The 524,264-nt window shown below is 40.6% G+C and overlaps 12 protein-coding genes across 21 annotated transcripts; 7 read left to right on the forward strand and 5 right to left on the reverse strand.

Annotated features, from left to right (window-relative positions):
- Positions 1–82,563: 82,563 nt before the first annotated feature.
- Positions 82,564–243,631, forward strand: SEMA4B (semaphorin 4B). Its single transcript, XM_075207806.1, has 16 exons — positions 82,564–82,717; positions 82,844–82,947; positions 196,413–196,777; positions 229,828–229,979; positions 230,076–230,138; positions 231,471–231,569; positions 233,896–234,007; positions 234,111–234,227; positions 234,643–234,800; positions 236,372–236,553; positions 236,892–237,042; positions 237,457–237,667; positions 238,938–239,053; positions 239,650–239,819; positions 239,905–239,996; positions 240,475–243,631. The coding sequence occupies exons 3-16, from the start codon at positions 196,675–196,677 to the stop codon at positions 241,254–241,256; spliced, it is 2,508 nt and encodes an 835-aa protein (XP_075063907.1). The 5' UTR covers positions 82,564–82,717; positions 82,844–82,947; positions 196,413–196,674; the 3' UTR covers positions 241,257–243,631.
- Positions 243,632–252,324: 8,693 nt separating this feature from the next.
- Positions 252,325–274,072, reverse strand: CIB1 (calcium and integrin binding 1). The gene is made up of 7 exons (XM_075207810.1): positions 273,812–274,072; positions 273,097–273,131; positions 268,652–268,754; positions 262,434–262,587; positions 258,785–258,903; positions 256,920–257,008; positions 252,325–253,968 (listed from the first exon to the last, which is right to left on the reverse strand). The coding sequence occupies exons 1-7, from the start codon at positions 273,860–273,862 to the stop codon at positions 253,947–253,949; spliced, it is 573 nt and encodes a 190-aa protein (XP_075063911.1). The 5' UTR covers positions 273,863–274,072; the 3' UTR covers positions 252,325–253,946.
- A 483-nt stretch (positions 274,073–274,555) lies between these two features.
- GDPGP1 (GDP-D-glucose phosphorylase 1) lies at positions 274,556–278,914 on the forward strand. 2 transcript variants are annotated; one of them, XM_075207808.1, is made up of 3 exons: positions 274,556–274,752; positions 275,010–275,097; positions 276,165–278,914. In XM_075207808.1, the coding sequence occupies exon 3, from the start codon at positions 276,170–276,172 to the stop codon at positions 277,352–277,354; it is 1,185 nt and encodes a 394-aa protein (XP_075063909.1). In that variant the 5' UTR covers positions 274,556–274,752; positions 275,010–275,097; positions 276,165–276,169; the 3' UTR covers positions 277,355–278,914. The 2 variants fall into 2 exon arrangements, with proteins under 2 accessions (XP_075063909.1, XP_075063908.1); XM_075207807.1 differs by lacking the exon at positions 275,010–275,097 and having other exon boundaries at positions 274,557–274,752.
- Positions 278,915–284,922: 6,008 nt separating this feature from the next.
- TTLL13 (tubulin tyrosine ligase like 13) lies at positions 284,923–315,671 on the forward strand. Of its 5 annotated transcripts, none has more exons than XM_075207811.1 (17): positions 284,923–285,051; positions 285,780–286,065; positions 286,968–287,008; positions 288,059–288,177; positions 288,279–288,409; positions 288,655–288,811; positions 289,003–289,146; positions 296,925–297,008; positions 297,369–297,454; positions 297,713–297,938; positions 301,446–301,627; positions 302,665–302,853; positions 303,828–304,011; positions 305,352–305,564; positions 312,235–312,589; positions 313,991–314,231; positions 315,238–315,671. In XM_075207811.1, exons 2-17 carry the CDS (start codon positions 285,800–285,802, stop codon positions 315,248–315,250), a joined length of 2,631 nt encoding a protein of 876 aa, XP_075063912.1. In that variant the 5' UTR covers positions 284,923–285,051; positions 285,780–285,799; the 3' UTR covers positions 315,251–315,671. The 5 variants fall into 5 exon arrangements, with proteins under 5 accessions (XP_075063912.1, XP_075063914.1, XP_075063915.1 ...); XM_075207812.1 differs by lacking the exon at positions 284,923–285,051 and adding an exon at positions 285,062–285,269; XM_075207813.1 differs by lacking the exon at positions 296,925–297,008.
- A 2,947-nt stretch (positions 315,672–318,618) lies between these two features.
- LOC142151801 (52 kDa repressor of the inhibitor of the protein kinase-like) lies at positions 318,619–324,224 on the reverse strand. 2 transcript variants are annotated; one of them, XM_075207817.1, is made up of 2 exons: positions 324,080–324,224; positions 318,619–321,579 (listed from the first exon to the last, which is right to left on the reverse strand). In XM_075207817.1, exon 2 carries the CDS (start codon positions 321,562–321,564, stop codon positions 319,162–319,164), a length of 2,403 nt encoding a protein of 800 aa, XP_075063918.1. In that variant the 5' UTR covers positions 321,565–321,579; positions 324,080–324,224; the 3' UTR covers positions 318,619–319,161. The 2 variants fall into 2 exon arrangements, with proteins under 2 accessions (XP_075063918.1, XP_075063917.1); XM_075207816.1 differs by lacking the exon at positions 324,080–324,224 and adding an exon at positions 323,485–323,587.
- NGRN (neugrin, neurite outgrowth associated) lies at positions 323,801–328,558 on the forward strand. Its single transcript, XM_075207818.1, has 3 exons — positions 323,801–324,411; positions 326,263–326,373; positions 327,789–328,558. The coding sequence occupies exons 1-3, from the start codon at positions 324,233–324,235 to the stop codon at positions 328,423–328,425; spliced, it is 927 nt and encodes a 308-aa protein (XP_075063919.1). The 5' UTR covers positions 323,801–324,232; the 3' UTR covers positions 328,426–328,558.
- An 11,219-nt stretch (positions 328,559–339,777) lies between these two features.
- Positions 339,778–347,001, forward strand: HDDC3 (HD domain containing 3). Its single transcript, XM_075207819.1, has 4 exons — positions 339,778–339,961; positions 340,851–340,906; positions 341,511–341,751; positions 345,554–347,001. The coding sequence occupies exons 1-4, from the start codon at positions 339,790–339,792 to the stop codon at positions 345,682–345,684; spliced, it is 600 nt and encodes a 199-aa protein (XP_075063920.1). The 5' UTR covers positions 339,778–339,789; the 3' UTR covers positions 345,685–347,001.
- Positions 347,002–350,697: 3,696 nt separating this feature from the next.
- VPS33B (VPS33B late endosome and lysosome associated) lies at positions 350,698–383,339 on the forward strand. Its single transcript, XM_075207820.1, has 24 exons — positions 350,698–350,792; positions 352,784–352,900; positions 357,243–357,323; positions 357,443–357,504; positions 358,525–358,574; positions 359,694–359,761; positions 359,857–359,902; positions 360,705–360,799; positions 362,393–362,497; positions 362,854–362,950; positions 364,074–364,151; positions 364,853–364,926; positions 366,194–366,280; positions 366,789–366,879; positions 368,216–368,290; positions 369,120–369,184; positions 369,264–369,318; positions 369,405–369,451; positions 372,455–372,587; positions 377,227–377,300; positions 378,081–378,182; positions 379,848–379,917; positions 380,036–380,152; positions 381,055–383,339. The coding sequence occupies exons 2-24, from the start codon at positions 352,808–352,810 to the stop codon at positions 381,132–381,134; spliced, it is 1,845 nt and encodes a 614-aa protein (XP_075063921.1). The 5' UTR covers positions 350,698–350,792; positions 352,784–352,807; the 3' UTR covers positions 381,135–383,339.
- Positions 383,340–401,598: 18,259 nt separating this feature from the next.
- Positions 401,599–427,475, forward strand: PRC1 (protein regulator of cytokinesis 1). 4 transcript variants are annotated; one of them, XM_075207825.1, is made up of 15 exons: positions 401,599–401,753; positions 409,070–409,202; positions 409,501–409,623; positions 411,441–411,671; positions 411,820–411,990; positions 412,088–412,237; positions 413,273–413,420; positions 413,551–413,687; positions 414,145–414,240; positions 414,643–414,789; positions 415,013–415,123; positions 415,586–415,693; positions 416,273–416,381; positions 421,333–421,373; positions 427,184–427,270. In XM_075207825.1, the coding sequence occupies exons 1-14, from the start codon at positions 401,743–401,745 to the stop codon at positions 421,350–421,352; spliced, it is 1,695 nt and encodes a 564-aa protein (XP_075063926.1). In that variant the 5' UTR covers positions 401,599–401,742; the 3' UTR covers positions 421,353–421,373; positions 427,184–427,270. The 4 variants fall into 4 exon arrangements, with proteins under 4 accessions (XP_075063926.1, XP_075063922.1, XP_075063924.1 ...); XM_075207821.1 differs by having other exon boundaries at positions 401,600–401,753; positions 416,273–416,458; positions 427,184–427,475; XM_075207823.1 differs by lacking the exon at positions 421,333–421,373 and having other exon boundaries at positions 401,600–401,753; positions 416,273–416,458; positions 427,184–427,475.
- A 7,852-nt stretch (positions 427,476–435,327) lies between these two features.
- On the reverse strand, positions 435,328–443,588 carry RCCD1 (RCC1 domain containing 1). The gene is made up of 8 exons (XM_075207826.1): positions 443,319–443,588; positions 441,424–441,642; positions 438,440–438,593; positions 438,239–438,360; positions 437,291–437,368; positions 437,064–437,201; positions 436,556–436,585; positions 435,328–435,490 (listed from the first exon to the last, which is right to left on the reverse strand). Exons 1-8 carry the CDS (start codon positions 443,479–443,481, stop codon positions 435,351–435,353), a joined length of 1,044 nt encoding a protein of 347 aa, XP_075063927.1. The 5' UTR covers positions 443,482–443,588; the 3' UTR covers positions 435,328–435,350.
- Positions 443,589–446,742: 3,154 nt separating this feature from the next.
- UNC45A (unc-45 myosin chaperone A) lies at positions 446,743–472,768 on the reverse strand. The gene is made up of 20 exons (XM_075207827.1): positions 472,640–472,768; positions 470,539–470,697; positions 468,510–468,546; positions 467,841–468,016; positions 467,504–467,596; positions 467,259–467,426; positions 465,305–465,473; positions 465,046–465,216; positions 462,116–462,287; positions 459,308–459,608; positions 459,125–459,219; positions 458,882–459,023; positions 458,163–458,303; positions 457,916–458,043; positions 457,207–457,273; positions 455,896–456,009; positions 451,721–451,836; positions 451,424–451,541; positions 450,573–450,728; positions 446,743–448,578 (listed from the first exon to the last, which is right to left on the reverse strand). The coding sequence occupies exons 1-20, from the start codon at positions 472,661–472,663 to the stop codon at positions 448,303–448,305; spliced, it is 2,823 nt and encodes a 940-aa protein (XP_075063928.1). The 5' UTR covers positions 472,664–472,768; the 3' UTR covers positions 446,743–448,302.
- Positions 472,769–482,577: 9,809 nt separating this feature from the next.
- Positions 482,578–514,252, reverse strand: LOC142149921 (protein shisa-like-1a). Its single transcript, XM_075205200.1, has 4 exons — positions 513,921–514,252; positions 506,930–507,101; positions 493,404–493,617; positions 482,578–482,963 (listed from the first exon to the last, which is right to left on the reverse strand). The coding sequence occupies exons 2-4, from the start codon at positions 507,096–507,098 to the stop codon at positions 482,708–482,710; spliced, it is 639 nt and encodes a 212-aa protein (XP_075061301.1). The 5' UTR covers positions 507,099–507,101; positions 513,921–514,252; the 3' UTR covers positions 482,578–482,707.
- Between the last annotated feature and the right edge of the window lie 10,012 nt (positions 514,253–524,264).

Raw genomic sequence — 524,264 nt, forward strand, 5'->3', positions numbered from 1 at the left:
CTCTTGTCCCGGTGACCTAAATGTAGAGAGTGCTGTAGATGGAATAATTTGTTTGTTCATCCTGAAACTGAAAATTTTGTTTCAGAGTCACAGAAGCAACGAAATTCGTAATGATATGTGGATAGCTATAACAAGGCGGTTTTAATCAGCGTGACAGGAATGAGTGAATGCGAATGTGAACTGTGCTGTTATTCTCTAAACGACTATAGGACCAGATGAAGAGCACAGATCTGAAGGTAAATCATTTGCAGTGTGTATGCATGACTCGTCCGACCGGTTGGACCTTCAGTCGTAGGTACAATCGTTGTAGATAATAGATTGGTCGGAAAATTCTCCAGTGTGTTCTGAGCATTATACATACAGAATTTCCAGCTAGCTATCTGTGTATACAGAACGTAAGGATGTTACCTTTTGATATAAGCTGTTGACTGGCTCCTTCTCAAAAAAAATACACATCTTTGGTCAAACTCTTGTAATTGTGGTCATTCTGCTGGTTTATAAGGCTGCAGTAGGGACCAATTTTGTCCGGTCTCTCCCGAGAGGCAGAAGAAGGTAACCGCTGGTAAGAAATGACAACCGTTCAGCTACAGGGGAAGAAAATTAATTTTTACTCCTTTTTTGGAAAGTAGAATTATTCTCTATTATTACATCTTCTAAATAAAATGACCATCAGCTTTTGCAAAAAAAAACCTTTGTTTGACCAGTATTCCCTGATACATTTATTGTAGGTAAATAATCCTGAAGTCATTTAGGATATTTCTGTATATTTTGCATTTTGGACTAATTTACATATATTTGGGCCTGATTCAGATTGTGTTTTATGGTCTAGCTCACTTGCATACACATGTTCTGTGCTATCTAGTGGCACGCATATGTGTATTTTCCCAAACAAAGACTATACCAGCCAGTCATCACTATCAGTTGGCATTTACACCTGCCCTGTAGCTGGAGCAAACAATGTGGCTGAAACAAGCATAATTAAGAGAAACACAGGACTTGAATTGCACGCCCTCAGTATGCCGTTACTGTGCATTGCCTACTTCCATCCAATCCTTCCCATACCCATTCCTCTCTTCAAGTCGTAGGCAGTCTTAAGTGTCATTTGCGCTCGGACATGAATTTATTTTTTTCTTCACATACAAACAAGAAAAAGAAAACATCCTGTCTGTCTATCCCATCTATCTATCTAAAACATTATCAAAGTCATACATCTGTATCGTGCGAACCAGAGAAAGCGTATATCATTGGCAAGCAAAAGAACCCCGGCCAACCGTAGAGTAGCTAATTTGAGAATGTAGAATGAGATTGAGATATTTAGCATAAACAACGTTCCCAGAGGGGGTCACACCTCAGTTACCCTCCCATTATCACTGCGCAGGGCTGACCACTAAGTATATTCTGTTTATGAGCATGCGCAGAGCTATTTCACGCAAACAGACTTAGGTCCGAACATGAATCAGGCCAATAAGGTTTCATGCAGTTTGCATACATGAATTCAGATGTGCTTAAAATCTTCACCAATCTGTATGAAATCTGCTTGGACAAACGCATCAAATTTGCATGAAAATTCATCTCTGGTTTTATGAGTTGTTCCTTTGTTTTCTGTGCACAAGTGTAAACTAGTCCCAACTCTCTATAATGCGCATATAATTAACTGTGGAGAATCAGAATAATCTCCAACAATATGTGGCAATGTGAGTTTATGATACCCAAACACACAGCAATACCAACAGCAAACTTGGCAGTTTTATTCCAAATTGATCACAAATTGTTGTGTGTAAGGGCTCAAAACAATCACTAATCCTGATGAAAATTGGTATCCAACAGATGTCTATTGCACAATCCTATTTGTACCCGATTAATTGGGCCTCATAGGATTCTACATATATTGCTCGCTGCCTAGATGTGATCCTTGACTCGCAACTATCCTTTGTTCCCCACATCAACTCTAGATTTGCATCATGCTGCTTACATCTAAAAAACATTTCCAGAATACGCACATATCTTACACAAGACACTGCAAAAACTTTAATTCATGCACTCATCATCTCCCGTATCGATTATTGTATTTCCCTCCTTACTGGTCTTCCCAAAATCAGACTCGAGCCCCTACAATCTATTTTGTACTCAGTGGCTACATTGATTTCCCTTGCAAATCGTTTTACATCTGCTGAGTCACTCTCTCAGTCTCTACATTGGTTGCCTATTTTTCAACGAATCCAATATAACATTCTTCTACTAACATACAAGGCCATCAACAAAATTGCACCAACATACATTTCCTCACTTGTCTCAAAATATCTTCCAACTTGACACCTCCATTCTGCACAAGATCTGTGTCTCTCTTCTACTCTCATCACTTCCTCTCATTCTCGGTTACGGAACTTTTTTCGGGCAGCACCCACTTTATGGAATTCACTCCATCGCACCACAAGACTTTCCTCTAGTCTTCAAACTTTCAAGCGTTCTCTGAAAACCCACCCTTTTTCAGACAAGCTTATAATATTCCTCTACCACCCTCTTAATCTCTATTGGTTACCCTATTACCACCCTCTACACAGCTAACACAAGACAACAACGCTCTGACCAACATAGTTGTGTGACTGAGCATACAGCCCACTAAATACTTTGCAACCTTTGCATTCTAGCTGGACAAATATTCAATATGATGTAGCACTTACCCTTGTGTATCAAACCCTTGTCCCATAGATTGTAGGCTTGCGAGCAGGGCCTTCTTACCTCTACATATGTATGTATTACCCAGTATTGTTTTATTACTGTTTGTCCCCAATTGTAAAGCGCTACGGAATCTGCTGGCGCTATATAAATAAATGTTGATGATGATGATGTGTGGCCATAGGGGACACAGATCCAGTCATTAGACACTTTGGTCAAGCAGCCGCATCTGTTTCGTCTGGCTGAGATTAATTGTTATTTCTGCTTGTTTCCTCTCATCTAGACATGATTAAACAAGTCAGATATCAGCATTTAGCATATTGATGATAGTTTAATGAGCTGCTAACAAAAATGGACCCTAGTGGATTTGTTAGATAGGAAATTTAGACCGTAAAGACTGATTTCAATGATTTAATATTTTCTGCCCAACACTGCATAATAGGTTGGTGCTATATAAATAAATACAATGTAGAAAACAATTCTAGATAGATTAATGAACACTAAGATTTGATTGGCTTATATGGTTTACAGTACATATTTTCTACTGATACCATTTATTAAACTTATTTATTACATTTATTAGTCTTTTAGTATAGTGCGATGAATAAACTGAAACATGAGGTGTCCTCTGTTGTAGTAAGACAATAGCAATCAAACTAGATAATAGCTTATCAAATATCCTGATGAAAGTAGGTTCTTCTTTAAATGCTGGTTAATGGATCTATCAGCTAATTGCTGAACTACTTCTGTGGTGTTGTAAAACTTCCACGGTTCTTAAATCCCCACAAAATCACAAATAAGTAAACCTAGATAGTCTCTGATATACAATGAACATTATATAGCTACTGATAATGTGGTATTTTTAAATAACAAGATTTATTAAATGCAAAATAAATATTTGTTCTTCAATGTTATCAATCTTATCTATAATTCAGGTAAACTGCCATTTCTGAAATTTACAGTAGTACACAATACACAGAGAGCAACTATACATAGTACATTACATAATACTTTATGAAAATAATCTTAGAGAGAAGGGGAAGACACAAAATGGGTGGCACTGTGTGGGGGAGTGGAGGCCATAGTAGAGGCAAAGGAGTTAGGAGGAAGGCTAATGGGCTTGAATAAATAAATAAATTTTAATGGCACACTGGATGCATTGGAGACAAAAGGCTTATCTGACAGGGCTTGGTAGATCATTCCACAGGAAGATGTAGGTAACCAGAGGTAACCAGTGTGGTAGTAATGCGGCGGATGTCAGCAGAGTAGAGGTGGGTAGAGATGAGGTTGAAGATGTAGGGGGCAGGAGGATTGGGTGAGGGCTTTGTAGATGAGGATGAGGAATGTCAATAAACTTCTGTAAGCCATGGGGAGCCAGTGTAGCAGAGAGAAACAGTAGAGATAGAGCATCAGGAGAGACAAATAAGGTGGGTAGCAGTATTGAGTATAGACTGAAGAGGCGGGACTTGGCTAGGCCAGAGAGCAGGAGTTTACAGTAAGCAAGGCGAGAGATTATAATGAGTGAATGAATAAAATAAATAGCTTCCATGGTGAGAAAGAGACACCTCTTGGAAATTTTCCTGGGGGTGGAAGCAGCAGGCTTTGGAGAGGGACTGAATGCAAGGTTTGGAGGAGAGGGAAGAGACAAGGATGGCAGCGAATTTCAGGGACGGAGAAGAGCGTAGTGTTATCAACAGAAAGAGAGAGCGGGAAGTGAGTACTGGAAGGGGGGAAGAAAATTATTTCAGTCTTTTTAATATTAAGTTTACAAAAGTGCTAGGACATCCAAGATGTTCTCATACAGTAATGTTTCTTGCCCAACAAACGCCACTCTAAGAAGACATCCCAGACTTAGGACAAGACAGCATTTATGTCAAAGGCAAACACAGATGAAAGGCAGCAGCCCATCCACCCTACGCATTTCATTATGAGACTTTATTAGAGGGATGTGATTGTCTGTTGTCTTAATTCACCAGAGGGCGATTCTGTCTGTTCATCCCACTGTGCTATCCACATTGTAATGGGGGGTTTTTATACAACCTTTTCTATTAATTGGGCTTGACATACTCTTTATATTCAAGCTCTTTAGTATAGTTTACTTTTACATTTTGGTAAACTGATTTGCAATAAGATGCATCTTATATATAGGTAGTAAGTAGCCGCACACGAAATCATGTGTGTTGCTTCAGGGCATCAGTGAAAATCTTATTTTAATATATAAATATCCTTTATTTAAATGCATTGATTCGAATTATAGATTCCTAGTTTTTCCTCCTAATGTGGAAGTGTGGAAGTGATTAAGTCAGAGGTGGAAAAGTGAGAAAACAAACTCTCATTTGCGTAAAAGGTGATGAGTGTTCCAGCAGAGGCGGGGGCAGTGATAGAAAGGAAACCTTACACTTAATCTTTTTCTGAAATGACATTATATCATTGTCAGGGTTATTTCCCTTTACTTCTTTTCTCATTTAGGCATACTTGCCTACTCTCGTGAATGTCCAGGAGATTCCAAAATTTCTGGGAGAGCACGACACCCTCCCAAATGTTGCCTGCTTCTCTATTGGAGTGGTTGGGATCTGGCCTAGCTGATGCGTCATTGTGGCATCACCTCACAATGCTGTCTCACCACACCCCAAACATCCCACCCGCTTCTGTTCTTGGAGAGGATCTATCACAAGTAGACAAGTATGAATTCAGTTAGTACAACTTATAGATACAGGTTGTTAGGGGGTATAAAATCTGGCAGGAAATAAAGTGTTATAAATCTGTACTGGTGCCCAGAGGCAGATCCAGGCACTTGATTGGAGCACAGCGAGGATCACGAGACACAATTACTGTGATCAGATAGCAATGGTCATGTAGTCAGTTGCACAACTACAGACACACAGCACAAACACCATTTTGTGACAACACACCCTCATTTTATGCAAATGTGCAGTTAAACTATATTTTGCATCTTCTAAGCTTCATTTTCAAAGAGCACTGGATGTGTGCTGCAAAATGTCTTGGTTTTGCACTGATGTGGCTGGATGGTCCTCCCAACTCACATCAAGTTTCCACAATAGATACACTGTGCAAAATTGTAAATGTCACATCAGAGTTAAACCTCCTCATTGTTAGTTCCAACACTTATTTCTGCTAAAATACTGAACGGTTTCTCCTCAACCCATGGTTTAAATTAATCATCACAGTAAGGGGACATTGGGACTGGTTTTATTATGTGTGTTACTATTTTTTGGATGAAGTGTTTTATCAAATTTCTCAAAATGTGTCTAGAAATTGCCCTTTCCACAGAAATTCAGCATGAAGGCATAAATTGAATCCCATTAGAAGCAGAGATGCTCAGGCTCGGTCCCCCGAGAACCAAACACACCCAAACTTAACAGATCCAAGTATGGCTCGGTACTTTCATGCGCCCTCGGAATTGAAAACGACGCAAAATGTCATTGTTACGTTGTCGGATTCTATAAGTACCGCCCTCCACAGCGATCCAGCGCCAGCTCACAGAGGGACACAGAAGGGGTATCACAGTTCTTGTCGATCTGTAAAGCAATTGGGCATCATCATAGGTAGAATAGAAAGAGGAGAGGGTAGCAGTGTTCTTCAAAGTCTCCAGTGACATTCAGGAGAGCTCCATTGCTAATTGTCATTGCTGAAATAGAAATAATAGGTCTGGCAGGCTTGGTCTTCTAAATCTGCAGTCCCATAATGTACAGTGTTATATAGGTAACACACAAAGAGGAGAGCTCCATTGCTCCATTGCTAATTGTCATTGCTGAAATACAAATACTAGGGGTGGCAGGTTTGGTGTAAATCTGCAGTCACATTGTACTGTGTTATATAGGTAACACACAAAGAGGAGAGCTTCATTGTTCCATTGGTAATTGTCATTGCTGAAATACAAATACTAAGGTTGGCAGGCTTGGTCTAATGAATTTGCAGTCGAATTGTACGGTGTTATATAGGTTACACAGAAAGGGGAGAGTTCCATTGCTCCATTGCTAATTGCACCATTTTTCTTTACTAACAATCCTGTGTGGCAAAGTTTCCTAGATGTGCTAGGAACTGCCGTGTATTTGAGTCATTGCTCTGTCGCTTAGCATCCAGCTAGGTTGCTGCAGTCTTTGTTTGAAAGTGTATGAAATTAATATTGTGACCTGTGAGGGGGTCAAAATTGACTGCAAATTACTTGAAATAAGTGTTATTGAGGTTAATAATAATGTAGGGAGAAAAAAAAGCAAAAATATGTGATTTTAGAAAAAAAAAAGGGATCCAAAACCAAAACCAAAACACGCAAGGGTGGTTTTGTCAAAACCAAAACACGAAGTTATTCCAAATCCAAAACCAAAACCAGAACACGGGGGTCAGTGAACATCTCTAATTAGAAGTAGTGGACGTGACCCAAAGACTGACAACTCTGAACTGGTGTAGTATTGTAGTCATGCTTGCAAACCCTCCTGGAATGTCCGGGAGACTCCCGGGAGAGTATGGCAGCCTCCCGCATCTGCCTACTTCCTAGTGAAGTAGGCAGAATTAAATCCAAAGTGCCCCGACTCCCTGAGAATCGCAGCCTTTTCTGAGCCCCGGCACGCCCATCTCCCCCGGCAGCTCCCTGACGCCGACTGTCATAAGTTGGCAAGTATGATTGTAGGCCCTCTGGAGAGCAAGATATGTCCCTACAAATATGTCATATTCACCTTTTATCAAGTTGTAATAATCGTGCTCTGCAAAACTAAGTGCAGCAGTTCACCTACTACTGCCAGCAGTCCACCGAGCTCCTCCCCTCAGCCAGTGGAAACTTCTGTCGCTCCACAAATACCGACAAAATGAATCACTTGCTCATATCATAGCACAAAGTAGTAAGAAATCTGTTTCTGCACTGCGCAGGGCAGTAGCTGGTGTGGCCAAGGTTCCCAACAGAGTGTGGGATAGGCGCATGAATGAGCTTAGTTACGCATCTACATGCAGAGGCAAGAGTGTTTCTTACTCCTCAATATCAAGACAAACGTTCCAATTTTTAGGCATTTGATTTTTTTTTTATAGATAGACAGATAGACAAGACTGGATTTTGTTAGGATATTTGAATGCATATTTAATTCAGATGATTCCTGTAAGGACCAGTTCTGAGGCCCATCTCACTTGTGATCTTTGAGGAAACATCTCTTTTTTTTGCAGATGACACGAAGCTTTGTCGCCAACACCCCAGAAAGAATAAATGAAATGAGTAGTGCTTTAGAGAAAATAGGAGTGGACCTAAATCTGGGCTCTTACATTTGATTAATTAAAATGTAAGATGTTTCAATTGCAGAATACATAGAAATTACATGTACTTTTAAGGACAAAGCATCATCATTGTCGTTTATTTGTATGGCACCACAGATTCCATAGTGCCTGACAAAATGGACATGAATGGCAAACATGAAAACAGTAAACATAATAATAGGTACGCGGGTGCAATTAAGAAGAATAATTAATGCATGGATGCAATTAACAGAACAAATCGCAATGCATACAGAAACGTTCAGCACCAGACATGACAAAGGACTGTTTTAGATATGATAATGGACATGTAATGAAGACGGATAGTGGACAGACATGGGAGAGGAAGAGGCGAACCTGCCCTGAGAGCTTACATTCTAGAGGGGGAGGGATAAAGAGACAGTAGGATCAAATGACATAGTTTATTGAACCAGGTGATGGGACAGTGTGGAGAGACATGGATAGTAATCAACGAAGTAGGAAGACTAAAGGGAGGGACACTAAAAAGTAATATAATGAGGCATTCCTTTACATAAAGGGTGATAGAGCCATGGAACAGTTTTCCAGCAGAGGTATAGGAGAATGTATATAGACACAGAGGAACTATATTGTATACTGGTCATGATAAAGGTTATATTACATAGTAAACTCTAATTGTGCTACTAAATATTCATTACTCTACATATACATAGGGCTCTACACTTACTCAACAAGATCTGAGCTCAGTGTGTTAATCCACAAATGCAAGACTGTAAGCTTGTCAGTCAGTCTCTGCTATTTTATAGAAGCACCTCCCTTATATCATGGCATTCTGCTACAGGAGAGTGAGAGACAGTAGGGTTAACTATACTTAACTATAACCCCTTCAGTTATTTCATATATATTATATAGTTCAGTACAGCATTAGCTAGACATTAATGTTAAATAGAGACTTTACTTTATTTGTAAATACAATGTAATAAATGTTCACACAAATATTATACTGTACATAATAAGAAGAGATAACCTACACACTAGTTATGCTCCCCTTTAATAAAATTAAGTGGCTGACGTAATTTAAATCTAACTCATTTTGCAATACTTTAATAGAAAGAGTAATTACCTGTCCTGGGAGTATATTACAGCATATCTAGAAAATCTATAAACCACTTTATCATGCATTTCCATGAAGATTATGTGCAGTGTATCATATAAATTATTTTGACCAGCATAAACAACCAATGTATGACTATAAAGACAACAATGAAATCACTAAATTGCTTTCAACCAAGTGTATAATATGCGTGACATGAGCTGTCTACAGGTGGAAAAATGAACAGCCTTTTATCTGTGATTAATATTCAGGATTCAAGGGTTTTGAGTTTTTTGCTTGTGGCAATAGTTAAATCCCAAACCATTTCTACCACTTACAATGCCTACCAAACCACTGACGTTGGCGGCATTGTTACAATACACCAGATGAATATGGCTATTATATTACAAAGAGTAAGTCGCTCTGTGGTTCCTGAATTCTGCAGCACAGTTCCCGGTACGCTCACCTGGTCAGCATTGTGATGCTAAAATTGTGTTTGCAAAAGTCTCTGGTATAGTACGTTTCAAAACCTGAAATCTGAGCTTTTCATGCAGACAATAGTTAATGTTTAACCAGAATGATCTCACTGGCTAACACACCTGGATGAAGAATAGGTGGGAAGAAGGTGACGGGACAAGGAGTGTAAGAATAATGGTGACTCATATGTGTAATAGCTTCACGATATCCAATACAAGTCACTGACTGTTTTCACTCCCTTAGCAATTAATTAGTTTTGTAAATTGGAGGAAATATAAGGAATAAAAGAATATAGTGTATTATTAAAATGTTGGGAAAATATTATTTACATACGGATACATCACAGGAGCAGGGCCAAGACACTGAAGAATATAGGGTCTTGTGATCAGTCTGTTACAACCATTGGGGGACCGGAGGGAATGGAGGATTGGGGAAGCAGTGATCATTTTTATACTTTATTTTACCAAATTCCACTCCAAATTAAATTGACTTGTTTTGGATGGAGTAGTTCTTTAACATCCCAGGATTACTACTAATTTGCTCAACTCACTAAAAAAGTAATACTTTACTTGTTAGTTCCTTCCCTGGACATTGAACAGTCAGTGAGTTGTGTGTAAGTCAAATATGTATGCTCTGAACTTTTTAGAGTTAAGTCAAGACTGTGCAATTTGGCTTTATACTGCAAGTATGATCGCAATATAATATTTAGCTACTTGCTGAATATTTCCAAAATGTTTTGAATTGCAAACAGCACGAGGGGTGGTATGCAGGACCATCAAAATAAGTTATAAGGGTCCACTGTAGAGTTGAAAACAACACATACCTATGGACCTTGCAGGTCATACACAATCACATATCATGGTGTAGTATAATTTTAAAGAGTTATAAAGCACTCTTGAGAGAGATGACTCTATAACAAATATGGAGCAATGTTCTGAACAATGTAAATAATCAACATGTTTTTCTGCTTTGGTCATTAAATCGCCAATGATGTTTATACATAAACTCGGGAGCTGCCTTCTGCATAACATGGTCATGGATGTGGCTGACATTGATATCACAATCAAAAGTTGGATGGCTGACATGTAATATAATAGTTTCAGACACTCACTTCTTAGCAGGGCTGTAACTAGGGCGGCGCAGAATCATGAATCTTTTTGGTTAATTTGGTTACAAACTGAGGGCTACAAGCACTTCTTGCCACAGGCATTTAAATTTTGAGTTACGGTTCTGCTTCTTGCTATCATGAAATATATACATATATATTTTTAAAAATTGTTTTACATCATTCATGTCAACAAAACACTAACTCTTATATACATCTCTAGCAGAACTGGAGAATGGAACACGGTGTATTTCTGTGTCCATGATAAAGAATCGGTAACTAATAAGACAAGTTATATTGCTTACTTATAATACAGGCAGCAGTTGTCCCACCTGCATCCAGTCCCTCGGCACCTGAGGGGGCCTTTGGGGTATCCCCTGTGCAGGGCCGGTGCTAGGGTCCACGACGCCCTAGGCATTTTGAAAAAAGCGCCCCCCCGCAAAAATCGCCGCCCCCCCAAGCAAAAATCGCCGCCCTCCTCCCTCCTCTCCTTACCTTGTCTCACCACCGCCGCCTCTCTGCTCCGTCTCCTCCCCTCCACTCACTGACACTAGTAAGTGGAGGGGAGGAGACGGAGCAGAGAGGCGGCGGTGGTGACAAAATAGCCTCTTCCCCCCCTCCCCGTCCATCTGATGCTGTGCGGCGGCCGTGACAGGTATGGTCAGCGGTCGCCGCACAGTTTTAAAGTATTTTAGAATACTGTGGCGCCCTCCAGAGCCCGGCGCCCTAGGCAAGTGCCTAACCTTGCCTAATGGGAGCGCCGGGCCTGCCCCTGTGGTTTTGCTTGGGCCTATCACTGAAATACCCTCCTGATGCCAGTAATTCCACCCAAAGGACACGGGGGTAGGACACTAATCTATGAGGTTAATAGAAATTGTAGTCTGCACTGTAACTCTTACTAAATGACAGCCAATTATAAAGTCCATTCAGCAAGCAGCAGGGAGAGCACTACTAACCATAGTGCAGAGTACAAGAGGCCCTATAACTCTCAGTGCCCGGCAGCATGACCTTCCCAGCACCAGGAGGTGGGTGTCATGGTAAAGAGGAAAGTGCATATGTGGCACAGGCTTTAACTTTAATACCAGGGCACTTTGCTGTTTAATTATTTCACAATAGAATTCTAGAATATTGGCAGATCCAGGTAAACTGAGCATTTTCCATTTAAAAAAAAAAAGAAAAGAAACTAAACATATTTCTCTCCTTCTTTTAGAAGACATTCTATTCTTCATTATATTAAGTTACAATAATGGGCACTATCTACTTTGGGTATAAACAGGTTAATTTTATTTAATCATCCCTCGGGGGAAGGTGACTTCTCCCGCATAACTCTCACCTGATCATTTCTATTCTTCTACCATATTAACTCCCCTGCACATTTTTATATGGTACTTTTATTCTCATATTTATATAAATGGGTCACCTAGAATCCAATTGCTCATTAAACTTATTAGCCTGTGGCTCATTTATTAAACTCCTATTGCCGCTTCATGACATACTACCAATAATGAGATCATACAAATGACTTATTTAGGAGACTTTAAGTTAATTATATGGCATAATAAGATCACTAGCCAGAGCTATTATCAAGACAAACGTCTACTATAGGGACTGTTACTAACAAAGATATTCTGCAGGTGTCTTTGTTATCCACTGAAGAGTCTCCGGAACCCAATAAATATTTCCAATGTAAAGCTGAACTATACTATAGCCATGGAGGAGATGTTTATTGTACTTCTGTGGGACAAGACACAGCCCTGCCGTGCTCTCTGCATTGCTGTAAGTCCTATCCAGGGAAATTAACTCTGCTTGATGATGTAAAAATATTGCTGATGTAAAAGGCATTGTATTTAGTAAAAGGTGCAGTAGGGCATGTACAAACCAATCATTTAAAATCATCTGAAAGTTAAGAACTGATTTATTGATAGTACCACTAGTTGGTGGAATCCCTCCCTAAATGTGATTATTACTTCCCTATCAGCAGCAGGTTGCAAGATTATGCTTACACTGTGCTTATACAATATAGAGATTTGTCAAAATGTATTAGTCAAAATGTTAACAAAAATTCACTGTGTACATTTCTTCTATTAGAGATTATTGCTCCCTACACAACTGTGAGGCTGTACTATCTATCTCCAGTGCTCAATGTCTCATACCGTGGTTGTCCATATCGACTTAGCTTCTTTTAATCATGATGGTTGCATTGAATGTGTCTTCTCATACAGAGTGCAGTCCTGCTTCCACTGCAGGCAATGACCCCTCCAGTTTGCTAAACAGGGGTGGTAGGAGGGGTAGGGGGTGTCCAAAACATGGCAATTTTAGGATATTTTCATTTCTACCCTATGACCTATGTACGAAGTGCATAGGTCATAGGGTAAAACACAGGGCTGGTAAATTCTTGCCCTTATCAAGCTCCTAACCCTACTGTGTGTATAAATGTATGAGCCTCTTCACCACAGTAATACGGTGTGCGTCCTTTTTACACTGTAAAACATTGACCTGCCAGGGTGGTGAATCTGAGATCAGTAGATAGTTAATAGGAGTGAGTGAAAGAGATCCTCCCTGGTGACCAGGAAGTACTGATGTACTTGGCAGACTTGCCTTTCCAGGCAGGAGGTAGAAAGGTTATGTTACAGAGGGCACATATTTACTGTATGCAATACTATAACAACACAATATGCTTTATAATGCACCATATAGTACATGCTCATACGCTGTAATGGCTGCACTAGCACACATAAGGCTTACATGCCTTACACCAGTAGTTTTATGTTCCTCTTTAACCTTTACTTACCTTTTTATCATTATATAACCAAACCAGAGGGAGTTCAGGCAATGCATGATAAATACACTGCAGGCACTAGACAAGGTCATTTTTCTATTAAATACGAAAGTTCTGCTGAGTAGACAATAGATCCTTTATGCAGAAGCCTAGTCACTTAAATGGATATTCTGAGAACAGAGACTGTATCTGAAATGATGCAGAAGTGCAGCCTTTACCCGTGCCCCCTCTGGACTAAGTGTCCCTCTAACATTGCTAGCTCTATATGTCTAATTAAGTTATACATTACCACATGTGTACATCCAAGCAGTAATAAGAGCGAAGTCATTGTCTACATGCAATTCATAAAGTCAGACAGTTATAAAGCAAAACTGTAATATTAAGTTACTGGAAATATTCCATGCACATTAGTGCTGCTCACACGGGTATAAAAAAAAACAACAAATGTGTCCAGACCTGAAGTTGACACTTCTCCCATAGCTTTACTGTCTTTAGTTTGAAAGTACATTACAACTAAACTGTATGTGTAGTGTCAATAGTAAAATCATCAGCAGTAAACAGACTTTGTTTTATATACAGTAAAACAGTTATGATGTGGACACGCTGGAAGAAAAGGACATGATATTGTGACAACAACCTGCACAGATGTGGGATGAGCATCTGCTACAACAGTAATATACATGTTATATCAGGGATATGAACATACTAGTCCTAAGCTTCAAGCTGGAGGCCACAATCAGAACACAAGCAATTTAGCCCTGAAAGAGGCAACTGACAGAGCGGCTACTGGATATGTTAATAACATTATAAATCCAGGATTACCTTCTCTATAACGGTCTCCGTGAAGCTAATAAAACAGGTAAACATTGCCATTGCACATCCTCAAAAAACAAATTCTATTGTACCACCAGTACTCCTTGGGTCCTGTAAATAAACCAGTAAACCAGAGCACCATTCCTTTGGGGTATGTAAGGTTGTATCCACAGCTATAGTAGGGGTGAGTGCAGGGGCATAACTATCAATCACATGACCCATAGCAGTATTTCTAAGGGGCCCCTACACTTCAGTATCTGCACTCCCCAATAATTACTTGTCACTCTGAAGGGCCCTGCTCTGCTTTTTTTAGTATGTGCTGTAGCCGGCACATGTATATGGATAATTCTTATAGCTCTGGCTACAAATCAACCCCACAACCACTACTGCTTGTCTCCATAGCAGCTTCGTGGGCTGCTATGTGGGCAATTATGCACCTGTGTTGCTGTACACAATTTCCCAATTCACAAAAGTAAATGACTGCTTCAGAAAATGATTTGAGTAATTCCACAGTTCCTGTGCTCAGCTAAGATAATACAGTTCAGCTCATGTCTTTTCATCACAAGTAATGATGAGATTGCATTGCCCATTGATGCACCAACACTGGAGGGCAATATATAAATGTGTCACTTTGGCTGGAGATATCATATTATAAGTTAGACAAGCTACTATTCCTTCATTATTGTTAGCCGCCTCTCTCCTTCCCTATGCAGGCGTCCCGGCCGTCGTTATGGCGACCGTGACATCACTACCGGCGCCTTCGTCCTGGTTGCCTAGGCAACAACCAGGATGCTTGAGATTCCCTGCCGCCGCGCCCGGCCAGCTGTCAAACAGCCGCGCGTTCGCAGGTCCGTGTAGGGCCAGCCACTCATGGCTGTTTAGATGATTTAGGCAGCTGGCACTCTGCCTTCTCATAGGCCAGTAGTGCCATGTATTAATTAGCTACTCCTGGGTATACTTTCAGGGCTCTTCCCTGATTGGCTGTGAGTACTACTTAAGGCAGTGAGGACTGAGCCTCACTGCCGGTTATAGCGTTCTGCCTCAGTACTGATACCTGCTCCTGTGTTTAATTGGTGCTTTAAACCTTGGATTGCTTTCACGTGTATGACTTCTGCCTGTACTCGGACTCTGAACCATGGCCTGTGACACTGACCTTCTGCCTGTACCCGGACTCTGAACCATTGCCTGTGACCCGGACCTACTGCCTGTACCCGGACTCTGCACCATTGCCTGTGACCCTGAACCTGCTGGTATCTGACATCTCCACTGGTGCTCTGTCCAGGCGCAGATCTCTGGCCTATCCTGCTCTGTGCTTTACCTCCTGTACCTGTGCGCCGCCGTGTAAGCATAAACTTGTACTACTGTGAGCATAAGTCCTGGGGGCATCCGAGTACCTGTCAGCATAACCAGTCTCTACGGGAAAGGCGGCTGCTAAAGGTGAAGACCTCAACCCCTTGTTCTACAAGTTTATGCTGGAAAAACATGAACCTGGACATCAACTATTTATAATATCCATAATAGGAGACACCTAAGGTGGTAACTAGACTAGACAAGAGTTGCACCTACCAGAGTGGACACCAGTTGTCAGGAAGACACCGTCCTCCACCCCCCTCCCCCCACAATAGTTTTAAAATTTATGGCTAGAAACTGTTAACACACTTAGGGGGAGATTAAATTCGGTGCGAGGTGTCTCTAGAAAATACATTGTGCCAATGTTATGACAGGAATCTCTGCTTATTTATTTCTCACACCCCATAGAGGTGCGCAGAAAAATGAGCAGAGATTCCTACAATAACAGTCAGCTATAGGCACATCTGAACATCAAGGCAATGTTCAGCAGAAACTCACGCCATATTGAATCTGCCCCTTAGAGTATTGTTGGAAATAGATATGTATTTTTGTGTGTAAGATACAAATTACCGCACTGCTCATGTGCACCAACAAAACATGCTCCCATGTCCAGATTTTGTTGCATCGGACACCTACATCTTCTTACACCTGGGTAGGCAGAACAGCGGAGTGATAGTGCAGGCAATCATAGGCCAACTACAGTAAGGACCTATTCACATAATTGCGACGCAAGTAGATGTGGACGTAGATGCAGACACCAGGCAGGAAGCGTATCTCTTGTGGGTAAACTGCATATTGACTCCCCCAGCTGATAGTACTTAAGTCATCAGCATTGCTGCTATATTATATACAGTTGTGCCCGTATAGTCACATCACTTAATTTATATTTCCATTTTTCCATTTAGACTACTTCAGGATAGAAGCTTTCCATTGGATTTTTAAAGGGGAAAACAACAGATTTATTTAACACAATCTGGTAAGTACATAACCAGGTAAGTACCTTTGAAGCATGCATCGGATAGTCATTTTCGTAGCTGTCCTTCTACAAAATCATTATGTCATTTCAAAATCTTTCTGCAGCTTGCAAAAATATGTCTGTCAGTTAAACAGACGCAGGCTCATAAATCTCATCATGTTGTCTGAAGGCAGAAGGGCTTTCCAAAGCCTTTCTATTCACTACATCATGTGCTATGTGACTGTGGTTGCCATGGTAGTACATGACACTGTGCAGAATTATAAAGCTTTAACAGCAACCTGAAGAAACAAACCAAGCAAAAATGGTAAATACCAAGATTCTTCTTAAAGCCTGTCATACTGATTTATGTTAAAATGTAGTTAGTTTTTTCATGACATTGCTACTCTAATTTGATTCGTTTTTTTATGTAATTACATTGTATGTGGAACATGCAATTTTCTCTAATAACACTGTCCAGACACTATGCTCTATTGTATATATGACACTTCATTATATTATTATATTTTGTAAAAATAGGATAATGCAACCTAAAATGAGTAATGTTTTCTGTACCGTAATTGTGGTTAATGTGCTCAGAAACACATAGCGTGAGGCTAATTAAATCTCCCTCTTATAATGTAAACTAAGAAATTAATGTTCTTGCAGCTCTGCCAAGACACCTACACTGACTCTAAATCTGTCCTGTATCATCTTATCTTTGAAAAAATTGATGAAAAATTAACCGTGAACAGAGAATATTCAGATGCCTGAGGATTCCTTTAATAAGTACAGTATATTTAACATTTAACCTTCTTTCATTATATATCCATAAATATTTTTTCCAGGCTTTATATGATAATATTTAAAGGCTTTTTTTCTGGTAATATTATAAATGCCCCTCTAGTAAGATACATATTAAGTCATGGAACTTGTTTTCATCATCTTATCAAAGTTTTCCTTATGAATACCTGACTGCTTACAAAAATGCAATGATTTCAGTTATGTGATGTGGTTGAGTTGGGCCATAGAGCATCAACAAAATAAGCCTAAGGAAGTAAAAGACAACTGTGAATCTTCAGGTATAGCTGGTATGAATACGACACACTTAGTATATACTCCTATATCCAGATTATTATGTACATCTTAGAAGTATTCCCCCAATATTCCAGGTCCAGATATCTGAAAAAATTGGCAATACCTCCGCTCCACGCAAGTCATGCCGAGATCCAAACTAACATTTACCAATAACACCCCTCACAAATAGCTAAGCCGCCCTATTTGGACCCCAAAGTGAGTCTTGTTGGGGGACATATGGGGGTTTGTGTCAGCCAGGCGCGGGCTGGGAGAGGCGTGGCCGGAGGGCACACAGGCGGCCGCATCACATGAAAAGGGATGCGGCCGCGTCATTGATGACGCGGCCGCATCCCCTGTCATGTGATGCGGCCACCTGTGCGCTGACGCGGCCGCATCTGATGTCATCAGATGCGGCCGCGGTGGAAAGTATTGTATTTTGCATCCGGGGGGCGGCTGGCCAGCCTACCCCCCGGCCCTAATAGCAACCTGACCGAGCGGCCCGGGGGGCCGCTGCCCCCCTGCCCCCCGGGCCAGCCCGCCCCTGGTGTCAGCATTATTGAAGTAACCAGTTCATTTCTGCTGCACACTGCTTTACTTCTGGTTATGGTTCTTGATTGAAGAAAACTATCCACCAACAAAGAATCAGATGGCTGGCTGTTTGTAGTACAGAAACTTTGATATATGATTCACATAATGCCTTTTTTACATCTCTCATCTTTTCAGTTATAAGTCCACTGATCCATTGTGGCCCTATGTATCTTGAGAAAACACTCGACAGTGTGTCACCGGCGTGTCATTAATCTGCCACATGTACAGAGTCTGATTAATGCTTTGTCATCAGTTTCCGCTCTGCACTTTGTGCCAATCATTAAACAAACCTCTTACTCTGCCCCCTGGCAATGAAATAGTTGGTGTGGAACACAGAGATCTGTAACTGTGCAAAATCTTATAGTTTGAGTTGTCAGGCCAAATATAGTTGAATGTAAATGCTTATTTCATTGTATACATTGTTATTTTGATATCAGTGCTATGAAATGAGTATTATGCACAAGATACAGTGGTATATATTTATGATGCAATTATACCAGTAGATCAGAATAGCTTACAGCGCATTGTGGGATTTGTAGTTCCACAACAGTTGGAGAGCCATAGAGAATGTAATGATGTTAAATACACACGTAATTGCAAAATCATTTTTCTGTGAATTTCTGTCTTCATTAAGGTATGGAAAGGAAACACTGAACAAGTGGTAGCATAAGTTTTATATTCTAAGCTAAAGTGTAATTACAGTATTCACTCTTCATACCACCAGCTTAAAACAAATGCTATAACTTGTACTATGGTAGATAAAGTATTGCAAAAGTATTTGACATAGAATTAAAATTATATTTATTAATAAACATTTACTAAACATGCGTATTTGGTAATAAGCTAAATAGGCAGCTCAGAAAGGGCGAAAAACAGAGGAAAAAATAAGCCAGCGGTCATGATATCCCATATTATATATGGTACCAGCTGCATGGCAATAAGCCTGTGCTCGGTATATCCCATATTGTATATAGTACCAGCTGTGTGGCAATATACATGCCCATATATGTATACAAAACAACAAGACAGTTGTCAGTGCTTTTCCTTTACACTGCATATCTATGTGTATCTAGCAAAATGAAACAAAACATTTAAGCCTGCATCCCAGCGTCAAGGGCACCTCATTATATGCAGGTGCTACACTGACCTATATGCTTTAAACACCATTAAAATGCAGTTACAGTCAGATGCACTCGCCTTCCAGGTATAGTGGTTCACATCTAGCAAGGGCTGGCTTGTATGATATAATGAGGTGCCCTCAAAGCTGTAATGCAGCCTTAAATGTTTTGATCAAAATATGACCTAATATCTCATGTTTTCATTTTGCTAGATAAACACAGATATGCAGTGTTAAGGATAAGCGCTGACAACAACTGTCTTTTTGTTTTATATACATATACGGGCATTTATATTGCCTTGTAGCCGGTACCATATATATAATATGGGATATACCATGCGCTGGCTTATTTTTTTCTCTGTTTTTGTCTCAAAATATTGCCTTATGTTGTCATAGCAGCTGTCCATCAAGCCTATTTAATGCACATTTGGGTGTGTCTCACAAGCCAGCCCTTGCTAGATGTAAACCCCTATACCTGGGAGATGAGTGATTTTAGCTGCATTTTAATGGTGTTTAAAGCATATAGGTCAGTGTAAGACCTGCATACAATGAGGTACCTTTGATGCTAGGATGCAGGCTTAAATGTTTTGATCAAAATATGAACTAATACCTCATGTTTTCATTTTGCTAGATACACACAGATGTGCAATGTTAAGGATAGCACAGACAGCAACTGTCTTTTATCTTAAAATGGGTGTTATACAGAATCTGTAGTGCTGAATACCCAGATGGCCGGGGGAACCAGGTTTCTGCTTGGGTCTATTAGAAGTAATGTATAAGTTAATTTATGGCTCCCTGCAACCTTCATAGAATTTATTAACCAATTACCACAACATCAAAGACTTGAGACCAGGACACTTGTATTTGATGATTATCTACAGAACATTATATATTATACACTTTCACTACATTACCTCAGTGACCTACGTAATTCCATGCAATCAATTACCCCTTTATCACATACGGTTTTCATCCACTTGTAGTTCAAGAATAAAGCAGCCACAACAGATTTCCTTCAGGTGTCCTCCCTGGCCTCCTCCTGGTGTCCTCTCTGGCCTCCTCCTGTGGTTCCTCCTCCAGGTGTCCTCCCTGGCTTCCTCCTGTGTTGCCTCTTCCAGGTGTCCTCCCTGGCCTCCTCCTGGGGTGCCTCCTCCAGGTGTCCTCCCTGGCCTCCTCTTGTGGTGCCTCTTCCAGGTGTCTTCCCTGGCCTCCTCCTGTGGTGCCTCCTTCAGTTGTCCTCCCTGGCCTCCTCCTGTGGTGCCTCCTCCAGGTATCCTCCCTGGCCTCCTCCTGTGGTTCCTCCTCCATGTGTCCTCCCTGGCCTCCTCCTGTGGTGCCTCCTCCAGGTGTCCTCCCTGGCCTCCTCCTGTGGTGCCTCCTCCAGGTGTCCTCCATGGCCTCCTCCTGTGGTGCCTCCTCCAGGTGTCCTCCCTGGCCTCCTCCTGTGGTGCCTCCTCCAGGTGTCCTCCCTGGCCTCTTCCTGTGGTGCCTCTTCTAGGTGTCTTCCCTGGCCTCCTCCTGTGGTGCCTCCTCCAGGTGTCCTCCCTGGCTTCCTCCTGTGGTGCCTCCTCCAGGTATCCTCCATGGCCTTCTCCTGTGGTTGCTCCTCCATGTGTCCTCCCTGGCCTCCTCCTGTAGTGCCTCCTCCTGGTGTCCTCCCTGGCCTCCTCCTGTGGTGCCTTCTGGACTCCTACGCTGCTGATTTGCCTGTGACCTCTGACCTCGGTTCGGTGTACTGGATATTCTGTCTGCTGCCGGCCCTCGACCCTTACCCGGATTTCACTCTGCTGTTACTCCTTTACGCTATCGCTGGGTTCTCCCCAGACAGCGCACAACTCACGACCCTCAGCTGTCTGCGGCCAAGTCTGTCCCCACCACTAGGGGCTCCAGCGAAAACCAGACTTCTGAGTAGACTCCGGGTTTTGTGTTGCTGGCTGTTGGGGTTCCTAACAGAGGTAAGCCCTGATAGGGGGAGAGTGAAGGAGCCACGGCAGAAGCGCCCCATTGCCTAGCAACAGGATGCGAACAGGAAGTCAGATAGGCGACCGTTCCTCAGCACCTAGGAGATGTGCATGGACGGTGCCTGACAGCTGGCCTCTGGAGGGCACAGCATTAGCATGCATGGATAAACAATTGGTCGCATTGACATCAGTGGAAGTCCTCCCCAAGCCACACAACAATCACCATAAAGTACATATCATATCATAAGACATGCATTAACTAATCAAATCAATTTAATGGTGTTCATAAATAAATGTAGCTACATTAGTAAACACGTGTTCAAATATGTAATATTCTTTGATGCAATCAACTAATCAGACACTGGTTTATAAAATAATGTAAAAAAAATACATAGCACCTGCATAGTTTTATAAACACAATATACATTAATATAGTTCTTATGCATTATATATAAACATTGTCAAATTTAATATGTATTTTCAGTGATTATCCCTTTGAAAATAAATAATTAAAATGGCTGCAAGTTGTCACAAATACACAAAATCGCCGTTTACAGTACATGGATATTGTGAATTTAAATATTTCATGTTTTCAAAATCACCCAACATATACACACATGTCAAAAAGTGCCTACATTTCACGTTACCTTAGTAATGTGTGCAATGAGTAGAAAATAAATCAACATATATGATACCATATGATAATGTTTATGACGAATGTAAAAGGAATGTAATGGACTGAAACATACATGATTGGGATATGTGTTTCACTTTTCCATTACGCGAGCTCTACAGGGCGAGGAACCCCAAGACAGTGATGAAGGAGATGAAGAACTCCTGAAATGCCACTATCAACGTCTCCTGAGCCGCAAAATGTCACTGACAGCCAACAAATGGTGATAGATTACCAGGAGACAAGCTGCAAAGTCGAAAATACTTTAATCCAGATATGTGAACATTTAAAAGACCTGACAGACTGTCAGATGAAAACATTGAATCATTTTTGTCTGACAATGATCAGTCCTTTTACTAAACAGTGTGCCCTCACATCAGTACCTCATTTACCTGCTGCTTCCGGGAGCCTGGGCAGGCAAAGCCCGAGGCTGTGCCACCTGCTGCTTCCGGGAGCCTGGGCAGGCAGAGCCAGATGCTGTACCACCTTCCGTTTCCGGGAGCCTGGACAGCTAGAGCCAGAGGCTGTACCATCTGCTGCTTCTGGGAGCCCAGGCAGGCAGTGCCAGAGACTGTACCACCTGCTGCTTCCGGGAGCCTGGGCAGCTAGAGCCAGAGGCTGTACCACCTGCTGCTTCCGGGAGCCTGGGCAGGCAGAGCCAGATGCTGTACCACCTGCTGCTTCCGGGAGCCTGGGCAGCTAGAGCCAGAGGCTGTACCACCTGCTGCTTCCGGGAGCCCGGGCAGGCAGAGCCCGAGGCTGTACCACCTGCTGCTTCCGGGAGCCTGGGCAGGCAGAGCCAGACGCTGTACCACCTTCCATTTCCGGGAGCCTGGACAACTAGAGCCAGAGGCTGTACCACCTGCTACTTCCGGGAGCCTGGGCATGCAGAGCCAGAGGTTGTACCACCTGCTGCTTCCAGGAGCCCTGGCAGGCAGTGCCAGAGACTGTACCACCTGCTGCTTCCGGGAGCCTGGGCAGCTAGAGCCAGCGGCTGTACCACCTGCTGCTTCCGAGAGCCTGGGCAGCTAGAGCCAGAGACTGTACCACCTGCTGCTTCCGGGAGCCCGGGCAGGCAGAGCCAGAGGCTGTACCACCTGCTGCTTCCGGGAGCTTGGGCAGAGCCAGAGGCTGTACCACCTGCTTCTGAGCCTGTTTCATTCCCTGATCAGATGACTCAGGGCAGCTGCGTTCCAAAACTTTTAATATTGGGCCAGGTGTAAAAAGATTTGGGTGCTTCACATTTACACTGTTTGTACAAAAATGGTTCCCATAGTTATTTATTGTTTTATGGTAAGCATAAAATTTGAAATAGATCAAAAAGTTACTTACATCATAACTAGCTGGAAATCACATATACCTTAAAGGCAACATAGTCCTGTGATTCTGGAAAACCAGGATTGACTTAATCTTCCTGCTGGCGAGCAATCTCTGCCTCTTCCACCTATGCATTTGTAAGTGTTCCCCCGAACCAGTCAAGTCAATGGAATCAGACGTTTAATAGCCCAAAAGTCCATTCTATAACCAATCTGCTTTAGGTATGTGCAGAATTGTAAGTAACCTCTTGTTTTGTCTGTGCATGTAAAATTATGCCAAGGGCAGCAAGGGTAGATATTGCCTCTTTTGAAAGAAAAGGTGGAGGCCCTGGGATTTGTTGGAACTGGAAGGAATCTACCATAAGGAAGCTCTGGTCTTGTTTAGTGGGTTGCCAAAGGCAGAAATCCACAGGAAAGGGCAGGGGATGTTTAGGCAAGCCAAGGTTCAGGGGCAAGAGTTAGGCAGGATGCGTGAGGAGCAACCCAGAGATCAGGGCATGTAGCAAACAAAGTCAGGAACCAAAGCCGAGGTCAGGAAGTAGAGAGAGCAGAACAGCAAGCTCCAAGTCAGTGTTAATACACAGGAAACCAGCAATAGAGGCATATTGCTTTCAAGGTAAAACACCTATATCAGTTGAGAGCAATGCATACCAAGCACGCTCAAGAACTTTGAAAATCTGACCTGAAGATAAGAATTCAATCAACATGGACGTTTTGGAATTACAAATATGGGGGCATTGTGACCGAAGATAAGAAGATGTATTTCAAGCATGGAATTTTGGAATAACAAATATTTTGGAACATGGTTGACAAGCAATTTTGGATTAAAAGCTACTGACAAAAGAAGAAGACATCTTATTGTTGAGTATGTTGGGTTTTATTATTTTAATAAATTGATGTGGTATTAAAGAGGTTATGTTATGTTTTTATTGTTTTTTTTATTTTTATAAAATATGTGTGGTGTTAAACAGGGTGTGGTGTTTTTTTTTAATATTTTGTTTTGTGGAACTACAGGTCGCAGCCAGCCATGGGTGTCAGGCCATATTGGCACTTGTGGTTCTCCAAGTGCCGGCATGACCTGGCTACCATGGGTATGCTGGTAATTTTAGTTATACAAGCATCAGCATGCCTAGACTGTTTATGGCACCTTGGCATGGCTGGGACTTGTAGTTCCACAAAACAAAATGGCATCTGTTTTTTTTTTCATTATTTAATCTTCATTATTAACCTACACCCACCGCCCAGGGGTGTAAGAAGAGCCCTAGTGCTTTCAGCACTGGGCTGGTTATTCCTAGAGGGGGGTACGGCTCGTTTTTTCTTTGCCGACCCCACTCCCTAGAGAATCCAGCCCAGCGCTGAACAGCCTGGGGTTGGTATGTCATTATGGCAGGGAACCCTTGCCGCGTGTCCCCCTACAACAGTGTCAACCACCTCGGCTGGTTTGCCTTGTGCTGGTTGCTTGAAAACTGGGGGGGACCCACCAACTTTTTCCCCGATTTCCACTCAACCAGCAGTAGGCTGGCAGCACTATGGTTAATAGTGGTCAGACGGAGGGACCCCACACATTTTTTTTCCACATTTATTTATTTTTTAACTTTTAACAGCCGCTGGGACCTGCGGCTCTATAGACAGCCAGTGTAACAGTGATGTGTTTACTAATCTCGCAGCTAAGAAGCAGCGTGTTGTCTATGGCAATTTTAACCTAAACATGAGAGAGTTGGCTAAACACGGGCGTGTTTGAAATCCCAGTAAATCGCGAGAGATGACCAGCAGTTTTGAAGATCAAAGTAAAAAACACAGGTTAATACATATCGCGACTTGGGGACTATAACCCGCGATTTGCCACGATTTTTAATCTCTGGAAAAAACGGAGCTTGATACATTTTCCCCCCTAAAGTACTGGTGAACAAATCTAGCTCTAAAGAAAAAAGGGACTGCTATAGGTGAAGCACATGTATAGCTTGGTCAGGGTCTGATCAACCAATAGGCTGATCAGGCTGTATCCTGGTGCGCTGGGTCCTGGGGAGAGCTGAGTCCTGGGGGGTGCAATGTTGGCAGAATTTACATCATTACCAAACATTATATATAAATATCTCCCTGATCTCAAGGGGGGTGGCCCCGACCGTTGTTATAAAGCGAGACAGCTAGTAGCAAATGCACTGTCCTTTCACTGCAGCAGCGGTTCTCTTAATTTGGCCTTGCGAGATTACCACATGTCAAGAGACCAGACTAAGTACAGTCCGCACCCGCACATACAGCTAACAGCAAGTGCACATGCTGTCAGGCTGCCTGTAAATAAGAAGAAAAGAAATGAGTCTGAAAAAGAAGAGCAGCCAGAAGAGAGGAAGGCAATCTCAAAATGCCGCTTAAATATCAGGGGGGAGGAAGAGGTGATAAATTGTCTTGGGGGGTCATGAATTGGCCACTGGTTGTTGATAGTGAGAGGGGTGATGAATTGTATAAGGGGGTTGTGAATTGGCTCAGGAGGGGTGATAAAAGGTAAGGGAGGGTTTATAAACTATCTTCTGGGGGTTGATAAAAATGGTTGAGATGGAGGGATGAATTGGCTGTGGGGATGGGTGATTAAATAATGGGTTTATAATTATAAATAGTTTTAGTATATTTTATTGTCTATATTGTCTATATATGTCATAATGGAGTATTGTGTTTGAACAGCCTAATCATTCAGGGTTTGTTTTCATTTAGCATTATAATACACTTTTTGCACAGTTTCCAAAAGCCAGCCAACTGACAATAACACTCCAACAACAATACAGAGAGAACATCAGGTAGTCTACACTGCTAAATCAGGTAAGAGATAACAGCACAATCTGAATAAATTTGAAGTGTGTTTTATGTATTAATAAATATTGTATAATTTTGATGATTAGACACAATTATAATTTTAAAATTATAAATATAAGAGTAATCATTGGTGTGTGTGTGTGGGGGGGGGGGGGGGGGTTACCAGTGTATTGCACAGTGGCGTAGTGGTTAGCATGTCTGCCTCACAGCACTGGGGTCATGAGTTCAATTCCCGACCATGGCCCTATCTGTGTGGAGTTTGTATGTTCTCCCTGTGTTTGCGTGGGTTTCCTCCGGGTGCTCCGGTTTCCTCCCACACTCCAAAAACATACTGGTAGGTTAATTGGCTGCAATAAAAGAAAAAATTGACCCTAGTCTCTCTCTCTGTCTGTCTGTCTGTGTGTGAGTGCGTGTCTATAGTAGGGAATTTAGACTGTAAGCTCCAATGGGGCAGGGACTGATGTGAATGAGTTCTCTGTACAGCGCTGCGGAATTAGTGGCGCTATATAAATAAATGATGATGATGATGATGATGATGATATTAGCCCTGGGGCGGCTGGAACCCTTAACCAGGCCTGGCTATTGGGGTTCACAAAAAGGGGTCTGAGAAGGCTGGTATTACAACAGCATTGTGCCGGATGAGTGTGTAATAAATGTTTTATGCTGAGCTGCAAGGCACAACTAGGTAGTATAGCTTACATTTACCTTTGGTGGTGGTAATATAGAATGTGTAGGACTAATCGACTGTTATTTCACTGATGTTTGTATCCTTTGTGAAAGGTCAGTGACAGATTAAGTGATACACTTGATTTAATCCTGTAGATGTCTACAATTTACATGTACTCAGTGTACATGCTAAGACCAAAGACAAGATCATACTGAGTGAAGTTGTCAAAGATGAGTACTTAGATATATTATATTTTCTTGACAAATCTAATTTAAACTAGTCTTTAAATCTAATTACACATTTGGGTTGAATGTGTCTATGTAAAGATTACATTTAGGGGGGTATTCAATTGACGGCGGGATAGCCGAAAACCCTGCTCTCGAAAAATATTACCCTTAATACGGTAATATCTCGCTGCAAGCTGAAATCCAGCGAGTAAATTACCGTATTAACGGTATTTACGCTCAGGATTACCGTATTAACGGTAATATTTTTCGAGCGCGGGGTTTTCGGCGATCCCGCCGTCAATTGAATATCCCCCTTAGAGTTTGTTCTGCACTGTGGGAGTAGCAGAATAAATAAATACAGTTTACATGGGAGTGCATAATTCTCATCTCTTGAAATTAATCCTTGGGGTGAATTTATCAAGCTGCGGGTTTGAAAAAATGGAGATGTTGCCTATAGCAACCAATCAGATTCTAGTAATCATTTATTTAGTACATTCTACAAAATGACAGCTAGAATCTGATTGGGTGCTATAGGCAACATATCCACTTTTTCAAACCCGCAGCTTGATAAATTTACTCCCTGGAGTGCTATTTCCAATTCATGTGGTCACAGATATAGTTGGTGCATTTTACATTGTGCAGCTGTTCGGATAAAAAGCCTGTCTTTACAAAGTCTCTGCATCTAATGAGGAGGTATGGATGGAAGCAGTACGGAGTCATCCATCCTTAGAATTAGCACAGGCAAGGAAATAAATTAAACTGTTGCACAAGTAGTCTGGAGCTAGATCAAGCAAGAGAGATGAAAGAAATGAATGTTGCTCAGTTTTTCAAATACGAAAATAATACATGAAAGTAAAATGTAGAACTGAAATAAATGTATACCTGTAATAAAAATGTATTCATCATATATGAATTATAAGTGTTTCATCTTGTAACAATATCCATTTTTACATAATTGCAGTTTTCTTCAGGGTACATGATATCACTATATTTATAATTTGCAACAACCAACATCATTCATCCTTTGGAAACATATATAGCATTTTCATGTTTCTAGGTCTATCTGCATTACATGTGCGCGATATTAGAGCAGACTTCTTGTAGTTCTATTCTCTACTCACCCACACAGGAAGTATGGTGTTCCAGGGGCGGATTGGCCATAGGTCTTACCGGTAATTTTCCCCTTAGACCAGGTGCCTAATGAGGCCGACTGTAGGCTGCTTGATTTTTTTTACTCTGATTTTTTTTTTTATCATTTGGTGCCGGCCGACAATCAGGGCTAGCCTAACATGGGGACGGTTTGGGGGGGGGAAGCGGGACCCCCCCGGATGAGGGGTGTCAGCGAGGGAGCATCGTTGTGGCTTCTTGTGGCCGCAGAACTTATCTTAAACTCCTCCCCCGCCTAGCGTGGCCTCAGCCTCGTCCTCGTCCTATCCAATATTAAACAAAGGTCACAGGAGACAGGTGCCGTCCCATGTGCACAGTGCAGGGAGTTAAGTGTAAGTGTAAATGTGACGGTGTTTTATGTCAATGTAGCGTGTGTCAGTGTTATGGCAATGTAATGGGGGTGAGGATAGGGGACCTTATGTTAATGTATTGTGTGTTAATGTAGTGTGTGGGGGGCATTTGTCACTGTAATGGGGGTGAGGACAGTGGGGCTTATATCAGTATAGTGTGTGTGTGCAGTGGGGCTTATATGAGTATAGTGTGTGTGGGAGGTGGAGCTTATGTCAGTATGGTGTGTGAAGGCAGTGGGGCTTATGTCAGTATAGTGTGTGTGGGCAGTGGGGCTTATATCAGTATAGTGTGTGGGCAGTGGGGTTTATATCAGTATAGTGCATGTGGGCAGTGGGGCTTATGTCAATATAGTGTTTGTGGGCAGTGGGGCTTATATCAGTATAGTGTGTGTGGGCAGTGGGGTTTATATCAGTATAGTGTGTGTGGGCAGTGGGGCTTATATCAGTATAGTGTGTGTGGGCAGTAGGGTTTATATCAGTATAGTGTGTGTGGGCAGTGGGGCTTATATCAGTATAGTGTGTGTGGGCAGTGGGGCTTATATCAGTATAGTGTGTGTGGGCAGTGGGGCTTATATCAGTATAGTGTGTGTGGGCAGTGGGGCTTATATCAGTATAGTGTGTGGGCAGTGGGGCTTATATCAGTATAGTGTGTGTGTGGGCAGTGGAGTTTATGTCAGTGTAGTGTGTGTTAATGTAGTGTATGTGTTATGGCAATGTAATGTGTGTATGGGCAGTGGGGCTTATGTCAGTATAGTGTGCGTGGGCAGTGGGGCTTATGTCAGTGTAGTGTGTGTTAATGTATTGTGTGTGTTATGGCAATGTAATATGTGTATGGGCAGTGGGTCTTATATCAGTATAGTGTGTGTGGGCAGTGGGGCTTATGTCAGTGAAGTGTGTGTTAATGTAGTGTGTGTGTTATGGCAATGTAATATGTGTATGGGCAGTGGGTCTTATATCAGTATAGTGTGTGTGGGCAGTGGGGCTTATATCAGTATAGTGTGTGTGGACAGTGGGCCTAATATCAGTACAGTGTGTGTGGGCAGTGGGGCTTATATCAGTATAGTGTGTGTGGGCAGTAGGGTTTATGTCAGTGTAGTGTGTGTTAATGTAGTGTGTGTGTTATGGCAATGTAATGTGTGTATGGGCAGCGGGGCTTATGTCAGTATAGTGTGTGTGAGCAGTAGGGCTTATGTCAGTATAGTGTGTGTGTGGGCACTTGGGCTTATGTCAGTATAGTGTGTGTGGGCAGGGGTGCTTATGTTACTGTAACATGGGTGAGGGCAGGGGGCTTATGTCACTGTAACAGAGGTTAGGGCAAGGGACATATGGCAATGAAAGGGGGGTGAGGGCAGGGGGGGCTTATGGCAATTAAATGGGGGTGAGTGCAGGGGGCTTATGGCAATAAAATGGGGGTGAGTGCAGAGGGGCTTATGGCAATGAAATGGGGGTGAGGACAGGGGGCATATGGCAATGAAATTGGATTGAGAGCAGGGGGGCTTATGGCAATAAAATGGGTTTGAGGGCAGAGGGTCTTAGGGCAATGAAATGTGGGTGTGAGGTAGGTGGTGACTAATGGGTGATGGTGGGGCAATTTAGTTTAATAGTGGTGCCTATTAATTTAAGATGAGGAGGCAGGACTTTAATTGAATGTAGGGCTGAGTTTTGGGAGGAGGGCTATTTATTAAATGTGAATACGAATAATTTAATGACAGGGATGGTTTTGGGAAATGGTTATATTTATTAAACTTAAATACAATTTATTGCTGGGCCTGTTTGGAGGTAGGGAAATAGGTTAATTTATTACATGGGAATACTATTAATTTAATGTTAGGGATGGTTGGAGGGAAATATCTCTATTTATCAAATGTGAATACTATTATTTTAATGGGGCTGGAGGGAGGCCTAATTATTAAACGTGTGTGATTGATTTATTGCTGGGGCTCGTTGGAGTTTTCTTAATTTCATGTACCCATTTTTTTTCCAGATAGGACTCTCAACATTCCAGGATCCAGACTATCAGCAACTGAGTTAGAGACACCAGCAGACATAGTTAGAGAAAGAGACAAGAACAGGACACACATACTGGGGTACATACAGTGGGCACACAGACACAGTGAGTGCACACACATACAGGGACAGACACTGTGGGTAAACACACATACTGGGCCCCGCCTAACATTTATTTAGCCCCGCCAACATGAGGCCACTTTCAGACTTTTTTCCAGGGCCATTTTAAGTTCCCAATCTGCCCCTGTGGTGTTCTGTGAACACAATTAAACCCAACTCAAACAGGTATATGGCACTGGTACCCCTGGGTGCTATGAATCTCTCCTTCTGAACCTTAGCCTGGAAACCAGCTACCATATGTAGATGCTGAGAAGGGTCAAGGCTACTGCCAAGACAAGGGTGGATTCACATATAATACCAGCAGAATGAGGAGAAAAACATCCACAGCACTACTTCTGCTCCAGAACTCCATGGGTCCATAAGTTAGTCGAGAGGTACTGCAGTCTTTTACCCCGCTGGCCACTTTTGGTAGACAAGGATGTGGTTGTGTGAGCTCACAACCAAGAACCCCAAGATGGAGGGCATAACACAAAATCCTTCCCTTATCCAGGTGCCTGGACCTCATTTGTTCTCTTTTCAGAAATATAGACACAATTATAGGTGGACTGTATTATACTTTGCATCACAGGACCGTCCATATATACTCTTCAGTTAAGCAGGAGAAACAGATACTCTTCACCTAGGCAGTAGCTATTCTTCTAACAGTATCACCATCATCACCAACATTTATTTATATAGCGCCAGCAAACTCCGTAGTGCTTTACATTTGGGAACAAGCAGCAATAAAACAATACTGGTTAATACAGACAGACATAGAGGTAAGAGGGCCCTGCTCACAAGCTTACAGTCTATGGGACAATGGAAGTTTGATAAACGAGGTTAAGTGCTGCATCATATTGCATATTGGTCCAGCAAGAATGCAAAGTTAAAAGTACTTCATAGTACATCTCTTCCTCTCAATACTAGGTTATCCCTCACTTTTTTGATATCCTCCCTGTATGGCATATAGGTGAGTTTGTGGTAGTCTCGATTGGACATCTTTCCTGGTGCTACTTAATCAAACAGGTATTCACACCAGAGGGATCCCACCAAAAGCATGTACCGTAATGGGATGTGGACCTATGTACAGTTCAGTTAACAGGAGATAATATAAAAATGAAGAGGGGCAGACTTGCAATATCCAGGTTAATCACAAGCCACAGGTACAGGTTGGGACCTAGTAAGAGCGACGAGTATACACTGAAGAATAGAGGCAGCCATGTCACAGCAGTCATGATCCTTTGTGCTTTTCAACAGTTTTAGCCAGCTGGCCACTATAGTATGTTCTAATGATTTATTTGATTATGGCATGGTGAGTTATAGCTATTTGGCTGGGTCAGTAATTATCTCATCTATTCCCACAGACAGAAATCCTCAAAACATGACCTGTGGGTTTTTTGTTCAAGGACTGGAGTTTGGAAATACTTGATATAGGGTGTAGATGACAACACTTATCAGTGATTTATAGGAACAAAGTTTGCATTCAAGCCACAAAGTAGGGATTATGCTCACATTAGGATATTGTATGACAAACTTCTTTATTCACTGTGTGTAATCTGTCCCTCAGTATTAGATAGATTAATGTCTAAAAACCATATAGGAAGAACCACAGGGCATACGTGCAGAGCAACCAGTAAGGTGGGGTAGACTCAATGGAACCAAACAGCCCTCCACTGCAAATAAATGATAACACAAGTCTTTATAAAATAAATGTATTTCTGCTATAAATTAGCAATGCATGACAAACTAAAAAAATTATGGATTTAAACTTCACTAAAGGGATTGTGACCAGAGACGTGCAAATAGTTGCATATATGTCCCTGTAATTATTATTATTATTATTATTATTATTATTATTATTATTATTATTATTCTTATTCTTTAGATATATATGGCGCCACAAGGTTTCTGCAGCATCGTACAAAATACAAAATATAGTATAAACAGTAGACCATACAGGGTACAACGGTACAGAGTAAAATGAGTAAAACCAAGGGGTAAATGTATCAAGCTGAGAGTTTTCCGGCGGGTTTGAAAAGTGGAGATGTTGCCTATAGCAACCAATCAGAGTCTATCAATCATTTTGTAGAATGTACTAAATAAATGACAGCTAGAATCTGATTGGTTTTTCAAACCCGCCGTAAAACTCTCAGCTTGATACATTTACCCCCAAGACTCCAATAGCTCCAAGCCTAGCAAGTACAGTGACGTTCGAGAAGAAGAAATGGTAAAGAGAAAGAATGGTAGATGGCCCTGCATGTAAGAACTTACATACTAGGAGGGGAGGGGAAACAGACATACGGCACAAGAGGAGTCTATAGAGGAGATCAAGAGCAAGATGAGACCAGGAAGTGGGAGGTGAGGAGAACAGGGATGGAAAAGGTTAGGTGGGTGGCTGGTAGGCTTTGAGGAACAGATGCGTTTTGAGAGCCTGTTTGAAGGTGCCAAGATTAGTGGACAGATGGATGGAGCGAGGCGGGTCATTCCAGTGGAGGAGGGCAGCACAGGCGGGATCTTGAATTCTAGTGTGGGATGAGGTGATCAGTGGGGAGGAGAGGCGACGGTCATTGGCTGAGTACAGGGAACGGGTGGGAGTATGAATGGAAATGAGGTTAGAGATATAAGGGGCAGTGGAACGGGGTGTAATCCAACTATGCACCCTGAAACCCTGAATAACACAGATACAGAACCCACATCAAAGCTATTACAGCTGGTTCAAACTTATTAGCTCTCATCCATGTACATTATTAGGGATAAGGCGAGGTGGCAATGGTATTTTGAAAACACAGTTTAATGATTAGTTATATACTTATGACAGTAGTGAGCCCAAGGCAATGATCACATTGAGTAGGCCCCAAATCCATTTGCAAAACACAAGCACAACATACTGTATGAAGATAAAACACCTAGGACAGATTATGCCATGTAGAGATTTTTGAAATTTTTAGACTTTGCAAGGTAAAATCAGAGCCAGAAAAAAAGAGGTAATTTCATAAATATGTTGTCCAATTAGCTGACAGCTCCCAAGAAATTTAAAATTGTACCCAAGAAACTCTAAACTATAGTCTCACCTTCTATTTTGTACAATATATAAGTGACATATACTTATAGTTTCCCACTAATCATGTGCCCTTGTATATCTGTGCTTTGCTTTTAAACTAAATGATGTATCTGTGTAAAGTCATCTTAAAATCCCTTAACAACTTTTTCTTGAATACACTGTTCACTTCACACTGTTTTCTTTTCCTTCAAAAAGAAGAAGTGGATGTCTGTAAATGAGACCTAATTATCATACTACGGTCTGTTACATGTGATGTTATATATAGTAGAAGTGATGCCTCTATCACTCTTATCTGTTCTGTGTCTGATCATCAAAGGACCAACCTCTCCTGATAAATGACAGAGTGTTGGCAGCTTTCCAGCTCAAGACAGTGTTGAAAAATAATTCCTAAGTGTAAATGCTCTTTACGTGACCTCCAAGCATAGATAGTACAACACATAGCAGAGCGATGGAATTAATAGTAATTCTCCCAGTGGCTGAAGACCCAAAACACAACGTGCCACTGAAAAATCATCATTTTACTGTTCAGCGTGAGAGCTGCCTAACCCATCACCATATATATCACACTTGATAAAAGAGTTCTCTCAGAAGACTCTGTCCTTGATTTCCAGGCAGTCGATATATCTTAATGTTTGCTTCCTGTGTAATGTAGTGTTGCCATAAAGTATAATAGTTCACTAAAGTCACTGAGTTTGACAGGCCATGTCCTTATAAACATTTACAAACTCTAAAGGCCTCATTACATTATCCATATTATATGCAGGTACAGTGTTTTAAAATAAACATACATGAAATAAAACCAGAAATACAATAGGAAATATGTAAATATCTAACCATAATATAAAACAGAAAATTAGAGTTAAAACCATTTGCATTACCATGTTACCTGTGTCTGTATATATATTTTTATTCTTGTTTTGTTCTTTCTGTATCATGTTGTGTCATGTACGTCGCTGCGGACCCTTTATGGCGCCTTATAAATTAAAGAAAATAATAATAACAATAATAAAAAACAATAACAAGTGAAATCTCAATACTCCAAACTGGTCCTTAGAAGTCACACGGGCGGAACGTGGGCCGCTAAAGTTTTTTTGTTTCGTTTTCAAAAATATATTTTACTATAGAAAAAGGTTATTCTAGAGGTAGGTGTATTTCAATGAAAATGGTTTAAACATTGGACAAGAATTATCACAGCAATATCCTAGCAGTAAAATGTAGACGAATACTTAAGCCCAATTTGTGCTCTTCCCACTTTCTATCATCTGTCACATTAAGAGGTACCTCTGGCCGACTTATCTACAAGTTAGCTGAGAGCATACACAAAGCTCTAATCACATAATCACTTCTTGTGATAATGCACTATTATCACATTCAACATTACCTAGGGCTGGGTACACACTACAGAACATTTCTCCCAATGCGACATGCCAATTCATGTGTACACACTATACATGTTTTACCTTCAGATCTGTGCTCTTCATCTGTCATAACCATCAGCTGACACTATAGTGACTCTGCACACTCCATAGAGATCTATGGACACTGTCAGTTCTGAGTACATACACACTGCAAAATTGGAACAACATCGTTGAGTGATATTTTTAGGTCAGTTTATAAATCAAATGAAGCGATACGATGTGCTTTGGAATGATAAGTCATCGTTGCAGTGTACACACTAATGTGATATCGGGCCGAACGGTTGTTTATTGTTTTGTTTATCTCAATAATCGGCTGAAATTAATGTAGTGTGTACCCAGCCTTACGAAGATACTACTGATTCCTGACTAAGGAGGAAGCACTGCATAGAAGATATTAAGGTGAAGATTGATATGCGGTAAAAGTAAAGTAGACACCCTGCTTCCCAAACACACAATGGGGAAAAACGGTGTTACACAACAATTTCTTGCTGGAAAAGTGTAACCTAGGGTAGTCCTAAACACGATTAAAGGGGCCATTTTTGTCTTTCATAGATTATACAACACAAGTGTTTATTTAAGAAATAAAAGGGGGTTTCTGTGATAGGCAACAGAATTGGTAGAGACAATTTACAAACACAGTAGCATGCATACAGCAATCTAATCCCACTAATCCCATTACGTTATTGAAACATAAGTATTTCTTCTCAATATTTCCAGTATCAAAAACAGTGAGTGTTATGGAATTAGCCAAGGCACACAGGGGCCGTAACTGTGTCTAGTGTGAATGCAGTAATATGAGTGGTTTGCAGACAGATGTTACCAGCTACTTTCCTCTTTATGAGGACCCTAGTAAGGATGCAATGTCCAGCACATCTGCAATTGTTTTGTACTTCTCATTTAAAGTAAGGTTTTTACTGCTTGTTTCAACTTTTTAACAAAAGGAGAACAATAATTGAAGGATTTTTTCCTGTTCTTATTACACATATTTCAATACAAGTAGATCCTGTTTTCGCCAGCTTACAGATGCATTACCACCTGATCCGGCATACCTAATCCATTTACCACTTTAAATAGCTGCAGCTATTTAGGGATTGGTGTTAGCAGGAGGAACCACCAAAAGCCACAATCACAGTGGGTGTAGCTTCTAATTGGTCCATCCTGCTCACTCCTCCTCCCCTCTGCAGCGGCACACAGACTTGTCTTCAGCTAGGGCTAAAACTCAAACCACGGAGCGCTGTTATTGCTGCGGTAAGGTGCCAATACATACGGTTAAATTTGGCCTCACACATGTTCTACACCTGCGCCAAATATAATCTGATGTAGTCATACGGGGCCTGATTCATTAAGGATCTTAACTTAAGAAACTTCTTATTTAAGTCTCCTGGACAAAACCATGCTACAATGCAAGGGGTGCAAATTAGTATTCTGTTTTGCACATAAGTTAAATAATGAGTGGTTTTTCATGTAGCACACAAATATCAACTTTTAATTTCAGTGTACAAATAAGCTATCAAGTATTTGTGTGCTACATGAAAAAACAGTCAGTATTTAACTTATGTGCAAAACAGAAAACTAATTTGCACCCCTTGCATTGTAACATGGTTTTGTCCAGGACTTAAATAAGAAGTTTCTCAAGTTAAGATCCTTAATGAATCAGGCCCACAGTGTTCACATTCATAGTCAGATACAGTTATTGTCTGACCCGGATGTACCATCTGTTCCAATCTACTGGTAGATCCTGATTAGGATGTGCTTTTTGTTTGAGTACATACACAATACTATTTAAAGCCAATTTTGTATAAAACAAAATGTTCAAGAATGCATATTATACTGTTACCTTTAGATTGGGTGTAGATGAAAGGCCTATCTCTAAGGATCCCTGCCTGACGCTGGATTGCAAATCATTGCTGCACACCATTTTTCTCATTCATATTACGAGATTACTGTTTACGTAAGGGAGTCTATAATGAGATAAACAGAGAGCGCAGACACAAGCCGCAGGTTTTGGGGTCGCAAAATGTGTGGAATACTTCTTCTTACTCTCAGGATATACTTATCCTACACATGTATAATGCACCGAATACTAAAATTACCATACCATACCAAATTACTCAGAATTGGAAGAAAGGAGTCACTGGCAATGGTGCTGTAGTGAACTGCATGTGGTTCATTGCGCCATGATTTACTGTACATTACTAGCTTGATGAATAATGTGGTCCTTACATTATGTAAAGTTTAGAGCAGACAGTCCATAATGGGCTACCTTGGGCTGAGTCACCGGACCACCTGCATTTTTTTTCCTTTATAATGTTCCTAATAGTCTTGCCTCCGGGGCTAAAATCTGCCAGCCCTCCCCTGGAGTAGGTGGTACTCATTTCATAGTATGTCTTTGCCAGGTGGCTGTTTGTGACTTCACCAATTTCTTTTTGACTTTCCACCTTGTTCCCCTATGTCCCTTCCCCATCTACCCATTGCCCCAAACGATCTGATGGAACAGTTTCCCCACAAGCCATTAACCAGGGCCGTAAAGCACGTTGAATACTAACGAGAATGAGACACTGCCACTAGTGCAAGATAGGGTGACCCATGCGGAGGTAAAACCAGAAACCCTGGGGTGCCAACAGCCAATCAGGCCCCCAGAGAAAAGAAAATGGCGAAACCCTCCGCGCCCCCTTTCAACAAGATGAGCAACCTTTGTCATGGGTCAGCCTCATGGAATCGCTGCCAACACGCTCCAGAGCCACAGGTGGACGAACATATTTCCTAAAACACATTGACTTCCACCTCCCCAACTTTTTAATGTCCTGCTCTGAAGCACCCTCTTCAGCCGCTACGGTAGCTGCTCCTATTCTGAATGAATGTGTCCCATAATATGGGATATTCAAGCCAAGCTTCGCAGCGCACTTCTTGAAAACAGCTGAAAACTGGTACTTTGTAAGGGGGGAATCGTCATGGTGCCTAAGCCAATTATCACCAGGGGAGGAGGCCAAGCCCTCATACAACCTAGCCAGCTCAACTGGACAAACTGTACTGTCCCTGCTCCGATGCAACGTAATCCACCGCCCTCTACTCAGCGGATCTGTCTTTGACCTATGTATTTTACATGCCAAGTCCTCGCTCTTTACCACCACATTCCTGCGAAGTAACCCTGACCCGGATGCCCACCTGGACGATGCCACCAACTCGCTTATTCTGAAAGCTCCAAAGAAAGCCATGGAGAAGGATAATCTAAACAAAGCAGCCTCTGGAACATCGCTAGCTACCCGCGGTATAATCTTGATCAGCCCTGCCAACAATACTTTATCAATGGGCCTACGTCTGTCTTCCACCGGCGGGGACCTCCTGGCCCAACCCTTTACTGCCCTGCAAACCAACATCTGCTTAGTAACGTCTGGCCTGCCGTGCAACTGCAAAAAGAATGCAATACCCGCCAATGCTGACACCATGTAAGGCTGAGACTTACCCACCTGAAAACAATGCCACACAAATGACAATATGCGCTGCTGATCAGTCTTACCTGCGGCCTCCCTTGATGCAGAATACCCTTCCCATGATGACCAAGCCTCCCGATATTTCTTCAAGGTACCAGGCGCTACCGACTGCCTTGCCAAGTCCGCTATCCCGGCCTTATAATCTGCCAGACAAAATCAGGGCATGAAACACCAGACTCCTTAGCCCCAGGGGCTAGCAAACGAAACCTCAACCAATCAAACCTAGACAAAGCATCTGCAATCCCATTATCAGACCCAGGTACATGCCTCGCCCTAAAAGTAATGTTACACGATAAGCACTTGAATACTAGATGCCTCAATAGCTTCAGCGTCGGAGGGGAGGTAGCCTTCTGATTGTTGATAGCGTGCACGACCCCCAAATTATCGCACCAAAAAACTATACTCTTATCTCTCAAGCAATTTCCCCACAATTCCATCGCTACAATAATTGGGAACAGCCCTTCCTGATGCCACACCGAAGGCCACGCGGCCGCACACCATTCCCCGTTCAGGTACACCCCAAAACCAGACGAGCCAGCCGCATCCGTAAACAATTGAAGCTCCGCATTATTGGCGGCTGGCGGCAACCACAAACAAACCCCGTTGAAGTTCTCCAAAAACAAACGCCACATGACCAGATCATCCCTAATCTCCCTGGAAATCCTAACCATATGACCAGCCTTCCTCACCCCGACTGTAGCACTCTCCAATTTCCTGCAAAAAACCCTGCCCATGGGGATAACCCGACAAGAAAAATTAAGTAAACCAAGAAGGGACTGGACCTTCTTTAACTGAGCCTTGGCCCTGCCCTGCAACGAGTCAATCCCACCCTTCAGCTTAGCTACTTTCTCTGCAGGCAGCCTACAACACCCTGCTCTGGTGTCAATCACAATACCCAGGAATGTCAATCTCTCCGTCGGACCTTCTGATTTGTCTGCCGCCACTGGAACTCCCATAATTCTAAACAATGACTGAGCAGAAAACAACAAATCCTGACACACCGTGGACCCACTCGGCCAAATGAAAAAGAAATCATCCAGGTAATGGGCCACACTTTGATGCCCTGTCCCCGCAACCAGACACCAATGTAGAAAATTGCTGAAACACTCGAAAAAGGCGCAAGACACTGAACAGCCCATAGGCAAACATTTATCCACAAAATAACCCCCTGGCAAATGAAAACCCATGTATTTAAATGAAGATGGATGTAAAGGCAGCAGCCTAAATGCTGACTCAATATCGAGCTTCGCCAGTAACGCCCCAGCACCACAGCGCTGCACTATCCACAAAGCATCCTCAAATGATTGATACACCACTGAACATTCAGATTCTGCAATCGCGTCATTCACGGACATACCCTGAGGGTGAGACAGATGCTGTATTAGCCGAAACTTACCCACCTCCTTCTTTGGTACTACACCTACCGGGGAAATGACCAAACCTTGAATAGGGGGGAGTAGCAAAGGGACCACACATTCTACCCAACTCAACCTCTTTATCCACTTTCTCCCGTACAACCAAAGGCAATTCTCGCGCAGATTTCAGGTTCCTGGGCGAACCCGTATGAATATCCCCACTTACTGGTAACTTGAACCCATGCCTAAAACATTCCCCTAAAAACTCTGAAGCCTGTCTATTGGGGTACCAACCCAGCCATTTATCCAGCTCAGACAATACGATGGGAGAAAAGGCCTTACTGTGCAGGAGCTCCTGCGGGGTTTCTTCCCGTGGCCACTGGACCACTCCTCTTGGTACATTCCCTTCTGGGGTGCCCTCCTCCACACGTGGCACAGGCATGCTTAAACTTACAGGCCCCCCCTCTGTCACAATGGCCCCCGTTATATGCAAAACACTTCCCACGAAAGGGCTGGGCCAATCTACTCGGAGGTTGCCTCTGCCTCCATGCCCCCGCATCACTTGGTCCTGATCTGGGCTGTGTCACTTCCAGCCACACTTCCACGTCCTTACAGCCCAGATCCATCACAATTAAACCATCTTGTTTCCTGCGAAACGCTTCATCATACCGTCTCCACATGTTACCTCTGGAGCAAGTGTGCATACCTTGTATCAAGAATATGTATTTAATGATGTTCATATGTTCCTCCGGCCTGCTTTCCAGATAACAGGCTGCGAACACCAGGAACCCTAAACTCTCCAGCAGTGAAAGGGGCAGCTGATTGCCAGCACCTGGCCTTATCCTGTTTTCCCCCACTATAATCCTGCCCCCTACATCCTCACTGATTGGCTGACCCCTGCCCCCCAGTAGAGTTAACTCTTGCTATACTTTACTTTCTTTTTCCTGCCCCCTCAGCGTTTATGTTACCTCTGGCTAATCCCTGCCCTCTGTTATCTTTACGCATCCTTGTTATTCTTTTGATACCCCTGACTGACTGCATATTGCACACACCTCATTTGGAGAGCTCTCACTGGACATATATACAGGACACACACTCTTTTTTTTTGTCTGTGAGATACAGCCAATGATGTCTGCTTTATTTGTTTTTGGATGTTTTGCAATATTTTGATCATTTTGTACACACGGTTTCTCCCAGTTGGACCACTCCAATACATGCTGTTTATTTGCAAAAGGAAATTAAAAAATTCAAAAAGAAAAAAAAAGACTTTGCGTGCTTCAAAAGCAAATTGTTGGATTTAATAGCCATTAATGTGACAATATGTGCACTGTATTGTGTGAACCTCTATAATAACAAACATCTGTTAGCATAACTAGCAACTGTTCCTAATTTCCAAGGGATAGTCCCATGTTTTAAATTTGTCCGTGAAAATTTTGTTCACGGAAATGTCTCTGGATATTGACCAGCTGCCCAGTAATACGTTCCTGTTCTGCATTTGGATATAAAGCTCCTACTTGGATACAGTAGAGTCCTTAGGACGACAGGGTTGTTATGCAAGGCCTTTAAACTTGCTGTTATGAGTGATGTCCTTGCTGTTATGAGCACAGGGTGAGCAGAGCTGCTTTAAGCCAGTAGCAGGCAAAGATAACATTAGTGGGCCCCATGCCATGTTGCATGGGGTAATCATCATCAGCAGCAGCTATTTATATAGCGCCACTAATTCAGCAGCGTTTTACAGAGAACTCACTCGCAGGATCTCAAGCCCTCAAGTAACGTACATATCATTTCCCTATATTAATACATGATCAGGCATGCCTGTAAATTAAAGTGGACGATAATGCTTCTGACTTTTACATGATCGTCTTCCAACCATCTGACAGAATAGGTGCTAGACAGGTTTATCTTGTCTAATTAGATGGGCACATTGGTCAGTTATCCAGTTGCTCATTTCTTGTATTGTTCTATGTGGCCAGCTTTAGGCTTGGATTAGAATTTGGGCTCATGCTAGGTCTAGTTTTAAAGTGGTTTAAGATATAGTACTTGAGGTTGATACAGTATTCGGCCTGTGTAAGAGTCAGAACTAATACTATTAGCTTAGTTGATGTTAGTATTCTAAGTTTTATTATTTGATCCAGAACATTTTAGAATCTCCTTCATCAAGCAAATGTTACGATACTCGTGTCTCCTTGCTCCAGCGCTGTTCACTTTGCCGTTGGAGCCGCGCTTACAGGTATTAACGGTCACATGATCACATCTCAGGGAGAGGATTTTGAATTTGCTAAGACCATTTAAACCTCACTCTGACACTTGGTTAGTGTCAGAGCAACTTGTATGCTTCCTGGCTCCATTATTATTAGTGGATACCTTGTTCCGCAAACCTTCTTGTCTGACTCCTGTGTGCCAGTGCTGCTTGTCTTACTACCCCTGTGTTTCCAGCGTTTGTGCACCAACCCGGCTTGTTGACTTTCCACTGCTGACTTCTTGTGTACCAGATCCAGCTATTCTGACTTTGTCTCTGCCTCCTGATTTTGCACTTAGCCACCTGACTGTGTACCAAACCCAGATCGCCCCCTGACCCTGAGACCGCCTGCTCATTCCGTACCTCAGTGCCCGATTGTGTACCAGAACTGGCTTGTTCTGACCACGAGTAACCTTCTCAGCTGTTTGATTACTACTCTCATCCTCTTCCTACATACCAGCGACCCTCTTCTGCAGTGCTGCATCTCAGGGCAGGCCATTGTACTGTGACCTGCGAGCTCTCGGCAGCTAAACCCATCCCGCCTTGTGGCGGTTATTGGTGAACATTGGGGAACTCGTTAGACTCCGCACTTCTGGTCGGCCAGCGCCAACCTAGATTAGCACTAGATCCTATCTACTCAGTTACAGCAACCCACTTAAAGGAGGAGACTAACCTCTTTAAAACAAAGGGTCTGCTGTTTTGCCAGGGTCTCTTCTATCTAGACACCATTAATAAGAATTGTGAAGGCTATTTACTTACTCTGTTGACCAATCAATCAGCAATTTGCTTTCATCTACCAAGTGCAAGTTATATAATGAAAACAATTGTCTGATTAATATGGTTTTAGTGCATGTGTGGAATAATATAGGAGTGAGTATTATAGGAGTATATGATTGGAGTAAATAAGTAATATATGGTATATCACTATATGTTCGTTGTGAGATATTGTAAGAGCAAATGGTTTATGGTTTGAATTGTAGTTAGCAATCATGAGAAATGTAGCACTGTAGTGTGTTATGAGAGTTCTCTCAGGACTTGCACTGGAATCTGGGATACATACATACACATGATTAAAGTACACATACATACATACATACATACATACATACATATATAACAGGTAACAGGTAAAGAATTCAGACAAAAAGAAGCTTGATCATGTATTGCAATATCTGTGCTATACTGCTTTATATTACGTGTAAGATTGACATTGAAGATTGTCATGTTATCAAGACCATACATCACATCTCAAATAAAAGATACATCTGCATGTAAAATTTCCTGATATATGTATCATTGTGCTCATGATGTGTTGTATGTATGTTTATGATATGTTGTGCGCATGATTATCTATTTGTACTGTATAAATGTATAGCAGAATCTGTGTATAAGTGGCTGGAAAGTAATATGTACCTTGTAATTTTATTGTACGTCCCACAACTAAGATGCCTACTATGTTACGTGTCTAAATTATATTTAGTGACACGTATATCTGACACAGAGTTAATTTAGAGCCAAAATGTAATAGTATTTATTGGAAAGTACATTTGAGTTTGGTTTAGTAATGAGGTTAGTTATTAAATGGTCAATATCGTATTTGCCTCACTATTAGCATCTCTGTGCTATTAGGACACAATCACTGACATCTCAGAGCTGTTTTAAATAAGCCCTTATGCGGAGTACAAATTGGGATGCGCTACTCAGCAAAATACGTCCCTAAAAATCCCCCTTTTCAGCAGAGCCAGATTTAGACCTCATAGGGCCCTAGGCAGGATACTGTTTTTGGGCCCCCTCCCTGAAACAATCCATAGCACTATATTTTTGCAGCCTACCATATACCCCTATAGTTACTTAGAAGTGAAAGCATGTGTCGCCGCATGCCTACCATATACCCCTATAGTTAAGTAGATATGAAAGCATGTGCCGCCGCCAAAGGAGGTGAGGGCGTGGCTTGCATCTTTGGGGGCGTACCTAACATGTGAAAAGAGCAAGGCCACCCTGCTGCAGCAAAAGGCACCCCTAAATAATTACCAATCAGTCCCGTTTTTTTAAGTAGTTGGGTCAAAACAACTTAATAAATATTGAAGTCAGGGCAGAAATACTTACTTAAGTTGTTTGCAAAAATAATACGCATAAATCCAAGTATGTGCTCTTGTCACTTTTGTCCCTCTATCATCACACTGTGCCCCTTCATTGTCACTTTTGCCCCTTCACAATATCACATGTGCCCTTTCACCATCACCTCTGTGCCCATCACCATCACCACCTTTGTGCCAATCACCATCACCACCTCTGTGCCAATCACCATCACCACCTCTGTGCCCATCACCACCTCTGTGCCCATCACCATCACCACTTCTGTGCCAATCACCATCACCACCTCTGTGCCTCTTCACCATCACCACCTCTGTGCCCATCACCACCTCTGTGCCCATCAACATCACCACTTCTGTGCCAAACACCATCACCCCCTCTGTGCCTCTTCACCATCACCACCTCTGTGCCCATCACCACCTCTGTGCCCATCACCACTTCTGTGCCAATCACCATCGCCACCTCTGTGCCTCTTCACCATCACCACCTCTGTGCCCTTCACCATCACCACTTCTGTGCCAATCACCATCACCACCTCTGTGCCTCTTCACCATCACCACCTCTGTGCCCATCACCACCTCTGTGCCTCTTCACCATCACCACCTCTGTGCCCTTCACCATCACCATCTCTGTGCTAATCACCATCACCACCTCTGTGCCAATCACCATCACCAATTCTGTGCCCCTTCACCATCACCACCTCTGTGCCCTTCACCATCACCACTTCTGTGCCAATCACCATCACCACTTCTGTGCCAATCACCATCTATGTGCCCTTCACCATCACCACCTCTGTGCCCTTCACCATCACCACCTCTGTGCCCATCACCACCTCTGTGCCCATCACCACCTCTGTGCCAATCACCATCACCACTTATGTGCCCCTTCACCATCACCACCTCTGTGCCCTTCACCATCACCACCTCTGTGCCAATCACTATCACCAATTCTGTGCCCTTCATCATCACCACCTCTGTGCCCTTCACCATCACCACCTCTGTGCCCTTCACCATCACCACTTCTGTGCCAATCACCATCACCACTTCTGTGCCAATTACCATCTATGTGCCCTTCACCATCACCACCTCTGTGCCCTTCACCATCACCACCTCTGTGCCCTTCACCATTATTATTATTATTATTATCATTTATTTGTTAGGCGCCACAAGATTTCCGCAGCGCCGTACACAAAGCAAACAGTAGACTATACAGGGTATAACAGTACAGAACAATAAACAAAAATACCAATGCTTCAGAAACTCCAGTTAGGTCAATGCAGTAGAGGCGGAGTAGAAGAACAGGTGTGGAGACAAGAGGGAAGAAGGCCCTGCTCATTCGAGCTTACATCCTAAGGGTGGGTGAACGAAACAGACACACCATCACCACTTCTGTGCCAATCACAATCTCTGTGCCCTTCACCATCACCACCTCTGTGCCCATCACCATCACCACTTATGTGCCCCTTCACCATCACCACCTCTGTCCCTCCGTTGTTTTACTTACCTTTCTATTGCCTTTCTTCTACGGCGCGCTGCTCCTCCTCGGTCAGTCCACATTTAAAAAAAAAAAAAAAGTCACATGATCGCTCGTCAGGTCCCGGCAGCCTCTCCTCTCTCTATCACTGAGACACTGAGAGGAGAAGAGGCTGCCAGGACCCGATTTGCGGCACCCGACCCCCCCTCCCCCGATTCGCGGCACCTCTGTCCTGCTATATCTCGTGCTGCTCAGTTCTGTGCTGTGCTCTGTGTTCTGCTCAGTCCAGTGGTGCTGTGTCCTGTGTTCTGTCCTTCTGAGTTCAGTGGTGCTGCTGGGTCCTGTGCTGTGTCCTGTTCAGTCCAGTGGTGCTGTGTCCTGTGCTCTGTCCTTCTAAGGGCATAGTTATTTCCCCAATATTCCCAAATTATAAAAAATTTAAAAAAAAGTTATAAAAAAAATTACAAAAAAAGTAATTAGAAAAAAAAAAAATATCCCAAAACAATCCTGCAGTATAAGTCCATTGGTACTGCTATATTACAAAGTTCACTGATTGAGCAGTATAAGTCTAGTGGTACTGCTATATTACAAAGTTCACTCATTCTGCAGTATAAGTCCATTGGTACTGCAATATTACAAAGTTCACTCATTCTGCAGTATAAGTCCAGTGGTACTGCAATATTACAAAGTTTACTCATTCTGCAGTATAAGTCCATTGGTACTGCAATATTACAAAGTTCACTCATTCTGCAGTATAAGTCCAGTGGTACTGCAATATTACAAAGTTTACTCATTCTGCAGTATAAGTCCATTGGTACTGCAATATTACAAAGTTCACTCATTCTGCAGTATAAGTCCAGTGGTACTGCAATATTACAAAGTTCACTCATTCTGCAGTATAAGTCCATTGTTGTTACTGCCATATTACAAATTTCACTGATTCTGCAGTATAAGTCCAGTGGTACTGCTGTATAACTCCAGTCCAGTGGTACTCTCCTGTGCCGCATATAATTTTTAAAGGCTTTGCCGAGTGTGTGTGGCTTCGGGGTACACTCTCCTGTGCTACATATAATGCAGAACAAAAATTTGGAGGATAAAGTAGGGAAATATCAAGACCCACTTCCTCCTAATGCTGAAGCTGCTGCCACTAGTCATGACATAGACGATGAAATGCCATCAACGTCGTCTGGCAAGCCCAATGCCCAATCTCCTAGTACAGGGCATGTAAAATCCAAAAAGCCCAAGTTCAGTAAAAGTAGCAAAAACAGAAACTTAAAATCATCTGAGGAGAAACGTAAAGTTGCCAATATGCCATTTACGACACGCAGTGGCAAGGAACGGATTAGGCCCTGGCCCGTGTTCATGACTAGTGGTTCAGCTTCACCCAAGGAACTAAGCCCTCCTCCCCCCCTACAAAAAATTTAAGAGAGTTATGCTGTCAGCAACAACACAGCAAACAACTCTGCCTTCTAAAGAAAAATTATCACAAATCCCCAAGGCGAGTCCCCTTCCCATCACTGTACGGGAAGAGGTGGCTCCTTCCACCATTTGCAGCACGCCCTCTGCATATGCTGGAAGGATCACCCACAGTCCAGTTACAGATTTGGCTAATGAAGGTGTGAATGTTGTACACCGGGAGGAGGATATTGATGTAGCTGGCGCTGAGGAGGATGTTGATGATTATGATGCAGACAGATACCAAATTGCCTTTCTCAATTTCTATTTATATTCTAGATTATATAACGGCTGAATAGTTTTCTATTTTGCTCCTAGTGGAGAGGGGATCTGATGCAGACAGATACCAAACTGCCCTTGTCCATTTCTTTGTATATTTGAATTTCTAGTTCTACAGTCTATGCAGGCTGCTTTTTTTATATTCAACTACAAGTGTAGGGCGGGAGGGGGGGGGGCATAGATAGCCACCAAAGTAACGTGGTCCATTTAATTTCACTTTCTAGCTCCACAGTCTGTGCAGCCTGCTTTTTTTATCTTCAAATCTAAATTAACAAGAGGTAGTGACGTGCTAGAACTCCACCCTATATATGCTGCAGAGGATGGAGCAGCATCAAAAGGCCATTCAAGCCTACACAGCCACCTACGACATAGGAAAAGGAGTCAAGTGCACTGGAGAATGATTTCCGTGTTGTGCAAGGTTCTGCAGCCATTTGAACTTGCCACACGAGAAGTCAGTTCCGACACTGCCAGCTTGAGTCAGGTGATTCCCCTGATCAGGCTTTTGCAGAAGCAGCTGGAGAAAGTGAGGGAGGAGCTGGTACACCATTGCAATTCCACCAAGCATGTAGCTCTTGTGGATGAAGCTCTTCGTACGCTTTGCCAGGATCCGAGGGTGGTCAGTCTTTTAAAGTCAGAGGAATACATTCTGGCCACCGTTCTCGATCCTCGGTTTAAAGCGTATGTTGTGTCTCTGTTTCCGGCGGACACAAGTCTACAGCGGTGCAAAGACCTGCTGGTCAGGAGATTGTCCTCTAAAGAGGACCGTGACATGCCACCAGCTCCACCTTCATTTTCATCACTGTTTGTGCAGTTCCAAAAAAGAGGAACTGCCATTTCTATTGCTACCTTCTTTCTTTCTGTATTTCCTGTGTCCTGTGGTCTGTTCTGCTAAGGGCATTGTTATTTCCAAGTTATCCAAAAGTTCTAAAAAAACAAATTTAAATTTATAAAAAAATTCTAAAAAATGAATTTAAAAAATAATTTAAAAAAAATATTACAAAATGTTAAAAAATCTAGCTTGTACTGCTATTTAAAAGTCTAACTACGATCATTCACTGTTGCTGTACCCAAAAATAATAGGTACTGCTATTAAAGTACAGTCCAGTGGTACTCTCCTGTGCCGCAGATAATTTGTAAAAGCTTTGCCGAGTGTGTGTAGTTATGTATCACAGGTTTTAAGAAGAGGCACAACACTGACAACCTGTTAGAGAAACTGAGGGAAATAATCTCTCTGTGGCTCACCCCACTTAGACTCTCCTGGGGATTCGCATAACTGCCATTTCTATTACTACCTTCTTTCTTTCTATATTTAAAAAAAACAAAACACTGTCATTTCTATTACTACGTTAATTGCTTGTGCAGTCACAAAAAAGAGGAACTGCGCCCTTAACTGCTATGTTGGTTTTAGACGTCCATCCCGTGTCCGCCATCTGTGCACTGGAATTCAGACCAGTTGAGGGTTTTATTATTATATTGTGGCCCCAGTATCAAATTGGGCCACTCCACTACACAGTCCAGATACTTGTTTGGTGGAATTCAGAACAATTGTTTTTCTTTTATTATATTGTGGGGACCACTCCACTACGCAGTCCAGATACTTGTTTGGTGGAATTCAGAACAATTGAGGTTTTTTATATTATATTGTGGCCCCGGTATCAAATTGGGTACCGGAGCCACTCCACTACGCAGTCCAGATACTTGTTTGGTGGAATTCAGAACAATTGTTTTTTTTTTATTATATTGTGGGGACCACTCCACTACGCAGTCCAGATACTTTTTTGGTGGAATTCAGACCAGTTGAGTGTTTTTTTATTATATTGTGGGGACCACTCCACTACGCAGTCCAGATACTTTTTTGGTGGAATTCAGACCAGTTGAGGGTGATATATTGTGGCCCCGGTACCAAATTGGGTACCGGGACCACTCCACTATGCAGTCCAGAAAGCTATCTCGGTGAAACGTTTTGGACTAAAAACAATATTGTGAGGTGTGAGGGTGTTCAGAATAGACTGAAAATTAGTGGAAATGATTGTTATTGAATGTTATTGAGGTTAATAATAGCGTAGGAGTGAAAATAAGCCCAAAAACTTGATTTTGGAACTTTTTATGCTTTTTTCAAAATAAATCCGAATCCAAAACCTTAAATTCAAACCAAAACCTTTCGACAGGTGTTTTGCGAAACAAATCCGAACCCAAAACATCAAGCAAATCCGAACCCAAAACACAAAACACGAGACACCAAAAGTGGCCGGTGCACATCCCTAGAATTTATGTGCCATAATGAATCAGACCCTATGTTTTTATAGGGGTAGCACAGCTGAGAGAGGCATATTAACTTAGTTTTTTAGATTTGAGCATGACAGTCTTAATCTTTCTCTATAATTTAATTGATTAACATAGCTTTACTTTGTTTTGTTGAAATTTTACTTACTATGACTTCATTCCTTACTGTCTCATTTAGGTAAGTAAAGTGGGTAAAAAAGTTTTATTATTACTGATCGATTGCGGATATACTTTTTGTTGTCTTTTCTAATATTTCAAGAAAGCTGACATTGCCTTAGAGGGAGGTGCATCTTTATCTTACATCACAACAGGGCACCAATCTCTGCCATCTCATTGCTGCTGCAAAACTCAAGTCCATCTGCAGAGTGGAAATGACTGTACACCCTTTCATACAGTAAGGAAGGCTTCTAAAAATGCACTCTTTCCACTCCTTTATATAAAATCAGTAAATATTTTTCCTGCTATTCAGGGGACATCTTCACATTATCCAACTCATAACAACAGCAGCAATGGAGTTTGTATGAACTCTCTGTGTATGCCTATCACAGTCCAATAACATACTAGTCAGTTGATTGGACATAATGGACCCTAGAGTGTGTGTGGTAGGGAGTTTAAGGCCTGATTCATTAAGGAAAGTTAAGCAAGAAATTGAGTAAGTTTTCTTATTTATGTTTTCTGGACAAACCATGCTGCAATACAAAGGGTGCAAATGAGTTTTTTTTATTTTGCACACAAGTTAAATACTGTCTGTTTTTTCATGTAGTACACAAATACTTGATAGCTTATTTTGTACACTGAGATTTAAAGTTGATCTAGGAAAAAAAAAACAGCAAGTATTTAATTTATGTGCAAAATGAAAAAACTTTTTTTGCACCTCTTGCATTGTAACATGGTTTGGTCCAAAACTTAAGTAACAAAAATGAGTACTTTCCTTAATGAATCAGGCCCTTATACTCTGTACAGTTTTGTATAACATGTTTGATGCCATATAAAGAAACAATAACAAATATATTGTTTTTGCCTCTGTATAATAATTTAATAATATCCTCCCATTATGTCCTAGAGTCTTACTGATTGTAGTGAACAGGGAGGAATTACAGTTGTAAGGATTAACAAATAACATAACTGTGGTGAATAAAGCATAATCATTGTAAAGATGATATATTAAATGAATCCATTAATAATTTGTGTTTCTTTGTAAGTTAGGGGTAAGTTAGGGGTAAGGAAAATGACTGCAAAGCAGACCCCTGCTCTCAAATCGTTCATGACCATACACAAGGTGCAAAATGTGAGGCCAGAAGTACTGGCCTGTGTTACAAGATAACATTGCCACCGTTGTCACCTTCAAAGGTCCCCTCCCCTATGGGCTGTCATTCTCAGCATCTACTCTTATACAAAATACCACAATCAATATAATTAGAGATCAAACACATATTCATAAACAGGATGAGGAAGGGCAACCCACACGTCAAATAAAGCTGTCTGTCACTCAAGGAATGAGAGGAAATGAGCATCAGCTCAACTAATACACTTGACCTATGCTGTTTGGCATGGATAGATTTGTAAATTTGTATTGGATTTATGAATAGTAAAATTGGGTCTGTGTGACACTTCCCAGGGAAGATATGGTACATTTTAGAATTCAATATTTAACAGGGAAGATGTAAATTGTGCTTGCAAAATGTGTCACAGGCCTCCCCTGGAAATCACATCCCACTAGGAGGGGAAGGTGACAATGGGGCATATTCAATTAGCTGCGGACATCCTTGCTACGTGCGGCTGCACATTTTTTACGTTAATACGGCACCGCGCCATTGCATATTTCCCTTCGCACCCCTATGTGGGGCAAAGGAAAATCCGCAATGTTGCGGTAACGCGGAGTGCCTTCACACTCCTATGTTGTGGGGAGTGCCTTCACACTCCTATGTTGTGGGGAGTGCCTTCACACTCCTATGTTGTGGGGAGTGCCTTCACACTCCTATGTTGTGGGGAGTGCCTTCACACTCCTATGTTGTGGGGAGTGCCTTCACACTCCTATGTTGTGGGGAGTGCCTTCACACTCCTATGTTGTGGGGAGTGCCTTCACACTTCTATGTTGTGGGGAGTGCCTTCACACTCCTATGTTGTGGGGAGTGCCTTCACACTCCTATGTTGTGGGGAGTGCCTTCACACCCCTATGTTGTGGGGAGTGCCTTCACACCCCTATGTTGTGGGGAGTGCCTTCACACCCCTATGTTGTGGGGAGTGCCTTCACACCCCTATGTTGTGGGGAGTGCCTTCACACCCCTATGTTGTGGGGAGTGCCTTCACACCCCTATGTTGTGGGGAGTGCCTTCACACTCCTATGTTGTGGGGAGTGCCTTCACACTCCTATGTTGTGGGGAGTGCCTTCACACTCCTATGTTGTGGGGAGTGCCTTCACACCCCTATGTTGTGGGGAGTGCCTTCACACTCCTATGTTGTGGGGAGTGCCTTCACACTCCTATGTTGTGGGGAGTGCCTTCACACCCCTATGTTGTGGGGAGTGCCTTCACACTCCTATGTTGTGGGGAGTGCCTTCACACTCCTATGTTGTGGGGAGTGCCTTCACACCCCTATGTTGTGGGGAGTGCCTTCACACCCCTATGTTGTGGGGAGTGCCTTCACACTCCTATGTTGTGGGGAGTGCCTTCACACTCCTATGTTGTGGGGAGTGCCTTCACACTCCTATGTTGTGGGGAGTGCCTTCACACTCCTATGTTGTGGGGAGTGCCTTCACACTCCTATGTTGTGGGGAGTGCCTTCACACTCCTATGTTGTGGGGAGTGCCTTCACACTCCTATGTTGTGGGGAGTGCCTTCACACTCCTATGTTGTGGGGAGTGCCTTCACACTCCTATGTTGTGGGGAGTGCCTTCACACTCCTATGTTGTGGGGAGTGCCTTCACACTCCTATGTTGTGGGGAGTGCCTTCACACTCCTATGTTGTGGGGAGTGCCTTCACACTCCTATGTTGTGGGGAGTGCCTTCACACTCCTATGTTGTGGGGAGTGCCTTCACACCCCTATGTTGTGGGGAGTGCCTTCACACCCCTATGTTGTGGGGAGTGCCTTCACACCCCTATGTTGTGGGGAGTGCCTTCACACCCCTATGTTGTGGGGAGTGCCTTCACACCCCTATGTTGTGGGGAGTGCCTTCACACCCCTATGTTGTGGGGAGTGCCTTCACACTCCTATGTTGTGGGGAGTGCCTTCACACTCCTATGTTGTGGGGAGTGCCTTCACACTCCTATGTTGTGGGGAGTGCCTTCACACCCCTATGTTGTGGGGAGTGCCTTCACACCCCTATGTTGTGGGGAGTGCCTTCACACTCCTATGTTGTGGGGAGTGCCTTCACACCCCTATGTTGTGGGGAGTGCCTTCACACTCCTATGTTGTGGGGAGTGCCTTCACACCCCTATGTTGTGGGGAGTGCCTTCACACTCCTATGTTGTGGGGAGTGCCTTCACACCCCTATGTTGTGGGGAGTGCCTTCACACTCCTATGTTGTGGGGAGTGCCTTCACACTCCTATGTTGTGGGGAGTGCCTTCACACTCCTATGTTGTGGGGAGTGCCTTCACACTCCTATGTTGTGGGGAGTGCCTTCACACTCCTATGTTGTGGGGAGTGCCTTCACACTCCTATGTTGTGGGGAGTGCCTTCACACTCCTATGTTGTGGGGAGTGCCTTCACACTCCTATGTTGTGGGGAGTGCCTTCACACTCCTATGTTGTGGGGAGTGCCTTCACACTCCTATGTTGTGGGGAGTGCCTTCACACTCCTATGTTGTGGGGAGTGCCTTCACACTCCTATGTTGTGGGGAGTGCCTTCACACCCCTATGTTGTGGGGAGTGCCTTCACACCCCTATGTTGTGGGGAGTGCCTTCACACCCCTATGTTGTGGGGAGTGCCTTCACACCCCTATGTTGTGGGGAGTGCTTTCACACCCCTATGTTGTGGGGAGTGCCTTCACACCCCTATGTTGTGGGGAGTGCCTTCACACCCCTATGTTGTGGGGAGTGCCTTCACACCCCTATGTTGTGGGGAGTGCCTTCACACCCCTATGTTGTGGGGAGTGCCTTCACACTCCTATGTTGTGGGGAGTGCCTTCACACTCCTATGTTGTGGGGAGTGCCTTCACACTCCTATGTTGTGGGGAGTGCCTTCACACTCCTATGTTGTGGGGAGTGCCTTCACACTCCTATGTTGTGGGGAGTGCCTTCACACTCCTATGTTGTGAGGAGTGCCTTCACACTCCTATGTTGTGGGGAGTGCCTTCACACTCCTATGTTGTGAGGAGTGCCTTCACACTCCTATGTTGTGGGGAGTGCCTTCACACTCCTATGTTGTGGGGAGTGCCTTCACACTCCTATGTTGTGGGGGGTGCCTTCACACTCCTATGTTGTGGGGAGTGCCTTCACACTCCTATGTTGTGGGGAGTGCCTTCACACTCCTATGTTGTGGGGAGTGCCTTCACACTCCTATGTTGTGGGGAGTGCCTTCACACTCCTATGTTGTGGGGAGTGCCTTCGCACTCCTATGTTGTGGGGAGTGCCTTCGCACTCCTATGTTGTGGGGAGTGCCTTCGCACTCCTATGTTGTGGGGAGTGCCTTCGCACTCCTATGTTGTGGGGAGTGCCTTCGCACTCCTATGTTGTGGGGAGTGCCTTCACACCCCTATGTTGTGGGGAGTGCCTTCGCACCCCTATGTTGTGGGGAGTGCCTTCACACCCCTATGTTGTGGGGAGTGCCTTCACACCCCTATGTTGTGGGGAGTGCCTTCACACCCCTATGTTGTGGGGAGTGCCTTCACACTCCTATGTTGTGGGGAGTGCCTTCACACTCCTATGTTGTGGGGAGTGCCTTCACACTCCTATGTTGTGGGGAGTGCCTTCGCACTCCTATGTTGTGGGGAGTGCCTTCGCACTCCTATGTTGTGGGGAGTGCCTTCGCACTCCTATGTTGTGGGGAGTGCCTTCACACTCCTATGTTGTGGGGAGTGCCTTCACACTCCTATGTTGTGGGGAGTGCCTTCACACTCCTATGTTGTGGGGAGTGCCTTCGCACTCCTATGTTGTGGGGAGTGCCTTCGCACTCCTATGTTGTGGGGAGTGCCTTCGCACTCCTATGTTGTGGGGAGTGCCTTCACACTCCTATGTTGTGGGGAGTGCCTTCACACTCCTATGTTGTGGGGAGTGCCTTCGGGTCCGTTCCAGAGGCACTTTGCGCTTAATTGAATATGCCCCAAAAGGTCATTAAAAAGATGAAACTACTTACAAGATATTGCCCGACTTTTTGGAAATCAATCAACATTAATAAGCTGTCGATTTTCTAAGCCAATTTCCCTTGGTGCAGACTGTACAACTCGTATGTAAGATTGTACGCTGAAACTTTATCCTTTTCCGTAAATTTTGTCATGTTTTATTAATTGTTTTAATAACCTTTAAGCATTGTAGTTTTTTGTATATTAAATCTAACATTTAATAAATACTGTCCTTATTGCTCTAAATGAATTCACTGCCTGTTTATAAAAGGTTGATTGCTTGGCTGTGTTAACCCTTTAAATACCAGTGTGGGAAGTGTTAACTCTTTTAGCTATCAAAGCGCAGAGTATGTACAATTTGGTAATTAAGTCATAGGTTCGCTACGGGCCTTATACGTAGCTGGTGAAAGTTGCAGAGAGGTGTGGAAGTGTGCGCCTGTGTTGGGGAAGGGACCAGTTAAATCTGTGGCCTAAGGAATAGGTGAGAGTGAGATTTAGGCTGGAATTCTGGGTGTCCTCTTACAGTAAACTTCCAAGTCACGAGTGAGCAGAGTGCGGTTTATGACAGGTATAGGTAGTCAGGAGAGGTTTCCTGACAACATAGAGGTGATATATTGTTCAACTGTTTGATTATTTGATAAGTTATTAGGTCAGGGAGCAGGCAGAGTTGGCTATCCCTGACACTGATATGTGATAATCCTCCTCCAATACTACAGCTGGGGTGGGTGGCCTAGTGGTAGATCTGACATCATTTGGGGCTTCTAATGTAATTTAATTTGACCAGGTCAAGAGATCAGGTAAGAGGAGACAGATCCATACAGCAAAGTTTGTACATTTCATGAAGTTTTATTTAGCCAACTATATTATTAAATGTGCTACAATATGTCACCATAAAGTGCAGACAATATACATACCTGATGAACTAACCATTAGCAATGTAACCCTATCAATCATAATATTACATTATATGATGCTGGGTATTTTTTATTGTTTTTTTCACAACCTGTCTGCAGCTTTTCCTGTCTCTTGTCAATGCCTCTAATATGCAAATTAGAGGGAGGAGACAGGTTCCAAAGCAATCTAGTTTTGAGAAAAGGATGGACTCAATCACTAGGCTGAGGTGACAACTAGAATGATTAGAACAGTTCTAACACACAATCATCTAGGCACATTCTTATGTGGTGTTTTATCGTCACCAGTGAAGATGTATGTATGGGTGACAGGAATATGTAAAGTGTATATATAGCTGTTGTTTCTACTTTGTGTTTCCTTGGGAAAAGCAATTGAGGTTCACTCAGGCTTATGGCCAGGCCAAAAATCTTCTGCTAGTGTTACAGTCCAATCTGATTCAATCTGTGCATATTCTCTATTCGCTTGTGTTCTGTGATGGATGTTATGATTTCTAGAATATCATAACATTTTTGCCTTCATTTCATAACTTGTGCTAAATGACTTAGAAATATGCTGGTATTTGTATAGCTCTAAAATTTATGATGTTATCTGTTCTCATGAGTTTATCCTGATCTCACGCACAGCAGCCTCTGTCATCTCCCTCCCACTTCTCTGACCGTAATGAAAATGAGCAATTACTTTTTGAGAAATTACACTCACTCTGATTTCTTTACTTATGAATACACACATTCAGCAGGAACTGATATATCACATCTCCTCGTTCAGATTACATTTTTGATTTATAACTTTAAAGGACCACTAAACACCAAAATAAATGATCACATATAAAACAATGAAGGTAAAATTTTCATGCATTTCCTGAAATTCTACTACATGCATTCCTGTTAAAACGTAAAGTATTACCTCCTCTCTCCATTAAAGACAGCTGAAGACCCTCCCAAATGTTTTAGACGGTGTCACAATCGGATCGGGTATCGGTAAAAAAAACTGGGAATGAAGTAATTTGATCCTTTGTTGTGATGTTTAGTGGCCCTGTCTTTGTGTATGGAACCACGAATACCCACAGTAAATTTCTGTAGAGCATGTCTGTCATTCATTCCCTGTCTGCTAATTTAGAGAAGCACCTCCCTCCTAACAGGGCAACTGCAGCATAGGAATGATAGAGAGCATGTTAGGCATATTTAGACAGGCATAAACACTTAAAACTATAGCTAGTTACTTTTGTTTTTATGAATCTGTGATGTTGTAGATTCTGTAACACTGAATCCTCTGTGTTTTTTGGATCAAGTACTTTGTTTTAGTTTTAATCCAGTTGGAAGTTGTCAAACAGGTTACTTGATAAAAGACAAGTCTGACAACTATGGGTACCGGGGCAAGTGTAAGTAAGTGACTCATGGTAATTTCCAAATACAGCAAATCAGGGCATCCTTGTGGCTTGAACTTGATGCGTTTTATTTCCTTTTAGGTTCAAATTTAGTCATTAAAAAATAGATAAGACAGGTAATATAAGTAAGACCAGGTTAGTTAGGGTGATAAGCTGGTTAACTCTTTAATATCCAGCGTTATATCGGGTAGTTGTCTCAATGTTGTAGCTTGTGTGGCCCCAATCAGAAGACGATGACCAATAGGCTGATCAAAATCAGATTACTATTGTGCAGAAGTGATCTAGCTCCTCAGCCTGCTGGCCATATGTACTAATGATGCATCAAGCCATCACACATATTGCTCCCAGTAAATGTATTGTAGCATTGTAATGCAGTATAGATATCAGAACAGAATGTTCTATGTAACCTATAGTAAGCCAGGATTCAACTAAACCTTATATTGTTATATGCATTTGGTATCTATAGCAATGGTAGTGCAGCCGGGTTAAGTGTGAACATTGTGACAAATATTGACTTCAATAACAATTTCTTTTTAATAGATTTTGTTAAAAATGCCATTAAATCGACCAAAAATAGTGATTTAAATCACTAGTCGCGAAAGTTATTCTTTAATAGATTCCCCTCTTTGAATGCTCTTTTGTGCATTATATTGTGCATAGTCAAATAAGTATGCCCCCCTCCCCACTTAAAATCTGTTATGCTCAGGGGAGTCCCTCAGTCGGTATTAGCACTAGCTTAGCAGGGAGCGGAGTCTAACAGCCTCTCAGGTCTTCACCAGGAACTTCCGCAAGGCAGGATGGGCTTGGCTGCTGAGAAACTGCAGTTTCACGGCCCCAACTAAGCCTACAGACGTGAGAGACAGGTAGACAAGCGGCAATATAATACTGGAAAGGTACCTGTAGCCTAAGATAGATGTACAGCAGATATTCCTCCAAGGAGTAGTGAAGTACAGTTGGGTCTGGCACACAATAGCAGATGTCCGTAGTGCCAAAGGAAGATCCAATAGAATAGTGAGGTCCAAGCGGGGTCTGGTACACAGGAGTAGATGACAGTCGAGCCAAAGGGAAGTCCAGCAGAATAGTGAGGTCCGAGTTGGGTCTGGTACATAGGAGCAGAAGACAGCCGTGCCAAGGGAGGTCCAATCGGATAGTCTGGTCAGAGCTGGGTCTGGTTCACAGGAGCAGAAGACAGCCGTGCCAAGGGAGGTCCAATCGGATAGTCTGGTCTGGTACACAAGGAAGTCACAGGAGATGCAGGGAGAATCACAGGGAGCAGATACAGGAAGCCAGGAGTCAGGTATGTAACCTGTTGCTCTGACACAGGGCTTGTGTCAGAGCGTGATTTATATACAGAGGACAGGAGGAGTTTTGAATTCCCCGCCGGGAGTCACGTGATCGGCACAGCCGCAACTCGGCAGTGACAGGTGGCCGGCTGTGCGAGGATCGTGAAGTGGGTAAGTATTATAAAAATCCCATCTGGCTAAGTATTCAATTCATTTTACACATACTTTTGCTCACATACAATGAATTTGATTGGGGCACTTATGGTCATAGAATAATAGTCCAAGGTCCCTAAGGCCCTTGTTAATTTTACCAAAATTGGTCAAAAAGTAAATCACTTTATTATAAAATCTTCTTTCTTTGTTCTTCATCTGTCTTAGTGTAAGGGGAAAACCTTCTTTTATTGTAATCCAATGGGAAATTCTTTCAAATCCAATAAAAATCCATAAAAGCAAATGCCAGTGTTTGCTAGAAGTGCTAGCAGTGGAATGACTGTGACTGTGAATGTCCCATTAGATGTTCAACCAATCACCAGTGTTTTCATTGAGCAGCAGCATTCGTAGCAATTAGTTGTGTTGGCAAGGGGCATAAACAGACACCACTGGGCCTCCTAGAAAGTTATGTGGCTGTCAAGATGATACTAGTCTATTCTCCCGAGGCTCCTGCAGTAAAGCCCAATTCTGCTTTCAGTTGCAGAAATGAAAGCCCAAATATGGCTCATTACACATGCACTGGCTCATAAAAGCAGAGTGAGGGCTTTGAGAGCAGACAGACCAGCATTGCCAGGCCACCATGATCTTCAGGACCCATGGCCACTCAGTTTAGTCCATTTATGGGTTAACATAATTATGAGAGTGCACATTGGGACTGTTAGTGTATGTGTCATTTCTGTGTGTTTTAAAGTTGTTATTACATCAACTAAAGTGCACCTAAAAACATGTTTTCCCACAAAAGTGCAACTTCAAGATGCAAAGAGCGATATCCAATCTCTAGGACCTCAGAGGTGGAGGAGAATTCAAGACCTTCTGAAGAGAGGAAATATCAAATCAGGAATTGTCCCTGCAAATACTCCTTCTCCAACACTTTATCTTATTTAAATAATACCTGCAAAATACAATCTTATTTCTCCACTTCAGAACAAAACTAGAAGCACTACTGCATCTAATATCTCTCATCGGGTGGTGCGAACCTTTTGTATGTCCACAGAAATATATTTGAGCTCAAAAATCCAATCTCTAAAATTTGGCGCACGAGCTTGACATCACAAAAGAGCATTTTCCAGTTCGTAAATGACTGTTACTGTTCCCCTGTCACAAATAAGAAATTATATAATACTTCATTTGTCATAATTTCCCATGCAGCGTTCTTACAGCCGAAGCACTCTAGTTTGTCAACAAAATAGCTATACAGTACAAAAGAGAACAGTTGAGAAATCAACATGTAATACATAAATTTTGGAAGTAGAAGGGGCACAGTTAAATATTGGACAAATATAAACTTAAAGGACCACTAATCACCAAAATTGAAATGCTCAGATATATAAAGGTAAATTTCATCGACTATAAAGGTAAAATTCATTGTTCAGTATTTAAAGTACAAGAAAATCAAATTGAACAAGTGTAAACTTAAAGGACCCCTGATTCCCAAAAACTATAAATTACAGATATGAACCATGATGATAAAAAATGCCCAGTGTGTGAAATATAAATAATTGGATTGGATGAAGTAAACAAAATTAATTAATATTGTTTTGCCGTGCGATTGCGATTAGTGCGCCATGTGTAATGATGCGATCGCACGGATTAATAACACACACATTCACACTTACACTTGTAAATAATACTCATATATTAAGGTTCCAATCCACATTTATTTATTAGTAAAATGTATTAGAGATTATTTATACATAGATAAAACTATAGATAGGGTATTTATGGTTCAGGTCATCTAAAAGGTAAAGAGTTTGGTCTCATTTTAAAGCTTATTTCACGAGCATTAACCAAGTTATGACAGAGTAGCGATCGCATCTAGTGGTCGCAAGTTATAAGCAATATGAGTTAATACTCAAAAGTACTTTGTTTGTGGGTCAGTTTGAACTGGTTATTCGGTGGGAAGACATGTAGACAACAGTTGGGGGAAGTTGCCCCCCACACTTTGTTGAAGATCAAATGTCTACCTTCCTGACTGCAAAACTACATGGACCTGGGCCCAGGTGAAGCGCTAGTGAAACTGTAATGTATTCGGTTTTTATACTTTCCTGTTTTATTGTTATACCTTTTATGCGTCATAATGGCTTGCTGTAAATCCTGCAATATTTTGCAATTAAATATCTTTGTGCGTTGGAACCACAATAATCTCATTGGACAATGTTTATTGGTAAGCGACAAAAGAAACATAACAAGTGTTAAGCTAACATTCCAATGCAGCTGTGTTAAAAAAGTAAAGATAGCTGAAGCATCTCATACATCTTTAGGCCAGTGTCCAGATGGCATCTCATACAAATGAAAAAGTTGAGAATACAGTGATCTGAGTTACTGCAGTATCACTGACCCTACCCTGTGTATGCATCCTCCAATCCATACAGTGCATTTCTGCCCAACAACGCTACAAAGCTGTCATTTAAACCCTGCCAAGTTAGAGAAGCACCTCCCTCCTAACATGGCAGCCTGCTGGAGAGGTGTAAATAGAGCATGGTGGTCTTATTTCGCTAAACATAAGTGACTCCAGTTATTTAATGTACATTATTCAAAACAGCATCCTATATCGTTTTATATAGTGGTCGAAGTGGTGGTGTATACGGTGGTACACCATACCACTACTACTCCTACTGCCTTCATTGTAAAATGATCAAATTCCATTCACTTACATTTTCCATACCACCACTTCTAAATTTCTGCTTCGACCACTGCTTTGATATATATTAATTTAAAATATTGCCTTTATTTGCTCATTAAATAATTCTGCCCTTACATTCCTAGGGTGATGTACAATACTCATTAAAGGCAGAATATACCTAGATATGTACATAATTGGGAAGTTTCTACTTGCCAATTTGAAACCTTAAATACAAATAACACAAGTGATCCTATAATCATAATGTATAGTATGCTTGAATTACTCTTGTAAACAAATTTACAAGGGTTAATGAAACACTTCTTTGGAAATAAACTTATAAAACCACCAACATGATAGTTCAAACAGCTGCCTGTAAGCAGAAAACGTTGAGTTGGGGTGTTTCGTTGAGTAATTCTGAAATGTACACTAGATGGACAAAAGTATTCGGACGCTTAACTATTACACCAACAGGGACTGTAATGACATTGTGTTAAAATACATAAACTTTAATATGGAGTTGGTCCCTCTTTTACAGTGATAAGAGCTTACACTGTTCTTGGAAGGCTCTCCAAAGATGTTGGAGTGTTTTTATGGGAATTTGTGCCCATTCATTCTGTAGAGCATTTATGAGGTCAGGCACTGATGTAGGACGAGAAGGCCTGGCTCGCAATCTCAGTTCCAGTTCCTCCCAAAGGTTGTTCAATGATGTTGAGGTCAGGACTCTGTGCGGGCCAGTCAAGTTCTTCCACACCGAACTCATCAAACCAAGTCTTTGTAGTCCTTGCTTTGTGCATTGAGGCATAGTCATGTTGGAATAGAAAAGGGCCTTCCCCAAACTGTTGCCAGCATAATGACTTGGTATGCTTGTCACAAATCTGGGTTTTAGTTCTGTTTACACCACTCAGCAGTACCATATCACCATACATCTCCCTTTTGGTTGAAGGCAGCATTCTATCCTGGGACAAGTGTGACTTCTGTCTGCAGTAATGGAGGCCGTCATCTTGGGTGAGACATTTGCTAAACATCCTCCTGAGTCTGAACCTCTGATCTCATCCACCAATTAGCTTCCTCTGCACACTATAAGAGTCTCCTCCTACACTCAGTAAATTGCCAGTGCAACACTTTCCTAGTTCCTGGTTTCAAACTACCACAGTTGCTGTTTGCTTGCTGTTTCATCCTGTCTGCTGTATACAGATCTCAACCATCAATCCTTCATGTGAATTCAGCATCATCCCCTTTGCTGCTTCATTCCGCCTGCTGTATACAGATTTCAACCATTTACCCTCTGAGTGAATTCAGCATCACCCTGTTGCTAATACATGGACTTCAACCATTTACTCTCTGAGTGAGTTCAGTTCATTCATCTTGTTTGCTGTTGTATGGATTTCAAACCATTAACCCTTTGTGTGAATTCCGCTTTGTCTTGTTGCTGTTATATGAACTTCAAACCATTAACCCTTTGTGTAAATTCAGCTTCACTCTCCTTGCTGAAATAAAGACTTTGGCTATTTATTACTCATGTGGATTCACCTTCATTCTCACTGCTCTCGTGCAGTTTCCAGCTGTTACCTCCTGTGTGGATCCTCCTCTCATCAATCTATTCCTGCCTCTCCTACTGGCTATTTGGGGTAGTAGGTTGTTGTTCTGAGTCATCCACTATCTGGAGCCATCTGTGTCTCGGGGTACCAACTTCCAGTTCCAGGCCTACCTCAGGGTCTGAGTTGCCCAGGGCCAGATCCAGGCTTATTCTGTTCAGGAGGTTGCCACCCCCTGTATAGTCTCTGCCTGAGTTCTGACTCTTCCCAGTCCCAGTTGTGGTGCTATATTCCTCTGAGTTTCTGAGTTCTTGGTGGTATTGAGTCTCTGGTGGTGGGATCGGGTCCTCCCTGTTCCCACATCTAGGTTCCAGTTCATCAAGTTCAGATTCCAGTAGTGTATTCCTGTACGGAGTCCAGTCCAGCATTCCTCCTCCTAACGTCTGGTATACAGAAATAGAGGTACCCCTATGAGCAAGACACTCATCCGGCCCCTCAGTTTCCACTACAGCCCTGCCACAGCTAGCCCCAAGCTTCCCAATATGGATCCCAGAAACCCTATTTCCGTGACAATGCTGGAGCATTAAGATTGCCCTTCACTGGAGATAAGGGGCCTAGCCCAAACCCTGAAAAGCAGCCCCATGCCGTTATTCCTCCTCCACCAAACTTCACAGTTGGCATAATGATGTCAGGCAGGTAAAGTTCTCCCAGCATCCACCAAACCCAGTCTCGTCCATCTGACCGTCAAACAGAGAAGTGTGATTCGTCACTCCACAGAACATGTTTCCACTGCTCCACAGTCTAGTGTTGGTATGCTTTACACCACTCCATCCGACGCTTGGCATTGGTCTTGGTGGTGTGACCACCATGCATGCAGCTGTTCGGCCATGGAAACCCATTCCATTAAGCTCCCGCTGCACAGTTTTTGTGCTTACATTAATGCCAGTGGAAGCTCAGAACTCTTCAGCTATGGAATCAGCAGAGCGTTGGTGACCTTTACACACCATGCGCCTTAGCAGTCTTTGACCCCGCTCTGTGATTTTACGTGGTCTTCCGCTTTGTGGCTGAGTTGCTGTTGTTCCTAAATGCTTCCACTTTCTAATAATATCACTTACAGTTGACCGTGTAATATCCAGCAGGGATGAAATTTCACGAACCATCTTATCACAAAGGTGGCATCCTATCACAGTACCATGCTTGAAGTCACTGAGCTCTTTGGAACAACCGATTTTGTATCACAAATGTTTGAAAATGGAGACTGCATGGCTAGGTGCTTGATTTTATACACCTCTGTCAACGGGTCTGATTGAAACATCTCAATTCAATAATTAACAGGTGTGGCCAAATACTTTTGTTCATATAGTGTACCTAAAACCCAGTTACTTTCCATGCCATCAATCATCCTGTATAAACTGCGAACAGTTTTCTTTGGTACATACACAATGCAATTTGCAAAACACAGAATAGTAGCTATCGCTTTCTGAAAAGACTGTGGAAAAAAAATCACCAATAAGTCCATTCCTATAGCCCTTCCAAGAAACAACCACTAGTTTCCAACTTCCAATGTCCAGGGACTCTTTCCTTCACTACAAACCCCCATTATAGGTGGTTTATAGAACATAGTCATAATTTAATTGTTTGCATCTGAAATCCTTCAGTCCATTATTTATGAACTTAAAAAGCCAAGAAATAAGAATAAACTGTGAGACTTGTATTAGGTATATGAAAGAAGAGGAGCTGTACTGTGCAGCTGGCAATATAAGAACAAATCATTAACCCCTGTAAGACTGTCCCTGAAATCAGTTGAAACACCCCCTTATGTATACTGTTTGATTTGTATGTCCATTGTACAGACCTGTCAACGAGCCGTATTTCTGATGCCTGAATGAGTGTAGTTTGGCCAGATCAGGAGAGTGTCCTAATTTGGCCCAATCTTGCAATTGAGAATGTTGGCAGATATGATTGTATTCTCTCAGTAACACAGCATTTTTCTTTCTTAGAGGAGTAATTATATTTCTAGTAACACAACTCCTCCCATTATCCCCAATTATATTCTCAATTTTATACTGTATTAATGTGATCTTCTTATCTCGGCTTTAATGGGTGAAGAATATCCAATGAGGTATTTACTGTACAACATGTACAGCTGAACTAGTTACTATAGCAACCGGTCTAAGTACTTATTTTTCTCTCTCTGGAACTTGTCCCACAGTTTAGAAATTTTGTTAAGTGTCTCACACATATAAAAAAGTCAGTAAATGGATTATCACCATGATCCTTGCCAATACATAATATGCCAATGTGGTATTGAGAACACAGGCGCCTCACCTCCCTTGTTGCACCTTGGGAGTAGGGAGTACATGCTGCAGAGTAGATGTAACCAACCTACAGTGGGGAAAAGAGCAATACTGTTCTCCAACGCTGCGCTGCTCTCTCCTATCTGTTCTTGCGGCTTTGACTACCTGATGCTATTAGAGTCTTAAGCTCAGTTGCTGCTTGGCCAGATCATGAAATGTTGGAGCACTGTTTGAAAAGGAGATAGTAATTATTCGTCTCCTGGAAAACTGAACAATGAACAGTCTTGCTCTCTCCAGACCCCCTCCCCCTCTCTATAACATCTTTATTTAAACTCTGCTTCACTCTAGCACGATATTTGAGTTGCAAATAACAGTAGAATAAATATGTATATCTCCTTCTTCTCACTCCAGCACAGTTATCACCCCTCCTCTCTGGGGCCTTATCCCTTGTGCTATAACACATGATGGCTGTGCTCTCTCTGCCCCTCCTGGGATTCTCACACTCACTTGTATTTGCACAGACTCTGACACCCTCTCCGTCCGGTGCACTCTTAGGCGTATATTTACTAAACTGCGGGTTTGAAAAATTGGATATTTTGCCTATAGCAACCAATCAGATTCTAGCTGTCATTTTATAGAATGCACTAAATAAATGAAAGCTAGAATCTTCACTTTTTCACACCCGCAGATTACTAAATATACCCCTCCGTCTTGTATGGAAGGTCTGACACTCTCACTAGTGTCTTCTTGCAGCCTCTTCTCTCACCCCTTGGGCTATAACACCCTCTGCTGTCCCCTCTGCCCCTCTGGGTCACATTAAATACAGCTACACTAGTCTTGCTACAGCCATCTCCATATGGTCTCTTTGCATGCTCTCCCATCTCTAGACATGGGGACTCTATATGGCAGATCCTCAATGCTGCCACTATTAATAGCAAAGAAAAAATATAGTGTTGATGATAGCCAAACTTTTAAATAATACTAGTACCAACACAGTAAAAATAAAATAAATAAATATACACTTTATTATCTATTCAAATAAATTAATAACCACTTTGTACTGTTTGCAATGTCTATGATTTTCTGTTATCCAATATATCCCACTGTTTCTCTGTATAATGTCTTTTTAACTAAATATCAGCTGGAAAGAAGTTAGCATGAAAGGATCACCACCATAATTCACATATGACTGGATGTACAATGCATGTCCGTTCTCTAGTTGATTCTTATTTATATATATATTGAATGCAGTATTGTGTTTCATAAGTTCCTTATTCAAAACATTAGGGCTGAAGCCTCCTGCATGCGAGACTGCACAGTTGAAGTAAGCTGCCACTATTAATTGGCTCCACACTGCTTTTAGCAGCAATCCCCCTTCTTTATTGGGGTCCCCCCTTTTATTTACTCTCAGGGGCTCTTATTTACTGCTATGGGGACTCATTTGCCTTATTGTGAATTTGGGGGACTCCTTCTCTTTATATACAGTCACGCTCTAAAGTAATTTCTCCCTCAAATCTGTCCCATTTCACATATTTTCTCAGTTATTATGTACTTTGACCCCTCGTGGCATCAGACCACGGATCTGCTCACAAATTTGCCAGGGGGATTCCGGGATCTCCTCCCCTCTGTCCCCAGTCCCTGTCTGTCACTCTCTCACCACACACTCCTTCTTAGCTCATACCATACCAGCCTTATGTTGATAGCAACTGTTCCTGGTGTGTCTCCTCTGGGTCCTAGTGCCACACATTCAGTTACTGGGAGGTCTGAATAACAATAACAGAGTGGGTGTTGCACATATAACAGATGACCATTCACTCCTATGGCTTAGCACCCTGGGTGCTCGCTCTGCTGTTGTCACGGTCTTGGGCGTATGTGCAAATTCCCGTGACTTGGGCCTACCTCTGAGCTGTATATAATAATAAGTTATTCTGAGATCCCATGTTCTGTATCTTTTACTGTACCTCATGTGATAATCCTCCTCTGTGTGCAGGGGAGGGCTGCGAGTGGCAGTTCTGTTCCCACCCAATTAATGACAGGAGAGGAGGAGTTACTCCTGAAATGGAGCAGTGAGAACTGCTGAACGTGGAGGGACAGCTCGGAATATGATGAGGAATTTACACCCTCTCTTTATGGAATGTTGCCGACAACTATCTTCCTCTCTTGTTAAGTTCAGAAAGGTGATTTCAAAACATAACCCTACAGGATGACAGGGTGATCATTCAGTTAGCAATAATTCATTAACAAGTGACCATTTAGTGTATGACTGCCTATTAGTTGGGGTAACCATCATAGTATAACCATCATGTGGTGACCAGTGAGCTGTTACACACTGAAATTACTGTACCTGTGATAAACTGTATATACATTGCAAATTACACCTTAGTTTTAGCATGCAGTAAATGTGACTGTATGAGCGCCACTGGTTGCCACAACCATGGTATGTGTGTGAAGTTCCAGTGATTTTAGTGCCAGCACCTTGGTGTCAGTGGCTGACGATGAGTTACATTGACTCAGAATGTGACCGATGCCCATTGCAAGCACCAGTTTTTCCTAAGCCGCTGCTCATTCTCAGTTACACTAAGGAAAATCGCAAGTGCACTCTTGGCCCTCATAAGTGGCTCTCAGAGCGAATACCCACACTCAAACTGCTCAACTTACAGCCATCTGCTCTAGCAGTACTCTCAGCTCACATTCCAACTCTTTGCAGTGCCCCTGGCTTCTCTCTGTCTTCATAGTCTCCCTCTTGGTACTCAGACACACTTTAGCAACCCGAGTAGTCATCTCAACAGTTGGATTCGCTCGGCATCACTTGAACGTGTTAAAGTCAAAAGGGTGTCACACTTAGACTCACAAAGGCACGACTCAAACTTAGAACTTGAAGCTTATTGTGCTTGGTTACCCAAGTTTTTAGTCAGAAACTTGACCTTCTTTGGGACCCAAAACACACTTTTTAGGTGCCCACAAACACTTTCAATATGCCCCTCAAGGTGTCACACTCACATGTCAGAAGGAGTGTCACTCTTGATTACAGTCAAGAGGTGTTACAGTAGGTTAATTGGTCCTTTAATCGTTGTTGAGCTTAAGGAAATATCAGTAAAAGTTACCCTGCCATTAGCCAGACTATTGAAAAAGAGAAAAGTTTTATAGGGTTTTGTTTTGTATATTTAACTAGTTTATTTATTCTTTTATATTTTTTTTTATTACATTTATTATATCACCCTCCCCCCTCTCCTGCACTGCCACATAGGAGGACGGAGGTTTGATACATTTTTAATTGGTGATCACCAGTTCATACTGGGAATCAAATAACACTGTCACGGGCACTAGGAGTCTTTACCCAGGGATCACCAGGTGATAAGCTTACCAGAGCAGTATAGGTGGTAATATGGTACTCTGGTAGCAGGGTGATCACGGAACAGGAGACAGCTGATAATAGAGATGCTCGGGAAAGTCTATGACTAGCAGCACTGGTAATATATATGTAGTAATACACGAGGAACTGAATGGACAAAGGACACGTGAGGGTAGTCAGTGGTCTGCGGTAGCAAGTTGTACCACTGCTATAGTGAGGAGGAATGTCCAACAGAAACGAGGAGGTGATGAGAGTCAGCGGTCTGCGTTTAGCAAGTTGTACCGCTGTCTGGGTGAAGGAATGGAATCCAGGTGAAGGTATCTGGGAAGTCAGTGGTCTGCGTTAGCAAGTTGTACCACTGCTATGTGAGAGGACACTGGAACAGGTGACACTGGAAACAGGAATCAGTGGTCTGCCTCTAGCAAGTTGTACCACTGAATATATATGTGAGGAGGACCACGGGGAGAGACTGCAATACAGAGGATACACGGGCACCTTGAACTTGATCCACAATGACATGCACAATATCGTAATGACTGAACAGCACTGCAATAATACAAAGTCATAGAAACTATCCGGGCAAAAGATAACACAGTCAATGATGGCAAAAGTCTCAGCGGATAGTAAGCTCCAGAGGAGAACAACTCAGTCCAGCAAGATATGCAATACACCAGCACAGTCAATGAGAAGTATGCATACCGTGGTTCAGGAGCAGGCTGTCAGACAGGAGTGCAGAGATACCTGAATGGCTGGAGGCCGGCAGGATGCGAAGTCCCTGGAGGGTGAAGCGGTAATCAAGTAGGTGCAGCGCACAGGTAGGTAGACCAGCAGGGGAACGAATACTCAGGAAGCAGTGGTATGAAGAACTGGACTCCTGGAGAACCCTGAAGAGTAGCGATGGTCTAGACGAGATGAAAGCAGTGAGGCGCAGATCCGATGCAGACTGGCGAGTAGAGACCAGCAGGAACACTGAGAAGCACGGAGAGCGGATCAGCTGCTGCAGACACGAGTAGAACTGAGGAGTAGCAGCCAGCAGGACTCTGCAGGTACACGGAGGTAGCGGATAGCAACCAGCAGGTGCAGCCACGATGAAACACGGGAGAGTAGAGCTGAGCTGGAACTGTTGAGCACGGAGAGCAGCGGATAGGAATCAGTTGTAGCAGTCTCGAGGAAACACGGGAGAGTTGAGATGAGCTGAAGACTGTAGCGCACGGAGGCAGCAGATAGGAATCAGTCAAACAGTCACGATGAAACACAGGTGAGTTGAAGTGGTCTGAAGACTGTAGTGCACGGAGGCAGCAGATAGGAATCAGCTAACAGTCACGATGAAACACAGGAGAGTTGAAGTGGTCTGAGGACTGTAGTGCACGGAGGCAGCGGATAGGAATCAGCTAACAGTCACGATGAAACACAGCAGAGTTGAAGTGGTCTGAAGACTGTAATGCACGGAGGCAGCGGATAGGAATCAGCTAACAGTCACGATGAAACACAGGAGAGTTGAAGTGGTCTGGAAACCACAGGAGTAGAAGTGGTCTGGAAACCACAGGAATCAGCAGCGCTGAATACACGAGGAAACACCTTCAGAGGCTCATGGGGAATGAGACTCCAAGATCAGGCAACGAGGAGAGGACAGCAGGTGCTTTAAATAGGGAGTGTTGCCTGATCAGCCAATTAAGTTAAAGGAACGGGTACTGAAGGTTTTGAAAGGGCTGCGCATGCGCAGACCCTCAGGATGGTGGACGGCCACGGTTCCTAAACACACGGGAAGAAGCACTCACAGTCTGGTGAGTGACAAACACCTTCACTGACCCTGTTGTCCCCAAAATCTTTAGTCAGAGGCATGTGTATGAACCATATGCAGTGAGACTCCCTGTTATGGATCTTGGGGTGGGGATAGACCACTAAAGGCTTTCCAGGGATCTTCCCCAACCACAGACACTCTGCAAATAGTGGAGATCCCAAACAGGAGTGTAATAGATGGCTCTGTGGGTCCTGTAGGGGAATTCGAAACACAGGTATAGTGGAGGGTGTAAGAAAGCAGACAGTAGTAAAATGAAGGAGGCAGAGGACACAAAGTCAGCAAGCAGTGAGGTGACTCATTAAACAAGGTAACGGTGACAGAAGGAAGATGGGCAACTTAGCTGAAGTCATTTCTCATTGGTGTAATGTCTGCGGAGGTGTGGCTTTTGGTGGGAAGTAAAAGAGCCTTTGGAAGAGGTGTAATTTGAAGAGTTGTGAGTTTGAGAAAGGAGTGTGTCCACGGCTAAGACTGTGCCACGCACTCTGGGTCAGAAAGTGATGGATTTTTGGTGTCCACTAAGATTATCCCTGGCAGAAAAGTGGTGCTGGGACTAACCGAACGCCTGGTGTTCAGCAGGGACCCCTGCATGGAAATTTGGGCTTAGCCACAGGAAATCCACAGGTGGCTGCCCTCAGATCTGTCTCTCGGCATGACAAACTTATAATTGCAGGCTGGATTTATTATATACACTGTGACAAAGGGAGTGGTTTGCCTCAGGCATCTGAGAGAAGAGATAGATATTCAGCTGAGAGTCTGCACAGCAAAGCTGCAGACAGAATTATATATTTGCATAACAGTGCACCTAGTTTAAAGATAAACAGGTGGAGGACATATGTGTAACAAAATAATAGTAAAGAGTGTTATTTAACTTAAGTATTTTGTAGTGACTAAGAATGGTCTTTTTCCACATCTAGCAGCAAGCTAACAGGGTGTGTCTGCAGTGAAAGAAATCAAACAGAACACCTGCAGAGAACTGCTATTTTAATTTTTTGTTTGTGCAGGGTGACTGATGTCAGATAGTGGCCGGTGTCTAGTGAGCTGGTCTTTTTTAATCTAGCATTTGGGTCATGAGAAAGTGTGTGGAAAATTAAATTGACAATTACTTTACCATCCTGACAATAAAGAGCAAATACAAAGCAAGAAGTTGTTCAAGTGTACATCACCAGAAGGATGTTCATGCCACAACACATAGCTCACCTCCCAACATGCACGTCCCTGGCAGTGGAACAGGGATTGTGGCCTTGTCTCAATGGGGGCGTGACCATGTCACAATGGGGGCGCGCCCACTCCATTATAGTGCTAAGCTGCTCATTTGCTATCTCCCTTACCCCAACATTCCCACCACGTGGGACAACAGGACAGAGCCCTAAATTCAGAACTGTCCTACTGAAATCGGGACAGTTGGGAGGTGTGACATAGTAACCAGTGATGAGCTTTGATAGATGAGATGCAGTACACAGTATAATGCTGTAATTAATTGGTAAATAACAAATATATGGATGATAGACATGAGACAGATTACTAGGTAGATATGAAAAGGTAAATATATATACGAGATATATAGGAGACAAATGGCAGGCAAGCACTTTGGGTTGATTCCTGATGCCCAGTAACCCCCTCATTCCAAAATCAAGCATTTGGAAACACCCCTTTAGAAATTGTGTGTTTGCCCCTGACTCTGGCAGTGAATAATGCTCTGAGCGCTCTTTAAATACTAGTGCCTTGTTTGAATGTGGTGTGTCGATGACATCAGCTGACTACAACTTCAGCAAAACAATAAGAGTGAAAGAGGCACAGTGCTGCACCTATACATTGGAGCGATAGCGGCATGGCGTTGGCAGTGCCAGATCCTGGTATGTAACACATGGTGGGCCTGATTCATTAAGGCACATAGATGCTGATACGTGGAGTATTTAGCGTACAATCGTTCTGCAGATGCCCAGAAACAAACCACACAACACAATAAGGTCCAATTCACCTTCGGGCGCAAAGGACCTTTACAACAGCCTATAATTTCAGGGCAGAACGAGGAGGGGAAAGCACATAGTCAATGTACAGTAAGGGTGTGCCAAGCTTGGGTGCATGCAGCAGCATCCAATTCAAGTTTGGGCATTTCAAAGGTATGTGTTTTTCTGTCGTATCACTTGCACTGTAAAAACGCATTTTATGTATAGTAGGCATTAATAACATCCTAATAAATGTATTTTATAAAGAAAAAACGTTTTTAATTTTTATTGTATTATTATTAACAGGTGACATTAATTTAATAGTTTTCTTTTTTTTTTCTGTGCGTGTTTCTTTTGGTACTTTATATTTCACATATGTACTAGACGTATCCTGCATTGTATTGTCTGTTAGAGCAGAGCGGCTCTAGTCCTGTATTCATCAGCAGATGTATCTTTACATCGGCTCCTTGTTGAATACGGATGTGAGTATGCCTGATTTATGTGCGTTTTTAAAAAACGCAAAATGGGCCAGATTTCATCAAGGAAAGTAAAGAAAAAAAATAAGTAACTTTTCACCTTGGCAAAACCATGTTGCATTGGAGGGGGAGGTCAATTTAAAATGTGATGGCAGAAGTTGGGGTAAAGCATGTCCTAGATCAACTTTAAATTTCAGTGTACAAATAAAGTTATCAAGTATATGTGTGCTAGATGAAAAAACAGCCAGTATTTATCTTATACGCAAAATAATAAACTAATTTGCACCCCTACATTATTGTAACATGGTTTTGTCCAGGAGAATTTGTTTTGCCTTACTTCCCTTAATGAATCAGACCCAATAAGATTGTTTTCCGTGCCTTAATGAATCAGGCCTGGTATGTCTTATACGTTTGCTCTTTGCTTTAGTATTTTGATGTACTGAGGTACAGTTGTGATAAAATAAACCAGGGATATAATTATTAATAAGATCTATCCTTAAATGGAATTCAGCTCAGAAACTATAGATTATAAAACTGACAATCAGGAGATCTTCTCAAGTATTTGAGTAAAAATGATTTATAATAAAGTCATCATAAAAAATATTCTTCTTTATTTATTTCTCCATAAAAATTCCAGATAATATCTAAAAGGAAGAACACGTTCACATAATTGAGTGATAATTGGCAAACAATGACGGAAGCAAAGGTGTAATATTGGCAGCTAATAAAGAAATGTCAGTGGTATCATGTCAACATCGACATAGATATTATTGTCTTCTTGAGCAAAATCAATCATATATGTGTTACAATAACATTGAATGATTGAATGTATTATTGATTTTCACAAAAGCATATTGAAGTGTCCAGTGATCTGTCATCAAATATTTAAAAGTGGAAAAAAAATGTAAAAACAAAGTTCATTTATTTGTAAATGAGAAAATTGTTATAATAAAATAAGCTTGCAAGAATGTTCACAGATGTCACCCCACAGCTCATACCAAATATCTAAAGGAATTACTCAATAGTGCAACAGTTCCGGTGAGGCATTTTCTGTTGTTGCAAACAAGATAATATATAAATATATATATATATATATATATATATATATATATATATATATATATATATATATATATATATATTGATAGATAGATAGATAGATGGATAGAGATGTACACTATATATAGTATTACATATTACTTATGAATTAATGTAAATTAATTCAATGGTGGCATGGTAAAAAAAAATCTCCATAATTACTCTCTTGATCCAATTAGGAGGGTGGTAGACTGCTGGGATATTCACTGATATTTGTGTACTTTGAAAATTGATCCCCTACAATTCCCATAGTAACATGTTTATTAACTTGGTTATAATATCATTGTCACGACTAGTATAGCGTACCTGCTATCGTTGGCACTACTCGGAAGAAGGCGCGGAGTCTAACGTGCCCCTGGTGTTCACCAGGGACCCCCGCAAGGAGGTATGGGCTTAGCAGCAGGAAACACGCAGGTCGCGGTCCTTCCACGAGTCAGATAGCGAAGCACGGGAGAATTGTCAGACAGGCAGGTTCGGCAACGGTGCGGGCAATGTAGGTACACAAGGAGAATCCGAGCGGGGTGTGAATAAAGCCGGGTCAATAACGTTCTGACAGCGAGGTACAAACGGGAGATCCAAAAGGGGTAGTCAAGGCAATCCGGGTCACAATGGTCACAGGCAAACGGCAATAAACTAGAGGAAAGCAAGGGTCAGGAAACAGATAGACTCAGGAATACTGGAACACTGGAGGACAGGAAAGGACCTGAAACTCTGGCACAGGAGGTGAGGTCAGAGGGCCTTAAATAGTGCTGCTAGCCAATGCCCTCAGCGCTGGTAGTGCTGTCATAGCAGTAGCGCCGTAGCGCTAGTCATACTGTAGCGCCGTAGCGCTTCCTTCAAGCAGCGTCCCGTTGCCTAGCAACGGGGACGCTTCTGGTTCTGAGCTGGCCGGCCGGGCGGAAGGGGAAGTGATGCGTCTGGTTGCTAGGCAACCAGACGTTCTGTGTGGAGGGGCGGGCGGCCGCCGAGCGGCGCCTGACAGTATGCCCTCCTCCTTCTCCCCTTGTTTGGAGGAATCTCTTGAGTAACTGAGGAGCGTGAAGGTCCGGTTTATTCACCCAAGATCTTTCTTCCGGGCCAAATCCCTTCCAGTGCACAAGGAACTGTTGTTGCCCGTAGCGAATGCGGACATCCAGAATCCGGCTGATCTCAAACTCTGTTCCAGAGGAGGTCTGAATAGGAGGAGGTCGAGATGGGGGTACAAAGAACCTGTTAAGCACCAATGGCCGGAGTAGGGACACATGAAAAGTATTATGACATCGTAAAGAAGCCGGTAGTTTTAGTTTCACACACACTGGATTAATAACTTGTGAGATGATGTAAGGACCAATAAAACGTGGAGCCATTTTCATAGATGGTACTTTGAGTTTTAAATCTTTAGTGGAAAGCCATACTTGATCCCCTAACTTCAATAGAGGAGTAGCTCTTCGGTGGCGATCTGCAAAGATCTTATGATGCTGTGATGCCTTTTGCAGAGCTGTTTTGGTTGTGGCCCAAATGCTAGAGAATTCTCGATAAAGTGAGTCCACCGCTGGAACAGAGGAGGAAGAATTGGGAAATGGCTCTGGGATAATAGGATGCATCCCGGTCACAATAAAGAATGGAGAAAACCCGGTAGATTCATGGACATGGTGATTGTGTGAGAATTCTGCCCAGGGAAGGAATTGTGACCATCTGCTTTGATTATCAGCGGTAAAGCAACGGAGAAAAGTCTCTAAATCCTGGTTGATCCGCTCGGTCTGACCATTGGTCTGGGGGTGATATCCCGATGAGAATTTTAACTCCGTACCCAGTTTTTTACAGAAAGTCCTCCAGAACCGGGAGATGAATTGCACTCCCCTGTCAGAGATAATTTCCTTAGGGCAACCATGAAGTCTGAAGATCTCCTTGATAAATGTGTTGGCTAAGTGACTGGCTGAAGGTAGACCTGAAAGAGGAATAAAATGCACCATTTTAGAAAATCGGTCAATGACAACCCAGATGGTATTGAATCCAGAACTGCAGGGAAGGTCAGTAATAAAATCCATGGCTATACTCTCCCAAGGAGCATCAGGCGTGGGTAGGGGCTGGAGCAACCCAGCAGGAACCTTCCTGGAAGTTTTGTGTTGGGCACAAATGGTACATGCTGCAATAAAGTCCCGTATATCAGCGCGTATGGTAGGCCACCAGAACCGACGGCAGAGAAGGAATGTGGTCTTCTTTATGCCGGCGTGACCCGCAATACAGGACGAATGGGCCCAACGCAATACCTTGAGTCGTAATTGTGGTTCCACAAATGATCGTCCTGTGGGCGGAGCATCCTTCACAGTATTGGTAATAGCAATGATGTTCGAAGGGTCAATAATGCAATGAGGAATCGATGGATTCAGGCGGTCTGTATCATCAAAAGAACGAGATAGAGCGTCTGCCCGCCCATTCTTAGCACCTGGACAGAAGGTAAGAATCATGTTAAAGCAAGCAAAGAATGATGCCCAGCGGGCCTGCCGAGGATTCAGACAGCGAGCTTCCCGAATGAATGTCAAATTTCGGTGATCTGTAAAGATGGTAACTGGATATAGGGCTCCCTCTAATAGGTGCCGCCATTCCTCCAAAGCTGCTTTAATAGCGAGAAGCTCCTTGTCTCCGATTCCGTAATTAATCTCGTTGGAAAGAAATCGTCTGGAGAAGAACCCACATGGAGAATGGGTACCTGAAGGTGTCTTTTGGAATAACACGGCTCCAATGCCTATTGACGAGGCGTCTACCTCCACAAAGAAAGGTCGCTGTTGATCCGGTTGAGAGAGAACAGCGGCTGAGGAAAAGGCTTTCTTCAGGGTAGTAAAGGCAGAAACAGCTTCTGGAGACCATATTTTAGGATTGGCAGATCTCCTAGTTAATGCTGTAATTGGAGCAATGATGGAAGAGAAATCTTGGATGAACTGTCGATAATAATTGGCGAATCCAATGAATCTTTGGATACTTTTAAGACCCTGCGGTTGAGGCCAATTCAAGATGGATGACACCTTGGTGGGATCCATCTGTAACCCGGAGCCGGACACAATGAACCCAAGGAAGGACACTTGGAGAACTTCAAAAACACATTTTTCCAATTTGCAATAAAGATGATATTTGCGCAGTCTTCGTAAGACCTCTCTCACTTGTTCTTGATGAGAACTCAAGTCTTTAGAAAACACTAGGATGTCGTCTAGATAAACGACTACGGAGGTGTACAACAGATCTTGAAAGATGTCATTAACGAAATTCTGGAAGATGGCAGGGGCATTGCAAAGACCGAAGGGCATTACCAGGTATTCAAAATGACCATCCCTCGTATTGAAGGCGGTCTTCCACTCGTCACCCTTCTTTATACGAATGAGGTTGTAGGCCCCTCGTAGGTCTAATTTAGTAAACACTTGAGCCCCGCTGATTCTGTCAAATAAATCGGAGATAAGAGGTAACGGGTACCGGTTCTTGATGGTAATACGATTCAGGGGTCTATAGTCAATGCATGGGCGCAGAGACCCATCTTTTTTCTTGACAAAGAAGAATCCAGCCCCAGCAGGAGAGGTAGACTTGCGAATAAAACCACGTTCCAGATTCTCCTTGATATATTGGGACATTGCCAGGGTCTCTGGGCGAGAAAGTGGATACGTTCGCCCCTTGGGTATAGGTTGATCGGGCAGCAAAGTGATGGAACAATCCCAGGGCCGATGGGGAGGTAATAACTCGGCCTCAGTTTTACTGAAAACATCTTGGAAGTCAGTGTATGCAGCTGGAAGGCTAACTTCCGTCACCGTGGACTGAGCAACAACTTGGGAACCAGGAGGCAGAACACTAGGTAGACATCTATGATGACATTCTGTACCCCAACGAGTAACCTGAGCTCGATCCCAATCCATCTGCGGAGAATGTCTTCGTAGCCATGGAAGCCCCAAGATAATGGGATTGATGGATTTTGGCAACACCAACAACTGAATCATTTCGCTATGGAGGGCTCCAACCATTAGCCGAATAGGTGAAGTGATGAAGGAGATGGAGCCACTGCTGACACGGTTCCCATCCACTGCTGTTAATGATAATGATTGAGGCAAGGGGAGGGTGGGAATTTGAAGCCCAGCAATGAGAGTGGCAGAAATGAAGTTCCCGGAGGAGCCGGAGTCCACAAAGGCCGTGGTGGAGAAGGGACCTCTAGGGGTGCTCAGGGTGACTGCCATAAGAAGCTCAGGGGTGTTTTTTGAGTAGGGAGCAACTGTGGATACTCCTAAACCGGCCTCCCTGCTACCGTTTAGGAGGACGGGTTTCCCGGTCTCTTAGGACAGACTTTAAGAACATGTCCGGAATCGCCACAGTAAAGGCAGAGACGCTGCCTGAAGCGCCTCTCTCTTTCTTCTGGGGATAAACGGGACCGTCCTACTTGCATGGGTTCATCCATAGGCAAAACTGGGTTTTGAAATTGAGGAGCCAGACGAGGAACCACCCGCTTAGAGACCGGACGTTCCTGGGTGCGTTCCTGATAACGTAGGTCTACTTTGATACATAGCGCAATTAGAGTATCAAGATCAGAGGGAAGATCCCGAGAAATTAGTTCGTCCTTAATACGGTCGATTAGACCTTGCCAAAAAGTTGCGACCAGCGCCTCGTTGTTCCATTTCAGCTCTGATGCTAAGGTCCGGAACTGGATGGCATATTGCCCAACCGATAAGTTGCCTTGACGCAGGTTCAGCAAGCTGGTGGCAGCAGAGGCTACTCTCCCAGGGTCATCGAAGACTCTCCTGAACGCTTCGATAAAGGAGCCGGTGTTATTAAGAAGAGGGTCTCCATTTTCCCACAAAGGCGAAGCCCAGGCTAGTGCTTGACCACTCAGGAGGGAGATCATAAACGCCACCTTCGTTCGCTCTGAAGGAAATGCTCCTGCATTGCACTCAAACTGGATGGAGCACTGGTTCAAGAAACCCCTGCATTTCTTGGGATCTCCATCGTATTTTTCAGGCGTGGGGATACGCATGCCAGAAGTTGCGGTGGATACCGTAACCACACTAGAGGGCGCCCCTGGAGCGGTGGTAATGGCAGGAGCAGCAGGCAGGGAGCCTTGTAAGGCGTCGAAGCGTGTAGCGATACCTTGAACACATTGTAGGAGGTGTGCTTGGGCTGCTTCTTGCTGTTCTACTCGCTGAGCCAAATGAATGAGAAGGTCCCGGGCTGAGGGTTCCCCCGTTCCTTCGGTAGTCATCGCCAGAGTTTACTGTCACGACTAGTATAGCGTACCTGCTATCGTTGGCACTACTCGGAAGAAGGCGCGGAGTCTAACGTGCCCCTGGTGTTCACCAGGGACCCCCGCAAGGAGGTATGGGCTTAGCAGCAGGAAACACGCAGGTCGCGGTCCTTCCACGAGTCAGATAGCGAAGTACGGGAGAATTGTCAGACAGGCAGGTTCGGCAACGGTGCGGGCAATGTAGGTACACAAGGAGAATCCGAGCGGGGTGTGAATAAAGCCGGGTCAATAACGTTCTGACAGCGAGGTACAAACGGGAGATCCAAAAGGGGTAGTCAAGGCAATCCGGGTCACAATGGTCACAGGCAAACGGCAATAAACTAGAGGAAAGCAAGGGTCAGGAAACAGATAGACTCAGGAATACTGGAACGCTGGAGGACAGGAAAGGACCTGAAACTCTGGCACAGGAGGTGAGGTCAGAGGGCCTTAAATAGTGCTGCTAGCCAATGCCCTCAGCGCTGGTAGTGCTGTCATAGCAGTAGCGCCGTAGCGCTAGTCATACTGTAGCGCCGTAGCGCTTCCTTCAAGCAGCGTCCCGTTGCCTAGCAACGGGGACGCTTCTGGTTCTGAGCTGGCCGGCCGGGCGGAAGGAGAAGTGATGCGTCTGGTTGCTAGGCAACCAGACGTTCTGTGTGGAGGGGCGGGCGGCCGCCGAGCGGCGCCTGACAATCATTTGTTTGTCTTATACGTTCCACATCAAATTATGAACTTCTAAAACCAAGAAAATAATTATAGTGAGATTAAATCCAATGTGCAGATTGTACTGTGTAGTTGGTCAGTATTGAAAATCAAGGACATTACCAGAGACAGAAGTTTCTATGGATAACTCTTCCCTCCCAGGAGTATTTTATACCAGTGGTAAGGATGAAACAATATTCACATGATTAATCTCTCTCATTTAGGTCACTAGAATGATGCTTCATGTAAAGGATGAATCTGGTATGTTTTGGGTGTATTTACCACTATGTCCTGCTGCACAAGTGCGTTGTCCTCATTGCGGAATTATCCCTATTATCACCCACTGAGTTTATATCCTGAATAGAGCTATGTAGTAGTGACTGAATAGAACATTGAGATGTTTCCCTAGACCCTTCTTTAGACCACCCCATTACCAACATTACATTTTCCAAGTATGGCTCCTAGATAATCTTCAAAGGGAACGTGATTGTGTCAATGGGACAGGGATCCCTTATCGCACAAAAGCTTGGGTACTTGATCGATCAAATATAGATAGTTAATAGATATTGCTTTGCCATTCATGTGAGGATGGGTAGATATCTGGATTTCTTCCAAACGTAAATTATATCCAAATATGGCCTACCGTGCGCGGGAAGTGAATTATACAGACAGGCCTTGTGAATATCAACAGATCTTTCGCTCACCTTCCCTTCCTATTTTTGACAAATGAACAGAGGAAAGACAGATGCTCATGTAGAGAGCAAGGAGGCTGCTTTAAGATATTAGTAGCCCTATGGCAAAATTCCCATTGCAAAATATGAGGGGAACTTGCATTTAAAATGTAGTGAGTTAGAGCAAAAACGTTTCCCACTGGCACAAGTAAGACTGTTTGAGGCGTTATTATATTCTTCAAATGTTATTTCTTTTAGGGCTCAGGATGGTTTTGGAGGTTGAGCCTGGTTTATGGTGGAGTTTGGGTTAGGTATTGTGCTAGGTCTAGCATTAACACTTGATACAGATTCAGGTGTTGGACTTTGGCTATTGCTAGGGCAATGTATAAAATTGATTATAGTATTTATTTTTTAACTTGAAATATGTAACCTTACATTTAAACTAAATACGGAGTCTATCCCTTTTACAGCAAGGGACCAACTCTTCCTACAACCCCAGGGAGTTGAGATAGAAACTCCAGAAGTTCTCCACTCTAGTACTAATAAGTGTAATGGTGGGGCCCTGTCCAGGTGGGCCCAGAGCTATTGCTCCTTTATTAAAACAGCCTAGCCTGCTACTGACAAGCTGGGTTATTGTCCCCCCACCCCCGTGTCCCTATGTCTCATTATGCTGATTGCACACAGGCATTGTGATGGACGCCAATGACACCTCATCATCATCTCAATCTTGTTTGATATCCAATGGCTAACAAGAACCTGCCCTTGCGATTGTACGGTGTCAATAGAGGACACACCATTGACCCAATGGGTTTACTTGTGGGGAACACTATTAAATGAAGCAGACAGCATTGAAAATGCAGTACCACATCTCAAATACCCCCATCCGTAATGTTAGTGGTTACAGGTCATTGGAACCAATGTGTTCCTTTCCCATTGTTGTTTACATGCTTTTATTAATCAGTAAAAATGCTAGGAAAAGCATATTTATTTTTTAAAATTTCTGTTTTATTGAAGCAGAAAATACACACAGACTAATACTGTCCAACAGTTAGATAAAAAGAAAAGTAATCAAATAAAAACATAGCCGTGCAGTTCACATATCAAACACATAAAACGATGCAGAATAATGTAGAATAAACCCCATGTGTGGTCAGCGGTAGGCATAGTATGAGTCGGGTAGCAAAACAGTTCACACATAAATGAAATATTGGGCATTAAACACAGGAGCCCAATATTATACTAAGGAGGGTGACCACATAATGTAGAAAAGTCCCAAACAAAGATCTACGAGACAAAAACTGCTAACTCATTAGAGAATGGAGAAAGGAACTTCTTGGCACTAGAGAAATGTCTGCAAATATAGGTATATAATCTTGGGGAGAGTGCAGAGTGATAATCAGTACTGAACCAGTAAATAAAATCACCTACTTTAATATAAAAAAATTGACAACCTAAGTTATATAATAAACACATAAAGTACTGACCAGAACAGTCTAATTTCACATCAGTCCCTGCCCCAGTGGAGCTTACCATCTATGTTCCCTATCACATGAACACACACACACTAGAGTAGATTTTTTGTCAGAAGCCAATTAACCTATCCGTATATCTTGGACCATTTTATGTAGCCTCCTTGCAATGGGAGCTTGTTCCAAAATGTTGGCCCAGGAGCCAAGGGTTTTCAGGCACCTCAGGTAGCAACGCTACATACGTAATTATGTATGAAAATGTGGTATGAGATACATTATACTGCAGTACCTGAACATTCAGTGTAGCCAATACTGGGTTTTGTGCTGATGAAATAAATCCCTGCAGCATTATTCCTCCCTCCACATCTAGCTTAACTTGCACCCCTGATATGTGTGCTTTATATATGCTGAAGCAGCCTATTTTATATAACCATGGCAAGGAAAGGGTGTTCCATGCTTCAGCATCCCAAAGGAGCATCAATAAAATGCATGCTACATAGATTCACTGAGAGACAATCCCTTGTCCCCTCCCCCTGCCTCTCCACATCCCTCCTTCACCATTAGACTGGTAGTTTAACACGAGCCTTCCTTAGTGTAATGTGTTTCACTAGCAGCCAAGCCCATTTTCTCTTGTCTCTTAATCATATTGTCTCTCACCTGCTGGGGAGGTTTCATCTTCAGAGCACGTTGTCTGATCATACCATTACTATTCTTCTTCAACTTACCTGGAATTACCAAATCAACTATTGCTTCAAGCAGCATGTGACTGGTAAGAAAATGTATCCTTGTACCTTTAAATGCATTTCTCTCATGTCTAGGTGTCTTCTTTACCTATTTCTAGCCTCTCTTTTTAGTGAAGCTCCCATGTAGAGGTTGTTTTTTTTTTCATTTGCAGATAGGGCTTCCCTTTCAGATGCACAGAAGGTTGCAGTAAGTGTATGAACACATGACAAGCGTGGAACATGCCAAGAGATCAGGTTCTACCTTAACAGAGGATTGGTAAGTCATCAGCTCCTGTTATCACTTTTAATACATTTGAATAAACTATGTAATATATTTGTTATATAACTGTAGATTTATGATGAAAAAATAACTATTAAAGGTGCATTGTGTATCACAGTTGTGCTTAATCATTTAACTGTTTGAACACCCTGAAGTATCTTTAACATATTACAGTCCAGTCACCAAAAGGGTTAAGTTGTCTTTTCTTTTTTTAAAGAACAAAAATAATATCAGATGAATGCAGCATACATTATATAATAAATAGAGGTATTTGGGATTCCCCAGGTTCCATTAAGAATATGTTGTATAGTCTATTCCAGGAACTGGTATCCTATGGTACTCCAGGGGTGGCTGAAATACACCTCCCACAATGAAAGTGGAATCCCACAGATTTGTAATATATTTGAATGGTTACTACAAATTATTAGATATACCACATAGTTTTAATTGTAATTATATCGTTAGTTACAATATTATGACTCGTTACACATTTATTAGACTATGTGAGTTTTTTTCTTTTATTTTTTGCATTCAGACATTTGTAATTATACATCTTAGCAGTACTTGGCTGTTTTCATTTCAGTTCCCAAGTAGTCCATTGTAACTTCCCAGAATATAACTCTTTATTAACCAATGTGGTGACTGAGCAATCAGATCACGTATACAGGATTTCCTAGTGGAGACCGGGAGAATCTCCTTTAATATTAAAGCACGAAGAGCTAAATGAATTAATGACCACTTTTTATATCATGACCTAATTTTACTGCAACAGATACAATAAATTAAGCCATATAAAAATGGTAGTATTATAAATATAATACTGTTATATCCACTGTATTTTCCACTGATGCTATAAGTAAGTGTTAAGGAAGGTAATTCCAGTGTTTCCCGCTGCCGTTCCCCAGTAGTTCTTGTGCTGTTCTCTATGTCAGGTGCGGTAACCATGGTGAGAGCTTGAACAAAAACCAGAAGAAGGGAGGGTGGGGTATTGGATTCCAGAAGTCCTTTAAAAACATAGGCTGCTATTTCTACAAGCATCATGCTGACATGACTACTCTCAGCTCACCCTAACCCTGACCCTGTAACCGATCCCCTACTGTGAGCTAAAGAGGAATTATTATTGTCTGCATTTTTTTTCCCAAGGCATTTTCTGCCACATAATACAGTATGTGAAAGATCTGAATAACATGCTATGTTCAGTTTTACAGACTGCACATTGTTTTTCTCCTCAGTATTTTATTCGCACACGCCACTTTGACGTAAATTGCTGTGTTCCTACAACCAGGAGTGCCAGGGCTCTGGAACTAGCATTCCATTTAAATAGGTGACCTTCCATTATTGTAACAACCCAGGGTTCATCTGCAAACTTCACTAGATATATTGCATTCTAAAGTGAAAAAGGGATCTATATTTTCTTCCACCTCTGTCCTGGTCCTGAAACACCCTAAGGGCTAGATTTACTAAACTGCGGGTTTAAAAAAGGTGGAGATGTTGCCTACAGCAACCAATAAGATTCTAGCTGTCATTTTGTAGAATGTACTAAATAAATGATAACTACAATCTGATTGGTTGCTATAGGCAACATCTCCACTTTTTCAAAAAAGGCAGTTTAGTAAATATACCCCTGGGTTTAAGGTACACTCCCACATTAATAAGTTTTTTGGGAACTCACACTCCCTAATCCTAAAGGCATGTAGACAAGTTAAGAATTGTGGAATATAAATGTACCAAAAGTAGAGAAATTCCTTTTAGTAGCTGGCAGAGAGGAGTGAAGAAAATGCCAGGTATGCTTTAATAAGTAGTTGTACTAAAACCAATATTGTGTTTAAGAGCCATTACTTCCAAATGTCAAAGCACATTTTATTATTATCCTTTATTTATATACTGTAGCTCCAACATGTTTTGCAGCGCTGTACAGAGAACGTTTTCTGGCACATCATATTTTTAAAGAACATTTCCACATTCAAACATATTGGTACATATTCAATTAAGTTAAAAGGCGGTTTGGTGAAACTGCCAGTGTTTGGTGATTAAACCGCCGGATTTACTAAAGTTCAAACCACCATTAAAATGGAGAGAATTGACATTTTACAAAACCACCACTTTACAATGGTGAACATACAAATAGCCAAATTTACTAAGCTGGAATTAGCAAAACTGCCATCCATACATCCAAAATAAAAGAGGTGGCTGTGAGTGGTGAGACTGCTCAACCTGCTGCTGTTTGAGCTTTCTTGCCAACCAGAACATAAGAGGAAGCACCACTGACATTAAATTATTGGGGCTATCATTATTTATTTATTAAGGGGCAAAATTAATTTTGAATTTACTTATGTGGGAAAAAAAAATTCTTTCTTTTAAGGGGACACTATTATTGTATTATATTATGGGGGAAATGTGAATATATAATATTAACTGATTGTTAATGGTGGATGTAATTATTTCTGTTGCACAGTTTGGCATTACATAGTGCCCCAATAATATAATAATTCAATAATTTTGACCCCTTAATATAATGAAAAATAAAATTTGCCCCCATAACTTAATTTTAAATTTAGTTTGCCCCTTAATCAATAAATAATTATTGCCCAATAATTTAAATGTCAACTGTGCTTCCTCTTATGTTCTGAATGGCAAAATAGCTCAAAAAGCATGTTTGAGCTATCAAGCCATTCAGAAGCAGGTATGAAAAAGTTTGTCTTTTGGACGGTGGTTTTAACCAAGCCGCAGGTTTTTTAGCTGTTTCCAATCCGCTACACATCGCCAGCCATTTATATCGCAGCCTCAAACCGCCCTATAGTAAATGCGGCAGTTTGGACCACTAAACCGCCGATGTCAAACTCGAATCTTAGTAAATCTAGCCCTTTGTCTGGCCCATCCCCTCCCAGTTTAAACTTAATATTGTGTTACCTTATCTGCAAAGGTTACCTCTGTGCAGGCTGGATTCACGGACTCGCTGTTGCAATCTTGACGCAGGTAGCTTGGTGATGATGTCCCAGGGAAGAGACAGATACTGCAATGTATCAATGTAAATGTAGTTCTCTTCCACAATCATTACTGCAGGTTGCTCAATGCATGATTAACAGAACCCTGTGTAAAATGTTATAATCATAAAACACAGACACATAAAAGCATATATCTTTATTACTAATATTATTTAAAATGGAATTGTTCTTTAAATACATTGGTCAGTGTTATCCTGACATTTCAGTCCTGTTAAAAAGTAAAATATTACTACCCACTCCACAAAAGAAAGGTCAAACTGCTCCTACATCCTTAGGACAGTGAGCTGATGGGATCTCATAGAGGTCACATTCGGGCTCCTATGTATGAATATCCCAAACCGCATCTTTCTGCACAGCAGCTCTGAAATGCTGTGCCTTAGATAGAGAAGCACCCCCTCTTAACATGGCAGCCTGCAGCAGAGGTGTGAGAGAGAGTGTGCTGAACATATTTAGTTAAGTTGAGGTACATCAGTTATTTGATGCCTGTTATTCAGCACAGTAATACACATCCTTTGCTATATTTTAATATTAAATTGTAGCTTTATTTGCTTTTTTAATACTTTCCATTATGGACACCTTGTCATGGTGGGATGATTTTTGTTACTTTATTAGAATGGTTCTGCATGAACCATTCTGTGCACAATAAAATCTATATACGTTTAATTGTACAGAAAGAGTAACATTGGTATTATCAAGCAATCCCGTTATTTTTTTAATCTTTATATATGTGTGCTTCTTTGCGATTTCAGTTTGACACCAGACCCTTCCTACACAGACAACTAATATCTCTAGCATGTGCTGTTGTTAGCACACACTGGGGTTGTCTATGTATTCTAGACCCTCCTATTTCAAATGCACCTAGGTGTTGCTGGTAACATTCTAAGGGGGGAAGATTCAATTCGGCATGAGGTGTGTCTATGGAACGTACAAGGAGACACCTCAAGCCGATGTTATGGTTGGAATCTCCGCTACCCTATACAGGTGCGAGGAAAAATGAGCGGAGATTCCTGTTGTACTTGCCAGTATTCTGCAGGAAACACAAATTAAAAGTAATTTATTAAAAAAAACTCACCAGTTCTCTTACCTTCTCTAATTCTCCAATATTATTGTTATTTGTTTTATATATACAGCTTCTATTATTACCAATAATATATTTTATGTTTATTAAAACGAAATCAAAGCTCCTGACGAATCCGCCTGAAATTTCAGAGCAGACACATTTTATCAGATTATTATATACATTTCTGTTACATTTTTATTAAAAACATAATTTTGCTGCTATACAGACTTGTTCCGCCGGTAGCTTGGTACTATTGTGTTTTGTTATCTGCTGAGTAATAATCATAGCACAGCCCATTCCAGGAATCTTAACAGCCAGATTGCTGGTGTTCACACACAATTTGCTGGAATGGGAGTCAGGTTTATTGTGTAAATGTATTACACCGCCTAACATACTGAACAAAGGGAAGCAGGGATATGTTCCAGTGGGAGCAGTGTGAGATTCCTGCAGAGAAAGAGCAATTTTCTGTCATTTGCCCAATAGTGTCAGTTGCGAGGACCGGTTGCTAAGTAATTATGTCAGTGTTTCTGTAGTGTTATTGTGCTGGAGTGAACTGGACCAAATAGAGTAGCATAATATTTGGCTGCTTTAATTCATTTGTTTACAATTGTATGGCAAAATATTGTAAACTAAAGTGTCCAATTTTGTTTGCTGTGGCAGTAAGTGTAGATTACAAGATATATAAGATTTTTAATGCTGGGACCAATTTATGATTTTTCCAATTTGCTCTCTAAAATCTCATCTTATATACTAGAACTTGATGTCATATTGTCACAAAGTGAGCACTCGCCCTTGAAGTTTTGTGCTCTGTTAATAAAGAAGTTAAAAACGTAGGTGACTTTTTCTATCCCTGCAATGAACCTTCACTTGCTGGAATTTATTAAAAAATATGTCACGGGGCAGCTGAGTGATGCTCAGTTCCCTGGGGACACATGGCAGTAGCGGTAAGAGAAGTCTTACGGCTCGTCAGTCTTGTCTGGTGCCAATCTGCTCATATGTGCCTTAGGACAATATGCATTAAATGATACAGATATCAATTAAAATACATTACAAATACGCCAACATTGCCAACACCCCTATGCTAATTATATGTATACATTGTCAGCATTTTACTAAACCGGTGAAACTAGAGAATCTCATGGTAGAACATTCAATATCTTATATTGATCCGTACATATAAATGTATTTATTCCACTTTTCATGAATACACAAAACACTGCAACAGTAGTTAAGAGGCTCTTCCTTTTTTACTGTGTCTAGTTGAAGTAGGTGATTGGGTTTTCGCAAATGAACTTTTCACCTACACCAATAACCAGGCAGATTTCCCTAGTGCATATCATTCAATTATTCTTTAGGGTGCTGCCTGGGATTGGATACATGACCTTGTGCTTCACTGCCGGCTCCTGAGTCTCTAGGCTGTGGACTATCTCTCTCCATTCTCTGTCTGTTTGCCCTTTCCTAAGAATATAAACTATAACAATATATAAGGCCTGTTAGTACACTGCAGGTTGCTGAAGTATTTTGCAGCTTGTCCTTCTGTCTAGGCTCACTTTACTTTCTTGTCTTTCTCTTAGTCTGTGGTCTTGTGCCTTCCATTTTTGTATAAGTCTGTGACTTTGAATATCAGCATCATCATTTATTTACAGGGAATCACAGATTTCATAGCAATGGACGATAATCTTACAGATATAACATACATGAATATAATAAACATAATAAACATAATAACAGATATATAGTAAGTTTGCAACTACAGCTAGCACGAATAGCTGTATGAATTCCAGGTGTGTGAGAGAACAGACAGCAGAACATTCAACTTAACACATGACATCAGTTGTAGGTTGGGGGAATGTCTGGTAGGGTGAGGCAAGGAGTTCCATAGGTGGGGAGCAGCGCAAAGTCTTGGAGACAGGATTGGAAGGAGTTATTAAGGGTAGAAGAGAGTTGAAGATCAATGGTATGAGCCAGTGTGTATCTCATGACAATGTCAGATATGTATTGAAGGGAAGTATTAGTGAAGGCCATGTAGATGAGGATGAGCAGCTTGAACTGAATTACTGAAGCAATGTGGAGCCAGTGAGGGATTTACAGAGTGCGGCAGCAGCAGATGGAAATTGGTCTAGCCACAGCATTCAAGATGGATTCTAAGAGGAGATAGTTCTGGGAGAAGAAAGGTAGATTTTGGTGCCATCTGCAATCTGGTAGTGGAGGATGAATGAAAGTATATACATTCTCAGAGAGAGAAGATAGAGAGAGGTAGAGTGCCAAGAACAGCGCCTTGGGGAGCACCAACAGAGAGATGAAGAGGAGGAGGGGAGGAAGAGTTGTAAGTAGAGACACTGAAAGAGTGACCTGAGAGGTATGAGGCGAAACAGATTAGGACAGTGTCAGGAATGACAAAGGAATGAAGGGTGTAAGGAGTATAAGAAGAGAGAAGTGGCTCTCTGACAGCTAAAAGTAGGAGGTGCTGTATCTAGGAGGTGCTGTATCCAGTCTCTGCCTCACTCTCAGTTATGTTTCCCTTGTGTATCCTGTTATTCTTTCCCATTCTTTACAATGTGCTTTGCTTAGTTATTGTTCCTATCTTCCCTTGTCTCTTTCTCCTGGTCCTGTCTACCTCATTTTGCCCCGTGGTAGTCTTGAATTTACTCATGCTATCCAAGTTCTAGAAGTAGGTGTGAGGAGTACGGAAGGGAAGGACGGCTTCTATAGGCCTCAGAGCATGCTGACCAGGAACTTGTTTCTCCAATAGGGACCTGGGTGTTGGGTTCTATCTCATCCTTCTTTCATTCCTGCCTTAGTCGTGTCTGATGTCCTGGTTATGTTTCCATTGGCTACTAGTATTGAGCTTTGTCTGACTGAAGAGATGTTTTGGTTTAAACCCTATGCTGTATGAATACCCACTCTGGACTTCTGATCCCGACCTCTATGTCTGTTATCTTGTCATAACTCTTAGCCTTGGTTACTATAGCTGTCTTTGCTATGTCCATGAGTCATAGTCCCTCTCTGTATAATCTCCCAACCTACCCATCCGGTGCATTTATGTTATTTCCTGCCCTGGGATTTAGTTTTCCTTTAGTTACTGATCAACAATCCCCTACTGATCATTGCAGAACTTTAGCAGATGTAGAATTCTAACTAAAGGATGAAATAAATCCAGGTTTGGAGATATTCCTGCTAAATATGAAATGCTCTGCAAAATCTATAAATCTGTATAGGTGCAGTTAAAACTGGAGTATTCTACCACTTAGAAGGCTGCAGGCAGAGTTCTTTTAAGCTTCATACATACTGACTTTATTTTAAAGCATTTAATATGTATCCTTCAAGTATACTTAATGTGCTTTGATGTTAATGGACCTGTATACACAGTCTCCGCACAGTTTCTGACAAGTGTTTGTTCATTTTGCATTCATTTCAACTACATCTTTTGCATTCAAAGGCACTATGTATATATATATATATATATATATATATATATATATATATATAAATATATATATATATATATATATATATATATATATATATATATATATATAATGGGAATGTTCATTAAGTACATAGTACACAATACTTAAAGGAAGCTTTGAGATGCTTAACAAATGTGCTACACTCTGTTAAAGTACAAGGTTTTGTCTATTGTTTAACTATCATGTGTGTATGAGCCATGATACAGGTCATATTTCACAGTCACAGGATATGGGCAATGAAATATACATCTTGCATGCAATTGTAGAGCATCTGTTTTTAAACTTTGCATTTAGTTCCACTTTAAAAATATGTTATGCATATTAGCTCACATGGATCAGTCTATAAAGAACTGCTGTGTTTATACAATTTTATTATTAATATCAGGAGCCCAGGAATTACTTTTTGATTGTGGGGGACCTTTATCTCAATAAACATTTAGAATGTATCTTGTACAACCTGTTCTTATTTTAATATAAGAATATTCAACTGCAATGCATACAGGGGCTAATAATACTGATCTGGTTGCAAAATAAGACAGAAAAATAGCTTATTTCTGCACATTTTCAGAGCTGAACACATCTCTAGATGCGACAGCAGCATCTGAGCCTTGTCTGTGACAAGTCATCAGCAGGAGTGAGTGTTTGCTCCTGCCCTATAGCAGGTGTAACAGATACAACTCCTAACAGGTGTTTATGTGTGTTTCTATAGGTCTGAATGAGCCATATTTACATAAACACACCTTTACTGTGCTCGGCCAATGTTAGACCGCCCCTTGCCTCCCCTGTCCCGTCTCTTCAGGTAGAGCCAGGTATGTCTCAGAATAGCGCAAGTCTGCATAGGCGTATATGTGTGCTCCGCACATTGATGTCACAAAAGATGCTAGCGTACATCCCACTCTGAATCAGCCCCGGACTATAAGAAGTGGAGAACTATAAGAAGTTTATATAGTATATTTTTGCAATAATTGAGTTTTCTACCGTAACACAACTATAGCTCATTATTTATATCTGCTCTTGCAAACTTTACTAAATATATCTCTTCAACTTTGTAATGTCCTTCTGTGTTTTTCACTAAAGTGATATCGCTCTGCTCTGCTCTGTATATTGGATACAACTGTATTCACAGTCCAGTTCTCTGTTGCATGTCTACAAACATAGAGACCATTTAAAAAAAGCACAGAAGGAAACCAAACACATAAGGCAACAGTTAACGGAGGGCTCATAAAGTTGTTTGGAAAAGCCTTTTTAAACAGTTTGATGAAAGTCTTTGTCCACCAAAAAGTAATTTAGAAACTGAAATGAAGAAATATGTACTTATTGTCCAGACTCTGGACAGCAGCCGCTTTACAGCTATACCAACCCAACAAAAATTGGACCTCACTGGCAAGATATGCCAACATTCTATTCCCTACAGACTGCTCCCGCTATGAGTAGTATACAGGACATTCAGCGAGTTCTAGTGTGTACAATAGACCCTTATGTCCAACCCAGTTGAGATCCCTATGATTGGATGGAAGGTAGTAGGTGTAATTTACAACAGCAGACATGACTTCTGTAGGATACCTAGAGAAAGATATTTACTGCAGAAGATTCAACACAGGAAGTTTTCTAGACCTCATTCTTCCTTCTGACAAACCTGGTGCTTTTTTATTTATTATTTTTTTTGCATTGTAAATGCAATAGCTCTTGTGTTCAGAAAAACGTATTGAGCTTCCTATTGCCTTATATATTTTGGTTGAAAAGACTTTGCCTCATAAGCCTTGAGAGTCAAACTCTGCACGGTTATCAAACACCTGAACGTAGAGGATGACTATCCTTTACTCTCCGAGCTCCTGCAGTAAGTGTCACATCACAGGACCGGGAGTCTCCATTCTGCAGAAGAAATCATCTGAAAGTGTGAGGTATTAAATTGTTTTCCTCACAAAGCCAGACACACAAATTGTTTCTCCAGATGCTCCTTGGCAGCGTGCAGGAAATCTGCAGAGTTCAATGCTGCTAACACAAATTATACAGAAAATGAGAAATACAGATAACGCCGTAATATCACTTAGCTCATATCCTCTTGCCTTGTATAGAGGACATAAAAAGCTGTCTGTTATTGAAATGAAAATGGAAAGTTTTTGGGTTATGGAGGGGTTGGCTAAATGCAATATTAATCTATTATGTGTTTTTCCATGGTCATAGTATATTAAGCTTAACTCATTTGTTCATGGACCTATGGGTGAACATAGTGTGCTTTTTTTTGATTGTCTACTACCAACTAGCAAATTTATTATCAGCCATATTTTAATAATATTATTTTGTCCCCAATGTCCTATTTGCTCTTCTTATTAACAATGATATACTGTACTAAGGGGTGAGTCTAGCCTTTCTGCTGCCTGAGCTAGGACAAGGATACAACACAGAGACAATTCTCCTGGCTAAACTAACTTTTGTGCAAAACTACCATTTAAGACATATGCTTTATTCAAGAAAGGACATAACTATTTGATATTTTGTTGCTATCGTAATAAACAATGTATTGCTATTGACACAAAATACACTTTTGTTTTTTTGTCACACGGAACATAGAAGACACAAACGGGTTTCACATATCGAAACTCAAACAATTGGGGAGGGGAATTCAATTCCCCCCGAAGTACTGCCGCGCTAAAACTATTACCGTTATTACGGTAATAGTGCACGTAATTACCGTTATTACAGTAGTTCTATTGCCGGACTTTTGCTCGTAGCTCCCTGAGCTGCGAGCAAAAAGGCGGGTTAATATTACCGTAATAACGGTAATATCTATAACGTGGCGGTACTTCAGGGGGAATTGAATTCCCCCCTTGATGTCACTTTTATCATATATTGGAAGACAATTAACATGTGCTGTAAATATTGGGTGAATACACAGGAGAGGGAAGAAAGTTTGATGGTAATGTGAGCTTGTTTTCCTGGTGTATCCCCACTACAAAAAGCCAGCTTAGAATATATGAGATTGTTTAAAATATTTTAAATATAGATTGTTCATATTGTTTACACAATCAAACATTTATTTTACATCCTATATTTTAGTTTTTTATTTGTTTAAAAAAATGGCAACAGTATACAGTACCCTTTTGTGCTAATACATTGAGGGACTGATTTTCAGTTAGGAGCAAAGCAAAGAAAAGGAACAACTTTGCACCTAGAAACCCATGTTACAATGCAAGGGGTACAAATTGATTTATTTTTTTGCACACAAGGAAAATACTGGCTGTTTTTTCCTGTAGCACACAAATAAATGATAGCTTGAATTTTACACTGAAATTAAAGTTGATCTAGGACATGCCGTATCCCAACTATAAATCTGTCCCTACTTTTTAAATTTACCTCCCCCTCCAATGCAACATGGATTTGCCAAGGTGTTAAGTTACTCATTTTCTTTGCTTTGCTCCTAAGTCAGAATCAGGCCCTGGGCCTGTAAAATGAATCATGGGTTGCAATATGCTTCTCTTTCACTTTACAAAGTGAGGAATTTAAGTGTTCCAACACTATTGATTTTATTTAGAAACTGCAGCACTTTCTTAATAAGACACCTACTTGTAAAGCATGAAATACAGGAGACTGCCAGTAATTATGTGCAGATTGGGAAAATATATTATGGATTTTCTTTTAAATGTGCTAGTATCACAGTGTACCATAAAACTAAAGAACAAAGTTCACAGGGCTTATTAAACTTCCATATGCTTACTGGTATTTATTTTACCATTAATGTTGCAAGAGAACTGAGAGTGCTCACAAATCATTATTTAAAATGTGGAACAGCCATTTTTTGTAATTAATCATTACTTAATATTATTATTATTATTATTATTATTATTATTATTTTTATTATTATTATTAATTGTTACTTGAATGTGTTTAGTAGGATGGTAATATTAGCCCATTTTGCAGGACTGTGGATGATTGTCCTGCCTGCAGATATCACATAGGAAATAATCTGTACTCGTAACATCTAGAAAGGATCAGAGTATTGAAAACTGTTACACAAAATATTGAATGATGAAGCGGAACTCAATTATTGTATTTCCAGAATGTCGCACTGCTGCAAACTGGCCTATTCCACTGCGAAACTTAGTTTGTGCACAATGTCACTTATCACTAGTGTGTACTAATCCACTTCATTCTCTATAACTGACTTTAATGTGACACACAATTCATACACTATCCTTTTAAGCTTCAAGTGAAGGTGCCAACAAGCTATACCTCCCATCATTTAGAATCCCGAAAGCAGTACAAAGTAAGGCCTACCTGGGCCCACCCACTAATTCCTTCAGCGCTGTACAGAGAACTCACTCACATCAGTCCCTGCCCCATTGGGGCTTACAGTCTAAATTCCCTAACATACACACACATCCAGACTAGGGTCGATTTTGATAGCAGCCAATTAACCTACTAGTATGTTTTTGGAGTGTGGGAGGAAACCGGAGCACCCGGAGGAAACCCACGCAAACACGGGGAGAACATACAAACTCCACACAGATAAGACCATGGTCGGGAATTGAACTCATGACCCCAGTGCTGTGAGGCAGAAGTGCTAACCATTTAATAAACTAATTGTAAAATATCTATTAAATAAAACAATTTTCATCTTATATGATTGTTTCAGTCTGAGTTTACCACTTCTTACTATTATAGTCAAAGCAAGGTTAGCAAACATTTTCAAGGGGGTCACCTCAGATTATCGTGATTAAGTCATTTTAAACACAGCCTTACTATGGCAGAGCAGATCTCTGATTAATATTAAAAACCTTATGCTTACATGTTTTTTATCTTGTTAGTAAAAATAACATGTTGGTGGTAAAAGCTGGGTGGCTGCGTTATCACATTTGTGGGCTATCAGTGTATTCTCCTGAGAAAGAGGGGGAAGTAAGGTTATAGTATAGATTCTTATGGGCAGCAAATCATCCAAACTTGTCAAATGATTTTGTGGTTCATTTACAAAGGATCAAACTTTGGACCTGAACTACTTGAACCATTGTTCCTGCTTGTTGTTAGCACAATAATTATAATATCATTATCCAGCTCCTTCCACATTTAAGTAAACGCTGAAGGGATGCAATTCAATGGTAATTGACTTTCTGCAAGTCCTCTGGGGTTTTTTGACACAGCATATTTATTCAGTATCTTGCGTGCCTGCCATGTATTATTGTCTTATTGCTCTTCTAGATAACTTTTTTAATGAATTTTCTCCACGCCATTAACTTTTTTGAATTGTATGTTTTGAAGATTATCACTATATCTGTGTTACTCTTCTTACATAGGGACCTACTTATTATAGATAATTTACTTGTAAATTCCCTGAAAACAGCTATTTTCGGGGAATGGACGCATATTTAAGTGTTTTTATAATTTATCAATACCGCCTCGCAGCAGATGTCACAGATATCTGCTGCTTTGCATTTTTTTTCAAAATACATAGCAGTCCCCATAAATGTCTATGGGGACTGCAATGTACCGCAATTTAACAAATTTCTAAAAATACTTTTACACTTATTATAATGTACGCCAGCTCAGGCTGGCAGTTTGACCATTTTCAACACTGTGAAGCTCTGCTCCGAAGAGCAGAGCTTCACAGCGCATGTGTGGAGGGATCACATGATCCCTCCCTGTCACTCACCGCTCTCTCTGCAACAGTGATTTGCAGGGACGTTTGTGCGCATGCCTGAGGTTTTCAGTCAACGCATGCGCACTGGAGTGAGAAGAGGATCCCCATGGATCGCAAACGTCTTCGGAAGTGAAGAGGCAGTGGTAAGTATGTTTCCACTTCACAGGAACAGCAGTTTTTCGGAACTGCTGTCCCTGTGTTGCTTTTGTAATAAATATGAGAAATAGTTAAATCCTTATCAATGCGATAAGGATTGAAAACTATTTTTCATTTTTTGCAACTGTTGATAAATGTGCCCCTTAGTCACTTAGATTAAGGGTGTTTGTAAGTACCTGTTGTGCTGTATGGAAATCTGCAAATAAATATGTTTAGACAGGGTACAACCTATTAAAGCAATAATATGACCTGTCTGATATATCTAAAAAAGCTTCAGCAATATGTAAAGTAGCCTTTTCAGTTCACTTCTGTAAATACTAATACACACACACAGACATAAAATAAGATTTTAAAGCGTAAACAAAAACTTGGACTTGGTAACATTAGATTCTGCCTCTGTTCTTTAAGATCCCCCACCGAGTAACACCGGAGCCTCTATCAAAGCACCTAAGGAATTGCCTATTTTGTGCTGTGTAATGTGTCACTTTCCCCTTCGTGTATCCTCCCTTTCTTTCTTTTATTATTCTTCTTCCCTTTTTTCATTCATTATTATAAATATTGTCTAACAGTATCCAGAAGACAAGTTACAGTTTTGTATAATAGAAAATTGTTTGTGTATCTTGTTTGTACCATTTCTTAAAAAATAAACCCTTGGACTTGATCCTGGCTTTAGCAGAGCGCTTGAAGCATACTCATTAATGCACCTGAGTTTCCCTGCAGGATAGCGTGCCAGGTACCTAATGAGCGTTGCCATAGAAGTCCACTCTATGTTACCATGTGTTAATGCTTCTGATCACTGCACTGGCATGAAGCAGTGATCAGAAGTCTGTGTCTACAGGTCCACTCGATTACACTGTCAGCACCAAATGGCTTTTAATAGGTTTTACCAACGAGCATTAAATGCTGGAAATGTAAGTGTGCTGAAGCGTGCCACATAACTAATCACTTCTGACATCACAGGGCCTCTTCATGCGGTTGGAACATGACAACACAGACGGACGTCTTCTAACCACTTCTACCAGCATGTCCATTAATGATCAGATTTATTTATATCTGATTATCACATTCACTTTCAGCACACACCCTGCCATATCTCCCAACTGTCCCGCTTGTAGGGCTCTGTCCTGCCATCCTGATCAGGACGACTTTGACACCAATCGGTGGGAAAGTTGGTGAATATTATCTGTTCACCGCTGCTCTGCATATGGTGAATGGGTGCGTATGGACATTTCTGTGTACAGACAATAATACAGTTTAGTAAAACCTGGTAACTATATTTCCATGTGCAACTCGTTGCTGAGATTTACTTTGTACCAGAGAACTTGACCGTACATCAGCTCTAACAATCACATGTGTTTTTTTACATAACCCATTTCTTTAACCTGACAGGTTATGTAATATTTAGTCATACTGAAACCACGTTTGGTACTGTTAATTTGTAGAATAATTTGTGAATTTCCGTCTCTCTTAACTCCTTACCAGCCCGTGCCCAATTTTTCTTTCCAGCGGGTGCAGGTCGTCGGGGGCAGTTCCACCTTCCCTGTCCCCTGCACTGTGTGTGTCTCACAGCAAGTGCAGGGGTATATTGGCGCAGTACCTTGCATGTCACACACTTTATTATACTGTAATCATCTACAAATGTCAATACTCCTATGCAACACATAAAGGGTAGGACCACAGTTTAATATCATGCCTATACCACCGCACATATAGCAAATTGACCAGCATGTGAAAAGCCCTTAGATGGACGCCCTGAACCATGGCTGTAAGCTCACACTACTATCAGCTTGCAGTGACTCCTGGTTTCAGCCACCGGTGGGAGAACAGTGAGGGGGGCCTCTTGGGGGGTGGGGGGGGGGGGTCCCTTTTTTTGCTACATGGGTAGTAGGTTGGATACTGGGCAGATGCAAAAGAAATTAATTTTTTCAGACTGAGTGATACTATGTACATATATACAGGTAGGTACATTGCTTGAGCACAAAAGTTCTTATTTACCTTTGCCTAAAGCCAAAATAAAGACGTACATATTGAAGGTTCAGTATGTAAGATAATGTTGTCAGACATTTAAATTCTCAGGCAGTGCAGAGTTGTGTATTCTGGAGATCTAACTATAGGAAGTGACACCATTGCTTATATTATGAATTTCCTTCGGCTGGGCACCTGTTGGTAAGGGACCAGAACACGTGGTCACTGTTAAGGGCTCTTCAGGAATTCAGCCTCACCCTCAACATTCTTTACAAGTTTATGTGTGGTCTGTCATGTACTACGGCTCTTTTTGTGAATAAGCATTCTCTGCAGGCTTATATGTAGGTAAATCATACTTGCCAAGCTTATGTTGGCCGGGTCCGGGAGATTCTGAGGGCAGGAGGGGGTGTATGGGTGGAGGAGGCGGGGCTTCACGATTTGCACCATTTTTGCCCCGCCCCCGGTGACGTAATGCCTGGTTTGGGTCTTACTGTAAAAAGACCCAAAACAAAGTTTCAGGTCTAATTTTATTGAAGTTGGCAGATGGGCCAGATGCGGGAGAATCACCAGCTCTCCCGGGAGTCCTTAAAACTGACCCGAATTTCGAGAGTCTCCTGGATATTTCAGGAGAGTTGGCAAGTATGAGGTAAATATATTGTCAAAATACCGTATTAACACTTTCCTCACAAGAAAGAACATTATAAACTTTAAAAATTTAAACTACACCCTGCATATTGAAATGCCAATCATTACTATATCAGTAATAAACACAATTGGCCGGGAGACACATTACAGTCCTCGAGGAAGATCTATCAAAAGTCAGTTTTGATCAACTCTACTATTTTTTCTCACGTACGTGGCATTGCAAAGTCCCCATACAACAGAAATCATTCATTTCTACCTTTAAAGTGTAGACCAGGGGTAAGAAAGTAAAATGTGACTTGCAAAATTACCATGGAAAACGAGTGCACTTGAATGGTTGCAGAAAGCCCATATATATACTTTGTTGGTTGAACTGAATTGGAAAATGCTTAGTTTAAATAAATAAATAAATATATCTTGTAAAAAAAACTACTGTGGAAGTGTCAGAATGCCTGTCAGCCAAGGCATACAGGAACAGTTCATTGCTTTCTCACTAATGCCATTGTTTTCAATGGGGCTCTGGGTCAGTACCTGCTCAGCCAATCACAAGCAGCCAGCAAATAAACATTGCTTGTGTTTGGCTGACATTTTCCCATTCATTTCAATAGGTAATGTGCAGAAAGTCCATTAAAAATACATTGCCTGCTCAAATGAATGGGAATAGTGGAGATGCTGCTCAGCAGAGTACAATCAACCAAAATTGCTTAAATCTAAAATAAATAGTTTTTTTTTAACACATTGTAGAGTTTGGGGAATGAATTAACTATTTATGGTTATGTTGGAAGTTTTAACTTCTGAACAAAAGTGCCCATTGAAAAGATCCCTGAACTGTGTGGTGTTCTAGGCCATAACGACAGCACATGATCGGTGAACAGGTCACATGACCCGCTGTCCTAATTATCCTGGAATGTTCCATTTTGGACAGTGTTTTCCAGCCAAGCGTGTTAAAAAGCAGAACAACCGTAACGTAAACTACCAAGAAGACAGGAATTGTGTTAAATTCAAAAATAAATGTCCTCCAGTACTTTTATGATATTTAGTCGTGTCAGAAAAAAAGCAAAACATTTTTTTCAATTTAATCATACCACTTTTTTTTATCTGTTTTAAAAGAAAAATGTATGGAAAAGAGAAAGTCATTGGTCAAAGGCTTAGGCAACCTGAAGGCTTAGGCAACTTGTGGCTCTACAGCTGTTGTGGAACTACAGGTCCCAGGTGGCATAACACCTTCTGGCTGACTGGACATGCTGAGCCATGAATTTCCAAAACAGCTGGTTTCACAGGTTGACTAAGCCTGACATAGTCGCAAGATTTATAGCCTTCAACCATACTCTGTGAACTGCACCCCACGCACCTGAGATTCCGGATTCTGTACTTATCAAAGGTTGATATCGCTGGATTTTGCCCAACCTCCATCCTAGCCCCTGTCTGCCACCTTTCTTTAGTCCCATCTATCCCTCAAACACCCCCTTCCCCCCTTGCATAAAAATGTCTGGATAACAGATCAGCATGTTGCATGACTAAAAATGGGTGAAAAATACTTTGTAAACTATCAATAAAAAACTAGGAATAATGTCAGGTCAATGGTATCTCCAGGGTAGAAAAAAAAACACCAAACCAGCCACTTATCACCTGAGAACTCACACGTTCTTAAATCAGGGTAAAATATTTGTTTAATCATCGTGATAAGCAGTGAGAAATATTTTATATTATTTCTGCAGAGAAACAGTTCTTGGTCAGTACACCTGAAGGAGAGAGGACTGTCGATATCTGCGTAGAAGATAGATAACCAGACATATAGATAGGAGATTTATAGATATGAGATAGATGGATAGATAGATAGATAGATAGATAGATATGTAGATTATAGATAGACAGATAGATAGATATGAGATAGATAGATAGATAGACAGACCGTTAGATAGATAGACAGGCAGAAAGATAGATAGATAGATAGATAGATAGATAGATAGATAGATTCCCGCATTTGCCGGAATTCACGGCAGTGAATGGAGGGGTGGGGCTTAATTGCACCATTAAGCTCCAATGTCACCACACCTCCCTCCTATCCCATGTCACATGATTTTAAGTCTTAAAAGTTGGCATGTATGGATTTAGATAGATAGATAGAAAGATAGATATGAGATAGATGGATAGATAAATAAATAGATAGATAGATAGATATGAGATAGATATATATGAGATAGATAGATAGATAGATATTAGATAGATAGATAGATAGATAGAGATATATTAGATAGATAGATAGATAGATAGATAGATAGGTGCTGTTCCCTTTTATGATTTTATCAATCCAACATTGGAGTGAACCTGATGTTAAGTTGCTGCTGGCTGGATTATCTGTTTTATTTTATTTATTTATTTTTCCTTATTTATCTTGGATTAATAAAATCCTGGCAGATATTTTGTGTGGGTTTTTAGTGCTTGTAAATGTAAACTAAGAAGTGAGAAAACAGCCAATTATTCGAGGTCAAGAAAGTTCACAGAGATTAATGTAATTCTGCGTGTGGGCTGATCCAAAACTAAAATATTCTTCATTAAATGTGTGATGATCCAGGTACTACAGGCTTATCGTCCCTGCCAGGATCAGAGTACCTGAGGAGTAACACATTTGGCGTGTCAGTACAAAGCAGTATAGAAGCTGATAGTATGATCATGTCTGCTAACATATTTTAATTGTAAGAAATGAATGCTGAACAAATAATGCAAAACCAACTTCACTTATATCTTGTCTCGCACCCATCACTGCTTAATTAATGTTATTTATTTAATGTAGAGATAAATGTCCCAGCAAATATACATTCATTTATTAAGGGCTTTGTTAGGTAGATCTGAGCACCTATTAGTGCACTTGAGTGTGATCAGTGTGTTTGTGAACACACCTCTGCAGGGGAGGGCTGGCAAATTTTAGCCCAGGGGGCAAGACTCGACTCAGCAGCCTATTAGGAACATTTTAAAGTAATAAATTGCAGGTAGCCCAGTGATCCAGCCCAGGGTAGCCCACTATGCAACCTGCCTGGTGGGCAGATGCCCCCCTGCCTCCCAGCCCAGCCTGCCCCTGCACCTCTGCCTCCGCCTGCTACGCACGTACACTTACTGAATGGAAGCTGCAGGTCTGGGATAGAGTCTTACTGTGTTCTGCACAGGGACAGCTTCATTGCTGTCTGTTAATTACCTACCAATGATATAATGTTACATTAAGTGTCATCTGGACTTGATTTTTTTTGTCAGGTTGAAAGGACAAATGCTTTTCAGCTATGTATTTATATGATCAGTGAACTTTCTAGATGTAGGTTGTCCTTGGATATAATAAACTGTTCTCTGTACACAACTGTATCCAATTCAGAGAGCACAGCATAGCTGTTTAATGTACTATGGCAACAAACTTACTCTCTGCTTGATTATGTACATACATAAATAAATGGCTAAAAGGCAGAAAAGAAAGCTAGAAAGTAGTTTATTCAGTAAAAATTGCACAAGGGCACATACAAGCCAAACATTTAACTTCTTCTGAAGGTGCTTAATAATGGCCATAAAGAATTTATATATAAGGTCTTTTTTTCTTTTACAGAACTGAAATAAAAATACTTCAGTCCATATACACTGCACGAGAGTTGCATGAACAGTTGTATTCTAATTACTTTGTTGTTCATAAGTTTAGCAAACCTTCCAGCTGTCCTAAATCGGGACATTTTGATTTGAGGGCTCTGTCTGGCTGTCCTGATTGGAACAGCTTTGTCTTGTAGGTCAGGAAGTTAAGAGGAAGCTCCCATGCTCACCTGCCAGTGGTGTGTACCGCAAAGACTGGAGTGTGACTGAAGAAAACAGGAGGCAAATGCTTGAAAAGCGCTAGGCACTCCCTTGGTTGTGACCACGGCTCCATTGTGACATGGTCACACCCCCTGTCCTGATCCCCGGTGCTCTAAGTTTGGATGGCGTGTTTAGGGATCATTTTTGGTGACAACATAAAACATCACACACTTGATATAAACGACTTTTTCTGGCAACGGAAGGAATCCATTTCCACATTACACTAATTTCTACTCCTACAACCGATTGGTGCTCTCAATGTAATAAAGCAGTGGCATGCGCAGGGGCAGGGCTTGTCTGATAACATGCTCAACTCTGCACATGAGGTCCCCTTTGTAAAGTCCCCGATTTCTTCAGTGGTCCCTAATATAGAGTTATAGTGGGTGGAGGAATTATTTTAAGAGCTTTTTATTTACACCTTTAAAAAAATGACAATAGAGAAAACTGATTATCCTCACTGTTTTTCTTTGTCCTTTTGTGGGAGATCAAGGATGATTTGACTTTTATGCTTGATACTTTATGTGTTGTACATGTACTGCCTGTTACATCCTTCATTTACATTCATAGCTGCTTCATTGTTGTTCATTTTTATTCTGATGTTTATTAAATAGCAGTATTAAATATACCTATCTCCCTCATGATTGTAACATTTAAGTCTACCATAAATAAATATCCACAATAACTGTAATAATGTTTTGGTGAGTTATGTTTGTATTGACATTGCTGTATTATTTTTACATTGTGTTTTTGTCAGATCTGTGATCCAAGCTTACTATATTTATTGGAAAGGAGTGTTTTTTGGTAACCAAATGGACAAATGATTAGCTTCATAAGAAGAGATTAAGTCCAATGTGTTTCTTGGCAAAGCAATTTCATGGAAACTATACTGGCAGTGCAGGAGGAACAAGAATGTGTTATTGCAATGATAATTAAATGTCACTAAATTACTTCTTAATTTTATGGATAATTGCTGATACTCTCTGGAATTTATCTAATCCAGCATTAAAATATTTACGTGTAACCCCTTCATTGCTGGTGTGCTCCTCAGATTCACTTTCTGCCTCTGTCTGGTATTTTAAATACATCTACGAAAATATGTAGATAATTACATGTACTCTGTTATGCTTTGTAATGTCATTGTGTATATTGTAAAATTAGACAAAGGATTGTGTTTTACTTCAAGAACACAATAATTAGATTTATCTTTGAATAATATTTAAAAATAATCTGTGGGTATTATTTAAAGCAAAACTTTTGTAAAGAAAACCAAAACTGCCTTGTATGAAACAACTACTGAAGACATTTTCTAATATTCATGGAAAACTTCCTGCTAAATGTCAGGATAGGAATTCTAAAAAGTCCACATGTTGTTGCTTAATTTACAAATGCTAGGACCATCAGCAGTTACTTGCATACTGATGCTTTCTGGTGCATATACTAAAGTTATTTCGAACTTAGCAACTTGTGAAGCTTTTGATGACATGTATGAAATCATTTTGAAAAAAATACAGGTCTGGGCTCTAACCTCCTCCTTCATGACTATTGAACTTTTCAGGCAGCATTGTTGCAACAATCATCATCATTATCATCAATTATCATCAATATCTACAGCACCACAGATCTGTAGGACTGGTCAGTCATCAGACAGGTATGACATACCTGAGCACAATAAATATAATATCAGATACAGATACCAGATACATGAATACAATTAAGCATAATAACAACTAGTGAAGACAGGACAACATGATCGTATGAGGGTAACAGAGAAAGGAGTAACTACCATTTAGGGGGTGCAGCTGCTGTGGGACCACAGCTGATGGGGGCCACCTTCCTTGTCAAAGTCCCAGCCATGTGTATATTGTTTTATTCACACTGGAATGGCACATGAGGGACCTTACAACATTTTGTTATCAGAAATATCTATATACACCCCTGGTGACAGACATGAGACCTGGGGTAGAGAGGACCCTGACCAGGAGAGCTTGCAATCTCTTTCACTGCTCTCTGCAACAAATAACTCTTACAGCCTCTGGCATCTGATTTGCTTTTTAAAAAATGCAGTGAAACAAAATATGAAGAGCAAATGTGTTTCCCATGTGGTTGTCAACTTTCATTTTTACTTGTGTTTGGGAGGTCACTTCTTTTACCTCCATCATCATCATCATTTATTTATATAGCGCCACTAATTCCACAGTGCTGTACAGAGAACTCACTCACATCAGTCCCTGCCCCATTGGGGCAGGGACTAAATTCCCTAATAGAGTCTAAATTCCCTAATACACATACACAGACTATGCTCAATTTGTTAGCAGCCAATTAACCTACCAGTATGTTTTTGGAGTGTGGGAGGAAACCGGAGCACCCGGAGGAAACCCACGCAAACATGGGGAGAACATACAAACTCCACACAGATAAAGCCATGGTCGGGAATTGAACTCATGACCCACAGTGCTGTAAGGCAGAAGTGCTAACCACTACACCACCATGATGCTCCACTTGCATATAATATAACCCACTATGATTAATGTCATTCAGAACTACAATACTCTAGCTAAAGACATGTTAGCTGCAATTTTAGATGCTAGCACTTTGCATCTCTGTGTGACATTACCTAGAGTACAAGGTCAAACAGTTTTAAAACAGATTTTCTGTCCAGGAAACCACAGTGCCCTAAACAAAGGATATACTGAGATACGCTCACTCAGCATAACATAGAAGTGAATTGGGAATGCCATTCTCCTGTCACACCATAACGATTCCACTGTCAAAGTACTTCCTTTTTCTGCTAGGAGATGTGCAGCAATTTATTTAGATCACATATATGTACAGTATAAGCTGCATCTCAGAAAAACTGTATTTTTTGATGATGTACAAATACTGTGCTTTGGGAATTTGCTTGTATTTCATGAATGAGGTGCTGATATCTATCCTCAACAAACAAAATCACTGCACAGTTAATACGCAGTAGCAGAGCCGTAACTTAGAATTCTAGTGCTCTGGGCGAGAAAGACAAATGCAGCCCCCCTAGCCCTCAATTTTAACTAAATTAACCTAAAATATTCCTAAATTGCGCCCCCCTTCAGCGTTGTGCCCTGGGCGGTCACCCCTGTCGCACAGCCCTAGTTACGGCCCTGCGCAGTAGCATAAAAATACAGCACAAGGCTCTATTAGTGATCTGGGGATTAGTATTCGGCTATTGTCTTGAAAACCTCCATGTATATTGGCCGTATGTTCAGCTGTCCAAATGTAGCACAATTGTGTTATTTTGGTGACGGCACCTTTACAAAGGTACTGGAGATTTGCTATTTCCTGGATAGATATCACTAGTTTGTGTACAGTAATAATGTTCCCCTTAAAAGACACAAAATGTGTACTGTACAACTGCAGTGCATGTCTTAGCTCTTAGAAGTGGCCTCACAGAAATAAAACAATCATCACAGCATGGGCAGCAAGGGAATTGGGCAGAGCGGCCCGATGACACTATCATGGACGGCCTGATAAAACTATCATTGCTGCATTAGCAGTTTAAAAGAGGGATTAACACAGTCCTATTCCTAGTGGGAAGATGCAGGTAGATGGGAGGCTTCCACGCAGGGATGAGATTCCAGACCCCTTCACCTTCCTAAACACACCAGTTACCTTGTACACATGTAGAGTGTCTGAACCATTTCTTGATTCAATGGCATTCCAATTCGTTGGAACTGTATTCTTTTATGATGATGTGGTGCACATTGGGTACTTCATGTATATGTGATAAATGAATAGTACAGTACATTATATCACATTATATCTTTGTATCAGTGGTTGAAGTGGAAATTTAGAAGTGATGGAAATGTAAGTGAATGGATTATGCTAGTTTTACAATGAAGGCGATAAAGTAGTAGAAGTGGCGGTGTGGCATACCACTGTATGCTAGAATACTTTCACCACTGCCCAGTATTGTACTATAATATATGACTGCTTGATGGTGTGTTATGTTTCGGTTGTGTTGTGAACACTAGAATATATTGTCTTTTACTTGTTTTTTTTTTTTATATGCCTATAAAGTATACATTTTTCAATCAAAAATGTTGGGAACCTCATGGATTCATAGTACATACTACACTGTCTGTAGCTTCTCAAGCCCTTGTAACAACTGATCGGTGTTAGTGATATGTCATACTAGCCAATCACCTAACCATAAGACCCAAGGTACAGATTCCCCAGGCACTACAGCACTGCACACAAAATATAATTAGACTATAAATCAGTGTCGTTTTTTTATCCATGGATCTACCAAACCTTAGAGATTACGTAATATGTTTTCCATTTAATGGAATTTGGGAAATAAAGCTTTTCTTGGGAAAGGGAAAATGTAAAAAATATTTGGAGTCCAAAGGGAACTAATGTCTCATGGGATTTGATAATTTAATAGATTTAAAATGTACATTGTGTCATTGGATAAGAGTAAATATGGGGTTATTAAAGTGATATGCTTTCTAAATGGTGGCATTGCAGTGTGCCCGGTACAGTTACCCTCTAGCATCATCTATACACTGACAGTGTAATAAAGGAATGTCTTACCTCCGGGCTTATGTTCTCACTCTTAGGAAACTCAGCCTGTTATTTTGTAAGCTTTGTAGACATTTAATTATACCACATTTTTCCATTATGAAAACTTACAGATCTGAGCCACTGCGGAGTGTTCCCTGTACAGCTTGAGGGGCTTTTTGATGTATTTTTGTTAATTGCTTATTGATAATGATTCTGCACCGTCACCATTATCCTGCCTCCATGCTTGCCATTCCGGAACATCTGTCTTATAGGAAGAAGATAAAGGTTTTCAGCAGATCAAAAAAATATTGAGAAGAGCTGGTGTTGTAAGTCATCTGCCTGACAAGAAGAGCAGAGCAGGGTACTTGGGAGGAGGGATTGCATTACTGCACCCCCCCATCCAATGTTTGCTATTGGCCTGAGTGTTACCATGTTTGCCCCTTATTCTTTTATATGGTATAATGATAAACTTACATATATTCAGGGAAACTTGTACTAAAAAAAAAAATTAATCATACACTACAATCTCCTGATTACTTTGATGCAGTGTCACCTTTACTGTGTTGATAATTTGCTGATTATTTATTTACCAACCTCTTGTTCTGAAGAACATTGTCTTATTCCAATTAACCCTTGACAGATACTGATGTGAAGATCATTTCACACTAGACCCAAAATTATGTGTATGTATCAACCTTTCCCTTCGGATATCTGCAGTCAGCTCTCTTCCTGAATATAATTTCTACCTCTTTTCTAGTTAACTCCACTACCCACTCTCCCCTGCATACATTGTAGGACATTTCTTCACAATTGTGGTTGTTTTTTGTTTTTGATAAACATATTTTTTTTAATGATGTTTAACCTGTAGCTGAATCTTGATCCTAACACCTGGATAATATTAAGAAGCCCAATTATGAACCTCCAAAGAGGTTTACATTCCCCGAAAACAGCACTTTACCGTCTTTTAAAGCAAAGAGGCTTTTTGTAATTAGACATTCGAAGCAGACATCAGAGATATCTGCTCCGGTCCCAGTCTCTTGGATCACAAATGCAGTTTCCATAAGTGTCTAGGTGTACTGTGAAAATACCCAATTTATCAAGCTCTGAAATTCGGAGCTTGACCTCGACATCATTCGTTATATCCTATGGGGAAAGCATCACAGGAGAGGGGTCTTCTGATCCCTCCCCGGCAGGTTTCGTGATGATCCTCATCATAAATTGCACAAGGAATTAGAACCTGTGCTATAGATTAATCGCCGGAACAGGCTCCTATCGGAGCCACTGACCCAGCTAATCAATTTTAATAAATTGCCGCGTTAAGTTCATAATTGCAATAAGAGATGATAATTAACATGAGAAATATGCAATGGGTCATAAATAGACCCTTAAGAGTACAGATTAAACCATTGACATCTTCTATCCTCTTGTCATATGCAAATTCAAGCCAATATTATATCTACCAGAATGTTTAACTGTGAGCATGATTCTTTCCAAGTACTGATCAAAATAATGTTGATCTGTCTTTAGTAGCTGGATAGTCTGTCTGTAATAACTGGATGTGTTACTGGAAAATATAAATCTGTTTTATAGTCCCAGAGCTTCTATAGCAGAGATTTTTCGTCTGGTGAGTTCACACAATGTGATTGATGACTAAATGCAATGTTAAACCTGTCTTAATAGCATTTTAATAGGATTTAGTGCACATAGAGTGTAATACTCATATTTAATGGAAAATAATACTGTATACAAGATCAGCCTGGGGCACAAACATGCATAGTTCACACCTTGGACTTGAAGTGAATGTTCAGATATCACAGTACTAGGTTAGTATGCACTGTAAAGCACTGCTGTTGTTAGGTCCGGTAGCAGGGGCAGGCTGGGCTGGGGGGCAGGGGGGCATCTGACTACCTTAGGCTGGGTCACTGAGCCACCATGGGCTGTGTCACTGGGCCATCAAATTTTGGCCATCAATATTTGCCAGCCCTCCCATATCTGGTAGGATCTGGCCTACTGCCTGATATAATGACTTTCACTTTGGACAGTATCTACCCCATTTAGCACACGGATAGAGAATTCCTCTTTGTAGTTCAGCACTCTGTTGACTCTTAAGTGAATAGAGTGCAACTCAGTGAAGAAGCAGTTGATGTAAAGATATTTGGGCTAACAGGTAAGCTTTGTCAGCCCACATCCAAGATACATTCCATGCATTCTGTAGGAAAGACAGCCAACCTGGAGCACCATGGGCCCATGTAGAGATGGTAAAATAGCGTAAATAAATAAATGACACAATTACGAGTGCATGCTGAGCATGTTCTGTTAGAAGATACGTTTAAAGCGTAATATATGCTTTAAGCGTGTCTTCATGCAGTAGAGACACCAGTCATCAGCTTACTAATGATGATGATTACTGGCATTTCAATGTTGAATGTAAAAATAAAACAAAATAATTAAATAAATCTTTTAAAAATGGTGATATCCTTCCCAAAGTGATCTAACCACCAACTTAGAGGTGTTTTTTGTTCTCCCGCCATTCGATTAAAAGCAGGAATAAAGATGCCCCAGGATTTACCCCAGGATTTAGGTGAATAAAAGAGTGATTAGGAGAGTGTGCGTGTGTGTGTTTATGAGTATGTATGTGTGTATGTGTGTGTGTGTGTGTGTGTGTTTATGAGTATGTATGTGTGTATGTGTGTGTGTGTGTGTGTGTGTGTGTTGTAAGTCTTTATTTATGGGGCAATACATGTCCCAATAGGCATGGTTGACAGAGAATGCTGGTGCTTGTAGTTCTACAAGCGTCAGCATACCCAAGAATTTTATGGCTGAGACCATAACATTTAACTATTTTTTACAGTACTGGGTAGTGGGAAGAGCTCTAGTGTTGGGTGCATTTTTTGCAGGCATGATAGGCTGGGGCTGTGTCACATTATAATAGGGGGCCCAACGCAGCAGGTCTCCGTGTCATAGTGTGCCCAGCCTATCATAGTCTAGTGCTGATTACAGCTTTGTGGGGGACACAAATAACGCTGATACTCGGGTCACTGTGGCTGGACACACTATTTAAAGCACATATCTTGCACCATGGATCAAGCAGCCACAATAGATAAGCCTCCTGACAGGTCTATCTGTGGCTGCTACCCCTGCTAAAAGTGCAGCAATTACGTTAAAATGTCCCTTTTGTGGGTGTGTAGTACTCATACAAAAAAATATGTCTCACTCTACATGAGCCTCAAAGTGTGCTCGTAGCCTAAACACATATTCCTTACACAAATAAAATGTATATGTTTTTTTCAGGATAGATAGGGCTTCCCTTTGGTAGAATAATCAAATATATGTTGTTATATTTTATTGGCCTTATTTGGTCAAATAATGAGAAAATATGTTGATTTGCCTAGCATCCAAAACCCAACTTGCGTTCACAGCGAGTGCCTCTAGGTGTGAGTGTACACCAACGGGTTTAATGGACCTAATGTTCCGAGCATTCCCGTTTTATTGAAAGCAAATAAAATGTTACGCACTGCTGACGTTTTATTGAAGTCCACCTATCACTGGATCTAATAGGTTTATTGGCAGCCCAGATCCGATCTGAACCTCCCCTACACTGCTGTTAGCAACCGCAGGGAATTCCTGACAATCATGGTCATCATGGCATCACTAGAATTCCCAGAATTCCCCTGCAACAGAATGCTGACATGCTTTGCAGCTTTGTATTCAGCACACCGCAGATATTTGGAATAAGCAGGAGCGGAATAGCTTAGTTACTGCACCTTCAGGGGACCCATTAGCTGTCAGTGAACTCACACAAGACCTCACAGCTGCCATGGAGAAGCAACCAAAAAGTATGTTGTCTCAGAGTAAAAGCTGCTGACCTGACTTAGAGATACTGTCATTGATCGACAAATAGTTAAACACATCTGTAATTTTTGTGCCTGCGAGGACACGCTGTGATATGATTTGTTTCTACTGGTGTTCTTTCCATTACGCCTGTGATCATTAGCCCTTTATAAATAAACACTTGGACTTCTGGTATGCTTCTAAGTTGAAAGCCTGTCTTCCCTAATTGTTCATGATCAGACATAATGGTCATTAAATGACTGATATTTACTGTAAGTGTACCAGCTGATCTACACTACCAAACAATATGTGGACAATCACAGACAGTGACTACAAGTCCTATTTAATAACGCATGTGAATATAACACAAATTAGCTGTAACTCTCAGCAACCAATTTACTTTCATTAGTGTGAGTTGTACAAGCCTGCTCTAAGCAATTACCTGATTTACTATTGGTAGCATATGCCTCTGTTTTACCACTGCCTGTCCCTTCTCTCTGTGTGTCTGCCGCATGGATTCTACTTGCTGCACTGTATATTTATTAGGGATGTGCATCAGCCACTTTTGGGGTTTTGGGTTCTGATTACCTTAAGGTTTTGGGTTCTAATGGGTTTTGCCAAAACACCCCCCTCAAGGTTTTGGGTTTTGGGTTTTGGGTTCTGATTTTTTTTAAAAAAAGCATAAAAACTACTAAAATCCTGTTTTTTGGTTTGTTTTCACTCCTACGCTATTATTAACCTCAGTAACATTCATTTTCACTCATTTCCAGTCTATTCTGAACACCTCACACCTCACAATATTGTTTTTAGGCCAAAAGGTTGCACCGAGGTAGCTGGATGACTAAGCTAAGCGACACAAGTGGGCGGCACAAACACGTGGCCCATCTAGGAATGGCACTGCAGTGGCAGACAGGATGGCAGTTTGAAAAACTAGGCCCCAAAGAGCACATAATGCCAAAAAAAGAGGTGCAAGATGGAATTGTCCTTGGGCCCTCCCACCCACCCTTATGTTGGTGAAATAGGACATGCGCACTTTAACAAACCAATCATTTCAGCGACAGGGCCTACAAAACTGTGGCTGAAATGATTGGTTCGTTTGGACCCCCACAAACGAGCTGGCAAAGAAAAAAAAGAGGTGCAAGATGGAATTGTCCTTGGGCCCTCCCACCCACCCTTATGTTGCGGAAAAAGGACATGCACACTTTAACAAACCAATCATTTCAGCGACAGGGCCTACCAAACTACTGTGGCTGAAATGATTGGTTTGTTTGGGTCCCCACACAAAAAAAGCTATTCATCTCTCTCTGTACAAGGTAAACTGGCTCTACTGAGGCAAGATGTCGTCCTCATCCTCATCCTACATTTTTTCCCCAGCACACTGCTATAGCCAGCAACAGATCTGCCATTTCTACTGTAGATAAAAATGCAAAAGTCTTTGTTGCACACATTTTCAAATGTATGTTTAAGCCATCCGCCACGCCAAGGCGCTTTTGCTAATAGGATGGTCCTACTCTAAACAATGAGAGTCCCATTGTTTAGAGTAGGACCATCCTATTAGCAAAAGCGCCTTGGCGTGGCAGATGGCTTAAACATACATTTGCAAATATGTGCAACAAAGACTTTTGCATTTTTATCTACAGTAGAAATGGCAGATCTGTTGCTGGCTATAGCAGTGTGCTGGGGGAAAAAATGTTGTGTGTATGTTCCTTGCAGGATAACCCCACCCTTTCAAGCACCTGTTATGGCCTATAAATTGATTTGAGCAGCTTCCACTTCTGTACTCATCCTCATCCTGCAGGATCAGTGAACGTAGTTATTATATTGCAGTACCAATGGACTTATACTGCAGGATCAGTGAACATAGTTATTATATTGCAGTACCAATGGACTTATACTGCAGGATCAGTGAACGTAGTTATTATATTGCAGTACCAATGGACTTATACTGCAGGATCAGTGAACTTCTATAGCAGTACCACTGTACTGGACACAGGACAGCACCACTGGAATAATGGCAGCACCACCACTGGACTGAGCAGGACAGAGCACAGGACAGCACCACTGGACTGAGCAGGACAAAGCACAGGACACCACCACTGGACTGAGCAGGACAGAGTACAGGACAGCACCACTGGACTGAGCAGGAGAGAGCACAGGACACCACCACTGGACTGACCAGGACAGAACCACCGAAATGACCAGGACAGAGGACACCTAACCTAACAAACCCTCACTTTTCCCTGATCAATGCCCGAGTGAAGATGGCGGCGGCAAGCGGGGAATATAAAGAATCCGAATCTCGCGAGATCCGACTACGGGATTATGATGAAACGCCTCGTTTTGAGTTTGGAGTCCGCCGGGAATACCCGAACAGAGCTCGGATCGGGCTCGGATCCGCACTGTTCGGGGCTGTTCGTATTTAGCAAATCCGAGCCCGCTCATCCTTAATATTTATTTGTTGGTGTTTTTCTTGGTATTGAAAACTGCAATAAAATGCAATAAGCTGTGCGTAAAAAAGCACAGAAAGAAAGAAAGCACTGGATGAGTCATACCTGAATGCCTGGTATTGAAATTCATTGTTATTAATTTTTCTCTTGTCTGAGAGAGACATTTAGTCAAAATTTGCAAATTTCGATAACACACTCCTATGAATGAGCCCTTGAAGTTGGAACATTTAAATGTATCCAGTTCTCTGCAGGTGGAGCACCTGAATTTAATTAATTAAGGGAACAGCTAGTGTAGTGCTTGCTAGGATGCTTAAATAGCTGGACTTGTGCTGTGGGTGTTGCGACCGATGCCAGTGAGTGGCCGGTGTCCAGTAAGGGGACTATCTGTCTAGTTAGCAGGGTCACATGACTTTGTAAATATTTTGGGTGTGATTGCTGAATCTAATACAGCAGCTGTTCATTCCATTCTGACATGCCTGAATAAAACAGAAAAATGGTTCAGAATTTGTTTGGCGTGCTGTACACATATAATATTATATTTTATCATTAAAAATTGTGGATGTAGATTATTTAACCATTTTGTTAACTATTAAAACAGTCATAAGAATAGTTAAAACTGTATCCACTAAAATATCTAGTTTGCTAGAAAGATATATACATATATTCTATGGAATAGGAAATAAGTAGAATTCAAACTTTATAGAGAATCTTCCCAATAGATGAGGTACTTGTGTTAATCATAATATTCAACTTCTTATTCTGATGTCATAATAACGCTGGTTGTACTTAATCACTCCTCTATTTTCAATCCTTTTTTTATATTCATTTTTTCATATAGATAATATAGTTAAAAAGCTGCACTACCAGCTAGTGTGAACAAAAATCACTCTACCCGACGTGCCCGTCACCAGAGCCTTGGGGGCTGCTGCATGTGGGTGTTTTTCCTGTGGTCTCCATACTTTCTCTCACTGCCTGAGCCAAAAGATAGGGTCTGTGCAAGGCTGCAAAGGGGAGCATGGTCACGTGGACCAATAAGAAACCACACTCTTGGAGATTGCAGCTTCCTATTGGTTCTCCCACCCTAACTCGACTCTGTAGCATTTTAAAATGGTGAAGGGAGAAGTTTTGATTATCCTTATGGAGATCAGGCTGGACACTGACTGCACAAAGATTATTAGCTGATGTCAGTGTGTACTTGGTTGCTAAATGCTTAAAAAAATAAATATACCTCTTTCTCCTATTACACCTCTCTCCAAATTGACGAAATGAGAAAAGTTCATATTAAAATGCAATTACTGTTTTACAGTTACTGTTATTGAGATACTTAACTACAAATAAGAGTTTTAAAAGAGAATTACTCACACACAATTATCCAGAAAAACATCAGTATAAAAAGATTGTAGGCATCTATAAAAAGCAAAAAAAAATACATCACAGTAAATAGAAAGGTGACAGTTATAGCACGACTATTAAAACTCTACGGAAGGAGGATGACTTCAAAGTGAACCTGGCATTAATTTTTGCGGAAAAAGTAAAAGGTTACTTTTTATATTTGTTAACCAGATCAGAGAGTATATTTTTGCCAGGCATAGTCCAGCCTTGTCTATATACACATGAGTGAGGGGACTTTAAAAAAGGTTCAGGATATTTGTCAAAATAAAGAATTAGGGGCCTGATTCATTAAGGTGTTTAACTTAAGAAACTTCTTATTTAAGTCTCCCGGACAAAACCATGTTACAATGCAAGGGGTGCAAATTAGTATTCTGTTTTGAACATAAGTTAAATACTGACTGTTTTTTCATGTAGCACACAAATATCAACTTTAAATTTCAGTGTACAAATAAGCTATCAAGTATTTGTGTGCTACATGAAAAAATAGTCAGTATGTAACTTATGTGCAAAACAGAAAACTAATTTGCATTGTAACATGGTTTTGTCCAGGAGATTTAAATAAGACGTTTCTTAAGTTAAGATCCTTAATGAATCAGGCCCTAGATAATTATCTTTAATCTCCTAACAGATAATGGTAGAACATGTATTAAAAGTCTTGTACAAAAAGTATATGATCAGAGCTGTTAGGTGCTGGCCATGGATGTTGCGCCAATAGTTTTTTGTAGAGGACTGTCATGATGTCATGATTATATCCTGGTCAGGAAAATTATAAATATAGAAAATAAATATTTCCCAAAATGTCCTTTTCTTGCTACTTGTGCTGTTGCTAAAAAGCCCACCAGGGGGTACGGTGTTTGTCTGTTTATTGTCTCCTGTCATGTTGTTGATCTGTTTGATTCCCTGTTTCAAGGTTGGCACCTCTAGGACAGGTCCAAGTTTGGTAGAACAACTTGTTTATTTTCAATGCTTTGCGTCAATCCAAGTTCACACATATTCCTTACGAGAAACATAAGTGAGTTATGGTATATGTTTGAAAGAACTTTCGGATAAAAGTTAAATAAATCCATTCTCTTATCATCTACCATCTTGACTACTGCAACCTCCTGCTATTTGGCTTTCCTGACACCCATAGATCCACACTTCAATCCTTCCTAAATGCTGCTGCAAGACTGATCATTCTCTCCCACAGCTCCACATCTGCTGCACTACTTTGCAAATCCCTACACTGGTTCCCTGTGTCAGAATCAAATTCAAAGTACTCACCCTTATCTACAAAGCACTCAATAACACTACCCCTGCATACATCTCAAATCTCATATCAAAATACTCTCCCTCCCGACCTCTTACATCTACCTCTGACGTGCACCTTGTCTCGTCTCTGGTAACCACCTCTGACTCCTGCCTACAAGACTTTACCCGTGTTGCTCCCCACTTATGGAATTCTCTACCATGCTCAGAGTTTCCCACAGCCTTCAAATCTTTAGAAGCTCTTTGAAAACATCTCTTTTTTAGAGGTGACCTTATCTTCGATAACACTATTCACACTAATGCACCCTCACAACTATCCCAATCTCCACTCTAAGCCACACTCGCTCCTCTTGTTTCAGCTGTGCCCTCTTCCCCTTAGAATGTAAGCTCTGTAAAGAGCAGGGTCCTTCATACACCTTGTTTGCAATTATGTTGTCTACCTTGTATGTCCCTGTTTTATGTATGTACTGTTTTCCCTACTGTACGGCGCTGCGGAGCTGCTGCCTTACAAATCTAGGATGATAATAATAATAATAATAAAAGGGTAATACATTGGTAGTAAATCAGATTAGCATACCAGCCTTCTCTTTCAGTGAGGTCACAGAGGTAGTGTTTTTGGCAGCAAGAAAAAGTTTTTAAAAATGAATTATTGTGAAAATTAAAATTTTTGGTGGGGATCAGTCTGCTACTAAGAACTTGTCCAAACCAATTAGCCATGTCCAGACTGCTGATTGCTTGAAAAAGTATGTGAATGCTGTGTTTCTGATCCTGTGTCTTATTTCTGTTGTATTTTAAGAGTGTTTTGTGTTTATATGTTAGAATGTGAATTTGTTGGACTTTAACAAGCATTGTTACTTTTGCCATATTAAATCCCATTTGATCACATTCTGTCTTTGTGTTCTTAAGGAATCCAAGTGTCAGATAGACTTAGTTATTATAACGCTGCATTTATGCAGAACTAGTTTGGTTTACAGTAACTCTGATTAAATTAGGTTGTGATTTCATTTGGCATAAGTCAGGAAGTAAATGGTGGTAGCAGTATTTTATGTATAATAATGAGTGTGAACCATTTTTAGATAGACCAGGAAGTTTTGTTTTGATTAACTCTTTCACCGAAACATGTCATGCATGCCCAGGTGGGTCTTATCATGACAAGGACATTTCAAGGATAATCATGATCATTAAATGTGCAGTACATCAAATCTATTTGAATTTGGAATTCAGAGCCATAGCTAAAAATAGTTAGTATCATTGAGAACTGTGTAATAGGAATGAAAGATGCTGAAACGCATTCAGTTATTACGATTAGTTGCTTTTCTGAAAAGGTCGTTTCATTGGAACAAGAATGATATAACGTAATTAAAAGATTAAAACAATGTTGTTTGTCAGTTGTTGCAAAGTTTTTAATCTGTGGATCCATAACACTCATATTGGGAACAAACTCATGGAGCAATTCCTCACTGCTTTGACAAATTAAAACTCTTCAATACTGCACAACCAATAGGTGGCACTATCTTTTTGCAAATGATCTTTGAAAATGATGACTTTTTCCAGATATCTCTCTTGTGATTCTGACTAACACATCTGGCTATGTGGCTGTTAATTCATTTCCTTGTGACACATTCAGAGTAACTCATTACCTAAACTTGTTTCCTTCAGCAAAAGAGCTGTTTCATTTGCACTTCTCATCACTGTTCATTGCTCTTTGCTGGAGAAGAGGACAGCTTTATAAACATAATTACCCGCTGAAGCAGAAAATTGGTCTGTGCGTCTAATATTTAAACAAATATAAATATTTTTCATACCTATACCTGTAACTCATTTATTTCTAACATTGGTCAGTGTCAATAGAAAACAAAAATTGTGCTATGGAGTTCTGACCTCATATTATGCCAGGGGTCCCTGAAGCTTACAGCTGCATCAGGTCATATAGCTCTGAAAATGCAAATGCAAAATGTGTGGTGATGATACCAAAGCCAGATGTGCAATTGATATATTGGTCTAGGGTTACTAAACTGCGGGTTTGAAAAAGTGGAGATGTTGCCTATAGCAACCAATCAGATTCTAGCTGTCATTTATTTAGTGCATTCTACAAAATGACAGCTAGAATCTGATTGGTTGCTATAGACAACATCTCTACTTTTTCAAACCCACAGTTTAGTAAATATACTCTCAGATATGGAAGTATTAAGAAGGTAAAAGTAAAGATCTGGATTTACAGCATAATTGTCCTAGTGACACGATATTGTTAGATGTCTGTTTTCAAGTTTTGACATACAGTGTAGTAGATCTGTGTCTCTCATTATTGGTACTAAGGGCTTCTTCAAAGGAGCATACCAAACAAATTCAGAGAATTTGCGTGCGTGGGTTTGGTGCTTTCCAAGTGGAAAGTGACATGAGCAAATATTGATGCTCCTGGACTGGTCCCTGCATGCCTCTGCTCTACACAAGTGGTATTAAATATTGCAAAACACCAGAAAATTTTATGTGCAGGATTTCCTGGTGTTAGGGGCTGAGCCATGGATTACACTGACACTCCTGTGAACAGCATAGGGGTGCAGGCACCCAGATCAATTATCCCAATGTCTTCATGATTTCACATTCCACTTGGAACACGGAATGAGCAAATGATCTGAATCTGCTCCACTAAACAAGCCCTAGCTGCATCTTTTACCGATCTGACAAATTCACAGGTGAAAATAATATCACTTTACGATGAATCAGTCATTCATTAATACACCTATGGTCCACATAGAATTTTTGGAATATATGCACTACGGACCAGGGTTGTTAGACAATGAACTACTAGGCCATGGGTCTACCTTAATTTAATTTACCATTTGCTGACCTCTTAGATGAGATAGGCAGCAACCATTATGGAGAGAGACATGGAATGTTAGTTAAAATTAAAATGTGGGAGAGTTATAAAAAGTGGTGTAAACGGATGGTGTTACCCATAACAACCATCAGATTCTTACATTTTTCTAGTGCAGTTTAGAAAATGAGAGCTAATGATTTTTCAGGACCAATTTTCACCACGGTGCCTTAGTGGTTAGCACTTTGACCTCACAGCACTGAGGTCATGAGTTCGATTCCTGACCATGACCTTAACTGTGAGGAGTTTGTATGTTCTCCCTGTGTTTCCGTGTGTGTGTGTTAGGGAATTTAGACTGTAAACTCCAATGGGACAGAGACCGATGTGAGTTCTCTATACAGCGCTGCAGAATTAGTAACGCTATATAAAATAGCTGATGATAATGATGATGATGTACTTTGCCATTCGATACAATTTTTACATATGTTGGGGTTCATGTAGAGTTGGACCAAAGTGTGATATGCTGCGTATAATACACTATTTACTTTTGCGCATGCGCACAATGCACTAGTTGCGGCTTTATAAAGACAGAATTGCATCCAGCGCTTACAACCACTTGCAGCCCCTTATGGTTGAAGAGGTGGAATGGGGTAAGGAAGCGTTGCCAAAATACTTTATGGGCATATTGGCGTAAATGCGACTTATATAGACTGAGACTCAGATGTACATTTGCCAGTCAGGAGACAGGAAAATTTAGGGTGTTCGACGGCTGGTGTAAGCTACGAACAGATAATGATGGCGATCAGCTCACATGCGTCCGGCTCAAGATAACCATGGAAAATATTTATTTTTTTCATATGCAATTTACGCCCCTGTTTTCGAAGTAAATTCCGTCCAACATGAGGCCCTTTATGTGGATTGGTAGTGTGACATTCAACTATTCACACCAGTCTAAGTGCAAGTGCATCTTCTGCCAACTCTTGCTCACTATGCAAGCACATTAAGGGGTGGGACTGCTATCCAGTAAGTGTCCTACAGATATAAGGTCTGTGCTTAGTAGTATCCAAGGAAACAGGAGCCATTAGTAAAATGGTGACAGGCAATCGGATGCATGTCGTCTTTTTGCACAACCTTGGTTAAATGTAATTCCGTCTTTCCATCCTAACAGCTTGGAAAACATCACAGAGGAAGCAGGGTAATGCTGTGCTTGCTGTAAATCTTCAGCATTCCACCTCACTGCACTCTGTCTATTGATTCACAGAAGTTTCCAAGGAGATAATTTGTGTTCTGCAAGTGCTGGAACATCCAGAGAGGGGCAACATGCAGTTCCTTCCAAAAGAAAATGACTACTATTGTCGGCTAGTTTTAATTTAAAAAAGTGATGAAGAAGCATGACAACCATTCAGATTAAATAACTTATATACAATTATCTTTTACTAATTAATATAACAACGTAAATGGTTGCAATAGGCAAATAGTATTTGTGTGACTTCCACAAGGTGCTTTGCACCATTCCTGCACATTAACAGGTGTTACGTAGTAATATTACAGGTCTCTGCAGCCCTGTAAAGTGATGCAAGCACAGGAATTCCATTGACGTATTCCAGCTCTGAGATATCACAGCCTACTCCATATATGCTGCACAGCATTATGTGGCTCAACAAAAAAGATTATTGTGAAATTCAAACCCACATGAAAGTGAAATGATGTCGCTACAGTTCAGCACTATAATTGCAATTAAAATCTCTGTGGTTTTTCATCACATCTGAGACTCATCTTTCTGAGCTTTTTATTTAGTTAAACTCAATATCCTTATAGCATCGTTCACATTTTCATATTGGTCTGATTTGCACAGGAACGTGGAATGCAAACATAATTACAGCATTTCATGACACATTTTAATGACAGCAAAATGTAATTAAAATATGCAATTTGTATTTTCTGTTTATTTCCTTCCTCGAGTGTCTCTAGACTGTACTGTCTGGCTTCTGTTTTGGGGATTTGTACGAACTCAGACACTGTGTGAATTTGCCATTTTTGCTGATTTCTACCTATTTACTCCTTACAAATATTTGGTCATGGCTGTACATTGTGTTGGTCATATTTCATTGAAAGTACACTAATAACCAAGATTCTACCCAAAATGTTTCTGAGAATAGTTAGCTCCTTTTCTGAAAAATCCCTGACATTACTTTTCAGTATCAATTTTACAGTACAAATTCTACTGGTGCTCTGTTCCCATAAGATTCCATATTAACTTACATGTTAGTGTTTTGCCCAAAATGTATAGCTTGCTTTTTGTGACTCTTGCCATTTGCTTTTTTTTTTTCTTTTAATTGCTATTTCCAAAACTCGCCAAGATTCCCGGTGAATCGCGGCGTTTTGGACCTAATTCTGCCCACTTCAATAGGAAGTGGGCAGATGTGGGAGATTGCCACACTCTCCCGGGAGTCCGTGAGACTCACACGAAATGCGGGAGTCTCCCCGACATTCCGGGAGAGTTGGCAAGTATGAAATAGACCTGTTTGGCTGCTAAAAAAGGTGCAGGATGGCAAAAGTGTATAACTAGAAATGACTGCAGTACCCATACATTTCATCTTCACTAACCATACTGCTAGGAAGTAGGATTGATCCTCCACATAAAGTCTAAGGTTGATGACGGAAGACTCCCACACATTCTTTCAGGACTGGCAAGAAGGAGATTTTAAATCTCCCACCTAGTTTCCTTTATCTGCTTTGCAGTAGTTACAATAACACTTTTCAAGCTGCAGCCAAACTAAATAATTCTTAGTTTTGTCTTCACAATTTCAGCTTTTTATTTTTGTTGGCTTAAAATACTGCTTGGTTAAGCCTAGGGTGGACTGCATTTATTACTTCTGTTGCTCATAAAAATGAGCAGAGAAGGTGAAAATGTGGCTGAGTCTGCTTTCCGCCCCCTCCGAGGACATGGTCAAAAACAAGTCCCGTTAAGGGGAAAACTGTGTAACAATTATCAAACTAGGGAACACCAAACTAGGGAACACCATCCTAAATGTGCCCTCTCTACACCTTGAATCTCATTTAAATCTTACATTGCCAAACAAAATCTTATTCTTCTTTTTCCTCCATTGCCTTGATATATAGACCATATTTGCCTACTTTTAGGCACTGAAGTCCAGGAGATCCCAGACAGGGGGCGTGACTAGAGGGGGGGAGCGTGGTCAATCCTGTCATTTTGGACCCGCCCCTGCACCGGAAATTATGTTTTGATGGAGGGCGGGGCCAAAACGACGCAATTCACCGCAAATCGCATTATTTTGGCCAGGTATTTGCTGGATGCGGGAGACTTGCCTGCTCTCCTGGGAGTTCGGGAGACCGACCCGGATTTTGGGACTCTCCCGGGAGAGTTGACAATTATGATATAGACCCTATATTTGTAACAAGCCTATTACTGTACATCAACCCAAAAAACACTATGCCTACTGTGAAGCAAGGTAGCTGGAGCATAATGCTTCTCTGCTACAGGCAAGATTCCTCTGTTTGACAATGATCACAGCAGTACCCCCGTAATACTTGTTCTATCATCGACATCTCGAGGCGGCAATAACAGGAAAATTAATGAAAAATGTTTTATTATTTTAATTTTTTCAGTGGCGAGGCAATGTATTTTTTGTTTTTTATATTTTTAATCTATTTGCTTATATTGACTGAGACTAGCCCTTAACCCTTAATTTCCGGACCAGCATCGCCCAGGCACCTGAGTTTCGCAATATTTTATTGATAGTGGCGATAGCTGATTTTTTTCTTTTATTTTGCTAAAATAAGCAGCAATAAAAAAATCAGTCTTGTCTTGTCTAGAGTCCAATCATTAAACACAACAGAAAGCAGATTGCTCTATGATACATGGATACATGAGACCTGAAGCAGAATTTACATAATTCACTATGATAAAAACCTTACTGTAGAGGAATTTAATACAGCAGCCTACCTGTGTAATCCTCACCAACTGGACATGAAAAATACAGTAAGTGCAAATAGTGCAAATAGTTTAAGAAAGTTTTCTTCTTGTATTGACAGTGGAACCACACAGATATTTTTAGCAATGTTTAAACACGCTGTATCATACTGATGCCTACTGAAGTCATAACAAGATCACAGAATTATAATATTTTTCCACAGTACATCCACATCTTTAAATTTCTGTTTCTGTCTGCATACGATTATTCAGTTTTATTTTTCTGGATGGGAGAGCAACAATTATATAAACACGTATGTAAAGTGCTGTAAAACCTGTTCTCCTCAATTGTTTCCTGAAGTTTACAAGGATCAATTCCAGACCAAAAGGTTGCAAATAAACAGGACAATTACAATATTTTTTTATTATTCTAATTTAGGTCTAGGAAATGCTATATGGAAGCAGTGAGGTGGACTTAAGTAGGATATGGTGTGTTCTCTTTAGACGGCATAAAGAATAATTGCATGTCAGTCCAATATGAACATCACTTGACCCTCTTCCTTCTGTAGACCAGAGGAGAATGCACACAGCTTTGTGTGCAATAATTCTATGATTGTTGCAGAGACCTCCACGTGCTATAATCCACTGACACCTAGAAGTGGCATTATGGAAATTTAGGAGTGGCGGTATGGGAAATGTAAGTGAATGGAATTTGATAGTTTTACAATGAAACTAGTAGGATAGGTGGGATAACATTGTATACCAGCCCACTTCAATCACTGATTGTAAGGTTAAATGAAAAGACATTTAATAATATTGGTATGTGTTTTGAAGTTTGTAAATGTAACCTGCTTAGCGGCATACATCCTTGGCCACTCTCCTTGAATGTCTGGGAGACACTCAGATTCCAGGTACCTCTCCCGGACTCCCAGGAGGGCAGGTCACCTTCCTGCATCCTGCCTTCTTCCAAGGTAGACCGAACAGGGACCCCAGGACTTGATCACGACATTTTGCCATCAGAGGTTGGGGCCAAAATTATGAGATTTCCGGCGCAAAGCCACCATCTCCCCCCGGAGGGGAGAGTCAGAAAATTGGCAAGTAAGGGGGTATATATATCAGTAAGAAATGATAAATTTGAACAATTTAGTCTTGCTGGGACAGGGTATCCAATAAGTGGCTGCCCTGGCAAGGATATATCTTTCGCAACTTGCATACCGCATCGGGGAAAAGACTACACTTTCAGGTTCTATATCAGCCTTATTCATTGCGCACTTGTGGCGACTGTGGACAGGAAGGAGGGGAGGAGAGTGCAGCCTCCCAGGGAGGAATCAAAGGAGATCCTTCTACATTCTCTACCGGGGCTTTACATAGCAAAGATCTACTAACGCCATCCTCCGATAAGCTTTTCCGTGCTTGTTAAATTGTCCCATTTCGCCTTAACATGTACTATAAGTACTATGGAGACTGTAGTATTGATCGTTAGGGTAGTGAACACCAGAGATATCTCTGAAATCTCAGACGTTAGAAGCTTAATAAATTGCTCTGTTACTTAAAATTGTCTTCGCAGTATTTAAGGCGTTAAAAGGGATGATAAATAGGCCCTTAATTTTAACCTTAATTCACATAGATAACTAAATAAAAGTGGAAAACTGGTATCGTAAGAAAATGTGGCAGACAAATGTTTTGCTGTAATTTGTTTTTTGTTCATGCTTATAAAGCATAACAATTATATTGCTTTGCTAAGCTGAAATGTATTCTTTATCTGAGCATGAAAAACAATGTGTTATCAATATAAGTTACTGAAACAAGATGTACAGGAGGAAGACATCTAATACACATGTCAGATGGCCGCATGATAAATGTATAGTTATCTATATATGTATTTTTATACTTTGCTTTGGGGGACAGACAAAATTTGGGGGAATGGTGCCTCTTTCATTGGTTGAGGCATATTCTCTCTGACAATGTGACATGGTGTTATGGTGATGGGAAATGATTTGGAGGGAAATATGGATTTTATTTAGATTTTTTTTTTACTATTTTATTTATTTTTATTTACCGTTATGTTTATTTTATTTTTATTATTATTTAATTTATTTGGTTTTATTTAACTGTTTCCAGGATTATAATGGGAAATCATTCAAGTCTCTTTTGCTTTCAGCATTGTAGGATCACTTGTAATAGTGATCTAATGGTAGCTTGCATGTCAGCTAGCATTAGATCACTATTAAAAGTGACGTGGAAGCAGTCTCTGGTGACATTCTAATGAAGCTGCCGGTTGTCAGTAGTATCCCCAATGAGGATTACACATTAGAGACACAGCGCTCATGTTTGTTATACATTGTGTTTTACATTTGTGATCTTTGTATTATTTGATTTTATCAATTCATACTTTAGATAAAATAAAACATTATCTGTCCCTCTCTCTCTTGAACTCCTCCCTCTTCCCTTATCAGTTTGGATTCATCAGGTATTATCTAACTAAGGGATCTTTTCCCCCTGCATTCTCAATATTCCTAACCACGCATTGGTAGCTGAGAATGTAAGGCTGAAATCAGTTTACATGCTACATTTTCTTTCCTCACAGCCGATCCACAGGCCACAAAATACTAAGAGGAATCTCTGCATGAAAAGTAATGTCTGGGACACTGCCAAACCCCTGAGTGAAAGATAAAAGAATAACAAAGTACTTTTGCTGGCTGGGAATTAGAGCTGGGACCAGGGATTTCATGGTGAGCGTGCAACATCTAAATTAGGGCCCCTGGGCAATAGAGATTTGAAGTCACAGTCACTTAAGGACTCAATTCATCCGTGAAACGTGAGAAGAGGGGGGCTATGTTGTGAGGCCTGAGGACTGTTTAGACACACTTGTCCACCTGTAGAGAAAATAATTGTACATGTACAGTCTATTAAAATACACTGCACAGTACAAGATCAGCTATGGCGACTTTTTGCCCAAAAACACCCATAAATGACTGAAGAGTTTGTGTTCGTTTGTAGAGTAATCAGATTTATGCAATATAATCCTGGTTCCATAAATTGTATATAATTCCTGCCACGGATGATAGATGCTAATGTATACAAGGATGGGCTGTCAGCCGTTGTCTTAGAATAACTTCAACTAATGCAGGGAACGCACAATAACAAACAAAAGTAATAAAGTAATTTTGCTTGGTGTATAGAAACAGTTTTTGTTCACTTAAAGGAGACTTCATTAATCCAGAGGCAACTTGTGAATACAGTACCCTGCCTTACTGTTTATGTTGCTTAAATACACTTTCGAGCAATGTCATTTAACTTTAATCACTGCTGAAGAATCTACTCTTCATTGTGAGGGGAATAGTATGTATGTTGTCTGCAGCTGCCCAACTTCAAAGGTTTTGAAATCATCAGCACAAGAACTTCTCCTCTGAAGACAGATTCTGCAACTCTAAGTAACACTCAGTGTATAGCCGGGTCTGTGCCTCCCATGAGGTGAGGACTTAGAGGTCTATCTAACCAGACCCGGCAATATGGAAGATTTTCTATCTCTGCCATAATCTTATTTCAGCCAATTTAAAAATAAATTTTCGGCAGGGCAGCTGAGTGATGCTCAGCTCCACGGCAATGCTATCTGGTAGTGTTAAGAGGACTCATATAATACTCATATAATTTTTCCAGCTGGCTGTTGTCTCCTTTGCGCATGTGTGAGCCGGTATTCTGGCCCATTGGAACTGAAAGCCAGGACTCCTGTTTTTGCTGGATCTAGCTCTTTTCTTCCTATAATAACAGACCCCTTAGTCTCAGGCAGTACAATCCTACGAGTGGCAAAGATGAAGTTCACACCTTATTCTTCATCATACTGATTTCTCTCCCTTCCTTTTTTCTTTTGCAGGATTATTTATTCTAATTAAGAGCCCTGCCTATGGGGCCCCCTTGCCTGTGGGGCCCCTAGGCACCTGCCCATCGTGCCCAATGGAAAAGATGGCCCTGTATTTAGTCAGGAAGCACAGGTGATCTGTTTGTTACACTATTTAGTCAGGAAGCACAGGTAATTGGTTTGTTACACTATTTAGTCAGGAAGCACAGGGAATTGGTTTGTTACACTATTTAGTCAGGAAGCACGGGTGATTGGTCTGTCAGGAAGCACGGGTGATTGGTTTGTTACACTATTTAGTCAGGAAGCACAGGTGATTGGTCTGTTACACTGTTTAGTCAGGAAGCACAGGTGATTGGTTTGTTACACTATTTAGTCAGGAAGCACAGGTGATTGGTCTGTTACACTGTTTAGTCAGGAAGCACAGGTGATTGGTTTGTTACACTATTTAGTCAGGAAGCACAGGTGATTGGTTTGTTACACTGTTTAGTCAGGAAGCACAGGTGATTGGTTTGTTACACTATTTAGTCAGGAAGCACAGGTGATTGGTTTGTTACACTATTTAGTCAGGAAGCACAGGGAATTGGTTTGTTACACTATTTAGTCAGGAAGCACGGGTGATTGGTTTGTTACACTGTTTAGTCAGGAAGCACAAGTTATTGGTCTGTTACACTATTTAGTCAGGAAGCACAGGTGATTGGTTTGTTACACTATTTAGTCAGGAAGCACAGGGAATTGGTTTGTTACACTATTTAGTCAGGAAGCACAGGGAATTGGTTTGTTACACTATTTAGTCAGGAAGCACGGGTGATTGGTCTGTCAGGAAGCACGGGTGATTGGTTTGTTACACTATTTAGTCAGGAAGCACAGGTGATTGGTCTGTTACACTGTTTAGTCAGGAAGCACAGGTGATTGGTTTGTTACACTGTTTAATCAGGAAGCACAGGTGATTGGTTTGTTACACTATTTAGTCAGGAAGCACAGGTGATTGGTTTGTTACACTATTTAGTCAGGAAGCACAGGTGATTTGCTTGTTACACTATTTAGTCAGGAAGCACAGGTGATTGGTTTGTTACACTGTTTAGTCAGGAAGCACAAGTTATTGGTCTGTTACACTATTTAGTCAGGAAGCACAGGTGATTGGTTTGTTACACTGTTTAGTCAGGAAGCACAAGTTATTGGTCTGTTACACTGTTTAGTCAGGAAGCACAGGTGATTGGTTTGTTACACTATTTAGTCAGGAAGCACGGGTGATTGGTTTGTTACACTGTTTAGTCAGGAAGCACAAGTTATTGGTCTGTTACACTATTTAGTCAGGAAGCACAGGTGATTGGTTTGTTACACTATTTAGTCAGGAAGCACAGGGAATTGGTTTGTTACACTATTTAGTCAGGAAGCACGGGGAATTGGTTTGTTACACTATTTAGTCAGGAAGCACGGGTGATTGGTCTGTCAGGAAGCACGGGTGATTGGTTTGTTACACTATTTAGTCAGGAAGCACAGGTGATTGGTCTGTTACACTGTTTAGTCAGGAAGCACAGGTGATTGGTTTGTTACACTGTTTAGTCAGGAAGCACAGGTGATTGGTTTGTTACACTATTTAGTCAGGAAGCACAGGTGATTGGTTTGTTACACTGTTTAGTCAGGAAGCACAAGTTATTGGTCTGTTACACTGTTTAGTCAGGAAGCACAGGGAATTGGTTTGTTACACTATTTAGTCAGGAAGCACGGGTGATTGGTTTGTTACACTGTTTAGTCAGGAAGCACAAGTTATTGGTCTGTTACACTATTTAGTCAGGAAGCACAGGTGATTGGTTTGTTACACTATTTAGTCAGGAAGCACAGGGAATTGGTTTGTTACACTATTTAGTCAGGAAGCACAGGGAATTGGTTTGTTACACTATTTAGTCAGGAAGCACGGGTGATTGGTCTGTCAGGAAGCACGGGTGATTGGTTTGTTACACTATTTAGTCAGGAAGCACAGGTGATTGGTCTGTTACACTGTTTAGTCAGGAAGCACAGGTGATTGGTTTGTTACACTGTTTAGTCAGGAAGCACAGGTGATTGGTTTGTTACACTATTTAGTCAGGAAGCACAGGTGATTGGTTTGTTACACTATTTAGTCAGGAAGCACAGGTGATTTGCTTGTTACACTATTTAGTCAGGAAGCACAAGTTATTGGTCTGTTACACTATTTAGTCAGGAAGCACAGGTGATTGGTTTGTTACACTGTTTAGTCAGGAAGCACAAGTTATTGGTCTGTTACACTGTTTAGTCAGGAAGCACAGGTGATTGGTTTGTTACACTATTTAGTCAGAAAGCACAGGTGATTGGTTTGTTACACTGTTTAGTCAGGAAGCACAGGTGATTGGTTTGTTACACTATTTAGTCAGGAAGCACAAGTTATTGGTCTGTTACACTATTTAGTCAGGAAGCACAGGTGATTGGTTTGTTACACTATTTAGTCAGGAAGCACGGGTGATTGGTCTGTCAGGAAGCACGGGTGATTGGTTTGTTACACTATTTAGTCAGGAAGCACAGGTGATTGGTCTGTTACACTGTTTAGTCAGGAAGCACAGGTGATTGGTTTGTTACACTGTTTAGTCAGGAGCACAGGTGATTGGTTTGTTACACTATTTAGTCAGGAAGCACAGGTGATTGGTTTGTTACACTATTTAGTCAGGAAGCACAGGTGATTGGTTTGTTACACTGTTTAGTCAGGAAGCACAAGTTATTGGTCTGTTACACTATTTAGTCAGGAAGCACAGGTGATTGGTTTGTTACACTGTTTAGTCAGGAAGCACAAGTTATTGGTCTGTTACACTGTTTAGTCAGGAAGCACAGGTGATTGGTTTGTTACACTATTTAGTCAGGAAGCACAGGTGATTGGTTTGTTACACTGTTTAGTCAGGAAGCACAGGTGATTGGTTTGTTACACTGTTTAGTCAGGAAGCACAAGTTATTGGTCTGTTACACTATTTAGTCAGGAAGCACAGGTGATTGGTTTGTTACACTATTTAGTCAGGAAGCACAGGTAATTGGTTTGTTACACTATTTAGTCAGGAAGCACAGGTGATTGGTTTGTTACACTATTTAGTCAGGAAGCACAGGTGATTGGTTTGTTACACTATTTAGTCAGGAAGCACAGGTAATTGGTTTGTTACACTATTTAGTCAGGAAGCACAGGGAATTGGTTTGTTACACTATTTAGTCAGGAAGCACAGGTGATTGGTCTGTTACACTGTTTAGTCAGGAAGCACAGGTGATTGGTCTGTTACACTATTTAGTCAGGAAGCACAGGTGATTGGTTTGTTACACTATTTAGTCAGGAAGCACAGGTAATTGGTTTGTTACACTATTTAGTCAGGAAGCACAGGGAATTGGTTTGTTACACTATTTAGTCAGGAAGCACAGGTAATTGGTTTGTTACACTATTTAGTCAGGAAGCACAGGTGATTGGTCTGTTACACTATTTAGTCAGGAAGCACAGGTGATTGGTCTGTTACACTGTTTAGTCAGGAAGCACAGGTGAGTGGTGTGTTACACTATTTAGTCAGGAAACACAGGTGACTGGTTTGTTACACTATTTAGTCAGGAAACACAGGTGACTGGTTTGTTAATCTACTCATCTTTCTGAAATAAATTTGGCTAACAGTACTTAGGAGCCTCACGGGGAGCAGCAGTGTTAAAAGTTCTGCTTTTATGGATTATATGGAGGCAGTTTTCCCTTGAGCCTATCTAAGCCACAAAAACAGGCCATATTAAAAACAGGTTTTATTAAACCTACTTTAGGTTAAACATTTTAGGAAAGTCTTGTGAAATTTGACATTACCTTTAATGCTGTTTACCACTCTAATGTGAAAGGCCTCATCCCTTTAAAATACAGCTCAGTCCTTAATTTATCACACACCTATTGCACAAAATGACATTTGTCCATTTACTACTTTACCTACTTTATTTTTTTCTGCTCTCGTCTATCTAATTAAAGGAGTATTTTAATGATTAATGGCTCATTTACACTAGTGGCTCCCTGCAATGCTCCTCCATCACAGATGCGTTCCATTCTTTGGATGAGAAAAAGAGGGCATGAAATACAACACTCAGACAGAGCATAGACACACCTTACTGTATTAACCTTGTATGTCTGTGCCCTGTAATGAATGCTCCCAAATGTGTATGGAAGTGGCCCAGGTACTTCTTAGAGTTTAAATATGTAAAATATAGCACCTGTATCATATTTATCCATTTGGCTAAAAGCAGTGTCTACTAGAGAGCATCCAACATACACCTTTTCCAACTGAATGGAGTAGTACACTTTGGTTTAAATAGCTGATGTTGCCCAGAGGATACAGTGATGGGATCCGGATGTAAGCAGAGGACTGCATACAACCCATGCATTACATGCATTCTTCTAAAAAGTACATCTAACCAATGGTTACACATACGTTAGGGGTTGTTTTATTATTATTATTAGTAGTAGTAGTAGTAGTAGTAGTAATCCCCCCCAAGATGGACTTTCCCTATAACCACCCTCCATAGTAATTATCCTGTAACAAGGTAGGCAGGTTGCAACATTACTGGAAAGTAAAAGTTTTCATGATACACTTTGAGTCACTAGTATGATACACAGTACACACCTGATTTTGTTTAGTAGGTGTATTATAACTACAGGGAAGAAATTGTGACGTCCACAATGACTCAGCTTAGCCTGGGGTTAAATAGTATAATACTGACAGAACATAAAAGGGTTGACTGATCATGTGACTGAAAGACAGGATTCAGGAAATAACCAGATATAGACTGTTGAGTTATTAACAGAGAAGAAATTACCACACAATTCCACAGAACACCCTAATCCTATTCCTAGAATTTAGAATATGTTTATATTAGTTTAATTCTTATTAGCTTAAATGTTAAATATATGACATGCCCTGTTTAGCTTACATGGTTTTAAAAGTTAACCATTTCAAATAAATCGTAAGTAAGTGAACTAAAGAATATTAACTCATTTCACTGCTGGTTATTATGGTTAGGACAGAGAATAAAAAAGAAAAAAATCATCCCTGGCTAGCAGAAGTTTACTTCTTCAAACTCATTGTACTTTGAATGAGCCATTGGATAACATATTTTATTAGATTACTATACTAGGAGCACCTTTAGTTATTGTGCTTGTACATTCAGATACAAACTTGACGCAATTGCCACCATGTACGTATGTCAAAGTCTATCGTTGGTTCTTCAGGCTGTTATGATTTTATTTTTAAAGTGGCACCATCTTCCAGATAATAACAATTACAGGATGTTTAACATTTACACAAACTTGAGACAATAGGAATGAGAACTCTAGTAAAAGAGCTTACAATCTAAATTGTTCTTTTTTCATACTGCTGGCACTGGTCTATAAGATAGCTCTCTCTTACAAATGACAGATTTCTCACACTGCTTTGACTGAGTTTGACATGTTTCATACCCCCCCTCCTGTAGTACACTTTTGCCCGTAGCCCTCCATGAAAACATATCTCTCTTCTCCCAGTCCCAAGCCCTCTGTCTGTATTATTATTACCATTCATCATTCCATTTACCTGTCCAGTGGTGAGGATAAATAAGGTCCCAGGCAGCTGCAGCTAAATTTAGTCTCACGAGATGAGACTTTGATAACTCTCAAGACTAAGCTCCGCAGTACAGTAATAATCTGACAGATTAGTTCTGATTCGCTGACAGACTGTCTGACATCACTGTTCAGTCTCCATCCCGCAGTAAGACGCGGAGCATTCAGAACTGGACAGATACAGGAGGTCCCAGGATCAGGACAGAATATTACAGCGGTATTTCTGAACATGATCTTCACCTAGCAGAAGGTTACTTCTTCTGTGCAAATTGTACTTTCAATGAGCCATTTGTTAACATATCTTATTATGTGACTTTAAGAGCCCTTTCATTGTTGTGCTTGTACATTTAGGCACATACTGACATCATGGCACTATTGCCCTGTATATATGGCAAGGTCTGGAATTAGTGCTTTGTCTACAGTGGTGTTATAGATAACTTCGATAGACCTTGCAGGTGGTCAGTATCAGGAAAAAAAAATAGGATCTGCAATAGGTGTAATACATCTGAGGCGTCTTACTGGTACAGAGATTAGTGTGAGCCTCTGACCATCTGACATTTAACTTGGCTTGTTCTAAAAACAGTTACCTGCAATGTTCTGGGCAATCCAAAAGGAAAAGTTAAACGATTATTCTATCAAGGACTCCACCCTGAAAGGCTGAATACACACTTTGCTGGATTTTTCATAGCCAGTTAAATTTTTAACACACTAATTTCCAGATTACTCAACCAAGAGGCATCAGTAGTTATTTCCTTGTGAAAGGACGGGCTCCTCTTCACCCTTTTACAAATTGGGAGGCTAATTTCCTGACATTTGGTAATCGACACACAATTTAGTAAATACTATATTTAGACAGCTAATAGGGATGAGTGCAACAATTTGGCAAATGTCACTGTATTTCAGCTGACTTGGACATCACACTACACTTTTCAAACATCTGAACTGACTTATACCACGTTCACACTGCCGCCCAGGCAATATCCCGGGTTTTTGAACACCTGATACAATCTATCTACAATTTCTGTGGCCATGGCTTTTGTTGCTTGTTCCATCTTTGTGAGCCTCTTCTTCCGTTGAGGAACATTGTAAACTAGAAATGGGAAAAACCAACAAAACACCTTAGGGCCACCGAGGAAGAGTGAATATTGCTGCAAGATAAAATATCAGTGTTTTAAGCTGATACGTGCTTGAGGCCTCCTCCCTCCTGCACACTAGCTTCACACGGTAACATATATGTGTTGATGTTTTACTATGTATTGATGTTTTTTAATGTTAAACTCCCATTTATTTATTTAATTTGTTTTTTTAATGTTAAAATTAATAACTTACTTTTCGAACGTAACGGCTGTGTCGCCGCCGCTGGCAAAAGGTGGTGTCGTTGGTGAAGGTTCTGACTTAGATACAGACGTACTCACAGCACTGGGGTCATAAGTTCAAATCCCGAACATGGCCTTATCTGTGAGGAGTTTGTATGTTCTCCCCGTGTGTGTGTGTGGGTTTCCTCCGGGTGCTCCGGTTTGCTCCCTCACACCAAAAACATACTGGTACGTTAATTGGCTGCTCTCAAATTGACCCTAGTCTCTTTGTGTCTATGTGTATGTATGTATATTAGAGAATTTAGACTGTGAGCCCCAATGGTGCAGGGACTGATGTGAATGAGTTCTCTGTACAGCGCTGTGGAATTAGTGGCGGAACTGCTGCTGATTATGATTATGATTATTCACAGCAGAATACTCCATTTCATCATTTTCTGGCTGCGAATCACCACTAATCAGCAGTGAGGGCACACTTGATTAACTACTTTCAGGTGTTGCACTGTAAGCATCACAGCACCTTGAGGAGGACAGTGCTATAGGATTTGCCAGGGCAGAGTTGCCGAACACCATGTTACACTGCTCATAAAATGGTAATTCCATACGGCCAGCATCACTCTTTCTGCGGTTGTGGTCATGCACTTTTGAGTATTATTTTAGTGCCTTCACTTGACTACCTGCTGCTGGCTGGGCTTGATCCCCCGGCTAGTCAATATTTTAGCAATATTGAGGTACACTGTGGCATCCTTTACAGTTCCAGTTATTTGTTTCTGAATTTCCTCCTCTCCTCTGTTTGCAAGCAGCTCCCGAACTTCTTCCTCCTGCCAATGCACCATGCTTTCTCCTCTCTTCTGCAGCATTTAAGTGACATCATCTTCCAGCATCCCTAATCCCACCAATCAGCTCCTTTCTGTGAAACCTGGGTTCAAAACCCGGGATATACTGTTACACTGGCGGCTACCCTGGACGGACCCGGGAATAACGCAGCAAAATTCCCGGTTCACACTGAGCCGCGACTCGTGTTGTCGGGGTTCGCCCCAGCAATATCCTGGGTTTTTTGGTCAGTGTCAACAGGGTATTAAGAATGTGTCTTAAAAGAACAATATGATTTTGCTGATGTGATTTGAAAGCATGAAGGTGACTGGAGGACATTGTTATCAGTCACTAAGTCAATTATTTGTTACCTCTAGCACGCAGACACATTATTATTATTATTACTTATTATTGATTACCGACCGTTTCTTACAGTTTATGATCTCAGTGCCCAAAGTGAGAAATAGGAGGTATCACAGCGTTCCATGAAGCAGTTCGCAATAGTTTGAGCCACAAGCCACTATTTGTTACTGTGTCACTTTCATGGTAGTAATAAAGAATTCAGTAAACTAAAGTTAGTGATCCACAGAGTACACCTACAGATGGTTTTACATCTGTGCACCCTATACTTTCATTATGGTTAGCTCTTTTTTAATTCTCCACCAGACATGATCTAACATTGAAAATGTTAATTCTCGTTTAAAACTATATACAAGTTTTAATAAAATTTTAGATTTTCGTAGCAACCCAGATTATTCATTTATTTAGTCACTGTTTCTGCAGCTGGTCTTTCACCAATTATTCAGTTTTTCCTTCAATAATCATGAATATATAAATCATCAACCAGTGTAACCTGTAACCTTCATCAAGACTGGGCATTAACACAAAGTGGTAAGGCAGCCCTGCTCACAAGCTTACAATATATATATATATATATATATATATATATATATATATATATATATATATATATATATATATATATATATTTAAATTATTAAAATGAAAACGCCCATTAGTTTTGCTAATCACTCATTTCATCATTAGCTGCATCTTGGTGTTTGCATAATGAATCAATGAAGAGAGGGCGATACCAGGTTTCTGTTAGTAGGGCTTGGGATTATCAGAAAGATACTTAGGTGAACAAACAGCCAATGATGCCAGTAACACAGACAGCACCATAGGCAGTGTAACAATGACTACTAGATTTACAGATTGTTGTGTGCATGTTATAGACAAGATGAAGGAGTAGTGGACACAGTTCCCTGTAAGTCAGAGACTGTTCAAAAACAAAACTTACACAGAGCAGCCACATCTGTATTTGCGTTATTGCTCATATTTTTAGAGGTTCATACATACATAAGTATATGACCCCTTCCATATTCATTTGCTTTGGCATTTTGTGAGATGGGAAGAAATAGACAATGAGGCGTGCATACATTAGTATGTGTCACCTGGAACAGTACAAAGACGTATTGCACTGTACTGCCTATTATCATAATAAGCTTACCATCTTTTTACTTTTAACTTTTTTTTCCTAAAACATATTGTTTAATACTGATTGTGCAGAAAGAATATGTCCTTTGGGCTTTGTATTCCCAGAAGTATATTTACTAAACTGCGGTTCCGACGAACCGAGAACTCTCTGCGCTTTCCTGTCAACGGCAATTTCAGTAAAGACCAAACCGATGGGTTTTCCATTTCCCTAGTGGTCTAGTGAGGATAGGAGAAGCCAGCGGAGTTATGCTGCAGCGACATTAGTTCCCGGTCATGGGAAGAGCTAGAGGGCCCTATTGGTCCAATGCAAGGCTGTGGCTCCAAGAAGATCCAGCTGCAGTTAGCTGCCCCATTTTGGTCCCATGGGTCTGAAGAAAGTAATCCTAGGCCCCTGTGATGTGTACTATGCTGGACCCTTAATAGCTGTATAATATACCGGACACTTGCACTGTATTATATTCTCACCAACTGATGTTCTATATTACTATATAAGCTGTTTAATGGTGCAATATTATATTCTGGACAATTGGGGGGTTGTATAATATGCTGAACAATTGTGACTTTATCATTATGTTCTTTTTTACAGGCATAAGATACACACAAATTGTGACTAAAAGCCTACGCTGCTTATAATTCTTATAAATATGGCACTGTATGTGTGAACAGGGCATAAACTGTTCATAGAATGGGTCATTGTGAGCCCTCACTGGCTGTGCTTGCTACTAATGCACAGACACACTCGTGTTTAAAGAAATGTTGAATTTTGTGCAATTCAGCTTTCACAGATTCAGTTGTAGAGTGTGTGTGTGTGTGTGTGTGTGTGTGTTTGTGTGTGTGTGTGTGTGTGTGTGTATGGGGGGGGGGGGCATTCTCAAGCTTCTGTCTGGATATCACGTTATCTGTAAACGACCCTGATTACAGACTTTCTGCTAGATGGCTTACTGGACCAGAGTGTATCTGGGACCATGGGGGTTTGATCCCCCTGTCACGAACACACTCCCAGCTTCTGTGACTTTGGGTGTTTACTGTATGGGGTTACACATGATTCCAGTGCTCAATTTTCTCTGACCTATCATACAGGTTATAGATTTGCCAAATCGCCCCCAAACAGCGCTCACACACTCGCACAGACTTAGGTTCTGCCACCACCTATTGAATAAGGGCAATAGGACCCCAATATACTGTCCCACACTGGTACACAATGCTTCCGGTTACAAACAGGTTAGCAATGCCCACACCAGCAATCAAAGAGTTAACACATAAAGACTGTGATACACATATATACACAGTGACACACACTAGGCTTTTTAGCCAAATGGATTAACAATTCACACACCAGCATTCAAAGGGCAAACGTGGTCAAGCAATATCTAATATATAAATGCTTAGTGGCGTCTGTGTGTGAAAAAAAAAAAACAAGTTGCAGCGCCACCTGCTGGGCAGAGTTATACACTGACCTACTAAATTCTTAGTGTGTGTGGGGAAAAAAATTCAAAAAGGGCTGAAATTTGGTAGGGCTCAAACTCATTTTCGTGAGGTAATTTTACCTCATGAACACACATGTGTAGAGGCGTGCGTTAGTGTGTGTGTGTGTGTGTGTGTGTGTGTGTGTGGAAAAAACTATTTTCTCAGAAAGGGCTCATCCAATTGACCTGAAATTTGGTATACTGACATTATTTGACAAAAAAATTAGAATAGTCAAGTCAGTTAACTTCCATCATCCCCCCTTCCCCCCATGGGAGGGGTATTAAAGGCTAAATTTACGAGTTGAGGGGTCAAACTCATTTTCGTGAGGTAATTTTACCTCATGAACACACATTAAAAAGGCCGCTTGCGTCGGGAACTAACGCTCTTCCCCTGAAGAGGCCTGGGCTAGGTCCAAATGCATGACAAGAACCTTTTTAAGACCTTAAGTAGCTTGATTTGACTAGAATGCATGAGTATCATGCACGGGTTAACTTGTTCTTTATAACAGGCTAATGGATTCATTACAGTATCAAGGACAAGACTTATTACATTTTAGATTTAATATACAAAGGTACAGGGCAGTTGGATATAAAAACAAGCATAACAATTGACATGCAAACAATAAATGCATAACAGTTATATAAACAAATTGGATGAACTTAGTATAAACTTACGTATGATAATCTGTATGCCTGGGACAGGCAGTAGAGATGGACAGTCCTTCAATTAGATTGAGACCCAAGAGCTGATCCTTTGCCCCTTCACACACAGGCTTTTTAAGCAAACTAAAATGGGACAGCATTGAGAGGTGCAATGTATATGCAAATGTGGGGGCGGATATGTCCCCTGGGTGTCAACTATGGTTTCCTCAAAATATTCCAAAAGTTTTGACCTTTCTTAACTTTTCTCAGAAATATCCAAGGAACATAACTCCCTCCTACAATAAACCACTCATAACCTTCTGGACATTTACATACCAAATATGATGGAAGCACAATAATATCAAATATCATTCCAAAAGACATGTGACTACTGCGGTTTCCCTGTACAGTTGGTATCTATACTTCACAAACCTCGTGTGAATTTTGCCCCTGAGTACAGAATGGCACACTGATTGCCCAAAATATGAAATATGAAGGCATGTTCTTTGAAGTTGATATTTCTATATACCTGCATAGATAGCCTTCATTTTTCGCATTTGCCTACAAGGTTCTCACCTAGCATATAGCTTTCCTTAAATTACACATTACACCTAGTGTTTACTTTGTATTTACCTTGCCTTATTAGACAGTCTCCTCTAAATAGGAATTGTACCTTTCTATTTATCAGTTTAGTATTTAGGCACTGACATTAAATATTTTATTTATGCCCTCATCCCAATATACAACAATAGGGGGGCATGGATGTGCACGTAAGGGGTATATTGCCAGAACTGTGCAACTGAACAGCCATAACAATGTGTGAGGTATGTCTACTCTGAGGCTTTACCAGCAATAGGGGTAAAGCTGGTTGTAAAATAGTGAATTTATACAAAATCAATAAAAATTTTGTAAACATACCTTGCATGTGTTTCTTTTGAAAGTGCTTTTTAATTTTCTATTTTATTTTATAGTCTCCAGACTTTATTTAAAATTCATCCTTTGCCATATATGCTGTTCAAAAATCCAATTTTCAATTACACAGCATATGGGTATCTGCTTGTGTTTCTTCAGACGATGGAAGTAATTGCTTTCTTCGGGGGTTGCTGTCACAAAAGAAAAGTGTGTCGTTTTCTGACAGGCTTCTACTCTAAAAACCATATCTAAATGAATCCAATTTAAAGAGCCAATGCGTTGGAATAAAACCTAATGGGGGAGTTGGGCAGCTGCATTTCATCAAACTTGATGGCTGGCAGCAGAACAAATATAGGAGAATATATACTGTGTGTATATGTGTGTGTGTATATATATATATATATATATATCTATCTGTGTGCAGGGCCGGTGCTAGGGTCCATGGCGCCCTAGGAAAAATCGGCGCCCTCTCCCCCCCCCCCCCCCTGCAAAAATCGGCGCCCTCCTCCCCCCTCACCCTGTCTTTTCTTACCTTGTCTCACCACCGCCGCCTCTCTGCTCCGTCTCCTCCCCTTCACTCACTGACACTAGTGAGTGGAGGGGAGGAGACGGAGCAGAGAGGTGGTGGTGGTGAGCAATAGCCTCTTCCCCCTCCCCCGTGCATCTGAATGCTGTGCGGCGGCCGTGACAGTTATGGTCAGCGGTCGCCGCACAGTTTTAAAATTAATTTCCAGTTCTGTGGCGCCCTCCAGAGCCCGGCGCCCTAGGCAAGTGCCTAACCTTACCTAATGGGAGCGCCGGGCCTGTCTGTGTGGCGTTTGTATGTTCTCCCCATGTTTGCGTGTGTTTCCTCCAAGTGCTCCAGTTTCCCCCCATACTGGTAAACAACATACTGGTAGGTTAAGTGACTGCTGACAAAAATTAACACATGCGTGTGTGTTAGGGAAATTAGACTGTAAACTCCAATAGGGACAAGGACTGATGTGAGTGATGAATGGTCTCTGTACAGCTCTGCAGAATCGGTGGCGCTATATAAAGAAATGGTGATGATGATATATATGAAAGACATCAGTGACACACAATGCAACATTACGGTTAATAACTGGTCTGCTCAAAAACCTGTATTATTATTATTATTATTATTATTATTATTAATAATAATAATAAAAAATTACAAGAATAGTTACCTCTTTACCAATTTGACTTTTTTTCTGTAAACCATATTAAGAAATACTCATTATTATTTTTGATTTTCTTTAAAGTTGCAATTGTCATGTTTGTTTACAATATTACATAAAATTTTCCCATCTTGACTGGGCTAATGGTCTACACTGGGCAACATTTAATGTAAAATTTCCAGTTATGTTAGAGCCTGGACCAGGGCTGCCATCAGAAATCACGGGGCCCAGTACGATCCGGGCCCCCTGGCTGATGAGCGCCCCCCACAAACAGAAAAACTTGAAAAGTAAAATAATTAGAATTTACTTACAGTTAGAGGTGTTGCAGCTGCTGCTCCGCTGTTCCTTCTGCTGCTGCTGCTGCTTCTTCTTCTTCTTCTTCTTCTTCTTCTTCTGCTTCTTCTGCTTCTGCTCCTGCTCCTTCTTCTTCTTCTTCTTCTTCTTCTTCTTCTTCTTCTGCTTCTGCTCCTTCTGCTTCTGCTCCTTCTTCTTCTTCCTCCTCTGCGGCGGCGGGAACACACACCACACCATCAGCGACAAGGGAGGATCACATGATCACAGGAAATGATTCTTCCACCCCTGCGATCGCATTCATCAGCGGAGAGCAGAGGAGACCAACGGAGACCAGCGGACTGCAAGACAGCGGGCCCCCAGGTAATTTTGTGTTGCACTGTTGTACCGGGCCCCCTGGTGAGCCCGGGCCCGGTACATCAGTACCCCCCGTACCCCCCTGATGGCAGCCCTGGCCTGGACACATGAGTGGTTGGCACCGTGCAGCTCATCAGTTCAGTGCTCTGTGACTTCACATGTGACTCCCACAAAGCTACTTCCAGTTCCCTAATACTAGTCCCTGTACTCTAAAAAGCACTACACAGATTAATATGAGGTATTTCAACAGCTGCTTTCTTGTTAATTAAGATTGATTTGTCTCTTTAGTGCATATTAAGTGCTTCATCCAGCATAAAAACAAAACCTATATGCTCAACAGGACATTCATAAGAATTATCACTGTTTAGTGAATCTGGGGCAATAAGCATAACTGTGAGGTCTGGAAGGGAGGAATTAATCTCCAGCTCATCTTCTAAACTGATTTCCAGCCCTGCTTTTTGTCAGGCAGGCAGTCACATTACACAACTATGCAATGAAGCCAGGAATTTTCATTAAAAAAATGTGGAGTGATAACAAACAATCCCTGTGCTGAAATGTTATCTTAATAAACATCACCCAATAAAGGTATCATTCCTCTGCTGTCTGTTTATAACCATCAGAAAAAAACCTGCTGTGTATTCTGTCTGCTTAGGATTATAAAACAAAACTTCATCAAGTAAACGAGAAACAAACCCTATAGAGAAATAGGTCCCATATTTTAACAAACCTGTCCTGTGAGTAAGTAAAGAAACAACAACTTACCTTCCTATGTAGGGAACCATTAGGTACTTTTTTGGGCTCCCTCTAACAAATGTGTGTGGTCAAATACGCTTCTTAACATATAAATGATGATACTCCCATTGTTTGACAATGGAGTGGTGCAGCCACAGTACTTTATTAAATTAAACATAATAAAACATAATATAACAGTGCAAATAACAACAAAACTAAGGCTCCCTGAAGGGTTCAGAGATATAAACCAAAGTCATACTTGACTACTCTAGCGGAATGTCCGGGAGACTACCGAATTCCGGGGAGCCGGGAGAGTAGGCCACCGACCCAGATTCCTCCTCTTCTTCTTGTAAAGAAGGTGGGGCCTTGATGAACCAAATCACATCATTACGTCTCGCAGGGCAGGTCCTGCAATTCACCAATTGTACAATGACACGAGGGGAGGTCCAAAAAGTAGGCAAGTATGGCCAAAATCTCTGACCAAATCATATCATTGAAGGCAACCATTGTTTGGTCCCCTCCACCATAATCTTCAGTCTCAGAGAAGCTTCACTAGTACTCGTAGGAACTAGTACTCCCTACTGCTAGTAGGAATCAAGCGCTAGTGTTAGCCACACAACTACTAGTGGGTATCCTGCCACCTAGCAACAAAATACACAACTTTCCATAGTAGGATGTAAACAGACAACCTTTAGAACCCCAGGGACCCCCGACAAAACTTCCTAGGCAAAAACAGGAGATAATGGAAGGGGGGGAGGGGGATATCTCTTTCTCACTATCTTCCTTGTGACTTGATTATTACCCAGAAAACTAATATCTGTGATTAATTGTATTTGTCTAGTAGCATGTAATCATAAAATATGTATGCAAGATGTTAGTTTTCATACAGCCGATTAACAACTGCCATTATTCACCTTTCAATATCTCTTCCCACAATGCTCTCTGTTCTTAAAGTAACATTGCTGCATTATTACTACTAATACAACACCGCAATACGGTCATTTCTTATTTATAACAGAAACCGCTCATTGCCTTAACCCTGCCTTGTCACAGTGTACTGCATTTGCAGTCTTTATATTTATAAACTTGTCCCTTTCTCTGGTAGGAAGAAAGGAAGTAGCAAATGGTAACTGTACATACTTACAGTGGTTCCTCTTCAGTGATATAATTTACCTCTTCACAGGCAGCCTATCGTTGCCGGCAAATGAAGGAAGTGTTATGCACATGCATATATTACTGTGCATTGCGCAGCGTGATGAATTGCCTAATGCTGCCGTCCCCATAGAGGTGTATTGTGATAACAGTAAGCGCTGGTTATTAGTTTATGTCAGAGAAATCTATGATTTGACCAGCATTAACCCCATACTTGCCAACTTATGGCAAGTATGATCCGGGAGCCTGCCGGGGAAGGTGGGCATGCAGGGGGTGGGGCACCGAAAATCGCATCATTATGGCCGCAGTGAATCGCTGCGTTTTGGGCCCAATTCTGCCCACTTCACTGGAAGTGGGAAGATCCGGGAGATTGCCACACTCTCCCGGGAGTCCGTGAGACTCACGCGAAATGCGGACATTCCAGGAGAGTTGGCAAGTATGGTTAACCCTTTGATAAATAAAAAAAAGTGGTAACAGAACGTTTTTCCAGCGTTTATATTGGCATTTTGTCTCTTCGTCACTTGTTAAATAGAACCCTGATGTTTTTATTGCTAGCCAGCTCGCACATGAGCAGTGGAACTGAAAGTAAAAAAATACATAAAAATTATTTTCAAGAACATTTTTAAAAAAATTCTAAATGTCACATGAACAATAATGCCTTATCTAAAGAATAAGATGATTTTCATCTGTTACAGAACAGGGATTACGGCAGTAATTATTGGTAACAGTTACCGTTTTAATAGTAAAGAATGAGATCGGGTTATGTGTGAGCTTTAGCCTTGAGGGTATGTAGGTTGTGTAATTTCTCAATAACTTGTGTGCTGACATTGTTTTATAAGTTGATGAAAACGGCTGTCATGTTTATGAGCTGTGCTGTAATTTGTCTGTTCCCTGCGTCTGAATGGAGGATGGAATAACTAAGACATATTTGCACGCTCCTGACCAACCTCACACATTATTAATGCCTGTGATAAGTAAGATCAGTTGTCTCTGCAAATCTTACCTTATTATTTACCTCATGCCTGCAGCTGCATGACAAGTTTTGGCAGAGATGTGCTTAAGATTTACCCTATAAACACAAGAAGTTATTGACAAAAACTGGGGATTGCAAACGTAGCTTTCATTAAAGTGTACCGATCACCTGAGGGGGCAGCCAATTTGTAGGCCGAACCAATATTTAGCCTATGAATTCCCAGTGATATCACTAGCTCCTAGTGAATTGATTAGCCACACAAAATGGCTGCCTCTAGTGTGCATAGATGGCAGCTCCATTTTCACTGCAGAAGAACCCATACTGAATAAGGCATACATGCCAACTTTCAAAACTTCTTCCCTGGGAGATCCTGGGGGAGAAGTCATGCAATGGGGTAGGAGAGGGCATGGTGACGTCGTTGCGTCACCATAGCCCTGCCCCCACTATTAAATGCCGAAATTCACGTCATTGAATAGCAGGGACGGGGCTTGATGACACGATTAAGCCACACCCCCGCCATTCAATGCCGTGAATTTCGGGTGAACCTGGGAGGTTTGCCTACTCTTGAGGGAGTCCAGCAGGACTCCCCGAAATTCGGGAGCCTTGAGGAATTTCAGGAGAGTAGGCAAGTATGGTATAAGGCAGGAGTAGGAAACACATCTTGTTACTCAATATCTCCTAGCATATTTCACTACTAGAGCCACAGGTTGCCTAAACCTGCTCTTATGTTAATAATACTCCATACTTACTCTAAACCTGTTTGGAGCATTATTTGTGTCTATATGACATCTCATTAGTGTAGATATGTTTTTACCCCAGAATCTGTCTGTAATGGGCTGCTATTATATCAGTTTAGCAGGACCTGATCTACATTAAATAGGACTCCGCTCACAGGTATGAGGCCTGTCTCTCTCTGTAAGTGCATTCCATTCCTCTAGCCCACCTGCACTGACTTGTCTGCTGACATTTGTCTCGCACATCACTTCTTTCTGTGATCAGTTTCCCTGAAGGCCAAACCTCGATCTGCTTACTTGTTTCACTCCACACTTCAGGGCTTGTCAAACCCTTTGTGAAAGAAACTCACAGAGCCAGCACTTTTATGATTTAATTCCAATAATTTACAGTTTGCACGGAAATGGTGACAGACCTGCGGTTTAAGCAATTTGTTGCTGTAGTTATATGGTGTATTTTGTTAAAATTACCACACTGTCTTCACAACTCTTATTGTAGTACAGGGTCAGGGGGGGCGGGATGTTCAATTGGTGTCTTCCAAGGATATGACTGGTTTTGGAGGGTAATGTTAACTTGAACTGAATATGTATTCTAAGTAATAACAATCCAGAAACACATGACAAGCAAGACAGCATGTTATGGTATCAAAATCTGGTTGCCATATCTGTTTTATCAATGTGTCTTAATTGTTAGGGGTTTATTTATGACCCAAGTAAATCACTTCACTAGAATTAAAAGTGCATTACAGTGTACATTAGCTTTAATGCAGGTTTTCACTTAGCAAAATACTGCATACAATCAATACTTCACCAATTACGACCTCCGTATTAACCAGTGATGTGTATTTAATGCTGCTTTTTAGCCCAATATTTCCCTGGAATAATAAGGCAGGTGAAGACTTTGTATTGGAAATCTACTGGAGACATTTTCAAAAGTGCAACGTAAAATAAATTACATTCAGCATGTTCCTGTTTAATTTTTTATTTTTATGCTTTGTTACTTTTGTTTTCTTGTAAATGTAAGCAAAAGTATTACACTCCCATACCTCCCAACTGTCCCAATATCAGTGGGATATCCCGATTTTAGGGTTCATATCTGCTGCCCCACCCGCATTCATGTTTGTCCTGCAGGTGGGACATTAGGAGGTATCTTCTGTCCAGCAGCGGTAAACGGCTGTGCGTGTTGCTGTGTTAGGAGGGGAAGTGAGGTCTCTAAGGGGCAGCCAGGCTAGTGCTTAACAGCAGCGCTGGGCAGCCCTCTGGAAGAGTGACCATGCCCCCATCGTGTCATGACCACTCCCCATTCTTGACGTGGTCGCTCCCTCTGTCCCGATGCCGGATACTAAAATGTTGTGACTTATGCAATCCTTTTAAAAAATGTATATACTCCTTCATCGACAATGTGTGTTAGTCTCTCCCAGTGCTTTTTTTGTAAGAAAAAAGGTGCCGGACCTCACATCACGTAGTCGATCACTGTACACACACCCACACACGTCAGTTGTGTAACGAAACATAACGGTCACCGCCCGCAGTAAACTCTCAGCGCGCGACCACACGACCAATCACAAGCTGAGCAGCGCCACAAGCTGAGCAGTGCCATCACATCCAGCACGGAGGAAGTACGCATGCATCGGACTTGGCACACAAGTAGCCCACATGCACCGTTTTAATGGTTTTGCCACCGACCTGCTACACTCGACAGGGCCATTCACGTCCACGTGGACCAAACATCAAATGTTCAAAAGTTACTTTTACAACTTGGAAAATCCGTTGAAAAAAGGTGCCGGAACTCAGTTCTGTGAGTTCTATGACAAAAAAAGCACTGGTCTCTCCCAATTTTCATTATCACACAGACTTTGGGAAATGGCCTCTAAACCACTGTGGAAGCTGAGAAGTCTGTTTATGCAGATGATTATTACAGTTTAATTCATTTTTTCTGAAGACATTTTCAATGATTATTAAATAGGTGAAATAAGTTTTTGGTGCTGTCAGAAGGTAATTACATTGAAAGATAAAAATACACTTGTTTGATCCTTCATAAACAGGTCCCTAGAAGCAATGTGCGGGACTTTGTCTTTTATTACCTGGAGTATCTTATCAAATAGTGAATTTTAACCACTCTTCCCTCTTTAGTGCAATCTACCTCTGAAAAATGACTACAATAGAATATGTTGCAGGTGTTCTTTAACTCTGTAATTACATCAATATGGTAAATAGGCACAGTTTGCTAAGCATTTATGAAGTAGATAGGTCTGCGATGTGACAACGGATCACTAGTTACCTGATTTCACAATTTAGTAATTCTGATTACGTCCCAGTAATCGGCCACATCCTCTCTGTCTACGCATGTTGCTAGTAGGGGTTCTGCTCTCTATGTACGACAATGCCTGGGAAAAGTCACCACAGATCAGGGGTGAATGCAGAAAAAATGATAATATTTGCTTTTGCTTGTAAATCCCACAGCCCTAGACTCCCAGGAGGAATCACAATAACACCATGGAGTTTGGATACTTTCCAGTAAATGTCTACTGTCACTAGATGCCAAATGCTTCCTGCCCTATGATCTCTGGTCTTCTTTCAACCATAGGCACTAACTCACTATGGCATAACATCTCCTTTGCTGTAAGCTTTGGAACACCATCCCAACTCTCTTACAGGCAGCAAAGGTCTGGTGCAAATAAGGAGAGCAAATGCCCTTTGGAGAACACTGTACTGACTGGATTGTGCTTGGCCAGGATCTAGGACACTTCTACAAGTAGATTGTTAACACAAGTAAAAGTTACCATCATACTGCTCAATGGGGTTTTAAGACACCATTCAGTGACTTCAGAATATGCAGTTAACTTGTAACATTTAATTTTGGGCAAAAGTAACTATTTGTCCAGCTAGACACTGCACCACCATTCTCAGGACTATGGGCCTAGAAAGGAACGTGCGTACCAGCGAAAGTGAAAATGTCATTTAAAAATGAAGCCTACTAGTACCATAGTACCACCCCTTCAATTAAGTTAAATGCTTCCATTTTTATTCTAAAATACTCCCCATTTATGACTTATGTAAAAACAAGTCATTTTATGAGACTGTCATCAATAGCAATCAGAACTTAGACTAGCCCTGTAGTTGGAGCACGACATACGACAGAAAAACAAGTACCTTTGAGATGCCCAAAGCTTGAATCGCATGATTCTGCGTGCGCTCGTGTTTGGCACGCCATTACAGTATATTGACTATGGGCGAAAGTATCTTCCATGCCCCATTCGCTCCCAGAAATCGTAAGCTGTAGTAAGTGTCCTTTGCGTACGAAGATAAATTGAGCGATGCTGCGTTTAGTTGCGTATGGTCTGGTTCTGGCCATGCACAGATTAAATTTGGGAATTATACGCACAAAACCTGCAGTTACGTTCCTTGATGAATCAGGCCCACTAAGTATTTTTAAAACAAGTAAACCATCATGTACATTGACACAGACAGTCTAGGGTTAACTTATTAACATGCATTCAGTTGAAAAATTTTCTCTAAACAACAGCAACCAAATGACACTTACTTGCTTTCAGTGTCCACATTGCATTATACTGATGAATGCCATTTGTTGGTTGGCTGCTGTGGTTCAGTGTAAATATGGCCCCTCCTTCTCTACCCCCTACTGCTGCCAATTGCATTACTTTAACAGGTGTATGTACCATTATGCAACGATAACAAAGATTTTCTATTGACCCAATATACTAATAAAATTTTGCAGAAGCAACTGAGTTTTCTGCAGTAGGTTCTATGGCATGCAGTAGCTGGGATAACCCTTTGAAACCTAGGGAGAGGCCCTAACTTTTTTCTCTTTCTTAAACAGGCCCTTAAATAATCAATATCCATTTTTCACAGATGAATAGTGATGTGATGGATATTCACATAGAGATCATTGATCTGTATGGAGAGACACTGGTGCAAAGCAGATTATGAATCGGGGAGAGAGAAGAGCAGAACAGGTCATATTATCCCACTTCAATGCTCCATCATCCGTTTTGGTAAATAGTATATGGAAGTGCACTGTGCCAGAGCCTCTTCATAGAGATCAGTGATCTCTCTTCAGTATCCATTTCTCATCTGTTTAACTAAAAACAATTTACACATGCTTGGAGATGGTAATAGTCAGGTGTTGGCCTATACATTCAATGCGACACCGATTACATCCCCCAGGCACACATGATATGTAAAAACAAATTTCTTTGTGCACTTCGAGCAATGTAAAGAAAAACAAAATCCAATACAGAACATGATACCTTTAAAAAAACAACAGTCCTGATGTATCTTTATGCTCATAATTGTTTTAAGACATAAATGAAGCTGAACCAAGGAGTATTTTAGGAGAACCAATGACAAGTGGTTGTTGGATGGACTCAGAACTGGAGTTTTCACTCGATTGGACAAAGTAGGAGCAGATTATTGTTCTGGGGGAATTCCCCAAACTGTGTAATGTGCATATGTATGCTAAGGAGGACACATTGATCAGTCTACCTGTCTGCATGTCCTGCACCTTCATAAAGAACCTTTACTGTTCTACAAACAGATGGATGGGTCTTCAGTTGACTGTAAATGAAGGGATTACTTTAGCTACAGTGTAATGTCAGATGTTTTTATATTAAATTATTTTTTTATCATGGTTCTAATGATAAGTAGACCCCTTAACCTTATCACCCTTACAAGCTATGAGAAAATGTAGGGGCTGCTTCTGTACCCCCTACCCTGCTCTCTGTTATTTTCATTGTATGCAGGCCTGGCCTTACCCCTATAATGTAAAGCATCCCTTTTCTCCCACAAGCTCTTGTATTGTTAGTGGATGCTAAAGTGATTTAGACAAGAGCAGGGGCGTAACTAGACATTTTCTGGCCCCATAGCAACATTTTGTAATGGTCCCTTTGTATCCACCAATGGTGAAAAACTCACATATACACAATGAGATTTAGCAGGGAAGTAGGGCTCCCAACTGTGTGCAACATAACAACTGCACCTACGGTAGTTACACCCTTGGACGGGAAGGCTTTGGGATGAGATAAGGGCATTATTGGGCAGAGTAAACAACAAAGTATCTCTAAGGTATCTAAGTCCTAGTAACACTTTTATAGAAGTCAGGTAAAGCTCTGGAACAGGAATGTTAATCACTCTCATACTTCTTACAATGGACACAGCAAAGGAGAGAATAACTGTGCATTTAGAGAAAGTCACGGGATACACAAGGATAGATCTCCCCAATTAATGTCAAGTACTCAATAGGAATTCATACTGGTTACACACAGGAATACATGATATGACTCAAGCTTGAGCTTCTTATCTGAAATTATTTTACATTGTATTATTAGTTGAAGGTTTAAGAGGATTGTTATGACTATAGGTATGTATGTAATAATGAGATTGGAACCAGATTTTGATGCCACTAAAGGATGGAGTTGTAAGATTTTAACAAAGCTAATTAAAACATATGACTTCTAGACAAGTAAATGAAGTGAAAAAATGAATAGGGAATAGATGTCTGAATTATACAGCTGTATATGTCAGGCTAGGAAACAGTGAAGAATCTCAGGAACCAGGGTTCTGTTTAATATATTCATTAGTGATGTTACTTGTGGTATACAATGGAATGTGCACCTTTATGCAGATGATATAAAGATTAGCAACAGGATTGATGCGTAAATCTAATGTTCGGCTGGATTGTATATCAGTAGTTGACAACAAAAAAACAAATCAAGATATTTAGTTTAGCTCATAAAGCTATGTATTCAGTATCAGTTGGTATCAAATATAGAACAAGAATGAACTGTGCAGGTGACACCTGTATTATAATCAATACACTGTGATAGACCAATATAAATAAACACATTTAATATACATAAAATTACCTATAATATATTCAATAGACTCAATTAAAACAGACAACCTACAGAATAATGCTGCCAAAATACCCATATGTCTCCATCAATAGAGACTGTGTTTCATTAACCACCAACCAGGATATTTGGAATAATACTAAATACTTTAGTCAAAATAGTTTATAGATTACAGTGGCATCTCTTTCCATCCAGTATAAAGAAATCCTTAATGGGTAAAAGTGTGTAAAGTACGGCAATACAGTTCTCAATCAGTTGGTATCAGCACTTTTTTGGGGATCAATAGTAAAATGTTTTCCATGGAGAGAGAGGGGACCAAGAAGTATTTATGGAATGTTGTGTATACATGAAGAATATTTGGTATTACTGGCAGGAAGTGATTCAGGCAGTTAGCCTTGGTTAGATATCTCTCTAGTGTACGTATCATGTACAAAACCGTACCTGGAAGACTGAGCACAAGATAAAGCAGCCAATGAACGATTGAACAGTGAATGAGATTGAACTGGGGGCAAAAGAATGTTAAAATCTCAAGAACCAAAACACATTTGTTTTGCTAAACTGAACGAGCACTTTCTGAGATGTCAGCATCTGTGCATCCATACCTGTCCCTCCAAGTGTTTCTGCTGTGCACAATTACAGCTATATAAACAGATGTCGGAGCTTGTTTGCTCATGATGCACCTGCATCATAGTGCTCAATGCTGTGGCACGTCTATGGAAAATGCTCCCCCCCAGCGTGTGAAGATGCTGCATGCAGTGTCCTCTGAGCACACTCACATGTGTCGGACAGATGAAAAGTATTCTCTTCTCAGTATAGTGTGTCAACATAAGAGCACTATGAACCACATCTGACCCAAGGAAATATGTAAAATAATATACAGTATATCAGTTTAAATACATTATACTGACCTCCTTTTAATATATCATACCAGTTCAGAATAGATTTGTCTTACATACAATTTCAATTGGAAGGCACTTTTTCCGAATATATACTGTGCACCATGTGTAAAGTGTACTGGGGCCAGGGGCCTTAGGCAGGAGGCCTGATGTACTGTAGGACACTTGGCCCATAAAAAGCAATGGAAAGGCTTGATTAACCATCTATCAAGAAAGCTTTTAAATTTGTTCTACATTTACTTCAGAGTGGTGCGTTTGCATATGTCCATACCATGGCTGCTGGGTATACCTGGCCAGACGCTCTCTTCTGTTACCAATGATGCACTTCCATGCAGTAGAACACAGAAACAGGTAAAATGCTGGGCACACAAGCTCAGACTGCGAGCAGTCTAGCAGTACATATAGACAGTCCAAATACGCAGGTAACATTGAGCCGCAGTGACCAAATCCTCTTGGATTGAAATGGAATTGGTTTCATATGCTTCTCTACCAAATAAGTATTAGGCAGCTATCTGACTCATGCACTAATTGAACATCGCCCATCTTGTTTTTCTATCCTGTTGAAGCAAATGCAAGCTAATCAGATTTTGATTGTTTGGAATGGGACCACAAAGTGGACAATTATTCACTCAATTTTGTCAAAAACACCTAAACTAAATAAGCAAAGTGCATGCGTGCAGCCAACGAAAGTGGAATAGACTTTTTGCTTGAGGCAGGCGTCTAGAAAAGGCCTGGTTTTATGTTGTATCAGAAATCACAGTTTCTAGTATGCAAAGAACCAAACTCGCATAATAACTTCCCTGATGTCTCGTACGGATGCTGGACGGGGCTGTCAATCTCCGGGATGTTTTCTCCATATATGCTGGTCCTGTTCTAAGCTCCAAATCTTTTGGTGTAGCATTAAGTAGATTATATTCTCAATACTTCAGGTAGATGCACTAAATTAGGTAAAGATGCTCCTAAAGTAATATGCCACATTATAGCTAGCAGCTGTTTGGAAGTTCCATCGGCTCCCAATATACAGGTGGTCATCAATATAATCTGGAACACATTCCTTATGGAATACATCACATATGTCATTAACCATTCTTCTATTCTTCTAAGATTTGCAAAATCTGGGAGCCATTGGCAACACACTTTAACGCTTGTCTTCCCTTGGCACTCCGACTGACGCTCTAGAACAGTGTTCAATGCTGTGTTGAAGATATGACTATCTCCTAGACCTGTTCATTCCCTCATCTTTGCCTTGACTTGTACCTCCCAATTCCCCCTCATGCTCCTTTATATCATTGTCCTCCTGATAGCTAAAACCCTGGTTAACAGGACTTGTCGATGGACTGCAAATCTCTGTTATTACCTGGGACACTATGCCGTAAATGCATAGAAAATAAATATATATATATATATATATATATATATATATATATATATATATATATATATATATGTATGTTGTTGTTTTGCATGACTTATAACAACTGCAAAGTAGGAATAAAAATGAAAATCTCCGCTGTGGTGCCTCGCTGCATTGAAAGACTGATGACTCCAATATATTTCAGCTATGTCAGCAAGGCTCTTGCCTTTCTCAGCCTTCCTCTGGTCTCTCTGATAAATGCGTGTCTGCCTACATTGTTTGGTAGTGTGAAACGAATAACTGATGTGATTTTCGCAGTAAAATTGTCAAGCTATGATTTATGATGTCCGTACTCAAAGGAATCGGGTACAGTTCACACAGCAATAAAAATATAGGGTTTTTATGACAAGGAATAACCACCAACATTAACATTTATCAGATTCCTTATGTCTATGTTCCTCTGTGATCTCCTGCCCAAATATGTCAGAGGTGAAGTCATGGCCATTGATTTCTAAAGCCATTAGGTTTTATATGATGCTTGAATGAAACATGTGTTGTTACTTTGAGTACTACTTGAAATACTGACCCAAGATATAAAATGTATTGACTAACAAAAGACTTCTTATAATTTCACAAATTTTCTCATCACATTGTATGAACATTAATTGGCTATCTGAGTGTGCGCCTTCTACTGTATAGTCCAGCAAGTTTGGGCAGCCTCTTTTTGCTGTAAAACTACAAGTTATGTAGGTATGTGCCAGCCTCTCATAGTATCACAACAGCTGGAGGACATAGGGTGGCTACAGGGCCGAGCCCCATATCAAAATTTGATTTAGGGGCCTAGCAATGCTACTCTAGCCCCCTATGTGGCTCAGAAGACTGCTTTGGTCTTTTGAGAGCACATGTGGGGGCCCCATAGTGGTCGCACACACCTGCACCCCCTGTTGTTCCACCAGCTGCATCCCCTGTTGTTCCACCACCTGCATCCCCTGTTGTCCCACCACCTGCACCCCCTGTTGTTCCACCAGCTGCATCCCCTGTTGTTCCACCACCTGCATCACCTGTTGTTCCACCAGCTGCATCCCCTGTTGTTCCACCAGCTGCATCCCCTGTTGTTTCACCGGCTGCATCCCCTGTTGTTCCACCACCTGCATCCCCTGTTGTTCCACCAGCTACATCCCCTGTTATTCCACCACCTGCCTCCCCTGTTGTTCCACCACCTGCATCCCCTGTTGTCCCACCACCTGCATTCCCTGTTGTTCCACCACCTGCATCCCCTGTTGTTCCATCACCTGCATCCCATGTTGTCCCACCACCTGCATCCCCTGTTGTTCCATCACCTGCATCCCATGTTGTACCACCACTTGCATCACCTGATGTTCCACTATTGGTAGCTCATCACAGTGATAAAAACTCTTTTGTTCAGCCAGTTTATTATAAAATGTCCCAGGGCAGCTGCACTATGAGCCCAGGCTTCCAGTTCCAGAGGCTATTTAAAAATGTATTAAAATTGAAAAATAAATAAAATAAAAATGTCATTAAACACCATCCTGAGGACATTGACGGTAAATAGGCCTCCCCATGCTTTGATTGAGGAATCATTGCATTTGGCCCCCAGCGATGGATACCCTTCAGCGATAGCCTTCATTGGCTGAGGGAGAAACCCTAAATCCTGTAAAAACTCCTATATTTTCAGGATTTAGGGCATTCCCCCCTTTAATAAGTAGACCATTATATCTCTTTTACTGCTCTTACAAACATATGTAGAGAGATATTTATAACACACTTTTATTAATACAATCTATTTTACAAGTATTGCACATTAGTGCTTGAGGCACAGATTGTGTCACATTGTAAAACTTTAAAGGGTGACGTTAAGATTTCAGAGTGTAATGTGTAAGGGTAGGAATGAGCCAATAAAAAAACAATTCTATTTTTAATGCACTTTCCAGGAGTCAGTTAGTGGCTAAAAAGCGCATTTACAGCAGGAAGGAGTGAAGCCTTTAAAGTATAAGATAAATCCCATGTTGTACTTTTGAAACTGAATGTGCAATTTAGTGTGTTATGTTACTCAAAACTACATAAATACCCATAACAGGACATAGATGCAGGGGCCTAAGTAGAAACTTTGAGCCCCATAGCAAATTTTTGTGTGGCCCCAAAGTTTGGAGTGAGGAGCACTCCCTTTATCTCAATGAGCCAGAGCCGCTCTGCACTTCCTGCTCACAGAGGAAGGGAACAGAAGAGTTTCCATGCCCTCTGCGCACAATGTAATTTTGGAGCTCAAGAGTTTCGACATGGGTGCACAGCATTTTATTGCTGCAAATGATTTGCAGTATTGGCGTTCACACTGCAGCTCATTAAGCCAAGATTGCTGTGTGTATGGCCACGTTTAATGACAGGAAGTCTGCTGTGCATCTGAATAGAATATTCCCACAACCACAACTTTATCTCCAATTTCTAAATTCTGATAATCTCTTCAAACTTTGTGTTTGAGATGACTAATCCCCTCAAAAGTGTAGCATTATGAAGGTTGTGTAAAATGATCAATGTTATTAGTTGGATTGCCAGCTGTGCTGGAAAAACACCAGCGTTCCTCTCAGTCATGTTTTTGTCCTACTGATAACATTGACACAGAGTCTCATTTACAAGTTATAATGGCCAGGTGGCAACCCTATGTATAAGTAGTTTTATTTATACAAGACTACTTGTATCACACAATGGCCTCTGACAAACAGAGCCCCTTAAAGCTTTGCTGTCTGCACAGCCCTGCAGAGTAACGTTTTGTTTGAGTATTAATGTAATCTGAGGTTACCATGGTACTATCACACTGAAGTAACAAGTGTACATCTCTAATTTTCAAGCTAATTAGTCAGGTTTAATGAAAAACTATCATGAATGATATTTCTAAGGATACCGCCATGTCATCCTTTTCATAGGTCGTATCTAACCTATTTGCTTCTAATTGAAGGGATTATTGCTTTTGTTCACACCGATCAACCACAACATTAAAACCACTGACAAGTGAAGTGAATAATATTAATTAATATTGATATTATCTCATTACAATGGCACCTGTCAGTGTCAACGGGTGGGATATATTAGGCAGCAAGTGAACAGTCAGTTCTTGAAGTTGATGTATTGCAAGCAGGAAAACTGGGCAAGCGTAAGGATCTGAGTGACTTTGACAAGGGCCAAATTGTGATGCCTAGATGACTGGGTCAGAGCATCTACAAAACAATAAGAAAAGCACCCATTTTTTATATTGCCGCTTATTGCTGCAATGAAAAAAAAAATCATATTTCAATGCAATTTGTCAAAAAATTATTGCTGGGCACATGAGCGATACTGGCCCTGATTGGTAAGGGTTACTTTCTCCAGGGATATGCCCGCATGCGTAGGACATCTCAAAGCTCAGATCTGGCCTTTCAGTTCCACTAGTAAAAACATAAATAATAAATTGTAAAAAAAAAAATCAAATTGCTGTGATTTCAGATACACACTGTCAGCCTGCTGTGGGAAAAGACACTTCCAAACTATAGCGACAATGAATATGTGAAGACTCCATGACTGCAAACAGATAAGCTGTATAGTTTGTATTTCTGGCATGCACATTCACTATTGGATGGGTTTGGTGCATACTTGCCAACTCCCGCATTTTGCGAGAGTCTCCCGGACTCCCGGGCGAGTGTCGCAATCTCCCGAATTCTGCCCACTTCACTAGGAAGTGCCCACTTCCTAGTGAAGTGGGCAGAATAAGATCCCAAACGCCGCGATTCCCGATGATCTGCAGCGTTTAGCCCCGAAATGACGCGATTTTGGCCGCCCCGCCCCCTCACGCCCCCCTCCACTGGCTGGCTCCCTGAAGGGAGCTGAAGAAAGTAGGTAAGTATGGTTTGGTGTATATGGTATAAGCACGAAGGTTTATACACTGTTTCCTGCCCTATATACTTTTGATCACCCTGTCTCTGAGTCTTCTATGAGATCTGGAATATTCTTAAGATATTTAGTATACGTATATTACTTCCATCTTTTGGTACGCATATTCTAGTTACTATCAGTGTTGCTACTCTTTTAACAGTACTACACTATTTTGGCGTTCTATCCCTTCTCTTTTGTTTTTAGATTTCTTCCAGAACTACTATCTGGTATAATTGGGAATTGGCAGCTGCCTATACATTGCCAAGTGTTTATAAACTATGGATCAGTGGGACAATTAATCATTATCATCAACATCATCATCAACGTTTATTTATATAGCGCCAGCAAATTCCGTAGCGCTTTGCAATTGGGAACAAACATTAATAAAACAATACTTGGTAATACATACATAAGGTGTGGTAGGGTTTTCCGGCTCCAATAACCCCGACACGGTAGACACCGACGAAAAAATAACGATGAGTACAAGGCCGGTAATGTAAAAATTGCGGCTTACCATGTTAGTGACAAGTGGTATTTGCAGCACCTTCAATTCACCCCTACCAGTGTAAAAACGACCTTGCAAAACATGGACGGTGAGAAATGCCGTCATTTCTGATGGACCTAATCCAAACTGCAGTTTTAAAGTGGCAATGGCTGGACCCACAGCTTGGATTACATTATACATGCTGTGGGTCCAGCCATTGCCGCTTTAAAACCGCAGTTTGGATTAGGTCCATTAGAAATTATGTACATGTAGTTTTTAATACAAAGACGATGCCATAACAGTCATGGATGCCTATCAGTCAGAACTTACCCCTGACCTGTAGCTGGTGGAATGGTTGCATTTATAAAAACTGCATCGGCACGCCTTTACTGTACATTGCCTATGATCGTCCACCCGCTCCCATCTCCGTAACACCCCTTCAAGATGCAGACAGTCAGAAGTGTCATTTACGTTCAGACACGATTTGCATGCATTTGCATTCATTGGCGTAAAGTCAGTTTCTGAGCGCGCGCAGCGCTATTTCACACAAGATACGGCACACAAAGGGATTTGAACATGAATCAGGCCCACCATAGGTATTGTCTATTATATATGTGTTTTTCATGAGTCCAATAAGTTTGCAGTGCTTTACATTGGTGAGAGGCACCAAGTTCATTTTACGATTTTACGATTTATGTATCTGCCATAAGGAAATCAATATTATTTGTACCACGCCTCAGTTGATTTTGATATGTGAGGCTTGGTTGATGGGTGAGGCTGGTGGGTGACTCCAGTGAGAAGGATTACTTTACTCTCATATCAGGACACAAAAATAATAGTCTACTGCGTGGTATGTGATTACAGAATCTATACCATGGAAAAGTATTGTAAAGCCTTTTGTTCTCACGTTATGTTTCCACACAAGTATTCCTTTGATAGTAAGTTTATTTTTAAACTAGACAAACAACTACATCCTAATAATGTGCACAGAGAAGGAAGATAACATGGATATTTTTAGTAGCTGGGAGTCAAGGCACAGAGGAATACTACACAAATGAGATGATTCTGCCCTTGTAGCCAGAGGCTGTTACGATTTCCATGTGTTAACAGCCAAGAATATACCAAGCTCAATTAATTCATGTTACTATGTAACCACAGTTGGCAAATCACTACTGTACCTCTATTACAGTGGAAATAGCATAACGGTTTACAGGGCTGATCTTAGTTTACCAGTAACTAATTAGGTGTCTGACATTTTGATGTAGGGAAATAGAGTGAAATGCTGAGTAATGTTCATTCTGGAGTCTATATTAGTGTCTGGTTATTGTAAAAGAGCACACGATCCATAATTTAGTTTGATGTTATTTTGATAAGAGCTGATTTACGGCAAATTCATCTTACTATAACAGAACTTAAATAAATTTTCCGCTATGAATAATTAAAGTTACAAGTAGCCCCTCAATCTACTGCAAGTCAGATGTCTGTTTGTGCTGTCAAAATACAATATTTGGAAATTTTAATTGAAATAAGTCAATTGTTGTGTAGTTAGTCTTTTTATCGCTACTTTATGTATTTTGGACGCTTACTATATCTGATTGGAATTTCAAAATTTCTAGGTTTTATTTAGGGAGGGGGGGGTACCTTTACCTGCCTCAGTTCTATATGAACAGAACGTGAATTGGTCACCCTCCCATGTCTCCTGCAGCTTGCCAGGACCAGGAAGATTTGTATCCATATCAGTAACCTTTGCTCTCCTTTGTTTTTGATGCCATTGAGGAGACGTGACACGTAACACAATTTCTTCAGCTGGAACCAGCTTTACTTTGAATAAAACCGCGTCTAAAAATAATGTTGTAAAAGAGTCATCTTTCCATTTACAAAGACACTGTTCTTTTGTTATTTTTAGGAACCGTATTTAAGTATTAAAGAGCTAATTCCAGCTGACAAAAAATGCTGTGAGAGCTTTCATTTAAATGAGCTGAACATAAAAGGAATAGATAACTAATTAACTAAACCATAGCCAGATTTAGAGGTATTGTTTTATAATTAACACCATGATTTTTTTCTTCTTGTAATGTACTGGGTAAAGCCCTGTAATAACACATTATGTCTAACACATATTAGTTATCAGTAAGGCTCATCCATCTCCACAATGGCAGTGTGCGTTCAAGCTGAACCAATATACGGCGGATCAATACACTAAGAACAGGTGACATCCCTGACAGCTATAATATTCAGAAGAATACATCCTATCAGTTCCCAAGAAAACAAGTGACCACAGAGGCATGGAATTTATAGCTCATATTAGCATACTTACCAACTTTTCTCTCCTCACCTACTGTAGTACAAGTGCTGGGATCATGTTATTTTGCCTCAAGGCAGGGGCAAAGTGATGAATTTCTGATGAAGCATATCATGGAGGCCCCCATCTCACCCACAGGGCCGGATTAACCAGAGGTCTAACTGGGCTACAGCCCAGGGGCCTCGGGCATCAAGGGGGCCCTTGACAGTGCTCAGTGGCATTATTGATCGGGGCGGGGGCCCCACGGCCCGATCAATGCTGCTGAGCCTGTCACTGTAGTCCTTCCGCGGCGCTCAGGAAGCTCATGGAGATTTCTGAGCGCCGCGGAAGGACTACAGTGACAGAAGAAAATAAAGAGGTAAGCGCTTGGGGGGGGGGCTCACAGGGGGGCTCACGGTGGAATGGAGGCCCCCTTAACCCAGAGGCCTCTATTCCCTTAATCTAGCCCTGCCCACCCACACTAGGAAGCTGGCAGGATGTGGGAGATGACCAGCACTCCCGGGAGACCACAAAATGCACAAAATGACTGGCTCCACTGTGTGCGTGCAGATTATTTAGAGGCAGATCAATAGCAACACTAAGGAAGTTTTGTTTGTATCATATATTACAGTATATTCTAACTAAAGGTAAATACAACTACTTTAATTGTTAACTTTATTCTAGAAAATTGTTCTTGAGCATCCATCCATTCACCCATCCCTTCCTAGCTTTTCAGACGCTCATCAGATCTAATTGTTTTTTGCCTTCACTATTGTACATTCTGTTGAGCGGCACTTATACAAGTGCTGAAGATCATCAGAACATATAGAGAAAATGTTATTTTGCAATAAATAAATAAAATTATTTAACTATCCCAATTTCCTTTTTTACTTAATCTTATTATAATCTTATAGCATATTATGCTTTCAGAAAATGTAGAAATATAGTCGTTTGACTTAATAATAATAATAATAATAATGTTTTATTTATAAAGCACCAACATATTATGTAGTGATAAATGCTCTGAACATATTACAAGCCGCAATGTGTCAGGAAAGCTTAAATCAAAATTTTAAATTCTCCTGCCATCAGCAGCAGAAGGTCCGGCTGTTAGCAGCCACCGAAAGGGAAAGTGTCTCCCAGGCATCAGACACAAGCCATCTCCTTTTACTACAAGACCGACTGGAGCAAGTACAATATTATTGCATTTGACAAATCACATCTACAAATGCTCACTATTTACTTGCAAGAGCCCTTTCTAGTGCTAAGTAAGTTTTTTTATCACCTTTTATCATCACAATTTATCAAAAAAATTATCATCAAGGCAGATGAATGACACTCTGGCCCAGAGTAATAAGCGCTAACTTACACTCTGCTGGCCCAGAGATATAAGTGCTAACTTACATTCTGCTGGCCCAGAACGATAAGCGCTAACTTACACTCTGCTGGCCCAGAACGATAAGCGCTAACTTACACTCTGCTGGCCCAGAGCGATAAGTGCTAACTTACACTCTGCTGGCCCAGAGCGATAAGTGCTAACTTACACTCTGCTGGCCCAGAGCAATAAGTGCTAACTTACATTCTGCTGGCCCAGAGCGATAAGCGCTAACTTACACTCTGCTGGCCCAGAGGGATAAGTGCTAACTTACATTCTGCTGGCCCAGAGCGATAAGCGCTAACTTACATTCTGCTGGCCCAGAGCGATAAGCGCTAACTTACACTCTGCTGGCCCAGAGCGATAAGCGATAACTTACATTCTGCTGGCCCAGAGCGATAAGCGCTAACTTACACTCTGCTGGCCCAGAGCAATAAGTGCTAACTTACATTCTGCTGGCCCAGAGCGATAAGCGATAACTTACACTCTGCTGGCCCAGAGCAATAAGCGCTAACTTACACTCTGATGGGCCAGAGCGATAAGTGGTAACTTAGACTCTGCTGGCCCAGAACGATAAGCGCTAACTTACACTCTGCTGGGCCAGAGCGATAAGTGGTAACTTAGACTCTGCTGGGCCAGAGCGATAAGTGCTAACTTACACTCTGCTGGGCCAGAGCGATAAGCGCTAACTTACACTCTGCTGGCCCAGAGTGATAAGCGGTAACTTACACTCTGCTGGCCCAGAACGATAAGCGCTAACTTACACTCTGCTGGGCCAGAGCGATAAGCGCTAACTTACACTCTGCTGGCCCAGAGCGATAAGTGCTAACTTACACTCTGCTGGCCCAGAGCAATAAGTGCTAACTTACACTCTGCTGGCCCAGAGCGATAAGTGCTAACTTACACTCTGCTGGCCCAGAGCAATAAGTGCTAACTTACATTCTGCTGGCCCAGAGCGATAAGCGCTAACTTACACTCTGCTGGCCCAGAGGGATAAGTGCTAACTTACATTCTGCTGGCCCAGAGCGATAAGCGCTAACTTACACTCTGCTGGCCCAGAGCGATAAGCGATAACTTACATTCTGCTGGCCCAGAGCGATAAGCGCTAACTTACACTCTGCTGGCCCAGAGCGATAAGCGATAACTTACACTCTGCTGGCCCAGAGCGATAAGCGATAACTTACATTCTGCTGGCCCAGAGCGATAAGCGCTAACTTACATTCTGCTGGCCCAGAGCGATAAGCGATAACTTACACTCTGCTGGCCCAGAGCAATAAGCGCTAACTTACACTCTGATGGGCCAGAGCGATAAGTGGTAACTTAGACTCTGCTGGCCCAGAACGATAAGCGCTAACTTACACTCTGCTGGGCCAGAGCGATAAGTGGTAACTTAGACTCTGCTGGGCCAGAGCGATAAGCGGTAACTTACACTCTGCTGGCCCAGAACGATAAGCGCTAACTTACACTCTGCTGGGCCAGAGCGATAAGTGGTAACTTAGACTCTGCTGGGCCAGAGCGATAAGCGGTAACTTACACTCTGCTGGGCCAGAACGATAAGCGCTAACTTACACTCCGCTGGCCCAGAGCGATAAGTGCTAACTTACATTCTGCTGGCCCAGAGCGATAAGCGCTAACTTACATTCTGCCGGCCCAGAGCGATAAGCGCTAACTTACACTCTGCTGGGCCAGAGCGATAAGCGGTAACTTACACTCTGCTGGCCCAGAACGATAAGCGCTAACTTACACTCTGCTGGGCCAGAGCGATAAGTGCTAACTTACACTCTGCTGGCCCAGAGCGATAAGCGGTAACTTACACTCTGCTGGCCCAGAACGATAAGCGCTAACTTACACTCTGCAGGACCAGAGCGATAAGCGGTAACTTACACTCTGCAGGACCAGAGCGATAAGCGGTAACTTACACTCTGCAGGACCAGAGCGATAAGCGCTAACTTACACTCTGCTGGCCCAGAACGATAAACACTAACTTACACTCTGCTGGGCCAGAACAATAAGTGGTAATTTGCGCGTTGCTGGGCCAGGGGTGCCCACATTGATACCTATAGTTCGTGCTCTTAAACTCTCAAAAGTTTTATATTTCATATTTGTAACATCAAATTCAGTGTTCCTTATTAGACACAAGCAGAACACTCCCACCACCACAAATGACCATTTCCTATGATATTACTATAGAGCTATATGATGCTGCTTGTATCAGCAAGATTTTTTTTTAAAAGACATGTACCATGCTGCAAAAACTGTTTTCTGAATGAGTAAGCAAAGTTTCTTACAGCTGACTGGTCAGACTGCAGGCAATTGAAAGATTAGTGATTAACCCTCCCTCACTGGAGTTTCATCATCCTGTCTTTCTGATAATCCAAGACTGACTGACTGTGCATTATTATATGTGCAGTATCTAGCTGGCCAGCGTGTACTTCCTTGCAAGTTGCAACACTACATGAACTTCCATACATACACAACGGATTGCGAAATAAAGAGCAGTGTCCACTTTAAAGTTTGTATAGTGTGTAATGTGTATACTTGTTCTCAGAAGAACTATGTGGCCTATATATTACTAGGGGCTCTTTCCTGGTGATAAGTACATTTTTTTTTTATAAACCTTATCTAAGCAATTTATCCAAATAAATGTGGCAGGACAGCTGATCGATAGTTAACTTACCTCTTCACCAAGCCACTTTCTCTAGTCATGTGCATCCTTTACCCGGCTTGTTACACTAAGTAAATAAATCATCATCATCATCTATTTATATAGCGCCAGTGATTCCGCAGCACTGTACAGAGAACTCACACACATCAGTCCCTGCCGCATTGGAGCTAACAGTCTAAATTCCCAGACAGACAGACAGACAGACAGACACACACGTTAATTTGATAGCAGCCAATTAATCTACTAGTATGTTTTTGGAGTGTGGGAGGAAACCGAAGCACCCGGAGGAAACCCACTCGCAAACACGGGGAGAACATACATACTCCACACAGATAAGGCCATGATTGGGAATTTAACTCATGACCCCAGCGCTGTGAAGCAGAAGTGCTAACCACTTAGCCACCGTGCTGCCCAATGTAAAATTGAGTCAGTTTATTTGAAAACATTTAAAATATTATTACTTTTGAAATAATGCTTTATTACTCATTTTGTTCCAATATCACCAGCTTGAGATGGCGATAACGGAAACAGGTATTGCAGCAGTAGAAGTACTGCTTTGACACTTGATAAATGGGCTTCCCATGCAAAGAAGCTTTGGAAGCAATTACTGGTGAATCTTACTGTCGGAAGAGTTACCGCCAGCAATAATCGTGTTATCACCAGTGGTAAACCCTGTGATGTATTGGTGGGCAAAGCGAAAATAAGCCCCATCTGTCACGAGCCGCGGCGGCCGCGGGCACCGCCGCGACTCAGTTCCTGTTTCTTCTGACGTCCCGGCTGTCGCTATGGCAACCGGGACATCACTTCCGGAAATCCGGCCCGACCGTTGCCAGGGCAACGGCCGGACGCCGAGAACTTTGCCCAGGCGCTCTGGGCGCAATAAACAGCTGGGCACATGCGCAGTCTAGCGCAACCTGTAGGAATTAATCAGACAGGGGCTGTGACTTGTTTCAGGGCTAGGCTCTGATTGGCTAGCAGTGGTATTTAGGGCAGTAAGGACTGAGCCTCACTGCCGGTTATAGCGTTCTGCCCTCAGTCCTGCTGCCTGCTTGTTCTATCTGTTTGGTTATTGCTACCTTGGATTGACTAACTATGTTTTGACCCCTGCTTGTTCCTGGACCTATGAACCTTCTCTTCTGACCTTGACCTTTTTGCCTGGATTCCGGATTTTGCTTCTTTGCCTGTGTGTCTGACCCTTCGCTTGTCCCTGGATTTTGCATCTGTGCTTGTGACCTTTGACCTAGGATACCTCTTCACTACAGCCCGCCAATCACTCCACTCCTGGGTACTCCTTTAAGTCAGTATACGTTACTCGACCCTCGGTCGGCCCGCAGCCAAGTCTGTCCCCACCACTAGGGGCTCCAGCGAACACCGGGCCTTCATATTAGTCCCCGAGTTTCACTGTACTGGCTTGGGAGTTCCTAACACCATCGCTGTAGAAAATCACAAGAGGTCTTTGTGCACTTTCAGAAACATGCCCCTATGTCTTGTTATTCTATATATGAATATATGTATATAATGTACAGTTCACATAAATATTAGAGATCTTATTTTCTCGCACTGTATGGTGATATGCGTGCTTCCTCTGCAAATAGCTCTATGGGAGTATGTAAACCTATCACAAATGTAATCCCACAGGGAGGGACAACAGACATCTACACTCTAATTTCTGCCTCAGGCAATTGCTATATGTGTGCTCATCAGACGTCAGTATTGAGTCTTACATATCACTTTCATTCTGGAGTAAACAGAATGCACCAATTGTTAGTTAAATGATGGCAAATGTAATCCAATGTAACCCTTTCTTAAATGGGAAAAAAATAGTATTTTGCCAGCATTTTTGGCAACAGTTTGGCTCTTCATCTCGTTATATAGATTCCTACATTTTCTAAGTGGATGCTAACTGTAATATTCTTCATAAGATATTGAAATGTTTTCATCTGACAAGTTTCATTTTTTATCTCATGGTATTGTATTCCATTAAGGACATAAGGTTCTAGAACTTTGCTTTCGATATAAACAATGGCATTCTGTTCATGTTGGCTCTCCATTAATCTGTCCTCCAAAATGATTGCAGCAATTAGTTAAGCAGCTTTATGATAACACATACCCAGCCTGTTTTTGAGGTAGACACCCTGCAGATACACCCCTGTTTTCCTAGCAGAGAATAGTAAAGACGTACAACTGAGATTGAACAAGTACAACTGCCTGTCAGGTGACACCTAATGTATTCAAAACAGAGTACAGGTGACAGAAAATGATCATGTGATGATGGGAAAAGGCCAGAAGATAATATCATTTTCTCACCATATATATACTCCCTGCAAATATGTAATAGTCATCATTTTCATATCATTCTTATTATCACTTATTGTTCTGAGCAACAGATATATTTTAACAGTGACTTGCCTTGAGCTAGACTTGGTTCACTTATCTAAATATCCAGGTGCACAGGATCTTAGTACTTCAGTAAACTGTGCACGTTACTTCATGTGACTGAGAGGTGGATAAGCAGTGTAGCGAAACAGTGGAGACAGCTATCCGGACACACTGTGCAGAGGTATTAGCACTTCACAGATCACTGATGCTATTTTAGTCACATTGTACACGTTTCAAACACCTTAGAGTAGACAAAGGGATCAGCATGATATTGAAAGATAAAAAAAAACTCAGTGGATAGATACAAAGAAACTCCAGAGGTGTGAATGGAACTGCCATCATAATGTAAGGGGAGAGGAGAGTTATATTGCCAGACCTGTACACATAACAGGGGGAATTCAATAATCTGCGAAGTGTTTCTGGAATGTCCGTGAGACACTTCACGGCAGAGATTTCTGGGGTGCGAGGATAAAATTTTACCGTAATTGCCGGCAATGTGCGCGGCGCGATGTTCTCTCGCTACATCGCCAGTGATTTAATTCCTTTTAATATACTACGATCAAAATCATCAAAGCAGAAACAGACATGGAATTTTTTACGTCAACCTATTCATTTTTATCATTGTTTGCTTAAATCATCTGCAGTAAACTCTATGGTGCTGATGCAGAGTGGGTACACATGTTTACACAGTGTAAAATACACTAAATTGCACTATGCATGCCCACAAAAAACAGAAACATATAAGCACATACAGATTTGTGTGAATCTATCCTTTTTGCAAGTTTATTACCTCCACACAGAGGTTTTGGGAGGAGCTCATTTTATTCTTCAAGGGGCAGGGGCTGGCTGGACAGTGGCTCAGGCCAGTCCCATAGTGGGCTACCAGCATTATTCTTCCCTTGAAATATTCCTAATAGGTTGCTGAGCAGAGTTTTACCTCTTCTCCCCCGGCTAAATGATGTCAGACAGCCCCTTGGCCTGCATTTGTTGGCGGCCCAGTGCCCCTAGGGAATTCAGCCCTGTGACAGTATACTTTTTTAAAATTATTCTTTATATTCATATTTTTTACATTACATCATGAAGTTTATGATGACTGGCATCTCGGCAGCATGATGATACGCTTAATAGCATATCTTTATGCTTTAAGCAGTCGCATGCAATTATATGTATATGCTCGCTCAGCATATGCGTGTAATTGTGTTTCTGTGTGAACGCATTTTGCCTCTGCATTCATTGAATATACTGTAGATACATAGGGTGTGATGCGAATACAACTCGGCATCACACCCTATGTATCTACAGTATATTCAATGACCCTGGGCAGTCAGAGAAAGCAGAAGTAACCATATCTATGTTTCAGAAAGGATTAATATATACATTAATAAGAACAATTAATGCTATAACTGAAATCGCCAAAAACACAATCAAGTTTCCACGTTCATCTAGGTAAGTTCAAGGTCATTTTATCATTTGTTTTCAGATGAAGAAGAGGACACAAAATAGAAGATATTAAAAGTAAATCACAAATAACTCCGCATTAATTTAACTACTTATTTCATTGCTGCAATGCCCTAATATTTGCTCATGTAATGTCCTATACTACGTAGACTGATTCCCAGATCCAGGCACCGCTGGTGATAGAGGGGCAATTTCAGTCATTCTACCCGGCTCCTAAAGACACAGGGCCTGATTCATCAAGACATGTATTCTGAGCGCAGCCCGCGTTCAGTATTATATGCACGTTTATAGTCTCTGCGTACTCCCAGATTAATCAAGGCACGGATCTCTAGGTACATGGGCAGGTCTGCTGTGCTGTACTACACAAGACACTGCAGCATGTGTCCATTACCCATGTGGATTATAGATTCACAAAAGAGCACTCAGGAATATATATATTTGTTTATTAATGTCACCTGTCACTAAATAAAGGCATAAAGGCGTTAATGATAAAACAGTAAAAAAAAGTGTATCCCCCCCCATGAAATGCATTTATTAGTTCTTAATGTCTACTGAACATAAAATATATTTTTACAGTTGCTCCTGTTTGCGAACACGTTGTACTATGCATACACAGCTGTCATCACTAGTAATCAGGACTTAGACTAGCCCTGTTGCTGGAGCATGAGATAGGCCAGAAAAACAAGTACTTTTGAGATGCCCAAAGCTTGCATCGGACGTGGAAGCGTGCACTTGAGTTTGGCACGCCCGTACTGTACATTGACTAAGGCAAAATGCCCCTTCCCCTCCCCGTTCACTCTCCGACTCGTAGGCTGTATTAAGTGTCCTTTGCGTACAAACACAGCGGACAGGTCTGCATTCACGGTCGTATCTTCCGGTTCTGGGATGATAATCGGCAGATATTTATCTTGATAAATCAGTCCCAGGATATGTGGTATAACACATACACTTTGGGATAAAATACTCGGATCAAGTATTGTTGTACTGTAGTTGGGCCAAGTGACAATTGGAAGCTCCGTGCAGTACTGGTACACTACAGTACATACAGTATTATTTGATTTTCCAGCCAGAACTGTGTACTGAATTGACCACCCCATGCAAACAAAACTGCCACTACTGAGCTCAGCACCAACAGTGCTAATAATAAAAATGATGTACCCGTTAGAAGGGGTGAGAGAGTAGCTGCTGCTTACACACTCCCACTACTAATTCTGAGTGGCCATTATTTGATAGCAGGGAAACTATATAAGATATGTGAGTAATTGGTCACAGTGACAATTTGTGGACAGCACAAATACACACGCCTATTTTCCTATAACCTATTATATGACAATTTTATACTTTACCTTCCAAAGGTATTATTTTGTTAGAGCCTGAGCCAATGTATATTCCATAACAAAGAATGAATGAGTTATACTAAATATTTGCCACTCAGGTGTTACCCCTACAGAGTATACCCAGTTTATTCTTCACAGCAAACTGAGATCTTCCACTTTCACTGCTATATGGCATATTTGTGTGTGTGTGTGTGTGTGTGTGTGTGTGTGTGTGTGTGTGTGTGTATGTTAGGGAATTTAGACTAAGCTCCAATGGGGCAGGGACTGATGTGAGTGAGTTCTCTGTACAGCGCTGCGGAATTAGTGGCGCTATATAAATAGATGATGATGATGATGATATTTCCTACTGACAGTACAGATTTTTTCCTTTTTGCAGTGTTTATTGAGGTGCTTTGACCACAGCAAATCTTTATTTTACTTTATATAGCAATAAAGGGAATATTGGTCTTTTGCTGTCATACTGTGAGTGTATTGTATTATACATCTATGATTTTAGTGTAGAGTATTGTGTGTTTAGCTGGCCACATACTGCAATATCTGCAGAGTTTTCAGATAATTTGCCCAACATTGCGCAACTTCTGGCCTCATGATCAGCCAGATCTTGATAATAATTGGACTTTAATCGATTAGATCAACCTCTGGTATATTAATAAATACGGCAGGAAGATGACCATTATTGGCCTGTGCTCTTCAGGTCCACACTAACAGGTCCCAGTTAAGCTTAAAGAGATAAGACTGCATGGCCCATTAGTCAAACAACCAAATCTCATACAATTTGAGCACAAAACATCCCGTTGCCCCCACCTTAGCTGAGGTTTCAGATTGGCCTGTGTGCAGGTGGCTCTAGAGTTATATGCTCAGACTCTGACAAGCCCAATCCTTGGAGGCCGTACAGCCTGTAGCCCTCACCCAAACTACTGCAGTTGGCACTCTGCATTGAGAGAGCAGAATCAACGAACTACCACTTGTGCGTCCCAAGCAACCCGCTATATGGGAGAGAGAGATGACTCTGTGGCTCTGCTTCCTGTCGGTCAGCCTATGGCAGGATACCACGGCTGACAAACAAGGTGCACAGCCAGTCAGGGCAGGGTGCTGATCCCCTAGTCCTTCCTGATGGTCTAGAACGGGTAAATGTACCAATCTGCTTTTTTTTTTTTTTTCAAAATCGCCAATTTACAAGGCAAAACCAGACGGGTTTTAAGAAAACGCAAAGAGACACAATTAATCCTTGGACTATGCTATTTGGGAAATTTATACCCTCAGTATATTAGTCACATTTTAAACATTCTGCCTAACAAGTAATCATGCAGATGCCTGTAATTAATGAACCCTCCAGCTTCGCCCATTCTGTATGAAATGTTCTGTTCCTGACTTTCCCACTTATTTTCTTATTCCAGTTACCTGGGCTTAATTAAATGACTGTGTTTTTAAACATTAATTAAGTAACTGAGCACATGTAACTGCAACAAGAAAATAGGTGGGAAAGTATGTAGCAGGGCATTTCATACCTGGTGGTCTGGGTCATGCTGAAGGGTCAGCCCCTATTCATTTCTGTTTATTGTTGTGTGCTCTCTGTAAAGGATGGTCTATAATCACTATTACAACAATTATATATTAATGTACTATTATCCTTTGTTTTACTGCTTAGGCTTTGCTTTGTGTGCAGCTCTACTCTGTCTCTATAGCAGACTTGCAGGTCGGTCTCACATATCTATTATATCTCTTGTTCCTCACTCCATAAGGTATGATGCAGATGCTGCAGGCTACAGACAAGAGTGCTTGGGAAGGGGAAATAGAACAATTTGGTACTTCTCTGCAGTCAAATTGGGTGTTTTCCACAAAACATATTACTCATGGACCTGAAAACATAATCAGCAATTTATAACTAGCTTTCCCGTTAAAACATTTTGTGGTCAACGACAATAAAAATGATGATGCTTCAATATTTTTATCATCTATTACTGGTAATGCAGCTGCCTGTTGTTTTCAGCAGTGTGGAACACACCAAGACATGATCGAGGGCCTGATTCATTAAGGATCTTAACTTGAGAAACTTATTATTTCAGTCTCCTGGACAGAACCATGTTACAATGCAAGGGGTGCAAATTAGTTTTCTGTTTAGCACACAAATACTTGATAGCTTATTTGTACACTGAAATTTAAAGTTGATATTTGTGTGCTACATGAAAAAACAGTCAGTAATTTGCACCCCTTGCATTGTAACATGGTTTTGTCCAGGAGACTGAAATCAGAAGTTTCTCAAGTTAAGATCAGGCCCCAGGTCTGTAGAAACTCCACAGAGGTTACCAGTGTAGCTGCACTAAAACAGGAACAATGCAGGATGTTAGGGAAAATGTATACATGTAAAATAAATTGCAAACACTTATGTCTTTCTCAAATCTAAATTTAGATATACATTGCCACGTTTTGAGGATAGTGTCTATTTATTAAAGTGCAGATGATTCTTTTCAACTAAGCATTAAAATAAATGCTGAAATAATATTTGTAAAAATTCGTATATCTAGTTTTTAATTAGAATGGGCCTTTGTTTTGTCTTTTGGTTAACAAAAAAAGAAAATAATCTCTGTGGAATCACCCCTACCCTCCTACTAGTCACAAAATTGTTACCAAAATACAATTTAGTTTTGAAATGGAGATGTCCGGTGCCCCCTATTCTATGGACGCATACTCTCCCATTGTTAAATGGTTTGGTTGGCATGAGTTATAACAGACGGCGAAGGCTGTGTGCTCCTACACTCACCAGATTATGTAGACCTTCCCCTTCCCAGCCACAGTGACTTATCTCATGGTACCTAATTGTACACTATATGGACAAAGGTTTTCGGACGCTTGACCATTACGCCAACAGGGACTGTAATGACATTGCATTCAAATACATACTTTAATATGGAGTTGGTCCCACTTTTGCAGCAATAACAGCTTCCACTCTTCTTGGAAGGCTTTCCACAAGATGTTGGAGTGTTTCTGTGGGAATTTGTGCCCATTCATTCTGTAGAGCATTTATGAGGTCAGGCACTGATGTTGGCAGAGAAGACCTGGCTCACAATCTTCCTTCCAGTTCATCCCAAAGGTGTTTGATGGGGTTGAGGTCAGGACTCTGTGTGGGTCAGTCAAGTTCTTCCACACCAAACTCATCAAACTATGTCTTTGTGCAACAGGGCACAAAGCAAGGACTACAGTAATGTTGGAATAGAAAAGGGTCCTCCTCAAACTGTTGCCAAAAAGTTGGAAGCATAACACTGTCCAAAATAACTTGGTATGCTGAAGGGGCCTAGCCCAAACCCTGAAAAACAGCCCCATACCATTATCCCTCCTCTACCAAACTTCATAGTTGGCATAATGATGTCAGGCAGGTAACGTTCTCCCGGCATCCGCCAAACCCACACTCGCCCATCTGACTGCCAAACAGAGAAGTGTGATTCGTCACTCCACAGAACATGTTTCCACTTCTCCATAGTCTAGTGTCAGTATGCTTTACACCACTCCATCCGACGCTTGGCATTGGTCTTGGTGATGTGAGGCTTGTGTGCAACTGCTCTGGAATGGAAACCCATTCCATTAAGCTCCTGCTGCACAGTTTTTGTGCTTACATTAATGCCAGTGGAAGTTCGGAAATCTTCAGTTATGGAATCAGCAGAGAGTTGGCGCCTTTTATGCACCATGCGCCTTAGCAGTCGTTGACCCTGCTCTGTGATTTTATGTGGTCTTCTGCTTCATGGCTGAGTTGCTGTTGTTCCTAAACACTTCCACTTTCTAATAATATCACTTACAGTTGACTGAGGAATATTCAGCAGGGATGAAATTTCACAAACAGTCTTATTGTAAAGGTGGCATCCTACCACAGTACCATGCTTGAAGTCACTAAGCTCTTCAGAACGACCCATTTTGTATCACAAATGTTTGTAAATGAAGTCTGTGTGGCTAGGGTCTGACTGAAACACCTCAAATTAATAATTAACAGATGTGACCAAATACTTTTGTCCATATAGTGTATATTCCACAATGGCGTTTTTTATGTAAACATATGGTATTCTCTGCTATGTCAAATCGTGCTCTCTGGTGCCATGTATTGTCTGATCCCCACTATCTACCCACCCCCCCCCCCCCCTTTCTGTTTTCTGTGCCCCTTCCTGTTTACTGTTAAACGTTTTAATAAAAACCATTAAAAAAAGAAAAGAAAAGAAAACGTGGAAGAAGTGGACAATATAAGAACCTGATTCAGGTCTTCTTAGTTTTGTGCCATTGCTATTGCAGTTTTAAATCTTGTACAACTTGTCTGCACTGATATCTTGAACCGTTTATTTCAACACCAATAGCCTGATTCATTGAGGAAGGTAAGGGAAAAAACGAGTACAGTTTCTCCAGGACAAACCATGTTACAATGCAACCGGTGCAAATTAGTTTATTATTTTGCACATAAGTTATACTGGCTTTTTGTCATGTAGCACACAAATACTTGATAGCTTTATTTTTACGCTGAAATGTAAAGTTGATCTAGGACATGCCCTACACCAACTATAAATCTGTCTCCACATTTTACATTTACCTCCCCTCCAATGCAACATGGTTTTGTCAAGGTGCAAAGTTACTCCTTCTTTTTGCTCTACTTTCCTTAATGAAACAGAGCCCAAGAGCCTGACGGACGTAAGTCCACCTGCTGCTCATAAAAATGTACCGTATTGTGCACCAAAATGTTTCTCTGTTTAAAGTAACTTTCACTTGCAACTCCTTACACCTGTAGAGGTGCACACATGATGACAGCATCAGAACGTATCTTTTAATAGATTAAACAACAAAGTGCAGCACTGCAGCATGGGGGTCCAGTCATAGTGTGAAGTGTGAAACCAGATCCAGCCTGGTCACAAGAGCTGACTCCAGAGTAACATACGTGCAGGTCCGCCATCCCCCCAAATTGTCCTGCTGGAACATGTAGTTCCATAATAGTATCTAAGAGAAAGAAAACACACAAACACCGTAAAAAAGTACTTGAATTAATATAAAAACCTCTAGTCCCCTTAGTTACTTTTATATTCTTCTCCTAAATTCATATGGAATTATATTTCGATAAGAAAACAGAGTGATTGTACATTCTCTTAGTTGCAACACGCATATGTTCTGAACGTACCATGATGCAGCTCTATATATACTGTATTCGAGTTACACGTACCCCAAGGTATGTGCAACTGAAAGTATACATCTATGCAATCTTGTATCTACGTAAAGGCCATAATATTGCAGCCTACTCTAAATGAGGCCCCAAACGTTTTTGAAACTTATAAACATACAAAACTGTGGACAGACACAGACCTCTTCATCCCTCTTGTCTTCCACGTATGAATACCTGCTTAGCCTTATTGGTACAGGTGTGTCTTATCAGTCCTCTTTGTTGTACGTTAAGCTCCTTCATGGTAAGCTTTGTGCTAAGCTTTGTGCTTAAGACTCTGCCCCTTTCATGAACTCTACTTTATCAATATAAGTGCAGGTCTCCAAAAGTGAACACAATACTGTAAGGGAGACCTACCTAAATCTCTGTACAGTGACATCAATACCGCTCTCCTTTACCTGCTAATCCTTCTGCCTATGCAGCCAAGTGTTTCGCTTACCACTTACTTTATGATGTTCTGCAACCATCTCCCCCAAGTATATATATATATATATTATGCTACTGCGCCTCATTGTTCTTGTTATCACAATTGTATTTGAAATTGCAGGCATAACTGTAAACTCATCCCCAACCTGATTAAGGTTTTTAATGTTTTATTTAAAATTGCAGTTTGCTTTTGTAATACAAATGAAGACACTGTCTGTTCTTTAACCACAGACTAAATACCTGACCTCTCCCCCAGATTGTCTGCAGACTGTTTTCCAACCTCCTCTTACCACATATCTTCTCCAAGCATAATTTCTACTACAAAATGACTCATATCCCCTACAAGTGCTCTGTATAATGTGTGTCTGACTCCTCCTGAGCTGTATTTATGACTATGATGAGTATGTACCTGCATTACGGTGTCATGTTTTTAACATATCTTAAAAAGCTCCATATCTCAAACCATACACAGTAATAGCATCATAGAAAGCGTGCTGATGCACATAGCAGATATGGCCATACATAATGGAAGGTGTGACTTTAAATGTGTTCTTTTAACATTGTATGTACTTAAATTAAATTTCAATTAAAACAACAACAATATATAACACGTACCATTACAAACAAGGACTAAGTGAAGAGAATTTAAGTGGCAGTGGATCAATTTTTTTATTGTATTATTACTCTTTAATCTTATATTATCATTGTTTTATTGTTTATTATTATTATTTTAATGGTTGAAGTTGACATTTGATGACCCACCCTTAGGCTCCAAAGAAGTGTGAGCATACATGTCTATAAAACCACAAATAAATTCACAACATTGTCATATTTATATATATTGGTAACTCGGACATGAAACACACGGGTCCGTAACTCTGGGATGAGATGATATGATTTTATATAGTAGTCATCTGAGATGCCGAAAATCAGAGGCATGAGTAAATATTGGTAAAACTAGACGCCTGGGTCAGACAAGGTTACATGAACAATACAGACTAATCATGTATGTGTCTCATAGTAGCCCAGGTGTGAGCAGCTAGTTGCTCTTTCAAGACTTGTGGAAAGATGTTATGTACTGATGGGTTTAATATCTACTCTTTCTTGCAACAATATACTTATTTTGTCTGTTATTTTATAAACACACATAAGTTACAATACAATATGTGCTTTTTATTTGTTTTTGTTAAGTAAAATTAGTACTTTATTAATGCTGAGAAACCTAACATAACATTACTGTAATGTGAAGGCTACCATGTTACATACTGTAGGCTTGCATGTGGCAAAATACAAGAGGAGAGATAATTGTTAGTTGCTTACGTGTATCCGGCAAGAGACGTCAGTGTGTTATGGTACATTTGCATGATAACTACCACAGAGCTTTGATGGCAAAGGGTCTGGCATGGGAATGTTTGTATGTGTTTGCAGAATGCTAAATCTAAATATGTATAGTTAATGTATATATATATATATATATATATATATATATACATATAAATATGTATGTATATATGTCACGTCTTTTGCTGCACTCTGTGTGAGTCCCCATATAACGTTACTCACACTCATCTGTGCTGCTGACATGTATTACCTCATCTATTTGTTTCTTGCTTCTGTATCCGGCGCTACAGATTCTGTGGCGCCTTATAAATAAATAATAATAATACTATATATATATATATATTGCAGGTTTCAATGCACAATTACTATTTGCTCAAGTTAACAGATTGAAAAAGCAAACAGTGAGCGCCTGATTCATTACATTTTTGAAAACGTATGTAATTTGGGTATACGCACGTCCATATTCAATTAGGAGTGGGTCTGAGTACTGGTCTAGATGTCCTCTGCTCTAACAGACAATGCAATGCAGGATACATACAATACATATGTGGAATAATATAAAGTCCCAGCAGAACGCACAGAAAAAAATTAAATTAATGTCACCTGTTAATAATATAGCAATTAATGACAAAACATTAAAAAATAGATATATTTTTATTTTTTCCCTGGATATAGAATACATTTATCAGGATGTTATTAATGTCTATTGTACATAACATGCAAGCTGCTGTAAGTGTCCTTTGATCTCGAAGATGAATTGGATATTCTTGCGCTCACTTACATATGGTCTGGTTATGGGCATCCGAGCGATTTTACGAAAAATACAGCACGTACAGGCATTTATGTTCATTTATGTTCAGGCCCTGAACGTGGCATGTGCAAATGTCTGGGCACCCTGTCAGTCAGCACTTAGTAACATTTCCTTTGGCAGAAACACAATTTGTAAATGTTTTATGTGGTTTATCAAAGGGTGACAACAGAAAATCAATAAAAAATTGCTTTATTCTTTGGATTAGCACAGTCAGTACCCCTGAATTTTATGAAAATATCCCTAATAGTTATGTAACTATTTAAAAGCTCTTATATTACTGCCAGAACCTAGAAATCATTAGGCAAAATAAAGAATCAGCACACATATAGTAGAGAAATTATGGGCCTCATTTATAGTCGGACGCAAAGTCCTTTATAGGCGCATTGACCACAAAATCACTATCACGCATGTGCAGAAAGCACCATATCCGCCTGCATCTTGGACGCAATTTACACTTGCGACAGCTTGCGGCTCACTACAGTGGAAAGGGCGGAATGCGGAATTGTGAAGGCGTAAACTTGTATAATATAAACACAGGGGGTGTGACCCCATAGGTAAATCCTGGACGCAGACGCACACATAAAAAAAGGGCTAAAACTGTGCGGCAGGAATTAGGTGGCGCAAGTAGTTAGCTAGCTGCAGGAACTGCTCACAGTTCGGTAGGGCATTACCAGTGGGATGCAACTGGGGTTGCTTGCCACTTATAATACCCTACCAAGCTGCGGCACACTCCCACTCCTACACTTCTTACACAGACTTTGCGTCCAACTCTAAATGAGGCCCTATATGTTCAGTATTATGAGCAATACACGAAAATAAAATACCAATAGACAGATTTATTGAAATTATTAAAAGGTTAACAAAAAAAATCCACAATATAAAGTACATTATTAAAACTTATCCTAAACCCTAATTTAGATCCAAAGTCTTTAGCCCTGAATTTTCCACATTCAAAATAATCCCACTATCTACAGTCATTGCCAAAAGTTTTGAGAATGACAGCAATATTATTTTTTGCAAAGTCTGCTGCCTCAATTTTTATAATGGCAATTTGCATATACTCCAGAATGTCATGAAGAGTGATCAGATGAATTGTAATTCATTTCAAAATCCTTCTATGCCATGACAATGAACTTTATCTCAAAAACAACATTTCCACTGCATTTCAGCCCTGCCACAAAAGGACCAGCTGACATCAGGTCAAGCCCGAGGTGCGTGACTCCAAATCACCCAGTGCAGAGCAGTACTGTGCTGGGGGCTTGGGACTTTGGCCCCCTACCTCCCCATTCCCCAGAAGACCTCAGAGAAGGAAAAAAGGAGATCTTAAGGTCCTCCTTCACCGAAGCTAGGGAGAGCCCCTTTGCATGCCAACCTCCGGAGCTAAAAGGCCCTTTAGGAGGTAAGGGTCTTCAGGACCACCTCCGACACAAGGCTTGGGCTGTCCCCTTTACCCAGAGGTTGGCCGAAGCTTCCTCCAGGGGACTGGTTCTTTAGTTCCCCCCAGAAGGAGGGAGCCTCACTTGACTTGGGGAGAGGTTCAGCTAAAAGGGTCTTACCGAAACCCCTTGAAAACATGAAGACAAACAAGACAGTCAAAAAAAAGTGTTCTAGTGCTAAGTGTTAATAAATAAATAAGTGCCGTAAGGCCCCCCCCTTTCAGCCACAAATATAAATATTATCCTTGTACCCGGCCAATAGGCTAGGGCAAAGGAAAAGTGGTGCAGCCTGAAATTACTTATAAAACTCAGAAAACAAGTACTAACTACATTGTACTTGAACTCAACAAACCAAAGAGAAGCCATATCATTTTTTATTAGAGACAAATGTGTTCTGTGCTATGCAAATACCACTGGACTAATACTCAGGAGTAGATTTATCAAACCTTCTAAAAAAGGAAAAGTAGAGGTGTTGCCCATAGCAACCAGATTCTGGCTAACACTTTAGAATGAACAAGCTCAATGATAGCTATAATCTGATTGGTTGCTATGGGCAACACCACCACCTGAAACATCTCACTACCACATTATGGGATAGATTCAATTCCCCACATTGCAGCCCACGCACTGTTACCGTTACTATGGTAATTTCTCAGCTTAATCTGCGTTGAAATTATCGTATTAACGGTAATAGTTCGCAGGCCGCTTTGTCCTAAAGAACAGTGCAGGGAATTGAATGTACCCCTCTGTCTGCCTGCCTTATTCCTGTGTACTTTGTTTTGTAATGCCAGTGGTGTCAATGATTCTATACCATATGAAAGAATTAACCTGTGTGTGTGTGTGTGTGTGTGTGTGTGTGTGTGTATGGTAGCGAATGTAGATTGCAACCTTCAATTGGACTCATGTGAATGACAAATATTATCTGTACAGCACTGTGTAAATAGGGGCGCTATATGAATAAATTATAATAATAATAATGTAGCTTATTACTGTTGGAGACACTTATAAATCCTAGTGGAAGAACTGCTAAAAGCATGATAGCAGATTTAAGTGAATAGCCTGATTGACAGGTACTGTATTCCTTTGTGGGTATTTTGTGGCAAGGACTTTTGCGCAATCTAACATCAGCATAGAGCATCACCATTTTGATTACTGTGTGTAATATGCACAAACTATCTAATATATAAATGCTTAGTGGCAACTGTGTGTGTGTGGGAAAAAAACCAAGTTGCAGCACCACCTGCTGGGCAGAGTTATACACTGACCTACTAAATTCTTAGTGTGTGTGGGAAAAAAAATTCAAAAAGGGCTGAAATTTGGTAGGGCTCAAACTCATTTTCGTGAGGTAATTTTACCTCATGAACACGCATGTGTAGAGGCGTGAGTTAGTGTGTGTGTGTGTGTGTGTGTGTGTGTGTGTAAAAAACTATTTTCTCAGAAAGGGCTCATCCAATTGACCTGAAATTTGGTATACTGACATTATTTGACAAAAAAATTAGAATAGTCAAGTCAGTTAACTTCCATCATCCCCCCTTCCCCCCGTGGGAGGGGTAGTAAAAGCTAAATTTACGAGTTGAGGGGTCAAACTCATTTTCGTGAGGTAATTTTACCTCATGAACACACATTAAAAAGGCTGCTTGCGTCGGGAAGTAACGATCTTCCCCTGAGGAGGCCTGGGCTAGGCCCAAATGCATGACAAGAAGCTTTTTAAGACCTTAAGTATCTTGATTTGACTAGAATGCATGAGTATCATGCACGGGTTAACTTGTCCTTCAATATGAATCAATTTAATAAAGCAAAACAGTATATTTACACTGTATCGTTGTGGCACCAGCAATTATTTGTTGCACAATTTCAAACTACTGTGTTATTTTATTAATTATTTTTTTATAGCACCAACAGAAACCAGTATACTGTTATTGCCATTCATCTCATTAGTATGAGGCATGAAAGTAAATTTGTCATCTTTGAAACATTTAATTGAAAAGAAGTCTCATAAGAAGTGTGACATTCCTTACATATCTGTTACATTAGGTTTGGAAGTTGTTTCAAAGTAGTAAACCTTTGAAAATACTTTGCAAAAAGAGAAATATACTATAAATATACTATTAACCTGACAAAAAGAATATCTCACTCTATATCTGGTAAATACTAAATAATAGGGATCATTTATCTACACTGCACTTAGGTGCAAAATTTATACTAAATTATAGAAACCAATCACACGCTCTCTTTGTCTAACTTGAACTGAACTGATGAAACCGGATTGGCTGCTGTTGCCAAGTGCAATATTTGCATCTAACTGCTGGGTTAGTAGACTAGCAGGTACTGTAATAAATGTAGTGTAAAAGAAATGAGAATGTTTGATCTCTATGCCAAATGGAGTATTGATACAACATGTTGAATGTATTACTTATCAAATGTGGCTAAAAGCCTCTTACTACAGAAAACACAGATCAAAATACATTTTCTTGGTTTAGTGTTACTTTAATAAAGGTCGAAAAAGATATAATAATCCAGATTATTACACTGAATTCAACAGGATAATTGATAAGAATGAGTGAATGACAACAAATCATGAAATCTATAAAACACAATTCAGTGTGGTCTGTGCAGAACAGCTAGAAATTAGGCACTGTATTATGCATAAGTAGAAAATATCACTGGTGTGCTGGAATACAGCAAACTAGTGCTTAAAACTTTTGTATTCGTCCTTTTTATGCCAACTTTGAGCTGTTCAAAAATTCACTTTATACTTTGTTTTATTGTTCATGCCCATGTATCATTTTCTTCAGCAGTATTCTTCATAGGCAGACTTACACAATACCTTCATTAGATTTTGTTTGACATACTGCTGAGTACTCTTGTTATTGGCTGCTTTTTATCAGATTGCCATTAATATCATAATAATTGTTGGCCTGTTTGACATCATTGCAATGAGAGTGATCCTTTGGTTGCAGATTTGCAGATCCCCCAACTAAACTACTCATGGTTTTAGTGTTTGAATATGTATTTTTAGCAAGGAGGCTAAGGACAGCTGGACAAACAACCAGGAATAATCTTCCCTTTATACTTTGCTGTAATGTGGTCAACCTTCATTGAAGCCACATGTAACCTCTACAAAGCTAAGAAAACCATTGGGTTCATATTTAGCACAGATCATAAAGTCCATTGTGTTTAGAGTTTAAATACATTGATCATAATTATTGGGCTTGGTTTTTTTTTTTCATTCGTAAATTATACCATCTCTCAGGTCACACTACATGACACAGCGACAGTTGGTGCTCATGGTGGGTTTTGCATGGCACACAATCAGCAAATCTCTCTGTAGTGCACATTACAGTGGTGCTCAGATTGTTATATGTATTGCATAGTAGCCAACATTTCAACACTATGGGGTATCTTTACTAAACTGCGGGTTTGAAAAAGTGGAGATGTTGCCTATAGCAACCAATCAGATTCTAGTTATCATTTATTTAGTACATTCTACAAAATGACAGCTAGGATCTGATTGGTTGCTATAGGCAACATCTCCACTTTTTCAAATCCGAAGGTCTAGTAAATATACCCCCATGTTTAAAGGTATTTTCCACCTTCAGATGCCATTATTTTATTGGACTGTATAATTTGCTTGACAATGCAATGAAACAATGATGAAAAAAATAAAACAATATAAATAAAAATCACAAAAGGAAGAAAGGAAGCTAGAAGTAAAATGCATTAAATAAAAGTTGCAGGAAGATACATACAAGCCAATAAATTAAAGTAATCTGAGGTCAGAAACTCTTTATAGACACTTTGCTGCAGGGCAGGTGAATAAAAACACAGAACTCTCAGGGATTATTAGGTGCAATATAAAACCAACAGGTCATGACTAGGGAACAGTTTCATCATAATTACATTTTATTGTCATAAAGACATATATCACAAAGCACTGTAGGCAGTGAGAACTGTTAGTGAGAAGAATATGTTAGACTTGTGTAAAACCAGCTAAGTCATACTTACCTACTTTCTTCAGCTCCCTTCCGGGAGCCAGCCAGTGGAGGGGGGAGTGAGGGGGCGGCCCAAATCGTGTCATTTCGGCCCCGCCCCCTGTGACGTCATGACGCAAATAGCGTCACTTGACAGAGGGGGCGGGGCTAAACGCCGCGATTCATCGGGAATTACGGCGTTTGGGATCTAATTCTGCCCACTTCTCTAGGAAGTGGACACTTCCTAGTGAAGTGGGCAGAATTCGGGAGATTGCCATGTCTCCCGGACATTCCGGGAGAGTTGGCAAGTATGAGCTAAGTAAATGTAAGTTGTTCTATAACAAAGCTGTGATCATCAGGGAAGTGTTATGTTCTATACACATAAAACCTTCCGTCTTCACATCTCTGCCCCTTCAATGTGACTTCTTCCCTACAGTACAAAATACTTTGTTCCTGAATTTCCCACTTATTTTACTATTGCAGTTACCCGCACTCAATTAATTGATGCAATTTTTCAGCTGCTTGAACCCTATACTGTTAACATCTTGGAGTCGGAGAGTAAATCTGATGAAAATTTTAGAAAAATGAATTCAACATACTGCAATAATAAGTGGGAAATTTGGGAGCAGAAAATTTTTAACCCGGTGGAAGGGGTCATGTTGGAGAGTCTGAAAATTATTAAAGGGCAGTGAATGGAAATTTGCACAGTTTGAAATAACTGATAATAAAAACTTGCACTCAGTTATCATCATCATCACCATTTATTCATATAACGCCACCAATTCCACAGCGCTGTGCATAGAATATATGTCATGCACATCATTCCCTGCCCCACTGGGGCTTACAGTCTAAAAACACATACACACAGACTAGTGTTAATTTTATCAACAGCCAGTTAACCTCCTACTGTATTTTGAATGTGCATTTGCATGTTACAGATTTAGGACCTCATTTAGAGTCGGATGCAAAGTCTGTTTTAGGCGCATCCAACAAAAAATCACTATCACGCATGTGAAGAAAGCACCAAATCCGCCTGCATCTTGGATGCAATTAACACTTGCGACAGCTTGAGACTCACTACGAGAGAATGGGCAGAACGCGGAATTGTGAAGGCCTGATCATGTAAATACATCCTGGTCGCAGTGAGGCGCAGACGCAACACACGTCAAAACAGGGCTAAAGCTGTGCGGCAGGAATTAGGTGGCCCAAGCGTTAGCTAGCTGCAGGAACTGCTCGCAGCTCCATAGGGTATAAAGAGAGGGACGCAACTGGGGTTGCTTGCCACTCATAATACCATACCAAGCTGCGGAACACTCCCACTCCTACACTTCTTACATGGACTTTGCGTCCGACTCTAAATGAGGTCCTTAATGTGCATATCGCAAGCATTTGCCTGTACCAAAAATAAAACAGTGGTGCAGAGTAAAAAGGGTACTACATTCTATAGCAACCAGACCCTCTAGCACCACTTGAATAAAAGCAAACAACTAGTTACCATGGGTTACAGCACCTTTTTGATGTGCACCAGTTTGTATACAACCCCTGCATTATGTTATACAGTCTGGCGGTAGTAGCGATTACAGGATAATACAATGGCTTTGTCATAAGAAGGAATTTCAACTTTATATTTCTGCCAATAGCAATACAATAAATATATTTACTGTGTGGTCTCCTTGCAGTCTAGTTAGTTTGAGTGAGTGTGTTCCTAGGTGAGTGTCTCTTACACATGAGCTGTCTGAGCTTCACATAGGGACCATTTATCCCTACACTAAAACGGAGTGTACAGGACTGTCAAAGAAACAGATGATGGCTCATGTACGTAGTGTGATAGTAATATTGTACATTCATGATCCATAATCTGTTTTAGTGCAATGTTTAACTGTACTTTAACAAGTATATGGTTTGCAAAGTACAGGAACTTCTGCCTTGTAGATGATTATTTATAAAAGTGTAATACTAAGGTGGATGTTTCTTAGAAAATAGAGTACAAAGAGTAACAGAACACTTATTTAAATTGGTATTCCCTCTTCTTGGCACATTGAAGTGTGACTAAATTTAAATCAGGACTGCGCCATTATAGTGACTCCACCCAAATGTTGTTTTATGCAAAGTCTCTATAGATACCTGTCAAGGAAGAGAAAATATACTATATATGTACAAGCACAAATATTGTTCTATAAATGTTAAATAAGATCTGGTATGCTGACATTTACTAGCATGAGTATAAACCATAATACTGGTGGCCTAGTGGTTAGCACTTCTGCCTTACAGTACTGGGGTCATGAGTTCGATTCCTGACTATGGCCTTATCTGTGAGGAGTTTGTATGTTCTCCCCGTGTTTGCGTGGATTTCCTCCGGGTGCTCCGGTTTCCTCCCACATTCCAAAAACATACTAGTAGGTTAATTGGCTGCTATCAAAATTGACCCTAGTCTCTGTCTGTCTCCCTCTCTGTTCGTCTGTGTGTCTATGTTAGGGAATTTAGACTGTAAGCTCCGATGGGGCAGGGACTGATATGAGTGAGTTCTCTGTACAGCGCTACGGAATTAGTGGCACTATATAAATAAATGATGATGATGATGAATACTGATTGCTCTGCTTGCATACGTAACCGCTGTGCGTTTGCGATACGTTTTTTGGAATGATTTTTGTTCCATTTAAACATGAAAAACCGTCAGGAATAGCTATGATGATCTTTTTAATAGTAATACAAATGCAAGAAAAGTTCCAGTGGGTATGTGGCCTTAATTGATTTTTTTGTCAAGCAAAAACTTTAAAATGAAATAAATGTAGTCTCGTCCTTCACAACTCCCAGCCTATAGTAAAGTTACTCAAACTGTGTCTCACCAGCTGCTGTAGAACTACAAGTGCTAGCTGGCTCATCAGTTGCTGCAGATCTACAAATGTCTATCTGACAGGGCATGCTAAGACTTTTTGTTCTGCAGCTACTAAAGAGCCCCACACATTAGACTATAGCCACTCAATGAAAAATATGAATTTGAAAAACACTTTTCTCTCTAATAAAAAAGTTAAAATATGTTTGTAACATTTAATATAATTACGTAAATTTAAAGGACATATGTGTATGTTTTGAAAAAAAATGTGCATATTTTGAAATCTAATATCACATTCGTGACTAAGCATAATAAAGAAGAAACGGCTGGGTGTTTTCTACACACACAGAGTGTTCTGTTCATGCAGAGATTTGGATGAAAATCTATCATAAACCTGTTTGTGCAGGCTGTAGATTGTAGACAGGTTCAAACAAGCAGCCTACGAGCTTCACACCTATACTCTGCGTGAGCACCGTGATAAATGGGATCAGGGTAGAACAAACCAGCATAATAATGGTGTTAGTCCGTTCATGTTACCCCTTACAAGTAGTGAGCTGCAGCTGGTTCTACCCTTGGGGTCAAGCTAAAATCACTGATAATACTGTGTCCAGAGAGCTATTGTTTTTCCCAGTGACCAGTAGTGCTGGGGCAGTCATTAAAATCCAGGTACATATGAAATACCCAAGCTACATGACTGCTTTGCAAATAGCACACATGCATGCATTCATTCACCCATGAATATGCAGACAGACATTCAGCCTTCATGTAAAGTAACTGCAATGCATGTCAATTTCATATGTGTGCAGATCTAACCAGTTGATTTGGCAATCTAACTCATTTCACTTAGTTTTCCATTTGCGGTAACCTGTGCTCATTAATTAATGTAAAAAAAAATAAAAAAAAATCGCCTTCTGCATCAATAATTTAAACGTTAACTCCAGCTTTAACACTTTGTAATGGCTTCTCCTTTTCCCACTAGCCTGCTTGTACAGTTGCAGTTAGGGCTCATTCAGACAGGCGTATTAGAAGAATTTGCTCATGATATGCTATGAAAGAATGCAACGTGGGCAAACTACTCTGAACTCTGTTTGAGGGAGGTAGAATTGGGGGGTACATTTGTGACTACCGTGTATCTTTTTATACCAGTACTCAATGTCCATCTTTAGCAAGTGGAAATACTGAGCTATGCCAGACATCTAAATATCTGTTGTATTTAATGGCACTGAATACTTGTAGATAACCAGGTACAATATAACTTACTTTTGCACCCTTGGAAGTAAATATAATGCAAGAAATTCGATCAGCTTACTTTCGATGGCAGTGCATCATGCAATCCATGTCATTATATAACACCTACATATTCCATAGCAAATAACACGTTGGGGAATGCAAATGAAGACAAGGCAATCAGACAGTAGGGTCGCAGAGCTTACAATCTGTTACTGCTTTCCAATTTACTTGTTCTTTAAACACAAAAAAGTTTACATATATATATATATATATATATATATACTTTGTAGTCAATTCTTAAGTGACTCTTAAACCGCTGAGGGGAATTAAATGTATGTTCAGCCAGACATTGCTAGACACTTCTGATACAGACACAAAGTTCAAAGAGTTGCATTTCTTAGAGATGCTGTCAGCCAGGTGACTGGTAATTGAGGTTAACCTAGTGTGTCACTGCTATGTCTGCACTTAGTAATACAGTAACATATAATATAAGAAGACCAACGTCTTTAATCTTTGCTGCTATAACAGGTCTGTTTATCACTGCTGATAGTGTAACTTGGACTGAACGAGGGAGTGGAAATAATGTTGTGATCAAACTTGTGGACAGGGTATGATTTCTATATTGGGCATGTTTACATCTTCTGTTTGAGTGTTTGTTTGGGTTTATTCGTTGAGTTAGACTCCTCTCCTGTAATCACTATAATTACCACTTTGTACTTTATTTTAAATAACCACCATTCCACAGCAACACAATTTTATTCATACAGGTCAAAGTCTGCTGAACACTCCCTTTTTATGGCTTTGGATTACTTCCTTCTCTACGTTACGTCTGTATCAGCCTGCATAGATATCTTCTTGACTATCCTTTATCCTCCGAAAAAATAAAAAGTTATACTCAGCATGAATCATACTCAGTTGTGAAGTCATCCCCTATAGTAGATCAGACCAAACACGTTTGTTCAAGACTCCTTCCTAGGGATATGATGAGATTCAGGTGTGGGGCAGGAAATCGGGGTGATCTACAAATTTAAATCTCCAAAATCTTATAATTGCACAACCATCATAAATATGAGAAAGCAGTATGGATATTAAACATTTTTTTTATTAAACCCCCCCCCCCCCCCCCCATGCACGCTGATGGCGCAGGAAAAGTCTGTATTGTTGTCCTGTGCATCAAAAGAATTAGGGAAGAACTCCATCCAGAAATTTAAATAACATTGGGTGGAATTCCAATAGTTGCAATAATATACAAAGTTATACTTAATGTATATGTGGCATTTACCAGATCTTCAATGTCACACTGCCCTGTAGTGTAATCATTATTACAGTACAGATGCTGCTTTCTTGTGAATTTCACATTTGCAAGAAAGCGCTCAGCCTGCTTGATACTCCCAGTTCTTGAACTCCACTTAATAAAGGAATAGGTTCTGTTATGAGAAGTGGATAGGACATAGGCAGCACGGTGGCGTAGTGGTTAGCACTTCTGCCTTACAACACTGGGGTCATGAGTTCAATTTCTGACCATGACCTTATCTGTGTGGGGTTTGTATGTTCTCCCCGTCTTTGCGTGGATTTCCTCCGGGTGCTCCGGTTTCCTCCCACACTCCAAAAACATACTGGTAAGTTAATTGTCTTCTATTAAATTGCCCTTAGTCTCTCTGTGTGTGTGTGTGTTGGGGAATTTAGACTGTAAGCCACAATGGGACAGGGACTGATGTGAGTGCGTTCTCTGTACAGCGCTGCAGAATTAGTGGCGCTATACAAATAAATGGTGATGATGATGACATCCGGATATGGAGTATTTCCGACATTGGAAGCAGCATCCCTGAAATATAATAAATAACATCTCCACTCTCAATCTCACCCATATTGAATTATTCAGCAGTGTTGCTGAAAGTGAAGAAACTCTCAGTGATCATGTATGTAAGTATGAAATGATTATAAAAAAAATTATCAACTTTTTTTCTTTCTGAGTTCTGGAACTTTCAGGATAAGGCATTCCATAGACATTTAAAATTAAAAAGATCCATTATGAGCAAGGGGAACCTCTTGATCTTAAACAAGCAATTTACGCTCCAGTAATTTTTTAACAAAATTAATGTAACCTTTTTACAACCGACTGTAAGTAATTAAATTTCTGATTTTAGGGTTCATGCGGCTAAAACACTGTTAAAATGTTGAATTCAACTGAAAACTGAGGGGTAGACTTATCAAACCGTCTAAAAAGTAAAAGTGGAGATGTTGCCCATAGCAACCAATCAGACTCTAGCTATTTTTTTATCTAGTACATTCTAAAAAATTAGAGCTAAACTCTGATTGGTTGCTATGGGCAACACTTTCCTTTTTAGAAAGTTTGATAAATCTCTGCATCAGACACAGAATTCACTACTAATGGCTGGAAAAAGCAAAAACGCTATGTTTATTTGTTTTACAAATGCTGGCTTGGAAAAGACTTGCCCTAAACTAAAGCATCAACCAAAATGGTGTCACCTATCATCACAATATTTGTATTGGTTTGGTGGGCAGTTTAAAAGCAAGTCATTTCATTTAAATGCATAGATTTTGCAATGCCACCAAACGAAGCTACCCCAACCTGCCTCATTATAAAGCCATCCCTGCCAATGAATCTAAGGGTTAATGGGTCTTGCAAAATGAGGCCCCTTAAAAGCGTAAACAATGCCATGTACTTTTTCCTGGTTTTAAACAGAAAATTCAAAGTGTGTTCTCAAAGACTCATTGCAGCGTAGTGTACTATGTACTTAATTAGAACGCCCAGAGAACGCCATTGTTTTGTAATGAGATTTAATGATTGTGAAAGCTGTAGACAGAACTGAAATGGACGCGAAGCAAACACATGTCAGAAAGTGTGGGTACCACTTGATTTGCTTACATTAGGTTTTGGGTTATCAGCATTAAAGCATGTTTACCAGGCTTTAAGAAGATGTGTTCAACTCATAATATTAACAGCTGTGTGTATGAGCCCTGAACGCTTTATTATAATGCAGCAATTTGATTGGTAGGAGAGCATGGCGGAAGAGAAAATGTCCATAAACTGATGATTTAATTTCCTCACCAACGCTATTGGGGCACTTCAGTTGCTTATTTTGGACCTCATTTAGAGTGGGACGGAAAGTCAGTGTAAGAAGTGTAGGAGTGGGAGTGTGCCGCAGCTTGGTAGGGTATTATGAGTGGCATGCAACCCCAGTTGTGTCCCACTCTTTATACCCTACCGAGCTGCGAGCAGTTCCTGCAGCTAGCTAACTACTTGCGCCACCTAATTCCTGCCGCACAGCTTTAGCCCTGTTTTGACGTGTGTTACGTCTGCGCCTCACTGCGACTAGGATGTATTTACATGGTCACGCCTTCACAATTCCGTGTTCCTCCCATTCTCTCGTAGTGATCCGCAAGCTGTCATAAGTGTTAATTGCGTCCAAGATGCAGGTGGATATGGTGCTTGCTGCACATGCGTGATAGTGTTTTTTTGTTTGATGCGCCTAAAACGGACTTTGCGTCTGACTCTTAATGAGGTCCTTTAAGCTTATTGGAGTGCATTAGAGATAGCATTTGCTATCAAGTAGACAAAAATGCAATATATATATATATATATATATATATATATATATATATATATATATATATATTGCATTTTTGTCTACTTTTGTCTATATATATATATATATATATATATATATATATATGTAAACGTTTGCTGAGTCTTATTTCAATTTAAGATTAAATCATCTTATGAGAGCTCATTTTAACCCCTTAGCAATCACATTTTTTTTTTATTAAATCCACTTTATTTTGATAAGATATGAGGAAGGCTGTTTTTAAGTAGATGTCAGAAATTAGACATTATTCCCCAACCTTAAAAGATATAGGGGTAGTCAGTGGTCGAAGTCGAAATTTAAAAGTGTCAGTATGAAAAATGTAAGCGTAAGTGAATGTTCGTATAGAAGGTTGAGGTCCAGTGGGAAGGACCTACATTTAACTGCTATACAGGGGCACTAAATGGGGATAGCCTTGTATCGGACAATTGACCTTCCATTTAGTATGGAGCCATGACAAACATTCAAAGTGTGCTAGAGTAGGTGTATAGTGAAGGCTGCACGTGATTGGATACAGATGGAACCTGTCCAATCATGTGCCGCCTTCACCACAGACCCCCTCCAACACAGTCTGATTTTCCCCAGTGGCTACAGCCGAGACTGGGGAGAGATCATTATTTAACTAATACAAAGGGGAAGGGAGAAGATAATAACTAAGGAAGGTGAAATGTCTGAAAGTGGACATTGCCCTTGATGTTTTTCACCTTTGCAAATATGTTAATAAACTACCCAGGATGCCAAACTCACACCAACAATCATGTCAGAATCGTAAGGCTTTTTTTAATTATATGTATGACATTATTCCAAATGACTTAGTCACTGGTCACTAGAATTTATTACCCAGTTGAAACCAGAGATGTGTGACTCTAACCACATATTGCCACAAGATAATTACACCATGCAAGAAACAATATAATTTACCAGAACTAGTGGGTATACTTGTAGTAGACACTGTGTACTAGTGGGTACACTTGTAGTAGACACTGTGTACTAGTGGGTATACTTGTAGTAGACACTGTGTACTAGTGGGTACACTTGTAGTAGACACTGTGTACTAGTGGGTATACTTGTAGTAGACACTGTGTACTAGTGGGTATACTTGTAGTAGACACTGTGTACTAGTGGGTATACTTGTAGTAGACACTGTGTACTAGTGGGTATACTTGTAGTAGACACTGTGTACTAGTGGGTTTACTTGTAGTAGATACTGTGTACTAGTGGGTATACTTGTAGTAGATACTGTGTACTAGTGGGTACACTTGTAGCAGACACTGTGTTCTAGTGGGTATACCTGCAGTAGACACTGTGTACTAGTGGGTACACTTGTAGTAGACACTGTGTACTAGTGGGTATACTTGTAGTAGACACTGTGTACTAGTGGGTTTACTTGTAGTAGACACAAATTAATGTATTCTTATTCAGTAGTACGTCAACACAACCTATATACCATTTTCAGCAAAAACATATACTTTTCTATGCATTTTGTTTTTTCATCTTTTCTCTGTGCGTCCGTGTCCCCAAGAAAATAAAAAGCATGCGCCCATAGCTTGGTTGCCACAGCTGCTAGCACCTAAATGCCATATACAGGGACACTGCTGTATTAGCAGCACCCTGTATGGCTACTTGCTCACCGGCAGCTGTACATCCCCCCATGAATTACGTTACCCAGTACTTTGTTCAACAGAAAGTGCATCCATTGTCCATCTACTGTTTGAAGTCAGCACAATGAGTACTGACAACGCAGTTCACATAGTGAGCATTCTATACGGACATGGTACAGATTTCAAAGCACAGATGACCTTGGATACAGATTCCGATTAACATTAAGTACTTGCACAGCCCCTGTTGTATGTATTAAAGCACTCATAAAGTCCCCCATATCTTGACAGAAACGGAGATTTCTGACATTCTCTTTACAATAAATACTGTGTTATCGGGAGAGGGGGGTGATTTCAATGTCCTTCAATTGGGTTACTTCCAGGAAGTCTACTTACTGTGTTTATGAATATATAGCCCTTCAGGATCAGATTTATCTCAAATTTCTTTAGATCTCCTAAGCTCCTGAACCTTGTACATATATATGTGTTAAAGTTATTAAAGTTTATCTTTTATAAACCAACATGTATTTTACACACCTCCCAAATGTCCTAGTTTAGGAGGAAGAATCCTGATTTGTCAGCTCTGTCCCACCTTCCTGTCTGTAGACATCTTTGTCCCGCGTGCTGAAAAGTTGGGAGGTATCTCTGGTTCTCTGCTGCTGTGCATAACACAACAGCGGTGAACAGGTGCCATACACACCTACCGCTGGTGCTGGCGGCAATGATTGGAGGGGAGGGAGGTAAGGGGCATGCCCCCGCGGGAGAGGTCATGCTCTTGTCATGATGTGGCCACACCCCTTTTTAATTCAAGTAGCTACAAGATTGGGAGGTACGATTTTAGGTTTATGGGTCCGTTCAGCTCCTTTAAAATATATTTGAGATTAAAATAGAATTTCTGTTTTACTAGGCTGACATCTGAGGTACATACAGTAATACTGCACACAGCTTTTCAGGCTCTCATAAAGCCCTGCGCTCTCAGAAATAAAAGTATAGAGGGTTGGGCGAAGAGGGTGTGTTACAAGTTCAAATGCTTTTTAATCTTCTATTTCATATAAGCACTAAATTCTATTTTACCTCCAATTATTATTTTATGGAAAAAATTTTATTTGACAAAGACTCTTTATTTTAAATTATACATTATATCTGAAGCTCCATTAACAAGTTATCCGAGTGTTTAGTGTTTAACAGGTGTGGGTTTTCCTTTTTACACTTTAAAGGGTAAAATTTATACCAGTTTTCAAGTCTATAGAAGTGGAATTCAGCAAATAAAGCAGATCACACATTTATTGGCTACGTGTCAGTTAGTCTAGACTCTACCGCTTTCTTTAACAATAAAAAAGCAATAAATAAAATAATCCGTCCATTGTAAATGTGAGATTTGATCGCTGCTAGAGAGGGGCCCTAGGAAAGTCGATACCTAAACATTTGTACAGTAATATCAAACTCTGGTGAGTTTTGCAGCTGGTACAGAATACTAAGCATATATACCCCTGAGAACATATTAATGTATACATATGATTTTTTTTTCTTTAAATCCGATTAAAGTGGGTTTTCTTCTAGTAAAATATGTTAATTTTTCTTTGTTTCCAATCCCTGTAGGACATATGTTAATGTTTGCAAGAATTAGTCAATAGTACATAATATATAATAGATCTCTGTAACGCATACACGAATGTCCTTGACTTTATTATTTACTTTATCACAGTAATAATGGCAGAACTTGACATTGTATCCAACCTGATCAGAGTCTGAAGCTGAATAACAAATTCTGTAAATCTAACCTCACTGTGGCCAGGACCAGTGCAAGCCATAGGGGTGTCCTAGGTGGTGCACGCTCACCCTGTCTCAGTAGCGGCACCTCACCCCCACTGTTTCTCCCCTCCCCTAATAGTATTACCGGCCCTGGTTATGGCACTGAAAAACGGACAAGCTTTGGCTTTATGGCACTACATAATTTTTAAGTTTTACCTGCAATTATTTATTTAAATATAAATAAGATTGGATGAGCATCCTCTAACTCTTTAGATAAATCCGCCAATATTTGCTTCCATATCAATTAAGACGGTAATTTGAGCCAGGTGTTGCTTTTTAATGTCACGTCATTATTGAATCAAAACTTTATATACCTATATTTCAGTCAAATTGGGCTTGAGCATCCAGGTTTGTGCCAACATCATGAAAACACTAGTTTGACCTGCAAACTGGATTTGTTCTACGAAACAGGAGGTGGGTTAGGCAGCAAGCCTCCCGAATACGCTGAGGCAGAGGGAAGTGAAAGAATTTTCACTCCCCCTGCCAAAAACGAAGCACTGCGCGCGCGCTCTCCCGCAAATCGTGTGCACGTTAGGTCACGTGCACCCCCTGGTCACATGGGCGTGCACCAGAGCACTGAAGGTCAGTTTTTTGGGAGCTCGCTGGTGGCAAACCAGTCCTAGAAAGGAAAAGTGTAAAAGAAACAAGGTAACACATATGTTTTTTAACCAAGTAACAACAATTTATTGAACTTTAACTGACAACTTATGGTAACAGTTTATAAGTTGCTGTTAGAACTAGGAGTGAGAGAGGCTGGAAAAACAACTTTGGCTTCAAAATTTTAGAAAGAATTGTAATGCCGGGTAATAGCTTATTTCTGTTCCTTATTGGTGGCTGCCTGGGGCTTCTTTTGGTCACTTGCTGTGACTAGAAGGATGACAGAAGGAAAGATTATTAATACCCAAACATAGTAAGCAACAGTCCTAGCAAAAAGGAAAAAGGTGTGTAGGGTGGGAGCTGTGGCTAGGTAGCAATCATGTTCCCCAGAAGAAATCCAATTTGCAGGTCATAGATTCCTGTAAACTGGTGTCTTGTTCGTCATGAGGCTTGGCACCCAACAACAGCAAGCGGCCAGACAACCCCATACCTGGTGGTTGCTCTGAGAAACTCGATCTTTTGTAGATGGGTTGGTTTCCAATAATGCTTAGTAAAGGTACGAGCTGAGGACCATCTTGCTGCTAGCATAATTGTCTGCAATGATATGCCTGTAGCTGCAGCTTATGTGGCTGATGCCAACCCCCCTGTAGGGAGTGGCTTCTGAACGGGTTTGTATCTGTTCCTGTCTCTTTCATGGTTGCCACAATCCGTCCTCTGATAGTAGAAGATCTTGCCGGACTAAACGGTTTTCTACAAGTAAGGAAAATCTGGGAGACAGAACTGTTTTGCTTCTTATAGGAAATAACTGGCTTACCCAGCCTTTGGCAGACGGGTCGGCTAATTCTATTTTTTCTTGCCATAGAGCCAGTGCCAGTACCTCATCTAACTGAGGACTGCAATTCCTTGAATAAGGAGTATGAAATGTCTGGCATTGGAAACTAATTAAAAAAAGGTTTAACTCAGACTGGATTGTTTGTAACAACCACCTGTCTGTGGTAATCTGCTGTCACTCCGAATATAACTCTCTGAGAATTCTCTGATGAGGATATATGGGTGAACTTACCGTAGCTGCGGCCTCTCTTAGCATTGATCCATGTATTTGTGGCTTATTCTCTGGTACCATCTTGGGATCTGTGCACAAAACCTCCTCTTTGAGCTCTTCTTGTGCCTTGGAAGTCTTGGGCCCGGCCCGTGGTTCTCGAAAACTGACGCCCTTGACGAAAAGGGCCTCCAGAAAAGCTCATTGGCTTTTTTGAGGTCTGAGAAGGATTTTCGGGGTTTATGGCGTGCTTTGCCCTCTTCTATAAAAACGCCTGCATCTGTCAGATTTGGGAACTCAAGAGATGTGGGAGCAAGGTCTGCTAAACCTACTCTGGTCAGCCACCTATACCTACCGGTATTAGTGATGTAATTAAATGATTGGTCTATTATAAGAGTTGCTCTGCTAATGGCTTTAATTAGGGCTAGCTTGGATGTCAATAGAGAATCCAGGGAACATCCGGACTCCCCTTCTCTCTCTACCATGTCTAACACAAGTAGCGGGTGCCCAGCGGCTTCTGCTGTTTTGTATTGCATCTTCCTTTATGTGCGACCTTTAGGGTCATTGTGTCTTTTTCCCCCCACAATAGAGTCTAAAGTTGGGTCAATGTCAGGGGCAAATAATGCCGGTACATCCGGTTACCCCATATAGGTGTGCAGTAACAAATTACCCTACCTGATGAATGTTGCTCTAAAGGCCAGCTATGCAAATTATTCAATTAACGTCACCTGTTAATAATATAAGCATTTAATGACAAAACAGGTTCTTCAATCTTTTTTCCCCCCTATGAAATACATTTATACATACATTTATTAGGATGATCTTAATGTCTATTGAACATAAAATATTTTTTACAGTTGATTGCAAACACATGTTATAGTATACATACGAGACTGACATCACTAGTGTTCCGAATTTAGACTAGCCTTGTAGCTGGAGCAAGCAATACGGAAAAAAAACAAGTAACTTTGAGATTCCCAAAGCTTGATTTGGACGTGGCTGCGTGGATGAGTTTGGCATGCCCTTACTATACATTGACTATGGAGGAACGCCCCTCCTTTGCCACGTTCCCTCCCAGATATCGTAGGCTGCAGTAAGTGTCCTTTGTGTACGGAGATGAATTGAACATTGCTGCGTGCAGTTATGTATGGCCATGTTCTGGCCATGCGCAGAGTAATTTTGCATACAACAAGCACAAAATCTACAGAAACGCTTCTTGATGAATCGGGCCCTATGACTGTACAATTAAAAAAAAACAGAACTTGTATGGATTTCATGGGAGGGTAGCTAAGAAAAAAAGGCATAGGGATATGGTTTAGGTTTGCAAACTTATATCTGAACAAAATACAAGACCTCTGGAACAATGGGGCATATTTAGCAAAGGTATCTTGGAGATAAGTGTCATTTTTTAACTCTGTGATTTAATGATATTTTAATTATTTTAACCAACCCATTTTCACCAGCAATAAGACTTTTGCCCTTTGATTAATCAGCTCCTATTTGGTCTTAGTGCATAACGCCATGTTTGGGCCAAAACCCCTCAAATATGATGTAAGAGACTAATTAAACGCAGAAAATGATTACAGTCAAGTAATTGCTGCTAAAGTTACTGAATCATTGGATGTACTTACTTTTTTCACACTTGGCTCCAGGTTGGCTTATTTTTTGTTATTTAAATAATGACAAAGAAGCATTATCTGTAACATGAGATTACATTTATGACATTTTAGGACTGTTTAGATGACAGGCACACTTTAAATGGAAGGGTGTGAAGAGTGGTTTTATTTGGCTGGTGGATGCAATTAAATTGTCACTTGAAATATTGTCATTTGTAGTTACCTGAATTTAAAGTAAAACATATGTACAATTATATGACATGGCTAATGCTATACATTACATTAATATATTGTAATCTGAATTTAGATATAATGAATATTTACATAAAATAATGTTCCCACCATGACTAATTTTATTTCTACCACTATACTAAGCTGATTGAAAATGAACTATATCGACAGGAAATTCATGTTACCCAATAATCGTGCTGAGTCTTTCTTTCTTGTGTGACAGATGAGTGAGGAGGAGGCGGAGTACTGAGGACAACGGGCTGGAGCAGAGCTCTGGGCGGTCTCCTGCGCTCACACTCTGCAAACTTTCAGTAACCTGGTAAATATCCCGCACGGCTCCTACTGCTCCGGATCTACTCGGCTCTTCTGCTTTGGATTACAAAACTTGGGGAAGGAGAAAGGAAAAATACAACGAGAACAGTGGAAAGAACGTGACGCTACCTGTATTGTGTAAGCAAAGTCCTGAGTGCTCGCCGGGCTCGGCTATGGGGACCTGGGAATGGCTCTTTGTCATGGCACAGACTGTGGCCACTCTCCTGCTAGTCCAGTCCGCGGATGAGGTCATTCCAAGGCTCACCTTGCAGTACGGTAAGTGTGCTCACCGCAAGGGGTTAAAGGGGGGACAGAGGGGCCCCAGCAGATAGAATCCTGAGATTACTAGTTAGTATCTCCCGTGGTAACAGATCTGTCTATATATGTGTGTACAGGACATGTTCAGCTGTCAGCCTGTTGTCACTGCTTGTGCTTTATTTTTTGTTTATATAAGAAAACGTTGTGTGTTTATTTATTTTTTGTTTCATTAATTGTCTCCTCGTCATATTATTTCAGAATATTAGTGATGTAAAACAACATGCCAAGCCACATAACATAATTTGTTCTACTTGTAATTTTTTATTGATCTTTAGTGTTTTAAAACAGACAGGCATTTAACCCTTGTAATTCAAGTCTGGCTGGGCAGCCTCTAGAGTTGCTTTGCAGTGCAGGGTTTTGCTTTCCAGCTAGGATGGAACTAGAAGTCCAAGCATGCCCTGCCCAGTGTAGGGCATTAATGGTTTGTCACCCCTATCTGACCTGTATTCAATGTAAACTTAGATGGTTATAAAAAAAAAAAGGGTTGTACACTGTGCTGACTCTGGAACAGACTCGGGGCTCTGCCAGCAAGCACTGTTCAGGTATTCTCTTACACTAAGGGAGAGATTGCTTCTGGTTTGGTGACCTTTGCTATATTGCTGTAACTGTTGATAAGAGGAGTGAAGATATTTCAGCTCCCTGCTGATGTATCTAGTACATTAACCCCTTTTCAGCACATCTAGTGTTAATTTGGTAACTTCCTAGGCAACCTCTGAATATATCCCCATCTAACAACTGAAGCCTCACAATATTTGTTATGTTTACAGTAATAGTGGAAGTAGAAATTAGTTTATATAATTGCTTTTTCTGCCTACTATTTTATAATATATAAATAAATTGTTTATGTAGTGGATAGCAAAATAATAAATCGCCAACTACTGCTGACGTTGAAATAGTGACCATATATATAGGAAATATACAATATTAATGGTTCTGTCATGATTATGAAGCATTATCTTACAATGTCTGTTACCCTTATAAAACATATGTAGAGCTTTTTCTGATGGCCCAGAAGATACATGCTCTGTAATACTGGCTTTACGTAGAGAAGACCAATGTGTCATGATGGACTGTCTTTTGAATGGTCTCTTGGTCATTTTTGTAAACTGGTGTCTGGTTGTTATCTCTGCATAACCCCCCTGAAAATCACCTTTGACCTCAAACTTTTATTTCCTTCAAAGATGAATATATATGACTCCCATTTAATTTTACATAGTTGCCTATTATGTGCTCTATCCCCTTATAGGCATACGATTTTTTTGTAAGCCAAATGGAGCAGAACAAAGCTCCGTACATCTTTATATGTTCATATGCCAAAAAGTTTTATGACAATAGAGCCCTGATGGGCAACCTGAAACACCAGAGTGGCAGCATGGACGGCCCTCTACCCTTCAAAAGGAATACACTCATAGGGGCCCATTCAATTTTGCCGTGAATAGTGCGGCGTTAACAGCATTACCGTTAATACGGTAATTTTAGCCTGGATTTCATCTCGCAGCTCAGGGAGCCGTGAGTAAAAATCCACCGTTGAAATGACCGTATTAAGGGTAATTATGTGCAGTTTTACCGTATTAACGGTAAAACTGCTTACGCCGCGTTATTCTCGGCAGAATTGAATTGGCCCATTAATCTCAGTAATAAGTTAAAACAATACATTTAATCGGAGAAAGAGACAAATATAGATAATAATCTATAAGCAGGCATTTTAGTTGCAGTAAGTGTTACAAGCTATAACAAACAATCTGACGATAAAGCAGGACAGAGCAGGTGCCCGCAGGTGAAGGCTCGGAGGGCCGCCTGGTGCCCATCACTGCTACAGAGGGAAGTTTTACTGAAGCTGACTGTACCCTAATTTATGTTACTCTATCCTTAACCTGTGCATGATTGTGCAAGAAAGCTCTTTTACACGGACTGAGTAAATTATACAGAGCCTATCCTCTATAATGAATACATGCAGTTAATTGTGGTGATTTCCTCTGTTGCCTTTCAACCCAGTAATATTCTCCACCTCCAGCAATAGCAGTGCCAGCATGGAGAACTCAGATGACTGTGCATGCCAGTATTGGCTAAATAAAAATGCCAGCTGTACATACATTTCATTTCTTGGTTCAGTTTACAAAAGCCTTTTTTTTGTTTTGTTCTGTTTTCCTACATCAAAGACAACGTGTCCATTGAGAGAACCCTCATGCCCATGCTTGCTTTTAACCTGCTTTACAGTTCACGCTTTGAAGTCTGAGGGTGGAGTAGAAATCTGCTTCCAATAACCAGCAGCACAAACGTCTCTCTAGTGCACTCTGCCACAAGTGAGCGAGCCTTGTGGGCTTGGAAGTGGGGGTGGGGCGAAAGTAAAAGATAATCATTATCATCATCAGCATTTATATAGCGCCAGCATATTCCGTAGCGCTTTACAATTGGGAAAAAACACAGTAATAAACCAATACTGGGTAATACAGACAGAGAGGTAAGAAGGCCGTGCTCGCAAGCTTACAATCTATGGGAAACAGATTTTTTTTAACTCAAATAATCTTGTCGTATATACAGAATAAATATACTCTTCAGGGATCTGTGGACAGAATAAACGTATTGCAAGGAAATGTTTGTCATTTGGGTTAGTTGCCAACCGGATTCTCTATCCTTCCTGGCCAAATCTAATTTTTTGTTAAAGAGAATTGTTTTGGTTAAAACTACCAGACTGTCCAACAAAATTGGCAGATTTATATCTGTCTGGTATGTACTGCCTTGAAACTTCCAAATATCATTGCCTTGTAACCATAAAACTATTAAACTGTAGACTGGAATTTGTATATCCAGATTACCCAAAGGTGAATATTTGTTACAAAAGGTATCATGTTTTTCCATAAATAGATCACCTAGAAAACTTGATTTTTTTAAAGGTATTTAGTTCATTGTTTTAATCTGCTGACTGGGTGTAAAAGCTGGAAGAGCCCCAGGAAATACATCTGTGAATACCTGACTTGAAAATGAATATCGAGAGTCTAATATGACTTCTTAGTTGCGCTGTAGAGAGCTATGCTGTGGATGCAAGATTAATTCTGTCACTTCTAAATTCTATTCTATTAATAAATGTCTTTCCTTTTTTTGTAAATGATCTCTTAAATGTGGGGGATTGAGGATTAGTTATTCTAAAAAATGTATTCTTATCCGTGACTAGATGTTGTGTTAACTTGAAATAAAACATCATTCACTAGCTAGAACTAAAAAGCAGCTGAGATATCGTACAGAATGCATGCATTGCAATTATATGTCTATCTTTTAAACTAAACCTCTACCAGGCTTGAGGCTATGCCGTTTTATGCAGGTCTGCAAAACATGTCAATTAATAGAATGTATCTTCACATGATTTCCTTGGGTGATGGATTAAGTGAAAATAATGACTACAAATGTATTCCTTAATGAGGCAGTGTAAGTTAGTTGGCTCATGTCCATGCCCTTTGCTCACCTAGACCATAAAGTGTTTGCTGTATGAGATTGTATAATTGTGGTCATAATTTGCCCATATACAATCTAACAATTGGGATATATTTTTTTTAAAAATATGCAGTAGGCATGGTCAGTCATGGACATCTTGTGACAGCTGTCTGTTGAGATGCATGGCTGCTAGCATGTCATAGAGAGTCAAGTGTTGACTTCCTGCTGGCTCATAGAGCATTCTGGGAGTTGTCGTCCAACAGCTGAAAGAGTATATATAAATTAAGTTGGATTTTTCTTGCATACACTCAAGTAACTTAGTGATTAGCCTATAACAGCTTTGGCCCAGGGCCCAACATGGAACAGGTCTTATTGTGTACAGCATATCTGCCAAGTCTCTGCTGCCCTGTATAAAACAGCAGCGCTAACTTATTAACTTTTACTCCATTCATAAAGCACTTTATTCTCTCACAGAAACACATTATTTTCTGACTTGTGGACTATGCTCCAATGGCAATTATGCTAATAGATGCTATTTGACAACAATGTTATTCAATACAGTAAATGGGATCCAGTGTTTAGAATGTCATGTGATTTAGTAATCCTAAGTGGTTTCTGTGTGGATCTGCCCACTAGCAGACATGCTTACAATTTAGACATCACTATTATTTTTTTTATTTGGGGGGGGGGGGGTCTACATACAATCTTGTCTAGTAGGCTGCGCTGTTCTGGGATTGTTGGCCCAAAAGCCACATAAGAGCATCAGTGTCCGATTTGCTCCACACATGGGTCGCAGGATCTCTTTTAGTGTCCCTGGGCCGTGAGATGTCCGCACACAGGTAAATGTGAGCATTAGACAAGCAGGCTGCTTCCTGGCTGTACATTTATAAAAGACTAAACACGTAGTAACTTGCATAAACAAATTGCATTCAAAGTAACCTTCACTCATAAACAGGAGGCTTTGGAAGCTATTTACTAACAAAGAAGAAATGCGCGGTATCCCATTGCAACAAATCATGATCAATAAAGCTGAGTGCTGATTGGTTGCAATAGATTACTGCACATTTACCTCTTGGCAGTAATACTCCCATCAGCTTTTAAATACTCCTCAGAGCCCTGTTCCTTCCCTAATTTGGTTGCCATAAATGACCTCACTGACTCTGATGGTAATGTGGAGTACCTGTTGGAATAATGGGATCTTCAAGTGCTAAACCTGTCATGGATTTATTTTACATTAGTACTGCTCTTGTCTTGATGGCCATGTACCACCATTTATACTAAATATTTTACTAGTTATCAGCGTTCAAAGATAAAAATCTGGTGTGGGAGACAGTTCGCATGGAAAGAAGGGTTTCAAGTTATGCAGCTGGATATGTAGTATTTTTCTTTACTTCTCTGAAGCAAAAATATAAATACAAATCTGTTAAAACTATATTAGAGGAGTCAGAAAGATTCAGCATCACCGTGTTAGCAAGGTCTGTACTCTCTTATGAAAAATCAAAATCACCTCAAGGGTAAATTTACCAAGCTGCGTGTTTGAAAAGTAGAGATGTTGCCTATAGCAACCAATCAGCTGTCATTTCGTAGAATGTACTAAATAGATGATGACTAGAATCTGATTGGTTGCTATCTCCACTTATTCAGACCCGCAGCTTGATAAATTTACCCCCTAGTGTTGTCAGTCAACTAAAAGGTGAGACTCTATCATTTACTGTTTCTCTGCCAATATTGACATTTATTTATGTAATGCCAGCATACTCTGCACATTGCTAATTGTAAATTAAAGTGTTCCTATCACTTGTAAACAGAACATTGTGGGGGAAAAACAATATTCAGCCTATTTACTCATTAGAAATTAAAAACATCACTGAGGTATGAGGTACTGTCTCCTCTACCTAGTCTGACTAGATAGAGGAGACAGTGTTTGTAGCGCACACTAACAAACCGCTTAGGTGAAACCCTTGAATTGATAGTCCCACGAATGTTGGTTCAACAGACAAAATGGCTGCCACCACTGTGTGTAGCTGATGCTACACTTTAATAAAACAAGTGGTGCCTCCAGCATTTATCTATGCTGATAGAGAAGTTCCCTGTTTATCATTGTCTGTGACGCTTTGTCTGTCACACTTTATCAGACAGGCAATGTTGTAGAATCTTTCACAGACACAATTAATAGTTCTGGTGTATATGTACTGGGAAGATCCCCAAGGAATCTCTCTGCTCCATTCATCTGCATGATAATTAAGATTTTTGCACTACGGTACATGAGTTTACACATAAATACAAAAGCTATGAATATGGATACATGGAGCTGAGTGAGCACAAGTGTCTAATTCTTAATTCTTTTCCCAGTGGTATTCTGGTAAATTGATTTAATAAGCTAAAAAGTATTTAAATGAGCATGGCATTGATAATTGATGGTGCAGTTTTCTTACTAGATGAAAAATAAATCATTCAAAATTAGTGCTTCAACAAAGAAGAAAGTATTCTGAGAAACAGTATCTGAAAAATACAAATAGCTATTATATGTATGCAGCATAGATTGTAAGCTTGCGAGCAGGGCCTTCTCACCTCTTTGTCTGTTTTACCCAGTTTGTTTATTAGTTTATTATGTTTGTCCCCAATTGTAAAGCGCTACGGAATATGTTGGCGCTATATAAATAAATGATGATGATGATGATGATATGTCACAGTAAACCTGACCTGCTGGCAATACTTGTTTATTGCTTAAGGCTAGACAGTTTGAATTAATGGCGTGGTCTTTGAATATTTGCAAAACTAGTACAAAAGTGAAACTAATTTTCCAGGCTGTACATTGGCTTATTTAATAAAGTCATTTTAATGCAAAACTCAATCAAGTATATAAAAGCTTTAAAAGCAGATTTTCACTATTATAACCATGTAAGCGTTGTTGATTATTATTATTATTATTATTATTATTATTGTGAAACTATGAACATTTATTTCTCATTTAGAATTTGTGGCACACAAGCATCTAGCACAGGGTGTCCAACCTTTTAGCTTCCCTGGGCCACATTGGAAGACGACGAGTTGGTTTGGGCCGCACATAAGATACTCTAACAATAACGATAGCTAATCATCCAAAAAAAACATAGAAAACATAGTTAACATATATATATATATATATATGAGAAAAAAAGTGATATATATATATCTCACTTTTTTTTCAAATCCCCCTATACTTACCTTTCAATCGCCCTGTTCAAAAAATCCTCTCTAGTTATTATACTATAATCACTTTTTGTATTGTTACGATGCAATATCAATAAAGTGCATTTAAGCCAGGCATTGTATATCAGGGTGCCCTGACCAGGCCAGCGGTGCCTGACATATACATCACTGTGACCCCAAATTGTGACCTGTTTTGCTAATTACACCACTGTTAGTTAAGGGATAACAACTTATAATGGGCCAAAGAGAATAATATATAATGCCCCATTAGTAATACAAGTAGAAGTATGTAGCAGGGAGATAAGGTCCATGATGCTCCAGGACCAGGTGACTTTTATTCACTGGTCAGCGTCCCTTGAAATAATAAAAAAAAATCCCCCTTAACTTATCTTTTAATCGGCTTGTTCTCCTGTCCTCTTCTCTTCTTTTCTCCAATTCTGTGCTGCTGATTGTTCTTCTCGCGCGGGTGACTCCTCTGTGCTGCGCTCCGCAATGGATGTTGGGCGGGATGACATCACGCCCGACATTCACTGCGAGCACCTCACGGAGGAGGAGACAAGGGAGGGAGCCGGAGTACCAGCTGACGTGACCGCAAGGTAAGTATTTTCTTTTCTTTTGTTTGCAGGATAATTTTTTTTCCATTAACAGTGCTGCCCCCTTGCCACAACCAAAACTCCTTCTGGGCCACATTTACAGGCGTGCTGGGCCGCATGCGGCCCGCGGGTTGGACAACCCTGATCTAGCAGTTTTAGAATTTCCCATCTTTGCCGTTGTTGCTTTTCTGGTACGGTTGGCAGACAGTGCTGCTTTACTCTTCATAGAGAGGAAGTGTTATTGGGAATACCCAGCCACCACTCCCCTGTACAAATATATGTGTATACACATAGGCACATGTGTACTCAAGGAGAAAGTAAAGAGTGCAGAGAACTGGTTTGTAGGGCAGTTCTGTACACCTCCAGGTGCAGCATGTGATATGGTTGAGGTTTAGCCTCGTAAGAAACAAATCTTATATTACATGTTTAACTGTGTAAGTAAACACTACACATAACTTGTTCTTTTCTTGTATACAGTACTGCTCCTCCAGCTTCTGCCTGGCAGATTATTCCCGCATCCCCCGACCATGTAATAGTGCTCTGCCTCTTCTTTTCTTCTGTTTGTTGACATCAGAGCAGATAAGCCAAGAAGTACATCTCCACACAAGGACAAGGGGAGATATCAGCTCCTGCCTAGTTGTGTACTTTATGGTGCAAAGGCTAATTGGTGTCTGCTCGTTGCTCGGTTACACAAGCTTATTTTTTTCCCAGATATTCTTTTGGATTATTAAAAACTTAGCATACGTTAAAACATGCATCTACATGATTGTATAATGGTGTTAAATAATTGACTTCTATTGAGTTGTTTACAAAAACCTGTAAAAGCGTAGGTAGTTCTTATTCCCCCATTACGTTGTATTACGTTTTTTAAAAGTTTTGATGCGTCAAAACATAATTATTATGAGTTTATGTTTGTTATTTAATGAGAAGGAAAATATACACAACAAATGCAAAGTCTAAGTTATAAATATATCTCTATTGGCAACATCTCATTATTTTAAAACTGTATGAAATATCCATGCAAAATTACACTACGGACAAAAAAAAAATAATTAAAGTATCTGCAAGTACATTTTTTAATGCGATTTTAATGTTGATGCCAAGAAGCAGACAACATTCCAAAAACCTCTCACATAAACAAGCCTTTAGATGCAGTATATCATCCTGCACCATCTTTAAGCCATGTAAACATACTTTGGCTATTTCAGACAGTCTGCGCTGCCCATATTAATTATTAACTTTTTGTTCTAACTAGTAGTTGTTTACTGAGTTTGCTTGTCTGATTGTAGGGTTAGTGGGGGGATGCATCTGTAAGACTATATAGCCTATATATATATCGTTCCTTTGCATTATGATTTCTTTTCAGATTTTTGGTGGTCTGTTGTATTAGAGTACATAGCTCAATTCCAGTGAGTAATCAGAGTAAAATAAGATAATTGTCTTTAGGTTTACTGTACTGACGGGATGCCAAGACATTGAGTCCTAAATATTTCTGGCTGTTATGATGCACCAAAGAATATATTTCTTCTCATAAACCTTCAATCATTGACAAATCTTAGTAAATGTGAATAAAGACAAGGCAACACTATTGATAAATTGGAATGACCTTATATGTCCAAGAGATACCATGTAAAGCCAAGTCAGCAATCAATCATGTTTTGTGAAAATAAACCAGAGAATGATTTGTCCAATCGGGGTCAGCTCCTCATTCTGAACCAGTGATACGTAAATTGTTATCTTAGGTTTGACCCCAAAGTGCGCCATTGGCTTAGAACCCCCCAGAGAAATGGTTTCCAATATTACATTTCTGACAATCAGTGCACCCCAAAAGGGGAGACCTCTCCGACATATGCCATGTTTGCTAATGGTTCTGCTCACTAAACCCTGTAAGACAACAGCAATAGTTCAACTGAGTGGAGGGATCTTGAATGCTCTATATCAGTGGATCCCAAACTTTCTCAGTTCGAGGCACCCTTAGGGTCTCCATAATTTTTTCAAGACACCCTTAAACCAAAATATTTACCAAGTAGTCCCCTGCCTTGTTTACAAACGGCCCTGGCCGAGGCACCCTTGTGAGATCGCCGTGGCACCCCATGGAGCCACGGCACACAGTTTGGGAATCACTGCTCTATATATCTATATTCTATCTACATTATTGTTTATTATAAAATGTGCCTTTCCTGGTCGTGACAGTGCACAGTTATAAGAAGACAGACAGATGGGTGCCCCTTAATATCAAATGTCTGGTCTCATCTACAGAAAGCTAATCTCTTGTTTGTCACATTAAACCTCTGGCTCATGTTACACCAGTGATGATGACTGGGTGTTGCTGAAAGGCTATATTGCAAGATAATGTGAGCACATAGAAAAACTGGAATGATAATCTGCACTTCCTAGAGAAACTTGCACCTGCTTCTAGTTGCTGAGGCTGCTGCTCCTTGGCCACATGGCCACTATCCCAGTTATAAAAGTACATTTTGCTAAGTTCAGGCCATCCATTCATTCATGCCAGAATTTATTTGTTTTCTGTGCCCATAAACCACAGTCTTTGTACATGGAAAATGATGCTGCGTGTCACTGTTGCTTTTTTTGGAGCGGTCGGTAAATGTGGTGCAGAAAATTTACTTTTGATTTAGATATATTTAAAAAGACACTTCTACTATCTGTGGCGTAGGCAGCGGCAGCAATTTCTGTCATTCTTTAAACTTCTAATTAACTCCTAACGTTTGGGATGAACCATAGATCTTATCTCTGCTACTAAAATACATAACTTAATTTACAGTACTCTAGAATTAAAATATACTTTGCTTAATGACACTGTACTAAATACATGGCCACTAGCAGCCTGTAATGATTCACTTATTTCCTTCACCAACGCTAAAAGCCTTATTCCCCCTTTTCTTCCAATGTATCGGTATGTTTGTTTTATTGCATATTTCTGGGCATTAATTGTTATCCATGACACCTTTTGTCAGCACTCTAAAACTATGTATATGTTTATGTTTTTTGTAGTTTGAAATGTGTTTACAATCTGTGTTTTTGTTTTTTTGAACATGGATCTGTCACAAAATAGAAAGTTTTTATCTTGTTCAAGCCACCCGCATGTGGAAACACATATATAAGTGTTTTTCAACCACATCTCCTTGCATTTCATCATCATCATCATCATCATTTATTTATATAGCGCCAACATATTCCATAGCGCATTTACAACATGCTCCCGTTAAGGATGTGTTCAACTGTGACATGTGTCAAACACACTGCAATGGATGTGCAGTAAAATATATGTGCGGCCTCATTTGTTGTTTACATGTTTCGTTTTAAATTCAAAATTGTATTGCCAGTGTTACGTAGCCTAACAAGCTTCTGATATAACCCTATAGACCCTTCCAATGCATGTGTTGTCACTGGTAAGAATGTGTGTGAGAAAGGGGGAATTCATTATAGAAAACATCTAACTCTTTTGAATATTTACTTTAAAAAAAAAAAAAATAGACCCTATTACCATTTTAATGAACTCCTATGACAAATTAAGTTGCAGTTTCATGACCATTCGCCTTTAAATTCTGAGTTGCTGTGTGATCTTTTACATTTCTATTTGCAGATTTGTGTGTGTTTTGGCTTTAGCTGCCCGTTCGTGATGCATGTGTGTCTGAGAAGTACAGAAATGTGGTCTAATCCTACACAGGGTTCTTCCTGCTCTTGGTCAGGATGTTTGGATTGATGTCCTAGAGAGGTTAACTAGTCTAAATATGTCCAATTAACAAGACAAAGATCAATAGCGACCACAATTATAGGTTACTTAAGCAAAATGCAGACAACAGTGGGAAAATGAATATTTACAAAGGATAGTCTCAAGGGAAAAGGTACTACTTCTATGGGACTGCTATTGCAAAGAGACATTTAATCACTAACATACATTACTGTATACTGGAGGTGGGAACATAGAAACCAAATTCACAATAACACCTACTGATTAAGTGATCAGAATAAAAATACATCTAACCATATACCAATGATCGATTTAACAGATCACATATCGATTAAAGGTCCATTTTAGTTCTCATTCAAGATACTGCAATTGACAATGGTTGTACTTTGTAGTGTCAGATACTGCCTTTCTGTTATCCTAAAGAACATGTTACCTGCAGGTTTCTATAAGCATGGTTTTATGAGATCAGGATGCAACACGATTTAAAAGCTTTGTTCACATTACTCTTTGTACATGGAAATGTTGTTGCATGTCACTTTAAATTTTCTTGAAGTGGTCTGTAAATGTGTTACAGAATATTTAGTTTTGGTTTAGATATATTTAAAAAGTTGTACGATGTAGCTGCCCAAAAAAAAACATAACTTATTTTTCCTGCATTTTTAGGCATTTTGGATTGTTCCTACTTGCACATTTAAACTTAAATACTTCACACAAGAAATAACACTACAGCTGAACTAAGTAGGAATATGACTGGAAAATCATGGCGCACACAGGCTGACCACATTTACCAACATGGCCAATAATGAATTTATAGATTATGAACTTAGATTACTGTTGGGCATTGTGGTCATTTTCAGGTCACCCAACTAGAGGACTCCCAGTACTATGATTGGCTGCTAACGCCAGGCATTCACCAATCAGTGTGTCAGGAGGTCCCACCATGCAGATTCGTGATAGGCCAATGCCATCCACCAGAGTGGAGGGAGCTGGGTCTGATGAGGGGATCCTGACATTGCTGAGCTTCCTCTCCAGACTGAGAGTTCACTGTCTAACCTCAGGAGGAGGTAATATATGTGGGTTTACATTGTGTCATCATCAGAGATTTGGGGGTTTGATTGCATTGTAAAGATACCGGGGAGGGGGATATGTGTGCATTGCAAAGCAACCAGAAGCGTGGGGGCAGTTGTATTGTAAAGCCCCCAGAGATTTGTGGATCTGCATTGTATAGTGGCCTCTAGAGCAGGATGGCACTGTATAGTGGTCTTTAGAATGTTCTCTGTATTGTATTGATCATTTGAAGATGCTATGCATTGAATACAGGTCAGATGAGGCGGTATTGTTTCTGATTATAGCTCTTTGAAATAACACCTTTCCAAATATATAATTGGCCGTGTAAAACCACATCCATATTAGTCAGAACAGGCACACGGGATATTAGAAACACCAAATTTTCAACTATGCTGGAGGACCCTGGGCCATTCATATTTCCCAAAAATTGGCCATGCTCCACTGATGATGTATAGTATACACTACATGTAGACGGTATGCCCTAGTGTTCACCATTTTCAGGCAGGACGCTCCCTCCTGTCCACTCTTATACACACACTCCCTGATGCACCCGTTCTCCTTCCCTAAGTGTACCTCTCACACTAATAAACGTCTGCCTGGACCCTAGATTTGCCTTGTGGATAGAGGAGAAATCTGGGTTTCACTGGACATCTACTAACCCTACTAGTGACTTACCCAGCTTTGCGATATAACGCTGTATAAGCTCTTCTTCCTGACAGAAAAACAAGCAGAATATAATGCAGTAAAGGAGAAGTATTACATGAGGGAGTAGAGGAGCATTTTATTTGTGCACTTCTCCTCTGAGCAGTTTTATTTGTTTATGAAGATTAATGGTAGTTAACTATTTACCTCCAAGTTTGGTATTGAGGCTGAGTTGTTGACAAGCTACAGGTTATCTCTGTGTGGTGTTTGAGTTCATAGAACCAGCTAAAGTAAGATCACATGTTGATCTGTTTGCCTGGGAGAGGCAGGCACTGTTGTAACACGTTCTTTGGCTGAACAATCATTTCCCTACAATAAAAGGGTTGAAGAGTTTATTGACCTTTTCAGAAGAGATTGGGAAGGGCTCTGTTACAGAGGTGTGTTGGGTATTATGTCTTCCTTCTCCACACCATAGTCCTACACCCTGCTATATGTCTTACTTGTTTATTTGTGGCTAACAAATGTAATGTTCCAGTAAGTACAACTGTCCTAAGAACAAAAGATAATCCAGTTATATTCTAGTTTAATAAGTCTGAGATCTACTGTGTTAGATTGCTGAAGTTCCAGCTTTTCCTGACTGTCTCTTTGTTTTGTGATTTTACTTTTAATTGGGACTTAGATTAGTATGTAGTGTATTTTATGACTGATGCAAACTTCAGGTCACATGTGTATCCAGATTCTTCATTTCAAATTATGGGAGCCCTGATAGTGTTTGTCATTGTGTCAGGTTGACATTATACAGGCCCCCTTACCCCGTGTGGTAGTACAGCATTCTGGTAGTGGTAAATGTAATGTGTGGTTAGCCTTACATTGCAATTAAGTTATTTTACCCGGTACTTTCCTGTTTAGTGTGACTCCAGAAATATGTCTTCTGTGAATCACAGTCATAGTTTCCTGGGTTTGTGTCTTTTCATAAAGCAGTGCTAGTAAGGGAAATATGGAGATATAACTGCATCATGTTAAGTGATGGTGGTAATAAAATACAACTCCCATCAGCAATTGCACACATGCATTCAATGGTAACAGTAAACACGATCTGTCTCTCCTCTATCACGTCATCTTCAAACTACCTGATTGAGTCATGCACAGAACTAACAGCTACAGAGAAGGTAACATAAAAGAAAGTGTGAAGAGGCAAGGTTTTGGCCAGATAGCCAGGGCCGGATTAACCCTAGGGCTAACTGGGCTACAGCCCAGGGGCCTTGGGCATCCAGGGGGCCCTTTTAAGTGCTCAACAGCAGTATTGATTGGTCGGGGGCGGGGGCGCCCCCGGCGCGATCAATGCTGCTGAGCCCTTTTCACTGCGGTCCTTCCCCCGGCGCGCTGTAGTCTCCTTAATGAGGAGATCTCGTAAATCTAACTCTCACGAGATCTCCTCAGTAAAGAGCGTACAGCGCGCCGGGGAAGGACTGCATTGCCAGGAGAAGAAGGTAAGTGCCTTAGGGGGTGGGGGCGGGGCGGCTCGGCTCACCGGGGGGGGCCCTCACGGGGGGAATGGAGGCCCCCTTAGCCCAGGGGCCTCCATTCCCTTAATCCGGCCCTGCAGACAGCTCAGAGTTAGGCTGGGTGCACACTATACAAAATTTCTCCCGATGCGATATCCTTAACGATTTTACCAACAATTAAAAAAAAGAAGAAGTTCCGATCAGCATACCGATTCATGTGTACACACTAAACACATTTTACATGCTTTACCTTCAGATGTGTGTTCTTCATGTGTAATAACCATCGGCTGAAAAGATTGTGACTCTGCACACTCCATAGAGATCTATGGACACTGCCGGTCCTGAGTGCATACACACTGCAGAATTGGAACGACATTGTTCCATCGTTGAACGAGACTTTTAGTCTGGTTTAAAAATCAAATCAAACGATAAAAAGAGCTTTGGAACGACAACAGTTCATCGTTGCACCGTACATGCGATATAGGGCAAAACGGTCGTTTATTGTTGGATTGGCCCAATTATCGTCTGAAAACCCTATAGTGTGTACCCAGCCTTACATAGAACTGTCTGTTACCTTGAGTAACTAATCTAGAGACTATTATTTCCCAGGCCACATATTTTTGTATCTTCTACATTAAAACTCGCAGGTAGCAGTGTTGGCAGACATGAGTGTTTGGACATAATATATTTAATGACACTTGTTTGAAAGGAGACATATCCTTTAGGAACTGTGTCACACAGACATTTTTGTAAGCTCGTTTCTTCCAGCCAGAAAAACACATTGTTTCAAAGCTGTGAAAGACTCTTATTTGCACTTAACATTAAATAGGAAACACTGTTTCCCTGTCACCCTTCAGAGCACTTCAGCTGGGCACCCTCCACATTGACTGTTTTCTGGCTGGAAAAATGTTCTATAGAAATAACTCATGTGACAGGGCCCTTAGCTCTACTAAGCTTTATTCCTGATAAAATTCTAATGATCTTAAAATGATCTAAATATATAATGTCCTAGTTATGTTCACAATATCATGGCAATTGTTTACATTAGACATTATATTCCATTCAGTAATGGTAAATGATGTCTGAACAATCCAGAAATTTTCATGCAGTCTTATGTTGTTCTCTTCAAAGTGCTACGAACACTGATACTAAATTTCCTCGGAAAACGTTACATATGTTACAACATAGGGGGATGATAAGGATAGTTAGAAGTGTTCTGCAAGATTATATGTGGCTTTAAAATTGCAAAATCTAAGTGCTACTATTTGGGGTTTTTAAGATAATGATACCCATACACTATGTATGGTAATTCATGCTAGTCAACAAATATCTGTATTTGTAAGCACTCTACGTCATCCTACTTGATTATATTTTTCAGCCAGAAGACCAATTGTTTTGGGACTGTACAGGGTGCACCGTGGCACCAGTTTGTTTGGAGATGATTTTTGGGGGCTGTGTTTGTATTTATCTCTTGATTATATGAAGAGCTTGTTATTACCTATTATTATCGTAGATTTGTAAGGCGCATAGTCCTCCACAAGGCTGTACAGTAGGGAAAACAGGACATGCATAAAACCGGTATGGAGGGCAGTGCTCCTTAGAGAGTTTTCATTCTAAGTGGAAGAGGGCACAGCAGGAACAAGAGGAGCAAATGTGGCTCAGAGTGGAGACTGGGACAGTCGTTAGGGCGCATTAGTGTGAATAGTTTCATCAGGGATAAGATAAGCTCTAAAAAAGAGAGGGGTTTTTAGAGTGTTTAAATATTTTAAGGTTGTGGGAAAGCCTGATTGGACGTGGTAGGGAATTCCATTAGTAGGGAGCAGCACGGGAGAAGTCTTGTAGACGGGAGTGAGAGCTGGTCATCAGAGACGAGACAAGGGGCAGGTTAGAGGTAGGTCTAATGGGGCAGGAGGGAGAGTATTTTGATAGGAGATTTGAGATGTATGAAGGGCTGGTGCTGGCTTTGTAGTTAAGGGTGAGTAATTTGATTTGGATTCAGGGAGGACACAGGGAGTCAGTGTAGGGATTTGGAAAGTGGTGCAGAAGATGTGGAGCGGTGAGTGAAGAAGATCAGTCTTGCAGCAGCATTTAGGATGGATTGAAGTGTGGATATATGGGTGTCTGGAATATCAGATAGTAGGAGGTTGCAGTAGTCAAGATGGGAGATGATGATGAGAGAATGGATAAGAGTTTTGGACATGTTGAGCTTCAGGTAGCCTTGGGACATCCATGTTGATATAACAGAAAGACAGATGGGGATACAAGATTTTACAGAAGGGGAGAGGCCAGGGGAAGAGATATATATTTGGGGTGTCATAAGTGAAGAGGTGGTACTGGAGGCTGAATGACCAAATTAGTTCCCCAAGAGAAGAGGTGTACAGTGAAAAAAGTAAAGGGCCAAAAACAGAGCCTGGTGGGACCCCAACAGATAGTGGGAGTGACGGGGAGGATGTGCCAGAGGTAGAAACACTAAAGGAGCAGTTGGTAGCTAGGAAGTGAACCAGGAAAGAACTGTGTCATGAAGGCTAATGGAGTGAAGGAACGTGTAGGAGAAGAGGGTGACCAACAGTGTCAACAGCAGATATACCTACATTTTGTGTAGAATGTAAGCAGCATCTCTCGAAAGAACCTTATATGTCAAACTTCAGTTAATTTTCTTACAGCAAGTCCATAAATAAATTTGCTGTAAATACCATTTCCATAGATATCTATCAAATGTTACTTTAGGATGACATACCAGTCAGTAACTTTCCTCTATCGATCCACTTGTTCTTTTTGCTGACAGCCATTTTGCCCAACAGATAAAACAATACGGAAAAAAATCATCTCTATGAAAAGCAATAGTATTTCAGAATGAAACCACAGCTGTCGTACAGTCATTTCAAGTTGCTTCTGTTTTCTATATGCCAAACCTCTTAAGCGCCAGAAAAACATTCAAAATTTAGCGTTACGATTTTCAGCTGTGGAACAATATCCTATGAAAATGAAAAAAAATTGCATTTGAAAAATTGCCAGTGTGACACTACTACACAAAGGTACACAAACATTCTTCATAGAAAATGATGAGCTTAGCATTATGACCTTTCAAGAAGAGATTTCATAAATGTGGAACTTTTTTTTATTCTAGGCATCACCCTCTGCTCCCTTTACTGGAAAATGTACTAATACTGTTTCCACGGCAACTAAAAATGAATTTTCATGGATATCTGACAAGTCATATAACCTATGGGCCTACCAGGTACTTGGTTTGACTGTCTGCAGCATAAGCAAAAGAAGAGTAGTAACTCTTCAGCATCTGTGTTCTATCAATTGTACAGCTTGGCATCACCACATAGAACCACACATGTATGGCACGGAGCATACAGATCTGAAGACACACACACACACGCAATATTTGATTCATATTAAGTGAGATCTTTCAATTATCACTGTGTATAGCACACAAAATATCTGAATTAAATAATACAGAAAATCATTGTCCAAGGATGAAAAATTTTGATCGGCCGGTACTTGAAAAGATCTTTTTATTAAAAATGTGTACAATTGTTGTGTATATGGGAATTATTAACCTCTAATCAAATTAAGCATGTTACAGTTTGTCATATGCAGAAGTTGGGATTTTCCTGGGAATACAAGGTATACTTTAGAGCCCACGGGGTATATTTACTAAACTGTGGCTTTTAAAAAGTGGAGATATTGCCTATAGCAACCAATCAGATTCTAGCTGTCATTTTGTAGAATGCACTAAATAAATAACTAGAATCTGATTGGTTGCTATAGACAACATCTCCTATTTTTCAAACCCACCGTTTGGTAAATATACCTCCAGGACACAAGTGTGAATGTGAGAAATATCATATCAAACTAATGGCCTTATTTACCACTAGCCATGCATGTGGTTCAGTGCAAGGGCTCCATGAGCGATTTCTCTAAATGGAAAGGAGACACATTTGCAGGTGAAATATTAATGCTGTCACCACCTTCTCATTATTCCAGTCATGTGCCAAAAACTTCATTGATGAGCTTATAAACATAGCATGACACAGAGACCAGTAGTTCTCTAGTCTGTCCGATTTCTCCAGCTGTTTCCTCTTGTTGCTTTCGCTTCAGGAGGCAATGACGAAAACTACTGACCTGGTGGGGTCTTTAGTGTTCGGAAGAGTGCGCAAGTGTTTAATTCATTGTAGCATAAGCATTCTTGGCTTGTCCTCTTTTGAGTGTGTCACCTGTTGTGAAACACTGTAATTAATGGCAGAACAAAACTACACCTCCCTTTTGTTTACCAATTTCTGAAGGACAAAATATTGTCTCGTTATCGAAACTGTAGAGCCCTTTGTGTGATGTGAGTTTGTGCTGAGAAAACTCTGCTCCTGAATAATCTACGTTTTTCTCAATGTACAAAACACAAAGTAAAGACAGAAGTACACATTACAACGTGCCCATCAGTGGTGTTTTGCATGTAAACAATAGGTAAAATTGTGATGTAGTTAGCAATGGAACCAATCAACTATTTAACCCCATACAGTAATGCACCTGACTCCACTTTTATATAAATGTTGACATATACTTTTATATGAGTCGTATGGGATGAAAGTGTACCCATCACCTACTCATAGTGGAGACAGTGTTTTTCTGGGCTAAGCCAATATTCAGGAGAATTCAGCCTTATGAATTCACTAGGGACTAGTAACATCGCTGAGGCATGAGACTGTGCCTCATGCCTCAGTGATTTGATAGGCTGAACATTTGATTCAGCTCAGGAAATTACCTCTTAACTTTGTGTAGGTGGTGGGACCATTCTCAGATCATTTCCTTCATATTGCAGAATCAATGAAACCAGTTAAACACATATCTCTTCCAGTGTATTGTGCAAAAACATTTTATAAATGTGTTGTGTGGTTTTTCTTAAATAATATTTTATATACAGAGAAGCACTGTTTAATTGTAATGTTGATATTCCATATAGGATATATTATACTACAGTTTGACAGATTTCTAAAGTGGATCCTTTCTGACACATCGGCAATCCCTCCCTGTAAGTGATCATTCTGGTAGATGTTCCGTTACTGTTCTTAGAACACTGGTTCTAGAGCTCATTTATCTCTGTTCGGTCCATTAATGTAAAGTTCCCCTTCTAACACGGTTTCTGAGCCAGCTATTTCCCTTTCACATATTTAATGACTGGCTGGTTTAATTGGTTCCAGTAATGTCATAGGAAACCTTGGCTCATGTGCAGTGAAATGAGTAAATGAATGGAGCAGTATTTGAGGATCACGTTTAATATAGTGATTTATTCACAGACCGGATGTTTGCTGTAAAGGTTATGTAAAAACATTGCATTAGATGGCAGATGAGAATTGGCTGGCCTCATTATAAGCAGAAACAAACATCAGAACAGTATTGATATACGAGTGATGTTTGCAGCGGTAGTTTCTGCGTATAGCAGACTGTTAAAGAAGATTGTACATTGTAGTGCAGCAAATATAGGCATTGTCCTAGCCAAACGCAAGTGTCCTCAAAATGGGATTGATGCCGAAGATTGATATTGTAGAGATCAGTCGGATCTTTGAATTCAGTTGATCCAATTGGTAGATGACCACTGATGCTCTGCGTGTGTTCATCTGCCGACTGCTCTAACAAGCTCACATGTCAAGCTCTGAACAGCAAGATGTGTGTGGGAACCTAATACTCTATGTAATCTAATCACAGTGGCATGAATATGACTCCATTATGTTTCTGCACAACCTGGTATCCTCTGGGTGTTTACAAACCACTGCTGCAAACTGGTTTCCATGTGAAATGATTTGCAATCACTGGACTTGTTTAAAAACATTGTTTGTATAGAACTATTTGTACTGAGTACTCCCAAGGTCTGGGACTGTACACAGTAATATGGTAATATTTGTATATTGATGTTACAGTCAGGGTAATACAGTTCTATATAACTATTCAGGATCTTGTAAAACATGTGCCAGTAGACAGGTCATATAACACTTGTGTAAAGATGGTAGTCATGTTTTCTAACATGGTAAGGCCATACTAGATATGTTTTACTTATTTGTTATTATGGAAGTAGTGGACATCATGAGCCTTATGTAGAGTTGGACAAAGTCCATGTGCGCAGCATAAAATATTTCCCTGCTGTGCATGAATTAGACTTGGGTCTGTATACTGAGTCAGGCGCATCTTGCATATATCACTCTTTCAGCTTATAGAGGCTGATCGGTGGAGGCAAGGGCCGTGCAAGTGTAGGCCAAGTAGAGTAAAGGCGTGGTCAAGAAATGCAACAGATGTAGACCTGGATGCAGACACAGATACACCTGTCAGGAAGCATATCTGTTGCCGGTGCTGTACCCCTGGTTCAAATTAATGAGGATGATCGGCTGTTGCATCTGATTGGCTGAATGTGTCTTTACTCCTCCCACTGCTTAATCCAAAACTTAGCTGAGGCTGCTATGTTATGTTAAATCTCGACAATTTATTCACACTACTTAATTGTTGTTTGCATTGTGACCGCTGTAGGAAACAAGATTATCATTTGACTTTAAAAGAAAGCGGATGTTTGAATTTAATGGTATTTTAAATGTGACTTTCGCTTTTATGAGTAACATTGTCCATATGATATACATATATGACTCTTCGCTTGAGTTTTGTATTGTGTACTGCATACAAATATGCTAATGCATTTGTCTGTGTCTCTGTCTGTCTGTGTGTATGTTAAGGAATTTAGGGAATTTAGACTGTAAGCTCGAATGGGGCAGGGACTGATGTGAGTTAGTTCTCTGTACAGCGCTGCGGAATTAGTGGCGCTATATAAATAAATGGTGATGATGATGATGATTTGATGCTAACACTGTCAAGCTACATCTCTACACTTTATGTATAGGCTTGTATCCCCAGCCATAAACTATATATATATATATATATATATATATATATATATATATATATATATATATATATATATATATATGTATATATATTTTTGTTTATTTTTTTTTGTTGCAATTTACGTCTGCATTTTAGACGGAAATTATGACCAACTCTACATAAAGCCCCATTTGTTGAAATGAGGCTCTCGGCTTCATACATTTCATTTTGCAGAAAAAAGTCTGCAAATAGTTAGTCCATTTTGTCAGAAGCCAATTAACCTACCAGTATGTTTTTGCACAGTGGGAAGAAACCGAAGCACCTGGAAGAAACCCACAAAAACACGTCGAGAACATACAAATTCCACACATATAGGGCCCGGGTTGGAATCAAACTCATGATTCCAGCTCTGTGAGGCAGCGATGCTAACCACTGTGCTGATGTCAATGACTGTATATTCTGTACAGTGCCACATAAAATAATTGATGCTATATAATAAACAATAATAATTATAATATATATCTACAAAAAGACACAAGCAGATTGGAATATGTTGACCTTCTGCCCGGTGTTAAAATTGTCCCTTTCTTCATTTGCAGCTCTTTCCTCTGCCCCATAACATGCTCCACAGAGCAAAGCAAATGAACTTTGCTCCTATACATTTATGGCATATATTCTAATCTTTCTATCTAATGGTGCATGCGCTAATCAGTCTGAATGTTAATTATGACACACGGGTGCTGGTGAGTGCGTGGGTGAATACATTTCATTTTATACAGCCTGGCTGGATTATTTGTGAAGTTGGTTATCCAAGAACACCAAACAGCTGCTAATAGCAGTCTTCTCTCACATTATATGTGTAGTTGGGAAATAGATTACCACAAGAGCCAAGTTCTGTAAACGTACTATATAAGTGTTAGCCTGGCCAGTTACCATAAGCATGGTATTTGCTCTTGGTATATATCTTACACAGTAGATCAAAACAAAGACGTGGTCTATATTTATAACACGGTTCATTGCCGAGCAGCTATGAATTGAGCAATGTCATTCTGAATATAGCTTTTATTTGTTTTACTTTTTCTGACACAAAAATCTGTCAGGTAACTGCATTACTTGTCTTTCACACAACACATCTAAATAAATGTACTATTTGAAATTGTTTCAGGTTGTTAATAGACCAGTGGTTCCCAAACTTCATCCTCACACTCTGTGCCCTCCTTCATCCTCACACTCTGTGAGCCCCTTCATCCTCACACTCTGTGCGCCCCTTCATCCTCACACTGTGTGCCCCTTCATCCTCACACTCTGTGCGCCCCTTCATCCTCACACTCTGTGCGCCCCTTCATCCTCACACTCTGTGCGCCCCTTCATCCTCACACTCTGTGCGCCCCTTCATCCTCACACTCTGTTCACCCCTTCATCCTCACATTCTGTGCCCTCCTTCATGCTCACACTCTGTGAGCCCCTTCATCCTCACACTCTGTGCGCCCCTTCATCCTCACACTCTGTGCGCCCCTTCATCCTCACACTCTGTGCACCCCTTCATCCTCACATTCTGTGCCCTCCTTCAAGCTCACACTCTGTGCCCTCCATCATCCTCACACTCTGTGTGCCCCTTCATGCTCACACTCTGTGAGCCCCTTCATCCTCACACTCTGTGCGCCCCTTCATCCTCACACTCTGTGCGCCCCTTCATCCTCACACTCTGTGCGCCCCTTCATCCTCACACTCTGTGCGCCCCTTCATCCTCACACTCTGTTCACCCCTTCATCCTCACATTCTGTGCCCTCCTTCATGCTCACACTCTGTGAGCCCCTTCATCCTCACACTCTGTGCGCCCCTTCATCCTCACACTCTGTGCGCCCCTTCATCCTCACACTCTGTGCACCCCTTCATCCTCACATTCTGTGCCCTCCTTCAAGCTCACACTCTGTGCCCTCCATCATCCTCACACTCTGTGTGCCCCTTCATGCTCACACTCTGTGCGCCCCTTCATCCTCACACTCTGGGCTCTCCTTCATCCTCACACTCTGTGCGCCCCTTCATCCTCACACTCTGTGCGCCCCTTCATCCTCACACTCTGGGCTCTCCTTCATCCTCACACTCTGTGTGCCCCTTCCTGCTCACACTCTGTGCGCCCCTTCATGCTCACACTCTGTGCGCCCCTTCATCCTCACACTCTGGGCTCTCCTTCATCCTCACACTCTGTGCGCCCCTTCATCCTCACACTCTGTGCGCCCCTTCATCCTCACACTCTGTGCGCCCCTTCATCCTCACACTCTGTGCGCCCCTTCATCCTCACACTCTGTGCGCCCCTTCATCCTCACACTCTGTGCGCCCCTTCATCCTCACACTCTGGGCTCTCCTTCATGCTCACACTCTGTGCCCTCCTTCATGCTCACACTCTGTGAGCCCCTTCATCCTCACACTCTGTGCGCCCCTTCATCCTCACACTCTGGGCTTTCCTTCATCCTCACACTCTGTGCGCCCCTTCATCCTCACATTCTGTGCCCTCCATCATCCTCACACTCTGTGTGCCCCTTCATGCTCACACTCTGTGCGCCCCTTCATCCTCACACTCTGTGCGCCCCTTCATCCTCACACTCTGGGCTCTCCTTCATCCTCACACTCTGTGCGCCCCTTCATCCTCACACTCTGTGCGCCCCTTCATCCTCACACTCTGGACGCCCCTTCATCCTCACACTCTGTGTGCCCCTTCATCCTCACACTCTGTGCGCCCCTTCATCCTCACACTCTGGGCTCTCCTTCATCCTCACACTCTGTGTGCCCCTTCATCCTCACACTCTGTGCGCCCCTTCATCCTCACACTCTGGGCTCTCCTTCATCCTCACACTGTGTGCCCCTTCATCCTCACACTCTGTGTGCCCCTTCATCCTCACACTCTGTGCGCCCCTTCATCCTCACACTCTGGGCCCTTCTTCATCCTCACACCCTGGGTCCTTCTACATCCTCACACTCTGTGCGCCCCTTCATCCTCACACTCTGTGAGCCCCTTCATCCTCACACTCTGTGCGCCCCTTCATCCTCACACTCTGTGTGCCCCTTCATCCTCACACTCTGGGCTCTCCTTCATCCTCACACTGTGTGCCCCTTCATCCTCACACTCTGTGCGCCCCTTCATCCTCACACTCTGTGCGCCCCTTCATCCTCACACTCTGGGCCCTTCTTCATCCTCACACCCTGGGTCCTTCTACATCCTCACACTCTGTACGCCCCTTCATCCTCACACTCTGTGCGCCCCTTCATCCTCACACTCTGTGCGCCCGTTCATCCTCACACTCTGTGCGCCCCTTCATCCTCACACTCTGGCCTCTCCTTCATCCTCACACTGTGTGCCCCTTCATCCTCACACTCTGTGCGCCCCTTCATCCTCACACTCTGGGCCCTTCTTCATCCTCACACCCTGGGTCCTTCTACATCCTCTCACTCTGTGCGTCCCTTTATCCTCACACCCTGGGCCCTTCTTCACCCTCACACACTGGGCCCTTCTTCACCCTCACACCCTGGGCCCTCCTTCATTCTCACAACCTGTGTCCTCCTTCATTCTTTTGCCCCTGCTGTTTTCTGTTACCATTTCCCCTCCGTTTCTTTACTTACCATACTTGGCCTTCTGTCTTCTATTTCTTCCGTCTTCTTTCTTCCGTCTCCTCTCTCCTGCTGCTGCTCACTGAATATGTCGGACGTGATGACGTCATGCCCAATATTCAGTGAGAAGCGAGGAGGGAGGTGGATGCTGGGTCCTGGGCGCCGCGGGATTGGTAAGGTTTTTTGTTTTGTTTTTTCCCTGGCCACGACACCCCTGTGATAGCGCCGCGGCACCCCTGGGAGCCGAGGCGCACACTGTGGGAACCGCTGTAATAGACTATGGGAGAACATGCAGAACACTGTATACCTCTACTTCACTCTTCTGAAAAGTACAGTGATATAATTACATCCTCTCACCTTTTCTGACACAACTGCCCTGACAACCTGAGCAAGTTACTACACCTGGTCCTGCTTTTGTGACTCATAAGGAAAGGACCTAAAGGATAACAATTGATGTCTTCTCTAATAACATGGTGCATACAGCTCAGACATATTTATTATTGAAAACAGCCAGTCAGACATTTGCAGGTATTATTTACAGGTATAACACTATTGCTATGACAACCAGGATTTCTTATTCAGCCCTTTTAACTTCCTTACCAGCATTCACTGATCAAAGCTAAAATCTTATTGTTTGCTGCAATGTTCAAGCTCTTTTTCTGTTATGGAGCCGCTGTTTCATCATTATCCACTAACAAAGCAGTAAAATAACAATCTCTGAGAGGCACCTTAGTGACTTGTTTTATGCTGTGGTCACTTGCTCTGCTATTTCCCATTGAATAACTACAGTACTGGGCACATTTGCTGACATGGCATTCTGGAAGCTCTTCAGGACACTTGGGAGGATTACGTCTGGATACCACATTCCTGCAAGAATAAACATGAAAGAAGTACAGAAATGAAATCCGTGAATTCCCTGGTCAGTGGAACAGGCCTACAGCACATGTAGTTGTACACTATCTGCCATCTGAATAAACACACAATAAAGGTGGAGTGGATCGTTTATGGAGAAGGGCACAAGTACATTCTTGTTTTTGCTCTTTTAATTTTTTTTTATTTTACAGGACAAGGAATTTTGCTCTTTTGCAAAGCGATTCCTTTACCTTTTTAGAGTTAACTATTTGCAGATTGTTTGCTCTTGATTTGTTATATTTACTCTATGAAGAAAATATTCTGGAAACCAGACAATGCCTCAAAACTGGAGACGAGAACTCCATGTACAATAATACTTTTAAAATAAATTCCCCTTTCCACGCCTAATAGAAGTACGAGATGCCATGCCTGGGAACCCCTGAGCTTTAGGGTATGATCACCATCACTAGCTCTACAATCCAACAGCCTGGAAAGGTTTGAATGCAGTAGCTGCATTTCATGGTTGTCACTGAAGCTGTGGCTGCCCTGACTTGTCCAGTCTACATTCAAACTTTTTCCAGCTGTTAGATTGGCATCATTGGCAAGGTTGCTGCTGTGTGAGCTTCTGTCATATCCTGCTGATTTTTTTTTTTTTAAAGTTTTATTTTTGCAAGGTCATGATAACAACAGAGAATGATTGACAAAGTGAGTACTGTTAGCAATAATAGTCAAAAAAAATAAATAAAGTCAACGACCAGCGTAAGACATTAAGGGGCGTATTCAATTGTTCCTCCGGCCGCCGGAAAAACATTTACCGTTCATCTCGAAATTCAGCGAGTAAACTACCGCATTAACGGTTTTTGTGCGCAATATTAGCGTATAAACGGTAATAGTTTTAGAGCGCTCATTTTTCCGGCGGCCGAAGAAACAATTGAATACGCCCCATAAAATGCTAAGTCAACTGAACTATCAAATATAGTAATATCATGTGACCCAAAGGTTTTTATAGAAAAAGGGAAGAAGGACAGAGAGTGTATCAAGCAGGAAAGGAGTGTGAAATGAGGGAGAAAAGGAAAGAAGGTAAGAAGTGACTAGATCCATTGTTTAAAGGAGAGAAGTCCAAGAAAGAAATGAGGCTTTAGAACTGGGTTAAGTAAAGGGTGGGCACGCCTGAAAGTAGAATAACCATGGGTCCCAAACCTTGGTGAAAGCTTTCGAGGAATTCCGGATAATACTAGTCATATACTCCATCCGTTGAGTCTGCCAAACTCTATTAATTATTTATTGTATGGGAAGAGGGGATTGCGAGCGCCAATCTGCCGCTCTTTGGCAGGTAGCTGCCGAGACAATGTGCCTAATCAATTTATTCTGGTGTTGGGATGCCGAGGTAGCCCCCATAGGGAGTAGAAAAAATTTGGACTCCAAATGAATGTCCACCTGGAGGATAGAATTAATCAAGCTTCTAATCTGAACCCAGAAGCCTGACAGTTTTGGGCACGACCACCATATATGGAGGAATGTGCCTTCATGGGAGCACCCTCGCCAGCACCGATCAGTTGAGTCAGGAAGAATTTTGCAGAGACGTGAAGGCACATAGTACCATCGGTAACGCCATATCCTGCTGATTATAGAAGGGGATATTCCTTTACCATTTTATTGTTCAACAAAATGACACTGATGTCAGACTAAGAATAAACAATGGGTTTTTCCTTTGTTCTTCATATATTAAAATGATGATTGTGTCTTGAGAACTCATTCATACCTAAGCGTGGGAAATGTGCTGTGTTTTTACTAATGCTCTTTTACTGGTAGTTCACAATAACACATGAGCAATAGGTTGTGCCACGTTCTAGAACTTGAAATACATCATTAACATTTTAGAACGCAGTGGCGGTTGGCCCTTATTTGACGGTATTAGCATATGAATAGTGCAAAAAAGTGGGTAGTGAGCAGTGAAGTGAGGCTCCTGTCACACTGATGCAGAAAGATTGTGGTGTCAAACACATCTCTATAAGAAATAAAGTTTATACTTCCAACTTAGTTGAAAATTGAACTCTAACGTGTTTGGAAGTCCTTACTATGGACACAGTACATTTCCAAGCGGATTGTTGAAAGAGCAACGCAAATCGGTAAGGCAGTGAGGTTTTGTCCCTTGATGCCAGGAGAGGAAGGGATTTTCACGGTTTGTAAATTACATTTCGTTCAACTATGTAGAGCATCAACGAGTAACACATCTCTTTCAGTGAGGGCTGTGTCCCTGCGGTCTGTTAAATTTTAGAGATTGGCACTACAGTAAGCTGCAGTGACTGAAGCTCTGCATGATGCAGAACGATCAGTGTTTGGAAGACTGGGCCAGACTGATAGGTGTGGGGGCTCTGTGGAACAAGGAGCTGCTGAATGCTTGTATGAATGAAACACTGTAACATCCTTGCATGAATTGTATTCACCCTATTTCATTCCGTGTTTGATTAAAGAATAACTCAATGGCCTGCTTTATTTCTGCAACAAGCCCCATCTCCAACTAGCAGAAGCTCTGAGATTACTGCCGTTTAGGAGAAACTCAGTCCCATAATTTTCCAGGTTGTATTGCCTGGAGTTCTAAGGCAAACTTCTGGAGATGCTGATTGTTCATCAGGCTTATTATTTGGTATACTATTCTAAGTAGACTCCAATGAGGCAGCAGCCATATTATAACAAAAGAATCCTTCTTTATAATGCAATTCCTACAACAAAGCGTCTCTCAGGTTATAGAGCAACTTGGTTTGCACAGTAAAATAAGATAATCAAACTCACATATTATTTTATAGATATTCGTAAGTAGTCTTGTTTGTAAATGAATACTTTGGAGGATAAGGTCAACTAATCAGCCTGCTAGACCAGTTTGGTAATCAGTTGGAAAACCCATCGTCACAGCTTAAAGAGGAAAATAATAGCATTTGAGATCACTCAAAATAGCCTATTTACAACATGCTGTAAATATACTGAATATAGCAACCAGTCAGATATTTGCAGTGACGTGTTAAGTGCAAGTTAGAGTAATGAAAGTCAATATATGATTGATACAATGGGTTTCAGCACATTTACACCATTTGTGCTATTCAATATGTCTGCCTATGTAGTACATATGTAGTACATATTCCTGAAACCTGTACCTCATGTTATAGACCCCTTTTATATGCCAATGTAGTTACAGAAAGCCCAATGTTATCCTTGTGTGCCTACCTCTACTTCCATGCAGATAATTGCAGATGTTTTTAGAAAGCCCAAACAACGCAGTCAAATTCAAAGCAGTGTGGGCTGTAATTTTGTTTAATTGCTGAATCAATAAGGATTGAGGTACAGAAGTCTTCCTGTGTTGCTTTTCCAACTTAAACCACAACTGAAGTATTCTTGTTCTAATTAACTTAAATTCAGAACAAATGTGATGCACACTTGCAAAACAGATGTAGAACTCCAGGGCTGTGTAAGTTGACATGGAAGAAAGATCTGAAGGCAAAATTGCAACAGGCACAGTTGAAATTGATGTTATAATGTTTGCAACCGTATATGTAAATATCGATATACCTGACTGTAGAAACTATTAGGCTAGGTACACACTGTAGCAAAACATAAACGATAAGCAATTTACAAACGACAGGAAAAAAGTATCCTGGTAAGCATGCCACCTTCAGATCTGTGCTCTTCATTAACCATCGGCTGTCTGTAAGACTGTCGTTCAGCAGGGATCCACCTCCATGCACTTGGGCTGCATTACAAAGTATGTGTGCCTGTCCCTCCCCTCATCTGTCGTTCCAATTCTGTAGAGTGTATACACACTGCAGAATTGAAACAATGCTGTTGCATTGCTGAACGAGAATCTCGATCAACAATTTCAGTGGCTTTGGTCATCATTTCTCTGTACACACTAAGGCGATATTGGTCTGAAGAGTTGTTTATCGTCCGATAGACCCAACCATTGGCTGAACACACTGTACTGTATACCTAGCCTAAGATACTTCACACACTATTATCTTATTTGCCTGACTACAAGCCTTTGTCCTCTATCAGTCATTTTAGACTCCGAAAGTCTCTGCTGAGTCCTTTAATGCTCTAGCCCTGGCCGCACAGGATTCTACCAATTATATTTTCCAGTTGCCACAATATCACTATGTGGGTGTCCCCAGTGGAAAAGCAGTATCCCAGAATAATCCAACAAGCTCCTGTGTGGTTTGGAGGTGGTCCATACAGAGCCACTAACAGCTGGACCTGTCCATCAACTTTTCTGGCCAAGTTGTCTATATTATGGCATTTGTCACTTGTGGATAATATTAGCTTTTTATGGATGTATAAAATAAATACTAAGTAAATGTTTTAATGGCTACAGGTTGACTTTTGCCCTATACAAGTATAACGTTTTGCATTTGCTGCATGTCAATCAGAGCTAAATAATTTGGCTCCAAAGGCTGTAGTTCATTTAGCCATACAAATGTCCTCTATCAGTATGGGGACTAATTATGTTCTTACCTAGATGATTGCCATTTCCTATAGATTCCCCATTTATCTCAGCCAAAGTCAGCACTATCACTAGCAGGAGTTAGCTATCTTGTTGTGGAGCTACAAGTCCTGTTGTTGTAGGTTGCAGACCTCTGATCAGCATGTTGTATGTGCAGGATAATGATATCTCAATGCTTATTATAACTGTTTTATACAGCCTGTTCCATGAGTCTAATCTTTGCACAAACAACATTTAAGTTTTCTTACAGTTTTATACTGAAGTTGGTTATTTTCCTACTATCAGAGAATCCCAATCAGTCGCACATAAGCGGCACCTGAATGCTCAAAACCGCAAAGAACATGTGTCCAAATGTTTTTTTTTTCTTTTCTTTCCTTTGACATGTCACAACTGGAAATGTCAAGGCTGTTCAGACAAGCTAATGAACGCTAATAACAGGCTGCTGTCTAATGTTGTGAAACGCGGCATGAAAGATGACAAAGGTCAGGCTGCATTTGTAGATTGTGCCTCACGGGAGGCCCAGGCACCAAACAGAACAATCTCTTAACCAATTCTTGCCATTTAATTTGCCGGATGGCACAGTAATCTTACTGTGAGCAGGATCTGTGTTTCTGCTGAGGATTTTGTGCTGCTGTAAATATCTTTTATAATCCTAGTTTATTGCACCCACCCTAATATAATACATTAAAGTATTTTGTATAACCCAGTCTAAGACATCAAGGAAATCAAGTTATTGCGATCATTAGTGGTTTGGATGAGATGATTTTGGAATCAACAGAAGATAAGTGTTGTATAGTGACAGTATTTCACACCTTCACAAAGGCAAGCCCAGCATATTGGAGGGGTGATGCCAAATGTAAGGACTGTCACTGTGACACGTATGCACAGCTTACATACAAATATTATATTATCATTTCTTAAGCTTTCCTAGCATCTTGTGGACAAGATTTCTTGGCATGGGGCAATTACAATCACTCCAGCCACATATATACACACGCAAACACTCATGTGCTCCAACTCCTGTTACAAGCTTATTTTTTGTTTACATGAGGGCATTCCGTGTATTATCCACGATAAACAGTATGTCCAGTTCATACATACATACATACATACATACATACATACATACATACATACATATATCTCAATGGTAAAAGTTGGTTGGCAATAGTTAAAGGAAAATTAAAATAAACGTTTGTCTGATCTGATGAAGGACATTTACACATTGATGGATCAACATATAATCATTTCCATACAGTGAAAGTAAAAAATGTTTCTGTTCCAGATTTGTAAGTGTGCAAAGATAATATTAAAATATTTTAAAATACATTTGTGAAATAGCAAGTTGTAGCTTTAGTTTCCATTAATACATTGTGTAAAATTGAACATAATCAAATTCTTTTAAATCAACCACAGGCCATGACCCTGTGGCACTTACAGTCTAATTTCACTAACAAAGACAATCTGTGTCCCTTATGATTTGGAGTAACCAGCAGTCCTGCTGCTGAACATCTTGTTATCCTGTTTGTGAGCCAAAGATCTGTGTGCTTTGTATGCGCTGGCACATGCAGTATGTGCTATGAGGCTGCCCATAGGAAATGGGAAGTTGGTTAGCACATGTTAATAGTGATTATAAATGGTTATTAATGAGCTGGAAAACTAGTCAAAGGACACAGTTTGTCCTTTGCCACTTAGTCTCCTAGAGATCAGCTGATTCACGCAGTGCCTGTGCAGGTGAGGGAATTAATACTGTTTTTCCAGCACGCAAAACACACTCTTGTCCTAATTTTCCTCTTGCAGAAGGTTTTTTTTTTACTCCTGCTGGCTTTATATTTTATTTTTTTCTAATTATTATTATTATATATTTCCACTGTGTATAAATTATCATGTTTCTTCCCGTTTTCCATGCTCAGCCATGACTCTCTATTTGTTACCTTCACAGTAGTATTAAGTGTAGGCCAACATGTTGCTTGCACATCTGACATAGGAAAAGCACTACAACCAAGTTGATTTGCAATATAGGCTTGGTTTTATCAAACATTACCTATTAAACAAAGTAAGACGTATGTTTTACATGTAGAAAAACACTGGTAAGAATTTAAAGCTTCCGTATAGTGGATACAACCTTCTTATGGCAGGAACCAATATTTATGAGAATACAGTATGTCACTTCACGGAAGGTGTCACTGTTTCCACGTGAAGGATAGACTGCATCAGCTGTGGTCAACCTGTGGCTCTTTGAGCTTTGAAATGTGGCTCCTGGCCAGAAGCATCAACAAAGTATAGTTGTCCAGAGTATATCTGATGGCATGTGGAGAAGTTATTTGGCATGGAAGGGGCATGTGCCGAGGGTTGATTGGCATGTATGGAGTATATGAGAAGGTCTGATGGCATGTATAGAGAATTTGGGAAGATCTCATGGCAAGTGGGGAGGTTGATGTATATTTAAGAGGCATGGGTGGACATCTGATGGCATGTATGGGGAATTTGGGTAGTTCTGATGGCACGTGGGGAGGCTTTTATCATTATTCTGAACATTTTGGCAGTGTTAAATATTTTATTTTTTGCTTAGCAAGATATTGCAAATTATGTTATATTTTCATTCAATGTATGTGTGTATGGTATGTATGTGCATGTTTATACTAGGTATATGTATATACAAACACATATAAAAGGTAAAGTTGGCTCTTTGCAGTACCTAAAGATATTTTTTGGCTCTTGGGCTCTGACTGGTTGGCCACCCCTGGACTCTATTCTCCTAAGAATTGGTTCAGCTCACAAGATGTTGTGCGTAGACAATGGATGGTAATTGTAAAGAAAGACATTTTTCATCAATCCTACTGAACAAGAGGAACGGTAATATTGAATACATGATAAAGTAGCTTAGAACAGTGTTAAATGTCGGACCCATGTGGATACATTTTAAAGGTCTCATGGAATATATCACTGGAATATATGGCTGGGCAATATTCTGTGTACAATATTAAGGCGTGTGTTTCTTTCTGTACACATATGTTTAGTTCCACTGTGTGTTGTCCCATTTACAGATTCTCCAGAGAGGACAGTAAAGAAGTTTAGTGCAGACAGAGTCAGTAACTACACACCTATCCTGCTGAGTACAGATGGGAGCACGTTGTACGTGGGGGCACGAGAAGCCCTGTTCTCACTGAACAACACCAACTTCATGCCCATCTCAAATGTAGGTACTTTTAATCTGCACTTTCTTTGGGGGGTGACAAAGCAGTCCTGTCACTTGTCTTATAGTAATGCTGTGCTTATTTGCTCTTTTTTCCAGCTGACGTGGGAAGCAGAGCCTAAAACTAAGAGGAATTGTGTTTTCAAGGGAAAAAATGATCAGGTTTGTTTTACATAACAGTCTAGTTTTAAACATATCTTACACACTCTTTGCAATGACGCTTAAGCCAATCCTTGGGGGTGGAGGGGGGATTTCCCCACAACATAAAAACGATTAAGTCCATTGGGCCCCATTTGGTACCTCTGGCTGGTCGGTACCAGGGAAATAATAATATAGTAATACCCCTATTCAAATATCTTAACCATAAGAGTGCCTGTCAATAGTGTGCCTATATTGAAATATAATAGTGCCCCCTGCTTTTGTTCTTAAATAAAATAGTGCTTCATTTATAATATTAAAAATGAGTGCCCTGATAATGTAAATGTATGAGATAGTAAAGTGGCAGCTTTCCTGAGTCCTAAGCAGTAGGGGGGAGTGGTGGGGGGTAGTCCTGAGATTTTCAGTTACAACTGGTGTCCCCTGACACCATTTTGGGGGGGATGTTAAATCCCTACTAGAGTCTATAATTCAAATTTCCTTTCCGCTGGATCCGAAATTCTTTCTCCTCCCTTTGGGTTTCCCTTCGGCTACCAGACACCAGAATAAGTTGGCCCGCCACATTATTTCAGCCACCACCTGTCAAACTGTTGCTGACTGTAAACACACTGCTCCCCCATCCCTTACCGCGGTTATCACCAGACCCTGACATATCCACCGCATGGAATTCATGACCAGCATCATCAATAATTCTTCCAAGTCCTTTAATAGAGTTTGGGACCCATGGATGTCATACTTCCAGTACCGCTCCCCATTTTCCTGATGCACACATCAATCCTGCTCACTACCACCCATTTCTCCCTCCCTTCATCTCTCCCAAAGACGGATCCTGCCACTCCGTCCTTTCTCTCTCTTTCTCCTTTCTACCTGCTTACCTTCTCCATTCTTTCTGAGTCCTTGTCTTCTCTACCCTCATCTCCTCCTCCTTTCTCTAGCTCCTTACTTACTCTTTTCTTTCCCTCAATCTCTGTATAACTACAAATATCCTCCGGTCTTTCATGATTGATGCCTCTGACCTGACCACTGTTTATTCAGTTTTCCCTCCTTTAGCCATAATTATGTTTTTGTACATTTGTGTGATGTACCTCTTCACTACACCATGATATAATATTGTCAGTCTTCTTGCTTAAGGACTGTTTAATAAAAATACATTACAAAAAACAAACAAAAAAAACCCGGAGTTCCCATTGTAACTTTATTTTATGATGAGCAGGAAGAGGGGAAGAGTCCTTCAGACAATTTAATTTATGTAGTGCGTTATTTTATACGTGAGTAAGTTAATAACCAATGTTGGTATGAAAGCAACTGTTGTAACTTGCATCCTGTTCATTGTTTCAGGGGGAATGTCAGAACTACATGAAGAGTCTCCTGCAGCTGAATAGCACACACCTGTACACCTGTGGGACCTTAGCATTTAGCCCTAACTGCACCTTCATCGTAAGCAATCTTCATTACCATAAGTGTCACACCTTGTTTGGGCTCATGTAGTGATGACATATCTTACACTCGTATTATTAGACCTGGTGGGTGTATAACTTCAAACATGTTGTCAAATATAGAATCTGGAATCATTCAATCATTTAAGGCATGATTCTTTTTTTTTTAGTTCTTGCTATATAATGTAATCTTAGATATAATCATACTTGTCTACTTTTAGGCGCTGAAGTCCGGGAGATCCCGGACAGGGGGCGTGACTAGAGATCAGGAGGGGGCGGGGCGTAGTCAATCGCATCATTTTGACCCCAACCCCGTGTCGAAAATGATGTTTTGATGCGGGGCCAAAATGACGGGATTCACCACAAATCACATTATTTTGGCCAGGTATTTGCCAGATGCGGGAAATTTGCCTGCTCTCCCAGGAGTCCGGGAGACCGACTCAGATTTCGGGAGTCTCCCGGACATTCCGGGAGAGTTGGCAAGTGTGGATATAATTCTACATTTTGGTAGTATCCATAAAACATGTATCTTGTTTTATAAGAATAGTCTTATTATGCTTTTCTATTTGACTGATTTTTCCACATTTACTAATAAATACCACTGTTCTCCCCAAGGGCTCTGGCAGTAGTTAAGAGAAGAGGGAGATGTGGGGGAGTATTTACATTATGGCTCTGAGACAGGGTGGGTGCTGGGAATTTGGAAGCTGTATGTGAGGGCAACAACATTTGATCAGTTCATAAATATACATTGGTGAGGTTTGTAGGAAGGTTAGTCTTTCCAGTCTGTTACATATAAAAATAGTATCTATATCCTGCCATAATTCCAAAATGCAAATAGCTATAGAACTTCAAGGTATGATAGATCTAAAAGAGGGATAACAGTAAGAAAAGACGCTCTAGGAAGTGTATTAAAACAGGAACAATTGAGGTATAAACATTTGTATATCAAGTATTAAGTACCCTAACATCCAATATATTGTAATAGTCCCCACAGGATGTTATAGAGATATATACAAAACACCCCTGCAGACTCTTCCTCCCCCCTAATCCACAAGGTTGCCCTTCACTATAACCATTACTTTTCTTGTCTGGGGAAAAGGTAATTTTATTACTCCATTAAGTGCATTCTGACAATGGACAATCGCTATTTTGAGGAGCAGCAATATCAATTTACATCTCACAGTAACACGGTAATTAGCCTGAGTGGCCTCCGGCTTGTATAATGAAATTTCCTGATTCGTTATGTGTACGGTTAGCTTTCATTGTGTACGCTGAGAGGATTCTGTCATGTTCCATAACTGAACAAATGTGTTATATATGCAGGCCACAGGCTGACACTGGTGTCTGTATATAGACTGAGCCCAGGGTTATTGTAGTGACTGTTGTATTAATGCTTATTACCATCCGTTGTATCAATGCTTATTATCATCCCAGTGTGTTCATCACCCACAATCTGCCATCCATGCTTGTACCACACCTCTCAGACCTCTCCATCTATTAATGTTCACCCTTATACATGAGACATTTCTCATTTCATCCATTTAATTACCAGACACTAGTATGTACAGAGTTAACCAACATATCTATGCAGCAGCTGAAAATGCATCAGTTAGTCTGCCGCGTCCCTTCCAATTATTCACTATACCAATATTTATACACATGCCAACTGCTCCTGACTGAAACGATAAATGGGAATGTCTGTGCACAGATGTAATGATACCCAAGGGTACCCATGAAAATGTGTAATCACTATAAGCGGGCACACACGCATACAACTGCTGCCTGCCTCATAGTTCCCTGCACTGAAACCAATCATACGGACATCAACATCTGTGCGCAGAGCCCAAGACGGGGGATACATAGCAATCTTTTAGTATATTTACAGTTAGTTAAAGAAAGGTTAGAACTGCAATACTCAACATGTAGTTTTGTCTCATACAATTATATTGGCACATAAGCTTATTTATACTTTGCATGTTCTGATATGTGTAGCTCCGTGATTTAGGGACGTTAATTATTCAGTGAATATGAAAGTAATTACCTTCAAATGTTTGGTAGAAATACCTGTAGAAATACGGTGCCAAAATCCACTCCCTTTCATTATTTATGTTAAGGTATAAATGTTTCCAAAATTAACAGTATTTTGGGGAAGAGTTGAATGGAAACTCTGAGGCCCTGTAAAGAATGGTCCACAGTTGACTGTAATGTCATGATTGTGTTGTCCTAGTCTGCTTGCTGTAACAGGTGTTTTCTTGTGTGCAGTAAACATGCTCACGTATGACCACCGTACAAGAATGGAATAATTCGTTTTTCACGTTCAATTCCAGAAAATCCATGATTTTACTTTCGAAACGGACTCGGACGGGAGCTTAACCATGGAAGAAGGAAGGAACCGATTTCCTTTTGATCCTGTATATAAGTCACCCACTATCATGGTTGGTGAGTACAGCCTCATGCAAGCCCATTGGAGTGTCTGTACATTATATATGTTTCTTTGCTGCTTTTTGTTGGCGCTCATCCAGTGCTTTTATCTTGCTACCAGATGGGGACATGTATGGTGGCACGATCACTGGCTTCCAAGCAAGCGAGCCCATCATTTTCAAAAGTCAAGATGGCAAGAATTCTCTGAAGACTGAGCTGTCCTTGAACTGGCTCCAAGGTTGGTCTTTGATTTCCTTCTTTGATAAGAATGTGGGACGTACAGTAGGGACTTTGGTTGAAACCTTCTTGAGTTGCACATGTTTGGCTGTCATGTTGCAACCATTTGAGACTTGTGCTCAAGCAGTGCATGCTGGGGTGTCTTAGTAAACCAGCATTAATTCCTTGGCTTATAAACCAGAACATTTTATAGCGTCTAGAAGGAACAGGCATTCGGTTTTATTACATTCAAATATAATTGCACTAAATTGTTATAACAGAGGAGGAGTGTTGTGGGAATGTTCAGGGTGGGTAGTATCCTGTATGCAAATAAAAGCATTGCTGGATTATTAATCAGCCTGGGGTGTGTATTTATGTTGATTAACTATGCAGAAGACCTGTTATTAAACTCATTACCCTGTATATTGTCATTGCAGACCCAGATTTTGTTGGCCTGGCTTATATACAAGAGAGTCTTCCTAAAGGGAACCCCATAGGCGATGATGATAAAATCTATTTCTTCTTCACGGAGACCGGAAATGAGTTAGATTACTTTGATAATCCTAAACTTTCTCGTATTGCCCGAGTGTGCAAGGTGAGGATGATAAATGTTTTATGGCTGGGTTGTAAGTGCCAATCCTGGTAAATCTCTAAATGTGTCCTGACAAAGAATGTATATGAGGTGAAACAGAAAATAGAGACTATCATGTACCAAAGTTTACTTTGTTCATAAACGTTACCCGTGGCTTTTATCTTGTGACAGATAGAGCACAATGGGTGTAAATGTCTATGACCACTATTTAAAAGACTACAATCTTTCTTTCTTTTTTTGCTTTGCGCAGGCAAGTTAATGTGAAAATATAGGAAGGTTATCTTGGAGACAGAGGTGAGGGTGGGAATTCTTAGCACATATATAGGAGGTGTTCTTATCTTGAAGACAACAAGAACAATGGCGATGGTTCAAAAGAGTTGTCTTAATTCACTGCCACAGAGCAAACAGAGAACTTTTCTATACAATTTATTTCCCTATATTTCTTTTACATCTCAATTAGGAAGTTATACGGGAACAGTATTTCCCTTTTAAATGGGGTTAGAGAGCCTTTAATTAAAATTCAGGTGCATAATTAGCCTGCATTCTGGGAAAATAAGCTTTTAAGGTTAAATATTTCCAGTGACAAAACCTGGGACTATCCTTGAAAAACCAGGACACATGTCCCTAATATTTTACTAATAATTTAATGCATGCTGGTGATGCATAACTATTTATTGATATGTATACTTTTTAATGTTATAGAGAGATTTTTACTGTTTAGGCATTAAAATATTCCAAATTACCTTATTTCTTGCCACTTAAAGTTAATATGTAAATGTAAATATGTTTAATATTGTATGTAGCCGTGCTTTGTAGCCTTGTGGAATATGTAACTGACCTGTCCTGGCGATACAAGTGTGGTGGGCATAGGAAAAACTTTCATCCCCATGAACAAAGCCATAGCTGAAATATATTTGGTTTCACAAATTTATAATAGCTATTTCTTATTTCTTAGCTTGTGTGCCTAGGCTTAATGTTCCACTGACCGCCAATTATTGACTTTGTTGTCATGTATAAATGATCTTTATGCATTTTATGAAGGCACTTTAGGGAAATGTCCACCATTCATGTTAAAATGTTTTTAGACGCTTAGACTGGTCATGCTGCTGCTAATGCCTTCTTTACTAGACTATTGGCAGAAATGAAAATGTTGGCATGGTCTTGCATGTTTTACTGCAGCAAATCAAATATTGTGATGCTCAATATATGCCAACAGAATTTTAAATTTGATGGAACATCGGTAAGCAGCCCGCACCACATTCCCATTTCAACACCATGTCAGGCTGCCCTTAGCCTGGAAAATAGTTGCAACATCCCACTGCCTATTTGTTGGATATTGTGTCTTGTATATGTGCAGAAGGAATACATCTCCCCCTGAAAGGCTTCTGTGTTGTTCTGCCTGAGATTCACTTAAAGTGTAATTTCCATTCTTTGTCTTGATGTTAATATCAGGCTGTACATGTGCTTATTCCTGCCATTTGCTGTACATTTCAAGGTGCACTTTATTAGATAAATAAAACTGTTACTTTGTTTCCATTGTTCTCTGTGATGCCATCTTCTTGTTCCTCTCCCAGGGTGACCTTGGTGGGGAGCGTGTCTTGCAGAAGAAGTGGACCACATTCCTGAAAGCAACGCTTCTGTGTACTCGCCCAGAAGATAATTTCCCCTTCAATGTACTTAAGGACATGTTTGTACTGACTCCAGGGGAGGATAATTGGATGAATACCATTTTCTACGGGGTCTTTACTTCCCAGTGGTACGTAGGAACTTATTAGTATACCCCCGATGTGTCATTGTGACTTGACCATGAACACTTTTTTATCGTTCGTTAGAGTCCTCTATTGTATTGTAGATTTCAGACTTTCTTTATTTCTTAATGACAACTTTATCCTACTTGTGTGTCCCAGGCTTGAGGGCCTGACCATTAAAAGGACTTGGTTTATATGAGATCATTATAATTAAAGGCAGTTGGCCTAAGTGGAGAAGATGTCTAATGTTTCCTGTAACTTTCAAATAAGAGTCTGTTCTGGAACGGTAGGTATGTGGAAGTTCCATGGGACCACTTCTCTTATATAAATGTACCTTTCTCTCCAGGAACAAGGGAGGTGTGGGCAGCTCTGCTGTGTGTGTCTTCTCCATGCAGGACGTACAGAAGGCTTTCAATGGCCTCTATAAGGAGGTGAACCGCGAGTCTCGGCAGTGGAGCACTTATACACATCCGGTCCCAGAGCCGCGACCTGGAGCTGTAAGTATTGAGAATGCCTGAGAATATCTGTAACAAGACTGAAATAGCTGCTATTGCCTTAACCTGGAAATATGTAATCCATCAGCAGATAGGTACTAGCTTAACTGTGGTTCTTTTGCTAGCAGAAATTCATTTAAAGCCCATTCCTGGCTTATGTAATGTCATCTAATGGTACCTAATATGTCTTCATAACAGACTCCAGAAAACCATGTATGGAGGTTTTTACTGGTTCAGTTAATGCGAGAGCAATTATATGTGACCAGACACTGTTCCTTTTTACTGTCATGTTCAAGAAAAATGCTAAATGTGTGAGCATACTTGCCACTTTCTCAGTATAATGTGTTAATACTGCCCTCTACTGGGGAAAGTGTAGGAAAACTTAATCGGATCCATGTTTTTTTTTTATCCTAACAGTGCATTACCAACAAAGCAAGGAGCTTGAAAATAAATTCCTCGCTTCAAATGCCTGACCGAGTATTAAACTTTATCAAAGATCATTTCCTGATGGACAGTCCGGTGCGCAGTCAGCCATTGCTCCTGCAGACTCAGATACGCTATCAGCAGATCAGTGTGCAGAGAGTCAGAGGTCTGAAGAAGACCTACGATGTCATGTTCCTGGGAACAGGTAATGGGCTATAAAGTTATAGAAACAGAAATGTGTATATATCCGGCAAAAACCGTTATAATAGTGTCTGCTCTTGCTTCTGCAGGACAAGTTTTTAGGTCCCTTTAGGGAACAATGTTAGTAGTTAAAATTTGAAAGGGTCATGATCATTGAAATGGTATATAATTGTTATTACTTATGTTTAAATGTGTTACCACTGTTATCTCTGTAACTTTCTTCTGTCACCAATGACTTCTCACTTTTACTTGTATCGATGGTCATTAGTTACCTTGTGTGTGAGGGAGAAGAGAAAATCTCATAGTATGAAGCTAGGACTTTAGTCTCAGTATGTAAAAATAATCTGTCTATATGGAAGCTGGTTTGATTGAGTCAGGAGGTCAGGTGAGGAGCCAAGCCACCTGACGGTGAGGACGTTTAAATCATAAACATGTAGTTCATGCAGTAACGAAAGGATGTGGTGTATAGTCTTCAAGATTTCTAAGAGGCAAGTTTTAGGATCCAGTGTTCATATCATGTCACAAAAGAAATAGGCAACCTCTTGCCAATAGCCAAATAGCTATGCACAGGATCAAAATAAGGGAGTCAAGGTGCCAGGGAGAAACTTTAGAAAATGGGTTCAAAGTAAATGATTAATGAGATAACCATGTATTTAAAATAGGGTTCGTGTTGCAGATTAAATCAAGATTCTATTGCTGGGAAAAACCTCAGTCACAACAAATGTTTTTGAAAACAGGTGGTGGTGTTATTGTCTATTGTGAATCCTTCATGCATGTCTGATGAAACAAGCAATGTGCTCTTATACATATAATATGCTATAAACACATTTCTGCAGACCGTATTGACAGAAGATGTGCACACTAGTGTGTGTATGTGTGTGCAGGACGTATGTGTATATATCTCTTTACTTTGTATGGTATTGAGCCTTTATGTGTGCTGATCATTTTTGTTACTATTGCAATGTAAAAATATTTAAGGACCACTAAACCGTAAATTGCTTTTTATAAAAGATTTACAGTCATAAATATATGTAATATTTTCTGAAGTTTGTTTGAAGTAATATATGTAAGATAAGAAAATAAGTCTCGCTTCATAGAGAGATGTCTTTTTTCTATGAATATCAAATGTGCTGTCAATAAATCTATGGATTATCATTTCTGATACCTTAAAATGATTGATAACAGCGGACAATAGCTGTTGCTTACGTTTACTTTAAAGTTGATTACAGAGTTGTGAATGTCAGTGCTGCTACTAATATTATGTTAATCTGCAGATGATGGGAGACTGCACAAGGCTGTCAGTGTAAATAAGAAGGTCCACGTTATTGAAGAGATCAAACTGTTTCCAAGTGCTGAACCAGTTCTAGAGCTGCTGCTGGATCACAGCAAGGTAAGAACACATTGAGTTGGCCTTGTATCTGGTGGGTGGTGTAACATAACATACGTATTAGCCATTCTATACTTAATAACCTTTTTTTTTCACTGGTTCTGATACCAGAACTCAATGAAGGTCATTTTGCTCATTAACCTGCTCACTGTGGTACAATCACACTGACAGGCACGAGATGTACGCAACTTTGTTCGGCCCCAGTGGCCGCATTCAGAGACCGCAACAGCTGAACAATGGAGAGAGGAGATACGTGTAGGTGTCTGCCAATGCAGCTCTGAGAGGTCATTCAGCAGTGCAATATAGTGTGCAGTTTAATGTGTAATGTAGATCAAGCTTTGGAAATGTAGTTCCACAACTGGAGAACCACAAGTTCCAGCATGCTCTGTCAGCATCTGGTTGCCATACCACAGTCTACTCACCTTTTTGTGTATGTGCAGTATAGAAATGTACTACTAATTACCAGATTAATGGACATTTCCAGTAATATTAACCATGTCCTACCGAGTAATTAAGGGGACATACGCTTGACTGCGAATACAGTGATTATGTTGTATTTGTAGCTTACGAGAATGCTATTTTTTTTTTCCTTTTTACAGGGTCTACTTTATGCCTCATCAGACTCCATGGTGACACAAGTCCCTGTCTCAAACTGCAGTATGTACACGAGCTGTGGGGAGTGCATCCTTTCACGTGATCCCTACTGCGCATGGAACAAGAGAAGCTGCCACAGTGTCCACCATCATCACACACATGACCCAAGCGCCCAGTGAGTGTACATTATGTCAGCTGTTAACAAGCATTGAGGAAGGTTGCACATATAGTAGATTGATTGCTTTGGTCTTGTGTTTCAGACATTGGCTCCAAGATATAGAAAATGCAAATACTGATCTTTGCCAGCAGGTCAACAGCACAGGACACAAAGGGCGTGTTAATATATCAAATGGTAAGTAGTAAACGGAACAGGTTCAATTATAACCTCTGTTTAGCGCTGGTATCCATCAACCAATAATATAACCTATATATACTACACATGGCCATAACACACTTCATCGCTGTACATTAAACTACTGCATTTGCTCAGCTTTTACTCTGAAGTGTAGACATGTTGCATTAGTGCATGACAGTAGTGGCTGTTGGTGTGAGGGTTGAACCTCCTCACTAGCATTTTGTTGTGATTTATTTTTTTGCTTGCAAACAAAGAGCACTAGGCTTTACTATTGATGGTCAGTAGACCAGACATGACCCTGCATTATGTCTTATAGGTCCCCTCTCAGAATGTACCTGTATTTTTTAATTACTTTAACAGGAACCGTCCCATCAGCATAAGTAGAATATGAGAAAATGATGTTGCAAAATAAGTAATCATTACCTGCTCATTCATTCAATATATCTATATATCTTTTTCTGTCTCTTCACATAAGCGCCAGAATGTAAGAAGATTGTGCTGAAGTCGAATAATACTACTACTTTGCCGTGCAACCTATTATCCAACTTAGCGTCTCGTCAGTGGCTCCACAATGGGAGAGAGATTGACTCTTCTTATTATGTTTTGGAAATGGGAAACCTGATCCTTGTAAGTGTCCCAGAAAGGCTAGGAACGTATGAATGCTGGTCAGAAGAGGACGGCTTCAAGAAATTGATGGTCAAGTATTGTGTGGAGACAGATGGCATCATAAAAGCAACAACTCAGAGGACTCAGACGGTCTTTCACCCTGTTGGTGCCATTGACAATCCTTTCAACTCCTCAAATTCGGTTTTAACTTCTCAGAGTCACTATGAAAAGCAATTAGGAAAATCCTACTGGATTGAATTTATAATAATGTCTGGTCTTTTTGGGGTGGTACTGGTCATTCTAGTATCGTTCCTCTTGTATAGACATCGGAAAGGAATGAAGTCTATTTTGAAGCCAGTAGAACATTCCGACAAGCAAACCAAGCCACGTAAAAATGGCAAACCAGCAGAAAGTTTGCCTTTAAATGGGACGAGTGCTCCTGTCTCACAAGCTGATCATAAAGGTTATCAGACTCTAAATGACAACTATATAATCAGCACTCCTGTTCATGATCCTTTGCTTGCTAGTAAAATTGTTTCAGAGTCTGAGAAAAGGCCTCTAAACGTAAAGGACACTTTCGTAGAGGTTTGTCAAGCATGCCCAAGACCCAGAGTACGACTGGGGTCAGAAATAAGAGATTCTGTGGTATGAGAAACTGGTAAATAAGATAAGCATTCCTGTGCTTACAAACCACTAAGGGGACCACAAGAAACTACTCAACATGCCTTTCTGTTCCTTAAATATTTTGTGTGTGCATGCAACTTGGATTATGAAGATGGTCAACATTTGATTGTCAACCCGGGCTACCTATATCCATGGATAGCTTCTATGTGCAGACAGTGTAAAAGTGTACATTGTGGAAATGATAATATATCATCTTCTGTTACAATCATCGTCATGGCGTCCAGAAGAACAATTGTGTTTGGAAACACATGCACACTTGTGCTACACATTTCCATTTCACCTGTCATCTGGTAAACTGTAAGGACAATCTCTTAGGTAATTTGCACACAGTGGGTAGATACTGATGGCGTTCCTGCACAAATGGTGGTCTTCAGTATCGGATATGGAACAGAAGAGAAAACTGAGCACAAAACGAGTTCCTAAAGTTCTTGTCGATGTTGGGTAGAATATTGTGATACCAGTGCAGATGTTGCAGGTCACTGAGAAGACTTATACATGCCCTTTCTGGTCAAAGATTTATAAACGTGGTGTGTCGGCTAAACATTTTTCTACAAAAACAAGCACAATCACAATGTGGCATGATACTGAAGCCACAAATAAGGGTGTTTGGAGTTTAATTAGTTCACTTACTTGCAGGTGGTAATAATCTACATGACAACACTTCACCAAACAGGAGTATAACAAACTTTAATGTTCATACAGAGGATTTATCACAAACTACCATCTCATGGACACTTGTGTTGCATATACTGCTGATGATCATTTATGTTCAGAAACATTTTTCTTAAACCATATTCATTTGTATTTTTTTACCTTTTTTTTTTGCTTCTTTAAAATGTGAAACCAGGAATTGGTGTTAATGATGCCTACAACCAGCTATAATCTGCCTAAAGTGTAAACGGTACACAAGTGTATTCTTTAATTTATAAGTCAGCTGATAAATTACAGTACATAGCTTTGGTTTTTGGAGCTGTAAATACTGTACATGGACTGTTTTCAGTTTGTAATGGGATTTTTATTTTCATTTGTTCAAGAATGTGTATATAGGCTGTGTTCTGTTAATAGGAATTGATTTCCCCAATATGTTTTCTAAAAACATCGTATATCATTTCTACAAACGGTTAGTGCGGAAAAAGCATTGTTCTATGTAAGTCAAATGCTACGGTCACCACTTGCCTGTCACGCCTTAGAGTTTTCCTAGTGCCTTCATTTTCTGAACCTCTGTTAACACATATAAAGATGGAATACATCCTACGCTCATTGCTAGCATAAGATTAGCATCATGTTATATCCAATAATAAGGATGTTATGGAAGATGAGCATTACCTCTCTGCTAAGAAGAGATACTGATTGTCTATAAGAAGAATTTATCTACTACAAGCACACGCACTACAATGTTAGAGTGCCATGAATTAAGCCTTTGTTTTACAGAAACACTGCTCAGCCTAATCTCAGTACACCAAAAGTAGTTCTCAGACTACTGTATGTAGCATAAAAATGTGTATTTGTTGAAGAGTTCTCAGAAGGATATCTGTGTGCAGACTATCCACACTACTGTCATTTAAATATACAACCAGCTGTGAAACTGGTATCCTTGATGAGGTATACATTCTCAGTGGGCCATTTATTTGGAATTAAGCAAAAGGCAACACTACCCTAGGTCTTTATTATAAAGCACCACTGTACCCCAGCCGTGTAATAGGGCTACAACTCTCCTAATCATGCCAGAGAACAAACGCTTATAGACCTCAGTGCAGGACATCCCCTAATGGTGCAAGTTTCCGGTCTCTACGTTGGAGAACATGCACATTAAGTACAGCCAGACTTTGTACACAGCAACAGAGCATTGCTCAATGTTGGGGTGTCTTTGAATGAATGTACAGTATTATATCAGTAACTTCTGATGTAAGGCACAAAAGTGAACTCCTGTAGCTAAAACTAAAGGTACTCTGTGTCTCAGACACAAATGTTCAAATACTACCTGTTGTGTAAATGTTAATTACCAGTTCTACAATGCTGTGAACCAGACAGAAGGGTTTGGTGTGTACAATAAGGTGGCACCACTTGACAGGGATTTACCGGTACTACAAGGAGTAAAGAGGACCACTAGGAACTCGGACGTAATCTTACCTGTGGTAGCAGAAATAATAAACTGTGCACCTTATCACAATGCATGCATCTGTTGTAAATATTAATGTTCAGCTTTTCTGTGCCAAACCCTTTGTCAGTCTGTGGAGTAGCTGTGTCCTTTAGTACAAAGTCTGCTGCCCCGTTTTGACTTACCTATATGTACATTTGTTTTTTATTACAGCACTTTATTTTTAATAAAATGTGGAAAATTAGTATTTCTATTTCTTACTGTATTTATGTGTTTATAATATAGTATTATACATATAGAGCCTGTGTGTCTTAACTGCTTAATCCTGATGTCAATGACATGAGTTGGGTCTGACTGATGGTGAGCTTCAAATAATCAGCAGATAGAGCTTCATCACAAAACTGAGAGTAAATGTAAAACTTCAATACTTGTGTTATATTTTAGAGATAATGACTGGATAATATATGATGTAGACTTGATATTATAATAGATTCACATCAAATAAAATACCTGCATACATTGACAGGGTGATTTTCAGGAAACTGAAGATGGAGAAGTTGTAGTTTTGAGATTCAGTGGTATATTTACTAAATTGCAGGTTTGAAAAAGTGGAGCTGTTGCCTATAGCAACCAATCAGATTCTAGCTGTCATTTTGTAGAATGTACTAAATAAATGAAAACTAGAATCTGATTGGTTGCTATAGGCAACATCTCCGCTTTCTCAAACCCGCAGTTTAGTAAATATACCCCTCAGAGTATTGAGGTTTTTTTTCTTTACAGTCCTTTTATAAAGCCCCACCTTTACTTCCCTTCTCTTGTTTTAAATGCCAGTCATAGCTTTTCACAGTAATTATCTAGGTGAAGTTTGAAAGACAGGGAATATTAAGTGGCAGAGAAGTCAGTGTCTGATTGAATATGATTTGCAGCCACAAATTAATCATGTGCTGCCTTCTGTAGCATTTAGCACTTCATCTTTATCATTTCACATGCTGTCAAAAGCAGGCATTGGTGTTTAAAGTCGCATTCAGAGGAAGGTCGATATAAATCACCCTATCCAAGTGTAATGCAATGGTTACATAGTGTTTAATAGTGAAAAATACATCAAATAATATACATATGCATGTACTATATATACATTTATACATATGTAATCATACACATTTTATTACATATGTTGAAGACATATTGTATTTTTGTGTAATGTGACATGAGGTTAGTATCTCTATGTCAGGACTAGCTACACAGTTTGTAAAACTGAGGAGAAGAAGGGGAGGCTTACACACACTGACCAGATCTACCTGTCATAGCTTTGTACATCTACCCATCCACAGAGAGATGGACAGCTCACATCTTGATAACAGACCACAAGGCAAGAGCAGGTCAAACAGGACCTTAGATAAAGAAACAGGAAAGCTTATCCAGTAATGCTACATACATACACTCCTTGACCATGAAGAAGAGGTTGTAGAAGAAGGGCAAAGCATTCAGACTCTAAAGAAATTCTTAACAAATCAAGATAGCCTTCAGGTGTGAGCCAAGGTTTGAGTAAAGCACCATTTATCTTGTAAGGGCTACTCTACGCAATTCTTCTGATACAAGGAGGATATGAAGTCTCATGTAATATTGTTACTAGAATTTTGAACATTTTTCATGGAAGACCAAGCTAAGGAAACCTATTTTATTACATGTTTAAGATTCTCTTTATTTTCTTGTTGGTACTAGAAGAAACAGTAAAACAATGCTTTTGTTGAAGTGTAGAGTGTTACACCAGGGCTGCTCCATGCTTCCTTTTTTGGGGTCTCCATGGTTCCTATCATAGCCCCAGCCTGGGTTCTATGAAGTAGGCAGAGGACAATGTGACAACGTAGACCAATAGCAAGCTGCAATCACAAAGATTTCAGCTTCTTATTGGTCCCTCTGCAACCATTTTAAAGTGGAGATCAAAAATATGTCTGGGTGCTATAGAACAGAAGAAACTGTAACATGAACTTCCTGGAGCTGCACTAAGTGGAAGCTCTCAGTCAGTAAAAGCTGGGAAGGCTCATTTAACAGAAGAGGATCCAATTGAACCAACTTTTGTATTTATTTTAAAGGGTATCTCCACATTTTCAGAAATTTGTATTGTAACATGTCCCCCAAATAACATTCTGAGAATGGAAACCCCCTTTTAACTGCTATACTTTCAACAGGTACCAAAAGGTAGGTAATTATAAGATAAATGTGGTGAGGAGAGAGGCGCTCTTATACCTCTACAATATACTAGCTGAGCATTATCTGTATCATGCTGTTTGGGAAGCCCATCGCTCTAAGGTTCAAAGCTTCAACAGCCACGCCATGAAAGTCAGCTGAGCTAACCTTTAATGATGCAAAGGTCCCTGACTTGTAGTCCAACTCTTAGAGGCAGCCGCCACGATGGGCCCAACGGCATGCTGAGACTGTCAGTGTACCATGCAATTCTCAACAGTCTGGTGCTATCAGAATCACCCGAATGCCCTTTCTTTTTAACCTCTTTTGCACTTGTGGAAGCATAGCTACAGGGGGAACAGGTAAATCACATGGAAGTACCAAGATACAGACATGGATTTACCAATAACACCTTAGGAGCCCTTGAACTGGAGCAGAAGTGCTTCACATTGTAGTTCAGTTGAGATGCCATTATGTCAACATTTGGCTGACCCACCTGTCCAATATCTGCATAAGTCTTTTGGGTGAAGGAACCATTTACTGGGAGAAGAACGTGTCTGCTGAGAATATTTGCTTCCCAGTTCTCCATCCCTGGAATGAACTCCACATGATAGCTGGGACATTTTTGTCTGTCCATCACATGATCTTGCTGGTTTCTGTCTTTGCCAGGGCACACTAATGATTGAGGTATGCCACCTCTGTGACCTCAGACTGGGTCTTTATGGCCTTTCCTCACAAGAATGGGTGTTCTCCAACTAGAGTGTTGAAAGTTTTAGCACATTTATCAGGAGTTAAAATTCCTCTCGAGTCCAAAGACCCTGAAAGCATTGATGAGTGAAAACTCTGAAGGCTGGCATCCTAAACAACAGTGTCCATTCTTAGATGGGAAAGGGGCCCCTCTTGTGGCGTTTGTTACCTCTCATCCACCAGAGAAGTGACTGGTACAGCCTTGGAGACAGTTTAATGACATGTCTGGTAAGTTGATGGTATGATTTGATCCATTTCTAAATAAATTCAAACTGGAATTCCCTCGAAATCATGCAAATTACACTGTCTCAAAAGGTGGAGATCATCTTACCTAGGACTTTCATGCAAACGTGAACAGACATCAGTCTATAAACTAACAGGGAATTCATGAACACCCTAAGCTGGTCGGTATTAAACAGCAATGCCAGGAAGACCATTTGCTTAGGAGTCGTCGGATTGGCTTTCTTGAAGTTGATGATCCAGCCGTGAGATTCTAAGGCAGGACTTGGCAACCTTTTTCTATCAGTGTGCCAGAAAAAATATTGTCAAGCCCAGGAGTGGTGTGTGGTGTGTGGTGTGTGTGTGTGTGTTTCTTATTTTATCATGCTTATATCATGGTAATGCTAATAGTAAAGAGACCAACAAATAAACATTCATGTTATGCAGCATAGATGTGCCCCCAGTTTATATTGTGCCACAAAGTTGTGCCTCAAGTTATATTATGCCTCTTACTTACTCTCTGGAGACTTCGCACGCACATCCACATCTCATTCGTTCCACAAGGGAACCATGGAGCTGCTTCATTAAAACAGCTGAGGATCAAAATGGAACTGTTACATTTCGGCTATCTTTGGATGCTTTAGTAAGGCAGCTGCAGAGTGCCAGAATGAAGTGGTCCAAGTGCCGCACCTGGCACGCGTGCCGGGGGTTGCCTACACCTGTTCTAAGGCATGGGCCATCTGTCTAACGTGCTTGCAGCAAAGTCGGGGAGACTGCCTTTTCGATATATCATCCAGGTTGTGAATGACAGTCATCTCCCTGGATCTTAGTAGGGCAGTCATCACTGCTATGATCTTGGTGAACACCCTCAGCTCTGTAAATGATTGAACTGTACACTAAATCTGAGGAGGCACTGGTGTCTCTCCCAGACTGGAACATAAATGTACGTGTCCTTGATGTCATGAACACCATAATCTCGCCCTTCTCCATGCTGCTGACGACAGACCTCAAGGACACCATATTGACCTTCGTCACCCGTAGCTGGATGTTCAGGGATTCCAGGATTAGAATGAATTGAAAGGACCTATCTGGTTTCTGATCCAAGAAGAGATTTGAGTACAACCTCAAATCACTTTTGCTTTTCAAGAACTGGAACAACTATTCCTCTCTGGATCAAAGACTGAATGGCTTCCCATAGAGCAAACTACTTTTTTTTTTTTTTTGTCTTCAGGAAGGCTGGTGGTGAAAACCAGTCTGTGTGGGGTCTTGGGATCTAGGATGCATCCCCAGGAAACAATTTCTCACCCCCAGGTTTTTCCCACCACAGGAGATCCCAAGTGGGCAACCTGTCCATCACGCTATTTGTCTGAAGGTTTGGGAGCTGGAGGTCAAACCCCTTGTCTTGACTGAACTAAACCAAGGGCCCTTTGGCCTGGGGCATTAACAAGGAGAATAGAGCTTTCTCCCTGTGACCATGGAATAATCTAATCCAGTTCTGGATAAAACAAGACCTCTCCAGAGCAGGGCAGGGACTCCATAGTAATTTGAACTCCACTTCTATCTCCAAGCCCTAATCCAGAGGGCATGCAGAGGCTGAAATCCTAGCCCCAATGAGCTCCATATTGGTGGTGGAGTCCCCAGATATATGAACACTTCACAGATGAGAATTCTGATCAGGGTCTACCAGACAGCAAACCCTATGCCAACTGCTCAGACCACCTCTCGACTGCCTTATTGACCCAAGCCAAAGCCAAGTTGGAAGAGGGGCCTCTGCCACTTTGTAAATAGACTGTAAACTGAATTGAGTATGACCTCAATTTTCCTATCCATGCTATTAAGAGATCAGCATTCAGAATCAGAGTGGTGGTTGTCTTAGATTGGCGTGAGCGATAGGATCAATAGGCAGAGTCTCACATTTCATTGTATTATCACTAGAAAGAAGATAGAGACTCCAACCTGCAGGAGACCTGAAACCTACAATCAGGATTGGTCCACACTTCATATAACAGGTTTGCAACCGAGGGGAAGTAAACAATAATAAAACTTAGCGTCAGAGTCCCAAGCCACTAAACCTTCCTCCAGGGAGGGAAGTTCAGATTCTGACCCCCACCAAGACAGAAGAACTGCTGGAATCCGGAGGCTTACGATTGCCAACACTTTGGACGTTTCCATGATCCTTTCCTAGGAAGATAAAACCTTGACCAGACCCTGGACCAACTTTAATAGGCATTGAGCCCAAAGCCAGCTCATCAGTTGCTGCAAAGAAAGGGCCTGAACGCCCCTGGTAGAGATCCCCAGGGGAGGAAGTGTCACCCCCAAATGCTCCCATGGGAGGAGTGGAGGAGGAGGAATCCCTGCTGTGCTCCCTGGGATGTGTGATGAGCTGCATAAGCTCTGTAATAGACTGGGAAAAGGAACTAGCTCTACCATCTCAGTGGGAGCCCCTATGTGTTGGCACTGCCGCTAGTCATGCATATGGGCATTCACTCCAGACTGTGCACAAGTTCATATGGCACCCTCCTCCAAGCCAAGCCATGGGAGAGAGGGGGAAGCTACGGTACCCAAACCAATGTGGATGTGTATCTGCAAAACAGGGAAGAAGGAGCTGCTGCAGTCTCTTTGATTGTGGGCTTTGCTTCAATGAGTGAAGCCTGACAAGGAGGAGGTGATGAATAGATAAAGCACCTCCACTCAGAGCCCAGCACCAAAGGTATGGCTGCATAAGGATGGCCCATCTGACTCCCTGTACATAGGACAGAGCTGCCACAAGAGGCAGTCCCCACATGAAACTCCCCCTAGCACCAGGGACTTCACAGCCTCTCCACCTATGCAGGCCACAGCAGCTTAAGGCCAGCTCCAGGAGAGTGGAGCCACTCGCGTGTAAGCTGCGCCTCCGGTGTGCGGTCTGGTGCCAGTCGCCAATGACACTGGAGGCACAGGGATCCCCACAGGCATCATACAGTTATTGCAACTGGGGTGGTGTCAGCATGGCGGCCATTAAAAAAGTCCCAGCTCAAGCGAGCAGTTTAAAAATACTGAAGTCCCGAATGCTTATGGAGAGGGAGGAGCTTGAACTTTTGAAGGGAGATATAATGTGCCCAAGCTCCTGTACTGTTGTTCTATACCTCTATATTTCCAGTGTTCCCAATAGATGATTAACTGTACTTCAATTACAGTGCAGGACTTTTTGGCTTCATTTAACCTATATCACTGATGCTTGAGGATATCTGTAGGAAAAGAGGACTATAAAAAGAAAAAGTTATGGCACTACCAGGATATCTGCTTCTGAAGACTTTATTCACCCAATAGCACAGAGAATGTTTGTCTTTGATTGAAGCTTGATAAATGTCCAAATAGCACTAAAACATTGTCCAAACTATTGAGTAAATAAACTCTTCATTAACAGAAATCCTGGTGGTGCTGCCACTTTTAATTTTTTAAGTTAGCCATAATAATGCAAAATCTATGTTTTACTTTTGTGCAACAATATACAGTCAGGTCCATAAATATTGGGACATCGACACAATTCTCATTCTTTGGGCTCTATACACCACCACAATGGATTGAAATGAAACTAACAAGATGTGCTTTAACTGCAGACTTTGATCTTTAATTTGAGGGTATTTATATCTAAACCAGGTAAACAGTGTAGGAATTACAACGGTTTCTATATGTGCCTCCCACTTTTTAAAGGGACCAAAAGTAATGGGACAATCAACTCCAAAGCTATTTCATAGACATGTGTGGGCTATTCCCTCGTTATTTCATCATCAATTAAGCAGGTAAAAGGTCTGGAGTTGATTCTAGGTGTGACTTTTGCATTTGGAATCTGTTGCTGTCGACTCTCAATATGAGATCCAAAGAGCTGTTACTATCAGTGAAGCAAGCCATAATTAGGCTGAAAAATCAAAACAAACCCATCAGAGAGATAGCAAAAACATTAGGTGTGGCCAAATCAACTGTTAGGAACATTCTTAAAAAGAAAGAACGCACCAGAGAGCTCAGCAACACCAAAAGACCCGGAAGACCACGGAAAACAACTGTGGTGGATGACAGAAGAATTTTTTCCCTGGTCAAGAAAAACCCATTCACAACAGTTGGCCAAATCAAGAACACTCTCCAGGAGGTAAGTGTATATGTATCAAAGTCAAAAATCAAGAGAACACTTCACAAGAGTGAATATAGAGGGTTCACCACAAGATGTAAACCATTTGTGAGCCACAAAAACAGGAAGTCCAGATTAGAGTTTGCCAAACAACATCTAAAAAAGCCATTACAGTTCTGGAACAACATCCTATGAACAGATGAGACAAAGATCAACTTGTACCAGAGTGATGGGAAGAAAAAGGTATGGAGAAGGAAAGGGACTGCTCATGATCCAAAACAACACCTCATCAGTGAAACATGGTGGTGGCAGTGTCATGGCGTGGGCATGTATAACTGCCAATGGAACTGGTTCCCTTGTATTTATTGATGATGTGACTGCTGACAAAAGCAGCAGGATGAATTCTGAAGTGTTTCGGGCAATATTATCTGCATAAATTCAGTCAAATGCTTCAGATCTCATTAGGTGGTACTTCACAGTGCAGATGGACAATGACCCGAAGCATACTGCAAAAGCAACCAAAGAGTTTTTTAAGGCTAACAAGTGGAATGTTATGCAATGGCCAAGTCAATCACCTGACCTGAATCCGATTGAGCTGCATTTCACTTGATGAAGACAAAACTGAAGGGAAAATGCCCCAAGAACAAGCAGGAACTGAAGACATTTGCAGTAGAGGCCTGGCAGAGCATCACCAGGGATGAAACCCAGCATCTGGTGATGTCTATGCGTTCCAGACTTCAGGCTGTAATTGACTGCAAAGGATTTGCAACAAAGTATTAAAAAGTGAAAGTTTGATGTAGGATTGTTTAGTTTGTCCCATTACTTTTGGTCCTTTAAAAAGTGGGAGGCACATATAGAAACCGTTGCAATTCCTACACCGTTCACCTGATTTTGAAGTAAAGTTCCTCAAATTAAAGCTGAAAATTTGCAGTTAAAGCACATCTTGTTTGTTTCATTTCAAATCAATTGTGGTAGTGTATAGAACCCAAAATATGAAAATTGTGTTGATGTCCCAATATTTATGGACCTGACTGTACTTATATGAGCCTTTAGGGGTAAAGAATAGACATCTATGGAAGTGTTCCTGATTTTACATGGAGCTGCAGGGCTCTTCAGATGCGGTGGCCAGAAACTTACACTACCTCCAAAAGTAGAGGAAAGCAGTTCTTTTAATGAAGTTTTAAAGGCCACTTGTTTGATGGAATTCCAGTTATCTCACAATGCACAATGTGTGGATATCCACCACTTAATTTAACAAAATATTTGAAATAATGACAAGAGTCTTAAACATTGCTTAGTCAGCAAACACAGTCATTATAATGTTCCTTTAAAACACACTTCACTTTAAATGTAAGCTCCACGCTATAATGACTACCACTACCACTGAAGCTGCTCTTGTATTGAATGGACATTAAACTAGGTGTAAATGTGTCAATAGTCTGATAGATATAAAAGGACAGAGGTCTTCCTTTGTGCTCTTAATTTTTATGGTTTATTAAAAGCTTATGATAAAGGAAGCAAGAAGTGCAGATACAACATAATGTTTTTTTAAATATACAATAGAAGTCAGTTTTTTCTATTTTGTTTTTTTTATTAAAAAAAAACAAAACAAGTATTTTGTAGTCTGTTATACCCACTTATTATTAAAAAAAATCACTCTGTGGTAATAAAATATACATTAGTTGGTACCGAAAGTGGTTTTATTAAGTGCAAAAAGTAAATAGTGCTAAATGAATGCATCAGCCAGGACTATAATGAGATTTATAGCAAACCTTTCTGAATATCATAAAATGCACATGAAATGTTTCATAATCAAACAATTTAAATTACAGCATATGGAACATCTCTCTCTCAAATCACTTTTTTATGGTAAATATTTATGACAGTTTTAATGCTAATATAATTAATTGCCAAGTTCCACTGTTATTCAGAGTTTATTATCTGAATGTCTATAAACACTGAAGATCAGGCACCTGGGATATTTATAAACAATGCTTGAATTTCAATGGAGATTAAGTTGATCACATTTGATGTAAATTTTGAGCTCTCTATAAATAATATTTTATTTGCAGTGCACTAATGGATCTGTATTCGTATTAAAATGCTAAAAAAATAAAAATTATTTTAGTCCGATAAGCAGAGTCAGGATAAAAACAGTAGTTTTCTGATCAGACCTTAAAACAATGTTCACAAAATTGTGCTTCAATTTAACCAGTGAGTTGTGCGGTATCACACTTAAGGATATATCACATCTTATTACAAAAGTATAAACCTTTCACACTTCCATTACATTTCATTGTAAATCTGCAAATCCAATCACAGACATCTCGGTTAGTACAGATTCATGAAAGTGGATTATAGTGCAGGTGTTTATTGGTAACGGATGAAGGGGACACACAGAATATTGTCAGTAATCGAATTTAAAGGATAACTCCACTTTCCTAATTCAAATATACAATTTTTTTTTTAGAAAATGCTTTATTTAATTTATTATTACCCATGTGCTTACAGACTACTGCTATATATAGTGGTTTACTGTGTATGAATTTTTTTTTCTTTACACTGTAACGGCTAACGTGGGAGGGCTGATTAGCCCCAGCTTCAAAAGAGCGCCCCCCTTCCACATCATAACGCTGGTCTGCCCAACCACTTCAATCATCCCATATGTTCCCCACCAGCACGGATGGCATGAAGAGGCTGTCACTCGCTCAGGAGGAACATTCATACTACAAGGAACAGCATGCTTTTGCTTTTATTTGTAATGTAGAATTGTAGGGATTGTAGTTCTTTACTAGGCACTAAACTACAATGATTGGCGATGTGACAGGAAAGGAATGCTTACAGGACATGAACTTTGAAAAACGCACAGCATTTCTACATAGAAACAGCTGAAAAAATAAAAAAAAGAGGACTGTGGAACATAGATGGATCCACTTGCACACGCTTTTATTAAATATATGGTTTGTTGGAGGATTTTTCCTTGTGTGGAGTTAGCCTTTAAAATATTTCTACAAAAAGATTCTGCAAGTGTTCCAGAAAATAGAAGACAGTTGCTTCTTTCTCTTTCACCAGGTTAACAGTCAGCATTACGGGAGCTGGAACTGACAGTGAAGTGGGAACACCCATCTGTAGTTATGTACAGCGGCATCAGTACGACTGACTGATGAAGAGGTTTTTCAGTAGTGGTCATGGGTGGGATTTCCATAGAAGATTTCAGTTACAGGTTGCATAGATTCATCAAGGGGTATTCACAGTGGACAGATTCATTCCAGTGGCTATACTGCAGGTCAGACTGCCGATGCATTCACAGCATGATCTTGAAGGAGCTGAAAAAAAATGTAAACATAAATTTCTCTTAAACACGATGCTGTAAAGAAGTCAGATATCTTAAGTGTTCTGCTTCACTGCTCTGTTGCAGAAGTCACATAATCACAGGTAAAATACAGAGCTGGTTCCTTACACTTTCATTCCACTACTCTAATATAAGTATTCAAATAAAATAAGACTACAATTATTAAAACACCACAACAAACCATATATATTTCTGTCTCAGGGGGGCTGAAACAGGTGGCAGCCCTGAGAATGTAACTATGCACCAACGTTGAGCACACTGTCTCTCCTTATCATTTTCCTTATATTGTAAGCAAAGCTCTAGCAAGAAAAGTTATCTGATTTTGTTATTATTACAGTTAATGTGTAAGGCACCACAATGCTCCGCAGCACCGGACAGTGGGGAAAATAGATCATATATAAAACACGGACATACAAGGTAGACATGTATACAAAAGGGTAGCGAGGGCCCTGCTCAGGAGAGAGCTTACATGCTAATGGTACAAGGGCACGGCTGATTTATGCTTGCTGTGTATCCATCGTATACAACACTGATGACTATATATTGGCATGGTATAAACACAAATATTATCACTATTAATAAACATGACAAGGGAATCTCGCTTTAAGACATTTACAGAGCTAGTATATTAGGACTATATATATTTTTTAATAAATAAAATTAGGCTTTTATGTTTTTTGTTACTATACCATCCCTCCTGCATTACACTTACAATATCAGCACGTGATTGAAGATCATGCCATCAAAACAAATGAAGATATGAAAAAAATGCATAAATATGCATGTACACGGGTTACCTCATCTCTTATACAGGACTACAGTCATGGCCAAAAGTTTTGGGAACGACACAAATATTATTTTTCACAAAGTCTGCTGCCTCAGTTTTTATGATGGTAATTTGCATATACTCCAGAATGTTATAAAGAGACAGATGAATTGCAATTAATTTCAAAGTCCCTCTTTCCCATGAACTTTATCCCAAAAACATTTCCACTGCATTTCAGCCCTGCCCCAAAGGACCAGCTGACATCAATTAGGTCAGTGATTCTCTCGTTAACACAGGTGAGAGTGATGACGAGGACAAGGCTGGAGATCACTCTGTTATACTGATCGAGTCAGAACAACAGGCTGGAAGCTTTAAAAAGGAGGGTGGTGCTTGAAATCATTGTTCTTCTTCTGTTAACCATGATTACCTGCAAAAAGACACGCACAGTCATCATTGCTTTGCACAAAAAGGGCTTCACAGGCAAAGATATTGCTGCTAGCAAGATTGCACCTAAATCAACTATTTATCAAATCATCAAGAACTTCAAGGAGAGGTTCAATAGTTGTGAAGAAGGCTTCAGGGCACCCAAGAACATCCATCAAGCTCCAGGACCGTCTCCTAAAGTTGATTCAGCTGCGGGATCGGGGCAATACTAGTACAGAGCTTGCTCAGAAATGGCAGCAGGCAGGTGTGAGTGCATCTGCACACGCTCAGTGAGGCGAAGACTTTTGGAGGAGGGCCTGGTGTCAAGAAAGCCAGCAAAGAAGCCACTTCTCTCCAGGAAAAAACATCAGGGACAGACGGATATTCTGCAAAAGGTACAGGGATTGGATTTCTGAGGACTGGAGTTATGTAATTTGCTCAGATGAATTCCCTTTCAGATTGTTTGGGGCATCTGGAAAAATGCTTATCCAGAGAAGGAATGGTTAACGCTACCATCAGTCCTGTGTCATGCCAACAGTAAAGTATCCCGAGACCATTCATGTGTGGGGTTGCTCACAATTTTGTCTAAGAACACAGCCATGAATAAAGGATGGCACCAAAACATCCTTCAAGAGCAACTTCTCCCAACCATACAAGAACAGTTTGGCAACGGAAAATGCCTTTTCCAGCATGATGGAGCACCTTGCCATAAAGCAAAAGTGGCTTGGGGTTCAAAACATCAAAATTTTGGGTCCATGGTCAGGAAACTCCCCAGACCTTAATCCCATTGAGAACTTGTCGTCAATCCTCAAGAGGCGGGTGAACAAACAAAAACCCAAAAATTGATGTCAATAAAAGCCTCTGACACTTATGAAATGCTTGTAATGTTACTTCAGTATACCATAGCAACATAGCAAAAAGGTCTAAAAACACTGAAGCAGCAAAGTTTGTTAAAACCAATACTTGTGTCATTCTCAAAACTTTTGGCCATAACTGTACAATTAGAAGGCCAGGTAACCTATCATTTATCCCACATCTCCTCAACAAGGAAAAAAGAAAGATCCATGACATTTGGTGAAAGTCTGCATTATTCTATTAAATTATTTTAAAATCACAAACATAGGAACTAAATATTCTTTAGACTTTAATATTACTTCGTATAAAGTACACCATATTCGAATATAAATAATATAACGAACATGCAGGCAAGCACAGTGAAATCACCACACATTTTCCTCTACAGTTGTTCATGTTTCCCTCAACCCCAACACATTTTCCTTTTCCTATATCCCGGATTGGTCAATGTTGTGGGGGAAAGGAGTGTACAGTTACAGTCTGCACGGTCATAGTAGTGTTCAGCAGTTTTGTGTCACGTCTAGTTTTCAATCAGGTGTTTCAGTAATGCAAACAATCCAAAATTCTGTACATACATTATACAGGACTTACTAATATGGCTCAAATAAGGAAATAATAATATGCATGTTTTGTTTTTACAAATGTGGTATTAAACTGAGCCATAGATCCTAATGCCATCCTCCAAACTTACTCTGAGAACCCGAGTGAAATTGAAGTCAATATGTGGAAGAGCCAGGCCATAAACCAGGGGAAAAGAAGTGAACCCGACATAACCATCCACAGTGTACAAGTGTACTTTTCCCATGCCATAAACTAGACTTCATATCACAGCTTTAAAGAGGAATGTGACTATTCTAAATGGGTCTTTGGGAGACACGCACCTGACAAAGTCGGGGGATCTGGAGATGACATGCTGGAACTCAGAGTGGTTTATTGTGCCGTCCTTATCAATGTCTGACTCTTCCAGGATCTAATACAGAATAAAACATCAATAGGTCTAGTTTTTTGCAAAATACTGTAAAAACTATGTAAAATGTGCCAATACTTCAATAAAGATTTTTTTTTATTAACATAACACAAGACATGTAACTATGTAGAAATTGTGCAAAGATTTGACCATGATTTTATCAGTGTTTCCCAAACCCAGTCCTCAGGGGCCCCTACCAGTGCAGGTTTTCCAGGTGACAAGGGAAATAACTGTTACTCATCCACAGGTGGTATAATGTCTCAGTCAGTAATGAATACACCTGTGCTCCAGCAAGAAGATATAGAAAACATGTACTGCTAGGGGTCACAGAGGACTGGATCTGGGAAACTCTAATCTGTTGCAGAAGCAAAGAAGTGTTAACAAATGTAAAATGGCTGATCTATATGCCCAGTTTTAAATGTTGAATTTAATAGCTCTTAAACTAACACATAACAGTGTTTACAAAATGTACGAGAGCTATTCATACACTCCATTTATCACTATTTGGCAGTGTGAGCTTATTAATCGCCCATCTGAAATTATCCTAAATAATGTTTTAGTCCAAATCCAATGCTAAACTACTTGCATCAGGCAGCTTGATTAATAAAGGCTGCAAAGTGCCAAACTAAAAATCTCCCACCACAGTTCTAGCACCAATTTCACACAGAGCTTTGGACACAATGAAAGTCTGGATAAATAACATTAGTTAGTGGTTGCCATTGCTTGAAGGGAGAATATGCTTCCAGCTACACACTAGCATGTATATTATCCCATCTTGTGTGCAGTATATGGAGATAAGTGTTCTCCGGGGACATGTGTAGATCAGCTCTGTGTTTAAACACACATGCATAATGTAATACTTATGGGTTTGATTACTTTATGCATGTGTGATTAAACAGAGGTGTATCACCACTTTGCACAATCTGCACGTTTGGATTGGGATGAGAAAACCATGATATTTGTTTCTATTTGTTTTATTAATTACATTGTGTATCTTTATTTTTTTTTTGGGCGATTTCCTCTTCACATCACCAGGACGACAAATTCACTTAAAACCACTAAAGATCATTTTTGAACTACACCAACTACTAACACAAGAGACTTTGTAAACACCCCCCCCCCTCCCCCTCCATGTGTGTATGAACTGACGTGCCATCACTCTTCTATGGCACTGGTGCTGGTTATTCATTTGAGGCAAAGTTTGTTTTGTTTTTTTAATAAATTTTTGTTTTTCAAAAGGTAGGTGCTGCCTCTTTGCACCAAGATGACATTAGAAGATGCAGCCAAGGCTAACTAGGCCGGCGTGCTACACTTGTATATCCTTACTGTATTGTACTCTCGCATTCACACCCCTGCCCCGCCTGCTCAGACGCATGCACAATGCAAAGCAGCACATTTTTACGCACTGCAATTAGACTTGCATCAAACTCTGGCTATTTTATAGAACACCGTCATCAACATATCATGTATATTCTCTCAGTCAAAGTGTATTAAATAACTTAATTCCAATATGAAGCCCTGTATGTGCACAAGTTTTGTCAGAGCTATATGGCGATACTGCACACCACATCCACAGAAGGGCAATGTAAGGAATATGGCAGTAACAAACATACAGTATACATTTTCACTGGCTGCTCAGCTCCTGGATGCCACAGAAAATACAACCCTGACATTATACTGATGTTGCTGAAGTATGAAAACAGAAGTCATGTAAGCAGTAGTTGTACAACACGGATGAGTGACGTGGCAGTGATAGCCCCATAATAACCCTGAACTCACATTTGCAATAAGCTGCTTCATCTCGCTGCTACTTAGCTTGGTGTCTTCTTCCAAGCCTGTCAAATGATTCACCAGTGTCTCCAAATCAGTTTCATTCAGGGCACCGTCACCATCAAAATCTGTAAAGAGGTTTGTTAGTCACTATATCGCTTAAAGCCAAAGTATATTTTACTTTTAGGATACGTCCCTCCTCAGCACCATAAGTAATGACAAAATAAGGGCTAGACATAATAGTATTGCCTTTGGCATATTTTGGGATCATTGCTCTATTAATTCTAGTACCTTGAAACAAAATGTGCAAGTTAAATTTTTTATTCCTTATGTCTTCATGATTTTGTTTATGCTGAACGTGCTGGTACATTTATTTACCTCACTAATTGCTATCTCTGGCAAAATCAAGGCATCTCAGCTCTGGTCCATGCACCCAACAGGTTATTATGTTAGGAATTACCGTATTTCCCCATGTATAAGACGCACCTTTTGCCCAAAAATTTTGGGTCTAAAAAGTGGGTGCATCTTATACAGTGCCAGCGCTATTTACCTCCCTCCAGAATGAAGAAGAAGAAGACCCCTGTTGGACTACCACCACTTACTACCCCCACCCACAGTGGAATAACGGAACAATGATCCCACCACTCTCCGCCTACGGTGACATGGATCCGTTACCGAAGAGTACCCAATACAATCTATAAATACTACTTAATCTAACTGTTTCCTCTCCCACGCACCTTTTCGGGTCTCTGCGGTGTGTCAATCACGGCACCTGAGCGCTGATCGCGGAGTGAGGATAAGAGACAGGAGTCGCCGCCCCGCCACTGCCACCTCACAGGAAGCGAAGGGATTTACATGGCCTGGGTCCTACATGGTGGTGTCCGCTCTACTGCCTGCAATTCGTCCAAGACAAGTATGAGCGTTCACTCACCCCGGTACTTGTACCCGCAGAATCGATCAGCTCACTCTGTGAACAAACTCCTATTTTGTTTCCTAGTTTCAGTATTCTAATAGAACAAAGGTCCCTCAGGCGCCTACCGCTCGGTGTGTTCAGCGAGGGAGAGCTTTGCACTGCCTACACAAGATGCGAATGAGCTTGGGAAGGTGAGCTTACAACACAGCAACTCTCGGGAATAACTTTGTGTAATACATCTTTTTTCAAATTTTGGGCCCCAAAATTAAGGTGCGTCTTATACATGGGTGCGTCTTATACTTGGGGAAATACGGTACTTCATCATAAACATGTGAATTAACATTTTCCTAGACTCACAACCTGTGACACATGTACCCTAAGGGTTACCTCAGATGTATTCCAAGGGGGTTCAGACTGCTACATAGAGCCCAAAATAACATTACATTTATTAGTAAAGAATAAAATGCAAAACAAAAATAATATCAATAACATTTAAAAGCAAAATAAGTCATTAGATATAAATGTACTTAAATTACAGAGTACTTTTATTAAATTCAAACACAATACGGTGTACTTCGTATAAGCAAACTCACTTTTTGGGTACATTTACAGTCATATGGGGAGACAGATATTAAATAGTTATGACACTATTTGACTGGGTTACAACCAGCCCACCTGTTCCCGCAGTAAGAACACCTTCAACAATGGCCTGATGGGGTACATGAGGACCAGAGATGAGAAACTCTAATCAATAACAGAGTTTCTTAAACTTCTTCTCAAGTACCCAAATGTCACAAGAAAGTGGTGCTGGGCAATAATAACAGATAAGCCTGACTGGTACCCTCTCAGCAAGAAGACTGCCAGCGGCACATCCCCCGTTTTAAAATGTAGCCATTTGGTTGATGTATTTTGTACGGATATTGGGCCTCATGTTGACTTGGCTCTATGTCTTTTTTTATTAGGGTACAATACACATTTTCGTACATAACCAGCACACCATGAATGCACTGCATCTTACATTTGTGACTCCTTATGACTGTGGAGGCTGAACAGTGGAGGGATGAGAAGGGCAAGCAGAGGTTGAGTACCGTAAGGGTGTGTTCACGTAATGGTTACTCAGGTAGACCTGTATGTAGACATATAGGCATCTGTCAGGAGCCACATCTGTTGTGGGTGCAAGAGGGCTGCCGTAACCATTATTATGATCATGATCTGCAGCACTAACTAGCAGTTTTTGATTGGATGTCTGCGGATTTATCGTGGTATCCTGAGCAAGTGAAATTCAACAGCAGATTTAAATAAGTAGCTGGGGATTGCAGCTCTTGCTGAACTGTTGTGAACTGAGGAAACGGAAAAGACCTCATGGAATTTAGCGAAGCACCTTCTTCAATACAACAAACTTTGTGGGTCTATGCATCATATGTGTCCGCTAAAAGCGGAGTGACATTGAGCTGAACCACTGTCTTGCCTGCACATTCCAAGCAAAAGCAACTCTCTACCCACTGGACACTGTGCCCCAGGGATTGGCTCAGGGGATATATATCTGTACAGCTATGTATTCCCCTTTATTGTTAGGTTACATGGTTAAAGAATGATGGTGTAATTATTCTTAAAAGAGTTATAGCTCTGCTGGTGAACTTTGTTCAATAAACTTTACATTCCCCATTCAGATATTTGTCTGGATACATAGATCATTATCCAAGTTAATAGTACTGGGGGTGGGGAATAGGCTGAAATGTAAGCCTGGAATTGTTGATCTGCTTCACAGGTCATTAAACGGGTAACTCCGTGTAGTTTTTTCCCGTTTGGCAAGGGTAACTAGCCAGTCAGTAGGTGCTGTGGTATTGTGAAACCCTAATAGATCATTTTTATGGGAATACACAGGTACTAATTAACTGAACCAGTAACTGACCCACGTCACAAAAAGAAAACATGATTTGTTGGGATACTTCAGGACTACAGTAAAGGGACTAGTAAGCAAATAAAATGTTTTCATATAAATCCCTACTCCCCTGGATGTGCATGGATTTGCTCATAAATCAGTTTCTCTACTAGCAGCCTGCCCCATGTTCAGCTCATTGGCCGACAGTTTTCACAACCTGTCCCTCTTCTAGTCTATATGGCAAAGGGTTAGGTGGAGCAAAGCGAGGCACCAATGCTGCAGAACTGCGGTCATGGATGTAGTAGAAGCCACAGGGTTAGTAAAGTGTGCTGCTGCCATTGTATTCTGTGACAGCCCCTCTGGTCTTTACACCGAAAGAGTGGTTGGTAGCAAAGAGAGTCAAGCAGTGTAAGCGCAATCTAAAAAAGCTAAATGAGCAGACTATGATGTAGGCTGTGCGTGGATAAATTATGTTTATCCTGCTGGGCTTCTAATAGAAGGAATTAAAAAAATAATTTTACACATATCTATAATGGTACTTTAAAAATTCTAGACCAAGAATGGCACAAACATGGGACCACCAACATTCTGCTAGTCAGTCATTCCCAACTCCAGTCCTCATGGACCCCTAACAGTGCATGTTTTCCATAGCTCTTTGCTGGAGCACAGGTGTATTCATTACTGACTGACACATTTTGAAAGATCCACAGGTGGTACCTGGAAAACCTGCACTGTTAGGGGTCCCTGAGGACTGAAGTTGGGAAAGTGTGCTAGTTGAATGGGATAAACTGAACATTCTATAGATTGCCAATTGGGTTGAAGGAGGATTTAACCCAATAGATGTATTTATTTATAGGACGTACCAAAAATCCGGAAGGCGTACTGAGATTTAATTTCAAGAGTAGCAGATTCGCTAAAAGCACTTAGCATGTCAAGGAAATCCTCAAATGACATGCTGTCATCAGCTTGTTCTGAAGTAGAGAAGACTTGACAGATTCTGTGCTTAAAGGGGTTTGCCTGTGAGGAATAAAGCACATGACTTAAAACTGGTTATCTAGCAATTCAATTGAATTGCAGAATAAGCCAACAATTTACTGAGATAACAAAAGACTATTGCCACCAAAACGTGGTAAAGGTATATACATTTCAAACAGAATGCAAGTGAACACAGCGCCTCTTTCAATCAGGAGTCCAAATATCTCTGAAAGATTATTTCCTTTCCAATGAATCTCTAGGTAGTCACTTGTCACCAACTGATCTATTTAATTGAAATGAATGATACGTTTTATTTTGTTAACAGCGCTGCTTATCTTTACCATGGCCCCCAATAACAAAGCTTTCAAAATAAAATGGGCTACAATAGCCAGGCAGCATCTCTCTCCAGCTATTGCAGAACTGCAGGTAGTGAGGTGCCAGCCTTTGGAGGGACGAGTGCCAGTAAGCCCAGACATAAAAAAGGGATATCATTTGCCTGGTCCAACACGTTGTTTTTTTTTACATAATTAGCTAGAGCAGTGGTTTCCAAACTGTTTGTCATGGCTCCCTGGGTTGCCACTGCAATCTCACAGGGGTGCCACGGCCATAGCCGGTGGTAAGCAAGGCCGGGGACTACTTGGTAATTATTTTGGCTTAGGGGTGCCTTGAAAAAATTATTCAGACCCTAAGGGGGCCTCGAACTGAGAAAGTTTGGTATCCACTGAGCTAGACTGATTATCTTTGTTTTAGTAATTAAAAAGTAATTGAATAAAGCTTAACTGCAATCAGGGAGTGTGAAAATAATGCAGCCGAGTGGTTTTTTTGCCCTCTTTTGGCTCAACACAGTTAGAATTTAGAATAGCTTGAACTTTTTTTCCCCCAACATCACCGATTATGTAGCAGCCAAAAATTAAGTAGGAAATACCAGACCCCATATAATGGATTATTTGTATGTTTTGCAATTCTAGACATGTATTATTGGCATGTCTGCACAGATTCCATGTGAGAAATTGGGTTTATGTTACACCCCAAAAAGAATATTGCCATTCTAATATAATTATAAAATTAGACATTCATACAGGTTACTTGTAAATTCTACTGACAAGAATACATAGAACAGGAAAAGAAATAGAGAAAAAAACTACTAAAGTCAATTTAGTACAATAAATTACATAGCATAATAAATACAAATGAACATAAAATAATAAACAAATGTAAATAGGAAGCAAAACAAATTAAGTAATGTAACAATGAGAAAATAAAGACATGGGCGCAGACTGTAGCATCTGAAGAATACCCTGTTATTATATACAAGTTAACCCGTGCATGATACTCATGCATTCTAGTCAAATCAAGCTACTTAAGGTGTTAAAAAGGTTCTTGTCACGCATTTGGGCCTAGCCCAGGCCTCCTCAGGGGAAGAGCGTTACTTCCCGACGCAAGCGCCCTTTTTTAACGTGGTTTTGTCCACGTCACCACCTCATCATTTTTCTCCATCACCTCATCCTTCATCTTCATTGCCACATCCTTCGTCAAGCTACTTAAGGTGTTACAAACTCCCCACTGTCACCCCCGGCAACCACCAACCACTCCCAACTGTCACTTCTCCTTCAAGAAATATATAGGTCAGTGTATAACTCTGCCCAGCAGGTGGCGCTGCAGCTTGGTTTTTGTTTTTTTTACACACACGCCACTAGGCATTTATATAGTAGATAAGCCCATGTGGCATATAAAAATGCTCTTAAAATAAGTGAAAAATATCTCATTGTTACACCTACCATTTCCTGTGGAATTATTAGAAAGACAATAAAGATATATTTTTTAAAAAATCATTTTTAGTGTAATGGTGATGAACTAATCTTTTTTTATTGGTTATAGCTTCAAAAAATAGATTTAATTCAGATACCCCAATTATTCTACATTTGGATACATTTTTCAAATTTGCAATTAACTGTCCAAATATTTCTTCCATTTTCCCCAGTGTCAATGAACATTAATTAATCAATGTTTATTATTTGTGCAATTAGAGACTTTATTTTATTGCTGGGTTATCGACGCTTAATAGTACTGTTTCTAGTGTAGGTCTGGATTCCTCTTCTGCTATAAAGTGAATGTGGTGTTGTATTTTTCTTCAAAAAGGTACCTAAATAAGTAGCATGTTTACTATTTAACACAGCGGAAAGTAGTCAGGAAAATTCTTTTTTTTAAAGTTTCTGGTGTTTTATATGAGCAAGTGACAATTTTGTAACAAAGATCTTTAAATTTTCAACAAGAGCAAATAAATTAACCTGCATTACAGGACATTGAAAAGAGTCATCAGCAAGAGAGACATGAAGTTATTTTTGACATTTATTTACAAATATGGCATATTCAATCAGACCAAGGGGTATATTTACTAAACTACGGGTTTGAAAAAGTGGAGATGTTGCCTATAGCAACCAATCAGATTCTAGCTGTCATTTTGTAGAACGTACTAAATAAATAACTAGAATCTGATTGGTTGCTATAGGTAACATCTTCACTTTTGCAAACTCGCAGTTTAGTAAAAAAACCACCAAGAGGTTTATAGAAACCATGTGCAGTTGGTTGTCTCATTTTTTTCTTTTTCACTTTGAGTTCCTTAACTAGATTTGAATTAATAAATTATTTAGTTGTACTGATATGAAGTTAAATTGTTAATATCCGTCTCAAAAGTGAAAAGTTTTAATTTTCAGAATGTAACCCAAAACCACTGCTTGGTTTATTACATTTTACATAATATATTAAGAGATATGTAATACCAGTCACTATAATAAATCATACAAAAAACAAATCATATATAAAAACAGAACAAGTACATATGAGAGCAGAAACAGATGGTAGGGAAAGGCTATAGTGAAGAGGTGTATTTTAAGGGAGCATTTCAAAAATTGAAGATTGGAGGAGTGTCTGGTAGATGGGGTAGGGATTTCTATAATTAGGGAGCAGCAAAGGAGAAATATCAGAGGCGAACTTGATAGGTAGTTATCAGAGGAGACAATGTGCAGGTAGTAGGCAGATCTAAGAGGGCAAGAGGGAGAGTATATCGTGACAAGGTCAGATGTATGAGCGGAAGGTGTTGGTTAGGCAGTTTTAGTTGAGGATAAGTAGTTTAAATTGAGCTCTAGAGGATATGGGAAGATAGTGCAGGGATTTGCAGAGTGGTGAGGCGGATGTGGAGCAGTGAGAGAGGAAGATGAGCATTGCCATGGACTTTAGGACAACAATCTTTATGGAAGGAGAGGTGGAGGGTAGGTACTATGTTTTATTCTGAAGTGATCCTTTGGATGGTGCTTCTGGCACAAGTGTTGAAGCTCTGCTTGTCCTCAGTGAATGGGATACAACACTTGTGCCAGAAGCACCGTCCACTGGATCACTTCTAAATAAAATATAGTGCCTCCCTCCATCTCCATGAAGATTGCTATTCCCAATATCAGGAAAACCGCAACGATACAGGATTTTGCGTTGTTGCAGCATAGTAGTGATTTAATTAAATTTCCTGTATGACACAATGTTTTTATTAAATAGATCTCACTTTTGGTTAATAAAACCTAAAAAACAGATCCCCTTTACAATCTCCCACGGCGCTAACAGTCCACTTTTATGTATACTAAGTAAATCTATATGTAATAAAATTACACACAGGCAATATCCTGCAGCTCAAACCACAACTCATCAAATCGTGCAAAAATCAAAGATAGAAAATATGATTAGCACTGGATATAGCCTGTACTATGATGTGACATTCAATGTTCTAATTATATTTAGAACATTGAATGTCACATCATAACGGATGCAGTTCTGACACGTGTTTATGATTTGGCTATAATTGTTTTTGCCAATCAATTGAGTACAGGCTATATCCAGCGCTGAGCATATTGTCTATCTTCACTTTTGGTTAATGTCTTGTCTTTCAGAATATAACTATGTAAGCAGCATAATACATCACTACGCATGTCTGCTACAGTATACTCTGTGTGCTCTGCTAATCCTCTGTGCTCAAGATACTAACAATTGAGAAATATATTTCCTTCTTTTGTGTACTTTCCAGAATTGTCTCGTTTGCAAATTATTTTGTTGTTCTTTTATTGCGTTAAGCAGGAAAACTGCATGTGTTGCTAACAGATTGGAATTTTCATGTACTCTGTCTGCCTAATGTCTCCTCTCAGCTCATCAATATTTCCTTAGTAGTGAGTGGAGACAGAAGTTCCTTTAAGTGCTGTTTTGTAGGTAAATATAGTCTATTACAGATTTGTACTTATTCTCCCTAGAAGTCAGACTTCTGTTTGCATTTCATTTCACGCCGTTGCTTCATCGTGGATTCTTGTCCCTGTTCGGCGTGACTGTTCTTATTTAGTTTTTCTTTCTTTTTCTGTTTATTTGATTTGCCAGGTTTTAGAGTGCTCCTGACGTTCTATTATGTCTGCCTATTCCACATCTAGGTAAAGGTTCTATAATCAACAGAGCTTGTCCGACCTGCGAGTATCCACGCTGTATTTACTCCCACAACCCCCCCCTTATAGCAACTTTTTACACAGATTAAACTACAATTCAATATTACAGTCATGACCAAAGTTTTGAGAATGACACAAATATTATTTTCCACAAAGTCTGCTGTTTTTATGATGGCAATTTGCATATACTCCAGAATGTCATGAAGTGTGATCAGATGAATTGCAATAAATTTCAATGTCTCTCTTTGCCGTGACAATGAACTTTATCACAAAAACAACAATTGCACTGCTGATTGAGTTAGAATAACAGAATGGAAGCTTTAAAAGGAGGGTGGTGCTTGAAATCATTGTTCTTCCTCTGTTATCCATGGTTACCTGCAAGGAAATTGTGCAGTCATCATTGCTTTGTACAAAAAGGGCTTCACAGGCAAGGATATTGCTGCTAGTAAGATTGCATCTAAATCAACCATTTAACGGATCTTTAAGAACTTCAAGGAGAGAGGTTCAATAGTTGTGAAGAAGGCTTCAAGGCACCCAAGAACGTCTAGCAAATGCCAGGACTGTCTCCTAAATTTGATTCAGCTGCGGGATCGGGGCACCACCAGTGCAGAGCTTGCTCATGAATGGCAGCAGGCAGGTGTGAGTGCATCTGCATTCACAGTGAGGCAACGACTTTTGGAGGATGGCCTGGTGTCAAGAAGGCCAGCAAAGAAGCCACTTATCTCCAGGAAAAACATCAGGGACAGAGTGATATTCTGCAAAAGGTACAGGGATTGGACTGCTGAGGACTGGGGAAAATTAATTTTCTCTGTTGAATCCCCTTTCAGATTGTTTGAGGCATCTGGAAAAACGCTTGTCCAGAGAAGGAAAGGTGAGCGCTACCATCAGTCCTGTGTCATGCCAACAGTAAAGCATCCCGAGACCATTCAAGCGTGGGGTTGCTTCTCAGCCAAGAGAGTGGGCTCACTCACAATTTAGCCTAAGAACACAGCCATGAATAAAGAATGGTACCAAAACATCCTCCAAGAGCAACTTCTCCCAATCATCCAAGAACAGTTTGGTGATGAACAATGCCTTTTCCAGTATGATGGAGCACCTTTTCCATAAGGAAAAAAAAAGGGGAAAACCAAGTGGCTCGGGGGTCAAAATATCGACCTTTTGGGTCCATGGCCAGGAAATTCCCCAGACCATAATCCCATTGAGAACTTGTCGTCAATCCTCAAGAGGCGGGTAAACAAACAAAAACCAACTAACTCTGACAAACTCCAAGCATTGATTAGGCAAGAATGTGCGGCCATCAGTCAGTATGTGCCCCAGAAGTTGATTGACAGCATGCCAGGGCGAGTTGCAGAGGTCTTCAAAAAGAAGGGTCAACACTGCAAATATTGTCAATAAAAGCCTTTGACACTTAAGAAAGGTTTGTAATTTTACTTCAGTATACCATAGCAACATCTGACAAAAAAGGTCTAAAAACACTGAAGTAGCAAACTTTGTGAAAACCAATATTTGTGTCATTCTCAAAACTTTTGGCTATGACTGTATACTTTCTATAGAATAAATGATAAGAAAAGAAAATCAGGGAATCGTTACCAGATCAGACTGTGGGTTTTCACTTTAAAACAAAGCACAATTACCTTTAATTCAGGCAAAGTCAGAAACTTCTCCTTTGGTAACCTGACAGATTCAATGTTGGTTCTGTTTTCTTTCCCTATAAGATCACTGAATCTTTTATGAGCACTGTAGAATGAAGAGGAAACAATGGATTTCATTATCAAGAAAGTATTCATTCTCAGCATTTGCAGTTAAAGATCCTGCTGATAGACAAGAGAGACTTCCTTTTGTGGTTCTTTAACACAAACAAACTGCCAACATAGCCAATATAATAGTTGTATGTATTCGTATTTTATATAAACCTTTGAAAAGCATATCATTCAAAAACACTTTACTACTGGCAAAGTGGGCAATTGACCTGCAGAGATTTAATTGTATGCAGAACCAAGTGCTAATTAATATTGATGATAACAAAAAAAGAAAATAAGTTTAAAAGGTTTCTGCAAACTAATTCTCAGAACTTCTTAATAAATGCTTTGACCGCCCCCAGATAACAGATAGGTCTGGACTTTGCATTAATGAACAGATTTCTGTACAATGAGTTTCCGGGTAGGATATTATACATGCATATAGAGTACACATGGAACACACTCTTTAACAATCAGAAACAGACTTTGTACATTACATGAACACAGTTACCTGCATCATTAATGGAAAATAAAACTAAATAAGTAAGATATTACAGTCATACAAATAAAACATATGACCACACCTTGCACTCTCCAAACAATAGCGTCCATAGAACACTAGAATTTGGATAAATTAACAGTGGCTTATAACTAAACAAAAACAAATGTATGCTCATATGAGATATACTCTTCTATATAATATAGGCTATAACTAAATCTGTGAGCAGTTACATATTCATGAAAAAAAAAAAAAGAATGGCAGATAGACAGGTTTAACATTTGTCAATGATCTACAAGGTGACAGTCATGGTATGCGATTTATTATTCTACTGCACTATACTATAGCTCAAGGTGTCAAACTTTTGGGGGTATAGTTACTAAACTGCAGGTCTGAAAAAGTGGAGATGCTGCCTATAGCAACCAATCAGATTCTAGTTATCATTTATTTAGTACATTCTACAAAATGACAGCTAGAATCTGATTGGTTGCTATAGGCAACATCACCCTTTTTTCAAACCCGCAGTTTAGTAAATATACCTCTTAATGTTCATGACATAGTTAGAAAATAACTCAATGAAACTAAAAACCAAGTATGCAATGGGCGAACACATAACAGGAGCAAGTGGGTATATTTTGAGGCAAGCAGAGATGTTGGAAGGCAGTTTTGGGGGTTTATCCTGAAAATGTTAATAATGAGATCCAAAAGACAGAAGAGGGAGAAAGGGTATTTAGGCCTTTCCAAGCCAAATCATCACAAAAAAAGTAACTATTCAAATCAGATTTTCGTGAAAAGTGAGGCAAATTATGACTCCAAGACAACTGTTTGACTTGGTAAAGGACAATATCAACAATATGAACTTTGTATGTGTGTGGTTAGCACCTCTGCCTTACAGCACTGGGGTCATGAGTTCAGTTCCCGACCATGGCCTTATCTGTGAGGAGTTTGTATGTTCTCCCAGTGTTTGCGTGGGTTTCCTCCGGGTGCTCCGGTTTCCTCCCACACTCCAAAAACATACTGGTAGGTTAATTGGCTGCTAACAAATTGAACCTAGTCTGTGTGTGTGTGTGTGTGTGTGTGTGTGTGTGTGTGTGTGTGTGTGTGTGTGTGTGTGTGTGTGTTAGGGAATTTAGACTGTAAGCCCCAATGGTGCAGGGACTGATGTGAGTGAGTTCTCTGTACAGCGCTGCGGAATTAGTGGCGCTATATAAATAAATGGTGATGATGATGATGTGTTTCAAAAATAAATAATGGAGAATGAAAGGTTGCTACATAACGGACATGAGGAAGCAAGACGAGTAACTGGAACTCAAACATTTCATGCTTTTATACCAGGAACACGAATTAGCTTTATAATGAAAAGGTTTTCTACCGACTCATCCAGTGAAGTGAAGGAAACAAATACTTCATATAAAACATTGCCTTTGGAAGAAATAAAAGGTTTTGTGACTTGCGTCTATAGTGATGCTTGGTGGTTAGTTTGTGTCATGAATATGAATGAAACATCACAAGACGTTTTAATCAGTTTTGTACATCCCAATGCTCAATCACCCTCATATGTGTACCCTCATCAGCCAGACATTTTATCATTCCAAGAGAACAAGTTCTCACTGAGGTTCATCCTCGGACTGCAACTGAACAAATCTACACACTACCTGCTGTGGGCACCCAAAACACAGAAAAAGCATTGCTGAGGAGAGACGGCAATGATATGTAAGTTTTCCTCAACATTGTATGGTAGAGAAATCTCGTAATCACGTGTTAAGATATTTCATTGATTGTGATATCCACAATTTTCAGATTTGTTTTACTCCTGTTCCCAAAGGCTTCCCAAAATAAAACTTATACGAAAGAGAGATTGTATTTAACTGAATAACATACTTTAAGTACAAAAAAGAAACATACTTTTTAGATATTCAAGGTCAAAGGTCACATCAAGTGACCTTGAAATATAGAAGTCAATATTTAAATATAAAACTATTTTTTATGAAAACTAAGGTCCCTTAGCTTTAAAACAAAACCAAACTGAAAGTTTATCACAATTAGAAGCAAAGTTATGATTCGTTTCAGTTGACCTTGCAAGCATAAATGTTTAATTTTTCGTCATGTTTGCAACCTTGTTGGATGAACACTGTACCACTGAGGGCTAACATTTTACATATGAATATTACTTTATGTCGTCTACCATCCTACCAAATTTCACAAAAATTTTGAGATGTTCGGGTTGGAAGCTGTGATGATTTGGCATGAAATGACCCATTTGTTAAATGAGGGACAAGAGGGGAGGGGGGATAATTGTGATCTAATTTGATCCAATGATAGCTGGTCACTTTTTTGTAATATTTTCATGAGCAAATCAATGCTCAAATCCACAAGCTCGGTGCTTTTACACAAATAACAGGTTACTTGTAATATTGCTAGTAATGGGGGGTATATAGTTCTCAAAGTGCGACATATCACTGGTTACCATTTATACAAATATTTATAAAAGTTTATCCACATAAGGACTTATTCACATATGGCACATGAAGAGCATTATACATGAACCATTGTCAGACTGCACAGCTCACAGAGAATACACAAGGCAGACTGCACTTAAACCACAATGCATGTATAGAACAGTTCAGCCTGAGATCTAAGATCCCTTGAAGTTACTTGGTTACTGGATACAACAAACAAGTGAAAACTAGATCCCTGTAAACAGTACATGTATAAAGGAGGAATTCTGATTTCATCACTGCAGTGTTTGATAGTGGGGCTGAAAAGCCCTAAGAACCAGGAAGTAAATGCACCTAAAAATGACTGCTACTGCAGTGCCTCACTTTTAGAAATCATTAACACCGAGGTCAATGGATGCACAACTTCTCAAATTAAATGATCCTGCTGAATCCTACATTTAACTAAATGAGACTTCTGAAATGCTTATAGTTTACTTCACACAAAAGGGATATGAATGTATCAATGAATGGCTGCATTATATCCTTATAAAACAAGCAAAGTGAGGACATGATGTTAGAATTCATTAGAAACACTAGCTTATCATAACACTGCAAAGCAGGATTACATCGGAAGTCATATTGGAGGTCCAGATAAAAAATACAGTGGACTATTGTACGGTTAGTGTTACTCAAACTATATCAGAATGAAAGAAGCACTGGATACCAATATTTTTTTTTATGGTAGCCAAGAATTAGGATACTCAGGCCTTTTTTGGCTAAGCTTGATAGTAAGAAAAATATTTAAAAATATGAACTTGGATTATTCCTACAATTTCACATAACACATATTTGCTTTTGCTTATGGGGGATGTTATGCACAAAGGCTTTGGCTAGGTACACATTACAGGTTTTTTACCCGATCATCATGCCAATCACACGATAAACAACTGTTAGGCCCGATATAGTGTGTGCGCTCCCACAATCATGTTTTATCGTACCAAAGCACATTGTATCATTTCATGTGATTTTATAACTAGACAAAAAATCTCTATAAACCATGGAACGATGCCATGAAAATTCTGAAGTGTGTATGCAGTCAGGACCAGCAGTGTAGGCAGATCTCTGTAGTTTACGGAGTCACAATCTTTTCAGCTGATGGTTATGACAGATAAAGAGCACAGATCTGAAGGGAAATCATGTAATATTGTACGCATAAATCGGCATGCTGATCGTGACTTTCAGACGTTCGAAAAAGCACTAAAGACATTGCATCGAGAGAAATTTTCTGTAGTGTGTACCCAGCTTTTGATAAAACACATGAAAGCAATCCTCTATTTCATTTCCATAAGAATTAACTTTAGAGGAAATCAAAGATAAAGTGCATAGTATATAAGGACACTTACAGTAGGATTTCCTGTTTTGTGAGATATGTCAGCTCCTAAAAAAAACAAAAAAACATTAAATCAGTTACTTAAATATTCCTGCACATGTGAAATAAAGCATCAGAATGAAAATAGGCCAAGAAAACAATAGTTACATTAATACATCCTATGCAGTACAGATCACCTCAATACAATTTGAGTATTCCTAACAAGCAAACACTTTGACTACAACTTCCTGATCACCATGCAAAATGATCACTGTGATAAATTACCTTACATAGACTTAAGATTGGTCAAGTTTCAACAAAATACAAATTATTTGATGATTAAAATAATTACAAATGATCGTGATTATATTGTGCGTTTAACCAATAACCAACTTAAGCTAGAGATTATACCAATGTTTCCAAAATATATAGATGTGACATATAACTTATTAGCACATTTTACTGCATGTATCACCTTGCTGACAGTTACAGGAAACAATACTGTACACCTTCAACATCTGCTGCACATGACATATTACCATCAGCCTGTCAATGAGGAAGCGCGCGCACACATATATATATATATATATATATATATATATATATATATATATATATATACATATATATTTAGGATTATATGCAGAGCCCAGTACTTTAGTCCCTGTCCCTACTACCATTATGTACAGTAATGTTGCTCCTCTGTCCCCAGCATAGCAGGTACTACTAATGTCCGGATATTACAGTACCTGATACTCGTTGAGGAGTTGTTTGGACAGCTGGCTGGGAGCTCCCCCCATCTTACAGACGTGTTACCCCTCTCAGACCCCGACACCAACTTCTCCCCGAAACTCCAACAACTTTCTCTCCCCGACAGCAGAACGAGCTCTGAGCTTCCGCAAATTACGTCATCGCCTCCCAGGGCAACGGCTAATTTGCATATGGCCCTAATGATATGCAGTATGAACTCGTGTTTACGTTATACGTGGGAGTGGCCAGTGGTGCTAGCTGTGGGATGGGCGGAGCCGCAGCACACTGGCCCTAATGATATGTAGTATGTACTCGTTCTTACGTGGGCGTGGCCAGTGGTGCTAGGTGCTGGATGGGCGGAGCCGCAGCGCACTGGCCCTAATGATATGTAGTATGTACTCGTTCTTACGTGGGCGTGGCCAGTGGTGCTAGCTGCGGGATGGGCGGAGCCACAGCGCACTGGAGTGTGGATGTGTTTGTACACAGCAACGTATAGGACATAGACTCGCAGGAAATAATCATATTATTAATGGCACATTCATACTGTATATTTATGTTATAATATACCCCACTCTATAAATAGCATAAATATACAGAATGAAGTCACAACCAGCGATGTGGAGGTTACAACCATATCACCAATAAAGAGGGGGGGGTTGTACATAAGGTTTGTTTTATTACGTGAAGAAACTTCGTTATTGAAAATTATTCTGCAATAAAGAAATATAGAAGTATTAGTTTTAGAATTAAAAATACAGAAGCCTTGAAAGTAGTTTACAGTGCTGTAAATCAGTGAATATTAGTGCTGGAACCCCCCTATTTGTAGTGAGCTTTTGGTACATCCAGAGCAGGAAGTGACAATGACTGACCGGCTAGTAGTGTGTCAATGAGGTAGGATCAGTGCTGGGAGCAGGGCTCCATCTGCCTCTCATACATACGGGTAAACACCTTTTATAACCAATCAGATTTATTTGTTATTGTCTGCTTATGATTGATATTTCATCAACTATTTATTTCCTGCAACAATTTTCCCTATGTAATATATAAACTGCACTGTACATTCCTTTCTGATTTTATTAATTTATTAGTAACTCCACCCACGGCTAAAATTAAATCTTTACTTGACTTACTAGCTCTGTTCCCCACATTTGCAAGAGTCCAATTTCACACTCCACTTTTTTATTACCCATCTACCAGAGATGACCTGGGAGGGGTATTGACGCTCACTCCTTGTGACCATTAGACCCACAGGTTACACCTGCAAATAGAGAAGGGAGCATAGAAGGTGAGTAAGCGTTTGCTGTTTGTTTGTTTTTTTAAAAAAAAATCTCATCTATCTCCAGTCCACCCAAAACTTATTTTTCAGTTGGAGATGATGAAATGTAAGAGTTTTGTGGCATGCTAGTGTGAACAAATATGTGACAAAACCATGTCGGTGTGGGTTTTACACACATCTTCCTCTGCTGATCTGCTCTGTCAGTCTATACATTGGTTGCCTGTTTTTTTTTTTATCAAACTTAATATAAAATATTGCTACTAACCATCAACAAAACTGCACCAACATATAGCTCTTCACTTGTCTCAAAATATCCCCTAACTCGACATCTCCGTTTTGCACAAGATGTGCGTCTCTCATCCACACTCATTACCTGCGCCCATTCCCGGTTAAAGGACTTTTTTTTTTAGGGCTCCACCACTTTGTGGAATTCCCTCTTTCACACAACAATACTTTTCCAGCAGTCTTCAAACTTTCTCTGAAAACTCACCTCTTCAGGCTAGCTTATCAAATTCCTCAACCACCCTCTGAACCTCCATGGGCACCCTATTACCACACTTTACATAATTCACACAAAACAACAACCCTCTGACCCCTGACCAACATTGCTTTGTGACTGGATTACCTGTGCAATCTGGCTGGACCAATGTGAAATATGTAGCCCTTAACCTCATGTATCAAACTCCCATTGTCCTACAGCAGTGTTGGCTAACCTGTGACACTCCAGGTGTTTGTGAAACTACAAGTCCCAGCATACCCTTCCAGCAATAAGCTGCTATATATTGGCAAAGCATACTGGGGCTTGTAGTTTCACAACACCTGGAGTGTCACAGGTTAGCCAACACTGTCCTACAACCTTTTGGTCTGTCTGTATCACCCAGTATTGTGTGTGTTCCCAGTTGTAAAGCGCTACAGAATATGCTGGCGCTATATAAATAAATGAACATGATGATTATAGCAAAAACTTAATAACAGATGAGGCATCCCATGCAATGTTTGGCTAATATATTTGTACGATCATACGTTATAATGCTGTGCATGAAGATTTACTATTTGACTTTTTTTTATTTTAACAGGAAGCATGGATTTAAAAAACACAGTTGATCTCAATGGAACAATAATAGAAGAATACAAATATTCAGAGGCAGCCTTTATCTTGCCAGGCATCACATGGCAGCAGAGAAGAGAATATGCAGAGGATAGTAGATTTATTTCTGACTTTGATATGGCACTGAGATCTAAATGGGTGGAGAAGATGAAACAGGGTCTTTTTCGCTATCCACTGTGGAGCTTACAAACCAGGATTTTACAGGGTAGTGTGAAATATGTAGCACAGCTTAACATCCAGAGGGGTATAGAAAGGAGGAAGCCTCAAGACATAAAAAGCATACAAGAAAAATTCAATCCAAATCAATTTAATTTCAATAAGATCCTATGTAAGGAGATCTTGTTTCAAATGATCAGATCACCAACTGAGAGTGCTGCTAGCTCAACATGTACAAACCTAAACACTGAGGGTAATTGTATCGTCCCTGTTAATATTTCTGGATCCACACAGACAGAATGCAGGCCCAATCACACACTAGTAGTAATTAATGTTAGTCCTCTTGAATTTGGGCATGTTTTATTTATACCACAACCATCTCTTTGCCTGACTCAAATTTTGACTGCAGATCTAATGTTGTTTGGACTGGAATCCATACTCCTCAGTGGCCACCCAGGGTTTAGAGTAGGTTTCAACAGCCTTGGCGGGTTTGCGTCTGTAAACCACTTACACTTACATGGTTTTTACTTGGACGAAGAGCTTTTGATCGAGTCAGCATGCAGCAAACCTCTGTGCCCTGAAGTGAACTTCCACAGATTGACTAATTTCCCTGCTCCTGGTTTCTTCTTTTACACAGATGGGAAAGACTTGGTGCCCGTGTCTCAGAGAATATGCCAAGTTACAGACTATTTGGTGACCCAAAATATTGCACATAATGTGTTTGTAACCAGGGGCAGTGATCCTGGAAATATGGCGTGCTCCGATTCCAGAGAAGGGATTAGAATAGTTATATGGGCAAGAAAGTCCTGTTTTGGGGCCAAGGAGGAATCCGCATTCAATGTGGCACTTTGTGAACTTGCAGGTCATCTACCCTTCAAGAACGAAGAAGAATTCACCGGTATAAGCGAGGAATCTGTTATCCAAATTATTAAAAAGTATCTCTTCTCAGATGAAGAATTTAATAAACTATCATTGGAGCTCATAGATCATTTGACAACCTGAAAAAGGATTCCAGGCAAATGCAATCCAAAATTACCTGAGTAATATTTATTTTATGTGTTTTGTATATTGCCTTACTCACTTTTAAATGCAACATGACTCTTACAGAGACATTCATTAAAATATATTTCTTGAACAATTTAAAAAAATCTTTTCGTACAGGTGACTTGCCAATGCACATCTCAATTGCAGGAGTTGTCACTTATGAGAATGGCATTGACAGCTGCTTCTGCAAATTTGCATATTGTCACTAAGGAGAAGCTTTAGATATTACACTGCCTGTCTTCATTTTACCAATGACAGGTGAATTATATATTATATGTAACACCTACATCTGTTTATCACTAATGAGAAAGCAGATCCACCACAGAAATAGCAAGTCATCTTTATTAAGGATTTACATATTAATTCACACAACAATTACAAACAACATCTATAAGGTTGGAATCCTGTCAAGTAGGATAATATAAAGAGAAAAGGAGATTTATATGTTAATGAGTGGAACTAATACAAGATACATAAATAAATACAAATAAGTCAAAACATAGTGGTAGGAGGTTTTGTTAAGAAATAGAAGTAACCAGGATAGCATTGGTCTCAGGGTAAATATACAATGATTTAATTCATAACATTAAGTAGCCAGTTACCAATTTATATACACAAACATTACTGATGAAATTACAAAAGGAGTAGGAGAAAATATAGTGCAAAATATACAAAACAGATTCATTTGTAGTGAAAATCCAAATTGCCCTTTTCCCATTCTGATGAAGCATTGCCTGACAGGACCAAAGTTCCAAAGGGTTCGTTGTCACCATGTAGGTATACCTTCATAAGTGGGTGATTGGAATTTTTACTATGACAAACTATAATTCATTTAGCGGTAGATAAACATTAGGCAAGTTAGTTCATTGCATAACTTATGAAGTAAGGCTAAAGTAATATGTGCAGTGAAGGTGTTCTGTAAGAGCGAGATGTGCTCACTCGTACTCAGATGCTCCCAGGAGTTAATCATCAGTAGTGCAAACCTACTTAAACAGGTCCTACGTCTGGATGAGACACACTAGCGTTCAATTATCATAATAATACAAATAAAAATAAACAGTAGCTCACGAGAAGTGAAGGTCTTGCGAACTCAGCCACGAAAGGAGTGCTGTGGCTTGCTGCTGTAGTTGGATGAATAAGAGCAGCCTTCTCTAGTGATGTGAGTCACAGCAGATAACCAATTAGCTCTGGATAAGCTGACAGTGTTCAGCAACACTAATCTATCCTGTAGCAGTGACAGACTCAACAAGTGGTAATGTTCAGTAATCGCCCTGGAAGGAAGATGGGAAATCCTAGACTGAGTGGCAGTCCAATTTCAGAAGCAAGTTGTAGAAAAACAACATCCGATCAGTAAAGCAGGTGCCAGACCAGAAAAGGTTACGATTCAAATTAAAGTTTGTTTGGCAGGCAGAAAACAAATGCACATTGGAATTGTGTTTATTACTTATGTCAGTTTTGTGTGTTTCAAGCTTTTTATTACATTGTTGAATCTGTGCCTAAAAATATCCAATAAAATTATAGGACAATATGCTTTTCTTTCACTAGCACATAACAGAAAAAAAGTATTCAGCCTTTTCCCTATTACAGATTTGTGTTTTTTCTAATGATTTGCTCCAGTGCTGCCAGCATGGTGCATTATATAGGAAATTATATTATTGACATTCAAGTTCTGGGTGAAAGGTGCTGTGAGGCAGTCACCCAGTGCTGGTGCTATCATCATGCAAATCTAGCCGGTTGCTTAGGGCACCAATAGTTAAGGGGCGCCTAAAGCACTGAATGAGTGAAATAATGCCGTTCATACTTTGTTTTTAGTTCCTCTGCGGCCGCTGACGTGAAGGAGAAGTAGTCAGCAGCTTCTTACATGTGAAGCTGTTGGCTGCTACTTCATGTCAAAGGATGAGTGACATTATGCTGGCAGCTGCTCCTTCATGTCAGTGTTACGCTGGGAGCATGGCACTTGGCTGTTATGTCACTGCCAAGTGCCACACTCCCAGTCTGAGGAGCCGCCCCCACCTCCTGCCTGCCAAGGTAAGAAGCAACGGATGGGGTGCAGTGCCATCTCTAAGTGGGGTGTGGGGCACCCCCAAGGATTGCGCTGGCCCTGCAGTCAATCCCAGCAAGGCTCTTTCTCCTGCTGTGTGACCCCTGTCATGGACAAGCCCTCATTTCAGTGCATTTGCCAAGAAGTATTAGGAGCGCCTCTCAGCTGTTTTTGTCCCAAACACTGCAGTCTATAGAGAATGCTGTTCTATTACTTTACTCAGAACTGTATTGTCTTATCCCCCTAAAGTGGGTGTGACCGACAGGGATAAAAGGACAAGAGAAACTTAGAAGTTGGACAATACTCTACTGTTTTTACTTTTTTTTGCATATATATATATATATATATATATATATATATATATATATAAAATGTGTGTGTGTATACTGGATATATACCCATATGTGTGTATGTATGTATGTGTGTGTATATATATATATATATATATATATATATATATATCCTTTGAGAAAGTCTTGAAGGACGAAACGCGGATGGCAGGCTGTACCTTCCTATTTTAGTGGCGTGGGACACTTCTCCGCTTCTGGCCAGGGGTCCTGAGAAGATTGTTCCCATTGGGGGATTACAGATAAACCTATTTTTATGTATGGGCATTTGTTTGCTTTTTATGTGAATACATTTTGAAGATACTATTTACTGTGGCATATGGTTTGGAATATATTATGCTATGTGCTATTATTTCCTCCTTTGAGTCATAGTTTTGAGGATACTGTCTCCTTGGAGTCTTGAAGATCGTTCATCATATATACCAGATAAGCTGATTTTTTTTTATCTTATTGGTTCCGAGTTCCATTGGCACTTTGGCACATATTTAAAACGTTTTTAAAGAATTACACGATGTGTTGGCGCTCTCTCTTTTCTTTTGAGATATATATATATATAATATACTGGACATATACCATATATATATATATATATATATATATATATATATATAGATTAGCACTGGATGTTCTCTAGGATTTGCCCATACTAGTTCCTGTGGAACACTGTAGCCCTCTTCTCTAGGGATGAGATAATACAAGATGAAATAACACTAAATACAAGTACAACAGCATAAAAGATAATATAACAAAGCAAAATACAAAGAAACTGGAGACAAGTAAAGAACACATTCCACTTAGGATGTTTTATTAGTACCACCAATACAGTGAGGTGCTTGAATTAATTATATTCCCCATCACCCATGTATCCTGGTCCTACATTTCCCCTTCAACCTCTTTTAATTTTTTCTTATCTATTTGTGTAAACAGAAACTGTTTGATACAGTGACTTGCAGAAGTAGACCCTTGTCAAATTCTTAATTTTACAGAATAGCAAATCCTACACTAAAATGTTCAGTGTTATTTTTTTTTTAAAGCATGTTAAAGGTTTGAACACTATTTGGGAGTGATTTTGCATGCCTCCCAACATTGGTCTTCTTGGAATTGGGGCAAAGGGCATACACTTTGGGATTGTGGTCATAAATTGTACTCCTGATGGGAAATGTTGCATGGATCTGGGTCATTCTTGCTGAATACTGGCTAGGTACAGAACCATACCACATATTTGCCACAGCAGGCAAAAACAAGAGTTTGTGTTGTGAAACTAGGCTTGAATGGGTGGAGATTGAGCATTTTAGTTAATTCCCGGTTTAGTGGGCATAGAGTCTCTTACCCCCACAAAATGACTTTAGCACGTCACTGGAGGCGGCGTCAATTGGACAATGGTCTATCATTGCAATGGGGCACCCTTTGGACCAACCAGAAGCACCCTATATGAAAAAACACGTGTATAGGCACAATGCTACAAATACACTTAAAAAAGTACAAATGTGACAAATGAAATTAAGACAGCCTAGATGTCTCCTGGTACCACTTTCACATTGCCGCCCTGGCAATATCATGGGTATATGAACCCGGGATATTGCCAGGGGACAGAGCCTCCCACCCTGGCGAAAAAATTCACACTGAACCCATGTCTGCCGGGTCTCCATGGCAACATCACAAGAGGTGCTTTGATTGTCTCCTCTTGTGATGTAAGTTTTTCTTTTCTTTTTTTTATGTTTTCAATAGGTTTCGGTGAGACTGGAGGCTACCCGGGAATAACCCTCCAAAAGACTCGGGTCTAATTGACCCGGGAATAAGCAGGGGACCCATTCACACTCAGCCTTGACCCGGGTCGTCGGGGCTTGCCCCAGCAATAACACGGGTTTTTGAGGTAGTGTGAATGGGGTATTTCTCTCATTATTTATTTAAGACATTGGGATTCATTAATAGTTGGGTGTATGTCAATTTATGTATGCAAATATACGCATTGTCATACTATACATGCGTACCAAAATACATTCTTATGTAGGTTTGTGCGTATCTTAGACTTTAGGCCCCATGTGGTGGTATTGGGAGGACAAGCATAAGTTGTGTACATCTCTACACTATTGTGGGGTGTAAGTATGCTCATTTGTTTGCCCAGAGCCATAACTTAGAATTCTAGCGCCTGGGGCGAGAAAGACAAATGACGCCCCCCTAGCCCTCAATTTTTACCAAATTAACCTAAAATATTCCTAAATTGCGCCCCCCTTCAGCGTTGTGCCCTGAGTGGTCGCTCCTGTCGCACAGCCCTAGTTACGGCTTTGTGTTTGCCTATTGCAGTGATACGCAACTTGAAAGAGGTGGAGGGCCACATGTGCAGCCCTCCAGACTTCAAGGGGGCAGCACAGGGAAAGGAGGGATAGCACAGTGCTCTCCCTCTGCCACTGGGTATGCCACGTGACACCTCCGTGCACTGTGCAGAGGAGGTCATGGGACGCGGAGGTTGGCTGTCTCCATTCTGATAAGATCAGGAGCACCCAGCTGGGGGATTGCAGGCCGTTTGTTGCCCACAGAAATACTCCTGAATTTGAATTGGGCATATCACTTTTTTTTAAGACAGAATATTTACTTGTACAACCAGCAGTTTTATAAAAAAAGGTAAAAGTTGTTGTTGTGAAATGAGAATTTCACCCTAACAAGCCTGTCCCTCGCTTCTCATAAACTGTGGATTATAGCATGTACTTTTTATAGCCCTTGCTTTTGTTCCCCAGCTCAACAGAGTACAACTGCAGTGTCTAATTACATGTGGATAAGGGGATATTGTAGCTCATTGTAAATATGTATATTGTATATTGTTGATGTGGCAGTAAGGTTGTTATTTACTGTCCTTAAAGTAAAGCCAGGTGGGTTATGGGTAGGAATCAGGTTGCAAGATACTGGTGAGGGGGAAGGCTAATTAGTATCTATTGTTCTCACAAGACTACTCCTGATGTCTGGTCTACATTTTGCAGGGGAGTTTCTGTGGAAATTAGACACTAGATATAAGGAGCCACTCCAGGGAAGGGGGGTGATATTCATTCTGAGATTTGACTCATGGAAGGTGCAGTGTAGCCGGTTTTGAGTTTTTGTTCTCTACCAATAGACTACAGCTGCAGCTAAGAGAAGAACTTCATTGGTCTTTAAGTTGGTACATCCAGGTGACTGTAGCTCCTTAAGCTAGTGGGGTAAGGGACAGATGATATGGTAAACCTGCCTGCCATTTATGTACTGTGTGTACATAATAATCTAGTGATTGTTTTTATTACAATACATGTATTGTTTTACTTTCTAACTGCATTTGCCTGAGTGACTACTAAGAACCTTAGAAGGTACTGGGTAGGCTTCCCTGACCTAGGAAGGCACCCGTGGGTGGCCAGCCAGAGTGAAGTGGGTAGATTTGGGCCAGAAAACCCGGTATCATTACAGTTGTAATTTAGGGGTTTGTTCAGAAGTGATAAAATACATTGCAGTAAAGTTTTTCCCCCACCTTATCAATTTCAACCTGGGCCCGCAATCCTGTAAAATGTTTACACTAAGTAATTCCTACAAGAGGGAAGTGGGCACTATGTGCACATAAGTGGGTAAATGTATCAAGGTCTGATTTTTTCAGCTATTTACAAGCAGGGACAATTGGAATTACAACTTAATTGAGGACATGGTTTACAAGCATTTTTTAATTAAAAGCTGCTGACAACAGATGAAGAATTCAGATTGTAAGTATATTGGGGTTTTCTTATTTAAAAAAAATGATGTGGTATGAATGAGGGTGTTTAGTGTATTTATTGGGGTTTTATTAAAATGTTGTGGTTTGAAGCAGGGAGTTGTGGCTTATTTAACATTTTGTTTTGTGGTACTATAGGTCTCAGCCAGCCTTAGGTGTCAGGGCATGTTGGCACTTGGGGTTCTCCAAGTGCCAGCATGCCCTGGCTACCATGGGTAAGCTGGTGCATGTAGTTATACAAGCATCAGCATGCCCTGACTGGTTATGGCACCCTGGCATGGCTGGGACTTGTAGTTCCATAAAACAGAATAGCGCCTTTTTGGGTTTTTTTACCTTATTTTCGTCGTTATTACCCTACAGCCACCTCCCAGGGGTGTAGGAAGAGCCCTAGTGGTTTCAGCACTGGGCTGGGTTTTCCTAGAGGAGGGGCCCGCTCGTTTTTTGGTGGACCCTACTCCCTAGGGAATCCAGCCCAGCGCTGAACAGCCAAGGGTTGGTTTGTCAGTATGGCAGGGGGACCCCTGCTGCGTGTCCCCCTGCTATAGTGCCATTGACCCCGGCTGGTTTGCCTAGTGCTGATTATGTGAAAATCGGGTGGGGGACTCCACGCAAGTTTTTTTTCTGATTTTTCACGTAACCAGCAGTAGGCTGGCAGCACTAGGGTTAATAGTGCTTGGACTGGGGGACCCCACACTTTTTTTTTTAACACTTTTATCTATTTTTAACTTTTAACAGCTGCTGGACCTCCGGCTCTATAGACAGGGAAGTGTAACAGTGATGTGTTTACTAATCACGCAGTGAGGAAACAGCGTGTTGTATCTAACAATTTTTAAAGCAGACTCAGGAGAGTTTGCTTAATCGCAGCTTCATACATTTGAGACTTGTATAGCTAGAGTGGCAAACAATTGGGACTTTGATCTCTATCGATTTTGGAAATAGCGATTTTGACAGAAACACATCTCTGGTGACTTCACATGAAATCTCAGGTTCATACATCAGCGAGTTTCAAGTCTTCTGAGAAAATCACAGGATTTTCAATGCTTCATACATTTACCCCAAGGTGTATAAAAAAAATGCAATTCTGCAAAACTACAAATGTAACGAATTTGCATATTTTGCTATTACCTAGTGGCATTCTGTACATAAATGTTGCTGTAGTCAGTTATGCTGCAACAGCTGTCACTTGTGGACACATATCAGGAATAGTATAACATAACCATGTGTCAGTATACTGGTTAACAGTACATATTTATAAAACTGTTAGTGCAGAAATATTACAGTATTGTGGATTGAAGCCCAATAGTAATATTACTATGTTGATATTATCACTGATTATCACTGGCTGTCACGTGGTCAGGGGATGGCACATAAACAGTCAGTACTCAGTAACACTACCCCGGGCTGTGTAGTGACCGGTCACAGCACTGAGCCCAGCAATCAGCTCACACCCTGCCCGCCCGTGACTCCGCCCCCGGCCGCGGGAGTTATAGCCGGTTTCCATGGTGACCGCTTAGTTGTTGTCCTTGGGAGGTCGTTGAGCCGGGTAAGAGTCTGACATAGTATTAGGGGGATTAGGAGATAGTTCCCCCCCTTACATGGTGATTATCTGTTACGGTGGGATTCTGCTATCTGGAGGAAGGACACGCAGCAAAGCGTCCATAGGAACTCCCCATAGTTACAGGAGCACAGGGAATGTAGCATAAAGTTGTATAAGTTATCAGCTGCTCAGTAACTCTGACTCAGTGGGTTCCAGTTTACTAGGTAAATGCATTTATTTCTGTTCTATTCTGTCATCAATAATAGCTGCTACTAATTCCTTGTAGTATATTTTCAATAAGTACAAAGATGACATTATTCCAGGACTGGTCCACTGTACAGATTGTTCTTAAATAAATGTATAAGTGAAAATGTAGCAATATTCAATGTTGCATTATTATTATTATTATTATTATTTATTATTTATCAATAACCATAACTGTTAGCACAATCTTGTTTCTGCATAGCTTAGTTTTTCTAAAACCATTTAGTTAACATTTAACTGTTAATACATACTGTATAATGTCTATTTATATTATTGCTTTGTGGGGTAAATATTATATTGGATTGTGTGATGGTAGATTTACTCATAAATTAATTTTTCCTTCCAGTAAAATGTAATTGGTTGTGAAAGCCTAAGGTGAATAAAGCACTCCAAAGCTTAACATCATCATGAGGTTTTGCAGCGGCTAATTTCATATTACTCTCTAGTTACAATATTTGCTTATTTTACAGCTTAAGTGTTGGCAGACAGCATGAAAGTCGAATCCCATGCATGCAGTGAGTCGGATGAGGATACTGGGGATGATGAAGAGGATGAAGAAGAAGCAGAGAGTGAACGTTTTGGTGAGACCTCCCCAGTAGAAGTGGGACCTTCAACTGTGAATGAAGACCTTGAGAAAACGAATCCTCATGAAGAAAACCCAAATCTGGATAAAGTGGACCATATGCTGGAAAAGCCAAAAATAGCTTGCATTACAGACAAAACAGACCAGTCTAAGAAGAAAAAGAAGAAACGCAGGTGTTTGGCCTTTGTTGGCTATCCTCCTTAATAGGGAAAACCAGGGTGTTCTAGCAAAGGGAAAACATTTTTACTTTAACATATGTGTGACTATTATGAGTCAACCTGAGACAAGAATCTAGTTTTCTGGAGCAGGAAAATGAAGGGCATTAATTTAAAAAGTTGAAATCTTCTTAATGCAACAGTCTACTCTCTCACTTACTGTAGTGTCCTCTGCTATACTGATAATTTGGAGGCTGTAATGTACTCTGTTATACTAATTATCAGGGGGCTGTTGTGTCTTCTGCTATACTTATTATAAGGGTGAATTGTCAGTGTCTGAACTAGCGCTGCGGCAGGGTGTGCAGTTGGGTGGTTCCCATGGCCCTCCCATGGCCCTCGCTCTGCTCCTGGGAGCATGTGCAGGGGGCTGAAGCATGGTTAGTGAAATCCCATTTGGGCTTTCAGTCCTGGAACAGAGCAGGTTCTTCAGGAGCTGATGGTCTGGCCTTGCTGGGCCCCTCCCTATATGTTGCTATGGGATCCCGCAGTTGAGCATTATGCCCTGACTGCCCTATACAATACTGATTATTAGAGGGGGCAGCATTGTCCGCTACGAAAATTAATATCAGTGTGTGTGGGGGGGAGGCTGCTGTGTTATCCACTTATTACCACTGGGGGCTGCTGTTGCACATTGCTAGATATTTTCTTGATAAATAGTATTGATAGAACCATCGCTGAGTGTCACTCCGCCACACACAGAATTCTAAAACATAATATACCTGTGTAAAACGCTGTATTGAATTAATGATATGTTTTTGTTATCTTCTATTTTCTTAGTTTGGTTGTTCTTCAGCATTATATTATTCTATGCAATATTTGAAAATAAAATAACAATTTTTTTCCTCTTATTTATTTTTTAGGACAATTGGTATCAATTTAAAAAACTGCAAGTATGAGAGTGGTAAGTCATCTATCCACTGCAATTACAAGTTTATAATAGTATTTCAAATTCACTACAAAAGTAATGTAGTTTTGTTGTATCAAAGTCAAACTATCAAGTCTAAGTTCAGCATAGCCAATTGCAATAGGGGCTACTGATTCCCAAAATACTCTCTTTAGACTGTACATGCACAAAGAATATTCATAGTTTAGTCTGAGACAAAGGTCATCATTCATGGTGTGCCTTGTAAATGTTTTGGTATTGTCCTGGTGTATCTACACGGTCCTCCTAGAGTACTGTAACGTGTAAACATCACCTAAAGTTTAACCTCCTCCAGTTTACAACCACCCTTCATTACAGTAAATGTTTACAGTTTTTGTTCTAAAATGCTACTTGGTTTAGCCTCATTTTTTACTTAAATTAATCGCGAGGGAGAGGACACCAGGACTGTTGTCACCATGTGTCACTTTTGTGTATATGAAGCTTTTTATTACATTGTTCGGTGTGCACCAACAATACGCTTCTCAGCTAAAGTGCAACATGATAGGGCAAAATGCATCCCATACCGGTAAAGACAGGTCTCGAAAACTGGCACCTCTTCGCTGGTGCAAAAATTGATCCAGCACACAGGTGCTCCTATTCCGTATTTAGCAAAGATCACTTACTTCTTCATCTGAATGAGTTGGGACTTATTGGTTTGATATCATTGATAACATTGGAACCACGGCAGGTTTTGTGATAAGTCTGCTCCAGTCATCATATGGGTGAAGTTGACTGAATGAGATAGCTGCACATTGCACACTGCTTGCTTTGTGACCTCTGCAAATGCTCTGCACTTTGGTGAAAATCTAGGTGCACTTGCTGAAATTGAGGCGCATTGCAAGACCAAAGCTGATTCTGCACCGTGTCCCCCCATTTCACGCTTTGTAAATCACATGCAATGATGGAAACGCCGGTGAAAATCCTGTACTTGCCTATGGCCAGACACGTCTTTCTTGTACTCATGAAATAGAAGGAGGTAAAACGTAGATGTGTCTGATCTTGGGACCTCCACACATGCTTGTGTTTCAGTGCGTCGTGCGGCACGTCTTTGCGGGCTGAAGGAAGTTGGAGAGGAGGAAGAGTGGACGGTCTACTGGACAGACTGCTCGGTCTCACTAGAGCGTGTGATGGAGATGAAGAGATTTCAGGCAAGTCCACTTCACAAAGACTAAGTATTCATGTTAAAGAGTGCTTTTATCAATGCTTTATAAATAAAAGATAATAATCATTATATACATTTTATTAACAGAAAATCAACCACTTCCCAGGAATGAGTGAGATATGTAGAAAGGATTTGCTGGCAAGAAATATGAATCGATTGTTAAAGCTTTTCCCCAAAGACTACAACATCTTTCCACGAACATGGTGCTTGCCTGCCGAGTAAGTCTCATCCGTACAGCTAGAGAACAAATAATATATATTTCCCCTTACTTCATGTTTATATATAATCTTATCTAACTTCATAATAAATAAAGATGTCCCAGTAAATAATACATTAATCAGGGGCCCGAAAGTAACATGTCATCACCATGTCAGTTAATTCAATACTTTCTCTATGAATGAAACAGTTCTCATGATTCATTTTACTGGTATTGACCTTCTCTCTTCTTGTTCCGTTACTGCAGTTATGGTGATTTACAGGCCTACTGTCGCACAAAGAAAAACAAAACTTACATCTGTAAGCCTGAAAGTGGTTGTCAAGGCAGGGGCATTTTTCTATCCAAAAACTTGAAGGACATCAAACATGGAGATCACATGATCTGTCAACAGTATATCTCCAAGGTAACAGTAATCATATGTTCTGGAAGTAGTATGTTGGCAAGTTAATAGGATATAGCAGTGCAGAGGAAGATTCATTTATTTTTTTCCATTTATGAAATTCTGAACAAAAGTGTCATTTTATACTTCATGTAACAACAATATTACACAGATCTGCTGTTAACATGACACTTATGTGTGATTTATTTGCACAGCCATTTCTAATTGATGGGTATAAATTCGATCTGCGGATATACGTCCTTGTGACATCTTGTGAACCCCTGCGCATATTTATCTACAAGGAAGGACTGGCACGTTTTGCAACCATGGGTTACACAGAACCCACTATCAACAACCTGGTAAAGAATCTTTGGCAAACTAATAAGGGCAGTGTATCATACGCTAAAGCAGTGGTTCCCAAAGTGTGCGCCGCGGCTCCCAGGGGTGCCGCAGCGCTGTCACAAGGTTGCCACGGCCAGGAAGAAAAAGACCCCACAAAACCTACCAATCCGACGGCGCCGGGGACCCGGCATCCTCCTCCTTCCTCGCCTCTCATTGAATGTCCGGCATGATGTCATCACATCAGACATATTCAGTGAGATGCGACAGGAGAGAGGAGGATGCCAGGTCCCAGGCTCTGCTGGATTGGTAAGTTTTGTGTTTTTTTTTTTTTTTCCTGGCCGCCGCAGCCCTGTGAAGAAAGAAGGCCAAGTATGGTAAGTAAAGAAAGGGAAGGAGGGGGCAGAGTGAGGATGAAGGGGGGCAGAGTGAGGATGAAGGGGGGCACAGAGTGTGTGAATGAAGGGGGGCACAGAGTGATCGTGAAGGGGCACAGTGTGGAGGGGAACGGGCACAGTATAATGATTTTTGTACACGTTGTTTTATTTTGTTTGATCTTATTCCTCTTAATATTAGCTGTATATTATTCTTCAACAGAAATATAATTGAAAAAAAATATAAAAATATTATTTTCCCCTGGATTTATGTGTATTATTACATACTAAGTATTTCTGTCCTGACCTAAATACTTATTACGTTATTTTGACCCAACTACTTATAAAACGGGACTGCTCTGTAATTATTTTGGAGGGGGGCCTTAAAATAATTATGGAGATTCTAAGGGTGCTGCAAACTGAAAAAGTTTGGGAACCACTACACCAACGGGTTGATTCACTAGTGTGAAAACAAAAATCAAACGGCAACAATTGCTTCTGTATGAAAAATGACAATTTACTTGAGAAAGGACAAGTCAGGACTTGGATCTACTTACTTCTAATTTGATTATATCCCAGTTCACACATTACATTAATTCCTATTGATTCCAGTGCCTCGTAATTATAGCTGATGCCAAGTCATTGAGAGCTGTCAAAATTTGTCAAGGGTACTCTAGCACAACTAAGATGCCCACAGTACAGCACCACTGACTCACATGTTTATTCTTATGATCAGTAATGCAGTATTAATTCAGAATTAGCAATACTTGATAAATCAGCAGCCATGCCCATCTGCATGATTAGCGTGGATATGATTATTTGTATCATGGGAAATGTATGTTGTGAATACTGGTTGGAACAGTGAGACGCAGTAAAATCTACACAACACTATAAGGTAGTGAGAGGTTTTTCTGCGGCGTTTTCCCTTTAGGATAAAGCATATTTGTTTAAAAGGTACCTTCGTTGGCGGAGCATGGAATAGGTCGAGTGCGCCGGAGCTCCCCAGCCTAACTACCCAGTTTAATATCCTGAATTGCTCTCCTGTACATCTGACCTGTCCGGTTCCGTGGCGTAGGTCCCCTGCTTTCTCCGATCCAAGTAGAAAGTGTGGCTGTCGCTGGGTCCGGAGCTGTACAGAGGCTGGGAGTGTGGCGGTCGGAAGGAGCGGACTCACATACCTGGCGGGGTTGTGTCGGGGACTTCAGTGCCGGGAAGCGCACATAATTGCCTGTCTCTGAGCCGGTCACTGGAGGCGGGAAGAGCGGACATCTGGAGGCTTGCTGGGTATGTGTTCGGGTGTTCCCGCCACAGTGCAGAGCGTGGCGCCATCTTGGATGTCTGTGTGCGCGGAGACCAGACTTGTATGCAGCTCCATATTGCTGTGGATGTCGTGGAACTGCTGATTGCTGGAGCTTGCTTGTGAAAAAATTCAAGAACACATATCTGGTGAAGTGGAGAAGAAATAGGGGGTCATTGGATCCTGTGTGGGGGTCTCCCGCTCTGGGCTGTTTATTTGCAGTATATGTATTTCACCTGACTCAATATTGCATAGGCCATACTCTGTTCTGAGATCCTGAGCCTGGACACAAATTCAGCTGGGACCTGAGGGATTCGTCTTTGATCTTCCCCTGCGGTACGAGTAACCTGTATACAACCCTATATTACACCTACGGATATCTACATAAGGGGTGTCACTATGGGTAAACACTCTACAAGCAATACTGCTGCTAGCAGGCTGGAGAAATATGCTTGTTCTAACCCTGCAACAGCTTCAGGAGGAGCTCCTGCGTCTGAGCTGCAGGTACCCCAGTCTTCCAAGGATGCAGACTCGCCTGCTGATTTTACTCTTCAGGAGGTCCTGAAAGCTATCGCTGCTTCTGAGAAGAAGGTAATGGACAAAATTGGAGAGGTGCAGGTTGATTTGTCATTGATGCGGCAGGATTTTCAGAAAATTTGTGAGCGTGTGGCAGAGACAGAGGCCCGCATCTCCATACTAGAGGACACTACAGTCCCTTTGCCTCAGAAGGTTGCTGGTTTGGAGGCTGAGATGGTGTCGGTTAAACAAAAAATGTCAGACATGGAGGGCCGCCTCAGACGCAGCAATGTTCGGCTGGTGGGTCTCCCTGAAAAGGCAGAGGGTGATGCTCTGGAGACATTCTTGGAGAATTTGATGATCCAGACATTCGGCAGAGGGGAGTTCACGGCCCAGTTTGCGGTGGAAAGGGCGCATCGGATTCCGACTCAGAGGCCGCCTCCTGGTGCGCAGCCACACACATTCATTGCTAAAGTGCTACACTATAAAGATCGGGATACTATTCTGCGCCTGGCTCGGACCAAGGGCCCCTTAATGTATCAAAACCAAAGAGTGGCTGTATTTCCTGACTTCTCGGTGGATGTACAAAAGAGCAGAGCTCAGTTTATACAGGTGAAGCGTCGCCTTCGTGAGATGCAATTGCCGTATGCTATGTTTTTCCCGGCCAAATTGCGTGTGGTTGCAGATGGAACTACCCTCTTCTTTGGATCGCCTTCGGAGGCGACTCACTGGTTGGATAGGAGAGCTCCTAGAGGTCCTCGTCCGGATTGAAGATGCTTCTGGTGTCATATTGACCTCCTGGACTGAAATGATGCTATTAAAATTCGTATGCCTCTGACAGTTATAATGTTTGAGAGATAAGCTCCGTAGATGTATATCACTTTGATCTATGTCTATACATACTGAAATACTTTGATTAATATAGAAGTTACTGAATGTTAACGAAGGTGTCAATTATAAGGTGATATTTCTGGGAAAACATTTTTTGGATCTTATATTTGGTGCTAGTGGATCGGGTGGATGTGGGGTACTGGAGAAGTAGTAGGGTAAAGTTATAGGCTGGGGGGCTTCCCTTGCTTAAAGGGTCGCGATCTCCCTCTCCTTTTTTCAGTGTATACTGGTGTTTCCATAAATACGTGGAGATAGCTGTGTGCGTTGTTTGAGGAGATGTGGGATAGGGGTAATGGGATCCAGGTATGTCTAAGTTGGGGGTGGATGTACGGGGAGGGGCGTTGTTGGGATAGGGTAGGGAGGGGTAGGGTTGTTACAGTTCAATGCAGTGTCAAGTGTGATATTTTTTCTCTATGCAAATACTTTCAGATGTTGAGATTGACTATTTTGGTATACACTAATATGGTTGACTGGTGGCTGGGTGTCTACCTGGGCTGGAGGGGGTTGATTTCTATGGGGAAATGTCTCATGTGTATTCCCTTGTGTTATGGCGACTGGGAAGATGGATAGGGGCTCTATTAAAATCCTGACTTGGAATGTTCTTGGCCTAAATGATAAAATTAAACGGTCTTTGGTCATATCCCAATTAAAAAAGTGTGAGGTGGATATTATATGCCTAACTGAGACTCATCTAGTGGGAGGTAAAGTGTTGGCCCTTAAGAAACCGTGGGTTGGATGGTCATATCATGCTACTCACACGGGCCATTCTAGAGGGGTATCTCTCCTTATACGTGAAAAAGTAAATTTTATTTTGGAAGTGGTGGAGTCGGACCCATTAGGTAGATATGTTTTTGTAAGGGGTATTTTTGATTCTAAACGTATAAACTTACTGTCAGTTTATGTCCCGCCCCCTTATAGTGGTGAAGTCTTAAAAAAAAATGCAGTGACTTTATCTCTCTTTCTCCTGACACTCCTGTGATTTGTTGTGGGGATTTCAATAATGTGTTGGACCCTAATGTTGATAAGTGGAGGGAGGTGGGGGATATTGCACATGCTAGAAAATCGAAATTTGCTGATCTGGTGGAAGAGATGGGCTTGGTGGACGTGTGGCATCTGAGACATCCGACAGAGGTTTGTTTTTCATGTTATTCTACTTCGTATAATGCCTTTTCCCGAATTGACTTTGGACTTATATCAAAGGGGTTGCTGCCGGCTGTCTCGGATGTTGCATATCTACCAAGGGGGATTTCAGATCACTCCTTGTTGGTACTGACTGTAAAGCTTAATGCCTCTCGAGGTCAAATATTTTGGAGACTCAACCCTTTCTGGTTGACATTATTGAAGGATGGGAATAAATCAGAATCTCAATGGAAAGGGTACTTTGCTGCTAATGTGGATACAGCAGCTCCGCCTCTTGTCTGGGACTCATTTAAGGCTTTTTCAAGAGGTTCCCCAATTAGAAGTATTAACTGTCTAGGCTGAAAGCTGATCGATTAGAAAAGGAGGTTTTGCGGTTGGAGGAGGTGTATCTCTCTTTTCATATGGCTTCTGATAGGCTGGCTTGGTTGGCGGTGCAGCGAGAATGGTCGGACTACTTGTTAGAGAAATCAAGACGTAAGTTGTTATTTGCTAAGCATACTCAGTACTTTGAAGCAGATAAGTGTGGCAGGTTTCTGGCATATCTGGCTAGTTCGGAGAGGGCGGCGACTGTTGTGGCGGGAATTACGGATACCCTGGGTGTTGTACATTCTGTGACTGAAGAGATTAGTGATGTTTTTTATGTGTATTTTAAAGATGCTTATGCGTCTAGGGCTGAATACTCTGATTCTGATTTAGACATGTATTTGGCGGCTGTTTCCTTACTCGAACTAAGTGCAGATAGTAGGGAGAGTCTGGATTTGTCAATCACTGATGAGAAGATTGCAGCTGCGATATCCTCATTCCCTAATGGTAGGGCCCCGGGCATAGACGGGATTCCTATAGATCTTTATAAGAAGCATATGGGGTTTTTTGTGCCTCATTTGCAAGAAATGTTTAAAAGCTTTAAAGATCTGGGGTCGGTTTCTCTGTCTATGTCTGAAGCTCTTATAGTCCTTATCCCTAAAACGGGAAAGGATCCCTTGTTCCCGGAATCATACAGACCTATATCGCTGTTGACAACGGATATTAAGATATTGGCAAAAATTTTGTCATCACGCTTGAGTCGGGTGATTGGTGAGATTGTGCACTCTGACCAAACTGGTTTTATGCCGGGAAAATCTACGGCTATAAATTTGCGTAGGCTCTTTTGTCATCTGCAGTTGCCCCACCCTGCGGAGGAGGAGGCGGTGGTGGTATCATTAGATGCTGCTAGGGCCTTTGACTCTGTGGAGTGGAGATACCTGTGGGCGGTGCTATTGAAATTTGGGTTTTCTGCCGGTTTTTGTTCAATGGGTACGATTACTGTATTCTTGTCCTACAGCTAGAGTCTGTAAATGGCTTTGTGTCCCATCAGTTTGGTATGGCTAGAGGTACAAGACAGGGTTGCCCTCTGTCTCCCACCCTATTTGCCTTGGCCATAGAGCCACTGGCATGTGTTGTTAGGATGCAGGCAGACATTACTGGGTTGAGGACGGGCTGCAGGACGGACAAGATTGCCCTTTACGCAGATGATATGCTGCTTTTTCTGTCATATACTAATAAATCATTACCAGTGTTACTCCGAGTGGTCTCGGTGTTCGGTAGGTACTCAGGGCTTTTGATCAACTGGGATAAATTTAGTGTGACTCCAATTAAGGGTATTTGCCCTATAGGTCAGGTCCTGCAGACTCCTCTTAAATGGACTCCGGTATTTAAATATCTTGGTATCCGGATTTTTAATGATATGGGTCAATATATCGAGCGTAATGTCCAACCTCAGATTGACTATCTTAAGACCCGGATCGGGGTATGGAAACAGCTACCATTAACGGTCACAGGTAAAATTAATCTGGTCAAAATGATAATTTAACCAAAGTTTCTGTATGTTTTGCAGCAGTCGCCAATATATATCCCTCATAGTATATTTCGTTATATTGAGCGTCTCATGGGTTCTTTGATGTGGGCAGGCAAGAGAGCAAGAGTTAAGCTTACTACTTTATATCGTTCTCGAGGGTCAGGGGGTTTGGCTTTGCCGAATCTGTGGCTTTATTATTTTGCTTCTCAGCTGACACATATTGAGATATGGTTCCGGTCGCGAATTAGTGTGGATTTGCATGATTTTCTAGTCTCTGGGACAGGTTCTAAACATACACGGGTGCAGTTTCTTTTGGCTGGTAGAAAGGTTGGGGGTGATCCCCCTTTATTGATACAGGCCAGGAAGATTTGGCGATTTTCATCCCGGATTAGGGGTGGACTGGACTTGGACCCATGCACTTCACTTTGGGATAATTTGGACTTTGGAGAACTGGTTAGGATGGAGGGAGCTGGAGCTTGGCGAATTTACAATATAATACATATTGGACTATTGTATGAGAATGGGATACTATATTCATTTGAGCAACTACAGGGATTACATGAGTTACCTAGGGGTTACTTTTATAGGTATTTGCAGTTAAGACATGCTCTTGCCTCGCAGTTTCGGGGAGCTGCCCCGAGTTTCAATGCAGATTCTTTGAGGGTGCAACTGTCAAGGTTGGGCCAGAGGCGGCAAATTTAATTTTTGTATTCATTATTGGTGGAAGGATCTGGTGTGGGGGGCTTGCCGGAGCTGCGATGCAGGTGGGAGGGTGATCTTGGGCAAATTAGTGACAAGGCATGGGATATGGTGTTGTGTAGCCCGAAAGAGGTCACTGCATCGGTCAAATTTTGTCAGGTTCAGTTTTTTTTCTGCTGCACAGAGCGTATCTTACTCCTCTTCGGCTTTCTAGATTTAATAGGGGTCAGGTGGTTTTGTGTCCTAAGTGAGAAAGGAAACTTTTGGCATATGCTCTAGGAGTGTCCATTGGTTTCATGCTTTTGGGGAGAGGTGGAGGATTGTATTAAACGATTGTAGGTGGGAGTATCTGACTTTACGCTAAGACTATGTATATTTGGTTTAGGCTTGAACAAAAACACCCGTAGACTTATTAGACTGCTCATTAATACGATACTTATGTTGGCAACAGTGGTCATAGCTAGGAAATGGATGGCACCGGAAGGCTCGACTTTGAGTAGCTGGATTGACCTCGTTAACGATACAGTCGGCCATGAGAGGTTCATGTACACCAGCAGGAACCTAGTGGATAAATATGAAAGAATATGGTACAGGTGGATAATATCCCCATATGTTACAGAAGGATTGAGGGAGGTGGAGCTCTCCTAATGAAATGCTCGTGGGCAGACATCCAGCCACCTACTTTATTATTAAGGTCAACGATTGTATTTTGTATTATTACTACTGTGTTATTATCTCATTGTATCTCGAAATTTTGGATGATGTGCATACCCTGGTTTTGAAAATCTGAATATTAATGCATTTTGATTCTACTGTGTATGAATATTTGACACTGCCTGTATCACTGTGTGGGTTGTAGTTGTTTTAGCATAATGTTTTGTGCTTTTTTTGCTGTTAAAAGTGTAAAAAAAAAAAAAAAAGTAAACAATGCAATAAATTTTACCTGGTTTAAAAAAAAAAAAAAAAAGGTACCTTCATTTTGGAGGAATTGCTTTGCCTAGATGGTTTCACAAAAACATATTTTCTGTTCTGAACTGCTTGTAAAAGGTGCTTCCAGCATTTACTACCAGAAGGAAAACAGCTAAAGCAAACAAGTGCTCCTTAGAAGTCTCTTTTACCAAGCGCAAAAGTGTAAGACAGCAGCACAAATATTGTTTTGTACTGTTTTTATTTTTATTATTGTTTGTACCATTTATTTGTAACTGTTTATTGTGCAAATAGAAAGTTTAAAAACAAAAGACAATAAAACTGTTATTAGCAGATTTATAGTAATATAATTTGTATATAGCATTCCTTTAGTGGGAAATGTGAATGAAGTGGTTAGGGGTTTTGCACCAGCTAAATCTGGTAAAGATGCTAAGTTTATGGTTTTTCATTTTACTTTACCAAAAAGAAAAATCCATTTGTTTTTGTTTAAATTCCCCAAAATAAACCTTTTAATTCTGTAAAGGAAAATTAAATAATATAATAATCATACAGTCATTTTGACAGGATGATGTGTGTATGCACCTGACCAATTATGCAATCAACAAACAGAATGCAAACTTTATCAGAGATGACATAACGGGAAGTAAAAGGTAGGTAATGCGGAAAACAAAAATGGTTGAACAATGACATGAAAAATACAGACAAGCATAACAAGTTCTTACTATACGTAACAATTATAGATTATTTTTTTATTATGGAAGCATTAGGTCCTATACATGCAAAACAAACTATAATTAAAAGTCACATACCCAAATTATTGGTAGGGTATTTGGTTAATTTAACTAAGCAGTAAAACACATAACCATAGTCAACTGTACGGTAAGAACACAATCTTTGTCTTTAAATAGAAAACTGTCAACGTTAAGGAGCTGGCTGCAAAACAACCATTATGACACAAGCAAACTGTGGGAGGACATTGAAGATGCTGTTATAAAGACTCTGCTTTCCGCCCACCCTATCCTGAAACACAACTATCGCACCTGCTTCCCAAACCATATTGCTGGCAGTGCTTGTTTTGAGATTCTAGGATTTGACATCATTCTGGATAAAAAGTTAAAGCCTTGGATACTAGAGGTAAAAGTGAATATCTCTTGTCCAGGGCTGCCGAAAAGCTACACTTTTCTGCAGGTCCTTTACCTGGGCCCTGGTTCAGTTGCTTCTTGCCCCGTGCCTGAGAGTGTGTGACTGCATGGACCCTGCCATTGGGGGTCCATGGCAGCTTTGGCAAAAGCAGATGTTGTGCACAAAGATTCAGAGGGGTATGATAGTGCAGACCACCGATGAGGTACAAAGGGAAGGAGGCCCTGGCCCTGGTAGCCCTATATCGTTGCCCCTGCTCTTGTCAATACAAAAAAGTGTAATGAAATTATTCTAATGAGTTTATAGTTTTTATTTTTTAGTTATTTTATGGACAGATTCTAAGATATGAAATATTTTGATATGCGCAGTGAACCAGAATGAGAAGCCTAATGTCCTGTCTAAGCTGCTAGATAAATAACAAGGTGATCCTAACTTGTATGAAGTAACAAATTGAAAATGGAGGATTTATCAAGCGCTAAAGACAGTGAGTAGAACATATACTATATGTAACCAATCTCTTAAAGTAAACAAACTTTACTTGATATTCCTCTCATTGAACAAGCAAATAAATATGATTCAAGAAAAAAAAGGGTACATATACATGTGAACAAAAATCAACATAAATCAACATTGATACGATGCACCAAAAAACAGGGCACAGATGAAAGGTCTCTCAATTGATACAAATAGTCTAATAGGTATTGTCCTGAATTATTGAAAAAATCCAAACATGGGGTAACTCTCCTATTCCACCAAAATGAATCTGGACTGGTGCTTTCCGGAATAAAAGGCAGAACAGTTCCAAACATAGATTAAAAAAAGGGTTTTACGGTCGTAGGCGAATTTACGCCCAGGGTACTTGCGGTATGGTGGAGGCAGAATGTGGGATCTCTGCGTGATGTGGTCTTGTAAGAAAGGTAACCGATCCTAAGTGGCCGCCGTCGGCTAAGGAACTTGCTGTTTGATCGATAACCCAGATTAATTTTGGTGGAATAGGAGAGTTACCTCATGTTTGGATTTCAATAATTCAGGATAATACCTATGAGACTATATGTATCAATTGGGAGACCTTTCATCTGTGCCCCATTTTTTGGTGCTTCGTATCAATGTTGATTTTTGTTCACATGTATATGTACCCTTTTTTTGTAATAATATTTATTTGCTTGTTCAATGAGAGGAATATCAAGTAAAGTTTGTTTATTTTAAGAGATTGGTTACATATAGTATATGTCCTACTCACTGTCCTTAGCGCTTGATAAACCCTCCCTTTTCAATTAGATTGTAATATATAACGCTATGGTCCTAAATGGTTTATGAGCTAATTGGTATATAGAGATATGCCTTTCTTAATTAATTCTATGCATGTATGTATTATTTTTATTATGTATTTAGTAAGTTTGGGCATACGTGGTCAATTGCATGTTTCACTGAATCTATAAGTGGAGAGAAGTTCCACACAACCTCTGCAGGGTACAAATTTAACGTGCTATATTTCTGCACATTTTAAAGCACAATTACTATTTATTTGTGTAATACCTCCCACTGGACACCAGATAAACTCTTAGAACATGATATAAGAGAAGAAAGCCGCCTTTCCCATAGCGAGAAAATGATTACCGGCAGGCAGCGAGCAGAGATAGCCGGACAAGCCAAAGGTCAGGGTGGGCAGCAAGCAAGGAGATCCAGAAACAAACCAAGGGTCTAAGGCAGATAGATATTATCCAGGAAGAAGAAAAAGTCAGGCGACAGGTATTCAGCTTGCAAGATAAATTAACACGATGGCTCATAACAATTTGCCGAATTTAACAGTACTTAGTACTTTGGCAGTTTCCAAAAGTTTCTTGTAGCTAACTCTTCCTTGTAGAACTCTTCTTAGATCTTCTTTGATGCCTTTTATGTTTTAGGGAGGGGGGGGGGGGGTATTGAGAGCAGTTGCAATAACCTGAGAGGTATTTATTCAACTCTAGAATTATCTCAATGTGACTTAATTTTAGGCCTTACGAGTCAATCAAGCGCTGAGGCCTTAAAGCAAAGTATTATTGAATCACCTGGAAGGTTGACTGAACATTTGCACATACCACATTCAGTTTATATTTTCTCTAATCTGTTATATTAGTATAACTTGTGCATTAAAATGTGCAGTCATTTATCATGTTTAAGGTTGTACCCTTCAGAAATTGTGTTACTATCTTCCAGGGGCTGGCTGGCAGACTTTAGCCCGGGGGGCAAGCACACTGCACTGGCCCATAAGTAGTGGCCCATCCTTAAAGGGTGGTTTTTGGTACAATATATATTTATCTATATAAAAAGAGGCTATTTTAGTGTTGCTTAATCCATATATATATTTTTATGCCCAGGCTCAGAGATGGATTAAGGCACTGGGGGCTCTGGGCACAATAGACTGGGTAACCCCATATGAAGTAGCACAGTTATCATTTTAGACAAATACACAGGCAATACTGTGTGCACTACTGTTAGGTGCACACAGTTCTGCCTTCACGAGCAGTACACGGTGAAGCGGGACATACCTCCCAACTGTCCTAAGCAAAACAGTCACCCAAATTCGGGACTGTCTCACCAGATTCAGTACAGTTGGAAGATTGTTCTGCTCTCTCCTACCTGTTGTTGTCACTGTCACCACTTGTGACTGCTGGTTACTTTAGCTCATTTGCTGGTTGTCTGGATCCTGGAATATTGGAGGCCCTGTTTGGAAAAAAGATGGGTACATAAAATTTAGAAAACTCCAACCAGTCCCAGTTAAATCAATAGCACCCACGTTTTATAATTAGGCCTCCCTCCAGCAAAATATTAAAATAATAGTATTCACATATGATAAATAAATCTATTTCCCTCCAACTTGCCCCGACATTAAATATCATAAACATTTCATAAATAAACATATTTCCCTCCCTCCAAACAGCCCCAGCAATAAATTAAATATCATTTACGTTTAATAAATATAACAATTTCCCACAACAATCTCAGGCATTAAATAATTCATAATCACCTTTAATAAAATAGACCTCATTTTCCCCAAACAGCCCCACAATCAATTAATAGCTCCCAAACCACCCCAGCATTGAAGTAAAGGTCCAATCACTCCATCTTAACTCCCATAGGCCCCACTATTAAATTAAATAGCCCCATCATCACCCCACAAATAAAACACCACAATAATTAGCCCCCTACCTGCACTTCACGGTTAAATTAAGACCCCCGCCCTCACACACACTACACTCATTTAGTGCCCCCCCCCCCACACACACATACACACACATATACTGGCCCCCTGTGCCCACTCATGTTATTCATTACCCCCGTTCATTATCTCTTTCACCCCTCACAATCCCCCACCCATCCTCTCATCTTACACAATAGAAGCAGTGGGTAGAGGAGCAGCAGTCTGTCCCTGCACCTGATCACACGATAATGCAGCTCCCAGTCACTGATAGGCTGGGATCACTGTACGGAATATAAATGTAAACTATTTCTATTGTACAGGTGAATCATTCCCCGAGTTTTACCACAGACTCACGTTTGGATCGAGAAGTGAAGGATGCTCTGCTTTGTGATACACTTAACTTGATCAACCTCCGAGCTTGTGACAAAAGGAAGGTTCTTGAGGAAGACAAACGCAGAGTTAAGGAGCGATTATTACAGCGCAATCCGCACAAGGAAGCCAGGTGACAATGACACCTTCCCCTTTTATTCCTGGGATCGTCTGCACCATAAAATATTTTTTATTACCTATTTCTTACTGCACATTACCTGAGTTGAATAGCTGTAGTATATTTTGTAAAGCTCATCAGTGATTATACAGGTAATAAGACTTCAGTTGCAAACAGACCCTATTTTTTTCGTGTTTCCAGAATGTACAAATTATTACTTCATAATAACCACTAAACACGTGTCTTTTAATCAAATTATACTCAATAATAAGCAATAGACACGTGTTTTCTAATCAAATTATTATTTTATAATAAGCAATACAGATGCATCTTCTAATCAAGGGTTCTTTGTCAGCCATTCTTGGAATAGAATATAGTTCGGTTCAGAATTACCTGGGAGAGGGGAGCTTATAGCATACATGCCAACTTTCAAATCCGCCTCTACTATAAAATGCCGAAATGCACGGCATTGAATAGCAGGGGCAGGGCTTAAGGATGCAATTAAGCCCCACCCCCACCATTCAATGCTGCGAATTTCAGCAAATCCGGGAGAACTCCCCAAAATAACAGGACAGTGGGCAAGTATGGCTTATAGGGAAGCAGAACACCTAGTAAAAAGATGAATGCAAAACACTGAGGCAACAATGTTAAGAATCAAGGGTAAAATATTTATTTTCAGGTATCAAAAGTCACCAGGCAAAAGATACAGTAACTTCAAAATGTCGGGCAAGACTTTCTATACATGAAAATAACAAAGGCCAACTGATAACCCAGAAAAGATTTCCTGGGGGCTCTCAGTCTATCAAATTCCCTAAGAACTTGTGACATCATGGATATTGGTTTTGCCTAAAAATGTTCAACAGGTTCACTTTAACCTGCTCTGGTTTATTTGCAATGCATATCCTGTCCACAGCTGCAGTGCATGCAATTGATTTAAAACATTTTACATATAGTTGATGACCTTTTCATTGACATTTACCCACTGTCATGTCTGTGTGTTCAATTCAGTAAACCAGTGTGTCTGCTGTTATATTTACACTGCTTTGTTACAGGCGTGAGCAATTAGAAAGTACCCAGGCCGCTTGGCTAGAGCAAGTACAAAAATATGAAGACAGCCACCTGGGAGGTTATCAACGTATTTATCCACATGCCAAAGGAGACAAATATGAGCAGTTCTTCAAACACAGCGGGTCTTTGTTCCAAGAAACTGCTGCTTCAAGGGCCAGAGAAGAGTGCGCTAGGTAATGTTTCACACACTGTAATGCTGTCATTAAGGATGCTGACTTTGGGGCTCATGCTGAGTTGGGCATACTCTTGTTTGCTAATTTTTACTGGGCGTGTTCACAAAAAAAAGAGTACTGCTATGTCCGCATGCAGATTTGATATTTTTTGCCTCCTTGTGCTTGTAGAGGCAAAACAGACGAGGAACATGGGTTGTAAATACAGACCAAGTGAAGTACGGGCGCAGAGACGCATGTATGCCCGTCAGTACCCGTATGTATTCTGGGTGCCTGAGGGCTAGTACATGTACATGCTGATGATGACGGTCACCAGCACTAGCTAGCCGCTACTGATTGGCTAATTGTGGATTCACCTCTGAAGCTTTCTTTATTGCTAGTGCCTATAATATATGACTTTGTGGCCATATTTTAAAATTAATTTTTTGCTACTTTCATTTGTAAACAAGAAGGGAGATTATACCTGCTGTATTATAATAAAACCATTGCTATCAAATTGACCCTAGTCTGTGTGTGTGTGTGTGTATGTGCGTGTGTGTGTGTTAGGGAATTTAGACTGTAAGCTCCAATGGAGCAGGGACTGATGTGAACAAGTTCTCTGTACAGCGCTGCGGAATTAGTGGCGCTATATAAATAAAATGATGATGATGCTGAACATAATAGCTAATGCGTTTTTCACTATCAAAACAAAATGTTAAAATAATAATCTAGTGCTTATGACCTGGTTGTGTGGACGTGGGTGTGGGTGTAAGTACACCTGGCGTAAACCTGGTGCATATATGACTGGTGCAGAGCTGGAGGCATCATGAGATGCGTAGGACTCAGCTGCTGTGTCATACCGCCACTTCTACTGCTTTCATTGTAAAACTATCAAATTCCATTCTCTTACATTTTCCAGACCACCACTTCTAAATTTCCACTTTGACCACTGCCTGCACTAAAAGAATATATAAGTCACTGAACACTTTCCTTAACAGGCAGCAGCTAGAAGAACTTCGCCTTAAGCAGGAACAGAAGGAAATGACAGCTGGTAAGAAGAAGAGAGAGAGTAAGGACATCTTGCAGGGAGAGTCAGTAGGAGAAAAGCCACTAAGATACCATGTGACAAGGAGGCCATCAACTTCTACTCTGTCCAGCGGCTGTAGAACTGCAGACAGAAAGGTGCAGTGAACGTCCAATATACAATGATTATTTTTTGCTTTACTTGTAGTACTGGTTTCACATTGTAGTTAATGTTCTTTATTTACAAAGCCCAATTATATTTTTATTTGAGGAATGTCCTTTCCAGCTCTATTGTACAGTGCAGTAGCCAGTATCTGGTGTTCCCAAAAGCTTATTATCAGGCATTCTTTCATCACACCTTATAACCCATATACACATCACTTGTTTACAAGCATTCTGTTAAGACTTCTCTGTGGGGCTAAACCCGCACCCCTTTATGTGTCCCATGCTGTTTGCTGTTAGCCGCCATGGTTTGTGGTGTCTGCTGTTACACTGTGTGTTGTATGCTCTTGTGCTGTGTGTCTGTCATGCTCCAAAAACACCAATTTTCAATTTTCCCTTAAAGTGAGCAAAATCATTCTGGGCTCTATATTGATAAAGGGACTACTATCTGAATCAACATTATCATATGCATTAATTATTATTATTATTACCATTTATTTATATAGCGCCACTAATTCTGCAGCGCTGTACAGAGATTTCACTCACATCAGTCCCTGCTCCATTGGGGCTTACAGTCTAAATTCCCTAATATACACACACACAGACAGACAGACTAGGGTCAATTTGTAAGGAGCCAATTAACCTACCAGTGTGTTTTTGGAGTTTTTGACAGTACATCTGTATTATCTGGGACCCAACAAAGGAGACAGCTCACTGGATGGCATGTGTCCTTAAGCACCCCCAGTATTTCTGCAGCTGCAGCCACTAACCATATCTATGCTTGGCATTTGTCCGTCATATGGGAGGTGGGGGTAACGTAAGTGTCCACATTCAATATAAAAAGTTGGCTCCTATTGGCCCCAGTGATCTCTAAATTTGGTCACTTAAACATATACCACAGTTATCCAATCAGGTGCTCATTTATTTATCTCTTTATGCTTCTTTGGACTATGAGCTGTCTACAGATATAAAGTGCAATGAGTTTTATGCTGCCATACTGAAGTAACACTAGGGGTTCCCAAGGCTGCTAGCACCAGCTTACTGCTATTGGAAGGTGGAGGGGAGGAATCATGCCTAGCTGGAGATTTCCATCTGTAGACAACTTCTAAGTAAACATAGTAACCATACACACACACAATGTAATCTCTACATGACATACAATTTGGTTTTACACAAGTTATGACAGGTTTAATGTCCCATTTACTATGAAGCTGTTAAAACAAGACTAGTAGCTAAGACCATAGCTACCTACTTTACAAGCTCTGCATGGAGCCTATTATTTGTTTCTTTCATTTCTAGCAAGCAGGTTTGTAACCACCATAACTTTCTTTGTCTAGGCAGCGGAAATGATAATAGACTCCATGAAGCCAATAGATATTGATGACCGAGAGGAAATGGAGCGAGTACAAGGTCTTCAGCAAAGAGAAAAGCTCATCCGAGGGCTGGGTATAGTGGATTACGTCAGCAGACTACTCAGCACTCTGGAGCCCAGAACTCCTGACCTTAAGGCGTCTGACTACAGTCTCCAAGACTCTCAAACAAGAAATCAAGTATGAAATAAATGCCTATAATGTAAGAATGCTTTGGGCTCCTGCTAGAATTATTCATACATTTGCATCCACTAGAATCTTGTAGGAGCCTATCTACAGCTCACAATGTCAACTCACAGGGAGCTATTTCTATTTTATTACATCTAGATGAAATGGATTTTGCTGGGTCAGAATTCTCCAAATCTAAGTCAGCAGAATCCAGTCACCATATCTTTTATAAACTCAAATACAGACATATAAGGACAGATGTATGTGAGTTACTGTTCTGCACATCATAATCTCTTGTATTTTTGTTAAAATAGCTGCAGTGTTTAATTGGGATAGGTGTGATATATATGTTTGACAATTACATGATCGACATATATATTGTGGACACTATAATAAGTTTGGAAAGTCGACAATAATGACATCAACAGTATTGTTAGTTCAACAAGTGAAATGTAGACAGTATTGTTAGGTCGACAAGTGAAATGTGGACAGTATTATTAGGGCGACAATTCAGATGTAGACAGTGGGCTGATTCATTAAGGTACTTAAATTAAGAAGTTTATTATTTCAGTCTCCTGGACAAAACCATGTTATAATGCAAGGGCTGAAAATTAGTTTTCTGTTTTGCACATAAGTTAAATACTGTCTGTTTTTTCATGTAGCACACAAATATCAACTTTAAATGTCAGTGTACAAATAAGCTATGAAGTATTTGTGTGCTACATGAAAAAACAGACAGTATTTAAATTATGTGCAAAACAGAAAAACTAATTTTCACCCCTTGTATTGTGACATGGTTTTGTCCAGGAGACTGAAATAAGAAACTTCTTAATTTAAGTACCTTAATGAATCAGGCCCAGTGTTATTAGGTTAACAGTAATATCCCTAACTCTAACCCTATTCTTAACACCCTAACCCCTTCCTTATCCCTAAACTTAAGCCTATAATACTGTCTACATTTGAATTGTCGACTCAATAATACTGTCTACGTTTCAATTGTCGACTTAATAATACTGTCTAGTTTTGAATTGTTAAGCTAATATTACTGTCTATATTCGAATTGTCGAACTAACAATACTGTTGACCATGTGAATTGTTCACCTACTAATACTGTCCACATTTGAATTGTTGACCTAATGTTGTCGACTTTCTGAATACCTGTTACAATTCATATACCTATATTAATCCCGATTAGCACAGGCAGACCAGAGGCGCGGAGTCTAACGGATTCCCCGGTGTTCACCAAGAACCGCTGCAAGGCGGGATGGGCTTAGCTGTCAGGAATCCGCAGGTCGCGGCCCTCATGATTGTCTCAGAATGTAACACTCGATCTGAATACTTGAGAAAGTCACTAGAGAACAGCAGATCCGGAAGGATGCAGTACACAGAGATCAGGTAGAGAGTAGTCAGACATGCCGGGAACTGGTACACACAGATCAGGTATTGGGTAGTCAGACACGCCAGGAACTGGTACACTGGAATCAGGCCAAGAGTAGTCAGACATGCTGGGTACTGGTACACAGAGATTAGGTAGCGAGGTACACAAGGAAGTTCCACAGACTTTTTCAGAAAGGCGTTTACTGGTACACGGTACAGACAACGAAGTACACAAGGATGTTCAACAGACTTGGTCAGACAGGCGATACTGGTACACAATGATGCAAGGGTATAGGTAGTAGCTAGGTAGCGGCGAGGAGAACTGGAAGTCAGAAGCACAGCAAACAAATTGCACTGACGCCGAGCAAGTGTCAGTGCAGGTTTAAACAGGAAGCAGTTAAAAATCCCGCCCCGGATCGCATCGAGAGCCGATCACAACACTACAGACAGACGCTGGAAAGAGTGACAGGTAAGTATCCAATCAGTGCGATAGGGGCCTGGCTGCAGAGAAGTGTCGATAGAGGCACAGAGAGATCATATGGAGGCATAAACACTGAGTTTCGTTAACAATACCGGCCAAATGAATGTCTAGCCGTCAACTGCATATCAATCACGATGTATAGCAGTGGTGGATTCAGATGACCTAGAACCATGAACTGTACTTTTGCCAAGGGCCCCACCCAACATGCAAGTCTTAACTACAGTCTAAAGTACATTTAACATATATCAGCCACGATAACAATACAAGCCTTCAAATCAATATGATTATCATTGTTTATTTATAAGGTGTCGCAGATTCTGCAGTGCCTGACTGTTGCCATACAGATACAGGAATACAACAAAATAGCATACCTGTGATACAAAACCCAACTATGAGTAATGCTCAAGCAACCACAGTTAACACAAAAAGAAGTACAAATTCCTTGTGTATGATTAAATGATCAGCATAGTGGTCACACAAAGAATTTAGTGTAGGACATCACAGTCGCTCGTTGCTTGGGCTGAACCATAGGATCGCCCTATGTAAGGGGTGGCCAGAACTTTGGACTCTGTAATCTTCTCTATAGACAGAACATCTTACGTGATCTACTAAACGTCAGAAACATGGTCTGATTACGTATAATGTTTTCGTAACAGTGTTGGTATACCTTTCGCATAGTAAAAGGAACACTAAGTCTAAATTTTTGGAATAAAATAAATAAATAAATATATATATATATATATATTAGAGATGAGCGGGATCCGAGCACTGTTCGGGTATTTCCGGCGCCCAAAAAAATGAAAGTGAGGCTCTGACGTGCAAGTCTCGCGTCGGATCTCGCGAGACTCGGATTGCATAAATTCCCAGCTCGTGGCCGCCATCTTCAGTCGCGCTCAGATCAGGGAAGAGGGAGGGTGTATTGAAGGGGGTGTTGCGCAATTGTAAGTACAAACAGACTAGGAAATAGACTATATAGTAACTTCTTAGCTATAGGTAAATAAAATAATAATCTGTTGAATACATTGTTAAAAAGCTGGTTTCCATCAGTTAATTTATAAATGGAAAAACTACGTCAATCTCTATAAACACCTTGAGGACAAAGGTGTGACAAACTTTTCAAACATAAATGCTCAAGACACAGCTCATAACATAAATAAACACACTGGACAGACATTAAAACAGTACAAGTGATGGTTTCTCCATTGGATGCCAGTTCAGGCCAGGTATATGCCCATCTTGCCCAATTCTTGCATACAGTAGGGTACAGAAGAAAAAATGTGTGCGTATCCTAATGGCCATACATTTCAGGTGTTAAAATCTGCATATCTCCTTATCCAATATAGAATATTAAAGATCAATTTAGTAAGGTTCCACAGAAATTGACAAAAATAAGCTGACATTTTTTATTGGTGATTTAAAACTAGTGGGAAAATTGATCTTTAGTAGATATCATTTTAAATCTGAAGCATAGTGGACAAAACGTAAATGAAAAAAGTCCAAGCCGATGCTAGTAAATTCCATACAGAATGTATTAAATGTATTTTTAAATGGTACCTTTAAAGAGTCTATGCATACCCTGGGCCATCTTTTCCATTGGGCACGATGGGCAGCTGCCCGGGGGCCCCATAGGCACGGCTCTTAATGAGAATAAATAATCCTCCAAAAGAAAAAAACCTGCAAAAATACCCTTCAAGGGTCACTGAGCAGGTACATCTATCTATCTCTATCTATCTATATCTATATCTGTATCTGTATACATCTATATCTATATCTAGGGGCCCCGGTGCACTGCTTTGCCCGGGGGCCCATAATGTTGTTAAGATGGCCCTGTGCATACCGGTATGTGACACTTATTCTTGCAGTCTTTAGCAGTGTGAAATTATGAGGACAGGCATCTCATCTATATTCCATGCACACAGTGGTGTCCACATTGGAACGAACTGTTTCTGGTCTGTTTCCTCAATAGCGATGCCTCATAGGGTCCAAAAAAATGGGGGGCTTCAACAATGTACTTTAGCAACCTCTGACTTATGTGCTGCCAGCATTAGTTCAATTATGGTTAGGGAGATGCTTTACAAGATGTCTGTAATGAAGGTTTGTTGTGTTGAATTACAGTCATGGCCAAAAGTTTTGAGAATGACACAAATGTTATTTAAGTCTGCTGCCTTAGTTTTTATGATGGCAATTTGCATATACTCCAGAATGTCATGAACAGCGATCAGATAAATTGCAATTAATTTCAATGTCCCTCTTTGCCATGACAATGAATTTTATCCCAAAAACAACATTTCCATTGCATTTCAGCGCTGTCACAAAAGGACCAGCTGACATCAGGTCAGTGATTCTCTCGTTAACACAGGTGAGAGTGTTGACGAGGACAAGGCTGGAGATCACTGTCTCATGCTGATTGAGTTAGAATAACAGACTGGAAGCTTTAAAAGGAAAGTGGTGCTTGAAATCATTGTTCTTCCTCTGTTAACCATGGTTATCTGCAAGGAAACACGTGCAGTCATGATTGCTTTGCACAAAAAAGGGCTTCAAAGACAAGATGCTAGTAAGATTTATCGGATCATCAAGAACTTCAAGGAGAGAGGTTTAATAGTTGTGAAGAAGGCTTCAGGGCGCCCAAGAACATCCAGCAAGCACCAGGACCATCTCCTAAATTTGATTCAGCTGTGGGATCGGGCACCACCAATGCAGCGCTTACTCAGGAATGGCACCAGGCAGTTGTGAGTGCATCTGCACGCACAGTGAGGCAAAGACTTTTGGAGGATGGCCTGGTGTCAAGAAGGCCAGCAAAGAAGCCACTTCTCTCCAGGAAAAACATCAGGGACAGAATGATATTCTGCAAAAGGTACAGGGATTGGACTGCTCAGCACTGGGGTAAGGCTATTTTCTCTGATTAATCCCCTTTCAGATTGTTTAGGGCATCTGGAAAATGCTTGTCCGGAGAAGGAAGGGTGAGAGCTACCATCAGTCCTGTGTCATGCCAAAAGTAAAGCATCCGGAGACCATTCATGTGTGGGGTTGCTTCTCAGCCATGAGAGTTAGCTCACTCACAATTTTAACTAAGAACACAGCCATAATTAAACAATGGTACCAAAACATCCTCCAAGTGCAACTTCTCCCAACCATCCAAGAACAGTTTGGTGACGAAACAATGCTTTTCCAAGCATGGTGGAGCACCTTGCCATAAGGCAAAAGTGATAACTAAGTGGCTCGGGGATCAAAACATCGAAATTTTGGGTCCATTCCCAGGGAACTCCCCCAGACCTAAATCCCATTGAGAACTTGTGGTCAATCCTCAAGAGGCAGGTGGACAAACAAAAACCCACAAATTCTGACAAACTCCAAGCATGGATTAGGCAAGAATGGGCGGCCATCAGTCAGTATGTGGCCCAGAAGTTGATTGACAGCATGCCAGGGTGAATTGCAGAGGTCTTCAAAAAAAGGATGAACACTGCAAATATTTACTCTTTGGATGAACGTAATGTAATTGTCATTAAAAGCCTTTGACTTATGAAATGCCTGTAATTTTACTTCAATATACCTTAGCAACATCTGACAAAAAGGTCTAAAAACACTGAAGTAGCAAACTTAATGAAAACCAATACTTGTGTCATTCTCAAAACTTTTGGCCATGACTATACATTTCCTTGACACATGTTTGTCAGCTAATTGGCTCTTCATTAGTATTGTACAGTATTGTTTGATAGCTACAAGTGATATCAAAATAAGTAAAATAATTAATGTGAGACACGAAAATACAATAGCAGAATACAGAGTGAATAGTGATGTAATGACAAGAGCAACAGAGGAAAAGGATCCTTGGAGTTATAGTCTCAGGTGATATGAAGGTAAGCAAGCAATGCAGTCAAGTAGAGGGATAAGGAAGCATGCTCAGAAGAGCAGAAAGTGGGTCTCCGTGGCATGCATGGAAGAGCACAGCTGAGACCTATGGAATGGACCCCCGGGTCCCCCACAAGCTTTGCTATGGGGCCTGGTAATTGAGTATCATGATCCTGAAACGGTCATTCATAAAATCAAATAAAATGTTATGGCCTTCAAAACATCCCTGGTAGGACTACTGAGCTTAATATGTACAGCTTAGAGGAGAGAAGGGAAAGCCGTCATATGAGTAAGAACTTTTTTTACAGAAAGAGGGAAAGATCAATGGAATAATATCTCAGTAGTTGTAGGTGGGGAGTTATACGGTAAAATAATTCAAGAATGGGGCAATCATATGGCTATTGTTAAGGCAGATTGAAAGTATTAAGAAAAATCTCCCAAAACAACAACAAAAATAACAAAACCAGGCAGACTAGTCAAATTCTATGTTCAGTTGTTATATTTACTGTATGTTGCACATTGAAAACAGTGCTTACATGATGTGGATGGATATTGTTCTGAATGTTCACATTTGTCAGTGATTAGGGGCTAGATTTACTAAACTGCGGGTTTGAAAAAGTGGAGATGTTGCCTATAGCAACCAATCAGATTATAGCTATAATTTTGTAGAATGCAATAAATAAATAAAAACTAGAATCTGATTGGTTGCTATAGGCAACATCTCCACTTTTTCAAACCCGCAGTTTAGTAAATATACCCCCAGGAGTTTTGTATTGCACACTACAAGGGTATTTTAACAATATTTATGTTCTTTGTTTGTTCTACATTTATTTCATCACAATAATATAAAGCTTGATGAGGCATTTTCATTTATGTTGATGACATTTAAGACTTGTGTAATTTGCTCGGTCTTCACTCGGCATTACCCCAATACTTGGTATTGTTTTTAATATGGCTCATGCTGTATTCTTTCAGGCTCGGTTTAGTCAAGCACTGCAAATGTGCCAGGATACAGAAGGAAACATTTCCTTTATTCCACTGTCCTGTTTGGGAGGTACAGCAATGGAGACCTTAACTCATGCAAGTACTGCTGCTAATCATATTCACTTTGGGCACCTGACAGGCTTTCCTAGCTTCCCGGCTGAAGGAGGAGCCGCACATGCCACACAACACACATCCAGGAGATATGTACACCAAAAAAATGTAACTTGGAATGGGGTCAAATCTATACGAGCATTGGCAACTGTCAATGAACCAAGTTCCTATAGCGTTCAAGAGAAAACTGAAACCCACGTAAAGCTATCCAGTGCCAAAACCAAGATGGAGCAGAGTAAGTACTTAACAATTGTTCACAACTGAGAAACAAGCATCTGACACATGTTAAAAATTGCAAATATGGAGAGAGCTTAGTGCTAAGTGTTTTTGGTTTTACTTTGAAAATTAGGTTAAAATAAAACGTATTGTGAAATAGGCTATTTTGCTTTTAAAGGAACCCTATTTCTGCAAATAATTTATGTCGGTAACACATTTCCTCTCTGTTGCCTCTCCTTATCTGCACGATGTTTGAAAAAGAAACATAACACACAGAAATAAACTGGACAAAGCATGAGAACAGTGGCGGAATTACAGGGGATGTGGCTGCTATAGGGCCCAGAGGTGATGGGGGCCCATCCCCTAAGTGCCTGCCTCCCAGGCCCCCACTCTGTGGTGAGGCATATGAAACATAGAACATCACTACTTACCATATATAATTCATTATATCAATACTCAGCAAATATGAGGTTATATTTTACAGGTGATTCTACATAATTTCATGTCAGTTTTGTATTATATGCTTACTTTACATCAGTACCCATACACACCTGTTATTATCAATAATATGCAGTTTCATGGGTATCCTATTTCACAGGGAACCAATGTGGTTCATTCAGTTGTTATACAAACAAATGACAAAAAATTGTAAACCTGTTATGTCTGTCGATACTGACATGAACTTCCAGAACAGATAACAGATGATCCAATAAACAGGCAGAGATCAGGGGCAACCAGCAAACAGCAGGGCCCAGAACAAGCCGAGGTCACAACAGGTATCAGTCAGATTACAGGCAGAGTATCCGCAGGGATATGTAGCAGGTCTGCAAGTGTGTGAACAGAAGCTATAACTGGCAGGGAGGCTAAGCCCTCCCTGCATTATATACCCACACTGACCAATGAGGGACCAGAGCTCCAACTAGTCTAATTACTTCCTCGGGAGGCTACTAATGTCTATAGAATGCGCATGCATCCGGCTGTCAGTTTGCGAGACACGCCACTGATTAGGGAAGCTCCCCGGCCGTTACCCTGGTGACTGAGAAGGGGGAAATAATGTCCCGATCTTCATAGCGACGTCCAGGACGCGACCAGACTGAAAACAATGAAAACCCTATTCAGTTATATTTGTAGTCTCATGAATCTCGAGGTCTATTTTCATGTCGGAAAATACTTTTGGGCTTAACCTGATCAAAGACAAAATCTATGGCCTGGACTTGATGAACTGTAGTTTTGTATTATGTATGGAGTTATTTTATGAGCTGATAGTACATTGGTAAGTCTAGTCATGTTATCATTGTTCTACTTACAAAAATGTAAAGTACAAAATATGATATTTTGAGCAAATACAATAATTCATGAAAGAAAATAATCTTTGTCCAAGATAGGTTTAAAGAAATAACCCAAACGTTTTTCCTTTCAGAAAGTCCATCTAGTAAGAAGCCAATCAGCTTTAGTAGAGCTTTTTCTGGATCCCTAAATTACCTTCCTCCTAATGGAAAACGCTGGAGTGCACCTACTGTTGGTTGCCTTCTGCCTGCTGTTGGGGGGACCTCACCTGCGGATCGACCATTAGCCATTTCATCCTGTTCAGCTACTATTGCACAGCGTACAGATCATTCAAGGCAAAACCCTATGGGTAACTTCAACTTGAACATAAACTGGTAATAGAGCTTTAATATCAATAGTCTGTGTATCGTAAACAAACATGCATTTTCCAAGCATGGCCAGTGCCATATTTTCATATTCTACGTCTCACAAGAAGTAATTGTACCGCTGTCAGTCTACAGTCACTGCACCTTATACAGACTCACACTAGATTGAGTGCATTGAAAGGTAATTTAACCTAAAATTGAAGTTGATATTAATACAGTTTATAAAGGCATAAACATAAAGGGCCTGATTCATTAAGGAACTTAAATTAAGAAGTTTCTTATTTAAGTCTCCTGCACAAAACCATGTTACAATGCAAGGGGTGAAAATTAGTTTTCTGTTTTGCACATAAGTTACATACTGACTGTTTTTTCATGTAGCACACAGATACTTGATAGCTTATTTGTACACTGAAATGTAAAGTTGATATTTGTGTGCTACATGAAAAAACAGTCAGTATGTAACTTATGTGCAAAACAGAAAACTAATTTTCACCCCTTGCATTGTAACATGGTTTTGTCCAGGAGACTTAAATAAGAAACTTTTTAATTTAAGTTCTTTAATGAATCAGGCCCAAAATATCGGATATTTTATATCACGTTGATAGCTTGAGTAAGCGAACATCCTCTTTTCAAAACAATGGGCAGTGGTTGGATTTATCTGCGATAGATCTAGGTAGGACTTATATTGTCACATTGTATTTATTTTAAAATATTAGGATCTATGTTGAAGCGTTGCTATTATTGATTAAGCCACTGTAGGCATACTACACTACTACCAATGTTTGATTAATATTAGGTGCTAATAGAGTACCCTCTCTTCTGATTCAGTCAATATTTTGATGTTATGTCTGTGTGAGTTTCACTTTCAAAATGTAAAGATATTTTGTATGTTTAATTTATTTACAACCGTCATAATGTGAGATTGTATTTTTTCGATGTTAGGCCCATAGTTCATCATACCTATGAACGGAAATGGTACATACAAATTTAGTGATATATTTTGCTTTTGTTGTAGGCGATGGACTTGAGCATGTGCCAATTAAACAAAGACGCCAACCATCCTGATTTGGGACTAATTCTCTGGCCCACAAGGAAATTGCCACTTCAGTCAGAGACCGTTAAACAGCAGATAAAAACATGAGGAAGACACTGATGTCCTCTGTCTCAGTGATGGAATACCATTTTAGTCTGAGATAGATGTGTGATTTAGAATGCTACACAATTTTCTCACAGCCAAATTGATTTCACACTCACCAATAGGATCACTGAACTCATGTAAGAGAAACATTAGAAGGAGTTGTACTATGCAAACATTGCACAAGGTATTATCACCGTCTATTAATTGGATTTTTAGGTTATAGCCAATGTTTCTGACACTATCAATCCTTTATAATGATCACCATTGTAAACCGAGAGTATTAAGTAAATAAAAGCTGATATTTACAGCTACGGTGACAGGTTGATTCATGTAACATTGTATTGATATTTGCTGTAGCCTTCCATATACATGTCCTAGCTTGTTCTTTCATAATTGGGATCACTGTGAACAGTTTGGGCTGATGTCTTCTAAAGTTTTTTTATATATGGGATGTTGTGGTTAATAGGTTTGTTCACACAGAAACCTTAAGGGTTCATTGACATGGTTTCCACAGTCCATTTTTTAAACTTGACATACTACAAATGTATGAATATTGTATATGATTCTAACAGTGCAAAGATACTTTATCACCATTACATTACACGTGTGGCAATAGTACAATAAAAGCGGGGTCATTCCTACCATGAGGTGAGGCAAGAATTTTCTTAGATCATCATCATTTATTTATTTATATAGCGCCACTAATTCCGTAGCGCTGTACAGAGAACTCATTCACATCAGTCCCTGCCCGATTGGAGCTTACAGTCTAAATGCCCTAATATAGACACACACATAGACATACAGACAGAGAGGTAGAGACTAGGGTCAATTTTTGATAGCAGCCTATTAACCTACAAGTATGTTTTTGGAGTGTGGGAGGAAACCGGAGCACCTGGAGGAAACACAGGGAGAACATACAAACTCCACACAGATAAGGCCATGGTTGGGAATCAAACTCATGACCCCAGTGCTGCGAAGCACAAGTGCTAACCACTAGGCCACTGTGCTGCCCACAGATGACCGAATGCTTAGGATATCAGCAGAGACAAGTTCTCACTGCTTGACAACAACTCTGCTTCCCCATCAGTGCCTGTACTGTACTCCTCATCATCACAAGAGGTAGTGCACTGTGACACCAACACCTGCAGAGGAGGTAAACCATCTATTTCTCAGCACAAAAGAGAAGAGTTGGGTGAAACTGAAAAGTTCCTTGCAAAATAAGGCTGGGTGCACACTACAGTAATTTCAGCCAATCAAACGATAATCGACTGTTTGGCCCGATATTGCATTAGTGTGTATGCTATATCAATGAATGATAGTTGTTCCAAAGCTCATCATATCATTTCATTCGATTTTTAAACCGGACTTAAAATATTGTTCAACAATGGAGCAATGTTGTTCCAATTCTGCAGTGCAATTCTCAGGACCGGCAGTGTCCAAAGATCTCTATGGACTGTGCAGAGTCGCAATCTTTTAATCGTTTTAGCCAATGGTTATGACAGATGAAGAGCAGAGATCTGAAGGTAAATTGTGTAAAACATGTATAGTCTGTACACATGATTCAGCACGCTGATCGGGACTTTTTTTTTTTTTTTTTAACTTGTTGGTAAAATTGTTAAGGATATTGCATCGGGAGAAATTTTGTGTAGTGCGTACCTAGCCTAAAAAGCAGTGCAGAAATTAGATTTCCTTTTGCAGAGCTAGATTATTAAAAACGATGTATATGGTTAGTTAAGGTTCATGTTTGGGGGAATTCCTTTCTGTGCAGATGGGGGCACAACCATTCACTCTACAATAGGACTTGAATGTTACACCAACTCATCTTTAGTTGGACCTGTTTTGCACTTGCATGTTGTGCTTCAGCAGTGAAGAGCTTTTCTAGGCACAATCAGGGCAATTTAATAAAATAAAAAATGAACAAACAAAACTGCCACATGTAATAACAAAATATGGGTAAACCAGCAGTATTTTAGGATAACAAAAAACGTTATTTTAATGAATGGAGTGGAACTTAAATGGTAGGAGGTTGGACTTTGAAGTTTACACATTGCATCTATGGAGATTTTTCCGCTTCTGCACACAAAGGAGTCTACTGAGAGCAGTATCCGTTGTGCAGAATACATTGAGTGTGCTTAGTAAATGAGTAATACTGGTTACTGAAGGATGATTATTATCTGTCACCTGTACCTTCTTGTACCTACACCAGCCTGCTCACCTGGCTCATTTTGTGGAAGTATTAATCTCTTATGCCCTTGCAGCTTTTACAGTATAGGAGGATATAAGCTTCAGACACTGTCTCTGATGACACATGGCGTACAGCAATCCTCCTTTGGCCTTCAACTGCTGTTCAGTTGCATCTTTTCTTCATGGTGATCATTGAATCCCTCTTCTAAAACATGTTGCAGAGCTTGCAGCCCAGTTCTCTCACTGGTTCTGTCATTCCCCATTTTTGTACCGGATATCTTAGACTCACAATTGTTACTTTTTTATAATGCAATCTCCTGTTGCACCCAAATTAGTAGGATAAGGGAAGGGGTGTCACATGGGTACCACAGATATTCAATTCAAATTTATGGTAGCTCTATGCTGATGGGTACCAGAGTGCTTTGAGGCAATGGCAGTATCTTGATAGACAAAGTTGGAATCTGCAAGGTCTGGATCCACCTTACCAAACATGAAAATGGAAATAAATTCTTATTACATAAATGTATTTCTATTACGGGTGCAACGCGCCTTTGTATAATATTGAAAGGCAAAAAGTGCATTAAATTACTGCCATTTCTGAGGCAGGATAAACCACAGCACGTTTGTGTCATGCTGTGACACAGGATATGACATGCTAAGCTTCTAGTCTGAGCCCAGGTAGGGGAAGGCATCACCTTGACAACCGCAATCTTTTGCTGAAAAAGCTAGCAATATACAGTCAGTAAGTATCTGGTGACCAAGTTACACTATTAACACAATGGCAGGGTTACTGATGGTAACAGGCAAGACAAAACTGTAAAACCCCTCTCCAGGGTGGCAAAGTAATCATATCCTGACACACACCCTTTCAACAAAATATTCATATGCTATGTATGTGTTATTCTCTGCCTTGTTCAGGATATATATATATATATATATATATATATATATATATATATATATATATACATATACATACACACACACACACACACACACACACACAAAGCCCTTTGCTCTGCAAAAAGGAGCAAGTATAAGAAACAGTTTCACTTTGTTTTAATCTGTACAACTGGTCTGTAACCTCTTACCATTTCCTTGCCTATGTGCTTGGTGGTGGAAGAAGTGTGGGTTGCTAGCTTTAAAGGTGATGCCAGCATTTATAGTTTCTCTTTTGTACTGAGTAGTAAGGGAAAGTGTCCAATTTCTGCTATAAGCCAGCCATATGTCTGTACCTTACCTCCCAACGTTCCCAATTGGAAATCTGGGCCATACACGAGCTTCTTAAACTATGCCCATCTGCAAGACCCTTTTCTTGAGCTTTGTGTGAAATCAGTGGCGGATCTAGACTTTTTTTGGGGGGAGGGGGCTTTACCAATTAGTCCTAACTCCTCCCCCTCTCCAGTCCTGACTCCTCCCAGGCATGCTTCCTACTACACTGTGTCACACAAATAAATGTATTTTAAGACCAAGTTTGTTCTTTATTTTAAGCAAAAAAACACTAAATAACTATAAAATCACAACAATGAGAGCAACAAATAATAAAATAGACAGAATGTTCAACAATAACAAGAATAAATACAAATAGGTAACTTTTTACAACACAAAATCCAATCTTCAATTTCCGCTGTTTGCAAAGCGATCAATCACTCTGTCCAGGTCTACTTTAATTTCACGATGAATATGTAGAAGAGCTAAACCAGTTAACCTCTCCTGCCCCATTTGGTTTCTCAACCACATTTTTAAACGACGTGAAGAGAAGCTCCTTTCATCTGATGAAACACTGATGGGCAAAGTTAGAAGAATTTTCAGAAAGGAGTTCACTAACAAGTAGACATCTTCATCACAAGCCTGCAGAGCTTCTTCCACAGACTCTGGAAGAGTTATGCTGTCACCCGACTGTATCCACTTCTCTTTCCAGAGGTGAACCTCTGATAATAGCGCCCATTCCAGACTAGGATTAGTACTTATTAGATTTCCATAGGTACTGCAAAATGTCTTAACTTTCAATGTCAGTGCCTCATTGTTCAAAAGCAAGATGTTTCTTGGCAGCAAGCAAGTGAGATCACAAGATGATAAAGTTTCAACAGAAAACCTGCTTTGTAAATCGCATGTTACAGAATCCAGCAAAGGAATGTATATTGCCTGTCTATAATAATCTTCTGGTGTGGAGACTGGAATATTAGCTCTATGCATTTGATTTTTTTTGGTTATACGGGGTAATTCTATTGCAACATCTGGCTTTGACAAAACTTGTGATGCTTTAGAAAATATACTTGAAAATTCTTCATTGCAGTTTACACGCTGTTTATTCAAAACCGACAGAAGATCCGTGACAAGGGCAGCAGCGCCAGTCAAGTCTACAGTTTTCTTCTGGAACAGCCTGCTAAGCGGTAAACACAATGTAAATATCGCGAGTTGGCAGTGCAATGCCACTACAAACTCAATGTTTTGTAGGGCGCTTAGCAAGGCCTGGGCTTTAAAGGATGATGCTGGTTCTGTCCATTGAGATATATATTCAAGTGCTTCAACAATTTTCTCTATTTGGTCAAGAAACTGGATTAAGCATTCACTTCTTTCCACCCAGTGTGTTTCGCACATATCCTTTAATTGAGCATTTACAACATTCAAAAGAACATGGTTCCGCTGAGGTGAAGCATTAAAGAAATGTGCAACTTCCTTGATGATGCCGATACAGTTGCGTATACTCTGAACTTTTGAAGTCTTGGACATGGACAAGTTTATGGTATCATTAAAGCAAGGGCATCTAGTGGCATACTTGGCCTCCTTTTGTATTTCTGCAACAGCACCCAACTGCTCCGATATCATCAGGGAACATCCATCTGTACCTATCCCAACACAGTTCATCAAATCTAAATTTAACTTTTTAATTTGCCTGATCACTAGCTGTCCCAAAACTTTGCCACTCACTTTAGGCTCAAAAGATGGTGATGAATCTTTGAAACACGACTCATGAACATTTTCAAACGCAATGAAATCTTCATGTCTTTGGTTCTTGTATACATAGCTCAAACAAAGACTCAACTGAGAACTATGGGAAATATCTGTTGTTTCATCAAATATAACACAGTAATATTTAGACTCCTTGACACGCTCCAGAATGACTCTCCTAATTTCTTCCGCACAACATTCAGTCAGCTGGTTTTGTGTATTTTCGCTGATATATGCTGCATTTGAATGTGTGTTCTCCAGGTGATTTGCAAGAGCAGTACCCCCACTGTTATCTTTAAACTGCAGCAACTCTCTAAAATTTCCTTCATTCATCAGCGGTTCTGTGTCAGCTTCTTTACATAGCTCTCCATCATCCCTATGCCCTCGTAGAGGAATATTTTGTCTGCCAAGGAACAGAATGGTTTCGACTATAGGCTTCAATCTTTGTCTGTTCTCTTGGATCTGCTGTAGTCGCTGTGAACTAATCCTGTTCATAACATTCCTCTCTGGTGCACAATGGGTATTCAGAAAGTCTTTAGCTGCTTGCACAGAATTCCTGTGGTATTGCCGCTTCTCATGAGTGCACAGATCTCCATCTTTGCCTAGCAGCTTTGCAAAAACAGTCAGGGGCTTCTTTACAAGCTTCTGAAGAGTAACGTGTTTGTGGGAGCCCCCCATTGTTGCAGTAAAAAACAGGGCACAATATTTACAGAAGACTCCTTTTTTAGCATCTGAGTATATCAACCACGGAAAACTGTCCAGGTGAGATTGATTTAGAAACCTTTTTTCCTGCTTCCCTTTCTTATTATGAGTTGAAAATGGTAGTTTGAATCCAAGTGAAGGCTTCCATGGTCTCTCCAGAAGCTCACATTTCAAATGATCATCGATAGTAGAAATGGATTCAATGTAGTTTCCGATATCATTCTTTTGCATGCTGTCACATGCTTGAAAACAATCTTCAGGATATTCAACGCTTAATTCACTATCTTTTTCCACCTTAAAGAGGTCTTTATCTTCTACTCTCTTCTTTGCTATGAATAAATCCATGGTTTGTTGGCTGCGCTTCATTTCTTGGCTTGTAATCTTATGGCAGAAAAAAAAAATATATGGAGAAGTGGATTATTACAATAAATGTACGGGAAGGTGGACACATACATATATACACACAAACACATTATAATATATATATATATATATATATATATATATATATATACATACATATACATACACACAGACACATCATCATTTATTTATATAGCGCCAACATATTCCGTAGCGCTTTATAATTGGGGCAAACATAGTAAACTAATAAACAAACTGGGTAAAACAGACAAAGAGGTGAGAAGGACCTGCTCGCAAGCTTACAATCTATTGGACAATGGGAGTTTGACACATGAGGTTAAGTCTACATTTGCAGTTGGCCCAGCCAGACTGCAAAGGTAAAAGTGACTCATAAGCTAAATGATCCTGTCACACAACAATGGTGATCAAGGGGTAGTTGTATAACAGGTGGTAATAGGGTAATGTACTGAGGTTAAGAGGGTGGTTGAGGAATATTATAAGCTTGTCTGAAGAGGTGGGTTTTCAGAGAATGCTTGTAGACTAGAGGAGAGTCTTATTGTGCGAGGGAGAGAATTCCATAGAGTAGGTGCAGCCCAGAAAAAGTCCTGTAATTGGGAATGGGAGGATGTAATGAGTGTGGATGAGAGACACAGATCTTGTGCAGAACGGAGTTGCCGAGTTGGAAGATATTTTGTGACAAGAGAGGAGATGTATGTTGGTGCATCTTTGTTGATGGCCTTGTAGGTTAGTAAGAGTATTTTATTTTGGATTCGGTAGAAAACAGGCAACCAGTGTAGAGACATACAGAGTGATGCAACAGAGGAATAACGATTTGCAAGGAAAATCAATCTTGCCGCAGCGTGCAAAATAGATTGTAGGGGTTTGAGTCTGTTTTTGGGAAGGCCAGTAAGGAGGGAATTGCAATAGTCAATGCGGGAGATGATAAGTGCATGAATTAAGGTTTTTGCAGTGTCTTTTGTGAGATATGTGCGAATTCTGGAAATGTTTTTTTAGATGTATGCAACATGATTTAGATATAGAGTCAATGTGGGGAAAAAAAGGATATGTGCGAGTCAAGGATTACACCTAGGCAGCGAGGTTGTGGGGTGGGATTTATGGTCATGTTATCAACAGAAACAGAAATGTCAGGTATGTTCTTGTTGGTGGGTGGGAATAAACTCTGTTTTAGAAAGATTAAGTTTGAGTTGGCGAGAAGACATCCAAGATGAAATAGCAGAAAGACAATCAGTTACACGGGACACAGATGTCGAGAGATCAGGAGAGGATAGATAAATTTGGGTATCATCCGCATAGAGATGATACTGAAATCCAAAGGAAGTTATTAGATTTCCAAGAGAAGCGGTGTAGATAGAGAACAGCAGAGGACCTAGCACTGAGCCTTGCGGTACTTTAACTAATAAAGGAAGCGAAGCAGAGGTGGATCCAGAGAAGTATACACACACATATATACACATGATAGTGGGACCTATATATCAGTCAGCCATTTTAAATCACACAAAGTCATCATTGTTACACAAATTAAAAAACGTTACTTCTAATATAGATAAAGACAACAAAGCAGTTGCATTTTATAAACACTGTATGCACTATCACTTCTTTAGGTCACTATTTTATATTTTGCTATCATTTACAAATTGAGATTTATTTATGTTTTGTGGCAAATAATAAAGATTTCATTTTTCTTTTTTAAATGGTACACTTAAACACACTGGGGCTGCAGCTGCCATGGAGGACAGACACACAGAAAATCACCTACAGCTCAAACTTCATAATCCACTCTCCTACTCGCCCCCTTTCTAAAGAAATCAGTAACACACCATAACTTACAGTTCTCGCTCTGTGATAAGCTGCCCCAGAGATACCACACTAAATGCACAAAGCGGTGCTACCCACTCCACTTACTAGGCTGGCTGGTCCCCTGGTCTCTGGATGTAAGAGTACAATGAGCGCTGCATGCAGGGAGGACGACTGTAAACAAGTGGGAGTGGGAAGCACAGCTCCTTCTTACTTCCTGTGTACACAGCACCCGTTTCCGCCCCCAGACTGTACTGTGTAATCATTGGTCAACTAATGTTAGTCCCGCCCCCCACCAGACAGACTAAACTGTCATTGGGTCACTAAAATAAATGACATTTCCTCCCTTCTCATTGGGCCTCCAATCAGAGTGTAATATATTAGTGACGAATGCCTGCTGCTGCGTGAAATGAATGCATGCGAAGCCTGGTGATTCCCTCCTCCCAGTCTGCTACGTCATTCAGCCCAGCACCCAGCGGTGAGGGAGAGAACGCCAGTCCGTGGGGAGGGGGCGGGGCTGGTGTCCTGTCGGCAGTGAGTTTGTACTATACAGTAATGGCGGTGTTTAAGGGGGTGATCGCCCCAATCCCCTCCCCTGAATCCGCCTCTGTGTGAAATTAAGATTTTTCTCAATGTCACACAGATACAAGATAGCTCATTGTTTACACTGGTACATATGTGTATTAGAAAAAGGGCAACTTACCTAATATCATATGGTGTTTGGCCACAGGACGATCCTGATTAAATCATAGTGGAGTCCATCGATGTGTCCCTATAGGTTCATGTGGTGCTGGGCGGATTAATAGATCGCAGAGCTCATTGAGTGTAGTCAGGCAGAAGTAGTCGATGCTCAGTAATGGCGGCTTCCTTGCTGTCATCTGTCCGGGGTCTCCGTCTCTTCTGCGGCTCTCAGTCGTCTCTGCTCGGTTGCCGGGGCTTGCGGGCCCGCACCCCAGTAACCCCTTATCCCGGGGATGACACTGATGTGGAGAGTGATGTGGAGCTGGATATGACTGAAGATCAGGCTATACAGAGGTACAGTCATCTACCTGTAGTACATGTGGTAACTGTATTGTACACCAATACCAAGGACGGATGTATTCTATATTTGAGTTAAAGTGAAGTCTCTCCATGTACAAGTCAGGGGAGAGTGGGCTTTTATGCAACTGGTGTGCAGGAAAATGGTTATTTGCAAAACCTATCAGAATGTAATCATCAGTTCACCTTATAGGCCAACATGCAGTGTCCTGCTGTCACCTGCTAACTGAAATAAATGACTGATTAATGGTGTTGCCATAAAGAATGGTTGCAGCTTTATTTCCAATGGAAACAATGAACACAGGGAAAGCGGCATGCAAGTTTTATCAATTCCCCAAATTGGGGTGTGTTGTGTCCACCATGTGAGCACCAAAAGTACACACCCCCTAGTTTGCGTATGACACGCCACCCATGAAGGCCTAACTGTTGGAAGCTGGAGCCAGGCACATGACTGCTTTTTCATTGTGATTATGTATTCTGTATTCTTCTGCTATATACCTATACCTAGTGCACCGCTTACCCCTGCCTGGCAACTGTAACAAAACAAAAGGAAGAGAGTCACTGTTAACACTACCAGGGAAGTAAATATATATATATATATATATATATATATATATATATATATATATATATATAATGCAGGGGCAAACACAGGATTTGTAGAGGGGGGTTTCCACACCACGCCACCAGTGGGCGTGACCAGCATGAATGGGGGCCTGGCTATAATTTTAGAGAGTGCTTGGCTGCTCTCCAACTCTTCCTATCCCTATAATATACATGGGCAATGCTGTGTGCACCACTGTTTTCAAGCAGGGTCCAGCAACCTCAATTATACAGTGCCCCAGGCTTGGAGGGGGGTTTCCAGGCATTAGGAAACCCCCCCCCCCTCGGTTTGCCTATTATATATATATATATATATATATATATATATATATATATATATATATATATATCATACTTACCAACTTTCTCATCTTGAAATCCGGGAGCCTGCGGAGGAGGTAGGCGTAACAGGGGCGGGGCTCCAAAAATTGCACGTCATTTTGGACCCGCCCCCATGACGTGATGACGCAAAACGCGTCACTTGACAGCGGTGGCGGGGCCAAACGGTGCGATTCACCTGGAATCGCAGCATTTGGGACTTAATTTTGCCCACTTCACTAGGAAGTGGGCAGAACAATCCAGATGCGGGAGATTGCCACACTCGCCCGGGAGTCCGGGAGTCTCCCGGACATTCCGGAAGAGTTGGCAAGTATGATATATATATATATATATATATATATATATATATATATATATATATATATATATATATATATATATATATATATATATATATATATAGCATGCATTCTGACTCTCCCATGTTTCCAGGTCAGCATGCCATTGGTCCCAATTAAACATCAATAATACAACAGTTTGACAACAAAACAGAAACATAAATGACTCTATACTGGTGCTTCTCATACACTGCCTGTCCACCTCTATGCTCCAGCCACCCCTCCTTGAGCTTTGGTCGCTGCTTACTGACCCCACTTTGCGAAAGGGAGAATGGGTTTCCTTGCTTGCCCCCCTTTCCTGTAGCCGCTGGGATGATTTTTTAATAAATTTTTCTGAAAAATCATCTGTCATATAATTAACACGGAAAAAAACATTAATAAATTGGCCCCTTTGTCATACATCTATAAGAAAGTGTCACAATTTGAAAAACATACATGGTGTAAGAACAACACAAATTAGCACAATAGGTGCTTGTTTGCTCTGAAGTCAAATACAGAAATTGAGTTGGTGACTGTTTTTGTGAACTTTTCATAGCAAATTGAATGTTTTTGATCTCCTTTTACATAGCGCACTGAAGAGGCGACAGAAAGCAATCCTGTTGAAACGAATGAAAAGAGAGATGGAGCCCTCTGGATCTCCTGAAAGGCGCCTCACCTGGAATGCAATAGAGCAGATAAAGTAAAAAAAAATATTTTAATCATTAAAAGTATATATATTTAATATATTTATAAAGCGCAAATGTCCACAGCAGGGCTGTACAGAGCAAATAATACATACAAGGCATTATAACAATTACATGACTTTTAATATTTACATCAATGTGAGACAAAATGAATGAGAGCCCTGCTTATAAAGATTATTTACATACATGATCAAACTTATGGGTTCCAACTGTATGTTTAATACGAGCATAGATGGAAAAAATATTATTTGATTCCCTTCTGTTACCACAATAATTAACTCTTTAAGTCCATATTGAAAATCATTTGTGTATCTATGATATAAAATGTTCGCTATATTGGGCCCTTCTAACTGGATTTAATGTTATGACCTCCATACCCCAATCAAACACTGTGTGTGTATACATCATCACCTCTTAGTACACACACAACCTACACAGAATTATTATTGTCAATGATTTGTAGTGCTGTGCAGAATTAAACATTATGGAAAGCAATATAGGACATTAAGGAAGATAAAGTTTCACAGACATGTAAATGTGTTATAGGACATAGTATTTATAGCAAAGCATGAAGTTCTGATATAGACAGCACACCCCTGTTATGATCACGACCCCTCTCGTAACATCTTCTACACCCAGTCATTACATTTACTCCTCCTTCTAACAGCTTCGCTAACTCCCAAGTGCTCTCCTCCACAAGTGACGGCACAATACACACTCGTATTATTCACATCAAACTCTTTTTCCATCAGTTTGGAGCAGGGATTGTTGGTAGAAGCAGCTCTGGCACTGTCTTATGCTACAGACGTTTGTACCCGTTGCAGGCGGCCTTACCCTTCCTGCACTGCTTAAACCCTCATCCACTTCCTCCATTTAATGATAACCGCTTCCTACTGGACCTTCCTTGTTTACATGCTGTTATGTATTCCCTTACCATGACTTTATACTAGCAGATGTTTAGTATAAAGTTACATTTCTTAGCATGTACATAAAGCCATATAGGGAACATGGGACCTTCCCATACATTGGAGATTAAGGATGTCAGATTTATTTATTTTATAAATATGGTGTTTTCTGATTTTCTTTACAGTATGTGGTGGTCTTTATGTAGTTTGGGGAATCCTGTACATAGGTTAGGAGGAACAATAAAGGCCAGTGATTACCAGCAAGAATACTTATGGTTTGGCCCGCCAGGCTTGACGGCCTATCATGAATACTTTTGACGACATGAATGTACTGTTGACAGCAGTGGTGTTGGTCAGGGTTGGTTGTGGCAGTATTGAATCAGCTAAGACTTATGCTTTGGAAATATTAATTTTTGACTATATAGCCTGAGTTTCTGCTTGCAATACTAGGGAATGGATTTAGGCATTATTTTAATGTTTTCTTCCTTTGTCCTGTGTTTTGGCAGGTATCTGAGACAAGAATTCCCTGAGGAGTGGACATTGCCACGATTGGCTGTGGGTTTTAATGTTAGTACTGATGAAATAAAGAGAGTTCTAAAGTCGAAATTTATACCAACAGAGGTGCGGAAAATGAAACAGGATGCCTCTGTTTCCAGACTTCTAGGACACAGTTCTCCTGGCTCAAGAAATGATCAGTTACAGCTAGTGTCTCCTGCTAAAAATCCAGCACAACCGCTATTGCCATTTGGGTCGAATGAGAGGCAACTGCTGGTCAGCCAATCATCCCAACGTCTTCCTCCTCCAAAAACATCAGATTCTTCTCATTTAGCTTTGAGGTCAGGGAGTGCGCAAAAGAATGTGTCGCAATCACTAGTCAGAACACAAGAGTCACAGATCACCGTGTCAGGAATTGTCTCTGCTTCGTCCAATGTGAGTTTGACCACAAGCAGTAAGGCAGAACATGCCCAGATGGTACCTGTGAAAGAGGAGCAGATAGTGCTGAATGATAGATGGGATGGAGAAGTATTGGGTGATAATGAACTGGAAGAATTGGCAAACAGTGGGCTTCAAAACAGCATGAAAGTTGTACAGAAAGGGAGAGAGTTTTTTGACAGTGATGGGAATTTCCTTTATCGAATTTGACTTTCAGACATTGGACATTCGGGTGTACATAAAACTGCTGTATTAAATGCAAAATTGACAAAGGACTTATTTTGTTTATACTTTTAGAAAGGCTAAAATAGTACCAACAATAAAAAAGACTTTATATTCTGCACTGCTTTACTATTTTCCATGAATTCATCACAGCTCTTTAACATGGGGGTGATGAGACCCTTTCTTGTTTTCCCTTTCCTGTCAGTTCTATATGTAATATGAGTGCAGCCACATCCACCAAATAGATAGGGCATTGTTACATGAATTCTCTTTTCTCAACTATTATAAGACAACCAACTCCTGCTCCCATACTGCATTCACTATTTTTGTCCTACCAGACTAGGAGGGTTCTGTTTCTTATGTCCTTAATAGCAATCTGTGGCTATTTTTTACTGTAGTGCTTAACTTGATCGGGATACAGACTGGTAATATGCAGTACCAGCTTATGTGGTAAAATGTGTGCTGATGTAATGTTTGTTGGCAATTACTAGGTTTGAAACTATTACCTGCAACGGGCATCATCAGACACCAAAAAGTAATCTTTGCCCAGCTCGCAAATTGGTGCTTACAAAATTGCTGGCTCCTAACTTTATAAAGACCTGTTTCTGCTGCTTTCCTATCATCCTCCATTGTGCAACCTTCTTTGTCCTGTTTCAGCCACTTCAATGTCCTTCTGTTTATTAGGTTGATTAAAGCTTCTAAAAGTCACCATGAATATTAAAGGCTGAGAAGAGCGTCTGAAATAAGGTTACATTTTTAGTATATTGTTTTTTCTCTTAAATGACTGATAAAGTAATTTAGATATTGAAGAGTAAATACCAGTGGTTGAAGAATGGTCTATGGTGTGTTGCAATCAAAGTGAAAGGACCTCAGAATAGTGTGTAAAAGGACTACTGCCAATACTGATTATAAACACTGGAAGGTCCTAGGACCCATTGTGATTCAGAGTCCATACCATGAGCATTATCACAGTTATCTTTTGGTCACTATTCTATGGTCGGTTCACACAGCATTTACCTTCCACTGAATGTAGGGCAGTGCCCACTGGTGACTGTACAATTTTCTTAGTACAAAGTCTCACATGCCTTTCAGATTTGTGAAAAGGTATTTTTTTACAAAGTGCTCGGTGCACTGTGCACGTATTTTAACAAACACAGGGCCTGATTCCAAATAAATGAGGAACTTTTCACCTTGGCAAAACCATAATGCATAGGTAAATTAAAGATGTTTGGACATATTTATAATTGGGGTAGGGCATGTCCTAGATCAACTTCAAATGTTGGTGTAAAAATAAAGTTATCAAATATTTGTATGCATATTATATATTTGACATCGTAATCCATTACTTTTATCATATTCTCTGCACTCGCACACTCTCTGGAGTATATTTACTAAACTGCAGGTTTAAAAAAAGTGGATATGTTGCCTATAGCAACCAATCAGATTCTAGCTGTCATTATGTAGAATGTACTAAAGAAATGATAACTAGAATCTGATTGGTTGCTATAGGCAACATCTCCACTTTTTCAAACCCGCAGTTTAGTAAATCTAGCCCTCAGAGTGATTAAAATGACAATTCCTTAGTAGATGCTGAAATTATAAGACTGGATTAATAGTCAGATTCCCAATATACCTAGTAGTTTACCACACTACAGCTGGGTACACGCTACTGTCAAGGCCAAAAGTTTTGAGAATGACAAAAGAATTGGTTTTCACAAAGTTTGCTGCTTCAGTGTTTTTAGACCTTTTTGTCAGCTGTTGCTATGATATACTGAAGTAAAATTACAAGCTTTACATAAGTGTCAGAGGCTTTTATTGGCAATTACATTAAGTTTATGCAAAGAATCAATATTTGCAGTGTTGACCCTTCTTTTTAAAGACCTCTGCAATTCGCCCTGGCATGTTGTCAATCAACTATTGGGCCACATACTGACTGATGGACGCCCATTCTTGCCTAATCAATGCCCGCCTCTTGAGGATGGACCACAAGGTCTCAATGGGACTAAGGTCTGGGGAGTTTCCTGGCCATGGACACAAAATTTCAATCATCATCATCATTTATTTATATAGCACACACACACGGACAGACACACACACCAGGGTCAATTTGTTAGCAGCCAATTAACTTACCAGTATGTTTTTGGAGTGTGGGAGGAAACCGAAACACCCGGAGGAAATCCACGCAAACACGTGGAGAACATAGAAACTCCTTACAGATAAGGCCATGGTCAGGAATTGAACTCATGACTCCATGAAGTCCATCACCATTGGAAAACAGTGAACACTTACATTATGAACAACTGTGGCACCGGTGTTTTTTTTTTTTTTATAATTAGTGTTCTATATGCTTTATGTTTGCCCTATTTAAGTTAAAATATTCGTTTTGCACAGCAGAGATGAGTCTCATACCCCTGTAGACACAAAACAATGTTTGCCCTCAATTCTCATATTTGTTTAGCTTTCCCATCTTCAACCCATCTCTGATAGGCAGAGATGGGTTCCATATCCTGACAGCATATAGGCCAAAAGCAGCGCTTATACATATCTACTGTATTTTGTACTGTATATCTTGTTTGTGTGGTTTTTAATATGTGTAGTTTCTAGTTTAATTAAAAAAAAAAGTTTTTTTCAGACTACCATATATACTCGTGTATAGGCCGAGTTTTTCAGCATATATTTGTATGCTGAAAAAGGCCACCCGGCTTATACACGGGTGAACTTACCTGGTGTCCGGTCCCTCGGCTGTTAACTTCTGCATTGGAACGCATATGCGTTCCAACAACAGGAAGTTCGGCATTTGGAACGCAAACTTGCGTTCCAAATGCCGAACTTCCTGTTGTTGGAGCGCACGTGCGTTCCACTGTGGGGTAAGTAAAAAAATCTCTATATAAAATGTGTCTTCGATCTTTCTTTCTCCGCATTCTATTCACGCACAGCGTAACGGTACGGAGGGTTTTGATCATACAGGACCAGAACTGGGGGACACTGAAAAGTTTACATGGTTATGCAGTACAAAAAAATGTTTCCGTTAAATCCATTATGTGAGATGACAAGTTGGGGGGTACAAACTAGCACAAAGATATATAGATCAAAACGTTTTATAAGCTTGCATCATAAAACATATATAAAGAACAATCATTATCTTTTTATTAAATACCACATAAGTTACATATTAATAGAGGAACGGTTCACATTACTTTAACCGCCTGTATTTACACCTTTCCTTTGGGGTTAAACATATATAAAAATAAGTTCCAATACAGATGTAAATTAAAATGAAATTTCAGTAAAAGCAAAACTGACACCTGTGAAAACTACTTCATTTTACAACTCTCATATATACAGGGATGCCACCTGTCAAAACTGTACTTTTCATTTTTTTACAAACCCATCAATTTACATCACAAAAGAGCACCCTAGGGTATTGCCTACATTATCTTTTATTTATTTAGGTTAGGTTGTACCCAATGATTTTATAATCATTTATGTATGTTCCTTGTCATGTACTGTTATTTATGGTTTAGCTAAAAATGATTTCATAGATTGAACCTATCATTTTTATTTAGGTTTTTGTGGTTAAATTAGCGCTGTTTTCCACCCTAGGCTTATACTCGAGTCAATAAGTTTTCCCGGTTTTATGTGGTAAAATTAGGTGCCTCGAGTATATACGGTATTTCTCTTACCAACTTTCATATATTGTCCACACAGAACTTGTATGATAGCCTCACAGGTCTTGGGTATGATCAAACCCAGAGCTTGCATGGAAATTGCCGCGCTGTATTTGAGATCAGCCAGTGTCCTTCCTGTGGCCAAAAATCTTAGGGCAATCGCCAATATCTGTATTTTTAATGTATTTCTTTTTCCAGAATCTTTGTGGGAGTTTTATGCGCCAGGTTCAGCACTTTATTTAAATTTATTTAGCATATTGCTGCAGGGAGACCATATATATCGGTTCAGTGTGTATGGAGCCACAATCTTTTAAGATGATGTTATGACAGACAAAATCACAGCCGGATGCTAAATCGTGCAAAAATCATTAAAAATGTGTATACTGTGTACGCATGAATCAGAAGACTGATCAGAACTTTAGTCATTGGTACAATCGTTGTAGATAACACATTTGTTGGAAATTTCGGTAGTGTGTACCTAGCCTAAAATGCATACCTTAGGCTTCTTACATTGGGATAAACTTTGTGCTCTCGCCTTATTTTTAAGTTAACCACTTACTGACTGCCGACCAACTTAGCTTTGCATTGCTGCTTTAACACAGATCCTTCATTAATGCCCAGAGAGTGCCTCATTTTAATATTGGTTATTTTCTCTCTTTCATGTTGTATATTCTAATACACTACTATGAGAGCACCCAAGTATTTTAACTCCAGAAATCAATTATAAATTTAACATTGACTTATGGGTGTTTTAGAGACCAATATTTATATTGTGTGGTGGGTTGGTCTCCTTTTCTCTAAGCTTGAACACAGTAGTCAGAAAGTGTTGGCTCTCTTGAGAAATAGCAAAGTAAAAGAAAGGTTAAAGTTAATACTATACGCTGCTCTGTTGGTTTGAAGAGTAAATCTTATGACATCACCAGGACTTCCCCCAGGAGAGGCCTTTCCCAGGGTGGTGTAATCTCTACTACCTGCTAACACCATTAGTATAGATGCTTGTATAATTGTAACTGGTTCGAAATTCAATCAAATTTGGCAGGTTCAAGAGCCTTGAACTTGCTTGCAGCACCATCAGCCAGTCCCGTCTGCTTCAACTGCACTTGAACCACAAACTTTCAACTTGCGTTCGCTGTTTGAAGTTTGCTGTTCTTAATGACATTACTTAAATAAACTAAAATGTTGCCTGTTTGAGCTTAAATGGCTAAATCTTAATAGCTTTTTAAAAAAATTGAACTACGAAAATTACTGTGATCAAGTCTTCCATTCGCATGGAAAACTAATCATCACCATTTATTTATATAGCGCCACTAATTCCGCATTACTGTACAGAGAACTCGCTCACATCTCCCTGCCCCATTGGGGCTTACAGTCTAAATTCCCTAATACACACACACAGACTAGGGTCAATTTGAGAGCAGATAATTAACCTACTAGTATGTTTTTTTGTGAGCTTGGGAGGAAACCGGAACACGCGGAGGAAACCCACGCAAACACGGGGAGAACATACAAACTCCACACAGATAAGGCCATGGTCGGGAATTGAACTCATGACCCCAGTGCTGTAAGGCAGAAGTGCTAACCACTTAGCCACCGTGCTGCCCCATTTTGGACTATGTTGGAAAGTCTAACAAACCACTTTCAAAATGTTAGATACTTATAACCAACCAGTGGTCGAAGTGGGATGGTATGATATACTGGCATTTTTCCCCACTTACTTTGAAGCTGGACAAATGCTCTATAGCAGTGTATCACAATGAACTTCCAAGCCTTTTTGAACCTTGATGGCTCCTGTAACTAAGTCCCATTGCTGTCCACCGTGCCTAAGCGTCGGGCAGCTCCACAATATTTACATTCTGAATATATATCAGAGGCAGAGCAGAACACCCACGCCAAAAGCAGACGTTTTGATTTATAGAAGCGGTTATGCCACTGGAGCCACTGGATGGCAGGAACATTCCAAGAGCAAACAACTATATACAAATCTCCCAGACCGCTCAGGGGAAGGATTTCTGCTACTTGTTGCACAACAGAAATTAACTTTGCAGCCAAAAGTAAGTAGCACACTATCAACATTTATATCTTTGCTTTTAGCAGTGTAAATACTTGGATTTCATTAACAACTGCAATAAAGAAGACCTGATATTTCATATGGAGGATGTTTGGACTGAATAATATGACTATTCTCTTGTAGTAGAAATCAGTGTCAGAATACACTAAGCCTTTTATTACCAAGCTAATTAGTATTAGTAGTTACTAAGTAATGATGACCGAGTAAACCAAGTGCATATGCGTGCTGCCCCCAATGTTTGGAACCCCCTATATCGCCTCACTCCACTTTCCCCCAGTCTTCAATTCTTTAAATGCTCGCTCAAAACTCACCTTTTCAAGCTCGCCTACCCTACCACCCTTAGTTCATCTTCTCCATCACCTCCTCTTTCTTCAACTGCCATCTCTATTTTCTTCCAGTTGCTCCTACTGTCTCTAGAATGTAAGCTCTCATCTGCAGGATCCTCTCTCCCTATTGTCCCATGTCTGTCTACTGTCTGACTCCCTTGTACGTCCTGACATGCATTTTGCTGCACTCTGTATGAGTCACCTTAACATTACTGACAGTCATCTGTGCTACTTATGTCTTACCTCATCTATATGTTACTTGTGTCTGTATCCAGCGCTACAGTATCTGTGGCACCTTATTAATAAATAATAATAATATGTGCAGTGGCTTAGTGGTTAGGATTTCTGCCTCGCAGCACTGGGGTCATGAGTTTGATTCTGACCATGGCCTTTGGAGTGGCCCATTCACTCATTTTCTGTGCTCTTTTTTTTTTTTTTTTAAGAGTAATTTACTTCCATTTTGCATCCAACTCTGCATCAGCCCCACTGTCATAAAATATAGTTAGATACACTCCTACAGGCCTTTGGAGAGCAATATCGTTAGATGTTTAGTGGCGCTTTATAAGATGATGATGGTGTTTAGTTGAGCTCAAAAAGTCCAGATAAACCATCCTTGGACCCTGACGCTTTAATTTCATTGAACGCCCCATGGTCACAGTCTGAAATTGCACAAGTTATTAAATCCCTACCTAAAGATAAAGCTCCAGGACCTGATGGATTTATTAATAATTTTTATGCTACATTCCACACCGACCTTATCCCACTCCTCGATCAGTTATTTAATGCAGGCACCCACCAGGGAAATTTCCCTTCGGATATGCTAGAGTCCCGTATTGTCACGATTCCCAAGCCCGGCAAGGACCCAACTAAATGCCAGAACTATAGACCAATTTCCCTTCTTAATACGGATATTAAAATCTACGCCAAATTGATTGCTAATAGGCTTAATCCCCTTATCCCGGCTTTGATCCACCCAGATCAGGTAGGCTTCGTCCTCGGAAGACAAGCATCCGACAATACACGTAGAACGATTAATATTCTAGAACAAGCCAAGAAACACCATCATGAACTGCTAATTATGTCATTAGATGCGGAGAAAGCCTTCGATAGGCTTCACTGGGGCTATATGGCTGAAGTCCTTGCTCGGTTCGGTTTTAGTGGGGGAATATTGCAATCCATATTAGCTTTGTATAAGGGCCCCTCCGCAACGGTGTATAGCAACGGCTTCTCATCAGCTAAATTTACACTCTCAAATGGTACCAGACAAGGCTGTCCCCTCTCGCCCCTCATTTTCCTCTTGGCCATTGAACCCTTGGCCGAGCAAATCAGGCAACATCCTCAACTCCCAGACATCACCTTAGCGACTTCTACGCACAAACTATGCCTTTTTGCGGACGACATCTTGTTGTACGTGACTAGCCCGGAGACCTCACTCCCACTCTTACACGATTTGCTACAGGAGTTTGGAAGGGCCTCTTATTACAAATTAAACACAACTAAAACAGATGCTCTCCCGATTAACTTGGCAGAGCCCCTCTTAGGTCGCCTCAAGACAGCCTTCCCATACTCTTGGAGGTCCCTTTCCATGCCCTATTTAGGAATCATGATAACCCCCCATTTAGACACTTTCTTGGAGGCTAACTATGGTCCGCTACTGTTACAATTAAATACACTAGTAAAAGCGTGGCAACACCATGAGGTCTCCTGGTTAGGCAGGATATCCGCGTTTAAAATGTCCCTCCTGCCCAAAATGATGTATCTATTTAGGACTTTGCCTTTTAAGTTGCCCAAATTTTATATGGACAAATTACGCAACCTACTTACCTCTTATGTATGGAAGGGGAAACCGCCTAAACTAGCTTACACAATTATGGCACGCTCAAAAAAGACTGGGGGTTTGGCCTTACCAGATTTGGTCAAATACCAGGAAGCGGCCATCCTTGCTCAGCTTCGAGATTGGTCTCTACCAAGTTCCCTTAAATCCTGGGTCGACCTGGAGAGAGGCCTCAATAGTACATTCCCACTGGCTGATCTTCTCTGGATACCCAGGTTTTGGAGACCTCCCCAGGCTACCCTCCCACGTCTCACGAGAGATGCACTTACAATCTGGGATAAATTCCTAAAGACCTCTAACCTCGTCAACCTCCCGACCTCTAATCTTTCCCTCCGTGCAGTATCGAAACTTATTCCCAATCTAAACCTCTCCCTATGGTGTTCAAGGGGCATCACTAGTCTTAAATTGCTCTATTCTGAATCAGGGCTATTACCCTTCTCAGAACTGAGGGATAAATTCTGCATCCCCAATCAAGATTTCTACAAGTGCCTTCAGATTAGGCATTGGTTACATTCCTTGCACCCACCGGGCTCCTCCCTACAATACCCACCAGCTCTCTTTCTCTCCAGACTCTCATCTGGAAGTAATAAAGCGGCTATCTCCTTCTGGTACACCCACCTCAACACAAGTCATCACCCGATAAAAGCCTCTTCCCAGCTAGCTTGGGATAGGGATATTGGCCAGGAATTTGAGCCGGAACAGTGGGACAAAATTTACCAAAATGCCCATAGGATGTCGAGGTGTTTGAACCACTCGGAGATGCTTTATAAGTTGCTTTACAGACTCTATATGACCCCCGATAGGTTGCATAAGATATGGCCAGATCAGTCCAGGACCTGTTGGTGTGGATGTGGAGAGATAGGGGATATTTTCCATGTGTTTTGGAGTTGTCCAGTGGTCAGAGTTTTGTGGGCAGAGGTGTATGCCTTAATATCTAAAATTATTCGAACCCCAATTCCTTGTACACCAGAAGTTGCCCTCTTACATTTCTTTCCCCCACAAGTGTTATTAGGGGATCGGTATCTCATAGGCCACATCTTTATAGCTACCCGTGCGGTGATTGCCCAAGCCTGGAAAACAACTACGCTGCCCTCCATAGTCAAGATAATTTCCAAGGTTCAATTAAGTTGCGACATGGAAACGTTGGGAGTCCCTTACTCTTCCTCTGCCTCCTGTCCCCACATCATATGGTTCCCGTGGAATCACTATGTCTCCAAGCCTTTAGCTCTCCCCGCCCCCGGGGGCACTCCATCTAACCCCCCACAGTAATATCCAAGGGCTCCTATCTATTATCTAATATCTTTACTGCGTCTCAAATGATATGTAAACAATGTAAATGGTTGAGATTGGTTCTGTGTCATGCTATTGACTTGTATTGATATGTATTGATATGTACTGCCTCCCTCTCTCCCTTCCCCCTCTGCCCTCCCCCATTCATCTCTTGTAATTTACAATGTATGTCTTTTCTGTGTTTTTTTGTTTTATGTGTATTCCATGTAACAAAAAGGAAAAACTTTAATAAAATCATTATTGAAAAAAAAAAAAAAAAAGTCCAGATAACATAATAGGCTTGTAAATAACAAATGCTAAGGTACCATTCTTATTTCTGAGTCCATATGCTTTGACTGCCATTATCTTTATTACACAGGAGATGGGGACACAGGATGGATAGCCTTGTATCATTTAATGTTTTATATTATACTATATAGTGTTAGAAAACATCAAAAATTGATTTTACTCTATAAAATCCCTAAAACTTCAGACATAAAAATGTAGAAAACCACAGCTTTCCAGGATATTATTTATCAAGGGATCAACAAAGGAGAAATCTGATTTGCTGTTATAACTCATTTACCCCAAAGAGCAATATTTGGACTGCGAAGGAGGTATCCAATTTATTAAGCTATGACAAACATTACTTTTCGTAGCAAATCTTAAAATCCTAACGCCATCTCAGGCAACCGATGTTGCAGACACATGAACTTGCACAGCCTGTAAACTGCGCATGCGCACCTGATCAAAAGTACGGAAGAACCTTGTTTAAGACCACAGCAGCAGAGTAAGAAGTAATGTGAAGACCCATCCTCTATTGCAGAAGAGGGGTACTTTCGCATTGCACTTTAAAGAAGTTAAGTTTTAGTAAATACATATGTTACAACATTTTGCATTGCAGCGTCAAGTTGCGATACATAATATTGTCTATCATAGTACACTTCACACATATAGTAAATAGACCAGTGGTGGGCTTAAAATAAATTAACAACTGGTTCTGTGCCCTAATGACCGTTCTAAGTATACAAAAATGTGTTTTGCCCCTCAAAACACTGTGCCATGCCGCCTTTGCCCCTCAAAACAGTGCCATGCTGCCTTTGCCCCTCAAAACCCTGTGCCATGCTGCCTTTGCTTGTCCCTTCACACTCTGACATGCTGCCTTTGCGCTCCTTGCTTCCGTTCCTTCACTTCTTTCTTCTCGTCTCTTTTGTCTTCTTGCTTGCCGCCAACTCCTCTCTGCATCACTCCTCACTGAATGTCAGGCGTGACGCCTGACATTCAGTGTGGACGCAGCAGGGAGGAGGAGTGCTGACACCACAGACAGGTGTTTTTTTTTGTTTTGTTTTTAAGGAACCTTGTCCCCACACCAACGAAAAGGGTGGATTCAGCCTGTAGTCACTGGTTTGCAGAACCGAACCTAAAATTAGGTATTTGTTCTGACGAACCAGTGATAACTGGCTGAATCCACCCTTTTCGTTGGTGGGGGGTGCAAGTTCCCACCACTGAAATAGACCCCTAAATCTTTGGGTAAATTCATGAACTTGCACTAACTGTAAAGTTAAGAATCAGGATCTCTAAATATGTATTTTTCTCCTAATTTTGCACCCTGATCACCCCCTACCCCTCTAAAATATCGAACTAGATGTTTATATGTTGAATATGCAGCCAAAGATGTCTCTCCTAAGAAAATCTACATAAAATTTTCTTTGGTAATAAAAGAAAATAAGATATTCCAGATGAAATGTAAGCGCTCCAAACTTAAAATTGTCATGAAGGGGGTGACCAGGGGAGGGGCTGGGGGCCAAGACTGGACTCAGCAGCCTATTAAGAACATTTTAAATAAAAAAATAAATAAAAATACAGGTGACCCAGTTCAAAGTAGCCTAAGGGACCAGCTTGGGGGGTGGCCGTCCTTTCAAGCACTTTATTACTTTTTCCCTGCTATATTTAAGCAGGAAAAAATACTGATTTTGTTGTGTCAAGATTATTGTTGAACGTTTGTAGCAACACCACTTTAGTCAAGCATGCTCGAGCTACACATGTCAATCAAACCTAACCTGACCTCCTGTAAGCAGTGCAGCCATTCAACGTGCCCTTGTCAAAAATGACCTCTGTGTGCTTAGTGCCCCCCTGCGGGCAGTAGATGTAGTACAGGGGCCGGACCCCGGAAGAGAGGCACTGCGCATGCTCCGTGTAGCTCTATGGGGCGATCCATGCTGGGTGTACTATACATCTGTGCTTACAATGGGGTCTGAGGCTGCTCTCATTATAGAGACGGCAGATTTTGCTGCCGTGAAGCATAGACTGCAAAGGAGAAAGGATGTTGAGGAGACGCCTTATATTAACCACCCCATAGGTAATTAGCTTCCATGTTACACACCAGCACTTGCTACCCCACTACTTATATAATAATGTTATTTTTTCCAAGTATGTTTTTTTTGACGTTTCAAACGGAGAAGCGAACTATTGTATGTGTGATTTCAAGTAAAGGTTCTATTGTTCGTTTTATCATGTACATCGTTCTATTATCCTGTTATTACCCATTGCTATGAGAAGCATGACTTACCTGGGCAATAAGGAGAGAGTATAATATACGATGATGACACATATCCTATATACTGATACTTTTCAAAGTATAGGGGGTACCAATTCCTTGAGACCTAAACTAAAACCACTGAAATAACTGAAGTCATGTTTCATATTTCTTCAGTAAGCAGGGCTTGTATTGGAGCAGTGCATACTAATGAAAATACAATACAAACTGTAACTAGGAGGAAGCCTGTGACCTGTACACCAAACTACCTGTTGTTTTCCAATTATGTAGGTTTAGTTGCAAAAGTAAAAGCTATAAAATGTATTCTCACTGTTAATATTACTATAGCAATTTTGTATAATATTGCTTTTATATTGCATATTAACAGCTTCATTTTTTACTAGCAAAACATTGATCTTTATTTGTTAAGCTGTTGGCTGATCAGACACAATGGGGCCCATGTATTAAGTCATAAACCATATGGAAATGACTTTTTCCGCATGTTTTTGGCATTTTTTAGTAGCACTACTATGTAACAAAAGCCTAACACTTGAAGTAGGCTAAGGTTCACATTATACCGGAGTCCCCATCATTTTGAATTGGGGCTGCGGTCTGGGGCTATTTAGCAAGCTCCAAAAAACCTAATTTATCAGAGCTTGTATCCCTCTTTCAATCAATGATTTTTCACTCTTTGTATTGCTTTATATTGTAGGTGTGGCTAGGATATTATCTCATGAGGCTGGAATCAGTGATCTAGCAGTGCTGCAGGTAAAGATGTGTGTAAAATGTCACATTTTGGTCAACTCAAAGCCTCTTACAATGTATTTCTGTAATTTACTTGAACACCTTCCAAAAGAAGTTAGTTTTTGTTTTTGTTTTTTTGGGTTTTTTTTAGTCTTTGCCTTTGCCACACCGTATGTCACTAGAATTGCGATACAGTGGTATCCTTGCTTTACTCTACAAGACAAGTCAAACAATATAATTATTTCTAGAGTGCAATGTCCCATTAAAGGAGAAAACTAAAACCTTGGTGAAATTGGGTTAGATAAGAAAATATAATTTACCTGCATCCTTCCCAACCCCAATCCTCTGGCCTGGTAGTTGCCTTGATGCCTTTAGTGAATGAATATGAAGATCACATGGAAGGGGCCTTGACAACACTGCTTGAAGTTTTGTTTGTTTAAAGCACCTCTCCTGCAACATGTCTGGTCTAATTCTACCCAAGAAATAATTTTGTCATGGTGGGAATTACCGTTTATTGTAACCAAGAATGTGTGTGTATATATATGTAGTGGTAAATATTTAATTCTGAAGCGTAAGATAACATTTACCAGCAAAAATACCTATATCCTTTCATTAATTTGTTTCCCAGGCAGCTCTGCTGCATGATACTGTTGAAGATACCAACACAACATTTCTGGAAATTGAGGTGAAGTTTGGGCAAGAGGTCAGGAGAATAGTAGAGGAGGTGACTGATGATAAGACACTGCCAAAAATGAAAAGAAAGCAGCTGCAGATAGAGCATGCAGCACACTGCAGCCACAAGGCCAAGCTGGTCAAATTGGCAGACAAGTTGTACAACCTACGGGACCTGGACCGCAGCACTCCTAAAGGTAATTATACTAATTATGAGACATACTTGTCTAGTAGCTGTGCACAACAAGAAGTTTTTAGCATTGACTTCATATCCGTTCATTTTTATCAAAATAAAAGTAGCTTATAGCCAATATTATCCAGACTTATCTATTATTAAAAAAACTTCTCTACAGTTTTGTATTTAAAAATATTGAACAAAAAAACCCTTAAGTTTGGCACAAATCTAATATTTCGGGGGTACTCCCTGATGTGGTGATATCAGCTGTGCTGCACTTGTTCTCACTGTGAGGAGCAGACAGTGGTCAGTGCTGTAGGATGGGAATGTGACATCTAATTCAGCAACTGACCGGGTCACATGGTGCCCCATTCAGTACACTCTTCTGTATGAACAGATCCCTAGAATGACTCCCTGAGCTGAAAACTTTGTTCTCCATATTATAAATGGTGTTTTTTCAGGGAAGTGGGGGACCCCCACCAATCATCATCACATCATCATCATCACTTATTTATATAGCGCCACTACTTCCGCAGCGCTGTACAGAGAACCCATTCACATCAATCTGAACAATCCCTTTCAACAGTTGTTTTTAAGTTTAATTTATTGTATAATTTATTTACTATTATTATTGTTTATTTATGAAACAATGACATATTACACAGTTCTCTACCCTGAGGGAACCTACATAAAATTACAGAAAACAGAAGGTAATGATGACCCTGCCCAGTGATGGATACGTGAAAGTTGAATTGGTCATTGCAGAAATCTTAGAATAGTCCATGACTGTCCTTCAGCATTTACATTAACCAAATCTACTTCCTTTTCTAGTTCTGGAAAAGGCTTTTACATTTGTGCTCTGTATTCTTGTGGTTATCTGCCAGCTCAGATAAGCTGTGTGCCCGGTACTTTTCTCAGGCATCATTTTTGCTGCTGGACACTTGATTTCCCATGTTGGCAGAAGTTGTGGCGGCAGCCAAGGCGACCGTGGAGGTCACCAAAGGAGAAACTGAGATGGTATCAGTAATGAGCAGTCAACTCACTGGGTCCAACAGCTGAACTTAGATGGTATTACAGTAGATCATCCTTGGTGTAATGAAGCTTGTCAGTACTACGCTGTAAATTCCCATTGCCTTCACAAATACTTTTCTATTTGTAAGAAGATGTGGGAGGTAGGATCTAAAGTGCAGCCATCCTGAACTGCCGTCCACAGGCCCTTATTTGTATTGATTTGATGACTCCATTTTCCACTGTTACAGTGAGGTCCTGTCCTATTAATCTGAATGCAGTGCCATTTTGAATACATATTGATGGGGGTATATTAATTCCATATGACCTGCCTGGTAATATAAACCCTTTCCACCTCATCCTCACTCGTGCAGCAACAGAGGAGCAGATTTCAAAACATCTGAAGTGATAGAATCCATGTTTCAATGCTAAAAAATATTGTTTGACTCTTCATGGTATTTGTGTCATGTCTCACGTGATGGCACCAAGTTAGTAATAAACTCTAATTATGTAAATCAGATCAGCTCCATTCCCCTTCACCTCACCTCTGATTTCACTGCCTGCTGGCATAAAACAGCTGCAGAACAGATAGAGACTGTTTCTCCCTTCACCCAGTAATGGGTTGTGCAATAAGGAGAGACCTCAGGTGATACATAAGTCCTCATGTTTGTCCTATCTGTAAGATGACTGTCTGGCACTATGGAACCTCTATGATTTATGTGTCTGTTCTGCAGCAGCTTTATTCTGGCAGGGGGACACCTGAGTGTTGCATTGATTTACGTCCTTGTAGAGTGTTTCTCAGCATGTGCAGACATGGAGAAGTTACTGGCCCTGGAGTGGTTTTGGAACCTGCTCCTCTGTGGCTGCACCACAAAGCAAGAAGAGGCAATGCTAACCAGTGCTGTGTGGTGTGAGTCATTTCAAATGTTTGTCATCTGCCCAGCTATTATACATTCAAAATAGTGCTGCACTGACATGATAGAAGTGTGATTGCGACACCACCATGACCTGGACCTCTATAACCAATGCTAGTCCCAGCTCTGACCCAGAGATTTTCTGTCTTCTACAGTGGATTTCACGTTATTAAAATGTATTCAGTTCCAGGAAATCGGACTGCATCAAACGCATGGTAGATTCTCTTACCTATGTGAGAGGTACAAATAGAACTAAATAAAATATGAATAAGCTAGCACTACGACCCATACAATATAGGTTCTAATGGGAAAAAGTTTTGAGGTCAGTGGAAGAAATGAGGAAGGGGTAGAAAAGGTCAAGATTAGTTCAGGGAGGCAAAGAAGATTAATGTGCAGAAATAAATTATGCCATGACTACTCTGTTTATACAGTGCAACTAATGTGTATAAATATAGTAAGTGGCCACTTAATTAGATACACCTTTCTAGTACTGGGTAGGACCCCTCTTTCCTCCCAGAACAGCCTGAATTCTGGCATGTATTCAACAATTAAAACAGACGTGGAAGTTGCTCAATCAATTTATAGGTTCATAGCAGGTGCTTGAAAGGGTGGGGTAATCCTGAAAGAAACAAACACAGAGAAAAATCCCCCAGCATACTGCTATAGCCAGCACAGAAGTTGCTATTTCTATTTATACCTAAAAATGCAGAAATCTCAGTTGCTCACACTTGTAAGTGTATGGTAAGCCATCCACCCTGTCAAGGCACTTCTACTAATATGGTGGTACTAACTCTAAACAATGAGTCCCTTATTTTTTTCTATGTATTTAAAATTGTCATGTTCGTGGAACCAGCTTGAGATGACTTGTGTTTAAAACTCTCCTCTGGTCTACAAACTTTCAAGCATTCTCTGAAAACCCACCTCTTCAGACAAGCTTATAATATTCCTCAACTACCCTCTTAACCTCACTACATTACCCTACTACCACCCGTTACACAAGTTCACACAAGACAACTACCCCCTGACCAACATTGTTGTGTAACAGGATCATTTAGCTTATGAGTCACTTTTACCTTTGCAGTCTGGCTGGGCCGAAATGCAAAATGTATACTTAACCTCATGTATCAATCTCCCATTGTCCCATAGATTGTAAGCTTGCGAGCAGGGCCTTCTCAACTATTTGTCTGTTTTACCCAGTTTATTTATTAATTTACTGTGTTTGTCCCCAATTGTAAAGCGCTACGGAATATGTTGGCATTGTATAAATAAATGATGATGATGTGACATGGTGTGTATTAAGGTGTCAGAAAACATTGCCCACACCTTTACACACCACCACTAACCCGCACTACTGACACAAGCCAGGATGGATTTATGTTGTTTACGACAAATTCTAACCCTACCATCTGCATGCTGCAGGAGAAATAGAGGCTTATCAAACTGGGAGACGCTTTTGCAATCTTCATCTGTCTGGTTTTGGAGAGCCTGTGCCCACTGCAGTCTGTTTCCTGTTATTGGGCTACAGGTGGTCTGCTGCTGCTGTAGCCCATCCACTTCAATACTCAAACCACCCTGTCTGACACCAATAATCATTCTATGGTCAAAGTACTTAGATCACATTTCTTCCCCATACTGGTGTTTGGTCTGAACAACAACTGAACCTCTTGACCATGTATGCATGCTTTTATACATTGAATTGCTGCCTTTTGATTGGCTAATTTACATTAACAAGCAATAGTATTAACAAATGTGCTTTAAATGATGCACATTTTATTATATGTCACAATTTTCATTTATTTAACTTGTAGAATGAAGAGGAAGCACTCTTAAGTTTTGTAACTCTTAATATGCACTTTGCTATTCATTTTCCTAATTGTACTTGGGCATGTTTCTCTTCTATAGGATGGTCAACGCAACGAGTAGAAGAGTATTTCCAGTGGGCATTCCAAGTGGTAAACGGTCTGAGAGGCACAAACACAGTGATGGAGAGAAATTTGGATCAGTTGTTCAAAGATAGGGGAATTGTAGCCTAAATCTGCAAAATATAATTTAAACTTACCTATGTCACATAGGTGCTGCATACAGTAAAGAAAGAGTTACAAGTTATTTACTGATGTTTATAATACTGTGGTGACTTTCATGTTATTTTCTGAAAAAAATGTATTGCTTGTAATGGAGGAGATTGGGCAGTTTTGCTTAACACCTAGATCACCTCCAGTGACTTTAAGAGCAGGAGAAACTATAAAAAGTGTCAGTTTATTTCATTATTAGTCATCAATTAGTCTTAATGCTGATTAAGAGAATAATATACCCTCTATGATAAAACTGTAGGAACATTTAGCAGTGAGGCTCCGTAGTAACCTCACAGCTAGCTTACCACGTGCTAATGTAGATAAGGATCTTGGCTTATTTCTGCACTGGAAAAACGAGCCACGTTTACCTTACTGTAATTGCTGGTAATGTACGCAGAAAAATAGCTGCCAGGTTACTACATAATTGTGACAAATTATATCTGCCCCTGCAAGTCACCAAGGACTGAGCCTTTATACAGTTCATGGTTCTCTGAGGTGATTTACTAATACCCAGAATTTACACCAGGGAATATGTTAATCTTTATAAATACACAAAGCTTATTGGTAAATTCTAGAGCTATGGCATCATAATTCAATGTTTATATAAATATTCTTCACAAACGTGTATACATATATTAATATGCACATCCCTTATATATTATAATAGCTTATTCTGTGAAAAGGTGGTGGTTTGTGAACCCTAAATGACTCCAACAAATTACCCCTGAATACAGGGCCTAATATATTACAACTGACCCATACATAAAATGCACATGATAGCTGCACAAAGCCTGTGCCTCTCTTATACAGGTCATAGATCTCCAAGGTGACTGCTAAGATCCAGAATATATAGTATGGGATATGTTATTCATTATAACATACAAGGCTTATTATAATGCATACTAAAGTTATGACAGCTCGCTGATTGCGGGCAATGGTATGAGACTTCACTGTTTTATATAGATATTTACAAACATTTATACTTGTAGTAACATACCCTGTGTATTATAATAGGCAATTCTATGAAAATGTTATGTTGTAAATCTTAAATTATCGCTGAATACAGGGCATACTATATTACAGCAGAACACTATAAAGGTAGGCAGACCCAAATCCTTGGTGATAACATCACAACCATTAAGTATCCTGTGGAAATGAAAACTACAACATAATTTATGCTATCTTCAGTCTTTTACAGTAAGACTGGACATTCCAGAAGCCAGGTAGCCAAGAGCCTTAAAATGTACCACTTCTACATAATTTTGTTAACCCATTCTTAGCTGAATCAATAGAAAACTTGGGGCTAGATTTACTAAGCTGCGGGTTTGAAAAAGTGGGGATGTTGCCTATAGCAACCAATCAGATTCTAGCTTTCATTTATTTAGTACCTTCTACAAAATGACAATTAGAATCTGATTGGTTGCTATAGGCAACATCCCCACTTTTTCAAACCCGCACCTTAGTAAATCTAGCCCTTGGTATTCACAGTACAAAAAGGGGGATAATGTCTGGGCTATGGATGGATATAGGATATGTATTTGCCATTGTGAGTGGTATTAGTGACTTGTGTATGGACTATCCTATCTATTACTGAAGTCAGTGTAAATTACTATACATCATTGTATAGCTTGTAGGCACTCAATTCTTTTCGTCCACACTGTTTTTTTCCTGATGATGGATAACCACTATTGTTTTAATCTTTATACTGCTTGCGAGGCAAAAGTCTGCACTATTTATATTTACATCCCAGAATTAAAGCGAGACTAACTCAAATTTCCACTAAATGGCAAGAGCATTGTGGTGACTGGTGTCACTTGGCTGCAATTTAATGCTACATCTCCAGGGCTGAACCACTGGTGACAATGGAAAAGTGTCCCTCATATATAATTAGAGAGTATATTAAGATTTGTGATTGTTTTTAATAAAGTAAATCATTGTTTTTTTAAATAAAGTGAATCCGTGTGTTTGTGTGTACTACTTACTATTTTTCATTTCATTATTACAAATTGAGAACAGAAAAATTTTTAATTCTATTCAGCTCCTAATTGTCCACGGCCTCTGGGATGTACCTTAGTCAACTACACTGATTTATTCAAATAATCTCAAAATAGTATAGGGACCCAAGCAGCACTGTTTATCTCGTCAATGAAGTTAAGAATAAACATAAAAATACCACATGATGACTGACGTGTGGAATTCAAGATAGAAGAACTTTCTGTATTATTATTATATTATACCATGTTTATGTGAACACACAGTTGCACTATTTTGTGTTTATTTTTCCTCCCCGTATGTACGTCCTCTTTCAACATGAAAGAGTTGTGAACGACATCTGTCTCACTCATCATTGAATATAAGTATTTTTATTTTTATCTTAATTTAAGAGAGAAACAGCAGTGGTTGGGTCCCTATACTATTGTGAGATAATTACACATTGGTGAACAATATTTAAAATTGCGTCCATAAAAATGTAATTTAAACAATATATGTTAATGATATGTCGATACATAAAAGGCTAAGTAAACTTGTATGATTTATTTTAGGACTGGTGATAGACATAGGACAGGCGGTGGTACTTAGATTAGTGATGTTAGCTTTTTTTTATTTGTAATATCCATAACACCATCCTTAATGCATAGTATGTTTATTTATGCACTTTATTAGGACAATATTGCAGATAGCTATAAGCCACATGTAAGGCAGGTAATTAACCATGTTTTTATGTCTATATAGCCATATCTGTAATAGAAGGTTTATGTTTACGTTTTATCCTGGACAGCAAGGAAAGGGACAGGTAATATAGAATTTCTGAAGTAGACCTTAAAGTGGCATTATCTATATTTGCTAAAAGCTGGGGCAACCGCAAGTGGTCATGCGAACAGTAGGTCTATGGTGTGATTCTATAGACTGTAAGCTTGTGAGCAGGGTTCTCTTACCTCTCTGTCTGTATGTATGTAGTACCCAGTATTGTCTTACTAATGTTTTTTCCCAATTGTAAAGCGCTACGGAATTTGCTAGCGCTATATAAATAAATGATGATTCTATGAATTGCTAGGTGCCAGGAGCTTTGTTAATGAGAACTTATTAAATCATCAATATATTATTATAAAACTCAAAACCCAACACTTAGAAGTTTTAATAGTTAAAACTACTTAACTCTGTAGATTTTGCAAGCTAAAGCCCATAAATAGGGTTTCTGCTGGAGATAAGACCAGGCTTTTAACATATGAAATGAACATGATTGCACTGGAACTAATTGTGATATTACTATAAAATCACATTATTGCAGATATATTTCATATAGTCTTAAAGGGCTCACTTGTCAACATTACTGGCAGGATTAAGAGACATACTACAAAGAATGACATCTCCAGTCTCATAAAAGGAATGGCAATCGACTACTATGATAGGAAATTGTATGTATTTTAAAAAAATCTTATACTTCTGAATAATATCTTCCACACACTTGTTGCTAAGAATCTTGTCATGTTTTACATGTGGAATGATGAACGATTACTATAGAATAACATTTTAGATTTTAGAAGTACAGAATCTGAAGTCCCATTCACATCTTTGTGTTTCTTTAAAAAACAAACCTAAAAAGATCATTTGATCATGGTCAGAAGATCACTTTCACACAAATTGATAAGCATAAGATTCTGGGGCCACTTAATTACGCTTATCATTTTTCTATGCTAAGAGTTTACCTCTACACTTTAGTGTACTCTACAGAATAGTTTAGCGTACATCTATACGCTTAGTGTAACTAATGAGAGACATCAACTCTAAAACAGACTTGAATGAAAAACCTCACTACCACCTATACAACCAAAAGGAGAAGTGTTTCTATGCTCACCCTCTTCTGACCATGATCAGAAACATGACTTTTGTCTTGATCAGTATAGATAAAGGTTAAAATTTTCATGCTAATTGCCCAAATCCCACAGTTGTACTGAAGAGATACAACTATTTAAAGAACCCAAAGGAAAAAATATATATTATTGGTTTTATATGCTGGCAGTTCTTACCTTTGCCTAACTCAGAATATTCCTTGGATTGTTGCCGGTCTTAAACTTTCGTTTGAATCTAACCATTCTCTGGATGGCTATCGGCCCTGACATTTGAACTAGATATTAACCATTTATGGTTTCCTGCCAACTAGAACTCTTCATAAACAATGGACCTTATTCCAGACTTGTGAGTCCCTGCACTTCCTTGTATTTTATTCCTTTTACGGTTTTGAATTATCTACAATATATTCCAGTGTCATTCCATAATAATCATCCGTAATTCCGCATGTAAAACACGGCCAACTATCTTAGCAATAAGTGTGTGGAAGACATAATTCAGAAGTGTAAGATTTTATCAAATATACTTAAATATACTATTTGCTTTCATTATAGTCAGATGACATGTCTTTTAGCTAGAGATGAGCGGGCTCGGATATCTGAAATCCGAGCCCACCCGAACGTTGCCGATCCGAGACAGGTTCCGTGCCGTGCCGTGCGAAACAAATCCCAAACCAAAACCTCAAGCAAATCCAAAACACGAGACACCAAAAGTGGCCGGTGCACATCCCTACTTTTAGCACACTGGAGCAGTCATTCCTTTTAGTCTATCCCCACGATTAATGTTTGGTTTTTTTTGTTTGTTTTTTTGTTTTTTAAAAGTACTTTTATAAAAATAATTGCAGTAAACCACGTACAATGTAATTCACAACATTGAATATCAGATCAAAAGCAAGTGCAAGCCATTGGCAGGACTAAGCATCGCAGTGCATAGACAGGGGGCTGGTGTGTCATCGCCTCCGTACAGTCCCCGAGAGGGAGACTGCAATGGCTCAGAGTCAGATTAATAGAGCATTCTTATCTGAGCCCTTCAACGAGGACGGTATAGTCCCCACAGCCTAACTGTGGTCATCTCCATGGTGATGTATACTTCCGTTCCGTTGTATGACTGACCCGGAAGAGGTCCGTTCCTCTTACTGTCCCCATCGGACCCTCACATTGGTTCCTAGTGGTGATCAGACAATCTGCTGTATATACGGTGTCACGGAAGAGACGGAGGAGGTCAGTATTTGGGCTGGGAAGAAGCAGGGGAAGTGCTCCGCTAAGGGACGAGCCCTGGACAGTCTTCAGCTCTTGTGTGTCCCTAGTCCGTGACCGGAAGTCTGGTCCCACCTGGAAGTGGCAGAGCTGTCACCAGATTACTCTGTCCTATATTGTACAGATACATGCATGACAGAGAGGTAGCCCTCTGATAGGGATAGGAAGACTGGCATATATAGATGTGCTCTACAGAGCAGACCTGCCAACATTCCCCCTTTTCATGTGTTTATTGTAACTCTGTCTTACTGTCATGCTCCTGGTTACCACTTATTCTGATGGTAATAACCTGCACTGAACCAATTTACCGGTAATGTAAGGTCAGACCAGACCTCAGGCTGTTGCTATCTGACACTGTCTGGGAGAAGCAGGAGCTGGACATTATCACACTGAAATGACTCGGGGTGGTAGCTCTGAAATAGTACTGATGACCAGCAATTCACCTGCCTTTAAAGGGCAATTAAACGGAAGAAAAACAAATTGATTAAATATAAGCCTCCCTCAGAAAACAAATAAAACTTCACACATTCACTGATGCACAGTTGGCCACAAAATGGGAATAAATTACTCTTTAAAAATGAGAATGGAAAAAGAGCGTATACCTACTCTTATGCAGACCCGTACACTTCTTTCAGTGTGTTTTATGTCTACATCAGTAGCATATGCACCTGGTTTACCATAGGACCTCGTCAGTAAGCATTTGTGTCTGCCCTATAGCAAGTGCAGAAAATATGTCTCCTAGCAGATAGAGATATATATATATATATATATATATATATATATATATATATATATATACACACACACACATGTGTCAGCAGGTCTGCATGAGCTGCACTTGTTTAAACACGCCATTACTGTGCCCTTCCAATGTCAAACTGCACCTTCCCTTCCCCAGTCCTGCCTCTATAGGCAGGTGTAAGTGCCAGAATCATGCAAGTCTGCATAGGCGAACACCAGCTTTCTGAGTATGCTCAGATCGATTTCACGCAAGATACGCTATGTAAAGTAGCATTCTTCCCACTCAGCATCTGCCTTATGTATGGAAAAGTCACCATGCAATTACAGAACATCTATTACATGTTATATTCTCACCATTAAGTACTTACGTTTTTAAACTCTTGTCTACTTTAATTTTTATATAGGACATTGATATCTGTAAAGGTTCTAAACATAAAGTGCAGCTCAAATACAATGCAATAAATTGCTTAATAGAACGTTGGATGGTATATGAGATTGTTACTCCTATTTTATCTAGTGATAAAAATGGCAATGGTGATATGAGCTGTGGGATAGTTCACACTATTGATGTAATATAGTTTCGCAAATACAGATTGCTAGGGAAAGCGAAAATAACATTTCCAAAATATACAGAAACACCTATTTAGATGCAAATTGCATTTATGATTACATGCTACAGTATGGCTTTGGCCTCTTCAGCTCTGCTATTTTTGTCTTCTGGCTGTGCTAATATAAGAGGAATACAACGGGCGATATTCAAAAGTACGAGTATCTACTGAATATGATAATACTACTAGGACATGTATTACATGGTATAACAGACTACTTGGTGTAATCATGAAAGTTAGAATCATTAATTTTCCCAAAACATTCGACAACGTGGAAGACTGATTCATATTGTTTTTGGCTTTTTAACCTGATTACCCTGCTTGGTGCTACTAAACGTGACTTCTTATACTACTTTACATATGCATTATCAAAGTTGTTATGTTTTTTGCTATAAAGCAAATCAAAATCAAACAAAGCAGAGAAAACAGAGTTTAACATAGCCAAATATCTTAATGTCTATAGTGAGTAGTCCCCAAAATGTGTCTGCAGAAGCACCTAAAATAAACATAAAATTAACTTAGTATTTACATTTCAGCCAGGTGTGATTGGAATGTATAATCAAATACTAGAAATAACATTTAGCATTGATCTGCTGTTTCTTGTAGGTGTGCTACTAGCAAATCGCTGAGATGGCATCAGAAAGATTAGATGCCCCTGAGCTTCCTGACTTCACAATACTTAAAAGATTGGCTCGAGACCAGCTTATTTATATTCTGGAGCAGGTAAGTGTTTAAATGATAGCCAACACAGAGGTCGAGTGACTCATCTACATGTGCTACATCCTTATTTATACATCTTTAGTCTCTGTCTGCTAGCTTACTAGAGAAAAATTCTGAAGCATCTATGGACACCATTAAAATACAAAATAGTATATACACTGATCAGCCACTAAATTAAAACCACCTGCCTACTATTGTGTAGGTCTTTCTCGTGCCAAAAAAACAGCTCTTACCCATTGAAGGCATGGACTCCACAAGACATGTGAAGGTGGCTACAGATCCTTTAAGTCCTTAAGTTGTGAGACGGTGCCTCTATGGCTCTGACATGTTTTTTTCAGCACATCCCACAGATGCTGGATCAGATTGAGATCTGTGGAATTTGGAGGCCAAGTCAACACCTTGAACTCTTTGTCATGTTCTTCAAATCAGTTCTTTACAATTTTTGCAGTGTGGCAGGGTGCTGCTGAAAGAGGCCACTGCCATCAGGGAATATCATTGCCATAAAGGGCAAATACTTGGTCTGCAAAAAAAATGTTTAGGTAGGTGGTACATGTCAAAGTAACATCCACACAAATTCCAGGAAAAAAAGAGAATGTGATTCATCAGACCAGGCCACCATTGCTCCATGGGCTCAAATGCCCATTGTAGGCACTTTCGGCTGTGGTCAGGGGTCAGCATGAGCACTTTGACCGGTCTGCGGCTAGACTGCCTCATACGCAGCAAGCTGCAATGCACTCTGTGTTCTGACACATTTTTTTTCATAGCCAGTATTAACTTTTTCAGCAATTTGTGTTACAGCAGCTCTTTTGTGGGATTGGACCAGACGGGCTATAGCGCCTTCACTCCCCACAATCATCAATAAGTCTTGGGTGCCCACGACCCTGTCACCTGTTCATTGCTTGTCCTTTCTTGGACAAATTTTGGTAAGTACTAACCACTGTATATCGGGAACACCCCACAAGACCTGCAGTTTTGTAGATGCTCTGACCCAGTCTAGCCATCACAATTCGGCCTTTGGCAACATCACTGAGATCCTTACACTTGCCAATTTTTCCTGCTTCCAACACATTAACGTCAAGAACTGACTGTTCACTTGCTGCCTAATATTTTGCCCCCCCTTGACAGGTGCCATTGTAAGAAGATCATCAATGTTATTCACTTCACTTGTCAGTGGTTATAATTTTGTGGCCGATCAGTGTATCATATTAGCAATTTAAGCCAGAGGAGACTCCACTCTACCAAACAATAACCGCTTAGTCTAAGTAAATATTAATGCAAGTATTGAAAATAGAAACTCCTTAGAATCCACATAAATCTTAGTAATAAGAGCTTCCGTCTTCTACATTTGTATTTCTCTCTATTCATATATCATGTACACTCTGGAAATACTCCTTATAGAATCTGGCCATGTTGACATGAAAGTGTCATCTGTTGCAGATTTGTTGGCTGCACATCCCCTCATTCCACGATCCTAATTGTGCCTTATTGCAGTGCTCCGCAACTGGTGTACCACAAGATGTTGCTAAGTGTGCCTCGGTGCCAGTGGCAGAACTACGGTGCTGCGGCAAGGCATCGGGGTACATAAGAAAAGGGGCCCAGGAGCGGATTAGCCACTTGCTGGTGGCTGGCTCCTCCCCAGGATCCAGCCACCTTACTAGCTGTCCTGCACAGGATCAGCCCTGGGCTGATCTGTCCCTCCCCTTCCTGCTCCCCACCTCCTCTCTCTTACCTCTCTCCCCTGTTCCCGGCAGTGCACACTAAGTGGGACGCCTCCTTCCTCCATTGCAGGATCAGTGTTACAAACTGTTCCTGACACATTTTGAATCTGAAAGTCGCCCATACCCCCTGTGTCCCGGAGAGTCCACACACAATCTACTTGTATGAGGTGTAACACGTGCAACATCTGCCAAGCTTCCAACAGGATTTGATGTATGTAGCAATCAGCCCCCACTGGAAAACCAATCATATCCAGCCTTTCAGGGGTTTCTTCCTGACCTATCAAAGTTTTCAATGCCACAGAAAAAAACCACCTACCATCTCCTAAAAGAATATACACTAAGGAATGTGTGCATGTGACAATAGGGAGATATTTGAAAGGTCAATAAAAGAATCAAGCCTAGCCTGCTGGAGCATTAAGGAGTGTTTCAGCATAATACTTGCCAAAATACATACACATTTTGCTACACTGCTCTCTTAATGTGTAGCCAAGTAACCTCTCTCTGTTTGCACTTTGTAATTCCTGCTTTTTTGTATATTTTTGCTTTTGGTGTGCCGTGGAATTCTGGGAAGGGCTTAGGTGTGCCAAGGGTGAGAAAAGGTTGTGGAGCACTGCCTTGTTGGAGTGTGATCTGTGGAGGCCAGTGATGTACATCTGAACTCACTATCATATTCCTGGAGCCAGCTTGAGCTGATGTGTGCTTTGTGACATGGGGTATATTTACTAAACTGCGGGTTTGAAAAAGTGGAGATGTTACCTATAGCAACCAATCAGATTCTAGCTGTTATTTTGTAGAATGCACTAAATAAATAACTAGAATCTGATTGGTTGCTATAATCAACATCTATACTCCATGATGTGTTATCCTGCTGGAAGTAGCCATTAGCAGATGGGTAGATTGTGGCCATAAAGGGATGCACATGGTCAGCAACTATACTCTGGTAGGCTGTGGCATTTAAACAATGCTCAATTGGTATTAAGAGGCCTAATGTATGCCAAGAACACATTCCCAACACCATTACACCAGCCCAACCACCCTGCATCGTCAATAGAAAGCAGGATGGATCCATGAATTTATGTTGTTTACACCAAATTCTGACTCCACCATCTTCATGTTGCATCAGAAATTGAGTCTTCCAACCAGGCGACATTTTTGCTCTTTTCAACTGTCCAGTTTTGCTGTTGTCTCAGTTTCCTGCTCTTAGCTAAGAGGAGTAGAACCCAATGTGGTCTTCTGCTGCTGTAGTTCATCCACTTCAAGGCTCGACTTGCTGTGCGTTCTGAGATGCTCTTCAGCTTACCACTGTTGTAACGTGTGGTTATTTTAATTACTGTCGCTTTCCTGTCAGCTTGATCCAGTCTGACCATTCTCCTCTGACCTCTCTCATTAACATTACTGCCACTCACTGGATGTTTTCTGTTTTGTGCATCATTCTCTGTAAACGTCGGAGACAGTTGTACGTGGAAAATCTCAGGTTAACAGCAATTTCTGAGTTACTCAAACCATCCTGTATGTCACCAACAATTATTCCACAGTCAAAGTCACTTAGATCACATATCTTTCCCCATTCTGGTGTTTGGTTGGTCTGAACAACAATTGAGCCTCTTTATAATGTTCGCATGCTTTTATGCAATGACTAAAAGTAAAAATTGGGGCACAATTTCCTTTATCTAACAGTACTTTCTCCTTCTTCCCAACGTATGTAGACAAGTGTGTGTTCTGTATAGTGTGTGTTCTATCTCTATCTTTTACTAGCATCCCCTTATGTGAAATGTCTTTCTAACTTAGTGAGAAAGCTGTGCAGCTATTTTTAATATACTGGTATAGTATTATGTATAGTATTACTCTAGTATAGCATGTGTAGAGTCTAGATAGGATTTACAGTACTAATAAGGTCTGCAGTCTCCTAGTTTAGTACGCCAACATTCTATCCAGTACTACAATAGACAGTGGAATGTAGATCAAGGCATATGTTTCACAAGACTTTTCACCTATCATACCTATATTCTTGTGACAAATCCAGCCTGCTATATAGATCAGTCATAGCAAAAAATAAATCTGTAATCTAAACCTTCTGTAGAGAATGCATACCAGAATGCACTATACGTTGATGCATTTTGTTGCTGGCTATTGGATAATTCAGTACAGCTACAATTCATTATTATCATCATTATCTATTTATATAGCGCCACTAATTCTGCAGCGCTGTACAGAGACATCAGTCCCTGCCCCATTGGAGCTTACAGTCTAAATTCCCTAATGTACACACACACAGACCGAGAGAGACTAAGGTCTATTTGTTAGTAGCCAATTATGTTTTTGGAGTGTAGGAGGAAACCCATGCAAGCATGGGGAGAACATACAAACTCCAGACAGATAAGGCCATGGTCGGCAATCAAACTCGCCCCAGTGCTGTGAAGCAGAAGTGCTAACCATTAAATCACCGTGCTGCCCCAGTACATCTGCAGTTTCAGTGAGCATGAGTGAGCCCCCTGTTTGCACTCTGCACAGAACCTTTGTTATCAAAACAAGTATTGTCATTTCTCATGTCAAGATGCTGTTGTACTATAACTTATATAAGACAACGTGGTTGGATACCCTTTGTAATAAATATGTATTAATTGCAGCTACCTGGAAAAAAAGATTTGTTCATTGAACCTGAATTGATGAGTCCCCTGGATCGGATTGCCAATGTCTCAATATTAAAGGTACCTTATATGATACATGGAATGAAGACTTTGCTACATATATGTTGTTATTGAATATATTAGTACATCTAGTCAGGGAAATACGTTTATAGTGATTTATTGTTTTTATTGTCTTTTAGCAACATGATATTGACAAATTGTATAAGCTGGAGAACAAACCTATTTACACCAACTCAGACCAGTAAGTAATTCAGCCACTGACCTATTGCATCAAGGTCTCGTGTCTGTGTTGACGCTGATTTTATATGTGAAAATAGGTCTGATTGATGGAAAAAAAATTTATGCTTGTGATTAAATTTATCAGAATAATAATTGTCTTAAAGCTTAATTAGGTCGCCTGAAATGTAGCAATTTCAGCACAACAATCATAAATAGTTTGCGAGTATCTATTTTTCTGCTGTCTGTTTAATAATTCTTAATCCTTTTGCATGTGATAATGAAGTTTTTCACCTGCAAGCAGTTTTTGCAGTCTGCCTATGTGTGTGCATAATAATTATTTGATCTGGGTTGGCATAACACATGGGACATTCTGTGGTAGTCATGATTTTACTATACAATATCTTTTGACCCAAAAATTACTCAGTCATGCAAAAGTAGTGTTATTTTGTGCTTATCAGAGCTACTTGCTATTCTTCTAAATGATCTCTTTTTGTAGGTAGTTATAAAAGTATCTGTTATGTTGCATGGGTTTTCATGTGTGTGATACTCCCCAGCAGTGTTGAATATTCAGATTCTAGGATATTAAATTAAACATTGTTTATAGCAAGCACTGTCCACTTTTGGATAACTCCCTGTCTACATATTGCCCCACACTCCCACCACCATTGTCTGACCACGGAAGGAGAAGCAGGAGGCTTTGAGCTTGGGGGTGTAGTGAATGCAGTTCCCAATTGGACAGGAGACTCAGCCAATGCCATATTAATTTCACTAATTCAGTCCTGTTTTACTGAATCATTAGGATTACTCCTCTGCTCTCAGTGTTCCCTGCTCCTCCTCCTGTTACTGGTAGCACCAGTATGGCAGTGATTGAGGTATCCTGAGTGTGGGGACACCCTTTAATGAGGCAAATAACTAAAATGTAGAATGGTGATACACGCCTTAACTATTTCATGGCTACTCAAACGTATTCTGCTACATGACTGTTGTTAACCATTGTTTCATACATTATAATGACTTGTTTTGTGTGTGTATCTGTCTCTAGGTTGTGCTTTTTGATCAGACCTCGTGTCAAACATGTGAAGTATATTGCTAGTAAGTCCATCTGTTTTACTTATTGTGCCAGCAGACCATTGCTACAGGCACAGTTATTTTATAAATTTTTTCCTATTCTGTTAGCGGTGCACCTTAAATAATATCATATCCTTCTCATTAATAATAGATCTGCTACGTTTACAAGAGAAGTCATTCCATATTCATACATCATAATCAGCTATTTATATAGCGCCACTAATACCACACTCACATCAGCCCCTGCCCCATTGGAGCTTACAGTCTAAATTCCCTAACATACACACACATAGACTGGGGTCAATTTGATAGCGGCCATTTAACCTATCAGTATGTTTTTGGAGTGTGGGAGGAAATCCATGCAAACACAGGGAGGACATTCAAACTCCGCACAAATTAGGCCATGGTCGGAAACCTAACCCATGACCCTAGTGTTGTGAGGCAGAAGTGCTAACCACTAAGCCACCGTGCTGCCCAGGGGCACACGCAGGGGGGGTTTCTGGGTCTCCAGAAACCCCTCCCCTCCACTAACGAAGTGCCCCACATAGCGGCACTGTACTATATAGCAGCCGCGGCGCTGTCAAAGAAGCGTCCGCGGCAGGGCTGTATTGTAGCTCTCTCGCAAAAAATTTTTTTTTTCGGGTGGGGGGGAAACCCCCCTTAAAAATCCTGCGTGCGCCACTGCTGCTCCACATACATGTGTTTTCTTTCCTTCACTGTGGACCCATCACTTATTAATAACTAGATATTTATGTTTTCAAATACCCTACTGTGATGTAGAAGGTTCTGTCAATGTAGATTTATCAATTTTAAGTTAGTGCAATTACCCAGCACCCATTGCTGAAGATTAGGAATCTCCATTGAAATCTCTCATTTTTGTCAGCAGATATACTGCTCTTCTTTACTTTATATCATCACAAAACAAACCCATTTCTGTGTTCTGTTCAGAAATAAAACGCAAAGAGAATATATTTTATAACCAGTCAACCTGGAGTTTTAACATGATCTGTGTTCTCACTGTCAGTTATAGTAAAGTGCATTGTGAATAGCTTGTCCAATGTCTCTGTAAATACATTATTCCGTGTATATCCAACTTTGTTATATATTGTATTACGCTGCATTATGTTTTTCTTTTTGTTACAGGCCTTGTCAATGCAGATAAGACAGCTGGAATAAACAGGAAGTATAAGATCATATTTAGTCCTCAGAAAGTGAGTGTTGGGGTATTTATACAGTGTAGGTTTAAAATTCTGTAGTTCTTCTTTCACTTACAGGACCATATATAATTGTCTCATTTGTTCTTCAGTTCTATACATGTGACATGATTCTGGAGCAGGAAGGACTATATGGCGGTAAGTGCTGTTTATAATAATTATAGGCTAATTTATTTTCTATTTAAATCTAATACAGATTACTGTTGCTATCATGCCTAGGTTACATTAGGTCATATTAGTTAGTAATATGAGTATACCTTTACTGCACAAATATCCATATTCTTTTTCATATTTGAATTTATTTTTGCATTGGTTTCCATACTAAATACTATGCTGCTGTAAATATCCTCAGTTGAACAATGCCCACCCCCACCACAGGTGGCAAAACGTAGAGTGCCGTTATCAAGCAGGGACTTCTGAACAAAAGCATCTCTTAAATATTGACCTTAACATGAAGTATTTAAAACCAGCACTGTGCAAGTTTTTCATGAGTTGTAAGTGAGATCCTATTTGAAGAGACAAAAAGTAGACAAATAACCCAGTTGATCTTCTTAGAATCTATGGGGTGCACAGACATACCATGAAAGGAAATATGTTCAGCCCAAGGTCATTTTATTTTTAGGTCACACTAGCAGAACTGAGTTTGTATATGGTAGACCTGGGGCGCTCACTCTGCCTTTAGGTTATGCTTGCAGCAGTGAGTTTGTATGTGGAAGTCATGTGCACTGGGCTACGTTCCAAAATGTCCCTATTATATTCTGCCATTGGGAAGGGCTTTGTGGGGCTTTTGACCTAAAGTCACTGCCTCAGTCGCTTAACAGTTTATAATCTAACTAAAAGGAGATACAGAGATATGAATAACAATGGAATAGACTCGCTGATATCCAGACAATAGTTTGTATTTCTCATTGCATCTTGTTCTTTTCATATCCATATATAGATGTGAGCACTGATGAATGGTCATTTTATCTCCTCCCGCTTGATGATGATATTATCAGTATGGAGCTGCCAGAATTTTACCGGGACTATTTTCTTGTGAGTAATACAGCGATTATACATGTAAAATAACAGATTTACCTACATGTAAACTAACAATAAAACATATCAATCAGACGCTCTTTAACCATCAGGTGTTTTCCAATAAGTGGAATTCAACAGAAAGCTTTTTCTTTAATATTGTAACCGGGTTAGGGGAACAGGTGCCATCTCCTGGGGTAGATGGTAGTGCACAGAAGCAGAGAAGTCACACAAGTTCAAGGTTTTGGCACAACTGGGCTAAGCCATTTTTGTTAAGCAGAAAAATAAAGAAGCTTTAAAAATAAACACCTTGCCTGTCCGGAACTAACTAAGCACATATAAACACCCTCTCTCCTGTGAAGGACCTTGTGTCCCACACACATACAAAATATACAACTTACTGGTCACCATTTGCAATGTCTCTCAGGAGGCATCCAACCTCCACCCCAGGTCTGAGTGACAGAGGAAACTTCCAAGCAGCTTTTTTGAGCACCTTGCAGGCACAACTCCTGATTTCCAGTACTTGCTAGCTGGTTGGAAAACCCAAAATTGGCCTTATATATGGAGCCCACCTTCCTCTCTCCATTTATAACCCAGGGACCCTTATACCAACTCTTCCTATAGCTGAAAACATTCTCTGGGAAGCTTTTCCCCACACACAGACAATCTCCCTGGTGTTTAAAAGGCAGAAAGCCTGGGACACAAACCTCTGTCATTCACCACTTTCTCAGTCCTTCTGTCACGATATATATTCGAGGAGGGTGAACTGTGCAGTCAGATATTGCTTGAATATAAGAGCACCCTTGCTCAGAAGCTGCTCACACTGCCATATTTATGTAAAAGTCAAACCCACATCCTTAGTCACTGACTTGAAAGACTTAAAATGCCCGCTGCAGTAGTTTGACCCACTTTATATATTTACATAACACACTTTAAAATAATAGGCAATCAAATTGTGTTTGCTTCCTGCATCTATAACATTACGCTGCTCATTTACTCACTGAATATTTGCTATAGTTTTAATTAGGGGATTCCTTCTGTTCTTTGAGATATGAATTTTGGGCAGGTCCACCAGATTTCTACCTCTGTGATTGATTGATTAGGACCATTATTACAATAGATATATATTTGAACTGACACTCAGTGAGTTTTTCATGTCACTGTTTGTATTTTCACCTTTCACTAATCACTTCAAAATATTTTAATATTTCACTGTTTCCTTTGTTCATGATATTTTAATGAGTCATTAATAAAGTTTATGTTTTAACTTTGGGGGATTAATTAAGTTCAGCATATTTTCTAGCTATTAGTGCCTGTAGATAAACTCTGCTTTTTTCCTTCTCTATCTTTTTGACAGTTTTGTAGTAGCACCTCTCAATGTAAAATATTAAAACATAGAGCTCCAATCTCTTGTAAGAAAGAGAGAGATGATAATATAAATTAAGCTATCTGATGTGGTATTTTCTTTTTCTTTCTTTGTACTTGCATATGATTATTATTTTATCACTATAAAATAATTACCAATAATTTAACTTGCACTTTAATCTTTTCCAAAGTGTTATTGTTTTATGTGGGTGAAACCATTTATTTTCTGTTTTGTTTTTTTCCGAGGAGGGGGACCAGCGCTGGATCGGCACTGTGGCCAAAGCTCTCGATTTATTGGATTCCATCTTTGGACCAATATCCAAGACCTATGGAATAGGAAGATGTTCTAGGGTAATGATTACATGAAACTATTGCAAATCTAATGTTAAAGTAGTTTCCCAACTATGGGGAAACTCTACCCACATACACCTGGCTTAGTAGACCACAGGAGTCTGCTCCTTTGTTAGCGAGATACACCTGACACCCGTAAGTTACACTCCAGTCATAACCGGAGAGCTGTATGTAGAAGCTGTATCTTAAGGACAATGGAGATCCCAGGCCTGAGATGTTTGATTGTAGCATATGGGGAATCATGGGATGTGGAAAACCTTCATCCAAAGATGAACACCCCTGACCATTCTATACTTGAATATGCATGCATAACGAATGCTTTTATCATAGAAAATATATTTTAATCTTCATTACAGATGACTTACGAAGTATGGAAGGAGCTTGTGGAAGACTATGAAAGTGACCACAAGGACAGAAGGCCAGACGTGGGAATTGCCTTTATGATTGACAGAGGTTGGGATTGTTGTAGTGAATATTTTGTAACAAAAATGGACTCTTCATAGCTGTTGCAGTATCTCCACAAGTTATGTTATTAAAGTGCAAAAGAGAATTGATGCCACATAGCTGTGTAATACTACTAAGAATAGGGGAAGGTTCTGGAGTAGGGTGGCAGTGTACATTATAAATTGCATCATATTTTATGTAACTTGTAAATCACAAAAGGTCATGTGCAAAAGTCATGTGCAAAAGTGCAATGTGGCCAATAGGGTGGCGTTTACGGAGGTGCGGTAGTTTTCATCATTTCACGGGGGAGTTCAGCGTATCACGAGCTTTGCTTGCTAAGTGCAGATTGTGTCTAGTTTTGGATTTAAGGAGAAAAACAAGGTTTAATTTTGTGAAGTTAAAAATAATAAATAAAAAATCTGGACGGGGTACAGAAGGCACATTTAGGGAACTTGAATTTTCCAGCTAGTTAGAAGTACCAGAAACCCAACCTTGTCCCTATACACAATTGTGCAAATGCATGTCCGCACTACTTCTGTATTTTATGGGGTTGGTAAACATTAGTTGTAAGATGAAAGTACATTGCAGGAAGAGTTGGGTAGTTTTCTGCTCTCTGCACCTGTACCTGATGTTCTACTGATTATTGATTAGTAGTCCCTTTCCTCCTCCAATGTATGTCTCTTATGTAAGGAGTATTTGCCTTTGGGAAGGGAATTGTGTTGGTAGTGATTATTATTATTATTATTATTATTAATACTAAACGCAGTAATAAAACAATACTGGATAATACAGACAGAGAAGTAAGAGGACCCTGCTTACAATCTATAGGACAATATGAGTTTGATACATGAGGTTAAGTGCTACATTTAGCATATTGGTCCAGTCGGATTGCATAGGTAAAAGGTGCTTATGGTACATCACTGCTTGAAGGACTATAGTTCTCATAGTTTTCTGTAGGAATACATTGTGCATAGCTGTAGTTCATTTTTCTCCTTAATATCAAATAAAAACTGAATTGTATGTACATATCATCATCAGCAGCTATTTATATAGCACTATATACATGTAGCTAACATGGATAATGTGTTAACTTATTTTCTACTGTTGTGGTGATTGTGTTTCTTAATTACAGACGTGGACTATGTCACACCTCTGTGCTCTCAGGTGGTATATGAAGGGCTTGTGGATGACATTTTCCGAATTAAATGTGGTAAGTTGAATTCTGATTATGATGCCGGGATCTTGCTGTCAATACATTTTTTGGACAACTTCTTGTAAATTAACATTACAGCAACATCTTGTATTTAGTACCAGTCATTTAAATTTACAGTTCAATGAGTGCTGTAGGAGTTAGTTAAACACATTTATATAAATGAACCTACCAGTATCTTAGTTCTGGGAGTGATTACTATGAATAAATGTAGAGTTGAATTATATAATATCTATCTACCATAATTACCAAACAAGTCATTGAGATATCAGATCATTGTTATGATATAAATTACATTCTTTATAAAAACATGCACTATATTATATAATAGATTTTTATGTTAAAAGGTGAACTCTTGGGCATCCGTTGTTAATACAATCAGTATAGTGCCATACCTTGTTCTTATTTCTAGACATATAGATGTATGAGAGGTGGCCTATGAGATTTAAATGTGATTTATAAGCTGTGTAGAAGAAAGTTCTCCATAAACAGCACCACCATTAGAAACAGGAATGAAGTTATGGAAAATAAATTGTTCTCCCTGTGAAACATAGAATTATTGTAATATGCTATGTGATAGTATGAATTCATGTACCTATACACAGATTATCACATGTTTTTACTTTGTATTGGAGAACTTTATTCAATACAGGATGTCAGCCACAGCGTTCCTTTTACTTGTCATGTTTTTAAATGTATAGGAAGCGTGGAGTTTGGACCAGAGGTGACTTCTTCTGATAGAAGTATAAAGATTCTTCTGAACTCTCAGGATAAGGTAACGAGTTCTGTGTCTTTCTTTATAAATAAAAGAATGAGAATGAGGTCATTGTGATAATTCTTTGATTTAAAGCATTTAAACTTTGGAGTGCGAGATCACATTTACCAGCTTCTGGCTCCTTTTTACCGGTATATGAATACAATATATAAAATATAAATTACATTACCCAAAAGTCTCTTCGCGTTTTGGAGAGCCTTATTTGCATGAATTCAATATATAAAGCATTCATGGCCGGCAGGGCATGCTGGGACATGTAGTTCTAAAAACGTTATAGGTCACCTTAGGTTGACATGAAGCATGATATATTTATATTACAATGCTGTAATGACTTATTACATCTATTTAATCCTAATTCAATCCAAGATGCTGCTGCTCATTTAGTTTAAACAATCACACCTCCTCTTCTTCTCCTTATATGTAAATCCCTCTCAAAATGAGATTCATTATTGCAGTTCCAATGTGCAAACATCTCAACACTTTTTCTTGTTCATATTATGATATCCACCAGAAGTAATACACCAGTGTGGCCACTACCGGGGCCTGGTAATACCCGGTTTTAGGCTCCACTGCGCATGTGTCACCCCCCTCACATGCTCAGAGGAGCAGAGCGGGGCCCTCTTCTGGGCATATGTGGGATCAGCACACGTATGAATGAAGCCTCAAACCTTACCACTGAGGACTTTGGCTGGGGGCGGACAGGCAGCGCCAGGCCCTCCCCTAAATTTTGCTGTGAGGCCTGGAGATGCTTGTTCTGTCCCTGTATTCACCTCCCTTCTCATAACCACATTTCACACACTGTTTATAATAGTTTGGTTGGGCAGCTCTTTGTCTGTGGAATTCGGTACTGTGGAATGTCAGTATCTCCTCCACATTCCTAAGCTTGGGGCACTCCCCCAGCACTCGTCTGTTTACAGCAGATTATGCACAAACCTATACCTGAAACTGGCAAACTGCTGTGTCCTCTTCACTCATAAACCTTCTAATTGTTCCGATGTGATATCACAATGGTTTGCTGCTCCTCTACTTAATTCCTCATCCAAACCTTAGCTGTCTAGTATCAAGCTTTACTCAAGTCCAATCTTGCAGTTGAGTCAGTTCTTTCCCTCTGAACTGACTTCTCAACACAACATATTTCATTATGGTTTTGTATAAAGTGCTAACTTTTTTTCATGGTCCCTTTTATGCATATCATTGCAGAATATGTTGTTGCTATATTAATAAACTGTAATAATATTATACACTGATTTTCTTATGACTCCCTTAGGTATTTGGTGAAATTCGGAATGAGCATTTTTCCAATGTCTTTAGTTTTCTGAGTCAGAAAGCTCGCAATCTGCAAACACAATACGATGTAAGTCAAGTTGGTTTGTATAAGTGGTTTGCCTTAAAAAGATAATTATACCATCACACACATTACCCATTATAGTCTAGTGAAACGTGGCTTCTCTCAGCAGCTTATACAAATATTACTGTAATTCCTAACATGTGGCATAAAGTGACCTGGGCAACGCTGCAAGCTAGTGTTCATATTCAAAACAGGGAGTACTAAAATAATCTAAATATATTTATTGTCTTGTGGCGATGTATCATTCTATGCATAGGTCAATATTGTGTTTAACTGTCAATGGGGAAGTTTTACCATTAGCTAAATGTTGCTTATAGTTAAAAAAAAATATTCTTGCATTGAGTTGAGAGAAACCCCATTAGGGGGATGTTAGATATTATGTTCATGGTGTTATTGTTGCAAGAATTGTTCTGGTGACTCCCATTGTTCCTATAGGTACTGCTTTACCTACTAGTTTACTTAGCACTTGCTGATAAAACTGTTGAGTAAACTTTCGATATCTTGTATATTCCAGAAACGCAGAGGAATGGACATTAAGCAAATGAAGACTTTTGTTGCCCAAGAGCTAAAGGGATTAAAACAAGAGCATCGCATGTTGAGCTTACGTATGGAACAACCTACCTTTTACAACTTTTAAATGTCATTTTCTGCACAGTACCATACAGGGCTGTTTATGTTCCTAAACCATTGTGGGAAGGTCTTTTGAATGGAAATGCATTTTAATAGGACTGCAGAATAGCTATGTAAGCCCAGAGACGTATAGATCACTCATACTGCATGGCTGCGCTGCAGATCATTCACATGCATGGTTTCATAGTAAAAACTGTATGTATGTATGTATGCCACCTAGTTATAGTGCGGCCATGCAGCATGTATACTTATTATGTGTTTGTATCTACATGACTGATCTGATAACACTTGTATTAAATGACAGTAGCTTTTTTTTTTTTTTTTTTTTATAAATCCATATTTTGGTTAACTTCTAATTATTCCCTAATTTGCTTTCTACACTCTCACAGTTTTGCCTTCTAGTGTTCCCATTGCAATAACCTGAGTTGCAATAAGTACATTATGTGATGTTTTTATAGTGGAGTTATTTAATCCAGCCCAGGCTTATGCAAATGGAGAATACGTGTGGAAAATAGGAGCAGAGTATTGTGTAGCAGATGAAATAGGACATTATGGAAGGTGATATTTTATTTTTCTCAAGACACCTTGGAATTCAGTTGAATGCACTCTGTAGACCCTGAGCTGTACCTCTGCATGCAGCTTGTAAACTAACTGCTGTGCGGCTATGCAACATGTGGATTTCATGGCTGAGATGGCAGCACTATCTGATTGATGTGCAGTTACTCCACACTGGAGGCTTGTGACATCACAACTGTCCAGCTCACTGGTACAAATAGTACCTAGGATAGCATTGTTCCAGAGGCTGCTTATGTATAAGATGATAATGTATTGCACGTTGTCTTTCATTTAGTATGTAAGGTAGAAATGACATTATTTATTTAGGGTGTATATAATTATACATGTGAACGTGATAAATGGATGTTTTATGCTGACTTGAAATCTCAATTTTTAGTACTGGAGACCTCCGTGATGGCACTAGAAATACTTTACTCTGCCTGTTCTTTTTCAATTATAACGTGGAAACAGGAAAATACTTTACTTAATCTTGTATTTACTTAATCTTGTCAGATTGGGACAGACTTTAACAAAAATATGGTAGTGGGCAGCGAGCTAAGTCCACTGATTAAACATAGCTGTTATGGTATGACTGTGCAGTTTATTACACTTTTTTAGGTTTAGTTTCATGTTAAAGATTTTGCTGAGCTGCGGACCCTGCTAACACCTCTTAAAGTTAGAACAAGGAACGTGTCTTGGTAAGGGCAAGTGTTTGCATTTCATAACATAGACACCATTTGTTATTTTTTTATAAAGATATTGGAGCCTGTGAATCTATAATGAAGAAGAAAACCAAACAGGATTTCCAGGAGTTATTGAAAACAGAACATAGTGAGTATCTATATTAATAATATTATTATTATCTATATGCTGCCTGATTGATAGATGTCCACTGAGATTAATAGGGTTGTACGCAAATGGGTGTGATGCACATCGATCTATATCACTATCCCCAACCTGTTTACTAAACTGCAGTATCATCATCATCACCATTTATTTATATAGCGCCACTAATTCGGCAGAGCTGTACAGAGAACTCATTTACATCAGTCCCTGCCCCATTGGGGCTTACAGTCTAAATTTCTTTTTAACATACACACAGATAAACAGACTAGGGTCAATTTGCTAACAGCTAATTAACCTACTAGTATGTTTTTGGAGTGTGGGAGGAAACCGGAGCACCCGGAGGAAACCCACGCAAACACGGGGAGAACATTCAAACTCCTCACAGATAAGGCCATGGTCGGGAATTGACCCCAGTGCTGTAAGGCAGAAGTGCTAACCACTTAGTCACCGTGGATGATAGCAAAAATGGAGCTGCAAGAACAACACATTGCAGTCTTGGTTATTGCAAGTTAACGCCACCACCTCTTCCACCCGCAAGCCCACTGGACATCTGTGATTGGCTGATCTAGTTCAGTCCATTCCACTCAATCAAAGAAGTGTACGGTGGATGTTCCGGATGCTGTGACTCACCAGAGGTGGATTGTTGATTTAGTAGTTACGAATCCTAAGATCGAGGGTGAGAAAATTGTGATTACATAAGCAGCAAAACTGCCAGCAGTAGAAATCAGAGTAAAAAAGATTTCTGATGTGGTGTCCGCTAATGAACCACACCGAATTCAATCTGATGATGTTTTTTTTTTTTTTACACATATAGCATTACTAGAGGGATTTGATATTCGAGAGAGCATCAATATAATAGAAGAACACATAAACAGACAGGTGAGTCCACCATACTTGCAATATAAAGCGAAAACTCCTGTTTTCTGTGCCATATAATGAGGTATTGCTTCATCCACAGGTTTCCCCCATTGAGAGCTTACGCTTGCTGTGTCTGCTGTCTATCACAGAGAATGGTAGGACTGGTCTCCTGTGTCACAAATCCTTATACATCACTGTATAACATCTTTGTATTAAGTTATTTTATCATTCATATTTTCAGGTTTAATTACAAAAGATTACCGATCTCTGAAGACTCAGTACTTACAGGTTTGTATGATAATTTGTACATATACTGGAACCTGATTAAAATGTTCTATGATAACAGTCCTGAAAAATATGCCCACTAAGGCTCCTTGTACATGTTGTAGAGATGCATAACTGCATTTGCACAATGATATCCAAGCCACTGTATGTGCCAGGCTACCTATACTGTCTGCTTTATGTAATCATGCTGTAATAAGGACCTACTCTTACACGTAGTGCTTAGTCTAGGTACACACTGCAAGAAAATTCTCCCGATACGACAGTTTCACCAATTTTAGCAACGACAAAAGAAAAAAAAAGTCGGCATACCGATTCCCATGTACACACTATAACAAGTTTATAACAATATGTGCTCTTCATCTGTTATTTGATTTGACACTTGCCGGCAAGTGAGCGGAGCTGTTCGAGGTACGTCAGTGTATCTGAGTGCTGCTGTGTCTGTGCTGTCGGGGGGTCTGTGCTGTCAGTGTTCTGGTGACTGCTGTGTTGTCAGTGTACAGGGGGTCTGTGCTGTCAGTGTTCTGGTGACTGCTGTGTTGTCAGTGTACAGGGGGTCTGTGCTGTCAGTGTTCTGGTGACTGCTGTGTTGTCAGTGTACAGGGGGTCTGTACTGTCAGTGTTCTGGTGACTGCTGTGTTGTCAGTGTACAGGGGGTCTGTGCTGTCAGTGTTCTGGTGACTGCTGTGTTGTCAGTGTACAGGGGGTCTGTACTGTCAGTGTTCTGGTGACTGCTGTGTTGTCAGTGTACAGGGGGTCTGTGCTGTCAGTGTTCTGGTGATTGCTGTGTTGTCAGTGTACAGGGGATCTGTACTGTCAGTGTTCTGGTGACTGCTGTGTTGTCAGTGTACAGGGGATCTGTCCTGTCAGTGTTCTGGTGACTGCTGTGTTGTCAGTGTACAGGGGATCTGTCCTGTCAGTGTTCTGGTGACTGCTGTGTTGTCAGTGTACAGGGGGTCTGTACTGTCAGTGTTCTGGTGACTGCTGTGTTGTCAGTGTACAGGGGATCTGTCCTGTCAGTGTTCTGGTGACTGCTGTGTTGTCAGTGTACAGGGGGTCTGTACTGTCAGTGTTCTGGTGACTGCTGTGTTGTCAGTGTACAGGGGGTCTGTACTGTCAGTGTTCTGGTGACTGCTGTGTTGTCAGTGTACAGGGGATCTGTCCTGTCAGTGTTCTGGTGACTGCTGTGTTGTCAGTGTACAGGGGATCTGTCCTGTCAGTGTTCTGGTGACTGCTGTGTTGTCAGTGTACAGGGGATCTGTCCTGTCAGTGTTCTGGTGACTGCTGTGTTGTCAGTGTACAGGGGGTCTGTACTGTCAGTGTTCTGGTGACTGCTGTGTTGTCAGTGTACAGGGGGTCTGTCCTGTCAGTGTTCTGGTGACTGCTGTGTTGTCAGTGTACAGGGGATCTGTGCAGTCACTGGGTGACAGCTGTGTTGTCAGTGTATTAGATGATACAAGACACTGCAAACAGAAGAATCACACTGATCTGTTAGGTGGTTTAAGTACTGCTATCAGTATTTCTGTACAGTAAGGACTATGAAGTGAGGGAAGCTTTGGAAGGGATTAAGTCCTAACAGTGCAGACATGGACGTAACAGCTGCAGGGAAATGACAGCGGACACATATTGAAATGAGACCTCTCACACTGAGATCCACTATTGGCCGACAGTCGTGTAAGTGCATACATACTGCAGGATCGTAAGGTGATTGGTCGGAAAATATTAAACAGTACGACCAACCAAATGAAACGGTGATCAGCATTTTGGGATGACTTTAGATCACTGTGTAGGTATAAACACTCACACACGATATCTAACCAAACAGTCAGATGTCGGCTGATTGGAGGTTTTTCGTGCAATCATCGGGCCAGTGTGTACCTACCCTTATGGAGCACACTGTGAGCACTGCTGCTATAATGTAATCAGATTATCCTTATTGTGTTGCTGTGCTTTTGTCTGCCTCTGTTGTCTATCTATCCCTCATTGTAACTTGTATCTCTGCTACCATGGCTCCCCACCACAACCCCTCACTTGTCCCCCATACCTTCACGACCAGAAGACCTTGTACCAGATGTATGGGGTCTTCCATATTTTCAAGAATATTATTTTTCTTGTAAATTAGGTATTTTTACTGAAAGATATTTTGATTCATGCAAACAAACATTACAAAACAGAAAAGCACCATCTGCTAACATTGAATGGTAATGGTAATACATCAAATAACAAACACATATTCTATTTTGTCAATCTAGAGTAGATTGCAGGGTTTCAGCATAACAAACTATGCATAGATGACAGTACATGAATGGGTGTTGTAGAATATTAGATAAACTTGCACATTTTATGTGCGCTGCACAGGACTGAGTGCTGCATTTAGCAATGATATAATATAAAATACGTCCATATCATCAATGCAGTCAGGCCACCCAGAACTGCACTGGGGAGACAGCGGATGTGGTTCCTGTGGAGCCAAATTGTTTCCCAAGCTACACCTTAGCCCTGACTAGTGGTCTGGGTTGTAGGACTTATGCATATTGGGGGTTTGGCCTGAGTCTTGTGTGGCCCCAATTGCAGCTACAAACCCTATTGTTATGGCACTGTGAGGAACAGCACCGCTAAATTCTGACTAAGGGCAAGGTCACATAGGTGTCGATGGTCTGCCTGTGATTTCCATTTAGGTTGTATAAAATTAAACCAATACTAATTAGGGTCATTTATCCCTATTAAACATGCCTGTTTCATACACACAGGTTCTTAATGTAACATAAAAAGGTGGCTAATGTACAATAGGCATGACTTGTTTATGCAAATTAAGATTCATAATTTTTCCAGTATTTTTTCTTTAATGCCTCATTATCATGAAAAGATGATTGTTCTGATTTCATTAATTAGTCATTTTGTGTGTGGTCAGCTTTAAATAGTGAGGATGTATTTTCCATATGGGTATGCTATTAAATGACAGCTTCTCTATTCTGAAATGACTAGCTCTGCATCCTCTGTCTTGTGTAGAGTTACGGCCCCGAGCACCTGCTGACGTTCTCTAACCTGAAACGTTCCGGCCTGCTGACAGAACAAGTTCCAGGAGACACTCTGACTGCTGTGGAGAGTAGAGTGAGCAAACTGGTCACAGACAAAGCCGTAGGTAAGATCACCATCATCTGGTTTACTGGCAAATGCCAAGCAACAACAGTAAAATCAACATTTTATCCTTTATGTGGTTAAGTGCCAGCAAATTTTGCAGCGCTCTTAAACAAACCTGTTTCCTAGCAAACCAAAAAAAGTAAATAATATATGCAGTAATATTAAGCTCCAAAGCACACAATAACTAGATTAATAGTTCCAACATAATCCTGTCACTTGCATATGATCTGTGGGCTTTGTCATCCCATTTTCCAATGCACTCCCTGACATGCAGTTCCCCTCAGTGGCAAGAGTACTGCTTAGTTAGTAACCAGGGGGTAAATGTATCAAGCTGAGAGTTTTTCGGCGGGTTTGAAAAACCAATCAGATTCTAGCTATCATTTATTTAGTACATTCTACAAAATGATAGCTAGAAACTGATTGGTTGCTATAGGCAACATCTCCACTTTTCAAACTCGCCAGAAAACTCTCAGCTTGCTACATTTACCCCCAGGTCTACGCCGTTAGTTATAGCAAGAGCTGTCTCCATGCAGAAATTTGTTGCAAAAGAAATGATTGAGCACATGTAAGTGTGCTGATAACTAAATTAAAAAATGCACCCAAAATAATATCTTTGGAGCACAATGTATATAATTTCTCTAGCCTAATTCCTTCACACGGAAACATTTCCCATGTTAGTTTGTGATGTTCTAGGAACACAGTATATTACATTATATTACAGGAGATAGCTCTGTGAATGTGATGTGTATTTGTAGTTGTCAGCTGCACATCTAGGGTTGTGGCAGAATGGTATTGTTTTTTTATGCTTTACCCTTACCTTGTTTAATTTCTTATTTTGGAAAATGTTATGTAAACCTATTGTACTTTCTCTTTCATCCTATAGTGCACACTGGAAATGCTAGGGTATATAGTGCAGTGTAGGAGCTTGAGCACTTTTGAAATTCCCTTCTTAAAACACATCTCTATACCCCAATGACTGCCAGGGACTCTTCATTTATTTGTTAGTGCCCACAAGAGTAGGGCGCTCAATTATTGGCTGCCGCAGGCAGCCTTCCTTTTCTAAATTTAAACTTTATTTTATTATTACTTTTTTTTTTGCCGGGAGAACTCTTCTACGGCACCAGCACCCACTTACCCTTGGTGAAGGAGGAGTGCCTGGAGTGGGCAGAGCAGGTATCATGGATGGGTACCTTCTTTTGTCGCCTGCTCACTTCCAGATCACCTCCAGGGGGGGGCATTCACTTCCGCCACAGCTAGCTCCATCGGGCACCTCAGATTGCGTACCTGAGGCACGACAATGAGCTAAGTGTCTCCCCTCCAGGAGGGTTACTTGTGGTTAGCCACTGGTTATTGCGGAGCTCTCGTAACTGGTTGCAAGGTCTAGGGAGCCGAGCAGGGATCCTGCCTCCTCTACCCCTCCCTCAGAAGCCACAAGGAGTGACATATCTGAGAGTGACCTGAATACCTTGCGGAAGCTGTCATTGATGCAAGGCTCATTGGGACAAAAATCTCTTCCTTAGCAGATGTGGGGTCCAAAAGGACTTTGGAGTCTTTGCCCATCTCAGTGAATTTTTTTTTTTCCCTAAACACAATCATTTCCCTGGTCACAGGAGGAAGGAGCTTCTTTCTCATTAATGACACAAGGTCTAAGGGCACTCCTTTTGGAGGTCAGCGGACAGGTAAACAGGTTTGAGTGGCTAGGTATCCAGCTCAGAAACCTTCTAACAAACAGTCAGCATGACAGGCATTGTAGCCACAATGGGTCTCCCATGGTGGGAGCCGTCTGCTTCTCTTCCGGGAGGGGTGGCTTGTTTCCACCACGGACACCTGGGTGAGAGGAATCATATCACAGAGATACATCATAAATATCCTGTAGACCCTACCCTATGATTCTTCACCACCGGCCTTCCTCTAGACCAAGCAAAGCATTGGACTCCAAGGGAAGCCATTCACTGTTTGCTCCCCTCAGGAGTAGTTGTCCCAGTCCCAGAGGAACAGAGTCGAATAGGGCTTTTCTCCAACTTCTTCTTGGTTCAGAAATCGGATGGGTGCCTGAACCAAGAAGAGGAAGTCCCTCAACTTCCAGCTTCAGGTGGACATTTGCAAGATGAAGTCTCTAAGGTCTGTCATCAGTAGCATGGAGCAGGGTGAGTTTGTGGTGGCCATGGACATCAAGGACACCTACATGTCTGTTCTAACCTGGGATGGACACTAGTGTCTCCTCAGATATGCAGTACATTACCAGCATTTTCAATTTTGGGCCCTACCTTTTAGCTTTTGCCGCTGAGGGTATTTACTGAGGTCTTGGCTGCTTTTCTAAGATGCAGGGAGGTCACTGTCAGTCCGTACCTGGATGATGTGCTGAACAAGATGGACTCTCTGACTTCAGGTTCATGAGCAGGAGATGTTCCAGACTTTTGAATCTCACGGATCATCAAACACAAGAAATACATTCTGATTCCTTCCCAGTGGATGGTCTGCTTGGGGCTGCTGTTCGACACCTGCCAGCAAAGGGTGTTCCTCCCGAAGGACAAGATCCTCTCTCTATAGGGACTAGTGAATTCCCTCTTAGCTGACAGATAGGTGTTTGTTTACCTCTGCATGAAACTGCTTAGCAGTATGGTCTCCACTTTCGAGGTGGTGCAGTTTGTATGGTTCCCCTCAAGAGATCTAACTAATTTCAAAATGGAACAAGTCTTGCCTTTAGCTGTCCAGTTAGTGTCTCCAAGGGTGTACCAGTCACTCCTGTGGTGGTTGATGGGCAACAACCTCAACAGGGGTCACTCATTCTCCATTTGGGACTGGACACTTTTGGCCACAGACTCCAGGCTTCGAGAGTGGGGGTCAGTGACCCTTCATTACTGCTTTCAGGGTCTTTGGACTCCAGAGAAGTCAAAAGCCCCTGATAAATGTGCTGGGATTCAGAGCGGTTTTCAATGCCTTGGTCAGAGATTAATAATCCAGTCGGATAATGCCACAACAGTGACATATTTTAATCATCAGGAAGGCATCAAGAGTGCCCTGGCCATTAGAGAGACCGTCAGGGTTAAGTGTTGGGCAAAACATTAAGCCATGTTGAGAACAGGGAACCTGACTTCCTAAGCAGATGGGCCCTTCTTCCCTGGGAATGGTCCCTTCATTCGAAAGAAGGTAAAAAGTGAGGGCGCTTGGGTGATTCTGGTGGCTCCCGACTGACTGAGAAGGTCATGGTACATGGACATCTTGGCATGGCAGAAGGCTCGCTGTGGTGTGTCCCTCTAAGACCAGACCAGACCAGGGTCGTTTTCTACACCATAGTTTACCTTGGCTGGCTTTAACTGCAACTATTGAAGCCATGATCCTTAGGACTTCCTGGATAGCGTGGTTCAGACCATGCTCAAGGCTAGTAATTATCACAGGGAGTGGAAAAAACTGCATCTTTTGGTGCAAATGGAAAGGTGTTGGGGGCTTGAGCTTTAGCTCCTTGATGGTCTAGGTGTCTGCTTTATCTGTTTTCATTTAGAGAAAACTAGCATATTATCATGTGTGCAGACATTCTTACAGGGAGTTATGCATTTGTAACCTCCATACATATGCCCTGTAGCTCCTCGAGATTTTAACCTGATGCTGACAGCGTTGCATCATCGTCCTTTTGAACCATTTTTTTTGGGTTGGAATTAAACTGCCTGACTTGGAAAACTATCTTCCTCTTGGCTATCTCCACAGCTAGGAGATTTTCAGAGCTGGGGGCTTTATCTTTGTAAGTCTCCTTTCCTCATCTTTCATAAAGACAGGGCTAAGTCTTCCTTTCAGCCAAAGGTGATTTCCAAGTTCCATCTGAATCAGGTCATTGTGATCCTGGCCTTAGATCATAGGTCTCCAGAGTCTTAAGGACCTATGTCCATAGGACCGTGAAGTGCCCAGGACGGATGACCTCTTAGTCTTATATGATGCCCGCAAGGGAGGCCAGTTGGCCTCTAAGCAGATCATTGCCAGGTGGATTGCTTTGGTAATTTGCAAGGCTTACATTGGGGCAGATAAGCCAGTCTTTGAAAATATGACAGCACATTCAAACAAGCCTGTGGGTGCTTCCTGGGTGGCGTGGCATGGGGCTTGGCTGAACAGTTCAGTCTTCAGTACACCCATTCACTGAATTATACAAAAATACAATATTTTTGCATCCAAAAATGCTAGCTTTGTATGTAAGGTACTGTGCTCCACCATTTCTGTTCTTAGGGACCCCAGAGACCCCAGCATTTTTATTGCCTCCCCCATAGGATGAAAGAGGGAATGGGAAATTTATACTTACATTAAATCCTCTTCTCTGAGCCCATTGTGGGACACCGGATGCCCACCCTTTATGCTCTTTGTTCAATTCTTGTTTTTATTATTTTCATTGTTAAGGATCTCGCTCTGGTTGTTTTGATGGAGAACCTTGTTCTGTACTCTTGGTTCTATCCTCTGGGCTTGGTAATAAATACTGAAGAGTCCTTGGCAGCCAATTTGGTATAGAGGGGGAAGAGCTTGAATTTTTAGGAGGGATTTCAAAAGTGCCCAAGCTCCTCCAACACACTCTCTACCCCAGCGTTTCCAGTGTTTCTCATTGGACTCAAAAACATTCAATGTAAGTATAAAAATTCCATTTTCCCATTTGTCTTTAGGAAAACTTACTGATGCTTTCTCATCTTTGGCAAAAAAGAGCCATTTCAGAGGGATTAGCAAAAAACTTGGACTGGTAAGTATCTTATTTGGCAGCATGGCTACAGGCATTATACAAGGGAGACTTGAGACACAGAACTATTTTCAGGTATATTAATTATTGAAGTTGTTCTGCAAAAATAAAGACATGTTGTTATGGAAAATGTTAATATAATTTATTGTGCAATTGAAACAACAATTTGTCAGCAAGTGTAATGTGAGGAACCAGTAGCTCATAACTAAGGTCCATATTAATTAGGGTCACGTATCCTTATTAAAAATGGTGGATGTTGTGAAAAAGATATAGTTTAAACATATTTAGCACTTTTCAATTATTCAATAAGCTGCACACTGTTGTGCCACAACACTTGCCATGCTGCCATCTTGGCTCTAGATGCAATGACTGATACTGGAAAATTATCCTATCTAGATCACCTCTCCCTGTGTCTTCCACATCCCAAGCTCCAGTATCAGATCTTCTTCCATTCTATTCCTAACTGTTGTGAATAGTACTTCTCCAGACGTCTCCACAGGGGTGGGAAAGTAATGGCACACTGAAATGTGCAAGTATGATTTCAAAACTAATACTGTTCCTTTATATATTCTGTACTAAAACTTCTTACATTGTATGCTGACTTACGCAATGAAAGGCTGTTTTATGTTTATGTCATTGGGCCTTCAAATTACTTTAGCATTAGTGATAGTGTGGTATTACCAGAGCACACACTGAAGCTTTACACATCTGTTACGTCTACAAAACTGTTCTTTATTGGACTGCGACTTCTACTGAGACAGATTTCAACAAATGTTTTGGCAGATTCCTCGAGTAGATGGGGAGTATGACCTGAGGATGCCAAAGGACATGGCCTATGTGTTTAGTGGTGCTTACATCCCATTAAGTTGCAAAATAATAGAGCAGGTAAGTGAGTGTTCAACTATAGTTTATATAGAGTAGTAGAATTATATTTAATGTATATTTCTCAAACGTCCAATTGGGGGACACTGCTATACATAGGGGTATAGTAGGTGGTACCAGGAGTCCAGGCACTTAAGCAGTTAAATCTATGAGTGAAACTCCACCCCTGCTATACCCCTCCCACAGGACGGATATTCAGTTTAGTTTTAGTGCCTCAGGAGTCAGGCATGTTTCCAGGGCTTCTCCCCCAATTTAGTTTTATATAATTTATTTAATGTTATTTGTTTTTTTTCTACTGGGGGTGAAAAGCTGGGCTCAGGGATGCCTCCCAGGGGGTGGATAATCTGCGGCCTTCCTGCACCCCGGGTCCCTGAGCATGGGTGAGTAACTTTGACAGCTATCTCACCCCCCAGCAGAGCCGGCCTCTATATCTGTAGGAGAATTTTACATTCCTGGCAGTCGGCTGTCAGCACTGAAAACCGCGACTGCAGCAAACTGACAGGGCTGTGGTTGCGTCCACATCCCCCCTAGGCAACAAGCATTGCTGGCAAGAGGGACCAGAGCAGTCACAGCTGATCTCTGTTGAATCGGAGAGCATAGCTGTGGCTGCATCGCACACAGAGGGGCACAGAACGCTGTGGAGGAAGCGGGGGCAACCATTGGCTGGAGGAAGGGGAGGTCCTGGAACTTCTCTCCTACTTCCGGGTGCCAGCATGCAGGGTTCAGCGCCATTCCCACACTGTGGAGGAATGAGCCCTGCTGTGCCCCTCATACAGGACAGGTTTTTACCTTTCTTATGCGCTCTTTCTGCAATGTGATTGTCTTTAAGAGTGTTTGTGTTATATCTGTTTTGGAAGATCCATATATTGTACTGTTTGCTGGTATACACTTAAGGGGTTACCGGATATATGCCACTCCTTAGGTCGGTTGACTTTAATGGCGTGGCTATTGAAACCAAGATTCTGAACGCCATGACCGAGTAGTAGTTAAGACCATGACCAAGGCCAGGAAGCCTTCATCAGCTGCTAATTATTACAGCTCATGGAAGACTTATGTTTTATGGTGTGAATCAAATCATTTTCACACTTCCCGTTTCAAGCTCTCTAGATTGCTGGCCTTTCTACAAGCGGGTTTGTACAAGGGGTTGCGCTTAGCCTCGTTGAAATTGCAGGTTTCAGCGTTGTCCATTTATTTCCAGTGTAAACTGGCCTCCCTCACAGAAGGTCATACTTTCTTACAGGGGGAGCTTCATATTTTACCTCCATTTGTTCATCCTGTCGAGCCATGGGGCTTGCATTTGGTTCTACAAGCTTTGATTAAGGATCATTTTGAGCCTTTACAGTTGGTGGAACTTACTTGGAAGGTGGCTTTTCTTTTGGCGGTGTCTTCAGCAGGCCGAGTGTCTGGGGGCTTTATCTTGTTCTCACCCCTTTTTGATTTTTCATGAAGACAGGGCATTAACTGTTTACCACCTACTATACCCCTATGTATAGAAGTGTCTCGCAATGGACTATGAGAAAGGGATTTTAAAAGGACACCAAAAACCGCCAGGAATGACAATACAATCTATTTTATGGTAAAATTTCACACTTTAGATTAAAACAGCATGTTATGTGTTATGTGTTGACAGTTTACTGAATTTGGACCAATATGCAAATTATTTTACAGGTTTTGATGCGTAAAGGTTGGACGGGTCTTGAAGAGGTTACACGCCTACTCAACGGCAATGAGTTTTCAGGTGTATAATTTTTTCTTGTTTTGTTTTTTTCTTATAAGATTTTAATGTTAAATATTGTTTATTTTATGAATTATATATATATATATATATATACTGACACTATGTTTGACTTTCGCAGAGCAATTCTCAGACAGAAATTCCAAGCCAGGTTCCCTCAGGACCATTCTTGCAGTTTTCCTTGGAGGCTGCACATTTTCGGAGATCTCAGCTTTGAGATTTCTGGGCAAAGAAATAGGTACGTTTGTATTTATTACAAGAGCACCAACAGCTCTGGTTTATTCAACTGACCTTAGAACATGTGAGTGCTTTATCTACCCTCCTTCATGTTGTGTACTCAACCTGCACTAAAGGATGCTTTGTGAGAGGTGACCTTTAGTTTACTTTTTGTGGTGCTAGACTAGAAATCTAAGAGATTCATTCTCAAAACATTAGAGGTGGAGAATACTGCTTGTATATATAGTCCTGTGATTTAATATCATCACAACATCATATATTCCTTTCTGAATTTGATACTGCATAAATGCATAATATTTGTTTGTATTGATGGTACTTTAGCTTATCAATCCTAATATAAACAGAGGCCTATTTAACGGATAAATCCTTTACTTTTGTATTGAAAATTTAAAAAATTACCCCCCCTCCGGTCCATTTTTTTGCTCCCCCCCCCCCCTTACCTGAAAACCCCCCCTACTCTGTGCTGTTCGGGTTCATGATTATATCGAGCTCAGACAACTGATGGCCCACTTTGCAAACAGAGGCAGCAAGCAAGCACTATTTACACCCCTTCTCCAATCTGTATGCCATAGCTGTTGGGGCACTTAGTGACGGGAGCAGGTGGCAGGGCCGACATAGGCTCAGCTTGCAGCCTGTTTGTGCAGAGGGCCCTCCATAAGGGGGGCCTGATAAAATTGCAGCCCAATAATTCAAATAAGTGGGAGCAAGGGGTTTGAGGTGTTACTTTGCACAATTTTCAGTATAAAGGTGGAATTATACTTTAAGGATATCTTTCCAAATGTTAACGTGTACCATAGTAATCTCATCATGCTGGCTTGGTCCATATAAACTGGAACATTCTGTAAGTATATGTTATATACTCCAGACTTTGATTACATTACACATGCCTTTTTTTATTTTTAGGTTACAAGTTCATCATTTTAACCACGTCCATTACAAACAGTGCACGGATGCTGGAGTCAATGACCGAGACTAAATCATGACCCATCGGAGTTGGCTCTTTTTTTACACAATGTAATTAGCCAGTCATGATGTTATAAATCTCAAAACCTGTGAAGACGTGTAAATGAGGACCTTGGCTTTAACTTAACAGATAAAGTTGTTGTCCCAAATGAGCTATAGTAACTAAAATGTTTCTTCACTGCTGAAATGTATACAAGCAACTCAAGGTATATTGAATTTTCTCCTCCTCAACTCTCATTTAGATTTGGATTTGGGATGAGACTTTAGAAATGACTTTAATCTTCAAAACATATATCTGTCACATGTTCTCTGGCATGTCCTTCAGAATGAGGCAGATAATGTGGTGAATCCCAGCACTGGAAACCGGTGAGCAGAGGAAGGCTCTACTTCACATTGGATTATGCTTGCTTTACTAGATCACAGGCATTTGTTGTAATTATACCATTTTTAAGGGTGTCCAATCTCTGTATTCTATACATGTACAAGCATCTTTTGCCACTAATGTACTGACTGCCCACCAATTGTATTGTTCTTACATGATAATTGGCCATATATAGCTTACTCAGGTAATTAAAGTTTAGGTAGAAAGTGCAGTACACATAACAACTTATCTCTGCAGACTTACAATATTTTAGAGAGATCCTGACTTTCCTCCAGTTACCAAGAAACCTACTTGTGAGCACAGTTGGTGACAAAACCGTGATGTTGCCAAAGTAACCATAACTGCTTCCCTGCATGTTAGCGCTGGCCAGAATTGTAAGCGGGTTTTTAGACAAAGCACCTTGATGATTTTTTCTTTTAAGAAGTCATTGTACATTAATTTGTCCTAATATAATATGTTAAAAGGTCAGTAATCGTATGAAAAAATAATATTTAGTGCGCAAGGCCTATGTTTGCAGCCTGTCTGTGAATGTGTATACTGTCACATGGACGGGTTATTAGGTGTTTCCTTTGCAAGCATATTAAACAAAGTGTAAAACTAGATGGATAATTATTTTAGGGTCACTGGTCAGCCATTAAACTGGACTCTTGCTTCACTCCAGCACATTTAATGCATGCATTCCTTCAACGAGGCTTGTGTATTCCAAATTGTCAATTTTTGACAAGTAATACTATAATTAATATACTATGATATTTGCTCGTATCTCTATGAGATAGGAACAAAAAATGAGTGGAGATCATTACCTAGACATCACGCGGGAACACAGCACGTGATGTTGCTACAGCGCCTTGCGGCTAATTGAATTGGCCCCATAGTGTTTAGTGTCCTATGCTATACTGTTTGTAAGTATGTAACATACATGTCATTTACACAGAAAACTAAAGGGATGTGCAACAAAGTCTTTAAAAAAAACACTGCATTGCCAAATTTAGTAACAATATTGATTAGCCAATGTATCTTATATATTCCACATTATGCCTCAGTGATATCACTAGTACAGGGTTCCACAAATTTCTCTTAAGAGTTAGGAGCCAGCGATTTGTTAGTGAAACAAAATGACCAACTGTACTACCTGTATGGAGGCTCAGAGAGCCGACCAGGCTGCAACAGTGATGGGGGACCAAATGTAAACAGAGCAGGCGAGTTGTGGTGCTTGGGCTAGATGAGACTTTGATCATGTTTCTCTTGCCAGACTAAGAGCTGCCCAGTGCTGTATGTGAGTAACTGTCTGACAGCGTAACAGAGTGCAGCCGATTCATTCTGATTTGCTGTCAGACTGTCTCACCAGTGAACTCTGTCCCTGCAGTGAGAGACCGGGCATACAATGCGTGTGGCTGTTACGCAAGAGATATAGGCTGTAGACCTGTATATATACCCTGTAGACCAGTCTCCACGGTGTATTTTCTAAGCAGCCAGATTTTCCTAAGCCTTTTCCTAGTGAATTTTATGCTGCATTATCATGATTTTTGGTTCAGCTCACAAAATGACTGCGTCCACTGTGTACGGAACTGGTTCACTTTGCTTGGATATAAGGTTGAGACCAAATTCTTAAATCTTCTTAGTTTGTAATGGTAAAGAGACTTAAAAAACAAAAAATTATTAAATATATTTTATAGTTTTAATTTATTTCTGTTAGACATATTTATTATGTGATGATGGATGATTGTTGGGGTAACTGGATTGTGATTTTGTTGTTTAGCAGAGCCAAAACATACAAGTCAGACCACACATAACTGCTTTCATGTTGGCTATGAAGTTGAAACTATTAAAATATTTCTCAAAATGCCTGTATAAAAGAGTGTATTTTTTAGTTGTACGAGATTGATCACATAAAAAAAAAAACAACTTTATAAATGTAATAAGGTGGGGGAGGAAGTTCTTCAATCCACTGTGGCTGTGGTAGCCATACAAGATGGAAGCTCTGCACTGATGCTATTGTAAATAGCATTTACCTTGCCATGCACCTGGTCCTGAACTGTGCACAACCGTCCAGCTGGTGCGTCAGTCATCCAGACGCGGTGACAAAGCTCAGAAAAGATGTAACCGTGCTGCAAGCCGGTTCTAGCAATATGCGCTACAGAACGCTCAACCTCCGCTCTCCCAACAACTGCACGACTTAACCAACTAGACAACTTTCTAATGAGGAATCTGGGAGCAGGGAACAAGTTAATAGAGCACTAAACCTGAAACACAAGTTTCCCAGAACTACTAATAACATTCACAAATGTATGTGTAAAAGTTCCTATAACTTGTCAAAACTAGATGCTTGACATACTATTACTATTCGCTGAGATCAGCCGTTTTCTGCAAAAGGTGGATAAATTAAGCCGGCTCCAGTATCATTTAACGGTGAGAAGTCTGCTGTGTACAGAATCCCACCCCACCCGCAACAATCCAAACTTTACCTCTTGTGTCTTCAGTTCTAAAAAGTTCCTGGACCTTTTACATACTAAATATTATTAGTTGCTCTTTTATACAAGGTAACTTATATTTTAGTCTTCGTTGCAGTGGAGCCCTGAGGGGATCCTCTGGATAGCCGAGATATGGATGTCCAGTGTGGTGTTGCACAGGACTTCAGTGTTCGATGGTGATTGGTGAATACGAGTGTAGTAGAGTGAAGACTGATATGGTTAGGTGCCATTTAAGTAAGATAGTATAAAATAATTAACAAAACATGAAATAACTAAGGAGATGAAATAGGCTTTAGGCTGTAGATAGATGAGTGGTGTGTACACTGTGAGGGGGCAATGTATATGTGTTCGGCTAAAGAGATAGCATAGGTGAGATGGTGAATAGTGTGAGTTGATTATGGTGCAGTGTGGTAGTAAGTGAGGCTGTCTGTTAAACATCGAATAAAATGATGTTGAAACTAATATTGGTTCATATGGGAAATATGGCTAGTAGAGAGAGGGGGATATGTGTTAAAGCAGGGTTGTCCAACCCGCGGCCAGCGGGCCGCATGCGGCCCAGCACGCCTTTAAATGTGGCCCAGAAGGAGTTTTGGTTGTGGCAAGGGGGCAGCACTGTTAATGGAAAAAAAAAATCCTGCAAAAAAAAGAAAAGAAAATACTTACCTTGCGGTCACGCGGTCACGTCAGCTGGTACTCCGGCTCCCTCGCTTGTCTCTCCTCCTCCGTGCGGTGCTCGCAGTGAATGTCGGGTGTGATGTCATCACGCCCAACATCCATTGCGGAGCGCAGCACAGAGGAGTCACCCGCGCGAGAAGAACAATCAGCAGCACAGAATTGGAGAAAAGAAGAGAAGAGGACAGGAGAACAAGCCGATTAAAAGGTAAGTTAAGGGGGATTTTTTTTATTATTTCAAGGGACGCTGACCAGTGAATAAAAGTCACCTGGTCCTGGAGCATCATGGACCTTATCTCCCTGCTACATACTTCTACTTGTAATACTAATGGGGCATTATATATTATTCTCTTTGGCCCATTATAAGTTGTTATCCCTTAACTAACATAGTGGTGTAATTAGCAAAACAGGTCACAATTTGGGGTCACAGTGATGTATATGTCAGGTACCGCAGGCCTGGTCAGGGCACCCTGATATACAATGCCTGGCTTAAATGCACTTTATTGATATTGCATCGAAACAATACAAAAAGTGATTGTAGTATAATAACTAGAGAGGATTTTTTGAACAGGGCGATTGAAAGGTAAGTATAGGGGGATTTGAAAAAAAGTGATCTATATATATATATATATATATATATATATATATATAAATATATATATATATATATATATATATATATATATATATATAGATAGATATATATATATATATATCTCACTTTTTTTCTCATATATATGTGTTAACTATGTTTTCTATGGTTTTTTGGATGATCAGCTATCGTTATTGTTAGTGTATCTTATGTGCGACCCAAACCAACTCGTCGTCTTCCAATGTGGCCCAGGGAAGCTAAAAGGTTGGACACCCCTGTGTTAAAGAATTGATGGGAAGGTAATATGTGTTTTGGTAGTAAAAGTATAGAGGTATGGAGCAGTAAATTAGTGTGATAGGAAGTGTTAGAAAGGATGGTATAGTAGAAATGATTGAAGGGAGATTAAAGAGAGTGAATAAGCAGGTGTTGCAATAAAAGTACACTAACATCATCATCATCATCACCATTTATTTATATAGCGCAACTAATTCCGCAGCGCTGTACAGAGAACTTGCTCACATCAGTCCCTGCCCCATTGGGGCTTACAGTCTAAATTCCCTAACACACACACACAGAAGGACACACAGACTAGGGTCAATTTTGTTAGCAGCCAATTAATCTACCAGTATGTTTTTTCGTTTGTTTTTTGGAGTGTGGAAACCGGAGCACCAGGAGGAAACCCACCCAAACACAGGGAGAACATACAAACTCCTCACACATAAGGCCATGGATGGGAATTGAACTCATGACCCCAGTGCTGTAAGGTAGAAGTGCTAACCACTTAGCCACCGTGCTGCCCAACATGCAAAAGATTGAAGTTGCTAATAAATTTCTTTTGTTTTTCAAAGATTTGATACTTTTTTTTATCATGGTACCATTAAATTGACCTGGAATTGTAGTCAATTCATTAAAAATGTCATAACTTATTATTTTTAGTTCATATAAATGTTCTATTCATCAAACTATACATTCATCAAAGAATCCCCCATTTACAACAATTACATCTTTGCAGACGTTTGACGTTCTAGCTGTCGACTTTTGACGATATTCAGGGAAAATTTGTACCTATGACTTCTGTAGCTCTTCCCAGTGGTGTGACTGGCTTGTAGGGCATTTTCCCTGATCCTATGATCAAGCTCATCCCTCAAGAGCTCAATAGGCTTGAGATCAGGCGATTGTGCCAGCCTGTCCATCAAAGACACTCCGGCTCCCTATCTCTTCACCAAATAGTTTTTGCATAACTTAGAAGTATGCTGCTGAAATACTCCCACCTTACCAGTACTGAAACAGCTCCATGTCACGATTTGCCTGGCAGCTCCTAACCTGGACTATCAGACTTTAATATTTTGTGTTCATTTTGTGTCTTAGCAGCAGTACCTCTGCTCACCAGAGGTGCTGCTATTGTGCCTGTTGTGCTCCTAGTACCTTAGGAGTTACACTGTTCACTAATTATTCCATGCACCTGGGTGTGCTCTCATTTCCCTTTATATACCTGTCACTCCCAACACACATAGCTGGTTATTGATGTCATATCCTGTGGTTACACCCTGTGAATCTTCCTCCTGCATTGTTCCTGTGATTCCACTGCATTAGGATCTCATCATTCATTCTGCTGATCTGTTTCATTTGTGAACCTGGGACTTACCTATGCATTTCCCTGTATATGCTGCCTGGAATCTTCCCTCACCTTCCATTCACCTGCAACTGCTGAATATCTGGTATTTCTGCAAACTTATGATTTCATCACCTGTTTATATTTGCCAGCAATAAACATCGTTTGTTTCTTCACCTATTCATGGCTCTTTAGCTGTATTTCTACGTTGTATCGTGACAGTATAACCAGCCCACAAGCAGCTTAGGAGTCAGGTGAAAGTTTATTCTGGGACCTTTTTGTTCTGCAATCAATTTTTCATTTATTTTTTGGAACATGTCTGTTTCACCAAACTTGGAATTGCCACTGCTACAACTTTACAGATTGACATTATCTTGCTACGCTCCCAGCTGGCTAAATTTTCTACTTTGCTTTTGGACCCACTCAGGAGACTGTGAGATTCTGTCCCTCCTAATTCAGAAGCTGCTGATCTGTCTCAATCCACCTTCTCTGCTGATGAACCTGTGCAAACAGCACCTCTTAAAAGTGCTTCTACAAATTTGCTGTTTTCTAAGAACTATGGGGTAACTAATTTACAGTTCACAGGTGGTCCACGCCCCCATCTGACCGAAGAGAAGCGACAACGCAGAATAAAAAAACAAGTTGTGTCTCTACTGTGCCAGCAATGCACATTTCTTGCAGGACTGTCCTATCCGTAGACTACGTCAGCCTACTGAACCATCCGCTGTTGTTTCCTCTCTGCATTCCAAATCTGTTTATGCTCCAGCATTCCTGTTCTCTGGGAGGAGACCCAATCTGCCAGCTCCAGCTACCTGTCCTGAGGCGCCAACTCCCTCTGTCTCCTGTTGCGAGGTGCCAGCCTCTGTCTCCTGTTGCGAGGGGCCAGCCAATGTCTCCTGTTGCGAGGTGCCAGCCTCTGTCTCCTGTTGCGAGGTGCCAGCCTCTGTCTCCTGTTGCGAGGTGCCAGCCTCTGTCTCCTTTTGCGAGGTGCCAGCCTCTGTCTCCTGTTGCGAGGTGCCAGCCTCTGTCTCCTGTTGCGAGGTGCCAGCCTCTGTCTCCTGTTGCGAGGTGCCAGCCTCTGTCTCCTGTTGCGAGGTGCCAGCCTCTGTCTCCTGTTGCGAGGTGCCAGCCTCTGTCTCCTGTTGCGAGGTGCCAGCCTCTGTCTCCTGTTGCGAGGTGCCAGCCTCTGTCTCCTGTCCCGAGTCTCCAGCCTCCGTCTCCGGTCCCGAGTCTCCAGCCTCCGTCTCCGGTCCCGAGTCTCCAGCCTCCGTCTCCGGTCCCGAGTCTCCAGCCTCCGTCTCCGGTCCCGAGTCTCCAGCCTCCGTCTCCGGTCCCGAGTCTCCAGCCTCCGTCTCCGGTCCCGAGTCTCCAGCCTCCGTCTCCGGTCCCGAGTCTCCAGCCTCCGTCTCCGGTCCCGAGTCTCCGGTCCCGAGTCTCCAGCCTCCGTCTCCGGTCCCGAGTCTCCAGCCTCCGTCTCCGGTCCCGAGTCTCCAGCCTCCGTCTCCGGTCCCGAGTCTCCAGCCTCCGTCTCCGGTCCCGAGTCTCCAGCCTCCGTCTCCGGTCCCGAGTCTCCAGCCTCCGTCTCCGGTCCCGAGTCTCCAGCCTCCGTCTCCGGTCCCGAGTCTCCAGCCTCCGTCTCCGGTCCCGAGTCTCCAGCCTCCGTCTCCGGTCCCGAGTCTCCAGCCTCCGTCTCTGTTCCTGAGCTACAGTCTGCTCCAGAGAGGGCGCTGCCCTTAAAGTTTGCTCCAGAGGGGGCGCTGCCCTTAAAGTCTTCTCCAGAGGGGGCGCTGCCCTTAAAGTCTTCTCCAGAGGGGGCGCTGCCCTTAAAGTCTTCTCCAGAGTTGCTTGTCCATGCGGTTCTGCCCGAGTTGCCTGTCCATGCGGTTCTGCCCGAGTTGCCTGTCCATGCGGTTCTGCCCGAGTTGCCTGTCCATGCGGTTCTGCCCGAGTTGCCTGTCCATGCGGTTCTGCCCGAGTTGCCTGTCCATGCGGTTCTGCCCGAGTTGCCTGTCCATGCGGTTCTGCCCGAGTTGCCTGTCCATGCGGTTCAGCCCGAGTTGCCCTGTCCATGCGGTTCAGCCCGAGTTGCCCTGTCCATGCGGTTCAGCCCGAGTTGCTACTCTATGCGGTTCAGCCCGAGTTACCACTTGGTGCTGTCTGCTCTGAGGCTTCTCACAGCGCTGTCTGCTCTGAGGCTTCTCACAGTGCTGTCTGTCCTGAGGCTTCTCACAGCGCTGTCCCTTCCGAGGCTTCTCACAGCGCTGTCCCCTCCGAGGCTTCTCACAGCGCTGTCCCTTCCGAGGCTTCTCACAGCGCTGTCCCCTTCAAGTCTGCCGCCCAGTCCGGGCCTGCTGCCAAGCCTGCCGCCCAGTCCGGGCCTGCTGCCAAGCCTGCCGCCCATTCCGGGCCTGCTGCCAAGCCTGCCGCCCATTCCGGGCCTGCTGCCAAGCCTGCCGCCCATTCCGGGCCTGCTGCCAAGCCTACCGCCCAGTCCGGGCCTGCTGCCAAGCCTGCCACCCAGTCCGGCCCTGCTGCCAAGCCTGCCGCCCATTCCGGGTCTGATGTCAAGCCTGCCGCCAAGTCTGCCGCCCAGTCCGGGCCTGCCGCCAAGTCTGCCACCCAGTCCGGGCCTGCCGCCAAGTCTGAGCTACCACCTACCTTCAATGGGGATATACGGCAATTTAATGCTCTGATTAAATTTTTTATATCCTATTTACCATCAGTACCTGGACCTCCTAGATAACCAACGGCAGCAAGTATATTACCTGTTATCCAACTTTACAGGAAAAGCTTTGGAATGGGCCAGCCCCTTTATTGAGATCAGAGATCCCATCCTTTCAGATTTACAGCTTTTTTGTGAGGCAGTGTTCGAAGAATTTGCTCCAACACTTGTCAGCATACTCCCTGCATGTCTTCTGTTCCAACTTCGTTGTCTCCAATTGCCCAACCCTTGAGGCTACCTGCATGTGCTATTCAGTTTGAGCAATCCTGTGTCCCTAAAAAGAAAGCAAAGAAAAAGAAAGGTAAAAAGAAGAGAGGTGAGACTTTGGGATTCCTGCATGCCTTGGACATGGTTCCCGTACCTTCGTTGTCCATGGATGAGGATTTCTCCACTACATGCCCGATAGTGGACTATGACTCTGACACTTTCAAACATTTCTGGTAATTGGGCGTCTGGAATCCGCCCTTAAGGGAGGGGGTACTGTCACGATTTGCCTGGCAGCTCCTAACCTGGACTATCAGACTTTAATATTTTGTGTTCATTTTGTGTCTTAGCAGCAGTACCTCTGCTCACCAGAGGTGCTGCTATTGTGCCTGTTGTGCTCCTAGTACCTTAGGAGTTACACTGTTCACTAATTATTCCATGCACCTGGGTGTGTTCTCATTTCCCTTTATATACCTGTCACTCCCAACACACATAGCTGGTTATTGATGTCATATCCTGTGGTTGCACCCTGTGATTCTTCCTCCTGCATTGTTCCTGTGATTCCACTGCATTAGGATCTCATCATTCATTCTGCTGATCTGTTTCATTTGTGAACCTGGGACTTACCTGTGCATTTCCCTGTATATGCTGCCTGGAATCTTCCCTCACCTTCCATTCACCTGCAACTGCTAAATATCTGGTATTTCTGCAAACTTATGATTTCATCACCTGTTTATATTTGCCAGCAATAAACATCGTTTGTTCACCTATTCATGGCTCTTTAGCTGTATTTCTACGTTGTATCGTGACACCCCATACTATTACAGTTCCTCCACCATAACACACTCCTCCAGCATCCTTTCATATGCTCTATGTCTCAACACCTCAACTTAGACTCATCTGTCCATAATCTTTTCCAGTCATCCTCTGTCCAATGTTTGTGCTCTTTTGCCCATTTTAACCTTTTTTTTTTCCTGTTTTCCAGTTTCAAATATGGCTTTTTATTTGCAACTCTGCCTATAAGTCCAGCATCCTGGAATCATGTTTTACTGTTAATGATAACACTGGTATTTGGCATGTACTATTTAAGGAAGACACCAACTCAGCATCTATATTTTTTAAATCAATTTTATTTCGTAAAAAAATATCACATTTCTTAGTGATTCTAAGCTTTTTCAATGCTAATGTATGTAAAATTATTGAGAGAGGTTATGCAGTGAAATGTGTACACATCAAGTAAGTGAAACAACGCAGGACTATGATGAGTATACATAGACTAGTTAAGCTGGGTACACACTACAGAAAATTATTGCAATTGCAATTTCTGTAACTATTGTACCAATGACTGAAAGCCCCGATGAGTATACAGATTTATGTGTACATACCTACTTGATTTACCCTCAGATCTGTGCTCTTCATCTGTAATAACCATCTGCTGAAAAGATTGTGACTCTGTACACGCTATAGAGATCTGCCTACACTGCTGGTCATGAGTGTGTACACACTTCAACATTTGCCAGTCATCGTTCCATTGTTGATCCTGATTGTTAGAAAGTTTATAAAACCAAATAAAATGATATGATGTACTATGGAACGATAAAACATGATCCTGGGAGTGTACATACTAATGCAAAAATATGACCCAAATGGTTGTTTAACATGTGATCTGCACGATAACTGGATAAAAACCTGTAGTGTGTACCCCTTTAGGGTGCAATTGTAATGATATACAGTATATAGTAGCAAATAATATAAAACAAAATACATGTATAATATTCTAAATAAGTAAAATAGATAAAAAAAAATAAGTTAAAAGTAGAAATATTGGTGGTACAATATTGGTAAAAGATGGTGTGAATAGGTTATGCTATGAAGGTAAATGAATGAATTTCATAATAAATATGAGAAGGATGAGAAAAAAATTGGTTAGTGAAGGTTAGTTTAATAAAAATATTACATGTCATGCAGAGTAACAAATAGATAAATCAAGATGGAATGCAAACTAGCAGTTGTAATCTGCTTTGTAAAAGTAGAATTCAAATGTGTTTATTATATTGTCAGAAAACACTGGTACATTTGAAAGAACTGTAAGACCCTCAACAATTGCACGTATAAAAATGTCAGTGTATACTAAGGGTGGTTAACAGCACAGGAGAATTCTTTCAGGATGGATTGAAGCGAGGATAGAAGGGTGAGGGAATTGCTAGATAAGAGATCTCAGTAGTCAAGACCAGTGTTCCCACTAAGCTGAGCAATCTGGAAGGAAAGAGTTAAAAGGTCACTCTAATGAGAGCTCCACCGGAAAGGTTTGCATTCACAATCTGCAGGATGTTTCCTAGTAAGATACAGGTTTAACTTTTATAATTTCCAGATTGCTCAGCTTAAAGGGAACACTGGTCAAGAGTATGAGTATAATTCAAAATTTTGGTTGCAACTTGGGTAAGAAGTATTGTAGAGGCAACAGAACTGGGAACGATAGGATGTGAGGACTAAAACAGAGTGTGGCGTTGAATGTGGCACCAAGGCAGCGGGTTTGGGAGACTGAGGAAATTGTGGTGTTGTTGATGAGGATTTGAGGGGAGGTGATAAGCTTTCTTTGGACATGTTGGGCCTGAGTCATTAAGGAGAGCAAAGCATAACATGGGAGTAACTTTGTACCTGTGCAAAACCATGCTGCATTGGAGGGACAAGTAAATTTAAAATGTGGGGACATATTTATAGTTGGGGTAGGGCATGTCCTAGATCAACTTTAAATTTCAGTGTAAAAATAAAGCTATCAAGTATTTTTGTGCTACAAGAAAAAAACATCCAGTATTTAACTTCCACCCCTTGAATTCTACCATGGTTTGTTCCGGAGAATGTTTACTCCTTTTTTTTTGCCTTACTTTCCTTAATGACTCAGGCCCGTTGAGAGGCTAGCATGTAGAAAAGAAGAGAAGTGATGAAGTTGGGAGGGAATAAGGGTCAAGGGGGCAGGATATAGGGTTAGATAATAAGTTGTTGTCATGAACACGCTTCCAGCTTCCGTGACTTTGGGTGTTCACTGTATAGGATTACACACGATTACAGCACTCAGTCTCTACCTATCACACAGGTTATAGACCTGCTGAATCTCCACCACACAGTGCTCTCACACCCCCACACACTTCAAGTTTGCCACCACCTATTAAATAAAGGCAATAGAACACCAATATACTGTCCCACACTGGCACGCAAGGCTTCTGGCTTCCCACAGGTTAGCAAGACCCACACCAGCAATCAAAGTGTTAACCCTTCAACACCTCCAGACTGTTACACAAATGTAAATGCAAGCACACACAAGGCTTGTTAGTCAAATGCATTAACAAATCACACACTGGCATTCAAAGTGTTAACTTGGTCAAGCTATATTCTTCTTAATTGGCTAATGGATTTGTTGGACTATCAAGGACGCCACTTATTAAATCTATAGATTTAATATACAAAAGTACAGGGCATTCAAATATAAAAACAAATAGATAACAATTTGACATACATAACCAAAACAGATTTAAAAATAAAAGACAAAGTTTCAGAATATAACTTACATGAGTTCTATAATCTGTGCCATGGGAAATTGGCTTGGAAGATGGACAGTTTACCAATGTGGATTGATTTTCCCAAAAGCCTGACAATTTCTTGTAACTGGTCTCAGCTTTTTAAAGACACTTTTTCACACCTTTCTCCACCTCCTCTGTGACACTGTTTACAACCACGATTGCATATTGCCTGATTTAATACACATTTCTACTATGTGACCTAACTTTTCCATAGAATGTCACACAGACCCAATTTTATTATTAATAGATCCCCTATGAATTTGCCCATCTATTGATACCAAACAGGCCTAGGTACAGGGTATTAGTTGAGCTTACACTCATTTAATCAACTTCTCTGTGTGATAGAATGCTTAATTTGGATCCCCTATGAATTTGCCCATCTATTGATACAAAACAGGCCTAGGTACAGGGTATTAGTCGAGATTACACTCATTTCATCAACTTTTCTGTGTGATAGAATGCTTAATTTGACATATGAGCTGCCCTTCATCATGCTATTGAGGAATATGTGGTTGATCACTACTTTTATTGATTTTAAGTGGCATATTTGAAAACTGAATTATTTTTGTCTATATAAAATATAGCCAGTCATCACATGGTCTCCTTGTGCCAGACACCATACTGAGTGGTTGCTAAAAGTCTATTCAGGTGTCAAAACTCCATTCTAGGCCAGGATATAGTTCACCTCATGAGGTCTTTGAAGATGTCCAAGGTGACACTGCTATCTTCTAACACCGGGATGTGCAGAGCCACCGAATAAACACACAACAGACCCTCTGACTTCACATTTTACACAATGGATTCATTTTATATACCATATTTACACTGCAGCTATGATTGTGACCTTATTCCAGACAATTATGTGATGGGTTAACCCTTATAAATAACTGTAAGTTATCTATGTTCACGACAGTTGTGCAGAGACTTCAGTCTTGTTTACTGGGAAGAATGAACTGAGGGTGGATTGGAGAGTACAGGAGAATATGGGTGACATACGAACTGCCTGGCATGATGACACATCTTGTTGAATGGTGTTGATTTTGTCTATTAAGCAGTTAGCCAAGTCATGGGTTATGAGGTGTTGGGGGTTAGAAGACTATGTGGATATTAGAGAAGTGAAGGTTTGCATAGCAAGTAAACAGCAGTGTTGTAATATAAAACAATGAATTTTCAGTGGAGAAAGTTGGTGTTGGAGTGATATTTTCTCCAGTGGTGCTCAGCAGTGTGGGAGAGGTTTTGCAGGTAGCAGATCTGGTTGGTGTGCCATGAAGGTTGGATTAGTCTAGGGCTGAAGTGAGTGTTGTAAAAAGAGGCAGCTAGATCAGGACTGGGCAGGGTAGCCTCATGAGAAAGGAAAGTAGAGAGGATGAGAATTGGATCAAGTTGAGATTATTTAGATATTGCTGTATGGATTTGGGTATGGGAGGGGGGTGGAAGTTATGAGGTAAGGTGAGGATGAAAGATAGAAAGGGGGTTGTAGGAAAGCAGGAAGGCCAAGTTGAAGTAACAAGAGAAGGAGTACAAACGGTAGAAGTCAAGGGCAAGGAAGTGTCCATCACATTGGGTGGGGAATGAAGTTCACTGGGAGAGAACAAAGGAGGAAGTGAGCGAAAAAGTTTTGTGGCTTCAGCAACAGTAGGGTTGTCAATGGGAATGTTGAAATGACCTAGTATGAGAGTAGGAAATAAATGAGCCAGGCTACAAAGTTGTCAAAGAATTGGAATACTGATCCTGGAAGACGATAAATTACAGCAACATGAAGGTGGAGAGAATAGACAGATTGTGTGGACTTCAATGAAAGAGAATGAGAGGGAGGATTCCAGTGATATTATCTGAAGATACAGCAAGGAAAAAGTAGGATGCCTAGTCCACCACCTTGTCTGTCTCCAAGTCTAGGAGTGTACCTGGGGGAGAGCTGCAGGGGATGTAGTGTAGAGGAGGTATGCCAGGTTTCTGTAGTGGTAAGATGGTTGAGGGATTTTGAAATGAATAAATCATTGATAGATGGGAATTTGTTACCAATAGATCTTGAACAGCATAAGGGGAGGGAGGGTAGTGGATAGATGTGGATGAGATTGGAGGGATATGAAATATGAGATGGATTGGAAGTTTTAGAGTGTAAGGAGAAGCACAAGCAGATAGTGGGGATTGTACGTGGCCCAGGGTTAGGTGATATGTTGACAGCAGTCATGAGAGGATCAGTTTGAGAGAGGGGACATGCAAGGATAGTTTGTAGATGTGAGGTTTACATGAGCTTATGGGAGTGTAGAAAACAAAACAGTCTGTGGGTACAGACTATCATCATCATGATCAGCAGCTATTTATATAGCGCCACTAATTCTGCAGCGCTAAACAGAGAACTCACATCAGCCCCTGCCCCATTGAAGCTTACAGTCTAAATTACCTAACTTACACACACAGACTAGAGTCAATTTGATAGCAGCCAATTAACCTACTATTATGTTTTTGGAGCATGGGAGAAAACCAGAGCACCCAGAGAAAACCCACTCAAACATGGGGAGAACATACAAATTCCACACAGATAAGGCCATAGTTGGGAATTGAACTCATGAGCCCAGTGCTGTGAGGCAGAAGTGTTAACCACTAGGCCACCATGCTGGCCACAGACTATCAAGGAGGGAAGCAGTGAGGGGGAAATAATGATGGGGGGAGAAATATGTAGAAGAGTGTGGTAAGTAGGAGAAAGAGACTAAATTGAATAGTAGAGTGCTGAGAAAAATGTGCATAAATGTGGATTAGTTGGGGTAGGTTCTGAGAGAGTGGGGAGGAACAATTGAACCAGATAGAACATGGCAGTAGAGGAGGTGGGGGCTCCTAATGAAGTAGGCAGCCCCTGTCATTTGGACACTTAGACTAGGACACTGACACTTGGGCTCAGTGAGTCTAGCAGATGAACAGAGATGGCAGTCTAGTAGTTCCTTGAAACAGCCTGTTTTTGGCATGATGACACTTCTTTGTCATGTACCATCTGTCTTCACAAATTGTAAATGCTTTATATTTGTAAGAATATTATAATTTGGAAATTAGGGCATAGAGCTGAAGTAATGTGTAGCTATCTCTAATTGCTGTACGCATGCCACCTATAGATTGTAAGCTTACGATCAGGGCCGTTACCTCTTTAACACCCAGTCTTGTTTTATGTGTTTGTTTGCAACTGTAAAACACTGCAAACTATGCTGATAATATATAACTATATATTAGTAATAACAAATATTAATATAAGCACACCCCTGCCTTCCAGGTATTTGTTATGGCAATGACTGGTATAATGTCTTGGACATTAATTACAAATATCTAGCGCTATTTGTATATGCAGAGCAGTAGCTGAGGTAGTTTAATGTGTGGTACATTACTAGTATAATTGAGTGCGCAGATTTGACTGGTATAATGGTTGGGGCATTAATATTATATGTGGGGGCACGAATGTATCAGCATATTTGGTCATTGGCTTGCATAGCACAATGTAGAGGGGACTACTGGTGTACAATTAGGTGCTGGCGTAATAAGGTGTTTCTGGTATATACTTTGACCATCATGCAAAGTTGAACTTATGGAAGTTTGCGCAGCATAAATTTGCAATGGGCATGCTCACAAAGATGAATACGTGTCAGTGCAGACTTGTGCATCTTTACAACTGGGGAGAGGGGAGGGAAGGGTCTTGCTTACACATATGCAGTACATGCAGACCTACAACAACATGCATGTACACCTGCTAGGAGGCGTATCTAATACACCTGCTAGAGGGCAGGTGCAAATACATGCTGATGATGACTTGCCATTTACCAGGCACATATGCTGCTGATGCAGAGCTGGACGCGTCTTGAGATGTGTATGGCTCTGCACTTGGGCAGAAATGCTCTATTTTTGCATGCGCTTTCTGTAATAGAAATTTACTCCTATTTTGTGACACACTCAGCATCAGCCCCTTTTGGATGCCAATGGCCTTGTAGGAGCTCCATCTTCATTTTCACCCTGTGTCCCATTATAGGCTGGATACACACTAGTCTTTTCACACGATTATCAGACGATAAAAAAAAACGTTCAGCTTGATATCGCATTAGTGTGTACGTTGCAACAATTATCGTTTCAAAGCACATTGTATTGTTTCGTTTTTAAACTGGACTAAAAATGTTCAACGATGGAACAATGTCGTTCCAATTCTGCAGTGATAGTTCCTCCAACAGCGATGCGTTTCTGGGCATGAATATTTAAATGTATGATGTCTCTATGTCTGTCACATGGTGCGCTGTCAAAACGACAAGCAAATGATAATAGTGTTATTTTAATGGTGAAGCAATAATAAACCTGTTTTACATGCTCCATATGTCATTTATGTGTCCCTTTATGCAAGTGTATACAACATGCATTGTAACACATGTGAAAATACATATTCTCATTAAAGTCTCATTTGTTGTTAAAATAATTTGTACTAATTGTGCAGTTTAGGAGGTGATGAATGTCTACTATACACACAGATGTACAATCAGAGCTGGATTAAGGCTCTGGGGGGCCCGGGGCACTTTAGACAGGGGGGCCCCTATGATGTAACATGGTTATCATTTTATACAAATGCACAGACAATACAGTGTGCACTACTATTAGGTGCACACAACTCTGCCTTCACATGCAGTACAGTGTGAAGGAGGACATACCTCCCAACTTTCCTTATAGTCAGACCCAATCCTGACTACGCGAGACAGTCACCCAAATTCAGGACTGCCCGACCAGATTCAGGACAGTTGGCAGACTGTCCTGCTCTCTTACCTGTTCTTATCACTGACCCCACCTGTGGCTGCTGGTGTCTTTAGCTCAGTTGCTGCTTGTCTGAATTCTGGAATGTTGGAGGCCCTATATGGAAAAAAAAATACATGAAATTTTAGAAAATTCCAACCAGCCCTAGCATTAAAACAATGGTATTCCCTTTTAATATATAAACATATTTTCCTCCCTCCAAACAGTCCCAGCAATAAATTATATGGCGTTTAAAAAATATAATCATTTCCCACATCCACGGCATTAAATAATTCATATTCACATTTAATAAAAAGACCTAATTTTCTCCAAAACAGCCCCACATTCCTTTATGAACTTCCAAACCACCCTAGCATTAAATTTTAAGGTCCAATCACCTCATCTTAAATTGATAGACCCCACTATTAAATTAAATTGTCCCACCATCACCCCACAATAAAATAGCACCCATTAAATAATTAGCATCCACCTGCAATCCACCATTAAATTAATAACCTACCTCCCACATTATATTAAGAACCCCGCCTCTCTCACACATTTTATTAACATGCTACCCCCTCACACACACATTATATTAACATACTACCCCCACCTGTCCTGTGGTGCACGTCCCATGTGACACCAATAGCAGGAGACACATAGGGGAAGGGGGGAACGGATCGTAAGGATCCGCGGCCAATGATAAAAGGTGGCTGGTCTCGGAGGAGGGGCCAGCCACCAAGTAATAGAGACTTGGGCCAGTGCTGGGACCGGCCCAAAATAGTCTTTTTTTTGTGTCCGGCCCAGTGGGCATATGCCACCCAGCTCCCCGTCCCAATCTAATACTGTTTAATAAACTAGCATTGATACTGCACATTAAAAAAAAAGAAACACTGATAAAATGACATCAGTTTTGACTATATATATATATATATATATATATATATATATATATATATATAATTAGATGATTATGACCCAGACCCACTCCTGACACCCAGTCACACTCAGGCCCACTCCTGTCACCTACAAACAGCCAGTCCCACTGCTGTCACCTTCAAACAGCCAGTCCCACTGCTGTCACCTACAAACTGCCAGACCCACTCCTGTCACCTTCAAACAGCCAGACCCACTGCTGTCACCTACAAACTGCCAGACCCACTCCTGTCACCTTCAAACAGCCAGACCCACTGCTGTCACCTACAAACTGCCAGACCCACTCCTGTCACCTACAAACAGCCAGACCCACTCCTGTCACCCACAGACACCCAGACCCACTCCTGTCACCCACAGACACCCAGTCCCACTCCTGTCACCCACAGACACCCAGTCCCTCTCCTGTCACCCACAGATACCCAGTCCCTCTCCTGTCACCCACAGATACCCAGTCCCTCTCCTGTCACCCACAGACACCCAGTCCCTCTCCTGTCACCCACAGACACCCAGTCCCTCTCCTGTCACCCACAGACACCCATAACCACTCCTGTCACCTACAAACAGCCAGTCCCTCTCCTGTCACCCACAGACACCCAGTCCCACTCCTGTCACCCACAGACACCCAGTCCCTCTCCTGTCACCCACAGACACCCAGTACCTCTTCTGACACCCACAGACACCCAGTACCTCTTCTGACACCCACAGACACCCAGTCCCTCTTCTGTCACCCACAGACACCCAGTCCCTCTCCTGTCACCCACAGACACCCAGTCCCTCTCTTGTCACCCACAGACACCCAGTCCCTCTCCTGTCACCCACAGACACCCAGTCCCTCTCCTGTCACCCACAGACACCCAGTCCCTCTCCTGTCACCCACAGACACCCATAACCACTCCTGTCACCTACAAACAGCCAGTCCCTCTCCTGTCACCCACAGACACCCAGTCCCACTCCTGTCACCCACAGACACCCAGTCCCTCTCCTGTCACCCACAGACACCCAGTACCTCTTCTGACACCCACAGACACCAAGTCCCTCTTCTGTCACCCACAGACACCCAGTCCCTCTCCTGTCACCCACAGACACCCAGTCCCTCTCCTGTCACCCACAGACCCTCCCCCCGTGTTCAGTCACTTTTGGTCAGGCCTCTGGCTGGCAGGTTTAGCTGGACACTCTTCATTGCCGCTTTGATCAGCCCCTGGGGCACCGCCGGCTCTCTGGTCTAGGAAGCTGCCCCGGGATTAGGAGCTGCTGCGGCTGCACATGCGCAGCAGCTCCGTTACAGCCTCCTAGAATGTACAGCAGCCGCGGTGCTGCTGTACATTAAGCAAGCTGTCACATTTTGTGAGGGGGGAGGGGGGGGTGTGCGCCTGCGCCAGGGGGCCCCACAGCCGCAAAAGAATCGGATCACCAATTGACAGGTGATCCGACCAGCCGGCGGCGGGGGGCCCTCAGAGAGAGGGGGGCCCGGGGCACGTGCCCCCTGTGCCCCCCCCTTAATCCGGCCATGTGTACAATAGAATGAATGGTGATGGGGTATTGCATTTTCCTGAATCTTTTTTTGTAGGTGTTGTGGGCGCTGAGGTTCAGCCTTTTATTGAAATTATTTTAGCATATTGTGGCAGCGAAGCCATATAAATGTATTGTGTATGGAGTCACAATCTTTTGAGACAATGGTTATGACTGACCAAAAAACAGCGCGGATGCTAAATAGTGTAAAACATCTATAGTGTGTACGCATCATCATCATCATCATTTATTTATATAGCACCACTGATTCCGCAGCACTGTACAGAGAACTCATTCACATCAGTCCCTGCCCCATTGGCGCTTACAGTCTAAATTCCCTAACATACACACACAGACAGAGAAAAAGAGAGACTATGGTCAATTTTTAATATCAGCCAATTAACCTGCTAGTATGTTTTGGAGTGTGGGAGGAAACCGGAGCACCCAGAGAAGACCCACGCAAACATGGGGAGAACATACAAACTCCACACAGATAAGGCCATGGTCGGGAATTGAACTCATGACCCCAGTGCTGTGAGGCAGAAGTGCTAACCACTAGGCCACTGTGCTGCTGTAACATGAATCAGCATGTTGATCGGGACTCCAGTCGTTGGTAAAATCGAAACGATTATCGCATCGTTTGAAAGTTTCTGTAATGTGTATCCAGCCATAGTTCTAACTAGCTTGCTCTAATAAACGTCAGCAGAGGCTTGACCTTTAGCAGTACCACTTAATTACTGTACCAAATCAGTGCAGCTTCCAATACGATTTGTGTGCTCAAACAGGAATATTGAACAAGGTCATATGCAGTACATATATATATATTACAGGATGATCCTGACTTTAATCAAATCATTAGACGAGCAATTCACTATCCACCCAGTTCTCACAAGTGACATTAGTCTGCCCAGCTGTGCGGGCTCGTATTGGATGGACAGTGCTTGAAAAGAAGCGCTTTGAAACTACAGCGCATGCGCAGACACGTATTCCTTCTGAGGCGGAGCACTGTCAAGCTGTCATTCCAACCTCTTGCCCTAGGGACACGTGACGTCACAACAGCCGACCAATAGCGCCGCAGAGCGTTGTTTTTTCGTAGCAAATTTGAAAAGTGCCTGGTGCGGCGGAGGAGAGGAAACGGTTGCAGCGGTTGAGAGTCCCGTCGACGCCACAGAGAGAGCGGAGCCGTCCTGTCGTCGCCATGAGGAAAAGGTGAACGATAATTACATCATTAACGTATCTGACCTTTAACTCGCTGGGTGCTGGGATAACCGATAGCTATCAGGAGGGGCAGTTAGTGGCAGAAGCTCAAAAACACCAACTGGAAAGTGGATTCTACTGATACCAGTAACGGGGGATGGAGGGGTTGGTGTGTGTCAGTCATGCAATTGATAATTATCATGTGTCTTAATCAGTCTTTAATATATGCAAATACCCCCGTGCTGTGTCAGAGGGCTACATACAGTGTGTACTGAAGGGACCAAGTAATGTGCTTTTACCTTCACGATGATCTTGCTGCGAGGATCTCTATACAGTAATGTTGGCTACTAATATGTGTATCACTTGTGCTGTGTGTACGTCATAGTCAAGCCACCAACTTGTGGTATGTAAGCAATGTAGATAAGCACATGCTGTAGAACAGGCAACTTGTTGCTCTCTGGATGCTATGGAACTACAAGTCTCAGCATGGCTTGCCAGTCCCCATTGCTGCAGAATGTCTGCCCTTCAGCCTGCAGGCTGTATGTAGCTGGCACAATGCCACACCCCCAAAACCCTCCATCAGTTTCTGTCAGGGATAAAGAATTGATTGTTTTAATTCAATAAGTGCTGAAAGTTGTGGGAGCAGGTTTAGGTCTGGTTATTGTGTGTAAATGAAGCAGTCTCAGGTTGCTGTGTACCTGACTATACCAACAGCCTCTTGTTAGTCACCTTCCCAACCATGTATTACTGCTTGTTTATATCTTGATGTAGAATAATATGTACATCTTGTCACAACTTCTCTTGCATACTGAAAATATATTACAATCCTATTGTAATATATCTTATTTCATTATTAGTCAGTGTTTTGTCAAGGACTATGTTGGTGATAAAACAAGTACAGGAATTCTGGTAGTTGGCTAACTATTAACACAAGTGCACTTTGCAGTTATGTTGATTTCAGGCAATTGTTACTGTACATTGTGCTTTGCAGGTGTTTAATGACAAGTAGGTAATATTTAATTTTTACCCTCATTCTGAAGCTGCAGTATGCTTGTTTGATGCTATTAGAAGTAAAGAGAAATCAGATATCCTTGCTTGTACTCTGCTTGCAAATAATTAAATGTAGTTTTTGTACTTCGTCTTATTATGTCTCGATGAGATGCGCTGATTAAATAAAGGTTTGTATTTACTGGGAGATCCTTTTCCCCTCAACAAACAGATAGAAGTTTACAATATTAGTTTGATAGTTCACTCATTCTCTAATTTGGTGTAAACTTTTGTTAAAAACCTGGGCATCCTTGGGTGTACCATAACCATAGAGGAAAGATACAGCACTTTGGAACTGCACAAATACCAGGCACCCACAGTACATAAAGCTGCAGACACTTAAAGTGCTGACCGAACATCCCATCCTCCCCTCTTACTTAAGTGTTGGAGATGACCTCAGAATCATACTGATGATCTTCATCAACTAACATGGCCATTCTCTTGGATGAAATACAAACTTGCTGTAATATGATCAGATTTTAAATATTTGGGCAGCACGGTGGCGTAGTGGTAGCACTTCTGCCTCATAGCACTGGGGTCATGAGTTCAATTCCCGACCATGGCCTTATCTGTGTGGAGTTTGTATGTTCTCCCTGTGTGTGCGTGGGTTTCCTCCGGGTGCTCCGGTTTCCTCCCACACTCCAAAAACATACTAGTAGGTTAATTGGCTGCTATCAAAAATTGACCCTAGTCTCTACCTGTCTGTATGAGTCTGTCTGTTAGTGTGTGTCTATATTAGGGAATTTAGACTGTAAGCTCCAATGGGGCAGGGACAGATGTGAATGAGTTCTCTGTACAGCGCTGCGGAATCAGTGGCGCTATATAAATAGATGATGATGATGATGATGATAATATTTAGGACAGGGCCACACACTGTGCAATGGCTAGTGTAGTCAAATATGACTAGTTGGTTGAACAAATGTCTGTGTGACCACCATAATGTTTTATAGTGACTTCAAAGAATGATCGAGCCTCTGTTTTTAGTTATTAAATGGTAAATCTTGCTCCTTGATGTTTAATGTGGCTCCTACATTTGGCATAATTTTTCTCTATGAGTCACCCTGGAGTACATTTATTTAAATAAATCAATCAATCAATATGGTATTGGACAGGTAAATGCAACCAGCCATAGATTGTAAGCTTGCGAGCAGTGCTCTTATCTCTTTTTTGTGTGTATTACCCAGCATTGTTTTATTAGTTTGTTCCCAATTGTAAAGCACTACAGAATCTGCTGGCGCTATATAAATAAATGTTGATGATGTTACCCAGTTTACCAGCCACAGAGTTTTTTTATTTTTTTGTTCAATGTGTCTGTTGTCTTTTCCCTAAATTGCCCCACTCAAGTAGTGTTTACTACCTTATAACTTATTATTTTATATATCTTTTTTTTTTTTATTTGACAGCCCAGACATTTATTAGTTATCTTGCTTTAGAGCTCCATTTATTTGAGATGGATATGTTTCCATTAATTGTATTTTATAAAGAAAAACAAAGACAAAACACCTGTAATTTATGCTAGTGTGCCAGAAATGACCTTTAACCTGTATACGTTATTATACGTAATAATAGCACATATATATATATATATATATATGTGCAAGTTTTTTCTTTTCTAGCTCATATTATGTTATAGAACCAGAGGTAAAAGCTAGACTAATCAGACATTCTAGTAGTTTAAAAATAGATAAATGTTGTCATTGTAGGTGTAAGAAGGAAAATAAGCAAAGTATAAGCCAAGTGTTCTATGTTGATGACATTCGGAGATTTGCAGACCAAGCCTGGTTATGATGATCTCGCCAGAATATAAATCACAAACGCGCATCGTGTGGATGCCGTCTGTTGTTTTTCTTTAAATATTTGAAAATGAATGCACTTGTATTTTTCAGTTTGGGGTTTCATTCCTTATTTCCCTGCTGGTTAATTCCATTTCTGTAAATTTCCATTTCTTATGTACTCCTAATTCTTGGGAGATTATTGATTTGAGTAGCTATGTTTAATACATTCTAGCCTTTTTAACTGCAGTATAACATACAAAGCTAAGCTTTTGTATTATAGTAAGCTGAGTTTTCTTTCCAGACATGAATTGATGTCATCTGGTTATGCTAGCCCAAGCACTCTTAGGGTGGGGCAGCAAACTCTTAGATCTAAATTTAACCATTGCATACCAATTTCATGTTGTCATGTAAATGTAGAATATAAATATTGATTCCGAGGAAATATTCATGTTAGAAATGGTAAATTTATTCTAGTATATTTTCTAAATGTTTTTTCATTCAACATATTGGCGTTTTAGCTAGAAATATTAAGTAGGATTTTATTTTTAAACTGTATGAATAACCTCTTTATTGTCTTATTATTAGTGTGGGTTTGATATTATATTGAAACATTTCTTCTATTTAAAATGTATGGTTTGTAGAGGTCTTGTTGGTTTTAAAATAGCAGTACTTACAGGTAGTGAGCAAAACAGAGCAGGTTACAGAGCATAAACCACTCATCACATCTGGCAATACATATTTGCCAGTTCAGTGGTGCAAAGTGCACACGCTATGGACTCTGAGTAGTGAGCGAATTCTTAATTTTCAGAGATTCAATCTCATCAGGCTCAGTACCAAGGGATTGGTGAATAGCAGATGTGGTGCCATTGTTTAAAAAGGGGACGAGATCACAACCAGAGAATTATAGACCTATAAGCCTGACATCAATAGTGGGGAAACTACTGGAAGGTATTTTAAGGGACAGTATTCAGGATTACTTGGTACGCAATAAAATTATTAGTGGGAATCAACATGGATTTGTGAGGGAAAGGTCATGTCAAACTAATCTAATTAGTTTCTATGAGGAAGTTAGTGGGAACTTAGACCAGGGCAGGACAGTAGATGTGGTCTACTTAGATTTTGCAAAGGCCTTTGATACAGTGCCACACAAGTGGTTGGTTTACAAAATAAGGGAACTGGGTCTAGAAATCAAAATTTGTACTTGGATCGAAAACTGGTTAGAGAATAGGGAACAGAGAGTTGTGATAAATGGAACATTTTCTAATTGGTCAAAAGTCATAAGTGGAGTACCTCAAGGTTCCGTGCTGGGACCACTCCTCTTTAATATATTTATTAATGACCTTGGTGATGGTTTAGAGAGTAAAGTTTCTATTTTTGCAGATGACACTAAACTCTGTAAGGTAATAAAATCAGAGCAAGATGTAGCTTCTCTACAGAGGGACTTAAATAAACTGGAGGATTGGGCGGCTAAATGGAATATGAGGTTTAACACAGATAAATGTAAGGTTATGCATTCGGGGATCAAAAACAAGAACGCAATCTATAAATTAAATGGAATTAATTTGGGAGAATCTATAATGGAAAAGGATTTGGGAGTGCTCGCAGACAGTAGACTTAGCAATAGTGCTCAATGTCAAGCAGCAGCTGCAAGGGCAAACAAAGTATTGGCATGCATAAAAAGGGGCATAGATGCAAGGGAAGACAGTGTAATTTTGCCACTGTATAAATCGTTGGTAAGACCTCATCTTGAATATGCAGTACAGTTCTGGGCACCACTCTATAAAAAAGATAATTTGGAACTAGAAAGGGTTCAGAGAAGGGCGACAAAATTGATAAAGGGTATGGAGTCATTAAGTTATGAGGAAAGGTTAGCCAGTTTAGGCATGTTTACTTTAGAAAAGAGGCGTCTAAGGGGAGATATGATTACTATGTACAAATACATTAGGGGTCAATACGGAGAGCTTTCATGGGAACTTTTTACCCCAAGGACTATACACAGGACACGTGGTCATCCCCTAAGGTGAGAGGAAATTTCACAACCAGCAAAGGAAGGAGTTCTTTACAGTAAGGGCAGTCAAGATATGGAATTCATTGCCAGGGAAGGTTGTGATGGCAGATTCAATAGATATGTTTAAGAAAGGGTTAGACAAATTTTTAGCGGAAAGGTGTATCCAGGGATACGACCGTTAATTTAAAATAAAGGATAGTAGTGGATATAGGATAAAAATTGGATTGCAATATTGAGTCTGGGGGGATTTTCAAAATTGAAACAGATGGGAGGTTGCCTACTCTGGATTAATTTCAAATATAAGTGCAGGATCGCAGGAGGTCCAAAATAGGTTGAACTTGATGGACTGGTGTCTTTTTTCAACCTCATCAACTATGTTACTATGATATGGTCAGATCAGTAATCTATCATCATGTTCTTAACAAAGGGATGAGTGGAAGAGTAACACCACCCTTATAACCTTACAGCCCTGAGTGCTCCTTTCCAATAGTAAATGGTCCTTGTGGTTCCATTATGTTGTGGTCATATTCCTGGCAATGGTTTGCTTGTAGTCCGTGGCTTAGAAGGCAAGGTATGCCTAATCGCTTCTTAAAGGTACTAAGAGACCATCTTCAGACCATGTTGCAGCGTTTATTTCCTGACATGAGGAATGTCTTCCAGGATAACAATGCCTTCATCCACAGAGTATGTTTAAGTGCCCAATGGTTTGAGCATGATACTGATATGCATATGTCGTGTCCTTCTCTGTTAACAAATCGAGCATTATGAAATATTCTGGAACAATGCCTGAGATGTGTTTTCCACCACCATCAGCATAGCATCACTTGATATTGTGGAAGAATGGTGCTGTATCCCACATTGGTGTCCTCAATGCCACGCCATATAACTGCTTAGCATAGTGGCTCATTGCTATATTAAGTGACTTTGGGGCCTATTTATCAATCCTATTTTTCATTAAAATCCCCTGGAAACGGCAGTTTTGGGGGATAGGAACATATTTAAGGATCATTAAAACTATTTATGGGACATTGTAGCAAATATTGGAGAGATCTGCTGTGGTCCCAGTGTCTAGCTTTCTATGTGTACTGCTATTTTGCACGATTTAACAAGTTCCACTGGTGCTCAATGGCGTTAGCCATTGAAACCTATGTGGAGAACATTGCAGTAGACGGATCTTCGGATCCCTTGCCACAGCTTACCTACTCTCCCCTCCGGTCACTATTGCAAAGTGCCCACTTTGCGATAGTGACCATAGAGCAGATAGGATATAGGTGCACGTGTGTGTTCGAAGGTACAGTAGTTTACCGTAACTGCTGTTCTGGAACAACTATGTTTTAATTATTCACAATCTTTCATTTGTCATTATTGTGACAAGGAAATAAAATGTAGTGGGGAAAATAAAAGGATTGTTACATATACCCCTTTATATTGCTGTTTTTCATTTTTATTTTTTGTTCACTATGTCTAAACAACCTCACCCTTAAATTACTTCCTGTGTCTTACCCACCTGTGACATAATTTTCACCTGAATGGCTAGGTTCCAGAACTCTATAATGGTTACGCCGGTCTCCTGTATTATATCCCACTCCAGGCTACTGAATAGACTGCTCTGTTGTCGGCACTGTATGCTGCAGTTGTTGACATTTTACATCCTTGTCTTATGTTCTTTGGCCCATTACATAAAGCACTCCTCTGTGAGAGATCTCATCATGAGATTTTAAAACTGATGCAAATTTCACATGTATGATTATAAATATTGTACACAGTGTTTTATAGTCCTGGCTTTCGTTCCAATAACTGATTATTCTATAAACTTTCTTTAAATAGTCAAATGCACAAGTTTATATAACCAGGCCAATATTTTATTTGTATAATGCATTGGCCTGCTAACATTTAAAGATACAAATGACAAACTATCACTGAAGTGATAATTTTAGGAAAAGTCTGCTAGCCTAGCTTTAATATACTACCTAAATGAGTTAATTTTATCCTACACCAGTGACCCTGGTGGCATCTTAAAGACTTGTACCTTTTACCAGAATCGCTTTCAGGGTCCCATCAGTTGAGTGTCCTGGCATTTGCATTTGATGCTTAGTGCCATTAAATAATGTGCCTGATTTAGGAGTTTTTGATTTGTGTGTTTTAAAGCTGCATTATCACCTCATCATTAAATGTTACTAATGTACTCCTTCCATCCCTGAAAACCATTTGTTTGCCACTTTAAATTGACTGCATATGGGGGTTTTGTGAGCAGGAGGACAGTCAGAAGTGGCTGATTGATCTGAACGAGTCGCACATCCTCCTTGCTCCTCTTCTGCATCATCATCATCATTTATTTATATAGCGCCACTAATTCCGCCCCTCCATACAATTCTTCTTGCTTGAAAGCACTTATTACCTTTTTACCAAATAAATATATTTAGTGTGTAGTAAATTGTGTGTGATTACGAAAATGGAATCTCTGACAATATATATGGTTTTTTATTCCTCTGCTTTAGCGAGGCAATCGCTGCTGAATCTGTAGCATGCTTAAATTCTGCATTAGCTCGTCTTCGAGATATTTGGGAAGAAATTGGGATACCAGAAGACCAACGACTGCAAAGGACTGATGCTGTCAAGCGACATGTAAATGTAAGTAACTGGAATAATCAGAAATAAGAGAGATGAGAAACACGTGTATTTTTTCCCCCGATAATAAAAGATAGCACTCTATTTGTATTGTAATATGTAGTAAGGAATTACAGCTTAAGCACTCGTTCTGCCTTTCTTCCATTTGCATCCTCAGTTTAATACGTTTTAAATATATGTATACATCTTAATTAGGTCACTTCCTAAGGCGCCTTTTTTCCAAGGTATACATACAATCCCAGTTTTTCTAGCCATGCATGCATGTCACGCTATTAATGCCAATATTTTTTATACCTGACAGATTCTTTTGACAAGGATGATAGATGAAGAGGAAAGCTTAAAAGAACGTCTCCTAAAGAGCATTGATGTCTGTCGCCAAGAATTAAACACTCTTTGCAATGAATTGAACCTTCCTTCATTTGAAGTGAGTAAATAATGCTCAACATGTCAGAAATTACTTCAGCTTGCAGTTCTTTAGAATGAATTCTAATTTGTGACATATCCTTCTGACCTATTGATGGCTGTTTAAGAAGGTATTTGTCATGGTCTGGTTAAAGGGGACCACATTGATCCCCTACCAGGACAAAATCTAAACCAAGCCTTTGTCAAATGACTGTGATGCTGGCAAGCTATACCTAGTGTGTCTTGAATGGCAGAGGTATGGGTACTGGGGGGAGTGGAGTTTGGTTTTAAAATGTGTTTTTGGAGCACATTTCCTTTATAATAAACTTTTTCTTGCATCCAATGTGGGTACTAATGCAGGAGTTTAGCACTTTACCTTTACATTTTCTTCACTGATTCTGAAACTCCTCCCCCTCTCTACAGGGAACTCCATATTTTTTCTGTCTCCCCTCAGGAGTAGGTTATTTTTATTTAGCCTCTTCACTGTTGATGCGACCAGTAGCATCAAGACTTATGTTAAGATATCTAACAAACTACTGCGCTGAGGTTACTCCCATTTCCGCTCCATTAATCGTAAATACAATTGTGTATCCAACCAATAAAACATAACTTTATTTAAAACATACTCAAAAAACAATACTAAATTACATTTAAAACAATTCTTATACAAATCGCTACCCCTATTGGTGCACTGATATTATTTTTATGTATGTATGTGTGTGTGTGGGTACACTCAATTATCAATCGCATATGGACTCTTCCATGGTTAATCTATTGAGAAATAAAGTTAAGCCAACATGTAAATATACATTGGCATTTCACAGGAAAGACAAGTTCTTATGCTGCGCCCTGTGTTTTTATGCAGATATCAATCCAGTATTTGCATACGCTTAGGAGACAAATAAGTGATCCGATGTACTAGTTTGCAGGTTTTAAACAGCAAGCTTTATATATTAAGTCTGTTTCGTTTTCTAACATAGTTACCTTTTTGAGACTGTACCAATCACAAACAGTACATGTTCTTATCAGCACCCTGACAGTGCTGTAAATCAAGTTATTCACAGATACAGGGAAAGTCTTTAAACTTAACTGTCAGTTATTCCTCTCATCCTCAGCCAGCCAGCGCCGAGAGAATTGTCTCATGGTAAGAGTTTGATGACAGGAGCTGTAGAGGTCCCCTTTTGGTGCCGCCTCCTCCTATCCCTTGCTCCCTATGGGGGGCTGCCTCTGCAGGTAGTGTGAATGCGAGATTGTGCTGAAGCGTGCGCTAGAGGCGCGGCTGTGAGGAACAAAGAGCTCGCTTGCGATTGCAAAAACAAACCAGATCATGCATTCGGGCGGGACTAGATGTTTCAACATTGTCAACTGTATTCATTCCATTTATTGAGTACTGGGAGGCCATTTTTGTGCACAGATTTCGTAGTTCATTGAGAGTCCATTCTTTTAGGGTGCTGAGGGTGAAATGTATTACGCTCTGACTTTAGCACATCGCTGATATTCGACGAATGTCACCATATTTAAAATGGCAATGTGTTTAAAGGCGTGTTTTGCCTTTAAACACATTGCCATTTTAAATATGGTGACAGTCGTCAAATATCAGCGATGTGCTAAAGTCGGAGCTTAATACATTTCACCCCTGGTCTCGGCTATCTGTTCTCTTTAAGAAGAGAGTGGAACTTTATCAGATATGCAAATATATATCCATATCCGTTCACCATTAATAACAATTGTATAGCTGTGCAAACATGTATCTTGTGGGAACCAAATTCTTTATTTTAACGCTCAAACAAGTAACTGGTGGAGTTTGTGTTTCCTAGCACTTGGTTCTCTGTTTTTCAGGAAGATGACAGCACTATTTTGCAGCTGGAGAAGGACTTGCGAACACGAGTGGAAGTCATGTTGAAACAGAAAAAGGAAAGAATACAGGAACTCAAACTGTTAAAACAACGTGATCAAGATTTGTGTGACATTCTGTGCACATCTCCTTACTATGTTGACAGTCAGCGTGTTCCAAGCTTGGATGAACTAGATCAATTTAGGAGGCATTTGGCTGCACTTTCTGTGGAAAAGGTTACTCCAGATTTTTATTTATTTATTTTTTAAATACCAATACATTTTTCCCTAAGCATTTTGCTAATGCTAACTTGTTATGACAAAGCATAGTCTTACACGGTTTACATAGTCTTTACACATTTTATATTTCTCCTATGCACTGCAGGAACGACGTGAAGCAGAGTTTGTGAAAACAAAGAAACAAATAATTCTGTGCATGGAGCAATTGGATCGCCTGCCTGACACAAGCTTTGAGAGGGACGTGGTTTGTGAAGAGGAAGAAGCTTTCTGTCTTTCAAAGGAAAATCTTGCAGCTTTGCACCAACTTCTTTTTCAGGTGAGGGAATGTTTTTTTTTTTTTTTGTATTTATAAATATGTCCCAATCACGATTTTATGACCGTGTATAGATTAACAATTGTCTGTATGATTGCAGTTAGAAGAACAGATTAGTCAAAATCAATCTTTATGTGAAGAACTACGGTCCAAAATTCTTGAGCTCTGGGACAGACTTCAGGTTCCTGAAGAGGAGAGGAATGCTTTGGCACTTCATATGACTGGATCAAAAGGAAAAACTATTAAGGCAGTAAGCATTATGTTTATGTAAAGGAAAGGCTCATTTCATGTGGATTGTAAGTTGCTTTTGGTATCGGACATTAGGAAATACGTTTTACGTGACTTTTTTGGTTTTGCATCACCAGATAACTAATTTGACTTGTACATGCCCTCTTGCAAATCATATGAAGTACTAAATGTATTTTCTGTCATGGACCATGCATGATACCACATATCCATGACTTCAAGACTGGTACATGCAGTATTATTTGATTGCTTGAATAAAATGGAGGGGCTACGGCACATGTTTCCGCCAGGTTTTATACTGGGAAGGAGTTATGTTAAGTGATGATATCCATGTGTGGCTTTTTTTTTTTTTTTTACTCATGTAAAAGTATTGACGCCATTAACCTATATATTTACAAAAGCATCTTACAGTTTACGGACTAATGTCAAGTTACATAGGTGACTAAATTAAATGGGACACGGAATTTTGAAGCTAATCCTGGATCCCAGGGTGGATTTTTTTTTTACTTGGCTTTGCTGGGTCCTTGGATGAAAGTTGACTGTACAAACAGGCCTATTGCTGTCATCTTCCCCACTGCATTTTCTCACGTGTCTGATATTAATCTAATTGATTTCATATGGATTATAATCGGGCATGACACACATTTTGGCCTGCTTTACTCACAAGTACTGTTAGGCAGCAGACCTCTTGACATTCTTCAGACATCACAGTAAAAATGCAGCCCCCACCCCTCTACATATACACCTCTTATCTCTCCTTTCCTGTTCATTTGAATTTCCAGTTATCAGCCATGCACAGTATAAAGTCTGTAAGACAAGGCGGGGACACCTAGAAAAGGAAATGCAGCAGTCAGCTGTACAGCATGTTCATTTTCTAAACTGCCATTAAAGTAGACCCATAGGTTAAATACTGTCTGAATAAATACTAGTGACCTCACTGAGGCAATGTTCCTAGTGAGGTGATTGACTGAATATAGTTCAGCCCAAAAAATGTATTTCTTTCTATAGTATGTAAACATTTGTTTTGCATTTGTTTTAGTTACAAGATGAGGTGGATCGTCTTCAAGAGCTAAAGCTCCAGAATATTAAAAATATTGTTCAAGTAATTCGGACAGAATTATCAAACTACTGGGACAAGTGTTTTTATAGCAATGAGCAAAGACAAGCTTTTGCTCCATTTTCTGATGGTGAGTAATTTTAAGAGATTCCTTTCATTCCAAATATATAAATTGATAGAAACCTGGTAGTTTTCTGCAGTGTTGTGCAATTATTACATCACTAATGCAACCTAATTAGAACCTAATTGCCTCTTGTCAGATGACTACACTGAAGACCTGCTTTGTCTCCATGACACTGAAATCAACCGCATCAAGCAATACTATGAGGTACACAAAGAGATGTTTGAAGGAGTACAAAAGTGGCAGGAGAACTGGCATCTCTTTCTAGAGCATGATGTAAGTAATCAGGTTATTTTATAAAGTGCAAACCATACAATTGCGCACCTTTTTTACCCCTAAAAAGTGGCCTATGCATTATAGCCAAATCATTCATAAAACTCCTCCAATGCTGTTAACAAGCCAGGTGGCATTCATGATTCTGAACAACTACCTGTCCTTACTTGGCACTGTTCATTCAATACCCTATCAGATGCTGCCAAACCCCAGATTATATCACCTGGGTGCGTGGTTGTATAGCGGCATGTATGGAAAGAATAAAGCATTTGCAGATGCGACTGTGGAACACAAATAAAATATATTAGAAGAGCAGTCTACGTATTATAAACCCTCTCCCATCTGTACAGAGCTGTTGGGTAATTAGAAACAGCCTATCTGTAAAGTTATAGTATTACAGCCTTACATCATCGGTACTTTATTGTTGTCTTTTCTTGTATTTTATTCTTTTTGTTCTTAGAGAAAGGCAACGGACCCAAATAGGTTCACAAACCGTGGGGGTAATCTGTTAAAAGAAGAAAAGCAGCGCGCAAAGTTGCAAAAAATGCTTCCAAAGGTATCTGTAATAAATATATTAGTCAGAAGTCAATGTGTGTGTATATTATAACATTTTACAATATATGCTAGTAATGACAGGTGGCTTTGCACCACATATTTAAGTAAAGCATAACTTCTGCTTTAAAAGGGATCGATGTTTTTGATCCTTGCCTGGGATCACTTTCAAGATACTCGTCTTAATAATGATCCTGGACAAAGATCGAACGTCAATCCTCTTTAGAGCACAAATTAAAAGGTACATTTTTTTTTATACTGGAGTCTAACTATCTTTTTTACTATATATTTCCATTGGTGATGCTTCCCAGTTGAAAAACATTGCCCTATTGCCCTATATACGGTTGATTGTATGTGTATAGATGGATATCATTGTTTGGATGTTTTTATTTTGTCCTCATTGTAGCTAGAGGAAGAATTAAGAGTGCGCATAGCAGCGTGGGAAGGAGAACAAGAGCAGGAGTTCTTTGTGAATGGCAAGAAGTATATGGAATATGTGGCAGAGCAATGGAAACAGTTTAATTTGGATAAAGAAAGGGAAAAACAAGAGAGGGTAAGTCTTAAACTGTGGTTACACTTCAAAATGCCACTTCTTGTTTTCTTTCTGTTTTGGTGATCTTGGGTGTCCAATGTACAGAGAAAAACCCATGACGCAACACAATCTGCTTTATAGCTTTTTGCTGTCCAAAATGATAAGCACACCGTTACCATGTCTTGTTTGTGTTACGGTCATTTGCTCTTCAAAATAATTAACTTGCTGTTTCCAATTAATGCAGTTAATCAAGAAGTCGCGTCAGCTAGAGGAAGAGATGTATTATGGAAGTGCTCCTAAAACCCCTAATAAGCGAAGAGTGCTTGGCACTACTACACCTAGTAAAGTGCGCAAGGTGTGCTCTACTCTACACTTCTCAAGACCATATGTTTATTATGTACTGTTATATAGCATGTGCAATTTTTGTATTATGGTTATTCTCGCTTAATAAAACAAACTGTTGGTTTGTCTGTTTTCGAAATGCTCTACTATTCCCTCCCCTATCGGAGGACACATTGTATTATGAATTTAGTTATACTCCCAGTCTCCCCCCTTTACATTAATCCTTTTTGTATTCCTTGGAGATGTTCAGCACTGATGTTACAGGGAAGCTGATCTGTGCTTACTCTACATTAATCTGGTTGCCACTGGAATCCCTGCTCTGTTCCATTTTTTTCAACAGTTATATTCGTAAATACTATTTGTTTCAATCTATATAAACTAAAAAGTAATGCCCTGCATGTGCATGTTGTTTCTATCTTCCTGTTCTTTCCGCTAACTTGCTTGCTTTTTTTTTTTTTTTTTTTTTTACCCTTAGCTTAATAGCACATGTGTTTCCAGTTCGGCCAACAACACACTACGCTCTGCATTCAGTGGGACACTATGCCACTCTCCTGTGTCACGCCCACCCCCTAGTGGAGGCAAGGTCAGTTAATGGCAGATGTTTAACCAAGGCATGAAATCCTTTGAACTACAGTTGGCTTCATAACCTGCTTGTTTTCACCTTAACAAACCTTGTGCAGTAGGCTTTATCAAAGTTTAGACATTAGAAATAAACTTTTAAGAATAATGGCAGTCTCTTGGTTTTGTGTGTGTGTGTGTGTGTGTGTGTGTGTGTGTATATATATAATATATATATATATATATATAATGTGTGTGTGTGTGTGTGTGTATAATATATATATATATATATATATATATATATATAATGTGTATATATGTGTGTATATGTGTGTGTGTGTGTATATATGTGTGTGTGTGTATATATATATATATATATATATATATAATGTATGTGTATATAATGTATGTGTATGTATATATACACATTTATAGACACCTTGTTCTTAGTTTCTGTGCAGTTAAGACAGGGCCATCTGCACTTATAAGTAATTACCATCTCAATTACTCCACATTGGAACTTTATTTATTATTATTATTATTATTATTATTATTATTATTATTATTATTATTATATTCTCAGTCTATTTACTTTCTCCTTTAGCCTGGACTGCCTATCCGGACTCCAACCAGGGTGTTCAAAACTCCACAGTCAAGGATGCTCGAGAAGAATAAGGAGAACGTGTCCCAATTAAGTGGAACCGCTATGAGCGGTGGGTGCAAGCTCCCAATTCCTGCCCAGCGTAACCTCAGCGTTAACTCTGTTGCCAGCACCTATTCTGAGTTTGCGGTAATTCACCTTTTCTAAGAAACACGCAAAAAGCAGCAGCACACAGTCAGGAAGATGGGGGGATAAGAACCCCATGAGTATAGAGATATAGGCGGTTGGAAAGGAGATCTTGAAACACAAGACCAGCATTTCATATCTGGTTTTTGTCACATGAGCATTCTGCTTAGATTCTACTGGTCTTATATTGGACTGGAAAATGAAGAAATCAAAAACTGCATTATTTCAGCTTCAAAATGTTCATGTGACACTAGCCTTGTAACAAGTAAATAACTTCCTAATGTAAATTCCAGGGATATTTGAAGTCACATCACAGTTCTATGCGCTGCTATATAAAACATGGGACCTGTTTCTTTTATGATATTAGGAACTCATTGTAACTTCATATAGGGCCGTCTCTTATGACCCTGGGATAACCTATTAACTTGCAAATAGGGTACGGTTTTTGTTCCTTTTCTTATTTTTACCTTGTACACTTTACTTAAGCATGTCACATTTGAAATGTGAATCTACTGCTTGAGCCTGACCACAAGAATTAGAGTGCAGATAATTTACAAAAGTAATTTAATGTAGTTATGAGGCCCAATTGCTGCATATGGTGAACATTCAGATTCAGGATGCATAAGTTGGTCCTGATTTTTAGTACTAGTCCTATATATAAATGAAAAGTTGCTTGTGATGAATGTGGCAGAGATTGTCCCTTGTTTGTATGAAGGAGTAAAACCACTTTAATGAGCATAGGAATGGACTTTTTGAAATAACTACAATTCTTCCCAATTAAACCCTTGAGTCCCACTCGTCCTCTCCATTGAAGGGGTTAAGAAAACCTACAGATCACCACGATCTGAGTTTTGTGATGCTGCCCAAGGAATGGAATCTTTGCTCCATTAGAAGCTTGTGTGCACTAGTGCGTCACAGAAACATGCATGCACATAGCCTATTAAAATCTATAGGAAATACCTGGGACAGGGATTGGCTCTTTTAAAGCCTCTATCTACCTTACCTGGCACTTAAAGTTTGGAAGTCCCCTCTTTCAAATAATGGTATCCTTGTTAATTTACTGCCTGATGTCTGTTTTTGATCAGCAGGCATTAAATAAATATGTGATGAACCCAAACTTGCTCAGCACAGGGGTGAGAGAAGCCTTAGCAGCAATGGGGTTGAAGTTTCTCATTAATTAAAAAACTTAAGTGTTTAGTGACCTTAGGCTTCTGCCTTGCTGCCCTTCTGAAAATAAGTAACCTCTTCACCTAGATAGGTAGTGACCGCAGATCTGTGAAAACTGCTCCCTAAATGGCATACAGCCTCTTGGCACAAGACTGTGTTCCAGAGCTGCAGCAGCGGTGATTGAACTGCTCTCTCCCCACAGAGGTGATTGAGAAGAGTTCACTATGTTTGGTACCGACACCAGAATTTGCACACTTAGTCATTGCAAAGCCTAAGTTGCTGTAATATGGGCGAATGAGGGACAAAATAGTAAAACTGCCATCCTAAATAGGCACTATTTTATACTGGGAGCAGTTTTAATTTGAATGGCTGTGTGTTAGATAGTGATGGCCTCGAGAAGGGGAAGGACTTTTTCCTCTCGCATAAAAATCTGATGGCTGCTCTCTATATCTCCTAGACAGGGAAATATTTGTATTTCCACTACTTAGCCTTGGAGACTTGTCGGTGTGGTATGTTTTGTAACCCTCTTCCTGTTGATTGTGTACTACACGTTCGCATTAGTCTTCATGTTTCTGTTATTTCACAAAAAAGTTGTTCCAGAGCTGGTTCTGGTGGTTTTTTACAAATTCTTTCACGTTATAGAGCCGGCAGGTCCTCACGTTGCCCCTTGAACACTAGGAATGTAACTGTCTCTCTTTAAACTGACCACTCTGAGTGCTGGGTTCTTCTACAGTCGTGGTTGATAGCATGCTTTCCGAAATTGTTTTGTTTCACTTTATCTGTAATTCACTATTTACAAACTCTACAATACGGTCATCGGAATTATTTTGTCGCTGTTACTTGTATCGGCCAGTTCAGCATTGCAGTAATGACTACCTACCCTTTTGGAGTGGTACAATTTGCTCTGTGCCACTTAAGAGAGTTTCAGATCAACCTCTTAATGAAATGGTAGTAATTTGTCCAGTTGGCTTATTAGGTTGTCTTCAAAAGCAACACTGTCACTACTCTGGTGGTTTGAGTCTACAGTCTAAATACATACAGATAGGTAAGAAGGCACTCCTCGCAAGCTTACAATCTATGGGAGTCTCAGAGTCTGCACTCTCATGAGGAGTTGCTCCACACCAATGTTATGGAACCAAAAGTGGTGGTAAACGTTCTAGTCAAAGCACTCTCTAGTCTTGGGAAAGGCTATAAATAAAGATGGTCAGACAATGCTATGGTGGGGGCATACATCAACCAGCAGGGGGCACCAACAGCTTCCTGACAATGAAAAACAAACCGCATAATACGCTCTGCAAAACTAAATGTTCCAGCAAGTTCAACAGTCCTCATACCCTGGGTGGAGAACTGGGAAGCGGACTTCCCCAGCACGCATGTCCTACGCCCTGGAGAATGCTGTAGGTGTATACAGATAATCGAGAAATGGGTCAAACAGATGTTGACATGCTAGCATATCGGTTGAACCACAAAGTGAACCGTTACTGCTCGATCCAAAAAAAGTTAAAAAGAGGTTGTTTTGATGATTTTTGAGGTACTAGATTGGCCCAGACGATCCTGGTACATGGATGTGCTCAAAATAGTCAGACGCCATGACAGGCTCGCTGCTAAGTCGGGACCTGCTAAGCCAAGGACTGTTTCGTTATTATTTTTCTCATTTGGCCAGAGGCCTTTGACAGCGTGGCGGAGACCAGACTAAAGTCTAGAAAGCTGGTCTCCGCTAGTAAATACCATATAATATAGAAAATCTATATTTCTGTCCGAAATGTAGGATTTTTAGCTTAAATTAGCCTTATTACTTCTGTTTTTATAGACATCAGTTCAGAGTTGATTCTCTGAAGAGGATATGTACTTTCTCTTATTGGATCTACCTTGATAGGACTTCAAAGATTTGAAAGACCTAACTTATTTGCCCTATATGATGCGCAAAAAAGAAATAAAAATATTGGCCTATGGCTAAGGTATTGGATTATTATCTAGCTATTGCTAGATGGATTAGTTCTGTAATACGGCTGGCATATATAGTGGCGAGGAAGCTTGTTCCAGAAAATGTAAGGGCACATTCCACTTGATAGAGGAGTGCCTCCTGAGCGGCGCTGCGTAGGGACTCTGCTGAGTAGCTGTGCCTGGCAGCTACTTGGTCTTCTGTACACACGTTTGCAAAGTCTTTTATAGGTTCAATGATTTTGCATACAGGAGTGATAGTTTTGGACGGAAGGTTTTGCAACTTCAGAACTTTCCCTACAATAGGGGCAGCTTTGGAAGGTACCAGTGGTTCCAGTGTCCTTTCTCTGTTTGAGACAGTGGTATTTCTGTACTTGCGTTGCATCCTTTTCTCAACGTGCATTGGAGGACACAGAACGCCCACCATAGGTGCGCTAGATAATCTTTTCTTCTGCAAGTCTTACCTGTGCCTCTATGCCCCATGGTTCCAGTGTTCCCCGAAGGATTTTGAGGAAAGGATTTAATGTAAGTACAAAAATCCCATTTTAACATTCGGGTATATCAAAGGCTATGAATCACTGAACTGAATAATAAACATTCAAAAAATGCTTGACAAAGTGTGTTTATCATGTTCTTTGACCCCTCAGCAGCAGGGCTGAAAACCTCTGAAGTGGGGTGGAATGTTTGGATATCTTTGTCACATTTTTGTCATGTTTAACGGCCTGTAGTTCCAGTCACAATCGACTCGCAAGTTATGATTTGGTAGCAGCTGTATAAACAGTAGGAGCAAATAGATTTACCCTCACCATTTGTTGTACACCTTGCTGAGGTTGCTACTGTATGCAATTCTCCTAGCTATGCTTCCTGGAGAACTTGCTGAGAGGGTAGACTGGTGAATATCTAAAGCAGGCCTGTCCAACCTGCGGCCCTCCAGGTGTTGTGAAACTACAAGCCCCAGCATGCTTTGCCATTAGACAACCTGTTGATAGCTGGAAGGGCATGCTGGGACTTGTAGTTTCACAACATCTAGAGGGACGCAGGTTGGACAGGCCTGATCTAAAGCATCAGATTGCTACTGCTCATTGATAATGTCGTACACACTCACTGTGAAGGAGTACAGCTAAAACAAATATATGGATTAGATATAAATGCTTCTCTTCTCTGGAAACAGTATGCACTATGTAGAATGGTCTCTAAAGCTGCATTTTACAGTGTTGTCATGGCAGTGTGAGGCTTAAGAACTGACAAGAGTCTCACTCCCATGACATCACTGTGTAATGGAGATTTGAATAGACATATAATATGTAAAACTATTTCTAGAGGAGAGCTGTATCTAGCAGCCACAGAAACCATCACATTTAGAGTAGACATCACTACTTTCTGTTGCCTAATCTAGTCTCTGCCTGCAGTTGCTGCTTTCTTCTGCAAGCCAGGAGTACCTATCCCAAGATTCCACTGCAAGCTAATGGAATCATTGGTTCCTATTGGCTGCATTGGCAAAGGAGATGCCAGAAGGATACATGATGGTGTGCTTTGCTGGACAGAAGCACACCATACATGTATAAATGCCAAATCTCGTATACAAATAAATTGTCACAAATAAAACATTGCCAGTGTTTTACAGTACACTGATCATAATAAATAAATATTGTTCCCCCTTTAAACTTTGGTAGGCAACATTGAATATGTGAGAGGTGCCAATATTTTATGTGCTCAAAATTCGATTTGGCTAATCTGATTACGTTTTCACCCGTATTCTGTGTTTATAGAGGGATTCTACACACATTGACTCCACATCCATATATTCCAGGTCTGTATTCACCACATAACCAATAACTGGTGCATGTATTTGGGATTCATCTTAGGGGTGCTCTGCTTTTCCAAGCTACTGTTTTCTACAAGCTGTCGGGTGTGGTGTAAATTCACTCTTCTGTATGCAGTCACACTGGGAATGTTGACAGCATTGGAATCTGTAGAGCCATATCCTCCAGGGGTAAATGTATGAAGCTCCAATTTCTGCAAGTTGCCGGAAATCGGCGACTGCATTTACAAGCCATTGTCACTTTAAATTTCCTCTGCAAAGTCGCCGATTTTCTGGCAACTTGCAGAAATCTGAGCTTCATACATTTACCCCTAGCTATTCATTGTTTAAAGTAACCCCCAAATATCTGCCACTTCTTCATTGAAAGCACGTTTCACAGAAACATTATGCACTTTTTATTTTGTAGTTTCCACTCTTAATATATTAATATTTCTGATCACCAGTGTAGACAGAGACCAGGTATACAGAATGACTTTCGACCTGACTGTGTTGCTGTTTTAACAACTTGCTTTTGTTTGCTGGTTATTTGCTGTGATATTTCTAACAATGTTTGTGCATTCACACTTTTAACATGACTTGCCTTGTTTAATATTTGTTTTAATATTGTTTCATCTTCTCCTCTAACAGTTTGTTTGTGGTGGTATGAATATCTTAATACAGTTTTCTTGTTTGTTTTTCCTTTGTACGTTACTGGCTTGTCTAACATAAAAAATTAAATAAAACCAACAGATCAGGAAACTGGCCCATGCTTCAAACCTCTGTCTCACTGGAAGTGGGTGTTATAAAGAATTTGAGATTATTTAACATAGTAACACAGTTGATGAGGTTGAAAAAAGACACCAGTCCATCAAGTTCAACCTATTTTGGATCTCCTGCGATCCTGCACTTATATTTGAAATTAATCCAGAGTAAGCAACCGCCAATCTGTTTCAATTGTGAAAATCCCCCCAGACTCAATATTGCAGTCCTATTTTTACCCTATATCCACTACTATCCTCCATTTTAAATTAACGGTCGTATCCCTGGATACACCTTTCCGCTAAAAATTTGTCTAACCCTTTCTTAAACATATCTATTGAATCTGCCATCACAACCTTCCCTGGCAATGAATTCCATATCTTGACTGCCCTTACTGTAAAGAACCCCTTTGCTGGTTGTGAAATTTCCTCTCCTCTAACCTTAGGGGATGACCACGTGTCCTGTGTATATTCCTTGGGGTAAAAAGTTCCCATGAAAGATCTCTGTATTGACCCCTAATGTATTTGTACTTAGTAATCATATCTCCCCTTAGACGCCTCTTTTCTAAAGTAAACATGCCTAAACTGGCTAACCTTTCCTCATAACTTAATGACTCCATACCCTTTATCAATTTTGTCGCCCTTCTCTGAACCCTTTCTAGTTCCAAATTATCTTTTTTATAGAGTGGTGCCCAGAACTGTACTGCATATTCAAGATGAGGTCTTACCAACGATTTATACAGTGGCAAAATTACACTGTCTTCCCTTGCATCTATGCCCCTTTTTATGCATGCCAATACTTTGTTTGCCCTTGCAGCTGCTGCTTGACATTAAGCAATATTGCTAAGTCTACTGTCTATGAGCACTCCCAAATCCTTTTCAATTATAGATTCTCCTAAATTAATTCCATTTAATTTATAGATTGCGTTCTTATTTTTGATCCCTAAATGCATAACCTTACATTTATCTGTGTTAAACCTCATATTCCATTTGGCCGCCCAATCCTCCAGTTTATTTAAGTCCCTCTGTAGAGAAGCTACATCTTGCTCTGATTTTATTACCTTACAGAGTTTAGTGTCATCTGCAAAAATAGAAACTTTACTCTCTAAACCATAAATATATTAAAAAGGAGTGGTCCCAGCACGGAACCTTGAGGTACTCCACTTATGACTTTTGACCAATTAGAAAATGTTCCATTTATCACAACTCTCTGTTCCCTATTCTCTAACCAGTTTTCGATCAAAGTACAAATTTTGATTCCTAGACCCAGTTCCCTTATTTTGTAAACCAACCTCTTGTGTGGCACTGTATCAAAGGCCTTTGCAAAATCTAAGTAGACCACATCTACTGTCCTGCCCTGGTCTACGTTCCCACTAACTTCCTCGTAGAAACTAATTAGATTAGTTTGACATGACCTATCCCTCACAAATCCATGTTGATTCCCACTAATAATTTTATTGCATACCAAGTAATCCTGAATACTGTCCCTTAAAATAACTTCCAGTAGTTTCCCCACTATTGATGTCAGGCTTACAGGTCTATAATTCTCTGGTTGTGATCTCGTCCCCTTTTTAAACAATGGCACCACATCTGCTATTCACCAATCCCTTGGTACTGAGCCTGATGAGATTGAATCTCTGAAAATTAAGAATAGCGATTTCCGAGTTTAACTCCATAAGGACCCTTGGGTGTATGCCATCTGGACCTGGAGCTTTATTTATCTTAATATTCTTCAGTCGCCTTTGGACTTCTTCCTCTGACAACCAAGTATTAATTAATGGCATGGTTTCATTTCCATTTTTATGTATTACTCCTGCCATTTTTTCCTCTCTGGTAAATACTGAAGAAAAGAAAGTGTTTAATACCTCTGCTTTTTCCTTAGTATCATTTATCAATTCACCCATCTCACTTCTTAGGGGTCCTATATTATCTTTAATCATTTTGCCATTTATATACTTAAAAAACTTTTTGAGGGTTTTGTCTTACTTTCTTTTGCAACGTGCCTTTCATTTTCTAATTTAGACAATCTAATTTCCTTTTTGCATGTTTTATTACATTCCTTGTACCTACGGAAGGACTCCTCTGACCCTTCAGACTTAAACAATTTAAATGCATGCTTCTTCCTTTGCATTTCTTCCCTTACCTTTTTATTTATCCACATTGGTTTAGACTTAATTCTTTTACATTTATTTCCCATAGGAATGAACTTATACGTGTATGTTTCCAACAACATTTTAAAGACAGCCCACTTTTCTTCCGTATTTTTTCCTTCAAAGGCTTTGTCCCAGTCTATGCTCTTTATAGACTCCTTTTTAGCATATTAAAATTTTAAATTTGCCTTTCTAAAGTTTAAAGTCCTAGTTGACCCCTTATACCGTTGCTCTGGAAACTAATTTCAAATGAGACCATATTATGATCACTGTTTCCCAAGTGCTCCTTTACTTAAATATTTGATATTACAACTACATTGTTTGTTATTACTAGGTCCAGTATAGTCCGGTTCCTAGTTGGTTCCTCTACTAATTGAGCACGCTAAAAGACCATTACATGTTCCAGAGACCTATTTCCCCTAGCTGTACCGCAGGTCTCAGTGCTCCAATCAATGTCCGGATAATTTAAAATCCCCCATAATTAAAATTTGACCTAGTTGTGTAGCCTTTTCAATTTGCTGTAGAAGTTGGGCTTCCTCAATCGTACTAATATCTGGAGGTTTATAGCATATCCCTATCAGCAATGTCTCTGAACTTTTTCCTCTCTTGGATATTTCCACCCACAATGCCTCCTATATTATCACCAATATTCTCGTATATAACTTCCTGAATACTTTGTTTTAATTCTGGCTTAATATAAAGACATACTCCTTCTCTCCTTTTATTTACCCTATCCCTCCTGAAGAGAGAATAGCCTTCCAAGTTGACTGCTCAGTCATGTGTATCATCCCACCAGGTCTCCGTAATACCTATAATATCATACTGCTCATTCATTGCTACTAGTTCTAACTCCCCCATTTTACCTGTCAGGCTTCTTGCATTTGCAAGCATACACTTAAGTCTATTGCCTCCCTTAGGTATTTCTTTTTGCTTTAAAAAGGGCCTCTCTTTATCGGCTGTGCTTCCCTTCCCCCTCCCTCCACCCTCTTGACTCTTGTTAAATTCCTCCTCACTACTCTCAATGTCTATCCCATAAATACTTGCTTGCCCCTCCCCACCCCCCCCGGAGCCTAGTTTAAAATCTCCTCCAACCTTCTAACCATCCTCTCCCCTAGCACTGCAGCCCCCTCCTCATTCAGGTGCAATCCATCACAACAATAAAGATGGCAACTGACCGAGAAATCAGCCCAGTGCTCTAAGAATCCAAAACCCTCCTTCCTACACCAATCTTTTAGCCACGCATTAACCTCCCTAATCTCCCGCTGCCTCCCTGGACTAGCGCGTGGCACAGGTAGTATTTCCGAAAATACTACCTTGGATGTCCTTGCCTTAAGTTTGCGACCTATGTCCCTGAAATCATTCTTTAGGACACCCCTTCTTCCTCTAACTCGGTCATTGGTGCCACATGTACCAAAACCGCTGAGTCATTCCCAGCCCCTCCTAACAATCTGTCCACCCGATCCGCAATATGCCGAGCCCGAGCACCTGGGAGACAACACACTGTTCGGCATGTTGTTTACATGGTGTCTATTGCATTATGTTACCAGTAAATGTATAAAATGTGGTGGCTCCGCTTGCTAGTTGTCCCACATATAGTGCTATCTTCACTCATGGGTGGCTTCCCCCACCTTGTCTGCTACCATCCTAGCTACTGTGGCTCATGAGACCTCGCAAGGTACGGAGATGAAGGATGTCAAAATTTTCAGGGACTGATTCTTAATGAGGTCAATGACGTATTTTTTTTGTGAAGTATGCCACATAATTATGACTAGTGTAAACATGCAACTTAGTGGCTACATGTCTTGATGATCTCTATAAATTATGGACTTTAAAGGGGCATATAGGCTGAGTTGCACCCTTGTTTCCAATGTTGTGTTTTGTTTTTAGATTTGTCACATGCTCTAACATCCTCCATTGCTGTACTGTCTTGTCAATTTCTTTTTTTATTGCAGCAAATCATCAGTGATCTTAAAGCTTTTCCTGGATTGCTCTGTTTAAATAGACAATGGAGGTTATTTTACTAGCATTACCGAAAGGTGTATAACTGCACTAAGACCATATCAACCAATTCATGTCTAGTGCATGTTATATGATAAAAGCAAAGTTATGCTTTATTCATATAGACTTATTGCACCTTTTTGAGCATTGATGGTAAATTACTCTCCATGTCCCAAACAAATGGAAAAGTAGAATTGCATATTAAACATATGTTTACTACGCCTTCCTGGTTCACTTTAACCTCCTTGTTTCCCTCTTGCTATTGCCTGCATCTTTGAAAAAATGGGAAATAAAACAATTTAACGGTCTAGTATGTCCATTGATATTTGGGGTCTTATGTAGAGTTGACCCTTTTAATTTTCTCAGTTAATCAGAAGGTTGGGACCAAGGCCGTTGTCATCTTTAGTTCTAAACAATCTGGACTTGGAATCCTAGGGCTGCTCACCCTTTTTTTTTTTTTTTTTTTTTTTACAGCAATTGTATTAGGGGGACGCAGGCACAACAATACACCTCCTATGAGGTATCTCTGTTTCCTACTCTAAATAGCTTGTAACAAATGTTAATGTGCCCTTACTGTACTTGGGCTATGTCAAACCTTCCTTCCTCTGTTACGTCTCTCTACGTGCAACTGGAAGATAGGTCTGTCTGTATGCAGACTGAGACATGCTGCTGTTTTCTGCGCATGCGCATTTTGGAAAAGGGTGTTTTTGCGCTTCTGTTTCAAACTTATGTCGGATGCCACATAAGCCCCTTAATGGTTATTTATTTATTTTTTTATAGCGCGAAAATGGATTAATCCTAATCTACTGGCATTCTAAATTTTACTTAACGACCATTTCTCAGTATTTCAAAGATGGTTGGTTTTTCTTTTCATTTAATTGGTAATAATGCATATTTTTTTTTTCCTTTGCAGCGAGAACTTTCAAAAGCTACAAGAGATAACCCCAACCCTAGAATCCTTAACTCTACCATAACCAATACGTAACCAGTCCAGAGAAAGGATACTTACTGCAATGGACACAACGGCAGGTGTACATTCTGCACCCATAGCCACTCGGCGGTATATGAACTCTGCTTAGATGGGGAATCTGCACCTGAGCTCATGCTGATTTTGCACTGTCATTTCATCTCTATAACATATATTAATACAACCTTAGTTAGCTTCAAGGTGTAAAATACTGGTTATAAATGATAGTTTGTATTTATCCTTTCTGAAATGTATGTTTTGTACTGTATAATAGCTTTAGGATGCTTGTATCCAGATGTTCTGGCTACAGTTTGCACAGCAAGGCTTGATGTTTTATTTGTATATAGACGGTTTTTAGATAATTATGAACAATTTTTGCACATTCTTATTCAATGTCACTACAGCTATGGCACAAAATGTTTATTGTTTTTCAAATGATGACTGTAAAGCAGTTTGTGGCAATGGAGTTTTTAAGAACTTTTGAAGCTTTAAATTCTGTGGGTAACGTGACATCAAAGCAAATGTACTAGTGATGAAGTAAGAATAACCTGATTATATTTTATAGTAGTACATAATGAATGGTCCACATTTTATGTATATTTCACATTAAGAAAACACTACAAAAAAGTCAAATTGATCTTTTTTCTTTAAAGTAGATCTTCACATAAGGCATGTCGAACTCCGACAATGTCTCTTCCTAATCGTATTCCACTATCTGGACAGGCTATATGGATTCCATTTTACTTCCAGATGCTAGAGTACTTGCTAATAATTACCTGGATGAATGATGTCACTGTTACTACCTCAACCACATGTCTAAGCATTTCTGCATTTGTAATTCCTATAACTAGGATGCAGACAGATGAGAACACCTTTTACTTAGGACAGAACTACCATAAAATTAGATGAAAGGGTCAAATGAAAGGTTTCATTTTTTTATTTTTAAATTACTGAATTAGTATTTTTAGTTTAGGGGTAGCTAATGCTTTGCCTTGTATAATGAAAAAAGTGAATCTTTAGGTAGGGCCCTTGATGTATCGCACCCAAGACCAAGCAGCATATAACACTGTATTAATGAGGTAATATAAAATCTCAAATCTATTAGTGTTTATCCATGTGACACACTAAATCAAATGTACTGGGTTTTGATTAACCCATTCTGTATAAGTATAAATGTGACATGGCCACAAAACAGATCTTTCTGGAGAGGCGAGCGTAGGCCTCTCATTTACAGACTTCTCTATACTGATACTTGTATATGTAAAATAGAGGTACGTTCTTCATGGCTTTAAAGACCCATTGCATCATTTAAGGAACCATTAATTTGTGGTAATACACCTGATTGCTTAAACAGTTTGTACAGTTATTGTATAGTAAACTAAGAGTATACCTTGTTGAAACTACTGCCTGCTTGTACTATGTTTTCATTGAGCTCAACAATATTATGGACTTATTATAGTCAAGGATTTGAAGTGGGTGTTGGGAGCATTTTTACAAGAGGTGATGGAGAGTAGATTTTGATGGAAGTTGTTTGTGTCGGATTTTAGAAAGTAAGTAGCAACCTTTTATCAGATTTTTGTAGATGGGTAATAGCACCTATTTGTGGTTTTAAATTAACAAACTAACTTATTACTGGTTTTACAATTTCATGATGGTTCTTTAATTCCTTCCTCCTGAGCACTGGTGTGGTTCAAAGGAATTAAAAAATACTTAGCTGTTCCCTGCTGGTAATTCTTGTCATGGGAATCGGGATAAGAGGTGGGGATTGACCGTGCGGCGTTCAGTCGCAGCACCACAGGAAAAAAAATCTGTAGTGCAGGTGATGGGAGGAAGGCACTAAATGTGTCTGATCTCCCCCATCCTAGCACCTACAGAGTAAAGAGCACTCATTTGATAAGAAGTCCAGGGATCAGGGAGGATCTTCCCCATCCTGACTTCAATAAACTCAGAGGAGAGCCCCCACTTTCAAATGATGTGGTCTCTTGGTAATTGTTTGGCGATCACCAGATAATAACACCCTACACTACAGAAAACATTAAGGAGCTCAGAAATGGGTGGGGTTTGTGTTGTAATGTCCAGAATTTCCCCATCCTGGCTCCAAGAAACTAGGAGATTCCTCATTAGAAATACCACAGTGATCACCGGACAATAACATCCCTGCAGTACAGCATTAAGTCCAGAGATGGGAGGGATTATAATGCCCATATCTCCTCCCAGCCTGGTATCAGGTACTGTGGTACCCTCATTTTGATGTGGTTGGTTATCTAGTTTTCAAAAATATCATGCCTTGTTGGACTACTCATATTATCCCTACATATTTCATTCAAACTACCAAAAATATACCATGTATTATCACTTGCTTGTAAAAACCTATGTGTAGAATCCAAAAATATACCAGCGCTAAAAATGTCAGCACAGTAATTGATCATCATGAAATGTGTGCATGCAATATCACACACATTTAATACCATAACAATATATAAACACGTGGATTTAAAAGCAGTGACTAGTATCACAAGGTATTTATAAGCAAAAGCGACAATGTGTGAGCTGATGCAAGAAGGTAATATTAGGAAGTAAAGGAACATGCTATCCGGTCATGCCACAGGAGTCTCGCCAAATGAATGGTCCAAAGTGCCAACCAGGTATCAGAATCTGGACAATGAAGGAAAAAGAACTCGCTGAACAAAGTTGCTAACATATAAATCCACGGGTTCCAAATAACTCTTCCACTGTAAAGAGTCAATCATCTAAATAGCAGTCACTTTTGTTCCTCTTGTGTAATTGAATGTATATTCAGGGAACTTCCCATGCAATACTGCCACGGTATAAGTGGTTGCTTTTTGTTGTTTAAAAGTGGACTGATACCAAATGAAAAGCCACAAAGTATTTCTTGGTGTTTAGGGAAAGACTACACAATTTTGCTATTCGTTTACTTCTTGCAATTTCTATTAAAAATACAACACTTTTTCTCCATTCACTCCTCCATGACAGCTCTTGCTATATGTTGCTACAGTCATGGCCAAAAGTTTTGAGAATGACACAAGTATTGGTTTTCACAAAGTTTGCTGCGTCAGTGGTTTTAGACCTTTTTGTCAGATGTTGCTATGGTATACTGAAGTAAAATTACAAGCATTTCATAAGTGTCAAAGGCTTTTATTGACAATAGTAGTTGTGTATTCATTCTCCATACTCTTCTACAGCTTGGGGGAAAGCAAGGAGAAAATCAGAATCTGAAGGAGTGCTATGTGCAATTCTCAAAACCCATCCCACTGAACACTTTAAGGAACTTATTCCATGGGTGAAAGTCATTTTGTAACTTAAGAATATATGTATACATTGCAAGGGATTAAAAGAACAAAATCTCTAACAGGTATAGATATGGAAGATGGATACTCTCACTCAGAATGGGATTCTCCAGGAATCATGGAACATTCTAGTGATGAATCAGGAGAAATGAAAGAAACACAGGCTGTCTAATCTGGAAAATTTGCTCAAATTCTATATACAGTGGTATGCCATGCTGCCACTTCTACAGCGTTCATTGTAAAACTATCAACGTCCATTCACTTACGTTTTCCATACCCCCACCTCTATAATTCCATTTTGGCCACTGTATGTATGTGTATATACAGAATATAATGTGATGCTTCAATTTCCACTACACCACGGGGCTCTCTCTTTGAAAAGTGTATTGGAAAAAAAAAGTTTTTTTTTTTTTTTTTCTTCTGCACACCAAGTGGTGAAATAATTAATTTTTAAGTAATAAACCCAGATGGAGAAAAGTCAGTCCAATTCAAAAACACTAGTGCGGTTGTATCTGAGATGAGGAACTGCAGAAGAGGAGCTTGATGCCAAGAGTATACGCAGCTATAACCAGTATGTCTACTCGAACAGTGTTTCCCAAACCCAGCTCTCAGGACCCCTAACCATGCATGTTTTGCAGGTGGCAAGGGCAATAAATATACCATCTGTGGATCTGTTACAATGTATGAGTCAGTAATGAATACACCTGTGCTAAAGCAAAGAGAAATGGAAAACGCGCTGTTAGGGGCCTGAGGACCAGGTTTAAGAAACACTACCAGAACAATATTTCCCAAACTCTGGACTTATGACCCCCTAACAGTGTAGGTTTTCCAGGTCACATGTGAAATAATTATACCATCTGTGGATGTGTTACAATGTCAGTCAGTAATGAATACACCTGTGCAACAGAAAGTAGAATGGAAAACCTGCACTGTTAGGAACAATGACGACTGGGGAAACATTGCTCTAGAACAGCTGTGGCTCTTTGAGCTTCGAAATGTAGCTCCTGGCTGGGAGCATCAACAAAGTATAGTTGTCCAGGCGCCAGCAGACTGATCGAGAGTAGCCGCGTCTTGTGAATTCCTCTGAACAATGCAGAGAGGTCACAGACAATCCAACCATGGAAGGAAGAGGAGAGAGTGTAGTGTGCTCTTCCTCTGTGTGGGCAAGTAAGGGGGCATGTTAGATCTGATGGCATGTGAAGAGGATGATGGACATATAAGATGTGATGACATCAGGGGAGATCTGATGGAATGTGTGTAGGTCTATGCATGTGGGGAGGGTTGATTGACATGTATGGAGTATATGGGAAGGTCTGATGGCATGTATGGGGAATTTGGGTAGATCTGAAGACACGTAAGGAGGATTTTGATTATTATGGACATTTTGGCAATATGTTGGATATTTATTTTTTTGCTTAGCAAGATACTGTAAATTGTTATATTATCAGTATATGTGTGTACAGTATGTATGTGCATGTTTATACTAAGTATATGCAAACACATATAAAAGATAAAGTTGGCTATTTGCAGTACCGATATATATTTTTTGGCTCTTGGCCTCTGACTGGCGCCCCTGCTCTAGAAGATGGTGATCCTATAGCCAGGAGAAGGTTCTTTGAAAAAGACTCCTGTTTCATCTGCAACCACATTATGGTAAGTCGTGGTTCTAGCGTCAGTAGCCAGGGAATTTCTGTGAGGTAGCGGGGCAGCACGGTGGTGAAGTGGTTAGCACTTCTGCCTCACAGCGCTGGGGTCATGATTTCAATTCCCGACCATGGCCTTATCTGTGTGGAGTTTGTATGTTCTCCATGTGTTTGCGTGGGTTTCCTCCGGGTGCTCCGGTTTCCTTCCACACTCCAAAAACATACTAGTAGGTTAATTGGCTGCTATCAAAATTGACCCTAGTCTCCCTCTCTCTCGGTCTGTGTATGTTAGGGAATTTAGACTGTAAGCTCCAATGGGGCAGGGACTGATGTGAGTGAGTTCTCTGTACAGTGTTGCGGAATCAGTGACGCTATAATAAATAAATAGTGATGATGATGTTGAGGTATCCTTGGATACTATTTTTGTTTTTCCTGGAAGATCCATGGCAGCAGCAGCAGCATTAGGAAGGGCCCTATGGTTACACCATTGGACAGTAGACGCCTAGTCAAAGAAAACTCTAGCTAACCATGTGAGGGAGTTCATCTTTTAAGCAAAACATTAGATACTATGATACAAGTACTAAGTTATCTGGTGGGAAATCAGACAGATTGCCACAGGATCGCAGAACAAGACATTTTCCACTTTCATGGTCTCATCAACAGTCTAAGAAGGCAAGAAGTTATAAGCTGGGAAGACAACATTTCTATACTGCACCTTTTGGCTGTTTAGACCTAAGGCTGATAGAGCTAATCAAAGTTCACAACAATGAGTATTGTCAGGAGCAGACACCAATAAGGAGGTGTTCCAGCTACTAAAAAAAAAAGCACATGATATAGTGACAACTTAAAACAACACTGAAAATACTGTACTTTCTAAAAAGTATTTGTTAAAACATTACAAAAATCTAAATCAGAGGAGTACAAATCCATAAAGCTTGATCTTTTATCTTAAAACGTACACAATGTTGCTAGGATAGTTTATATATATATATATATATATATATATATATATATATATATATATATATATAATATAACGTCATATAGTATCTCTGCAAATCTTTTATGCTCAGACTGGTAACAAAACCTAAAATAAAGCACTTAAACAGATATAAACATCTATTGATTGGACAAAGACTAATACAATAGAACACGCATCGAAGTCCCCAACGTTTGTAACGAATGATTGAAAACCTGTAAATTCGTACTGCTGTATTCTTAATAAGTAAGTTTGGGCTTCCACAAGTAGACATATTATTATTATTATTGCTACCTTTAAGGTATAAGGCGCCACAAAGTGTCTACAGCGCAAAATATACATGATGCATAGTTATACAATAAACAAATGACTTTCAAAGTGCTATTTCCAGTGGCAGTGACTTCTGCCAGGAGAGTTGGGGAGTTACAAGCACCATTGGGCAAGGACCATTCCCTAAATATGTATTCAGATGGAGTGGTGCCAAGAGACCAAAGTCGTATCTATGTTCCACATCAATCAAGAAGTAATGCTCCCAGCTTTCTTACCACAACCTAAATATGAGAAAGAAAGGAAACTTCCTTCTCTAGATCTAGACAGAGCCATTTCTAGAGTCTTGTCTCAGACACTGGAGGTCAGAAATACAGAAGAGCTGTTTGTGATACCTGCAGGTCATTGGAAAGGATATGCTCCCTGTAAACAAGTTATGTCCAGATGGATCAGAGAAGTGATCGTACAGGCGTACAGGAGGAGTGGGGGCAGCCAGAGCCTGAAGTGCTGTAAGCCCGTTCAACACGAGCGGTACCAACATCAGAGTTGTGCAAAGCAGCAGGATGGACGTCCTTCCATGCCTTTCCCATTCATTATGACCTTGATGTTATATCATCGGCAATGATTCTCAATTTAGCAGACATGTTATTCAGTCAGGCACTAAATACATTATTTATGCAGCATATACTGGCTAATTTTTCTTGTCACGATCTTTACATGTATGGAAGCGGTAATCTCTGAACATACTTTTCCCCACACAAGGCTTCCTCATGTTGACTCATTTTTGTTGCTGAATGAATGATGTAAAAGTAAAAACACTTTCTCTTTCAACCTATATGGAGAAATAGAGGGCGCTGTGCTGGGAGTTATCACCTGAGATCAGATGTGTCAAATATTACGACTTGCTGAGCTGTAGATTATCATGTCCTGACTAAAAACACAGATTTGAAGGAGAGCGTACTTTGTGTCACATGACTGTATACACCACATGTCTCAAATCTTAAAGGACTGACCACCACCTTGAGATTCCACCCCCTCTTTAATGTTGCACCATATACTGCAGATAACTGTATTTTGCAGTGACTAACTCCTACACTAAAGGTTTTTTTGAAGATGTTTCTGGATGCATTATCATCATCATCATCATTTATTTATATGGATACCTGGCTTTGGAGAAATGTATAAATTTTCCCACATGCCCAAACATTTGATCTCATAATTAAGTTAACCCATCCTGTATGTCCTGCCACCTATCTTTCAGACACCTTTTTATCCCTGTCTATAACACTTCATCATTCTACTCCTCGCATAATTTATCTTCCACCAATGTCTGCTCCCTATCTCATTTTATGGTTGGTTCATAGAGCATCACGGGCACTTTCGACCATACACACTTACACCTTGTTGCTTTGGATCATAAACTCAGTGATTAAGGCCGCCTTTGTTTTATTAGTCAATCCATACCCTGGTATATGGAGGGGTGGCGAGATTGGATTAACTCCTCTGCTGCTCCTTTTAGATATTTATGGCAAAGTATCTTATGACTGCAGCACATATATCCTATAGCTTGTTCTCACTTATTTTTCTCTATCAACACATGTTTAGACAATGAGACTTGCTCAAACACATAAATATATGAATTTCATATATTGATCACGTATTTATGTCTGTCTCAGTAGATAACACTCAGCTCATCCAGGATAAAATAAATAGACATTACTGACATACCCATATAAGACGATGCTACCTTCAACCCACACAATTCTGTCTATAATGAATCCCACGTATAGGATAATCTGCACCTGCTTTAGTGTGAATTACAGTATGCAATGGACATATTAGTCCCTATAAGACATCATATATTGCTGGGATACTGGACAAATGACAGGTTGATTCTCTTAATCTCTTTATTTATTTTACAAAAGGCACAATACATAAGTATTCCAATGTCTACAAGTCACATCTTTTACACAAAATTTATTCTGGGGAAAAAATTCAACTTGTTTTGGGTGATCCAAGTTCTTTGTGTCCCCATGGCCCAGCTGACCATATTTTCCTAGAGAGTAGAAAAGGAAATAGTTATACAATATTATACAATAATTCACAAACCAATTTAATGCATATCAAACTAGTGAAACTAAATCAGTAACAGATATGGCCAGTTTACACTGGTACTCGTGACAAACTGCATCACAAACATTTGCATGTATGGTTTTATTAGTTTGTGTATAGTGAGACACAATTAGCCTGATGCTAGGTGGTGCTGCACCACGCTCAAATTCCTTCTACAAGCTAGAAAAAAACCATTTGTTACTTCAGAGCAATTGTGAATAACACCATGATGATGACCAATGTAGTACTGATATGCAAGCACCAATATTTGGTTAAGATTTGTTGAAACCTCTAATGTTATTTTATTTTGTTTAATATTATTTTCTGTTCCTGTAGTGAATGTGTAAGATGTCAAGATATATAGATCTATATATCTCTCACAGCTTCTGTTAGGGCGACCTGGATAATGTCTGTAAATCAGACCCATAGTTCAGTTCATTGTCCATTATTAATAAATAGAAGTTAAGAGATTGGTAATGTAAAGTATTGATTTGTTTGATTATGTAGTACACAACTGGTTTGCAGAGAATGGATGATCCAAGTTTTTATATTCCAACCAATAAATGATAAACCAAAGTCCTACATAAGCTATGCCTCCCCCAAATGCAAGGACTATTCTGTCTGTCCCTTGTTTAATTCACACTCAGGGCTAGATTTACTAACCTGCGGGTTTAAAAAAGTGGGGATGTTGCCTATTAGCAACCAATGAGATTCTAGCTGTCATTTTGTAGGATGTACTATGTAAATGAGAACTACAATCTGATTGGTTGCTATAGGCAACATCTCCACATTTTCAAACCCGCAGTTTAGTAAATATACCCCCTGGTGTACTGAGGAGAGGTAGCAGCTGGGACGGGCTCTTCTAGTCAGTATGAGTTAGTATCAATCATTCCCAGTTATATATTCTCAATGTTTACTTTCCTATCCAATTTCCTCATTTTTTTCTGTCAGAATAGATGATGTATTTGCAGTTCTCCACCAGGAAATATAGGATTCCCCTTTTACTTACCCCACCCCCAAGTGTACAGCTCACCAGAACCTGCAGATAAAAAATGGCAGCATATGAAGATGTGAAAGGGGTTGTGAAATCACCATAACTACAGCAGTTCTAGACAACCTCCTGGATCTATATTTGCAGTGCACCTTTTAGCAACACACAGTGGTGGCTCAGTGATTTATCCTGGTCTTAGTCATATGACAGGCTGCATTCTCATAGTAAACAGTGGTTCATCCCACAAAATGGCTGCCTGTATGTGCAACTGACAGGAACACAAAGAATACTCTATTAGTAATGCTATTCAATTATTCATATTGTCTACAGCTCATATCTGAATTTAGGTATATAACAAAATGCTGTACTTATTAACGTTCTAATATAATAATATAACATGTCTAAAATAGTATTTGAAACGTTGTTACAAGAGGTGAACAGTATTAAACAGACATAGTTCAGCTGTAGTTATGTGCTTTTAGTTTTGCAAATATATGTGAAAGTATGTTTTTATGTATGTCCTTACGAGTCACTGTAGCTGTGTGACGGGACCCACAGCTGATCTTTGATGCTTCCGTCTCTTGTGGTAAATCAATTAAGGCTGGGAAAGACTGAATTGCAATAAATTCACTATCTTCAATAGGTCTCTCCTCCGAGTTCCCACCTGAGAAAAGGACAGGTCTGCATTATCGAACATGCTGTATACTAATCACTAGATGCACAGGAAGTACATAATAATAACATGCAGCTTACGTTCTTGCCCTAATGTCTTTGAGGGAAGTCCCAGTTGTCCAGATTCATTCCATCCCCAGCAATAAATATCTCCACCTTCTAGATGAGGCAATAATGTCAGCAGGATTCTGTCAAAATCAGTTTATTTCATATTCCAGAGCATTGGTTTTCTAGATTGGGTTTTTCTAGATTCTAGTATCTCCATTTACATCTCATACACAGGTGGTGTTGTCACGTATTCCAGACATGTTGTTATCATATCGGTATAATTGGTCCGTTCTCCATAGGGATCACTGATTTTTATTGCAAGTTCCATGTTTCTGCTGCACTGAACACTGGGTGAATCCATCGGGGATTATGTGACCACTGAGCTTCCTTGTGTATAAGCCATTAGACACATTGCATGGCTGCTTTACATAAGTGTAAACCAGCTGACCACTGAACCACTGGGACTATGTGTGAGAGCATTCTGCTCTGTAAGGGCCTGAGAGGTACGCTATCGCATATAAAATAAAGGATGCTATAACTACATAATAGAGCATAAGCTTCATCAGCACCGAGCACAATATAATGATGATATGCAAGGTGAATAATGCACAAAAGGATAGATAGGGACCTGGATGACATCCAAACAACAAGAAAACAAAATTATTAGCCAAAATGATGTTAGTAATGTTTAACGGCAATAACACTAGAAGCATGCTCTGGAAAGTCTAAACAGGAAAGACTGGATTTCAAAAGAAAATAAGCGTTCCATAGACAGATAGGGGGATGTAAATTAAAAGCAGTATGGTGGGTTGTGGTATTTGAGGGGGTGGGGGGCAGCACTGGAGTGTACATTTAAAAACAAAAACTTTGCAATGTGCTTATTTGCCTGCGGAAGTGTATGTGTTATTTATAATTTACTGTAGGTGTTAATTATTCCATATATTACTTCAGTCTTGTATTTAGTGGGTGAATAAAGATTACCACTGATGCAGGCTGTATGCCATCCGCCTGCTGCCACTTCAGTCATCGGCACACCCTGCAAAGCTTCCACTATCCGCGGTTCTGATACATCCTCCACATCTCCGTGTGCTAGTTGCCCATGTCTGAGAATCAAAGGAGCAAAGTAAATATAAGCTCATCTAGGGGCATTGTGTTTCCATAGGACACGTATTTCTGTCATACCTCCCTGCTCCCCAGGTCACAACAGTCCCATCAGACGTCAGTAATACAACATGCTCATTTCCTAGTGCCATCTTCTGAGCCTGCACTGTGGGCGACAGCTCCCTGAAGAATGGGGGCTGAGGGAATACGTGTCCGTTGGCCACCAATGGAAAGGCTACGAATGAGACAGACAGTGTGGTTTATTCTCATGCATTATTAGAGCAAGAAGTCTACAATGCTAAAAAATGAAGATACGGGTATAGGAATGTTTTTTTCTTATCTGGGAAACTATTATCTAGAAATTTTCAAAAAAACTGACAGAAACATGAAGAAAATAAAAGGATGCTGCTCGCAGTACAGGACTCCTCTTACAGTCACTATGAGGAGCACTACTACAACAAGTAGTGAGGGTGGAAGAGCCACGACCAGCGAGTGCACAGATGGGTCATTTTAAATGTAAATTAAGCAAGGTGCTTAAGTTATGGAAAACCCTTTAGGAAAAAAGACAAATTCCCAAGCATTTAGGATGATAAATGACTTTTAACTCAATGAGTGATTCTAACATACCTCCGACTGCAGTGATTTTAGTCACCGAGTCAATTTCTGTAACTATATGCACTTGTTTCAGAATCTTTCTTTCTGCCAATTTCTATTGTTCAGGCGACTTAAACAGACTAATGTAAGGAGGGACATTCAGTTATGTTCCAAAGCCAATAGTGAAACATCCAAATAACCATGTGATCATGTCTATTCTTATTGACACAGGAGGGAAGAACCATTCATTTACATAGGATAGACTGTCATAGCAGCTTCTTATTTATACCTAGAGAAAATCTTTATTGAGAAACATGGATTAGACATTCAGATGCTTGGGGAGCTTTAATATTAAAAAATGTACTTTTTGGTGGATCTCTCCTATAATAGCAGATATTGTAGTGTCAGAGCCAAAGCCATGATACTAGTAACACATTGTATTGGTGACTCTGCTATAATAATATAATATGTGTTAGTAACAGAAAGTCACAAACTGTAACTATGTGTTGGTCAAATAGAAATGTACAGTACTTATATCAATAAACATTTGCTTGATTGTACGTAATATTGGGGAATATATTTGCTAGACATATTTTATGCGTTTTCTCTGTAGAGGATATTAGTCTTAGGGGTAAATGTATCAAGCGGAGAGATTTCTGGCGGGTTTGGAGTGGAGATGTTGCCTATAACAACCAATCAGATTTTGTAGAATGTACTAAATAAATGATAGCTAGAATATAATTGGTTATTGAAACCCGCCGGAAAACTCTCAGTCTGATACATTTACCCCTTAGTGTGTGTAGCCGGCTCCCCTGTTCCATTCTGTGGACCCAAGATCCTGGCCATGATTCCGATGATATCAGATTCACTCTCTGTCACTACGCCTGGCTCTCAGGCTGTAATATTGTGAAAGGACTGCCAAGTGTCACTTATGTAATTTACAGAAAACAACTACAAAGAAACTATTGGGAGGAATATCCTCCCAACACAAATATTATACATTCATCTCTTAACATTTACATTAGACAAAAAAAATTACAAATAAAAAAAAAAATAGTACAAATGTGCATTTAAGGCACATTTCCACAGAAAAACAAAACTTTCCCTTTTAAATTCCATAGAAGTTAATGATCAAAGAAACTAATGGAGGTATATACCACCTTCCGTGTCATAAGAATGGCTTCCAGGAAGCCTGTAGCTACACTACACAAAGACTAAAAAATGTATGAAAAAGTATGAAAAATGTAATGGGAATGTAATTGAATGGAATGTGATAGTTTCACAATGAAGGCAATATAAGTGGCAGTTTTGTATACAACCGTATAGCCTAGGTCCCCAAACTGTGCGCTGGGAGCCGCAGCGCTGTCACATGGATGCCGTGGACAGGAAGAGGGGAAAAAAACAAAGCCAACAAACATTACCAATCCGGCGGCGCCCGGGACCCAGCATCCTCCTCCCTCCTCACTTCATCACGCCCGACATTCAGTGAAAAGAGGCGGGTGAGAGGATGGTGGGTCCCGGGCGCCGCCGGGTTGGTACGTTTTTTTTGGTTTTTTTTTCTCTCTTCCTGGCCATGGCGGTATGCAGAGGGGGCAGAGCGAAGATGCAGAGGGGGCAGAGCAATGGTTCAGAGAGGGCAGAGTGAGGATGCAGAGAGGGCAGAGCCAGGATGCAGAGGGGGCAGAAGGCAGAGCAAGGGGGCAGAGAGGGCAGAGCGAGGATGCAGATGGGGCAGAGCGAAGATGCAGAGGGGGCAGAGCGAGGGGTCAGAGAGGGCAGAGCGGGGATGCAGAGAGGGCAGAGCCAGGATGCAGAGGGGGCAGAAGGCAGAGCAAGGGGGCAGAAGGCAGAGCAAGGGGGCAGAGAGGGCAGAGCGAGGATGCAGATGGGGCAGAGCGAGGATGCAGAGTGTGTGGAGATGATGCAGGGGGCAGAGACACAAAATGACACAAAACAATAGGACATACTGCTGCCCTGACCACCCAGCGCTCACTCTGTACACTCGGAAGTACTTTCTGCAGAGGTTTTTTTTTACCTATATTTGCAGTGCTGCTTGAGCTGTATTCACCAGGCAGTAAATACAGCTCAAAGTAATGTACAGTGGGTACAAGGAAAGCACCAGTGTGTGAGCCCTAAAGGGTAGTTTATGGATTAGTATTAAGGCTATAACATATGATAGGTTGTTGTTTTTCCCCTATCATCCAGGAGGTCTTACAATCATACTGGTCAAGTAACAACCCACTACCCTCAAACAAGAGGTATTTTGTCTTCTTAAAAACTGCAGAAAAAGAAGGAGGTTCCTTAAGGACCTCTCCTATCCAGGGTCTTACTATAATATGTAATCATGGCCTCTGTCATGGTGGACAAATGCAAATTGTGTATCTTTACTAAAATACCCCTGTACCCAAGAGCCAGCTCATCAATACAGATAGGAAGTACTAACAGTTATATATGGTCATAGCTGAGTTTACCAGAATTATGTCCAGCAGGTAGCTCCATTTTCCACATGGGTTTTGCCAACTTTCCTTCACAATCAAGTGTGTTAATATCCCAACATTCTGCCCGTTCCTTCAGTAGAACAATGAGGTATTTCTCTGATGGGAGGACATCAAGACAATCCAGACCAGGGAGACAGAGGAACTGATTGGGGCAGCCACTGATGAATCCACAGAGTAGGAGCGAGCCATCCTCTGCAGGACAACACAAATGTATGAGAGTCAGAACAAATGTAAATGTTATCAATTAAAGTGGATTTTCAAGAGCATTTTGGTGATGAACGGGGTAATCTATGAAAGCTAAATGTAAGGCTTTCAAATGTTGAAAAAAGGAAAACAGAAACATCTATAAAATATAAAGTGTATGCAATCCATAAAACCAACATCATATTTCTGTTTCGATGCCACATTCAGATCATATGCCCTTTAATTCTATTAATCAAGCTGCATTGCTGGTTAAACTATGCACCTCAGTGATCTGTACAGAGCACTGAGAATCCAGTCTATAGAAGAGCATGAAAGTGTGACCTGCACTGTTGTTGATGGAGAAACTGTGGCTTGGAACACCCAAAGTAGAAAGTCCGAGCTCAATAAGGGTTTACTTTAAGACACACTGGAGACCCACTCTCTCAACAATCTCCTGTCAAAGCTCCTACTACAAGAAGTATGACAACCCCAAACTGGGTCACCTTGAATAAGATGAAGAATCTTCTGCTTGGTTCGTTAGAAGTATGGGCACCTGCAGGAAAGATGGAGCCACAAAGCACAGGTACTATGAAGAGTTAGGACTTCTACTGCCTACCACATACAGCACAGGCTTCAGTTATGCATTCAATGACAGGCAGTGTCATGGGATGCATCCTGTCCTCAATAGTAGGGAGTATACTGAGAAAACATTGGTGGAGGTAGGGCCAAGCTGTTAACACCTCCACCAATCAGATCGCATTTGTATAGTTTCAGATTCTCTGTGAAGGAGACAAATGGAATACACAATACAGTGTGTATTCTATTTATTTCAAATTGCATAACCTCCCAAAAATGGGTTAACGAGCGACCCATGAGCAGTACACATCTCCAATCTAATATGATCAATTTCTTGATCACAAGCAATAAAACAGGTAAATATAATTTATACACCACCCAATATATAAACAGATATGAAGGCTCTAACAACACAATTAAAGTAAAAACAAAAAATGTACAGGGTTTTAGTGAACAAGATGCACTGAAGTGTCAAAATGTGATGAACCCCCACCCACAGTTATCATGTGCATGCCTAAATAAGACAGGGGTTCTCTTTGGCTTCACCTAGTGTGGTGTAGGTGGGTATAATGAACCCTCTCCCATCCAAGCCTATGTGGAGACGATCCAATTAATGCCTTCTTTGATGTCCTTCCCATTGATTTACTTGCATTTGTAGGGTGGGTATACTCGTCAAGAAGTCACTATGACCGCTGACCAGTACATTAAAAATAAATAAAAAACACACAAACATACCTTCACTAAAACATAATATTTTAACAAAATAATGTAAATAAGTATATAATACTTATTTAATAAGTCATTGGGGCAGATGGATGAAATATGCCTTGATATAATATGTAATATGTGTATAGTAGATTATATAGATCAGCAACATAAGTGATATTTACACAATGGATTAATTACACTATGCTTAATCAATTCCGTTAAAATAATGATTTGCTCTATGTAGTATTTAGTGGAACCGGGGCTGGGGCAAAATATGGTCCAGCTATTGCGGAACTACAACTCCAAGCACGTACTGTCAAAAGACAGACTACAGCCAGAGAGCCTGGTGCCCACCGAGTCTGTCACAATGTCATATAAAATATGACCACAAGGTGTCGCACCTGTCACGAAGGCCGAGTAACTCCAGGACGGTACCACTTTACGGATTTGCTTGCTCTCAACATTAGCTCCTTTAATCCAGACCGGTTTGGGCAGATTTAAGGTCAGTTCCTCTCCCAGCCCGAGCTGCCCAAACCCGTTAAATCCAAAACCAAACCACAGCATGTAGCACCGCAGAGGGCTAAGGCCCTGGATCCTCGGACTCGATTAAATCGCAAAGCGACAGTATGTTACACTGCTCACGGTGTATGGGCAGCGCATGCGTAGGCTATCAGTCCTCACGCGCTCCCCCTACTGAGCATAACGAGGTACTGCAGCCACAATCCATGTGCTCAGAGCACAATTACAGTTCCTGTAAAATCTATGTTGCAGTGGTAAATAAACTTAAATCAGAAAAATGTTTTCTGTAGGAGGTATAGTAGACGCAGAACTTAAATCGATGATCTGATGGCATTTCTATAAAGCTTCTATTGCATATTTTTACACTGCAAACACACTGAAAATGTAAGTCGTTTTTGTAAAAGAACACAACACAAATAAAATAATGCAATATAAATGTTACAGCAACACTTCTCCTGCAGTCTGCGCATGGATCTGGATCGGTTTATTTACTTCCAACAAGCCCTTTTGCCACGGTTTTATCCTACTGAAAAAACAAAGAACATCTCATGGACACATTTCTTCAGAAGAGCTGGAGAAGGTATCATCATCATTGTAACAGAAACCCCCCAAAAGTCATATGTGCCAATTGGAGAGTTATCCTCTATTTGGAGAGCACCTTCAGATCTCTGACATACATCAACCATCTCTGGTATTCTGGGGGTCTTCATTTGGGTTCTCTCACCCAGTAGCCCTTAACTGGAAAAAGAAGACCCTCCTATTCATGCGCTCATTAACAAAACCTGGCAAATAACTAGCATAATAGACAATCGCACCATTCAACTTTCCAGTACTTGGCTTGCCTGGACCACACTATGATGACAGCCCATCTCACGCAGAGTAAAGGATCAACCTTCATATTAAATGCTCTGCTAGTCTTTCCTCCAGTCATCTCCCCTCACTTTATCCTTACTAACAATCCTCCGGTCTCCCTCCCACCCCTTAGTCTCTGTCCCTCAGATTGAATTCTCCTCCAAATTGTTGTTTCTTTCTTAGTTTGATCATTTTTATACTGTATAGTTCACCCTTACTCTTTTTGTTATGTCTCCTTAAACTACATGTATTCTTTGTTCAATTGAGACTGTATTTCCGTCCCTTTTCTTTTCTTCTACCCCATTCTGCCATCTATATTACTGTCATTGAAAAACCTAATAAAATATATTTTATTATAGACTTGTGAAGACAACCTTTGAAAACACACTTGACATCCAGTTCCTGCACAACTCTGTCCTGATGAAATACCAGATAGGGCTTTGATATTCTGATAAACTTCTGGCTGTTAGGATTATGAGAAAACAAATCCGTGTGGTTAAGGGCTCTATGCGAATACCCTAGAGGAGGTTAAAAACACGTCTCATTGAGAACTAGAGACAAACCCCAAGGCGGTACTAATTATGAAACCAGGGATCCGAGATGTGTTTCCAAGCATATCATCTTGACGTGAGAACATTAAGCCCATACTGTTTTACATTTTAAAAATGACCAAATTGATAAGAAAAATAAATGAAGGATAAAGTTCTTTGTGATAGAATTGTGATTTATTATTTTTCATTTGCACCGATAAATATTTAACCAGCATCCGTAATGCAAGACGATGTTTAGTTTGGTATACAAATAAGAGTGAAACAATGGACTATAAAATAAGCAGTTCACTGGAATGAACATGACATGTATAGAGCTCAGAAACAAAAATTAACAATTAATAAAGAAAAGTCAAAGAAAATACAAATGACGGTTGGTAAGTTCAGCAAAACCATCAGTAAGATACAAAATAAGAAATGGAATGTGCATATAGGAAATTTTTGAAAGAAAAGCCACAGTTTCTGAGTGTAGAAGCCAGCCTTGGGGCTAGGATTTACTTAGCTGCGGGTTTGAAAAAGTGGGGATGTTGCCTATAGCAACCAATCAGATTCTAGCTGTCATTTTGTAGAAGGTACTAAATAAATGAAAGCTAAAATCTGATTGGTTGCTATAGGAAACATCCCCACTTTTTCAAACCTGCAGCTTAGTAAATCTAGCCATTGGTGTCTTATCATTCAGATTTTCAAACTTTAAATAAAGATTAGTTTTTATTCAATGCATTCTCCCATGAAGCGTGAATGTGCATCTAAGGACTCTGTGGGTGTTATACACTGTACTGTGATGTCACAAAAGGTGTCATTAAGCAGCAGTGTTTCTCAAAGAAGAAAAGAGAAAAACGGTTTTCAGCCATAGGTAAAATGATCCCACAGAGCACTATTCCTGGGCACATTGACTGCACTTCCAACCAACAATACTGTGTATTATTCTGCCTGTGCTTGTCAAACACTTAAGGGCACTTAACTAATTGGTCGCTTTACACAGCATGATGCGAATCCCATAAATCACTCAATTACTGCAGTCACACAGCTAAAACTGTATTACCGCACTTAATATATTCTTCATATCATTTATACCTTAGTACAGTGTTGACACTCCAGGTGTTGTGAAACTACAGCATGCTTTGCCAATATATAGCAGGTTATTGCTGGAAGGGTATGCTGGGATTTGTAGTTTCACAACATCTGGAGTGTCACAGGTTAGCCAACACTGCCTTAGTACAAATAAAGCAGATCATTGTAGAGACCTAATCACAGACCAATCACAAGATAGCACAAGCATTCGGCTTTATCAGCCTGGGCCTATCCCAACTGACACTTCTCCTCTGCATTTATGCAGTTATTAAGTTAGCAGAGATGCAACATCTACAAGTTGAAAATAAATGGTGTAAAAAGCATATGTGGATTTAAGGGAGACTTGTCATAGTATATAATGTGAAAAGAATTACAATTACATAATGCAATATTCCCCGGAAAGTAACTCAATATCTTATTCAAAATGCTTTCAGTACAAAGAGCCAATCTCTATGTATTATCAATCCCCTCTCGCATCTCTAATGAAAGTACAGATGCAAAGTACACAGTAGTTATAGGAAGGCATCCAATTCAAATGCATCATTTTAATGTGTATTAAATTGTAGGCCTGACAACTTCACTTTCTAACAACTTATTAAAAGAGAACACCATGCATTCAACATTAAAGCTCACCACCATAAATATAGGCAATAGTGTTTGGATGTCTATAGATTCTGGAGATTCAGCGCCAATGTCAACAACAATATTAGTGGCTTTGTCACATTTGCTTTTAGAGCCCATTGGAAATTAAGGCAATTTGGGGTATGAGTGGACAGTGGAAGAACAGATTTTGGGATTGGGCTAATGCCCCAGCAACTAACACACCACTCCTTGCTTTCCCAATAGTATTTTTAATTAATTTTCCTCTTTTAGTTATTAGTTTGTTTATTTGCAAGTTTTTTTTAACCAAATTAAACCTTGCAGAGTAAGATAAGACTCCGCCACTAATGCATGAGCTCCCATTCACTTAGGGGCTGCCCAGAAGCACTTTGTATTTCAGTTAAGTTATGCACACATTGCTCAATGTAAATGCTACAAGCAGCAGATCTTCGGCCAGGCACCAATTGGCTGGTTCCTGGTACTGATCCTGGACTCCCAGGTAGTGTTTTGCATGCTGTAGCATGCGGCCATAATTCTCTAAGCAGGGGCAGGGCCAGCAAAACACTAAGTGTGGCAGGAGGGCACCGTGCCAGCTCCAAAAAGAAGAAAAGGGGGAACAATGGGGAAGGGCCTCACTTGAATGCCTCCTTGGACTGGATAGGAGTTTGCCTTGTAGGAAAACATTACATAAATGGACTTCAATATAATAATGCACTTAGGACAAATGAATACACTTGGAGTTATATTTTCTAAACTGCGGGTTTCAAAAAGTGATGTTGCCAATAGCAACCAGATTCTAGTTATCATTTATTTAGTACATTCTACAAAATGACAGCTAGAATCTGATTGGTTCCTATAGGCAACATCTCCACTTTTTCAAACACGCAGCTTAGTAAATATATCCCTTGGTCAGCTTATTGCTTGGAATATGATGAAACAGCATTAATAACCTGGAACTGTACACAAAGTTTTATCCCTAATATAATCTGAATCATTTTCTGCAAACTAGAAGCTCTGCTATTTTTCTTTAAACTCATAAAACTTATTTATATACACGACTCATGACAAAGCCTGTTATTACCGACACTTTGATGAATTACCCAGCAGTACAGCAGCATGAGCAGCTCTCGTGTGTAGAAAATTGCTGCTATTAAATTATATTAGGTGAATATTATTAGTATCAATTTAGAGGGATAAATGCTGGAAATATCAAAAAGTACAAGTTTAAAATAACATTTTAGTAAGGTCATGAATGACTATGTACCCAAGTCATAAGTGACTAGAAATGAACAAAGATATGTGTAGTGCTAAAGGAAAACTTTAAGACTTAAGGGTTCATATTGTCTTCTTGGAACATGATTTCATCATGTAGGTATAGTTGTGGATCTGATCTCCTCTGTGGGATCAGAGAATTAGACATTTGATACTGTACACATGTGGGTGACCAAACTGGAATGATCCACTCATTAAGCGCTCTGGTCAAGTGAGTGTATTGCATGGGACACAGATAGTACTGCTAAGCAATGACCACACACACTGGAAGATCTCGCTCATCAGTCAAATGGATTTTCATATAGTGCAAATCAATAGGTTAGTCTTCATAGCTAGTTGCTTTGGGACAGCACCCAGCCATCTGCACTTGCAAGGAGAGCTTTAGGCAAGATGTAACCCACTCTTGGTTTAGCAGTTCTATAAGAGTACGAAGAAGGGAGAAGGGGGAGATCTCCAAAGAGCATAGAATGTTAGAGAAGTAAACCACTTTCAATGTTCTGTCTCTGGACACTTTAGACGTTCCTCAGTCAGATTGTTCATACACGTTGGGCTTGATTAAACCGTATTCAACGGCTTTGGTTAAACACTCTTGCGCAGCGTGAGCCACTGGACGCTTCTTTTCTTCGTTTTCATTCTTTGAGAGAACAGTTAGGATTTCAAACATTTCACTCTCCATCAACTTCTCCGCCAGCTCCTTCTCTTCACTCATCATGTTCAAGACAATGATGGAGCCGCGGTGCTGGAGTTCTATACTCTCGCTGAGGAGCAGGGCCTGAAGAATCTGTAACCAGTGGTCAGTCTGCAAATACAAAGTGGTGAATAAATGTAAATGAACACTGGGAATATATTACATAAAGGTGAAATATACATGATATAGTATGAAACCGATAGCTCAGCTGTACATATTTATAGGCAGTATTGTGGCATAGTGGTAAGCATTGCTGGGGTCATGGGTTCGATTCCAACCAGTGTCCTACCTGTATAGAGTTCACATGTTCTCCCCTTTTTTGAGTGGGTTTCCTATGGGTGCTCCAGTGTCCTCACACAGTCCAAACACATACTGGTTTCTTTCAAATTGGACTGTTCGAAGGAATTTAGACTGTAAGCTCCAATGAGGCAGTGGATGATGTGAATTATTACACACTCTCTGTACAGCGTTGCGTAATATGATTGGCGCTATATAAACATTAGTAATAAACCATACTGAAGAATGGGGGATTTAAATCATACCAAGCACTGTTTGTCAGTTTATGCCAAAGAACCACCTAAAATAGCTAAAACAGGTGTTAAGGCCAGGATACAAATTGATTAATTCAGAAAATGCATAAGAATGTATATGTAAAAAATTGCCATATATTAGCTGTACAGCTATTTTGATATGTAAACAGCCTTTTCAGAGGACAGAAGCTGGCTAGGGTGCCCATTGATAAACGTAGACAGGATGTCTTTTGTGCTTAGGAAAACATCTAACCCGGGATCACAGCAGCTTAAATTTCTTTTGGACAACTCCCAAAACCTTTACATATACATTTTTGAATGTTGCTATTAGCTATTTTATACCTCCCAACCTGTAGGTTTAATAGTCCTTCCAAACTGGTAATTCTGCCAAATAGGTCTCTGTTCCTGCACTACATGCAGTAGCATTCAGACCGGCATTACACATCCATTCCATATCAGTATGGGTGGTACCCACTATGCCTATACCGATATGTCCGACACTGTTTAGTGCGACACAAAGCCTAACAGATGAAATTGACATCACTCAAAAACGCAACTGATCTTTCCACTTTTAAAGTGTCAGTGGACGGACCTGGCACAGTTTATTCTAATCTAAGGGTTAGGTTTACAGTGAGGGTTAAGGTCAAGCACCGGGTCTGTGCATTGCCGCTTTAAAACCGGAAATATCAGAGTCGTAAATTTCAACTGTCGGACATATCAGTATCGGAAAAGCCTACCCCACCCACACAGTTTACCGTCATGTTATAGTGTGCCACAGCCAAGCTGTATGCGGGATTCCAAAACTTCCAACACCAGAGGGTGGTCTAGCGACTGTAAAATTACCAGCTCACCTACAGCAACCTGTCATTTAAACAATGAACTATTCTTGCCATTTAAACTACCTGTATATAAGGGACAGATTGAAGTAGTAGTTCCATATAACCTTGTACAAGGTGTTTCAGTGCACAATACCGCCAAATATGGTACAGAAATCTTCCTCACACCTCTATGAGGTACGAGCAAAACAGGTGAAGATTTTAACTATAAACATCACAGAGGCACCAGTCCTTAGGAACCTCGCAGCTAACTGAATCGCCCCCACCAGCCTACTACAATAACAGGACTATGTAATGCAGTATCTAATGCAGGAGGAACAAAACATGTGACATTTTCATGGTCCAATCACAAGTCAGATCTATTAGTTTTATTTGCAAGTGTTTTGTAGGACTGAAACTGTTGTATTTTACTGTGCACGGATCATTACAAAATACATCTTGCAGCATTCACTTTATAATGACAGCATTTTTTAATCAAAAACTCCACTAATAGCAATAACAAAGCTGAAACCTTCAGTATAAAAAGCATACAACCTTTTTTTTTTTATTTAGGTATTTTTACTTCTTTGACAGATTACAACTTTAAAATAAAATAAAGACACACACACACACATTTGCTTGGAGTTGTAGCTGGTTCAGGTGATTGAAATGCTACACCATCAGCTAAACCATATGTTATAATCTGAACTGTTACAACAGATCAATATCGATACAGTCATACAAAATGATTGGCTCTTACCACTTGTGTAATCCTCTGGCAAATCTTGGGCTGCACAGATGTCAGCATGGCAAGAGTCCCAGCAGCCGCACGACGCAGACGCTCGTCATCTTCACCACTGTACAGAACTAGTAATTTCAATCGATCGGATCCCTCCGCCATGAACAAGTCTTGTACCTAGAGGAAGATTAACCGTGCACCTTACAGACTGACGTGAGCACAATACTTATAGCAAGGCAACTGACTAATTGTAAACTATCAGCAACTGGCTGCCGCAGATCTACCAATACCTCATAACTATGTATATAAACTGCACATTAAAAATATATACTGAGGTTAAAAAACCAATGCTTTTTGTGACCTCCTTCCATGATAAAAGCTGCATTATGGAGAGGTAGTAGGTATTAAACTTCTACACCAGAACTGTATGAAACCAACATATGGAGGAGCAGTAACTATAATTTCCTGTCCCCAAATATAATTTATGTCACATCATTTATTTGGCATCAAATGTTCCCCTAACAAAGACAGAAATAGGTAAAATTCTATTCTATTCTATTTTATACAGCATAGCATTAGGAGTTTCCTGGCCAAACCCTGGATAATGAAAGCTAGATGGCCGCCCTACAGTACATGGAAATATGTGGCACTAATCCCTGCGGCTTGAATACAGGTGTAGGCAGCTTTAAATCACAAATGGGAGTTGGTTATTTAGCTCAGAGGGTTAAAACACAATGAGAGAAGACACACAACACAAACACATATGTTCATTTACATGAAAAGAAAATCCCAAGGGGTCTCTTGAGAGGGGTGGATAGTACTTGCAGTCACAATGTTAAGAACGGCATACACAGTACATGTTTCAGCCTCACCTCCTTGCTCAGGGCCATGTTACACATGCACTCTGTTGCAGCTGCCCTAATCATTTCATGCTCTTCAAACATATAACCCTCAACCATTGGCACTGCCTTCTCCAGGATGATCTTACCCCTGCAGGATACAATACAGATCATTAGGAATGTCTGAGACATCTCTGCGGGAAATGGTATTAATCACACATTGCATGTCAGTGCGTTGTCTTCTAGCAGAACATAACCAACATACTTATGTCTAATATACAGTAAACGGATTACTCCATCTGAAGGAATCAGTGTTACAGCATTACTCACCTCAGCCTTTCGCTGATCCCTGCCAGGTTTGTTAACGCCATCAGTGCTTCAAAATTCTGCAGAGCTGTCCGATTAAGATGGAGCAGGCTGACCAGGGGTCGGACCACCTCATAGATCTGTTAGGGAATGGAAATTGGACAATGAGAATGGGAGGGATGTCTCTTGTATAGTTACCAAGGCTGAAAAAGACACAGGGTCATCAATTCTAATTATGTTATATGCGGAGGAACGCAAATCAGGCACCCAAAGCAGCAGTTGCCCATATAACCTCACAATCTTTCTGGTGAAGATGCACCCATATCCATAAAATTATGTTTTCTCCATCCGTAGCATGTGAGTAACCTTTATAGTATGCTTGTTATTGGTTTCAGAATAGCCTTTTTATTCTTTGTTTTGGTTTTCCTACATAATGTTGGGGTCATTGGAGTATATAGACAGGACGAATTGACACTTTAAGAACTTCTGTTAATCAAGTCCTAGCTCCTCCCTCTTTATACCCCAATTCCTGTTTCCTCAGTTTATGTTTAACCAAGCCCACAGAAAGAGGCGATAGAGAGAAAAACAAAAAGAGAGAAAAAATAAAACATTCTTTTACAAACAAGACAACATGTCAAACAATAGGTGAAACAAGAGCGTTAAGGATGAGCGCCCGGTGTCCCCCAGTACAGAATACCACGTGCCTGTCTGACACACCTGCTCAGTAGAGGCATCATGTCATGCCGCCCAGGAAGCACTCACTGAACTCAGAGTGCGCCCAAAGATTATCTGGAACAAGCTGACCACCCCCACCTATAAACCTGATGCACTACAGCAGTAATCCACCAAGCAATAGTCACCTTGGAAGCTGGCCAGCCTCTCTTGAGTGCATCATAGAGGACCAGAAGAACCTCAGTTTTTTGCACCTCCCGAGTCCTACACACATAAATGTGAAAAGCACAGTCCACAACGAGAGAACAAATTGAAAATTCGTCCTCCAATGACTGAGAAGTAGTCAGGGCAGGAATTACAATGTCCTGATTTAAGTGAAATTTAGGCACCACGTTTGGGAGGAATCAAGGCTTGGTCTGAAAAACTACCCTATACGCATAAAAAAAACCAAGAGATGGAGACTTGCAAGATAAGGCTGCAAGCTCTGAAACTTTTCCCGCCATAGAGATGGCCAAAAAGAAGATAGTCTTCCAGGTTAAAAATCTGAAATCAATCGCAGCCAAGGGTTCAAACGGTGGATGCTGCAAAGCATTCAACACCAAGGCGCTACAGGAGGAACATACGGAGGTTGCACATGAAGCACATCATGAATAAAATTTTGCACATCAGAGTGAGTCTTCTTGAAAGAAAACAGAAAGAACAGACACCTGACTCTTAAGAGAACTAAGGCACAAACCAGCATCCAGACTGGCCTGCAAAAACATGAGCAACTTGGACAATCGAAAAGAAGAGTTAGGAAACGCCTTCTTTTCACACCACGCAGTATAAGTCCTCATGACCCGATGATATATTTTGTCTGAATCCGGTTTCTGAGCCCAAAGCATGGTCTGCACCACGCGCTCAGACAGCCCCTTAGATCAAAGTATCATGGCTTCAACAGCCAAACCGGTAAAGCCAGACATTCCAAACCTAGATGATTGAAAGGGCATAGCGGCAGGCGCCATGGAGAGAATGTCGGTGTACCAGGCCCTCTAAGGCCAATCCGGTGCCACTAGAAGGACGGCAATACCATACTTCTTTACCTTTTTCAACACCTTCCGAAGCATTGCTACCAGTGGGAACAGGTAAACGAAGTGGTACCGCCAAAGAACAGACAATTTTCTACCCCTGGAATAAAGATGGCCAAGACTATGGGAACATGAACTTCGACCCACTGAAAAATCCTGTGTGTCTCTCGCATGGCTAAAGGACTTTTAATGCCGTCCTGGTGATTGAGATATACCATCGACTGAATCTTCACTGCCCGTCCCTGCAGCAAATGTTGCACGCTGATCAGAGCATGGAACACTGCCTGCAGTTCCAACACATTGATCGGAAGTTTGAATCCAAAGACCCTGAAACAGAGTGTGAAGACTGACAGCCCTCCAACCCTGAAGGCTGGCATCCGTCGAGATCAAGGTCCAATCCCAGATTGAGAATGGACGACCCTTGCAGAGACTTTGTTTCTGCAGCCACCAAAAAAGCAACTGATGCACACAAGGAGACAGACGGACTAACTGGCAAATTCAGATGGGATTTGTTCCATTTCGAGTATAGTTAAAAATGGAACTCCCGTGCATGAAACTGAACAAACTGGACCGCCTCGAAAGTCGAGACCATCTTGCCCAGAACTCTCATGCCAAAATACACAGAGGTCTGTTTGCAAGTCAATGAACTGTTACCATCTTCTGCAAGGCCAGAATCTTGTTCAGAGGCAAGAACACCTGCTGTTGTCGGGTGTCAAATAAAAGCTCCAAAAAGATCATCTGTAGGGTTCGGACCAACTTGGACTTTTTTAAATTGAGAATCCAATGGTGGGATTCCAGAGTCAGGATCATTATTTGGATATAAAGACAGAAGTACCTCCAGAGACCCCTTAAACTGCAACAGAACAGAGCAGCCATGACCGCCATGATATTGTTGAAGACCTGTGGGGCCATGGCTAGACCAAAAGGGAAGAGCCTGAAATTGGAAGTGTTTCGACCGAACCGCAAACCTGGGGAGAGACCGATGACCCACCCAGATGGGAAAATGCAGCTACGCATCCTTGATGTCTAGAGCCACCATGAACTCCCCCTGTTCCATACCATGAATCACAGACTGCAAAGACTCCATCTTGAACCTGGGCACCTGATCTGGGTGTTCAAAGATTAAACATTCAGAATGGGTCTGAATGAATGAACCATTTTGTCACCAGAAAAAAGTTGGAATAAAATCCCACAACTTTTTGTGAATCCCACACTGGAATAACTACTACTGGAGGAAATCAGAAACTGAATCGGCTCTCGCAGAGCCAGTCGCTTCCGTGGACATGAGGGAAGCCCTGTGGAAAAGAAGTGCCTGGGATGAAGACCCCGGACCCAGGCATATATGGTAGACTGAAACTACAGATCCCTGAAGAGGAATTGTCTCAAGAGCCTTTTTAGACTCAACATCAGCCTCCTAGGACTCAAACCAGAGTCCGACAAACCGAAACCTCTGAGGCAGATATTCGTGCCCCTATCCTTCTGAGCCTTATGGAAGTTACATTTGGACATTGTGTGTGACTAATATAATATAAGATATTGTTTTGGACTATTATACAGTGTTTTTGTACACACGGCCAGCTCATTTGGCTACCAGCTGATATATAATTATCATACATGTATTAGGTCCAATATTGGCTTTGTATAGTTGTTACCTATGGTTGATACTTATAAGGGGATCATATTGATATACCATTTAAAGTCCATTACTACTGTTATATATGTGGTTATGTACAGCACTGTGTGATTATATTATCAATGATTTATTAAATTGTTTTACACAAGATACATTGTCTATGCGCCCAGGGACTAACTACTATCATCAATATCTTGTGTATTGTAACCATTTATCATGCTGTACATTAAGGATAATATGCCTCAACTACTAAGCAAAAATGCAGACCTGCACTTATTCACTTATTAACGCAAGTGAACCAAATTATCTGCCATTTCCTGGAAAAGTAGGTGTCTAATATGTGGGTTTGCAGAAACCTGAAAAATGTTCATGGTGGGAACAATAAAGTCACATCAAACCCCAAGCTACTTCCACTTAAGGATCACCCCCATCCCCCCCTCATTAATGTCACCTCTTCTCCTAATATACTGCTCAGTTTACGCTCGCATATGTCATATATTAATTGAGAGATGGAGGGAACATCAGAATTGTCTTTATTACATTTTCTGTGTTTAAAGATTTTTATTACATTGGTTAAAAAAAAAAAAAGCATAGAAATTTGCATTTTACACCAGAGTCCAAAAGACATCCCATTGCAAGTATAGCCAGATGCTTTGTTTATAGCACCTCTGAGCTGACAGAAATACATGGTCCATATGCCAGGAGAAAAATGCTTTACCCTACAGGCCAGACCTGAGCGTCTTCATAGTGCACTTTATTTGCTCCTCGCAGCACAGTATTGTACAGCCCCTATTTTATGGCTCTTCAGTCACTCTATATGTACTTACCCTTTCACCTGGAAATGCAATCTCAGGGTTTGACGTGATGGTTATCTTGGCCAGAGCTTGCGCTGCTTTTGTTTTTCCTCCCTCTGTTCCTTCTAATGCCAGTGGTATTAAAGCCTGCAAGAAATGAGAGGATTTCAAGTATATTACTTTAATGTACCTTAGAAGAGTTTATACATGAAATGACATAAGTGCATAGACATTTGTGCAAACTAGTAGGCATGTAACCTAGAAAAACACTGTAGAATTCGCACAACACAATGCATTAAGTGTAAATGTACAGATCCTGGATGGTACTGGTATAAAATGCAGATGTTGTCAAAGGAAGAGGAGGTGATGGATAAGATGGTCAAGAGGTGGTAGGATAGTTGAGCATAAAGAAGGGAGTTTTGAAAGAGTGTTTGAAGGATTGTAGATTGGAGGAGAGTTGGGTGATGCAAATGTAGGGAGTTTCAAAGATGGGGGAAGCATGGTAGAAGTCTTGGTGGCAAGAGTGACAGGAGGAAATGAGAGGTGTAGGTCAGAGTCAGGACAGAGTGGCCGGGTGGGGGTGTACCTAGATACGAGGTCAGAGATGTATAGGGGAGATGTGTTGCTGAAGGCAAGGAATATTGAACTGAATTCAGAAATGGATAAGAGCCAATGAAGGGTTTTACGAAAGGAAGCAGCGGAAGAGAGGCAAAAGGAGAGGAAGATGAGCCTAGCTGCAGCATTCTAGATGGATTAATAGTGGTATTTTAGAAGCGCAAAACTAGATGGTCTTTCATAAACTGCATATATATGATTGTGGAATTGATGTAAATGAGAAATGTTAAGTTACATATGCACAATAAATTCAATATTTATTGAATTTATACAACTATTATCTCGTTAGTAATAAAGGAGCGCTCACTACATTATTACATAACATCCTGGATGGATTGAAGGTTGGAAAGATGGAAGTCAGGAAAGCCAGTGAAATTATGAGCAAATGGACCAGGATTTTGGTTGCTTCCCAAGAGACAAGTTACTGAGAAGGAGGCAGCAGAATTTGGCAAGGGACAGTATAAATAAAACACAATGGGTCAGTGAATTTCCAGGTGGGTCTTCCAAAAAACAAAAAAATGACAATGTGTCTTCTATATAGCAGGTCTGTGTTGAAGTATTTAGTGAGATGGAGCGAGTTAAAGAACACACACTAACAATACCTAGATACTTGTAGGAAGAATTTCTTATTACTTGGCAATGCATAATTGAAGTATCACTTGTCAAACATAATTAAAGTTACTGGGCTATACTGCAATCCATATCAGTGCCAGTATGAGAACTCATTACCTTTCCTCCTCCTTGAGCTACAACATTTCCTCTGTCTTCAGGTTTTTCCACTACAGCCAAGAAGACCCTAGAGGAAGAGCAAAAGACTTTTTAAGACCAGCCGTCTCTGCACCACAGCAAGAAGTAGACACCTTTACATGGCTAATATCAACATTTGTAGCTTATATTTATGTTTAAACATGTATTTAAGGAGATCATAGTTATTTTGCACAAAAGCCCCAATTGTAACTGTTTTATAATTGGAATATTATTTTTCTAAACTGAAGAACTGCAGCAGTTATGTCTGCCAGTCTGAATAGCTTGTCACCTTCCACTTCGCTGCAAACAGTAGGTAGCGTTATTCTCACTAAATAGCAAACTGTATTGTCTATAGCCCAGTTAGTCTGGGCCAGGCTATGTTAGTGAATGGGGACAAGCACCGAATGAGCCCTAGCAGCTGTGAGAGACTCTTGCAGAGATACCAGTGCACACACAGCAATCATGAACCATTAAATCAAAGAGAGAATTTGTTATAGTTTCCACTTTGGTTACAGGGTATTAACCTATATTTGACATAGATTGGCAACATCTAAGCAGTAAAATAAGCTAGTGTACAGTACTTTTGTTTTAAACATATTTATATATAAACATACAGGCACCATCATTACAAGTGGTATTCTTTAATTAGCAATATATTTTGTGGCAATGCAGAACTTAAGGAGAGAATTACCTGGATATTAGTTCCCTGGATGAATCTGTTAATGCTGGACTTTCGTTTTTCACCATGCAGGCCATAGCCGACACCACTCCAGCTGCCAGTAGCTTGCAAACCCGTGTCTCAACAAACTCTTTCTTATCCTACCATTCAATGACACACAGAACAGCCACAATGTGAATGAGACTAATTTTCAGCTAATGTCAAATTGTCATCTACTTATAGTTATGTAAAATTCCAGAATTCGGTCTGTTCCCCTCACCTTTGGGTGTTCTTCAGGAACATGCTGTTTGGCATACTTCGCTAGTTCTAACATTTGTGGGTCTATTTCTTCGCGGTCATAGCTGTTGGTACAATTTACCAGAGTGGATGCAACTGCAAAGATCACAGTCTTGTCCTGTGACTGTAGAAGACAAACACACAGGGTACATTCTTAGAAGCATCTTATTTAACTACAATGACACAAGGCTCAAATCTGCCATGCAAGCACTGCAATATGATTTGTTCTGCCAGGGTCTGAGGCAAACACTTCTAATGCTCAGTGGGCCGGATTCATTAAGGAAAGTAAGGCAAAAAAAGGAGTAAGTTTTCTCCTGGAAAAAACCATGTTACAATGCAAGGGGTGTAAATTAGTTTTATTTTGCACACTGGCTGTTTTTTCATATAGCACACAAATATTTGATAGCTTTATTTTTACACTGAAATTTAAAAGTTGATCTAGGACACGCCCTACCCCAAATATAAATCTGCCATCACATTTTAAATTTACACCCCCCTCCAATAAAACATGGTATTGCCAAGGTGCAACATTACTAAATTTTTTGCTTTACATTCCTTAATGAATCAGGCCCAGTATGTTTCCCTGTGGCTCAACAACAAACTAATTTTTGGTCATCTAAACGTCGGATTAACATTCTAGACCTGTGGCTTAGGATATCCTGCCACCATATATCAGTACCAAGCATACTGTACACACTTTACCTTTGCTAGATTGAACATTTGCTGCAAGGCTGCTTTATCTTCTACAAACTCCTCTTTAACATCAGCATCAAATGTAAGATAGGCCAAGCCTTCCACAGCCCAGCGACGGGAGCTCGTCTGAATACTCTCATTGCAAAGCCACCTGCGTTATAGGAAACAATTGGATGAGGTTTTGGTGTTTATGGCTCAGTTATGGCTCTTTAGTCACGTTACCCATAATCCACCATAAAGAGAAGAACTCACTTGCGGCACTGTTTTGCTAGCTTAAGAGTAGAGCCTTCTGCAAATTGTTTCATGCTGAAGTCAGTGCCTCCTGCTGATCCCAACTTACACAGACCCTACAGAAGGGGCATAAAAGAGCGTCAGCGACACAACATTATAGAAAGGGGCAAGTTGCTTTCCTAGCACAAAATTACACAGACGCACCACCAAGGCTCGTATACGGATTGCATCATTTTCATTTTTCTTGTATATATCCTTTAATAGTGACACGCCATTGGCGGTGATGAAGGAGGCTCTCTTAGCTTTGCCAGCAGCATGGATGAGGGCTTCTACTGCCACTTGCTGATCAATCTCTCGTTCTGAGGCACACAGCGCGATGACACTATCCATTATACCACTCAGTTCAAGAGTCCGGTTTCCAGCTTCAGAAGGACCCTGCAGCAGGCAGGAGACCGTCTGTATTGCACGTAGTTTCCCATCCAAACCATGGTTTTCAAACCAGTTACTAGAGGTAGGAAAACACACAAAACGTACATTGTTGCCAACAAATAGACACAAGTGACATCTACTACCTGGTGAAATCAGCCAGGCTACTAAGCTATATTGTTAGTGTATCATAGTTGACCTGTGTCTGTTCAATACATACAAATGAGCAGATGATTCACAGATTTCAACTCAAGATTTAAAAAAAACAAAAAAAAAAAAAAAGTTTCTCTCAATCAAAGCTCTAAAAAAGGTATTTGCTGAGTTATAGTCATATCTAAAACAAACATATAAAAATAACAACTATATAGACAGATTACTTGACCTAGCTATTCCAATATAACAAAGATTAATATAACCAACAAATGCTGCTATTAGAGATGGTTGCTTCTTTGAAGTCTAATCACAAGCATGTATACATGTTCCTGGCAATTACCCTCGTAATAAATGCAACCACTAATGTCACATCATTTAACCATCTCAAGAAGAAGCCATACAACACTATGGTCAATCAAAAGCAATAACACCCGGTTTAAAACTAGAATCCCACGAAGGTGTGCGTTTATGGGTTGTTGGTTTTTTTAACATTAGTCAATGTGACTTCCTGTAAGCATAGGCAAACCGAGAGGGGGTTTCCTAGTGCCTGGAAACCCCCCTCCAAGCCTGGGGCACTGTATAATTGAGGTGGCTGGACCCTGCTCCCGCGTCACACGGCTCTGCTTGAAAACAGTAGTGCACGCAGCATTGCCCATGTATATTATGGAGATAGGAAGAGTTGGAGAGCAGCCAAGCACTGTCTAAAATTATAGTCACGCCCCCATGCATGCTGGTCACACCCACTGGCGGCGCGGTGTGGAAACCCCCCTCTGCAAATCCTGCGTTTGCCCTTGGTAAGACATACGATTTTTCTGTACTTTTTATCTTCAAGTAATTTAGGGGTATTTTTAAGAAAGCACGGTAGTGCACTATCGTTCACTTACCGTGGAAATCAGCTCCCGATGTGCCCTCCGCAAATTTATTAAAGGTGCATCATGGATATCTGCTGCTTTGCACTCCTGATCGTTTTTGCGAGCAGTCACCATTCAACAGAATGGTGACTGCTCCTGGCCGCAATCTAACAAGTCACAAAAAAATGTTTTTTTTTCGGGAACTTGTTGTGTTAATGTACGCCAGCTGCTGAAGCTGGCGTACATCCTCCGAAATGCTGCTAAAACTGTTGTTCTTGGTTATGTCCAGCTCTGCTCCGGAGAGCAGAGCTGGACAGCGCATGCGCAGGGAGTGATCTTGTGATCCCTCCCTGTCACAGCCTCAAGCTCTCCAGACAGCACATGCGCAGTTGTATGAAGAACTGAAAGTACACTGAAGGGGAGGAGATCCGGAGACAGCGCGACCGAAGACGCAGTGGTGAGTATGTTTTTTTTTATCACAGAAACAGCAGTTTTTCGGAACTGCTGTTTCTGTGTTCCATTTTTCATAAATTTGAGAAATACATCCATGCGATAAGGATTGATAAGTATTTCTCGTTTTGCACGATAAATGATAAATGTGCCCCTTAGTTTTCTAAGTGTCATGCAACTACCACGACCACCACAGTCATAAGACATATAATGTGAGCAGAGAGGGTTTGGAACACACGTCTTAGCATGTTCGCTCACAGAACAAGCCCCCCACATCCCTCCCCTGCCATTATGTACATAGGGGGAGGACTCTGATTCAGAGATCAGGTGATACAATCCTCAAGAATCAGCTTGAATACAAATATGTAAATGAGCTCCAGCTGAGACTCTGCAGCCATATCAGTCTCCCTCACAAAGATATTGCAAAGGGAATATTAGGAAGACAGAACGTTCAAAAAAGGTACAAAACACGTGGTTCAAAAAAACATGTATTTGGGATTGCAGTTTTAAATTTGAACTACATCTTTTTAACATTGTCTTTCCTCCCCTGCCATCCCTAAAGCCTAAGGTTTCTCTTGAATCTGGGGAATGAAAAAGGACGGCCGTTTTGCGAGTAAGCCGCAGAGGAGTACTATGTCCTCTTGCCATATCATCACACCCCTTCAGATGAGTGAGGTAATAGCGTTTCAATATCTCAGGACGAGAACTTTTGGTGCTGGAACGTTAAAGCTCAGTGGCGTGATGACAACCTTGGAGGAGACAACACAGAGCAAATTGCAGCCTCCACTGCGTAGGCTTGATTTTATCAAGGATTCCAACAAAATAGGAAAGGGGGTCCCAAAAGTGGGGCCCCCCAAATCGCAAACAAGAGGCCAGGGCATAACTTTTTAAAAATGTGCCTTCAAGATCTGCTTCTGTCACTGCTAAAAGGTAAAAGATTCCCTTTACGGCTTCTCAGGGCCGTAACTAGGGCTGTGCGATAGGGGGGACCTCCCAGGTCGCAACGCTGAAGGGGGGCGCAGTTTAGAAATGTTTTAGGTTTATTTGGTTAAAATTGAGGGCTAGGGGGGCGGCATTTGTCTTTCTCGCCCTGGGCGCTAGATATCTAAGTTACGGCTCTGCGGCTTCTTACCGAACATAATCCTCACAGAGCTTGTGGAAATTCTCCCGTTCTGCATCACATTTAAGATCATCAAACAGCTTGTTCAGGAGGACGGAGGCACTCATTCTGGTGGTCTCAGTGACAGCAAGGTTGCCAGGCATCTCTACAAGGCAGCCTCCTACTTCAAGGATTTTCTTTAAACCTGACCAAATAAAAGATCAGTTACCTGGAATTATTCCAATATACAGTATAACTAGCACTAGCCCAGGCAAAACTGCAAATAAAATTAAAAAAACAGATTTTCATCGACAGCAAATTCCATAATTAAAAAGAAAAGAAGACTTCTTGATACCCTGGTTCAACTGATAGTAGCATCTGTAAGCATCACTGTTCCTGTTCCCAATTAGCTCCGCAAAATCCCAGTACAACTAGCTAATTAGGATTCATAAATTGGACTAAACGGTATTCATATAATATATATGGTGTTAAAGAGGTTTTAAGGAAAAAAGGTAAAAATTTTAATAAGGAAGATGAGATTTAAACAATTTAATTAAGTGGGTTAGGAAACATAGCTGTTCTAGGGATAAATAAAAGGAGTGTAAAATACATGCAAGGGGCAGAATTAAAACAATTTAACCGAGTTTAATACCAGCTTTTTGATGATGTGCCCCAAGATTTTTCCCTTATACAATACTATGCAAAAGTTTTAGGCAGGTGTGGAAAAAATACTGCAAAGTAAGAATGCTTTCAACAATAGAAGTATTAATAGTTTATTTTTCTCAATTAACAAAATGCAAAGTGAATGAATAGAAGAGAAATCTAAATCAAATCAATATTTGGGGTAACCACCCTTTGCCTTCAAAACAACATCAATTCTTCTAGGTACACTTGCACAAAGTCAGGGATTTTGTACGATTATAGTGAGGTGTATGATTAACCAATCATACCAAACAGGTGATAATGATCATCATTTTCATATGTAGGTTAAAGCACAGTTATTACCTGAAACAGAAACAGTTGTGTATGAGGCTTAAAACTGGGTGAGGAACAGCCAAAGTCTGCTGGAAAGGTGAGGTTGTGGAAGACAGTTTCATGTCACCATGACAAGACTGAGCACAGCAACAAGTCACAATGTAGTTAAACTGCATCAGGAAGGTCTCTCCCAGGCAAAGATTTCAAAGCAGATTGGGGGGTTTCAAGATGTGCTGTTCAAGCTCTTTTGAAGAAGCACAAACAAACAGGCAACGTTGAGGACCGGTGACACAGTGATCAGTCAAGGAATCTTAGTGCATCAGATGAAAGACACATCATGCTTACTACCCTTCGAAAACGGAATATGTCCTGCAGTGACATCAGCTCAGAACTGGAAAAAAACAGTGGGACCCAGGTACACCCATCTACTGTTTGGAGAAATCTGACCAGACATGGTCTTCATGGAAGAATTGCGCCCAGAAAGCCATACCTTCGACGTGGAAGGCCAAGCGATTCAACTATGCATGAAAACATAGGAAATGGATGCAGAAAAATGGCAGCAGGTGCTCTGGACTGAGGAGTCAAAATTTGAAATATTTGGCTGTAACATAAGGCAGTTTGTTGGACGAAGGGCAGGAGAGCGGTACAATAATGAGAGTCAGCAGTCCACAGTGAGCATGGTGGAGGTTCCTTGCAAGTTTGGGGCTGCATTTCAGCAAATGGAGTTGGGGATTTGGTCAGGATTAATGGGGTCCTCAATGCTGAGAAATAAAGACAGGTACTTATCCCTCATGAAATACCATCAGGGAGGCATCTGATTGGCTCCAACTTTATTCTGCTACAGGACAATGACCCTAAACATACAGCCAATGTCATTAAGAACTATCTTCAGCGTAAAGAAGAACAAGGAGTCCTTGAAGTGATGATGTGGACCCCACAGAGTCCCGATCTCAACATCATTGAGTATGTCTGGGATTACATGAAGCAACAGAATGATTTGAGCAAGTCTACATCCACAGAAGATCTGTGGTCAGTTCTCCAAGATGTTTGGCACAAACTCCCTGACAAAATCCTTCAAAAACTGTGTGCAAGTGTACCTAGAAGAATTGATGCTGTTTTGTATATCTATGTTTGTTTGCTATTTTAATTGGAGACTAAGGGCCTGATTCATTAAGGAAAGTAAGGCAAAAGAGGAGTAAGTTTTTTCCTGGATAAAACCATGTTTCAATGCAAGGGGTGCAAATTAGTATATTATTTTGCATATAAGTCTGTTTTTTTCATGTAGCACACAAATACTTCATAGCTTTATTTTACACTGAAATTTAAAGTTGATCTAGGATATGCCTTACCCCAACTATAAATCTGCCATCACATTTTAAATTTTCATCCCCCTCCAATGCAATATGGTTTTACCAAGGTGCAAAGATGCTCATTTTTATTTTTTTTGCTTTATTTTCCTTAATGAATCAGGCCCTAAATGCACAGTGCCAATTCCCTTGCTCTGATCGTTGAATTTGATTTTCAATATCCACTCTTATTTTTTGAATACTATTGTACGTGTTATATGCATTATATACTTTTTGCATTTGTGGAGCACAATATACAATATCTGGGGCATATAAAGCAGTATCATTTTTAAGATTATTAAAAAACAATGTTATATTTAGCTTTCTGGTCAAGTTAGACAACACTGCTCAATAACAATGAAAGTCACTGACTATGCTACTTTTCACAAGAGGGATTTCCAGTTCACCAGCAGTGTTTTGGCATGTCTACAAAACAGGGGTTGGTCTCTTTGATGCACAAAGCAGATGTAGTAATTAGAAAAAAAATAAATGCCGGATATTAACATAAAATAAATAACAGATTCCAAGTGAACCATCAATGGTTTTGTTGCAGATCACAATAGGTCAGCCTGCTATCTGGAGGATCTAGGGTGCTTAGGAATGCCTGCAAAAAGTATTTTGTAGGCTCTGTAGTCCACTTACCCTGGTCAATGACCCACAATGTCATCCCATTGTTGGCATCACGCAATGATTTTCGGGGCACTACTTTTATCAGAAGATTTAGGGAATTCTCCCAGCCGTGTGATGAGACACTAGACTGAGTTAACATCTCCAATAAATGGTGAATCATCGACTTCAGTTCCTTTGAAGGATCTTTAAAAAATAAAAAAGCAGAAATGTAGAACTTTCACATGACCAGTTATTATTTTACAGTTGTATTATGACTAAATAGCTGTTTTACCCAAAACGATTGCACCTTCTTTCCCTCGAATATCTTTTTTCATGCCTTCTTTCAGAGCATCAAACATGGCATGTAAGACACTGCATGCCGCAAGAGAGACCGGCTCATCGTCCATTGCCATCACCGCACAGAACTTCTCCATGCCCACTGCACTGAGGATTGCCATTGTCTACAGAGACACACGCAGAAATCTATAGTACATGTCAAGATCATGACTGATCTGGATACAACATATAGAGACTATGGGCCCGAGTCATTAAGGCACGTATCTGCCGATTTTGAGCGTATCGTACGCAAAATCAGTCTCCTCATGCTCACAACCCGCCTATATCATCATCATCATCATTTATTTATATAGCGCCACTGATTCCGCAAATTGCAGCTCTGTCTTTGTACGTAAAGGACACTTACTACAGCCTACGATTTCAGGGAGAGAACGGGGCTAGGAAGGGGCGTTTGGACAAAGTCACTTCATAGTAGGGGCATGCCAAGCTCAAGTGCACGCAGCCATGTCCGAATCAAGCTCTGGGCGTCTCAGAGCTACTTGTTTTTCTGCCCTATCTCTTTCTATCTACTAGCTATAGGGCTAGTCTAAGTCCCAAGTCCTCATGATGTCAGCATTGTATGCATGCTCTAACATGTGTCTGCAATCAGGATCAACTGTAAAAATGTCTGTTATGTACAGTATACATTAAGGACAGCCTAATAAATATTTTTCCAAGGGGAAAAAATAGTATTCTAAAAATATATATATTTTTGTTTTTAAATTTTCATCATAAATAACTATATTATTAACAGGTAAAATTAATTGCTTAATATTTTTTTTTCTGTGCGTTTTTTTGGAGATTTTATATTCCACATAGGTATTGTACATATCCTGCAGTATCTAGTCTAGTAGAGCAGTGTAAAACTACACCTGTCGTCAACACCACACGTATCTTTAGATCCGTTCCTTGTTGATGGGAGCACAGAGAGACGATTTACGTGCGGCTTATAACAAACACACAAGACGCCCAGTATACGTGCCTTAATGACTCAGGCCCTATACGAATAACAAGCCTTTTCTACGCAAACACCATAGACCAGGGTTTCCCAAACCCAGTCCTCAGGGCTCCCCAACAGTGCAGGTTTTCTGGATCACATCTGACATAATTAGGGCCACCTGTGGATCTGTTACAATGTGTCAGTCAGTAATGAATACACCTGTGCTCCAGCAAGGAGATATGGAAAACCTGCACTGTTGGGGAGCCCTGAGGACTGGGTTTAGGAAACCCTGCCATAGACACATTGTGTCCCCTCATGCCAAACTGAATCTGCCCGATAAAGTAAAGAAAGAGAAATTCTAATTTTATTTATTCCCTTTAATATATTTACTTAAGTGTCAGATTCATCACACTGTATGATTAGTGTGCTCACTGAGAGCTGCCTTCAGTATATCTTCACTGATCAGATGTCACCACAAGTACCAGTGCTACATGTATTATTGGCCGTGGAGTATTGCTTGTAACTGACTCCATGTTCCCAATGCTCACTGCAGTGCTATAGTTTATCTCAGGAGGCTTTAACAAAAAAATATTGTCCGAAACACAGACTCAGCGCTCCCTAGGGATTGCATCCAACCTATAAAAAAAAGGGACCATCAACCTTAGAATATATGTATTGAATAACAACCAAAAATTATAAAGTATCCATCGCCGACACATATATTCAAAACAAGTTGGAGACCACATTTATATAGAGATCCAACGGTCTTAATTTTTCGAGAGATAAATGAAAATAATTTTGGGATGTTTATTCCTTTATCTGAAGAAAACTAAGACAGTTGGACTTATATATAAATGCGGTCTCCAGCTTGTTTTGAATATATGCGAGAGTGCCGGATACATATAATTTTTGGTTGTTATTTGATGCAGAGGCTTTAATGTCTGTGGCTCTAATTACAGTGAAACCTTACTCGAGACTGGTGACCAGTGCAGAGACCAACCAGGGTCCTCAGAGCAGCCAACATCATATCTGCTTTCTTAGTGTCCAGCATCTGTTGCAGGAGACGAACACCATCGCTCTGAAAGATCTTCTCTGCTCCAGCGTCTTCACGAGCCAAGACCACCAAATTCTGTGCTGCCTGCAAGTGACATATATATAGTTTAGCACCGTCTTACTCAAACATTGCTTCACACTTCTGTTCTGATCATTCTCTACCTTTTGTTGCTTCTCAACATCTTTCTCATCAGAGTCGAGCAAGATGCGGAACATTTGGTCCACTCGGGAGTCTGTGGAGGACATGAGTTGAACCTATCAAAAAGAAAATGACATTTTTTACAGGTGCAACGAAGGTAGAAATCAGAAGAACAAAATATTTATCACAAAGATGTAGCTGCACAGACAATTTATTTGCTTAAAACACATATTACCTAATTGGAGTGGTTATCCAAGTAAAAGTATACAAAATGATTAATTTCTGCTTATCGGTTTTGTTTTGTTTTTATTTCAACTCATTATCTGTGCAACACTGCGGGTCATGTGTGATTTGGCTTACCTTCTCCTGTGCTCGAACTCCTAGGTTCCTCACACTCTCCTGAAATACTTTATTTTTAGGTTCCAGTGTCAGACACCTCCGGAGATCAAGTATTGCCTGGTCTAACCGTCCCAGTTTCTCCAAGGCTTGACTGCGCCTGAACAGCGCCTTCACATCACCCCCATCTACCTCAATGGCTACAAAATGAACAAACTGCGTATGAGTACATCTCTCCATCTGTTCTGCACAACCTCCTCAACTCAGTACCCGAGGGCACTCATCATTAATCATAAAACACAACCTGCTTACTATTATGGGCACATGTTAAAAGTGTATTTATGTAAACAGTTGCACAGTTCAAAAAAGCGGAAAAAAAACATGGCGACAACATAGAGGCACTTCTACTGTGTAACCAATCTGCACATGGAAACTGTTGTAACAATTCCTTATTGTTTGAAGCGTTACAGCAATTATTTTAGGGGAATGTCACACCCGACATTTAAAAAAAAAATCCCTCTCTGTACACTCTATACTCCATGGTTAAGCAGTGTACCTCAAATAGACTAAACTTGGTATTGGCCAGATTTTGCTCAAGTCCCCATCTTCTTAACCCCCCAGATGTGTATGGTGATGGCAGACTAAAAAGGTGCCATCACCTGCTCAAAAAGATCTGTCCATGCAACCATTTACCTTTTGATGCATCTTCCTCTGCCTTAAGGTAGTTCTCCTGAAACATAATAATAATTAAATGACTATGTCAACAGAATTATACATTTGGTAAATAGAGTGTAACAATATAAATTCCGTTGTTTTATTACGACTAAGGAGTATGTACACATCCTCATGTGGATTTTGTTTATTATTTTGACAAGTTCTTAAAACTGCCCTCACCCTTCACCACACTAAGCTGCAGTGAAAATTTAAATAAACAAAAAAAAAGTAAAGAAATAAAATATGAATAACTGAAGGTAGCTGCCATAGGCTGCCCAGTGACAGTGGGTCATACTGAGGAGCTCAGCGATATTCAATGTGGCATTGTCATAGGATGCCATCTTTCCAACAAATCAGGTCATCAAATTTCTGCTCTATGAGAGCTGCTCCGGTAAACTGTAGGTGCAATTATTTTGAAGGGGAAAAGTATAGGAGCAACAACAGCTCAGACATGAGACCGCACAGGCTCACAGAACAGGACCACCGAGTGCTGAAGCACGTAACATGTCCTAAACTGCAACACTCACTGACGACTTTCAAACTCCCTCTGGAAGCAACGTCAGCTCAAGAGTTGCTCATCGAGAGATTCATGGATTGGGTTTCCATGGCTGAGCAGTTGCATACAAGCGCTGTAAAGCACACCGCCATTGAAATCTGTAGAGGTGGAAATACGTTCGCTGGAATAACTAATCACACGTCGTCATCTGGCAGTCTAATGGACGAATATGGGTTGGCTGGATGCCAGGAGAACACTTCTTACCCAAATGCTTACTGCCAGCTGTAAAGGTTTGTGGAGGAGGATTAATAATCTGGGGCTGTTTTTCATGGTTTGGCCATGACCCTTTAGTTCCAGTGAAGGCAAATCTTAATGCTAAAGCTTACAATGACTTTCTAGAGAATTGCGTGCTTCTAACTTTATGGCAACAGTTTGGGAAATGCCCTTTCAAGTTTCAGCATGACAATGCCTTCAAGCACAAAGATAGGTCCATCAAGAATGGATGCCCCAAGTATGGTGTGAAAAACTTGACTGGCCTGCACAAAGCTCTGGCCTTAGCGCCATCACACACCTTTGGAATGAATAGGAACGTAAACTGCGAGCCAGGCCTCATCGCCAACAGCACTGCCCACCCACACTAATGCTCTTGTTGCTGAATTGATGCAAACCCCCACAGCCATGTTCCAAAATCCAATGTAAATCCAGTAAGTCCAGTGTAAATTCTCCCCAGAAGAGTGGAGACTGTTATAGAAGTAAAGGTGGAACCAACTACATAATAAATGCCCATGGTCTTGAATAAGATATTCAACAAGCACATATGGAGGTGATATTTGGGTGTCCACATGTATTTGGCCATGTAATGTATGTATATCAGTCCTACAATCTCATTTCAGCTTACTGGTGGTTTCCATGATTATGTCTTTCAGGTAAAGCAGTGCTGTTATGTATATATGAGTGCCCATTTATTAAAAACAAGTACATTATGTAAACCAATAAAAAAGGTAGAAAAATAAATTGATTGTTGCTGAACGTCACTGTGGATGGTCATTATATACAGCAATGGTCAATAACGTACTTGTCTATTATTTTCTCAGGAAACAGAACAGCTAAAGAAAAACAAAACAGTACAGTTTAATTCCCTTTGCAACATGTTAATATATTATTTTAATATCTGCCAATGGGTATATCCATCTGTGATAATGCTCAATAAAAACACATGTACTGTTAACGATAACTGAGGAAATGCTTGAGAACCATTAATTTACAGGCTGGATAGAGCACTCTAAGGCTTTTCTGCTTAACTAACAAGTTTCATAAACGATACTTTAAGTGTGTCTTGTCTGCAATTTTTAAGAAAATAAATACAACTCGCCTTCATGGTAAAAGTACTCATGGCAAAGAATGTAGGCACAAACATGACTCTTAATTTCATGTAACACAACATTAAAAGTAGCATTATTTGTTTTAGTGGGGGTGGACTTGTATCAAATAAATGAAACCTACCAAACTTACCAATTTCAGGTGACAGATAGCACTGTTTCTGTGTAATATGGCTGAATCCTTTTTATCAGTTGATAACTTGAGTGCTTTTGTATAGCAAGATAATGCAGCTTCATATTCCCCCGATTTAAAGTGCTTGTTACCGTCTTCCCTGAGGTTCTCTGAATTCATCTTCAAAAAGAAAACAGATTTATCAAAACAACTCCCCTCGCAATTTGAATACAGTCAGTTACAGTGCAGATTGTATTCACACATGCATGGAGTCAAGAACTCAACCTACGATGTGGCCATCCAACATGTCCTCAAGTACCCACAACAGGTCAGGTCTTCAGCACTTATTTTGGTGGGAACAGGCCTGCTCAAACAGATGAAAGAATCACTAAAGATAAATGCAAGCTACATTATATAAGAGAGCCACTAAAACATTCACAGGTAGATATGTAAAAGTTCCTTTACCCTGCCAGAATTAGAGCTGTGACATTTTATTTACATTTGCTGTGTGGCTGAGTATAAGTTATTGTTTTCTGTTATCAGAAATTTTCTGCAAATTGTAACTAAGAGGAGCTGGCTCCAGTGCCAAATGGCATGACTGACAGTAAGTCTACTGTATGTACTAAAATCCCACCCTTGCTTATCCACAATATTTATTTGTTTTTTTTAATACTATACTATACTCTACTATAAAAGGCAGGTGCTTGTTGGCCTTTGTTTAAATATTGTTTTTATGTCTGCTATTATTTTTTTAGCAGAACAAGAACAAAAAACCTGTTGCTGTACTGCGAACTGTGAATTAAAGACTATTTCTACTTGTAAAAAACTAACTTATTGGTCTGTACTTGCCCTCCCTTAAGTTTTTACTAAATACAATGCTTAAATTTTGGATTCCTTTTGGTGGGTTTTTAAGTTTAGTAGTCTATGTAATCGGTCTATCATCACTACTTTCTAGTGGCGTGTGAAGAGCTAAATGATCCTATAAACACCATTATTATTATTATTATTAAGATCCTGCTTGTTCCTGTGTGACACCTCTCCTTACTGTGTTCCCATGACCAACATATTAAAGTGCACACTTTAATCCATCCGCCAGCTGTCCTGTGTTGAGCCCACTATCGTACTTAAGTGCTCTGCAGCTACCCAACAGTTCTGGCCCTTAATAACTGGTCACAAAGGATTCCACAAGCAAAGAGATGCTGCAGCAGCTATGTATTACACAACATTCTTAAGTGGATCTAAGTGCTGTTGAATGTGCATGATGTTGGCAGCAATACCCTTCTACAATTTGGGATGCTACATTGGTGTTTAGATGGCACTCACAGTGGTACTAGTAGGAGTAGTCAATGAGGACTTCTTGGTGACAACCAGTGAAACCCGATAAGGCATAGAACATACAAATGCATATAAACACATTTATATGCATGTAATATGTGTTTTTTAAACATGTGTCTGAAAACAAGTTATCTTGTTCAAACCAAATGACATATATAAACTCTTCTTAACTGTATCTCATTGTGTTTACAACGCACTCCCATTAAGTTTTTAACTGCATTGACACATGCCAGATGCAATGAAATGTAATAATAATATTTTTTAAAAAAACAAACAAAACTCACCACATGCAACACAAATACACATAAACATGTATAGTCTTATTTGGTAGTGAGATGTTTATGTTGACATATGCACCTAACTTATGTTAGAAAGAGATTTTAAATGCAGAACTTTACTGCCAGTATAAACTGAGCATCAAGTCCTTACTAATCCACTATAAGTTTTAGGAAGTTTCAATACTTTCTTAGAAACGCAGTTATGCATAAGTTCGTTTCAATACTATTAAACCAGACTTCTCCATTGCAGCATGCTATCATATAGCAGTCTACAAATGTAATGCAATTCACCTCCCTTGACAGCTGAAATATTTATTGTAAATATAAGACCATTTCATTCATTCAATGGGTTCTAGTTTACAAAGGTGAATTTCCTCCAGCATGTAGTGCAAGCATTAATGAGCCTACGCGACATTTTCGTCATAACGTTAATGGTCATTTAATACACTGTATAACATAATTTCCACGCCAATCCCTTTCCACGACACCAGCCACATCTTTGTTCTGACCTTCTCCGGACTAGTCTCTCCCATCTCTAGGTTATGATGAAGGCCTCGACCAGCGCCGCGATGTTTCCCAGCAGCAGTCTCCGCAGATAACACACAGTGGCCGGCTCTCCACCAGCGCTTTCCCCGGCTGGCTCCACCTACAGTGATTATACAGGGAGCGCCCACTGACCAGCCAATACCTAATATGGAAGTTGCTGTCAAATGTGGTACTGCAAGTGGTTCATGTACATTGTACACTATCCATACCTGTGCTTATTGTATCCGCCATGGTTGTACTGTATATAACTCTAAAGGTAAATTGTAACATAATAACGTTCAACGTTCATTCCCATTCTGCATTACTTATTATTAGAACTTTACAGAACTCTCAGTTTCAGGTGCAAAGATATGAAACATCAGCCTTTACCAGTCTCCTGTATAATGGGAGTTAAAATCGTGTTGGTCGTTAAACCTGTGTAGTTATATCATTTTATTGCTTAAGTCTTTTATGTCAGACATTTGGTTTATAATTATCTATTATCTGGATTCTGTCATCTCAGACGTCAGCTCCAATAATCCTAGATTGGACAAGACAGAAGCCAGACAGTTTTCAATCCCAGGTTTTAAACATTGTTTTGCTTCTGGAGATGTCGCTTATTCTGCTGTATATTATATACGATTCTCATAATCTATTCTGGACTTTATGCATTAATAGTGGGGCTCATTTGCAAACCATTAGATGCAACACATTCTGTTAGCGAAAATTTCCATGTTTTTTGCTGTTTACAGTCACAGATATATCACATATGATCCTGCCCCCTTAGCTAATTACAACATTATTTATACCAAAATAATGCTAATTCAACCCTCATTTATGTCTTAATTAACTCTTAACCGTAATGAGAGATGGTGTAAATCGGTGGTACTCATTACTGCGATTAAGAAAACCCCAACATTTACAGCGACATGGTAATGGCGAAGCTGTCATTTCCGACATACTGCCAATACCGACTGTTTGATAAACTGACAGGCAACAATTGAGAGATATCAACATACCGGCACACAGATGGACGTCACTTTCAAGGGCGACACTATTATTCCTGCTGTTAAGGGGCCAGTGCAAGGAGGCGCCGGCTGTACAATGTACAAGCCTTCGTAAAAAACATTGTACAGCCAGCGCCTCCTTGCATTGGCCCCTTAACAGCAGGAATAATAGTGTCGCCCTTGAAAGTGACGTCCATCTGTTATTTCAGCAGGTTGTTGCAGATCCGTCTTTCTGGTGAGCCACTAACTGACAACACAGCAGCCAATCGAAATCCGCCTTAGTATATGGCCCAGCCCATCTCTTCTCACATGACTTTCATCCATTAGGGGGCGGGCAGGTGTTTCAGTGATTGACATACGAAGTGTCCTTTCAGGAAGGAGGATGAAGTGTAATGGAGGAAATAGCTGGGAAGGCATAAAAATGAAGGTTCTGACACACAGGGTCGGCCCTAATAATTTTATGCATATTTTAATGAAATTTTTTAAAATATTGGCGGGCCGGATAGAACCTCTAAGTGGGCCAGATCTGGCCCGCGGGCCATAGTTTGCCCATCACTGCCCTAATCTATCCACATTCTGCCAGCTCCTCTCATCATATAGAGCACAAGATGTCTCTGCAGTCAACTGTATCTTAATGGGTCAATCTATGATGATCCTTTGCAATGGATCCAGCTACACAAGAATAGGTGAATGACATAACACAGCAAACAGTTTCCTGCATTTGTTAGTTAGACCCAGTCTCTTTTGTCTACAGGTTTAGGATGAAGACTGGAGGGAAGCAGTGAAAAGACTGAAGAGTGTAATGCAGATATGATGACTGATGGCGGAGGTTACTGCCGAAACTAATTAATAGCATGAACAGATATCAGAACTTTCTAAATAATAAATACAATAGAAAAGGCACTGAATTGGTTCTTTTCGGTTATCATATTCTGTTGTTAGTTCTTTGTCAATTAGAGTGCCATGTGTGCCAATAATTGTCAGAGATTAATATCCTCAACACACTATAAACAGATAGAACTCTTATCAGATAAAACTTAAGAGCTCAATTATCAATCTAGATGGACTTGTAGGTTCTTCTTCTGCAATTTGTTTTCTATCTACAATGACACTTTGCAGAAACTGAATTTATTTTCGGCAAAACGCTATATACTACAAAGGAGAGGCATTTAAAATAATTCCAGCAGTGATCTGAAGGAATACTTTGAGATGACTGTGTAGATAGATAGATAGTTTATTTGATTAATCAAGGTGGTAACCAATCAAGGAACTCAGTTTAAGGGGGAGGTGCTCCATACTATGCAGTACAGGTTTGGGACACATCCCATTCTCACTACTCTGTACCTTCCTCAGGCTAACGTGCTTTGTTCAACGGAATCTCAAGGAATTGATGCAGGCGTCCATTGAGTCGGAGGAGGGAGATTGGGAGAAGTCCTAGCAGCAGCTGTTGCTCGAGTATCGCGTAGTGCTGCAGGACGCCTCTGGGTTCTCTCGCTTTGAGTTACATTATGGACGGAGAGTCAAAGAATAGCTGGACTTAGTCCAGGAGAGCTGGGATGGAACCTTTCAGAAGCCGGAGGTTTGGGTCTTGGAGTATGTGGAGAAGTTACGATTGATGTGGTTGACCTGTGACAACATGGAGGAAGCTCAGGGCAGGCAAAGCTAATATTATGATAGGTAGACATACATACGGGAGCTGCCCATTGGTTTAAGGGTGATGGTGCTAGTTCAAGCACGCAAGCATAAGCTCTAATCTTCCTAGGTGGGCCCATACAAAATGAGAAAGGGAAAGTGAACTACGTGGTTGCCTTAGATAACTCTAGAAGGAGGCAGAGCACATACCGTGCGTCCGGAAAGTATTCACAGCGCTACACTTTTTCCACATTTTGTTATGTTACAGCCTTATTCCAAAATGAAATAAATTCCTTTTTTCCATCAAAATTCTACACACAATACCCCATAATGACAATGTGAAAAACGTTTTTTTGAGATTTTTGCAAATTTATTAAAAATAAAAAACTAAGAAATTACATTTACATAAGTATTCACAGCCTTTGCCATGAAGCTCAAAATTGAGCTCAGGTGCATCCTATTTCCATTGATCATCCTTGAGACGTTCCTGCAGCTTAATTGGAGTCCACCTATGGTAAATTCAGTTGATTGGACATGATTTGCAAAGGCACACACCTGTCTATATAAGGTCCCATTCTTGACAGTGCATGTCAGAGCACAAACCAAGCATGAAGTCAAAGGAATTGACTGTAGACCTCTGAGACGGGATTGTCTCGAGGCACAAATCTGGGGAAGGGTACAGAAAAATATATGCTTCTTTGAAGCTCCCAAAGAGCACAGTGGCCTCCATCCAGAAATGTAAGAAGTTGGGAACCACCAGTACTCTTCCTAGAGCTGGCCGGCCATCTAAACTGAGCGATCAGGGGAGAAGGGCCCTAGTCAGGGACGTGACCAAGAACCCAATGGTCACTCTGTCAGAGGTACAGCGTTCCCCTGTGGAGAGAGGAGAACCTTCCAGAAGGACAACCATCTCTGCACCAATTCACCAATCAGGCCTGTATGGTAGAGTGGCCAGACAGAAGCCACTCCTTAGTAAAAAGCACATGGCAGGCTGCCTGAAGCTTGCCAAAATGCACCTGAAGGACTCTCCGATCATGAGAAACAAAATTCTCTGGTCTGATGAGACAAAGATTGAACTCTTTGGCGTGAACCCCAGGCATCATGTTTGGAGGAAACCAGGCACCACACATCACCAGGCCAATACCATTCCTACAGTGAAGCATGGTGGTGGCAGCATCATGTTGTGGGAATGTTTTTCAGTGGCAGGAACTGGGAGTAACTAATCACGGTAGAGGGAAAGATGAATGCAGCAATGTACAGAGACATGGATGAATGAAAACCTGCTCCAGAGCGCTCTTGACCTCAGAATGGGGCGACGGTTCATCTTTCAGCAGCACAACGACCTTAAGCACACAGCCAAGATATCAATGGAGTGGCTTCAGGACAACTCTGTGAATGCCCTTGAGTGGCCCAGCCAGAGCCCAGACTTGAATCCGATTGAACATCTCTGGAGAGATCTGAAAATGGCTGTGCACCGACGCTTCCCATCCAACCTGATGGAGCTTGAGAGGTGCTGCAAAGAGGAATGGGCGAAACTGCCCAAAGATAGGTGTGCCAAGCTTGTGGCATCATATTCAAAAATACTTGAGACTGTAATTGTTGCCAAAGGTGCATCAACAAAGTATTGAGCAAAGGCTGTGAATACTTATGTACATGTGATTTTAGTTTTTTATTTTTAATACATTTGCAAGAATCTCAAAAAAAACCAAACTTTTTTCACGTTGTCATTATGGGGTAATGTGTGTAGAATTTTGAGGGAAAGAAGAAATGTATTCCTTTTTTAAATAAAGCTGTAGCATAACAAAATTTGGAAAAAGTGAAGCATCGTGAATACTTTCCGGATGCACTGTACATCAACTTAAAGTCTATGTAACTAGGGAGATAGGTGTGGTAGTCATCTGCTGCCAGAGACTGACCCTATCCCGGACATACTGGTCACAACCAAAAACAGAGTAGGTGTTGAGGCAGTTGTCTGCCACACAGCAACAACAGATATGTAGGGTGTTGGAGATCCAAAGACCACTTTACCACCAGACCAGTATGTACCAATGTTTTCAAGCATCATGTTATCACTGGAGAGACAGTCGATTAAGTTGCCCTTGTATAGGATGGATCCCGAAGTGGTAGCTGTGATCAAGAAGAAGATCAATGAGATGCTGGAAAAGGGAGTTATTGTGCCCTCCAACAGCCCATGGGCAGCTGGGGTCGTGTTAGTGCACAAGAAGGATGGTAGCACACTTTTCTGTGTGGACTATAGGAAGCTGAATGAAGTTACAGTAACAGATACTAATCTTATGCCTCACATAGAGGAGTTACCGGACCGGCTGGAAGCGCCTCATAATGCGTCCGCCTTGGACCTTAGTAAGAGATACTGGCAGATACCCGTTAACAAGGAGGCACAGTTGTGATCCGCATTCACCTCTCCATTTGAGCTGTATAAATTTACCAATATGCCCTTCAGAATTGAAGAAAGCCCCAGCTACATTCCAAAGAGCAGTGGATAATTTACTGCAGGGATGTCAGAACTTTGCCCAGGTCTACCTGGATGACATAGCAATTTTCAGTGAGACACGGGAGGAACATCTGGTACATGTAGCTGAGATTCTTCGTAGGATTGCAAGGGCTGGGTTGACCATCAGACCAGACATATCACATGGGTATGGCAGAGGTGATGTATTTAGACACAGAGTAGGAGGAGGGCACAAGATAGACTGGCAATCAGCTGGTTAATGTTCCACTAGGCCAGTGTTCCGAACCATTGGGAAGATATAGTTAAGTTGATGTTTGTCCATTATTTCAGTTAGTGAAGATCTTGGGTCTCATACTGTATAGCTCTGATCTGCTGACCTCATAATAAAATCATGTTGTACCATAATCCTGGTGTCAGTCGAGATATCAAAGTACTCATACTCTGACATATGGGAACATAATACTCAGGCCAGAATTTAGTGAATGACCCCCCCAGTTCCATATTTCTGGCCCACATTGGTCAGTTTAATAGTTACACATGTCATAGCCATGTAATTAAATGCTCAACTTCCTGTGTTCTGATAATGGTATTTAAAGCATACAGGGTGATACCAATGGATTGTGCTTGTATAATTCAGAGGGAGAATAAGCAAGAGAAAAATATTTCAGTGACTTTTAGAATGGTGTGCCAACTATGAGTGCATCAGGAACAGCAACACTACAGGGGTTCAAATGCTATATAAAATACATTACTAATGTAACTCCCAGACCCAATGCTCAACGAAGGGGAAGGAGCTGGTCCCAGGGTTGATTGTCAAGGTGAGCAGAGTTAACCGGCATTAGGGGGCAGTGGGATACAGCAACTACAATTCCCAGCATGCCTAGGGGTAAAGAGCCAGGGAATTACACCAGAGCCCACCCAAATTAGGCTTTTGGTGCCAGAATGGGAGTAAGATGAGCAGAGGAGGAGGTAGGTGTGGCCACAGTGGGTTCAGCAACCATACACTGGCGAGCTATAGTCATCCAGAAGCAAGTACCTGTGAGTCTGCTGATGCTCTAAAGTAGAGAAAAACACCCAACAAGTGTGACTGCAGCATGTTTAGGAGTCATTGAGCTGATCACAGGAGCAGAGAGCCTGCACAGCACTTAAGTGCTGGACCTCCTGGAGAAGATAGAACACACAATATGTGTACTGTGCATGTGAAAATCTAAGAGCTAGATAGGAGAGCAGAAAGACTTTACATAGAGACTGTAATAGATGAGGAGGGCATCACACTCCATAGACAGTCCCTAGTTTCATAGAGCAGACTACCTTATTGACAGATAGTGCTACAACACTTACAGGCAAGGCTGCAAGTCTAGTCACCAAGGCTGCCAATCTATCAGACAGAGCTGCAAGAATGTTAGAACTAGCTGCAAGATTATCAGAAGGAACTGACATTCGCAGAGAGGAATCTGCCAAAGCCATGGAATAACTTGCCAAGTATCTTGTTCAAGATGCCACAAAATCAGGTGGAGCCAAGAGGAAAATAGAGAGCAAGATACAATCCAGAGGAACAGTGAGAAGAAATTCCCGGCCTTTGATTCAAGCTCAGAGAATCCTCACAGTTTCCAGTGTTGAATAGTGTTCACTGCATTTGTGGGTAACCTGTCTAACATTGACCTACACCAAACCCAGAGCCATGAGACAGTCTATTTGAGACAGAGGTACTGCCTTGCATTGCACTACACTGCTGGAACTACTGTGCCCTTTACCAATTTCTAGCCATATGCTTAGTAGTGTTTATTGTTTAAGCAACTACTCCGCCCTTTTTTACATTTAGCTACACCTGTTGAGGAACATTCTAATTTTGCTGTGTTCAGAATCGCCCTATACACCACGCATTGAGCATACTGCCTGCCACTACAGGAACTTTATTTGTACTAAACTATGCTTATACTAACTTAATACTGGGACAGCATTCCCTAATTTTCATTGTTTGAACATCTTATAAGGTGTCCAAAATTGCCAAGATTGTTGCAATCAAAACTTATTCAGGTTGTGACATTATTATTACTGCTTTGCATTCGTTGAGATAGGAGCACACTTCTGAATGTAAATTTGCTCATTTGTCTTGTTAATTACACTTGTATCTAATTTTTTTGATTCAGGGTGTAAATCCATAGATAATTGCACAGTATACATTCTCTTCTTTACAAATTCCTGCAGAGTCTTTAAGTGAATTGCTACTGCAATATGGCTACTGCATTGCTATTGTCTTCAAGTTGCTGCAATGTTCTATTAGTGCATGTGTATTGTCACTATTCTTCTATTGCATTGTGCACGATATTGCCAATTTTGCCGTAGATTCATCTTATTTCATTGTGATTGTCTTTTGATATTGATGTTACACTGCCATTGTTTGTATCTACCCATTATCTTCCACTTATCATCTTGTGGTCACATTACTCTGCACCTTTTCCATGACTGTAGCACAGAGTTTAAACCATTTACTGCACATCATCCACCACTGGAGTATATCAGACCAATAAGTTATCAGCCTTTTCTCTAATAAATGTGCCAAGTGCCTTAACCCTTTACGTGTGAGTGTGCTTGTAGATGGACCCTGCAAGTACCTACAAACTAAAGAGAGAGGGGGAGAGACTCGGGTGGAAACACTGCATTAAGAACAACAGGAAAAGGTGAGACAATCCTAACGTTCGGTTTACACTTCTCCAGATGCATTGAGGTGCCCAGCGGCGCAGGAGCTACACCTTCAGAGAGCTGTGTTATGGCAGGTTGGTCAATCCCGAAATCAAACTGGAGGTACATCATTTAATAGATACAAACCAGACAATTCATACAAGTGATTTTATTTTTTAAACGTGTTACATATTTATACTGTAATATTCTAAATTAGTGTAAAATGGTCACTAATAACCACTAAATATTGCTAAAAAACCAAAAGGTGTGTTTACACATTTCTAGATATTAACTTCCTGGGAGACACCAGTCCTTTATTTCACCAAGGGGCTATGGTGTGTGTGTTAGAGGCGCTTATTGGGGTTACCCACTCACAAGGGTTCCCGGCACTATGCTTTACACGCAGGATGAACACTGAAGTGATACTAACAGTACATTGAGCTCTGCTTAATTACTATTGCTCTACTGTACTCTTCACTATAATGGGTTTGCACTGACGAGGCTAGGATACACAGTGGAGAATTTTCCGACCAGTCTGTCTACGACTGAAGCTCTGACCGGTCGGGTGATTCATGCATACACACTGCACACGATTTACCTTCAGATCTGTGCTCTTCATCTGGACCTACAGTCGTTTAGAGGATGACAGCAGAATAGTCATTCATTCATTCATTCCTGTCACACTGATTAAAACCGCCTGTTATAGCTATCCAAATGACCTTACGAATTTCGTTGGCTTCTGTAACTCTGAAACTAAATATTCATTCTCGGAACGAACAAATAAACCATTCCATCTACAGCACTCTCTACATTTAGACACCAGGACATGTTCCCTGCCGGCATTGGCTGAATAGACCATGACTGCGTGCATACAACCTACATGATCGAAAGGTGATTGTAAAATGATTATTAAACAGTGCAACCAACCAAATGAAACGGCAATGGGCACTTTGGAATGATTGTTGCTCATCATGTGATTATACACACTAACACAATATGTGGCTGAGCTATCATTTATCGGGTGATTGGCCCAATAATCATCTGGAGAACCTCCAGTGTGTACCTAGCCTAAGTGGAACACTATGAAGATATGAGGGATTTTCTGAATAGAACTTATTTATCTTTTAAGCTTATAATGAGCAGTTATATAAAAGATTCACAAATTAATTTGCCCCCTGGCCCGTGATTAAGTAAGGTAAGTCCACTTTGGGATCCAATATTTACTTTTTAATTAATATGCATTTTTTTTTTTAAATTAGGGAATTATGGGAGTCAACCATTAATGACATGTTCTGCGAACCTCAGATATTTATATCTGTACCGAAATAATCCTACTATGAAAATACAGAAAACCAGCTAACATTTCATAGCCTGATGGGATAGTAGAATATCAAACCCCTGAATTAGGCTGTGCATCTATCATGTTCCCTGGACAGTACCCCAGGTCATGCTTATTCATTTCTTTCCATTCAATTATTTTTATTTAACTGTGACTCCAGTTGTAATAATATAAATATCTTCTGACTTACCAAATAAAAAAATTGGAGCAAAATAGGATATGCCCACGATCCAACCAGATCAACACCATTTAGAAATAACCATACAGTCAAACTGGTAGACTCAGTGTGCCCATAGAAAATCAGAGCTGTTGTAACCTTTATTGTGTGTATGATAAGGAGATAAGAAAATGATACGTAATTATGGTTTAAAGCCAAGCAATGCATATTATCAAAACTTAGCAATGCACCTGCTTATGGACATTAAGGCTGAAAAGGATTTAAATTTACATTATATCAATGGTATGCTTATAAAATGTTGATACAGACCTCTATCATTTCAATTTGTAGATTCCAGTAACAGTTATATGTATGTGAAATGACACACTGTATATATGGGTGGTACAGTGGTATAATTGTAAGCGTATACTGGAAGCCAGGGCCATAACTAGGGCTGTGCGACAGGGGCAACCTCCAAGGGCGCAACGATGAAGGGGGGCGCAATTTAGAAATATTTTAGGTTCATTTGGTTAAAATTGAGGGCTGGGGGGGCGGCATTTGTCTTTGTCACCCCAGGCGTTAGAATTCTAAGTTACGGCACTGCTGGAAGCTGCTCTCCTACACACTGCTGGTACAAGACAGAATAAAATTTATCTTTATCAGGCATGTGATTGTCAAGTATATATATAAATATAATTTTTTTGTCTGTGGTGTGCAGTACAATATTTGCCAGCTCTCCATTGTTAATCCACCTCTACAGCAATCTCACACTCTGCCTTCTACAGGTCTGTGCTTCGTATCCGCGGCCATTCTTATTGTTACACCTTTGTTCCTTTGCTGAATGCTTTCTTCTGGGTTTCTATGGAAAAGAGGAAGGACAATGTGTTTCCCAATCCACGTGTGACTCAGTATGTTGTAGAAGGCATTCTTATTGAGTCTGTAGTAATAGATGAAATCTGCAATCATCAAGGAAAGGATCAGAAGTCCATAGAAGCCAATACCAATCAGGGGAAGAGGGCTCCTGTGAAAATTGCATGAAAACTAGTTGGGCTCATATATAAAGTTAAAAATAATTAATTTAGCAAATCTTTATTTGATGTCTTAAATACACCAATCTTTATTTACTGTATATAGAGATACCATTTTAAGATTAAAAATCATATTTTGTAAGTTACCTTTTTATTTACATCCAGAATGTAGGTTACCTTTTTCTCTTTCCAGACAGCTAACATTTATATTAAAACATACACTGATCAGTCACAACATTAAAACCACCTGCCAAATATTATGTAGGTCCCCTCGTGCTGCCGAAACAGTCTTGACCCGTCGAGGCATAGACACCACAAGACTGGGCAGGGCGCATTATCCTGCTGAAAGAGGCCACTACCATCAGGGAATACCGTTGCCATGAAGTGGTGTACTTGGTCTGCAACAATGTATAGGTAGGTGGTACGTGTCAAACTAACATCATCATCACCATTTCATCATCACCATTTATTTATATAGCGCCACTGATTCTGCAGCGCTGTACAGAGAACTCATTCACATCAGTCCCTGCCCTATTGGAGCTTACAGTCTAAATTCCCCAACTCAGACAGACAGAGAGAGACTAGGGTCAATGTTGATAGCAGCCAATTAACCTACTAGTATGTTTTTTTGAAGTGTGAGAGGAAACCGGAGCACCCGGAGGAAACCCACGCAAACAAAGGGAGAATATACAAACTCCACACCGATAAGCTCATGGTCGGGAATTGAACTCATGACCCCAGCGCTGTGAGGCAGAAGTGCTAACCACTTAGCCACCGTGCTGCCAACATCCACATGAATACCAGGACCCAAGGTTTCCCAGCAGAACATTGCCCAGAAGCATCACTGCTCCGCCAGCTTGCCTTCTTCCCCTAGTGTATCCTGGCGCTATCTCTTCCCCAGGTAAACGATACACACACACCCGGCAGTCCACATGATGTAAAACAAAACGTAATTCAACAGTCCAGGCCACACTCTTCCATTGTCCATTTCTGGCACTCTGTGCCCATAGTAGGTGCTTTCAGCGGTGGAGAGTGGTCAGCATAGGCACTATGGGCCAGTCTGTAGCTATGCAGCCCCATAGTGTCACTGTGAAGAGATCATCAATGGTACTCATTTCACTTGCCAGTGGTTTTTTATGTTGTGGATGATCGGTGTATATTCCCTACATCTGCATAAAATGCCACTGAATATTATGGAGGGGCTGCTGGCAAAAGGTAGGGAGAAAATAAATGAAAAAAATGCAAATAACTAAAACAAAAAAAGCATTCCAGATACACATGGCAAGCAGGACATATAGGTAGTTTTGATATATTACTGCTTTTAAACATGTTAGTTAATGGAGACTTAAAATATCTATAAGGTCAGATGGATTTGTGTCCAGAAAATGATCTTTTGTTAGGTGTGTTAATCATTCTACACTGCTGTTCTTCAGTATCATAGCAAATGTAAGCATACAGTACAAAGAAATTCCAACTATCCCAAACTTTCATAGACAGTTTCAGGAATTTGTTGTCCCTGAAAGGTACCTATTTTGTAATGAGGATCAGTTACAGGCTAAAATTTCCCTTGATTTGGTTGCAGGATGTAGCCCATGGTATTATTCATTTATAAATGTAATAGAGATGAGTTTTTAGAATGCAATAGACATGTATTATAATGATGTGCAGAGAATAGTTCATCTGTAGTTCCCTGTGTCTATATTATGTGTAAAATAATTGTATTATGCTTTATGATCTTGTCCAAAGGTTAGATCATATTGGAAGATGTTGTGTTCTATGCAGTAGCCTCTATGGGGCTGTATTAATAGGGTCCAGGAGCCTTACGCTTGGCCATTGCATAGAACAGAACACCTTCCAATATGACAAATGACCACTGGACATGATCATAATAGAATTCTGTTGCAAGCTACCACACATAAGACATGACACCTACCAGGTAGGTGGTCAGATTATGTTGTGTATATAGTGTCTCTGTCTGTATAATAAAACTGTAATATGATCGTGTTCAGAAGATGGCAGGGGAAGGCTGGCAAATTTCAGCCCGGGGGGGCAAGACTCAACCCAGCATCCTATTTTAAAGGGAAAAAATGCAGATTGCCCAGTGACCCAGCCCAAGGTAGCCCACTATGGGACCGGCCCGGGGGGGCATATGCCACCCCAGCCCAGTCTGCCCCTGCATATTGGGTAGGTGTAGTGTCATATATATGGTAGCTTGTAATAGAATTCTATAATCATTTCCAATCGTCAGATCGTGATGGGAATGTGTAGTATTCAATGTCGGTATAGCATATCAGTGAATTGTCCAGTGATCAGGTCAAATTTGGCAAGTATATTACATTTCAGAATAATGATCTGTAATATTGAGACTCTTTGCACATGAGATACACATGGGAATGGGATCTTGGCTGTATTCTTTCTATACAGTATAACTTTAACAGTATGACTTGTCTATAACATAAACCAACAGGATAACAGAGAGCATAACACAGGAGCAGGAAGGAGAAAACACAGGGTCGCAGGCAACACATAAGCTCACAATGCCAAGCAGACATTTTATTGCCACACTGAAGGAATACATTATATGTAATTTCACAGTTCACGTGTTGTGGCATAATCTCTGTCAGTAACTCTAACATCCCCTCTATACAAACAACGTTTGTTTGAGGATTATATTTTAGGATTCATCTTCATCAGTCCTTTATAAGTGTTGGCTTGGTCAGTGCATTCAGAATCAGTCATCATCACCATTTATTTATATAGCGCCACTGATTCCACAGCGCTGTACAGAGAACTCATTCACATCAGTCCCTGCCCCAGTGGAGCTTACAGTCTAAATTCCCTAACACACACACAGACAGACAGAGAGAGACTAGGAATTTTGATAGCAGCCAATTAACCTACTAGTATGTTTTTGGAGTGTGGGAGGAAAACCGGAGCACCCGGAGGAAACCCACATGGAGAGCATACAAACTCCACACAGATAAGGCCATGGTTGGGAATTGAATTCATGACCCCAGCGCTGTGAGGCACAAGTGCTATTCACTTAGCCACCGTGCTGCCCTAGTCCGAGTTGGACTGTATTGCAGGTCAACATTGCCTTTGCTAGATCTCAAAAAAGAAGGTAATTCATGTCAATATGCTTAGTATATGGGTTACAGTCATTGTAACTGGGGCTTGCATGTCCGATTGCACCAGAAAAGACAAATACATGGTAGCACGTGTCCTAAGCATATAGAATGGAATTCCCTTCTTACTTACGTTCTAGCTAGGGATCTTCTTTGCTCCTGACTAATTCTCCATGCAAGAGAACTTGGATCACCTACTCATACCTGGCTCTAGCTGCAGAAATGCAGTTTTTATTTTTAGGTGTTTGTCTTGGACTCCATTGTTGGCTTGTCATGGTTGCATGCTTTATCACTGCAGCAGTCATAGTCTAGACCAAACGTGTGGAAGTATCCCTTAGTATTACAAACATACAGGGGCGTAGGAACTTAAATTTTTATGGGGGGGGCAAAAGGCCAAGGAATAGTCTAGGGCTTGGAGGCCATTTCTCGCGTTTGGTATCTCATTTTACAACAGTTGTAACAGTGACTGTACAGTCATGGTCAAAAGTTTTGAGATAACACAAATATTGTTTTTCACAAAGACTGCTGGCTCAGATTTTATGATGGGAATTTGCATATATTCCAGAATGTCATGAAGAGTGATCAGATGAATTGCAATTAATTTCAAAATCCATCTTTGCCATGGCAATGAACTTTATGCCACAAACAACATTTCCACTGCATTTCAGCCCTGCCACAAAAGGACCAGCTGACATCAGGTCAGTCATTCGCTCATTAACACAGGTGAGAGTGTTGACGAGGATAAGGCTGGAGATCACTCTGTCATGCTGATTGAGTTGGAATAACAGACTGGAAGCTTTAAAAGGAGGGTGGTTCTTGAAGTTATTGTTATTCTTCTGTTAACCATGGTTACCTGCAAGGGAACACGTGCAGTCATCATTGCTTTGCACAAAAAGGGCTTCACAGGCAAGAATATTGCTGCTAGTAAGATTGCACCTCAATCAACCATTTGTCAGATTATTAAGAACTTCAAGGAGAGAGGTTCAATAGTTGTGAAGAAGGCTTCAGGGCACCCATTTACGTCCAGCACGCGCCAGGACCATCTCCTAAATTTGTGTCACGGGCACTAGGAGTCTTTGCCCAGGAAATCACCAGATGTTGGCTTACCAGAGTAATATAGATGGTAATAGGTACTCTGGTAGCAGGGTGACAACGGAACTGGAGGAACAGCAGATGGTGAGAGAATGCTCGAGGAAAGTCTATGACTAGCAGCACTGGTAGAGAGTATATAATTGAACACGAGGAACTGGATGGACAAGGAAACGTGAGGGTAGTCAGTGGTCTGCGTATAGCAAGTTGTACCACTGCTATAGTGAGGAGGAATGTCCAGAGGTAGCGAGGAGGTAGTGAGAGTCAGCGGTCTGCGTATAGCAAGTTGTACCGCTGTCTAGGTAAAGGAATGGAATCCAGGTGAAGGTAGATAACAGGGAAGTCTGCGTATAGCAAGTTGTACCACTGCTATGTGAGAGGATACTTGAAACTGGTGTCACAGGGAACTGGAATCAGTGGTCTGCCTATAGCAAGTTGTACCACTGCAATATATATGTGAGGAGGGCACGAGGAGATGAATGCTATGCAGAGTATACACGGGTACACAGAACTTGATCCCACGATGATATCACAACACAATGATAACAGAGCAGCACTGCTAAAGTATACAAAGTCACAATAACAATCCAGGCAAATAGGAGACAAAGTCAATGGTAGCAATAGTCTCAGTGGAAAGAGGACTCCGGAGGAGAACACAACACAGTCCAGCTAGATATGCAATACACCAGCAAAGTCAATGAGAAGTATGCATACCGCGGTTCAGGAGAGCAGGCTGTCAGAGAGGCGTGCAGGGATACCTGAACGGCTGAAGGCCGGCAGGAGGAGAGATCACTGGAAGGTGGAAGCGGTAATCAAGTTGGTGCAGCGCACGGCAGGTAAACCATCATGAACGAGGCAATACTCTGGAAGCAGTAGTAAATGGAACTGGAACTTGAAGAACACGGGAGAGTTGAGGCGGTCTGAACTCCAGTAGCAGAGATGGAAGCAGCGGAGCGCTGACCCGATGAACACAGGAGAGTTGAGATGAGCTGAAGCTCCGTAGAAGCAACGGAGGCAGCGGATAGGAATCAGCTGGCTGCAGACACGATGAACTCTGGGGAGTTTAGGCGAGCAGGAACTTTGTAGAAGCAACGGAGGCAGCGGATAGGAATCAGCTGGTGCACACACGATGAACACAGGAGAGTTGAAGTGAGTAGGAACTCTGTAGAAACAACGGAGGCAGCGGATAGGAATCAGCTGATGTACACACGATGAACACAGGAGAGTTGAAGTGAGTAGGAACTCTGTAGAAACAACGGAGGCAGCGGATAGGAATCAGCTGGTGTAGACACGATGAACACAGGAGAGTTGAAGTGGTCTGGAAACCACAATAGAAATAACAGGAATCAGCAGGAGCTGAATACACGAGGAAACACAGGAACACCTTCAGAGGCTCATGGGAATGAGACTCCGAGATCAGGCAACGAGGTATTGACCACAGGTGCTTTAAATAGGGAGTGTTGCCTGATCAGCCAATTAATGAAAAGCAACAGATACTGAAGGCTTGAAAGGGCTGCACATGCGCAGACCCTCAGGATGGCGGACGGCCACGGTTCCTAAACACACGAGAAGTAGCACTCACAGTCCGGTGAGTGACAAGTTGATTCAGCTGCGAGATCAGGGCACTACCGGAGCAGAGATTGCTCAGGAAGGGCAGCAGGCAGGTGTGAGTGCATTTGAACGCACAGTGAGGCAAAGACTTTTGGAGGATGACCTGGTGTCAAGAAGGACAGCAAAGAAGCCACTTCTCTCCAGGAAAAACATCATGGAAAGACTGATATTCTGAAAAAGTACAGGGATTGGACCGCTGAGGACTGGGGTAAAGTAATTTTCTCTGATGAATCCCCTTTCAGATTGTTTGGGGCATTTGAAAAAATGCTTGTCCGGAGAAACAAAGGTGAGTGCTACCATCAGTCCTGTGTCATGCCAACAGTAAAGCATTCCGAGACCATTCATGTGTGGGGTTGCTTCTTAACCAAGGGAGTGGGCTCACTCACAATTTAGCCTAAGAACACAGCCATGAATAAAGAATGGTACCAAAACATCATCCAAGAGCAACTTCTCCCAACCATCCAAGAACAGTTTGGTGATGAACAATGCCTTTTCCAGCATGATGGAGCACCTTGCCATAAGGTAAAAGTGATAACTAAGTGGCTCAGTTATCAAAATATCGATATTTTGGGTCCATTAGCAGGAAAATCTCCAGACCTTAATCCCATTGAGAATTTGTGGACAAACAAAAATCCACAATTTCTGAAAACTCCAAGCATGGATTAGGCAAGAATGGGCGTCCATCAGTCAGTATGTGGCCCAGAAGTTGATTGACAGCATGCCAGGGCGAATTGCAGTGGTCTTCAAAAAGAAGGGTCAACACTGCAAATAATGACTCTTTGCATAAACTTAATGTAATTGTCAATAAAAGCCTCTGACACTTATGAAATGCTTGTAACTTGACTTCAATATATCATAGCAACATCTCACAAAAAGGTCTGAAGAATTTTGTGAAAACCAATACTTGTGTCATTCTCAAAACTTTTAACCAGGACTGTAGATATACAAAGACTCCTAACCCTATGTTAATTTTTGACAGTATTTCACGGATTGGCTAATCCAGTTTCATTGTCTATCTTACAAATCAATCAATCTGTATTAAATCTATACACCCAACAGAAATCACGGAGGAGCAACAGTCCCCTCTGCCCACCGGTTCCTACACCCCTGCAAACATAGACTAGTTGCCAAACTTTTCCATTTGCTTTGCATTTGATTCTAAATTTCCATTTAAATATTATTATTACTTTGCAACATTGAGGAAATGAGCTTCCTTTTCATTAATCAAATAATCAATTTCATCTAATGCTGTCATCTCTAATTTATTTACTTCCTCATCTGACAGTTGGTTGATCTCTATCGAAGAGTTAGATTCCTATATTTTTTGTGTGTAAGCCTTGTACAAGAGTCTGAAAATTAGTATCCCTCTTATGACCCCATCTGACCTTTACAGTTCAGCCTCCTCTGTGTTTTCTGGTTGTTGAGGAGTATTCTATAGATCTACAGTAACTTGGTTGGTCTGTTACATTGTGTTACTCTGCTCCTTCCGTCGCACATACTGGCATTATCTCGTCAGAGGTTGCTGCTGTCATAGGTTTTGGTTATGCACTAAAAATACACACTGTGGCTTACTGTCACGGCAGGTTTTAGGATTGAGTTCTTTAAGATTTGCTTTGTTCACTGTATCCTGGAAAAAACAATTCTGCTTGCTGTCTCCCAATTTGAAATGTTTTTTTTCTTGCAATGTTCACTCAGGCCTTGAAGCTGAATATTCTGAAATGATCCACACACAGCCTCTTACTCTTGCACAGCACTGCTCAAAATGTATTTGGAACCTTGTTATCCATCAGCTTACTTCTTACCATCACCATGAATGTGTGGATCTTTCTTTCTGCAAATCAGTTTTGCCCCATAGTGTAAGTCATTTGGCATGCAATACCCAGCTCCTTAATTTATGCCTGGATTTCTCTTTCCCTATACTTTCCTTTATTATCAGTTCACAGTATAGCACTGTGTAGAATTTTTTTAATTTATTATTATTATTGCAGAACCGTGTCCACCTCTAACGAAAACCTCCGTTTTATTACTATAGCTTATCTTACTGATGTATCCCCCCGCCCTCCCTGTACAAATTTCTTGATGTACCAGCTCTTAAATGTTGTCATTCATTTGTAAATTTGCCTGATGAAGGGGCCTCTGTGCTCTGAGAGCTAGCAAATATGATAATTTTTTGGGGTTAGCCAATAAAGGTATCACTCCTATAATACTTTTATCTTTTTTGACACAAAAGAATTTAACATCACACAGTATAGCACTGACATTAGTTAAATGGTGCTGCTATGTATTCCCTGACACTTTTGTGCTCCAATAGTTACGTTTTTGTGTATCTAGAGTAGTCACCTGTGACAGTCACAAACTACTTGTTTTCACCTAGGGTACTAATCTCATTGGCTCCCACACATTCCGGTGGATCAACTCTAATTTATGACTTGCTTCGCTCTGACAGAGTCCTGCACGAAGCAGTCTTTCCTCACATAGCTTTGTTTCATGCAGTGAAAACACACACTTTTGAGATTAGGTTTAAAATGCATGAGTGGGTGGTGTTGAGGGTATTATAGGCGAGGCTTTGTAATGTGAATTTCCTGATGCTTTTGTAGTCTCATACTCTTATTAATCCTCTCATCATCTCCCTCCTGGACTACTGCACTGGCCTCACCCATCTAACCCTACTTCAATTCCTCTCAAATGTTGCAGCAAGACTGATCTTCCTTTCTCACCGCACCACATCCGCTGTACCACTGTGCAAACCCTGGCTCCTCATATCCTTCAGAATCCAATTCAAAATACTCACCGTCACTTACAAAGTCCTCAGCACAACCCATTTAAACACCTCAAACCTAATCTTAAAATACTCTCCCTCTCATCCTCTTAGATCAACCCTTGACCTGCACTTTACCTCATTTCTCACTCTAACCTAAAACACCAGGGTTTGTAATGTGAATTTCCTGATGCTTTTGTAGTCTCTCATCCTCTCCCTCCTGGACTACTGCACTCCATTTAAGGAGTTATCTACCACTCCCAATCAGCCTTCACATTTTTCAATTTTCTCTCTGGAAACCAACTTTTGTTTTAGAGCCTACCCTACTCTCTCCTATAATACATTAGTGCACCCTCATCGCTGTCCCAATCTCAACTCTGAGCACCACAAGCTCCTCTTGTCTAACTCTGCCATTTTCCCACTGGATTGTAAGCTCTCTCATGTGCCCTCCCTATACTTTGTTTTTACATCTGTATTTCTTTTGTCTATCTTGTATATCTCTGTTTAATGTATGTCCTGTTTTCCAAGCTATCTGTAACTGCAGAGCACTGTGGTGCCTTATGAATCACAACAATATTAATAATGCTGCTTTATAATTTGCGTAGCTGCTACGGTTTACTATTAAAATGTAATCTTTCATGTAATGTCTACAGTGTATTCTATATATCTTTTTGCTAAGGTTTCTTTACTTTTGTGAATCAGGTGATCATTTTTCCACTAGTAATCTGATTACTGCCTACCTATTTCTTTTATCCAGTTTTTAGTATTGCTTTATAGTCTGCCTGTTCTGGGTACTTCCCACATGTCATCTTTACACATAAACATTTCAACTTTGAACTTCCACAACTAGCAAGTACTCTATTTCAGCTTTGCTATACTCAATGTAAACTATAGAATGTCAGCCATCTTACAAGGTTGTTCACTTCCTGTATCTCCAATGAGTCACAGAATCAAAATACAGAAATAGCATGAACTGGGCCCATAACCTGTTAGTTACCGAGTCTGAATTTACAGGTCAGTATTCTAAGGACAGATGGACACCCTTTGGGAACAAGAACTTGGTTGTATTCAGTGAACACAGAATAACTATATCAGTAGTGAGTCTAGTGACTTGTCTTTAACACAATCAAATACAGGAACAGGAAGGCAAAAACACAAGTCACAAATGGGCTCACATTGCCGGGAAACCATTCTCCCTCCCTGCAGTAATCTGTTAACATGTCAGAGTTTCAACTGACAGAGATTATACCATGGAACATTGTGATCATGTCATGTTGAGAAAATGTAATGTTTGTGTATGTTTATATATAGTGTTTATAACTGTAATAAGATCATGTCCCATGACATGTTGCATGCTAGTGTGCCAATTTATGCTAAAACATACATTTGTTAGGTTTACTATCATCTCTAATCATCTGCAGCAGATTATATTCTCCCCTCTACCCATTGATAGATAAATATTAAGTTGGGTGCCAACAACAATGTGACTTTGCCAGGACAAGTTTTTTGCCAGCGAGAATAATTCAGTAAGGTTAAATGAAAAGAAACCCACATTTTCATGTGCCAGCCCATATTCTTTGTGGATGGATAACAGTATAGAGTCACTTCTCTTGTTTTGCAACACACTTTGTGCACCACAACATGCTCAGGTTTGTGATATATTTCTTTTTTTCTAGGATTGCACCATTGGGTGGCAGTGATTTTTATACAGTGAAACAAGTAATGGCCCCAAGATTGGATTTGTATTGTACACTTGCTGTACTTTACTTGCACACTATTAATGCTTATAATAACTGTTCCTCCCTGTTTTGCTTTCTCTACTGAGTGAAAGGAACATATTCTGAACGTACCTATTAATATAAGTGGTAAGATTCTCTGACAAATTTACTTTCATCACAGTTTCAAACTCTTCCTGGTTACAGCAGTATTTCAGAGTGTCATTTCCAGGCCAGCAGCAGTACATGTGTTCATGAGAGTCACTTAAACGTGGGCAGTGGAAGCCTGCGTGATACATGTCGCCCTGTCCAGGATAGCCCTCGCATGTGCGCACGTTAAGAGTGGAGGCTGTAAGACACAAAGGATCAGGATTAAATTACTATTCAGAAGTACTGTATTACCATTTAATGAGGTCGTCTTTAACAACAAGTAGAAGATTAATAATACAGAAAATAATTCATGAAATAAAATCTCAACCAAATCATAGCAATGGCGGAACTACCTATGTTCTAGAGAGTGTGGTGGCTATGGGGCACAGAGACGGGTGGTGACGCCACTGTGCCCTCCTCTCCGGTGCAGGTACATGAGCAGAAATTCCCCATTCTTTACTCAAACGGCAAAAGGGGCTTCACTGATCATGCACTAACCTGCGAGCATGCTCAGAAGAGCAGTGTGGGGCCTCTGTAGGATCTTACACTGCTGAGGCTTTCCCAAATTTTGCTATGGGGCAAATGAGATTTTACACTGCCGCATCATAAGATCTGTATTTCTTTGTTGTTTGGTATGAGGTTTGTATGTTTTACCCGTGTTTGTGTGGGCTTCCTCCAGGTGCTCTGTATTCCTCCCACAGTCCAGGTTCTCTGGATTCCTCCCACACTCCAGTATGTTAATTTAGCAGATTTAAAAAAATGCACCATAGTTATGGTAACCATTATTGTGGCAATTTTAAAAAGCAATAGTAGGAAAAACTATAAAAATAGAAAGATTGCCATGACACAATTATTGGCACCCTTTTGAGCAATTCAAATGAATATGAAAAAAAATAGCTAGAGACTTATTAGACTCACATGTGATTGAAATTAGTGTCACCTGTGATAAATTGTCAGTGCTCACATGACTTGAATTAACCAATGAATGATAGCTTTAATATTTAAAAAGGCCACTTTATTCCCTGTTACTTTGTCACAATGATGAAGAGAAGAGAGCTGTCTGTGAGTCAGAAGTGATATTATCACCGAACTCAAGACCTCGAAAGGATAAAAGGCCATCTCCAAAGACCTTGGCATCCCAGTTTCAACAGTGCACAATCTTATTAAGGTCTTTGCTACTCATGGAACTGTGAAGAACCTACATGGATGTGGGGGAAAGAGGAAAATTGATCAGAGAAATCTTTAAAGGTTGACGTATGGAATAAACAACAGGTAAAAAAATCCAAAGAGCTGCAGTCTGACCTGAAACAATCTGGAGTGATGATTTCTACCCTTACCATACGCCGCACATTAAACCGAGAAGGGCTTTATGGATGGAGGAACCCACTGCTAAAAATAAAAAAGACATAAAAAGAAATCACTGATCATTGCCAAAACGTACCTAGACAAACTAAAATCCTTCTGGGCTAATGTTCTGTGGACAGACAAAACCAAAAAAGAGCTCTGTGGCAATGCAGAGAAGTGATTTGTTTAGAGGTGACAAAATTAAACTTTTAAGGAGAAGAACATTCTACCTACAAATAATCATGGTGGCGGATCCATAGTGTTAGGCTGCTTTGCGGTCTCCGGTACTGGAATCTTTGACCGTATTGAAGAACTCATGAAATCAGAGGATTACCAAGGCATTTTGGCAGCGATATGTGCTATCCAGTGTAAGAAAACTAGGTTCGGGTCAAAAAACATGAGTCCTCCAGCAGCATAATGACCCAAAACACACATCCAAAAGCACAAAAGAATGGTTGAAAAGGAAAAAAATTGAACTGTTGTAAACTGGCCAGCAATGAGTCTTGGGGCTAGATTTACTAAGCTGCGGGTTTGAAAAAGTGGGGATGTTGCCTATAGCAACCAATCAGATTCTAGCTGTCATTTTGTAGATAGTACTAAATAAATGAAAGCTGAGATCTGATTGGTTGCTATAGGCAACATCCCCACTTTTTCAAACCTGCAGCTTAGTAAATCTAGCCCTAGATCTCAATCCATGAAAATATTTAGAGAGAGCTGAAATCTGCCATTGGAAAAATAATCCTGCAAATATTCAAGAGCTTCAACAAATTGCACTGGAAGAGTGGGAGAAACTACCAGGAGACAGGTTCAAGAAGATTATAGATTGCTACAAGAACCTTTTGGAGGCAGTCATTGTTGCCAAAGGATGTGCAACCAAATATTAAGAAAAAGTGTTTTTAATACTGACCAGGTCATATTTTATATTTCAGCTTTGACATTACTACCTGTAATTTGAAAAGGAAAGTTTTTATTGGTTCATAACTTTGGACATCCTATTAAAATATTCTGATGATGTGTAGTAGGTACATTTCCGTTTATTTCTGAAGATACTGTACAGGTTATACAAAAATTTCAAGGGTGACAATAATGTTTACTAGAACTGTATGTGTTTGTGTGGAATAGAATTTAGACTTTATGCTTCATTGGGGCAGGGAGTGATGTTAATGATTAGATATATCTGTAAAGTGCTGGGTAATAAGATGGCGCAATATAAATAACTGGTAATAATGATAATTGTTTTGACCTTTCTTAAATACAAATTACTTAATTTAAGAAGTTAATCGATGCGCACCTCAGATGATTTTGGTTTTGTACTGGAGCACCTACATGATCCACTCAGCGCACATTAGACATGTGTCAACCTTCTACTGCTATAGAACCACTCCTGTATTTAAACTTTTCTGGCTTAAATTAATCATGAGAGTGATGGGACGTTGGGACTGGTACCTGCGTCCAGGGCCAGCAGAAGTACTGGGGCGGCCTAGATAGCTACCACCCATCATCGAAACTCACAGCTGGTGCAAATATCAAGTTATTTTATCTAGCGGAAATGGCTGAACACCTCCACAAAGCAAGGAATGACCCTAAAAACATGCCCTATCCATCCTCTTATCGCATTTTGATATACACAAAATATAATGTTCACACTGCTCCACAAAGTTAGGCTCACCGGGGTTGAGTACATATATAACAAGGAATGCACTTGTTCTGCCCATTGTAAAGTTCTCCTCTCCCACAAATAACACTCAGCAAAGCCATGCACTTTGGGGCACCAGGAGATTTGCACTTCGTAAATGACCTCCAATGTATATGTCTATTGTGTAATGCTTTTATATTAAAATATACTTACGTATTTTAACCTATATTAAGGTATTTACTTATTGCGATAGTTATGAAGCCATTCTATATATTTAAAGTGGATTCACATTGAAATAATTTATTATTTATTTATGCAATGCTTACATATTACTAAGTGCTTTAAAAATAATATTTAATCGTTCACAAAAGCCCCTGCCCCAGTGGAGCTTACAATCTATATTCCCCCCCACACACACACACCAACACCCACACACACACACACACCAAGTTAATTGACTTCGGACAAAATTAACCCTATTAGTATACATTTGGAATTCTGGTGCTTGTAGTTCCACAAGCTCCAACATGCTGTGCCAGCCATTGACATGCAGGCGTCTATATTTCTGGTGTGAACCCTATTAATCTTGTGCCTATGACAATTTCTGCCTGTGACCCAAATTGTATCTACCATGCAGAATATACTCATGGTCCCAAGATTTGCAGGCAGGTTCATGAATTTCACATTGACTTCTCTGTTCATCTCAAGTATTAGATTTAATCTAATTTGAGATCAAGAGCAGGGCATTTTTCCCATCAACTTTAAATGAATGTGACTTGCAAATTAAAGCTGGATAGCTCAGTTCAGCAAATTATACAATCTCAATGTGAAATATATGCACACATTTTCAATATCATTTATAAACGTATTTAGCATTCCTTTTCATCCTTCATAAGTTTTCATTTTTATTTTAAACTTTAGAATGGAAACTTTTATTGTAAGTCCACATTATCTTCAGAGAACCATCTACCCAATGCGGCACCTTTGATAAAATAATAGCAAACCATCAAGAAATAAAAATATAAAATACTAGTTAAAGGTATTCACCCCCCTTGCTGAATACTTAGTTGAACCACTTTTGACAGCTATAACATCCAGTAGTGTCCATTAACTTTAAACACCAAATTGGAGCAATAGTTGCCGATTCCTCCCACCAACCTTACTCAAGCTGGATCGGGTTAGTTAGGGAGCACCGGTGCACAGCAAGCTTCAGGTCTTGCAACAAATTTTCAATGGGATTAAAGTTGTGATTTTGACTGGGCCACACAAGGACACCCTATTTCTCCATTTTAATCCACTACAGTGTTATTATTGCAGTCTGCTTTGAATAATTGTTCCATTGAAAGACAAATTTCTTCCTCAGTTTATTTTTTTGGCCCAGGCTAGCAGGGTTTTGTCCAGGATCAGCTTCCCATTGATTGTGATAAAATTGCCAGTCCCTGCCACTGAAAAACACCTTCATTACAGCTTCATCAGCTTTTATACAGAATTTAAATAAAATAAGGGTATCACACTAGGGGGTAAATGTATCAACCTGAGAGTTTTTCGGCGAGTTTGAAAAGTGGAGATGTTGCCTATAGCAACCAATCAGATTCTAGCTGTCATTTTTTTCGAATGTACTAAATAAATGATAGCTAGAATCTGATTGGCTTTTCAAACCCGCCGAAAAACTCTCAGCTTGATACATTTACCCCCAGATCTGTTTGCAAGTATGTACAAGGGTCTGGCTGATAAGTAGAGATGTTCACTGATCCCAGTGTCTTGGTTTTGGTTTTGTTTTCGGCAAAACCACCCTCACGTGTTTTTGGTTTTGGACCTGTATTAGAAAGCACTTTGTAAGTGCTAACTAAACTTGGGTATGTATGCATGGACCTGGTGTCGGCTCATGCTTGAAGGCACAGGAGATGAGGATGTTTGAGGGGGATATTTGTGGATACTAAATTTTATTTTATGCAAGAGGACAGATCCTTGCTCTGGAACCAGTAACATGTAGGTTCTGCCTTCATCTTTCATATTTAATTAGAAAGGAAATCCCCAGTTTTGTGACATTGACTACTTCTTGCTGTTTCTTCAGTGTAGAAAGGGCTAAGTCCTAAAAGTGTAGAAAGTCACCACCAGTATATGCAATTGCTAGAACATTTATGGAGGCAGACAATATTTTATCTTTGGAGGTAAAACATTGGAACTGAAACACTAGGGGGTAAATTTATCAAGCTGCGGATTTGAAAAAGTGGAGATGTTGCCTATAGCAACCAATTGGATTCTAGCTGTCATTTTGTAGAATAATTAAATAAATGATAACTAGAAACTGGTTGCTATAGGCAACATCTCCACTTTTTCAATCCTGCAGCTTGATAAATATACTCCTAAATCTCATGCAGGTTAGTCTGTAGCGGGTTTGGGACATAGACCTCAGTGGGCATGATCTAGTTTCAAGTCCCCCGTAGTCGTATCCACAGTAATTTCAGGGTTTTTTAAATAGGCCCATCAGATAAGATGGGAGAGAGGCAGCATCCACTTATTATAGAATACATTTACTATGGATATTGTTCCTTTTGGAGCAATTCTCTAAATACTCCATGTCTTGTGCGTCTTGACTTTGGTCTGGAGGTCTGACAGTTCTCGGACACCAGCCTCTTGGAATTTATAGATTTTACCTCTATTTTGAGCATGTCAGTCAGTGTGTCCAGTGCATTGATCTCAGATATGAATATCTCAATGGCTGCTATCAGTTGTGTTTGAAAAGTCGGCTAAACTTTCATAAGGTAAGCAACTGGGCGGTGAGTCTGAGGAATGGGAATCTTTGGGGTCAGAGTCTGGGTTAGGAGAGTTAAAAATGGCTTCAGAGGCCTGTTGCAGGCGTCTCTTTTTTTTTAAAGAAATTAGTGGTGTCCGCTTGAGCAGACTTTGTGTCTCATGGATATCTTGGCTTTGAAGAATCAAGTCTTGTTGTTATTGGAGCTACTTTTGGGTGAAACTGCATAACACCCACTCACATCACCCTCACAGTGCACATGCACATGTGTTCCCTAAAGTAAGTGATTTAGATGTAGTTAGACATACAATCAGCCGAGGAGTAAAAGATATACCACGTGTAGTTGTCCCAAACTGAGCAAAAAGCAATAGTCTGTATGCAGTTAGTGTTTGCAGTCAGCTGTAGAATATCTTGTTACAAGGCACACCAAGATCTGTCCTAGTCAGATACATGCAACCAAATATTTAAAAGAGGAATCTGCAAGGATGTGGGTGCAAGGAGGTTGTCTTGGATCTATTTGGGAATTGTTTTTTTTAATTTGTCCTCAGAGGTGGTGTGACTGTCAGCTAGTGAGATATAGGCTGCAGAGGTTCCAAATAATTATGATTTTTACAGGAAATACTGATGTATAAACAGTTGTAGAAGGCAGGGAACACTTTTTGGGTACACTGTGAAGGCCCAAACGGCAGTATCTCTTAATCAGATCCGAAACTGCCAGCGCCTGCAGACCTTGTCCAGTGGTGTGCCCAGTCTATGGTCTCAGGGGGTGGCGCTGACTGTTTCGGGCCACCAAATTGTCCACTCCAGTAGTTGGCGTTTCAAAGATAACACAGGTTCTTAGAATGTTTGTATTGGATGTCTTGTCCAGGCCTGTGAATGCTCCCCTGAGGAGACTGTAAGGTGGGTGCCATTTCAGGCAAAGAGGAGCACAAGCCCAAAGTTGGGAATATAGCCACACCTCACATTAATCAAAGTGCCTTGGATTGCTGCCCAAGTCTTGAACAGGGGTAGCTGGCGATCACATGTACTAATTATTATGAATACTTGATCGGGAGAGCGGGGGGAACCCCTAGATTAGTGTGCACTTGCAGTTTTTCTTCTCCAAAGCTACTGAAATGTGATATTGTCTCATTCGGTTGCTAACTTATTCAGGGAGAAAGTGCAGTGCCTTCTAAACATTAACTACCACACGGTTATGTTTAGAGGGGTGTTAGCCAAGTAAGTTTGTGGACTGTGTTTGTCCGAAAATTGAGGAGCCTGTTTCCTATCCTATGTCTTCCACAGGTCACAGAATGATTCATAAGAAGTAAATGTCTCTTATGAGGGGTATATAATCCTTATTTTTAAAAATTTAAAGAAACCAAGTTAGCTGGACCCATTACGAGGTCTGTCAATTCTCTTCTGGATGCTAAGACTGTTCCAATCTATTGTCGTTAGTGCTGTAAAGGGGAAGAGAGATGCCCAGACTCAGCTAGTTCCCGGGTGCAAAGGAAGAGGGGGGCTGACCAAAGCCGAAATATAAAAGTGAAACATAAGCAAAACATAAACAGGGCACAATCTATGGCCCTAGATATTCAGCACCTTTCTCTAGTCAGTGATAACCACCAACCTGGAGAAAGGGGGAAGAACTATATTACTTCAAGCCAAATACCATATACAAGAAACAACTTATTCAGTATAAACAGTGGTTGGGAAGGGAACCTGATTATATAATATATAAACAGTTCTCATAGATGTCTCTATGAGGTTTCACTCAACTTTTCATGAGCACAATGCCACCAACAACCTCCGGCCTTTCTCAGCCATGAGAAAGACCGACCCTAGCTTGAACCTGTGGTCCCCATTCTCTCATGGGACGCCCTAGATCCTAAGCAGCACAATTCCTTATTTTCAGGCCCTGTGCAAGGACAAATTTTATGTTTGATCAAGTGAGTGTATGAACCAAATACAACTTACAGTTTGCATGCAGAGTAACTTGAACAGCTACAAATGGATAAACTACAAGACTCTCCATCAGTGAGTTATGCTTGCGCCTTGTAGGTAAGAAAGGTACCACTTCTGGAGAGCTTTTACTGCTTGCAGTGAGAGAATGGGATCTACCATCCCATCACACCTAGAGCTTGACTGTAAACCCAAAACTGTATGTCTTAACCAGTGCTCTGATTACTGGCCAATCTGTTGCCTCCTGGAGACACAGCTTCAATTCTTTAAGTGGTCCCTCATAAAACAGGGTGACTTACAGCATGGGCGTTGCTCTGTTACAATTTGATATTAGCCACAGCCTAGTCAACACGGGGCTGAATTCCAAAGCGGAAACCCAACCCATTAAATATGACTGGCACTGGGACTCATCCTGGTACCACTTGGGTGGTGGGTACCAGGTTAATGGCTGAAAGTGAGGAAATCATTATGTACATTTATGGAACTACAAGTTTCAGCAAGCCCTGCAGTCGGCGCTAGTAGAAATACATGATGTTAGAGCGCTCTGGAGCTTGCGGTACAATCCTGACAGAGCGACAAGTACTTGCTCCTAGCAGAGCAGTAACTCAAGTGAATTAATTTTATTGACCTCAAGGTATCAGTACAGAAGCAGTCAGTCAGCTGTTTTATCCCTGCTTGGAGCAAGTACTTATAATATTATTACTGTAGGATTACAGGGATTTTTTTTATTACTGTAGGAATACAGAGTGCATCTTTCTAATCTCCAAAAGCCAATTTGCTGCATTGAGGAACCGTTTACATTGGAACCATAAGAGAAGAGGTAACCAGCTTTTTAATCAATCAGAACTACACAATGCTTTTCAGCTTATGAAAATCCTGGAACTTTCAGTGGCTACTACAAATGGTTCTAATAGCATAATGTGGCCATGGTGGATGCACTGGCTTAGAAACTGGATTAATATAAACTTATTTTTACATCAGAATGTAGTAGAAAAAATGAATAGCAATTTGCAAATCTAATTATCAATTAGGGGCCATGAATAACAAGATGCATAGATGTCTTTAATTTAAAAACTTTTAATAAGGTAGGCCCATGCTGTGAGCAGAACAGCAGCAAGGAAATGTTTTGCCAGACTGATATTTTTTTTGATAACTTTCATAGAGCAGACACAGATAACAAGTAGGTAGATCTTGAATTGATGTACTGGTTAAAGCAAAGTGTTCTTGAAATTCTGGAAAAATTACACTTTCTAAAAAAATTGTTTTTTATCTGTTAATGCAAAAATGCCTTGTTCCTGTCTGTTTGTATTACCTTGTTAGGAGATGTACAATTGTGGTTGAAGGTAGGGGCTCAGCTTTTGCAAACAAAGATTAAACACCTATGTCCCAGTGGGTTCTTAACTGTCATGTGCACTCTATAAAGTTATGTTTCCATTTTACTGCACATGTTTTAAATGGTTATTCCCTGTTTCTGCAGCCTTAAGTTGGTCTGAAACATGGCTATGAACTTCCGGTGACAAGAAGGAAGACAAGGGCCATTATCCAATTACTGTATAAAGACAATTAACTAACTCCTTTCATGGGTCTTATCTGGCCATCGGCCCCACTCTTTACTAAGTATTGTGTTATATCAAAAGCTCAGTGGATCCAAGTCAGCAGGGAACCTAGTGGAGAGGAGCGAGATAGTCCAAGACTAGTAAGCAGATATACCTCTGAGGATTCCCATGCTGTGGCTAAGATCCCTAGACTTGGCGGAGATGGAGGAATTGCAGAGCCATGCTGAGTGGTGGCTGGTCATTATGGTTCCCGTTGGACCAAAGTGATTTGAGGCAGGGCCTAAATCTCTGAACAAGTAGGGACACAAGCGGTATCCACTATAGATCTCGCTTGCCATTTTATTCCTGCTAAAAGTGGGGAGACAACTAGGCTGGACCGCTACCAGGAGTGTAATAGACCTATTTGGAGTGGTCATAGCGCAACAAGACAGGGGCAAGTAATTGAGTGAGCAGAAATCACCAGTAAAGCTACATGTATGAGAGCCCAGTTTTAGCACAGTGTATATTCATTAGAGATGGTCACTGACCCCCGTGTTTTGTTTTTGTTTTTGGATCTGGATCTGGATTACCTTCGTGTTTTGGTTTTGGTTTTGCAAAACCGCCATTGCGTGTTTTGGTTTTGTTTGGTTTTGTTTTGCTATTTTTGAAAAAAATACAATTTTTTTTGTCTAAAATAACCAAATTTAGTGCTCCACCAGTTTCTTAGATAAGTGAGGTGATTCTAAAGCTAATAAATTATGAAAAAAACAGTTTAATCCCTCGTAGGCCGTCCTTAATTCGAACACTTGTCTGCAAATTGTACAGACAAACTTGATTGTCTACCTCCTCCATCTTTGATTATTGGCAATGTAGCCATCGTCTTTGGGTGTATATTACACCCTCCACTTGTAGTTGAATATAAAAAAAAGCAGCCTGCACAGACTGTGGAACTAGAAAATAAAATTAAATGGACTATGGTAGTTTGGTGGCTATATATGCCCCCCCCGCCCTCCACTTGTAGTTGAATATAAAAAAAGCAGAATGCACAGACTGTGGAACTAGAAATTCGAATATACAAAGAAATGGACAAAGGCAGTTTGGTATCTGTCTGCAGCAGACCCCCTCTCCACTAGGAGTAAAATAGAAAACTATTCAGCCATTATATAATCTAGAATATAAATAGAAATTGAGAAAGGCAATTTGGTATCTGTCTGCATCATAATCATCAACATCCTCATTAGCGCCCTCGTCACCTCCACAAATCTCTCCCTCATCCTCTTCTATTTCCAAAGTGGCATCCTCAATTTGTTTATCACCGGCTACACTCGGGCTGTTCAGGTACACATCAGCAGAACTGCTCAAAGGGCCCTTCTTTATGGGTACACTAACAGAATGCTCACGATTAGACATACCACTGTTGGATGGACTCTCCACAGGGATTGGTGTGATTTTTGAATCAGAGCAAACATTATCCTCTAATGCCTTACTGTTATCTTGCCGCTCGGCTTTGACGCGTAACAGTAGTTGTGCACCAATTGTAGGCTCTGTAACTTTTTGGGATCTGCCACTAATAGCCAAAGGTGAAGGCCTCATTCTCTCTTTGCCACTGCGTGTGTAGAATGGCATGTTGGCAATTTTTTTTTTATCGGCACTTAACTTTTGCTCAGTGACACTTCTTTTTCGCTTCAACACAGTAAAAAAAAATTGTTTTTGTTTTTTGGACTGATTTCGAAACACTGTCTAGTTTGACATCGCCTGGCCCACATGACGTATTGGGAACACTAACATCAGGACTGGTGACAGAACCTGGTTGCTCATTCTGCTCATATGTGGACTGCTTTGAATCCATTCTCAGCCCAAAGCACTTGTAGTGCTAAAAATTATTTGGTAGATACTGCTGACAGATAGTAATTTTGACAGCCAGAAATATTTATGCACAATTATGGGGGACACCCCAAAAGCACTTTGAGTGCCAAATATTGAAAAAAACCAAAAACTCCTCTATCCTCCTGTCTTCTATCGCGATTTTTGTTAGCACAATTGGATTCAGAATATTGTATTCTCTGTCTCTGCTCTAATCAGCCTGTGACTACACCCTGCTCTCTCCCTCTGTCAAATGGCGATGGATTGCTGTGGAGGCGTGTATTTATAATCTTCAAGTATCGCGAGAACCGAGCCAGGAGATCAGACGACGACACAATGACGTTCGGCCTCGATTTGGATTCCGAACGGGCGGGAGAGTAGAGTACTCGGCTCGGTACTCGGATACCCAAAGTTCGGGTGGGTTCGGTTCTCGGGGAACCGAGCCCGCCCATCTCTAATATTCATCATCATCATCATCATCTATTTATTTATATAGTGTATGAGGAAACGGGGTGCTACTAGACTGAGAACTTTGTATTCATCACCTGTTTCTCACAGTTTAATGTACTTTTTAATCCTTGGCTCAGTCCAAGTATATACACCAGAGCATCGGTGTATTATGTGTATTATTATTTCATGTTATTAGGTGCATTTTGCCCTTGATATTACCTGCTAATATTCTATGTAGTAGAAATATAAAGAATATTGCCATATTGTGTGAAAATAACAGGACAGCAGAAGTCAATTTGCTTGTGTTAGCTAATGTAATTACCATTTGTCTCAAATGTCCATTGTTATGAGGGGCAGCTTACATTTGGTTTGTAATTAGAACAATGTCTGAGTTAACTAGCTGGCAGCCCATGTTAATTAGCTAGGTCAACAGGTAATCTGAGAGGTAATTAAGTTAGAACTTCTAGATGATATGCAATGTGCCTCCACAGTAATATACTGGCTGAAATAGCATTGGGAAATGTATTAATATGTATCAATATAAATGTTATTTTATCAAAATGTATTACAGATTATGTAACACTGCTGATACAATGTGTCAAAAGTCTTATTGTTTCATGTAAGTGTGAAGTGTCATTCCCTGATGTAATATTGTAACCCCATGTTTAGTATATCCAGCCAAACAGCTAATTGAGTCAAGCCATTCGATTGTATAATCAAGGTAACAGAGACAGTATGTCTAACAGTGAAAGTGTCCACGGAGAGACCCTGCTGTAAGGGGGAGGATTGAGACATTTGAGCCTACTTCCTGTGTATACAGGGAAGAATGGAGAGAGGAGAATGCCATGGGAGATATTCTACCTTGGATGAACTTGGCGTACAAGACATCAGGGAAAAGGACTATAGGCCAGGTGTCATGGTGCCGCTGGAGAAAACTCTACCAGGACAGGGTCTGTGCGAGCCACTAACCCAACCGGGCAACACCACAGCTGTTTAGCTAATCGGTAGTGGTAATATTGCGGTAGGATAAGACTCTGAAAGAGACTGAGATTATTATTTTGGAGTGCTGACTGCAAGAGCCTGCTGGAGGATACATGCTACCATTTACCCTATAACTTGTGAACATCTTGTGATGTTGTGCTGTCGTAATAAAGTCTTATTTTGAATATATTCTGGTCTACCCGAGTGAGCTAAATCCCACAGAGGGTAACTGCCATCCCAGCTAAGGGTGGTATCCGCACATAGCGCCACTAATTACGCAGCGCTGTACATTTTGTTTGCTGATGGACGGTTTGCGGTCTGAGTAAACACTTATTTATTTAGACACTCTGTCTGAAAACGTGTTCCTACCCACATCGATAACCCCAGGTTTCCTGTTCCTTAGTCACTTTTTAGGGGTCTGAGACTTAGACTGTATTTACCATATAGGTAAACTAGGCACATTCTTAGGGCAGCACTCGTATAATAAGCAACATATAAACTGTGTTAATTACTTAACTCCCCCCCCCCCCCTTATATTTATTGTATTAACCAGTCAACAGTTTTTCCAGAATAATTAAAAAAACAGTTCTTGGGCCATTGCACATTAAACAGAATGTAGATAATAAACTGCAAATTAAAGATATATAAAGGCTATGCAGACCATTTGTTTCATAACTATTATGTTTACTTTTTAATGTTCTAACCTTCGTGTCCCTATCATTTCTATTGTGTGGTCAAGGAGAAAGATTAACCAGGTATTCTTACCATTTAAATATTAGAATTGATGCCTGACACAGAAGTTGCAGTGAGGGTGAATAAAAAGTTAATTATGAAGGTTATTTTCTATTAAATGTATAAGAAGCTGAAATATAAATAAAGGGTAAAGAATCAAATAACATGAGGTTTTACTAAATAACATTTAGAACTGCAAAATCAGCATTGATCTTGTGCAGTCATCTAGTGATCCTGCGTCAGTACAGAGAGGAGGAGTGAGATTAGCAGTTACCTTTCCAGAGATAATGGAGGAGCAGCACAGCCAAGCGAAGCAGGTTAGCTGAATTCATCTGCTTCATCTTCTCAGGAGTTCCTGTGTTCTGTGGACATTGTTTGCCGGAGCAGTGGGGTGAGAAGAAAGATGCAAGGAAACCGCAAGAACCATTATCTTTTGCATCCATTACCTGTGAAAATAAAGAGAGAACAAATGCCATTAAGGCTTGCTACATGACCAAATACATGTTATTGTTCCAGTCCAATTAGTTCCTCTTTTAAAAGCAATAGTCTCTTAGAACTCTTCTGGGTGCCTTTTATTCTTGCGGTGTAGTTACCTGGCAGCTCATTATTCAGAGATTACAGTACATTTCATTCTAGTACATGAGAGATCTACCACAGGGCAGGACACAATGAACCGAAAACAAATAGCTTTTGTAGAAATATATATACACAATACAAACACTGTATATACAAATACATATAATTATATATATTTCTTGTGAACAGCGTGCAAACAGGTGGCTCCTCACACAGGTTTTTCTGAAGCACTTTGACGTTAATCCAATAGCCCTCAATTCGCTAGAACAGTTAGCTCCCTAACTAGTCACTGGCCACTTGTTGACACCAGTCTCCCACACACAGAGCAAACCCAGCTTTTTAAGCTTCCTGTCAGTCCTTGCTCTGGCTGACTCCTTAATTGATTGCTCCACCTGGTGTGTGTGTGTGTGTGTGTGTGTGTGTGTGTGTGTGTGTTTAACCCTCTCTGTATCTTCAGGCTGTGGTTTCCCAGGGAAACGACCACTCTTTCCTCCAGTAGAAGGTGGCAAAGTGTACCAATTGCCACATACCGCTCCCCCAAGCTTCGTCCAGCTACACGAAGCGGACTCCGCGGGGTGTGCAAAACTGCCCTCTTTGTCATACACCGGTCCCTTTGGCTTCATCAACCCCAGTGAAGCAGATACAATGGGAGGTGCATTTTTATGGAAGTGGGCATCTGCGGTTTTATTTTAGGTCCTAGTCTATGCCCTCTCAGTGGGGTCTCCTCATGCCAGGTTTTTAGAATATCGACAGGTTTAACTTGTCGTTCTTGACTTTTATTCAACTGGCGACTCTATCTCTCTTCTTCTTATACAAGAATGGGGCCTTGTAGAGAGGCATTTTTATAGTTTGGGTAGGATAAGCAATAGCCTTTTACAGCCCTATGGATTCCTGGCTTATCCTCTCTTAAATGACCCCCACAAAGATGTTTGTGTGTGGTTTCTAATATTAAAGGCATGTGTACCTGCGGTACGAACAGCTGTTCCAATTTCCTTCCCTGAACAACCCCCGCCCTATACAACAAATACCCTTTAATAAAGGAATACGGTACACATTCTGCCGGCCTGGCAGCTTTTACCACATCATTAATTTTTGCAACAGATCTAAATGCGGTTTTCCAGGTTAGCATCACTGTGTTGATCCCTAGCAAAATCCTGCAATGAAATGAGTCTTGGAACTGGGAACCAGTTGTCAGCTTCCTCTGCTGAACCCAAAGTCACTGTTATATGATTGGCTCAAGTTCCCCTTTTGTTTCCTTGTGTGAGACTTGGGACAAGTAGCGGCTGTGGACCTGTATTCAGCATCCACAGGTGACAGTTCTGTTGTCTCTTTTCCCGGGCCCAGTGAGAGTTGGACAGGTTCCTTTTAAGATTGGACTTTTGGCCGGTTTGTCAGTTGCCGATATGTCCAGCCGGATTCGGTCACTAAGAACCTCCCGCAAGGTGGGAAAGTCTCGCCCCAGGATAAGGGGGTAAGGTAGTTTTGGGGCTATAGTAGCCACTACCACAACCGTTGGCCTTTTAGGGTAATTGGAAGTAGAGTCTGCTTGAATTTTGCAGTAGCTCCATGAATGCACATCTCCTTCACTTTAGGTAACCTTGCAGGCACCTCTTTTGGAACCAAAGAACTGGAGACTAATGTCAACTTGCTTCCCGAATTCACCAGGCCCGAAACAGCACGCCTATTCACAAGGACAGGCACTCAGAATGGACTGAAGGACTCCCCATGGAGGAAGACATAACACAGTAACTAGGAAAGGCTGACCTCTGCTGAGCCATAGTACAGTCCATTGGTTCCTGTTGCTTTGGACATTCAGCACGGAAGTGCCCAGGTTCATTACATGTAAAACAAACAGCTGGAGAAAGTTTTCTTACTGGCTCTGCCAGCCGTGGTGTTCACTTTGGCTTGAGCAATAGCTTTGGATTTTCCTCTAGAGCCTTAGACATGCATTGAGTGCTGAGTAATGGTCTATTTCCATAGCAAGTTCCACATAAGACTGTGGATCCGCTTGTAGCACCCATCTCTGTAAGCTCCTCTCCAGCCCACGGACACAATAGTCAATTGCTATTATCTTCACCATGCGGCCAGGTGTATTGGTATTTGGCTGCAACCAACTCTTTAACACTTTAGAGAGATCAGCCATCTCTGAGCGAACAGATTTTCCTGGGAGATAACGTCAGTAATGGTGGCGCTGAGCTCTCCTCACTCCAGTCACACCTATCCGGGCCAAGATTTCAGCTTTTACTTTCTGATATACAGCAGCTTGCTCATCAGATAAATCAACATAAGCACTCGGAGCTTCGTCGCTCAAATATGGTGCCAGCTTCTCCTCCCAGGTTCCTGGCGGCCATTTTAGTCTCGTGGCGACTTTCTCAAAGGCTAAGAGATATGCCTCCACATAATCTGATGTGGTCATTTTCTGCAAGACAGGCACCACAGACACATCATGCACCTGTCTCACTTGTGCTAGCTATTTACGCAAGAGCTTGGTATTCTCTATCTCAGCCTCTGCCTCCTGTAGCATTTGGGCCTGCTGTGCTTGTTGTGTAGCAGCTACAGCTAGTAATGCCCCCTGTTGTTCATGCTGCCTAGTGATCACATTCACCAGAGCCCTCAAGAGTTCCTCCATATTGCTATTTTGGTGTGAAGGAAAATGAAACTTGGCTTCCCTAAGCATAAATTAAACAGACTTGTTTGTGGGAAAGGCTGTATGTCACTTGTAGTTCACAGCAAACAACAATCAATCAATTTCATACACCTGCTTTGTGGTTAAGGTTTGAATCACCAATACACTCCACACATTTGCAGCAAAGATTTTGTAATAAACAGTTTTACACAATTGCTTTGTGATTAAGCTTTGGGTCGCCTATAAATTCCTCACATTAGCAGCAAAAAATTTTGTAGTCAACAGTATTACACATTTGTAAACAAACATTTGAAATAAGCAGGTTTTTGCAGTACTTGCAGGAAACCAAACAAACAAACAAAAAAACTTTATGCATTTGCTTTTCTGGTCAGAGATTGCAACACCTTTTGCATGCAGCAAACAATCAATATAGTCAGGAGGTTTTCCATAATTCACCACCAGGGGCAGGCTGGGTTGAGGGGCATCTGCCTTTCAGAGCGTATTCAGGTCTGCGCATACCCAAATTCAACAAGGAACAGATCTGAAGATACGTGCGCTGATGAATTTGGGTCTAGGTCTACTCTGCTCTACAACAGAAGACGTTGCAGGATACGTCCAATGCCTATATGGAATAATATAAACCTGCAAAAGATCACACAGACAAATAAGACTATTCAGTTAATGTCACCTGTTAATAATATACACACTGATGACAACAACGTTTAAAAAAAATATAAATATATATTTTTTTATATATATTTTTTTCTCCCATGAAATTCATTTATTAGGATGTTCTTAATGGCTACTGAACTTTAAATACATTTTACAGTTGTTCCTGATTGCAAACACCTGTTATAGCGTGCATTCAAGACTGTCATCACTAGTAGTCAGGACTTAGACTAGCCCTGTAGCTGGAGCAAGAGATACCACAGAAAAACAAGTAACATTGAGATGGCCATAGCTTGAATCAGTTGTGGCTGTGTGCACTCGAGTTAGCATGCCCTTATTGTACATTGTCCATGGACGAATGACCCTGTCCTGTTCCCTCCCAGAAATCATAGGCTTAAGTAAGTGTCCTCTGCGTGTGAAGATGAATTGGACGTGGCTGCGTTCAGTTGTGTATGAGCCGGTTCTGGGCATGCAGAGAGTAATTTTGCCCATGATATGCACAAAATCGACACATACGAACATTGATGAATCAGGCCGACTGAGTTCACTAGGAAGCCTTAACAAATCTAGGGCCTGTTCATCACATTTACACACTAAATGTGTTTCTTTTATATTCACAGCAGACAAGCTGTAGATAGCAACGTCAGGTCAGTAAACACAAAGAAAAAGTCCAGTATTTTATTGGATAGATGGGACAGGTTCCACAAAATTTAGGAGCCTTGGTTGTCTTGCTCTTCTCCCTTGGCTCCCTCTTAACGGTTCAAATGATCTGGCTGTCTCAGACAGTGGTGCTTGCCAAGGCAACCCAGAATTTGTCTTTCCCGTATCTCTGTTGTCACTTGTACTTCTTCCCTTTTCCTTTCTCAAATTTTTCACTGGCTGAGGCCACTGAAATGGGCTATCTGCTGCAAAATCGAATACATTTAGCAACCCCCATGTTGTATTGATTTTTATATTATAACTTGTGTATTTGACATGCTTTGTAAATTGTTCTAAAATCCTTCAATAAAAAGCAATTTTATTTATTTATTTCTAAATAGATTCTAGCACTACACAATCACTTGTTCTGATTAATATTTTTAGAGCAATGTGATTTTTAGATATTTTACAGAGCACAATACATACTGGCTAAGTGTAATTTGTATGTGTAATTTGTAGAATATCCATAAATGTTTTGATCAACGGTAATGAAGATTTTCTTTCTGAAAAATTCATTTCATACCATTTAATGACCAAAGAGAGAGGCATAAAGTGAGTGAAAGGGCTTATTGCCCACCTGTACAGGGAGAGAGAGGTACAGACAACCTTACAGAATTCTGGACACATATTCAATATACAGTACAGAAGAACAAACATCCAAAAACTAAAGAAACATCAACATTCCATTCTATACATAGGATCCAGTTATACACTTCAGGGGGCGCATGGTGCGGCCCTCTAACCTTCAAAAGGGCCACACACTACCCTTAATCTCAGTAATAAGTTAAAACAATAGCTTTAATCAAAGAAAGAGACACCAATCGGTAATAACACATCAGAAGGTGTTTTAAACAAGTGTTACAAGTTGCCTGTTGCCCATCATTGTTCTAGATAGTATTACAGTGAACATTGATAAAAAAAAACCGCTATAGATTAGGCCCTACAGATGGCCAGTGGGTTTAAAGTGGAAAACATGGACAAAAGTAAATAATGCCCTTTTAATATACATGTAATTACATTTACTGCATAGAGCATATCCCCTAAAATGCCTCTGCATCACTTACATACTGTAAATTACCACAATGCGCACTTTAACCCTTCCATTGCCCCTTTGCAAGATACCCTACACTGCTTAAGCAAAAATCTATGAAGTGTCCTTATGAGATGTATCAGTATAGACCATTCTGTAGAAATAGTAGGTAGCAATTACTGTACAGGAACAAAGTGTATTAGGAGTGAGACTTACGTGCAGCAGTGATGGATGGCTGTAGATTCATTTTGTATAGCCGGCTCCTTTGTTAAAATTGCCTTTGTATAATGCCAATAGATCCCCAGCACTTTATAGTGTGCAGTCTAAGAAGGTGTTTTGTTCGGTCTGGTCCTGGCCTTTGCCCTTCTTCTCCCACACAAAACCAAAAATCTGTGACTCGCAGCCCCCGGAAAGGTAATTTATTAAAATGTATTCATGTAAGGTCTGGATCTAAACGGTTTAATTAAGCACGGGCAGAAGAAGCGGATCACACAGAATGACTCTGCTAGCTTGAAATCCCAGTGTCCTTTCAATCATAGGAAAAATGCCTTAAATTTAGATTTTAAGTTGTTCAATACAAAGACAAAAATTGAAGCCCATGAAAAGCATGTGCATTTATTTTCAGAAAAAAACAGTAAAAATAATGATGTGCAAGTTATGGAAAAGTTGTACACTTCACGATATCTCCTGGCAGGCTTTAATGTTTGGTCATTCGGAGTATGGTTGGTGTATTTCTTATGGAGACACAGGTTGCAGGTAGCACAGGTGTATGGGAGTGGCCTCAGTGCTAAACATGCTGGCTTGTTGCTATGTATGTGACCTTTAGATGATCACTGCATCTCCAAGTGTCATATCAGTGCTTACCTTTAAAGACAAAACACATTATAGGGTGTCCTACGCCCACTCACACAGGAGGCAGATATTTTTGTGCTCTAAACTAATATTAATAAGAATGCATCCTATCCATAATTCAGGAACCTGCCATATCCCTAGTTTTGAGTGAACAGAAAGGCTAATTATTGGTTCATCCAATAAAATGTCTGCCTCTACTGTGTGTGCATTGTAGCTGTGCCATAGATATCAACAACCATCAACACATTGCTATTATTTATTTATAAAGCTCCATCACTGCCAGCAGAGTGCTGTACAATCTACCACCATAGGCATGAAACACACAATACAAATTTGGGATTAAGTAAAGAGGTGTTAAACTGATAATAATGGACGTTTATAATGGACTTGAAGACCTGATTGGCTGAATCTGGAAAATAACTGTTATGGAATTTACTAACTGAGCAAAATCTATCATGTGACTAGACTAAAAAAGATACACCTTGCCCCAATTACCATATGCACAATTCTGGGTACCAGGGTTGCCAGAGTAAAAGTATTGACCGTGTAAAAATCTAGCAAAGTTTCCAAGTGTAATTTACAAACAATGTAGCTCTATATATTAATATGAAATTATGGTTCTGAGACTATGTAATTTTGTCCACGTAATAATTACTTGCAGTCACAAACCTCTTGCTAATCTAGAGGTTATTATTTTGTGTGGGGGAAAAATAATTTGGTTTAAAATTTTCAGTATTTTTTAAGAATGTTGGCATCCTTGCTGGATACACAAATTCATGCAATATAAATGCATTACCTCTTTCATATACATACCGTCCGTACATTGACAGCCTCAGTCCTGCTGTTATAGGATCAGCATGGTCTCTTGTCATCTTTCAAGTGTTCTTGTTCTTTGGAACTTCAAGCAAGAAACTTGTCTCTCAGCAGCTGTGTTCTGATTCCGATACCATCAACTTTCTTCAGTAATGTTTTTGAGGGAAAAAGACAAAAGCACTGACCTCGATTACACGACACAGATTTTAAGCATATCTGCTTGAAAATATATAAAAAATGCCTTTAGTATGGAGGAAATCCGTCCTTGCATCTGCATATGAGCTGAGTACAGCTGCTTTTCTTGTTTCTCTAGAGTACTGAGCTTAACAGCAAAGTATCTTGCAGAAATTGAGTCACTGTGGGGACCTTAATTCAGCCCCGGGCCTCCTATTTAATTTTTAAACTAATCCAGTTTCTATGGATATATGTCCTTTCTGTGGAATGATGAAGCAGACACAAGGAAGAAGTTTTGTGTGTGTTTGTGTGTGCCTTTTAATTCAATAACTGCTTTTTAAAATGGATCTGGCTTATAGATGTAATTGATGGTTTGTTTCCACTCGCAGACTGCCAGCCCTTGATAATTACTCCTCTGGGAGAGGTGGAGGTACGGTAAGTGCAATACAGCTTTCTATCAGTACATGAATACTTGCTTTCCATAGCAACGGAAGGGATTCCAAAGTGTAGCTGGTCCTGATGCTGCCTGTTTTGGGAAATGTAAGTAGTTAGAACATAGAAAAGAGGTCACTTAAAAGTGTGAAGTGTTCAATGGAAATAAAGCATCAACATAGGATGCAAATCAGTCAGTATTTACCCACTGGGACTTATGAAAAGCTGTGCTATGTATTATATAAAATGTAAACCATTAGAAGTAGGACTTACTTTTCTTCAAATAAAAACATATTAGAGTACTTAACTGAAAAATCATCTCCTTTCCGATTTCACATGGAGGTACGGCATATTTGTAAAAGATCTAACACATGAAAGATCACCATAGTCAACAAAAGCAACAGTGTTCAGGATGTTAGACGTGCAAAGGAAAATACTGTCCCTAATGATTTTGGATGTGGCTGTATGTTTAGATTTTTTATCATAATTTTTTTTCAACTGTTTACTTTTTAAATGTGAGAATCAGACTAATTCTGTAGATAAGCTACAGGGATGATTCAATTGCAATTATTTCTGTTGTCTTATTTCTCATATACTAATAGACAAATCTAATAGTGCTTATTTGCTCCTGTGCGAATACACGTTTGCTCTAGAGCAGTGGTTCCCAAACTGGGTGCCGTGGCTCCCTGGGGTTCCGCGGTGACCTCCCTGGGGTTGGTAAGCAAGGCTGGTGACTACTTGGTAATTATTTTGGCTTAGGGGTGCCCTGAAAAAATTATGGAGACACTAAGGGTGCCTCGAACTGAGAAAGTTTGGGATCCACTGCTCTAGAGAGATAGGTAGCCAACCTCCTGAAATAGTGCTGCAGCAGGGAGAAAGCGTGAGAATAACCTTTCACTACTTCCTATTAGAGCAGCACGGTGGCTCAGTGGTTAGCAATTCTGCCTCACAGCACTGAGTTCAATTCCCACCATGGCCTTATCTGTGTGGAGTTTGTATGTTCTCCCCGTGTTTGCGTGGGTTTCCTCCAAATTCTCCGGTTTCCTCCCACACTCCAAAAACATACTACTAGGTTAATTTGTTGCTATTAAATTGCCCTTAATCTCTCTCGGCCTGTGTATGTATGTTAGGGAATTTAGACTGTAAGCTCCAATGGGCCAGGGACTGATGTGAATGCGTTCTCTGTACAGCGCTGCGGAAATAGTGGCACTATATAAATAGATGATGATGATTACACAGGTCATGCCCCTGCCCTGTGTTTTTAATGTTTTAAAACATTTTCATATTCCTGTTCTACTTTTACTGCAAGTTCCTATAGGGAAAAGTTCCTCAACATTTACCACAGAGGTTACCCTTTTCCTCAGCGTAGATTAACGATAGGGCTTTCATATTCCACCTCCTGCCCCAAATGTGGTTTTCATGAGGCCTCCTTCTTACATTGTATGTAGAACTGTCCAAATATAAAATCTTTCAGGGAGCTATACACTTCCACTCACCTGCTGAACTGTTTTCCAGAATGGGCATTGTTGGGGGTTATAGATTCATCCTTAAAACTACGGGATGCAGAAAACTGCTTCTAAATATTTCACTGGCAGCTAGAAAAATGCATTCTCCAGCCATGGATACAAGCAGTGCTTTTTTTGTAAAAAAAAAAAAAAAGGTGGTGGAACTCACATCTTGTTAATATTTTATGATATTTTTTTTTTATATTCATGTCTTAACATACCTTTAATGTATTATATGTAGTGTATGTCCCCCTTCAGTTTTCATCCTGTGCCAGTGCCCCTAATCATTTTTATGTCCCCTTCAGTTTTAATCCTGTGCCAGTGCCCCTAATCATTTTTTGGTCCCCCCTTGAGTTTTTATGCTGTGCCCTGGGCCCGCCCCTCTCATGCTGGCCTTTTTCTTTTTTTTTGTCACCATTTATTTTTCTGACCACTTTCTTTTAAACGGCGCCCCATTTTTCCTCTAACTTACCTTGCTTTCTGTTGCCTCCTTTTTCCTCGTCACTTCTTTTCAGTTTTCTTTTCTGTCGCGGCGCTCCTCTTCTTGTTGATTGCTCCTCACAGCTCCGTGAATGACTGTCGGGCGCGACGTGCGTGATGAAGTCACGCCCAACAGTCATTGGAAATAGAGAAGGGAGGAGGGCGCGGCCGCGCCAGACAGATGGTATTGTTTACTTTTTTTTTTTCATTGTGTGTGTTTAAGGCCGGCGGAGAAGCCGCCGCAAAGCCCAAAAAAAAAAGGTCCCGGAATGCCGTTCCCAGCGTTCAATGGGAAAAGAAGCACTAGATACAAGAACAACCACCCATCCACCCATCAGCCTCCTCAAATATACATTATTCTTTGTGTTCAGAATGGAGTGGTTACAGTTATTGATTCATAAAGAAAAAGAAAATTAAAAAAGGAACTCTGAGAAGATCCTCCAATCATCTTTCAGTAAAACTGTGAAAATGGTTTATAGATAAATACATTAAAACCTTTAAGAGAAATTAAAATCTCTGACCTCATCTGAGACACTAACCTCACCTAGAACCACAATTCCTACTTTGTTAAACATGAATTTATTATTCTGCTTAACAGTATATGAACTATATCCACTAATTGGACATATTTAACCCTTATAACTTTGTCATTTGTGACACCACCATTATTTTACTTACACTTGTTTCTTAACATGTTAATCCAATAAAGAGATAAAAAAAACAAAAAACAAAGAGGGTCTGGGTAGCGGTTTTATAGCTTTGAGGAGAGGAAATTTATAGGCTACCAGATACTTAGGAGAACAGTCACCTTCCCTCTCAACTTTGTCATACACAATGATAATTGCTTGGCTACATCTACAGTCTTATATTGTACATTACAGTGGAGTTATTATGCATCTTGGACATCTGATAACCCTGTGTGATTATTATTATCTTTGATTTATAAGGCGCCACAAAGGGTCAGCAGCGCCGTACATTACATATACAGAAAACAGAACCAAGACACAACATGATACACAAATATATACAATCACAGGTGACAGGGTAAAGCAAATCAGATTATATCTGACAGATAGTGAAAGGGATGGTAGAAATCAGCAAGAAGAAGGCCGAAGCTTAATAAAACAGGGAAAACAGGGCTAGCGAAGCAGGCCAAGAGGTACAGAGGGTGAAGGAACAGTAGAAGGAGCACACAAGAAAAAAGGGCCCTGCTCATGAGAGCTAACATCCTAAAGGGAAGGGGGATGACACAAATAGGGTGGTACGAACTGGGGGAGAGAGCCAGGACAAGGAAGTTAGGAGGACTAATAGACTTGAATAATGAGGGTGACACGGATAGATCGCCTAATTTGAATCTTGGTAAATTCACCTCCCATGTCACAGACTCTCAGTCCACATCATGAAAGGCAACCTGTGTCATCCACTTCAGAGTGGATATACTGTGGCTCGTTATGCTGACTGCCAGCCCCTTCATGTGGCCCATTCTTGGCATAATAAGTATGTCAGCTCTGGACAGATCTGGGATGCAGAAAACAGGCTGCTGGTTATGAGCAGTGCCAGGGAAAGTGGTAAATGCACTTGAATCTCTAGAGTAAGGTTTTATTAAAACATTTTCCTTAGAAAACTCGTGTTTTTGTGTCTATGGACTCCCTCAGCAGACAAGTTGGTTGCATAGCTCTGACCTTATACCTCAGAGTCTGATTAGTCAGGCTCTCTTGCTCTTTTTTCTAAGTTCCAGTCCCTCTGTTGAGAAAGAATAGCATAAAAGCAAAAACATTCTTTTGGTTGCCCTCCTGCAAGAGATGAGCACCTGAATGGGGGACAGCTTTAAGGAAACAGACACTGCTTCCTCCAGGGTGCTGCTGACAAAATATTTTGCCAAGCATGCTCGCGTCAGCCAGTGTGCCTGTTAATATGTGCGGATCCTGCTGTGTTCAGCAGGGGGCAGGGAATATTTATTTTCCCCCTGCTGCTGCAGTATTTCGAGAGACTTGCTTACATATCAGTTGCAAGCCTCCCAAAGTACAAAACATTGCAAATAAAACCTCAAAACTCCCTTGTTCCCGATTTTCTTAAATTAACTAAAAATAAGATCAATACTAGTTTGACAACAAATAAAATGTATTGGTTTCCATCTAACCCTTTGGAGCCGTTTGCAAAAAATCATGAATATGCTCTGCATACACACGTAGTCCACAAGAAACGGATCTTAAGATATGTATATTGTTGACTACGGGTGTATTTTCACTCTACTGCCGTGCAACATCAGCCGGTGGACCGGGTGGCACAATACAGTGAAAAAATAAATAACAAAATTAAAAAAAACAGAGTGCCCTCGCAAACAGATTAACCCTAATACTGCAGCTTGGGGTCCTCCTGCTATAATGACAAACCAACCCCACGCAGGCCAGCACAGGGCTGGATTCCCTAGGGCAGGGGTCAACAACCCCCGGCACACGTGCCAGACATGATACACAGACCACTTCTGTCTGGCACACCAGGCCCGCAGCTGCCTTCGTAATGCAGACGATAATGGCCGAAACGATGAAGCAGCTGCTAGGTTTCTGGAATGGAAGACCTGTCTCCAAATGGAAGTATAAGGAACACTATAAATTGGGGGGCACAGCTATGTGGCATACTATGAATTGAGGGGCACATCTAACTGTGCAGCGGGAGCTTCATGGAATGGGGTTGCATGCAAGCCTCACATTACCAAGACCAAAGCCAAGCGTCGGATGGAGTTGTGTGAAGCACACAGAGACTGGACTGTGGAGCTGTGGGAACGTGTTCTGTGGAGTGACAAATCACGTTTCTCTGTTTGGCAGTCAGATGGGTGAGTCTGAGATTGGCAGATTCTGAGAGAACATTACCTGCCTGACTGCATTATGCTAACTGTGAAGTTTTGTGGAGGAGAGACAATGGTTGTCAAGCGCGGATGGAGAAGCACAGGGACGGACGCCTTCTCTGCCCCGAGAAGTCACGTCTGGTTGCTTGGCAACCAGAAGTGTGAAGCCCGGCAATGTCTTTGCTGGGCAACGGGATGCTATTCTGAAACCCAGTGGCGGCAGGTGGCGTAACCGCCACCAGTAAACTTTCTTTGCCCCACCCTATATCAGAAAGACTTTGGCACCATTAGGGTGCCAGAGAATTAGGTCTATCCTACCTCCAGACATTTATGGTGCTGCATTGCTATTGGTATGTTTCCACGGTTCCTGGCCCGGCTCATTTGACTCTCCCCTTGAATTCTCCCTTTTGGTGCTGCAAGTCCTCTGTTAATGGACCAAGGCCTGTTTGACTATTCTTGTGGATCCTCCGTGAGTACTGTGCAGACTGCATGGCTTCACCTCGGCTTCCCTGACTATCCGTTTGCTATCACCTTTCCCGCTGGTAGCCCTTCTGGAGAACCACCACCTGTGTTTCTCTTGCAGCTAAATCTAAACTCCTTTGTGGGGGTCCCCGGTAAAGACCAGAGGAACATTTCTATTCCAACATGACTGTGCCCCAGTGCACAAAGCAAAGATTACAAAGACATGGTTTGATGAGCTTGGTGTGGAAGAACTTGACTGGCCCGCACTGAGTTCAACCCCATCAAACACCTTTGGGATGAACTGGAAGGAAGATTGTGAGCCAGGCCTTATCGTCCAACATCAGTGCCTGATCTCATAAATGGTCTACAGAATGAATGGGCACAAATTCCCACAGAAACACTCCCAACATCTTGTGGAAAGCCTTCCAAGAAGAGTGGAAGGTATTACCACTGCAAAAGGGGGACCAACTCCATATTAAAGTATATGTATTTGAATACAATGTCATTACAGTCCCTGTTGGTGTAATGGTCAAGCGTCCAAATACTTTTGTCCATATAGTGTCTATTACACAATGATGGGCACAATAATTGTTAAAACAATATTTATTATTTGGTTGACTGAAGGGGACAATATTTTTTTTATTGAAGGGGACAATAATATTTATTTGATTGAATGGGGCAATATTAAAGGTGGGAATATTAAATAGTTCAATTAAGGGAGCATGATTAATTATATATCTATAGGGGCATGCAAATAATTTTTATATATGGGGAACTATTCATTTTTAAGGGGGGCTACACCTGTAGTGCGAGCTCTTGTGGCACTGCACCAGCAAGTATACACTGGTGCACATTTGTGTGCTTGCACTTATTATTTGACATAAGCATGTACTATATTATAACATTTGGGCCCTGACTGCCACCAGACAGGAGTCCTATTGCTACTTAGCAATGGCCCAGGACACTGTACGTGGGGGGCTTGAAAATTTGTCCAGGTGAAACAGGATATTTTACATCCAATTTTACCAAGGTCAATACCACCTGTGGTTTAGTGTAAGCTGCAATTTAGGGGTTTTCTGCCACACATCGCCAGCAGTATGAGTTTTAACTCTCCAAATAGTTTAATAAACCCGGCAGTTTGGAGCAATATCAAGAGGTTTGGAGAAACCTCTTGATATGTGTGGCAGCAAAATACAAAAAAAAAACACCTCTTAGCAAATGTATCCCTTAGACTGTTATTGGATTAATAGAAGGCATTGTCTTCTACCGGAACTACCTCCCATCTAATAAAAGTATGGCACCTAAACTGGACTGACCCTTTAGTGTGGTCCAATTCGAGACATAGAGTAGCAATGCTCTTTCCTTTCTCTGGACCTCCATTAAGCTTTTGATACCCTCTTTTGGCCATATCTATTTTACATCCTGATAAGGCACTGATTCCAATGGACCCGCTGGTATTCACCATGGACACCCGCATGGACGTTTGGGCTTAGCTACAGGGAGTCCGCAGGCTGGATCATAAAGAGCAAGATTAAATCAAATATCAGATGAATGGTCAAATAAGACAAAACCAAAACGTTGGATCAGCCTTATACTCTGGCACTGAAAAGTGCTCAGAGTGTTCTTTAAATACCAGCACCTTGTTTAAACTTTAACTCACCGATGATGTCAGTGGTCTCCTGACTGCAAATTCAGTAAGGGAATAAAAAGTGAAAGAGGGGTGCACCGCACCTACATTGCACCACTGGATTAGGTCAATGACAGTATCTCTTAAGGGTAGACACAAAACACCTAAAAAAATGTTTGTTAGGATACTTCTTGTGACAAATGTAAGAAGATGGGTTGCATTGATATCAGAATCATTGGCCCAGGTGTGTTCTCCAGGCTCATATCTCTTCCAATATGGGAGAGACTGTACAACACCCTTGGATACTCAAAAATACAGTATTTGCCGGATCTCCTATTCCTCCTGTCCCTGTACAGTAATGGAAGATGGGGGAGAACTGGAGGAAGAAGAGCAATTAGTGATAAAAGGTTTTAACAAAAAAACATGAAATATATTTATCCACTTTCAGGAGGCCAACGTAGGTGAAGAAAGGAGGGCTTTAAGGGGAATGAAATGAGTACCATTGGAGAAGAGATCTACAACTTCCCAAAGAGTATTGTACCTTTAGAACGGGGGAAAGATCCATTATGGATTTGTATAGGTAGTGGTAGAGCAAGCCCAATTAGGACTTCATGAGATACTTTGTGCTGGGCACAGATGTTACAGGCTGAAATAACGTCCTTGCCGTCCTGATGAGCGAAGGCCCCAAATAACTTTGGGAAACTAAGATTTTTTAGATCTGCATAGTCAGCAAACCTGGAGGAGAGTCTAAAACAATCTGGGACAAAGATTAGGAGAAATTTAGGTTTTCTCATGGCGGGAGACCAGAAGGAGCAGAGTGTGTGGTAGCCACAATAGACTTTGGCTTTACCATTCTTGGTCTGTAGGTGACCAGGGAATTGAATCGCGAGAAAAACAATGACCCTCTTGCTTGCCTGGGGTTTAAATAGACTGATGGCACAGAAGGCACAGAAGATTCTTGTGGTCAGTGTAAATATTTACAGGGAAGAGAGCACCCTCAAGCAAACATCTCAATTCCTCTGGAGCTAAGCTGATGGGAAGAAGCTTTCTATGATACTATAGGATCCTGCAGCTGGTTATAACTTGTGGGAGGAGAATTCACAGGGTTGAAGTTTCCGTGATGGAACAACTTCAAGAATGAAGGGACGAGAGGCGTCAGGTTGCTTTGCTGTGCACTGACAGGCCAGGGTAGATGTACCTGTTGGGATTTTTTGCTGTCAAAATCAGATTTTTTTCTGTTTATGACACCTTCTAATTAAGACAAGTAGTTATAGGAGAGAGTAGTTGTTTTAGTGAAAATGAAAAGTGGTTTATTTATATATCTCTGAAGGTGTGTTAATTGTGGTATCAGGGAGAGGGAAGCACGAGGTAAGGTGAGGCAAATGTGTGTGGACGTATATAAAGTTAGAGCAGAAGCGGGAGAAGACAAGGTCCATAACAGTAGTGGGGAGATGAAGTCCATTGAAAGTGACCAAAGGAGGAAGTAATTGAAAGAAGTTTTGTGGCAGCAGAGACAGTGGGGTTGTAAATGTGAATGTTGAAATCGACTAGCAGGCATGTTAAAGGATAATATATGAGTGAGCCAGGAAGCAAAGTTGTCTAGGGATTGAGAAACTGGACTTGGGGGGCAGTAAGTGACAGCAACATGAAGGTGGGGAGGAGAGAATAGATGGATATTATGGACTTCAAAGAAAGAGAATGAGAGGGAGCATTCCAGATTTATGACTCAGAAAGTGCAGTATGAAGAAAGCAGGGATCCTACTCAACTTTGTCCTCGTTTGGGGTCTGTTTTCAAACATTTTTGGTTTAGTATCAGATCTGTATTTATGACCACAGTAGCAGGAGATAGCTGCAGGGGATGTAGTGTCAGAGGAGGTAAACCAGATTTCTATTATGACAAGGAGATTGAGGGATTTTCATTTGAATAAATTATGGATAGAAGCAAGTTTGTTACAAACCAATCTTGCGTTCCAAAGTGCACAGGAAAAGGAGAGGGAAGGCAGTGGGGTTATGTGGACAAGGGAGACGTTGGAAGTATGAGGTGGATAGAATTTTTTGGAGTGGGACAAGGAGTGAAAATAGATATCAGGGATTACACAGAGCTCAGGTTGGGTGAGATGTCTCCAGCAGCCATGAGAGGGAGTAGGTTGAAATGGAGGACACGCAAATATGATTTGTGGGTGTGAGGTTTGTTGCCTATGTAGGCTGGTGAGTCAGGTGGGCACAAAAAACAAAACACATTTAAAATCTAAAAAACAAGACAGTATAATCCCCCTTTAGTGGATTTATCATGGAGGTTGCAATGCTCCACATGTGATTTACTTAGCGGTATCTAACTAGACCGTTGCATGGTTTATGTGTTTAGAGGCATTTGACTAGTAACAAAGTGTCCCTGAAAATTATATATAAATATTGGCAACTAAGCACTTGTCAATCTCAAATAAGATGAGGACTATGTTAAGTGAGTAGGGCCACATATTTTTCTATAAAGCGACACACAGAAAGTCTTGGAATAAATGCTGTATTCATTTCGTGGTTGAAAACCTTATTACTCATTTGTATTTTTAAATAGTAAAGCATGCTATGTACAATATATGACTTGTTAAAGGTCATTTTTGTTATTTAGGAGACTGCATACTGATTACTCAGTATCTGGCTATTGCGCTAAGGTAGTGAAGGAAGGCAAAAAACATCAACTGTTAGTAAAAAATGGGATATAATGTACAAAGTGTTTCTTCATATACAATATTGTGGAACTCTGAATTATTCAGTTTTTGATACTTCTTTTGGATTACTGGGTTATTTTATTTTATGGAAGC

This window comes from Mixophyes fleayi, chromosome 4 (genome assembly GCF_038048845.1).
Source record: "Mixophyes fleayi isolate aMixFle1 chromosome 4, aMixFle1.hap1, whole genome shotgun sequence".
Lineage (NCBI taxonomy): Eukaryota > Metazoa > Chordata > Amphibia > Anura > Limnodynastidae > Mixophyes > Mixophyes fleayi.

Coding starts and splice junctions, on each gene's coding strand:
- SEMA4B (XM_075207806.1), top strand. CDS start 196,675: ATGGGGACCTGGGAATGGCTCTTTGTCATGGCACAGACTGTGGCCACT. Junction 234,008..234,110: donor GTCACCCACTATCATGGTTG/GTGAGTACAGCC, acceptor TCTTGCTACCAG/ATGGGGACATGTATGGTGGC. Junction 234,801..236,371: donor GTATTGCCCGAGTGTGCAAG/GTGAGGATGATA, acceptor TTCCTCTCCCAG/GGTGACCTTGGTGGGGAGCG.
- CIB1 (XM_075207810.1), bottom strand. CDS start 273,862: ATGGGGGGAGCTCCCAGCCAGCTGTCCAAACAACTCCTCAACGAGTAT. Junction 262,588..268,651: donor TGACTTTGCCTGAATTAAAG/GTAATTGTGCTT, acceptor TATTCCTCACAG/GCAAACCCCTTTAAGCACAG. Junction 258,904..262,433: donor GTACGCCTTCCGGATTTTTG/GTACGTCCTATA, acceptor ACCTCTTTACAG/ATTTTGATGGTGACGGTGCC.
- GDPGP1 (XM_075207808.1), top strand. CDS start 276,170: ATGGATTTAAAAAACACAGTTGATCTCAATGGAACAATAATAGAAGAA.
- TTLL13 (XM_075207811.1), top strand. CDS start 285,800: ATGAAAGTCGAATCCCATGCATGCAGTGAGTCGGATGAGGATACTGGG. Junction 289,147..296,924: donor AACCCACTATCAACAACCTG/GTAAAGAATCTT, acceptor TGCTTGTAAAAG/GTGCTTCCAGCATTTACTAC. Junction 305,565..312,234: donor ACTCTCAAACAAGAAATCAA/GTATGAAATAAA, acceptor GTATTCTTTCAG/GCTCGGTTTAGTCAAGCACT.
- LOC142151801 (XM_075207817.1), bottom strand. CDS start 321,564: ATGAAGCGCAGCCAACAAACCATGGATTTATTCATAGCAAAGAAGAGA.
- NGRN (XM_075207818.1), top strand. CDS start 324,233: ATGGCGGCTTCCTTGCTGTCATCTGTCCGGGGTCTCCGTCTCTTCTGC. Junction 324,412..326,262: donor GAAGATCAGGCTATACAGAG/GTACAGTCATCT, acceptor CCTTTTACATAG/CGCACTGAAGAGGCGACAGA. Junction 326,374..327,788: donor AATGCAATAGAGCAGATAAA/GTAAAAAAAAAT, acceptor GTGTTTTGGCAG/GTATCTGAGACAAGAATTCC.
- HDDC3 (XM_075207819.1), top strand. CDS start 339,790: ATGCTCCGTGTAGCTCTATGGGGCGATCCATGCTGGGTGTACTATACA. Junction 339,962..340,850: donor TTATATTAACCACCCCATAG/GTAATTAGCTTC, acceptor TTTATATTGTAG/GTGTGGCTAGGATATTATCT. Junction 340,907..341,510: donor GTGATCTAGCAGTGCTGCAG/GTAAAGATGTGT, acceptor TTTGTTTCCCAG/GCAGCTCTGCTGCATGATAC.
- VPS33B (XM_075207820.1), top strand. CDS start 352,808: ATGGCATCAGAAAGATTAGATGCCCCTGAGCTTCCTGACTTCACAATA. Junction 359,762..359,856: donor TCATATTTAGTCCTCAGAAA/GTGAGTGTTGGG, acceptor TTTGTTCTTCAG/TTCTATACATGTGACATGAT. Junction 377,301..378,080: donor TTAGCAAAAAACTTGGACTG/GTAAGTATCTTA, acceptor ATGTTTTGGCAG/ATTCCTCGAGTAGATGGGGA.
- PRC1 (XM_075207821.1), top strand. Junction 413,421..413,550: donor TTTTGCTCCATTTTCTGATG/GTGAGTAATTTT, acceptor GCCTCTTGTCAG/ATGACTACACTGAAGACCTG. Junction 415,124..415,585: donor CACCTAGTAAAGTGCGCAAG/GTGTGCTCTACT, acceptor TTTTACCCTTAG/CTTAATAGCACATGTGTTTC.
- RCCD1 (XM_075207826.1), bottom strand. CDS start 443,481: ATGCTGTGGTTTGGTTTTGGATTTAACGGGTTTGGGCAGCTCGGGCTG. Junction 437,369..438,238: donor GCATACAGCCTGCATCAGTG/GTAATCTTTATT, acceptor TGCCTCATCTAG/AAGGTGGAGATATTTATTGC. Junction 435,491..436,555: donor GCTGTACACTTGGGGGTGGG/GTAAGTAAAAGG, acceptor TCTACTCTCTAG/GAAAATATGGTCAGCTGGGC.
- UNC45A (XM_075207827.1), bottom strand. CDS start 472,663: ATGGGAGAGACTAGTCCGGAGAAG. Junction 467,597..467,840: donor GAGTTCGAGCACAGGAGAAG/GTAAGCCAAATC, acceptor TCTTTTTGATAG/GTTCAACTCATGTCCTCCAC. Junction 467,427..467,503: donor ATGTTGAGAAGCAACAAAAG/GTAGAGAATGAT, acceptor TGTCACTTGCAG/GCAGCACAGAATTTGGTGGT.
- LOC142149921 (XM_075205200.1), bottom strand. CDS start 507,098: ATGGATGCAAAAGATAATGGTTCTTGCGGTTTCCTTGCATCTTTCTTC. Junction 493,618..506,929: donor CCTCCATTATCTCTGGAAAG/GTAACTGCTAAT, acceptor TGTGTCTTACAG/CCTCCACTCTTAACGTGCGC. Junction 482,964..493,403: donor CTTACCACTTATATTAATAG/GTACGTTCAGAA, acceptor CAATTTTCACAG/GAGCCCTCTTCCCCTGATTG.